At 35.5% G+C, this 541,343-nt stretch overlaps 12 protein-coding genes and 3 long non-coding RNA genes across 17 annotated transcripts; 9 read left to right on the forward strand and 6 right to left on the reverse strand.

The window, feature by feature from the left end:
• Window positions 1-3,730: 3,730 nt before the first annotated feature.
• LOC123668610 (1-phosphatidylinositol 4,5-bisphosphate phosphodiesterase gamma-1) lies at window positions 3,731-37,113 on the reverse strand. The gene is made up of 12 exons (XM_045602330.1): window positions 36,756-37,113; window positions 36,408-36,546; window positions 35,766-35,928; window positions 34,895-35,095; window positions 34,688-34,803; window positions 33,526-34,453; window positions 33,229-33,410; window positions 31,728-31,905; window positions 31,461-31,526; window positions 9,181-9,366; window positions 7,446-8,271; window positions 3,731-4,151 (listed from the first exon to the last, which is right to left on the reverse strand). Exons 1-12 carry the CDS (start codon window positions 37,111-37,113, stop codon window positions 3,898-3,900), a joined length of 3,597 nt encoding a protein of 1,198 aa, XP_045458286.1. The 3' UTR covers window positions 3,731-3,897.
• A 7,026-nt stretch (window positions 37,114-44,139) lies between these two features.
• Window positions 44,140-51,290, forward strand: LOC123668402. Of its 3 annotated transcripts, none has more exons than XM_045602133.1 (2): window positions 44,140-44,359; window positions 48,988-51,290. In XM_045602133.1, the coding sequence occupies exon 2, from the start codon at window positions 49,539-49,541 to the stop codon at window positions 50,829-50,831; it is 1,293 nt and encodes a 430-aa protein (XP_045458089.1). In that variant the 5' UTR covers window positions 44,140-44,359; window positions 48,988-49,538; the 3' UTR covers window positions 50,832-51,290. The 3 variants fall into 3 exon arrangements, with proteins under 3 accessions (XP_045458089.1, XP_045458090.1, XP_045458092.1); XM_045602134.1 differs by having other exon boundaries at window positions 44,140-44,233; XM_045602136.1 differs by lacking the exon at window positions 44,140-44,359 and adding an exon at window positions 45,317-45,345.
• A 4,244-nt stretch (window positions 51,291-55,534) lies between these two features.
• On the reverse strand, window positions 55,535-92,172 carry LOC123668926 (PAN2-PAN3 deadenylation complex subunit PAN3). The gene is made up of 16 exons (XM_045602616.1): window positions 91,794-92,172; window positions 91,612-91,709; window positions 91,460-91,546; window positions 87,654-87,773; window positions 83,744-83,843; window positions 82,888-82,980; window positions 78,982-79,068; window positions 78,004-78,252; window positions 75,584-75,738; window positions 65,438-65,559; window positions 64,240-64,342; window positions 62,456-62,592; window positions 61,951-62,029; window positions 57,721-57,836; window positions 56,769-56,931; window positions 55,535-55,648 (listed from the first exon to the last, which is right to left on the reverse strand). Exons 2-16 carry the CDS (start codon window positions 91,684-91,686, stop codon window positions 55,535-55,537), a joined length of 1,800 nt encoding a protein of 599 aa, XP_045458572.1. The 5' UTR covers window positions 91,687-91,709; window positions 91,794-92,172.
• Window positions 92,173-96,456: 4,284 nt separating this feature from the next.
• LOC123668701 (syntaxin-7) lies at window positions 96,457-111,955 on the forward strand. Its single transcript, XM_045602404.1, has 8 exons — window positions 96,457-96,702; window positions 96,824-96,933; window positions 97,222-97,291; window positions 97,753-97,903; window positions 99,857-99,950; window positions 110,586-110,704; window positions 111,128-111,283; window positions 111,638-111,955. Exons 2-8 carry the CDS (start codon window positions 96,831-96,833, stop codon window positions 111,722-111,724), a joined length of 780 nt encoding a protein of 259 aa, XP_045458360.1. The 5' UTR covers window positions 96,457-96,702; window positions 96,824-96,830; the 3' UTR covers window positions 111,725-111,955.
• LOC123668700 lies at window positions 107,045-107,881 on the forward strand. The gene has a single exon (XM_045602403.1). The coding sequence runs from the start codon at window positions 107,264-107,266 to the stop codon at window positions 107,801-107,803; it is 540 nt and encodes a 179-aa protein (XP_045458359.1). The 5' UTR covers window positions 107,045-107,263; the 3' UTR covers window positions 107,804-107,881.
• Window positions 111,956-120,881: 8,926 nt separating the features above from the next.
• On the reverse strand, window positions 120,882-299,622 carry LOC123668999 (protein NDRG3-like). The gene is made up of 8 exons (XM_045602677.1): window positions 299,271-299,622; window positions 255,245-255,438; window positions 194,601-194,718; window positions 132,879-133,020; window positions 128,439-128,585; window positions 127,061-127,306; window positions 125,536-125,620; window positions 120,882-121,012 (listed from the first exon to the last, which is right to left on the reverse strand). Exons 1-8 carry the CDS (start codon window positions 299,408-299,410, stop codon window positions 120,882-120,884), a joined length of 1,203 nt encoding a protein of 400 aa, XP_045458633.1. The 5' UTR covers window positions 299,411-299,622.
• Window positions 285,259-287,986, forward strand: LOC123669000. Its single transcript, XR_006745660.1, has 2 exons — window positions 285,259-285,384; window positions 287,615-287,986. It is a non-coding gene; the product is annotated as an uncharacterized LOC123669000 (long non-coding RNA).
• A 10,388-nt stretch (window positions 299,623-310,010) lies between the features above and the next one.
• LOC123668345 lies at window positions 310,011-310,465 on the forward strand. The gene is made up of 2 exons (XR_006745565.1): window positions 310,011-310,075; window positions 310,311-310,465. It is a non-coding gene; the product is annotated as an uncharacterized LOC123668345 (long non-coding RNA).
• A 44,543-nt stretch (window positions 310,466-355,008) lies between these two features.
• Window positions 355,009-407,790, forward strand: LOC123668574 (FK506-binding protein 2). The gene is made up of 4 exons (XM_045602306.1): window positions 355,009-355,260; window positions 399,820-399,908; window positions 405,981-406,168; window positions 406,617-407,790. Exons 1-4 carry the CDS (start codon window positions 355,073-355,075, stop codon window positions 406,797-406,799), a joined length of 648 nt encoding a protein of 215 aa, XP_045458262.1. The 5' UTR covers window positions 355,009-355,072; the 3' UTR covers window positions 406,800-407,790.
• Window positions 407,791-414,385: 6,595 nt separating this feature from the next.
• Window positions 414,386-416,001, forward strand: LOC123669060 (heparanase-like). Its single transcript, XM_045602722.1, has one exon. It carries the CDS (start codon window positions 414,386-414,388, stop codon window positions 415,928-415,930), a length of 1,545 nt encoding a protein of 514 aa, XP_045458678.1. The 3' UTR covers window positions 415,931-416,001.
• A 4,719-nt stretch (window positions 416,002-420,720) lies between these two features.
• Window positions 420,721-421,008, reverse strand: LOC123668592. The gene is made up of 2 exons (XR_006745596.1): window positions 420,943-421,008; window positions 420,721-420,871 (listed from the first exon to the last, which is right to left on the reverse strand). It is a non-coding gene; the product is annotated as an uncharacterized LOC123668592 (long non-coding RNA).
• A 1,933-nt stretch (window positions 421,009-422,941) lies between these two features.
• Window positions 422,942-433,468, forward strand: LOC123668660 (locomotion-related protein Hikaru genki). Its single transcript, XM_045602370.1, has 10 exons — window positions 422,942-423,273; window positions 423,853-423,944; window positions 425,346-425,448; window positions 426,083-426,171; window positions 427,946-428,105; window positions 428,991-429,161; window positions 430,116-430,247; window positions 430,724-430,867; window positions 431,251-431,460; window positions 433,044-433,468. The coding sequence occupies exons 1-10, from the start codon at window positions 423,198-423,200 to the stop codon at window positions 433,304-433,306; spliced, it is 1,440 nt and encodes a 479-aa protein (XP_045458326.1). The 5' UTR covers window positions 422,942-423,197; the 3' UTR covers window positions 433,307-433,468.
• A 3,740-nt stretch (window positions 433,469-437,208) lies between these two features.
• Window positions 437,209-455,048, forward strand: LOC123668927 (glycosyltransferase 25 family member). Its single transcript, XM_045602617.1, has 11 exons — window positions 437,209-437,247; window positions 437,361-437,654; window positions 443,848-444,079; window positions 444,499-444,614; window positions 445,589-445,821; window positions 447,281-447,608; window positions 449,819-449,893; window positions 450,460-450,517; window positions 452,903-453,024; window positions 453,739-453,936; window positions 454,827-455,048. The coding sequence occupies exons 2-11, from the start codon at window positions 437,458-437,460 to the stop codon at window positions 455,002-455,004; spliced, it is 1,737 nt and encodes a 578-aa protein (XP_045458573.1). The 5' UTR covers window positions 437,209-437,247; window positions 437,361-437,457; the 3' UTR covers window positions 455,005-455,048.
• A 3,806-nt stretch (window positions 455,049-458,854) lies between these two features.
• On the reverse strand, window positions 458,855-460,580 carry LOC123668648 (cytosol aminopeptidase-like). Its single transcript, XM_045602360.1, has one exon. The coding sequence runs from the start codon at window positions 460,569-460,571 to the stop codon at window positions 458,973-458,975; it is 1,599 nt and encodes a 532-aa protein (XP_045458316.1). The 5' UTR covers window positions 460,572-460,580; the 3' UTR covers window positions 458,855-458,972.
• Window positions 460,581-460,714: 134 nt separating this feature from the next.
• LOC123668647 (titin) lies at window positions 460,715-466,466 on the reverse strand. Its single transcript, XM_045602359.1, has 3 exons — window positions 466,385-466,466; window positions 464,378-465,820; window positions 460,715-462,458 (listed from the first exon to the last, which is right to left on the reverse strand). Exons 1-3 carry the CDS (start codon window positions 466,449-466,451, stop codon window positions 460,858-460,860), a joined length of 3,111 nt encoding a protein of 1,036 aa, XP_045458315.1. The 5' UTR covers window positions 466,452-466,466; the 3' UTR covers window positions 460,715-460,857.
• Between the last annotated feature and the right edge of the window lie 74,877 nt (window positions 466,467-541,343).

Consider the following 541,343-nt stretch of genomic DNA (forward strand, 5'->3'; position numbering starts at 1 on the left):
ATCCCGGTTTCAATCGAGTTTTTACATAACAAGGATAACTACCATATCACGCCAGCATTACCTTAGAGGAGTAAAAATTTAAAATATTATTTCATATACCACAACAGTTATATAATATATAGTAAATATATAAAAGTTTTATGTATATAGTAGTGAGTCCGACCGTACTTACAATACTACCACTAACCGTCGTAGCCTACCGTAATATTACCGCTACTATTTACCGCCAATCATATCGGCAATCATTCTTTCAAATTCCGTTTCTCAGTCAAGTTTCTAGTCGATTTTTTAATATATAATATATAAAAGTTTTCAAATAACTGCCTTTTTGATGTATATAATGAGTGTGTTTCATTACGCGACCACAATACAGCTGACACTGACACATTATCTACGTTAGTGGAACGGCAATTTCAGCGGTCGTGGTCGATGGCGTTGCGCGCCTTTAGTGAAACGCATCCAATGTAACAAGCTGCGTATATCTGTGTTACCCGCGTGATTTCAAATTCCGTAACAATATAGTGATTAAAAAAAATAACCTGTGTGTAATTCAGACCTTCAACTATCTACGTGACAATTTTCATAGCAATACATTTACAAGTTTTTTCTAGAAAAAGTAACAAACATCAATACGAATTTTCACGTTTTATTATATATATATATATATATATATATATATATATATATATATATATATATATATATATATATATATATAGTATAAGCTCTTTTGTGTTCAGTATAATCAATACCACACATACCATCGGTTTTAAGGTATACTGTTTAATTTTTTAAAATTGGTTAATCAAAAAGACGATTATTTTAAAAACTTTTAGATACAGGATATGAATATACATATAAATATATTTAAAAATTTTCTAACTACTCTCCAAATCCTATATGAAATGATTACAAATATATCTCATTTTTTTTAACGTATTTTTAGTCAAAAAGCAACCGATTACGCGATTAAAGTGTATAGTAAAAATCTCACTAATATTTTCCAATGTACATTGTATTGTATGAATCATATATCAAATGTCACATATGTATCATACAATCTTGATCCACAAAATGTAACTAATCGTACGAGTCTTCACTAATAGTTTCATGATTTTGTTTACTGTTTTAAACTTACACAATATATATATTTTCAAAAAGAAATATTTTTATACTTATATATAAATGAATATAGAAATAGTACCCTACAAATACAGTGTATGAAATCGAAATAAAGCATTCAGTCTGTTTTTATTCTATTAGATATAAACGAGAGTATAATTTTTATAAATTCGTATTTTTTTTTTATTTTTTTTAATGTAACTTCGAAATATTAAAGACGGTATGATCGTATAAAGTTCGAATTTTAATCTATAATATCTATCTATAATATATATAAACGCGAAAGGTCATTCATCACGAAATCTCCGAAACTATAACACCTACAAACTTGAAATTTGGCAGGTAGGCTCCTTATAAGACGTAGGCATCCGCTAAGAACGGATTTTACGAAACTCGACCCCTAAGGGGGTGAAATGGGAGTTGCAAGTTTGTATGAACGTCCTATGATTTTGAAGTAAGAGACTTGAAATTTAAAATGTATGCTCTATAGATGACTAGCAGTGCCCGCGGCTTCGCCCGCGTTTAAATCAGTGAGTCACAAAGTTTTCCCGGCAAACTTCCAGTGAAACTCTCATCAAAATCGGCTTAGCCGTTCAGTAGATTTTGAGGGAATCGATCACATACAATTTTGGGGACTTTGTTTTATAATACACTAACCTATTGCTCGCGACTACGTCCGCGTGGTTATGATGATATGCATTACTATTAAGATGTTTAACGCAATTTTTTTTTTATTTCAGTCACTTGAAATGCTGGATAAGCATTTCAAGTGACTTGAAATGCTTCAGTCACTTGAAATGCTTATCCACTAAGTAACTTTTTAAAAGGCACAATTTAGTATAATATAATAGTTATTTTTATAAAACCTCTCTATACACCACATTTTTGATTTTACTTTCAAGCTGCAGTATAAATAACCTATCAGGCGAACTTATAGCTGTTGTATATGTTTCATTAACTATCAACCCCAATTAAACCCCCTTAGCGGTGGAATATCGCAAAATCCGTCCTTAGTGGACGTCTCCTAACTATAATCTACCTCCCTGCCAAATTTCATCTTAGTCCATCTTGGATGGATGGACCATCCAGCGGTTTTTGAGTTCTCGTGATGTCAATCAGTGACCTTTCTCTTTTATATATATATAGATTACGATGTATTATTTGGACACTTCCTCGCCATCTATAGAGCATACATTTTAAATTTTAAGTCTCTTACCTTAATAACATATGACTTTCATATAAACTTCCAACCCCCGTTTTATCCCCTTATGGATCGAGTTTCGTAAAATCCGTTCTCAGCGGATGTTTACGCCCTATAAGGAACCTATCTGCAAAATTTCAAGTTTGTAGCTGTTATTCTTATAATCTTCTATTATATATATTGTTTTCAGAGATTTCGTGATGAGTGAGTCACCCTACCATACCCCATTTTAACCCCAAAAGGGAGTTGATTTCTAAAGATACATTATTTGAACACCTTCTCAACATTTATAGAGCATACATTTTAAATTTCAAGTCTCTTACTTCAAAAACATAGGACTTTCATACAAACTTCCAACCCCCGTTTTATCACCTTAGGGGTCGAGTTTCATAAAATTCGTTCTTAGCAAATGTATATGTCCTATAAGGAACCTACTTGCCAATTTTCAAATTTGTAGCTGATATAGTTTCGGAGATTTCGTGATGAGTAAGTCAACCTACCATCCCCCGTTTTAACCCCAAAAGGGAGTTGATTTCTAAAGATACATTATTTGAACACCTTCTCATCTTATATAGAGCTTACATTTGAAATTTCAAGTCTCTTACGTCAAAAACATGGGACTCTCATACAAACTTCCAACCCCCATTTTACCCCCTTAGGGGTTGAGTTTCGTAAAATCCGTTCTTAGCGGATGTCTACGTCCTATAAGGAGCCTACTTGCCAAATTTCAAGTTTGTAGGTGTTATAGTTTCGGAGATTTCGTGATCAGTGAGTCAATCTACCATCTCCCGTTTCAACCCCAAAAGGGAGGTTATTTTTAAAGATAAATTATTTGTACACCCGCCTGCCCAGCGTGGTGACTATGGGCAAAACACATGAGTTCACGTTATTTTTGACGTAAACTTGTGGAGGCCTATGTCCAGCAGTGGACTGTATAGGCTGTAATGATGATGATGATCTTCATAACCACGCGGATGTAGTTGCGGGCAACAGTTAGTGTATTATAAAACAAAGTCCCCAAAAGTGTATGTGATCGATTTCCTCAAAATCTACTGAACGGATTTTCATGCGGTTCAAGAGGAAGGTTTACGGAACGGCTAAGCCGATTATAATGAGAGTTTAACTGGAAGTGTGCCGGGAAAACTTTGTGACACACTGATTTCAACGCGGGCGAAGCCGCGGGCACAGCTAGTAAATAATAATACTATCACGAACCGAGAAGCTCGACGGTCGTTTCGTTGAACGATAACGTTGACATGACAAAGCACCTATCATTTTCCTTTCACAATCCAAATTAAATAGATAGATAAATTGATTATATATAATATATATATATATATATAGATAAATCTTATTTCGTTGATACTTTCCTTTGCAAGATATTTAACTACATTATATAGTCAATGAGATAACGTAGCTACATTCGTATATAGATTTCAATTAACATTTGATTACCTACTGTATTCTACACAAACATCGAGATAGATATAACATCGAGACATGTTAAAATTACGTGACATTTACCTACCATCGTTAGAGAGCTCGTGTTCGAGATTAGATCCAGACAGATGGTTTTACATTTGGCCGTTGTTAAAAGATACGTAAACTAGAAGCGATGACAATTCCAGTTCTTCGGAGTAGGCGTTTTCCAGGATGACGCTTCTATATCCGGTCCTGATGCCGTTCATAGGGAAAGTGGTTTGTCCCATGAAGTTGGGGTCGCCGAACATATCTTCATCCTGTACTGAGAACCTGATCATGGCCAGCTCCGGGTAGTACACGTTGAATTCGCACAATTCGTTCCATATCGGGTTAATTCCGTTGTCATCTGAAAATGTTCTTAGATTAGTGTACGGTGGGCGGGAAAAACGACACGGTGACATCGAGCGAGTGTAAGTTTACTTAGTGGTCACATTTTATATTTTTTATCTGTATTTTATGCCTTTAAGTAAATTTATGTAGATCGCTCAACTAGTATGAATATGCAAACATGCAAATACATCAACAAATACGAAAAATTAAAAAAAAAATTAGGCAAAACTGTCAACGGAATACTCTGTAATTCACTCAAATAATGCGATTATTAATATAGTTTTTTTTTTGTCAGATAAATTTCGAAACGACCTTTTTTGACAAATGTCAAAATGACGTCAAAATGATAATGTAAACTTACACTCTTACAGTTCTAACTCAACATATATATAAGAAGCTGAAACATAACGTCAAGGCTATTGGAAATTAAAACAAAATATTTTATTCCAAATTCGACTTTCACTGACCGTGTTTTTTTTGTGAATTTGGTATGAACCCACAACAAAAACATTCCAATAAGCCTACGAATAAAATAAGATTATTAAATTTACATTCACAACAAGACAAATTCAAAAAAAAAAAAAAGAGATTACAAAGCTTCTCAACCTATGTACTGATGAAATAAGGCGCTGCATATACCTACCTACGTGCTTAATAGTTTTGACTAATAACACCAAGCGATATGACGTTTTAAAATTGCAGAAACCAGCAACTTCAGTTGCTTGTACTGGCAAAAATAGTTGCCACGTATGCGCAGCGTCTTAATATGGGGCAAAAATATAATTTTGTATAGCCGGAGTACACGACATAAGTAAAACGCGTGTTAAATAGGTTTAAAAAGATTGTACTGTATTGTAATATTTTTACTGGTGCTATGGCGCTAAAGCTTGAAGCATAATTTGTGCAAATGTTACAACACAATATAATTATGTCGTGTAGGTCGACTACTTTGTTAAGAATATTAGTAAAAGCTATCATTTTAAGAATATTTTAAGAAGGTTAGTTGATCAAAAATTGACAAGAATTATAACTTTACAACAATTATCGATTTTAACCATGTCTTTTTGAAGTAAATAAGGTGCAAAATTTCAAAATTTAATTATGGTAAAAAATATTTAATATGAGCAATTTAAGTTTTTGTGATATATAATAACAGTACCATACAATACAATACTTCAAAAGTGATATGTACAATATTCAAGTTGATGTCTAGTTCTAGTTTTATCATTTTAATTGACCAAATAGTGGTTTGAAGGATTGTATTTAAATAGGTTGAGAAGTATAATCAAATTAAGTTATGAATCGAATCATTTCACTTTCAAGATCAACTATAAAAATATATTTAATATAATAATAATGTTTAAATATTTGATAAGAATCACCAGTTCAACTTCTCCTTTCTTAGAAATGAGTAACTTTTACAAAAAAAAAAAAGAATACAATGAAGAAATCTCTATTTTTCTTAAATAATTTGAAATTTCATACTTGCCAGTTAAAAATATGCAATCGATTGTTAAGTTATCGTTAATTCTTTGTTATATTTATTATAATTTGGTTCATCTTGAAAGTGAATATTTTATTTCGTTTATATTTAGAGATGTAATGGATTGTAATTTAATCTAAATTAATATCATAATCACAAATTACTTTATTCAATTAGGCTTCAAACGAAATAATTATATAAATCAGGCGTGAATCGAACCGACAAACAGCGGAGCAGAAATCAGGGCCACTACAAACTACGCCAGCGGGCTAATCGAAATATAATTTTCTATTTATTTTTTACTAATTAATTATAGTTAACAAGAGAAACTACCGACGACTCGGAACTTGAATTCTGCAGAGAAGAATCTGCCAGAAATTCCACAGTTAGTTTTTTAAAACAAAAACTGCATTTTATTACTTTAAGGATAAATCGCGAAATAATTTTGATTAAATTTAAATAAGTATTATAACATTTATTTTTTTTTTTTTTAGGACAACATACAAAACATACACTAATACAGATTTTTCAAAAATGTTTACAATAATGAGTGTTGTTTTATTTACAAGTTGCCACGGCGTGGTTAGTGATATCTGGTCACAAGTGCAATATACGTTTTGTAAGGCTGTTCGCAAATTATCAACTTTCTGATATTCCCTGACTTCCCTTATTATACTAACAAATCTCCGCAACAAGAGTTATTATTACTGAAAACGTATTGCCATTAAAAATAGTTGTTTTTGAATATTTTTTTTTTTTTACTTTACGTCAATCGAAATATTACAATTTTATTCCATATTTTTCAAAACTCACTGACATCCTGTCTGGTTCGCTTATTATACTAACAAATATCCGCAACAAGGGAACACGCAAAATCGAATGTGCAGCGTTTATTGAAATACATATTTTCACGTTACAATGAAGTTATCGAAAGATTATTCGAGATGCGTATTACTCGAAATCAGCCGAATAGTTTAATATTTAATTTAATATATCCGCCAACCCGCATCGGAGCAGCGTGGTGGATTAAGCAATGATCCTTATCCTTCTTGGGGAAAGATGCCTATGCCCAACAGTGGAGTATTAAAGGCTGAAGCGTAATATTCCCAAGCTAATGTAGGCCCACTTACTGAGAAGACTCGAACACATATATTCTATAAGTATATAAACGTTCGAGGATTGCCTAACCCGGATATCCGTTACATCTCTAAAAATTAAATTAAATTACATAATAATATTTAGCTTATCTTTCAGCAGATTCGGAAGCCATGTAAATTTCCGTGTGCAGCCAAAAGATACAAATAAAAATTAGTTACACGCAAAACATACAGGCGTCAATACGTCTGCTATATGTTTATACCACTTAGCTAATCTAGCTAGCCTAGCTAAGTGGTATAACTAAGAACGTATCATTTGCCAAGTAAGGTTCTATGAATCACAAGATGGCAATGCGCTGCCACTTTTAAAATTTAAGCTGTGCATAAATATTGTGTTATTAAGCGAAATTCAAAAAAAAAAAACTAAATATTTACAATGTTAGGAGTGTGTAATTTACTACTTTATGCGCAAAACTAGACTTAATAATTGGATATTAAGGAGAAAAAGCTGTTGCAAGGTGCTGGAGTGAATTTAACATGACTATTTAAAAATGACAATTAACCCAGTTTTATGACACCGTTTTAATCCATTATTGTAAAAATGTACAAGTTACTTTACGGGCACTACTCTTGGGCGTTTAAGTGTTTTCCTTTATCGATAGATGCGAAAGTTAGTTTAGGCAGAACAGAATTTGTGTGTGAGAGTGTTTTGGGTGACAAATATACTTACTGACAACCCTCGTCGACAGTTTGACCCCGCTGTCGATATTGGCGCCGATCACTTCTATTTCGACAAAGGGGCTCGCCGTTCCCCTACCGGACTTGGAGAGATGCCGCGCTCCGACAATCCGCAGCATCACTTTGACGGGGACCACCCTCTTAGCGATGCTCTCAAAGTCCTCGTTGGGATCGTAGCTCTCGTCGAACATAAAATCCGGCTTCAATATGTATCCACATCTCCCGTTACCGCGAAATCTCCCTAAATTGATCTGCATCGCCTTGTCTCCGGTCTGATAATTTAGAGCGACCATTTGCGAACCCACGTTCCAGAACTGTACGGGATTGTAATTGGACGAATCGATCCTCTGTCCTTTGGGGTATACTCGGCTAAGTTGGGTCTGGTGATATTTTATGAAAAATGCCGTGTCCTGCTGGCACATGAGGCGCTCGGCCTTGCTCTCGGGGAAGGACGACATTTCGTAAAAGACGAAGCCGTTCTTGAATTTTTCCATATTGAATGTGACAGAACGGCAGTAGATGATTAGATCGGACATTTCCTTCGCGATGCGCCACGTTCTTTCCATTTTTTTGTTTAATTGAGATCGGGCAGTCGCAATTTGGGCAGCCTCTTTAATCACCGACATCCACTCTAGGGCCATATCCCGCGTGGGGGCAGCCATGTCGAACGGGGCACACATAGCGGGACTCTGGATGCGAACGATCCAACGAGACGAACCACTTTCCTCCCCGACCACTAGTTCCACCACCGCGCCGAGGACGTCTACGACGCCCTTTTGTAAGGAACCGAGCGCCGCTGATTCGTTGTCGATACAGCCCTGACAGAAAAATTTGACATTAGTATCGCACCTACTCAAAAGCTGTACTAATTAATATGATAAAACTACATGTCTCACTCTAATATTAATCAATTTATTTTATTCATAGCTAACATAGGGCACAGAAATTACTATTTAACGACCAGGAGCAATGTATATATTTAAAAAATCAAACAATATCAATAGTAGTAGCTTGTTATTCACTCTTTGGTTTTGTATTTAGTATTATATATTCCTATTATAAGCTAAATAAAATAAATAAATAAATCTGAAAAATATTACTAATATAATTAACGGATTTGGACAGAATGATTTAACGATCAACGAATTCGTTTGTAAACAAAATAAAATAAATTAAAGTCAAATCAAATAAAGATATTTATCACCCCGAAGCAGTTGGGGCGCAACTTGGTCCACCAACTCGGCATTTTGGACAACTTTACACAACAGAGCGACGCTATCAAATGACGCGCTTACCGCCCTGCGTACTTCACGTCGAGTTACAGTGACATATAAAAAAAATATAAACGAAATCGATACTACGCCCTCCGGCGACATATTTATGGATGAACGACTTCTAGAAACAAGCTCTTCGTCGCTCTAAAGCCTTTCGCTTCCGATGATACGTGAGCGACAAATTTTGCTTACGTGGTTATTACATCACATAAGCTTAATTATGTAGCATTTTAGAAAAAATGCTTCCATATCTTTCGTCTTAAAGGGCTCCGTCTTGAATTTTTTTTTTTTGGCCCTTACGACATTATTTTTAATGCATGTGCATGTAATAGATAGCATTTTACAAGAATTCCTACAGAAACAGTTGGCTATTAGTTTGGTCACTCGATCAAGGGGATCGTATCAAACGAATTCGTCGAACTAAATCATTTCCAGAGCCGGTCAGATACTCACGTTATCCAGACTGGTCTCGATCTCCTGCACATAGTTTGCTGGGAACCAATGTCTGCGCTTGCCGCCGTAATCCCCACGCCACCAGCCATCGTCAGGCTTATCCACGTTAGTGATAATGGCATGCTTGCAAAACGAGAGCTCGTCATCCTGGCGAGCTCTGTAGTCATACAGAGCCTTCACTGTCACCTGATATACCAGAATCTTCTATTAGTATCGGATTTCATCAACAAATTCAAAATTTAGCTTAGCTAGCTATATTGACTAGAGGAAGACGCGAACGTATAATAAATGTGACAAAATATGGAAATGAAAAAACACTTCAAATTTAGAACTTTTGAATAGTGACAAACTAGCGACCCGCCCCGGCACCGCACGGCTGCAATGCTGATAGTAAATATAAAATATAAAATAAATATTTGCAATGTAAGCGCAAAACAATGTGCTTATTTACGGCATCACACTAGACACCTCTAAAACAATTAGTGTTCCTCTACTATAGTATGCATGTATTATAAGATATACATTCTATCTACTAAAGAAAACCGCATCGAAATCCGTTGCGTAGTTTTAAAGATCTAAACATACAGACAGCGGGAAGCGACTTTGTTTTATACTATGTAATGATAATAATCATTTTTGTTCATATATAAATTAAGATTATTATTAAATTTTTATGAGGGCTATCCAACTTAGAGGAATTTTGCGATTCGAACCAGTAATTCCTGAGATTAGCGCGTTTAAACAAACAAACCAACTTCTCAGGTTTATAATATTAGTATAGGTTAGTACATATTAAGAAATATCCATACATATATATATAATCACGCCTCTTTCCCGTAGGGGTAGGCAGACACCACTTCTTTCCAATTGCTACGATCCTTACATACTTCTTTCGCTTCGTCCACTTCCATTATTCCCTTCATACATGCTCTTCGGTTTAGGATACTCTTGACCTGGCCTTTTGTCAAGACGTCCCTTCTTTGGTCTCGGAACGTCCGCCTAGGTCTACCCCTTCCATTCACACTTGCCTTATACACTTTTTTCGTCAATCGTTCTTCACTCATTCTCTCGACATGAGCAAACCATCTGAGCATACCTTTCTCAATTTTTTTTTTTTTTTTTTTTTTTTTTTTTTTTTTTATTATTTTTATTTGGGAAACAAACAGTAAAATATAACACAAAGTAAAAAAAAACAGCAATAAGATAGTGCATATACCAGTTAAGTTTCCACTAACAACTAACACAGTAAGCAGAGCGCAAAAAAATTTATAATTAGAAATAAAATATCTAAAACAAGAAATAAAATACAAATACAAAATCAAAATTAAAATTAAAATCAAACTAAGATCAAATTATAATTTAAATAAAAATAAATTAAATTAGAATTAAAACACAAAATTGAGTAACTTAACAATTGAAAATGTTAATAAATAAAATGAAAATCAAAAAAATAATAAAAAGCAAATAAAACATAAAATAATTAAATTCATTGGTTCATTAATTGATTAATGTTACGTCTAAAACTTAATAACGAACATGAGAATATATCAACGTTATAAAATTTTCTATTATATATATTGCAGGAACGACGAATAAAATCATTTTGGGCATATTTAGTTCTAGTATTGGGCAAATAAAAAAGATCATTTTTACGTTTAAAAAATTTAGGGAGATTAAAGTTCAAACAACTTAGTAAATAAGGACTATCGATAACATTATTGACTAGTTTATACAGAAAGATTTGATCTTTCATTGTACGGCGAACTTCTAGTGAATTGAAACTAGGCAAGTCATGATAAGAGCGACAAAACCTATAATTCAAATGTTTAAGGAATTTAGCTTGTATTTTTTCAACGGACTCAACATATATCTTATATTGAGGGTTCCAGATAGTAGATCCAAATTCCAACAAAGAGCGCACCAGGCCATTGTAAAGAATAATAAGAGTATAGTAGTCTTTAAAATCCTTACCAACCCTCAGTATAAAGCCAAGCATCCGATAAGACTTAGCAACAATTTGATCTATATGGCTCCCAAATGTTAACTTATTATCCAAGTAAATACCCAGGTCTCTCACCCCCGCAACGCGGTCAATAATTTTGTCGTTTAGATGGTAGTTAAAAGAAATCGGCGTTTTTTTACGTGTAAATGAGATGACGCTGCATTTTTTAACATTTAGAGAAAGCTGATTATCCTCACAATACTTGCATAATTTATTTAAGTCTTCTTGTAATAGCAAACAATCTGGCAGCACAGATACCCTTCTAAAAACCTTCAAGTCATCTGCAAATAATAATATCGAAGAGTGCTCGAAAACTTTACAAATATCGTTTATAAAGATATTAAAGAGCAACGGACCAAGGTGAGAGCCCTGTGGTACACCAGAAGAAACAGGAGTAAAAGATGAACAAAAGCCTCTTATTGTCACTGCCTGACTTCTGTCCCGAAGATAAGACGAAAACCACCTAAGTAGGTCACCGTGTATACCAACTTGCTCCAGTTTATTTAAAAGTATGTTATGGGATATTTTATCGAAAGCCTTCGAGAAGTCGGTATACACGACGTCCACCTGGTCACCACCATCCATAGCTTTCAGTACACGATGAATCAGCTCACACACATTAGTTTCAACGGATCTTCTATCGACGAAACCATGTTGTTCATCAATCAGAATACCCCGTACAAATGGATAGATGTTATCGTAGATAATTTTTTCGAACATTTTAGCTATGGTACATAATTTAGATGTTTATTTATTTATTTATGTTTATTAGGAAGACATACAGTTTGATATACATTAAAAATAAAATTTAAGTGACATACATTTACCAGTTAAGTCTTCACATAATAATAGCACAAATAATAGCAATTAGTACATTAATAATAATAATAATAACCCCCCCAGGGGAATCACCTTGTCGTGGTGGGGGGGCTTACGGGAAGACCACCCCAATAGGGAGATACTATAGTCATAGCCACTTACACCTGAGGCATTTTTAGGTTCTTCCCAACTAAGGATTCCCAAACACCCCTTTTTTTCATGGAGAATAGTAATCGAATTTATAATTTACGGCCGCTGCCCGGGGGTCGCCGGGGCGCACCTGGAGCCGATGCTGGGTGCCACAGTATGCGAACCATCGGCGATGTGGAGTTGAACAGGCGGGCTCCTATCGACAAGAAGACTACAGCCGGACCTCGAGAGTTGATTAGGCGGACTCCCGATGTTGATGCTACAGCCGACTCTTCGGGCGATGAAACCAATTCTCTTTTTACATCTGTTCCTTCTACTTGCCCTTCTTATATGACAAGAAAATCATTGAACACCAACACTTCACTCGAAAGTGTTGTGCAAGATGTCAATATTGACACTGAGCTTGCACCCATTGAGAGTGCTCATAATCGGCGCAGGCGATGGACACGAGAAATGAATACGTTCATACTGCGTACTTATCTTCAATTAACTGAATTAAATTTAGACACAAGATCTTATCTTGAACCACTCCACTTAAAATTTACAGAAAAATTTCCAAACATGCAAGTTAGCCGACAAAGAATAGGAGATCAACGTAGAGCTATAGTCCGAAATAAACTGTTACCACAAAATATAATAGACCAGATATACGATGAAGTAAAAACAGAATTAACCCAAATGAATAACAGCATTTCGTCACATTACACCCAAAAACCAAAACATCATCATGCTCTAGAAGTTGAGTCAGTCAAGTCACAAACACATTGTTTACCCTCAGAAGTTCCTACAGTTAGTAACACTACACAACGCCGGATGAGATGGACCCGCGAACACAATGAAGCAATAATGCGATCATACTATAGAATAACATCCTTAGGCTTAAATAACAGTGCATATCGAAAACAACTGTACAATGATTTCATAAACCGATTCCCTTCATTAACATTCCTAAATGAGCAACGAGTAGCTGACCAGAGGAGAGCAATTGTAAATAATAAATATATCGATAGTAATAGATTAAGTCAGTTAAAGCTAGAAGTATCTAAAGAATTACAAGTAAATAGTAGAGAGATAAGCAACTGCATCGATGTCACAAATTCTGTATCCGATAACACGAACATTCAGTCTACAAATAACAGTAAAAACACTATACAACAACCTTCAGTTAATAATCAGTCATTAATTATGGATACCGTAAACGACCCAGGTGAACCACAAAGTGAAATAATTAATGGAAATAGGCATTTGGAAATTGACCAGATTTTTCAACAAACATTTGAATTTTACAAAAACACTGAACCAGAAAATAGAACTTACATACCCAAACAAAAACCATCCAAAAAATTTGCAAATATAGTCAACTACTTGAATGAAGTAACAATACCTGAGAATGTTAATGAAAATACAGACTTTTTAACACTACAAACTATAATATACTGTGCAGCTTTCACCGCTGCTAAAGCTAATGGGTCAAAAATAAATTTACAAATTCACACACAACATTCTAAAAATAAAACAGAACATAAACCGAATTGGCAGAAACGCTTAGAAAGAAAAGTTAAGGACTTACGAAGCAAAATAGGTAGATTAACAGAATTTAATAATGGCAATAGAAGTAGAAAGGTAATTAATCATGTAAATAAAATAATAGAACAATATAAAGTTCATACTATACACGAAGAACAAAATACAAAAGTTACACATACACTAGATACCCTAAAACAAAAACTAGCCGTCGTTGCAGGTAGACTACAAAGATACAAAGCATGTACTTTAAGAAAACAACAAAACATCCAATTCATTCAAAACGAGAAACAATTCTATCGAAAAATTACACAAACTACAACCAACACGCAGGATAACATATCAAATGAAATTACAACAAAAACACCTGATCCGGATTTAGTGAGACAATATTGGGCAAAGATGTGGGAAGATCCTGTTCAACACAATGATCAGGCTAACTGGATACAAACCGAAATATCAAACAACGACGAAACAATACGACCAATGACATTTGAACATATCCCCCTGCTAACATTTGAAAAAGTTCTACGAAATTTACATAACTGGAAGTCATCAGGATCAGATTATATCCATAGTTACTGGTACAAAAAACTCACAAATATCCATAAATATCTTTACCATCACTTAAATAACTTTATACAAAATCCAGAAATCATTCCATTGTACTTAACAGCAGGCATAACATTTATGATACCAAAAGACAAAAACGACCTCTATAACCCAGCCAAGTATAGACCTATCACATGCCTACAAACTTTGTACAAAATATTAACATCTTGCATATCCGAGTTAATATACGCGCATTCCGACTTAAACAATATTCTAACCGAACAACAAAAAGGTTGCCGAAAGTATAGCCAAGGGTGCAAAGAACAACTAATAATAGATTCCATAATCCTTAAAAAAGTCCAAAAAACCAAATCCGATTTATTCAGTATGTACATAGACTACAAAAAAGCTTTTGATTCAGTTCCTCACTCGTGGCTTATGAAAGTCTTAAAAATTTACAAAATACATCCAACTATAATTAATTTTTTAAAAATTACAATGTCAAACTGGACAACCGTACTCCAACTCACAACGCAAGCCACATCACTAGTAGAGACCAAAAAAATCAAAATACAACGAGGTATATTTCAAGGAGATGCTCTGAGTCCTTTGTGGTTTTGTCTTGCTCTTAACCCACTCTCTAATATACTAAACTCTACTTCATTAGGAATTTCCTTATCTGATCGGCAAACTGACAAACAGACGGACATAGACAGTGAAGATTACATTTTAAACCACCTCATGTATATGGACGATATTAAATTATACTCTAGTTCTGAAAATCAACTAATCGAAATAACTAAAATAACAGAACAGTTCACAAAAGACATAAAAATGGAATTTGGGATTGATAAATGTAGAATCAACTCAATTAAGGCAGGAAAAAATTATCAACATCAATATAAGCTAATAACAGGAGAAAAAATAGAACCATTAAATGAAGAAGACACCTACAAATATTTAGGATACGACCAATCTTTACAAATACATCACAAGGAAGCTAAGACTAGACTGACACAACAATTTCAACACAGACTAAACACAATACTAAAAACACAGCTATATTCACGTAATACTATAAAAGCAATCAATACCTTTGCAATACCTATACTTACATATTCTTTTGGTATTATAAAATGGACAAAATCGGAACTCAAGAGCCTACAACGAAAAATTAACACCACCATGACTAAATCCCACAAACACCACCCCAGATCATGCTTACAAAGACTAACACTACCCAGAAAAGAAGGAGGTAGAGGCCTCGTAGATATTTTAAATTTACACAATAAACAGATTTCTACTCTCAGAAAATACTTTTTTGCAAAAATAGAATATTCCAGACTTCATAAAATAATAACAGAAATGGATCAAGCATTTACGCCTCTTAACCTTAAAATTAGAAGTGCTCAGAAAAATGAAACACTAATTGACAACAGAACTAAAATCACAGAATGGGCCCAGAAATCTCTACACGGAAGACACCGCCAGGATCTATGCCTTTCAAACGTCGACAAAGAAGCGTCGAACGAGTGGCTTCATCGAGGTGCACTCTTCCCAGAGACTGAAGGATTCATGATAGCTATACAGGATCAGGTCATTGAAACAAAAAACTATAGAAAATATATAATTAAAAATTTAACCACCACTGATTCTTGTAGAAAATGTAACAGTAATCCAGAAACTATCCAACATATAACCGGCGCGTGCAAATCAATAGCCCAAACAGACTATAAACACAGACACGATCAAATAGCCAGTATCATACACCAAAAACTTGCTTATGAATGTAAATTAACAGACACATTATTACCATATTACAAATACACCCCAGAACCCGCGTTAGAAAACTCCACTACACGACTGTACTTTGACCGAGGCATCCTTACAGACCGCACAATCCATTTTAATAGACCCGATATAACACTAATTGACAAAATAAGCAAGACTGGTTTTCTTATTGACATAGCAGTACCTAACACACATAATTTACAATCAACAATAGCTGAAAAACTATCTAAATATACCGAATTAAAAAATGAAATAACCCGAATTTGGCATTTACAAAAAGTTACAATAGTCCCAATAGTACTTTCCACAACAGGAGTTATACCTACTCAACTACATACGTCTCTACAAACACTAAAATTACCAGCGAGCACTTACCAATTATTACAAAAAGCAGCAATTCTAAACACATGCAGATTGGTAAGAAAATTTCTCCAAAGTGAGCCCAACCCATCCGACTAAAGACTAACACTTATATAAACTGTCACACTAACGGTTATGAAATATAATGTATATAAATTTAATAACCCTTTATTTGCTAACCCGTTGATGTACATTTGGCCTAGGCCCGTGTCATCGACTACCCGGCTTAATGGTTACTAGCCGAGACTATACAACGTCATAATAATAATAATGATAATAACAATAATAATAAAGGCATACAAATTTCAACTCTACGGGTCCAAATTTAGATATATATTTTCGTATACAAAATTAAAATGCCAATAAAAAATGATTACAAAAAAAAAAATTACATCAAAAAAAAAGTAACAGAATTCTAACAATATCAGATATTAAGATTAAATTAAAATTAAAATATCATCGAGAAATGACATTCATCGTGATAGATTTAAATCTATTTAAATTAACATTAAACATGTCAATGTCACCAAACACATTGTCATGAGAGTTGCATGCACGATAAAGAAAAATATTCCGAGCATATTTCGTTCTAATTACAGGTACAAAAAATTGTAATTTTTTACGAGCTTGTAAACGAGGACATCTCAAACTAATATTACTCAAAAGATAAGGGGTATCAACATAACCGATGAGTATTTTATAAAGCAAATGCTCGTCCCTAACCATTCGACGGTCCTTTAAAGAGATCAGATTGGATGGCTTCGCGAACAGGTAGTTAGTTTTAAAACTAATATGTTTACTAAATTTCTTTTGAACATTCTCAATTCTATCAATGTATACATTGTATATTGGGTTCCACACAGTTGAAGCATATTCAAGAACTGAGCGAACGTAGGCATTGTACAAAGTAAAGAGTGTGGCACTGTTACGAAAATCTTTTCCAATCCTAAGAATAAACCCCAGCATTCGAAACGCCCTGCCAACAATGTAGTCAATATGACAGTTAAATAAAAGTTTACAGTCAAGGTACACTCCCAGGTCTCTCACCTCAGTAACCCTCTTGATTGTTTCATTGTTAAAACAGTAATTGTACTCCACTGTATTACGTTTACGCGAAAAAGTAATGACATTGCATTTTTCGATGTTCAAGATAAGACCATTGCATTGACAGTAATCAAATAAACGGTTCAAATCATTCGGCAACAATGCACTATCAGTAGGTGTATTAATTGGCTTAAAAATTTTCATGTCGTCAGCATATAATAATATTTCCGAGTTCTTAAATACCTTATTTATGTTATTTATGAAAAGATTAAAAAGTAAAGGGCCGAGATGAGAACCCTGAGGCACACCTGAGGTAACGGGTACAAAAGATGAGCAAAAGCCTTTAACTGTCACAGCCTGACTCCGCTCCCTAAGATACGAAATCATCCAACGTAGGAGATCGCCATGTATACCAACTTCTACAAGCCTACGAATTAATAAATAATGCAAAATTTTATCAAATGCTTTTGAGAAGTCGGTATACACGACGTCAACCTGACAACCACTATCCATATGAGACAATATTCGGTGTAAAAATTCATTCAAATTAGACTCTGTAGATTTTTTATTCATAAAACCGTGTTGCTGTTCAATAATTATAGGCCTTAAAATTGGAAAAATGCTGTCATATATAATTTTTTCAAACAATTTGGCGATAACACACAATTTAGAAATAGGTCTGTAATTCTGAATATTATGTTTATTACCAGACTTAAAAACGGGCACCACAAATGACTGTTTCCATAACAGCGGCATAATTCCGGTATTCAGGGACTTATCAAAAAGCAGAGATATTGGAAGCGCAAGACTGTCACTACACATTTTTAGAAAATATGGAGGTATAAGGTCAGGGCCACAACCCTTATTAACGTCAAGTTTCCTTAAATATCTTGATACAATCCCAGGCGATATATCGACAGTTCCAATTGAAACACTATTATGACAATTTTGAGACGTGTTAAAGTTATTTACATCGTAATCTGTGTTGGGCGTATTAGATCGAAAGACTGATTTAAAATAATTGTTGAAAAGAGAACTAATCTCCATACCATTTGACGCAGACAAATCATCCAAAAACATCGTGCCAGGCAATTCATTACAGCTTTTTTTAGACTTTACGAATGACCAAAAATGTTTACTGTGTCGTAATATTTTTTCTTCTGAGTTATTAATATAAGTATCATAGCAATATACTTGTGCCCTTTTTTGTCTATCCCTTAATAATCTGAAAGTATCATAATCACTAATCCTTCCGTAGATTTTCCACTTTCTGTGATATTTGAGTTTTTCCCTAACAATTTTAATTAAAGCGCTCGAATACCAACACGGATAATGTCTACTATCTGCCACGACCCTAACGGGAACCCATTCGGATATGATTTCATTAATGGTTTGATAAAAGACAGTAACAGACGTATCGATATCGAGGCCCGACAGTAACTCATACCAATTAATATTATCAATAATCCCGTTGACAATATTGTAATCAACGGCACGATATAGTCGCACAGTCCTTGATTTAGAAGAAAGGGTTTGTTGGTTAAAAGCATTGAGACATACCTCTATTGCCGGATGATGGCTATCCTCGGGGACAAGCGCACAAATCGATTTAGAAGTTACACAGTGGCAGCTACAAATAATTAAATCCAGATACCTATGATTTACATTTGGAATACAATTATATTGATTCAGACCTGTAAAACTTAGAAAATTAAATAATGCATAGACGAGATTGTTATCTAAATTAGAATTATCCAAACACATAACAGAGTCATTAGAATACCATTTAGCTACGGAAATGTTAAAATCACCCGCTATAAAATAATCTTCTTCGGGGCAGTTAATCACGTCATTTGAAATCATTTCGAAACACCCGCACAGTGCCTCAAAATGCAACTGACAATGAGGAAAATAACAAGTATAAATGTTTAAGAAATGCAATCTTCGTTCACGACTAAGTTTTATTTTTACTTTGATAACCTCAGCGACTGCACAAATAATAGGTATAGCTGTAACAGAATCTACAAAAAAGTCCCGCCTGACGGCTATTAAAACACCACCACCTAAAGTGTTTCCACGTACCTTATAATCCCTATCGCATCTGTAGACACAATATCGAGAGTCAAACAATTCCTCGTTAAAAATGCCGTCCAGTAGCCATGTTTCTGTCAGACATATAATCCCAAAATCTGTTTTAAGTAGGTTTCGAAAAAATAAATTGGTTTTAGAACGTAAGCCACGAACATTCTGATAATAAATAGAGATATTATCATCCATTTCCGTAGAAAATACATTCACAGTTCAGTAATACTAAAGTATAAAGACGATCCAAATGCAACTCAAGAAACACAACAGAAAAGTAAAAGCAATTAGCAAACACAAAACAATCACAAGTCAAGATGTCCTCGCTACCTACAATATTAGTTATATAATAGGGTGACAATTCAATAAGTAATAAATTTATTTTTACACAATGAATATATAAAAAATAAAAAAATAAAAAATAATAATGAAAGAATAAAAAATAACCAGAGTAAGGTATAACGACATTCACACAATTTTTTTCAAATCGCTGTTGCTTAATATATGCAATACTGGACTGGTATCTGTACGTCGAACCATAATAGTACAATTCTTTATCCAAACATAGGAAAATTTTTTCTCTTTGGCCAACTTTTTAGCTTCCTGCAGGAGAGCTTTGTTAGAACGTGTCAGGTGTTCTTTAAAGTACACATTAGAGCTATTACCAGCAAAACCGATATCACTACATTGGAGTTTTAGTCTTTTAGCTAACGCCAAGAAGTCATCCTTCTTCCAACGTGACAGGAACTTAATAACTATAGGTTTGATAAGCCGATTTTCGTTTTTACTATGAGCAACTCTGGTAACAAAATCAATATCTGTAGAAGGATTTAATTGATAACCAGTACGATCTGAGATTGTTTTTAAAATCTCCATTAGGTTTTCATTTTTCCTCTCAGGTATACCATAAACTTCAATATTTGATCTACGTGACCATTGCTCTCGGCTATTATTTTCAGTTTCCAAAGTATCAATTTTCTTCTTTAAAGTATTCAGTTCAATAGACAGTGAGGATAAGGACTTTAGTTCTTTTTCTAATCCAATGACTTTATTATTAATCTCATCATACTTCGAATTGATAAACGACACAGATTCCCTCAAACTTGTAATATCGTCCTTAATAGGTTGAAGAAGTGTTGACACCATATTGCTTATCGACGCTTCTAAATCTACTTTCCATTTTGCCATTTCACTGGCTATAAATTCCTTAATACCCTCAAATTGAGTGGATATATCAAAATCGCTCGTCACAATCTCAGGTGACCGATTCAACACAGTCGAACCCCCTCTTTTTGTGTTTATGTTCTCACTGGGAGATCTCGCGGAGGTTGAGCCACGTACTGGGGTATTATCTGAATTAAGGCGACGATCGCGAGCAGACACACATACAGGACATGCCCATTCCCTCATATACTCCGGTGACAATTGTTTGTTTCTATCAGAAGGAAATAAACATTTAATATGATATGTATCCTTACACTGATTACAATTGATACGACCAGTGGCGTCCCCTGCCGTTGACTGGCAACAAGCGTATTTCATTTTAAAAATTACAATAACTTCAAATAAACTTCAAATAAATCAAAGATTTAATTGAACATACAAAAATTGTCTCGGTGTTAGACTTGGATTGGAACTCAGGTTATATCGATTGAATAATTCTTTTATTCTGTCATACAAGCCGCTGCGCCAGCGTTGTATTGTTATCTGTGATATGTAGGTAGTTCGTTGCTTATCTTATTAATCCCACGATTTTTCAAAGCCCGACCGGTGCCATTCGCCCTTAAGGATAAGGTAGGCGCAGAGCTAGATAGGATGGTGCGCGTAGGTATATTGAAACCGGTTTCTTACTCCAAGTACGCGTCTCCGATAGTCGCAGTTTTGAAGAAAAACAATGGAGTGCGTATTTGTGGCGATTACTCAGTATCGATAAACAAGGACTTAAAAATTGATTCGTATCCGTTGCCTAAGATCAATGAACTGTACGCGTCATTGCATAACTGCCGGTATTTCAGTAAAATTGATCTCTCAAATTCATATAATCAATTTCTTTTGGATGACCAGTCCCAGGAGTATACGTGCATAAATACGCACAAAGGATTGTTTGTTTACACACGACTCGTATTCGGTTTGGCCAACGCGCCGGCTCTGTTCCAACGCGCCATGGTGCAGCTACTGCACGGCATTGAAGGCGTCCAATGTTTCCTTGATGACGTGTTGATAAGCGCCCCAACACGGGAAGCTCATTGGGAGCGCGTGGACGCAGTCATGAGCAGACTCAGCGACGCGGGACTCATGCTACAGCGCTCTAAGTGCTCGTTTTTCCAAGATAAAGTCGAGTACTTGGGGTACGTGATAGATCGCGACGGAGTTCATAAGTGTCCGGAAAAAGTCAAGGCAATCGTCGAGGCGAAAGTACCAGAAAATTCAAAACAGTTGAAATCTTTTCTGGGACTTGTAAACTTTTACCGAAGTTTTATACCGCAAGCGGCGACTATCTTGGAACCCTTGCACGGTCTGTTAAGGAAAGACGTACCTTGGAACTGGGCCGAGGAGCATCAAAAATCGTTTGATGCTGTCAAGAAGGAGTTGTCTTCGCGCCGCGTGTTGGCACATTGGGACCCTCAAAAGGAGCTGGTTCTGACAGTGGATGCTGGACCTGCCGGGCTGGGTGCTGTGCTAGCCATACGTTACCCGAACGGAGCCGAGCGTCCGCTTTGCTACGCTTCTCGAGCCCTCAGCAAGAGCGAACGCGCCTATAGCCAGATAATGAAGGAGGCCACGGCTATCGTTTATGGTATAAAAAAATATCATCAATACCTTTACGGCCGGGAACGTCCCTTCATACTGAGGACAGATCATAAGCCCCTGCTGTCGATATTCTCGCCAGACAAGGGCGTGCCTCAGATGACAGAGGCTAGACTACAGCGCTACGCATTGTTTTTAGGCGCTTACAACTATAAAATAGAATACGTTAGCAGCGAAAAGAATGTGGCGGACTACCTGAGCCGGCACCCGGTTGACGCGTCACCGCCGAAGGAGGAGGCCGACGCGGGCAGCTATGTGAACGCGCTAGCGGCGGCCGGCGCGCCGCTGCCCGCCTCGCTCGCCGAACTAAGGGCGGCACTGGCTAACGATAAACTTCTATCAGAGGTTAGCCGGTACGTGGCCAATGGATGGCCAAGGAAGGTACGGGATGATGAACTGCTACCGTACCATCGGTGTCGACACGAATTGCATGTCGATAATGGGAGCTTGTTAAGAGGGCACCGTATCGTAATACCTACCGTTTATAGACCCGCGGTGCTACAGGAGTTACACGCGGCTCACCTAGGTATTGTCAAAATGAAGTTGTTGGCAAGGGAGCGTTGTTGGTACCCGGGTATCGATCGCGATATTGAGAAGGTTGCGGCTGACTGTGACAGGTGTATTTCAATGCGAACGGCTCCGGCTAGGGCTAATATGGAGTCTTGGGAATGGCCCAGGTCGGTTTTTGAAAGAATACATTTGGATTTTCTTGGTCCTTTTCATGGGAAAATTTATATGGTTTTAATTGACGCGCATAGTAAGTGGTTAGAATGTGTCGAGATGCCATCATTAACTACGCAAATGTTGATAAACAAACTGCAAAAAATCTTCTCTCACTTCGGTTTGCCGAAGTCGATTGTGACAGATAATGCAAAAGCATTTGTTTCTACAGACTTTAGTACTTATTGCGTAAATTCAGGAATAACCCACATCTTGTCGCCCACTTACTCACCACAGAGTAATGGACTCGCCGAGAATGCCGTCAAGATTTGTAAACGTTTTATTACTAACGCCAGAAAAGATGGTCCGCTGAAGGACTTGAAGGAAAAATTAGATGAGTACCTGTTCCACTACCGCATCACGCCTCATTGTACTACCGGCGTGTCCCCTGCCACTCTTATGTTCGGTAGGAACATTCGTTGTAAATTAGATTTACTTAATGTGCCTGTGCAATCGCCTTCTGCTGACAAAAGACTGTTAGAGGTGCCAGACCGCGTCCGTTTGAACCAAGCTAGACAAAAAATTAATTTTGGTGGCAGAGACAGGACCTTTAAAGTAAACGATCAAGTTTGGGTCAAAGATTATAGGTCTAACCCCAAAAAGCCGACATGGATACTTGGAAAAGTAGATAGTCGCGTCGGTAAGGTTCTTTATGATGTAAGCGTGCTCGGGACCGACATTGTTTGGAGGCGTCACGTAAATCAGTTACTGAACGCTAACTCATACGATGGTCATAATGTTGAGCCAACGTGGACGTATGACGAGTCGCGATCGCAGCCCACGGCCGGTGCCAACGGTGGCGGCGGCGGCGGTGCGGACGCGTCCTCCCCGCGCCCGCGCTCGCGCCCTGCGGCACCGAACGCGCGCGCGGACGGCGCACTCCCTCAGCCCCGCCGCACGCCACCTTCAGCTGCGCGTAGCACGTCATCGTCGTCGGCCTTCCCGCACGATGTTGATGACGATGACACGTTTGAAACGCCTCCCAGCAATGGTGGTGCTAAGCCTGCGGCCCCTTCGCCGCTTGTAGAAAATGATGAAAAATCTCCGAAACGAACTCGGTCTGGACGCCCGGTTAATCCACCGAAAAGGTTGTTTTATTAAGACCTAGAGTAAAATATTATTTGTTTTAAGAGTAAAAATTTATTTCTTTTACATGTCATTGTTTCTTAGGATAGATTTTAGTACCACGTTATTGGAGTAGGTAAATTAAAGTCTAAGTACTTGTAAATTAGCCGTCTAGGCAACTTTACTGCTAACGACTAGGTTATTAAAATATGGTGGAGGGAAATAGATATAATAGATGAAATACTCAAGTAATTCAGTTACTTATTATAAATTTAGGAACGCTTATTTGAACTGTTTATTATTTTATATGCTTAAAATAGTAATTCAGTTACTTATTATAAATTTAGGAACGCTTATTTGAACTGTTTATTATTTTAGATGCTTAAAATAGTAATTCAGTTACTTATTATAAATTTTGGAACGCTTATTTACTTGTTGTAAGGGTGTTTCCCTGAATAACAATAATGTATTTACTATCTAAATAAGTAAATGTTCTCTTGTGTACTTTTTGAAATATGGTGGAGGAATGTGATATGTAGGTAGTTCGTTGCTTATTCATTTGTAAGTTTTTCCTACCGACAAAAGTCAGTTGTTAATAAATAACCAGCTGCGTAGCATTGTCGTTTTACTTATCCCGGTTATCCTTAAAATAGTTAAGGATATTACATTATCGATCAGCGAAAAACTTGTTCCTTATAATGTTCTATGTAATTGAAGTTTATAATTATGATTATGAAGGTATCACACAATATTCATCAAGAAATCAGCACATTAACGATGTAAAAACAATGTAAAACACCAACACCAAACGATGATTAAGCACTTAACTGGTGAAAGTACACACACTCAACTATGTAGATTCATAGATAAGTAAATTATTTCGACCTCGAAAAAACAAAGGGGTTGATAAAATGAAAATAAAGGTTAATAATTGAATTAGTAACAAAAACACTTCCGCTATCTTCCGTAGTTCTGACAAGACTGTGATATTAGATATCGGCCTATAGTTCTGAACGTTATGTTTATCGCCTGATTTGAATACTGGTACCACGAACGAGCGCTTCCAAGCAATAGGCACAGAGCCAGACTTTAATGACTTATTAAAAAGGAGAAAAATAGGGTAGGCTAATGAGTTATAACAATTCTTTAAAAATATAGGTGGTATATAATCGGGACCATATCCCTTATTGACATTCAGTGATTTCAAATAATTTTTAACAGTAGATACTGACAAATCTATATGACCGATATCCAAACCACCACAGCTATGAATTTGTTTCTTAAATGTTACATTTATGGATCCGTCGCTGTAAACTGATTTAAAATAGTCATTAAACAATGAACATACCTCCTCATCGTCACTAGCAGTTTTGTCTAACCAAAATAGACTGTCAGGAAGGCCAGAGGATGTTCTTTTACTCTTAACAAAAGACCAAAAGAGTTTACTGTTGTTGCGTATCCTGACCTCCGTCATATGAATATAATCATCATAGCACTGTACTTGTACTAATTTTTGTCGTTCTCGTAAAAGGACAAATGTGTGGTAATCAGATATCCTATTATAAATCTTCCATTTTTTATGGTATTTTAACTTTTCTGCTATAATTTTTTTTAAGGCTGGGGTATACCAAGACGGATAGTTTCCAACAGGCTTTACAATCTTAGTGGGAACCATATCAGAGATAATTGAATCCACGGTCTGATAGAAAACATCAACTGCCCGGGATATGTCATGATCATTAAGAATGTCATACCAATCAACACTTCCCAGAGCACCGTAAATATCAACATAGTTAGCTTGACGGAATAAACGTATTGAACGTGAGACTGTTTTACCTCGTTTTTGCGTAGGTATCGCTAACTTAACCTGCAAAGCTGGATGGTGCGCATCCTCGATCGTCAGGGGAACAATACATTTATCGACCGTACAGTCACAATTACCAATAACAAGATCTAGAACCCGACCATTTTTATTTGAAATTGAATTAAATTGTTTCAAATCATTAAATTGAAGAAAATTGTACAAGCAGTTTACCAAATCACTTCCAGAGCCATAATTACAAATTTTCATATGTCCATATTCTTCTGACCATGTCGCTTCAGAGATATTAAAATCACCCACCAACAAAAATATATCGTCAACCCGACAGAGACACTCCTGTGAAATGATTTCGTATAATTCACATTGGACTTCGTACTGAGACCTGCAATGTGGAAAATAACAACAAAATACATGTAGGAGTCTTAAAACGGGAGAAGAAGTAGTCCTTATTGAAACTTTTAAAACTTCAGCCGCCTTATTAGTTAACATAATTTGCGAGGAAGAATAAACAGAGAGGTTGGAGTTAACAGCAATTAAAACTCCTCCACCCATACTATCACCTCGCAAATCATAGCACCTGTCACTTCTGTATACGGTGTAACGGGAATCGAATATTTCAGTATCAAAAATACCCTTATGCAACCAGGTCTCAGTAAAACAAACTATATCATTATCCTGTTGCAACAAATTTCTAAACACGGCGTTCGTTTTAGTTCTAAGTCCGCGAACATTCTGGTAATATACATTGAGCGAATTAATCATGATGGAAAGCAACGATAACAATTACATAAAATATTCTCAGATTATCCTTAATAAGCCTGAAATACCAAAGTCTAACCATAACATAAAATTCACCGATACCTAATGAGCTAAAACTAGTAAAGATTATTATAATGTGCCCATTCATAATAACATAATTATTTAAAAAGTAAAAAATAGTCAATAATAAAACAATAAAAAATAATAAACATCGAACAATAATCAATACATTCAAAATTAATAAAATGAAATTTAAATTAGAAATAACAATCAAATTAATATGTAAAAAAACATTTAAAATCACAATTAAAACCATGTTCACAATAAAGACACAATTCAAAATCATTATATCAATTAAAATCAAATTCGTTATCAAAATAAAAATTAAAGTAAAAAACATAATCAAATGCAAAATATAATGCAAAATAAAACCCAAAATATGATAAAGATAAAAATCGCAATCACAATTAAAAACCAAAAGTAATATTAATTTTGTCACTACATCTTCTTTCAGACCACTACGTTTTCTTATCCTGTCACTCAGTTTAACTCCTATCATACTTCTTAACGCTCTCATCTCAACTGCATTTATTCTGCTTTCATGTTTCTTCTGCCATACCCAACATTCACTTCCGTACATGAGTGTCGGAACCAACCAACCCCCCCCCCATGCACAGCCAAACGAGCCTTGTCAGACACTTTCCGACTGCTCATAAAGGAGTGTAAAGCTTCATTCACCCTGTTTCCTGCATTCAATCTTCTTTTAATATCACTCATCTTATCTCATACTGTGATCTTATATCTTATGATATTCATATTCATAAGATATATAAAACATGTCCTTTATACTTTCGCGACGTAAATATTTATATAATATACTGACTGAGAATGGATGGACAGCATAAACTGGTATGATTCAGTGGGATCAATCGATTTAACTTCTTTTTTTTTATGATGTCATTAGTTCATCAGTCATCTGTTGTATATTAAAGTAGCTAAGAACGCACGCATATATACTTGACAATTACTATTACTATATAAATAAAATTCTTGTTCATTCATCATCGTTCACAATGTTAGTTACCATACTCATCCGAAACGGCTGGACCGATTTTCATTATGTGTGCATATCGGGTAGGTCTGAGAATCGGCCAACATTTATTTTTCATACTCCTAAGTTATAAGGGCAAGGGATTAAGAGGGTTAATAACATATATGGCAGAACAACGTTTGCGGGGTCAGCTAATATATATAAAAGCGACGAAACTCGACCTCTAAGGGGATGAAACGGGGGCTGGAAGTTTGTATGAAAGTCCTATGTTTTTAAAGTAAGAGACTTGAAATTTAAAATGTATGCTCTATAGATGATGAAAAGGTGTCCAAATAATGCATCCTAATCTATATTTATAAAAGAGAAAGATCACTGACTCACTCATCACGAGAACTCAAAAATTGCTGGATGGTCCATTCATCCAGGATGGACAAAGATGAAATTTGGCAGGGAGGTAGATTATAATTAGTAGACTGTTATAAATATTATTTGTACCCTTTTCCGCTCACCACGCATCCACTCGTACCTTTTCCGCTGACTCTGACATCCCTAGCTCACAACCGACAATCCCAGTCATCAGTCAATCAGTCTCGATCCAACACCCATTCCCGGCGGCTGTCTTAATCAATAATTCTACTTTTAATTTCTAAATCCTTTTTTTTTTAAACATAACTACGTCGAGGCTTGTAACAAGACGTCCGCTAAGAACGGATTTTGCGATATTCCACCGTTAAGAGGGTTTAATTGGGTTTGATAGTTTGTATGAAACATATACAGCAGGGTCGGTTTAAAGCAAAATAACCACGTTGCAACCCTATGTGTTCAAGAAATATTTATATTGATCACTTATAAGTAGTACGAAAAAATATATTTTTTACAATATCTAACCTTTACGTTACTAGAATACTTTTTATTTACCCCTGTCGTCACGGAGTCACGGAGGAGCGTGCGTTACGCTATTCCGTGGCATATAGTTACGTAGAACCATATTAAAACCTAAATTGCATGCAGTATATTTAAACATATTTACACTACAATACTATATTATTAATACATTATTTCATACCAAAATTCTGACGAATTCAACGAACCATTTTGTTAAACGCGACGCGCGCTTCACGCGCACGTAGTCGCGAGCAACAGTTAGTGTATTATAAAACAAAGTCCCCAAAAGTGTATGTGATCGATTCCCTCAAAATCTACGGAACGGATTTTCATGCGGTTTCATCAATGGAGAGAGGGCTTCAAGAGGAAGGCTTATGGAACGGCTAAGTCGATTATGATGAGAGTTTCACTGGAAGTTTGCCGGGAAAACTTTGTGTCACATTGATTTCAACGCGGGCGAAGCCGCGGGCATAGCTAGCATATATATATCTAGTAAGCTATCCTTTTTCATTACTGACATGATTCTACATTTTAAAAATCTAAAAAACGCCACTATCCGAATATTTCGGATACATCTTGTCGACTCGAAACCTTTCTTCAAATACGCTCTTTAATTCAAGGGGAAAGTTTACCATATCGACGGAATCAACAATAAATGTTTGACAGTTACGAAACCCGTCAACATTTTATATAGGAAAATTGTTATACTGTTATTTTATTTTTTCATCAATTTTCCAATGTTCTTAATACTTATCATCCTTATTCGGACTAAGAGAAATACAAAATCTAATATCATAAAAATTGTTCCAGCCGTTCTTGAGTTATAAATAGTGTAACCAATGCGACTTTGTTATATATTTATACATACATACATACATATAATCACGCCTCTTTCCCGTAGGGGTAGGCAGAGACCACTTCTTTCATTTATATTAGTAATATATATTTATTTAATTCACGTAGCATTCATCTGTCGATATGCTGGTTAATCATAAATTTTCAAATTCTCAAGTTTTGTCAAATAAATAAATACGTTGTAAATTTTATAACAATTTATGAGATAAAGTTTCTGGAACCCGCTGGAAATAACTCCCCCCCCCCGCCGTCCCGCGGCGCGTATTTTAAAGGAAATCAATACTTAGGTAACGTGGCAGGCTACAGGTACCGGTAACCAGGCTAAATTTATAAGTACAAAAGGTATAAAGAAAAATACGCGTATTTCTATTTTTACTAAGCATTTTGATAAATTTTGCTTTAACATGATTATGTAAGCGAATCTTACAGAGCCGTTAGCGTCCCACTGATGGGCGAACGTCTCCTTCATATAGAATGATTTTTAACCAACTTCAAAGAAAGAAGGAGGTTACTCAACTCGACCGTAATATATATATATATATATTATGTATGTTCGGGGATAACTCCGTCGTTCATGAATCGATTTTGATAATTCTTGTTTCGTTGGAAAGGAAATATCCCTAGTTTGGTAACATGATAAGGAAACCAGGATCTGATGATGGGATTCCAGAGAAATGGAGGGAAACTCTCGAAAAGCCGCATAGCTTTTTACTGGGTGTACCGATTTTGATAATTTTTAATTTAATCGAAAGCCGATGTTTATCATGTGGTCACATTTAAATTTCATCGAGATCTGATTACAACTTTTGGAGTAATCTTGATAATGCGTATTTACTCGATAATTTTTTTGTCTACCTACGTTGTATTACTTGTCGATATAATTGAAGACGGTTTTTCTTCGTTTGCCTGCAAACACAATTATACATAGCGTGTTGGCTGAGAAAATCCCTAACGTGAATAGAAATTGTTCATAGATTTTCGTTATACATACTATGACTACCACTAAAATTCATTTCAAAGCACAGCGGTGACACCGACAAGCCAAAAAACCACACCAGTTACAAATATTTGTAAATATAATATAGCCTAGAGCGGGGAACAAAACCGCGACGTTGTCAACGTATTAATTTGATAAATTCATTCACGTACGTTTCTTGAAAGGTGGGCGAAAGAAATTTAACATTGCAACCTAATACCAGTCAGTACAAGTCATTAACAAATTAGGTGAGAGTAGGGCACAGCAGGAATTTCCTGCTCAAAATATGGAGCAGCCCGACTGGGGTACTACCTCGACCTTACAGAAGACCACAGCTAAATAATACTGTTTTCAAGCAGTATTGTGTTCCTGTTGATGAGTAAGGTGACCAGAGCTCCTGGGGGGTGGGGGGGGATTGGGGATTAGGTCGGTAACGCGCTTTCGATGCTTCTGGTGTTGTAGGCGTCTATAAGCTACGGTAATGTTTTACCATCAGGTGAGCCGTACGCTTGTTTGCCGAACTAGTGATATAAAAAAAAAAAAAAAAAAGGTCTGTAAGTCCAAAACATCTTCTCCCATACATACTGTTTTCCTCAGAATATTTTACCTCATAACACAAACGAATAATTCTACTGCAGCCCGATTTTCAATCATTTCCTTTGAGGACTTATTTGGACGATCTATTTTAACTGAGGTAGGGCACAGCAGGAATTTCCTGCTCAAAATATGGAGCAGCCCGACTGGGGTAGTACCTCGACCTTACAGAAGACCACAGCTAAATAATACTGTTTTCAAGCAGTATTGTGTTCCTGTTGGTGAGTAAGGTGACCAGAGCTCCTGGAGGGATTGGGGATTGGCTCGGCAACGCGCTTGCGATGCTTCTGGTGTTGCAGGCGTCTATAAGCTACGGTAATCGCTTACCATCAGGTGAGCCGTACGCTTGTTTGCCGACCTAGTGACATAAAAAAAAAACAGTTTTAACAACTAATTCTAATTTTTGTATTAAAATATTTACCTTGGATGCAAAAGATGTGGGGTCCATGTAGCCGGGCGAGCCGTACACTGAACTATCATCCGGTTCCTATGGTTTACCAATTTTATTACCACAGATATACATATAATATTGAAAGATAAAGTTTTTCGAACAAGGTTCTCAAAATATATTTGAAAAATAACAATATAAGACTTTCGCTAAATAAAAGGAATTCGCTTCATAAAATAGTCATAATGCAATTTCAAATATGTCATAGCATGAAGGTAGCTCTCAGATACGCAATCTCACCATCATGATCCTCCTGATGATGTCATCGCTGATCGGATACCGGAGTTTCATTTTCTTGTATAAAGCATGTTTTTCATAGTAGGAGACCAGGTCGACCAGGCTCTCAAACTTGACAGTGCCGATTGTGTACAACCTGCCTTCCTGCTTGATGCGGCAGTGCTTTATCTCTTTCCCAGTCCTATTATAACAATCAAAATTAACTTTAATCAAATAGTAATATTATATAACATACAACAAACTCATTATACAAATTATAATTTTAATAATGATAATAAAAAATAAATATGATTTAGTTAAGAGTTAGTTTTTTGCAGATAATTTTTCATTAATGAAAGGAAAAAATATAAGAAAGATAGATACAATCAATATTTAGACAAAGTTTTAGAAGCAATGAAGTGGACAGTTATTATTTTTTCAAAAACTCTCTTGAAACAACATTTTTAGTTTTTCTTAAGGCTAATTTTACTTATAATGGTAAGTAGTAAAATCTTTCTACCATAATTACTTGATAACTTCAATAAAATCGGACTTTCATACAAACTACCATCCCCTGTTTTAACCCTCAAAAAGGGGTTGATTTCTACAGATACATTATTAGTACAACTCCATACCATCTATAGAGCATACATTTTAAATTTCAATTCTCTTACTTTAAAAAACATACGACTCATACTAACGTCCAACCCCCGTTTAGGGGTGGAATTTCGTCATATCCGTTCTTAGCGGATGTCTAAACCCTCATCATCATCATTGGCCTCGATCCGTCTGTTGCAGACGATTTAAACAGTGTCAGCATGAGTTAATCACACAGCTATTTTCATGACTGGCTCTCCGTGTTGTTTTCCACGAAGCTGAGCTGACGTGGGAGGAGTATCCTCTCCACAGACACTGTGTCGCCTAGGACACTCTTCAGGAAAACGTAGAGTTGCCTAAGCTCTACGCCACCCTCTCGACCTTACTGGCCAGGCCCACAGGAACGACGAGTCGATACGTGTGGAGCCAGTTCGGCTGCAAGTCTTTCGCATTTTAGAGCTATGCCACGAATGCTTGACAGAGACCCCATTCCGGGTTTCAAGTGAAGTTTCCCTTTTCCAGGACCCTGATGATTTTGAGCCAGGTTTATCCCTCGGTCGCCTTTTACGACCCCCACGGGAAGAAAGGGGGTCGTGCTATTCTACTCTGCCGGCAGCTCACGGCAAACATAAATATCATTATCTAAACCCTATAAGGTAACTAACTACCTGCCACATTTCAAGTTTGTAAGTGTTATAATTTCTGAGATTTCGTGATTAATCAGTGAGTGGTATTACACTTTTATATACATATATAAATAAAGAAATGTATTATGACAGGAATATAGATTTGAGGAGAAGAAAAAAAACTTATGTTTTAATATATAATTCTCAATATCTTTCAAACAAATTAACGACAACATTTTAAGACCTAATAGAAATACTTATAAAACTGTAGTATGTTACACAAAAGTAAAACAACCTCTAACCTGAACGTTATTGCGTACGAGCCCGGTTCTTTTTCGCTTGGGCGCACCAGAAACGCACCATCCGTGGAAGTCTTCCTTAGGAGCTCCTCAGCTTGAGAGCGGGAACAGTTCGGTTGCCACCACACCTTGCCCTCATGCTTGTTTGGTTGTGGCACTGGCTTCTTCAGTGTTATCAGAAATTCCTGCATATAACAGAGTTATTTTATATCTAAGTCACTTTAAGAGGCTAAATGAAAAAAAAAGAAAACCAAAATAAAAAATGGTTGACAGAAAAAAAAAAACCATGAACCTTCTAACCTGACTTCTCAATGGATGCTGACGGTAATGCGTAATGAGACTATACAAACTATCAAAGCAGACCGAGTCGATAAGGTAATACTTAGTGATGCCGCGGTCTTGCTTTAACTTTATCCGACAGTGATTAACCTTGTCTTGCCTCCAGAAGGAGAGGCAGTAGTCGCCCACGAAGGTGACACTCTCTCGTACGAGGAAGGTCCCATCGCCGAGATGAGCGTGGGCCCGTAGTAACTCCTCAGCCTCCTGTCGGTTCCCAGCCAGGCGACCATGAAACCAAGACTCCCCAAAGTGAAGTTCATCTTGCGGCACTTCACTCACGTTATCTACTTCCTCATTATCGCTTTCAGTATCCGCCGCTTGAGCGCTGTAATGTTCCGTGTAGTACAGCTTGTTGTCCAACAGAACAAAGGCGTGTGGATACCAATCCCTATCAACAGGGTCCTCTAGCAGTAGAATACCGTTTTTCGCACTGGTCCGAAGATCCAAGTCACGTCCCTCCTCTTGACGTACGGCAAACGAATTCTCCTCGGCACCCTCAGGAAGCTTTTTATGTTTTAGAATAATTTTTCTGCGCAATTCGTGAGGCGACGGTAGCGTCATTTCATTTTTTTGCATCGGCTGCACTATTAACATATCCCCGAAGACATCCTGAAAGGCAGTCGCCATGCGCCGCTGTTGTGGGAGTGAGCAATTGTCCTCTATTGACAGTATCAGAGGGTAGTCGGACGACACAAATGCGTGTTCCTTGATCGTCCGAAGGACGTCCATGAACTTTATTTTTGTTGTCAGTGTGTGACCATGGTAAATAAATGGCATTCCATCGGGGCCATCCCAGCAGTCCAATTCAATACAACGACAACCCTGACGAAGGCACCGAACATATGCTTCCAAGGACGACTCACTCGAGAACTGATCCCCAGTAAGATACCTAAAACAGAAGAAGATAATAACTAATACAGAAGATAATAAATTAATAATAAACATACACATGGTCGTCTGTTCCTATGGTAAGCAACTTAATGCTTGTATTATACATCAGAGCCGACTGTTAAAGCTATTTTTTTTAATATACATAGAAATTATACATATATATATCATTATGTTTTAATTTCAAAATTGTATGATCACACATCTCAGTGTATAAAAAAGCTTATGTACTTACGTGTTGTGGGAAGACGAAATCCAGTAATGAGATAGTGGTCTTGTCATATCCTGGGTCACGTGGTCATTTTTGCTGTCCCATATTGAGTTTTGTTTAGAAAATAACATTTCAATAAACTGAAAAAAGTATACAGATAAATAATATAAAAATTTATGAATCATAAGGGCATTCAGAAAAAAACAAACACTGCTGGAGATTGATCCTTACTTCATTTAGCCGGAAGTAGGGCTCTGAAACATCCCTCTGAGGATCTTGGAGAAAATCTCTGATAAATTGTGATGCTCGGGCTTCATCTTCCCCGAGCCTATCATTTTGCTCAAGTAGTAGAAACTTTTGAAAATCACGCAGAGACACAGAAGTACCATTAGGACAATACACACTGTATGCATCGAAGATCTCATGAACATTCTGTGGATACATCACGTTAAGTGTATTTTACTAACAAAAAAATAGAAGTAATAGCTTAGGAATAACCTTACTTTAGTCAAATATGGTTATTCCTAGGCTTTAGCCTGGAATTATAAATATTTCTTTGTCATATTACGCTTAGCCAGAATAAATATGGTAGTCAAAATAATTACTAGATTATTAAATAATATTTGCTGATATTCAAAATATTTGAATTGAATTAATTTTTATTTCATTTCGAAAATAATTTATTGATTTATACATTTAAAAGAAAATGGACTATGTTATTGTTGCATCCAAATAAAGTTGAAGCAAATACAGTGTAGAATAGTCGCTGTACAGCAAAACATAATACAAACAGTATGAAAAATCACACAGCATTAATAAGTATAACTTTATGTATGTATGTGTATGTTAAATGTTTATATTCATTTTTATAAATATGAATGATTGCAGACAGCAGTGTAAATGTTTTGTTGCCCGTTTCAGTGTAAAAACAAGCTAGCAACATTTATAATTCATAAGCTCAAATGTAAAATCTGGTGCATAATCAAGACCTCCATAAATCACAATGAAATAATTTCGCAACTGACAAACCTATATATAATATACATGTAAATATACATGTTACAAAAACATGCTTATATATATATATATATTTATAACTCACATTTTGGTCAAAGATCAGCTTGTGATAAAGTGTGGAGAAATCGTCAAAGCCGATCTCTCCCCTTCTATTGGTGTCCACTTCTTGGAAGAGATCTCTCAGCTTGCTTGTGGATATCTTGCAATTAATCTTAGGCAGGAAGCTCTTAACTTCCTTTAGTGTTATCCTGAACACAAGAGTTATTTTATGATTTACATAAAGCGCGGAAAGGCGCGTAGATGACTTCAAAGCTATCATGCGCAAGAGGTGCGTGTCATTACTTAAGCGTTTCCACGGCAGCCACAATAGTATTCTGAGACTAATTGTAGATAGATGGGAGAGTCCAATGCTGCGACATTGGGTAAAACTCCATGTGATTTGAAAAAAAAAAATGTATAAATATAAAAACTATTTTATATTTATTCTCTGTTATTGTACTAACACTAGGTTATAAGAAACATTGTTACTAACACTATATGGGCTAGTCCCGAAATAAATGTCATTATTATTATTATTATTATAAATATTTTCTTTATATACTGTACACTACCTTGGAAATTACAAATAAAAATTTATAACATTATACTTTCTTTCAAATGAGAGATTACATTAATATCTTAAAAAATCATCATAAAACTCTTAAGAGCATAAGGTAAAAGTACCAACTTTTCATTATTATTTCCGATGGCGTAAAACTCCTTTCGAAGCCATCTTTCGATCTGCAATGGATATGGAGCGTTCACGGCTTCCTCAATAAGAAACTTTAAGCCCTGTTTCCAAGCTTCACATTCCTTATCCGTTTGGGCTGTAATGTAAGCAGAGTTTAAATTTAAATGCTCCGGCCGTATTTACATCAATATGTAAGCAATATGACGGAACTATTGCCTTGACCATGCCAAATTTATAAGTGTTTCCACACCGAGACGCTATGAAAATTTTATGGGATTTAAAGCAGGATTTGTCACATAAAACTATTATTAACATAACAAGACCATGACTGATTGAACTGTTTACCTGCAAATGACGCCGACCGCAATTTGAACTCTGTTCCATAGAACACAACAAAACATTTTGAGCTCTCCAACCTCTTCGACTCTTCAGGCCACTTCTCGAAGTCCTTGGACGACTTACCGGCCCTCACTTCTTTAATATTTCGTATATCGATGGCACCTTCATACGCGTTCCGTTGTGGAGCGCCATGTCTGAACCACAGCACCTGGTGGGTTTCGCGACGCACCAATAGAGTGCGACGCTCAGGGCGCTTGCGAGGAAAAAATTTTTGTACAGAGGACCCTCTTTCAATGTACGAAATCAGTTGATCTGCCTCATGTATAAGTCTATCAGAACCCCCGCTAAAGCCGGCAGAATTCATAGCGCTTCCTTTAATTTAATAAGTCCGCGTCGAAAATACGAATAGTAGCTACTGACAAAGTTTCAGTGTCAGAGCAGTGCGAGTCCCCTCAGAGGAATGACCAAATTATATGTTCATATGAGTCTCGAGGTGTTTTGTTTGTTTGACATTTCGAAACCAAATGAGATAGGTACAATACGACCAGATATAACACTTCCAACAATCCGAGTCTTTAAAAATAAATCGATCTTTATCGAAATCACAAATGTTATTCACGGCATAATTTCACTGATTCAATGAAACTATTTAATCTTTACGCTGGTAACATCTCGAATTAAATCCAGTCCTTACGTCTTTGGAAGTAAAACTGTACTGCAGTAAGCGATCGACTGTCAGTGTTCCCAAACTGAACCGAGGCAGCCCGCAGGCGCATGCGCGCAGCTGTCGTACCAGCCTACCAGGGCCGTATTTATCGTATATGGCAAGTATGGATTAAAATTATAATGTATCCGTCAAGTTTTTCTTACGCCGCCCTACTTACATGAAATATTAAAAGTTTTATTTAGATAATTAATTTAAAGAGATGGAAATATCCATAACATATTTCGGGTGACATTTTTTTAGGTACGTTTATTGATTTTTATTGGTAAATAGTGTAATATGCCTACGTTGAACAATAAAAATAGCGTAAATTCAGCGTAAATTAGGACAGACAGATTGATCAATCCGCGTATGCGCGATGTACAAAGTACCCTAGTATCCACTAGGGTACTTTGTACATCGTACATAGGCATGAACAAAGGGCATGAAATTATCGTACATTTACGATAATTATTATACGGTACAGAAACGGTAAATTATCATAGATTTTTCTCGGGTGCTGCCATACTCAAAACCTATTGATCGTTCTTTCACACTCTTACTTTAACTTAAATTGTTTTGTTATAAAACGCACGATAAAAATTTATAAATATTTAATGTTTGATTTATTTTTATTTAAAGTTATTAGCAATATTGTAAATATTTTTTAGTTGTTATACTATGATAACGCTGCTATATATAATGTCGGTATAAGTTAATAAAAATATACTTAGCCATTGTAATAGATATGGTCAATAGCCTTAGCCAATTGCGGTAAACGAATGGACAAAATAAAAAATTAGATGGGCATTCGGCTTATCAGACATTCCATATTTTTTTAACTGACACTGATTCAGATGCTTCTTTCCTATATTCTGATACCGATTCCTTTTCTTTACTAACCGTTAAATTTCGAACATATTTTTTTATAATATAAATTTAAAAGTTCCTAACAAAATGATTTTTTTAGTCCAGGGAATTGGCATGAACAAATGCAAATTCTATAAGTAGGTAAGGTAATTCCAGCAGTAAATATTTTTTTTTTTATATACATAAGGTCGGCAAACAAGGGTACGTCTCACCTGATAGTAAGCGATTACAGAAGCTTAGAGACGTCTGCAACTAAGCGCGTTACTGACCTACCCCCAATTCCCCCCAGGAGGTCTGGTCACCTTACTCACCAACAGGAACACAACACTGTTTGAAAACAGTATTATTTAGCTGTGATCTTCTGTAAGGTCCAGGTACTACCCCAGTCGGGCTGCTCCATATTTTGAACAGGAAATTTCCTGCTGTAGCCTACCTCAGTTAAAAAGTTAAAAGGTTTGTTATGTAATTCAGAACTCTAATTATATTGTATAAAATATAGCGAACTAATTAATTGTGAATTACTGAAGAAACGGACCAATTATTACAGAACTAAAATTATTATGGAAATACAATTTATTGATGTCATAATTTAATTGCGAGAGTGTGAATCCGACATTTTGAAGTCTAGAATTTTCCAGTAAACGGAAATTGCAAGTCCTTGAATTGTGATTGGTGTATGACACGCATGCGTATTAAATGTAAAGGTGACAGGTTCAAGGACAACGGGCTGGATCCCTATAGGAAGATGATATACTGCAGTAAATAATTCTCTGAACCAGGTGTTTCGATCAATAAATGAATTGCACTACGCAGCATCCGCGACGCATCTGCGTAAATCTGAAATATATTTATATGAATATTTGTAATCAATAGCGGTCAGCGTAGGTGCCAAGGAGAGGGCACATACCCCATTGACAACAAGTCTGACAAAAAGGAATTTTGCACTTGACTCCGTTTTTTTTTTTACGTGATATTATATTGAAATCTTTTTTTAATTAAGATCGGATTCACCACTTGTGGATAAAGTTTATACAGCAAATAACTTGAGAATAGACTAACAGCATAGCGTAGAATGGACCATTACCCATTACCCTAGTATCCACTAGGGTACTTTGTACATCGTACATAGGCATGAACAAAGGGCATGAAATTATCGTACATTTACGATAATTATTATACGGTACAGAAACGGTAAATTATCATAGATTTTTCTCGGGTGCTGCCATACTCAAAACCTATTGATCGTTCTTTCACACTCTTACTTTAACTTAAATTGTTTTGTTATAAAACGCACGATAAAAATTTATAAATATTTAATGTTTGATTTATTTTTATTTAAAGTTATTAGCAATATTGTAAATATTTTTTAGTTGTTATACTATGATAACGCTGCTATATATAATGTCGGTATAAGTTAATAAAAATATACTTAGCCATTGTAATAGATATGGTCAATAGCCTTAGCCAATTGCGGTAAACGAATGGACAAAATAAAAAATTAGATGGGCATTCGGCTTATCAGACATTCCATATTTTTTTAACTGACACTGATTCAGATGCTTCTTTCCTATATTCTGATACCGATTCCTTTTCTTTACTAACCGTTAAATTTCGAACATATTTTTTTATAATATAAATTTAAAAGTTCCTAACAAAATGATTTTTTTAGTCCAGGGAATTGGCATGAACAAATGCAAATTCTATAAGTAGGTAAGGTAATTCCAGCAGTAAATATTTTTTTTTTTATATACATAAGGTCGGCAAACAAGGGTACGTCTCACCTGATAGTAAGCGATTACAGAAGCTTAGAGACGTCTGCAACTAAGCGCGTTACTGACCTACCCCCAATTCCCCCCAGGAGGTCTGGTCACCTTACTCACCAACAGGAACACAACACTGTTTGAAAACAGTATTATTTAGCTGTGATCTTCTGTAAGGTCCAGGTACTACCCCAGTCGGGCTGCTCCATATTTTGAACAGGAAATTTCCTGCTGTAGCCTACCTCAGTTAAAAAGTTAAAAGGTTTGTTATGTAATTCAGAACTCTAATTATATTGTATAAAATATAGCGAACTAATTAATTGTGAATTACTGAAGAAACGGACCAATTATTACAGAACTAAAATTATTATGGAAATACAATTTATTGATGTCATAATTTAATTGCGAGAGTGTGAATCCGACATTTTGAAGTCTAGAATTTTCCAGTAAACGGAAATTGCAAGTCCTTGAATTGTGATTGGTGTATGACACGCATGCGTATTAAATGTAAAGGTGACAGGTTCAAGGACAACGGGCTGGATCCCTATAGGAAGATGATATACTGCAGTAAATAATTCTCTGAACCAGGTGTTTCGATCAATAAATGAATTGCACTACGCAGCATCCGCGACGCATCTGCGTAAATCTGAAATATATTTATATGAATATTTGTAATCAATAGCGGTCAGCGTAGGTGCCAAGGAGAGGGCACATACCCCATTGACAACAAGTCTGACAAAAAGGAATTTTGCACTTGACTCCGTTTTTTTTTTTACGTGATATTATATTGAAATCTTTTTTTAATTAAGATCGGATTCACCACTTGTGGATAAAGTTTATACAGCAAATAACTTGAGAATAGACTAACAGCATAGCGTAGAATGGACCATTAGGACCTTTTGGTCCTTAATTAATAAATTATAACATTTAGATTCAAATTTCAAATAGAAATATCTCATAAATATAGTATGATTCGATGGAAAAAAAGAATTATATTATATATCAGAAACTGAATTCTTTAACACTTACAATAAGAAAAGAAATATATTAAAATATGTGTGTGCTACAATATATAAGTCAAAGTTGTTCTCAGTATTAAGTACAGGAATACAAATCAAAATATAAATAAACAACAATTATGCAGTATATGGGGTAGGGTAACAAAACATTTACGAGATGCAAGCATTATGTTTGTGCGCAAAATTCTTAAATAGCGCAGATTCTTAAATATTTCCAATTTTTACGCAAGCGAATTCGTGGGCAAAGTTATTTATTATTTATCATTTACTTTGAATAATCCTTGATACTTTTTTCGGCGTTCATACAATAAGATCGTATTTTTTTTTTCTGTGGAATAAATCATGTCATGAAAATAAATATTTTTAGGAGGTGGTCTTATTATAAAGGCTTTCTATAATAACTTAGTAACTTTTTCGTGTCTACGTAACTCTTGTTGGCAAGGCGACGAGACTCACGAAACCCACGCATATCTATCAAGGCGCCGTCAACGCCTACACGTGGCAAGGAAACTACGTCAAAAATAATTTTCATCTTCTTTTTTCATTTCCACAGGTTACGTGAACAAGTATTTTATGTTTTTCGACTCAATTATGTACATTAATATCGTACAGAATTTTCCAAAGCTCACCAATAAACATGTGTACCTAAACTGTGCCTAAATATTGTATTCCATTTTGTTGGTTTTACTCTACATACATAGCTGTGAGATCATGTAAAAATTTTATGCAGTATTCTATAAAGGCGATTTTAAATATCGGCTAACAACTTATGTAAGAGAATTTATTGAGATTGGATGGAAAAGAATCTAAGACAGAGATCTGATTAACACTGGACCGCCTAAGATATGGTTTAGACCCCTCCCTCCCCTTAGGTGAGATTTGCTTGGAACCCCCCCCCCCCTCCCTCTTCGTGAGATTGACACTGAATATAATAGAAATTGCTGGGAATTCACAGCAAAAACTAAATGTAAAATCATCAGTGTAATCATTTAATCATAGCCATGAGATTTATTTTAGCAGGGAAAAATTCTGAGCTCACGTAATTAATGGTTCTCCCCTAAGTAGATTTTTTTGTTGTTCGTTAATGGTATGTAAACCTTATGCTTTCATTTCATTTTAATATATTTATAACTTAAAAATTATATTTTTAATTAAAAATTAGCAGTGCATATAATACTTTTTTGTTATACATTGCAATTATAGGCTAACTCAACACATTAGAAAGAAGAGAAGGAAAAAAAACGCGTCTTAGATAGCAGAAAAAATAATTAAATAAAGTATTCTAATTGTCCATACATAAATAATATATATATATATATACAGAGTATAATTATATAAACAAAAAAATAAATAAAAAAAATACGGAAATAAAATAAAAATTTATTATAATACTAGCGGACCCGGCAGACGTTGTCCTGCCCGGAAAATAGCTATCAAATTTGATAGCTTACATACTGATAGCAGCGCCACCTAACAGGTCCAATAGAGATAAAAACTAACATATCTACCAAGTTAGACAAAATTACAGAAGCTTATAAAATTTGATAAAAATTGATTCAGTAGTTTCAGAGCTACATACAGATAGCAGCGCCACCTACCGAGTCCAATTGAGATAAAAACTGCCATATCAGATGCTTACAGTTGATAAAAATTGGTTCAGTAGTTTCGGAGTTACCTACTGATAGCAGCGCCATCTACCAGGTCCGATTGAGATAAAAAGTACCCTATCTCCTAAGTTGGATAAAATAATAGATGCGTATAAAACTTGATAAAAATTGGTTCACTAGTTTCGGAGTTACATACCAATAGCAGCGTCACCTATCGAGTCCAATTAAGATAAAAACTACTCTACCTCCCAAGTTGGACCAAACTACAAATGCTTAAAAAATTTGATAAAACTTGGTTCAGTAGTTTCGGAGTTACATACATTTAAAATTTTCATTGTTAACGCCCACCCCCGTAATCTTTATTAGGCACGAGTTATCCTAAAATCCGCTCATCGATCATTTCTACATCACATATAGAGGATTCGTACCAAATTTGAAGTCGATAGTTTTAAAACGGAAATTTTCCATTGTTAACGACCCCACAACAATATAATAGGTAATGTGAAATAGCTAGTTAATACCATTTTTACTGTATGTAAATTAAATTAAAATACGGTCTACGAATAAGATAAATTTAACCATTAATAACTTACGTAAAATGCGCCCTAATATATTATTTATTAAGAACTTTATTGAATACCAATAAAGTCAAATTGACTCTACATTTTAGTTAGAAAACGTTTGTATGGGTAAAAGAAAAGGGCTATTTTTAGTGTTTTTACGAAAATTATTTGAATTTTTCTTGCCGTAAAAACCATCCTAGGACTTCAACAAACATCTTAAAAAAAGAATTGGTAAAATCGGTCCAGGCGTTGTTGAGTTATACGCTTACGAACACAATTTACGATTCATTTTTCGCGACCTCGCGAATTTCGTATCACCTTATTTTTTTCTTGAATATAATAATTATATATCGTCGAAATAAAATATAGCATATCTTTCAACTTGAATAAACTGCACACGGTGTGCAAATTTGATTAAAATTGGTTAAGTAGTTTAGGAGTCTTTATTAGGAGGATTTATTTAAATAATCATATATTTTTTTGTACGTTGTAATATATTATCACTAAAAAATAAATACCCGCTTTTTTATACATATTATTACACGTTTTTGAAACCTAAGTCAAAGGAGCGGTTATCCCTTAATTTGTTTTAGAAAATTGACATTTGACAATACTTTTATTTACAAAACTTTCGTCTCTCGCGGAACAACAAAGATAAACGTTATTTGGGCTACTAGCTCAGAACAATCTATGTTATCTTAACATAGTTAACGGTTAATATAAGTAACGAAAAGTTATTTCCAGCTTCAAACTTTTTTTTCCAGTTTGCAAAATTATATTGAGATTATTATCTCAACCGCACTAATCAATCTCCTTCGTGTATTCTCAACTCTACCTGACATTGGCGGAATCAACCTTACTTATGAATGGTATGAAGGTGAACACTCAGGCTTCATGTTTTTAATACCTATTAATATTTATCCTACTCTGCAAAGCTACTCTATACTTCATGTCAACGAACTGTCTGTTTTGCTTTTGTGGTTGTGTACAAGTTTTTACGTAGCTATTTTTCTGTTTAATATATTATACCTGTCTGTTGTAAAACCTCTGTCCCATTGTGTTTGTTTTTGCTTTGTGATTGTTATTCAGTAAGTAGATTTGTGTAGTTTTTACTTGTCTTAAAATGGATAATGAACCGCCAGATCCTGGTGGAGGTTACCCGAGTACGGCAGTTTCAGTGCATTTGAATGTAGCTAACAGAAAAAGGCGGTCTGATTTGGATATTAATTCCTAGGCCATAAAATCGTCATCTTCCGCCCTTGAAACACCATCTAATCAATTGACTTACGTTCATCCGGACTATGATATATACTCGTTAAATGATGATGCTCCTTTTGCAATCGCAATCGCAAACAGGTCCATTCCTACGTCCAGTACAATTCGGCCATTTTCTTTATAAATAAAAATATCAGTAATGTTGTGGTAGATGGTATTAAAAGAGTTGGATGCAATCGTGTATCAATAGAATTTAAGACAGCTGAACACGCCAATGCTTCCTTCCTTCCTTAGACCACTCAGGACTACCTGCTGGCGGATATATAGTAGCAATACCAGTATTTAGCGTTTCCCGAATGGGAATTATTCGAGAAGTACCTGTAGAGTGGTCTATGGAAGGTTGGGGACTGGTTAATAATATTGAAGTCCCTAATGGTGTTGGGAAAGTTGTCCGGGCCTGGAGACTGAGCCAGAAATCATATAATGAAAATAATAATCCCATTTGGATTTCTACACAAATGGTAGTTTTAACTTTCTCAGGACAAAAAACTTCATCCACGTGTATTTTGTTATTTTACTTCTTTACCGGTTGAAACTTACATTTTGCCAACAATCCAATGCAATAATTGTTGTCGATTTGGTCATGTAAAGGCTCAATGTAGTTCAAAACCAAGGTGCTTCAAATGTTCAGAAATGCACGAGGGCGAAACATGCTCTGTCTAATACCTATTCTGTATATTTTGCTCTGGCGCTCATGCAGAAAATAATTCCTGTCCTGAACACTAGACAGAAAGCAATAAAATTAGTTGTGTCACAGAAAAGAATTTCATATCTTAAAGCCTCTGCTAGATTCCCACAGGTAGGTTGGATGTAGGTCATTTCCTCGCACAGCTAGGATTTCGCCTTTTATTTCTGCCCTTGTTAATACACAATATTCCCCTACTTTTACTTCATATAGAAGAACTACATTTACTCCACACCGTCCAGTCGCACCTGTTAGCCCAGGTTATGACAGACAAGCGCATAAAAATATAAAAATATAGTCCAACCACCCATTTTATCCCTACCTAATGGGTGTGCTTCCTACAAGAGAATATTTCCCCTAATGATAACTTTTTGGAACTATTAACTACTATGCTCATTAGTATGATTTCCCGGTTCAGTAACACCGGGCTAAAGAACAGTATTCGTAAAAACCTATCTCAACTGTCTTTATTATTGCAAAATGTCCCTGAATCTAATCCAGTGGAACTGTCGTAGCATAAGGAATAAAAAATATGATTTTACATATATTTAAAAAAATATATAATCCATTAATTATTGCCGTCTAGGAGACCTGGCTAAGGCCTGGTACTTCTTTTAAGCTACCCAACTACACGTGTCTCCGGGATGACAGAAGTGATGGAAAGGCTGGACCAGCCGTTTTAATCTCTAGAAAATGTACATACTCATTCATCCCTACATCTCATAGTGATAGTCTTAATGTTGTTGTTGTCCGTGTTTTAAATGTTTCATTTATATCTGTATATATTCCTGTCCCCTCATCATCTGTGTTGTCTGAATTTTCCTCCATTTTGTCCTCTTTAACCCCACCTATAGTTGTTTTAGGTGATTTTAATTGTCATCATATGTCATGGGGGTCATATTTCTGTGACAATCTCTCCCCGCTTTTACTAGACTTATTTGATGAATACAACCTCGTTGTTCTTAATGATTGCGCTCCAACATGCAGGGTTTCACCGATCCAGAATCCAAAGAGTGCTGTCAACCTTTCTTTAAGCTCCTGTAACATCTCAGCCCAATTTTCATGGTAGATTCTCTGGGCAGTGACCATTTTCCTATTCTAATTTAATTTAGTCACACTACTACTCCTTCTATGATTAATTATCTATCCAGAGAAACATTTAAATTGGCTAACGCACATTGGTCTTTGTATGCCAACACAACTGATCAACAAATCTGTCAAATTCCAGTCTCTGTTGTCAATGTTCACGTGCTTTACTCGTATTTTAAAAAAGTTTTGTTAAATAGTGCAAAAAATGGTTCCTAGTAAAAAAAGAGACATGATAGAATTTATTCTCCCCCATGGTGGAATTCCGAATGTCCAAATGCTTGTAAGCGGCGTAAAGGGGCTGAGCGCTTGTACTTGGTATCTATGAGCTTAGAAAATTACCTGAATTACAAACATATTGCAGCACAGGTAAAAAGGTTACTCACTCAAAAGAAAAAGAGTTCTTGACTTGTGTTTTGTGAAAGGTTGTCTCCTTCTTCTCATCCCTCATTAGTTTGGCGAAACATTAAAAAATTCCGTGGCTCTTTTTCTTCTAATGATAGCCCTATGATTAATGACATTTCACTTTGGTTAGATTCCTTCTCCCAGAAGTGTGCTCCCCCATCAGCTTCGTCTTTGGAGGAATATCGCGTTATTTAAGTTAGCCACGTACTCCCCTCAGTGAATTTGATCGTCCCTTTTCGCTGTAGGAGTTTCAATTGGTTTTAAATTCCTTAAAGGACTCTTTACCCGGTGTCAATGGTATTCCTTATTCCTTTCTGGTAATAAGTGGACTGGAAACACAGAGGACTTGTAAATTTTTTTTTAAATTCCATTTTTCAATTGGAAATTCCTGCAAGAGAATGGGGAACTCAAATCATTGTACCTGTCTTAGAGCCGGGAAAGCTTGGTAATGACCCCACTTCTTATCGCCCAATTGCTCTTACATCAACCCTGGCAAAAATTTAGAGCACCTCATTAAGAATAGGCTTGAGTGTATCGTAGAGAATATTGGCATTCTTTTCAAGACTTTAATTATCAAAATTCCACCCTCCCCTCTAGGAAAGTTTGGAAAAGTCTTCCCCAAGGTTCGGTACTTAGCCCTCTTTTATATAATATTTATACTAACTACCTTGACCTTTCAGTTACTTCTTTTTGCAATGTTTTGCAATATGCGGACGATGTGTTGCTCTATCGACTTAATTCTATTATTTAAACTAACTATTTATTATTTAAATGAATGGTTGGATAAACATGGTTTATCCATATCTACCGAAAAAAGTAGTGTGTTGGTGGTGTTCACTAGGAAAAGATCTATACCTAATGTAATAATAATTCCAGATAACTAAGTTTTCCCAGTTTGAGATAGTGTTAAATTTTTACCTTGACTCAAGAATGACTGGCTCTCAACATGTCAATCATGTTCTAAATAAGTCAGAAAAAAATGTCAATATTCTTTGCTCACTATCTGGAGTATGGTGAGGCTCCCATCCCTACACACAGAAGCTCCTTTATAATGCTCTTGTCTGCAGTCACTTTGACTATGGAGCTTTTCTACTTGAGCCCTGCAATAAAACCTGTTTAAAAATGTTAGATAAGGTACAATCTAAATCACTTTCATAATTATATATAAAATCTTCTCCTATCAATGCTATGAAGGTGGAATGTATCGATCCGCTCCTACATCTTAGACGTCAGTATCTTGCTGACAGGTTTATCTTCATTGCTCTCCAACACTCAATATCCACTTATTCATAAACTTAGTGTACTGTCCCAGCTTACTTCTTCCTCCAACTATCGGTGTCATAAAGATATCCCTTGTCTCCTTAAGAGCTACCTAAAGTTTACATCTCTTCCATGTCCAGTTGCCCAATTCAGACTTAACACTCTTTATGATACCTTGTTGGTGTGGCTGTCTGGATTCCTCGGTTTTTACAGGTGAAGATTTGGCTAATCCTCAAGCTCTTAGATTTGTTGAATCACACCGTCTTGACAAATACATTATTATTACGGACTCGAAGAGTGCTTTACAAGCAATTACATCTAATCAATTTTGAACAAAATCAAGGTTTCCGTTAATCCTGAAAATTAAATATATACTTTTTAATTTGAATAATAATACTATTCAAGTTGAGCTGACTTGGGTTCCTAGTCACTGTGGTATAGTTGGCAATGAAAATGTCGAACTTTATGCTAAGGAGGCAACTGGGTCCGGAGGGCTCAGTCAATTTAAGGCTTATTGTCAGGACGTCAGTTCTCTTGCAAAAATTCTTTTATCCTCAGCCTGAAATGAATTGTGGAAGCAGTCTAGTAGATCTACAAGAAGGCACTATGCTGATATTCAAAGGCAAATACCCACCAAAGCTTGTTTTTTTTTAAAGTATTACAAAATGGCCAAGTATGTATGTTCTACAATATGCCGACTTCTTCTTGGCCATTCTTGCAACCCTGTCTTTTTAGCTAAAATAAGAATCCCACACTGGAGACAGATCCCTTTGTGAATGCGGATTAGACGAAGGCTCACCTGAACACATTTTTTTTAGCTGCTCACTAAATGTATCCTCGTTATATAATTTTCTTCCACCTGTTATCCCACACACTACTGATTTTAAATCTGTGCTATCCTTTGTACATACACCATTTGTTTATACATTGTGTGAGTTTATTGTAGAAAATAACATGAGACGGTAGAGTAAATGTCCTACTAACCTTTGTTGTGTTTTGTTTTAGGTAGAGCAACAGTTCTTTTCAATATCGGTAAAAAAAACTTTTTATTGAACTGGTACTGCCACAAATCTTAATAAATAGCAAAGTCAGTCTTGTCAATGTCTTAACTGAACAACAGACACTCACCGAAAATTGAAGCATCTACTCTGATATTGACAATTCCGCAAGGGAGCTAGAGGAAGCCAAAGAATAAGAAGAAGAAGAAAAAAATTTTTTTTTTAATATATTATGGGCTTACTCTTGACCCCAGTCTAACTCTAGAACAGAGACGAAGATGGAGCGAGTTCGCCCAGAAGAAGCCGGTTCACTCGCGCTTTAATCATGTTCGAGTTGTAACTTGGAATTATCAAGTCAACCGTGCTACACTGGCATCGCTGAGTCATTAAACCAATCGATGTAGCTAATTGAAATTATATAAATAAGTGGCGTATAAGAAAGTATTTTTCGCTTTTGCTGTTTTGTTTTATATTTTTCAAGGAAATATTTAAGAAGGTCTATCGTTGATCTAAAAACATATGTTAATAAGGGCACTTCAAGGCTTGATAATTTAAAAAATGGATTACGAAAATGATTTAAACGAGATTGTGGCAATAACTTCAGATACCGAGGAACCTTCGCCTAATTCGGAGAAACCAATCATACAATTTTTCAAGAGATTAATAGAGAACAACAAAAAAGATGACATTGTTCTGACGGACGGTCAGATCATCGAAATACTCGACAAAGAATTCGACATCAGACTGTCAAAACTACATGAATTAGAGGGAATTATATATTTAGCTGTCGTGAAAAAATACCTCAAAGATTGGCCGCAATGGGATGAATTAGAGACAATCATCAGTAAAATAAATAAAAACAAGACGAAACATGACAAACAAGATGAAAGTGCAGATATAGAAAAAATGTTGGAATCTAAATATGTTAATTTAAAAAGTTTTTTGAAAAGTATGCTCGATAATGCGAAACATATGTCCAGATCTACCGTCCAGCCTTTTATAGACGGACAAATTGATGTTGCGAAGAGCAGTGATAAATCTACAAGAGGTAGTAATATCATGCTAGAGATACATGCATCTAGAAATCAGCTCAATCAGTTAGTCTTCCGACAACCTCATCCAAATTTAAATAATACAGTTTTCAACCCAAATTTTGAATTGCCGAAACAAATAAAACTATCAACGTTTTCTATAGAAGCAATTCTCAACTGGTGGGGAGTCAGTATCAACATAATGACCACGAAAAATATACATATCTACAAACGAGAAACCAAACACGAACTAAAACATGTCTTAGTCAACAAAAAGCTGAAAAAACATCGCAATTCTTTTCAACTATTAGATCAAGATATTAAAATATCTTCAATTTCATCCACACAAACAATTCAAATAAACGATCTCATTGACAGATTTGATGCAATTGAGCCCAGTACCAACAATTATGAAATATACAATTTTATAAAGAAAGATTTAACAACGCTACCATCTAATATACCGTCTAGAAAACAGTTAAAGCGCTACACAAATAAATATTCTTATGTGCGTTACTTGTACAAGGAAGTCGATACTGAGTTGCCAACTGACGTTAGCAATAAGTATGATCTACAGCTCGAGGAAACAGTATCACCGTGTTATCAGATATATCTTAGTCATATAAAAGACCCGAGCAAGTGTTTGTATGTCTGCTGTCTACCCTGTGAGATAAAATTTACAGGAGAAAATATATTTAGTGATTTAAAATCTCATTTTGATGCTGAACACATAAATGAACCAGATTGGACATGTACTAACTGTCATGGCGTTTTCCCGATGATGGAATTGGCTAAAAACTGGTGGTGTCACAGATGTTAATGTGCTGTAGAGATTTTAAAATCTTATATAACCTCCCCCTCTCTCTTGCCGTGGCTGTCGTAAGAGGCGGCTTAGGGATAACACAGTTACACTACCACCCTGGAACTTAAAAAGTCGACCGATAACATGATAACCACCCAACTGCTGCAAATCACCATATTCATTCAAGCTATTTTGATTAGGTATTGTATTTATAATTTAAAAACTTAGAAAACTTTTTTCGTAGTTTCTTTAATCTATCTTTTTATAAATTTTGTAAAACGCATTCCACACAACAAAACAGTATTGTAACTTACTTTTTACAAATGCGTTAAATATAGTAAATAAAGTGATTAATGACTGAATTCTTTAAATGTTTTGTGTTTATCTTGATAAACCAAATAGTTCATGTTCGAATCAACTATTATGCCTAAGTATTTTTTTAGTTTTGCCTTTTTTTAATATAATCATTTAAACTTACTTTACTCTATTTTATTTAACCCTGTTGAACCTGCTTATCTAAAGCAACGATTTAAATTTCTTAGTGATTCCCATGAACACAGTCTTTGTTCTGAGGATAGCTTACTTCTCGAAATTCCCCCTCACTCCTCTTCCTTTTATACTAAATCTTTCACTGTTCAAGCTTCTCGACTTTGGAATTCTTTACCCTTGAATATTGACGTGTACAATCGCTTTCTATTTTTAAAAAGGCTCTGAGGAAGCATTTCCTTGCTATTCAACGTGAATAAAATTATATATATATATGTATGTTTGTATGTATGTATGTGTGTTTGTATGTATGTATGTATGTTTGTATGTATGTATGTATGTTCTTATATGTATATGTGTTTAAGTAAATATATTCACACGTTTATGTCACAGTTTGTACAGCTACATGGACACAATACCATCTCCTCTGCTCCTAGGTTGCCTGGGACCGATCGCATTTCAGCGATAAGGCCGCTCTTGTTACTTTATGATACTTTGTTGAAATCGATCTGAGATGTATTATTTCTGTTTTGGTGTACAATAAAGTGTATTGTATTATATTATAATCAAAATTTACAGTTTTAATTATGAATGATGAATGAATCGAACCATCCATCATATGATTAACGAAAACATAGCTTTCATTTAATATTTTTATTTTTGTACAATGTGACAATTCTAACGGTCACCAACCCGCCTGCCTAGCATGGTGACTATGGGCCAAAACACATGAGAATGATGAATTGTTGCTTATTTTGGCGTGAACTTGTTGAGGCCTATGTCCAGCAGTGGACTGTGATAGGCCGAAATGATGATGATGAATGATGATATTCTAAATTATATTATTAATGAATGTTTAGTCATTTGTACAGCTTTTGACCGAAAAAACTTAATGGGCATCGTACCGTCTCTTAGGTAATGGCGTGACTTTGGGCTTTTTTTAGTTGGAAGGGCTCTGACTGTCTAAATACATGATATATGATATAGAGGTAGAATATAACAATATATTTATTTCATAGTTTCAACATTTATCTTCAATGTAGTTATCCAATCAATCATCGCAGGTACTGTATTTACGATAAATACAAATTAGAAGAACTCAATTATATTATTGCTACCTTAACTCGCTACCAACTACATATTATATTTATAGTTATTCAATACGTACATAACTATTTCATAATTTATATAAAATGATTATTAATAGCGTTGCGACAAAGCCAGCACTGTGGTCTCAAATCCGCCTGCCCAGCGTGGTGACTTTGGGCAACACACATGATTTCACGCCATTTTTGGTGTGAACTTGTGGAGGCCTACGTCCAGCAGTGGACTGCGATAGGCTGAAATGATGATGAATATGATTATTAGTTCACAGACTAGTGAATCCTGAAAGCTGATCCTGATTATACTTACAAATGCACTTTCACCTTTATAAAATTGGTGAACCGCAGCTGATTTGATATGACGCGTGTATTTACACGTATGTACGTACATATATGTGACGTTAATTGTTAAGGCAGATGAGCAAAATGGGTACTGAATAATTAATGAATTTCGTTAAGAATTTCTGTTTAATCTTGTGTAAAATCCCTTTGGATATCCTAATATCTCATATATAGTACCTATGGATAAATGCATACCAAATTCTCATAGATCTCCTAATAGCCTATTATAACTCAGTATGAGATTTTGTCCATTTTTTGTCAGTGAAGAAAAAGAAATCGTTCTTCGTTTTAAAATCTACGTTTCGAAAGTATAATTAATTTAGAATCATCTTTAGGACAACGTGCTTGAAAGTGTTAAGGAAAACATTTGTAAGAATAACACTTATTACGTTCGTTTTGTTTTCACTTTAGATATTTATTGTTTTAAGAGTATTGTAGCAATTCTTTCTACAAGTAAAATTATTACTTTATTGTATATAGCAGGTTTTAAATTTAATGAACTTATTAAGATACACTTAAATGCTTGATGCTTCTACATGGTTGTCGATTTACGAACGAATGCAATCTTAAAATGTTCCCCTATATATTATCTATATGTACCTACTATCAGTAACAATCGCTTTGAGGTGTACATGATAACAACCGGGACCGATGGCTTAACGTGCTCTCCGAGACACGGTGGGGAGACCCATAAGGACTAGACAAACACCCAGACCACGGCAAACATCTGTATGGCCAATACAAATGTTTGTCATGTGCGGGGATTGAACCCGCAACCAGGCGCAACAGCCACAAATCAGTGCTGTAAAAATGAAAATTATTTTATATTTATTTTACTATTTTAGAAAAGTATTCGCGAAAGGGGGGAAATATTTGATTCAAAATTGAAAAATTTATTTTGATTTAAAAAAAATTGTCGTAGAAACGAACTTATAGAATACATTTAATACCTACCTCTAGTGCGCCAACGGGCTAGTCTTACTTCAGTTTTACACACAACACACTTCAGTTTGACAGTAGTCAAAGTTTTACTTCAGTTGTTAGACCACACACCACACAAAGCACTCTCGATTTTTTTTATTGATTTAGTCTTGAAGGATAGCCATAACAGCTGATAAAAACAAGATTTTATAGAATCGTGAGAGTAAAGCAGGAGATAAAATTTTGTAAAAAAATTAGTTATTATAGTTTTAATCGGAACTAGATAATGCTGAATATTTTATTTTAATGAAACGGAGCCTACAAAGGAGGTACTATATTTGTATTCACTAAATGTAGGGTAAATACAAAACACAATGTTTTAAATTTTAATTCATTATTTATTTAATTAAAAAAAAATTTACAATAATTATAATAAAAAAAAAAAAACTTAAATTCCTTGAAGAACATCAGAGTGATCGTCTCTACTTAGATCGAAATTTGCAACATCGACATTGTTGTAACTGTATAACTACGTAACACATATGTTGAACCATCGAGACGTTTAATTAAAACGTTTACTTAGTTTTATAACAGTTTAAACATTTATTATTATTATTATTAAGCTGAACGTATACTCGGACGCAGTTCACACGAAATACTGCGCACGCGCAGATTGTGATTTCGAATTAAAGTAGCGTTGTTACGCTGTAAACCAGACTGGCATACGTTTAGCGTTAACATGTAGTAATCATAACACCAAATAACCTGAAAGTGACATTTAATTTGTTGACATCTCATTATCATGTTTATTCAACTAACATTTAAATTGTTTAGAGTCGATAGCCGACAGAGACAGTATCTTTAGACATTTAGACATTTTTACATCAAGATACCTTAAAATACATAATTCTGTTATACGTCTTTCACGGCAACAGAACAACAGGGCGCTCGTCTATATCAATACACGCGACTTCGTAAACATCAGGCTATAAAAGTACACGTAATGAACTCCGCCCTGTACGGAGCCCGTTTGTTAGTTTGGAATGTTTGTGGCATTTGTTCAGACGGCTACACGGACGTCAATATAACCGAACATTTAAAGCTTCGAAAGGGACAAAGTATAATATAATGTGTACATCGATAAATAACATACGATCCGACGTAAAGACGATTCCGTCGATAATTGCTAGCGGAGATCGCTTGTAAAAATGAGATCGCGTTACAACACAGTTTCATTTTTTTGTAAATATATATAAGTATACATATGAATATATTTCATAATAAAAACTACAATAGCAGCGTGAATCCAAAAGGGCTTGCCTCCTTGGTCTACACTTGACAGTTCATTTCAAAGGGTCCACACATCGAAACGTTCACTTCTCTCCTCCTACCCGCAACTCGAGACACTCTGACACACCGCGGAGGGTCGCGACACACAGACACCACTACAGACACTTAGACATCGATCGATTATACACTAGACATCAACTGGGAAAGGAATATTAGCTTGACAATATCAATAATGGTAATGGGCAACAAAAGGCTTCTAGCAGTTTCCAGTCGACCACTGTTGGATGGACGGACAATCTTGCTAAAGAAACTTCTGTTGACGTGCACGGCTTGGCCAGTCCCCCAGAAAGTGTAAGGGAAGGGAGAGTGGGGACGGTCGCGGCTTAGCCGGTTATCCGGGAGAGGCAGGGTAGAAAGGGGAGGGGGTGCCAGAAAGTGGGAAGAGTCGAGACTGCTTTACGAGATGTCGCTTCGGGTGAGGTCTTGATACATCGCTTAGGTCGAGTAGCAACTGCAAAGGCAGCAACACCGGACCGTATATGGAGCTGGGTAGAAGAGCGCTAGGGCGCCAGGGTTGCGCTAGGGCGCCGCTGCCGACTGCATGACTTCCTCGAAGGCCGTCTCCAGGCAGTGCTTAAGCTCCGAGTAGGAAACCACCAGCACGCTCTGCTCGTCGCGTGACATAAGCTCCACCTAAGAGAGAAATTGAACAAAATTAAATTTAGCACGCAAAATTCCAATCTTCAACTGAGGTAGGGCACAGCAGGAATTTCCAGCTCAAAATATGGAGCAGCCCGACTGGGGTACTACCTCGACCTTACAGAAGATCACAGCTGAATAATACTGCTTTCAAGCAGTATTGTGTTCCTGTTGGTGAGTAAGGTGACCAGAGCTCCTGGGGGGGATTGGGGATTGGGTCGGCAACGCGCTTGCGATGCTTCTGGTGTCGCAGGCGTCTATAAGCTACGGTAATCGCTTACCATCAGGTGAGCCGTACGCTTGTTTGCCGACCTAGTGACATAAAAAAAAATCTGTATGTGTTTTTTTTACGTGTGTGTGTCAAGAGTGATACGATACGTCGTGAACAATCATAAATGAAGGAGTGTATTATTTCAAATCATTTGCATCGAACTTATCATCAATTAATAGTCACAACAGCTTTTTTTAAAACATGGACCTATGCAAGTATAATTACAATAGACACAAGACAACAATAGCAAATCCCACGCAACGTATAAGCGGTATCGTGACAATTTGATTGCGTTTACGTTAAAGATAAATCATCGCATCGTTAGTATTTGCGTCGATTGCTTAATTTTTACTATTTGTTCATTTTATAATTGAATATAGATGTGCCCCGCGTTTTCAACCAGGTTAATTTAAGAAAAAAGAGATACTAAATGTATTCTTTAGCCTTCCCCAATTAATGGGCTATCTAGCACTGAAAGAATTTTTCAAATCGGACCAGTAGTTCCTGAGACTAGCGCATTCAAACAAACTATTCAGCTTTATAAGTACGAGTAGATGATACACTGAAACTTAAAAACAATTCATATAAAGTTGGAGGACTCGCTTAACATTTTTTTGACTTGGGAGTAAGCTGGTGAATGCGTGACGAGAGCGTTACGAAAAGTGTGATCGGGCGAGAGGAACGGAAGTTGAGAAGGAGGTATATTAGTGAAGATAGAAAGAAAGTGTTACGTTTCGTACACTTTTGCAATTTTATATCTAGCGTTAGTAAATAACAACATGGTACAGAATGGGGGTATAGTGTGGTAGTATGGTGTGGTAGTATGGTGTGAGTATGGGATACCTTGGCGAGTGAACCACCATCGAGACTGTTGAGGGCGCTTGCGAGGTGCGCTTGGTCCAGCCACGGCCTCCCGTCCGCAGTCACCGAGTGGAACAAATAGTCCCTGAAGAGTTTCAACATATATCGATCGCCAGTCTCCGACCAGCTCGCATCCATGTTCAACCTGTTCACAATGACATATATCTATTTATTGAAGTAAAACTTCTTTACAGACGCTTGGCTAGGGGAGTAAGCTGGTGAAGGCGTGACGAGAGCGTTACGAAAAGTGTGATCGGGCGAGGCGAACAAAAGTAGAAAGATATATATATATAAGTTAGTGAAGATAAAAAAAGAGTTCTAATTCGCATATTAACTGTGGGGGAAAGAGAGAAGTGCGAGCAGACATTTTCTTTCTCTTTCACTTATACATATACACATACATATAGATGGAACTAAAGAAGTTTTACTTTAGTCGTGTGGTCTAAGGCACACTCGAGTTTTTTTTTTTGTATCTTTTAACGGTGTACAATAAAGAAGTAATTATGTACGATTTTATTTTTGTGTTACCCACAGATTAGCGGTCAATTTTTGATATGATATTCAAAAATGTTTAGAATTCCTAATGTGTGGGTAACACAAAAATAAAATCGTACATATTAAAAATAGCATGGTGTCGTCTCCTGTCAAAGATTTTCATTGTAATATGAAACTTTGAATAGTTACGGGTCTCTGTAAAGAGCTCACTATAGACGGCGCCACGGTTCGCTTAAACCGAAAATAAAAATCATCATATCAAGAATTTCGCTCCGGCGGGTACATCGTTCCATAGCTTAATTGGCTAGAGCGCCGATACGGTCAGTCGGAGACGCGGGTTCGATCCCCGCTGGAGCGGTCAATTTCTGATATGATATTCAAAAAAATGAACATATTATTATTATTATTATTATTTATGTAATTTAACATCAATACTCACTCGGGTCGCTCGTTGACCACGCCCATCTTGATAAGGATGCGCAAAAGTCGACCGTTGTCTATTTCGCGAGCCAATTGTTCCTCGAATGCGTCTGCGCGACGCTCTAGCGCCTCCACCTTGATCATTAACACTCGTTAATCACACCGAACCCACCGGCTGCGGGCCACAGACAAAGCTACAACCGTAGGCCACAGGTACTCGGTACACTCGGTCACGACACTAGCGGAATATTATACGACAGGGGAATCTTGGTGAACGTAGCCATGAAGATCCCATCAATGTGCATGCGTAACCCATCCCATCTTAACCAATGTGATATTAATGTCTTAAAATATTCAAATCACCATTATTTATATATGTATATATACACATTTCATCAATCAGCTTTTACCTTAGTTTAAAGATATTTATTTAAAAGATATTATTTTAAAGTATTTAGATTAATAATTTTACATGGTTCGAACGGCATGGGTTGTGGCTCCGTTACCTTAGTTATTACATGTATGGAAGTGTATGTATGACGGTAAAATGGGTCAATATTGAAAATATATCCGTGCTTCGATTAAAGTATGGAAAACGATTGGATGAACTTTAAAATGGAAATAATGTATTTCTTGAGTGATAGATATTAAAGACAGACATGAGTAATAGACATTAAAGAGAATGATTTGTAATGGGCTTAAAATAAAACTTTTTTTTACAACACCAAACGAATAAATTTCAAAGGTACTTTTCTCAATCGAAGCTCACAGTGTTGAACAGAACTAACAAACACATATTTGATTGTGATCACCAAAAACGCTCCATATTACGCAGTTCACTAAAAAATATTCCAGAAATATTTTCTTTCCTTTTTACATCATCCTCGGATAATACTTAGATTAAATGACTGATTGTCTTGAAGTGGTCATTTTGACATTGCTTTGTAAATTATCGAAGACAAAAACTAGATTTAGCGAGGATTTGTAAGTGGAAAGGTTTTGAAGTGGGATACACATAATTGTATCCATTTCGACACGGTAAATAATCGCTAAATTTGAAGGAGGCCTTAAAATGGCGATTCTTTGATTTTTTTCAACGAATTTTTTCCATCGGCCCAAGCAGTTAACGTAAAAATCTACAAAGCTATTCCTTATTGATAATTGTCGCGTAGTTTTTCGGGTTAAGAAATTAATAAAATATTTGGTATAAATAAAGAATTAATAGCCGACCCCGCGAACGTTGTTTTGCCATATATGTTATTAAGCCTCTTAAGACCTCCCCCCCTATAGCTTAGGGCTATAAAAATATATATGTTGTCCGATCCTCAAACCTACCCGATATGCACACAAAATTTCATAAAAATCGATCCAGCCGTTTCGGAGAAGTACTGTGACTAACATTGTGACACGAAAATTTTATATATAAGATTAGAGATTCATCCCAGTCCTAATTTAGGCCTAATCGCCATCATTTGCTCACCCTACGACATGTCCCAATCTCGACTTGGCATAGCCAATCCAAATTATTCGGTTTTCATTGAAAATTTGCTAGGATGGGGAAAGTTTCGACGACATAAAAGCAAGCGTGGGGATAAGAGGAGGATTCATCACGATCATGCCAGCAGTGCGGAAATATACTTATTTCGTTCCGTAAAAAAATCACTCCTGAAACTTTTTTGAACGAACTGCGTCCTAATGACAAGTATATCTCGCGAGGAAAACATCAATACACGTAGGTACATTTAATCTTTATCAGCGTAGCCAGGATACTGTACAGAGGTATGATATAGACAAACACGGTCCATAACATTTTAGTCATTGATTCCAAATTTTCCTGCACACATTTTGAGACATTTAGAAGATTACATACTACTCAAAAAATTTGGGCGTCATTTATTCCATAGATCGGGTTTGAGGAATTACAAAAGACATGCACTGGATCATCCTGTACGGACTTATTTAAGATTTGAGTAGTATATACTCGTAGTTAATATTTCAGTATTCAATGCTGATTTTCACTTATTCTAAGTGTTACCCGGCTACGCCAATGTGTAGTGTGTTACCTGATGATGTTTCCTCGGCGAAGGATGGAGATCACGTAAAGCAGCGGTTCGACAATTTATTTTATTTATTATATGACTAATTCCAATAAGCAGAAGGTAGGGGTGAGGAGTAATCGAGATCGTTGTGTATGGCCTAATCGTTTAATTTTACCATCGAAAAAAAGAGTCATCAATGTAATGTCAAAATTCATAAAAAGCTCTTTTATTCTGAAACAAATAAAAGTTTTTTTCGTAATTTTTCGAAGTGAAACTTCTTTAGTAAACGAAAATTCGTCAAGACAAAGAAACAAACACAGAAATGTATAGGAGAGAACGAGATAGAATACATTACGAAGTTTCACTTCTTCCGTGTGTGAATTGCGCACACACATACACACTCACACACACACACTTTTTTAATTTAAAATATATATCTATCATATAAAAATAATATCTATTTTAAATATCGATATTTTCGTTTTAAGCACGTCGTAATCGTTTTTGTCAAAGAAATTTCAGACTATATTTTTATTATAATATTTAAACCTGATATTACACAAGAATACGAAAAGATTAATAAAGTATTATGCAAAAAATTCTATCTTAAACTATTATATACAAGGGTTGTTGACATCGTTTATGACTCAAAATTTAATAAGCTTAAAAACTGCTTTACAAGTGTCAGCAAGCAAATAAGTGTCATCCCTACTTGCAGATCATGTGTACATATGTGTAAAGTCTTAAAACTGGAATTCCCAAATATATTTGATTTTTCAGGGAACGACGTAAATGAAAAACCGTCAAGTTTAAACCGATTAGTATTTTTTGTCAAAGAAAAACTATAAAGATATAATTTTTCAAGCAATTTAAGTTATAGGGAGTCAGAGGCGGGCAGCTCAGGCCCATAATTGTTTGCTCGCAAACAAAAAAAAAACGACTTCAATTACATCTTAAAATGATACAATGTAGGTAGACGAAAAAATAGTCAAGTAAATACGCGTTATCAAAGATTACTATCTAAAAGTAGTTATCGGACCTCGATCAAATTTAAGTATCATCGGATTAAAACAAGAATCATCAAAATCGCACCAGTCAAAAGTTCTGAGGTAACATTGAGGCGAATTGAGAACCTCCTCATTTTTTGGGAGTCAGCGGTTAGTTTTTTAGGCGAGCGGTTAAAAATAATTTGGGAATCCCAGTTTCATAGTATGTACAAGTTGTGCAAAATATAATGAACAGTATAAATTTTCTTATCACCCCCGATATATGGCAATTTTATGTTTTATACATGTCTGCGGGCTTGTCGACAGGGGCGATATATGCGCAGAGGTATTGTTTTTAACAATGGGCGACATAAATTTTAACAAAAAATCTCCTGATTATAGATAAATTAAAATATATTTGGTTGCAAAGTATAGTTGTAGTCTGTAATTGAAAAATTGGGCATGTTTCACATTTGAACGATAATATTACAGTGGTAGGTGTACTACTAAGGTAGCTTCGGCCTGTAATATCCCACTGCTGGGCATAGGCCTCTTTCCCATGTAGGAGAAGGATCAGCACTTTATCCACCACGCTGCTCCAATGCGGGACGGTGGATTACTAAGGTAACATTTTGAGCAATTATGTTTAGAATTATTTGAAAATATAGACATCTTCTTGTACTCTGTGGCTACGGCACTAAAGAATATAGCCACCCCCTCTCTTCCCGTGGGTGTCGTAGAGGCGATTAAGGGATAACACAGTTCCGCTACCACCTTGGAACTCAAAAAGCCGACCGATGGCGGGAGAACCATCCAACTGCTGGCTTTGAAACACACAGGCCGAAGACGGGCAGCAGCGTCTTCGGTGCGACAAAGCCAGCCCTGCGGTCACCAACCCGCCTGCCCAGCGTAGTGACTATGGGCAAAACACAGGAGTTCACGTTTTTTTTTGGCGTAAACTTGTGGAGGCTTATGTCCAGCCGTGGGCTGTATAGGCTGTAATGATGATTGACATCTTCTTAGTTAAATATATAAGAAAACGCATAAAAAACCCTCCCATCGAATACTACCATAATAATCCATCAAAATGAGTCAGTCAAGGCAACCAACTCTCATTTACTTTCACATAACTCACCCATTATCTCTACAACACCTCTGATGATAGATGTGATGATGAATGGGCGGGGGTGTGTGAAGTGGCATCACCCTTATATTTACGCCTACCTGGGTGTAGAACCTGGCCCCGATCATGGGCATCAAGTCGGTGACGGAGCGACGAGTCGATGATGATGAGAGCAGATATCTGTTTTATTGATTTTAATCGATTTTTATTGATTTTACTAATTGTCATATGAAACATGTACAACACGATACACGAAATGTGTATTATTTAGTGGATTTATGTTAAATTTAATAACACTATGTGACTGCCTGTATCCTGTAACTACAGTAACTGACAATTCTTTCATCACAAAAACTGTAATTTAACCGGATCAGGAATTTTTTTCTACTTTATTAACTGTATAAACTTCTCTAAAATTTCTTTTACATACCGAAACTTAAAAACACTAAACAAATGAAAAAAATAATTAAGATCTGGTCGCACTGTTTATATATATTTTTCATTATGGCAACCCTATAAAAAAAAAGAAAAAAAAAAACTGTATTAATTTTGATGAGTCTGTGGTATTCTCCTAGAGGTCCATGAGTAATGTATGTAGATAGTTACAGTATCAGGTTCTTGAGATCGGCGGAGTAGGAGCGCGAGACGAGGTCCATGCAGGCGGTCAGGTTGTCGCAGTGTACGGTGCGACAGGCAAGAGCCAGGGCCAGGCGACCGAGGGCAGTTAGGTCTTCTTGTTGGGCCTACACAGATATACATATATTTTTTTGTAGATATACATACACACACCTCGACTAAGTTTTTTTTAAACATTTTTAAATATCATAGCAAAAATTGACCGCTCCAGCGGGATTCGAACCCGCGTCTCCGACTGACCGTGTCGGCGCTCTAGCCAATTAAGCTATGGAACGATGTACCCGCTAGAGCGAAATTTTTGATATGATGATTTTTATTTTCGGTTTAAGCGAACCGTGGCGCCGTCTATAGTGAGTTCTTTACAGAGACCCGTAACTATTCAAAGTTTCATATTACAATGAAAATCTTTGACAGGAGACGACACCATGCTATTTTTAATAATTATAATATTAAATAAATCAGTCAATTTTTGATATGATATTTAAAAATGTTTAGAATTCCTAACACAGAAATAAAATCGTACATATTAAGTTTTTTTTTTTTTTTTTTTTAATTTAAGTGATATATCCACAGGCTTATTATGCCCGTGCTTTTGTTATTCCATTTTTTTTTTTTTGTTTAATCATGCATCGGTACTTCACCGCAACTTTAGAATCCTAGAAGCCTTAATAACTAGTCTTAAAATTTCTAAAAGTCGACGCCAGTCCACTGAGCAAGACTATCCTACATATTGCTTCTTTACATTTTTATATAGCAATTTACTACCTTGTACAATTACTACCTTGACTATGTTTTGAGTCATTTGATAGGTGATTGGCCATAAAATACGTTCGCAAATATGATTCTCTTCCTTAATTTTAACTATTGGTCCTAATATTTGTATACGCGTGTATAAACTTGTATAGCACAGTCAGTTACAAGAATATTTTAAATATAACTCGCATTTGTGTATATAAGAGTGAAAGGTGGCTCGATCACTGACTATTAACGAACTGTGTGCAGTCGAAATTTTGTAAGGAGACCCGAACCTAGATGTGTAAACAATTAAAAATGGTCAGTTTCAAATATATATGTAAGCTTTGTGTTAACGTTGACACAGACATTGACATTTGAGTATGTACCTATCAGTTAAGCTACAAGAGGGAGCCACCAGTGGGAAGAATGTAAAAGCGTGTTTTTTTCTTTTGTCCAAATCGAATAGTTACAATTGATTAGATTATAAATGTTTTCTTTACAAATGTTTTCTTACAAATTTAGTTGTTTGTGAATTTGCTTATAATAACAATAGTAAAGCATGAACATCTAATTGTCGATTCTTTGTTTTAGGTTAGTACCTACCTGATTATTTTTTGATTGTGATAATTGTTATGTAAAACCTATCTGTTTTTAATAAATAAATCTTTGTTTTAGATGAATCAAAATTGTATTATGCTTTAACAAGAATATAACTCATTGGTCTTATATATATAATTATAATATTTAGGTTTAGAAGTGAAAATAAAGATCCTGTTGTGTTCTGTTTGAAATATTGAAGCAAATTAAAGCATGTATTTTTCATTGAACTAAAAACCGTTTCACACGTTTTTTTTTAATCTTTTAACAAGCGCAAACCCTTATAGAGACTCTACCAGTTACCCACGGATGTCACTGTAGATCACAGTGGTACAAGAAATAAAAAAAGTCCAAATAATCCAAGGGGTGCCGAGTTTTCGCAGTATACAGGTAGTTGAATATTATAACCAGTTGAACAGTACCTGAGCCACGTCGACGTTGTTTGCGTGGACCGCATCCGCTATACCGCACCAGGCGATACGTATGCGACACCCGTTCATCACCACCTTCGTGGGATCCAGGCTCCTGCTCGGAGAACGTACCATTTACCGATTATTATTTGATACATCGTGGTATCAAAGCAAAAATCGTGACCAAATTAAAGTTTATTTGACTAAGTTGGTAACAGAAGTAATTTTAGTATAAATAATGCGTGAAGTGCTGCTAAGTATACTTGGGTGTTCTCGTCTCACAATACTTTCGCTGGACAAAAATTGATTCAGCAATCCTAACGCCTGTGTAAACGCCATAAATAATTTAGAGCTATATCTTATTTATAATTGTAATATACAACTTACATATTTGGTTTTTGAGTCAGTAATAAGTACACGTTGTCATCGAAAATTGATGTGTAACATAGATATTTTTCCAGACACCAAATTTAATTTTATATATTGATTTTTTTTAATGAAATCTATACACATTTGTAGTGTATAGTATGAAACTTTGTAGATATTCCGAATATGGCGTTTGCTACTATTACAAATGTAGATAAACTAAACAGGGTATATGAAATCAAACATACATTAATTGAGTTTATTTGTTTTTTTTTTTTTTTCTTCTAATATCTCCAAGGAGGTTTCCAAAATTTCTACCCAAACGTGTAGGTACCTTTCTGATATACGCTCTTTTTCTTAAATTCTACTGCACAGAAGTTTCGTCCTTGCCGAATTTTCTCATCTATTTCTCCAGGGCCATATCAGCTCAGTGGATACGACTTCGGTTGTGACAACGTACCTTGATGATACGTCCGTTTTCTTAAATATTACTGCACATGGGCGTACCCACGGTGGGGCAAATGCCCAGTCCACTCGAAGCTAACAATTGATATTATACAATTTAATAAGTAAACTTTAGGTGGATTTTGCCAAAATCACCGTAAGCTATTATCGAAGTAGTGGAAATAGTGAAAATAAATGAAACGCTGCAGTAAATAACAAAAAATATATAATTTTATTAATTTTCTACTAATCGAGTTTTACATTTTTGCCCCACCTTTACAAACTTATGAGAACGCCTATGCATTAACTGCAGATGAATTTTCATGGTTGCTGAATTTTTGGTCTATTAGTCCATCGTCATATCAGCTCAGTGGATAAATCTTCAATTGTGATAACGTACCTGCAAGCTAGGCCAGTAGCATGTATGGCTCGGAGACCTGCTGTTAGCTGTACTAGTATACTCCACAGCACTGCCTCGGGTAGTAAGGCTCCGCACGCTACCGCTCGCAGCATAGCGTTTTTCTGCGAATCGGACCGGAGCGGTTGATGTTTGGCGATATTTTGTTTAAAATACGAAATAGCTTGATTCGAATAGGCGTCAAGAAGCATCATCGAAACGTCAATTTTCAAATTAAAATTATCGTTAAAAGTGTAACTACCATCGATAAGAATTCTAATAAACCTGGACAGACGCCAACTGAGACTAATAACTGCGGCACTGACTGGACACGGTCCGTATAACAAACACCTATTTAATATGGGCATTACCGACAGTCCCTGTGCAGAGCTTGCATGGGAACAGAAGAAACGGCTACGCATGTACTTCTCTACTGTCCAGGTGTAGCGGCTTACCGGGCACAACATCTTGGCACCCTGAAGACACTTCCGGAGATTTTCAAGAAGCCGAAAAGACGTCTAAAGTTTCTGGAGGAGCTTGGGTGGCAAGAGTGAATCGGATCACTCCCACACACGCAAAATAGGCGCAAAGTCGTCGAGTTGCGGAAACCAGCCCGTGTTAACCATACCATACCATACCGACTACCATCGATTCGGTAAGTGGATTCTGCAGAAGAATCGGCAAGAAACTGCGCAGTTATACTTTAAATAAACGTCGTTTTGATAAGAAGTTCGCGGTAAACACCTTCTAGGTAACGCGGTCTTACTGTCAAAAGCGCGTATCATAACAACGTTTGTTAATTAATAATGCCAGACCGGATGAACGGGACTGGATGAAAATTTGGCTTTTTATGCTATGCTACACCGTTGTCAATCAATAAAATGTTCGGAAAAGAGTTCAACTGCACGGCAAAGGTGGACTCATTTAAATTATAACTATTTCATGGATAATATAAAAAGTATGTGGTGTTATGGGGCACCAGGTAGGAACGAAGTTCCTTCGGATAGTATGGAAGCAACACAATTAAATAAAAAATGTTGAATTTTATATATATTTTCTAGTTCTTGTTTTTTTTTTTTTAATTTTGTTGATTGGTTTTTAATTAAGTACATAAAAGTATTTAGGAAATTTAGTATTTTAGAAAATAACAAATACCGAAAAATAAAATAAATCAAACAAATAGAAATAATAATAATAATTAAAATAAAAAACGTATGACTTTATTTATTTTTGTCGACAGTATAAAATTACATAAATAATCAAAAAAAAAGTTTACTAGTAATATTTTAGTTTTACAAACGTCATGTTATACAGTCGTGTGACTGATATTACGTCACTTGCGTTATATATTTTTCTTACGGTTTTAGTATCACATTTTTTTCAGTTCGCTCGCCCAGCCAAATATCAAGCCTGCCGTAAGGAACTTCGTTCCAAAAAAATATATTTTGCAGGATAACATTAAAATTTTCTTTTTACATTCTTTATATTTTCAGACAAATTTCATCAGTTCCAATATACTATTTCTAATAAAAAATATATCTCAAACTGTACTTTTTTTTTGTAAGTTCCACATCCAATTCCCGCGTAATATTTCTGATCATACGGTCGTTACGTTCAATCATCTTCTATTAACATTATTGAACTAGTGTTATATACACACACAAGTGACTGTCAATTTAGAAATATCATTTGAATAACATTCGCTTCAGAATTAAGCATTGTATGAAATTCTTGTGATTAAATTAATTTAATCTCTACTTAAATTTTTAATTTTGTTTCGTACAACTCTGCGTTAGAGTCTGTGACTTAAAAACCAAAATGGCAGTTATTAAAATGCACTCAAGCAAGAAAATGCTAAGAAAATAAAAAAATAAAAAGTAGTTACAGTCATCAAAATATAAGAGGCCCGTTTGGATATTTGACAAATACCCTAGAACGTAACTAGGTACGAAACTGTAAGATACAATAAAAGAATTATTAATAGCATAAAGGGTTTTTAAAACATACTTACGTTTTTCGGCGCGTTATATAATATGATAGAATACATTGGGAGTATTCTTTTCGCGCTTAATTTACAGTAGCGTGCAATTTCTAACTATTACGAAACGTATCAAAAACATTTACGTTCTAAGTCCTTTTTTTTAAACACTAGTGCTGTAACTAATTAATTAATGAATTTCACCAGCTTCATTCAACTTTAATCTGATCATAACTAAAAAAAAAAAGAATTATTAAGCGCTCAAAGTAGTAAATAAAATTTTGATTTGGATAATAAACCGCGATAAAAACGACAAAAAAAAATGTTTCATTATAAAAATTTGTGTTAACAATACAAAATAATATAATAATATAAAATAAAGACAAATTGACATTTTGTACCATTGTATTATTTCAAATTATCAAAATTTTAATCAAAAATCTTTACATTCCTCTTCCTCTCGGGTCGCGAAAGCGTTAAGACGTCTGCTGCGTATTGATTAAGTTTAATTTTATATTTTTAATTTATTTAAAATTATATTTTATAAATGAATTTTATATTATTGAAATTCGCTGAGTACCAGGCGCACATAACTCGCGAGTGGTCGATAAGTGTTGAGACGAGACAGAAAAGTAGCGAAGCAGTGAGTCAGCGAGTCAGTCAGAGACAGCAAAAATTATAAGCTACGACTTTGCACGTGTAACTGCTGCCCGAGTAAGTAAGAGACAACATTAGCGCACTAACAACGGTTCGTAATCTTCGCTGCGCATACGTCACTGTCGCTTAACCTACGTATTATACTTCGTCGCTTGCCGTAATTCATGAGCGATAGCGGATACGATACTGATGTAAGGTGCTGGTCCAAGTGAATACATTTTTTCCCCTGATACTTTTATAATTACATACATCTGAAATTAAAGCAAAACACAACTTTTGCCTTCATAAATTGCCATGGACAAGGATGCTGATATGTCTGTTTGTGATAATTTAAGTGACGAATCGAGAGGCGATTTAACCCCACCAAACTACATAACGGCGCGCAGCAGAAATGTCACAGCAGCAGATTTAAACAAATTTAAAGAAGAAATTAAAGAAATGATCCACAATTTGCTTTTGGCTCAGAAGACAGAGTTGAACAATATTCGTCCAACTTTACAGGAGATAAGGCAAACAAATTCAAATATTGAAAGTTCTATTGCATTACTATCTGCACAAAATGCTGAGCTGACAAAGAAAATAACTTCACTTGAAAACAAAATAAAGGAAGATAAAGAATATATAACAATATTGGAGGACAAACTGGAAAACATGCAGATTGGTTGGCGGAAAACAAACTTTGAAATAAAAAACGTGCCTAAGAAACACGATGAAACAAAAGAAGACCTGGTTGAAATGACCTTATGCTTGTCATCTAATGTTGGTGGAAACCTAAACAGAGGTGACATTAAAGACATATACAGAGTTCGTGGTAAGAAAGATACCCAGAATTCAACAATCATCGTGGAAACGTCATCAACAATCTTAAAAAATGACATGTTGAAACTGTGCAAAAATTTTAATGTTAAATCAAAGGCTAAATTGTCTGCTAAGCACCTGGGTTTCCGAAATTCAGAAGATACGCCCGTTTTTGTCACCGAACAATTAACTGCCCGAGGATCTCGTTTATATTTTTTAGCCAGAGATCTGGCGAAGTCAGGTCAGTTCAAATTCTGCTGGACATCCTACGGTAAAGTTTATATAAGAAAAACTGAGACCTCACCAATTATTCAAATTAAGTCGGAGGCTCAGGTGCACCAGCTTATGTGTAGGAATTGACTAGGCCCAAGAATTTATCTGCTTTTTGAAATCAATAGTTTTAGAATATGGCAAGACAATCTCTCAGCTGCTATATTTAAGTTACTCATCCTTATCTTTATTTTTGTAAATTCATACATTGATATACCTCATATTATTATGACGATCATACATACAAACACACTTATACATTCACATACAATAAAAATACACACACTTTCATTCATAAAATCACACATACGTAAAAACTCATACAGTGCGGTAAACTGTAGAAATTGGTCTCTTCAATCTTCTCTTCTAAACTTATTGCTACACAGCCAGTACTTTGATACCTATACATAATGGCTGACAATATTCAGAAATTGAGTGCAATTGATGACATGAAATTTGCTGACTCTGTGCGCTGCAATATTGGAGACATAGCCCATAAATTTGAGATTACAGATAATGGCTTGGTGATTATTACTCAAAATATTCGTAGTGTTTATTGTAACTTAGACGACTTTCTGGTAACTATATCCCAACTACCATTTGAGCCAGACATAATAATTTTGACCGAGTGTTGGCTATGTAGCCATAAACCTACACCAAATATAGAAAATTACTCTTATTACGCTTCATCTCGGGGTGCAAATAGGAGCGATGGTGTCATAACATATTTCAAGAAAACTATAAATGCTGATTTGAAAGAGATTTATCTCCGGGATGCTTCATGTGTGCAAATACATATAAAAAACATTATTTTGTTAGCAATATATCGTTCACCTTCTGTAACGAACGTCGATCCTTTTTTGGAATCTCTAAACCAGCATTTGCAGTTGTTGGAGAAGAATAGAAACATTGTTTTAGTGGGCGACATAAACATAAATACCATAGCTAGCGAAACAGAACAGAGTGGTGAGCATCGCAATAGGTTAAGTTACCTAGAAATGTTAGGCACACATGGTATTATGATGGGTCATAACCTTCCGACTAGAGGAAACAATTCGCTCGATCACGTCATGTTAAAAATAGATAGGAAATATATATCTGCACAGGTGGTAGTTTTGAATACCACAGTGACTGATCACGACATGGTTCTGCTACATCTTGCAAATTTGGCTGTTAAAATAAACAATATAAAAACGAAAACAGTAATTGACTACAAAGGTGCACTACTCAACTTAAAAAATAGAAATTTGTTTGATTTATTAATTCTAACTAACCCGGAAGATATAACGAATAGTCTTATCCAGAATATAGCAGATTCTTTAAAAGAAAACACTCGTAAGATAACAATTACTAAGAGTAAATTAATCCTTAAACCTTGGATAACACAGGGGATGTTAAGATGCATCAGACACAGGGATAAATTATGGCACAGACTTCGTTCAAACCCTAACAACGAGATTCTTAGGATCTCCTACCGAAGATATCGTAATTTCTGCAACAATATTGTAAAAAATTCAAAAAGGAAGTATGACAGAAAATTGCTTCAGGATTCATCTGGTGATCCCAGGGCCCTTTGGAGTAATATTGCGACTATTACCCATCAAAAAAGGAAAATAAATGATAGTTCAAAACTCCTACAGATAAAACATTCCCCAAAGGATTCGGTTGATACTGTCAATAAATTTTTTACCAATATAGGAAAAAGTCTCGCTGAAAAAATAGAACAAGCAAATACGAATCACCAATCTGAATTAGTAACGAATCTGTCTTCCTTTGTTTTTCTTGATACCGATTCAAAAGAAGTATACACTGTCATCTCCAAGTTAAAAACCACTAGTGCCCCTGGATGTGACAATATCCCGACCAGTTTCCTTAAGCTTGCAGGACTTGAAGTGGCTCCTATCATTTCTCACTTAGTAAATCTTTGTTTTGCTAATGGCGTGTTTCCTACTCTGTTAAAGGAGTCAATTATCACTCCTATATACAAAGATGGAGCTACTGACGACGTTAGTAACTATAGACCGATCTCCGTCTTGCCCTCCATATCAAAAGTAGTAGAAAAACTAATAAACTCAAGGCTAAAAAAATATCTGTATAAATTTAATTTATTATCAGCATCACAATTTGGATTTAGAACGGGTAGATCGACTGTGGATGCTGTTGAGGCCTTGACTTCTGTTGTTATTGATCACCTTGATACCAAGGGTAGGTGTCTGACGGTTTTTTTGGATTTAAAGAAAGCGTTTGATACAGTTTCTTTTCCCATACTCTTACAAAAACTTGAAAAGATTGGTATTAGAGGTGCTGCTTGGAATCTGTTTGAAGATTACCTAAATAATAGAACTCAGCGAGTAAAAATAGATGGTATCATAAGCGAAAAAACCTACACTTCTTATGGTGTACCACAGGGAAGTGTTCTGGGTCCAACACTGTTCCTCATTTATATTAATGACCTTTGCAATCTGAACTTGGAGAATACTAGGATCTTTTCTTATGCAGACGATACAGCACTGGTTTTCACCGGGGAGTCATGGGATAAGGTTAAGGCTGTGGCTGAAAATGGCTTAGGGTTGGTCGCAGATTGGCTCAGATGTAATTTGCTAACCTTGAATACCTCCAAAACTAATTACATGTGCCTTACAGTAACTAACAGAACCCAACCGGATTGCAATTTCGATCTCAAAATACACAAAAACCATCATCCTGAAAATACTTTGTGCACTTGCCCCTCAATCAAAAGAGTGTTTGTTACTAAATACCTGGGTATTATGGTCGATCATAGATTGTCCTGGCTACCACATGTAGAATTAGTGTCTGGTAGACTTAGAAAGCTTATGTGGATTTTTAAAACTCTCAGGCATGTGGCTTGCCAAAGGCTGTTGAAACAGATCTACTACGCCTTAGCACAGACAGTCATTACATATTGTATTACAGTATGGGGTGCTGCCTCGAAAACTCATTTAATTGTGTTGGAGAGAGCACAGCGAGCACTTTTGAAGGTTATTTATTTTAAAAAACGCCAATATTCGACCACTAGCCTTTACACAACATCGGAGGTATTATCAGTCAGAAAACTTTACATTCAGCATACAGTTTTAAGGAAGCATACCTCCTCAAATTACAATATAGTAAATTTTAAGAAGAGAAGAAAGGATAATGTTTTTGCCACTAAACGTACTCACTCACAATTCGCTCAGTGTCAGTTCGGATATATGTCATCGTTTTTATATAATACTATCAATAAATTCCTAAATATCCATCCGTTGACACTTCGTAAATGTAGAAATAAGTTATCGAGTTGGCTTAAAACCTTAGATTACGACCAGACAGAAAATCTTCTGAATAAAATAAAATCAGGCTGAACCATGTACCATCCAACAGCTGGCTTTGAAATACACAGGCCGAAGACGGGCAGCAGCGTCTTCGGTGCGACAAAGCCAGTACTGCAGTCACCAACCCGCCTGCCCAGCGTGGTGACTATGGGCAAAACACATGAGTTCACGTTATTTTTGGCGTAAACTTGTGGAGGCCTATGTCCAGCAGTGGACTGTAAAGGCTGTAATGATGATGATGTAATGATGAACCATGTACACGCACACGCATACGTTCAAATACGCACATACACACACGCACATACAAGCGCGCACGCACGCGCACACGCACACAAACACCCATACACAAACACACGCACACGCACACACACGCGTACACACACACACATGTATATTTATGTATGAATATTTAACTACTTCTTTATTTCTTTATTGTATATATATGTATTGTATGAATTAGCGCTAAGTACTGTTTTTCCTTGTATTTAGTTTATAATGGAAGAGCGACTCCATCTGGCTCAGGTGCTTTCTGCGCCTAATTGAGGGAGTCAATCACAATGTGTAAAATAACTCGATGGTACTGAAATAAATATTTTTTTTCATTTTCATTTTTTTCATTTTTTTCACATTACATAGTCAAATCGATCGAATACTCATACAAACTTGAATCGATTTATCGTGAGTATCGAATACCGAGTCGTATGGTCACTTCGCTATTTATGTCCCGATGACATATGTTAAAACGGGCCTATTATTTGACGACTATAATCACAGAAAAGTAATTTGGCGTAGATTGAAGAACAATTATTTACACACGAAGCTACTCTTGTCTGAAGGGCTTCAAGCTGGTCAATTTGAACGTGACGAACTAATTGATCAATATTTAATTGTCAGAGCTAAGTGAGGAATAAGAAATCAGTCCTCTCTCACTGTCTATTCACAACAGAATAAAGATTTTTACTACAATAATTGTGTTTGCTCGCAAACGAAAAAAAAAGCCGACTTCCATTACATCGACAAGTAATACAACGTCGGTAGACAAAAAAATAGTCAAGTAAATACGCGTTATCAAAGATGATTGAAAAAATATTAATCAAATCTCGATCAAATTTAAATAGGCCTACAGCGCCAGCTTTCGATTACATCAAGAATCATCAAAATCGGTATACTAAGTAAAAAGGTTACGAGGTTAATAAAGATAACTCAAATAATTGTGTTTGCTCGCAAACGAAAAAAAAACCGACTTCAATTACATCGACGAGTAATACAACGTAGATCGACGAAAAAATACTCAAGTAACTACGCGTTATCAGAGATTACTCAAAAAGTAGTCATCAGATCTAGATAAAATTTATATGTGACCACATGATAAATATCAGCTTTTGATTAAATTAAAAATTATCAAAATCGGTACACCCAGTAAAAAGATATTGCGGATTTTCGAGAGTTTCCCTCGATTTCTCTGGGATCCCATCATCAGATCCTAGTTTCGTTATCATGGTACTAAACTAGGGATATCCCCTTTCCAACAAAAAAAGAATTATCAAAATCGGTACATCCAGTAGAAAGCTATGCGGTATAATACAACGTAGGTCGACGAAAAAAGCGTCAAGTAAAAACGTATTATTAGATATAACTCGAAAAGTAGTTGTTAGATCTCAAATAAATTTAAATGGGACCAATTGGCACACACTACTTTTCGATTAAAAAAAAAATTGTCGAAATCGGTCCACACAGTCAAAAGTTCTGATGTAACATACATAAAAAAAAATACACTCGAATTGAGAACCTCCTCCTTTTTTGGAAGTCGGTTAAAAAGAAGGTCGCTACAGACAAACCATGACCCCCCGGGAGTGTCACGGACGTTCATCACGCAAGCGTTGCACGTAGGGAGTTAAACGATTGCATTGTTACGAGACTTACGAAATGCAGTTGAATTAATTATCTGATACGAATCATGTGACTCGGTTGTGACGACGGTGAAATCTTTAGCAGCAACAATCTGATAGATAGTTCAATAGCTAAAGATTACAGAAATACTGTTGCACCGCCAATCTCTCACATATACGATTGTGTTTGCTAGCAAACGAAAAAAAAAAAACCGACTTCAATTACATCCACATGTATTACAATGTAGGTAGACGAAAAAATAGTCAAGTAAATACCGCATTAATTAGATATAATTCGTAAAGTATTAGTCAGATCTAAATTAGATTTAAATGGGACCACATGAAACGCACCATTTTTCGATTTAAAAAAAAATCATCGAAACCGGTCCACGCAGTCAAAAGTTGGCTGGAGGCAACATATACGTAAAAAAAAAAAAAACGAATTGAGAACTTCCTCCTTCTTTGGAAGTCGGTTAAAAAGAATTGTAACTGGCCGATGTCTATGTGTGAACAATTAGCTTAGTTCTCGCGGGAGTATATAAATTTGGATGCTTTTTTTCCGTTAAAATATAGCCTATGTTATTCAGTGTTGATAAATACGGGCTATATTCCGCAACTCGACGTCTTAATGCGCCTATTTTGGCGTGATTGGCTGTGGACACTATTCGTGCCAGCCTAGCTCCTTGAGGAAGCCTAGCAGACCCTTCCCACTGCCATGTTACTCAGTGATAACGTACCAATATCTTGGTAAAGATTTTTTTTTTTAATCTCTCTGATCGCTTATTTGTTTCATCATACAGGCAGATAACACAATGTACAATTTTACAACTTTTTCGTAAGTAAAAATTAATATTACAATCAATTTTCATTATACATTGCAATTATTACTTATTATATATATATATATATATATATATATATATATATATATATATATATATATATATATATATATATATATATATATATATATATATATATATATATATATATAATAAGTAATAATATATATATATAGTAGTATATATATATATATTACTTATATTTTAGTAGACACTTAGAAAAACCAAGAATAAATAAAAAAATGTTATCTCCCTATTATATGTACCAACATAAGATTAGCAAGGCTATGTACAATTTAGTATTTAGAACATTAGTAGTATTAACTAAAATACCAGTAAATTGGGTTCATTCTAAGGTCAAATATTACTATTGATATACTGACCTGGTGAGTATATGGTCTGGGCGCATCGGGGTCTGAGGAGAAGGGGTCGTGGAAGGCCCCATTGGCATCATTACCCCCTCCGGGAGCCCCACCCGACAGGTATCGACTCATCAGCGTCATACACGAATAATGGTAGTCGTATACGAGCACCAGAGCTATAATAGAAATCTTGTATTAGAATAAATAATCTATACATATAATAAAATGGTAGGAATGTCAAAACTACATTGAATATTTTTTTTTAAAGAATACTTGAGGTGTGATCTACAATTGATACCGAAGCCAAAAATATGGTTTTTAGAATTTTTGTCTGTTTGTCTGTATGTATGTATGTCCGGGATAAACTCAAAAAGTACTGCATGGATTTAATTCAAATTTAGCACGAATATTATTAAGAAGTCGAGTCAACATATAGGCTACATATTATCACGCTATCACCTACGAGGAGCGAGCAGTGAACCTTTATTTCTTCAACGCATTCTGTAACAACGTGTAATCTAACGACGCATATTTGAATGTTGTTATAATGTTAATAACCATGCTATAAGCTAGCTTCACACTATAAATAAAGACATTCTGTAGTATATTTAGTATCAGCATTGCACCCGTGCGAAGCCGGGGCGGGTCGCTAGTAATAATAATAAATAAATAAATCTTAATATATATAAATTACGCGTTACGTTGTTTGTCCGCGATGGACTCCTAAACTACTTAACAGAATTTTATCAAATTTTGCACACCGTGTGCAGTTTGATCCAACTTGAAAGATAGGCTATATTTATTTGACTAGCCCGTTGATACAGTTTGTAGTGGCCCTGATTTCTGCTCCGCGGCTTGTGGGTTCGATTCCCGCTTGAATCTGGGTGTAATATTTGTATTTATATATGTATTATTTTCACGTATATTTATGAAAAAAAAAATATGTAGCTTTATCAGCCAGCTGTTACCTATATCACAAGCATTACGTTGCTTATCTTAAGAACAGACGACTATGTGTGAGTATTATAAGATATTTATTTATTTTGATTTATTTAAATATAATATTTAAGAAAAGAAAAAAAGAAGGCGGTACAAAGTTCGCTAGGTCGGCTAGTATCTTATAACATACACACACGGTCGTCTATTCTGTCTGTCTGTCAAATAATAATCGCGACACTAATGTTTATCTCTTGTTTATCGCATGCGATTTTTAAAATTAATTAAATGTATATAAACAAAATCACACTCGTTTTGATGAAAAAAAAGAAATCTTAATAATTTCTTCGAAGTTTTCATTGAATGAAAAATGATCGTAAATATATATATTTTTTTTTTATTATTCAAAATCTATACAGAGTAGTGAAAGCGTGGTAAGAGATGAAAATGTAGGTTTTACTAAAAATTTTCAGTAAAAGACCCTATTTGTATGGTAGATGTATATAGTAGTATATAGTATAGTATAGTATGTGAGGGTTGCCAACTTAATTAATCAGAAAAAAATTATATTTAAAATAAAAAAGAATCGTGTGGTTTTATGAAACCGTGATGCAAGTGAAAACTAACATCTACTTTAAGGATACACAGATTAAAATACACAAATATCGCGGAACACTTGCGACATCCGATAGATGAACGAAAAAGTTTTGGGTGTTAGAAGAAAAGTTTCACTTTAAAACGAGGATAAAGGAAGAATTATATGATTTTAAATTTAATATGAACGGAACTATTTGTATTTTATTGTAACACAATAAAAAGTTTTGCTAGGCATATGTACGTAAGCAAGTATTATTCGCTACAAATTTGATTACGTTATGTCTACAGGGCAGAGTTGTAGTGGTTAGTGTGTATGCTAATGTTTTTTTTTTTTTAATTATGTGATATATCCACTGTCTTATTATGCCCGTGTCTTTGTTATTCCATATATTATTATTATTTTTTAACATGCATCGGTACTTCACCGTATGCTAATGTTTGTAACTTTTTATGTATGTATGTGTGTGTGTGTCTGCGTGCTGTCATGCTTAGATAAAAGGCAGTAATCTCCATTTAATTATTTTGTAAAATTTTGTCGCAATTACGTTTCTTTTATGATTGGAATTGTGAAATATATATGTATTTTTTTTTTATATCACTAGGTCGGCAAACAAGCGTACGGCTCACCGGATGGTAAGCGATTACCGTAGCTTATAGACGCCTGCAACACCAGAAGCATCGCAAGCGCGTTGTTAACCCAATCCCCAACCCCCCCAGGAGCTTTGGTCACCTTACTCACCAACAGGAACACAACACTGCTTGAAAGCAGTATTATTTAGCTGTGATCTTCTGTCCCAGTCGGGCTGCTCCATATTTTGAGCAGGATATTCCTGCTTCAGTTAAAATATTTACCCGTAGGAAATGACTCAATACTATTTAACAGTCGGGGCCACACAGGCCACACTCACAGTGGTCGCCGAACTCCTTGGCGAGGAAGGCGCGGTGCAGGCGCACGACGTTCGGGTGGTCGACGGCGCGCCAGAGCTCGAGGCGCGCGTGCACGTGCGCGTGCGCGGGCGCGTGCGCGTGCAGGCGGCGCAGCGCGACCAGCTCGCCGCTCGGCCGGTGCGTGGCGCGGTACGAGGACGCCGGGCCGTGCGGCGCCAGCGGCTCCAGCGGCGTCAGCTCCGCGTACGTCTCCACCGACTCCGGGAGGTCTGCGCACACATACACGCGGCATGGGACGCGGAAGGACTCGATTAACTTCGTCGCCGCATTTGTAGATGCGGCGTATAAAAATTTCTCGAAAGCCTTCGACAGGGTAATCCACAAACTGCGAGTGGTTAAAACTCTCAATTTTTAACTAAGGAGGGCGTAGTTTGTCTTGAATATCTTCATATTTAACTAACAAACACTTATTTATACCTAATTACCAAAGGTCATAATTCCCTGTTTTATTGTGTCTGGTGTTCCGCAAGGATCCATTTTAGAACCATTTCAATATAATATCTTCGTTAATGACATTACCAATTGCATAAATAATAAATGATAAATGTTTAATCTATACGAACGACTTAAAACTTGCTAAAGAAATCACAATAAGCATGACGATTTTAAAAAAAAGATATGAATAGCTTTCGAATGGTGTAAATTAAATAAAATGAAGCCTAACCCTACCAAATGTTTATCTAATACATTCACAAATAAACGACTTTTTTTTTGAAGAAAATCATATTATTGATACACATTTGCGGTTAAGTATGATGATGCTAAGTTACATTATAACATACACATTGACAAAATATACAAGTAACCACACAAGATGTTGTTTTTTTTTTTTAGAAATGCTAACGAATGCGTGACCACTATAAACGCGCCTACCCAATAAACTATATTCGTCAATCTAAGTACATTTGGCGAAAAACTTTTTCATCGACAAAACTCACGTAGATCCGGTTGCAGGAACACATCCTCGTTACGCTGGTATATCTCAGAACGGATAGTCTCTGGCGTGTAGAACGTAGCGGCCAGACCTAAGACATGGACAAATTTTTTCATTATTTCTATGAAAAAAATATATGAAAATACACAGCAACATTTACATTAGCAGCATTTTATCACTAGTTAAAGATCAGCATTAAATATAAAAAGGCGTAAGTGTAAGCGACACGCGACTAGAGTACACCTTAAGAACGATTGCCATTTTTAAAAATATTTTTATCCATCCCTTTCTCGCAAAATCGTCACTACGTAACGGTACGTAAGGATCAGCATAACTGCTCCACATAATCTCACTCCGAATATTATTGAAGTATAACTTCGTTACGCATGTTTGACTTGGGGAGTGAGTTGGTGAACGCGTGACGTGAGTTACAAAAAGTGTGATCGGGCGAGGCGAACGGAAGATTCGGATATTAGTTTGGTGGAGCTAAAGAGGTTTTACTTCAATCGTGTGGTCTAAAGCACATTCATTTTTTTTTCATATCACAGTTCCATAAGGAGTATATACCCAAAAAAAGTTTAATACTTATTTGCAAAGCTCTTTCACAATGATACAAAGATAAATATTTATTTAATCGTCACAGAGAGAATTACGCAAATGATTAATTCACAGAAGTTTGTAACATAAACAAATTCTTTGTGACGTTCCAAAGACACAGTAAATATGTACCACGAATATATTTGTGGCTTAAGCCAATATTTGTTGTCGTGGACGGGGATCGAACCCGCAAGCGATAGAGAAATTAAAAAATTATCCTCCTAACGCCCGAAAACCTAAACAAAATCCTTGGACGAGATAATGGTTGATGCCCAGCGTTTAGTTCGCTTTTATAAGCTAGACGCCCAAGGGATTTTTTAAAACCTTCATTTTCAATAGCCTTTAGACTACACAATTTTAGTTGGTATGACTGATATTTGATTCGGAACGTTTCCGGAAGTGTCTGTATTGTCTATGGACAATCAGTGGTGCTAACAGAATTTCATTTTATCAGTCATTTTCGACGGATCAGGAAGAAAGACAGAGGGACGTCGCAGGCATGGTAAATAAATTCGAGTTTTACTTTGCTATCTTTGCTTTACTGATTATTATTTTTTATTGAATCTGATGCTGATAAACTATATTTTCGTTTGGTATGAATATTTTAAGCCAAACTTAAAAACTTTTTTTTACTTAAAGTCTCAAATTCAGAAGACTTTTAGAAGGTATGAGGGTTTCAAAATAATCCTGGATTTTAAAAGACTTACGGGTTCCTACATTTGCTTTGATTTTAAAACGCTTGTGGGTCTTTGTGCTTATCTTGTTAGTGTCATAATTATTAATTCAATTTCCTTTTCTTTTTTCGATGATATTATTTTCCTAGTTTTCGTAAACGTGGTTGTCTCTAATCCAACGTAAGATTGTAGTATTTACATGTTTTATTATAATTTTTATTCACAGTAAACACCCTTAGAGATGAAGAAATCGCATCATTCTAAAATATTCAGATTGCGAACTCGACACCTTTTGGGATGTCACGGACAGTGATTTTATTTTAGAACAAGAAAATAACACCAATAATTCATCTTCATCAGAATAATTTTCTGACCGCGAATCAGACCAATCAGTGACTATAACAAGAGGCCGTGTTTGAGAAACAAGAGCACGTGCACCACGATTTTCTCGTGGAGCACGTTCGAATCAAAATGGTGAATCCCACGAAGCTGAGCGTGATGAAGAAGAATGGGAAGAAAACAACAGTCTTCGAAACACCCAATATTGTGCTAACTCAGCCTTCATACTTGCCAATCGACCTTTAGTCTATTGACTATTTTATTTTATACATTGATGACGCTGTCATTGCGAATATAGTCGAAAAATCTAATTGGAGCCACTTTTCCCGTTACACAAAAGGGTTAATGGTTTTTTTTTTATATACAATATTAATATTTTAGTCACCTTAAACGTAATAATATTATTGAGAAACAACAATCAAGTCATTACTTTAATTTAATTAAAGTAATGACTTGATTGTTGTTCTCTCTCATTTTGAAATAAATGGCAGGTTGATTAATGATAATTTAATAAAAAATGTAGGGGAGGATTTTAAAAGGCTTACGGGCTTCTATCACTATAACAGCAAATTGGTCACTTCTCTAAAAACAATTGGAAATATTTTAATAATAGCATTGTTAATTCAAGTTTTAATTACTTTCATATTCTAGGTTAACTATCTAGCTTTCCATTAAATAGCATAGAATGCCAATTTTTTCTTGAAAATTAGACTAATATCTTAATAGTACAGATGACGGCCGGATTTGAAAAAAAGGTTACGATGAAAAAAAATTCAAAACATTTTTTATTTTATACTGCTATATTTTTTCATCATGTTTTTGTAAAAATCGACCGTTCTGCAATAGATACAATCAAATTTCTTTGAAATTGAAAAAAAAAATCAACTGGTTTTCACTAGTGACTGCGACCCAGATGCCTTTTAAAGGGTTGTTTATTTTCGGCTTTCTGTCTAGCTAAAAACCATATTTACACATGCTTGATCTACCCAAACAAAATCCCACGTTTGTATGATCAGTTTTAAGTACATTTTCGAATGTCGATATCTCTGGGCGTCTACCATGCGAACCTTTTAAAAGGACTTTGGGTGTCTAGCACTACTTGGGCAAAAAAAAGCTGGGCGTTAGGAGGTTATTCTAAATCTTATGGACCGTGGTAAAATATCTAGTCTGCCTTTTGCCAAAAAAATATAGAATAACGTTCGCATATTTTAATACAAATAAAATAAAAAATGACAAAGTAAAAATTTCAAAAAACTTAAATATGAATTCGCAAAGCAACTGAATATCGAGTTTTCACGCACGCACGCACACATACACACGCACTCATGCACACGCACACATACACACGTACACATACACACGCACGCGCATGAGCACGCGCACACACACACCTTGTACTTTTTTTCATTAGCAATTAATTGCCAAAGATATATACATGAGTGATTTCAATTGATAATAATAATCATCCTTAGAGAAACTGATTTTAAAACGGGAATCGAACCCGGAATTGTCATCAAAGTGCTCTGCTTATTCTCTGCTACAGTAGCCACTAGGCTCATAATGTTCCTCGAAAAACAGATTGTATGCCGTAAAAATAATATTTGAAAACAGACTGTTTAAACAAACACTTCTGTTATACTTCAGTACAGACTTCGCAAAGGTTTAATTCAGTTACTACTTAAGATGTGAATTCGCAAGAGATGAAAAGTTGCAACGCTACGCATATTTACAAACACAAATGACATTTTTTTAATTATATTTATGCGTAAAGTTATACAGATATAGTTCGCCAGCATTGACACTTGGTCATAACATGATGTTATTTAGTCATAGCCTATGTCTTTTCTCTACAACGTAACTATAAAACAATGCAAGAATTACCAACATCGGTTCAGCAATTGCAGTTTGTAAAATCTTCGCTTTTCACATGTCAGTATTATGTAATTTCTTTATAAACATAAAAAAGTAAATAAACGGTCTTCGTTTAATAATTATGTGTTTAATATTACCATGTTATATAACTAAGAAGGTTCAATTTAAAGTGAAAAATACAATCATTAATTCATTAAGAATGGTTTAACAAAATTTCGCAAAGCGGCTAAAGTTTCAAAAAAATTGCAAAACAAATTTGTAAGTTTTCACCTTTTAATCATCATACATACTAAACTACAATTTATTGTAAATTATTATAATTAATAACGCCCCATTCGCTTGAATATGTATTATGTTAAAAATTGATTAAGTTAGACGACCCAAACATTTGACGTCGTAGGCTAGTTATTTATATCGCAAGGTCGTACCTGGCTTGTTCTGGGGCATCGGGATGTGGGCAGGCACGCCTGCGTACATCTGCGACGCGTAGGCCGATGAGACGCCGAGGCAGGCTTCCGGGACTAAGGACAAAGGGGCAAAAGGTCAATATTGATTCCTCGATGTTTCGTAGACACGCTGGGAAAGTAGCGGGAAGAAATGTAGCGGGAGGAAATGTAGCGGGAAGAAATGTAGCGGGAGGAAATGTAGCGGGGGTAAATCAGGTGGTAGGGCAAGGGCCGAGACTAAGGTCAAAAGTTCATGATCGACTTATCAATGTCACAATATCGCGCCGAGGAGCGGAGGGATTGAAGTGGGGGGGTTAAAGAGAGATAAATAGATAGGAACAGAGAGACGACGTCATGTTGTCGCGCCGAGAAGGAAAGTGGGGGGGGGAGACACGTTGTAGGAGAGAAATAGGTATCAATGCGAAATATTAAATAGCTTAACAGTTATTATTTAAGACATTTTAAAGAACAACTTAGGATTTTAATAAGCTTATGGTATTTTCAATAGTATAATAAAATCATGGTATTTTGGCGCCTATTATTAGCGATATGCCGTTTAATTATAGACGTCCATAAATGTGTTGTAACAATTTAGATAGTTATTTTTTTAAAATAATGTTTTCATATAATTGTTTTTTATATAAGCAAATAACTTTAAAAGGATGAAAGACATACTTAAGCATACTATGATAACGTTAAGTAGTGTTGTTTTCCTGCGGCGAGTAAATAAGCTGTTCTAGCACCAGTTCTGTCACCCATGGGCTACGGTGACCTCTTACAATCAGATGCATCGCTGGCTTGCAACCCTAATCGTATACAAAACATATATAATTCTCACCCATAGATGTGGAAGCGTTGAGTCCAGACGAGCTCAGGCCGGACGCGTTCAGACTGTCCGAGTTAGTGGAGTAGAAGTACGTGGTGCCTCCCACGTTCTCCTACGAGAGAAAAATAATTGATTAGGTAGAATTCTGGAAATGCATTTGCCGTAATATATAGCCGTTTGTTTAAATCTTGATTTTTGCTTTTGAAAGCCAATTTATTAAGACCTAAGCTATAAGAGATTACTACAGAAGATACGATCTCTTAATCATAAAAATTAGGAATATCTCACAAGATATCAAATCTGTCAAATCATTTTTTTTCTTTGAGAGAAATTGAGACGGAGATATAAGTTAGTGAAGATAGAAAGAGAGAGAGTTACGTTTTGTAAGTTTTCCTTCAGTCGTGTCGTCTAAGGCACAACTGGTTTGTTTTTTTTTTTTTTTTAATAAACCAATGTTCGAAACAAAAATTTATTTACGAAAACAGTCTTACTACGACTTTAGTTACATTTTAGTAGCTAGAAAGTGACCGTTAATCAAAATTATGGTCCAAGTTTATATACTCAAGTTTTTAACCGACTTAGAAAAAAAGGAGGAGGTTACTTAATTCGACCGTGTATATATATATATATACTAGCTGTGCCCGCGGCTTCGCCCGCGTTGAAATCAGTGTGTGCAAACTTCCAGTGAAACTCTCATTAAAATCGGCTTAGCCGTTCCGTAAACCTTCCTCTTAAACTGCATGAAAATCCGTTCAGTAGATTTTGAGGAAATCGATCGTATACACTTTTGGGTACTTTGTTTTATAATACACTAACTGTTGCCCGCGACTACATCCGCGTTGTTATACAGATATGCATTACTATTAAGACGTTTAACGCATTTTTTTTTATTTCAGTCACTTGAAATGCTTATCACACTGAGTAACTTTTTAAAAGGCACAATTTAGTATAATTTAATACTTGTTTTTATAAAACCTCTCTATACACCACATTTTTAGTTTTATTTTCAGGCTGCAGTATAAATAACCTATCGACGAACTTATAACTGCTGTATATGTTTCATACAAACTATCAACCCCAATTAAACCCCCTTAGCGGTGGAATATCGCAAAATCTCTCTACTCTACTACTGTTATCTACTAACTATAATAATCTACCTCCCTGCCAAATTTCATCTTTATCCATCCTAGATGGATGGACCCTCCAGCTGTTTTTGGATTTTCGTGATGAGTGAGCCAGTGACCTTTCTCTTTTATATACATATATAGATTACGATACATTATTTGGACTCCTTTTCACCATCTATAGAGCATACATTTTAAATTTCGTCTCTTACTTTAAACACATAGGCCTTTCATACAAACTTCCAACCCCCGTTTTACCCCCTTAGGGTTCGAGTTTCGTAAAATCCGTTCTTAGTGGATGTCTACGACCTATAAGGAGCCTACCTACGAAATGACAAAGGAGATGGCGACTTTTGGGCCAAAATGTAATGAGTAGAGATAGTGATTAAAAAATTGGTCATATTTTTTTATTTTAAAATATAAAATATCAGCTCAATTCTGAATCTAGAAGCGGAGAAAATTGAGAAAGATAGTTTTCATCAAATTATTTGAGTATCGATTCAACTATAATCGATTACAGAATTCAAAAAGAAAATGTTTGCACTAGTTAATTAACTCAAGATATTTAGATGCACAATTAAAGCTGTAAACAATAAAGTGCATTTAAATAAAGTTACATTAATACCGACAATATCAATTAATATCTGATAAACCAAAATGATTATCGATTTTATATCGATTTAAAATAAATCATATTTTTAATGACAGCTTTGACAGCTGACTAGCAATAATACTGTGTCCGTCACTCGTTTCGTGTTTACTGTTTTCCGATGCATTCTGAGTCCATTCCTGATATTTATTTATGATTTCAAGTGTATATCAACATTTGTAGTGAGTTTTCAAACAGTTTTCACTAAATATAACAAACATTAATGCTACAAGAACTTAGTGATCGGGTTTTTTTATAGACATTGTAACATAACCTCACTTTTACAAAGTCTAATAACTCCACTTTCAGATAGCCAAAATATAGATAATCTTCAGCGAGGGAGCAATAAGCCTAAATGCATTAATTGTTACCATTTTCATGTCATTACATTTTGGCCCAAGAATGTATGGAATCGTATCATTCTCCTTTGTAGCTCTTATAGTTTCGGAGATATCGTGATGAGTGAGTCAACCTACCATCCCCCGTTTTAACCCCAAAAGGGAGTTAATTTCTAAAGATACATTATTTGAACGCCTCCTCACCATCTATAGAGCATACATTTTAAATTTCAAGTCTCTTACTTCAAAAACATAGGACTTTCGTACAAACTTCCAACCCCCGTTTTACCCCCTTAGGGGTCGAGTTTCGTAAAATCCGTTCTTAGCGGATGTCTACGACCTATAAGGAGCCTACCTGCCAAATGACAAATTTGTAGCTCTTATACTTTCGGAGATATCGTGATGAGTGAGTCAATCTACCATCCCCCGTTTCAACCCCAAAAGGGAGGTGATTTCTAAAGATACATTATTTGAACGCCTCCTCACCATCTATTGAGCATACATTTTAAATTTCAAGTCTCTTACTTCAAAAACATAGGACTTTCGTACAAACTTCCAACCCCCGTTTTACCCCCTTAGGGGTCGAGTTTCGTAAAATCCGTTCTTAGCGGATGTCTACGACCTATAAGGAGCCTACCTGCCAAATGACAAATTTGTAGCTCTTATACTTTCGGAGATATCGTGATGAGTGAGTCAATCTACCATCCCCCGTTTCAACCCCAAAAGGGAGGTGATTTCTAAAGATACATTATTTGAACGCCTCCTCACCATCTATTGAGCATACATTTTTAATTTCAAGTCTCTTACTTCAAAAACATAGAACTATCGTACAAACTTCCAACCCCCGTTTTACCCCCTTAGGGGTCGAGTTTCGTATAATCCGTTCTTAGCGGATGCCTAAGTTTTATAAGGAGCCTACCTGCCAAATTTCAAGTTTGTAGGTCTTATAGTTTCGGAGATTTCGTGATGAGTGACCTTTCGCTTTTATATATGTATAGATAGATAGATAGATAGATAGATAGATAGATATATATATATATATTATGTATGTTCGATTTTGATATTTTTTTTTTTTTGTTGGAAAGGAGATAACCCTAGTTTGGTATAAGGATGCCAGGATCTGATGATGGGATCCCAGAAAAATCGAGGGAAACTCTCGAAAATCCGCATAACTTTTTACTGGATGTACCGATTTTAATGATTTTTAATTTAATCGAAAGCCGATATTTATCATGTGGCCACATTTAAATTTCATCGAGATCTGATTACAACTTTTGGAGTAATCTTTGATAATGCGTATTTACTTGATAATTTTTTCATCTACCTACGGTGTATTTACTTGTCGATATAATTGAAGTCGGTTTTTCTTCGTTTTTCAGATTTCCATTACTATATCATAATATTGATAAGTGTGTGTCTGTCTCTGTATGTTTGTTAAAATCTCATCATTACAGCCTATACAGTCCACTGCTGGACATAGGCCTCCACAAGTTTACGCCAAAATTAACGTGAACTCATGTGTTTTGCCCATAGTCACCACGCTGGGCAGGCGGGTTGGTGACCGCAGTACTGGCTTTGTCGCACCGAAGACGCTGCTGCCCGTCTTCGGCCTGTGTATTTCAAAGCCAGCAGTTGGATGGTTATCCCGCCACCGGTCGGCTTTTTAAGTTCCAAGGTGGTAGTGAAACTGTGATATCCCTTAGTCGCCTCTTACGACACCCACGGGAAGAGAGGGGGTGGCTAAATTCTTTAGTACCGTAGCCACACAGTACACACACAGTACAGTGTTAAAATCTGTGTGTTAAAATTACCTGATGAACTTGAGTATTGACAGGCTGCAGGGTCATCGTCGGCGGTGAGCTCTGTGGCGATTCGGGCAAGATGGAGGCGGGGCTGTAGTAATTGATGGGCACGAACTCGCCAATCAGAACCTGATTATGTTCGAAAATACCGATTAACACTAAAATATTATAATCCTTATGGGCTATTATTATGTATTATTATGGGCTAGTATTATTATGTTGACTTTAGCTGAGATGATGATTCATCAATGTATTTTTATTTACACAACAATTTTTGTTACAATGAAAAAAAATTAATACTAAAAACGATAGCGTAATGTTTTCTCATCCAGAGGACAATAACGGAAGTGCGTTTTTTATTTTTTACATACGTAAAAAGCTGCATACTTTCAAAAACATACAGACATTCCGTAAATAAAGTAATGCTAAAACTCAATCGAATTATAGCTCATGCTCTGTCAATAATCCGCTATATCACTTATATATGTATACAAGATATATTATTCAATTCGGCTCACTCGTTTAGTAGTTTAGAATAATTTATAGGCATAAGATCATAATTATACACATAAGATGTAAAAATTTAACTCATAACGTTGATATCGGCACACATTTGGAGCCCATTAACTCTCATAAACTAAAAAATTCGAATGGCGAATGATAATATCAACACATATGCAGTTTAGGACTGGCGTCGTACCCTTTTTAAGCTTGCCCTTGAAAAGGTAACGTTCAAAACGTGACAATAGGATGAGCCTAAAAGGATCAAGAGATGTCATTTTGTTGACATGTACTCAAACAAAAATCTTATAGTTTCTGAACGTAACCGAATTTTTAAAATTGTAGTACATAAATAAAAAAATGAAAAAAAAATAAACTAACTACACAGACAACAGTAAGTCGACAGTGTACCTGCAATATCGTAATCAACTGTCAAAGTAGTTTCGACTTTTTTTATCGTAGTTTCCCGTTTTGATTTTACCAATAGAAATTTAGACCGATTAGCGGATTAATTTTATGGAAATTGTCCTTCGTAACTAAATACCAGAACTAATGTAATTTATGATTTGAAGGGTAACGTTATTGGTACCCTTTTTTGAATATATATGACAATTTAATTCAATTGTAATATTTTTACTATCAATCAACACGAGACAAGTAATACACTTTAGTATAAATAATTAATTTCAATAATTCAACGAAAATAATTTTAAAAAATTTAGCTAAGTCCCAAGTCGAAAAGAATGTAATATTTTTTAAAGTTTCTCATATACCTTAAAAGTTAACGAAATCACCAATAATCTTATGTATTCGGAATGTAAAAGTTAATATAACTATTTGAAACTAATTAACGACTATGGAAATCGTATTTGTTTCAATTGCGACGCGCTTCCCGGCCGGGCTCACGGTCGAGCCGTAACGCTCGAGATAAAATCGATAGGACGTGTCTAAATATAGATATACGCATTGCAGGTACGCATCGTATTCCTGTACCTGCGGGGGTTGCAGGGGTTGCAGAGGTTGCAGAGGTTGCAAGGGTTGCAGAGTTTGCAAGGGTTGCAGAGGTTGCATGGGGTGCGTGAGGATCGCCTGCCGCGTCCCGGGACAGACAACATTACAGTCCGTGCCGATATAAACAATATTGCTATAATATTATTAATTTTACAGTAAATTTAGTTCATATCCAGCAAATGTCCTTTACCTGCCACATATTTAGTCTTTCAAACAATTATCAATCAGTGGATATCATATTAAAAAAGAAATTACACGTAATACTTATAAGCGTTATAATATTTTCAAATAATTAACAATTCTGATACGTTACTTTCGTATTTTAAATAGTTATAGACAAGTAGTCTGCAAAGGTAGTGTGAGATTTTTATTTTCATTTTGTCTAATATTACTTTATACTATATGATAAGTGAATTACCTGAGGATGCGGTATATGGGCTAACATCGGCTGGCGATGCAGAAAAAAAAGAGAAATAGTAAATTAACACTATTATACATGTGTAACGGGTGTTGTAGTTAAAAATATTTTTTGTCAATTAATTTTATGGTGATCATGAACCTAATACTTTATGAAACCGAGTACTTAGCACATTGACAATATTTTAGTGTAATATTTTCTAGTTCGTTGGGCTCTGTTTAACCAGCTGTGGATAACACTATTTGACGCACGACAATATAAATACACATTGATAGTGGGAGGTGGAATAGGCCAGTAGGATTTGCTTCTCGTCAACAAATAAATTGCAACTTTATGATTAATATATGCAAATAGAAATTTCTCATAAATATAGTAGAATTTGATGGTAAAAAAGACTTTAGAATCAAAAAATTGCTTCTGTTGGATACTGTCATCTGTCTAATACCACACTTTACCCACACCTGGAGAAAGAGGCCCTGATAGCAATTAATTTTTTTAAGTGTAAAATAAAATAAAATTTAAATACATTATAAATATTTACCTGTGGGGGAGGTGGGTGTGTGATGATCGTCTGAGGAGAAATTAATTCAATTAATATTTTACTCTCAGACAGATGGTAGCATAATTTATTTTACTTTATTACTCTACTCCAGAACTTAGCATGAAATTTTTGAAATTAGGGACTTTAATAGGCCTACGATTTGAATAACAACTACTGAATAATTATCATTTAAAGTTCTTTACTACTTTTTTCTAATAAAGAAGATCCGAGAGATATCTCTAACTTCTGAACTATGATGAATGAATGAAATTTTTGAATGAAATGTTTCTATGAAATTTTTCTGTGTGTGTGTGTGTGTGTGTTTTTATTTATATCTTTGTTTAAAGTACAGGAATGTATAAACGATGGACTTCTTTCAAAGGAAAATGTTTTTACTTCAACTTTTCTGTTATATTTACATGGGATTTGTTCATAACATTAGTCTAAATGATGACTTACAATTTTCTTTCAATTGTTGCTGTCTCAATTTATTTAGTCATATTGGTTCAAATTATCTGTTATTAGGTATCGGTTTCATCAATTTTTACTATGCTTTAACTAAACTATCAATCATTTGGCAAACTGAATATTTTATAAGGATCCTGGCACACTATTTGTGTTGTAACAGAAACCATTGAATGGGATGTCTATTTTTTTACTATGGTTTAACTATAAAGATCGCTTTAGCATTTAATATCCCACTGCTGCACATAGGCCTCTTTCCCTGTGAAGTAGGATCATAGCTTAATTCACCATGCTGCTCCAATGCGGGTTGAAGGATATATTCCCTATGACTAATGATCGCTAAACAACCGGGACCGACGGCTGAACATGCTCTCCGAGGCACCGTAGAAAGACTCACAATGATTAACAACCAGACCAGAAATAAATGTTTGTTTAAATACAAATATCCAGGGATCGAAACTGTGATCATCGCTGTTTAGGCATCTCTGACAAGGCACAAGCACCCTACACCAGTGCGGTCGTCTGCTACTATACAGATAATGACCCAAAATAATAAGCAATTCCATACTCTAATATACGAATATAATTTATGAGACAAGTGAAAACTTTTCCCGAATTCCATCCTATTCCCGATTCCCATCCTGTCGTTTTTGCGAGGGAGCAGTTTATTTATTTTTTCATAGCAATAATTGACGCTTAAATAGAAGTTATGTTAAAAGTATGTGAAAGTTTTGATAGATAAGTTTACGCACTTACGCATACGCTGCAAATTAATTATTTAATTGTTAAATAAATAATAATTATAATAATTAAATTATAAGGACAAAATATTTTCAAAATTTCGTACCAATAACTATACAACTAGTCATATCCACTTACTTTTTTGGGAGCAGTCGGTGATGACTCTATGCTTAATTTGCCCATGGCCTGGCTCAGCGAGCGAGTCGGCGTTGATGCGGAACGGTTCTGAAAAATTACATCTTTTACTACAGGAACCTCTTTTAAAGAGAAGTCTCCGGAAATACACTCACCATATAAGTGGCCAGTTTCGACTCCTGGGGCAGCCCAGTCGGGGGCGAGTATTGCAAGAAAATTGACGGGTCCATTTTGAACGACACCGAGCGGCCAGCTGATGCGAGATAACAGAAACGAATAAATTATACCATGACGGTCACCCACAACGGTATCGACAAAGAGGCTGACTTGTTCTTACCTTAAAGACACCGTTTAGTTTCTCATCTTCCTTAAACACATATCGTGATTCGTTGCAATAACACCACTGCGCACTGCGTCACACTCGTTCATTTTGGTAATTTTAATTACGATTATTCACTGGACAAAAATTAGGCCTTCAATAAATAAACAGTTTTACGGTGCACTATGTTCATTTTACCCCATAGGTAAATATTTTAAAGTTCGTTCATTACACTGTCTAAGCACAAATACTAGCGTTTCCCAGGACCACTGAAATCTACCTGAATTTTAGACCTGAAACAGCCACGAAGTACAAGGCAAATAGAATACGAGGTCTGGATAAAACTGTATACGTGTTTGTGTAAAAATATACCTATATAATCGCACAGCTATATACCATAGACAAATATTACGATGCCAAATTACGAAAACTATTACACAATATTGAATCTTTTATGTCAGGGGTACATTTGAATTTATCGATATTTTTGGTATCCTGTAGTAAATTAAGTTCTTTAATATTTTAAAAGCAATAATAACGTAATTAAATATAAACATATTACGTTTGAAAATTTATTTCGATTTTTCAACAACGTATTTTGTAAAAGAAGTCTCATTTTAAGTTGCAATTTCGTAATGTCCTTAACATGACCGATCAATACTTTGTAGCTTGCGCAGTTTTTTTAATTATTTTGGTGCGTCATTGTCTTATAATAATGATTATTTTAAAGGTATACTTAATTTTATACCTGTTATACTTAAAACCAAACTAATAAATTTTATAACATTTATTTATTATATTTATCATAGAAAGTAAACATAAGTCCAAACACCCCTAAAGTCAGTTTAATTGATGTATACACATACACACACGGTGTGAATGCGCGTGTGTATATGCGTGCGTGTGTGTGTGTGTGTGTGTGTGTGTGTGTGTGTGTGTGTGTGTGCGCGATTGTGCGGGTGTGTATGTGTGCGTATGCGTTTGTGTATGTGTGTGTGTGTGTGTGTGTGTGTGTGTGTGTGTGTGTGTGTGTGTGTGTTTGTGTGCGTGTGTGTGCGTGAGTGTGTTGCGTGCGTGTGCGCGCGCGTGTGTATGTTTGTTCGTGTGTGTGTAAACTTTTTGTTATGGTAAAAAAAGTAAAGATAGCTTAAAGATTTCCTTTTGTTAATTGGAATTTGTCAGTCAGTTCAGGTTATTGCAATCCACTGCTGGACATAGACCTCCCCAAGTCGCGCCAGATATCGCGGCTTTCGCAATCCTCATCCATCCTTTACCAGCAATCTTACGTAGATTGTCGGTACGGGCCGGAGGATGTCCCACACTGCGTTTGCCAAGAGGCGGTCTCCACTCCAGGACCCACCTGCTCCAACTGCCATCGGTCCTGCGACACAGATGACCAGCCCACTGCCACTTCAACTTGCTGATTCTGTGGGCTATGTCAGTTACTTTCGTTCTTTTGCGGATAGTCTCATTTCTAATCCCTATCTTTGAGAGAAACCCCATGCATAGCTCGTTCCATTGCACGTTGAGCGACTTTAAGCTTGTGGACCAGTACCTTTGTCACTATCCACGTCTTGGCTCCGTATGTTGACACGGGCAGGACGCACTGCTCGAAGACTTTTGTCTTCAAGCATTGCGCAATCTTTGAAGTGAAAACTCGACGAAGCCTGCCAAATGCCGCCAGCCCAACCGAATTCTCCTATCGGCCTCCTCCTCGAAGTTGTTGCGGCCTAATTGGATAGTATGGCCTTGGTAAATAGAATCCTGAACAACTTCGAGAAGGGTACCATCTACCGATACCGGTCTCGGTATGACTTGGTTGTTAAACATAGGTAACTTTCGTTTTGTCCAAGTTTATAAATAGACCGATACGTTGGGAGGACTCGCTTAGGCCGGCCAGCATTTGGTCTAACTCATTCAACGTCTCCTCAAAGATGACGATATCATCGGCGAAACGAAAATGAGAGATGTATTCGCCGGTGACGAATTGGAATTTGTATTGCATTAATAATTATTATATTCATTATATAAAACAAAACTTCGCACGTTTTCTAGCATACCAATTTTCAGGGCTGTCCACGATCTGGTTATGAGTGAAGACTTTCTTATCTTCACGGTAGGAGTTTCCCAGAGTTTAAAACCTATATGCCTAACGATTTCCTACCATATCCCTAGATAATTTTAACCAATATTTTCTGTATTCCCTTTACCAGAACCAATCTAGTAAAATTTTCCCCGTTAAACAGATGTATATGAAATTCCCATATAATGATGACATCGATATCTTTATCGACTCCGAACGAATTTTCAGATGAAAATGTAATGCGCTTCTTGTTTTGCCCTGCTCCATTAATGATTAATGTTCAAGGTTCTAAATATTGTTTTATTGTATTTTTTTTTTTCTTTTTTATAAAAGTTAATGTATTCTTTTAGCGTTTTAACTTTTATCTTTAATTTATGCTCAAAAGTTTTACTTATGTTCTTTAATTTTATTTGAAACTAGCTGCCTGGACAGACTTCGCTCTGTCAACAGTTAATTGTAAAAATTGAATAAATGAATGAATTTAGAATTAATGGCTTTCACTAGTGCCGAATAGCACACATGATTTCGCCAATGTCACGTAAGATGGAGAAGACACGACGGAGATTGGTCGGTGAATTAGAGGTAAAAACCTCAGTAGAATTTTGAAGACTGCCAAAATAGTATGTAGTATATATCAAACTGGGCTGTGTGGCTATGGCACCAAAGAATATAGCCACCCCCCTCTTTTCCCGTGGGTGTCGTAAGAGGCGACTAAGGGATAAAAAGGTTCCACTACCACCTTGGAACTTAAGAAGCCGACCGATGGCGGGATAACCATCTAACCGCTGGCTTTGAAACACGCAGGCCGAAGACGGGCAGCAGCGTCTTAGGTGCAACAAAGCCAGCCCTGCGGTTACCAAACCGCCTGCCCAACGTGGTGACTATGGGCAACACACATGAGTTCACGCATTTTGGGCACGAACTTGTGGAGGCCTATGTCCAGCAGTGGACTGCAATAGGCTGGAATGATATATCAAACTATGAACCTAAAACAACACAAGCATTAAATATACTATATACATAAACAAGAATATTGTTAATAAAGTAAAAATGTTTGTCCAATTGGCGAAATGATGTGTGTCAAACTGACACGACTAAAAGGCATTAAGCAAAGAACTAACCAAATTTGTCCACGCAATTTTTGTTTGTTACTTTGTTTTTTTTTTTTTTTTTTTTGTTTTTGTATTAAAACCTTCCCTGGGCCTTAAGGAACATACAAAAAATAAATTAGCCAAATTGGTCGAGCCATTCTCGAGTTATGTGCTTAGCAACATTCATTTTTATTTATAAGATAGACAGATTTTGTATACACCTCTAAAAGCGATGTGTCATCCGTAATTTTATATTTACTCTTCTAAAAAATGCATATCTACTGATTTTGTCGATATTTTATCTTTTTATAAATAAATAAATTGTTTTAATGTTCACAAAAAGAATGAATGAATCACCAAGTACCACAATGGGTGCGTTCCACTAAGCGACCGCAACGACCGCAATATACATTTTATCCAGTGGTCATCACGAGCGATCGCTCGACGTCATAGATGACGTCACTGTTCGCAACCACATTGCGCACACTTTGCCTATAAAAAAGTCAGAGTCAGAGTTAGCTTTCATCAACAAGTGGCGGGAATTTCAAAAAACAACTGTCAATGTCAACTTGTGAATGTGATGTTATCTCTTATTTGATTTGGCAAAAATGCAACGACAAATTTCCTGGAAATCCATGTTAAATTAAGTTTTACTCAATCCATGCGAAATATTTACCCAAAACCCCAAAAGCTGCATGTTTTCTATATACCGCAATATTGCGGGAACACAGTTGATATCTGACAGCGCTCAAATATACGTTCCCCTTATAAAATTCACCTACAAGGCCCGCGGCATTTTTTACGTTATAGGAACGGCAATTTTAGCGGTCTTGGTCACTGGCCTCAAGTGGAACGTGCCCAACGTGAACGTGTGGTACTAGTGATGTACGAATATTTGCACATTCGAATTCGCGAATATTCATGATTATTCAATATTATAATTTGCAAACGCATCCGAGTGAAAGTATGAGTGATGCCTTTTTAATGCCTCGGATGCCTTTATAATTTGCAAACGCATCCGTGTGAAAGTATGAGTAATGCCTTTTACAATGAGCGATTAATATGCCTCAGGTGATAGTAGAGGACAGATTACAATTTATATTTGAAATCGAGACCTTTTTGGAGCAGGCCTCCGAATGAACCACACGTAATTCCGTCCAATTTCATCATCATACAAAACGTCGTAGACACCATTTCTGCGTTTATCCTTAACGAGGCCTTTTGTATTGTAGCGCCGAATTTTAAGAATGTTTTATTGAACATTAATAAAAGTATTGGGATCCTTATGGTAGATAATGAATGAAGTACAATTCTGTAATCACTTCAAACTTGATCTATTCAAAATTTTATACTTTTTAAGCAGACTTTATTTGAAAAGTCAACATTCAAATTATCATTCGCGTATGTTGTGGACAATTATTCGCATTGTGATAAATCTAACATTCGTTACATCACTAGTAGGTACCTATATTAACGTTGAGTTTTACTTCTGTAGTTCTGTGATTCTGTCAGTAGCAGTTGTCAATGTCACACGTATCGCATATTGTTTGTTGGAAATTTAGAAATCACTGCCTCCCGTTACGTGTTATATATTTAAATTTTATTTTTTTGACAAAACCATTGACTCTGTGATTAAAGTATTATAAAAGTGTTTATCTGCTTATATTAAATGTCACTGTGATAAGCCAGCTTTTGTCACGGTAAACAGCGAACGTCAGAAAGTGATCATATCGAGTCATTAATTAGATTAAAGGTATGTAGCGAATCTGTAGCGTAGAAAAAACTATTTAGGGACATGGAATAACACTCATTGTTTCATACTATATGTATGTATTAAACATAAGTTTCTTATTTCGTGTTTAATATTTTGCTAGAATCAAAATGGAAACTTCGTACCAGGGAAGTGTATCGCTTGAAGATAATGATAATTTTCAGCGGCTTTCTCAAACAATAGCGAACAACATAAAGAAAATATCGCAAAATGGTGAGTATTTTATTTATTTAATTTAGTAAATAAAATTTTATACCTATTTCAATGAACACTAAATGTAACATGATTAATTAGTAATGATGAAATTATGGTGCTATTAGATAATTATTAAACACAGTAAAGTTTCCTTCTTAATGTCATTGTAAGCTTACAATAATGTTGTCTCGTCTTGAAAATAATAATGTTTGTAACTAAAATGTTTATCACCATTTACTTTGAGCTTATTATGTGTCTCTTGATTAGAAAAGACTTATTTAAAATACCAATATTGCTTTTGTACAGTCTCGTCAATGTCCAAGATGGTCAACCAATTGCACACTCCTCAAGACTCGCAGGAGCTCAGGAATCAGTTGTAAGTAATAAAATTGCTTGCTTTTAAATAATTCGCATTAGTATTAAACTATTGTATAAAATTTTATTGATTATATTTACAATAGCATATGCAACACATGAAATTATTCCTTCAATAATATTTTTGCAAAAGTATTGTTGTACAAGTATTAATTTTTATTTAAATACAATGATAGGCTTGGGTTTGACTACTATTTTACCTAATGATGTGAAAATGCGGTCAAAGATGGCACGCTTACCTAGAAGTAATGTGTTCACTTGGACTTAAAGATCCCCAGGTTATAGTTTTCCGGAAACACATTAACAAATATGTTAAAAAGATACAATAATTTAATATTATTCTTATTATTCTAAATGCATAAATAAGCAATGAAAGTCATAGTAACCTACAAATATTTACTCAGAGCACATAATATTCAAAAGTAATTAACAATATAAATAATGAATAATGTTTCTCTTCAGGAAACAAATACAGAACTACACTCAGAAGCTTGCCAAGGACACCTCCTCGATGATCATGGAGCTTATGAAGCAGAAGACTGACATACCAGCCCATGCTCTCACTCGGGACCGACTCAGCGATGAGTACATGGCTACTCTGAACGCGTTCCAGGTAATTAATTGATTTAGCTTGTAACATCCCGCGGCTGGGTAAATGCCTTTTTCTCCGTATAAGAAAAGGATGGAGATCAATCCACAATGCTTCATACACATGGATTAGTGAATAATTTTCCTACCACTAGTTCCAATTGCTGTAAGGTGTCAGGGCATGTCTATGATAACAACCGGGATCACAGTAGGGAGTACACGCTATATAATATAAATTATTCTACACCAGAATATAATATAATCCAGTTTTGTACAATTGTAATACAAATGAATAGTTATTATTTAAACACAACTTATATTGCATAAATTTTAGACATTTTTATCTACAATTCAGTGATTTAATATTATTACATATTAATAATTAAATTTTTTTTTTTTTAAATAATACACGAGCATCTAATCATTAAAATGTATATTTTAATATCGTTATCAAATGTATATTTTGTACATGCAATGATTTTCCTTTTCACATTAGCGTGGAAACTGATTATATCAAAACTGTTAATCGATCATAACTAATTATATTTAATCAGTTAACACTATTATTTAAAATTCAATATTTGTAAATATATACATAACTCTTTATATACAACCTTAAATTAAATTATTACTAATATATACATATTATTTATTCTACAATACTTATTATTTAATATTTGCTTGTAGCTTGATGCAAAGCAATCTGACAATTTCAATATGTATAATTATATATATACCCCAAGCCGCGTCTGAGCAGTGTGGTATATTAAGCTCCAATCCAAATAAAGAGGCCTATGCCCAGCAGTGGGAAGTTACATTCTGATAGTACATAAATGACAAATACTTTCTTAATATAAAAATCTATGTAAATTATCAATTAAGTTTAGCATAATTTTGGTCGGTGGACTCACGTCTGCATTAGGGATACTAAGATAGAATAATTAGTTCTCTTAATGTAAGCGGCAGTAGTGTACCAAGTAAACGATCACTAACGAAACTAAAAATCGGAATAACAAAAGCACCGGCACTATAAGCCTGTGGACATAACTTTATATAAAAAAATATATATATATATATATAAATCTGCCTTATTGATAAATATTTTGTGTAAAATAAACAATATATGTATGTTATATCTCTTGTTACATTTCACATTACATACACAATGTCTGATAAGAAGAAAACACATCAGATGTCTGTCTACATATAAAATGTTTATATTAAATAATGCAAATTATCGTAAGAGTCAGTTTTTATTATTAAAAAGCTATTTACTTATTAGATTTATGTGATAAATGTTATGTTTATTTGCTACAGTTTGGATTCAAGATTAGAAAAATTGAGTATTTAATAATTATTTATCAATAACGAAAAATGAGTTTAATATTTGCCATAAACTACTGTTAAGGACTAGCGGGTTTGTAAATTGTATATCCAAGGCGATTATCACAATGTGTCTGTATTATTGACCAGCGTAACGTTGTTAACAACTCGAATAATAATGCATGCTTAAAATGATTATCTACCCTTTTTATACTATATGACCGATGTGTCATATCAGAGTTTATAATATTAAAGAAATGTAATTATAAATAAGAATATTAAATATTGATTTAAGAAATTATTAAATGTATGTAAGCTATATCATAACAATTAATATGAACTACGTCAAAACCGTTGGGAGACTATTGAATACTTTGAGAACGTGACTTACAGAATACTGTCACAGAACATATAAAACAGACGGTAAAAATTAATTAATGATAACTATATAATTAAAAATGAATGTTGCTAAGCGCATAACTCGAGTATGGCTCGACCAATTCGTGTGATTTGTATGTTCCTTAAATCCCGTGGAAGGTTTTAACTCAAAAAAAAAAAAAATATTAAAAAGTTATTTGAAATGAATAGTTTTTCACAGAACGAAGCTTGTCCGGGCATGTATCAAACAGTAAATATGTTACAATTAATATTTCAGACCACTCAACGTGCCGCCGCTCGGAAGACGAAAGAAGATGTACGGAAAGTCAAGGCCCAGAACATCAACATCGGCGACCCCTTCGCCCTTGGCGGTCAGTAGTCACTACCATCAACTCAATACCATATTGTCATTGTCATTGTCTCATTATCATTCCTTCTGTTTAGGCTTTCATTCATGAGAAGATTTATTATTACATATATTTTAAGTTAAAGTTTTATTGTATAAAGTTGCAACACAGTAAATTAGTTTTTTACAACTGGTATCACCGTTCCTGCCCAGGCGTCACTTTACTTGCAAGAGAGAATCGAAGCCATCAAAATGGAGTCGAATAATCTAGCATTCATTTAACAAATTATTCATATTCATTATTCATGTAAGCGCAAACAAATTTTTGGCGACCGTGTTGATTACGAATCTGCAAGATGAACGATTAGAAAATTAAAATCAACAAAAATCACCTATGAAATTTTACATCGCAATAATCATAATCAAGATTCAAAATTCAAGATATACTTTAACTACTAATTAGAACCAAAGGCCTGATCCTGAGACAGCAGTCAATTCATTCATTGGTCATTCGTTAGTTAAGTGGGCTCCGATTTATGGGGTGAAATGGGGGTGGGGGGGTAAAGGGAGGTGGGGAGGGTGGGTTTTTTAGCCCCCCGTAGTGTGCATTTCACGTAAACCCCGTGGTTTCGAAGATTTCGTGTTTGAAGTTTTGGGGTTAACTTTACGTGATTCAGAGATATTACAATACCTTAGAGCTCCGTGTCTGACTCCACCTTAACTCCGGTGCAGCGGGAAGTGCACTCATATGCTCCATTCACCAACTTTCACACTTTATTTTCGAACAAATTTACGTAAAAACGATCTCGATTGCAAGATCAACAAACGATACGAACTGACGCTTAACGACTGACAAATCGACACTTTTAAACAAAATAACGCGTCAGACATAATATTCTAATAAAATTAGTAACATTGCGTGCTAGAATATAGGTTTAGAAATTCGAAAAATACCCAAAACCGAATCGGAGCACCCCACTGTCCACGTGGTCTTGGTCTGTCCTACCCCTAGAGTGTTTTTTTTGTGCCGCGGAGGCGCGGAGGGAGGGCAGCCCTCGCCCGCCGTGCGAAAGCGCGCGAACGAATGCGTAGAGGAGCGGCTGAGGCTGGTCGCCGAAGGCGACCAGCCTCCGCTGCGGAACGGAGCATGAGTGAGCGTGCTTTCGCACGCAAGGGCGGAAGGGCTGCACTTCCCGCAGCGCCGGAGCCAAGCGTTCCTCTAACTTTCGAAATTCTTCTTCTAACCTCAAAACTTTAACCATGGATATCTCCATAACCATGGGGTTCTGAGGTGTGACAGTGGTACCAAGGGTAGCGCCCCCCCCCCTTCCCTTCACGGTCCCGAAATTCGGTTTTTCCTAATCTAAAGCTTTGTGTTTTAAAGGAAATGCTAAGTGACGCCTTATTTTGGTCAACGGTGTCTATTTGTTAGTCGTTAAACGTCAGTTCGTATCGTTTGTTGATCTTGCAATCGAGATCGTTTTTACGTAAATTTGTTCGAAAATAAAGTGTGAAAGTTGGTGAACAGAGCATATGAGTGCACTTCCCGCAGCACCGGAGTTAAGGTGGAGTCAGACGCGGAGCTCTAAGGTATTGTAATATCTCTGAATCACGTAAAGTTAACCTCAAAACTTCAAACACGATATCTTCGAAACCACGGGGTTTACGCGAAAAGCACACTACGAGGGGGGTAAAAAACCCACCCTCCCCCCTCCCTTCACCCCCTCTTCCCCCAGGACCCCATAAATTGGAGCCCACTTAACTAAAGATTTACCCATTCATTTAATTAGAAGAGCAATCATACTTGAAAATATGATCGGAAGGGGCGGCTACGGCGTGAGCTTAGCTTGGTGCGCAGAACCCATCGTGGACCACGCAGCTTACTAAGATAAGTGCCCTAAATCCCTAAAATCCTTTTTTCTATCCATTACATCATCCTATAACCAATTCCAGCTTCACTTGTGCAAATTAAATACAAAAATTGCAAGTATTAACATGTACGAAACACGTGTTTTATCTACCTACATCCATTTTGTTAAAAGTTATATTGCGTACTAATTTCATTAAACAGTTATGAATCAACATTTTTAGACGTAAAATATTTAATTATTTAATAAAGCCATAGTAAAACTAACAAAGAATTATTCAATAAAGTAAATTTAATCTTTAAGTTGCAGTAAAAAGTTACTTATTATAACAATAGATGAACAGTATTGTATTTTTGTTATTTTTATATACGAGTTATACGAATTAATGTAAAATTATAATACGAATTAACGTAATAGTGTTGACGGGAAATCATATTAATTTAATCGCCGAATACTTCAGGATTTTCGAATGCTGCGCGTACGCTTGACGCTGGCCGATCGGTGCAGCTAGTGGATCAGCTGAGCGGTAACCAGTGCTTGCTGCGAACATTTTTTTTTTGTTTACGAGCGGAGTCCTGAGCATCGTCGAATTGAGGAGCGTGAGACATTATTATTATTTTTTAACTACCTACTTAATTTACTTTCGATTTGCCTATTCACTTCTTTGCATTTAGATATATTCTTTTTTTTTATAATCACTTTACTTTATTTGAATTAAGTATTTGTATTAATTTTGTAATAGTCACAAGTTTAAATAACCACAATGACCGAAGCTAGTAGTGTCTCAACGGTTAATGCAAAGGAGTTGAAGGATCTATGCGTAAGACGTAGTTCTGTAAAAGGCCGTATTACTAAATTTAAAACTTATTTGAATTCTATTTCCTCGATTAGTTTGACGTCGCTTCAGATAGGCGAATTACAATTAAAGGTAGATAAAATTAAAAAACTGTCAGATGATTTTGATATGCTACAATCACGAATAGAAGTACTTAATTTTGAAAATATGACCAGTGAGCTTATCGAGCGTGATAATATTGAACAGGATTTTTGTATTACTATTGCAACGGGGTTACAAATAATTCAGAATAATCAGAAAGACACAAGTAACACTAGCTCGCCGCGCGAAGATCAAACTATTCTTGAACATTCTTGTTGTAATCATGATCGTCGCGAGGTCAACTTTACGCTTCCACAAATTCAGATTTCCAAATTTGATGGGTCTTATTTCAGATGGTTAGATTTTCGGGATTCATTTTTATCACTAGTACATAACAATAATCGACTTCAGGCAATTCATAAATTTCATTATTTGGTATCATATTTGGAGGGGGATGCTGCACGTATAGTTTCTAATATTGAAATATCCGAGGCAAATTATAACGATGCTTGGCTTTTGCTTTGTGAACGTTATGATAACAAAAAACAACTTATAACTCATCACCTCAGTGCTCTTTTTAACATAAATACAGTGGCTCGTGAATCAGAAAGATCACTTAGATTTTTGGTAGATCATGTAACAAAAAACCTTCGTGCTTTAGCTACTTTAGGCGAACCTACTGACAAGTGGGACACACTCATTATTCATATGGTATCATCAAAATTAGACAATGTTACTATGGTTAAGTGGCAGGAATATCGTAATACATTGGATGATGTACCCACACTTAAACAATTTCATAAATTCTTATCCGATCGTTCAGATGTTCTCGAAAGTTTAAATCGAAATAAACCAGATAAAATATTGTCTCAGTCACGACCTGCAATTCCATTGATTCGTAAAAATAATTTTGGTGAACGACAATTGAAATCTTTTGCAGCCACAAGTCAAATAAATTATCGCTGTGTTCTATGCAAAGGAGATCACCGAATATATAATTGTCCTATATTTTTAAGCAAAAATGTTGAAGAACGCAAAATTGAAGTTTCTAAGTTAAACTTGTGTCCTAATTGCTTAAGATTTGGGCATTCAATTCGTGAATGCCACTTAGGACCTTGCCGTGAGTGTAATAAGAGACACAATACTCTTTTGCACATCACCAAAAACAAAACTAGTTCTAAAATTCCTACAGTAGAAAACGATACTAATCTCAGTAATAATCATTCATTAGCAAATTTTTCTAAACAAAACTTTAATCAAATCATATTGTCTACAGCATTAATCAATGTAACAAATCCTAATACAAATCAAAGCAAAACAGTCCGCGCACTGCTGGACTGCGGCAGCCAATCTTCATTTATTACTCAATCTCTTAAACAATCATTGTCGCTAAATTCAAATCCAATCCATACAATCAACGTTATAGGCATAGGAAACAATTCTTGTGATAAAGTCACAGAGTCATGCAATTTGAAATTCAATTCATTAGTTAACAAAGATTTTAGTATTTCACTTTCATGTTTAGTACTAAAGAATCTTTCAGGAGAAATCCCTATTCAATCCATCAATATTCAGCAATTCAAATTACCAAAAAACATTCAGTTAGCAGACCCGACCTTTGATCAACCCGCACCAGTAGAAATCATTATTGGTGCCGATGTATTTTGGGACATCTTAGGCTCTGAGCAGAGATCTCTGGGCCCTAATAATCCTAAACTAAGAAGTTCCAAGCTAGGGTGGCTGATCGGAGGCCCTATCTCTACCTCTACTAATAATATTCATAAAAGCAATTATAATCAGTGTCTGTCTAACCTATCTTACTTCAACAAAATTGATTCACAATTATCTAAATTTTGGGAATTAGAATCAGTTCCCCAAGATCCAATATTATCTGATGCAGATAAAGAATGCGAAAACCATTTTATTCGTCATACATACCGTCTCCCCACGGGTAGATTCTGTGTTAGGCTCCCATTAGCTAATACACCCGATGTGTTGGGCGATTCTTATACACTAGCGAAAAGGCGCTTCCTTAATTTAGAAAAGCGATTAAATAAGAAACCAGAAATGAAATCACAATATAGCAATTTTATTAATGAATATGCACAGTTAGGCCATCTGGAAAAAATATCAACTTCAAATCTAGGTACATCATATTTTTTATGCCATCATGCTGTATTTAAAGCTAACAGTGAATCAACAAAATTACGAGTAGTTTTTGATGGGTCGGCACGCACTTCCTCAGGTCTATCTGTAAATGACATACAGTTAAAGGGCCCAAATATTCAAGACTCTCTTTTTTCCATTTTGATAAGAGCCCGACAGTATAAATATCTCTTGACAGGGGACATAGAAAAAATGTACCGCCAGATTCTCCTTCATGAAGAGGATCGTAATCTGCAGCTCATACTGTGGAGAGAAGATGAGTCAAAACCTTTAGAAACGTATCGATTAAATACTGTCACTTACGGGTTTAAAAGTGCCAGCTATTTGAGTACTCGGTGCCTTTGGCAACTAGGGGAGGAATGCGATGACGATCTCATAAAAACAATTATTCAACACGACTTTTACGTTGATGACCTAATAACTGGTGCAGATGAAGAAGACACACTTCTCTATATACAGAAGTTCGTAGTTGAAGCACTTAGGAGGGGATGTTTTAATTTAAGAAAATATAGATCAAATTCAAAGGCAATTTATCAGTCTGATGTAGTCGATTCAAAGGATAATTTAAGCATTAGTAATTCATTAAATACGTTAGGGTTAGGTTGGAATTCCAACACAGATAATTTGCATGTTTCTATACAGATACCTTCAAGTAATGTGTTAACCAAAAGATTCATATTATCTTCATCATTTAAAATTTTTGATCCTCTTGGGTTATTGAGTCCATGCATAATCAAACCTAAATTATTATTACAACTTTTATGGACTGAAAAACTAACTTGGGATGAACCAGTCTCTGATCATATTAATTTCGAATGGAAAAAATTTGCTGATAATTTGCATTGCTTAAAATCATTAGACATACCTAGACGCACACTTTGTGATTCACCATCATCCATTGAACTGCATTCTTTCAGCGATGCATCTCAGTCTGCATATGGGGCGTGCCTATATATGCGATCCCTTGACTCTCTAGGTAATGTTACCGTTTCTTTGTTATGTGGAAAGTCCAAAGTGGCGCCAATAAAACCAATGACCATACCACGGCTTGAGTTGTGCGCCGCTTTATTGTCTGCAAGACTGGTAAAAACAACTATTGATTCTTTAAGATGCCAAAATGTACGTCTTATTCATTGGTGTGACTCTAGTGTTGTCCTTGGGTGGCTCCGAGCCAACTTCAGTAATTTAAAAACTTTCGTAGCCAACCGAATTGTTGAAATTTGCGAGTTAACAGATGCTGATTCTTGGCGTTATGTGCCATCCTCTGAGAACCCTGCTGATCTTATATCAAGAGGAGTACAACCCAACGAAATTGTTAATATGTCATTGTGGTGGTCAGGGCCTTCATTTCTTTTAAAACCAGAGTGTGAATGGCCACAATTAATTAAAAATTCAGATTCTACTTTACCGGAAATAAAATCACATACAGCTACAATAAATTCAATGAATTCTGTCATAAATATAGAAAATTACTCTAAGCTTAATAAATTAAAACGCATAGTTGCATATGTAAAGCGATTTCTTTATAACATAAAAAATCCTAAAAATAAAATAGTCAGTAAACTTACAATTGAAGAATTGAATGATTCATTTTATTATTTATGTATAACAGCTCAAAAACAGTTATTTCCACAAGAATATGATTCGTTAACTAAAAACAAATTTATAAATTCTAAGTCAACCATTTTATCTTTGTCTCCATTTATTGATGCAAACGGTTTAATTAGAGTCGGTGGTCGTATAGATGCTTCTAATTTAAGCTATGATAGAAAGCACCCAATACTTTTACATGCCTCTCATCATCTTACCAAGCTCATTTTTGAAGATTGTCATTTACGAAATTTACACGCAGGCCCACAATTACTGCTCGCTTCTGTACGGGATCAGATATGGCCTATCAATGGTCGACGCTTAGCTAGAAGCACAGTTCAAAAGTGCATCACATGCAGACGGCTGCGAGGTAAAACTCTAAGTCCATTCATGGGAACTTTGCCATCACAACGTGTTACAGTCGATTTTCCGTTTCGTACTGTAGGCATCGACTTCGCGGGTCCATTCATGATACTAAATAGACGGGGTCGCGGAGCTCGGCTTGTAAAATGTTATTTGTGTCTATTCATTTGCCTTCGCTACAAATGCATACATTTGGAAGCCGTCAGCGATTTAACCAAAGACGCATTCATAATGACTTTACGCCGTTTTATTGCTAGGCGTGGTAAGCCGCTGGAAATATTTTGTGACAATGGTCGCAATTTTGTAGGAGCAGCTAAAGAAATTGCTATTTTTTTAAAATCCTATTCTGATTCAGTGTTAGATTTTGCGATTGGAGAGGAAATAAAATTCAAATTCTCACCATCTTATGCTCCTCATTTCGGCGGTGTCTGGGAGGCCGGCGTAAAATCGGCTAAATACCATGTTAAACGTGTTATGGGTAACACCCACTTAACTTTCGAAGAGATAAGCACACTATTTGCACAAGTGGAAGGTATCCTTAACAGTCGCCCGTTGTGTCCTTTATCCTCTAGTCCTAACGATTTTCTTCCCCTCTCTCCAGGGCACTTTCTTATTGGACGACCAATCACTGCATTACCTGCACCTGAGCTAGTGGAACAGAAGACGACCGCACTCCAACGATATGCTCGTCTTGAACAAATAAGGCAACATTTCTGGCAGCGCTGGCACAAAGAATACATCTCGGAACTGCAACAACGTTCCAAGTGGCGAACAAAGTATGGACCAGTTTTGAAGATTGGAGATTTGGTCCTACTTCAAGAGGAAAACTTGCCTCCCTTATGCTGGCGTCTTGGACGAGTTGCTCGTCTCTACCATGGACCTGATGGTGTGGCACGAGTGGCTGATGTTAACACAACCAGGGGCTGCCTTAGAAGACCCCTCACCCGCATCTGCCCACTTTTGGACGACGAATCTGTTGAAAGGAAATCTTTCAACGCGGGGGAGGATGTTTAGGCTTTCATTCATGAGAAGATTTATTATTACATATATTTTAAGTTAAAGTTTTATTGTATAAAGTTGCAACACAGTAAATTAGTTTTTTACAACTGGTATCACCGTTCCTGCCCAGGCGTCACTTTACTTGCAAGAGAGAATCGAAGCCATCAAAATGGAGTCGAATAATCTAGCATTCATTTAACAAATTATTCATATTCATTATTCATGTAAGCGCAAACACCTTCACTACCCCATCATTACATGAGTACAAACAAATAATCATCGAATCATTTCCTTAGAATTTTATCTCTCGTTTGAATTTGATTTTGTGTATAAAAAACAAGTAAATCTATAATATACGCCAATAGTCATCTATTCCTAAGGAAAGCAACTTAATGCTTGTGTTACACAACGAACAGAATGATTGCCAGATCTTGCTTATCATGTATTCATAAGAACAGTTACAACATCTTATAGGCATCTTCTAAAACGAAAAGAAAAAAAAATATTAATACGATTACAAATCGAAGCCGCGACCATCGTTCGTAATGGAACTTAGTTACCTGTACACCAGGGCACTCAATAATAGTCATTCACTCAATAATAGCCATTCACCCAATAATAGTCATTCACTCAATAATAGTCATTTTCTCATTATTGTCCTTTATTCGTAGCCAATAACTTGTCAAGGATCATTGGTCTTTGTATCATAGTGGTGATTTCTCTCAAATGAAAAAACCGACTTCAATTACATCGACAAGTACAACAACGTAGGTAGTATTAGGATAAATCAAAATTTTTGTCGGATCTCAATCAAATTTAAACCACCCAATTCCACCATTGACGAGCATTAGCTTTCAGCATTTTTTGAATAATCTTCGATAACGCGTATTTACTTGATTTTTTTTTTTTCGTGTACGTACGTTGTACTGCTTATCGAAAAAAGTCGGTTTTATTTTCGTTTGCGAACAAACAATTGATCGAAATCGATTCAAAATAGGTAATTCGCTATTATAGCAATGTACTAGAATCTACTTTTATGTCTTAAAACTAAAACGATCGTGCCTAAAATATTTGGCAATAAGATTTTATAAGTTATTAAACTATGCACAATATCTCGTAAATTGAGTTCGTCGGTGGGTTTTCAGTGAACGCTTATCGATCGGTAAAACAACGCGAGCCTTATCGACTTTGAAGATAATGTACGATATTTTCATGTATTTTCATTTATTTAAAAATACAAATTTGATCAGCCTTACATATGGAGTTATAATAGCTGGTCAGAGCAATCGAGGTGCTCCAGATTTTGAGCTGGATATTTCCAGCTGTGCGCTATGAATAAACATCTTGATTTGTAGATCACATAACGTAAAAAAAAATTGTACAAAAAATTCTAATTATTGTTTTTTACGCCTTTAAATATTTGAAACTATAATAATTACAGTATGCTACAGCCTGTAATACCCCACTACTGGGCATAGGCCTCTTTCTCCATGTACGAGTAGGATCAGAGCTTAATCCACCACGCTGCTCTAATGCGGATTGGTGGATATATTCCCTACTATGAGTAACGATCGCTATCAGGTGTACATGATAACAACCGGGACCGACGGCTTAACGTGCTCTCCGAGGCACGGTGGGGAGCCCCACAAGGACTGCACAAACACCCAGACCACGGCAAACACCTGTATGGCCAGTACAAATGTTTGCCATGTGCGGGGATCGAACTCGCGACCGCCAGAGCAACAGATACAATCCATGGTTGTAACAGTTGCGCCAACGCGGCGTTATTAATTTACGGAACTAAGGACTGAAGACTATCCTACATCGCGTTATCAAAGTTATCAGAGCGAACTCGACAACAACCGTCGGGGCGTTAGCCTGCCAGACACAACACCCATCTGGTCAGAGGATCTTCCCTTTTCGTTGGGTGATGAGGACCTTTACGCCGATGTCATCGCACCCTCAAATACCTTATAAATTGGTATTATAAAATCAAAATAATCATACACACAGCGTTATTTATATAACGTATAATACGATTAGCAATTAATTTTATTTTGAAATTGATTTAAAATTTAAATTGAAAACAAAATTTTCCTTATCAACATTAACAACGCACGTCTGTTAACACTTAACGTGATATCTGCACCTTACTTACTGTTCATTATTATTTAATCGATCAGAAATTTTGAGATTGTTCTCATAGATATATTTTAGTAATAAATTAATTTAATTAATTATTAAATAATAACATATTTTGTATTAAACATTATACATATTTACAATTCACTACTTAAGAACTAAATATTTACTATTTTATTATCTTTATTATTTTTAGCAATTCGTTGATAATATATATATTAACAATTATGTATAAAACCTGTTACAAAATCTATACAAATAAGAAGCAAGACACATAAAAAGCAAGATGCAGCATGTTTCGGAAAATGTTTTAGTATATGATATGTTGGTGAATAGTTATCGCGTGAAAAAATATTGACGGACAGATGTCGCTAGTGATTACATATAAGGAGATATCTATATAATTAATGTCTGCGCATAAGTTCCGAACGACTGCATCAAATTAAATAATATTTTTTTGTTCCTCCGTCCGCGTAATTTTCGTAAAAAGGGATAGAAAGTTTTTGTTTCACGTGCAGAAGATTACAGAAACTTCTATTCTATTAATACATCTAATATAAGTCTTGTGCTACTTTCATTTTGAAGAGGTCCTTGGAGACTAATTAGTACCTTGTATATTCTTGTCATCTCCTGATTGTTATATTAAATCAAATAGGTGGCAGTAGAGATAGCGTGGAGATGGAGAGCAGTCGCAAGCAAGAGCAGATGTCGGCGCAGTCGGAGAGGGAGTTACAGGAGCTGGAGGAGAGGGAGAGGGACATCCGACAGCTGGAGGTAAGGCTCACTACACTTGAAATACTTTCCAGGTCCAGCCATATGTAATTGGCAACCTAACTAACCTAACCTAACTCATGTGTATAGATTTTTAGATCTTGACATCAGATTTCATCCTACTTGGGATTGATGGTTATGTAGTAAAAATCCGGGTGAACTACTATAGTTAGTCCAACAGCAGCCTGTCTTAAAGCTTGCCAGTCGAGCCAGTAACTGAAATACGTGAATTGGTGTAATGTACAGCACGGGGTTTACCCTCGTTTGAGATGAAATAGTTACTATTTCATTTGGATGTTGTGGTTCACGATGCAATTTAAAGTCTAAGAGGAATGAGATCACTGGACAAATTCAATCTTCAACAAAAATCGACATTTTCCACGATACTAGTAACGTTTTGGTGATGTGTCGCGTCTGTTTGTGCAGAATGACATATTGGACGTGAACCAGATCTTCAAGGACTTGGGTACGATGATCCACGAGCAGGGCGCTGTGGTCGAGTCCATCGAGGCCAATGTGGAGGTCGCCGCTCATGATGTGGAGGCGGCAACGCATGAACTCTCACACGCTGCTATTTATAAGGTAGTCAGCCACTAGCTCTTAGCCTTTAGTCTCTAACCACTTTTCCCTAGCCACTAGTCTCTAGCCGTTTGTCCCTAGCCACTAGCCACTAGCTGTTGGCCACCAGCTCTTCTAATGGTGCCATCAACGTACTGTTTGAGTTGAAACAAACCTTTAGAAAACAATTATGGTTAATCATTAAGGTAATTTTTATTTATATTTTCCACTGACTCAAGGAATTTCTTAAGTTCAACACGGCCTCTTAAAAAAAAATTCAGTGTTTTTACGTCGTTTCAACATTTACGACTTTACCTTTTTTAATATAAATAAATTAATGTTTTAAAAATATTCATATATTTACTATAAATATTTCAGAACAAGCTGAGGAAGAAGAAAGTGTACCTGGCGCTGATCCTCATCGTCATCATTTGCATAATTCTTATTCTAATCTTTAATCACTGAAAGCATGTAGGCTTCGGGAGTTACTGCTCTACATAAATTATGTAAGCTGTATGACACACATGCCTCCCTTACTACTATTTAGTTTTTGCGCCTCACATGTATATATACACAATATAATTACCAAAACATTTTTTTTGTATTACTATGTTTAACCATTAAAAAAAATCACATCATTTGTTTACTTTTGATTTTGTGCATAATTACAATAGAATTAACACAACAAGTATTCTTACGTTTCATGTAACTGTAGGCATGTGTCCCCGAAGCCACCCGAGCGACAGCAATAAACGCTGAGTGTCTTACTATTGTAAATATTTTTATATATTTCATATATTATTCATATATAACTATTATATACTTTACTTGATGTATATGTACACGTCTCGCCTTCACTCTTCGGTTCGGTCTAATCGTTTGACTGACACGCTAGACAAAGTGTGTAATGCGTTAAACTATGTATTTAATGATGCACGTTAGTACTTAATACTGCTTAGAAATAAACTTGAAGTTTTTTAAATGTTTTTTTGTAAACCCATTGTTCTTATATTCTTAAATAGAAAGTCTCGTTCAACTTTTTATCTAGTTGTATCAGTCAAACAGCAGGCTTACATTTAAGGTCAGTGTTCTGAGGGTTCCCGTGGCGAGTATAATTATTTGTAACAAAAAATATAAGAACTATTTTAATTATTGTGTCATTAAATTGTATTACTTTAGAAATTGTTAAGATTGTGTCTTTTATGCGTAAATTCTATATTTCGTTTAATAAGATGTCAGAAAGAAATGCATTTGCGATTTGGCGCTGCGTTAGATGTTAACTATGCTATACACATATAAAATAAAGATAAATTAAATAATCTATTTGATAAATTGAAGTATTAAAATTAATCTAATATATAAAATTCTCGTGTCGCGGTGTTTGTAGTTAAACTCCTCTGAAACGGCTTGACCGATTCTCATGAAATTTTTTGTGCATATCGGGTAGGTCTGAGAATCGAACAACATCTATTTATCATACCCCTAAATTATAAGGGGGAGTGGGGGGATTAAGGTGCTTGGGTCAGCTAGTTAATTTATAATATTAAAATGTTTCACGGTTTTTCATATACAACGAGGGCAAACTTTCAAAACATATGTCAGTCATATATAATTCAATGAGGCCTTCGAAGAAATTATTAAGATTTTTTTTTCCGCGAAGCGAGTGTGAATTTTGTTTATATACATTTAATTAGTTTTAAGCATTGCGCATTGATAAATACTAGCGATAAGTTTGTCAAGTGGGAGCGGTGAAGCAAGCGAAGTGTCATGATTATTATTAATTTTATTTATTTATAAATTACACCTACGTGGTTCTACTCCCTTGTAACTGTAGCGGTGATATTTTAAAAGTTTTTATTTCAAAATTCAAATTGTATCGAATATTGGAATCAGTTTAACTCCATTGAAATTTATTCTATTATACTTCATTTGGACGGTTTACAGATTATAATTTCTGCATCTAGTACAGAATAGTAAAATGAAAAAAGTATAATATAATTTGATTTCCTTGAATATGATTGAAAATTAAAATGTAGGTAAACGTGAAAAATGGGATGTCCAATTTGAAAACGAACTGTTGAACTGTTGAACAGTATTCGAATAGCACTTCGTGCTGTTCGTTGCAATCGTCGGTCAATTAGCGTTATCCACAACCGCTGAAATAGGCCCTTATTATAGACACAAATGAAGCAGAGTATTATTTAAATGAAATTAGTGGTACCGACGCGACGAGCGGTCACATACAAACTTTTGAAATTAAAAATATTCCTGTTCAAAATAAATTTGTTCACGAGTTCGCGATGTCATTAGTACTGATTTTATTAAAGTTCATCTTATATTCATAATTTTAAAATGCGTCGCACAGTACTGCTATAGTTTACACAATACGATTCCTTATATAAATACAAATCGCGCCGGGTCCGTCCATCTGTCATCCGTCTGCAACTTATCTATTCGTATTTCAAAACGTAAAATATTTTTATTAATTTAAAATATTTAAACAAAATGAAATCAAATAATAAATATTTTTACCGGAACGGTTATTTTCTTAACATTTTCGATTAAAAAATTTAAACACGTTTTAAAAAATACATTCGAATTTAGAACATCCGTTTTTTAAAATCGGTTTAAATAAATTTTTATTTAAGCCGATTTGCATTCAAATTAGTTTAATACTTTTAAATCTATATACAACCTTTTTTATATGTTGAAACCGCGAAAGAAACGCTGCTTTAAAATTTAATAAAAAAAAAAATGTTCTATAAAAGAATATTTTAGATCGCGTAACAGGTATGTCGTATAAATACGAGTATTTACTGTATTTTTCATCGACTTCCAAAAAAGGAAGTCCCTTTTAAACATTATGAGATCTAACAAGTATTGAATTATCGCTAATAATACTTATTTACTTGAATATTTTTTCGACTACTTACGTTGTGTCACTTGTAGATTTTGTTAAAGTAGAAGTTACGAGTTTTGGTTATTTCTATTCATGCCACACAGCTTGCTTTCCCGCTCTTCTTCGGTCACGCAATATATTTGATATCCATATATAAAATATATTTTATACCAATGTATTGTCATAAACACGGCAGAGCAACAATTTTGTCAAATCTTTTGGTTCAACAGTGGCAAAAATATTGTAAGGGCCCGTTTTACTAGGTGTGGATAACGCTATTTGACGGATGACAGTATCCGACAGTTGAAAGTTTTCGATTCATAATTCGGTCTTACCATCGAATTCTACTTTATTTATGAGATATTTCTATTCGAATGTTTTAATGTTAAAGTTGCAGTTTATTGATTGAGAAACAGGTTCTATGTCCTCCTGTTCTACCTGCTGCTGTCAAAGTCTATTTGTCTCGTCATCTGTCAGATAGCGTTATCCACAACTGGCGACACCGGCCCTTACAATATTATTGCTATTGAAAAAACCTTAAAAAAATAACAGTGCTGCCAACAAATAATTACATGTTAAAATACCCATTTGGGTGAGTTCTTGGCAAAAAGTATCTTAAATCAAACGTAATAATTCCGGATAAGATTTAAGGTCAAATGATTTTTTTATCAAATAACATTTTTGAACGATATTTTTAAATTACAAATAAGGTAAAGTTTCTCCATTACTTCAATCTCTGGATTCTTCTTGCCGCCTTTGGCATGTCTTAAACGACTGACAGACGTGTTTATATATCTTGAAATTTTAAAACCGTTTCAAACTAGTTACTCTTCTATCTTGACGTTTTGTTAACCTCTATCTCCACGTTACAATTTTCATTAAAAAAGTGTGTGCAATTCACACATGACAGAAGACAAACTTTTGAAAAGTAGCCTACGACAGATTTTTTTTCACCGAGTTTATATAATACGGTGCAATGTATTATATCTCGTTCTCTCCTGTACATTTATGTGTTTGTTCGCTCTTCGATTCTAAGGAAGTTGCACTTCAAGAGCATGTAACATAGTCTCCTTTAATCCACTCTTATTCGCTAGACTGTTTAAACTCGCTCGGTCATTGTTTTAATTATTTTTGTTTGATCGCTTTGTTACAAGATTAGTACGCACTCGGGCGGTTCCCACAGCCTTGAATCCTATTGTCAGCCTTACAAACTAGGCATGTATGTTAGCCTTAGTTGATAAATGTCTGTTTCGTCGGTATCTGATAAAATTATTTCACACATAACAATATCTAGCAGATACAAGTTAATGATAAATACCATCAATATCTATTCGCCAATTCTGTATGAGAAGTTATAGTTTACCAGTAGAGGTCACTGTACACCCTGATAACAGTTATCAGTATCTCAAGTGCAAGATAAAATGTATCAGGAACTCATGAAGTAGATTCTACGTAGTTTAGTAGTATTGTATTTGTCACGTAGTGTAAGTTTAGGCTCTAGACCGTGATAAGTTATCTCGCGGTTAACTCGTGACGTGATTCTTGCTTGAATACTATAGAAATTGTCTATTGGCTACTATCCGGTTGAAAACTAGTGTTTGTGATTTATGTCAAGGTTCATGTTGCTTGAAATTAAAAGCTTCTTCGTAAAAATTATGTCTCACTTGTATGATATATATTTTGGACACTTTGTTTACTGTACTGCACCAATGTGCCCAATGTTGGGACTATCGAGTTAAATAGTTGGGCGTGACTGTCATCTCCTGTTAAAACTCAGTCAACAATACGTTTCCTGGTGCTAAGTTATTACGCAATAATTTCATTCAACCGTTCTTGAGATCATTTAATTTGTTCATTAGATATTTGTGCTTTGCCTTCAAACTCCTCTTTATACAGAATGTTCGACTCCTAACTGCGTTCTTTTAAATGAGGGGGGGGGGGTTGTCTGTGGATGTTATAGATCAGGTTTCGCGTAAAAAAACTTCTGTCCTTTTTAAATGTTACTCTGCCTTAATATACGCGCTAATTTCACATCGCACTTCTGCATAACCGTCCATTACTATTTTTCTTAGCTCTAAAAATGTCGATAAAGCGAAATATTAATACTAACTGCCGTTTACAACTAAAGAACTGCACGTGGAAACGAATTCATTGTCTTGTAGAATGTTTTTTATTGTTAATTGTAGCCGTGCTAAAATTTAAAAATGGACTAGGAATTTCTTTTAGGTGGTACAAAACCTATAACACCCATAGAAGCTCCTATTTGAAATAACGCAGAGGAGTCAAACAACCTGTATATTAGATATTTCCATTCTCAACGTGTAAAACAAAGATTTTTGTTTATTAGTGGCGATGAATCAAGAAGGCCCTCCTCCTAATCATATTGGCCACAGCATCTGTTGCAGATGATTGTTGCAGCGCTAGTGTGTTGGTAGGATCCCACATCGTCGTTGATGGCTATAGAGCCCTATTGCGGCCCGGCATTTGTTGCCACATCGATTGCACTCAAATCGCGAATTCGTTGGAGGAGGAGATGAGGCATAGCGCAGCTTTTTCTGCTTGATATTCTCGGGCCAGTCTTCGTCGTGCTTGCTTAGTCTACAAGTAACACGTACACGAACTTCGTCAGCGACTAGTGGACATTGATGGCCCTGGCATAAAATTAATTTCACTAAATATATATATTTTTATATTCCATGTACACGTTGTGATTGCTTGGTCTGTTACGTCAGCATAGAATTAGGAACTGTAATTTTTTTGTCGCCTGAGTAGTGTAGTGCGCCACAATTTTGTGAAACCTTTAGATCTGTAAATTTAAAACGTACTATATGTCATTTATATTCTTGTAGTCGCCTACTGTATGTGAAAATAATCATATATTAGGCTATTTTACAACGTAGTATAACCTTGACACACGATATATACGAATTATATTCAACAACTGTGTGTTAATTATAATATAATTAATGTGTTAATATTAATATAAATATTGATTCATGGTTATATTATTATAAAAATGTAAATGTTATTGATTATTGTAATTCTTATTGATTATTTAGTAAGAGCATTGTATTTGTATTGTGCATGTGTTCTGTTTGACCGCTTAACTTATTTCAAAGGTTCTATTGAATACAAGAAAACCTCTAAAACGAAAACAAATATAGTAGATCTACCTAGTTGAATAATTCATCACATCGCTTCGGAAACAAAACATTCCATTGATTGATAATTACTAAAATGAATTCAACGAGATATAATAATATGTATGTGTTATCCTGAACGTTGCGTTGGTGTCATAAAGTAAACGCCTCCTATATAAACATGAACGGAATGTACCCTGAAGTGAAATGTAACATAAAACTTCATGTAATAACATATATATTTACACATAATTATAAATTAAACCACATTTATTCCTAACACTATATTCGTGTACAGAAAAGAAAAGCCATCATATAAAATGACTAGACGTTTTCGGTAATAAAGCATCTGACACATTAGTAAAACTAACTAATATTACTATAAACTAACTGATTCTGCTCGAAATCTGGAGCAGCCCGACTGGGGAATTATCTCGACCTTACAGAAGATCACAGATAAATGATGCTGCTTTAAAATAACATTGTTTAGCTGTGATTTGAGTAAGGTGACCAGAGCTCCTGAAGGGGTTTTGGGTAGGGTTGGCAATTCGTTACCATGCTTCTGGTGTTGACGTCTATAAGCTACGGTAATCGCTTACCATAAAAAAAAAAGTAGTGTATGTAGTTTGATTTAAGGCCTCTCTCTTATATATATAATTGTATACATAAATATATTTTTATCGATATTCATTGTCTATATGTCACTGCTTCAGTCAGTGCGACGTAGTTTAAAATAAAAATCGTAGTCAATGTGATTATCGTAATATTATAGTTAGCTTAAGTGTAGTAATAATCTCACGGATGTAATCATGTATATACATGCACTTCGTTTTGATAATGTTAACGGAATTTCATTCCATATGTTTTGATAGATAGTGTCATTATTATTGGGCTCTTTGCAGACGTGGTTCCTGTGATATTTATTTAATTGTACACGAAAGCGAAAAAACTGCAATTCACACGCGGCATAAGTTAAACTTACTTTTCAAAGTAGCCTAAGAGATTTGTTTTACCGAGAATAGATAATATTGAGTAATGTATTCTATCTCATTCTCTCCTGTACATTTATGTGTTTGTGTTATCGTGACGCATTTTCGTTTCATCGACTTCAAAATCACAACGATTCTAAGATAGCATAGTAGTGTTCCATAATGTGAAAGAGGCGGCCTTAACGCCAAAAAGAAATGTCTTCCAGGCTTCCTTAGAACGTGGAAAATGGTCTAGTGTCGGTATACGTTAGACTTGGAATGTTTCTAAAACGTAAAATGTCACAAGTGCGATCAATACTAATTGTGTAGAATATTCTTGCAATAGTTTACTTATTTTGAACAACGGTTTTTACCGCAGTTAAAACGCAACGCTTGCAGACATTTGCCCTTCATAAATATTTTGTGAATCTATACTAAAATCCAAATGGATTATGAATGTAATCAGCGTTAAGGATGGTCAACTGATCCCTTCCCACAACATATAATATTACATATATTAATTAATAGAAACAGCTCGGTAAAGCGAGAGGTTTACTTAGTAATAACTATTTAGAAACAAATAAAAAGTAGATATATTTTCTCTGAGATTACTTTTATAAGGAAATGTAATATCACAGGAATCGAATCAGCAAATCCATTTGTCATATATTTAGAAATTAATGTAAATGCAATGTGCTAAGTGACTTCGTGCTATATTTAGCGAGATGAATACTGGTGTTGACTATTGTAACAAAAATCTTGGCAATGTAGTGAGAACCGATACATAGCAATAATGTACTTCAGTGAGACCTCACACGTCGACACGTACGCGCACCTTCGACGAATTGATATTATGTGTAAATGTATTTATAAAATATTTTGTATGTTAGGCTTAAATAAGATTTATAAATATATCCGTCGATCACAGCATCATATCGGTCTTTTATTTCGTTTTGTAGCGACATCTATCTCGCGACATACAAACTAAAGAAAGCTGATGTACCCTACATACTGTAATTGTTGCAGAGGATTTTGAGCGATTCCTGCTTGCTTTACAGATCTAATAACGATGAATTGTTTCCTTTCTCCGTATAGGACTCGTGGCGAGTAGTTTTCTTATGACTAGTAGCGATTGCAATCAGTTCTATGATTACAACTGGGACCAATATCTTTACGTGCTTTCTGTGGCACAGTGGAGTGTCTCACAAGGAGATACAACTAGAAAGTGTTACTAGAAACATATATTTGCACAAATTTAGATATTTACTTTTAATTCCCGATTGGAGTAGTACCTCGACCTTACAGAAGATCACAGCTAAATAATACTGTTTTCAAGCAGTGTTGTGTTCCTGTTGGCGAGTAAGGTGACCAGAACTCACAAAAATAAAGAAAATTTTCTTTCCGATTCTACTACGAGAGTATCGAGTGGTGGTTGTAAATAAAACTCCAATAATTATAAATCACATTTTATTATATTCATAGTAAAGTCACACAAAGTTAACAAAATAATAACAAAACAATATAGGAAATTTGAGATTCTAAAAATCAATTTATAAGTCAGCATTCGATTAACTGTACTTCTACGAAGCTTAAAGAGTGCCGGAAGAGTCGTCGCGGCGCGGTCGCGCGACTTTCGCCCGTCCAGCGATCAGTTGCAAGCGCGTCGCGCAAGTCTTCGGACGTTACACTACTCTGACTAGCTACGGAATAGCCGCGGGATAGCTGCGGGATAGCTACGGGATAGCTACGAGAGAAACCATCGAGACCTGCCAACTACGAGGTGCTCCCACTAACTATAGGCCGCTTCGTTGCTTCGAGTGCTCGAAGTGCGCGTTTCTTAAACGCTCAACTAAATCACACGATTGTATACCGATCGAACGAACCAATGGAATACATTACAAAAACGATCTCGTCCCGAGACACCGACGTATCCGAAAAACTAAATGATTAGAAAATATTCCGAATAATCGTTCCTCAAAAAAATTTTTCTTGGTCTTGCATAGCACCGACGTCTCGACCTGCCGGCCTGGCCGTCCCAGCCCGGCTCCTACTCGAACACTCGACGTTAAGATAAGATATCGTATATATTAAAGTGGATCTAGTAAAATTGTCTTCGTATTAATCATAGTGATATATCCATACCAGAACGGTGCGTCGGCCGTGCCGTCCTCGTCCCAATCAGTCGCTCTTGACCCTGCTCACCTTACCTAACCTGACTCGACCCCGGCACGCGCCGAGAACAGAACTCTGATACTCCGCTATGCAGAGTTCCGCTCGACTCGATCGAACTAAACTAAAATAAATAATTAAAGCTACGCGTAACATTACTCGCGCCGCAAGACTACGTCCTGACGGTACTGATATAAACTTAACCTTAAAGTATAAATCGTTCAAAAAATTATTAATTGACAGAAATCAGATATGATTGTTGAGATTGTTATAATCGAAAACTAAACGAAAGGTCACAAGTAACTGAAGTGCGAAACCTCGACGAATGACGAAGTGACATCGGAGAGCGCGCGCGAGCCGCGTGGGGGGGGGGGGGTGCGGACGTGGAGGGTGCTGGGGATAGTGGGTGAGGGTGGGGGGGGGATGGGATGGTGGTGATGGGGTGTTTAGCAGACGACGGCCTCGGAGATGGGGTTCTCGGTGATGCGGATGACGGGCGAGTGTCGGCAAGCGCGACGTCGGCCCGCGTCCGACAGCCGTCGGAACGCGACGATCTTCGTCGGCGACAGTGGCGCCACTGAGACACACGACACCATATCAATATATTTGTAGTTATTACATACCTCTTAGATTATAAATAAAGTTAAAATATAGTCGATACTTAAATTAATATTCAAAATAGAAAGTATATTTACTAACATTTATGATTAGTTTTTAATATGTAAGGTAATTCAGCTTACGATACACTGGCTTACAGCTTTCTAATTATCTTTCATCTTTAAAATTCATTTGAACGTCGTTTCAGGAAGAGTATAAACATTTCTAAAATAGTATATACATAGACAATTGTATTATTCATTAAATATTTTTATTGCTTTGAAAAAAAATATATATACAGCAAAATAAGATGTTTATGACTGCCTTCAATTGTTACTTTTTTTTTTGGATTATGTAAGACATATTAAAAAAATATTTCAATATGTACGATTTTATTTTTGTGTTACCCACACATTAGGAATTCTAAATATTTTGGATTATCATATCAAAAATTGACCGCTCCAGCCGTGTTCGAACCCGCGTCTCCGACTGACCGTGTCGGCGCTCTAGCCAATTAAGCTATGGAACGATGTACCCGCTAGAGCGAAATTTTTGATATGATGATTTTTATATTCGATTTAAGCGAACCGTGGCTAAATTATGAAATAAAGTTAAATTGAAGTAATAGTGACTAGACTTGGTTATCAAATATCAGAGGTCACAAGAGGGGCGACAAAAATTTATAATCGCCTAATGGCGGCAAATTAGTAAATCCACTGATTATATACCATTAGTCTTTTATATATATACAACTTGGTCAGACTTATATAAAACACCAAAAAAAATTTTTTTAATTTTTTTTTTATAAAATAAAAGCCACGATGTTTGTTCTTCCATTTCTACGACGTTACACATTGCGCGACATATATTGCATGAGCGACGATTTATAGCACTAGCTAAAATGTAAGCATTGCTTTTTATCGACGAATTTACTGAAATAATATAAATAATTTGATTTAATTCGAAACATACCGACCAGCCCTTTGAAAACGTACAAACGTTGTTGAAAATTTCGTCTGAATAATAATAAACAATACCAAAGGGGGGGGGGGGGGGCGGGGAAGGGGGGCAAGAAACAAAAAATAAAAAATAAATAAAAAACATAAGACTTACTTCGTCTACAAGGATTCAACAAAATACCGGCTACTGAGCGGTTGCGACAGAGGCGATCGAGGCGGGTCTACTCGGGATCGAGGCAAGTTTGTGCAGTGCCAACACGGCTACGAGGAACAAAGAGAACGTCAAACAAGCGCGTGAGCCAATTCGGAGTGACCCAGTGGTGACTCGGGAGTGACTCGACGATGAACCGAGAGTGACTTGACGGTGTACCGCGAGTGACTCAACGTTGAAATCGGAGTGACTCGACGGTTAACCGAAAGTGACTCGCCGGCGTATCGAGAGTGACTCGACGATGAACCGAGAGTGACCGTTACTCAGTGCACGTTCAAGAGCGACACATTCACATTTTTGTATATTATTAAAAATTAAAAATAAATGTAGATTCCTCTGTAACATACACTAAATAAGCAGTCATTACAGTAAGCCTTGGATCAACAGCAAATTATACAAAAAAATATGAGAACTGTTGTGAACACATAGAGGCGATGTTACACCTTTAGACATCATTCACACACAGTGCACACAGCTCGCCACCGGGTCACCAAAGCGGTATAAGATAATTAAGCGTGTTTAAAATATAACATTTAAATTGAACACGTGGTCCCTACATGCCGTTTTATTAATAATTGAAGTAATCGTTTTGTCTCTTTCTATTTTAATATTATAAATAGAGACAAACGTATGTAAAGACATTTTAGTTAATCACGTTAGACGGATAGTGCGTGTATTTGCAATGGTAGCATAATTATATATCCACATATAATAAAACCATATTTAATATCCTTTTTTTTATAAATAAAACTCTTACACTAAACGCCCCCCCCTCTCCCCCTAGATTCATTCCTGTGTCGGGGGTCCGGAAACACACACAATACACAAACATAACGCCCAGACCACGGCAAACATCTGTATCGCCAATACAAATGTTTGCCACCTGCGGGGCTCGAACCGCTGTGAGCGTTGCGCGTTGTCAACCACTTTACCATATAAGCTCGCTTATAAAAGTAAATTTAAAACTACGAGGAATTACAATCTATTGGTTTTTGAAGTTACACTTCTTTTGGCGTGTTAGGGAAATGTGATAAGACATAAGAGTAAATTTAACGACATGCGCGATCCCCTTCACAAAAACCGACACCCTGAAGTTAGCTAGTCAACGAAGAAGAAGTTAGCGAAGTGAAGTTAGCTAGCCAATGGAGTATAACTTCTTACGTGCGTACACAAGTCCACACACACTTTTTTATGTACACAAAAAGCACCTACTACATAATATAATAAAATTTTATTTATATTATAATTTTTAATTTTAATTTATTTATTAATAAAACGGCAAGACACGTAATATAAGAGCGGTTGGAATTGAGAAATAAATAATTAAACAATGTATTATAATAAGATAAAAAAAATATTTATTTCAGACATTAAAATCATTAATATTAGTCAAATACATTATTTAACTCAGGACCAGTTTCATCAGTTGCTGATAAAGACAGCTTTCAGATACTTATCTGATATATCAAACGGTATCTGACAGATAAGCGTCTGATGTGTTTGTTTGGTTTCACTAAACTTCACCTTTATATCAGGTATTTCATTCGTAACCTTCAAAACCAAACATTGTACTTTAATAAGTAAAGTAAAACAGTGTTCAGAGGCCTGTTTTACCTGTTACTGATAGTCTCTGTTAACCTATTAGTAAAAAATAAATTTTATCAGCGACCTATAAAATTTGGCCTCAAAAATTGATGAAACACACTAACATAAAACCATAACATAAAAAAAAAATTAAAAGATAATTTCAAACATCGACAATATACATTAATATAAATTAGTAAAAATTCAATTATTAAAAAATTAAATACCAGTAACCAATTCAACTATACTATTCAAGATGAAATTCAATCGTCTGTTCTAGCGAACTTTTTTAAACATTTTAAATTAACAATTGATAATTAATAAACGATCTTTTTCCTTTAATTTTTAAATGAAGTAAATGCAGGTCGTAACTACAATGTCAGGCGAGGTCATAGCCTCACTATACGTGAAGATTTGTTATACAATTTATGTGCACAGAGGAAAGTGGGACACGTGGCACAATCAATATTATACTAGTACGGTGATTAGTATTCAAATAAAGAGTTTTATTTGAAATTTAATTACAATCGATTAACGCAGTAGGCTGGTCCTAAGCTCCAGATACATAACAAAGTACGGTTACAATAGGGAAGGACTCGGCTGTGTTCAAGAAACTTGCCCTTAAAAACTATATAACGTTATTTAATTTAACTTAATATTAGAATTATGCATAAAACAAGCCCGCGAAGATTAGAGCATGCTTTGTGACGTCATACAACATGAAAAATTAATTATGGCTGCTTGTGATAGATTTTAGTTAATCTTTCTTGGAGTTTACTTTTGGGGAGTGAAGTCAAGTGAAACAGTAAATATGAGAGTGTTCTCTTGAGAGAAAGAGATAAATATATTTGAAGCAAAACTTCTTTACGCACGTTTGACTTGGGGAGTAAGCTGGTGAATGCGAGACGAGAGCGTTGCGAAAGATGTCATCGGGCAAGATGAACGGAAGTTCAGAGGGAGGTGTAAGTTAGACGGAGCTAAAGAAATTTTACTTCAGTCGTGTAGTCAAAAATACAGCCGTTTTTCTTTAATACATCCCGATAATCGTTTTTTAAGGAGTACGTTTCAAACTTATTTTTCTATTTTGATAATATTTCAAATAAAACTATTTTATTTAAATACTGGACAAGTTACAGTCGTCAGTCTACGTGAAATAACATATATAAGCACACAGGGTCGCTAGTACGTACCATTTCAAGGGCCGCTAACTCAAGGCAAATCCAGGCTCAAACATAACGGTGGGAAAGAAAGAAGCCATTCAGACAGATTGCTTAGTAAACACAAATGCGTTGCACAGCTGACTTTTTAATTATTTTGGGTTATAAGCGATATCGCGTGCAATGTTGCGTGCGTGTTTGTTTTACTGTAGTAAATATTTTATTACTGGTCATTTGTCAAGCTGCTAATTCTTCTGAAAAATTTTATACAAATTTTACTTACAAGTTAAACGTTAATAAATAATTGTTAATCTAGAAAAATATAACAATAGTGTAAAATTATAAATACAAAATATTTTACAAGTAAAAGAAACATTTCGCAAGCAAAGTGTTTCTGACTGAGAAACTATTAAACACAAAAGAAAAAAACATATTTTTTCGTTATTATTTTCATTCGTAATATTAAAGCTGGTAACACCGTGGCACAGAGTATGCGACGTGTGGAAGCTTTTGGGGTAGTTACAGAGTATGTAATGATTTTCGTAGTCGGCGGTTGTATGGATAGTGCGCTGTGTAGCCTGTCCTCACTTACCGTAGCCCTCGCCCTGCAGGAACAAACGGAAAGCCTCAGAGATCTTGGCCGGTTGCTCCTCCAGCACCATGGCGCAGTCCGAGATCTGAAGATGTTTAAATATCATTCTTATGAAAAAAGTTAACATTTACAAATTGATTGATGATTTTCAATATCCAGCTTATAGGAAGAGAGTAATGTGTTTGATGTATACATGTGACTACATACATAGGGACAGAAAAAAATTAATAATTTTATTAAATATATGTGCTCGATCTATGCAATCAGTTTCCATTTTTAAAACAAATTATTTACGGTGCTGGTATGGGATGCGACCTGTTCAGACACGTTGGCCCCTTCCCATCTACATGGAACCAACAACAGAGCTGGTGCGGCTTGTGAAGCGGCTGAAAAAGCTAAAGCATGCAAATTCAGGGGTCTAGGCTCCGAATATGATTTTGTCCCATTCGGTATCGAAGCCCTTGGTCCATTAGTATTCTTCATTTTTATAATTGTTTTATTTTCTTTTTTATGTATCTAAGTCGGCAAACGTACGGCTCACGTACGGCTCATCTGATGGTAAGTGATAACCATAGCTTATAGATGTCTGCAACACCAGAAGCATCGCAAGTGCGTAGCCGACCCCATCCCCAGTTCCCCCCCAGGAGCTCTGGTCACCTTACTCACCAACAGGAACACAACACTGCGTGAAAACAGTGTTATTCAGCTGTGATCTTCTGTAAGGTCGAGGTACTACCCCAGTCGTGCTGCTCCATGTTTTGAGCAGAAAATTTCCTGCTGTGCCCTACCTCAGGTAAATCTCTGCGAAGCTAGAACAACTTCTTGTATTTTCGTAGCATTTTACTTCTAATTGTTTGAGACTACATCACTATATCGGAGCTGTATTTGCTTCTCAGATCAAAGCTCAAGTCGACGTTCAGTTTAAAATCATAACATTATAAACTATAGTCTATAAGCGGCAGAAATGTCACAGTTGCGAGCGAGTTTAAGGATGTTTTGAACTAATTCGTTCCACCGAGTTCAGTTGCTGTGGCGCTTTGTTTTAATTAGTGCCGCGAGATTCGGTTCTGTAAACGATTTCAGGCAAAGTTTCGAAATTTTATTCGTTTGTTGCATCGAGTTGGCGTGGAATTCGTTCCGTGTTATATATTGTTTGAAATTTGTTGCAGTTTCGAGTTAATTGCCTGTTTTACACGAGTCCTATCTTTGTGACGAAATATTCAATGTGCAGTTTTGACTTTCCTACCATTTTATAGTAACGCTTACAATTTGCAAATTTTACTCGTGTTTGATGCGACTGTTGGAAACACTTGAATGATGTTTGTCGTGTATGGTATGTATGGTGTTGTGTGTTGTGTCACGTGTCATGTGTCTTGTATTACGGCTAACGTGCCGCACCCGTGCGGTGTATATTTTTAACCGACTTGCAAAAATGGAGGACGTTCTCAATCCACTGTATTACTTGTCAATGTAATTGAAGTCGATTTTTGATGTAGCACGTGTTTCGTGTCGCGTGTCGTCTCACCTTCATCCAGGTGGAGTTGGCGGGGTACAGGCGCGCGTTGAAGGCGACGGTCTGGTCGACGTGCGGCGACAGCGCGGCGGTGAGGTTGAGCACGGGCGCTCGTATGGAGGCGGCGTCGCGCGCGATGCCGAGGTCGGCGCGGCGCGCGTAGCTGTCCACCAGCAGCGCGAGGTTGCCGGCGTTCACGTGCCGGCGGAAGTAGGCGCGGTACAGCTGCGCCAGGTCCGGGTTGCGCTCCTCCGGGCACTGTGGACAGGCGCGCCGTGGAGTCTAAAGGGGAGCGGTATCCGTTTTTTGTTTCTCACGTACGGCTCACCTGATGGTAAGTGATAACCGTAGCTTATAGACGCCTGCAACACCAGAAGCATCGCAAGCGCGTTGCCGACCCAATCCCCAATCCCCCAGGAGCTCTGGTCACCTTAATCACCAACAGGAACACAATACTACTTGAAAACAGTATTATTATATGGTATCCGAACGATACTCTAACTCGTACGCCGCGCTAGACCAGAGTGGTCTGAATACCAAATTGAATATAAACGCCTCTCACTCAACAGCGCCTTTGAATTGACTGCTGTATCGGGGGCCCGGAAACACATATTATACAAGGGTGAACACCCAGACGTCGGTGAAAATCTGTTTGGTCATTACAAATGTACGTCATGTGTATCAACCCGCAACATAACCGCTGCGCTAACGTTTCGTCTTGCTTTAATATTTCGTTTGTGGCTAAGGCTAATATAAAAAAAAAAAAATTGTGGTAAGACGGTACAGTACTTTTGAAAAATACTTAAAAAAGGAAGAAAGAAAAAAGAACCGTTAGATCACTCTGGTCTCACATCGCACACATATGTCTTATAAGTGTTACATTCGCCAAAACAGAAACAATTTATTATCCGTAGTTGTTAAATAACGAGGCACGCAAGTACTGAGATAAGAATGTAGGCTGGGGGAGTAACTCGCAAAAGCTTCGCATAGCGCGGATGTTTGTGAACTATATGACATGACATTCAAATGACGCGTTTAGCGCGCAGGCAGGCAGGCAGCGTGCCTCGTACGCTGAGAGGTAAAATTCGCATATTGCAACGTAATATTCAAGTTATGCAAGCGACTGAAATTTCCGAACAAATATCCCGTGCACCGACTTTATCGGCATTTTAAGCTTTAACGTGCAAAATATCCATAGTAAATGAGCTCCACACAGACGAAGCTTTGTTTCTCATTTTACAGTTAAATTCTGTTTACATATAAGTCAAGCAAAATCAATTCGAAAATCGTAGGTTAAAAATATTCATTGACATATTTCAGCAAACATTTCGCATAGCAAACGCCAGCCTATAGTGATGGTGTGGTAGTGTGGTGGTGTGATGGTACTGACCCTGCCGAAGTGGTACCACATGAGGTAGTCGACGACGGCGGGTGTCATCCCGCGGGATCGGAGCGCTCGAGAATTCATCTTGTGCGAGGCCCACTCGATCCAACCTGCCTGCGTCGACGAGCAGTTGATCAGCGCCAGGGCATCCACCTGGAACGTTTTAAACTCAACGCGTGATATGTGAACCGGTAACGAATAAGTTTAAGATGATTAATTAAGATGTTTGCCTCCCTTTTTAGAAAAACCTCACAATTACTCCACATAAATAATTATATATCACTTTAAAGATAATTGCACGCTCTACCGGCGACAGCAACTAAATATTTGTTATTGCTTTTGTTTTTATAAATTAATTATTAAAATTATACATATCACGGCTTTAGTTTTGAAACATCGTCAACATGATTGACGGTCGGTTAACAAACGGCCATACCACGATTAATATCTATGTGGCTAATACAAATGTCTGTCGTGAGCGGAGTAGAACCCCACAACACCAGCACAACAGTCAGTGATGTGACCACCGCGCGCGCCAACGCGTCGTCCAACGTCTATTAGAAGTGGTGTACAGTTGAAAATGTCTCGCTTCTTACAAAATGTTCCCTATAGTACGTAAGGTAGCCAGATCATGGGCAGGATCATGGCTCGAGTCTTCAAAGCGCTTGCAATGCTCCTGGTACTCCATACGCTACTGTATCCGCTTGCCATAAGTCGGAAAATTCACTTGTATACCTTTGTAGTGTAAAAATAAACGTGAACAGATTACAAGAGTAATCAGTGCTAGGAAATTTAAAATTAGTTCAATTTCAATCTTAAGAAGTCTGCCTTTTTCGAGAGCAATTCTTAAGCTTGTATGTTCACTAAGCCTTATTATTTAAGCTCCATAAATGTGTATATTTATATATTATATAATCTGTACATTTCCAAAAAAAAAAAAATCCTGCTACCTAAAAACAATTTTCTTATAGTAACAAGCAATAATAAATAATAAAAAGTCGAACCGCTATGTATTCCAGAGCATTCAGACCGTAAATAAAATATATGTAAGTACAAAAAATTAATCCCATAAGCCATGGCGATTAAACTCGTTCCATAAGATAAATAGTCAGGACTCTGGATTCATGAAGAGCTTGCAAACAATTAGAGAGAATTAATTCACAAACACGATCCCATCTGGATTTTTATTTTGAGATTCGAATCAATTTGTAAATTATTAAAAAAAAAATATAAAGAAAATGAATGATTTACATATCGACATACCGATATCTACACGTATATGTTATATTTGACAGGGACTAAACCAAATCCAAATCGAGAATAAAAGTACCCACGCCAAGATACGCAAGAACAAAAAAAAAAAAAAACAATTAAAAATATAGTTTTGATTTCAGCATCTATTGGAGAGTTGTAAAAATAGATAAAAAAAATGTCATCAATATAGCGAACTGTACCTGTTCTATTACCAGTACGTATAGATTACACCATAAGAGTTGAAGAGTTTACTATTTAAATTCTGTTTGTTTTTTTTTTTATATAATACTAGGTCCGCAAACAAGCGTACCAGTCGATGGCAAGCGATAACCGTATCTTATTGACGTCAACACCAGAAGCATCGCAAGCGCGTTGCCTACCCTACTCCCAATTCCCCTTAGGAGCTCTGGCCACCTTACTGACCAACAGGAACGCAACACTGCTTGAAAACAGCCTTATGAAACTGCGATCTTCTCTGAGTTCGAGGTACTTTCTCAGTCGGGCTGCTTCATATTTTGAGCAGGGAACTTCCTGCTGTGCCTATGTGCTGTGCTGTGTGTGTGTGTGTGTGTTTATAAGTTCCTTTTTGCTTTGCTTCCAAGTGGATTCTAAATCGTAGCCTACAGTCTCTATCGGGGGTATCTACGACTTAATGATGGAATACTCAACAATGACGAGAGTTACGTTGTATAATTGTATTGTTGTTCTAAGTATTGTTACATTATAAGTATATGTATGTGTTAGTACATGTAAATATACCGGTAATAAATCATAGTGTTGGTAAACTATTTATAATGTACTTTTTTAAAAGCAATGTTTTAACTATTCTAGAATGTGTAATTTGCTTAGTCATCAACGATTCTTTTCGTTACATAACAGAAAACGTGTGTTTAAAGTTGTCACGAATGAACACAAAATGTGTTTAATTTTTTAATGCTTTTACAATATTTCACGAGCAGTTAAAAATTTAATAAAACAATGACGTACAAATAATTTACGACTTTTATCGTACAAAAATATCCATATTCCAATATTGAAATCCCGATAAACACTCGTGTAACAAAAAAGCAACGATAGTCCATATTTTAGCACAAATAGTAGAACAAGTCCATTCTTTCGAGTACGTAACCAACTTTTGTTTACCCAGTTACTCGCTAGATGGCGCTAAGTGTTCAAATACGGCGTTGCAGCTATCCGCCGTGATTCCCGGAGCGGTAAGTTTTGAAGATACGATAGTTTTGTACTTTAACTACTATATAAGTTGGGTTACAGATTGTAATAATAATGTGGACGCGATTAAAGGTACATGAAAATCAAATGTATCCCATATCCTAGACTGACTACGAGCGAAGTTGCGTATTGTAACAGTTGCCAATGCTTTATGTCACTGTGTACGTATCCGTCATTCGAAATAGCTTTAGAGAGTCAATATGTACAGTGATTTAAAAGAATAAAACATTATCTTGTTAAACCTTATGAATTAACTTGCAGATTTTTTTTTACTGTCGAGAACTTTATTAACTAAATTTTTTTCAAAAAAATAATAACAGTAACAGTATTTTTTTTATTTCGATATCTCAAAGGCATTCTGCTAGTGTGTCAAATAGTCTACATAAATTTGCAGAAAGGCTTACCCTCGTCGGCCAGCGTAAGCGATCATTTTATTCAGGTCATTACTTCGTAAGGTCCACCGACGGACTCTATTTCGTACACTATTAAACAAATTAATTTATAAATTGTTTTCCTAAAATCTAGTAGATGAAAGGATTTCTTTATAGGGTCGAGCTATTGAAGTGGTGTTGAAATGCGATAGCGTTACGTGTCGTTCCTCAGCGAGATTTTACGTTCGTAAGAGACAAATAGAATTGGTTTACACGAACCGTGTTTGCCACTTATCCATACTACTCAACGTCTAACTCTGGTGATGCGATAAAACACTCAAGCCTTTATTTGCCGTATTAAACGATTTCTTAGAAATATTGTTCTCTTTTAAGTATTTACCTGAAACCGTTAATTGTGAAACTATTCCGATTGTCAGCCCAATTTTTCCCTTATATTTGTGTGTAGAATATGTAAAAATACATACATACATACAACGAAAATATATTTTCAAAGATAAATCTTCAACACAAAAAATTTTAGACCCCAGACAATCCCAACTATAAATCGTTTAGCTACATACGAGAAATGTTCGTTTAGTAGTAAGGGACTATACTGACGGCTTTAGTATAAATTTACATACGTCCCTGTTTGTTCAGTGTCCCATGTCAATTCTTTTTTAAAAATAATTGTATTTATCCCACAAAAAAAAAATCAACGGTAATATGTATCGAAAAACAATTCACATTATCAGATATAACATTAAAACTAATCACCAGAAGAATTTAAATGGGACTACATGACACGCACAAACTTCAGGACTTAAAAGAATTATCAAAATAAGTACACCCAGAAAAAAGTTATGAGGTAACACATACTAATTGCAGCCGTGTACTTGATTTGTTTTGCGTGGTGTGCAGATCTATCTCATCACATCATCATCATCATCACAGCAGCCTTTCGCAGTCCACTACTGGACATAGGCCTCCACAAGTTCATGTCAAAAATGGCGTGAACTCATGTGACTACTGGACATAGGCATCCACAAGTTCATGCCAAAAATGGCGTGAACTCATGTGTTTTGCCCATAGTCACCACGCTGGGCAGGCGGGTTGGTGACCGCAGGGCTGGCTTCGTCGCACCGAAGACGCTGCTGCCCGTCTTCGGCCTGTGTATTTCAAGGCCAGCAGTTGGATGGATATCCCGCTATTGGTCGGCTTTTTAAGTTCCAAGGTAGTAGTGGAACTGTGTTATCCTTTAGTCGCCTCTTGTGACACCCACGGGAAGAGAGGGTGTGGCTATATTCTTTGATGCCGTAACCACACAGCAGATCTATCTATCCAACTATAATATCGATGGGTTTAAGTGGATCGCATCCTTGGATTCTTTAGTTTATTTATTATTTCAGTTTACAGTGCTATTTGTTAATTTAACCTATATAATTAAACCTAGTATTGGTAATACTACATTACATATAGCTACAAGATATACAATTTGTAAAGCTGTTGGTTTTCTGAAAAAAAAAAAAAAATAATAATTTAGCAACTCCTTATTTTTTCTAATGAGTTAAAAAGAAAAAACATGTCCACGTACTTTCTCAGGGTTGGTGAGTGCGAATCTCGCTAGTATGTTGGCTCCCACGCCAACGCCGAAGCCGATGAAGCTCTTGATACCAAAGTGGACCATCACGTAGTTGATTTGATTCGACAAATCCTCCATGGTTGGGTAAACGTAGCTGTAACAAATTTTTTAATTAATATAATATAGAACTGATGACCTGAAGAAGAAGGCGGAAAGCCGCTGGGTTCAAATAGCGCAGGACCGGAAGGAGTAGTGAACATTAGGGGAGTCATATGTCCAGATGTGGACTTTTAAAAGTTGATGGATGGATGGATGAAAAAAAATTAATAAAATCTTTTAACATACATAGCGTCGTTTGTTCCTAGGGAAACGCTGATAGGATAAGTTTAAAAACTGCGTTACAGATAGAAATATAATAGCTGACTGATATATCATCATCATTACAGCCTATACAGTCCACTGCTGGACATAGGCCTCCGCAAGTTTACGCCAAAAATAACGTGAACTCATGTGTTTTGCCCATAGTCACCACGCTGGGCAGGCGGGTTGGTGACCGCAGTACTGGCTTTGTCGCACCGAAGACGCTGCTGCCCGTCTTCGGCCTGTGTATTTCAAAGCCAGCAGTTGGATGGTTATCCCGCCATCGGTCGGCTTTTTAAGTTCCAAGGTGGTAGCGGAACCGTGTTATCCCTCAGTCGCCTCTTACGACACCCACGGGAAGACAGGGGGTGGCCATATTCTTTAGTTCCGTAGCCACACAGTACATACTTGTACTGATATATACTTGTAAATAAATAAATATACATACGCATTGTACATACTATATAAATACACCCACCATAGAGGAGAGAATGATACCAAAAATCGTGAATCAGACAACTGCAGCATACATTTATTATTTAACAACTATATTAAATTCTGCTAATGTATATTATTTATTTTATTATATGTTAAAATAGTTTAATACACAGCAAGGTTTGATTCGAATCAATCAGTTACATATCGTTCTGGTAAGTCTACTCAAAAACTAAAAGATGTAATATAGACATCATTACTCCCAGTGGTCCTCGCATGCAGCTCAATTTCACACGTCATATCAAACGTAACAATATCACGGCGTTTAACGGATCATTTGAGTTAAATTCAATCCGGCGATACAACGGTCTCGACTGTACGTAGCATTACAATGTAGACGCTGTAATGCCGTTCGGAGCTGGATACATTACGTAACACTGCGCCACCCGCCACCCTACATACACGCTGCTACTTGCCAAAACTATACCACTCTATGCCAAATTTATTTTCGTTTGTTGACTACTTCCATATTGACTGACTTCTCCGCAGATTCTCCAGTTTTAACCTACTTTCATTGATCGTGGCGATAGAAGAACAATGAAATCAAATTTTAATTGGCAAGTAATGTTATAAAATTCTCCTCGAATTCCATTATCGAGTTTAAGGCGCCTCGGAGTAAAGGCGTGGTATTTATTTTGTGAATTGATTTTCAAAGAAGCAGCGCACTGAAGAGATCTTAAGTTATAAAGTGGTGAAAGAGATACTTCTTTGAAGAGATTAGAGGCTTTAGCTGGAGATCGTTTCGAAATACTTGAAATGTGTAGGAGCAGAGTCTGTAAATAAGTTTTGATACATGGGGCATCTTTGATAGCGGCCGCCCCTGCAGATATGACATAACATGTGTAAGTGCGCAGACAGGTGAGGTCGCAAGCCGCGCCGCTCGCTATTGTGTCACCGGGACTTCATTCAAATTAGCGAGGAGAATAAAACAATTTTACGGTGAGCGATTCCTTCCAGCGCCGCGCAGTCTTGGCTAGCCGTCGTAAGTCAGTGGCCCTCGTGCCGTCCCGAAGCAGACTCTATCGAGCGGCGGTTACATAATACTGCGGTACCAAACATGGACCCACTTTCGCCCCTACTTCCCAATAACGTCATTCGTTTAGATTATTTTAAAGTAGTTTTGTTTTATACAAGGGAATTAACTGTCGTGATTAAGATGACAAAAATTCACGTTTAGGCATGAAAAATATATTTTAAGCCGCACAATTGTCATTGCGAGCACGATGACGTCTGTAGGAGAAATTCACTTATGCCATCGTGGGTACGTTTCTTTTATTTAAATGTCTTCTAGTCAGCGACGTAGCGATACAAATTATTGACAAGATACAAGAATAATATTTTCTCGTCATTTTCGTAAGAGCGAGTGCGGGCGGCAGATTTGAACGATAAAATAAATTTTACGAGAACTTCGTAGCCATTCCCGAGGGATGAATAGTCGAATGTAATCAGGGAGTGTTTTTAATTAATCTAAGAATTATAATTGCAGTCGGACGGTGTGCCGGCCCACAGTGACACACATTCAACGTGCGCCGCGGAAGACCGTCGGGCGCCAGGCGGTCGCGTCGATGGCCTATTACTGCAGTTTATTCACCTACCCTCTTCCATGAAAACAGTTTGTTATGACATTACGTTTTGATATCTTTCCTTTGTCATTTTATATCGATTTCATTGACGGGTTCGATGACGTTTCTATCGAGACAGATTTTATTTGAATTTATTACTCAGTATTTTATATTCTCGGTGAAAAAAGTCTCTCGTAGGCTACTTTTTTGAAGTTTCGTCGTTTGTATAATTAAATTTTTATATTTTATGTACCAAACACCTAGACTTCTAATACAATAGGTAAGAAGTTCTGCGAAAAAGTTTTGATACATATTTTTTTATAATAAAAAAGAAGAATATATATAGTCTTAGTCCTATTGCCGACGATTTAGACAGTGTCAGACAGACACTGTGTCGCCTAGGACACTCTTCAGGAAAACGCAGAGTTGCCTAAGCTCTGCGCCACCCTCTCGACCTCACTGGCTACGGGCCCACAGGAACGACGAGTCGATACGTGTGAATCTAGTTTGGTTGCAGGAGTCTTTCGCATTTTAAAGCTATGCCACGAATGCTTGACGGAGACCCCATTTCGGGTTTCAAATGAAGTTTTCCTTCTCCAGGACCCTGATGATTTTGAGCCAGGTTTATCCCTCGGTCGCCTTTTACGACCCCCACGGGAAAAGGGGGGTGGTGCTATTCTACTCAGCCACCACACGGCATACATTAAGTGTGTTATATATATACAGCTGATATATAAGCCGATTATATGTACTCGTATATATATAGTCGTCTTAGGCGTGCGGGTTGCGCGTCTCGTGGTATAATAAAATTGTGTCGAGGTAAGCCAAATGAAATGGGAATTCATATCTGTTTGTCGGTCTTTCACCCGCAACCGTCTCTACGTTACAGTCGTTACTGCTGTAGCTACGCGCCCGATTTAGATCTGAGCTTTCCTTGGAGTAATCTTTGTCAGATTTTATCTTGTGAATTTCGTATACATAGAAAGATGAGCCATTATTTTTCATATTTATGCTTTCATGTCGAAGTGTGTTATTAAGGTGCAAGGTAGCCCGAAAAAAGTTTTCAAGTCAATGTTTAAAATCGTTTAAATATTAAATAAACTTTTGAAACTCTTCGGTTAAAAGTTTTTGGTTAACCTTTAGATATTAACGTAAGAAGAAAAAGGCGGGGCATTAATAATTCTGCAAAGGAAACTAAAGTCGGCAAAGTTTAGACGTTCATAGCAACGACACAGGCGTCGGACACGTGGCCTTGCGGACAGTATTATATTAACTATTAAAGGAAAACAGTCCCAGAGTTATTAGTCATTGTTCTCTGAGGATGAACGAGTTGGTTAGATTGAACACTTGACCTCCGTTTGTTTCTCGTCGAGCACTCTGAATTGATATCAATTTTATTTACCTTGATGTACAACTTTGTTTTCAACCAACTTTCAATTGTTCGATCGAAATCTTAAATCTATTTATTAAAGTAGGCTTCAAAAGCAAGTTTCGAATCGATAGTTTTAAAATAGTAATTCTGTTCATTGTGAAACAACTGACACATTTTATAATCAATGAATATTTTACGGAAGTGTCGACGACGCGTTAACGCAACGGCCACAGCACTGGTTTGTAGCTGATGCGCTGACGGTTGCGGGTGCCATCCCCGCAAATGACAAACATTTGTATTAGCCATACAAATGTTTTCCGTGGTCTGGTTTTTTGTGTAGTCCTTGTGGATCTCCCCACCGTGCCTCGAGAGAGCATGTTAAGCCGGCGGTTCCGGTTGTTATGATGTATTCCCGATAGCGATCGTTACTCATAGTACGGAATATATCTTCCAACCCGCATTGAAGCAGCGTAGTGGGTTAAGCTCTGATCCTTCACCTACATGGGGAAACAGGCATATGCCCAGCAGTGGTTACAGGCCGCGCGTTTACGGAAGTGATTTAACCTGTAAAGTATTGTTAACACAACGGAGTGCTACGCAGAAGAGGAATATGGTAAATGTTGACAAAAATAGCAATTCGAGTATAAAAGGTTAATGTTATTTATCAACTGGCTGCACGACGAACTTCGTACCGACATATATTTTTTCGTAAATATATCGATTTCTTTTTTATATTGTGTTATATGAATCTTACCCTGACAATAACTGATGCAAAAGAAGGAATCATCCAATTTAATTGTTATGGCCGCTGTGCGCGTACATATATTTGGCGAATTCGTTTTTATAAATATAAAAAAGATTTGTTATCAGAATCGATAGCTGATAAATAGGTAAAGGAAAAATTAAGTACGATATGATTTGGCAGGTTAACAATAATGAGAAACTTAAACTAAATCTCCGAGCGGCATCTGTAAACGGAGGTCGTTAGAGAGCCTTGCGCCCGGACCGGGCTACGTAATGTGAATTCGTTTGTAGGTCGAATGGTTGAAAACTAATTGAGCATTTGATTAGTCTCGTGATCACATAGAAACACCAGCTGTATTTGGCATTTTTTGGCCTGAAAGTCCGAATCCATGCGAGTTTTGGAAGGAATCCTAGCGTAGTAGATATCGTAGAACTCGTTCTATTCTATATTTATAATCTTACAATTATTATTTTCTTTTTTAAATGATGTAACTCCAATTAATAATAATAATAATAATAATAATAATTTATTTATTCACTCCTTTTAACAAAACAATTTAAAGTACGTTAAGTATTCACATTTTAAACAGAAACATATACAAGTTAACGTTGGCAGCCGTAATAGTATAAATTGTGATACAGCTGCCTGCGTCTTCCACTGTGAGATATAAGACATAGCATACATTACGTACATAACAGGTGCAAATCTACTTGAGAAATATTATAAAAATAGTATTTAAACAATATTGTCTTTCTTTTTACTTAAATTAAAGTTACATTATCTGTAGTAACAAAGAATAACACCATCACATAACCGATTCTATTTCCCTATTTACTAGAAACTATCCATTAAAAGTCGTCCGTTGTAAGCACAAAACGGCGATGTATTTACTTACACTTCAATCTCAAATACCTCTCGAGCTCTTAATGAGAAAATTAAACCTCACCCGCACCGTTTCACCGTAGATTAACGGAAACACTTTAATTATTTCCATTCTATTATTCTTTACAAAGAACTGCTTTTGTGTTTTTATTCGTTTGATTTAAGATTTTTATGTTGCAGCGATTTTTGTCGTTAGGTGTTCTTGTTAATTTAGCAGTTTTCTAAGAACTAGCAGTCATTCGAGCCCGAGAGCTCGTGCTCTAAATATTTGTACGGCATGAAAATGTTTTAATAAGAATTTTTGCCAGCGCTTGCTGTTGAATCGGTATTTTCCGCTGCGGTTGCGAATGTACGGCCCTCGTTGACACCTCGCCGGGTTAAGTTAAGTTTTAATATTAAATAATCTAACATTTGTATTAATTAAACTTATAGCTATATTGAGTAGAGGGCACATTAAATTGCGTGTTCTATTTCATGTTCGTGCTGTCGGGTTTCCAAGTTATGAAAGTACTAATTTAGTTAAATATTAATTTTAACAAATCACAGTTAGAAAAGCTGTAAGTTTTAGAAGGATTTTTTAAGTAATTTCGTTCCTCTATCGCTCTACTGACAATTGCAGCTGCACCTTATTCTCATAGGAAAATATATAGAGGCACTACACGCAGAATCTCCTTTACTTTTGTTCTTTAGTACCACATGGCGGTACATGTTATTATAGCACAAAGCTTAAGTGTTACATTTAGAGAATTCGACAAAAGCTCGACGTAAAATTTACTGGAATATGACTATAAAGGGTGTTCATATACCCGAGAGCACAGAAGCAATGCTTTGATTACCGGCAAACACTGATATTGTCTGCAGCCAAAGATACAATACGAACAGACAAATTACACGTTTGTGGCTGTATGCGCAGCCGGACACCGCCTGCCTAATTGAAGCGAACGCGCCTTTGTGTAAATGAAAACCATCACATTTGGGTATATCAAATTTTTTTCATTTTTCGGTTCAAGGAATCATTTCTTTACTTTTTAGCTCCAAAATGGTTATTTCAAGAAATATTTGTGACTATGTATTAGAACTGTTGATAAGGATGTGTTCGATCTCCGTCTATGATAAATGTTTCTATGGCTGCATTAAACATTGTATGGTGGTATACAATGTTTAATGCAGTGACCGTTTGTGCTTATGCTATTGGTCGTTGGTTGTTCTGTACTTCTTCACAGGATTTCATCATAATATAGGGCCTTAGAGAGATGGGCTGAAATGAAACCGAGGTACGACACAGCAAGATATAATATATCTTGCTCAAAATCTGGAGCAGCCCAACTGGGGTAGTCCCTCGACTTAACAGAAGATCACACTACTCAATTCGACCGTATACATATATATGTGTGTATATATATATATATATATATATATATATATATATATATATATATATCAAAATCGATTCATAAACGACGAAGTTATCCCCGAACATATATAAAAATCCGTTTGAATTGAGTAACCTCCTACTTTTTTGAAGTCGGTTAAAAAAGTATGTCAAATAAGACTTTGCGAAGGACAGTAAAAAAGATTAAATGCCAACCCGCAGTGGAGCAGTGTGGTGGATTAAGCTCCAAACCTTCTCCGACAAAGAAAAAGAGACCTACGGCCAGCAGCGGGATGTTACAGGTTGATTCGTAAAGGAATACACCACAGTGAGAGAGAGAGATCGATGGTAGTCTATATTTGATTTTGATGACAAAAATTGATAACATACTAATTTTTTTTTGTAACGAATTATATAAAATTAAAAATAATAATAATTAAATTTGATTAATAATATCATTTCCTCTTCTATTACATAAAGAAAAAGGCCGATGCCCAGCGGTGGGATGTCACAGACCGAATACTTATTGTCGAATATATTATTTAATTTATTTTTTTCAAAAGTAATACTAATAATGATTACATCACTGCTGACTGTTACGAGCTTATATGACGTTGCTTTATAACACACAACCTTTTTCAATAAACAGAATATCTAAATCAAAAGGAATATAAGATAAGTCTTCCGAGTTCCGACGCGACAAACAAACACGAACAAATACTTCAGCTCCGTCTTGCAAGTAAGTGTAAATAATGTTACGCTCTGTTAAATTTGCGTGACAGTTTACTCTCTTTCATAAAGAAGATCACAACTAAATAACATTAGTCTCGACTTCTGGAGTACCGTTTCCATTGAGACCGGGCACAGAGGGATACAACCTGCTCAAAATCTGGAACAACCCATTTGGGGAAGTAACCAACATTACGGAAGATCGCTCTTAAATAATATGGTTTTCAAGTAGCGTTGTATTCCTGTAGTGAGTTGGCCGGAGCTCCTGGGGGATCAGGGGTAGGTTCGACGGTACTCTTCTAATGCTCATGGTGTTACAGGCGTCCATAGACATTACCCGTTTACCACAAGATGGGCTGTGCGTTTGTTTCGTATCTATAGTATAAAAATGGTGTTTTAGTACATGACTGTACTGGTTTTCTTGTGACATTTATGAAATAAGCTCACCCCGTGCAAAGATCTGTCTCATCTTTTATCGTTAGCAAGAAAAGAACCGGACAAGCAGTTTCCTTTTTGACTTTGACGAAATTAACTAAGTATAACTCATAAAATGTACGACAATCCGACGTACCGCGTGCCCTGAAAATATAAAATATTTTGCCGGAACACGGAAAAACTAGAATATATCAAAATATCTTTCTTTGCTTAAATAATATCAACATGATACTTTGTAAGCGGTAATAATTTAGCATTCCATAATCTTTCCTTAGTTAAATTATATTTGAAAGCAATTGTCAACGCAAATGATATTTTAGTGATGATGTTTAGTTAATTTTTTTTTAATACAACAAGATCGGCAAAAGCGATGGTAAGCGATTAACCGTAGCTTAGAGACATCGACAACACCAGGAGCATCACAAACGCGTTGCCTACCCTATCCCCTCCCCCAGGAGCTCTGGTCACCTTACTCGTCATAGGAATACAACACTGCTTGAAAGTAGTATTATTTAGCTGTGATCTTCTGTATGGCCGAGATAGTCCCAAGTCGGGCTACTCCAGATTTTGGATATTTCTCCTGTGGCCTACCTCAGTCAAACAACATACCATTTATAAGGTATATACAAAAAAAATTAATCAAATTAAATCAGTAGTTTATCCACATGATAGCCTTTTAACTTTGCGCTACAGTTTTACACTTACGAACGACTATCTCGTTATTTAAAACTGAAAACTTTCTATTACTTGAAATTAAAATCAGCTACGTTTCAAATGATTTTACTGTCCATATTTTCCGTGGCGCGCGCCTTATATAATTTATTGAGGAGTCCGCGACGTTTAATTAAAGCAATCAGAATCAATATTACGAAATGCAACTGTAATGGAACGACTGAAAGACGTATTATATGTGCGAGCGCTTCTAGCTCCTGTAGCGCCGGCTAAATTGGAAAAGTTTGACATCCGATGTTCTCAAACGTTTTCCTCGATCACCGCTCACAGCCGAGTGGTGCTAACTATGTAATTTCTAAGATGATTGTATGACAGCAGAATTATTTATCACAGAAATTCAATATAATCTCTTGGATGGGTACGAAAAAAAAAGGCGTTAAACACGAAAGCAAATGAAAAGATAAACCGTCTTGGGAAAACGTGACGATTCTTATCATTGCCTTTAATGAGAGAAAGGATATGGTCTGTGTCGTGCGGCAGCGCTGAAATATGCCGTCGTCTACTAATGTTACAAATACGGAAATTACTTTTTACGACAAGAGTTTTGAACCTTACTGTTTGGTACCTTGACTTTTTTATGTTTTGTTGGTTCGTAGATAATTTTGTGACATTCGTTAAGTGTGTATAATCCTATAACCAGAAATATTTTCCTTTCATTTCGTTTCATTATACGACAAATTATTCTCCGATGTCCAGTAATCTTTAATTGTTGATATCATCCATTCCCGATCCAGTGACAATGGGTTGTATCGATATTTAGATTATTTTGTTTTGCGCGTATCGAAAATTCGTTTAAGCGAACCTCGTAAATTGACAATCACCTCGTCGCCACGATAATTCATTACGTTTACATATATATTACGATACCTCGCGATTTTAATGTTTCATGAATACATAGATATAACAACTTGACATGTATTATTTAATATTAAACATTATTTTCTATTATAAGGTTCATCAATAAATTTCACATTTTATGAAGGCATAACAAAAATATATAACAATTTAACACGCAATAAATGAACAATCAATTACAAATGAACACAGCAAGCCTTAGAACATCGACGTAATTTCTGTTTATGTATAAACTTGGTTCATCAACAGTGGTTTATTTATTTTAATAAGTGCATTAAATATATCTTATTATGATCAAATTTCTAAATAAAATTGAACCAATCACAATGTCCACGTATCTAGGATTATTGAAATGGAAAACATACTTTCTTAGTATAAGCCTACAGAGTTGTTAACTGTTGATTTTTTTACTATGACTAGAGATGGGTCTTGAGTGGATATAATGAACCTTCCGTGTTACGTCCTCGACTTGTAAGTTACAGACGATTTAATAAAAACATAAAACTCGTTAACATTTTGTGAACAACACGAAATAATTGTGTTTGCTCGCAAACGAAAAAAAACCGACTTCAATTACATCGACGAGTAATACAACGTAGATCGACGAAAAAATACTCAAGTAACTGCGCGTTATGAAAGATTACTCAAAAAGTAGTTATCAGATCTCAATGAAATTTATATGTGACCACATGACAAACATCAGCTTTCGATTAAATTAAAAATTATTAAAATCGGTACACCCAGTAAAAAGTTATTGCGGATTTTCAAGAAGTTCCCTCGATTTCTCTGGGATCCCATTATTAAATTCTGGTTTCCTTATCATGCTACTAAACTATAGCTATATCTTCTTTCCAACAAAAAAAGAATTATCAAAATCGGTACATCCAGTAGAAAGTTATGCGGTATAATACAACGTAGGTCGACGAAAAAAGCGTCAAGTAAAAACGCATTATTAGATATAGCTCGAAAAGTAGTTGTTAGATCTCAAATAAATTTAAATGGGACCAATTGGCACACACCACCTTTCGATTAAAAGAAAATTTGTCGAAATCGCTCCATCCAGTCAAAAGTTCTGATGTAACATACATAAAAAAAAAAAAAAAAAATACAGTCGAATTGAGAACCTCCTCCTTTTTTGGAAGTCGGTTAAAAAGTAATATCAAGTTACTAACGGAAATAGTTTCAATGACTTGTTTCATCAAGTTTTCTATTCAAACATTTCAATATTATATTGAAGGCCCGTACATCCCAAACGCAAATAAACCTCGCTCCAACTACCAGGAAAGCAGAATGGGTGACTTGTGACGTCATATGATATACTTCAATCACTTTCAATCCTTATGAATGAGCCTTCGATCAGACCCGGGCAGTTCGTATCCACTGACCTCAATATGTCACTTCAAAATAATGTTTAATATACCAATTGTTACTTTATGATAAATTTTTAATTTTTCGAATAATGATCGATTCGAGCAGTAATTAATAGTGGCCAATATAAAATGTTTATAATATCGGGAAAATTACACGTGTATCAGAATTATTTAGCAGTGCTCATCTGCTAAGTCAAGGTACTTTCCCAGTCGGGCTGCTCCAGATTTTGAGCAGGATATTTCCTGCTGTCCCCTGCTGAATTAGATTAAACTTAGTTTTGAAAACAAACCGAACCCACGATACCGTGTATAACCCTACGACAATGAGTATTGGACAATTTCAGATCTTTATTAAGTATAAATAGGCAAACGTAACTTAATTAACATAAAAATGTCTGGACTGGGTGTTTGTGGGGTTGAATGGGACGTTGGGGGTGTAAACCCACGTGCCGTGTCCGCGGGTCATGAGTTAGCAAGAGTCGCATAGTGAAATACGTCGATGTATTGGGCAGCAGCCAACGCTATGACTCGTTTATCTATGAGCGAAATAAATCCGCGCCACTCGAAAACTCGATACATTTTAATTGCTAGTTGTTGCTAGTTGTATTGGTAATATTATCTTTATTTATACTTCTACATAGAAGATTATATAAGGATATTATATAAAGATATAAGGAGGAAAGATTTGCCTTTTCGTTTGTTTGTAAGGGGTAAATTCAAAACCTACTGCACCGATTCAGAATGATAAGTTATCACTGACTTACATAGGCTATATTTTAACTGCAGAAATCGGGGAAGTCAAAATAATGTAAACCAAGCCGTGGACGGAAAGCCAGTGTTAGCTTTTTGATTTTTGTAATAACTGATCCTGATAATGAGTTGCTGATTTAAATCAGATTATATAAAGTCCCGCTTCCTTCCTTGATTGGATTTTATCAAGAACAGTTCAACAGAGTCTTTACAAGGATTGTCGGAGATTCATTTGCTACTCACCTTGAATGTGAGAAGCTTGTAACACTTATTAATTTAGGAAATTTACTTTTTATATTAACATGCAATAATGTTAACATTGTATTAATTACAATATTCTTAAGGGTTACAAATCTATAACTCATCTATTATTCAGAGAATCCAAATTACGATATAATGGAAAAATGCTGTCAGAGTTCCAGACACCATTCAAAGCGGACATGACGTAACCTATAATTGCCTGTAAATAAAAATTGACCTTTAAGAAAATTTACGGATTGTAATCTTGTCATTAAACATATTAGTTTATTCTTGTTGTTATTGTAAAGACGACTAAATAAGTCGAAAGAAACTAGAATCAGTCGCGAGATATAATTTTTTTATGAAATAATATGCTTCTTCTTTAGAATACAATATACACTTAAAAAACAATAATTAATAGAACAATCTTTACATGAGGGTAATGCTAGAACTACTAATTAAAATAATTACTTTTGAATCGACGCCAAGCGACCAAATTAAAGTTTTATATCACGGCAGTCGGTTGCGTTACGATGGGTCCGTAGAAATTTATATTATTATTTTGTTAGTTAGATTGAGTTTTGGATTATCTTCACCGATATATTATATGAAACACAATATTATTATATGAAAAACATGTTTGGTAGTTTGAGGACACGTTGACGCAACGGTCATAGATGCGTTAGTGGTTTTGATTCCCGAACATGACAAACGTTTGTACTCGTATAGGTTAAAGCGATGTCTGTCGTCGTTTGGACGATTGTGTCTCATATTGCTAATATATAGTTAATAATAGCTAATACTATATATTAATTATGGCTATATATTAATTAACGATACGCTATATTCAAAATGCCTATTATTTTTTACGTTATAATATATTAGTGTAATATGATAACGACGCGTTATTATGCCCGCTGTTAAGCGTTACATATTATGAATAATTTAATACTAGCGGTCCTTTACTAAATTATACTTTTACAATTATACTAAAATACTATGACTACACTCATAAATGATTGTATGATTATTTATAAATGTTAGGATATTTTATCTGCTATCGAACACCTCTACCAATGTCCATCCCGTGCGGAAATCGAGCCCGAAAACCGTTGGTGTATTCGCCGACACGACACACCCACCGTGTGAGCGGTTGTTACCATAACCCAAATTGGGCTGTAACAGCCAAGGTCGCTTCTTACACAAATAAGAAGACGTAACGAATATATGTACAAATTTAAAGCTGCCCCTACATTGAAGCTTTCGGTGAGTTTTCATAATAGTTTGTTATTTGAAAATTTTGGACTACTAGTATTAAAATTAGTGTCAGTAAAAATCTTTACCGGTCCGGATTGTTTGATACAACATCATCTCAAATATAAGCGTTTCAGCAAAAATTATACTCACCAAAAAATAAATGTTATTATAAAAAGTAAATTTAATAATCATATGAAAATAACCGAGATCTGATTTAATTTTACGCACGACCTTCATTCAGACCCACTTGTTCTGTCCGTAAGAGCATCTCTATCAAATTTCATTATATGTTAATTAAATAAAATTAATTATACAGAGAAATATGATTTAAAAGCGTGGTTTAAAAGTACGAGTTGTCATCGCGACAGGATATTACGATTGATATGATATTTTACACTGTTATTGAATGAATTGATTTAAAAAGTGTAACTTTACCAGATTGTCGCTTTAATTTCTGGTTTTATTGTTTTTTTTTTTATATAATTAAGATAGATCCACGGGCTTTTTCACGGGCACGGCACGGGCCACGGTGCTGTGTGGCTACGGCACTAAAGAATTTAGCCACCCCCTCTCTTCCCGTGGGTGTCGTAAGAGGCGACTAAGGGATAACAAGGTTCCACAACCACCTTGGAACATAAGAAGCCGACCGATGGCGGGATAACCATCCAACTGCTGGCTTTGAAATACACAGGCCGAAGACGCGCAGCAGCGTCTTCAGTGCGACAAAGCCAGTACTGCGGTCACCAACCCGCCTGCCCAGCGTGGTGACTATGGGCAAAACACATGAGTTCACGTTATTTTTGGCGTAAACTTGTGGAGGCCTATGTCCAGCAGTGGACTATATAGGCTGTAATAATAAAAATAACGGGCTTTTTAAACCCATATCCGTTTTTATTTCTAAAACATGCTATTTTTTTATCAAGGTAGGCGTTATTCAACAACATCATTGTTTGAATTAGACTAACTTAATGAATGTGAGTCCACCGACCGGTTCTTATTCTAACGTATGCTGCAATTTTTTTTTTTTTTGTTTTGTAACTATTCTATTATTTATTCAAGATGTATAAATTTATCTATGTTTTTTTTTATTTATAATTTCTTTTTATTATTTTTTCTTTTTTTTAAATATTTTTTTAAAAGTTAGTTTTATATAATTATATCTTACTAGGCAGGCTAACTATTACAATAACATAAATATATGTACTAAATTTGTAAAAGAATATCTGCGCCCGGCGGAAAAAACGTATCACCTATCCAATATAATTATAATTTTTCAATTCGAACAAGTAGTTCCTGAAATTAAAGCGTTCAAACAAACAAACAAACTCTTCAGCTTTATAATATTAGCGTAGATATATTTTTTACGATTTTAACATATTTCGACATAGCTTGATTTGACTAGCATGATTTCTTGACGAGAAAGCCGTTAAAAAGTCGGACGTTAGCCGCAGTAAATAATCATTTTTATAAAGTAGTGATACCTACTTTACTTCGACTTGGCAAAAGGTTCACTTTATGAACACCTGTCTCGTTCTATCATATGGAAAACGACGCTCTCTCGCTCCGACTTTAGCTATTACAATTAAAAATATTCTGTGGTATCCTTTTGTTGTGTTGTCACTTAGCAACTGACACGTAAACATTTAAGCCATTGATTTATAACGCTTGCTTATTCGGATTTTGCGCGTTTTCAGGTCATGTCGAAACCGCACCACTTTATATAATCCTGAAAGTAAATGTGAACGTACCACCGGTGGGCAGACACGCTCATTTTCTCTTGACGATGAGGTTGAGCGCTGCGGACACCTTTGTTTAATTAGAATTGACAGAGATGAAGGTTTGAAATTATTTTTGCGATAAAATGCTGTACATTTTACGATTTGGGAACCACTTGTGGAGTGATAACACAATTAGAACATTAAATTAAGCTTAATTAAACCGCGACGAATGGTCTATATCCACTTTTTTATTACATCGTCATCATATTGTCATGTGTGTACGACTGTACGTCACAAAACTAATCCTAAGCGGCTTTGCTGATTTTGAAATCTTGAATGAATCTCTTGGTTCTCAAATGGCTTGAATTGCATACAATAGCCCGGTAAAGGGTTTCTAAGATTTTTACATCAAGAACAACGTCTGACACGATAATAGTATTAAAACACACGTCTCACCAACCGGCTTTAGACCGGAGACATCAGTTAGAAAAATAAAATTATGAACTCATATTTTGATCTGTGAAACCGGTGGACAACAGTCATTCAAACTGATAAGAAAGTGGTCGATAAGAAGGATCTCGAAATCGTTTAAAAGACCCAAACATGTCGTACACAAAAACCGTAATCTTAAACAATATAGCGTCCTTCCGTCACAATTCGGCGGAGACTTAGGGCGTAATGCCATTTTAATAGCTTATCAAGGGGTTTGCTCAAGGAATTTATTTATGCCTTGGTAAGCTTTCTTTGAGGTTTTAATCTGTTTCAAGTTAAGGAGCGGTTCGAGTGGGGATGGAAAGGATTAGTAACATGCAGCTAAAATTTGAATTTAACATTTAAACAGTCTGTGAATACACAGCTGTTTTGTGTCTGGTGAGTGTGCCACCATTAAAATAAAATTGTTTAAGTTTTTAGGACTGTATACATATGTAAATGTATTATTCAGTCCGTTTGGGAAAGTACCTCGATCTTTCAGAAGATCACAGCTAAATAACACTGCTTATAAGCTGAATTGTTCCTGTGGTGAGTAAGGTGACCAGAGCTCCTGGAGGGAGGGTGGAGATTGGGGGTAGGTCTGGAAACGCACTTGCGATGCTTCTGGTGTTGCAAGTGTCAATAGGCTTCGGTAATCGCTTACATAAAAATAATCATGTGAAATGTTCAATTATTTGCTGGCCTTGTTTTATAAAAAGTAAATAAATTTCCTGTCGTCGAGAACGTGTTAGATCATTGTTTGGGAACGTTTCGAATTGAAATTGATGTTGTACTTAGTGCTTCCACGCTATCTGGGAACCTTTCAGTAATGTGACTTGTGATGTACCTACATATATATATGTCTGGTTCGGGAATGATTTGCATTAACTCGTTTGCACGGCTTTCCAAAAACAATTTATGGGTTTTTTTATACATACAGCCAGGTTGGCGAACAAGCGTACGGCACACCTGATGGTAAGCTATTACCGTAGCTTGTACGCCAGACACCTGCAATACCAGAAGCATCGTATACGCGTTCCCGACTCTCCCCCCCCCCCCCCCAAACTCACCTTACTCACCACAGGAGCTCAACACTGCTTGAAAGTAGTATTATTTAGCTGTGATCGTCTGAGGTTAAGGTACTTCCCCAATCGGGCTGCTACAAATTTTAAGCAGAATATTTCCAGCTGTGCACCCTGTTAATTTGACCATTTTACATTTACTTAGACTATTCCATAGCTCTACGTTACGTGATTACCGTTAATTCAGTTAAGCAGTTTATACATTTCTACAGGAGAATTTGATATCCTTATCAATTGAATAAGCTGTTGAACGAAATTATCTCGTAACTGCTCTTAAATATAAAACGGATCATCAATAATGTACTCAGTAATAACGTGCTAATAAAACTCTCCGACACGAGCATCGGACGGCGAGCGCAGAAGTATGAACTTACGTAACTTAACGAGTAGATTATATAACTATTATGAAGCTGTCCCATCGCTAGAAGTTGGGACATTGGAACATTTGGTATTGAGAAGGATTTGAAATAGAACTTTGGGACATTTGGTATTGAAAAAGAAATAAAAATTAATATTCAATCACAAATTCTAAAAATTACGTTTCAGCATATTTATTTAAATCAATCGTGCTAATTACACTCAACAGTCACCGTGGGGTGAGAATCACATGTCAGTGTCGGGAACATACGACGAAAAAAACTGTCCAGAGTCATATAAACATTTTTATGATAAATTACGTCAACGAAGTGCGACATTGTGTGACAAGGGGCGGGAAGGGGGTCAAAAATGTTGTGTCGTCACATTTCAAAATATACTATATATAATTGTTAGTAATAAAATAATTTAAAAGGAGATAAAAATAATGTCGAAACTGATGTTTTAATTTAATAAATAATTATGAATATATGTAAAATAATTGCAAAATATGTGACGTCACACTAGCTCGGGAAGGGCAGGTCTCATAAATGTGAAGATCTGTGACAAGGACGGGAAGGAGTCCAAAAATCGAATACTAATAATAATAAATGCAATCACATTTATTTGAATTAGAACAATACATTTAAAAAAATAATATTAAAACAAATTAACAAAAAATGAAGTGAAAGAAAAAAAAAGCCTTGGTAAACAAATACGGTAATTGTATGATCTATACAAACATTTGCAATAGTAGGGATAGAACCGAATTATTACGTTAGTGACTAACTGCAATACTAATTTCTACTTTCATAGAACCCGTAGACAGTTCAGTTACAAAACTATCTAGCACCTGAACTGTTATCATTACTTAAATGATTTTTTGTGTATAGTTTAAAAATGATACGAGTATGTAGTGACTCCATACACAAAGAGTTCTTTTTCCTGATGTTCGTCATCCATACCCATCGCGATAAGAACGCATTAAAGCCTTATTTATTTATACAACTAGGGCGGCGAAATAGCATACGGCTACCTTGATGGTAAGAGATTACCGTAGCGTAAAAATGCCTGTAACACCAGGAACATCGCAAGCGCGTTACCATCTATACCTCCAATCATCAGCAGCTCTGGTCATCTTACTCTCCACAAGAACACACCACTGCTTGAAATTTCCTGCTGTACCCTATCTCAGTTTAGACTGTTGACAAGCTCCTCGTTCACCAAACTTGAACGATTTGACCGTAAATACATTTTTGCTTATCGTTGTTAATCCAAAGACATTTCGTGATATTACTTGCGGCATTCCTGTGGGAAATCTAGAGGCTTTCCAGATTAGATACAGAGTGTACAAAAATACGCTCGACATTAGAATCAAAAGATGAACAGAGTTAAGGAAAATTTTGGTCATTTCGCAGTAATAACGATTAATGGACGTTCGAAGTCCGGTGACAGCGATTACTCTCGGTACAGGTGACTTGAAGAGGGTGGTTTAGGCGGATATTGCAACGTTGTTTGTTTCGAAATGGAATATATTTCGAAGACAGAAGATATTGCTAGAATAGGAGTGGATTTCAGGTATTGTTCTTATATAAATAGGAAATTATTGATTAGTTAGGCCTAATAATTTTGTGATCTAATCTGAACAAAGAGTAGAAGTATCACAGTAGATAGAATATTTAAATCTACAATATACGGCCTGATTCAAATACGTTTTGGCGAATATTTATACATGCTACATTAGTCTTAAGTATTAATTTTGTTGGAAAAGAAAAAATATCACGAGGATACACATTTTGTAAGAAATGTTATTAATTATATTATATTTATATATACCCGTATCGAACTAACGTTATGGATTGCGCTCGAATCCTTCATTTAAAAAATGCCAAACTGTACAGTAGAATACAGATCTGATAAAGTATAAGATGCAAAGTGAATTTGAACGTCAACGTGGCTCAGACAAAGATCGTAGGCGTGAATTGAACTCAAGTCTGAGTCTCGGAGGCGGCCGCGATTAGGTAACAAGAGGATTGAAACGACACAGATTGGAACTTGACGAGACAAGTTAGATGTTAAAGGAAATACAAATAATATCTTATTAAACAAAATTATGTATATAAAAAAATACAAAGATGTACGAAAGAATAATCGTATTGAGGATAGGATTTCGCAGTAATATTTTAAATTCTTTTTATTTAGGAACAATGTTATAAAACTAATATTTATGGATTAAGATAACCACGCAAAAGGTGATTTAACAAATTGACCATTAGATATAAGCAACATACTCTCCGGTTTGTTATTGTTATAAATTGATGTAAATACGAAAATTGCCTTAGTAGACAGACATCGAGACTATTCTCGCTCTTATCGTGAAATAGTTGTTACATTCCCTGTACAAATTAAGACTTAAACAATGTCCAATTGGGTGTTACTTTGAATATTACTTGAAAAGTTTGACAAAAAGTAATAGTATAGTAATAATAGCCTATAGTATTCATTATTTTTCTAATGGATTATTTTATTATAACCACAATCTCGGCGACTATGTAGCAAGCAAACTTGTAAAATGATCAATTGCTTCTTAATAATTATCAAATGCTGTCAAGCTTCGTCATGTAGATGTTTCACATGACTTGGATTCAGTTCAACTAGATTTGTAGAGGGATTACAGTAGCTCATTACTAGATAGTGAACAGGTAGATTGATAACATTGTGAAGCTATACTCTATGCTTTTTCGCCTTTTAGGGTCATTGATAGCTTTTGAATGATTTAAATATTAGTATAAATTTTTTATTAACAACGCTCTAGCGTGGTGGTGCGTGTAGTCATCTAAAACACCGACGGTTTGCGGGTTCGATTCCCGCTCGGGATGGATATTTGTATTTGTACAAATATTTCTTTCTGTTTTATATGTATGTCCTTGTGGGTCTTCCCTATCGTGCCTCGGAGAGCACGTTAAGCCGTCGGTCTTGATTGTTATCATAAATATCTGATAGCGATCGTTACTCATAGTAGAGAACATATCCGCTAGCTCGCAGTGGAGCAACGTGGTGGGCTAAGCTCAAAGCCTTCGCCTATGTAATTATTATTGTTTGTCATAATAATCTTTATGTATACGTGCTTAAATTAATAGAACGAGTTTAACACCTATAATTAAGATAACGCTTAGCTTTTAAGTTATTTTGTTTATGATTATATCTGTCTATTTTCAGTGTCTATCTTGTTGGTATTAAATAAATAAATAAAATAAAATATGGTGAAAGAGGCTTATGCCAAGCAGTAGAATGTTACAGGCTGAATGCATACATTTTTTTTTCATTTCAAAATCTAGAACAAGGATTAGGTAATAATTTCGAAACAGTTACGCATGGACGAGACTAAATCCGTCGCAGAATCAATCGTGCAATCAAGTAGAATGTATTTCGGACTCCTGTTAACTACTCTGTTTCACTATCAGCATAATTCACTAGAATTATTATTTATGGTACCGGTAAAGCTTACGTCGAATGATAAGACAGTAAGGCGATTAGGGGCAGTCCGAGGCGATTATCTGAGAAGCGGTTGCAGCCGGCAGCATCGGTTCCGTTACAGCGAAACGGAACTTAAACGTTCGTTAATATTTTAAGCCGTGTTCTATAAATCTCTTTGAATCTGACACCGTATTAAAAGTGTTCAAAGTTTAGATTAATGGAAGCGAAATATAAGCAGAGACGCTTACAATTAATTATTAATTTCGTACTTAATACATACAGGTGTGAGTGTTTCACTCTTTCTTGGTAATTTTTTTTATACTGATTCCTGAGACATACTTTCAATCAAAACGTTTACAAGTTCATTTAATTGATTACTGATATTTGATAATTGATTACTATATTATATGAAAAACGCGACTTCGTCTGCGTTGTTCTCGTATATGTTTTACGTGCAGAGAAAACCCGAAAGAAAAAAAATGCATTAAATTTTAAATAAAAACACTTACGCCGAGTTGCACGAAACAAAATTAAAATTTAAGTAGAGATTAAACTACTTTAATCACAAGAATTTCATACAATTCTTGCGATTAAATTAGTTTAATCGCTACTTAAATTTTAATTTCTTTTCGTGCAACTCGGCGTTAGTGCTTATAAAACGTTATTAATAACGATTAACGCTTGCAAGTAACTTGCTCTTTTATATACAACCAGTGGCCGCCAGTGGTCGAAATTCGACCATAATTAATTTAAATTATAAGTTTGAAAATTATTAAGGCTCTGTTGTCAATATACTTCTATAATATTAAACAAAATAGTAGGTATATATGCGTGTGGGTGTGTCAAATACATGGTTGTGTGTAATATTTTTATGTATTGTTTTTATAATTGAGTACCTTGGGTGACTAAGCTTAGCTCGGCTCGGTTTAGTAAATGGTGTTTTTAGGAAATCATATTGAAATACGAATTACATATTGATAAAATATGAATAATATTTTTCGATTTTATTGACTTTAAATAAAAAATCATGAGTGCAATTAGAAAAAAAAAATCGATCTGGAAACATGGGGATTTGAACCGTGGTCTTCTCGCTCGATACCCACCGGCCAATTTCCCACCTGAGCTATTACAACTTTATTGACAGTTGCGAAATTTACCTTTTTACTTTTTACCAATTTCATACTCCTCCGTCATTGTCACGTCCGTTTGTTTCTCGTATTAATATATATAGATATATGGTTCAACTGTCTAAGAACATAACTTAAAAGATTTAATTGAAATCTCTGCCATCAGTGATGTGTATGTAAGGTGTCATTTATTTATATACATTCTTAGGGGTCAACCTTAAATTACGTCACATCTTAAGGGATAGGGGGTCCAAAATTTAGTGACACCACATATCCAAATAAACCCATATATCTGTTAGTTATTTTTTTTTTATGTCACTAGGTCGGCAAACAAGCGTACGGCTCACCTGATGGTAAGCGATTACCGTAGCTTATAGACACCTGCAACACCAGAAGCATCGCAAGCGCGTTACCGACCCAATCCCCAATCCCCCCAGGAATAAATGGAAATAAAAATAATATCAAAACTGCTGTTCTAAGTTAATAAAAAAGAATTTATAGGTAGGTGGGTCCTCATAAATATGAGCATCTCTGACAAGGACGGGGAGTGGTCCAGAAATCGTGAAATTCGTGTGACATAATTTATGGATAGCTCCGTCAGTGAAATTATGTTTGTTAGTTAGACCCCACAGACAACAACAATATTATCCAGAGCTTAGCATACAAACCAACACAATTAATGTAATATTGTTCCAGTTATGGAGCTCGTTACAAGGGGCCGAGACTGTTGACGGTCGTGTTAACTAAACAAGGCATCTATCTGAAATGCGCGGTGACACAATATGTGGGGCTGGGTGCCATCGAGAACGTTTTAATTCATACTAGCTTCGAGTTTGAGTTTTTTGGCCTATTTCACCAGATGTGGATAACGCTCTTTGACGCATGACGATATCTGACAGATAAAAGTTTTGAATGTATTATTCTTTTTCACTTTCACTTTTCAGTTTATTTATTGATGTGAAGTAGACCTAGAGATGTGAGAGAATGGCCTAATCTTCTCTGTTAAAGTCTAATCCTAAACCTACTGTTAAAGTCTAATCGTAACTTATTCGCAGAATAAACTGTATCCACAACTGATGAAACGGATCCTTACTCTTGTAACTCACGAACCTGAGTAAAAAGTAAAAAGATTAAGTAATCTATATGTAATTTAGGTCCACTCTGGATGCCCCGACAGACACATACATATTAGTAGCTTTTGCGTCAAGGAGTAACGAATGTTTATTCAAATCTTCGTCCATTTATTCACGTCAATACGTGATATTTATGTAATTGGTAGAATTATAACGGTAGTAGATATTTGTATATTGTTTGTAAACAGTTAATGCATTTGATTTATTCTTTTGGATCGAGAGACTCAGCCCAAGTGGTTATAGGTTCAGTTGGGGATGTCAATTAGTGCTGACGAATCTTAGTGCGATCTTATTTCACCCATTTCGTTTAATTAAATGTATGTGTTATAAATACTACTTCTTTTGAGTGTACAGTGAACGCAAAAAGTAAAATTATTAAACCAATTTGATCTACCATAAGCATAATACAATTATATATATATATATATATATATATATATATATATATATATATATATATATATAACAAACCACATTTAGAACAGCGTCGGTAAGTGCGGTAACCCTGCGGCAAAGATATAAGCAAGTAAGACTTCTAAGAAGTTGGACCACTGCGATACTTATTCTAGAACTTAATTGAAAGTACAATTGTTTGAATTCGTTTTGATTCAATCGCCTTAAGCCCTTTAGCCCTTGAGGTAAATGTATGACAAGTCAAGCAAAATTATTTAGCTGTTGATTATTTAAATATCGTAAGTGTGCCTGTTATAGTCGACTAAAGGAATTTTGCTACAAAACAAATAAATCATTAGAACAATAGCGATCTCAAAGAAATACTACGCCAACTTATTTATAGTTTTACGAATATATATTAATTAAATACTGGCTGCTAGATGTTCAGCCTTAGTAATAATAAATAATAATAAATATTTATTTTGTTTTCTCTCACACAAAATAGACACAAAATACAAATTTCAACAATAACGAAGCAAAATCTGTGTGAGAGACTGGCGACTGTACTAGGAGACCTGTATTACAGATTGCCAGTCCCTCCACATCCGGACCGAATGGAATTTAAATACATCAATTTGATTAATAAAATTATTAAATATTAAATATATATAGTGGTTACGGTCAGTTCTGAGAAACTGTGATATTTAGACATTTGAATTTGCTACGTGTCTACACTGTTCAGGTTTGTAGACAGAAATTTATGACGGTTTGGTGCAGTGGTCAGAGTGACAGACTAACCATTTTGATGTGGGCACACCAGGATATATTCTGCTCAAAATCTGGAGCAACCCGCCTGGGGAAGTACCTCGACCTTATAGGATAATATTATAGGGTATAATTGCAGTTAAAGAATACTGCTCACAAATAGAGTCGTGTTCCTGTGGTGAGTATGGTGGCCAAGCTACTGAGGAGAGTCAGTGGTATGGTCGGCAACGAGCTCGCGGTGGTTCTGGTGTTGCAGGCGTCATAGGCTACGGTAGCTGCTTACCATCCAAGTGGGTCGCACGATTGTTTGCAGACCTAGTCGTATAATAAAACTGTCAGCGGAGCTGGCGTGTGCCTTCCATGCCAGCTCACGATAAATGAACGTAGACGATAATGTTGTTTCGGTGTGAGCTAGATTGTGTTTGTGGCGTACTTCCGGACCTCCAGCACGTGGTGTTAAGCTACTGAGAGCCGTTGATTGTGAAACGTGTGTTTCCGTGTTAAATAACTTTACTTGAAGTTGAACTAATAAAGTTATAAGTATTGTATTTAGTTTTGTAAGATTCGTTATGAGATTTCTCATTTGAAGCTTCCATGCCTTGCGCAATTTTATAATAGAAATTTGTTAATATTAAATTAATATAAGACAAAAAACTAGAGCCATAGACGCTCTCAGCTATTCAAAAAAGCTTAAATGGCGATGGGCTGGACATGTTGCGAGACTTAGCGATAATCGCTGCACTAAAAAGACAACAACATGGGTAGGTCCACAAGGACAGAGAAAAAGAGGAAGACCATACGCACGCTGGGTAGATGACATCATAAAAGTAGCAGGTACTCAATGGTTGCGAACGGCAGAGAATAGAGAGTACTGGTCATCTCTGGAGGAGGCCTTTACCTTTCATTGAGAGGGTTCTTGCCAAGAAAATTACTATTATTTAAATGAAATACTATGATCTAATAAACTAAAACAATACATACTAATATTTTTATTCTAAATTTACTATTTATTTAACCATATCAATTTGTGTTTAGGTACTTAACGGATATTTTCTTATTTTTTATTGTTTACTTTTTTTTACTATTATTTTTTTTACTTTTTTTAAAAACGCTTTTTGTATTTGTGAATAATTTTGCATGCACATTGATATTAAGTCTGTAATATGAAAAAAGCAAGAAATAAAAGGCTTTTTTATTTTTATTTTTATTTATTTATTTAATAATTAAATTTAATAAAAACTTAAGAGAAAATACTAGAAATTAACGTTTTTAATTTGTAAATTTATCCAACAACACTATAACATAATCGTTACGTCAATACGAAGACCCTTCAAACAAAGTAAATCACCTCAAAAACTAACTACAATAACTCCACAGACACATATTTTAAAATAAATCCGACGTAACAGCCAGTTACTTACTAGCCGGAGGAAAACTTCAGCGCTCTGTTTACACGTTGTTTTAGTAAAACACATTTGTTTAATGAAAATAGACGAAACTCATGATAGATGTTAGTTTCGTTCGACTAATTAAATACAATATTTTAAAGCAATGAAAATATAAGAACATTTTGACTTTCGTGTTTGGTTTTACTTCGTAACAATGAAATTTCAGAAACCAATACCACAAATAACACAATAATCTTTTACTGTTTAAATGAAGTTTCTATTTTACTACTCTTCAGAGCAGGAGAACAACGGATAAATTAAAATTACAATATAATTTTATAAGTAAGACCAAGACTTTTAAACATAGTTAAAACTTATTTAACAACAGAATTTCTTCTAAATCAGTCGGGTCAGGTCAGCCCGTGAAAAGTTCTCAGCTTCCTGTTAAACTTAGAATTTTCTTGCGAGTTCTTTGTAGAATCAGTCTCGATTTTATTTTTTCAAAAGACCCTCGCCGATTCTCAGTGACATTTCAGTAAGTGTTAACACTTCTGTACACGCTCGGCTTCGCTCGGATAAAGCTTTAAGGTAAATATTTATCTACGTATTGAGTGCTGCGGACTCGAGTGCGATGAGACGGGTAAATATCAGGAATATTAAATATTTATACACTTACGAACGCTTACAGGATAAAATTCTAAGTAAAATACCCTTGAGTTGTGTGAAGAGGGTGGTACTTTAAATTTCTGCTGAGGCGACTATATATCGAGTTGAGTATTATAATATAAAATCAATTATATCATATATAATATATATAATACTTTTTATATCACATATAACTCGAATCGGAGATATGTTAAACTTATCTATTTTTACTAAATCAAGTTACTCACAAATAATTAAACCGAAGATACAATCCGATAAGTTTATTTAACAACTCAAACGTCACTCAAATCGATTTTTCGAGTCGAGAGTCACTCGATTTGAGTGCGACTCGTGTGAAAACTCAGTAACTTCAATAAGTAAAACGGACACAAGTCACATCAATCAAAATAATTATAAATGAACCCTTTTTCAAAAATAATTCGTGCGTGGCTAAAACTGGAGCATCGTATGAAAATTAACTAACATGTGTGACTAAATTGACTGGAGTCGCGATCCCGTCTCGTCACTCCTTTGTAGTGGCGATGTCACCATCGAGTGTCACTCGACGGTTCTTCACTTCAAGTGTTATCTTATTTATAACAGAGAGCTGGATTGCGATCGCTGAACATGACGTGAATGTTTAATGTAACTCATATCTGATGTTCTAATGTATCGAAGTGGCGTGTACGTCACATTGATTTTATTTACTACTACACAGACATATCCACTTTTATACTTTTAGTAACACGTGTCTCACCATAAATCATTTTCGAAGCCATCCTACATTTATATAACCATTTATATACTAATTAAAATTACAAAGTACATCAGGTGATCCGTACGCTTGTTTGCTGATGTAGTTGTGTAACAAAAAGTAAATAAAATTCGAGCTAGCAAGACATCTACTGAGTAATATCGTCCTGATGCACTGTCACGATATGCAAACAAATAGACATGCAAAACTGAAAAATTACACTATCAACTTATACCGACAATATTGATTATAGAGATCAAAAACCATTTTCTAACAAATCTATAAATCTGTGTGGGTGTCATCATGCTCAATTTGTAGGTTCAATCACGCTAATAGCACAAATTAACTGTCCTATTTCGTGAAACCAATTGCCTTAGATAGAATTTTAACTCACAGAAGTAACGAAAATCACGAATCAAATTCACGTGGAACGTTTCTTGAATTACACACAAATTGTTTGTTTCATTAAGATATTGTTACCGCTTCAAATTTAACATAATTTAACAAAGAGTCTTTGTCAAAACATATTTTTAACCTTAAAAAAGGAGTGGTCTAAATTCGACTGTTTTTATTTATAAACTGTGCCCGCGACTTCGTCCGCGTGAAATTTAACAAAAAAGTAATTGTTTAGTTCACAGAGTTATAAAATAAATAAATTTATTACATCAAAATAGCCAAAGTTACTCCTTATTACATCAGCTATCTGCCAGTGAAAGTCCCGTCAAAATTGGTCCACCGGTTTAAGATATTAGCCGGAACAGACAGACAAAAAATTTAAAAAATGTTATTTTGGTATATGTACCGTGTATACCGTGTATCCATATGCATTTAGTAAAAAGCGGTTATTTTAATATTACAAACAGACACTCCCATTTTATTTATTTGTATCGATATAGACTTATTTTTAACAGTGCGTTGAAAATTTTACATCTACCTACTTTGCATTACTTGTCGATGTAATTGAAGATGCGCGCAACAGTCACAGGACTGGTTTGTGGCTGTTGCGCTGGCGGTTGCGGGTTCGATCACCGCACATGACAAACGTTTGAATTGGCCATACAGATGTTTGCCGTGGTCTGGGTGTTTGTGCAGTCCTTGTGGGTCTCTCCGTCGTGCCTCGGAGAGCACGTTAAGCCGTTGGTCTCGGTTGTTATCATGTACACCTTAAGGCGATCGTTACTCATATCTCGTAGGGAATATCTCCGCCAACCCGCATTGGAGCAGCGTGGTGGATCAAGCTCTGATACTTCTCCTACGCGGGGCAAGAGGCTCATTCTCAGCAGTGGAATATTACAGACTGAAGTGTAATTGAAGTCGGTTTTTTTACGTTTGCGAGCAAACAATTATTATTTGAATTTTAGAGGATAATAGAAGAACTTCGGAATTCTGTTTGAATTAATAATAGCTTTATCAATAAAAGCCACGCCAATCAGCCGGAATGTACGCTGTGCGATAGTGTGCAAAAAATTAACCGGTATCAATGCGGTCCGACGCGATCCGGCACGATTGACTCAGATATATTAGTTAACTCCAAAAATTCATAACCAAATTTTATAGTTCAGGAATATGAGTTTTGTACTGCATAGCCAAAATAATGAATTTCCCGGGATGAAAGGTAGCCCAGGTCCGTTTCGAGCTCGTAAACTATGTGCATTTATGGCAAATTTCTTGGCGATCTGTCAAGCCATTGTACGTGGAACTAATAAACAAACAAACAGACGTTTACATTTCCTATATTTGTAAACATATATGTGAAGTTGGTAATAACTGTTTTTAGCGGAAAATTTTTGCTGTCATAAACAATGATGACGCAGTTAACCTTTTTTTTCTTTATATATTATATACCTTTATTTATATATTTTTGTGTTCCTATCCTTTGGTTTATTGTATTCTTTCATGTTTCTGTTTTTATATTATTATTTTCATTTTTACTACTTAATTTTTTTCCAATTTGTAAACTAAAACTACTATACTATTTAAAAATTATATTTGCGTTTTTGACGATTTTACTCAATCTTCTGTCTTACTAAGGCTATATTTTATATTGATCGACAGTGATATTGCTATGTAATCCTTCACAGATTCCTTGTCTACATTTGCTAAGACCGTATTATCCAATTGCGGTAAAACCCAAAGGAGAGTTATGTATTTTACAAACTAAGTGGAATCTCCGATATCAATAAGTTTATTTGGATTGTCTGTTAAGTATGAAAGGTTCGTGATTATAATGGCCTCTTTGGATCAGGTGATAGGTATGATGAAAAGGGCAGCTAATACGGCGTAGATAAAATTCTTGATCGAGATAGTTAAAGATTTCACAATTGAATAAACAAATTGTTGGCACAATTTTGTACAGTGAAAAAATGTATTTATGCCTTAATATTTATGGTACTCAAAAAAGATAGTTCTATATATATATTATATATATATGATACTTTTAGATAACATTTGTCTGTGTGTCAGTAATGTGCTAGCCGCCGTACGCGCGATAATAATGAAAAAATCATCTATTGTATATAAAAATATATAAAACTAGTCGACCTGGCGAACTTCGTATCACCTTAATTTTTTTTCTTGAATACAATAGTTATTACATCGAAAAAAATATAGTAAAAATATATATAAAAATATATATCTTTCAAGTTGGATAAAACTGCACACGGCGTTCAAATTTGATCAAATTCTGTTAAGTAGTTTAGGAGTCCAACGCGGACAAACAACGTGAGGCTTAATTTATATATATTAAGATTTAACAAATAAAAAAGAAATAACTGATAGATTCTAACAAAATGTTTGGATATAATTGGTAAAAAAAGAAAGTATCTCAGCATAATCTGACGTAAAGTCATGACTCCACGCAGAGCTATCACCTATACAAACGACTAGCACAATAAAAAAATTAACCATTTTATAAGAAGCCAATTTTATGTATATTTTTTTTTAATAAAATTTTAACACTGCAACAATAAAGATTCAAGTTGTAATCATAGACACAAGATAGGGATCGTTACTCATAGTGGGGAATATATCCCACAACTAGCAGTAGAGTAGCATGGAGGATTAAGCTCCAACCCTTCTTCTACATGGAGAATAAGATATTTGCCCAGCAGTGGGATGTTACACTTCGAATCGATCAATAAAGAATACGATAAAACTAAGAAGCTTTACTAAACAATATTTTTGTTTTATACGTTTGGTTACATTTGCTAGTATCTAATGCGGTCTCGCGGTACAGGGAAAGAGTTTTAGAAAAACAAAATACACGTCCCTTGTTATGTCATACTTAAAATATTAACCTACGACTTATCTTCTTAAGTTTAAACTTCGAAATACGTTGAGTGTGTTACGTGAACGTGAGTTTTGGCAAAAGGTTACAGAGATAATTCTCGTCTATTTAAATGTAAAATGAAACTGAGGTTGAGAACAGCACGAAATATTCTGCACAAAATCTGGAGCAGCACTACTGGGGAAGTCCCTCGACCATACAGAAGATCACGTCTAAATAATACTGCTTTCAAGCAGTGTTGTATTCCTGTGGCGAGTAAGATGACCCAAGCACTTGAGGGAATCGAGAGGAAAGTCGAGCGTGAACAGGTGAGCTGTATGCTTGTTCCCCGACTACTTTAAAAATATATCTTTAAATAAATATTTTACACTCAAAGTCAGACACCATGAAAAGTCTGTGTTGCGAGTTCCGGAATTGTACGCAATAAATAAACAACAAGAGCTCAGACACCATTAGTCAATAGTCAATCTCTCCTCAAATCAAAGATTGGTCAATCAGGATCAAACCTGATATTTAGTACAGTAGCCAGTACTGTAAACACTGCGATATATCGTATCACTTTGTTCAGAAATGCCAGCGCTCTGTCGATAATAATACAGTTAGTAAAGTAGAAAATATTACCACACCATTTATAATGTGATAAAAATTTTGAAATATCTGCAGCGCGGTGCAGATACTGCCAATCGTAACTATGATCATTAAAGACATATATTTACCTTATATGAATTTAATTTGCTTAAAATACAAGTACTGTATAGAATAAGTAATTCAAATAATTAATTTTCATACTTGATTGTTTTCATTAATTAATCCATCTGTTCCGTTTACCTGTTCGTGTCATGTTACCAATATTATCGTTTTTGATAGGTATTGTCTGTAAGTGATCACTGTTAGCGATAAGACCGCCTTGGCAACATTTTAACTTAGAATATTAATATTTTCCTTAATACAAATGTAAACGTGCAAAAGAATAACAAAATGTTAACACTCTGCTTCTTTGTTATAACAAACGTGTACATTTTATATATAGTCTTTCACTTCTAAAGATTTAAATTTATATTTTTTAATATCCGAAGGTGCTTCTGAAGTTTATATGAATAAAGTTGTTTTGATGTTGATAGTAATTCACAAGTAATTATGTTTTGAAATATTTAGTCAGCATAGATGTAGCTAGAAATTCTTGAAAGATTCCTCTCTACCCGGTCGCTTGGCTCCGGATACATGCATCATGTGAGATATTTCTGAGCGAGGCGCTGACACATAGTTAAGGACGGAGCGTCGCTCCTCTTCATCTATGCGGTAAACTTCAGGAAAATATTAAATAAACTTTACTTTATCATCGTCGATTTACCGAAAATCGACTTCAACCACATCGACAAGTAATACAACGTCCAGTAGACGAAAAAATATTTAAGTCAATACGCATTATTAGATATAACTTCAAAAGTACTACTTCGATCTCGATTAAATTTCATTGGGACCATATGATATGATTTATTTATTGATTAAAAAAAAGATTCATCGAAATCCGTCCTCCCAGTAACACCACACAAACAAAAAACATTCGAATTGATAACTCCTTTTTGAAAGTCGGTTGAAAGCAGATTCTTCGTACCAGGAGAATAGCAAACAAGCGCACGGTCTATTTTATGCTCTATATGTATGCTCTATGTAACCAGTTACTGTAGTCTAGACGCCTACTCCTTTCTCCACACAGCGACTACCTAGGAACTCTGGTACCTTACTCACCACAAGAACGCCACTGCTTTAAAGCACTTTTATCACGCTAGGATCTGTAAGGTTGAGATTCTTCTCCAGTCCCCATCCTTTTCTCTTGTTCAAGATAACAAGATATCTCCTGTTTTATCGTAGGTTTCATTTTGGCATTATATTTCATTCCCTCATTCTTCATTCTTAATGTTTTATTAAAAACATAAATAAAAAATCCCCCATTACAAGAAGCAACGATATCGAAATACGGTGTAATGTCCTCAGCACTTACAAAACCATAAATACCATAATAAGTGCTTCTCTTATCTACAGACATAATTTAGGAGGGCTTCGACATTGAACATTAAAATTGGATTTACTCAGAACTTCTGGGGCTAAAAACCAAAAAAAATCTGACACTATATTATCACCAGCTTTTACTGTGTTTAAGGTACAAGTAAGATCCGCCAGCCCGCATTGGAGCAGTGTGATGGATTAAGCTCTGATTCTTGTCCTATATGGGAAAAGAGGCCCGTGCCCAGCAGTGGGATATTACAGGCGGAAGCGTGAAGCATTAAGTACATAAATATAACAAAGAATCTAAAGAAATTCTTTTAAAAGCTTCACACTCAACTGCCAAATAAGGGACAGCGCAAATCTCAGATGTTTTTGGTCAGTGATAGTCAGAGAGTTATACTTGACAATAGTCTTGAGATCGTCGGAGCCTCGAATAGACACGTTTTAAGAGTAAAGCAAGTAAGTTAAGAAGGATATCTTAATTATCCCGGAGTAGCGGTGGCACGTGCCTTATAAAAAATCAATACTATGCTTACTCCCCGGTTCGCTCGCAAGGACATCGCCACGGAAAGCAAAATCGTGGACCTTTACTTAGTTAAAAACTTTTCGAATTTTTCCTAAAAAAATTCAAAACAATACTTGAAAGTTTGAACAAGTTTTTAAATGAAAAACAATATTGTTATGACGTTCATTTTTTTAAAGAAATATAATTTTTGTTTGAAACTGAATACAATTAACGAAATTACATTAACGCGATTTCACAGGAGAAGCAAAATAAGTTATAATTTATATTTTAAATAAATCATGTTTAATTTTTCGATCAATATTATAAAGCTCACACTCCCCCTACACAAATATACATATGTACTTGCACAGGCTGTTCAAATTTTAAATCTTTCAAAATGCCCTTTAAATATCACACACTAACTTTTAAAAACATTTTAATTACTTTTTACCTTAATATAGTTTTAAAATTGGAACTTCTTAAAAATTGTTGTGATTTGAAACTGCCGTGTGTGAACTACACACATACTTTTTCATTTCATAAAAATTAACTAATTATAGTTTTATATACGAAGAATTTACGTATGTCGGAATCAATTAATTTTTTTTTTAAATATAGAACCCCTGTTTAAAAAAAAACATTCAATAAGGTAACTTGTGCGCTAGTCATTAGATGTGCGTATTCAAACTCCTCAGCTTTACAATATTAGTATCGATAAGCCATGGTATGTATGTACTATATATTATATATGAACGTTACATAACCTCTCTGGAGGTTATGAAGCTCGGTCGAGTGCAAGTCTAGCGGCGCTCTCTGAAGTCGCTCGCAGACAAACAAACTACTTGAAGTAAGAAGACCTTTGAATGGGCTTTACTAACAACTGCTTCGTTTATCGCGTATAGTATCAGCTATGCATGTTTCCATGTATCTTCATATGGCCCTAAATGCTTCCATTTAAGCCAGTTTAAGCCCCCTGCTTCTCCCATCTTGTAGTTAATTTAAGTCGAAATGTTTTATACAACTAATGATTACCACTGTTCACACCTACATATACTTGTCACATTTTAAAATGTCCATGTAGTAAAAATATGTATAGCATTTTTACGAGCACTGCCAAAGGTACAGGCGTATATTAAAGGTCAATGGAATTTATAATTAAGCCCTTTAATGCATAAATTTTAGTGTTGCTTTTTTAATTTTTTGATTAGCCCGTTGGCGCAGTTTGTAGTGACCCTGCTTTCAGCTCCGAGGCTTGTAGGTTCGATTCCCACCCCGAGTCTGGGTGTACTATAAATATTTATTTATATATGTATTATCTATAAGTATGTTTATTGAAAAAAAAATGTAGCTATATACCAGTCGGCTGTTACCTACAACCGTGTGTGTATCGTGTAGGTATTTATTTATTAAAATGAATTCAGGCTAAAATTAAAATTAAAAAAATATATTACGATGCTAGCTGAATTTACATACGTTGTTCTATCTTGTGAAGTGTCAAACGCAACTAGCTGACCCCACAAACGTTGTTTTGTCTCATCCTCCTCATCCTTAATCCTCCCTTATAACTTAGGCGTATGAAAAACAGATGTTGGCCGATTTTCAGACTTACTCGATATTCACACAAAATGTCATAAAAATCGGTTCAGCCGTTTCGGCGGAATATTGTAACTAACATTGTGACGCGAGAATTTTATATATAAGATAGGAAAAATTAAATAAATGAAAACTTAAATGAATGTACACGGTACAAATACCAAAATTACAGTTTAAAAAATTTTTGTCTGTCTGTCTGTCTGTTTGTTCCGGCTAATCTCTGAAACGGCTGGATCGATTTTGACGGGACTTTTACTGAAAGATATTCGATGTAGTAAAGAGTAACTTAGGCTACTTTTATTTTAGATATTTATTTTATGTAAATCTATGAACTAAACAATAACTTTTTTGTTAAATTCCACGCGGATGAAGTCGCAGACACAGCTAGTATATATATATATACATATCTTTCTCGCAAGAGACGGGGATCGGTAAAACGTCACTGCTAATGGCAGGCCCTATTCTCGCTCAGCGTCACTGTGTATCCCCATATTGTTTCCATACCGCGTACCTTATCTCGTTTGTTAAGGAGTATTACTCTAAGAACCTACTGTCAACTTCCTACGTCTTACAAAAGATTCGAGCCCGTTAAAGTAAAATTGTGATTATTCAATATTCAGGCTGCCGCGGGTTTTATACGCGGGGCGAGACGTTTGTTCGGCGCAAACACTCCAACGGCACATTAACCTTTTAAATGTATTGCCATGGGGTTAAGGGCTTTCGCGCACGATATGGACTTCGTGGTACGTTACGTGACATAGGCTTTGGGTGGGTACTAGCTTAGTTTGATTTTTATTTTATTTTTTATACCGATTTAAGGAGGCTTTGACTTTTGTATTAATAATGATAAGCTGTTATATAAAAATATTAAATAATATTATACATAAATTTCATATACCTGCAATAAAATCTGGTTATCGTAATTCGACAAATATATCGACAAGACTCTCAATCGCTCTCGTTACGATTTCTAGGCACATAAGGTGTAATTTTTTTTAATGTAACTAGTACGGTCAACAATCGTACAGCTAACCTGATGGTAAGCGATTACCGTAGCTTATATCCCCAGTTCCCCAAGGAGCTCTGGTCACGAAACTCACCAACAGGAACAACACTGCGAGCTGTGTCTTACCTCAATTAAATTTGATAAAATGTTGAATTTTTCTTTCTGTTATACGAAATCTTAATTTTTAGGGTCATATTAATTTTTAACATTTCTCCATGGGGTCAGGCTATGTCGCGCGTCACATTTTTAATCTGTAAAAAATATTCGTCATAAACAAAGTTACGCTAGCTAAATATTTCTCTAGTACTAGCTGTACCGATGAGTATCAACGGCGTTATCTTTAGGAGGAAAGATAGACGTCCTTAGTAAATAGGCTATCCTAAACAAAAATTATTTTTTTCAATTCGAACCAGTAATTCATTTTTTTTTTTGGTATCGCAGGAGAACCCATTTACGGGTGATATCCAGGATGCCCGCGTAGGCATTCCTAGACCGTATGTCGGCTTCAACACTTGGGAGTGCAGTACCGACCAAAACCCCTGCGGGAGCCTTCAGCCGCTTTAATTGGATCCGGGTCTGCAGGCAACAGGATCCCTCCAGCGAAAACCAGTAATTCCTGAGATAAGTGCGTTTAACTAAACAAACAAACTTTTCGGGCTTAACATATTCAGTATAGATAAACGGTATGGTAGGTTAAGTGGGTTTGACATTAACCTTTCCCTACTTTCTTACGCCTAACAGTGAAATTCGTTCTAATTTAATATGATGTTAAAATTATTATGTACTCGTAAGTGACGAGATAAGGCTGTTGTCACCAGATGCGGGTAAAGTTTATCCCGCACATAAGTTACGAATAGACGTTAACAGCAGGAGGTGGAATGGGCAATTAGGACCTTTTTCTGTTCAATTGATAAACTAAAAAATCTAGCTTCGTAGTTGCGTATGGAAATTCAATGGAAGGATGTTATATTTCAACAACTTATTTCTGTCAGACACCGTCACCCGTCACACCCGCGTTATCCACAACCGGTAACACAGGCATTTAGTTTATTAACGTCCAGTTTGTTTTAGTTTTATTGGGTACTATTACTGCTGTGTGGTTACGGCAGTAAAGAACATAGCCTCCCCCTCTCCCCGTGGGTGTCGTAAGAGGCGACTAAGGGATAGCACAGTTCCTTTACCATCTTGGAACTTTAAAAGCCGACCGATGGCGGGCTTGCCATCCAACTGCTGGCTTTCAAATACACAGGCCGAAGACAGGCAGCAGCGTCTTCGGTGAACAAAAGCCAGCCCTGCCGTCACCAACCCGCCAACCCAGCGTGGTGACTAGGGGCAAAACACATGAGTTCGTGCCATTTTATGCGCGAACTTGGGGAAGCCTATGTCCAGCAGTAGACCCTGATAGGCTGAAGTGATGAGGTACTATTGACCTGCTTACCTTCGCACCTAAGTATATATTTCAGAAACAAATAGATTACACATTAAAACAAAATCAAAATAAGTTTATTCGATAGGCTTAAAAACACTTTCGAATCGTCATTGTACAAATCAAAAGTTTAAGTATTCTTAAAAGTGAAGAGCGCTGATTCGGAATGCAGATTCTGCAGAGACTAAGCTGCAAGAAACTCTGCAGAGACTCGTTAAAAAGAGATTATATATATATTATACATATATTAATACAAAAGGGTCGTCCTACATATTTCTATCACTGATAATATAATCCTGCACCAATAGTAATAATAAAATTTTTGGTAAGTCACAAAAAAAGAACCTCCTCTTATCCCCACCTAAAAATAATAAATTCATAATTGTAATTCAGTTAAGAAGTTGAGACGTCCAACTAATTCCTTCCTTATTTCCTTCCTTATTGATCGCAAGCCTTGTTTACTGATAAAATATTACCTCGGACTTAGTGTTGTTGGGGAAGTTTTTACAACAAGAATACACATTTTTGGGAATGTTATAAAGTCGCCACAGGTTCATAATTTTTCATTGTATAACAATTTATTTAATAAATACAAAAATGTATTTATTCAAGGCTACTAAATGGCATTAAAATTGTCATTTACAAAGTAAATATTAGAATTGAAGTCATTAATCGTAGTTAATGTAAAGATGGCATTAATTCAGAATTTAGATTCTGGTGAGGAGATTCGGGAGTCAGCTTAAAAAACTTACTGTCAACAAACTATTCATGCACTTACGAGTAAAATTCTGTCAAAATATTATTTCTTGTATGAAAACGAGAACCACTAAATCCACAGGTACGGTATATACGAGTGTTAAATTAATTTCTATTATATCTACTCTTCCTCATCCTTGCTTGATTGATGTTTTGTGCAAAGATATAACTGTTAGATCATTGTCTAAAAATAGCTTTTTTATCTCTCTCGATTAAATTTAATTAGGACCACATGACACGCATCAACCTTTCGATTAAAAAAGTTTTTTTTTTTAATATATAAATAGGTCGTCAGACGAGCGTACGGCTCACCTGATGGTAAGAGATTACCGTAGCTTATAGACACCTGCAACACCAGAAGCATCGCAAGCGTGTTGTCGATCCTATCCCCAAACCCCCCGAGGAGTCACCGAAATCAGAAAAAGTTCTGAGGTAACACACATAAATGACAGTCAACAATAAATATTATAGAAGGAATCATAGTCGTCAAATTAAGAAACACGAAAGATTAAGTAACTAAACAATTAGTTAGTGAAATATTCTTATATCACGTTACTAGGTAAACATGACATTCATCATCATCATTACAGCCTATACAGTCCACTGCTGGACATAGGCCTCCACAAGCTTACGCCAAAAATAGCGTGAACTTATGTATTTTGCCCATAGTCACCACGCTGGGCAGGCGGGTTTGTGACCGCAGGGCTGGCTTTGTCGCACCAAAGACGCTGCTGCCCGTCTTCGGCCTGTGTATTTCAAAGCCAGCAGTTGGATGGTTATCCCGCCATCGGTCGGCTTCTTAAGTTCCAAGATGGTTGTGGAACCTTGATATCCCTTAGTCGCCTCTTACGACACCCACGGGAAGAGAGAGGGTGGCTAAATTCTTTAGTGCCGTAGCCACACAGCACACACAGAACATGACATTAGATGTTCGAAATTGACTTAATTAAAAATATATTGATATTTTGGCGAAGAATGATAAACAAATACAGACCGATGTAAAGCGATATCCCTCCTATGGCGGGAGCCGGAAGTGTGCAACTATTAATAAAGCCGTCAACTAAGGGTCTGTATGAACTCTACAAAGATTTGTCATAATTGTCGATTGTGCAAGTCCATGTGTCCAGTTGCACATCCATGGGCAATATATATGTATAATAGACGATAGTACGATTTACTTCTGTGTTGGGGGCCCGGGAATACACGCAATAGACGAATAAAACATAAAAACACATCCAAACTACATATACAGATGATTACCATCACCGGGCACCGAACTCGGGAATCGATTTTTTTTGTTGCACGTTGTAATTCGTACAGTTCATTTTCACTCAGGTTTCATTTTCAGGTTCACACACTTCAGGTTACATTTTTTTTTCTACATTCAACGATTTTGCTTTTTAGGTAAAGTAGTTATTTCTTATAAATTAAAATATTGTGGCGTAACCACATATATAGACTTATTATAAGGAAATAATAATGAAACCTAATTTTCTTGTTTTTATTTTGTTTATAAAAATATATTTTGATAAATGTTAAGAATCGCGTCGGGGTCACAAATTTAGCGAATGAGCTATTTAACCGTTGAAGTAATGATAAGATATTTGCTATCTCCACCGACTCTTTATTAAAGAATAATAATAATAATATAAAAAACAATGTCGACAGAGCAAAATATACAAAATAATTCCAAAACAACGTGCACGTAGTAAAATATAAAATAGAATTAATAAATTGTAAAACATAAATTATAAAGAAGAATTCAAAATACAAATTCTTGACATCTATCAAAAAATAATTTAATAAACAAAATAAAAACTAGAAATGAGGTTTCATTATTATTTCCATATGATGTGTATACGCCACCATATTATACAATATTAACGTTTCTTTAAACAAAACAATCTTTAAATTTACGGATTATTATGTATTTTAATTGATTTTACTTAGATCCGTTACTAAAAAGCTAATGCTATCAAGAATTTTTCGCTAATAAGGAAAGTAGTCCCTTAACCCTCTTCGCTGCATCGCGATTGGTAAGAATATATATATTATATATATATTACTACATACTTATATAAATGCCTACATAGATATATGGTACTAATATTTTTATATCATTATAACTTCGCACTGTCGCTATTTATATTGAAACAATTTTAGATGTACATTATAATTAGATTCTATCTATGACATATAATTTATTTTATCGTATACTAGCGAGCCACCCCGGCTTCGCACGGTTGCAAAAACTATCAGTGTTCCTCTGCTATATTATGTATGTATTATACATATAAACCTTCCTCTGGAACCACTCTATTTACTAAAGAAAACCGCATCAAAAACCCGTGGCGTAGTTTTCAAGATCTAAGCATACAGACAGCGGGAAGCGACTTTGTTTTATACTATGTAATCTATACAAATAAATAAAATTGGAGTGTCTGTATATGGGGTGTATACACGATACATATAACAAAATAACATTTTTTGTAATTTTTATCTGTCTGTTTGTTCCGGCTAATCGGACTAAAACGGCTGGACCTGACTCTGGACTGATAGCTAATAAGTAGTGACGTAGGCTACTTTTATTTTCGTTTTTTTTTTTTTGTTTTGTAAATCTGCGAACTTAACAATAACTTTTTATGAAATTAGACGCGGACGCAGTCGCGGGCACAACTAGTGATACATATGCGCAGTGACCCGAGTTCGCCGCTATCACGAATGTCGATTGAAAAATAGAGAAATAGTTGAAAAAATTAAAATGTCGAAAACTATTTTTCTCTGCAAAATCTAGTATGTAAAAAGATGATTCGAAATGCTTTTGAGGCACATTTGAATAAAGCTGTTTTGATTTTGAAAGCTTATTAACTGGACCATTTTTCGTTTACCAACGCTGTAGTACACGTCGATGTAATTGAAGTCGGTTAGTAGTTGGTGTCGTATGCAACAGCTGATCAAAAACTAATACTGATATGACCAACGCATACAGGGAGATGTAATTAATATCCAGCAACTATCCTCTGGAAAAAAAAACTGCCAACTCTAAAATTATCGTGACGTAAAACATAAATTTGCTTACAAATTTTGCCTCATATAATAATGAGGGTTAAGTTGGGCGGAACAATCGCAAGACGGACGTTGGAAGCTTTAAGCTCTTGTCTACGTGTTTACATGTTTACGGAGCCGTAACGTACGTAGCGTGAGAGGAAACTAATTAGAATGCAAGATTACACTCAAAATGTGTAAATATTATTTGTTTCAGTTAAATCACATAAAAACTTTCTAAATTAAAATTGCCTTTTGAATTAAAATCAACAAAAACTTGAATCAAGTAGGCTTTAAGAGCACTTTATAACCGTCATTTTACAAATATATTATTATCATCATCATCCTTAGCATCATCATGACTTTTAAGTTCTAAGTTGGTAGTAGAATTGTGTTATCCCTTAGTCGCCTTTTACGACACCCACGGGAAGAGAGGGGATGGCTATATTCTTATATCCGTAACCACACAGCAACAAATATATTGGTCTCTGATAAATCAATTATGGTCCACGTACCACTAAGGCATCTTTACAATTTACCGATTACAGATTCTACTAAGAAGAATCGGCAAGAAAGTGCGCAGTCCTCTCTTACATAAACCGTCAATTATTCTAAGTCACGTCTCGTAGCAACAAAGCGCCAGTAAACGCGCACATCTTTATCTTTCAAGAAAGTCTAAATTAGTCGTAAGATCTATATATATATATATATATATATATATATATATATATATATATATATATATTCATCATATCAATATAAAAATCAGACATCGTTCTGTCAAAAGTTGATAGTATAATTGTGTTTAAAGGCAAACGAAGAAAAACCGACTTCAATTATATCGACAAGTAATACAACGTAGGTAGACGAAAAAATAGTCAAGTAAATACGCATTATCAAAGATTACTCCAAAAGTTGTTATCAGATCTCGATGAAATTTAAATATGACCACATGATAAACATCGACTTGCAATTAAATTAAAAATCATCAAAATCGGTACACCTAGTAAAAAGTTATGCGGATGTTCGAGAATTTCCCTCGATTTTTCTGGGATCCCATCAACAGATCCTGATTTCCTTATCATGGTACTAAACTAGGGATATCTCCTTTCCAACAAAAAAAAAAAAAAAAAGAATTATCAAAATCGGTTCATAAACGACGGAGTTATCCCCGAACATACATAAATATATATATACGGTCGAATTGAGTAAACACCTCCTTTTTTTGAAGTCGTTTAAAAATTTTTTTTTTTTAGTGTTAAAACCTTCCGTGTGCCTTAAGGAACGTACAATAAAATAAATTAGCCGAATTAGTCGAGCCATTCTCGAGTTATGCGCTTAGCAACATTCAGTTTTATTTATACAGACAGAAGATAAGATTACACTGTTAGGTATTGAATTTTAAAAACAAATTAAATTGTATTTATAAAGCGTCGAACGTTTGCCAAGTTTGAGAATTATGTAAATTTCAATTATTTCAATTTCATTTATTCTCGAGCTTTGAGCTGTTTTAAAATGAAGTGGAAACGTACCTACGGTATATTTAGGGTTAGCGCAATAGAAATCATTTCACCAGTAATTAATAATTTGATAGTAATTTTTATTTGACTACTGTTATAGCAACTTCGTCATAAAGAAGTTAATCGTGGTGAGGGCGTTTGTGCTTTTCTGTTGTGTGTTTGCGACATAGGATTTACATAATAACGGAGGTCGATGACAGTAAAGTTTTTTTTAACATTTAAGCGCAGCTTGAATGATTTACTGATAATTTGGAGAATTCTCTTAATAAGAGCTTAAGTTTTATTTTGATTAAGAAATAAGTCAGTTGACAATAAAAAATAAATTACCGAGATTGTGAAGTGTTGATTTTTAAGTTTGTAAGTTTATTTATTAAGTCTTTTTTTTTCTTTTTTTTTAATATTTGAAATAAATGTTGGTTATGTTAGATAAAGTTTTATAATAATATTTAAAAAAAAAAGAATATTGTGTAATACATGTTGACAAGCGTCAATTCCGCCGGTAAACTGTCACGCAGTTGGCGGGTTAAGAAATTGTAAAAGTGTTTGGTCCAAAAAAATAATTTATTTCTTTATTTTGTTTGACATCATTTATGACTCTGGCAGTTGAGAGGTGATCACAGATTCCTTTATATATAAAACACCAGAGTGCCGTCTCCTTGATTTAAGCGTTTACCGTAACTTATGAACGCCTGCAACAGCCTTACAAACGCGTCGAAAACTCATACACAAAGAGTTAATTAATTGGAATTATTACAATTATTAAACTATCGGTAACAATAAAAAGCTATATAGAAACAAACTACAAACTACCAAATGAAATAAAAATATGTGAAAACCTTTCTATATACAAAAGTAAATTAAAACAATATATACTTGAAATATAATGTATAAATAAACATAAAGATAACAAATAAACAAAAAAAAAAAATACAATCACACCAAAAAATTACTCATAAACTTGCACTTCATCTTCAACTACCTACAGTCAAACGAAAACACAAACTATACCATGTTCGCGTTAAGATTGATAATACTCGTAGTAAACAAATAAATAAACTTGATTCTTTATCGCTACCTTTCTTTTTTGAGTCATTACCTATTCAAACAAATACGGTCGAACTGTTTGTTACGTATTTAATAAAGTATCTATATGTACAATACTCATAAGTGAAACTGTAATGTTCTTGAGAAATAGAGTTCTTCAAGCCTAAGCTAGTTTGTTTGTTGCGGAAGAAATTGCGATTGGAAAGTTCCTTATTCAATTCAGAACCGAGTTTAAATTATTCTCGCTGAGTTCGATTGCCGTCTTTCAGTCTGCGTTGTCCGTTCATTGAGGTTATTTACATTTTTTTACACTATATTCAAAATGTATGTGTGATCTCAGTTTATGTACAATGTTGCGGTTGTCAGTGGCGAAGTCGGGGCGTGTAACTAGCATCGTATAGATTTGTAAACATTTGTTAATTTGTTTGTTGAACGCTCGAAAACCAAATTTAAAAATGCGAATAGATTGGTTTTTCGGTTGACGGCTCGCATTAATTTTTAGGGTATATATTGGAATTCGCCGTCACGGTTCGACACGCCGTAAGGATATAATATGTATTACTATGGCTGGTATAACGAAGAGCAGTAAAGGGTATAAACAATGTTCAAATTTCTCTCACCAACATCATCTACATTCGGAATCGGTTATAGCTACACAATAACAATAATTATTAAAATAATATTACACATATGTAACAAGCGTGTAGGGACATTCACCATAAAACTAGGGGCCTACTCACAGTTTTGTGGGTTCGATTCCCACTCGGAATGGATATTTATATTAAAAATATTCCCTTACGGTCCCAGTTGCTATCATAAAATAACATCGGTTAAGCTTATATAATTTTAAAATGATTTTGTTTCCGCGTGACCTCGGAACCGGCTTCGAGTTGAATTCTAAACAGTTCCTTTTATTCATCCCGACTCTATTGTTGCACTCACTTTGACAAAAAACAAGTTTGCAAAAGTATCTCTAAGTAGTTTATATAGTTTTCGATGTGGTTCTATTGCCGTGGGAATAATGGACTGAAAACAAAACGGTTAATGCAGCGGAAACGCTTTCAGTTAGTGAAACTATTTTATTTTTTACTGCATACCGTGATGAACATAAATAATTTTTAGAAATAAATAACTGAAATAATTTTTAGAAATAAATAAAAATCGAAATGTATGACAATATGTTCGTCCGCAGTCAATACGACGGAATATAACGGAACATTCCAGTAAGTCAACCAGGTTATTTATTATATGTGCCATTAAACATAAATCTCTGTTAGGGACGAAACTTTAAATTTCTATTATTTAAAGTTTACTTACGCCTTACAGTGAGTGCACTAGACAGAAACTGTTAAAGCACTGGCGTCAGTGGTACAACAAAGATATGTGATTTGGTATTTGAGTCAGTCAGGCGGCAGGTATTACAGCCACTTTCAGTTTTTGTATACAGACAAGTACGACAGATAGTAATATAATTAAAATAAATTAAAGCAGCTTATATAATTTGAAACAAAGATTCAGACATATCCAAAACTGATTTTCTCAACTGTTTCCTGTTTCTTTTTCTGTGTTCTTAACGACATGTTAATCAGTGCAAATGATAAAATAAAAATAACAAAAAATCTGTAATGAACGAAAATGATTTACATAAATTCAATTCAAAATTCAACAAGTAATGCGTCGCAATCGTTCTAATCACAAAACTTAATATTATAGAAAATTTTTTCATGTTTGGATTTACTTTTCCATTGATCTCTACAAACCTTTTTTTGGTTCCAGGTTTAATTCTTTAGACTAGTGGTCGTCCAGTGGTCGAAATTCGACCACAATCTATATAATAATCTAATCCCAATTTAACATCGGACTTTAACAATAAACAAAAGAGTATATATAAGTGTGTGTGTGTGTGTGTGTCAAATACATGGAAGTGTGTGTATGTTTTTTTAAATTATTTTTTATATTTTATGCATTATAAACAAATATATTAGCATTCTGCACTCCTTCTTTATATAAACTACAAGTGTCTGAAATTTCATACTCCTCCGTCCGTGCAATTTTTGTACAAAGGTGTACAAAGTTTTTGAATCACGTATTAATATATACATTACTTGCTTGTAATTACTTAAACAGCTTCAATTCTATTGATTCGGTCATAAAGATTCTTGCATCAAAAGCCTTTTATCGTTCATCAGTATACGATAGTCATAAATAGTGCAGTGAACATAAATACAGTACTTATTAATGCCTTTTAATAAAATTACTGTCGTTACGTACGTTACGTTTGTATTTATTTCATTTTCTTCAGTTTCTGTCGAACTACCGTCGCTAGTATATAAGGAGCGATCCAAAAATTAAGTGCAACGAATTTCACGATTTTCAGACCCCCCACCCCTCGTCCTTGTTAACAGATGCTCACATTTATTCCCTTTACTACATATCCCCCATACTACCAGAGGGGTGTAATTACATATTTTGCAATTTTTTCACCGATAAACGCTTATTTATTAAATTAGAAAACATCATTTTTGACATTATATTTATATCTATTTAACAATTAGATACATACATCATACTTTGAAATATGATGTCACAAAATTTTGGACTTCCCCCCGCCCCTTTAACTTGTGACGTAATTTATTGGTGGTCTCTAACCTAACATTTATTCTTATACGGAAGTGTAAGCCCCAGCCAGAGCACTCGTTACTCGTAGCAATAAGTTACAAAGTCATCGTTTTATAACAGCTGTGACTTGAAACTAGCTGTTGACCGTTCTTAGATACAATTATTTTCTGCTGGCTTAAAAAGCGATGGTAACCAGAACGTGTGTGTGTGTGTGTGTGTGTGTGTGTGTGTGTGTGTGTGTGTGTGTGTGTGTGTGTGTGTCACCGCCAGGCCACTTGAGTTTACTCCTAAAGAATTATTATCGTACGTTTAAAAATTTAAATTGTCTATTATATTGTAATTAATTAAAACAGTGAAATTTGTAAAATAAAAATGTAAATTGACTAAAAAGTTAAGCGCGTTGTAAAACACGAGGCTCAGCTTCACAAAGTGTCAGCATCAGTACTTCCGCATGGCTTTACTACCCATAATTATGTCTTTCGAATAACATGGCCTTTATATTAAACTCAAAGAATATGCACGACGCGCGATGACCAAAATAATATAAAAAACCTAAGTTGTTATTTTTATTTTAACACTAATTGTATCCCTTGGTTTGACACGCGTTAATTTGAAGGAAAAAAAATACCCTTCCTCGATAAATGGGCTATCGACCACAAAAAGAATTTTTCAATCAGAACCAGTAGTTCCTGAGTTTAGCGCGTTTAAACAAACAAACTTTCCAACTTTATAATCAGTACACATTATACAAATCATAGGAAACGAGGTCATCGATCTCGTGTACACGATCACAAATAGGTATTATAAAACAGAATTAACTGGAACGGAATCCGTCCACGGAACCGACCGCTGACATTCATATTTAAGCGACCTTAAACTATATTTTCTATTAGCATTTGGATGAGAAATATATATTTACGGAATAAATAAATAGAATCATATTGGACCGTTCATTGGTTTTTCAGCGGGTTTAACGCCAAAATAATCATGCTGTCTGTCGTGTCGAAAAATATTACCTAAGTTTACATCGACGAATCTAGGATAGTACACAAAAAAGATAACTCAAAAAATACTCATCGGATCTCAATCATTTTTCTTTAAATATCGTATAACATACACACACGGTCGTCTGTCCCTATGATAAGCAACTTAATGCTTGTGTTACAGGTAACATCCGACTGTTCTATTTTTTTTTTTAAATATACATATAATACAAATATAAATATATAAATACAAATATTACACCCAGACTCGGGCGGGAATCTAATCCACAACCCGCGGAACAGAAAGCACTACAAACTACGCCAACGGGCTAGTCTAATTTCATTTAAACTTATTTGATATCTGACGAGTAAACTAGTTGGAGACATCACTGATACAGCACATTAAATTCACTATTATTTCGCTCACCTACTTTGTATTACTTGTCGATTTAAACCGAAGTAGGTTTTTTACGTTTGCCAGCAAACACATTTATTTTATTTTTTCTTAAGCAATGCAATCCTACTTCCGTCGGAGGTCGTTCCAGCCTAGACACTGGTCGACTCCGGTCTGTGACAAGTTTAAATTGAATTGGACTACAGAGCGTGCAATAACGTGCCGTCGCAAATCCACAAACAGAACACTGTTGGACTGAATATGTACTAACTTAATCATATTATTGTTTAGGGCATAGGAGTGTCAGAGACATACATGTGCATGACGTTAGATCTATTTATTTAATAATGATTGCGGACAATACAAATATATATTTTACACAATTGTGCAATGAAACACTAAATGCGTTTTTCCACAGGACGATACTTCTTGAAAACAGTATTATTTAGCTGTGGTCTTCTGTAAGGTCGAGGTACTTCCCCAGTCGGGCTGCTCCCTGTCAATGTTGTATTTACCTTACAACACTTTGTAATCAAATGAGACTATCAACTGATTGTTATCAGGTGAGCTTACCTGACAAGTCTTTTTAACATCAACAGTATTAATTAGAGAATTAGTAATAATAATTTTACGAAAGATTGTTATAAATATGATTATATTTTTTGAGTCTAAATATGAAAGGCCACATTTTGAATTCGCTCGACTTTATTTAATTGTTCTTCCCTGAGATCAAGATCATCTTGGCAAACGCAGTGTGGGACGTCCTCCGGCCCGTTGGACCGACGATCTACGTAAGGTTGCCGATGTAGACTGGATGAGGGTTGCGGAAAACCGGGATGTCTGGCGCGAACTTGGGGAGGGCTATGTCCAGCAGTGGACTGCAATAGGCTGAAGTGAGTGAATGATTGGGTGAGAGATCAAGATAAAAGGTACCGGCATAGTCCAGAATAGGTAAAAGGATTGTCTGCTAACATAATCTTGGCGAGTATGGATACTAAGTTACGTAATAGGACTATTATAATTGCAAAAAGTATTCTATAACTCACTTCACTTATCTGTGAAAAATTTTCGCCAGTAAGAACGCCGAATCTTTTAACAGACTTACTACGAGTAAATGGAAGTACGAGTAAATGGAATTACATTATAGTGGTAATACAGTTATTAATAGTTATAGATCTAAATCTTTAAACGTCCAATTAAAGTATATTAATAATGAATGAGTTACTCAAAATAGTTATAAGAGCTGTTGTTGTTTATTTTATTTGGGGTGTCAGCTAATTTAGAGGGAGCATACATTTGGAGATCATTAGTATACAAGTGGTAGAGAAAAGAGATATGTCAAGTTTAAAGTATTAATATAAGCTGAATAAAGAAGAGGCAAAAGCATACCTCCTAGAGGTACACCGGCACTTACCGTGAACTCGTATACATTTGGTAAAATACAGTAAATCTATAAAATAAAAACGAGTTCCCGAAATGGAAACACGCATAAAATCCGAATGAAGGCACTAAATTAGATACGTCTTTGTATTCGTTATTGTTAAAAGGATTGTGTAAGAAAAAAGCTATATATTTACAAAAAAAAAAAAAAACGGTGTGCTTTAGACCACACGGCTGAAGTAAGACTTCTTTAGCAATAGGTCTGCAAATAGGCCTGCACTGTGTCTTAGATATACGAAACGTAACTGGCTATGAGAGAAAGAGAGAAAGATAATGTGTGCTAGCATCTCTCTTTCTTGTTCCGTTGGCCTCGCCCAATCACACTTCTCGTCACGCTCTCGTCCCGCATTCACCAGCTTAATCTCAAATTACTAAAGGTAAATTATTGGAATGATGTCTAATAAAGATTAGTTTATAACACTATGCGCATATATGTGACGCAGTGTTTAACGTCGTACGTAATTTTTGCTGTCATTTTGCGTGTTCACTCAATGCTGTAGGTTCCAAGTTGATTATGCTAAAGGCTGTTACCTATTTGGCACGCGTACATTATGCATACATTTCCTTGTCGATTAGACAGTGCTGTGTATAAAATTTGCTCATTAATATGGATCGGAAGTGATTTTAAAATGGCTATGATTTATCGATTATTCTTTTGAGCAATATCTTATAAGGTATCACTTCGTATACACGACAGATTTAAATGAAATAAAAATATACGATATTTTTTACAATTGAAACGCGATTTTAATACTAGAATACGATTTTATATGACTTTTTTGACGGGATCAGCACATTTAAAAGGATAAAACTTAAATAATGCAATCTGTTTGGGAAATCCTCTAATAGGGTAGCGATGCACCGCCGATCAGTTGACTGCGGTCGGTGGTTGAGAATCGCGTAATGGTCGACCTTCGGAATGCGGTATTGAGTCTAAAGTTATAATAGTTTGGTTTAGGATTCAACTAACTGTTTGGTTTGTTAATAGTTACTTTGAAAAGTCGTTGATGCAGAGGTTTTAATAACCGGCTTATGGACTAGGAGTTGCTAGTTTGACTCCCGTAAATTATAAGTAGTTGTATAAGCCATAATTATAAGTATGCCTTAGGCGTGGTTTGGGCGTTAATATTTGTATATTGTATGTTTCTACATCCCCGAAAAAGAATTCACATCTTACAAAGAGACGTTCGCTGTGATGTGTTGGTATTTATTACTAATGAAAAACGGCAAATGATTTCGTTATATAATAAACTTTTTACCAACCTGCAGGATGTTTGGGTAAGATTTAATATTCAAGTAACTGTGACAGAATGGAAATTTAATTTATTTCTAAATTATACATCTGTAACTTCCAATGTCCAATTATCAACGATTTACGTTTTTACTGCTGTTAAATTAATTAAGCCAATGATTAAGTAACGTTTTACGGCATTAATTCAGACACTTTAAATTCAGTTATGTACTCCGATCATATTTTCAAGTTTAAAAGCAACTCGAAGCTCATATCAGCGCTCTACTGCAGGTGTCGCGTCGCATCTCGTCGACATCAAAGTTTCGTCAACTTTATAATACGAAGCGAAGCAAACCGACGGACCGAGAGCGAGCTGAGAATATCATACACGGACTGCGAGTAATACGCATACTGAATGATATCAATAAGGTGTCGAGGAAAGTTCACGAAATGTTTGTCGAGGAACATCGTTACGTAACTGACGTCGCCGCCGGCTCGCTATTGGATACATTCAAATTTAACTTGCTACTGTTGTTTTTTTTAAATACTACTAGGGCCTTAGCAAACTAGCATACGGACCATCTGATGGTATGCGGTTACCGTAACTTATAGACGCTGGCGACACCAGAAGCGTCAAGTGCGTTGCCCGATCTACCCTCGACATTCCCCAGAAGCACTGGTCACCTTCCTCACCACAGGAATACAACATTACCTGATAGCAGTATTATTTGGCTATAACCTTCTGTAAGATCGAGGTACCTCCCCATTCAGGGTGTTACAAATCTTGAGTAGAATATTTCCTGCTAAGCTCTACCTCAAAACGTGATTCCTACTAGTTGATAACTAACTTGATGGCTAGTTATTTTTATTAAGAAAAAATGCAAAACGAACGCCAGTGAATTAGAGTTGCGTATGCATCAGCTAACAAAGGCAATGCGGCAGTTCTCGCTCGACGCCAGTTATCAGTCGCTAAATTGCCTTCCTCATCATTAGTAGACTAGCTATCGGGATGAATAATAGCTTGCACTCGCTCATTTCGCTCGTCATTGTTCGGACGATACGAACAGCTACACAATGCGCTAAACGGAGACGAGCGACGCGGATTTCCGACTTCATATCTAATTATTTTTTAAGGCGATTCTTTCATCTGTGAAACTTTTTATTTTAACTTTAAGTAATTGACCAATGTATAAATAACATTAATGTACGTTTGATATGAACGGAGACGATCCGTAGCCTGGAGACCATGACCAACATCTATATGGTCAATAGAAATGTTTGTAATAAATGGAGATTGAACCCGCGACTGTAAGCGCAACAAACAGTGCTGTGACCACTGTGTCAAGTAGCCAAATTACCTAGCTAATCGACAGGTAAATCGACGTCATAATATATGTTGTTTCGTTGTATTGTTTGTTGCTTGTATTTTATTGCATTGTTGTTTGTTGAAATGGAGAAAATGAAAGATGGAAGAGAATAAATTGCTGTATTACAAATTACATTATTATGCAAACACTTCGTACGACGAGAAGAAGTATGGGAAAGAGAGTTTTAAATGTCAAATCACTGTCTTATATAGCTAATGTTCTGTCACACCACTGATTGTCTATTGCACTCACAGTTTATAAACACTTCACACCGATGACCGATAAATTAAAGTGCGGACCACACGATGTGAATCAAGAGTTGCAACGCAAGATGTGAGACGTTCCTTAACATATGTTAATTTACCTGCCCCTAAAAAACCAAAGCTAGTTTAAAGTTATATTCTCTCTTATAATCACTCGTCGATAAAATATAATTAACGCCAGTTATCGGCAAGGCGATTCTACCGTGGCCGCTTTGATCCCCTTAGTAGCGGGTAAATGATTTAATTTCTCCTGTAAGTGATTGACTCAATATTCCGCATTAAAAGTTGAGCTCAGACAGATAATGTAATTTCCGCCGGCCCGGGGGATCCTGCCCCGCGGTTAAGCTGTATGCACTTTATATTTCGCTTTGTTTTATTTAACTATTCTGTGATCTATTTGTGTCATATAGCTAAAACTGCTAGCTAAAGTAAGAATATAGCTACCCCCACTCTTCCCGTGGGTGTCGTATGAGGCGACTAAGGGATAACACAGTTCCACTACCACCTTGGAACTTATAAAGCCGACCGGTGGCGGAATAACCATCTAACTGCTGGGTTTGAAATACACAGGCCGAAGACGGGCAGCAGCGTCTTCGGTGCGACAAAGCCAGCCCTGCAGTCACCAACCCGCCTGCCCAGCGTGGTGACTATGAGCAAAACACATGAGTTCAGGCCATATTTGGCGCGAACTTGTGAAGGCATAGGCCTAGTCCAGCAGTGGACTGTATTAGGCTAATGTGATGTGATAGCTAAAACAAAAGATTAGTTTGGATTAGCTGTAAGATTGTGCTGCAAAGGATTCTTAGGAAATTTCAAACTCCTAAATTGGCCAAATACGCATTATTAGACCTAAATAAAAATGCATTCGAATGGAGAACCTACATATTTTGAAAGTCGTTAAAAAAACTATATATTTCTTAAAACAGGAATTATATTTTACGTTTATATGACTAAAATTAAAAATATCTCAAACAATTACCACCCAACTATCCACTCTGAATCTAGTTCCTGTCCCATCATATACAGTTTACAAACTAGCGGTCAACTTGATCATCGACTGATTACATTGCTACTCAAACTCCACCGACTCCGGGCGCTCTCAGCAAAAAAGATAACACAAAATTTAACATAATAAACGAAAATTCAGTACAAGTTCCGAAGGTGATGAATCGACATCACGAGATATTCTCATAAATTTTTAAATTGTTTATTTTATAGCCGAATGTTTGAAGGTATTAAACTTCTAAGCTTGTTCTGAAAATCAAACAATATTTATTAATCGCTTCAAATTATTTATAGGTTTGTCAAAATCTCCTACTCGACATCTCAGTAAACTGTAGTCAATATCCTATCCTCGGTATCAGTTGCAGCTCCCCTGGGCACATCTGATCACTGTGTGGTAAAGTCAGTATCTAACTTTCACCCTCTACATACAGGTCCTACCGGAACCAGACGTGTGTGGCGATATAAGTCGGCAGATTGGGATGAGATGCGACACTTTTTTGCATCCTACCCTTGGCGGCGGACTTGCTTCTCTTCCAGTGATCCGTCGAGTTGCGAACAAGAAATATCGGAAGTGATACGTCAGGGGATGGAGTACTTCATTTCATTTGCTGATGTATCACTAGATGGCTAGATCCCTAGGTGGTATAATGCAGAATGTGCCGAAGCTGCAGCCCGTAAGGACTCAGCGTTTGCAGCGTGGGCTGAAGCCCGTACCCTTAAATCTCCGGACATAACTACGAGGAAGAGAGCGTTCAACTCGGCTGCCAAGTCCTACAAAAGGGTTCTTAAAAAAGCTCGTTTCAACCGTATTAAACGCATCGGAGCCCAACTAGCTTCCCATCCGCGCGGTAGTAGAGCATTTTGGTCACTCTCTAAGTCGGTTGAAATGAGCTTCTGCCGTCCCTCGCTGCCTCCTCTGCTTAAACCAGATGGATCGCTGGCCTTTACTGCGACAGACAAGGCTAACCTTTTAGCGAATCTGTTTGCAGAAAATTCGCTCCTTGATGCAGGTAGTGGCTCACCGCCCAGACATCCACCTTGCGACTCTGTTATGTCAGAACTACGCATTCGCCAAACTGAGGTTTTGAGAGTACTCCGTAACTTGGACGTGAATAAGGCTAGTGGTCCTGACGGGATACCAGCAAGAGTACTTAAACACTGTGCTCCTGAGTTGTCTCCTATTCTCACGCGCTTGTACCGCCTCTCTCTAAAATCCGCTCAAGTTCCTAAAGCATGGAAGATTGCCAACGTACAACCTGTACCTAAAAAAGGTAGTCGTGCCGACCCGGCTAACTATAGACCTATCGCGATCACCTCCATACTGTGTAAAAGTTTGGAGCGTATACTGAATGAAAAGCTCCTAGCATACCTTGAGTTGAATGACCTCCTGTCGGACCAGCAATACGGTTTCCGCCGTAACAGGTCCACGGGGGATCTTTTAGTGTACGCCTCGCACATCTGGGGCGAAGCCTTGGACAAGCACGGAGAAGCGCTAGCTGTCTCACTTGATGTATCGAAGGCATTTGACCGGGTCTGGCATGAGAGCCTATTGAGCAAGCTTTCAGCTTACGGAATACCCCCGGGCTTGTGTGACTGGATATCAGATTTCCTGAGTGGACGATCATTCCGGGTGGTCTTAGATGGCTCCTCGTCTGACTTGATGGCGGTTAATGCCGGTGTCCCTCAGGGATCAGTTCTCTCTGCAACCCTCTTCTTGATTCACATAAATGACCTCCTCAGGCCCGGTATCTTTGGATACGCGGATGACAGCACTGTTACGGAGAGATACGTGTCCGGTCCCCGAGCTGGTGGGGCTGAAACTCATGAGCATAGAGAGGCTCTGGTTGAACGCATGAATTTGGCTTTGAAAGAGGTATCCGATTGGGGTGACGCCAACCTAGTCAAATTTAATGCTTCCAAAACGCAAGCGTGTCTTTTCACCGCTAAACGGAGTCCATTCCCATTGGCTCCGACTTTCCGGGGTGTATCTGTACTGATCACCGATAGTATTGATCTTCTAGGCATAAATATTTCGTCTAATATGAACTTCGGACAATGCATAGAATCCAAGGCAAAAATTGCTGGTAAGAAACTTGGTATCCTCAATAAAGTCAGGCAGTACTTCACACCGGAACAGCTTCTTACTCTCTACAAAGCACAAGTTCGATCGTGTATGGAGTACTGCAGCCACTTATGGGATGGCTCTGCCAAGTACCAGCTCGCTGCTTTGGATTCTGTGGATCGACGCGCCAGAAGACTCATCGGTGACAAATCGCTGGTTCGCTCTAGACTTCAAAGTCTCGAGCATCGGCGCAAGGTTGCCTGTTTGTCGGTATTTTACAGGTTATATTTCGGAGAGTGTGCTCTAGAACTATACAATTTGGTTCCACCATCACCTTTCTACCACCGAACCGCAAGGCATCGCATGAATCTGCACCGCTATGTGGTTGAAATCCCACGATCTCGCACTAAACGATTTGCTTCCTCGTTCCTAATACGCACCGCAAAAATTTGGAATGCCCTTCCGGCTTCCGTTTTTCCAACGAACTATAACTTGGGTATCTTTAAATCAAGAGTGAATAGGCATCTTCTAGGCAAGCGCGCACCACCTTAGGCTGCATCTTCACTTGACTTCAGGTGAGATCGCAGTCAAGCGCTAGTCTATATATTTAAAAAAAAAAAAAAAAAAAAAAATATCCCTGTACATTTGACACATACATATAATTATCTAGCTGCACACAGTTTCACTCACGTGATTTCCGATCGCGTGAGGATATCGGGATAAAAGTAACCTATGTGTAATTCTAGATTTCTAGCTATCTACGTACAAAGTTTCATTAAAATCTGTCAAGATGTTTTTGCGTGAAAGAGTAACAAAAAAATACATATATATGTACATACACCTATTATCATAAAATTTCGCATTTATAATATTAGCGGGAAACAGGTTTTTTTTAAAGATTCACATTTTCGTCATAGCAAGGAACTAGTCGAGAATACATTAACACCAGACTGAAACTAATGAGCTAACTGTCAACATGCCACCATCTCTGTTACACAACGTGCATGCTCACAGGAGACAAGGGGCGAATCCAACAACAAGCAACTTTGCACGTCTTGGGGGAAAATGCGAAAGTGACAGAAAAAGTACTGTTTAAACAAAATGTTAGAAATAAGTTCCGCGGGTAAGAGACAAAAATACAACAGAGCACGGAAGAAGTTGAGTGTAGGCGAAGCACTGCAGGCGGGCTTAACTTCTGAAATTACGAGTTTCCTCAACCCGCCGAGACCGTCGACACTAATAATCAAACACTTGACATTGGTCCACTCGAGTATAACTTTTTACTAACACTCTTATAATATAATACAAAGCGTCAGCGGATAAAACTACTCGTGGGTTAATCCGTTTTATTCAGACTTGCATCCACATTCGCGTATTGTTTTTATTTTATAATGTTATCGTGGAGAGCATGTGGTTGGATAACACATACGTGCAATGGGCTTTATAATTTTTACTTCATTTTCATCAATTAGTAATTACTTGTATTATTTAATATACTAGTGTTAATGTTAATGTTATTTTGGTATATGTATCGTGTATACTCGTACATTCATATGCATTTAGTAAAAAGCGGTTATTTCAATACAAACAGACACTTCAAGTTTATTTATTTGTATGGATAAATAGTAGCGTACCCGGCAGATACCAATAAAACCTTCTTTGAAAATATTATTTAAAAAAAAATACATTCGATTTTCAAATAAATAAAAAATGCGTAAAATTCACGGGAACGTTTTCATCTCGAAGCTAATTTTCGAGAACAATATTCGATATAATATATTCGATGCGAACCAAATCCGCGCATGAGTGATCACATCGCATATTTTTGTCCTAGTTAACACAACGAACAAGTACAGCGGACTGTTTTAACCCAGTTCGGTAAGAAGTGGGTTAAATCATGAATAACTCTAACTATATCTCAAACTCTAACACAAATCAGATTGATCGATTGTTTATATTAACGTTTAGACCTCTATAACATACGTAAATTTACTAAAACAATAACAGTGTCGCCACTAAGGTATGCACACAGACATCAGAAGATTATTTCACATTTTTATGTTTATGAATAATATAGAGACGGCAGAGATGATTTAACGAACGTTATGCGTGTCATTTGACGAAAGAGATTGATTAATGCGGCCGTCTTCTTTAGAAGGTAACCGTAATAGTATAATAGTATTTTTTTACGATTACGATTCGGTATGTAGCATCCCACTGCTGGGAATGCTTCTTTGCCCATATAGGAGAAGGATCGGAGTTTCGTCTGCCAGACTGCTCCACTGCGGTTTAGCGGTTATATTCCCTACTATGTGTAACGATCGCTATAAGGTATTTGTAATAACAACCGAGACCAACAGCTTATTGTGCTCCCAACAACAGAACAGACAACCAGACCAGAAATAAATATTTGTATATCGAACCGAACCCGCGACCGCCGGTGTTTAGGTGACGCCGACACTGCATGCATGTACACCTGATAGCGATCGTTACTCATAGTATGGAATATATCCGCCAACCCGCATTGGAGCAGCGTGGTGGATTAAGCTCTGATCCTTCTCCTACATGGGGAAAGAGGCCTATGCCCATTAGTGGGATATTAAAGGCTGAAGCGACACTGCACACGCACCATTACACCAGGGCGATCGCGATTTAATTAAAAATAATTATAGCAAGTCTCTCTTTATCTACCAATGGGTCTTTTTTAATAAGTATTATAATAGAAAGGTAAGGTAATATAATAACCGGTAAGCGCTTGCTAGAGTGAATAACAATGAATAAAAAATATTATCAAATAAACTAGTTTTATACCTTCATATTTATAAATGCGAGCACGTGTATTGAATTTACACGTTTTATATACAAGTAATTTCGTGTTCGACAAAATGATCATCAAGATAAGCTGCAATTATTAAATACTGAGAGTCACGTGTGCTTGTTAATCCGTTGTGTAAAAACGTAGTTCGTTGAGTAATATTTTGTTTTATAATACATATATTAATTTCTATATTTATCGCATTAGTAGATAATATTAAATATTGAGTGTTGAAATTAAGACGCACCTTTATAAATATGTTATCAAGGCAATATAATTTCGGACCAACGACAAAGAAGTCAATCCTAGTGTGACGGTTGAGTGTTAAGCTTTTATATATTTGTATTCGTATGTCAAATAAAAAATAATTAACAACAGTTTATTTTTAAAATTTAATCGCTTTTAAGGAGTCTCGTCCAATTCGTCTCTTGTTCACTTATTTACGGCATATAAATGTAGACACTCACAAGAATTACATAAATATATCCATAGAAGTCAATCCTTGCAACGAGCAACGAGTTCTCGGCTTCGTCACTTATCCGAGCAATTAAAACTATGTCAGCGGTGGATGCGTCGTTAGGAGCCGTCTGCGAGAGGTTCATATTTTATTAAATTATATCCAACGCGGAGCGTTCCTAGTTCATTTTACTTAATAATCAAAACGTACAGTTTACCACAATACTCGTCATTAGATACAGAGTGTAGTAAAAGTTTTCCATTTACAATTTTGAGTTTCTTTAAAAGGAACGTGAAAAAAAGAATTCGAGAATTTGCTTCAAATTCGTTTACTGAATCATAACAGTGGATTCATATGAATACCTATCAATAACTATTAACGACCAGTTTAAATTCTTATTGTCTCTGAATTCTTCTTCTTCTTCAGGGTTAATGGCTTTTAGATAGAATTTTGAGGTAACCATACGAATTCTGTCAAAAATCTATTGCTGATTGGCAAAATCCGCGATAGACAGATTAAGGAAAATGACCGAATATTAAAAAATTATGTGGTATCATGGGACACCAGGTATGAACTAAGTTCCTTCGGATAGTATAGAAAGTTGTTTCTATATATTTTCTGGTTCTTGATTTTTTTTATTTTGTTGATTGGTTTTTAATTAAGTACATAAAAGTATTTAGGAAATTTAGTATTTTAGAAAATACCAAATACCGTAAAATAAAATAAATCAAACAAGATAATAATAATAATTCAAACTATTAAGTGAAATAAAAAAAACGCATGTCTTTATTATAAAAGTTTACTAGTAATATTTTAGTTTTACAAACGCCATATTATACAGTCGTGTGACTGATATTACGTCACTTCCGTTATATATTTTTCTTGCGGTTTTAGTATCACATTTTTTTTCAGTTCGGTCGCCCAGCCAAATGTCAAGCCTGCCGTAAGGAACTTCGTTCCAATAAAAATTTAAAAATTTCAAACGATGCCACAGACAACACACAAACAGACATTGGCTACAGACTTATTGCACCTCTCTTTTTGCATGAGGGGTTAAAATATCTTGGTAAGCTCCATCAATTACAGTCAGTGAGTCTTTATTCATTTCTACATGGTATTTAATTTCTGTCATATAATAAATCTGGTCGTCAAACTGTGAAGGAGTAATTTACCTTCCCCTGCAACCTTTATACCAACATGGCTTGAAGACCCCATCGAAAACTTTACGTCAATATGGAATATACTACAAGTCGACGGCCCTACATGCACACTTCAAAATCACTTGCACGACTACCCTCCGATTGATGTATTAAACAGTTTTATTACTAAGGGCCTGTTGTACCGGTGGTTGATATACTTTATCCCGCACGTAAGTTACTTAATAGCTTACAGATAAAAAAGGTCATTAGGGAATGTTCCACCTATATTAATATGATTATTAAAATAACTTTTATATTCACAAGCGCGAGTACAAATATCTCATAAATTAATTGGAATTTGAAGGTTAATAAGAAATAATATAAAATTTTAACTTTGATACCGTCATACGTCGAATAGCTTTAATTTTAATCGATGAAATGGGATATTTACCATGTTTGGCGTTAATCTTTCTGGGTAACCAATATTTTTTCTCACTTTTTTACAACTACCTTCATCGAGTAACTAAAAGGAACCCAAGCGGAAGTAACAAAGGATGTTGCTGATACAGTTTATCACGACGACAAGTTACTAGTAAACTTGTGAAAAAACACATCAGACGCATACAGGACGTTTGAAAATTAAAAAAAAAGAAAATAACATCACAAAATGGTGTCTGTTGGCTATTGTTATACGTTAGATAGTTTTGTCAGCGGCTGGTAAAACAAGGATTTACAGAATTCGAAAAAAAATAATTAAAACTTAAGTGAACGAGTATTAATTCGTACACCATTTCGCGATTGAAAGTACTTCGAGAAGCGTCGAGAGCTTTCGATCAAGGCTCGAAGAGTAGAAGAGATTCGAATAAGTAGTTTATTCGTGTTTCAGTACTGTCGCTGAAGCGTTATTAACTTATACTAACTGACTTACAAAAATGAGGAGGTTCTCAACTCGATTATAAATATATTTTTAAATGTATGTTACTTCAGAATGATGCGTAACTACTCGATAATTTTTTCGTCGACCTACGTTGTGTTATTTCGCATAACTTTTCACTGGATATAATGGTTTTTATGTTTGTTGTCTTGATCGAAAGCTGATGCTTGTTTTATAGTTTCAGTAAAATTTGATTGAGATTTTATTACTATATTTTGAGTAATCTTTGATAACGCTCGTTTACAAGACTATTTTTTCGTTTGCGAGCAAACGTAATTATTATTCATCCATTTTGACTAGTCATTTGACGAAGTTAGCAGTGAGTGTTTTCTGTTTCAGTGGGCTCGATACTCGCTATGAGTCTGGGTGTTATATACAAACACACAAACAAGGAATGCCTCCGACATTAAGAAATATTGAATGATGTTGAATGACAGACAAGTCCAATATGTGCATATTTGGTCTGTTACATTAACGTTTTAAGCTATTTACTTTAGTACATTTATCTACATTTAACGATAAGTAGTCACCAACATACCAAATATTAAAACCTTCTCCGAAACACGTCGCATCTTATGGTATAAGTACTATTCCGATCGGTTCAGTAGTTTTCCCAGTGTAACCGAACAAAAAAACCGGCTCTCAATTTATTATTATAGATTAAGTTTAATTGAAATCTTTTACACCAAATTACAAAGCAAGAATAAAATAACCTCGAATAGAATGTGAATTTATTTAAGTGAATGTGATCGTCGACTGAGCATTGTCTAGGAGATAAAAAGTCTCGCAGGCTCACGTGCAGCGGCGCTCGGCACTCCGAGAGGATTTGTTGCGGCTGTTCTTTTATGTCTGGCCGACGCTCTTTCTCTAGTACTATATGCATCGCAATTTTACAATCTCACTTATGTCAGGATAAATGAAATTCATTGAGAGTAAGAAAAATAACAAGCAACTTAGCTTCAATTTCTAACGATTGTCATCTACTATTTGTTATCATTATCATTTTATATATAATAAAACTAAGTTGATAAAATGTGCGTGCCGATAAAACTTAAAAAGGAATCCGGACACGATTAAGGGTCTTATATAGTGTGATAGCACTTTATCCCCCCTCGAACAAGAATGTTCCCGTTTTAACCTAAAGGGCGTGTTTTTAAAGATATAAGGGCTTTTCCAACCCTTCAACTTGGAAATTAAGCGTAGTGGCGAAATTTAAAATTCCAATTTCAATAAAGTCTTAAATTACATTTGTTACTATAATAAAGCTATCGAATTTTATGTATTTATACAGCAGCAGCTAACTTATATTTTGGAGTTAAAGCGACATAATTTTAGCCATTCAAATTAGTTCTGAAAACATTTTAAAATTTAAGTTTTTAAATTTCGCGCCTTTACTACTACATATGCTACAGCTGCAGAACCTATTGTTACGGCGGACGATAATGTCGGGAACATTCTAGAAGGTGTAAGAAAGAAAATATTCTAAAACTTTTTCGAATATCCTAGAGCCTAGCTCTCTGAATATATAGGAGCTCGGTGCCGCCGCTAGAGTTAGTTCGATTTGAACAGCGAAACGCGATTTCGAAACGAAAAGGAAAGAAGTTATTTAAAAAAAAATTGGGATTGGAAACTTTTGTTAAATACCCGTGCGGAGCCGGGCGGGAAGCTTGTTTAAAATAAAATTACATTGCTACACTGGTCCTATCAGTCACAGTGTGATGATTTATAGCATATAGATCTCAGGATATGTAAGAACTTTTAAGTTCGAAATCTATCAAACCAAACGAATTCCTCAGCGTTATAGTATATCTACGATAAAACTTACGTATGTCACAACCCTAAAGTTTAACCTTAAATTACATCGTCGACACAGGGACGAGGGCGTGGTGCACGTCGTGTCAACACGAGCGCCAATAACCGCAATTAGATAGCACAGCGCACGAGGACTGCATAACTTAATCAAAACAATGGTTCCTCAACTAATTCTATTACGGCCGTGTGGTAATATGCAAGGGATGCTCCGGACGGGAGATTTCCTCAATAAGATGAATTATAGCACCAGCTCGCAATACGTGATCGAAATACTCTTCGCCGCGGTCACGTGCACTGTGTTCCAGATAATCGCGTCACATTTGTTAGCATATTCCGAAACCGTTCCAGTTCTAGCTGCGAGGTGTTTCGGGTAATGTATTCCATTCGTTATCTGGCTATTTATCTTTTTGAAAAAGTAAATGAAAGCCGAGAATGTCTGATATAAAGCGGCTTGATTTCGCAGAGTCGTTTAATTATTAGGAATTTCGAGCGCTGTGGGCGCAATGTTTAACGAGTGCTGTGAGAAGTAACAACGGGGTGTAATATAATTGGATGTACTCACTCCTCAGGCAGGGTCGGCGCGCCCTCCTCCTGACCCGGGGCGTTCACGTGGTACACGCAGAAGTTCTCGAGGAGTGCGCGCATGTCCACGTAGTTGAAGAACGACTGGAAGCTCGTATCTGCCGACATGCAAACCATTCTCACACACGTTTTTCTCCTTAAAATTTATTAATCTCATACATATCATAGCTTTAATTACGAGTTCGCAGGGCGGGGTCAGTGTGTCAGCGGAGCGGTTCTCAAGTCGCGAGGCGAAAATTTCGCTTAGCAGTTAGCAGTATTCGTTAGGGTCGGTGCTTTAATAAAAAATGGCTTGTTAGGATACAATGGTGCTGGAGACACTCGACAATAAGCGCCGGGAGGTTTTTTTAATTGGATGATTTGTCTTTAATTTAATTTTCCTTTCATAAAAATAATTGGAAGGCGTAAAGTTTTCAATTCCGCTATATTAATGAGTTTAATTAAGTAATCTTATATTTCGGGCGGCGGCTCTGCGCGGGCGTACGGTGACAGCTGATATAATGAGATAGTACACAACGTTGGAACCGTTTACTCACATTATCTTTACGGTAGGTAAGCGCAGGCTTTACAAACAAATCACTTTCGAATTTCGACGGATTGTAATCCATAAATTACTGACGCAAGGTAAATCGATCCGAAGTCGTTCGATACTGGGCCGGTCTGAGTAGTGATAAAAGTATCTTTGAGAAAATATTACGCACTGATGTCACGAAAACGCGACATGGAAATGAAACGCTTTGGTTAGTGAATCAAAACTAATGGTTTAACTGTATGCGAACGAGTCGAGATTAAAATGAAAATATTGTACTTCAGTTGTTTTAAAATATTTATTAGATGACTACTTTTAAGATGAGTTACATCGAACTTAAAGTAACGGGAGCTCGTTTACATAATTTACAAATTGAACTGTAAAAAGTGGATCCGTAAAACAGACTATACAAGTTTTAAATTTTTTAAATAATTTTTGAGACATTAACAAAAATAAAATATGTTTAAGATTGGAGATAGTATTGTTTAACATACCCGTACCTATGTATGTAAGAACAAAAAACAAATCACTATATTAATGTAAAAATCAGGGGATAAATATTTTATTCATTTCTAGCGACCCACCCCGGCTTCGCACGGTTGCAAAAACTATCAGTGTCCCTCTACTATATCATGCATGTATTATACATAGAAACCTTCCTCTGGCATCACTTTAATTCCTAAAGAAAACCGCATCAAAATTCGTTGCGTAGTTTTAAAGATCTAAGCATACAGACAGCGGGAAGCGACTTTGTTTTATACTATGTAATGATACACAAATTGGAATCGATACAAGTAATCCCCAATCCGTCCAATGTTTTGCTGAAAAACAAAACCTAAGTGTTTAAGTCATTTGAATGCACTTATTCAACGAGCTTACAACACTACCGATAAATCGTACATGCATTATAAATGTTTATCTCTGCTTTTTCCGTTAAAACGCTGAACGCTAATAGCGATATACAAGTTACAAGTTACGTCACATGTGGACCACAACGTTATTAAGGTTGGGAAGGCACACGTGTCTATAAATAGTATTTTATTACAAGAGATATTCAAATATCTTGATTATAAATAATATATATTTCATTTCAAACATACTAAAATATATTTGATTTGGAAAGACTTTTAAAACACATAATATTCGTAAGTAAGCCATTGAAAACCGAATCGTAAGTCACAGATTTTGGTATACTAAAATTATCCTAAAAATTGTTAGGTACTTTATTTTCGTAAAGAGTAACTGCGGACTTTCTTTCCGATTTTTTAATCGACTTCAAAAAAAGAAGGAGGTTACTCAATTCGACCGTATATATTTTTTTTTTAATGTATGTTCGGAGATAACTTCTTCGTTCATGAACCGATTTTGATAATTCTTTTTTTGTTGGAAAGGAGATATCCATAGTTTGGTACCATGATAAGGAAACCAGGATCTAATGATGGGATCCCAGAGAAATCGAGGGAAACTTTCAAAAATCGTAAGGGTGACTAGTAAATTTAATCACGTTTTCATTAAGTACTATAAAGCACTACTATTTAATAAAGGTCTGGAGTCGATCTGATGATGGAGAAGAAAGATAGTCGAGGGAACTCTTTAACAATTTATAGCAATTACCAGCTGTTTGAACTTAATTCGTTTCTATTGATGATAACTTTGCATATGTATGAGTTATAAGTGCCATTTCAGTCTGATGATGGAGACGAAAGATAGTCGAGGGTACTCTTCAACGACTTATAGCAATTACCTGCTGTTTGAACTTAATTCGTTTCTATTGATGAGAACTTTGAACCTATATGAGTTACAAGTGCCATTACAGTCTGATGATGGAGACGAAAGATAGTCGAGGGAACTTTTCAACGATTTATAGCAATTACCTGCTGTGTGATCATCTGTGTCGCAGGATCAGGTTTGATGATGGAGCCCATAAGCACTCGAGGGAATTTTTCAACAATTTACAGCAGTTACCTTTTGCTGTTTGACGACCGCTTTGATATAATGGTGCATGTGCCGTGTCGGCGGCGCCTAAACACCGACGGTCGCGGGTTCTATTCCCGCTCGGAGTGGATATTTATGTTTATACAAATATTTATTTTCGGTCTAGTTGTTAATCCTTGTGGTTCTCCGGCTGTCAGTCCCGGTTGTTATTATGTACACTTCATAGCGAACTTTACTCATAGTATGTCGACGCGTTAGCGCAGCGGTCACAGCACCGGCTGTTACGCTGGCTTTAGCGGGTTCAATCTCCGCGCACGACAGACATTTGTATTGGCCATATAGATGTTTGTCATTGTCTGGGTGTTTGTGCTTATGTATTGTGTATGTTTCCGGACCCCCGACACAAGAGAAAAAGCATCCTTGTTAGGTCTACCCATCACTAAAAATTGTAAAATAAAATAATTTTTAACAAAAAAAAACCGACTTCAGACAGGAAACTAAAAAGTGAAAAATAAATTTACTTAGTACAAAGTAATTCGTATTTTGATTTAGTTAATCAGAAATGATTAAATAAATATTTTATAATTTTGAAGTTGGTGCCAAGTAAATACTACAACAACCTGGCTACAATAACAAATACAAACAACACACACACAACAAACAAGTACAAAAAATATTATTAGATATGTCAAAACAATAACAGAATAATAACAGTATTCAACCTAATAGTCAATGAAACAAATTATGAAAGAAAACTGAATACAACTTACGAGTAGACACTAGAGTAGTTATTGTTTTGCTTGGCACCGACTTCAAAATTATAAAATATTTATTTAATCATTTCTGATTAACTAAATCAAAATACGAATTACTTTGTACTAAGTAAATTTATTTTTCACTTTTTAGTTTCCTGTCTGAAGTCGGTTTTTTTTTTTGTTAAAAATTATTTTATTGTTTGTAGAATCGACATTCCGAATTGGCAGTAGATTCACTTTTAACCATTACAAAATTTTAATTTGTAAAATGACGATTACAAAGTGCTATTTAAGTTTAAATAAAGTTATTTTTTATTTTGATCACGGTAAATAATTCCGAATCTATACATATAAATAAAATTGGAGTGTCTGTTTGTTATATTAAAATAACCACTTTTTACTAAATGCATATGGATGTATACACGGCACCTATAACAAAATAACGTTTTTTTTTAATTTTTGTCTGTCTGTTTTTTCCAGCTAATCTCTGAAACGGCTGAACTGGCTTTTATGGAACTTTCACTGGCAGACAACTGATGTAATAAGGAGTAACTTAGACTCCTTATCTTTTAGATTTTTTTATTTTTATTTTATAGCTCCGCGAACTGAACGATAAATATTTTGTTAAATTCCACACGAAGTCGCGGGCACAGCTAGTACAAAATAAATTTGAAGCACGAACATTTACGTGAAAATGATAAAACAGTTAGTATAAGCTCGAAATTCGATTAATTAAATAGTCATTCAAAGTGCAACGAGTTAGCGCTGACTTCGTTCCAGACACCTCGGCCCTCTGAGATAATAAGGAAGCGACGGTCAAGCGTAGGTTGAGGCATGTATGGATCTTGTGCTTGTATCGTCTCACGAAAAACAACAGTTCACACCGTTGTCGTCCTTTCAAATGCATTTTTATGATTGAGTTGTATTTGAAGTTATAAAACAGTAAAAATATTTATTGAAATTAAAAATGTTACATTATATTGTGTTTCTGCTTCACACTAGGCAAGCTTGTCGATTTAGTTTTTGAAGATGATTAGAGTTTATAAATAAACATCTGAGGAGTGTAATGAATTTTAAAAAGCCGAATTTTTATTTGATTTACTTCGTACTCGTAGAGGTAAGAAGTCTTAAAAAATAGGCCAATTGTTATTTTTCAAAGTCCAGAGATATCAGTAAATTCAATTCTCAATAAAACTTGTACCAATAAAAATCATATTTTCTTAGTGTTATTTGGAATGGAGCAGACAGTAGAAAATTGTTCAATTTTATGCTCTTAAGTCAAAGCCCCTCAGATATATATTCTTTGTTCCTTGTATTCTTTCCGTATAAGACACTAATCGGATGTTATTTGGACTGAAGTGTCTAATCTAGAGAAATGTGGCTATGAGGACAAATTTGTCACATTTCTGTAACTTGATTTTGGTTGAAACTTGCGGTCGAAGTACGTTACGATTTTATTTGAGTACATGAAAAATCCCGACGCTACCAACCTTTATTCGGTACTTGAGATTATAGCGATTACGCTCACTTGGCCGCACAAGAACTTCCCATCGTATTTTCCACTGTTTGTACAGTAAAGGTGATTGTTATATGTATTTCTTAAAACTAGTAATCTTTGCCACAACGTTCTGGATCAAGTCGACTATATTCAATTAAAGCTTATTGCATTATTTTTGTATTTTTAGATTCTCGAAAGTTCTCATCGAGTTCGATAATTATTATAAGAAGGACGTCTATGAAATTCACAATTCAGAAAATATTGTGTTACTCAAAGCGAAAAGCTCAAGAACTCAAGACGAATCATCCATGCATATGAAAAATATTTTTACAAGACAGTTTTCGTGAAGAAAATACAGAGAAACAGCAAGAGTGAAACAACAACAACTGCACGGCACACCTGGTGAGCGATTACCGTAGCCTATAGACGCCTGCAACACCAGAAGCCTCGCAAGCACGTTGCTGATCGTCTACTACTAATATCCCAGGAGCATTAATTAATATGTTAAAATAAATAATCTCCAAAAATTTCATATAACAAAATAATCTACAGGATTGTCATAATCAGTAGAAAATGAACTGAATAAGGAAACTTAAATATTCGTAGTGCTAGAGTGCTTCCTAAGTAGGGGCTCCTAACGAACTGGAACCATTGCTGTCGTGATTAAGTAAAGGGAGCAACCTTCATTGATTACTTTTATATAATTTTGACGTACAAAACCTTTGAACTTAAGTTTCTCAAATTTTAATTTCTATACTTTACTATCCTACCTATGCACGGTAGTATACAATTAAAAATATATTATTAATAATTATAATAATATAAATATAATTAATAAAAATATAAATATATATATTTTTTTAAATAATATATAAAATTAACAAAAACGCGTGCAATCAATGAGCGCAATAAAACAATTTATTGTAAACAATTTATTGCATCACATTGTCATTTTTGTTTCATTTATAAAAAGCATTTCATATACAAATTCTTCGTAGCTAACTTTTAAAATTTCAACTCCTGTTCGAGCAGAACTCAATATGAAATATTTTTATGTCAAATTTACATTTTTTTTGCATTCTACTCTGAACTGGAAACAATGTGAAATTAATTCTAGTTTGCGAATTTCTCCTTTGATAAATACTTCGCTCAGGTAAAAATGTACATCTAGGTTATGCAGACGTTTTCTACATTTTTTCGTTTAATAAAAATACAAATTTAAAAAAAATCTTCGCTTACAAAGCGTACATACATATTTTTGTGAAAATTAAAAAAAAAAACATAATTTTCTTCTTACATCATTACAGCCTATACAGTCCACTGCTGGACATAGGCCTCCACATGTTCGCGCCAAAAATGCGTGAACTCATGTGCGTTGCCCATAGTCACCACGCTGGGCAGGCGGGTTGGTGACCGCTGGGCTGGCTTTGTCGCACCAAAGACGCTGCTGCCCATCTATGGCCTGTGTATTTCAAAGCCAGCAGTTGGATGGTTATCCCGCCACCGGTCGGCTTTTTAAGTTCCAAGGTGGTAGCGGAACCGCGTTATCCCTCAGTCGCCTCTTACGACGCACACGGGATGAGAGGGGGTGGCTATATTCTTTAGTACCGTAGCCACACAGTCTCTTACATGAACATAAGTAATCAAATCATCAAACCGCTGCCACGACCTCTCACACCTCAATTTAAGAACCACGAATCAAACCTATATTAATCAAATAACAATGATCTTCTATACTTGGCAATGCCATAGTTTTAAAACATTTGTCACTTTCTTATGGTTTTATTAATCTTGTTCCAGTTACAAGAACTGAGATACATAACTAGAAGTTATATCTGCAGCTATATATCAAACTATATAAAAAAAGTGATACAAGATCGTTTCCGGAGCTATTTGTTCGTCGTTTTAATGTCCCGCCGCTGTGACTGCGACATTCTAGATCCAGCGAAGACAAACATAATGATTAACTAACATCAAGTGTTCCGGTCTCGATGTAAAAAACGCGTAAATTCGTTCCGAGATCCTTTCATTCGCCTTCCAGAATCTCGAAGAACTTAATGAATGGTAGACCTCATTCGGAGCCGTTCTTGCGAGTGTCCTACGAAAGGCCTCTCTTCAATGTTTTTTAATAACGCCCATTGATTTCTTTTCGTTAAATAAACGTTTGGTGAAGACAGTGAATGTTTGAAGCTTTTTCTAATTGATTTAGAGCAATGAGCTCTAAAAAGTGATGGATAATGTAGCGATCTACGCACAGAAGGCATATTTGTACACGCATTAAGTAGTGCTGCTTCAGCCTGAAATATCCCACTACTTGGGCATAGGCCTTTTTCCTCATGTAGGAGAAGGATCAGAGCTTAATCCACCACGACGCTCCAACGCGGGTTGGCGGATATATTCCCTACTATGAATAACGATCGTTATGAGGTGTACATGAGCACGTAAATGGGTCGGTCTTTTTTTACCATAAATCTTTGATCGTGGTCGTTATTGTTCCTAGAATTTTTTTTCGCAAACCTACAATGAATGGTGAATTGAATTCGACCCTTCTCATATTTACGAGAGGAGACTTTGGCTGAGCACTTTGAAATTTAAAGTCTAATTCGGTCCAGAATTAAAAACGATTCAGCTTGTAACATCCCACTACTGGGCATAGGCCTCTTTCTCCATGTAGGAGAAGGATCAGAGCTTAACCCACCACACTGCGCCACTGCAGGTTAGCGAATATGTTCCTTATGATGAGTAACGATCAGACCACCACTTAACGTGCTCTCCCAGGCACGTTGCGGTGGGTTTGGGTTCATGAGGACATACATTAAAACCCAAAGAAATATTTGTACAAATAGAAATATCCGTCCCGAGCGCGAATCATACTTACTAACCGCCGGTAGTTAGGCGTTATTATTCAAAGATGAACTAAATCGTGTTTGACGGTCGAAACATAGGTCGTTAAGCAAATAAGTCTCATCATAATCAATTTAAACGTTCCTGATCACTCGGCTTGTTATAAATAAGATAAATAAGAGTTCAAATAATGTTCAAGCTGATATATGGACGTTCGTTCAAACGAAACGTTCAAGTTTAAATGCAGGATGAATAGTTTATTATATTTTAAATTTCATGTGACACAGATGTGTGTGCGATTCTTGCAGAATTTCGAATTAAATAATTGTTTGATTTTCTGCCGATAACACTGTCTTTAATTTTGAGACATTTAAAACACATAAAATATACCTTGACTGAAATGGCGTTACGAATGAATTTGAGTTACTAGTTTAAGCCATTATAACCTTAATTACGTAAGAAAATCAATGTTAAGTTCCTCTAATTTTGTTTGAAGCATTTTGACACATTTAAAAATAAGTGTGTCTGCGTCATAGTCATAATGTTCCATTGCAAGAAACAGTGGATATATGCTGTTATGTTTCTTTGTCAAGAGCGAGTATAGTCCCGATGAACTACAGTCCTACACATAAGGATTCATATTAATGGTAATAGTCTAAGATACGAATTTGACGTGATCTTCGCCCATCTGCTTAATAGATAAAAAATAAATAACTACTTCTATTGTATGTTAAAGATAAATCGCGAAAAAGTTGGCTGGACAATTCTCAGTCAGGCTATATTTTCTATATTCGGCAACCGTCATTCTATCCAGATTTTTAGTAGGCAATCAATCCTGAGAGGCAATCTTATGTCATCGTATTTGCAAGGATCTGTAGCGACATCTATCTCACGACATACGAAACTAGAGAAAAACTGACGTATCCTTCATCGCGCTATCAAAGTTATCAGAGTGATTGAGTATATATACAAAAAAAAACCGACAACAACCGTTGGGGGGCAGTAGACACAATAACTGTCTGGTTGGAGGATCCTCCCTTTGCAATAGCGGGCGAGGAACTTTACACCCTGTCTATCGCTCTCCAAACTGGACCCCGACGTGATTCTTCGCAGTCCCATCTGTATTTTAATTCACAACCTACACCATCGCACCCCCAAAGATCGTATTTGCGGACATTTTGATATAAGATTTATTTATTAAACATGTGCTTGAAAGTAACTAGAACAATATACGAGTATATTATATACCCGTTTATAGCCTCCACCCAGTAAGTTTCGCCAGAAAAATAACAAACAACCTAACGTTTGTATTTTCTACAGGCTTCATACTATCGGTAGGTATTAAAATTTATTATTGAAACTCGCCAGTGCATTTTTAAATATAAATAAATTTTTCCATTTTGAATTAAATATAGCCTGGTCAGGATTTTTTAGGTAACCCTTTCACGATTATTTTGCTACTATACTAACTCCATCTATTAAGCAAATGAGTCAAGTTCGTCTCAATGTAACGAGTTACAATCGAAATTTTTTCTTTTTCTATTTGAATTTTCGGTATTTCATTTTACTGTGTTATTACTATCGTGAAGTATCATCCAGAGAGGTTAAATTAATGGTGAAAAATATAATTTAATTTAAATTCTTGAACCTGAGAAGTGGGTAATCCATTAACAGTTCTTTACGTAATGACAAAGGTAATCTTTTAAGCGACAGCAATATATAATCATGTAAATGAATCAATATTAAAACGGAGCAAATCAACGACACCGCCGCTGCTCTCTACATTATTAAGGTGAGCAGAAGGCAGGCCGTGCTAGGTAACATTTTAAGGCCTGCGACGGTACTCGCTTGGATAATTAATGTACTTCATCTCTTTACACGGGAAGAATCTTAAGAAATTCTTTGACAAGCAAGCAGGAAGCAATGGAGGCCGGCGTTAGTGTATTACAAATTCATCCTCTAATAGAGATTAACTTCTATAATGGTCTTTGATAGTAAAACACTTGTACACACAATGTATTATACGAAATATTTATTTAATGTCTATTTTTATCTGTATTATTATTATAAGGCTAAAAACTTTGTCTGTTTGTGTAAACGCGCTATACTCAAGAAAAACTGGTTCGAATTGAAAAATTCTTTTTACGTGGGATAGCCTATATATATATATATATATATATATATATAACACAAAGTAGTTTATTAAATAAATAAATAAAATGCTTGGTAAAATTCGACAACGGCTAGAAAACTTGGCTATACTTTTTTATTTACTATTTACTATTCATCTATCAAAAAAAAAAAAAAAAATTAAGACTGTATACGGAAAAAAATGTGGATAAAATTTGTAAAAGTATAAAAATCGTTCCGATTGTTAAAAGCCATATGCGTTTGACTTTACGCAAGACAAAACGTTTGATCAGTCCACAGAACGTCAATCAGTACGCCCAACTTCTTCTGAATAAGCAAGTCGATTTTGCGCATCAGTGGGACGTCACGGGCTGAACTAATCAATCAAACAATCAATAGTAGGATGGCGACATATCGCTTATGACCTACTCCATAAATGATGTCCAGCTGTAGTGACCGACCCAATTTAAGACACGTTTACTTCCGCCACGCCTCCCGCCGGTCCCGTGAGACATTTTGTGCGTGCGTAACTCCTTATACGCTTTTGTGATTTTCGTTACAATTTCCGCTGGCAAAATATTGCCAATACAAGTCAAAGTTATCGTTATGAATAGTCATTGCGCTATACTCAAGAAAAGATAGTATGTATGATTTTGTTTTTTCTAAAATCGTTGTTTTATCTGTATATTTTACATATATTTACGCTTTAGCCTGTAATATCCCACTACTGGGCATAGGCCACTTTCCCCATATAGGAGAAGGATCAGAGCTTAATCCACCATGCTGCTCCACTGCGGGTTGGCGGATATATTAACTACTATGAATAACGATAGCTATCAGGTGTACATGATAACAACCGGGACCGACAGCTTAACGTGCTCTCCGAGGCACGGTGGGGAGATCCACATGGACTGCACTAACACCCAGACCACGGCAAACACTTGTATGGCCAATACAAATGTTTGTCATGCGCGGGGATCGAACCCGCAACCGCCAGCGTAACAGGTACAATCCATGGTTGTGACCGTTGCGCTAATGCGGCGTATTTTAAAAAATAAGTTGTAAGTAAAGCGATGTCTGAATTGTGAATAGGCAATTATATTACAAAACTGTATAAACTTATTGATTTTTACGTATGAAATTTGAACAAGTCTAATAAAAACACTTTATAACACATTCTAGTTAATACCATAAACAATGCAGAGAATAAAATTATTAAATTTTGATATAAATATATATAACTTTTGTGTTACGCTGATAAAAATTAAGTATGATAAAACAGAGATTTGATTAATTAATTTCGCAATATTACTAGTTCACATTGAACACGAAACGAAAATAGCATAACTTTCAGTTTTATACCATGATAAAAAGTATTAAAATAATTTACGACGAGTGTTATGCTTCAGACGAAACGATTGGTAAGAACCGACGATTATATTCGTTTTACAATCGGTTCCAGTTCATTTTTCTTTACTATACTAACGTCATATAACTTACTTTGATTTTCTTATAACTTTCTTTTATAAAAAAAAAATATTTATTTATATGTTTATAAGATAATCCAATCCAATATTTGTAATCTTCTATATACGTAAATCTATATACAAATTAATACGTGAAGCAAAACTTTGTACCCATTTTTACGAAAATTACGCGGGCAGAGGAGTGTGACATTTCACACACTTATAGTTTATATAGAGAAGGGGTCCTAGACAGAATGCTAATTATTTTAAAATTATGCATAAAAAATACATTAAATAAATTAAGAAAACATTACAGACATGTTCATGTATTTAACGCAAATGCGTATACCTATATACTATTTTGTTTATTTTTATTCATCATTACAGCCTTTACAGTCTACTAAAATAGCGTGAACTCATGTGTTTTGCCCATAGTCACCACGCTGGGCTGGCGGGTTGGTGACCGCAGGGCTGGCGTTGTCGCACCGAAGACGCTGCTGCCCGTCTTCGGCCTGTATATTTCAAAGTCAGCAGTTGGATGGTTATCCCGCCATCGGTCGGCTTTTCAAGTTCCAAGGTGGAAGCGGAACTGTGCTATCCCTTAGTCGCCTCTTACGACACCCACGGGAAGAGAGGGGGTGGCTATATTCTTTGGTACTGTAGCCACACAGTACGTACAGTTATTTTTATTATAGAAGTTATAATCTTTGACAACAGAACCTTAAATGACCAAACTTATAATTTAAACTAATTATGGTCGAATTCCGACCACTGGGCGGCCACTAGTTTTAAATAAAGCGTTAAAAACGATTGCTACACGTTTAGATGCACAAAATGGCCGCTTAGACAAAAATGTTTTAATTTTTTTTCCCATGATTTGGACGATGTTTTGGCGCCGCACATTCACAGCACTTGCTGTTGCACTGGCATTCGAGGAATCGATTCCACAAATACATCACGACAAATGTATGGCTATGCTGATGTTTTGGCCTGGGTATTTGTAAATTATGTGTGTTTCTAAATTCCAGACAAAGGAATTAATCCTACTGTTTTATATTCTCCAATCCTATATTTTCTATAATTCACCTTTCATATTCGAAACAGTTTAAAAACAATTTTTACTAAGCTAGCTATAAAGTACTAACTTTTTTTTCATCGGATTAAAGAATATTCGAGTAATCTGCTTCCGTGAGATTCTGTCATCGAAGAGCCAACTGCGATCGGCTTCCTATAATCTTCTGAAAGTTACGGCTTTATGTTAGCTTTAAATACTTTCAAGCTATGAGAACCTGTGGTTCCATTAAATAGGATTGCCAGTTCGGATTTTGAACGAGGCTGCTGTACGATTATTCCTCTCGTATGGATTTTCACGTGACTCTTGTCACCGTACATCATCATCACATATCAATCATCAAATAAATATTCATCTTAACTAGTTGTGCCTGCGACTTCGTCCGCGTAGCATTTAAAAACAGTAGTTCAGTTCGCAGAGTTATAAAATAAATAAATTTCTAAAATAGAAGTAGCTATCTGCCAGTGAAAGTCCCGTCTACATCGGCCCAGCCGTTTCAGAGATTTGACTGAAATTATTCTTATATATCATTTCACAGTATAAAACAAAGTCGCTACCCGCTGTCTGTTTGCTTAGATTTTTAAAACTACGCAACGGATTTTGATGCGGTTTTCTTTAGTAAATACAGCGATACCAGAGGAAGGTTTATAAGTATAATACGTGCATAATATAGTAGAGGAACACTGATATTTTTAGAGGTTTCTAATGTGATGACGTAAGTAAACAAATTGTTTTGAGCTTACATTGATTTTTTTTATTTTACATTAAAATATTTAGTATCAGCACTGCACCGCTGGAAGCCGGGGCAAATCGGTAGTTGTATATAAAGAGGCTCATGTCACAAAATCGGAGTGATGTAAAATATATAATAACAAAGATCAACAAATATTTTTTCCAAATTAAAAATTTTTTTGGATTCGTCTGCTGAAATATACAAAATAGATAATTTATTTTTTTAATTCATTGGTAAACGTTCACATTGTAGTCAATAAAGTAGGATATCAAGCATCGCGCTATGACTTACATAAGCTTGATCTTTTATTTAAAATGGAGGGAAGGGAGGTGTTTCCGAGCTGACAGAGTCGCGACTGTGTTGCCTACCAATGTCAATGCTTATATAATTTCTCTGCATCAGATTGTTAAACCGTACTACCTGTTTTGTATCATAGATCTTATGTATGTAAAGGGGTCTCGCCAAAATGTGCCCAAATCGCCGAATTGTATGACTTCTAAACGACTGCGCTAAAAGCGCTAATATTATCCAACTTCTTTATATTCATTATAATCAGTGACAAGGTTGCATAAAAAAATGATTTAGTCACAAGAAAATGAGTGTGCTTTAGAGCATACGACTGAAGTAAAACTTCTGTACAATAGGCCTGCACTGTCTTAGATATACGTAACTGGCTATGAGAGAAAGAGAGAAAGAAAATGTGTGCTCCACAGAACGGGGTAATAGAGAGATCTATTGCTCCGTTCGTCTTGCCCGATCACACTTTTCTTACCGCTCTCGTCACGCATTCACCAGCTAAACATCAAGTCAGGCGTACGTAAAGAAGTGTTACTTCAAGAATATTGGGGAAAGATGGCGGTGCACCGAGTGTATAACACGAAAACTCTAAACTACTTAGTTTACTTTCTACTTTTCCTAACTACAATAGTATACAATTCTTACATACATAACCATAACCATACTTGGGAAGGCCTATGTCCAGCAGTGGACTGCAATAGGCTGAACATACATAACCTACGTTATTACAACTATACGATTTATACCTTCACATATCGAACCCCACTATTGCGTATATCCGACTGCTCAGTTAGGTATGTTTTTCTCGAAAGTTCCACAACAAATTGCACAGAGCGGTCAGTGTTAACGACATCTTAAATTGACAAATTGAGTCGCAACGAGACCGACAACAGAATGTTTATGCTACATACGATGTACGCCAGTATATTTCCTTAAACGTTGTATTAATTACTTATTATAATAGTGTAGTATAATAGCTTTACCCCGCGGATTCACACGCATTATTTTGACGGGAAAAATAGCCTGTATCGGTAAATATACTATGCAGTACACAATATAATTAAAAATAGTCAGTCCACAATATTTATGCCAACCCATTTTTTATATGTTATCTAATATTCTAAATTTATTATAAAGTATGTTTCGTTCTGTTTCGTTGTATTGCTTTGTTGCTTGTATTTATTGCATTGTTGTTTGTTGAAATGGAGAAAATGAAAGATGTGAGAGAATAGATTACTGTATTACAAAGATTACATTGTTTAGCAAACACTTCTTACGACGAGAAGAAATATGGGAAAGAGGGTTTTAAATGTCAAATCACTGTCTTATATTCCTAACGTTCTGTCACATCACTGATTGTCTATTGCACTCACAGTTTATAAACACTTCACACCGATGACCGATAAATTAAAGTGCGGACCACACGATGTGAACCAAGAGTTGCAACGCAAGATGTGAGACGTTCCTTAACATACTCCCCCCGTTGAAGAATCAATATTCTTCAACTTTGTGTCTTGATCGTTGAGTAAGGGGGGATGGCGAACCAGAGGGCGGCGATAACAGCCTGTAGTGGGCCGAACGCGAGAGCTCCCGTCTGGCCCCGGATATAGTCTGGCTACTGGCATCCAGTACACCAATATAAAGGCGGCAGTGAGTCTTCGCTGAGGAGCACCAAGTCTCCAACCTTAAGCTTAGTCTTGTCTTCATTTTGTTGTATGATTTGCTTGAGACGTGCGTAGCGTTTTAATTGTGGTTCCCTTTCATTCTCCAAGGCGCGAGCCGGCAGCTCATTTAGTAGTCTTCTGATTAAGAAGTGCCCTGGGGAAAGGAAAAGGGAATCGTCAAGGGAACATGGATAATGGGCGCAAGGGACGACTATTCAAAATAGCCTCCACTCGTGCAAACAAAGTTAAAATTGCTTTAAAAGTTAAAATTTCTTCAAAGTTAAATGAAAATTCCCATGACTCGTTTGATATTATATATATGTTTGTTTGTGTGATGTATTGTTGATATGATGTTTTACCGGTCACACCGGCCTCCCATATGTCGCCGAAGTGAGGAGCGTAAAACAGAATGAATTTAAATTTTGATGCTTTGCTGAGCTGTAAATTCAGTTAACGCGATGTTTTGTATATCGGTGAATTTACTGAGCTCTCTTGCCGCTCCTACAAAATTGCGTTTGCTATTGGAATAGATGTCCGCTGGCCTACCGCGGCGCGAAACAATATATGCAAAAATCATGATGAAGGCATCTTTAGATAGGTCATCTACATAAAAATCCTTTTGTATAATAATTTTGATAAAACTATCGTCGCATTCATCTCCTATCTGCCCTAAACATAGCGTACTTAAATAGCTGGCACTTGCAGTACAGCAAGTGACAGTATTTAGTGGCATTGCTTTGATTGGTAGGGACTCATCTTCTCTCCATAAATCAACCGTAACTAACTGGAATTAAAATGGAGAAAAGAGAATCCTGAATGTTGTGTTGTACAACCATTAGCAAACCATTGATTGAAAAACCAGAAGAAGAGAAAGCGGAACTATCAAATATGACTCTAAGCTTAGTAGATTAGTTGGATGTTTTAGAGACAGCATGATGACAACAATAAGAAGGATCTGGTAAAGTAACTGTAGATTCCGACAGATGGCCTAAACTTTGATATTCTCTCATGAAATGTGTGTATTGAGATTTTAATGAAATATATTTTTTGAAACGTTTTTCTAAATTGAATAATCGCCTTTTTGCTAAGTTATATGTTTCACCTAGACAATCAGGTGAATTGCGTAATGGAAGTCTGACACTAGACCTGCCAGAAGGAAGCCGTGAAGTGTGAGACCGAAAATGGTTCTCACAGGCTAATTCCTTTTCGCTTAGAATAGTTTTGTTGTGAAGCTTTTCTAGCTTCCAAAATTTTGTTAATAAATTGGTAATTTTGTTTTTCTTTGGGAGGTTATCATTGATAACTGAATGATTGCAAATTACTTGTTTAGCTTGATATGAAATAGGACCACCAATCAACCAACCGAAACTGGAATATTGTAATGTAGGCTTGTTTGCACCTAAAGAAATACGTTCATTCTTTAAGAGTTGCCAGAAAAGATCGGCTCCTATTAGTATATCAATAGGAGCTGGCTGATTGAAATCGGGGTCAGCTAAATGCAAGTGCGATGGTATGTTCAATTGTTGTATATTTATAGGTGCCTTAGGCAGACTCCCAATCAGCCTATCAAGCACAAGACAATTTAATTTAGTCTTATAGTTATTGTAAATGGATTTTAATTGGATCACACAGCTTTCTTTTGTTTGTTTATCTGAGTGACCAATGCCAATAACATTTGTAGAAATTGGATTTGAATGAATTGCAAGTTTCTGTTGAAGAGATTTTGTAATGAAAGATGATTGACTGCCTGAATCCAACAAGGCCCGTACCTTAAGAGGCTCTTTAGTAATTGGATTCATAATGTATACTTGGGCAGTAGTCAATAAAACTTTATTTGAATTTTTGTTTGAAAAATTTGCTATAGTTTCAGAGACCTCACTAGAGGCACTGTTGACCTTTGGCTTGTCAACTGGATGTAATAAAGTATTATGTTGTTTCTTGCATATTTTGCATGGCCCTAATCGACATTCGACTAAAGAGTGACCCTGCCTTAAACAATTAATACATAATTTGTACTTGGAAATATCGTTTAATTTATCCTCTCTGGATTTGGATATGAATATTTGGCAATCATAAATCCTATGATTTTGATTGCAGACAATACACCTAGACAAAGTGCTATTGTCGTTTTGATTTGTAGCAATAAATGAATTTGAAAGTGGTCGATCACGCTTGATATGATGATTGTGATGATTAAAATGATTATGATGATTATTGTAATTGACAGGCCTTGAATGTTGCATTTTACTATTGTTATTTGTTGAAATGTTATTATGGAAACTAGAACCTTGATCATTCTTATTGTGACGCGTACATTCAAGAACATAAGCCCTATCAATCAAAAATTTATTGAATTCAGTTAAACTTGGAATTTCACCTAAACTATTGCGTTGCTCTTCCCATTTAACAAGTGTTTGCGTATCGAGTTTAGATGAAACCAAATGTATAATTAACGTGTCCCAGTGATCAGTAGGTTGACCTAGGTTAGCTAAAGCACGTAAATTTTTTGAAACATGATCGACTAAAGAGCGTAATGAAGTGTCCGATTCGCGGTTTATTTTTTCAATATTGAATAATGATTTGATGTGATAATTTACAAGTAATCTTTTGTTATTGTAACGTTCATAAAGTAACTGATAAGCGCTATTATAGTTGGCTGCGGAAACCTCAATGTTTGAAATTACTCGAGCTGCATCGCCTTCCAAATAAGAAATTAAATAATGAAATTTTTGAATCAATGAAATGCGACCATTGTTGTGAACTAAATTATTGAAAGTATCTCGAAATTCTAACCAACGGAAGAACGAACCATCAAACTTTGCAATTTGTATTTGCGGCAAGGTTATACAATTTTCATTATTATGATCGCGACCACATTGAGCATCTTGGAATAAGGACTCACGGCGTCTCTTATCCTGTTCTAAATTCTTTAATTCATTTTGTTCTTCAATGATATTTTTTGCCATCGCGGTACATAATATGAAATCTTGCTCAATGCGTTCACGCTCATCGAGCTCTTCGTCTAAATTGTCAGCATTTATCAGTTCAATTTGAGTTTGCAGCTCATCATATTTAGTGGACAGATTCTCAAAGCGACTGAGCCTCAGTGAAAGCTCAGCGACTTCGATACCCGTCAGTTGAGATTGCCTTGTAATCTTGTCTAAATAGTTTTTGAATTTAGTAATTTGTCCTTTTATAGAACTGCGCTTTACAATTAAAACCTTTATCCCGGATTCTTTGTTCATAGTTGATACTGAAGGTTCGGACATTGTGAAAAATATAGATAGAAAATATTTTTTGTAATTATTGAAAATAGAAAACTGTATGAACTAGAATAATACTAAAATTATTTGTATATGAATATGAATAATACTAAAGTTATTTGAATATGAACTGGATTAATACTAAAGTTATTTGAATTTGAATATGAATATGAACTAGAATAATATAAACTACTATTGAATTTAAGTTAATTAATTACAAGACACCTCAAAAAGAAAGAAAATAAAATGAAATGATGCAAATGTCTTAGCTGAAGCTCCTCAATCGACGACACATAGAAGACCGGCGCGGAGCGGCAAGACAAGGTGGCAGAAGCCCCAACCACGTTGGTGCGCTTCACGTACCGCAACGCTGAAATAGTCGGCCGAATCGTCTAAGCATCGCACAATAAATAGGATTGAGGCTCAATATTGCCTTTAGAATTGAATTAATTTTGAAATGAATTGAATTAATTTTTGAAATGAGTTGAATTATGTTGTTAAGTTAATGTTGTATCAAGTAAGGGAATTTAGAAAAAGTTAAATGTAATTAAATTGAATTAAGTATTGAATAAACATTTGTATTATCGTAGTTGTATAAAAAATTTGATGCTGTTGACTCGAAATCTAATATAATAAAATATTAAGTTTAATTTGTATTAAGTAATGGAATTTAGAAAAGTTAAGTGTAATTAAATTGAATGAAGTATTGAATAAACATTTGTAATAATGTATGGAAAACATTTGTATTAGGTGTGACACACCTTGAAGTAAAGAAATAAAAATCTGAAGCGGTTAAACTAGTAATATAAAACATTAAATTAAATTAAAAGTAAATTTGGAATAAAAAGTAATATGCAAGTAAATTATGAACTACTGTTATAAAATATTAAATTTAATGTCTTAATGAAAGAAATTTGGAATAAGAAGTTATTGTGAAATATTAATTTTAATGTATTGATGAAAGAAATTTAGAGGTTAAGTTGAAAAACATTATTGTAAATTTGTATTAAATGAAGAAATTCGAACAAGAAAATTGAATATAAGAACACATGTTTGTTTAATGTAGTACGGCAATTAAGAAATTAAACCAAAAATCATTGTAAATTTGCAATAGCAGAATGCTAATTTTGAAATATAAATGTAAATAGGAAAAAAGGAAATATAAATTTAAGAGATTAGGATGGATTAGGATTTAGGATTGGTAATCATGATTATTAAAAATAGGATTGATTAGGATTGGGAATCATGGGTTTGGATGAATATAGGGCACTTATCTTATCATGCTGCGAGGTGCATCACTGCTCGGCAGAAGACGTCGGCCATGTGTTCCTTGGATCTTGTTTTGAAGTCTTTTGTTCGGGCGCCAAATGTTTCGTTGTATTGCTTTGTTGCTTGTATTTATTGCATTGTTGTTTGTTGAAATGGAGAAAATGAAAGATGTGAGAGAATAGATTACTGTATTACAAAGATTACATTGTTTAGCAAACACTTCTTACGACGAGAAGAAATATGGGAAAGAGGGTTTTAAATGTCAAATCACTGTCTTATATTCCTAACGTTCTGTCACATCACTGATTGTCTATTGCACTCACAGTTTATAAACACTTCACACCGATGACCGATAAATTAAAGTGCGGACCACACGATGTGAACCAAGAGTTGCAACGCAAGATGTGAGACGTTCCTTAACACGTTCTATAATCAGCTCGGTGAGGATCGACTTAGGTTGGAATCTTAGACCAACGATGATTAATTTAAGGTTCGGTCCGTAATGTTGTATTGTAGCTTTGACAGCTTTAATTACTATAATATCTGTAACCAGTTTGTTTCATCAAACCATTTTTTTTAATTTCCATTCCAAAAACCGCTATTACAATTTTGTAACCTTTGTTACAATGTTTTTTTTATGTCGCTAAGCCGGCAAACAAGAGTACGGTTCACCTGATGGTAAGCGATTACCGTAGCTTATAGACGTCTGCAACACCAGAAGCATCGCAAGCGCGTTGCCGACCCAATCCCCAATCCCCCTAGGAGCTCTGGTCACCTTACTCACCAACAGGAACACAATACTGCTTGAAAACAGTATTATTTTGCTGTGATCTTCTGTAAGGTCGAGGTACTACCCCAGTCGGGCTGCTCTATATTTTGAGCAGGAAATTCCTGCTGTGCCCTACCTCAGTTAGATGTTGTGTTGTTATAAAATAAAAAAAAAATCGAAACACATTAAAATAAATTTTACAATTCCAATTTGAAATGTACAAAATCGTGCTACTCTTAAATTTTACAATTATTTCATACCTACCATTTCACTTCTAACCTACCACATGTTTTACTACTTTTACTGCACATTGCCAAGACACTTAACCATCACATAGATAATTTCATTATAATCACGACTCGCCATTTTCCTCCAATCGAGCGACGTTTAATAGTTCTATCATTAGAATACTCCAAAATCAATATTCCTCATCAAATATTTGCAGACAGCTGCAGTTAATTGAAATGACATGCCCGCTACGACTGTGGTCGCACAGGAGCGTCGAGTGCCAGTAATTGTTATGCAAGTACCCTCAATTACCATCGCTTGCAATCTCTCTTTAAAAATTGCTGTATAATAAAAACATATTAAAAAATACCAATTTACTTCAACTAGTAAAAAAATAATTCAAAAGATGGACACATTAATAAGAACTATAAAACTTTTCGTCCGAGCACCAGCTTTCGATAATAGAACATGAAGATATTAAACATAAAAAATAAAGTCCAAATGAGAACCTTCTACTTTTCTTAAGGTCGGTTAACAAAGATGTGCTCTGACCTTGACTTCTTTGTTTTATATAATGCAAGTATTTACTTACGTTTAATTAAGTTAATTAAGTACATTTCTTATGGTAATAGCCGACAGTTTAGCGAGCGGGATACCTGATGAGAGCTAATCATTGCCGCCCATGACCGTTTACACCGTTGCAAACGCGAGTTTTATTTTACTTCATGAAAGATACAAATAAAAAGAGTTTATTAGCTTTAAGAAATGGGAGATGTAAAGGTATTGGGGTGTAGTAGGTCTGACCTTTTTCCTATCCCAATAACCGTATCAAGTATTACTATGGAAATCACGTCACGCCAATTCCTTATGTGAGTTAGTATGAATCTATTCAAAAAACCATCATTTTTTTAATACAAAAAGGGCAGAAGACAAGCAAACTCAAATCACGGTAAGCTGTTACCATCGAGTGCAACGTGTGCTCGTTTTCTGACCGTTTCGTATTAAAAGAAACCATGTTAGGCTTTATTGTTACTTTAAATAACACTCGCGTATAAAAAGTTAAAGCACGCCGTTGTGTTGAACTGAAGTCTATTTAGCAGTCAAAAGACTGCTCGTGGCCGTTTGGAGCGCAGGCTTTGGATCATGTAATATTGTTATTGGTTAGTGATACATTACTTGAAACACTTTATTAAATGACTTAAAAAAATTGGTTGTCTGTAAAGTTGGTTTACGGACGATAGTTAAACGTGACATCTCCTCGGACGCTAGGCCAATCGAGTGGAAGAGAGATAGATGCGGCGCAAGCGTACAATGAGCGTAACGGGACAACGAGTCATCCTTTTTCGTGCACGAAGCCGGCGTTCATCGATTTATTAGACGTTGTCACGTCAAAAAAGGATGAAGATTTAAAATCGACTTTATTTTCATATATGTGTTACCTCACAATTGTTTACTGGGTGTACCGATTTCAGTGATTCTCTTTTAATCGACAGCTGATTGTGGTGTGGTTCTGTCTTATAATTTGATCGAGATCAAACGAGTCCATTTCGAGTTCTCTATAACAATGGGTATAACTTGTCCTTTTTTTTATATATGTATGTGTATGAAATCCGTTTTCTTTTTTTCGTTTGCGAGCAAATACAATAATTAGCGGTCTTTTGTCTTGGATGGCCGCAGAATTTTTTTCTCCCCCAAGTTTATATAAAACAGAGTAGTGCTAAAAAAATGTTAATATAAACAGGGGCGGGAGTGTCAGGATAACGTACATTATTCGAAAAGAATTCGTCGGAATACAAAATAACAAGCGGCTGTACGTAAAACACGAACATATTAGATCTCTAAGATGTAGTTTCCGAGATCAGATGAGAATTTTCGAGTGGAATATTCCATCGCCGGTGATCGGTGCAGCTTAAGGTTTTTTTTAAACAAATAAAGGAGGCAGTGGATGAGCACGGCCGGCGTCTGAACGTTACAAAAGTGTGACAAAAGGCGTGGAGAGTTACGTAACGTACGAAAATAAAACTTGGATGGAAATGTCGATTTTTGACATTCATAGTTGACTTTCCCGTCTTGTATAATATGTCACTTTCGTGTGCATTTAAATTTAAACATATATTGTACAAAATGTAGAATAAACAAACAGGGTTCGATATATAAATAATTTTAAATGTTTTTAATGGTTGAAATTCTCATAGGAAGAAATTGACAGGACCATTACTGAGATAATAGTAGTTAGTATCGCGTATAGTACATACTCTCTATTGCACTAACTAATCTTACAGGCATATGTAGGAATTTTGCAAGGGCGAACTTATCTCTAAAAGATATCTCTACCAGTTTTTTTTTGGATAAAACGTATAAATACCTACATAATAAAATAACACATAAATTATAAATACATTTCATACATCTCTAGTGACACCTCACACCAACGCAGTTTTTCTTGAAACTAAATATCTTCTAACATTCGCACACGTTCGTCTGTTCGTTCGTGTGTTAACGTATGCAAATTAATACTTATGTTATAGGTAACAGCACACTGATGTAGCTTATTTTTTTTTTTATACATGGAAATAATACATATATAAATACAAATATTACACCCAGACTTAAGCGGGATTCAAACCCACAATCCGCGGAGCAGAAAGCTGGGCCACTACAAACAAGTACAACAAGCTAGCCACATGTCTTTTATACTTTTAACTAAATTTAGGCGGACACGAAACACTAGCGGTCGCCCAATGGTCGAAATTCGACCATAATTAATTTAAATTATAAGTTTGAACATTATTGAGGTTTTAGAGTCAAAGACTATAACTTCTATATTATTAAACAAAAGATGCGTGTCAAATACATGATAATGCTTGTATTGTTTTCTTTTATTGATTTAATGTATTTTTTACGAATTTAAAATGAAAATAAAAAATATTCATACTCCTCCGTCCGCGCAATCTTCATGAATAGGGGTACAAAGTTTTTGCTTCACGTATTATTATATATATTCAAGTTACAAGGTTCATTGACGAGAGTACTAATTTTTGGTCTGTCTAAATTATGTTACCGTTAAATAAAATGGAATGACCCGTGGTCACTTGTATTCATTTGAGGAAACAACGAACTAAAACTTTACATAGCTTTATTCGGTAAAGTGACTATCCAACACGAAAACAAATTCTCAATTCGAATTTAAACAAACAAACAAACAAACTATTCAGCTTTATAATATTAGTTGTAAGCAGTTGTCGGTAAAACATCGTGGTATACGAAACTAATTTTACACTCACAAATATCATAATTATATATAAATGCGCTAAGGTTAAAATATGTGGGACAGTAGCCCACCAGACACAACACCCATCTGGACGAGAAATTCAACACCCCGACGTGATTCTTCACACCCCCAAACTTGTGACCCCGAGCATGAACTGTGCAGTCCTTGTGGGTCTCCCCACCGTGCCTCGGAGAGCACGTTAAGCCGTCGGTCCCGGTCGTTATCATGTACACCTGATAGCGATCGTTACTCATAGTAGGGAATATATCCGCCAACCCGCATTGAAGCAGCGTGGTGGATTAAGCTCTGATCCTTCTCCTACATGGGGAAAGAGGCCTATGCCCAGTAGTGGGATATTACAGGCTGAAGCGCAAGGTTAAAATATTTGCCTACCTTTTTAGAATAAGCCTCGCAATTGCTCAACATAAATTATATATCATTTTATAGATAATTGCTTGCGCTACCGGCAATCACAACAAAAAAATTCATTATTGCTTTGTTTTTGTAAATTAATTAATGATTATATATGACGGCCTTAATTTTGAAACAACGTCAACGTGATTGATGGTTAGTAAATTTTTTACTTATTTAGTGCGAATTATTCGCACGGGTATTGCTAGTTATTTTTTAATTATGCGAGTATAGACTTTCATTGTCATCGCTAAGTACTTGTGACGTTTTTCATACATAAAGCAGTAATTATTTAATGAAACGCGGGTATGACCGAACGTATTAGAAAGTGATAGCATACTTCAGCGGAAACGGTATAAATATTTTATCAAAGTTTTTATAATTGAATCGACGACATACTTTTATCGTGATATCAAGTTTATATTAAAAAATTGTCGAGAAAAATGTAGCTGAAATTCGTTTCAGTAACACCTGAATATCAAGAATACCAACGAAAGATATTTTCATAAATTTTATATTGAAATAGTAAAGTTAAGCGCTATGCCGGAAGTGACGTTAAGTCAGATATTGGCGGTCGGTTGCAATGCGATCGCAACAGCGATAATCATTGTTGTTTTATCGCTGGCAGCCCGTTTCAAAGCAAGCGTGAACTGCACGGCGTGTCCTGCATCAACTGAATGAATAAGCTGGGATGTGGTGACCGACCTACGTCCAATTAATACACGTACTGAGAATGTTTATTACCTACGATACATGCTAAGCGAGTCGAATGATTTAAATGTATAACTTTTAATCTTTCTAAACATTCAAGCAAGTTATTGGCATTCTATTGCAAAATCGCAACGAAAATTACAATAAAGAATAATATGTAATATATTGTCTCACAAAAAACAGCTGAGATTTAAAGGCGGACCCTTCAGATACAGACCTTAAGCACCATGATAATACAAGGTAACAATTGTAATAGTAATAGATGTAAGAATATTAACACTTCCATGCCTATACTTGTAGCATTAATCCCAGACATAGCATAATCACCAGATCACTACTTCAATTGCATAAAATAAAAAACAAAAGCTACAGAACGGCATCTGTGCAGAACTACAGACAATGTTAAAATCGAAAGGGTTAATTAAGCGCTCACGGCGCTTTACTTGTGAACAGTCCTCAGAGCACAGCGAAGACAATGAATTGAAAAAATTCTAAGCGACTTAGCAAGCAGCCGATATTGACGATATTGCAAGCGAGCACTCATTACCTTACAAATTAAATACAAATATTTATATTAATCTCTCGTTCGCCGCGTCCTTTGATACTTAATATTTGAAGTTGACGTGTTCTTAAACACTCATCTCCGTTTTAGTCTTTGACGTTCTGCCTTTAATGTTTCCATATTTTATTTTAAACTACTCAGCGAGAAAACTCTCAATGGGGATTTATAAAGAGGGCACTTGAAGAGATTGTAATACCGCTACTAGCTTTACACATAAAATAGGATCTATATAATACAGCGAGTTTTTTTGTTTACCTAGACTCGTTTCTAGATCTAGCGCTAGTCTGCTCTTTGAGATCAAAGGCTCCTTTACGTTACGTTAAGTCGTCCATAAGTAAATGTTTAAATTATCTTTAAAATTGTACAATTATGAAAGAGGTCGTAACTCGTACGGCCAGCACAGCACATCTATCTTTATAAATACATAACTTTATACATTTCAAGAATTAAATAAATAATTATACGCTACTTTAGCTTACCTACTTGTGTGTAGGTAGTGTATTAGAAAAACCCCGAGTAGAAATTTTTTCGTGTTCCTTAGCAGGACCGGACCGGGCATGCTCGATCTGGGCCTGATCAGGATGAGATGAGATTTCCTGATCGGGTCCAGATCAATCATCTGCGGTACATACCTTGCCTGGTCCGGGTCGAGTATGCAAGGTCCGGTACTTTTAAAAAAACACGAATGTATATTCTTGAAAAAATTGTTTAATAAAAAAAAGTGAATTGATATTATACATATGTTACTTAACATAACTATTATTATATTTATTTCCGTTTATTTTTTCACATCTTACATTTCGAAATTATTGCTTTAATAAATACACGAATATAATCGTCAGTCTAGTATAATCGAGACTAACCAATAAATTCTTCGACACTTTTTAACCGACTTCAATATATATATATATATAAGGCAGTTATTCTTTAGCGACAGTGTTTCTAGACTTAAAAACAATAATAAACAAGAAACTCGCAAACAAACCGCGGTGATTGAAAAATTATTGTTAAATATTTTCTTACGAAATTACAATTTCATACCTTTCCATCCCTCAAGCAGGAAACATATTATGGAAGTAAAGAGAGGCACATAAAGCTGTAGTCATAAATACGATAATGTTGTTCAGTGATACAAAAATCCATTATCTAAGATTTTTGTTGTAATATAATTTAGACATATTTACTTAAGCATACTTAATATATAAAGAATAGAATGTGCAAGAAAGAATCATAAATTAGATACAAAAATAGTTTAGTAATTATAAAGCTGAAGAGTTTGTTTTGTTTAAACACGCTAATTTCAGACACTGCTGGTTCAAACTGAAAAATTATTTTTGTATTGAATAGCCCATTTACCGAGAAAGGCTGTAGGCTTTATAACATCACGCTACAACAAACAGGAGCTCAGCATTTATAAGAAATGTTGCGAAATCGGATTTTTTTTTTTTTTCGTTGCGTACGTACGTTGCATAAGAATTTGTTTATTATGGAGTACACATTAAATTCCAATGATAATCCAATCTGGGCGTGGTTTTGCTCAATAAAAATGCTCTAGAACAAGGAAATCTTTTAAACTCGAACAAATATGTTCCGATATCAACATTTTCGAACAAATAAACAAATTCTTATGCTAAAACGGCACGGCTCTGACATTTATAGAATTACTTACACGACATAGAAAAGTTTAGGGTTGGCACATTATCATAGTTTTTCGCTGTTTCGCTAGTGGTCATATATTCGATTTCAGCTTAAGACAAATGTATATAAGATCATATAAAGGTTCATCGTAGTCCGAACGTGTTTGATTTGATTTTTCAGATCGACATTAGTATTTAATCTTTCGAGTTGGAGCCTCCTGACTACGTTGGCATTTTGGCACTGCAGTTTACTCTCCTTTGTAGAAGACCCAGAGGCGAGCCCCAGGCGACATGGAGAGGTTTAGTGTCAAAGACACACGTAAGTGCTAAGTAACTGATGAGGATGTCCAGGATAGTGCGCGGTGGAGAAGAAAAATAAGGAAACCTGACTCCATAATGACGTGGGATGAATAACTTGGAAATGAGAGGGAGAGCCTTACAGTTGAAATCTTATTTGTTGTATACAGTTTATATTGCATCCTGAGTTAGCTTTCATATGTAAATAAATAAATAAATAAGGCTACATACTCAACGACACCAAATAAGACGTACTCCTGTGTCTAGAGTCCGAAAACACATATAATAAACTAGCTGACCCGGCGAACTTCGTATCGCCTAACACAAACTTTATCGTATGGTATTAAAGTTCAAATTGACTTTTAAGTATTATCACAAATCTTTTGTATGGGAGTATAGAAAAGTGTTGTTTTTAGACTTTTTCAGGAAATTTAAATTTTTTTTTCTTTTATAATTTTTCTCTCCGTAAGAACCATCCTCGTACTTCAAGGAATATTTTAAAAAAAGAATTAGCGAAATCGGTCCAACCGTTCTCGTGTTTTGCGCTTAGCAACACATTCAGCGACTCATTTTTATATTATAGACAAGTACAGACGACCAGACCACGGCAAATATCTGTTTGGCCTATACAGATGTGCGGATCGAATCCGTAACCACAGGCGCAACAGCCATAAACCAGAATTATAGTTCAATATTACATCTTGAGTTTGTTTTCATGTGTGGTGTACATTGAAAAAATATATGTAAATTGAAAAAACGCAGTTTACACTACGTCGGCTTCCTATACGAATAAATATGTTAGCTACGTCGAGTCAATAACGAATCAACAAGTGTACGATCAAAAGGCGTCAACGGCGAAGCTCGCTGTTACGATAAATTATCGCACGATGTGATGTAATTTAAGCGTCACAAAGACACCGGCGCAGTTCGTCGCGGAATCGAGTTAGCCCGGGGAAAAGATTGCTTCCCTTACTGAAATAAACATATTTCCACCCCCGCCCCTTGCTCTTTAATTATAAGCCTGGTTTACTGGTTGCGGTTAACGTTATTTGACAGACAACATTTAAAATTGACGATATATTATCATTTTCACCATCGAATTCCACTATATTAATGGCAAGATGTGGTTTATTAATTGAGGCGAAACGGGTCCTAATGGCCTCTTCTACGTATGTTTAAGTCTATCCGTGACTTATACGCAGGATAAACTCTATCTACAACTGGTGAAAGCGGCCCTAAACGACATTGTAGTTCGTCGTTGAGTTAATTTATATTGTCAGGAATTTGATTTTGGATGATTCTTCGATTACAATTGAATTTAAAATGAAACTGTCACGCGTTTTTGTGGGTTTATTTAATTCATCATTATCATCAACATCATCATTACAGCCTATACAGTCCACTGCTGGACATAGGCCTCCACAAGTTTACGCCAAAAATAACGTGAACTCATGTGTTTTGCCCATAGTCACCACTCTGGGCAGGCGGGTTGGTGACCGCAGTACTGGCTTTGTCGCACCGAAGACGCTGCTGCCCGTCTTCGGCCTGTGTATTTCAAAGCCAGCAGTCGGATGGTTATCCCGCCACCGGTCGGCTTTTTAAGTTCCAAGGTGGTAGCGGAACTGTGTTATCCCTTAGTCGCCTCTTACGACACCCACTGGAAGAGAGGGGGTGGCTATATTCTTTAGTACCGTAGCCACACAGTACAGTGGGTTTATTTAATTAAGTTATTAAAGTGCCTCAATTCTACTCTCTTACTTAACTTATTAGACAATTGAGTCGTCTATTGTATGGTAAATTGAGGAAGGAGGATGTAATAAAATCAGATACTTTTGTTTGCAATATAGTCGTATAGGTAAACATAAAACGAGTGACGTCAACGGCAGAGCCTAAAACCCTCTAAGTCAATTCACCATACTGATGCATGGTGAATGATGTAGGCTCTACAATAATCTGAAGAATTTTCGAAACGAGGATAACTTTATTCTATATCGTTTACGTTGATAATGATTAGAAATCAAACTGTAAATTTTACGCACATAGTGTAAAAACAATAAGTAGATATAAATACTCAGTTCAGAAATAAATACACGATTCAGACATGGGAGTAGAAAACGAAACCGCGACCGAAAACAGTAACAGATCTTCGTCACCACTACACCGGTATATCCATTGTCACAGGTATCAAAATATTAAAAAAAATAAATCTGAACAGAATATAATTCTCTAGAAGGTGTGTTTCTTAAATATCAGCAACGATGAAGACTCAAAAACATCCTCGTCTAGTAAAAGACGCATCGATGGCTAGTCAAAGGATTTCCACCATGAACGGTTCGGAATATGTTCGGACATTTCAACGGAATGACCATCATATCGGAAAAACATTCAAAGCTTTTCCATGTTCCGATGAATACGATGCACATAACTCGATCGCTCTAAACTATTTTTCTAAAAAGTTATGAAATACTTTAAGATCCTTACATAATCCGATACGATACCGATTTAGACATTCCTACGGTCGAGTTCTCGAGAAAATTAAATTTTAAAGAGCTCTCGAATGTGTGTTTATCACATGTTTTAGCATTATTGACTCCAAATATCCTGAATAAAGATGGAGTCGATATAAACTATACTAAAAATAACATTATTTTTATAAACCTAAGCGTAGCGTAAGCGTAAAAAAAGCGATTAGTTTTAGAAAGATGCTGTGAGTTATCAGAAACGGGATCAGTATGGTTGGCGTTCTATGGAAAAGGTATGTTCAGCAAAGAAAGACAAGCTGAATCGAAACGTAGTCATAAAGCTACTATGTTACGACATGACTATAAAAAGCTGTATAACAACACATTCTAAGGGCTTGTTCTACCTGTTATGGATAGAGATTATTCTGCAAATATGTTACGAGTAGGGAATAGGCTTTTAGAACCAGTTTCTCTTAAATTAATAAAATACAACCTAGATTCACATTTGCGAATAGAAATATCTCATACAGTGGAATTTCATCGTAAAAAAGAAAAATTAGTTGTTTGTAAAGTCGATTTACGGACGATAGTACGTGATGACGTCTTGCCGAAATAAGTCAAGAACACCACCAGATCAAACAGTTAAAATCATTAGATAGTATAAAACAAAGTCGCTTCCCGCTGTCAGTATGCTTAGATCTTTAAAACTAGACAGCGGATTTTGATGCGGTTTTCTTTAGTAAATAGTGATTCTAGAGGAAGATTTATATGTATAAAACATGCATAATATAGTAACCGTGCGAAACCTGGGCGGGTAGCTAGTATTTAATAAAACGTATAGAAATTTCAAATATACGAACATCTCTCGTTTACAAAGACGACAGACACTAAATCATTTCTTCAAGTTCTTCTCTCATCAGAGAGAGCTACAATATTTAAATAATTATGTGGTGTCATGGGACACCAGGCAGGAACGAAGTTCCTTCGGATAGAAGCAACACAATTTGAAAAAAAAATGTAGAATTTTATATATATTTTCTAGTTCTTGATTTTTTTTTTTTATATAAAAGTATTTAGGAAATTTAGTATTTTAGAAAATAACAAATACCATAAAATAAAATAAATTAAAAAAAATAATAATAATAATTCAAACTATTAAGTGAAATAAAAAAACATAGGTATGTCTTTATTTATTTTTGTCGACAGTATAAAATTACATAAATAATTCAAAAAAAAAAGTTTACTATATTTTAGTATTACAAACGTCATATTATACAGTCGTGTGGCTGATATTACGTCACTTCCATTATATATTTTTCTTACGGTTTTAGTATCACATTTTTTTCAGTTTGGTCGCCCAGCCAAATGTCAAGCCTGCTGTAAGGAACTTCGTTCCAACAATCCCCGATCGTGATTTTTGTGTCAACATTTGCATGATTCATATTTGTCGTGACCTGGACGTATGTTTGTGATGCGAATATTTCCAGGAACCCGATACAAGACTCATCCTACTGGGGTTCGATGAACTCATCGATTACGATTACGATTCAGCTTGCAACATCCCACTGCTGAGCATAGGTATCTTTCTGCGTGTAGAAGGATTGGCTATATCCACCACGTTACTCAACTACGGGTTGGCGGATATGTTCTCTACTATGAGTACCGGTTACCATCAAGTATTCATTATAGCAACCGGTACCGACGTCTTCACATGCTTTTCGAGATACGGTGGGGAGACCCACATATATTAAAAATGGAAGGAAATATTTGTATAAATACAAATATCCATCCCGAGTGGGAATCGAAGCCGCAAATCGTCGGTGAGACGACTACTCCCACCATTAGCGGTTGTTAGTAAAGTTGAGTAAAACAAATATTTAATATTGTTAAATTGCCTTTCCAACGAGTTTAAATATAATTAATATCCGTTGGAGTGGAGACCGCGTCTTGGCAAACGCAGTGTGGAACGTCCTCCGGCCCGTTGGACCGACGATCTACGTAAGATTGCTGGTGTAGGCTGGATGAGAATTGCGGAAAACCGGGATGTCTGCCGCGAACTTGGGGAAGCTTATGTCTAGCAGTGGACTGCAAATAGGCTGAGCTGACTGACTGACTGACTGAGTGACTGACTGAGTACAGTAATATTATATATACTTCGAGACTTTCATGAAACAAAGATCAAAATCGAAAAATTTCTTAATTGAAGTAGTCTTTAAAAGAACTTTTTTCTTTCGTTATTTTTATCATTACAATTTTTAATCTTTACAAAATGAATTACTTCTAACGTTACGCTACCGCCGATTTCAAATACAGATTCTGCAGAGACGAATCGTTCAGAAACTCCGCAGTTACTCAAAAGAAACAATAAAGAAACAATCAATTTTTACCACTTTGCCTTGTGTCGTAAAATAATGTCAATAGAGCGCTAATGAACCCGCATATCTTTTATTGCATTTATTCTATAATCAATCAATCTTTACCTACTCGTATTTATTAGCAAAATTATAAATCAAACATGTCGTACGGCCACTTGACCTGGTTCGGTGGCGAAGTATAATTTCAAGTTGTGAAGGTATAATTTATTGAGAGGGGGGTAAGCGGGTGAATGCGTGACGAGAGCGTTACGAAAAGTGTGGTCGAGCGAGCCGAACGGAAGTTGAGAGGGAGATATGAGTTAGTGAAGATAGAGAGAGAGTTACGTTTCGTAAGTTTTATTTCAGTCGTGTGCTCTAAGGCACACTCGTTTTTTTTTTGTCACAATCAGCAGCATATAGACTGTGTTTTATTTTGTTGATTGAAAGCGCAATTTAATTTTATACATTGCATTGCTGTTTGATGACACTTCGTACGTTGTTTTAATATACCTTCAGATAGATATCGTTGGATTATCTATAACTAGCGACCCGCCCCAGCACCGCACGGGTGCAATGCAGATACTAAATATAAAATATAAAATAAATATTTGCAATGTAAGCGCAAAACAATGTTTATTTACGTCATCACATCGACACCTCTAAAACAATTAGTGTTTAATAGTTTTAAAGATCTAAGCATACAGACAACGGGACTCAACTTAGTGCTTTATAATTAGAATATTATTTACATTTAACAAAAAGCGTTTTGCTAGCATTTTTTACCGACGTTGATATCAGAAATCAAGAAAATAAGTTTCTTACGAAGTATTTTTTGTTCCATTCCTCTTTTTCGTCTTTCTTTTATTTACCCTAATCCTGTATTGATCGGATAGATTACACACTTACTGAATCAGCAACTTAATGTCATACACGTGGGCAAAATATCTTCTACAAATGAGATAACAGTTGGAGCTTATGACGTCACGCCGATCATCTGGATTACCAGATAATCTATATATTATACTATGTGGTGCATTCGTTCGTTTCGAGCGGGTATCGAACCCGTATTGGTAATTGACACACCACTAAACAAGGACGGTCATATGAAATACGCTGTACGTACTTATTTGCTATCGCTAACTATTTTCCTTCTCCTACACGGAGAAAGAGGCTTATGCCCAACAGTGGGATATTACAGCCTGTAGCATGAAGCGCAAGTATTTATTATTATAGGTTTTCATACAATACCTATATAATAAACTGGTATGTTTAATTAAACATATGCAAGCGCGCGTCAAATACCCTCGTCCTCTTCAGCCGCGTTCACATAATTACAATATTTTCAATGCATATAAATCTGCACTAGTACAACATAGTTGATGAGTTTACGATTTATTTTCAAGTTTTAATGAAGGCATTTACATTTGTAGTTTCGTTAGAAGTTGTCAGTTTGTTGAAACACGTTTGAAACCATTTACATTAAATAACGTTAAAATACTATTAAGCGAGCAATTCTTGTATACAAGATAAGGTATACAAGAATTGCATCTGAATCGGAAATGGCTCCAACGATTTTCATGAAATTTAGTATGCAGGGAATTTCGGGGGAGATAAATAAATCTAGCTAGGATTCATTTTTAGAAAATGTCGTTTTATCCCAGTTTTTAGACAATGAAAAAATATCGTTAGAATACGAAGGTAAATTTCGTAAATGTCAGTAAGGTAATAGTAATAGCTCAGGTGGGAAATCGGCCGGTCGCGATCGATCGAAAAGACCATTGTTCAAATCCTCGATCGATTACTATTTTTTCTTTTTTTTTCTCATTGCACTCGTTATTTTGTAATTAGTATGTAAAATCGAAAAAAAATATTTATATTTTATCATTATTATTTTTTAATGATTTTTTATATATTTATATTTTTTATCATTGTCGGTAAAAAATATTACTCACATTTTATAAATATGTAATTCGTATTTAAATATGATTTCCAAAAAATAACACGATTTACTAAAAATACCGAGCTAAGCTCGGTCACCCAGGTACTAACGTTGAAATAAAGGCTGAGGAAAACGGCACCGCAACGTGAATCCGTACCATTAAATAGGTATCGATACTAAGCCGCAAGAGTAACGCGAACCGAGTGCATCTGCATGAAGTACCGGAGTTCTGACGTTTTACAATAATCTCGCGATCGCAGTGCAATATGATTAGTATTTACTGTCAATTTTTTTATTAAATAGGAGATGATATACATATATGAATAGGTCGAGTATTTCTAAACTTTAAATTTTATCATATCATAACCACCTTTACATAAACTATTGTAAACATAACACATATATATTTCGATATCAAAGCGATCTTTCTCTTCGATATCATTTAGAAAAGCCACTATAATATTACGCACAAACAAATAAAATAAATCATAAAGTACAATGCTCGTCCGGTCAGTTCTCGGCTAAACGAAATCCTTTAACGTTCGCGCAGAGCTTGTAATTACTCACAGTCGCTTTGTGTTTACATAAAATACTAGTAGATAAATACATTTACAAGAGACGGGGTACTGCGGACACTTAGGTAGCAGTTCCAATGACGCGAAGCTAGGTGGAGTGGAGAGGAGCGGACCGTATGCTTGAATTTTTTTTGTCTTAGCCTATAGACGCCTGTAATACCAGAAGCAGAGCAAGCGCGATCCTTAACCAAATCCCCCAGGACCCCTGGCCATCTCATTCACCACGGGAATATAACACTGCTTAAAAGCAGTAATGTTTAGCTGTGACTTTCTAAAAGGTCGAGGTACTTTCCCAGTCGGGCTGCGCTAGATTTTGAGCAGGATATTTACAGCTATCCACAGCTTTTAGAAAGAAATTGTTTACTAATCAGCAATGGAGTAGCAAGACGGATTAAGTTAAAATTCTTTTCGTACTAGAAACAAAAAAAACTATCTGTACAGCATAGATTACTGACAGTTTTAGTACATTACAATGACACACTACAATCTCCTTAGTTTATCCATAACGTCAAATTAATTTAAAGAGAAACCAATTTGATACATTTTTATCAGATATCTAGCAGTTACACTTTTCGACGAAGAAAGTTATAGGGTCATTGCGCCTGTTCGCGTCCACCGCCCAATTCGCGTCCATTTTACGGATCTCACTTTGAAAAGTCTCGAAATTAAGTATACTAAGACACCAATAAGTCGAAAAATAATTACCGGCTAATACCTCAATGTATAAGAGGCACGTACGCATAGACAAAAGTTCCGTGCGTCCAAGCAATCCTGGGTAAAAAAAATAGTTAGTGAGGGCTGTTCAACAAGAGAGCGCGAAGGCACGGAATAATGAGAAGAAAATAGTGGGCAGTGGTTCGTTTGAAGGTGAGTCTTTTATTGTTTTATGTTTATTTTGAATACATAGCTGTTTCTAGGCGTTGGTTATGATAAAAGGAATTATAATAATTATGAATTTGCTTATTTTTTTTTATACTTAATAGTTAAAATAAGGTGGACGCGAACTGCTACACCGAATTTATAAAACTTCCACTTTGCGTCCGCAATGGACGCAAACTATACCTAAAGGGATTAATAAGAAAACTAAATCGCGTCCATTTTTTAAATTAATTCTATAAGTTTAATACATAAAAGTAAAAGTTTAATACCTATTCTACTTTGAATGAAATAAGTAATTTCTTTCTTATTTTTTTCTGTTTAAGATGAGTTCTTTGCAGATAAGAAAGAAGAAGGAAAAAAGAACATACACAAAGGAAGATTTAAGGGAAGATTTGCATGACATCCAAGAGAAGAAGAAATCGGTAAGACAAGCACCTATGCAAAAAATATGCTATTACGATATTGGATAAAATCAGTGGGGGCAGACCAAGAGGGTACAAAACTTATCTACACAAATAAATAAAATTGGAGTGTCTGTTTGTAATATTAAAGTAACACCTTTTTACTAAATGTATATTGATTTATACACGGTACATATACCAAAATAAGCAATCTCTTTACTGTATGATGCCCTAATAAGAAGTCAGCTTGAGTATAATGCGGTAGTATGGTCTACACATGAAGTCAAATACAGTCTCATACTGGAACGTGTTAAAAATAAATTCACCAGGTTTCTTTACCATAGGCTTTATGGCGTGTATCCCTTGTATCCCATGATGTATCCAACATTGTTTGTATTGGGCATGGTTGGATACAACAAGTTGGAGACTAGGAGAGAGCTGGCTCTGGCAACTTATATTTTAAAATTATTTCGCGTTATTGTCAATAATCCAGGGGTACTGCAGTGGATAGGTTTGAGCGTACTCCATAGGTATCATCTACAACGAAGACAGCGACCGAGCTTATTTGCAGTACCCCACGGCAGAACCGAGCTAGTGCGCAACGGCCCCCTTGCTCGTTCCGTCAGAACGCTAAACTTGGTGGCTGACACACTAGACCTTTTTTCTTATTCGTGGAGTGAATTCGCAAAAGTTACTTTGTATATAATATGTTATGAGAAATGAATTTAATATTTTTATATTTATTATTGTTTTGTTTTTAGTATTATGTTCAAGTCAGCCAATTCTTTTTTAATTATAGTTTAACATTTTTTTCCTTTCGCTTTTTGTCTCCTTTACTATGTCTAATGAATTGGGTTATGCCTGTAATATTAGATGTAAGAAAATAAAATAAATAAATAAATAAAAACATTTTTTAGAATTTTTGTCTGTCTGTCTGTCTGTTTGCTCCGGCTACTACTATTACTGAAACGACTGGACTGATTTTGACGTTACCATCTATTTATTTTATTTTAGAAATTTATTTATTTTGTAATTCTACGAACAGAACAATTTTTTTTATTATAATTATAATTACACGCGAATGAAGTCGCGAGCACAGCTAGTATCAAATAAAACCAAGTAACGAAGAAGAAAACAGCGGTATTATTAATATTTAATGCGAATGGAGATATGTGTGCACCTCGTATTTTGTTTCCATAATTATTATTAATCAAGGCTGATCTTTGTGGTGCTGTGTGCTTACGGCATCAAAGAATATAAACACCCCCTCTCTTCCCGTGGGTGTCGTAAGAGGCGACTAAGTTCCTGTACTACCTCGGAACTTAAAAAGCCGACCGATGGCGGGATATCCATCCAACTGCTGGCTTTGAAATACACAGGACGAAGACGGGCAGCAGCGTCTTCGGTACGACAATGCCAGGCTTGCGGTCACCAACCCGTCTGCCCAGCGTAGTGACTATGGGCAAAACACAGGAGTGAACTTGTCGAGGCCTATGTCCAGTAGTCGACTGCGAAAGGCTGCTGTGATTGTAATTACAGGCTGATCTTTAGCTTGCTTACATTTCTTTAAAATTCACAGAACAGATAATTGTTGAATTTTAAAAGTGGAATTACTATTTACTGACTACATAGGTACCTAATTTGTTTTTTAATTTTAAGTTCTATCAATGTTTAGAAGAGTAAATAGGTGTATTATTTTCTTTATAGTGATTTATTAATGTTAATATGTTGATTTTTAAATAACAATAATTCTTCAATAAATAAATTATTAAAATCCAATGTCTCTTTACATTATTATAAAAATATCACCTCTTTATTCCTTTTCTAAGCTGGTGGACGCGAAGTGGTCCAGCGGGTGGACGCAAATTGGATTTTATGGACGCAAACTGGGTAAATCGCCTAATTTTGACGTTTGTATTTAAATAAAATAATAACAAGATGTTTCGAACAAAACTGAAAATTAATCTTTAAATAGACTATATAATGAACACAGTAAATAAATTTTTCATAGAAATTAGTGCGGGAACATTTTTATTTTCTTCTTCAAACTTGCCAACTACACTAAGTGGACGCGAACAGGCGCAATGACCCTACTACGAGTACAAAATATATACTTGTTATGAAATAAGCAGTCACATTACGTTAACGAAGCACACGGCACACGTCGATGTATCAAAGTTCAATCTTTTCATACCTATAGGTATACTTAGGTAATTATAAGTGAAAATTGCGGATCAAATATCATCCGTTAGATCTCGACACAAAGGAGACGAGTCGATTATTATTAATGAATTGAATATTGCGATCGATAAAGAGACGATTCCTAACAAAATGGTTCTATTTTGAATTAGGTCGTTCGACAGTAATAAGCCCTTCGTTAGTGAAAGATTTTCGTAATGTATTCAAATTACACCAAGACGGTTTGTTGGAAATCAATTCAAAGGAAAAAGGCGGCTTGGGTTGTGTTACGCCCCAGACGACTCGTGACCTAACACGTGTTCAATCGATGTATGTACATGTAATTTTTGCGAGTAACCTTTGAAGAAATAAATAACTCATAGCGGACATAAGTGTGTCTGTGTGTGCGTGCGGGCCTGTGTGCGTGTGTGTCGAATATTATGATTTTATTTCGATACATCATATCATGTATATATATTAATACGCTAAGATTTAAGATGTTTGCCTACCTTTTTAGAAAAATCCTTACAATTATTCCACATAAATTATATGTCATTTTATAGATAATTTCTTGCTCTGTGGGCGACAGCAACAAAAAATCTGTTATGACTCGTTTTTTGCAAATTAATTAATTATAAAAATGATATATGTAGATATACATTGTGACACAACGTCAACGTGATTGACGGTGGGTAAATGTTTTGTTCAATTTCAAATCAACTCACGTATAAATACTTTTTTGTTATTAATTATTATACTTAATTAGTGTGAATTATTCGCACGGGTATAGCGATTTTTTTTTTCGTTGAGAAATCGATCCGTGCATGAAATCTAATACAATACTGTCTCGAGTGATTTTTATTCAATCTTCTACAGTACAGTACAGTACAGTACCATCGTTTGTTTTTACGTAGGCATATCATTTTATCATAGGTGTTAATTTTCTGCGATGTGAGCAATTTTTATATTTATGCAGGCATTGATTTGAATCTAAAGCAATTAAAATGGAAGGCATTGTAATGTTTAAAAGTCAATAAATAATATTTAAAAAAAAATGTAACCAAAACTAATCTATCCAAATAAATAAAATTGGAGTGTCTGTAATATTAAAATTACCACTTTTTACTAAATGCATGGATGTATACACGGTACATATACGAATATAACATTTTTTTTTTATAATTTTTGTTTGTCTGTCCGTCTGTTTGTTCCGGTTAATCGAACCGATTTTGACAGGACTTTCGCTGGCAGATAGCTGATGTAGCACGGAGTAACTTAGTCTATTTTTATTTTATAAATTTATTTATTTTATTACACGGCGAACTGAACAATAACTTTGTTAAATTCCACGCGAACGGAGTCGCGGGAACAGCTAGTTTACAATAAGTCTTTTATATGACACTTTTGTTTTTTTATTTTTTATTTTTATCTTTTCATTACACCGAAAAAAAAAAATTAAGAACACAATGCCATTCATGCAAAAACATTACGAATACCGCGTTCCCTGCATCGAAATATGGATTCTAGTGAAATCCAAAAGAGCTCATTGCTCACTTGACGATCTGTATATATTATGAGTACATGTTTCTATTTACCGTCTCCATACTATCGAGTCCATACACACATTTATGGTCTTATTTTGAAGCCGACCACTTTAATTTACTTTAATCATGTTAATGTTTCTTTTTTATTGGATGAAATTTACTATCTGTGTTATAACAATGAACCTAAAACTAAAAACCTTAATTATATACATATAATATAATAATTAAAAAATATTATTAAAAGAAAAAAAAAATTCCAAATTTTGTATTTATAATGTGTTGTCATCTTTGTATACAGACTAGTATTATTTATGTTTTCGCTATCTGAACGCAAAGTCTGATTATGTAACAATAAACTAATTTTTGGGGAAGACACTGTGGCCTGTAACACAGCTTTTTTAAGCTAGCACGGGTCGCAGGGCTTCTTGATAATGTAAACTACATAATTTGAGCAAAATAAAAACTATTTATTTATTTATTTATTATTAAAAGGAGTCCCTTTAGGCAAGGTTCCGAAGATACTGGCAGCGTTCCTCCTTTGAATAGCTAGACTAATTCTTTGTCCGAAGTAGCTGCCAGCTCTTCGGTCTCCTGTGACGTCGAATAACCTTTTTGCTATTTCCTTAAAAAGTCTTACAGCGCTAAGACCCCACGGACCAAGGGTATCGACATCGAATTTGACAAAATCATATTCGGAGCCTAGATCCCTGTATTTGTATGCTTTAGTTTTTTTAACCGACTTCCAAAAAAGGAGGAGGTTCTCAATTCGACTGTATTTTTTTTTTTTTTATGTATGTTACATCAGAACTTTTGACCGGGTGGACCGATTTCGACAAATTATGTTTTAATCGAAAGGTGGTGTGTGCCAATTGGTCCCATTTAAATTTATTTGAGATCTAACAACTACTTTTCGAGTTATATCTAATAATGCGTTTTTACTTGACGCTTTTTTCGTCGACCTACGTTGTATTATATCGCATAACTTTCTACTAGATGTACCGATTTTGATAATTCTTTTTTTGATGAAAAGAGGATATCCCTAGTTTGGTACCGTGATAAGGAAACCAGGATCTGATGATGGGATCCCAGAGATATCGAGGGAAACTCTCGAAAATCCGCAATAACTTTTTACTGGGTATACCGATTTTGATAATTTTTAATTTAATCGAAAGTTGATGTTTATCATGTGGTCACATATAAATTTTATCGAGATCTGATAACTACTTTTTGAGTAATCTTTGATAACGCGTAGTTGCTTGACTATTTTTTCGTCGTTCTACGTTGTATTACTCGTCGATGTAATTGAAGTCGGTTTTTTTTTCGTTTGCGAGCAAACACAATTATCAGTCGCTTCACAAGCCGCACCAGCTCTGTTGTTGGTTTCGTGTAGATTTGTTTCTTTTTTATGTGATCTACTATCAATATAATCAAAATGTGTTAATAAAGGTTTTGTGTTACATTGTATACACCTTATTATTCCTTATGATTTTTTTTTATCATTTTAGAATTTTAATCATAGATTTTCGTTTAGATATAGGGCAATAATTTAAGTATATTAAACTTGGCGGCTGTACCCTCCCACATATTATGTTGTTTGGAAACCAATTACAACACACTTTTACCCTTTCCGATATTTTAATATTTAAACATAATACTTTATACTGTTTAAATTATATAAAAATAACGCTTTTATAAAATAAACGAGCATAGAATTAATATTAATTTTTTATCGTAATACGTAACTATTTTTATTTTTCAAAATATGACCGATCTACACCTTTCCTAGCTTTTAGGCAAATTTGATTAATTCATTAATATTAATTAAATTGATAAGCGTTAGAGAGCGTTACATTCACGACACAGTTATAACACTGCATAGACACTGCTATAAGTAACTATTGCTATCAGATGTATGTGATAACCACCGGAACTGCTTACTGTGCTCTCCGAGGTACGGCGCAGATACTGCGAAAGTTAACCCTGAATATCCTTCTATCCTGTCCTGAAACTGTCATATTTTATTAACCTTCCTATACCCACGCGTTGGCCGGTCAGACCCACGACGTTATATACTTTGTTAAATAATGTACTGTATAGATAATATCATTGGTCTGACAGAGACTGTATGTTGCCGTGGTCTGGGTGTTTGTGCAGTTCTTATGGGTCTCCCCTCCGTGCCTCGGAGAGCACGTTAAGCTGTCGGTACCGGTTGTTATCATATACACCTGATAACGATCGTTACTCATAGTAGGGAATACATCCGCCAACCCGCATTAGAGCAGCGTGGTGGATAAAGCTCTGATCTTTCTCCTATCAGTGGGGCCTATGCCCAGCAGTGAGACATTACAGGCTGAAGGACCCGAATTTGTTCCGAAAGAAACAGATTTCTCCCCGATATATGCGGCATAAATTTGAACCTACAACCTTGTGCTATTGATACCTTTTGGTCTTGTGTATTAACGAGTGATGTGACATATTTTACTGACTTCATTACACAGACTTATATATCTATAAAGCCTTATCTACAGTAAGAAGTGTTAAGGAAGTTGTAAAAAATATAGAAAACTCAATAATATACAGTTGTATAAACACACATTAAATTAACATATACTTGAAATAAAAGTCCATAAAAAGGCAATTATAATTTAAATAATTCGCAAGTACATTTTAAATGTTAAAAATCGTGACGAGAGTACATTTATTGTTTCGAGCCGACGCACGACTCGCAGTCAACACGGGACATAAATAATTTGGAGAACTTGTCAGTCAAGAGTACTTGTAAATAAGCTTAGACATTAGACTCGACGCGTGTCACAAAAAGTTTTATTTTTGTAGAAGGTGTACTGATGTATAATAAATCACCTGCATTATAAAAGAATACGAAAGTGTACTAATTATGAAAATGAATCTCAAAAATCATATTTTACATGCTACGTCATACAATTGTAATACTTAGCAAACTGCATCGTAGAAAAATTGTTCCAGTAATTAGTAACATATATTATGTATCTTATTTTAAGCAAATTTGTATTGTTCTTATGAGAAATGAACCTCTATAAACTGACCAACCATTAAGTTGCTTACTATAGGAACAGACGAATGTGTGTTTATATGATATTTATTTATAAATTTATAGTTATCTAGACATGGATGGTCTATTTTCGTGGTTAACAACTATACGAGTCAAGAAAAAAAAGGTGACGTGTAGATATTTATAAGATTTTTTATTTCTGTTGTCTAACTACACATTTTCATACAAATCTATGTATGGTATTGATATTATGATAATAAAGACAAACTTTTTTTTATTTAGACTTATTAAACGTTTACAACGAAAAAACAAAACTTTATGAAAACGTAATACCACTGAGTGCAACATTTTTGAGCAGGACATTTCCTGCTGGGCTTCCCCAGCTCATTATTACTTATTTTAATGGTCTCAAAGTTTTTTTCTATTATAGGTTATTAAATTTAACTGAGTTGTGTGTAAGTCTGTTGGAAATCACTTAGCAAACATGAAATCATGAAGTATAATTTTCTGCACAGTATTCCATGTAGATATTTACTTACAAAAGTTTTCTTTGAGATAAAGTATGGCGTTGTATTTGTATTCATCGCTCGTAACACCCTCGAGCGGCCTCGTACAGATATTCGCCTAGGTATGTACGAGTACGTATAGTTATTTAAAATAGATAGTGGGATAGATAAAAAGGGTTTATACCGGCCTGAGACTCATAACTAGGGTTGGCTACTTGTAATTATTTTGAGAACAGAAATTTTAATAGCTTAAGCTTTTCGAAGTTATGGCGATATTTTAATACGAAACCGGGAAAGTAAGTAGGTATGATGGTTAATGATCAGCTGTCGATGTCGATAGTACTACGTCAAAGTGCCTTCAGACCTATGTCACTTTATTAAAATCAATAACTCTATAAATAATATAACAGGTAATATTCGAACTTAATCCTATAGCTGCTGGTAGATATGTTAGCCCTAGTTATGGTTACCAGTTGGTCTTGGACTTATATGCAGGCTAGCACACTTCTCCTCTTCACTTCAGCCTATCGTAGTTCACTGTTGGACTTAAACCTCCCCAAGTTCGCGTCAAACATCCCGGTTTTCCGCAATCCTCATCCAGCAGTCCAGCGGGCGAAAGGCTTTCCACACTGCGTTTGACAACACGCGGTCTGCACTCAAAGACACTCTAACGGCCATTGGTCCTGAGATACTGGCAATCATCCCACTGCCACTTCAACTTGCTAATTCTGTGACCATCCAAATACTAAATTTCTCTTTAGAATTAATCTCTTGCTAAGTTTTGAAGGAAGGTGGAAAGCAAACTTATGTATTTAGAAATAACTTCCAGAACAGGTCTACACCTGCAGAGGAGCAGTGTGGCGGATTCAGCTAAATTTCTCAAAAGTATCATCATTGGCCTTAGTCCGCTTGTTACAGATGATTTACAAAAGTGTCCTCTCCACAAACAGAGACTCTCGCCTAGGACACTCTTCAGGAACACGCAGAGTTGCCTAAGCTCTGCGCCACCCTCTCGACCTCACTGGCTAGGCCCACAAGAACTACAAATCGATACGTGTGGAGCCAGTTCGGCTGCCAGGAGTCTTTCGCATTTTATTGCTATGCCACGAATGCCTGACGGAGACCCCACTCCGGGTTTCAAATGAAGTTTTCCTTCTCCAGGACTCAGATGATTTTGAGCCGGGTTTATTCCTCGATCGCCTTTTACAACCCCCACGGGAAGATAAGTTAAGCACGGGAAGAAGTATAAGTTTTCAATAATTGGTGAAACATTTACAGACTCTAACATTCACATACACAAGTTAGTATGTACCTACCTACCTAGAATCGATGTACATTTCATTGAAGCAATTCAAACACTTAAGTTATCAAAAATATATAATATCATTCTTACTAAATCGATGCTATCGCCGCTTTCAATTTTAATCTTTAAAGAGATCACCGCTATCACCTTTCTACCACCGAACCGCAAGGCATCGCATGAATCTACATCGCTACATGGTTGAAATCCCACGATCTCGCACTAAGCGTTTTGTTTCCTCGTTCCTAATACACACCGCAAAAATATGGAACGCCCTTCCGGCTTCCGTTTTTCCAACGAACTATAACTTGGGTATCTTTAAATCAAGAGTGAATAGGCATCTTCTAGGCAAGCGCGCAACACCTTAGGATGCATCTTCACTTATCATCAGGTGAGATCGCAATCAAGCGCTAGTCTATACATTAAAAAAAAAGAGATGCCGATAAGAATCTAACGGAACTATTTCTATTTTTAGAAAACAAAATGTAAATAAAACTTATTTCATTATAATGTACTAAAGGAAGTCCACGCGTTTCTATTATTTATATAACTTAACAACAATTTGTAAATTTTTCATTAAGTTTTACAAAGAGTTGGTAATAGGAATCCGAAGTAAGATAAAATTTGAGCATAATTCGGTTTAACTGGATGATCAAAAATCATCTGCGCACAAACATCTGCTTTATGAAGTAGATAATAGACAAATACTTCGGCTAGCGAGCAGTAGGTACAAATAACTAAACCAAATGTACGAAATGTGTAATGGTGTGTTTAGGCACGGGTTGGAACGTTTTAATGAAGAGACCTAACGTGCTATCCAATTTGCTGGTCAGTAAACATCATACACTAACATCACCAATTTACTTAATTTTAGAAATGTTTATTTACTTTATGTTTCATTACTTTTATACTTATCACAATCGTTGAGTATAGATCAAAATTTAAAGCGTAAAACGAAATACCTTACGTATCTACTTTTATTCAACTACCGAGCAAAACGCAATTTTTTAAACACATCTTGTGGAACTATGGACACATATTTTTGCACATTGAAACAAATTAATGACCAAATTCTTCCATTTTACGACATCCTTACCTTTTTATATCCTACTCCATTAAAGAGCTATTAATTAGTGTAACATTGGATTTGAAGGATCTTCTAAGTCTAAATATACAGTTTCTACCATACATATAGCTTATATTGCAGCTGTCTCAGTTCAATTCTGAGCTGGTAGCGACCCTACTTAGTAGTCGCTAGTTACGTAACACGGGCGCCGGTTGATATCACGTGATCGCACACCGGCCCCGCTCGGGAGGTACGTACTATCATTTTCTAATTCGCTCTTGTTATACCTATTATTGCATTCAGTTATACACGAAGGACAAAAGGATGGAATTGGTGATTATTTTGTCTTTCATTGTCGAAAATATTTCTGATCTTTGGATATTGTATTTTGATAGACGCCATCGGATTACTGAGACTTAATCGAAGGCGACTTGACGTGAAATAAAAATTATTGATTTGAAAAAATCAACGTAAGAGTCATTCATAAAGTATTCAACATAATGTTATTATAAGTACCAGATCCTGAATCTTTTCCTACGAAATGTTGCTGTCTGTTCATATTGATTCAAGTGCGATCTGTGATTGTAATTACCATTGAGGCTCGACTGAGAATAACAAAATACCCTAGCTTAATTAAAATTTACGCCGAAAAGTCCAAAACGTATTTCCAAGTAATTAAAATAAATGCAGTTCTACAAAATTACATTAAACTCATCATAATTAACTTTTTACCAAGATATTACGACCAATAAACAGAACATCAATTGAAACGGGTAACCAAATTCCACCTATCATGCGTCACCTCGGTTAGTGCACTTTAGCAATATTAGGCCCATTAATCGATTTAGGTTGGTAATTATTAATTATAGCGGGATAAAGCGTCACGTGCAATCCACGCGAACATGTACTGAAAACGGATCATACTTTAAATTAAAACGAACCAGAAATATAAGATAATTTATTGGCAAAATGGTTCAACCATTTAGAGATAACAGAATTACCGCAAGTTTCTTAAATTAGGCCGGAACATATCGGCATCAAATCTTTTAAAGCTAGGAGGCGAATGATAGTGAACAGTTATAATTCACGTCAACCGAAACATAGTTTGTTCTTTAATTAAAACTTGCTAAGCGAGAGATTATCAATCTTTGAATAGTTTTACTAACTACTGGCTGAAGTAAGTTAGGGATTTAACGTGAAAGAGTTAGCAAAGTATTATCCAGTGGTTATCCATACTAATGGAAACAAAAGTTTTTCAGGACTAGCTAAGTTAAAATTAAATTTTGTAATACATCTGTTAGGTCAGCGATAGCAACACGTACAAAAAGGGATGATTAATTACATTTAGCTATGTTAACTAGCTTAATGTTAGTAGCTTTCAGAGTAACGCAAAAACATAAATTGGAATGTTGAAAATGAAAACATTGATCCACCCAGCGCATAGTCTAAGAAGAACATTTTCCACAAATTTGTAACATCATTAAACACAAAATACAATATGGCCTCAATTATTTGTCTAAAGCGACATCTCAACTCGTAATCGTCTCCACCGAAGTTACTCTAAGCTCCAATCAGTCATCCTGATACAAAACAGCTCAAGTAGCAAAAGAGCATTTGCGAAATTTTTCTTTTTAAACAAGAATACTCCATTATTTATCCACGATTCTATTGTAGCGGATATCATCTAATATTTGTATAAACACATTACTTAAATTTAAACATATATAAGAATAGTTACATAAATATAGCTAAAGTCCAACACTTCGCAGTATTTCTTATAGCAATATGGCTGAATCAATTGATCAAAATATTAACAATAGGCGCGACATTTTATATTTAAGACGTCTAAAGTTGTCTTATGTTGAGTTGAAGATAAAATGACACCTATTCTATGCATCGACCTGACATCGCTCTGGTGTATTGATAGATATTTGTATTTGAACAAATATTTCTTTACGGTCTGGTTGTCTTTCCATGTGGGTCTCTCCACCGTGCCTTGGAGATCACGTTAAGTAATCAGCCCCGGTTTTTATCATAGACACCTAATAGCGTTCGTTACTTATACTAGGGAATATCCGCCAACCTGCAGTGGAGCAGAGTAGTGGATTAAGATCCAATTTTTCTCCTACACGAAGAAAGAGGCATATGCAGCAGTGGGATGTTATAGGCTGAATCGTAATCGTAGGCATCTAGTTAAACAATATCATAGGTCATGAAGACAATATTGGTAATTGGTAACTAATATTCATTGTTCCACTGTAAATAGCTTTGTACATGTTTCTAAATGTAAATTCTAAAAATATGTAATTTTTATATAATATTCTCTTTGGTGATGTATTTACTTATTTTCCCCGACGTTCCTAGAAACAAAGTCGGTGGCTTGAGTAACTTGACTTTTGAGTTCAGAAAATATTGTATTTAACAAACTTCTCCTTTGTTAACATTCGATGAGCACCGTGTAGTTAAAGATTATAATTTTACGAGAAACAATAGTGTCCGTTCAGGGTTACAATATAATAACACAAGTTCTAAAGGGTCAATTAAATATCACCGAATTTAAATCTAAAACATATTTATTTAAGTACGCCGCTAAAGTACTTTCGATCGTCAATCAGCAAAATTTTTTGGAATTCAGAAGAATCAGTAATTAACTCAACAGCTTTGCTTTTTTATATAAAAATGTCATAGTAAGGTAAATTTATTATATATTCAATCAAATATCCAGTATGAAAGACGCATGTGTCTTGGACCACTTTAGTTAAAATTGAAGATATAGATATCGTCTACAAAGCCTCTTTACAGCCGAGAGCTATAAAGATGTTTTGTGCAAGGTAAATAAGCATAGGTAATTCCTGGCTCCAGACGGCCTTTGTCGGACGGTGACAGGCGATATTCCGAAGCAATGGCGCGTCCGATGCGGGTCGAATGTCGTGATACGTTTCCTAGCGACCACAGCTCCTTTGAGACGATAATGTCGGCTTTGTGGTATGAAGTACGGGCATTCGATACCTTTATGTATTTAATAAGTGAAAACCTTTCATGTGATGTTTTATATTGTGTTTTCCCCTTTTCAAAGAACACGTATCATGTCTCGGACGGCACCGTGAATCTGTTTGTTCGTTATTTGTCAGACATCTATTTCCATTAATTTTTATACCTAAAATTTATTTAACACTAAAATATCAATGTTAATTTCGGCTAGCTTTGTATCGACAAAGCAGGATTCTACTCGACACTTTCGAAATTACATTTCAAACTTGAATGTGCTTTCTTACCAATTTCTGTTTAAATACCACCTGAACATTTGCAATGCAATGTTCCTTTCATTATCAGGTTGTCTGGAAGAGATTGCTTTTTAGCAATGAGATCGCGAGGATGTAATGATGTTAAATATATATGTGTATATATGTTATGGTAGCTAAGAAATTTATAATAACCAAATCGAAACATAAGCACACACAAATACTGCTACTTTAAAAAATTACACTTATAGAAGCTTACCATTTACAAGATAAACAACGCTCAATAAATGTTAAAGACGATGGAAATAGTTTAGTATCAATTTATACAATTTTCATATTAGATACCAACTAGAATAATTGACAAGATATTAGATAAAGTTAGATAAAATTCTAAAAGCAATATTGATATTATTTCACAGTCTGTAATTGTTGAAAAGACTTTGAATAAACGCCTGCGTATCTGTATTGATGCAGATTTCGAACGCATATCCGGTGGACTAAAAATCTACCATAATGGGCTTAACCTAGATGACGGTACAAATAAAAATATTGACAAGCAAACACGGTCAGCTCGAATGACTGTCAGCACAAAACGGAAACAGGATTTTGTTATTTAAATTGAAACTATCAATCAACTTTTGGATTAATAACGAATTGGAAGCCTCCACCACCGGCACCGCCGATTTTGCCAAAATATTGTTCATATTTTTTCGTTTAGTTGCCATACGAAAGAAAGTATTTACTTATTCAAGATGTATTATTGAATTGGTCTAGAACTAACAAATTATTTATTAAAGAATTCACGTACCTATCTATAACTACACGGTTATAAGCCATTATCATATCTACTTCTGACAGGCCTCGACAGTCTACAGCGAAGTGAATTACCAGTTATTGACAGGTAATAACGCCGGTAGATAATTGAATCCACGCCGACCAATGATCTGTTTTCTATATTTTAATTGGTAAGTTATTTTCTTTCCTATATCTAAAGGAGATTCGTCAAAAAAGACAATTAGGATGGATGGTAACTTACATATACAACGCTTATTTTAATTTTCTGGTTAGTATCACGTGTGTCTGATTATCATCATTAGAGCCTTTACAGTCCACTACTGGACATAGGCCTCCACAAGTTTACGCCAAAAATAGCGTGAACTCATGTGTTTTGCCCATAGTCACCACGCTGGGCAGGCGGGTTGGTCACCGCAGGGCTGGCTTTGTCGCACCGAAGACGCTGCTGCCCGTCTTCGGCCTGTATATTTCAAAGCCAGCAGTTGGATGGCTATCCCGCCATCGGTCGGCTTTACAAGTTCCAAGGTGGTAGCGGAACTATGTTATCCCTTAGTCGCCTCTTACGACACCCACGGGAAGAGAGGGGGTGGCTATATTCCTTAGTACCGTAGCCACACAGTACAGTACCGTAGCCACACATTCTGATTCTAGTATTACTTTAATATTTTATTATACTTACGATGCAAATGGATTACTGTCGATAGGCTGATGTACAAGGTTTTGCTTCAAACTTATCTATTCTAAATGTCCCTAAAAGGACATTAAATGTCTTCAACCAAGTTATTAACACAACAAATAATTCAAGATAATATTTTGGAAAATACCAAAAATTTTAAGTACTATTATTTGAAATGACAAAATTTATTAAATTTATGACTTTTAAATATGTGTAAAGTTATAACAACTGCTCATTCCCCTCTAAAATTAAAATGAAACACATAAGTAAATAAAGGTAGAACGTCATGTGTGCGAATGATGTAAGGAATATGTGCCCAATGTTCAGAATTTACCGTCGGGATAAAAGGTAATAAACTACGTGATTCGAGCACTGGCCGAAAGTATAGCTCGGTACGTTTTAGACAGGAACCAATTATGAACTGTAGATACTTGGTAGCTTATGTGCTTTCCAGATTAGGTTAGCCTTACTAGAAGAATTAAAAAGCCTGACATTTAAAGAACTAAGGAAGCCATTCTGATCATCGGCTCGGATGATTGCCTGAACAACATTTCTAGTTTTATCTTTTCAACGAAATTTCAATCCAAATCAAATCCCTTTTATAGTAATTATTGCACGTTTCTCTTAACATCTTAATAATTAGACAGACGGTTGGGTCTACAACACTATATGTACTATGAGTATAGTTAGTGCGAGAATAGTTCAAATAGTTAATTCTGCAAGTTAAAGAATTTTCTCCGCTGTACTGTGATCACGCACAGCGCAGTTTTGTGACACGTAACACGGCGGGAAGAAGAGTTTGAAGTTTGAAGCAGAGCGCTTATTACGTGCGTCTAGACTACCAAAGAGGTTTTGTCCTTTCCTTAGAATTCGTACCAATCAATGTTCTCAATCAAAGATATTCTTCGAATTTGTAATCAAAGGGAACCGATCAGTTGTCTGATTGTTGACATAATTCATTGATAAATAATCGCTGTTTTTATACAAAAGGTTCAATTAAGATCATAGACCACTGCCCGCCAAATGGCGGCTAAGCTGTGGCTAATTGACATTGACTAACGATCGTTCGACTATTGGCCGTTTGGCTGCGGTCTAGTGTCTTGAGCTTTAGTGTACATGTAAACTTCCATTCAATCAAATTACAAGAACTAATTCTCTAGACGGCAATCTGGTTTTAGTGTGTATTTAAGCGATCAAAAGAACATTCTGATATAGAATTTTATAAATAAAAATTTAATTTAAGCATATAGTTAAAGAACCGCTCTGGTGTAGTGATGCATGTAGTCGCCTAAAAGAGCGGTGGTTTGCGAATTCGATTCCCGCTCGGGATATTTGTATTTGTACAAATATTTCTTTCCAGTTTGGATGTTTGTTTTTTGGTCTCCCTACCATGCCTCGGAGAACATGTTAATATGTCGCTGCCGGTTGTTGTCAAATACACTACGCCAACCCGCGATGGAGTAGCGAGGTAAATCAAGATCTAATCCTTTTCCTATATGAAGAAAGGGACCTATGTCTAGCAGTTAAGGCTGAATACCATAGCGATACCAATTATATTTGATACTATTTGAGTTAGTCTATTTTTATTAAATCAGTCAGTTAGGTGTTACAGGCTGAATTCTGTGTTATCGTGGATAGTATAATTATTTAGAATGCTAAAAATTTTCTAACTTTCAAAGTTAATTTAAAATGACAGTTAGTTTCGAAAACACTTGAACGTATCTTGTCATTGGTAACGTAACTTTTAACTCGAGATATAAGTGTTAAAACGGCAAATTAAGACAACGAGGGATTTTGAGAGCATTTAACGAAAAATCTTTGCCTTTTAGTTTTACCTTGCCTTGTCTTGACAACGCAAGTTATCGTTCACGTCAATGGCGTTTTAGTTACTAAACGCACAAATATATGAAACAATTACATTGATGAAATATACGTTGAGCAAAAACTTTGTATCCCTTTTTACGAAAATTGCGCGGACGGAGTAGGAGCGCTGAATGCAATTTTTTTAATTATGCATAAAAATAATTTAAATCAATAAAAAAAACATTACACACTACCACGTATTTGACAACCACACGCTTAAAATCGCGTAAATATCAGCACTAAAATATTTTTCTCACACGCTGGACTTAATTGGCGCGATGATTATCGCGTCCCTACACAGTTGAAACAGAGGCTTTATGTATTAACTTTTTGGTACACTCGTAGCTTTATTTTTGTGCTCTAATGTCAAAATGTTTGTATTTCGTAACGGACTTGAAAGGTGCTGACGCTACGCAGAATAACTTACGCTGCTACGCTAGGTTTAATAAGAGTAAACTGTTTTATTAGTGCGAACATGCAAAAATACCGAGATTTTGTCTTGTAATTACATAAATATACTTGCAGATCTAGAGGCTTTTATATACTTGAAAAATTTTGACCGGATCCGGTCGGATTGAAAACGAGACCAGATTGCAATCCCTAGGTTTATCGTAAAATGAAGCTACTTTGCTCAACCATAAATAATTATGCCACTATTTTGTGAAAAATATTGAGCAAAGTCGGGTCTACTTCACCGTACACTTGTATAACACTATAAAGTTAGTAAAAGTAGTTAAGTATAAGCACCATAGTAGTCGTCGATTTAGGTCGCAATAATGTACGCGCAACTGGTTTTTGTAAATTAAATATTCTAAATAGTATTAACACATTCACATATCATCATCATCATCATCATTTCAGCCTAACACAGTCCGCTGCTGGACATAGGCCTTCACAAGTTCACGCCAAAAATTGCGTGACCTCATTTTTAAGAAATGGAAAAAAAATTGAAAATCTGCATTCACATATATAATTATTATCTAAATGATTAAAATTAGAATTTAATTTCGAGTTATTTGTAACGATAAATTGGAATTGAGGCAATATGATAGTATTGTAAATAGGAAACAGCTAACCGTCAATACTTTTATTTGGTGGTGATGAGCCGGATTCAATTTCAACCAATTATTTATTTAATTTGAAAATTAATTATTGCAATTATTGATGAGTTCAAATGGAAACTGTTGAGGTATAATACCGCCGGCCCAGGCAGACTTGCGGTTACATTAAATTATCGTAAAGTTATTTTGAACCGACCAAGAAAAAGTAGGAGATTATCATTTCAATTGGATTTTTTTATCAATTCGAAAAAGTTTTTTATTGAAAAGCTGGTCATGTCTGATACGTGTCGCCCATCCGAATTTGAGTGAAATCTGACGAGTAGATTATGGGTTATCCCTAGCAATATGTATAATACTATACTATATAAAAAGTCAGTTTTTTTTGTTTGACATCAAACAATTTTATTATGTTAGGTAGATGTAGAATAGACTAAATCGTAGTACCCAGAACAAAATACTAGACAATGCTCTTTGAAGTGCAATTATATGACAAAGGTAATGACTCTGAAATTATAGATAATGGGACGTGTGGTCCGATGGAGCAATAGTACCTTCTGCACTTTATATTTTATTCATTTGAAAGACGGGCAAGTGACTTTTTAAAAACAGTGGACGATCAACTAAATTGCGACATACATTTTATTGTATTTTTACAGCTGTGTGATTACGGCAATAAAGAATATAGCCACCCCCTCTCTTCCCATGGGTGTGGTAGGAGGCGACTAAGGGATAACACACTTCCACTACTATCTTGGAACTTAAAAAGTCGACCGATGGCTGGATAACTATCCAACTGCTGGCTTTTAAATACACAGGCCGAACATGGGCAGCAGCGCCTTCGGTACGACAAAGCCAGCTCTGCGATCACCAACCCGTCTGCCCAGCGTGGTGAATATGGGCAAAACACATGAGTTCACGCCGTTTTTGGCATGAACTTGGGGAGGCCTATGTCCAGCAGACGACTGAGGCTGAAGTGATGATGCCCAGCAGTGGAATGTTACAGACTGATTCTTAAGTAAAGAAGGCGATGAAATTTTTTTTTAAGAAAAATTATAATAGGTACAATTATGTGCATGCAAACAACTGTCTATTCAAGCCGCATTAGATCCAATCCGGGACATTAGGCATAGACTTAAGAATTCTAAAAGACATTTTATAATGAAGGCACAATTTATTAATCTTCATTCGCAAGCAATTGATGCTTGCAAACGTTACGATCAATGTATTTCATAGAATCTAGGACACTCAAGAGTTTAGAGACAATTAGAGAAAGTGTAATTTTGTAACTTCTCCTCCACGAATCAATGAAAGGTTAACAGGATTTACATTTATTAGATATTATTTTCTCCCTGCTTTAAGTTAATCATTGTCTTTTGACAATAATCAAATTGTTTATCATTTGCAAACTGAAGTAGGGCACAGAAGGAAATGTCCTGTTCAAAAACTAGGGAAGTACCTCGACCTCACAGAAGATCACAGCTAAATAATACTGCTTTCAAGAAGTTTTGTGTTCCTATTGGTGAGTAAGGTGACCAGAGCTCCTGGGGAGAATTGGGGATAGGGTCGGCAACGCGCTTGCGATTCTGCTGGTGTTGCAGAAATCTATAAGCTACGGTAATTGCTTACCATTAGGCGAGCCGTACGCTTGTTTAGCTAGTTGTATAAAATAAAATAAAAAATTGTAAGAAGTACTGCGTACTTCTTTAAATGAGAAATTCATCATAAAATATTCATTCTTTAGTTGTATTATATATTGCAAATAAAAACCACAATTTATTTCCTTAACGTTTTTCTGAACGCTGACACTATTATAGGAATCTTAATGATAGTTGCAATGGTTTAAGTTCATACTACTCTTCAATGAAATCTTCTTATTCAGACATGCAGTTGTTCTCTTGGGAGAAAGGTTGAAAGTCTAAATGTATAATCGCGAACAAAATCACGTATAGAGCTTGTGTAGTTTACGACGTGCATTGTCGGTCTTTGTTGAAGTACTTACACGTACGTACATACGTATGTACTCTTACGAGTATTGCATTTAAACGAAAGTGATTTTCTTTTGTACGTTAAACCCTAGCGTCCACTTGGATGGTTTCCATTAGACCTTGGGCAAAATCGAAAGAGGCTTGATTTCGAACTAAACGTACCAAAACTTAAATTATAAAACTAAAATTATTCAATAGACCTGATTGCGACATTCTCAGAATCCTTAAAGAATCTTAAGACAAATAATATTTTGCAGTAATCATCTTGTTTGTTAGCAAATTAACGTCCATTCAATATTGTTTACGATTTATTTAGATCGGTATAACATAACATAACAATACACTTTATTGTACACCAAAACAGAAATAATACATAATATGGACTTAAACAGAGTATCATCAGGCACAAAGGGCGGCCTTATCGCTAAAAAGCGATCTCTTCCAGGCAACCTAGGGGCAGAGGAGATGGTATTGTGTCAGTGTAGGTGTACAAATTGAGACATAAACGTTTGAATATATTTACTTATTTACATACATACATACATAAACATATACATAAATACATACATACATACGTACATACATACATACATACATACATACACATATACATATATATATACATAAATACAAATATACTCGTATTATAAAAATTGAGTCGGAGTTCGAGGCGTCATTAGTACGCTATATCAAGCTGAGAGTAACGTAACGTCTCGTCGCTACTGTTAAGTAACATTAATTCTGCTAAATCGCTGTTTTGACTTTAAATTAGCCTCGATTCTGATTATGTTTTTAACATATGTATCTGTAAAACTATGCAGTATATCTCAATTGCTTTTTTAGGTTAAAGTTTTTTTGGCGCGTTAGAGGAAAATGATAAGAGTAAATTTTTACGATGCGCGCACATACCGTCACAAAAAAACGACACCCTGATGTTAGCGTGTCAACAAAGAAGAAGCTAGCAATGTGAAGTTAGCTAGCCAATGAAGTATAACTTCTTACGTGCGTACATAAACACACACACTTATATATATTTTAATGAGCAAGCAATTCAGAAATGTACCAAATGTCATCCTATCTAGTCTCATCGTCTATGTTAGGTACATAGACTAGTTGACTCCGTAAACATGTTTGGCATATATGTTATAAGCCCCTTTTAATCCCCCCCCCCCTCCCTACCTACTCGATATGGATACAAAATTTCATAAAAATCGGTCCAGCCGTTTCAGAGGAGTATTTTAACTAACATTGTGACACGAGAATTTTATATAAAAGAGATATAACATGACAATAAAAAAAAGCTTTTTATATTTTTATATTGTATCGGCATGGGTAATTGTCGAACGCAGTAACAATCGCAGCTATTAGTTTGTCTATTACTAACAGAGTTGTATGACAATTTGTAACAGCAATTATGTGTTGCAAAAATAATGCTACTGCTATTTTAGCGACTGTTATTTTTGCGTGCAGTTACCAATTTTCGATAGCATTGATTGGATAACTCACTATATTATCAAATTAAACTTCTATCCGACAAAAAAGCAAAAACGGTGTTCGTGGATATGGCTTCAAATAGTGCCAAAAGAGCACAGATAATGTCGCCAATGTCACGCAGAATGGAGATATACAAAATTCACATACCGTAGTAACAATGTCAAGCTTGATAACAAAAAGAGATTGAAGTTCGGTCAGTGTTATATCAACATCCTATTTTCAGCGATGGGTAGCGACGGTGACAATTTTCTTTTTAGTGGTAATATCAATCACATTGTAAACATTTGTATTGGCCATGTAGATATTTGCTGTGATCTGAGCGTTTATTTCTCTCTGCGACTGTTGTATTTTAATAACTGAGGTAGAGCACAGCAGAAAATTTCCTGCTCAAAATATGGAGCAGCCTGACTGGGGAAGTACCTCGACCTTACAGAAGATCACAGCTAGTAGTTGTGTTTCTATTGGTAAGGTGCACGGCGCTCCTGGAGGGGGGGGGGGATTGCGGTTGGGTTCGGCAACGCATTTACGATGCTTCTGGTATTGCAGACGTCTATAAATCTACGGCTTAATTGTCGACCTAGTTATGCAAAAAAAAAAAATTTTTATAAATATACATATAAATAAGACATATATAAATGTATAAATACAAATATTACGTCTAGACTCAGGTTGAGATCGAACCCGCAACCCGCGAACTAGAAAGCGGGGCCACTACAAACTGCGACGACGGGTCAGTCAAAGTGTGACCCCCGACACAAAGGTAAATCCTAGTAGGGGCCGTTGAGTTAACTATTTTTATATTTTGGAGGCGTTTATTTATTATATAATGTGCTTAGTACTGATGCTGTTGATTTGACAAAACATAGTGTATAATAACTAGATTTTGACATACATTCTAAAAGTAATACAGTATCGCTCAAATTCCAGAATCATAAAATCGCTGCTCTGAATCTATTAGTATATAAAAAGACGAACTGTACGAATTATTAGTATCTTGTGATATATTAGATCAAAGTAAAATTTGTCGAGATTATTGTGATTTTTTTTTTAATTTAAAAAAAGTACAGCTTCCTTCCAAAGGTCAACGAGCCTCGCGTCAATCTAGTATTCCACTATATCCGTGCCGCAAGCGTTTGACCGACTTTGCCCTCTTGAGTCGTATTGCGTAATAGCACGTTCCATATTTTCTTCTTAATGCCTTGCCACTTAAAGACCAGCTTATAGGCAGGTAACACGCTTGAACACCACCGCATCTCTCGTGGAATGTTAGGTACTTCCATGAATAATTACTATATTAAAGTATGTAACGTTTTTATACTTTAATTGCACTATTTTTGACTTCCCTTAAACTTATCATCATAATGTAAAATAAGCGGGGCTGTTTACGTGAACGGATCACGCGGTCGTATTGTAACGTTTAGTTTGCGTGTAACGTAATCTCGACTGTAATTAAATGTCACAATAATTTATAGGGGAGTTTAAATAAATTTGTGAATGGAAATTAATAGTTGTCACTTTACATTTACTGAATTTTGTACCGTAATAAAAATACGAAAGTATGCGTGTAAGCGGATCATAGTTGGAAAATCCCTGCCAGATAATGTATCCAATAAATCTAGAGAAAGATTAGTGCGAGATAAAGTGACTTTGTTTTCACTAACTCGTGCCTACTTCTAGACCGTTTTAGAACGGGATCGCCTTAAGTTGTTTCGGCATAGTTTGCGAAGTCTGCCCTTTGGTTACTTCGCACTAATTACTGTTGAATATGTAGGCACTAGAGATATTCAGATCCGATTACATAGACCATAACAAAAACGGTACAATATACTGTACCGCAATAAATCCTTATACATAGCTTTAGCACTAGCAGAATTGCGTCTATACGTTATTTATTTATTTAAAAATGGTTGCTAGCCGAGCATCAAATAAAAATAATCTAATAACATACGTACATATGTTTCATGAGTCCTAACGGCTTTAGCTATAAGCAAAGCTTCATGTATAGGCAAATAAACAAAAAAAACTTAATAAATTTAAATCGGCAAAAACAAAAATGACAATTCAAATAACTGAGGGTAAATTAAAATAACTTAAAGATCATTAAAAAGGTTTAAAAAAATCGAATCGAAAAATTGGGACATGTAGGAAAAATTTAGATAATTTTAGAACACAAACAGTTTTCGAAACATTACCGCTATAGATTACTAAAATCCTAAACAATGGGTGTTAATGTTGTATACAATTTGTAAGTAATAGCCAATAGTCAAGGATAATTCGATACGCTGAAAATAGTAGTATTAAACGTGAAAGTCACGTGTTCTAACTAACCAGTACGCGGACGACATGTTAATCAATAGTGTACATAATATACAACCTTGAACATAAAAAGCTTATTAACTTGGGAATCGACGATATTTTACCGTAATCAAATCGATTTCGGCCACGAATAAGTCTGCACTACGTCGGGCCACGCGATAATCTATTAATCGACGTACAGACTAAACGTAATTGGTCTCCAATTCACTTAAATATTAATTACTGGATGGAGTCCAATGAATTGATAACGACGGACACATTGTCGGCACGAGTCGATAGTACTTCCAGCCTTTCATATTTTTAAGAGCGCGTTTTGTTTAGACGTTTATATTATTGTGTTCATTTCGCCGATAGAAATGATAGAGCTTAATGGTAATTACTTCAGACTGAACGCCGTCAAGTATATTTTTTTGAGTTTAGGGCCTCTTCCACCACTTACTGATAAAGCATATCTAGCACATAAGTTGCTGATAGGTATTATCAATAGGACATTCAAGGAAATAGTAAACTACAACATTTGGATTCGAACATCTGACAAAGTGGAGCTGATGGTAAGAAGGAAAAATGTGTCAGAAACTTATGACCATTAGATAGTCTTATACGTCAGATACATTTATCAGAAACCGGCGAGACAGGACACGTGAGCATCTTTAATTTTATAGTGTTTCATTTTTATTTAGGACTTGAAATAATATTTACGTCTTCCAAAAGCCAACTAATTGAAAGCACATGTTTAATATAAATTCAGTACATTATTGTCGAGGAATTTGATGAAAGATACACTCCAATAGATTCATTCTCAATGTAAAGATAACGTGAGTAGCGTTTACTTGAATAACACAGAAAAATGAACCACGCGGACGAAATATCAAATACGAGGGTGAATCGAAAAGTTCGCGGCCGGACAAAAGGCCAAACAATAAACTTATCATACCACGCGCCGCACCCTATTGCGTATCTTGTGTGAAAAAATAAAGATTCTCGTTTTGTCCAGGATTACTAAGAAAGAAAGTGTTGTTTCACCAGGATAACGCACGCGTTCACACGTCTGTCGAAAGTATGGCTCAAATTCGTTATTGTGATTTAAAACTGCTGCAACGCCCAGCTTATTCGCTCGGTTTTGCATTTACGACTTTCACCTGTTTCGTCATTTAAAAGAACACCTTAGTGGCCACAAAGTTTCGAAATCAAGGGATTGAAGCCGCAGTGAACCAGTATTTATCAGAGCTTGAAAATTAATTTTTTAAAACCTATTTAGATACTTTGCAAAACAGATAGAAGAAATGCACTCAGTTAGGTGGAGATTATGTTGAGAAATAAAAATATTTCTGCATGTATTTTATTTTGGTTTCTTGTTGAGGCCGCGAACTTTCAATATGACTGTCGTTTTCAAAAACAAAATTGTTCCTTTTATTTGCAACTGTATCATTTACGCATATACTGATTTCACAAATACAAATCTGATATAATCCGCTTATGAAACAAACTTAAAGCTTAAATTTAGTTCCAATTGAAGCGAAATCACGTTCATAGTTTTATCAAAGTGAATATACACGAAATATACATGAAACAATTGAGGTGCAAAACGTTCGCAAATGCAATTAGAGCGTACTCACAGTTCAAGCCGATATCATGGTAGGTGAGGATGGCTGGTTTGGCGCGGTCTCCCTGCACCGCCACCATGATGTCACCGCGGTCAGTGTGGACACGGAGCTCCTGGCAGGAGTTCTCGCTGAAGCGGTGAGCACTTGGGAACTGGAGTTGGACGTCTTTCATTTCGATGTCGTCCATGCTGTCGAGGGGCAGAAGGCTGGTGGAAGAACAGAAAACACTATATTCGAGTATAAATTACATTTCTTCACTTAAACGTTTTACAAAAGTGCCAAAGTAGCAGGTATTTCGAAAACTTCGCGTAGTATGGAGAACATACTTATAAATCGACGGGTGCAAAGTAAAAAAAAATTACTACAATTTTGAGGTGTTTTTTTTTATTGCAGTAACTAACTAAAAACTTTATATTTTACAACATGGCAAAATAAAAAATACAAATATCGCCTCATTTCTTGTACTTTTGTCAAGTAAAAGAAGATAACTACTGCTGTTTTGTAAAATTACACGACGTACATGCGTTCAACTACCGCCGCTTTTACGCAGTCCGCGCGGGGGGGGGGGTTCATTCCTATTGTGTCATCAGTCAGATGGCGTGTGCTTCGCCGGCCGGCAACAATGTTTGTTTGTTTGGCTTTTTAGATGGCTGTTATCATAATAATAAACCATTTGAATACATCATAATAGACATGGAAAGACGTTTTTGGAAATTTTGAAATTGGAAAAGTCATACTTTTTACACTTACTAAATACATGAAACATCTTTATTAAATCCAGATTTATTAATTCCTATGTAGAAACGACCAAGTGGTAGTTAATTCAGTTGTCATATTTTTAAGCACAATGTCGAGGCAAACAACTGTAATATCTCGTAAATTAAACACAATTACAAGAAATGAAATATACAATTGTTTGTCTTTCTAAAAAATATAGCAGTGATGAAAATTTCAACAAATTTGGTTTGAAATTGACAAAATGAGAGCACTTTTTCCTATTTTGCGCTCTCCTGAAAAGTTGCTGTTTTGTATATAACTCTTTTTACTTTGCACCCGTCGAAATGAGATTAATTGGTGGGTATGAGTCTAAAAACAGACTTTTGCAGATCGTAGAAATAGTAGGTATGTATTTTATAGTTAGTCCGTAATCTAGAATATGGATAATGAGTTTAACTTGCGTAGACCATGAGTATCCAAATTGATGATCAATAAATTATCACATGATTTGGTTCATATCTACCATTAGATTCAAGAAAAAATATTAGGTCTGCTCAACTTATGTTCAGTTAAAAAAATCTGTGAAAGGGTTAAGACAATATGTCTGATATGGTGAGGTTTAGAAAAGAAAAACTTTAATGTTCCTTCGGTTCGTTGCTTGATCGTGTTATTGGCAGCAAACGAGGACTGAACATAGAGCGACAACGGTTAAAGAACTTTTTTATTTAAGCCTAATTCATATCTTTGTGTACAACACATGTACATTTTTATAACAGCCTATCAGTGTGTTTTTCTTTTTTTTTTTGGTAGTTTCATGAGTCTCAAAATTCTTTACAAAAATTTAATCCACTGCGTTACTCCACTATAGTTTGGCGAGAAGGGCATGCATCATGGCAGGCATGACATCAAGTATCAAGCATATATACGGTTCACACTCAACAGCACTAAGTAGGATTTTCTCCTGTATCCGGGGTCCGGAAACAAAAGCATTAACGCCTAGATCACGATAAACATCTGTACGGTCGATACAAAGTTTGCCGTGAGCGGGGATCAAGCCCGCGACGGCCAATGCAACAGCCAAAAGCCTGTGCTTAACCTCGACGCCAACGCCTCGTATTTTATTGTTTTTTGGTTATTATGTTACGAATAAATGAAACTCCTGTACGTTTTCCAAATTCTGCGTGGTTAAGTCAAAACGTTTAAAAGCGGTGGCGAATGGACTTATATTATTACGAGACAAGTACGTGGAGCTGTTACTATTCAGTCAAAGTTAATTCCTCGGAGAATATTGCTTAGTCGCTGTCCTGAGGCGTTATCGCCAAATTCCAGACGGGATCAAATGTTAACATAAAGGACTCTGTTTAGCTTTGAATGTCTACCACTGATTTGTTACAAAATTAACCGTAATTATAAGTAAATTAAATGTTTTAACGTATACAGTAACAGTCATTTTTCACAATCTACACTAATAAATGGAAAGCCGGTTTTTTTCTTCGGTTACACTGCGAAAACTACTAAGCCGATCGGAATAATACTCATAGCATAAGATGCGGCGTGTTTCAGAGAAGGTTTTAGTATAATATATGTTAGTGACTACTTATCGTGTAAAAAATATTGACGGACAGAGGTCGCTAGTATAACGTAAATCATACACTCAATATTTTCAACTTCCAATTTCGTGACACATACACATTTTTACTATCTCATTGTTCATTCGGGTGCAGTGCGAGCAACCGAACAGTGCAGGGGACACTGTTTTTATCGAAGCCTTTGGTTTCGTATAAAACAATTTATTGAAAATTTTAGAGGTAATTTCTAACACCACAATGGAATAAATAAATTATGAAGCGAATGATGTTAGTGATATCAACTATTATTTAAAAAAAATATATGTACATAACTACGTACGTATACATAATTACATAATGTATTAAATACAGAAAGAGATGGTATTAGTTCTAATATATTCGTTAACATGTCGAGGTAGTCTCAAAATATCTTAATATAAAACTATCTCACAATTGTTAAAATGAGTGATGGTATCGAAAACAATAATTCTTAAAAAACTTGGTACTGGTAATATTTTTTCCTATTATCTGGGTGTTTTATCAACGAGCTGTGCTAGGCTCAGGACTAATATTTTTTTAAAGTAAGGCTTTTTTATAAGATCGTAGCGAACATTTTGTCGTGACTTATATAAATTTATAATGCAAGATTTGTAGGTGTGACAGTTTGGAAATAATGGCGTCTTAAACACAAGTGTGTGTGTGTGTGTGTGTGTGTGTGTGTGTGTGTGTGTGTGTGTGTGTGTGTCTGCTTATGTACGCAGGTAAGAAGTTATACTTCATTGGCTAGCTCACTCCACGTTGCTAATTTCTTCTTCGTTGACTAGCTTCACAGAGTTAGTTTCAGGGTGTCGGTTTTTTATGACTGTGTTTTCATATACACCTGATAGTGATCGTTACTCATTGTTCGGAATATATCTACCTAGCCAAACCGCATTGGAGCAGCGTGGTAGATTAAGCTCTGATCCTTCTCCTACGTGGCAAAAGAAGCCTGCAGTGGGATATTACAGGCTAAAGAATAGCGCCCGCGCATTGTAAAAAAAATTCTCGTCATTTTTCCCTAACGCGCTAAAAAAGTATAACTTTAAAAATAAATTTAAATAGACACTTATACTTTGTCATGTCGTTTACAAATCCGTAAATCTATCGAATAAAAAGAATAAATAAAAAAAACTAATTTTTGAGTTGAGATGATTAAAATTTTAAATTACAACTTTTCATTCAGTCCACATTAATCTTTTAGATTTTGAATGAATTGAAATAAAAAATATAGCTCTAAGGTATTTGGAGACACATCGCCCAAAATAATGAAGATTCCCGTGTTAAGTAAATGAATGGTGATAAATTAAATGATATCAATGCTATAATGAATCTTACGACGCGACGTAATAAAATAGAGATCATTATTGAAGAAGAAACGCACATCCCGTGTAGCTACGCCGTAGCTTTTAACTTGATTAAAAGAAAGGAAGCAGATAGACATTCAACGTGTTACGTTCGTTGAAGAATAACTCGGCCGAGGTCGCCGGTACGCTGAACACTGCGTCTCAATGAAATGCAAAATTTACGTCTGTTTATAAGAATAACTCGACTAAGGTATGAAACTGCTACTGTGTACTAGCGTTAACGTTATGAACATTTTCAAATGTAGTTTCACAGCGTTATTTTTACTTATTATTAGACTAGCGACCCGCCCCGGCTTCGCACGGGTGCCATGCTGATACTAAATATACTGCAGAATGTCTTTATTTATAGTATGAAGCTAGCTTATAGCATGGTTATTAACATTATAACAAAATTTAAATATGAGTCGTTAGTTTACACGTTGTTACAGAATGCGTTGAAGCAATAAAGGTTCACTGCTTGTTCCCCGTAGGTGATAGCGTGATAATTTGTAGCCTATATGTTGACCCGACTTCTTAATAATATTCGTGCCAAATTTGAAGTAAATCCATGCAGTACTTTTTGAGTTTATCCCGGACATACATACAGACAAACAGATAAAAATTCTAAAAACTATATTTTTGACTTCAGTATCGATTGTAGATCACACCCCAAGTATTCTTTAAAAAAATATTCAATGTACAGTTTTGACTTTCCTACCATTTTATTATACGTATAGATTACCATTATAACTTATATTCTATTCTTCGTTTGATTTATATTAATGTAATTCACTTTATACACACGTTATCATGTTAACCGCTTAAAATTAGGGCTAAAATTGCTTATCCTACATTAATATATACTAGAGGTCGCCCGGTGGTCTAAATTCGACTACAATTAATTTAAATTATTAGTTTGAACATTATTAAGGTTCTGTTGTCAAAGACTATACTAATGTCTTGTCAAACGCAAACGCAGTGTGGGACGTCCTCCGGCTCGTTGGACCGATGATCTACGTAAGATTGCCGGAGGATGGAGGTGATTGAGCCAATCCCATAAGCTGTATCACGTTGTTGAGTTTTAACGTTTCTTGAAATATTGATTGCCATATGTTCATGTATCACGCAAACCGACGAGAGTTGACAATTGGCAGCTGTTGTTCTAGCGGGTGGCCAGATAGATATGTCGCCGTCTTAACGTCTGTGTTTATAATGTTTGTGATTTCAAACTCCCGGCATGGAAGTCTCATTCACAAATGTGTGAATCGATCGAATAAAACAACCACTGACAGAAGTTCAGTGTGACGCATTTATAACTATTATTACTGCAATAATTATATCAAATAAAACTAATACATTTCATCTAGCAATTGATACAACTCTCAACAACTGAACACGGTAGCTTATTTTTTTTATTTTTTTATTTTTGAAGTAATTAAACTATGCGTAGTCAAAAGTATTCACGCGACTTTACTACACATCACCTACCCACATTATATTATTATTCTTATTCAAATTTTAAATAATGCTGCATTACGCCAGAAATTATTAAAAGCAAATATATACTCGTAGTAAGATTACTTTATTTTTTCATATTTCAATAAAAATTCAGCAACAGCTAATTTGGCTTGATGCCGCCTTAATAAGGTCTAAAGAATTTTTGTTTTATATTAGTTCTGCAAGGTATTACATAACACAATGACGTAACGATTTCGTCGTCCGTAGAACTCTGTGATACCCTGGAGACATTGAAGTTAAACCCAACCTTCTAACAAACGGGAAACTCAATTTCTACTCTGCGATTTAAAATCATCAAATAGTATATTTCAACATTATGGACGAAATTCTCATAGACCTCACAGCCTCTCATTCTCATCTCGGTATAAGAATTTGGTCTGCATTTGTTCATGTTTTTATGAGGCTTAAGAGTTTCTTTTCCACGGGGTAGCCTAGTTGTATCAAATGGAATAAATAAATTTTTATATAATGATAGGTACGTGTTGCAGTAGTGCACTCAGCGGCGCGGCTAATCAACATTCGTATCAAAGGCCACGGTAATACCGCTCGGTAAGTGTGCGGTACAAACACGGTACGAACAAATGAACCGCAGCCGCCAGCCGCCTCACCACGGTTGCGCAACAGATCCCATCGTGCCAATTAACTCGCTATCAGACATTTTATCAAATCCAAACCAAAATAGCGTTTTATTGCTAGTTTGTCTTTTTCAGAATAGCATAATCTGAGACAACTCGTTGTCAGTATATGTTGCTTAATTTGGTTTAATTATTATTACTTTTATATAATTATTTATTTTACAAATTAATTGAACAAGCTTGTATTTCACTTGATATATCTTTTTGAATAATCTGGAGACTAAATATTCTCAAGCCGTTTTGAGTTGTTTTATGTGACACATAAATATAATGAAAAAATATATCTTTTCCACATTGTATTGTCATTCAATAATAGTTCGTTATTATTTATGAGCAATGTAACGTGTTTCATCACGAGCAGCTTACACGAGCTCTATTAGACCACTCAAAACAACAATGTAAAACCTTGTCATTCGGCGTTGTTGATGCTTATTTAGATTATCAAAGATCTATTTTTCTTTCAACATTATCAATTCTTTCAAGTTTCATCAAAACGAGGCAGGAGATAATAATGCCTAAGTATTAATTGATGTTAATTGCCTTGCATTTTTGTAAGTTATTTAATATTTTTTAAAATTGTGAACTAATTTCAATTATTCTTTTCTTAGATGTGTCTCAGGGATGTTTTCACGTGTGTTACATAAAAAAATCACATAACTAAGTTTGAAAAGAGGATATAAAAACAATCTACCTTTAACATTATTAAAGTAAAACTTCCTTAGAATTGTTAATTTGAAACTCGATGAAACGGAAATGCATCACGATAAAGAAAGAAACATAAATGTATAGGAGAGAATGAGATAGAATACGCTTGACGCTTCAGCCACCATATTCCACTACGGGGCATAGGTCTCTTTCCCCATGTAGGAGAACGGATCAGCGCTTAATCCACCATGCTGCTCCAATCCAATGCGGGTTGGCGGATATATACTATGAGCAACGATCGCTATCAGGTGTACATGATAACAACCGGGACCGACGGCTCAACGTGCTCTCCGAGGCACGGTGGGGAGACCCACAAGGACTGCACGAAACACCCAGACAGAATACATTACTGCTCAAAACGCGTAAGCGACGCGTTTTCGTGGCGTTACAACCATTTCGCGAGACCTTGATCATCCTCGATATAACAAATCACAACGGCCTACATTCCTACGACTTTTCAGAAGTTACACTTCTGCCGTGTGTGAATTGCACACACACGCTTTTTTTCGTGGTGTAAATAATACGCTGAAAATATTTAACCGATTATTAACGTCTGTACGTATGCTTAGCATTACTAACAATAATAATTAGCACTTGTAGGAGTGAATAGAAATAAGAAGCATGAGTAAAAACGGACACATTTTTCGATATTGTATTTTATTAGTTTATGGGAATCACGTTTTCATCCGACTTTGATGAAAAATTATTACAGATGCCAATATTGCATTTAGATGTTGTCACAGATCAAATCGATAAAAGTCTCGTCCATTGTACAATGATACAAAGTACAGCGAAACAGAAGACCGTTTGAAACTGATTTGTTTCAAGGGCGACAACTGGTTGAAACTTAATATTACTCGACGCTGTGATGAAAATAATTTATAAATGTATTCTTATGTAGATGATAACGTATAACGTTATGTAGGTTCTCTTTGTTACGACCAGACACAACGGGGAATGACACCTTATATTTAATGGAAAACTAGGTACATAGCGCCAATTGTAACGAGAAGTCATCAAAGTTTTTTTTATGTCCGTTATTACTTTCAGTCTTAGAAACATTAAATTTTATCTCGAAATAAGTATTTTTTTTATTTTATTCATTAGCATATATTTTTACACGCTTTTTATTATTCTTCACCTGTATGTTTGTATATTTGTAACCGACTCATTTTGACCCACTTCAAACGTTCAGATTTCATTTAAACTTATTAGACTTATCGAGGACCGGTGACATTACACTAATTTGAAAAGATTATTCCTTTTTAGTTTGGTTTATTTATAAAGCGTGTTCTTTTCGTTTTTTTAACTGTTAATTATTATTAATTAGAAAGCCTCATAACACAATCGTAAAGAAATATAACAGTACGCGCATTAACGATCATTCAACCCGTGACTGCACTCTGAAATCTGAATCGTTTAACCCCTAATAGGCTTAAACTACTAACCGAGCAAAAAGACGATGCTCTGTTAATTACTAAGTAGATTGTGTTCGCTTCGGTCACAAAGGGGAAAGCGCCGATAGGTATCAATATTACGATAAATCCTGTGGAAAAATTTTCGAGCCACTTGATGCTTTTTGTCGCTGTATCTGATGGCGACTGAGCCTTCACCGCCAGTTCAGTTCGCAAGCCGTGGCCCGCTTTTACGGAGCGGAATCGACCGAGCGCCCTGGCACTCCGCCAGGACGAGGCCGGGGACAACAGCACTTTCAATTTATGAACAGTACCTAGCACGGGCCGCGCCGCTCGATTTTAAACCTTTTCTACTAATTGTTAGCTTTCTGTCGAACCGCCAGAATGCAGGGATACGACCTTTCGAAAGGTCACGGCTCGCTCGCACTTCGCCATCATTTTATTAATCTAATCACAAATCAAATTTAATCAGGCGGAATGACTTCAGTTCGTTCGGTGACTTCATATTTCCCGATCCTGGTAATATTGCTAACTGTTTATTATTTCATTATTAAAATATGATTACAAAAAATTTGTTTAGTTATGTTGAATTCTAATTATTGTATTTTAATCAGGAAAAACAGATAATTAAATTTTTCTATATGGTAAAGTAAAAAAATTATATAGTGCAAAAAGTGACGGGTGTTTGAAAGAAATTTATTTGTTTCGCAATGACCTCATTTCATATGGATCACGTTTTAACGTGGCCTACATCTAACGTTAAATATATTAAGTTTTATCTTCAAACTAAAATCATTTTTCCATTTTCGAACGTTTTAAGACTTCTGGATGACATTTGCTTATTTCCCTCATTTCCGAATTCCAACAATTGGTGATCACAGAAGTTTACATAACATCGGCGTGTACACCGACGTGGCGAATATGAGAAGCAAATTTACCTAAAATTCATGTTGTATGTTGAAAAATATAATATACGGATATATTTCGAAATCAGCGTTAAAAGGCTGTGACTAAAAATAAGTCAATCGAATAATGATTACCAATCCTCTACTTAAAAAATGTTTTTTCGATTATTTTCTATGGTTTCTCAGTACTTTCTTTCAAAACATTTCTTAATATTCGATTCGGTAAAATGAACAAAAGAAATCCTTCGGCACTTTATCACGTTGCAAGATTGTACTTTTCCATATAAAATAGCCTAAATGGTAAAATCTTATAGTCCTTTCTACTGGCGGAAGATTGTGTCTTATTGTTAATCAAATTGAGACTGACGATCGTCAAAAAGTTGAAACACTACATTTAATTAAAAAGCAATGAAATCGTTTGATATACTCGTACGAATGTCAGTATATTCAGAATTTAATAGTGTTTCCCTGTTCTAATGCATTGTGTCTAAGTAAGCTGCTCGTTAGACAGTCATTACGGATTTCTTGGACCTGGTACTCAAGAACAAGCAACAAGTACAGATCAAAGAGTTCTTCTTTTAATCCACCGATAAACCTTACAGCGACGACTGTCTTTGAAAAGGGAAATAGCTAGTTGAACGTCATAAGCTGAAGCAATTAAGCTCGCTTATAGAGGCATTTCCTGCAAACCATTCTTAGCTTTCCGCCTCTCAGCCTTCAGCGGTTCCGCACAATTTAATTTAGTGCTCCAAGTGGATATACACGTACTTACAGCAAGTATCGTGACGAATCGACAGCCAAACGGGGGAATTTTGATTGAATTGTTAAAACTTTGAACTGTTAAGACGGAGCTGAAACTATAAAAGGCGACTTCGAAGAAGTTTTGGTAATGGGAATGTCGCAAGGCATAATATCTTTCGTTGTGAATTTTTATAATGTATTCACGAGCCGTGACGTCTGCGGTGGATGCATGGATGCATTCCTACAGATAGCATGTTTACAGCACGAGCACTCCACCTCGAAAGTGGGTTTAATCTTTCATTAAAAAGGTGAATCCAGGGCTTTAAAATATAATGAGGTTCTACTTGAGCATAAGTTTGTTTGTATAAGAGACTTCAATGAAATTACAATATTTCAACACTATATTCCACGATACGTTTCTAATATGTTGGGCTAAGTGTTTGAAGGTTTTATATATATTTTGTAATTAGAACACACTCCTATGACATATATTTGACTCTGTGATAACCAATTCACATCCATATACATTTAGTAAAAGGCGGTTATTTTAATATTATATAGATGTTTTAAGCTTAACCTGATAAGTAACTTATTATTTCGTAGTATTAATCGTAATATTATTATAGATTTTGTGTTCGTCGGCTGTCATCGTACAGGTAACGAACTCGAAATTTAAATTGTATCTATGTCATTGTAATTTCTTTCCTTGATCTTTTCATAGATTGTTGAGTATAATACATTGTCCACACAACCTGTACATACGTTAGAGATTGTTACATTTATCTAAATTCTTAAACATAAAAAATAAAAATGATGACTCGTGGATCCAAGGCGCGCCAGGCGGAGGAACAACTCCGGCTGGCGCTCCAGGAGCTAAAGACATACAGGGTACAGTGTGAGCAATTACTAAGGGAGAGAGACGAAAATGAGAAGGAGTTAGAGAAGATTTTCAAAAAAAATACAGAATTAAAAAATCAAATGTCACAAATGTATACTGAATATACTAATGTAAAAAATGAAAATGAAAATCTTCTCAAAATAGTCAATGGGTTTGACCAGTGCAGAGATGAGTATGAGGAAACCCTCAAATTCAACAGTGAATTGAAACATCAACTGCATGAGGCAAATAAACAAGTTATTCAGCTTAAAAATATAAACCATAGTCTAACAGCCTCTCAAACCCAGTGTCTATACAATGAATTGGTTGAAAACGCACCAAACTTAGTGTCTTCTGTCTCAAACTTGAAAAATAATATTAGTGTAATAGATTTGACCAGTGATGACTCGAACACTACCATCCCTATGCCAAGTAAAAATAAATTAAAAAAATATATCAAAATTAATAAACTCATCAAAAAATGTCACAAATTCTTAAAAACAAAAAATATTTATAAAAAGTATAATAATATTTGTAAAGAGAAAATAGAAATTAAAACAAAAATGATATCATACTGTCAAGAAATTAATATATTAAAAAAAGACTATGAGGCGGATGTTAGCTCACTGCGGTCTGAGATTGGAAATTTAAAGCATAGTTTAGAAATATTAACATCTAAATACAGTACTGCTCAGAAAGAAATTGCTGAACACATATCTGCCATGGATGACCTGGTGAAACTTGGCAACAATAACCTCGAGCGTTTTGACTCTTTTATTAATTATCATAATTGCGAATGCCACCTTTCAGCCTCCGGTCCAACAGGGCAGATAGATACTAGCTTAACTAGTGAATCCCTTACTCGGCCTGCGGGGACTCACACCGACCCCAAATATTATAATGTACAACTACCTGTACATTCCATATCTATTCCTGAGGAAAAAAATAAAATAAAAATTTACAGTGATGAGTTAGGAAAAGGTATGGGAGTATTGTTGAGTGATTTTTGTGTGGGCCAGCGAGTAATCAATCATTGCATGCCCGGAGCCACTTATAATCAAATAGTAAATAGCATTTTGAGTGAGGCTCACTGTCCCAACACAACTATTATTTTATTAATTGGGAGAAGGGGTAATGTAAACAAACACCTAATGGAAAACATTTTAAATAGATTGAATCAGTTAAATATAAATAAAATTTTATTGTTTACACTACCTTATTTAGCTAAATTGCCACAGGAAAATAGGTTAAGATATGACATTAATAATCTAATGCACACAATAACTACTTGTAAGTATTTAAATGTAAATATTAAAAAAAGTAACAAAATTGATGTTATTGACATAAATAATTTATGGAACAATAATAATTATATGTTGACATATAGTAGGCTGAGCCTACCATTTTTCTTTAAACGACAGATAACATCTGTGCTATCATATTATATACAAACTGACATAGCCAATAATCTGGTTACTTTGATATCTGCTCATATTGAGCAAAACTGTAATATGACATTTTCTGACGTGGAATCCGTTCCAAATAATAATTTAAATTAATTATTAAGACAACAGAGGAAACCTCTAGCATATTAATAATCCATGACATTAAATCAGATAAATGTCATAATAATTTGGTAAGGAAAGCCCACAGTTGTAAAAATTTATATACTGTAAACCTGGTGCACCAAAATATACAGGGCATGCTAGGTAAAGATCTTGAACTGGAGTTATTTATGAATGGTGAAAATATCAATATTTTATGTTTAACAGAACACTGGCTCTCTATTTCCCAGTCCATATTTAACTTCAGCGGTCACCAGGTAGCTAGTATGTTCAACAGAGAAAAAGCTATACGCGGTGGCTCTTTAATAATTGTAAGTAAACTTTTTAAATATAAAGAACGTAAAGACATTGTGAGCCTCTCTGTTGAGCAAACTATTGAATTAGCCTGCGTAGAGCTTGAGCACTTCATTGTTGTATGCGTATACAGACCTCCTAGTGGGTTATATGAGTACTTTGAGAAAGTATTGGAAGAAGTTTTGTTAAAATCAAATAATTCTAATAAGGCTATTGTTGTATGTGGGGATTTTAATATTGATTTATTAGATAATTCTAATATAAGTCTGAGATTTAAGTCTATGCTTCTATCATATAACCTACATAACTTATTTACTGAACCCACTAGAATCACTGCTACTAGTGCTACATGTATTGACAACATATTTACAAACTGTAAACCTTATTCTAAAGCTATTATTAATAAGTTAAGCTCAGACCATTGTGGCCAGTTAGCTTCCTTTTCTTATTCTTTAAATGTCAACAAAAATATTTTAAAAAAGACCTTTGTACCTATAAGTGCTACACGTATGGAGAAGTTTAGAGGTAGTATTGTGGCAAAACTTCCTTATTTATCATACATTAATGACCCTAACTACTTATATAACTCTTTATTTAAATTAGTAAAAACTGAATTTTCTACAATATTTACTTCAAAAACAGTCAATTCAGGGGGTCTCTTGACATTTGGTGAATGGGCAACTACTGGCATATATAAGAGCAGGCAAAGGCTTTATGAATTGTACAGTGAAAAAGCCTATAATCATAGTGTATCGTTTGCTTCTTTTATAAGTGCCTACTCAAAAATGTTTAGAAGAGTATGTTCCATGGCAAAATCCTTGTATATTAAAGACAAAATAAGAAATGCGCATAATAAAATTAAAATGACATGGAACATAATTGCTTGTGAAAGTGGAAGAGTCACAGATCGCAGCTTCGATTTTAAGTTAAATGTCAATGATAAGTTTGTTACCTCAGACCGAGAAGTTGCATCTGAGTTTGAAAAATTTTTCACTGACATTCCGCTTTCAACAACGCAATCACTTAATTCGTCTCCAGGCATTGCCGAATTTTTGCTAAAGAAAAACGTTAAAGAATGTAATGTAATATTTACATTTAAACCTGTAAACCCCAAAGATATAATAATAGCCTTCAGAAGCCTGGACGTCAAGAAAACAGCTGATCTATGGGGTTTATCTGTAAAAGTCGTTAGTTCGATAATTGATGTTGTCGCACCTCATCTAGCTACTATATTTAATGGCTGTATAGAACATGGTGTGTTTCCTGATCTAATGAAACACAGTAAAGTAATTCCTATTTTTAAATCAGGCAGTACCCTAGATCCTAATAATTTCAGACCAATTTCAGTACTCCCAACATTTAGTAAAATTTTTGAAAAAATCATCCTCGGGCAAATGTTATCGCATTTTAATGCACACAATCTACTACATAAGAAACAGTTTGGTTTTACAAAAGGTCGCTCCACAACAGATGCTAGTGTTGAGCTAATTAGAAATATTTTTGAGGCATGGGAGAGGTCGCAGGATGCTCTTGGGATATTCTGTGACTTATCCAAGGCCTTTGATTGTGTGCACCATGAGACGTTGATCAGGAAACTGCATCATTATGGGATTAGAGATAGGGCACTCAGCCTCCTGAATTCCTATTTGAATAATAGAATACAGAGGGTTGATGTAAGTGGTAAGAGATCTCCTGGGGCTCCTCTGGATATGGGGGTTCCACAGGGCTCTATCCTTGGCCCATTTCTCTTCCTTATTTACATAAATGATTTGCCATTTTTTGTACAGGACAAGCATGAGATAGTATTGTTCGCTGATGACACTTCACTTATTTTTAAGGTGAAACGTAATTTACTTATGTACGACGATGTAAACGATGCTCTCTCAAAGGTTGTCTACTGGTTTGATTCAAATAATTTATTATTAAATAACAAAAAAACAAAATTAATAAAATTCACGACACCTAATGTTAAACTTGTTGATAATGGTGTAGAATTGGGAGGAGAGATGTTAAAACCGGTGGAGTCCACTAAATTCCTAGGCATCACTATAGATTCGAAATTGCGGTGGGATCTTCATGTTGAGGGGATAGCGAATAGGCTCAGCTCTGCAGCGTTCGCGGTTAAAAAAATTAGACTTATTACTGACGTAGATACAGCTCGCGTAGTATATTTTAGTTATTTCCATAGCATTATGTCATATGGAATCTTATTATGGGGAAATGCAGCTACTGTCAATACTATTTTTGTCCTGCAGAAAAGAGCTATTCGTGCAATTTATAGTTTAGGCCCTAGAGTATCATTAAGAGATAAGTTTAAAGAAATAAAAATATTGACTGTTGCTTCTCAATATGTGTACGAAAATGTTATGTATGTTCATAAAAATATACACGAATTTCCCAGGAATTGCGACATGCATAGCATTAATACTAGGAACAAACATAAACTTGTAGTGCCTGTAACTCGCTTACGCCGAGTCAGTAATTCCTTTTATGGACAATGTATACGCTTATACAACAGGCTCCCAGAAAACGTTCAAAAAGCTTCTATTGCTAAATTTAAAAAAATTGTGAAAAAACGATTGTGTAGTAAAGGATATTATTCGATTAATGATTTTCTAGAAGACAGTACGCCTTGGGAATGATGTGATCGCTTCCAGGCTATTTCAACTTATAAAATTATTGTTCAATTCGATTTGCTTTGGGAAAAAAAACATTACTGTAAAAAAAAATGATATTAGTCCCGCTGAGTTTCTTCCGCCAGTTCTTCTCAGGTCAGAGGCTTCTTCTTTCCGAACTGGTAGTAGACTCATGACGTTCAGTAAGAAATTGTAATAATTTTATGCTGAATAAAATATTTTGAATTTTTTTTTTTGAATTTTTTTGTGATTTTTCTAAATTGACTTATGTATGTTGGATAATTGTGTTGTGTTATAAATAGTTTTATTTAATATATATTCCAATAGTGTTTTAAAAGCATTTCTATTCAATGTTAAATTGATAAATTCCCTCAGTCTTCAGAATGTTCTATTTCGTAACCGCTAAATTCTGTTTAAATACGTCTGTAGCACAATAGTGACATACTCGACGTCAACTTCAGTTACTACAAATTAAAAACGGAAGCTACAGGCTAGTCTCAGATCTAGACTAAGTTTTTGCAAGTTACCTACGAAAATTTTAATCTTTGTTTTTAAATAAGTTGTAATATGGTTTCAGTAACATCATTACTTTTCTCTATTTCAAAAGTTTTCGAAAGTTATATTTTTTCGTCGTTAGAAACATCACGTATACTTTTCATCTTATTTTATTTATCTATCATCTTACTTTATTGAAAACGATATAATTATGTTAACACAAATCATTCAAAAAGATTATAATACTGTATGATCGAAATATTTACAAGTTTAACATTCGAGCCACGTATTTATCTTATTATAATTGTGTTTGCTCGCAAACGAAAAAAAAAACCGACTTCAATTACGTCGACAAGTAATACAACGTAGGTAGACGAAAAAATAATCAAGTAAATACGCGTTATCAAAGATTACTCATAAAGTTGTTATTAGATCTCGATGAAATTTAAATTTGACCACACGATAAACATCAGCTTTTGATTGAATTAAAAATCATCAAAATCGGTCCACCCAGTAAAACATAGTCATGTAAGAAAGCATAATTAGATATCCCGAAAAGTAGTTGTTAGATCTCAAATAAATTCAATTGGAAATAAATGACACGCACCACCTTTCGATTAAATTTTTTTTTGTCAAAATCGGTCCACCTTGTCAAAAATTCTGCAGTAACATACATAAAAAAACAATCTAATTGAGAACCTCCTCCTTTTTTGGAAATCGGTTAATAAATTCAACAAGAATCTCGTTAGGACTTGCAGTCATGTAATATTTTTGTATTAATTTTATAAAAGGACACTAAAACTTTAATTCATCGTATTAATGAAGTAAATTGAGTAGATAGTAGAGAAATTCGACTGCATAAATATATACAAGAAAAGAAATATTTAACTTGACAAGAATATAGAAAAATCTTATAATAATATAATTGTGTTTGTTTTAAAACGAAAAAAATAATTGTGTTTGCTCGCAAACGAAAAAAAAACCGACTTCAATTACATCGAAGAGTAATACAACGTAGATCGACGAAAAAATAGTAATACTTTGTTCGTATTCCATATAACGCGACATTATAAAATTGTAGAATTATATAATGTTAAATAAGTTAGTTAATGATTGTGGGCAGAAATTTCATAAAAGGCCCGTCGTCGATTCGCGCGAAGCGCTGACATCGCTTATTACGGCGGGTTTTTTAGTTGAAGCGGATTTATATTGAATTACGGTTTATGTCTTTTTTATTAAAAATATGTACTGTTCATGTTTTCACACAGCTCCGATGCACGACTGGAGTTTACCCCTTCAGATCAACTGTCTAAATAGGCACAAAAAGGCTTACTAGTCTGAGAAATATATTATTACTATATCAAATTGTAAATAAATGAATGCAATAACGCCATCTATCGGAACCTAATTGCGTTATTAGAAAACGTCTGAACGCCATCTCTAACAAGGTCATTCGTTCAGTAGATTTTACTGTTCAATTTTTTCATTCCGGGGCCTTAAATGAAAATCGATTCTTAAGGAGAAAACTCCAAAAACAGTCAAGTAAATACGCCATATCAGATATAGCTCAAAAAGTTCGAGTCAAATCTCAATTATATTTAAATGGGACCACATGACAAGCACCACCTATCGATTAAAAAAAGAATCATCGATATCGGTCCACCCAGTAAAATAGTAATGAGGTTAATATAACGTTGGTCGACGTAAAATAGCCAAGTACCCAGCCAAATACCCAGTATTAGCGATAACTCAAAAATTAAAAGTTCAAATATATTTATAACGAATAAACTGCTACTCTCTACTCTAGTGGAATATTGTAATTTGATCGATAGTGAACGAAGTAATTTCATTAAATTTTCATAGATGGCGTTGTGGCAAAGTATTGAACATGACCACAGTCGTCTTAACATCGTCATGTAAATACGTGTCATCAAAGATTACTCAAAATTGCTCATTATATCTCAATCATATTTAAAACGGACGACATGACAAGTATTAGCTTTTGATTTATACAAAAAAGATCAAAATCAGTGCACCCAGTAAAAAGATATAACGTATAATACAACGTAGGGTGACGAAAAAACCGTCAAGTAAATACGCAATATTAGATATAACTCACAAATTACTAATCAAATCTCAATTAAATTTGAATGGGACCACGTGACGAATAGTAGCTTTTAATTTATATAAGAAACGTCAAAATCGGTGCACCCAGTAAAAAGTTATGAGGTATAATACAACGTAGGGTGACGAAAATAATGTCAAGTAAATACGCGTTATCAAAGATTAATCAAAAAGTAGTTATCAGATCTCGATAAAATTTATATGTGACCACATGATAAACATCAGCTTTCGATTAAAGTAAAAATTATCAAAATCGATACACCCAGTAAAAAGTTATTGCGGATTTTCAAGGGTTTCCCTCGATTTCTCTGGGATCCCATCATCAGATCCTGGTTTCCTTATCATGGTACCAAACTAGGGATATCCCCTTTCTAACAAAAAAAGAATTATCAAAATCGGTACACCCAGTAGAAAGTTATGTGGTATAATACAACGTAGGTCGACGAAAAAAGCGTCAAGTAAAAACGCATTATTAGATATAATTCGAAAAGTAGTTGTTAGATCTCAAATAAATTTAAATGGGACCAATCGGCACACACCACCTTTCGATTAAAACAAAATTTGTCGAAATCGGTCTACCTGGTCAAAAGTTCTGATGTAACATACATAAAAAAAAAAAAAAAAAAAAAAAAAAAAATACAGTCGAATTGAGAACCTCCTCCTTTTTTGGAAGTCGGTTAAAAACCGATTTGAACTACATCGAGAAGTAATACAACGTAAGTAGATCAAAAAGTAATCTAGTATAAACATACGTCATCAAAGGTTACTGAAAAAGCTGTCATCAGATCTCAATCAAATTTAAATGTTGTATACAAGGCAAGCATTTATTTATTTATTTACCCTTTATTGTACACCAAACAAAAAATAAAATAAACAAGCAACATTAACAATAATTAGTAGAAAATGTACAAGGCAAACATCAGCTTTCGAATGAAACTAGAATCATCAAAATCGGTATACCCAGTGCAAAGTTATGCGGTACAATACAACGTAAGTCAACGAAAAAATAGTCGAGTAAATACGCATTATTAGCTATAGCTCGAAAAGTACTTGTTAAATTTCAATTAAATTTAAATGAAAAAACATGACACGTACCAATCTACGTAATATCATGTTCCATTTAAATTAAATTTAAATGAAAAAACATGACATGTACCAATCCACGTAATATCATGTTCCGAATCGGTGGTAGCTTTACTTTTATTATACAAAAATAATAATTTGTTTTTAAAGTTTAAATTTGTAAAATGACGATTCGACAGTGCTATTTGAATAAAGCTGTTTTTGATTTTGACGACCTTACGATTACAAAAAATAAAAAAACAAAATCGGTCCGCCCAATCAAAAGTTCAGAGGTAACATAGATTAAAAAAATACGATCGAATTAAGAACCTCCTCCTTTTGGAAGTCGGTTAAAAAATAATTGTAATTGCTCGCAAACGAAAAAAAAACCGACTTTGTTTACATCGACAAGTAATATAACGTAGGTATATAGTAGATAAATAAGTAGTCAAGTAAAGACGCGTTATCAAAGATTACTCAAAAAGTTGTTATCAGATCTCGATGAAATTTAAAATTGACCAAATGATAAACATCAGCTTTCGATTAAATTAAAAATCATCGAAATCGTTACACCCAGTAAAAATTTTGGTGGTATAATACAACGTAGGTCGACAAAAAAATTGTCAAGCAAAAACGCATTATTAGATATAACTCAAAAAGTAGTTGTTAGATCTCAAACAAAAAATAAATTTAAAAAAAAACACAAAATAAAAAATACAATAGAATCGAGAACCTCCTCCTTTTCGGAAGTCGGTTAATAACTAAATCGGTAGACAAACGAAGATCTTCAATATCTCAATAGCTATTTATTTAAGGAATATGACGTTTAATAACCTACTGTAGGGGGGTAAGTGACCAAATCGCGAGACGGGAGGCGACTCCAGCCTGCCACGAGTGTGGGGCGCCAGAGGATACGGCGCTCCACACGCGGGAGGTGTTCGCGCGTGGGACTCGCAGCGGCGCGCGCTTTCGGCGGTCCTCGGACGGGATCTCTCACTGCCGAGCGTCTCAAAAGCCGTGCTCGACAGTGAGAGATCGTGGCAGGCGGCGGTCTCCTTCTGCGAAGAAGTGATGACGCAGAAGGAGGCCGCGGAGCGGGCCAGGGAGAATGACGTCTCCGCTGACCCATTCTGGCGCAGACGTACGGGGGCAAGGAGACGGTTTGCCCACCTCCTCCCCCCTCGTAATAGTGGGGTCGTCGGCCGATAGTCGGGGGACTTCGGCCGGCCGGACGACACGACTTCATGTCTGAGGTGGCCTTATTGTGAGCCCGGAGGTTTCGTCCGGCCTAACGCCGGGGCGAGGTGGCAAAACGCTAGTGCGACCCCATTTCGCCCCACCCAGGCGGACGATTGCTCAGACGTGGTAGTTTTTTAATCAGAAGGAGTCTGACATAACCCTCTGAGGAGGGTATCCATGATGGATTTTCCCCACGTAAAAAAAAGAGGGTGCTGTGTGGCTACGGCACTAAAGAATTTAGCCACCCCCTCTCTTCCCGTGGGTGTCGTAAGAGGCTACTAAGGGATAACAAGGTTCCACAACCACCTTGGAACTTAAGAAGCCGACCGATGGCGGGATAACCATCCAACTGCTGGCTTTGAAATACACAGGCCGAAGACGGGCAGCAGCGTCTTCGGTGCGACAAAGCCAGTACTGCGGTCACCAACCCGCCTGCTTAGCGTGGTGACTATGGGCAAAACACATGAGTTCACGTTATTTTTGGCGTAAACTTGTGGAGGCCTATGTCCAGCAGTGGACTGTATAGGCTGTAATGATTGATTGATGATTGAAAAAAAAGAGGGGGTAAGTGATTTTAAGCACCCAAGCAAAAAGAGTGTGTTATTAATCTCACACTCACACACATTATTGAGATTTTTTACATAGGGCTGTACTTAGTATATATATGGTGAGTTTTTTTGAGGGAAGACCCGGCGAACTTCGTACCGGCCTATTGTAATTATCACTAAAAAGTATAAACATTATATCACTACATAGTATAAAACAAAGTCGCTTTCTCTGTCCCTGCACATGTATGTACGCTTAAATCTTTAAAACTACCCAACGGATTTTGATGCGGTTCTTTTTAATAGATAGATTGATTCAAGAGGAAGGTTTATATGTATAATAACATCCATTAAATAGTGGAGAAATACTGTTATTTTTGAGTTTTCTAATGTTATGTCGTAAATAATTATTATTTTTTTCGCTTAAATTGCAAACGCAGGCTGAACCCTACGAGATTTATCAAAATAATGTACTAAGTATTGTACACATTGAAAAGGTCTACAGAAAACTCCGCGATGGTATATACCTATCTCTTATGGATATCCCACAATAACATTTTTTTGTCATTTATTTTTTACGACAAATAATGGCTAATTTTCGAAGCGATTTTAACCAATACAGCATTAATCTTTATCCAATTAAACACCTTAAATATATTTTTTATTTAATATAGATCTATATGGCCCTTTACAGCAAATGATTTAAATGAATATTTTCGAAGATATTACAGATTTAAAAATCGCGGTACGTAGCGTTTGCGGCGGTTCCGGCCGGCTTTTACTCTAAGTTAACGCGTGCGGGTCACGGGCAGTAATGAATAAATCAAAACTACTGGATCGATTTTAATCATTTTTTCAGTGAATGACATAGGCTATAATTATATTTTATACCCGTGCGAAGCCGGAGCGGGTCGCTAGTGTACCTATAATCCATGCATAATATAAAAAAGAAACACTAATAATATCAAAGGCTTACGATGTGATGTCATAAATAAACACATTTTTTGCCTTTACATTGCAAACGCTGGCTGAACGCTACGAGATATGATCGAAACAATGTACGTCTGTAATGTACGTGTATGTAAAGTCCGCGATGAATATGATAAGAGATATAATGGCTTATTTACAAATTTAAAATGCAGGACATAACGGTTGCGGCGGTAGCGGCCGAGGAGCCGGCGCAACAATTTTTCAAAATTTTATTTTCGTACTTTTAGTCGGTATTGCTAATTTTGAAACCGCATTTATAGTAAGTACATTAGGGTGGATAGGATTAGACTAAAACCATAATTTATCAATTCAAGAGTAACCTCTAAAGAAAACATGTTTGTATTGTCTAATGACAAAAAAGCTGTGAACGTGATATATAGATATTCTGTTGTATAATTAGTATCACCGTTACGAAGCCGGGGCGGGTCACTAGTTTTTAATAAATTGTTTTTTTTTTTTGTATAATTTTCTTTTCTACAAACGTGGTTCTGACCGTCAACAAAAAAAAAATCTCATTTTGCGTATATTATTATAGAGTAGAATATAAGTTTAAATATAACGTTTTAAAAGAAAACTTTTTTAATACGGACATATAGCACAAAATTCACCATAAAATTAATACACGATTACAAAACAAAAACTTATAACAACTACTGCAACAAATGACGTATATCGGTATTACGGAACATTTGACTTCTCGCTTGTTGAATGGATTAGATGTGGCATTTAAGAAAAGAAGAACCATAATAATTGTGTTTGCTCGCAAACGAAAAAAAACCGACTTCAATTACATCGACGAGGAATACAACGTAGATCGACGAAAAAATGGTCAAGTATCAAGCGTTATCAAAGATTACTCAAAAAGTAATTATCAGATCTCGATAAAATTTATATGTTTTATCAGCTTTCGATTAAATTAAAAATTATCAAAATCGGTATACCCAGTAAAAAGTTATTGCGGATTTACGAGAGTTTCCCTCGATTTCTCTGGGATCCCATGGTACTAAACTAGGAATATCCCCTTTCCAACAAAAAAAGAATTATCAAAATTGGTACATCCAGTAAAAAGTATAAGTAAAAGTAAAAGTATACTACAACGTAGGTCGACGAAAAAAGCGTGAAGTAAAAACGCATTATTAGAAGACTCGAAAAGTAGTTGTTAGATCTCAAATAAATTTAAATGGGACCAACCCGACTAGAAAAACGGTCAGGCTCAACCAGATCATGTATCTGGACCGGATCAGGATAGAATGAGGCATGCCAGATCCGGCAAGCTCTATCAGGACCAGGTCTGGTCCAGATTAGGGTAGCTTGATGTAAAATATAATCAAGTATGGTAAGGTATACTGGATCAGGACCCGGTCCGGTCCAGATCAGGGTAACCTGATGTAAAATATAATCAAGTATGGTAAGGCATACTGGATCAGGACCTGGTCCGGTTTAGATCAGGATAGCCTGATGTAAAATATAATCAAGTATAGTAAGGCATACTGGATCAGGACCTGGTCCGGTTTAGATCAGGATAGCCTGATGTAAAATATAATCAAGTATGGTAAGACATACTGGATCAGGACCCGGTCCGGTCCAGATCAGGATAGACTGAAAAAAAAATACGCGAACTGAGCCTGAATCGCGCTATTAATGTTTTTAAGCGCACTTAGTATATATACAGTTATCAGGACAGTCTAGCCTAGTCTAGGGACCATTTCTACACAGTGGAGCAGTCGTAAGTAATAGGAAATAGTTAATTAGAAGTTAATTATTAGAAGTTAATAAATAAAATTTAATTAATAATAATTATTATAAAATATATAAAATTATATGATAATAATTTCATAAAAATAAATAAAAATAATTAGTATATTTAAAGTAAAAACATAAATAAATAATACAGTGGAAAAAATAAACGGAAATAAATATCATAATATAATTATGTTAAGTAACATTTATAATATCAATTCGCTTTTTTTTGTTATTAAATTTTTTCAAGAATATACATTCGTGTTTTTTAAAAGGACCGGATCGAACCGGCTGATCAGGATGAGATGAGATTTCCTGATCTGGACCTGATCAGGAAACCTCTTCTCATCCTGATCAGGTCCAGACCAATCATCTGCGTTACATACCTTATCTAGTCCTGATCAGGCATGCCTGGTCCGGTCCTTCTAAGGAAGACGAAAAAATTTCTACTCGGGAATTGACACACACCACCTTTAAAAAAAAATTGTCGAAATCGGTCCATACGATCAAAAGTACTGATGTAAAATACATTAAAAAAAAATACAGTCGAATTGAGAACCTCCTCCTTTTTTGGAAGTCGGTTAAAAAATATAAGAAATGAATCGAAGTCGTATTATCTGAACAACCTGTAACTGCTTGTAGAAAACCGATTTTGCGTCTCGATCGCCTTCCCTGCGTACGCATTTACACCGAATTAAAAGATTTTATACTTACTTTAGTTTGTAGAACTACCCCCCTTATTGTTAATTGCCTAAATAGAACTGTATTCAAACTACTTCAACACTCCGGACAATGCGATTTTTGGAGTGTATTAGTGTAATTTTTTATGTAAAATGAGTAAATTATATATATATATATATATATATATATATATATATATATATATATAAATTAGCGATTCAATTTTATATACATATCTATGAACATGATGAAAATAAAGAAGTATCTTGTCTCACACCCACTGGCTAACACAATTAGCAGTGGTGTGTATTGTTTAAGGCTTACTCACCTAGATTACCTTGCTTTTTTTATCTCGTGTTTTAATAAAAACTATAATCAACCTTAGAGATGGCCAAGCTCTTTTAATTTTTGAAAAAAAAAAATATTGTCTCTTAAAATAGTTTTAAATATGTAATAGTTAAAACTTTTCCATTTTAGATTTCTGAATATTTAGTTCTTTTTTATAAAATAATAGATTTATAAAGTATAATTTTTAGAATTTACCAAAACAATAATGTTTAGCATAGTTAATATTTAATCGTATTCAAAAGATTTTTAGGTAAATAAAATATTAATGAATTAGTTTTTTTTTTCTCTAAAAAGGTTTTTTTTAATTGTTACAATGCAATTAATTAACAAGTTACCTTTGAGAAATTAACAAAAATATTATATAACTAGCTGTGACGGTGACTTCGTCCGTGTGGAATTGAACAGAAAAGTTATTGTTCATTTTGCAAAGTTATAAAATAAATAAAGTTCTAAAATAAAAGTAGCATAAATTACTCCTTATTACATGAGCTATCTGCCAGTGAAAGTCCCGTCAAAATCGGTCCAGTTTCAGAGATTAGCCAGAACAAACAGTCAGACAAAAATTGTAAAAAAATGTTATTTTATATTGTATGTACCGTGTATATCCATACACATTTAGTAAAAAGCGGTTATTTTAATATTACAAACAGACAGTCCAATTTTATTTATTTGTAAAGATTGTGATGATGATAAATCCTATATTGTCAATAATGATTTTGTATTTTAAATTTAATTAATATTTTTTAAAATGCATAATGAATAATTTATGTCATTAAATTCATATGATCATTTCAAATAAAGAATACATAAAATAACAATACAATAAACATATTTCTACACACAATGTACATTCTATTTTGCAAATAATAAAGAAAATTAATAATATTATTAAACAAAAAATATTAAAAATTAAAAACATAAAGTAATTAATGTTCACTATATGACAACTAGGAAAGCTTCTTACCTCAAGAGAGCAGTTTCCTCAGAGTTGGGGGCAGGCATTTTTGTGAGAAATGTCTTACACGCTTCTTGAAGAGTCCTCTCTCTGAAATAGTGCAGTGTACGATATACAAAATGCACGTTGAGATGCCAAAAAAGTTTCAAACTTGTTGCAATTTATTCAACATTTACTATCTAGTGAGTGTTTTTTAATTATTTTACAGTTGATAAGTTACGCAGCCAGTCTGAGATGGTTTAAGAGTTGTTAGTTGTCACGTGCTTAAATGTGCAATTAGATGTAAGTATGAAACTTTTATTAGTGCAATGTTTTACTCACTCGATGAAAGCATCACGTGCGTTCTTTAGGTACTGAATGAGCAACGGTTCTAAGCGCCGCTTGGCTTTCCCCCTGAACCTAATTATGTGTTTTGCTTTCCTTTTACTTATCGACAAACTTTTGAATCCTCGTACCACGGATATATAAGAAGCATCTTCAAGCCAATTTCGTTCCATGCCACTTAACATGCCATAACAAATAAAAATAAATTATACAAAACGAAAATTAAGCATACTATTATTGTTTTAAAATAAAAAAAAATTGAAGCGTGAAGAGTAAAGGAAAGTTTGAATTATATTTCCACAACTACCCACAACTAACAAGTTACGTGAAGTCGTGGCTTGCAAAGCGGATTTAAAAACAGCCCAATATACAAAAACTTTTTAGCATTGTTTCAAACAACTTACCGTAACTTTTAAGCAGTTTTAAGTAATTTCTGGACTTAATACGACGTCCGGTGTCTGCACACGATCGTATAAAGTGCACTATTTAACTAAACACTGTTCACTAGTACGTGCCGATGGCAAGTGCCGAAGAAACACCTTCCACAGACCTGCAATAGTCGTAGCTCACTTCTCGTCGCAACGGAGACGCATGCGCGTACGAACACGTCAATTATTTAATCTAAGCCCGGGAGATACAACTGATCAACAAATACACGACCGGAAAAAACAAACTTAAACAGGAAGTGACAAATATAAAAATATATAAGATTACGATAACTTTGATATATAATCGTTATAATTAAAAATTTAGATAATAATAATACAATATAATAAATATATATAATAATAATAGAATATAATAAATATATATAATAATATAAAAATGTATATTATTTTATTCTATCATTAAATGCAATAGATGTAAAACTTTAAACAAAAGTATTTACAGAAAAGATTCAATAAGTGTATAATCTATAATTAACACTGCGTAAAGTTTATATTATATATAATATTATTATAAGTTACTCTTTGGTTTATATGATGTTCCTTATTTAAAAGTTTCATAAACAAATGCAACATTTTATTTTTTTTTTAATTTATTGAGAGCTGGATTCGAGTTTTTCGCTCTAAACTGTACACATTTTTACATATTAACAATAAGACAATAATATTATATAATTATAAACAAAATCTTCTACACCTCATATTTTTTCTTTGTTATATCTTCTCTATTAACGAACATATAAAATTTAATGATGGTTTAAAAAATCTTGGATTGGCTAATATTTCTTTTGGGCGATGGGGAGTATTTATTTAATTTTCTGAGCAAATGTTATTTATATCCGTAACCAGGATTAATCTGTAACTTCAATGACTCTCATTTAAAAATAATGTGGTTTATGTTACAGCATATGACTCACTGCATTTAGTACACTTAGGCTCTTGAATAATTTTTAATTTGAAAAGTTGAGAGGGAATGAGACAATGTCTAAATCTCATTCTATTAATTATGGAAATAAATTTTCTTGATTCACAGCTGATGACGTTATATCAGGGCTTAGTATTGATGTCTTTTTGAATTTTAGCGTACCATTATCCTTTATTCTGCATTGTTATAGTCCCATAATCTCTTCAAAATCTATTAATCCCGTCTTTGATGATTGGAAAGTAATCGGAGAAAGGTGTTTTAACAACATCTTTGTGGTCCTCATCATATCCACTTTTTGTAGCTTGATCAGCTATTTCATTACCTGATATGCCTCTGTGGGAGGGTACTCAGGCTAGCTCAACGTAAACATTTCTCGCATTTAAATTTTACAGTAAATTTCTAATCTTAAATACTACATAATTTGTTTTAACGGTTAATTTACAACTGTAAATTTTTTTCCAAATACTTTCAAATTTATATCCATAAATAGGCCATAGAGAGCTAGAATAGACAGACTTTGAGATATTTATCGTTAAATGTAAAATAACTGACATTTGGGAAAGCATTACAGATTACAGATTTCATTGATTGTGCGATAATATTAGAAGACACTATAGAACTCGATAATTCTCTACTATCGTTAACTTCCTAACAGGTAAAGAAGAGTTTATTGCCAACATTTTTAGAAAAAAAACTTTTGGGCTAAAATTAATACCTGTTTCATTTTCCATTGAGTTAATTGGTGTAGATTTCATAGCTCCAGTAATTATTCTTAATATTATATTTTGAATAATATTTAGTTTCTATAGCAGAGATGGTCTAGCATTTATATATGCCTATATATGCCTATATACACAATGTACATTCTATTTTGCAAATAATAAAGAAAATTAATAATATTATTAAACAAAAAATATTAAAAATTAAAAACATAAAGTAATTAATGTTCACTATATGACAACTAGGAAAGCTTCTTACCTCAAGAGAGCAGTTTCCTCAGAGTTGGGGGCAGGCATTTTTGTGAGAAATGTCTTACACGCTTCTTGAAGAGTCCTCTCTCTGAAATAGTGCAGTGTACGATATACAAAATGCACGTTGAGATGCCAAAAAAGTTTCAAACTTGTTGCAATTTATTCAACATTTACTATCTAGTGAGTGTTTTTTAATTATTTTACAGTTGATAAGTTACGCAGCCAGTCTGAGATGGTTTAAGAGTTGTTAGTTGTCACGTGCTTAAATGTGCAATTAGATGTAAGTATGAAACTTTTATTAGTGCAATGTTTTACTCACTCGATGAAAGCATCACGTGCGTTCTTTAGGTACTGAATGAGCAACGGTTCTAAGCGCCGCTTGGCTTTCCCCCTGAACCTAATTATGTGTTTTGCTTTCCTTTTACTTATCGACAAACTTTTGAATCCTCGTACCACGGATATATAAGAAGCATCTTCAAGCCAATTTCGTTCCATGCCACTTAACATGCCATAACAAATAAAAATAAATTATACAAAACGAAAATTAAGCATACTATTATTGTTTTAAAATAAAAAAAAATTGAAGCGTGAAGAGTGAAAGTAAAGTTTGAATTATATTTCCACAACTACCCACAACTAACAAGTTACGTGAAGTCGTGGCTTGCAAAGCGGATTTAAAAACAGCCCAATATACAAAAACTTTTTAGCATTGTTTCAAACAACTTACCGTAACTTTTAAGCAGTTTTAAGTAATTTCTGGACTTAATACGACGTCCGGTGTCTGCACACGATCGTATAAAGTGCACTATTTAACTAAACACTGTTCACTAGTACGTGCCGATGGCAAGTGCCGAAGAAACACCTTCCACAGACCTGCAATAGTCGTAGCTCACTTCTCGTCGCAACGGAGACGCATGCGCGTACGAACACGTCAATTATTTAATCTAAGCCCGGGAGATACAACTGATCAACAAATACACGACCGGAAAAAACAAACTTAAACAGGAAGTGACAAATATAAAAATATATAAGATTACGATAACTTTGATATATAATCGTTATAATTAAAAATTTAGATAATAATAATACAATATAATAAATATATATAATAATAATAGAATATAATAAATATATATAATAATATAAAAATGTATATTATTTTATTCTATCATTAAATGCAATAGATGTAAAACTTTAAACAAAAGTATTTACAGAAAAGATTCAATAAGTGTATAATCTATAATTAACACTGCGTAAAGTTTATATTATATATAATATTATTATAAGTTACTCTTTGGTTTATATGATGTTCCTTATTTAAAAGTTTCATAAACAAATGCAACATTTTATTTTTTTTTTAATTTATTGAGAGCTGGATTCGAGTTTTTCGCTCTAAACTGTACACATTTTTACATATTAACAATAAGACAATAATATTATATAATTATAAACAAAATCTTCTACACCTCATATTTTTTCTTTGTTATATCTTCTCTATTAACGAACATATAAAATTTAATGATGGTTTAAAAAATCTTGGATTGGCTAATATTTCTTTTGGGCGATGGGGAGTATTTATTTAATTTTCTGAGCAAATGTTATTTATATCCGTAACCAGGATTAATCTGTAACTTCAATGACTCTCATTTAAAAATAATGTGGTTTATGTTACAGCATATGACTCACTGCATTTAGTACACTTAGGCTCTTGAATAATTTTTAATTTGAAAAGTTGAGAGGGAATGAGACAATGTCTAAATCTCATTCTATTAATTATGGAAATAAATTTTCTTGATTCACAGCTGATGACGTTATATCAGGGCTTAGTATTGATGTCTTTTTGAATTTTAGCGTACCATTATCCTTTATTCTGCATTGTTATAGTCCCATAATCTCTTCAAAATCTATTAATCCCGTCTTTGATGATTGGAAAGTAATCGGAGAAAGGTGTTTTAACAACATCTTTGTGGTCCTCATCATATCCACTTTTTGTAGCTTGATCAGCTATTTCATTACCTGATATGCCTCTGTGGGAGGGTACTCAGGCTAGCTCAACGTAAACATTTCTCGCATTTAAATTTTACAGTAAATTTCTAATCTTAAATACTACATAATTTGTTTTAACGGTTAATTTACAACTGTAAATTTTTTTCCAAATACTTTCAAATTTATATCCATAAATAGGCCATAGAGAGCTAGAATAGACAGACTTTGAGATATTTATCGTTAAATGTAAAATAACTGACATTTGGGAAAGCATTACAGATTACAGATTTCATTGATTGTGCGATAATATTAGAAGACACTATAGAACTCGATAATTCTCTACTATCGTTAACTTCCTAACAGGTAAAGAAGAGTTTATTGCCAACATTTTTAGAAAAAAAACTTTTGGGCTAAAATTAATACCTGTTTCATTTTCCATTGAGTTAATTGGTGTAGATTTCATAGCTCCAGTAATTATTCTTAATATTATATTTTGAATAATATTTAGTTTCTATAGCAGAGATGGTCTAGCATTTATATAGGCAATACAACTATAGTACTATGATTTTATATAAAATACTTAGAATCTTAACATAAACACCCCAAAATACTCCTGCTAAATATCATTATATATTGATTATTTTATAGGCTCTTTTACATATACAATCAATATGGCTATTAAACTTAAGTTTATTATCTATAATTACACCAAGGAATTTTTGTTCCTTTACAATAGGGATAGTTTCATTGTTATATGTAACTTGAACATTAAAATTTGATTTTCCGAATAAATCAATAAAAAATAAAAATAAAAATAAATAAATAAATAAATAAATAAATAAACATAACAGAACTTTTGGAAGAATTCATATTTAATTTAAGTTTATTATGGTAAAAAGTTTGCAATTGACTGAGACTATACTATTATACATTTAGCTATATTTATATTTTGATTAATATAATATAATCATATTGCATATTGTATGATATTTACACTATTTTCTTTTACATTATTTTGGATCTGAGAGGTGTATAGATTGTATAAAATTGGTGATAAGATAGCACCTTGCATTAATGCTTTATGTGCATACTTAAGGCCCATGTATAATATTATTAAATTTAACATATACTGTATGGTTATAAAAAAAAGTTCAATATCCATTTTAATAACTTTCCAGTTATTTTTAATTCACTCAAGTCTTATCAAGTGAAACAGGTTCACATTATTATATGCACCCTCAACATCCAGAAATACACAGATTGCATTAGAGTGAGCAAAGATAGAATTTTTAATCTCAGCAATGAATGAAACAAAGCTTTCAACTGCACTTTTGCCTTTTCTGAAACCTAGTTGATAATCAGGTAATAAAGAATTTGTTACTACAACATAATCCAACCTTACTTTAATCATGTGTTCAAATATTTTCCCTACGCAAGAAGTGAGAGAGATAGGTCGATAAGAGTTATGATATTGAATTGGTTTTTTAGTTCGAAAAATACATTATGTTTTCCACAATTCAGAAACAATTTGAAAAGACCATAAAATATTGTACATATATATTTTTCTTTAACTTTTTAATAATTAAATATGGAAAGTCATCCAAACCAGGTTTTGAATCTTTCCTTGACAGTAAAGCACTTAAATTCATCCCAACTAAATTAGTTTAGAAGAAATTCATTATTTTTATCTTCTTTGTTTTATCAAATAAATTATCTAAACAAGTATTATTTTAAACTTTAGTCTTTGTATATTTATCAAAAAAGTCTGATATAAAACTATCATGTCTACTGTTAGCACCTATTTTAAATCTTTTTATAAAGTTCCATATATTGCTAATGGGAGTGTATCTATTATATGAAGTGCATAAATTTTTCCAACTTTTCTTTTTTTCGTCTAATAATCCTCTTTTTCTTAGCTTCCATTTTCTTTATAGTTAAGATAATTTTTCATATTCAAATTCTGGCGGTAAATACACAAAGCTAATTTACAATCCTTTACAGCCTTTGCACAAATTTCATTCCACCAAGGAGAAGGTGCTTTATTATCTCTCTTTTTTGTGCCATATTTCAGTTTGGGAATACTCCTCTTTAAAATTATTTAGGATATTACAAAATTTGTTGTAAGATCCTACAGGATCTTCATTGGTTATCTTAAAATTATTGAAATGACTTTCTGAGAGAAAATAGTATTTTTCCCAGTTAGCTTTATTATACATATATTTATTTACATTATTATTAGTCACATAAGTATTTGGAGATGCAATTATATTAGTAAATATTGGGGAATGATAAATTATGGATCCTCACCAACATACCAGTCGCATATGGGTGCTAACTCTGGACTAACTAAAGTAACATCAATGGCAGATATTTTGTCATTTGGCCTATGGCCTACGTACGGTAGTGGCATTACCAGTATTAAGAATACACAAATTTATCTCATCTATCAAATCGTATAGATTTTTACCCCTTGTTTTAGTTAAAGTGCATCCAAATGCTACATGATGCGCATTGAAATCACCTGATATTATATATGGTTTAGGGAGACTGGTTATAATATTTTTTAATTTAGAAATATTAATTTTATTTTTAGGTGGACAATATACACATAGAATAGTTAGAGGGCCGACTTTTGTATCAACATAAATGGCAATTGTTTGAAGATCTTGGAAATTTGAAGTTGAAAGTTGGACATATTTCATAGAACTTTTAATTAAAAAGACTACACCACCATGTTCATTTTCAGCATTTTTAAAAATAAAATCATACCCAGGCATGTAAGTGTGACTGGGAACTTTTTAACCATGTTTCATTTAATAAACATATATCTATTTCATTATCAAATAAAAGTGTTTGTAACAAAGGTTTTTTAGTATTAATACTTAATACTTTGTCTATTATGTTGTACTAGTTTTAAACTATCCATTATTCAGATAAGTTTTTAATAAAAATTTCCTTAATATGAGATGTGGTCTTAATTGATTCAGAATTTCCTAATGCTACTAATGTTTTTATTATCGAATTCATGACTTTTGTATTATTTAAAATATCTGAGATATTAAAGTTATCTGTTTTTGGTGGTACGAGCTAATTCTTTATTTTTATTACTGTCAACTTACACGTTACAACTTAGTGGACACGGTCAGGCACAACATCTTGGAGACACTTCCGGAGATCTTAAAAAGCCAAAAAGATTTCCGAATTTCTGGAGGAGCTTGGGTGGCAGGAGTGAAAAAGATATTCCCACACACGCAAAATAGACGGAATGTTGTTGAGTTGCAGAAACCAGCCCATCTTACCATACCATACCATATTGTCAACTTTTCCTGTCTATTTCTGTATGCTATTCTTGGGAAGAGCTAGAAAATTAACAATATTTATAGTAGCCATTACATAAGATTTCCTATTTTTTAATATTCTAGCTGCTTTTGTTGGACAAACTTTTGAAATAGCTAGATGATTTCCAGAGCAATTAGTACACTTTAACGTTTCAGAAATACAATCTTTATATGAATGATTTTAGAGCATTTAGAACAAAGCTGTTCACCACGACATATTTTAGCTGAGTGATTGAATTTTAAGCGTTTAAAACATTGTAATACCGGAGGGATATAAGTATGTACTTTATATCTCCATCCGTCTAATAAATTATTTTTAGTGCAATAAAGTACATAAATAAATAAATAAAATATATTCAGGTAGAGAAGTACCTGAAAATGTTATTGTTATGGTTGACAATGGGATTAAATTTTCTTTTTCGCGCTTCACAAATCTGTGTTTTCCAACAATGTCTCTATCACAGCAAATTTTTTCAAACAATTCTTTGTTTCCTATTTCTTTAGGAATATACCTAATAACGCCTACCCTTTCCACAGAGGATGCAGGTATATATGCTCTTAAATTATGTTCTAAAAAAAAAACCGACTTCAATTACATCGACGAGTAATACAACGTAGATCGACGAAAAAATAGTCAAGTAACTACGCGTTATCAAAGATTACTCAAAAAGAAGTTATCAGATCTCAATAAAATTTATATGTGACCACATGATAAACATCAGCTTTCGATTAAATTAAAAATTATCAAAATCGGTACACCCAGTAAAAAGTTATTGCGGATTTTCGAGAGTTTCCCTCGATTTATTTGGAATCCCATCATCAGATCCTGGTTTCCTTATCATGGTACTAAACTAGGGATATCTCCTTTCCAACAAAAAAAGAATTATCAAAATCGGTACATCCAGTAGAAAGTTATGCGGTATAATACAACGTAGGTCGACGAAAAAAGCGTCAAGTAAAAACGCATTATTAGATATAACTCGAAAAGTAGTTGTTAGATCTCAAATAAATTTAAATGGGACCAATTGGCACACACCACCTTTCGATTAAAACAAAATTTGTCGAAATCGGTCTACGCGGTCAAAAGTTCTGATGTAACATACATAAAAAAAAAAAAAAAAAAAAAAAAAAATACAGTCGAATTGAGAACCTCCTCCTTTTTTGGAAGTCGGTTAATAACCATAGGGATTTCAGGAAATTGTTGGCCAAAGTTGCCTGTTTAAAAGATATTTTAATTTTATTTGCATTAATTCGTGCTCGCTCATGAACCCCCTTGATATTTCTGAAATATTTGGAGAGGTTCAAAGGATTCATGTTACCAAGTTTTATTTCCTTATCTATATGTTCTACATAAACTACAAACTCCCCATTAGAGCTTTTATCGGGATATTGTCTTATGTATCCGTTTTTAATGTATGGTGTTACAATGGCTTATAGTTATCGATAGTTTGAGTCATAATGCTTTTTTTTTACTGGATATGGACTTCGCTGATCTCTCCTCCTCATCTCCATCGCTTTCTCCTTGCACTTTTATTATTTAACTATTAAATTTACTAAAAAATACTATTAAAATAAATTTTATTTATATGACAATTTTAAAAAAGGCGCGTTACGGCTGTATTTTTTAAATGCAACATAAAAGGAAAAGTGTTGCTAGAATGTACGACACACGTCAAGACAACATCTTGCCATTATTTATTCTTTTCTTTATTATTAGTGGGTAATTAGGCTATTGTGTACAATACAGTTAGATTTTTTATCGGAGGTTAAACTTTTGTTATTTCTGACTCTACCTTAATTCCAGTGCTGCGGTAAGTGTACTCATGCTCCGTACTGCGACTATCACGCGTTATTTTCGATCAAACTTACGTAAAAACGATCTTTACTGCAAGATCAAAATACGATACGAACTGACCTTTAACGACTGACAAATAGACACTTATAAACAAAATAACGCGTCAGACATAATATTTTAATAAAATTAGTAACATTGCGTGCTAGAATATAGGTATAGAAATTCGAAAAATACCCAAAACCGAATCGGAGCACCCCACTGTTTACGTGGTTTTGGTCTGCCCTACCCCTAGAGTGTTTTTTTAAGCCGGAGGCGCGGAGGGATGCAGCCCTCGCCCACCGTGCGAAAGCGCGCGAACGAATGCGGAACGGAGCATGAGTGAGCGTGCTTTCGCACGCAAGGCGGAAGGGCTGCACTTAACGCAGCGCCGGAGCCAAGCGTTACTCTAACCTTAAAGGAGGTAAGTTAATTTTTTCCTATTTAAAAATTGAACCTCAAAACTTCAACCACGATATCTATGTAACAACGGGATTTACATGAAAATAGTTGCCCGGGGGGGAAAAAAACCCACACTCCGTCCCACCCCCACCCCCAACCCCATAAATTTCTCGCCGGGATTGTACGTGATTACCAGGAATTAAATTAAAGTTATTTTATTGTACGTATTGAATGATAAAAATTTACTTCATGAGAATGTATTAGTTGAGAGTGACGAACAATTCAGAAATATTAGAGCGCGAGTTTATTACTAGTACTGCCACCTGTTGTGGAGTACTTTCTTTATTTCTCACGTCACATTTATGTAATAGTTATACATTGCTAGTACTGGTCTCAAAGTTACTGTATAAAAATATAGGTGGCGCATAGAGCTAAAACTGCCATGTTATATTAATTCAAAAGTCCCATTTTTATTATATTTAACGTTATTCAAGACAGTGCGTAACTATTTACTGGTGTACTTATAAATAAATAAAAAAGATTTAATTAAAATAAAAGATAAATTTTATATTTAACATTTTTTAAATTGTATCGACTTCAATGTATATAGTTGTGTTTGCTGGCAAACGAAAAAAAAACGACTTCAATTATATCGACAAGTAATAAAACGTAGATAGACGAAAAATTAGTCAAGTAAATACGCATTATCAAAGATCCATACTCCAAAAGTTGAAATGAGATCTCGATGAAATTTAAATGTGACCACATGATAAATCAGCTTTGGATTAAATTAAAAAATTATCACAATCGGTACACCCAGTAAAAATGTATGCGGATTTTCGAGTTTCCCTCGATTTCCCTGGGATTCCATCATCAGATCCTAGTTTCCTTATCATGGTACCACACCAGGGATATCTCCTTTCCAAGAAAAAAGGAATTATCAAAATCGGTTCATAAACGACGAAGTTATCCCCGAACATACATTAAATATATAATATATACGGTCGAATTGAGTAACCTCCTCCTTTCTTGAAGTCGGTTAAAATTATTGAACCCAACTTTGTAACAATAATTGCAACAAATATTTAATATACAAAATAATGTTATTGCTTGATTAAGGCAAAGCATAATTATGTTTAAACCAACTTTCAAAAAAGGAGGGCGTTCTTAAGTAATTCGATTTTTTTTCATGTATGCTAGCTACCTCAGAACTTTTGACTGGGTGGACTAAATCGATGATTTTTGTTTTAATCGAAAGGTGGTGCGTATCATTTAAATTTAATTGCAGTAATTGTAATAAGTACTTTTCGAGTTACATCTAAATTGATTTGATTCCCGCTCGGGATGGATGTTTGTATTTGTCCAAATATTTCTTTCCGGTTTGGATGTCTGTCGTTGTGGGTCTCACCACCGTGCCTCGCAGAGCACGTTAAGCCGTCGGTCCCTGTTGTTATCATGTACACCTGATAGCGATCGTTACTCATAGTAGGGAATATATCCGCCAACCCGCATTGGAGCAGCGTGGTGGATTAAGCTCTGATCATTCTCCTACATGGGAAAAGAGGCCCAGTAGTGGGATATTACAGGCTGAAGCGAATGTATATTCCGCACAGATGTATCTGAACACAGTTATTCTTTAAAAAAACTATTTTTATCTGGGGATCAATCCGCGCACATAAAAAAGTCCATACAGATATTTCTCGTAACCTGGGCGTTTGTGTTTGTGTTTCTGGATCCCCGACACAGGTCTTACAATTTCCTAATGGCCAGTGAAGGAGCCTTGAGTTTCATTATTTAGGTATTTGTATATAGATTGTTAGATAACAATAAGAATTTATACTTAGGTTTAAAGAATATTTATTTTCTCATTGAAAACACACAGTCACTTACATGAGAAACTATCAACATATTATGTGGGTAAAAATACAAAAATTGTCCAGCAGTTCACAGATACATTACGATTTGTTTTACACTTTAACTACAACGAATTTCTATCACCAAAACATTTTACATACCAAAATTAGACCATTCCTCAACTTATATGCATTATTATCTATCCATTACCTATTACCTATCTTGCATTCAAAATAAGTAGTGCAGAGGCGCGCGCGCGGAGCGCGCGGCCGGCAAAGTACTCGTACTAAGACGGTACTGTCATAGTCGTATAGTACTTATTTATTTAGTTCAAACGACCATTTGTATTAAAATGATAATAATTGAATGGTAATTTATACTCATAGTAAAAGCCGTCCGAGTGATAGTCGGAACTGCAAACAGACAATTGCACGCTATTAGTTTTAATACAATATTAAGATAGACTGGCAGTTAAAGCTGGGATAACGATATCAAGCAGAAGAAGAAGTACTTAGGTACCAGTTGTCTAATACTGAACACAAAACATTCATACATATTTACAATTTTTTATTTATTTTTTATCTGCATATCGGTCAGTGACGTAGCGAGGTTAACCCGAGCCCGGGGCACAATAACTTTTTAGCCCCCCACTCCCATCCGAAAAACCATATTTGTCCAGCAATTTTTTGTTTGGCGCCCCTTTGTGAGTATCGCCCGGGCATGATCCCCCCCCCCCCCCCCCGCACCTGTTACGCGACTGATATCAGTTATAGTTACACTGCATATCATACACTGCAAAAAAGTTAAAACGCACCCTAACTGTTGCAAAAACGTGCAATACTAGGTCTCTGTTTAGTTAAGGCTAAAGCCATCAGACGAATAACGGTATCCAACAAACGAAAGCTTATGAACTATTTTTCTTTTTGTTTATCAAACTCAACTACATTATACCTAAAAATGGCAAAAGCATCATTCACAATGTATGACCATATTAACAATTCCGCTGGATCAGACAACGGCTCAGTTAACACAGATAAATATGCACCCACGTCGTATTTAATTATGTCAAACTGTTTCATTTATAATAATAATAATAATAATAATAAATAAATTTATTTGTGAAAACACACTTTTTTTTTTTTTTTTTTACGTGGGGAAAATCCATCATGGATACCCTCCAGCACGGGGGCGCCAGAGGGTTATGTCAGACTCCTACTGACTAAAAACCACCACGTGTGAGCAGTCGTCCGCCTGGGTGGGGCGAGATGGGGTCGCGTTAGCATTCGCCATCTCACCCCGGCGGTAGGCCCGGATAAAGCCTCCGGGCCCCGGCACAATGGTTGGGTGGCCTCGCTCACAACAAGGCCACCCCTTAGAAGTGTGGGGCCGTGTCGCCCGGCCGGCCGAAGTCCCCCGACTATCGGCCGGCGACCCCACTATTACGAGGGGGGGAGGAGATGGGCAAACCGTCTCCTCCTTGCCCCCGTACGTCTGCGCCGGAGTGGGTCAGCGGAGACGTCATTCTCCCTGGCCCGCTCCGCGGTCTCCTTCTGCGTCATTACCTCTTCGCAGAAGGAGACCGCCGCCTGCCACGATCTCTCACTGTCGAGCATGGCTTTTACGACGCTCGGCAGTGAGAGATCCCGTCCGAGGACCGCCGAAAGCGCGCGCCGCTGTGACTCCCACGCGGCGCACACCTCCAGCGTGTGGAGCGCCGTATCCTCTGGTGCCCCACACTCGTGGCAGGCTGGAGTCGCCTCCCGTCTCGCGATTTGGTGCAGGTACTTGCCGAAGCACCCGTGTCCGGAAAATACCTGCACCAAACGGAAGGTCAGCGGCCCGAACCGCCGCCTCACCCACTTTTGAAGAACCGGCCTGATCGCGTCCACCGTCCACTGCCCGGGGACCGGTGGGGCCAGGTCCTCCGTCCACCGTCGCAACAGGGTGTCCTGCGCCTGCCTCCGCATGCGTGCGACCTCCTCCAACGTTGGGGGCTCCCCCCGGGATCTCCTCGCCGCCACGAAGTGGTAAATTTCGGCGAGGATCTCCGCCTGTAATTCCCAGGGGGGATCGCCAGCCAGCACGCACGCCGCCGTCCAGGACACCGTCCGGTAACTGCGTATCGCCCTCGTCGCGATGACCCGCTGCGGACGTCGCAGCAGGGTCTTGTTGCTGCGACCGAGGGCGTCCGCCCAGACAGGTGCCCCGTACATGGCCATACTCCGGATGACTCCGGAGTACAGCCGACGGCAATGGGCACTCGGACCACCCACGTTCGGCAGCAGCCTCCCCAGTGAAGCGGCGGCTCTCACGACTCTCGGGGCTAGCTGGTTAAAATGAGCCCCGAAAGCCCACCTCCCGTCCAGGGTGAGACCCAGGTACCTCATCTGGGCCCCAACCCGGACCTGGACCCCATCCAGAGTAACCTGTGTACCTGGACGGGGTCCCCCTCGAGGCCCGTGGAACAGCAGAGCTTCGGACTTACTCAGGGCGACTTCAAGCCCCAGGGCTCGTATACGGCCGACCACAAGTGTTGTGCCGGCCGTGGCCGACCGTATCACCTCCGCGAGGTCCCTTCCTTTGGCCACGACTAGGGTGTCATCGGCGTAGCACGACACCCGCACGCTTGCAGGCAGCGTGCCCCGAAGCACCCAGTCGTAGCTGACGTTCCACAGGAGTGGTCCCAGCACTGACCCCTGTGGAACTCCGCATGAGACGTGACGTCGAATAAGGCCGTCACGCCCCGGCACCAGGACCTCGCGACCCTGGAGGTAGTCACCCAACAGCCTCCGCAGATACAGGGGCACCCGGTGGTGGCGGAGTGCCTCCTGTATTGTCGCGTGCGGGAGGCTGTTAAAGGCGTTGGCAATGTCGAGCGAGACAGCCAACGCCTTCTCCCCCTCGCGGACGGCCGCCTGCGTCCATCCTTTGAGCCAGAGCAGGGCGTCTACTGTGGACCGTCCCGCTCTGAACCCGTATTGGGCCTCGAATAACCCGGGCCCAGTTTCTTCCAGGTGCCGGACGACACGGGAAGCCACGACTCTCTCCAGGAGTTTGCCCGTGTCATCCAGTAGGACGATGGGCCTGTATGCGGAGGGCGAGTCGACGGGTCGCCCCTCCTTCCGCAACAGGCACAGCCGTCCCTCCTTCCACGGCTTCGGGAATCGTCCAGACGCGAGGCAAGCGCTGAACAACTCCCGAAGCCGACCACCCATCTCCTGGAGGGCAATTCCCAGCACCCGGCCCGGGATACCATCCGGACCAGGTGCCGTCCTTTTTCCGCGCAGTCGGCGGACCGCGACCTCCATTTCCGCCTCCGACACAGGCGGGATGGAAGCCTCATCTGTCTCCTCGATAAGTGGGGAGTCAACCATCAGCGGAGGGGTGTGATTGGGGTCTCTTGCGGGGAAAAGCCCATCCAACACCCTGTCCAGGACCACGGGGTCCAACGACTCGGCGACTGGGGGCGCCTGGTGCCGGAAGTTTTTCCGTGCAGCCTTGTACGGACGCCCCCACGGATCCCTGTCGAGGCTCGCCAGGGCTTCGCCGAAGGCCTGCGACTTGGCCCTGACGATGGCCAGCTGTAATTCACGCTTGGAAGCGCGGTACACCTCGTACAGCTGGCGCTCGACCTCCAACTCCACGGCCGGCATTTGCTCGTCTGTCCGGCCGTGGCGTCGCCTCCTACAGCGTCCGTATGGTCGCCGTGTTGTGAAAACACACTGCATCAGGTTAAAATTATATAAAAAGAAAACACATAGTACATAATTTACAACAAGGACTAAATACAAAGAGGATGCAAACGTAAAACAAAACAAAAAAGAGATACAACATAAACTTATCGATTAAAAGTATATAACTAATACTTCATTTATATAAGTTCGCAGCATGCCTCACAAAAAGGTGTGACCTCAGTTTAAGTTAGGACTGTTAGTCCTAACACTGGTTTTCAGGACCACCCTATGTTTTGTAATTAATTTTCATTTTGGCGGCATTCTGACAGAAATACACATACACATGGATCCATTCAAAAACATAGAAATCTATGGATTATATAAAATATTGCAAAACAATACATACTAATAAAGGAAAAAAGTGCGATATGAACAACACAAAAAAGTATACTGCATAATAAGTACGTTTATTTGATCTATTACATAATTATATTGAATAAATTGAAATATAAATATATACTCATAAACATACTTGCTTATTATATAAACACATAATAAATGGATACATATAGGATTTATGTCTCTCTCCCTTCGTCTCGTATTTAACACGTCCACATAACGTGTTACATCGTCTTGCAAGCTGTATAATACAAGTTACAGTTCGGAGATCCAGTTTTTTCTTTCATTGAAAAAGCAAACTTTTTGGATCAAAAATGTCGGATACCTGTGAACGCAATTATTTACGGTAAAATATGACCTAAGTATAAATTTTACATCCTGCTGGTAAATCTGTAACTTATGCGTAAGTCAAACTTCTCTTTTCTTCTATCTTTTGAAAGAATAAAAAAAAAACGAGTGTGCTTTAGACCATACGACTGAAGTAAAACTTGTTTAGCAATAGGCCTGCACAATAGGTCTGCTCTGTGTCTTAGATACACGAAACGCTATGAGAGAAAGAGAGAATGTGTGCTCGCACCTCTCTCACTTGCTCCGTTCGCCTCGCCCGATAACGTATTCGTAACGCTCACGTCACGCATTCACCAGCTTACATGCTAAGTCAAGCGTGCGTAAAAAAGTTTTACTTCATTATAGTGGAGTCTCAACAGATAGAAGAAAAGTTAGTTAATAACCTTTAAATATAAGAAATAACACTTTGTTACAGAAAACGTAGTAGGGAATATATCCGCCAACCCGCATTGGAGCAGAGTGGTGGATTAAGCTCTGAACCTTCTCCTACATGGGGAAAGAGGCCTATGCCCAACAGTGGGATATTACAGGCTGAAGCGACAGAAACGTATATTTAGTAACTTTACGTTATTATAATGACTATAAAAAAGAATACAATGTAAATTATAAATTCATCTATAAATCGATTGTCTCCGCTTCGGTTGACGCAAATCAGATATACGAAGTTTAGAATAATTATTTTTAATTGCCATATAAATAGGTATTTATTGTATGATAAAAGATAAAATAACACTAATTTATTCAAAGATCTCGTTAAATAGTTTTATTTTGGTGAATACATCGTTTTTTTTTTCAAATAAAAAAAAATGAATTATATTATTTGACGCAGTCGTTAGTAGTTATGCGCGCACATGTCGGCGATTTTATATATACACATATACATTAATAACAATGTTTTTTATTCGTTTGTTAACATTTGCGTTAACCTTAAGAGTTACTTTTAATAAGCCATATTTTACATGAAAAGGCTAATTATTAACAAAGTCATTTCATATGCTATATTGTATCGCGTCTTGCACGAGTAGGCTTTCGACCGTGTTCTTCTATTAATTTTAACATAGATAAACTATACTTATATATAACCACATAAGATACAGTATCTATTCTTAGGGCCTATTTTACTGCTTGCCGTTAACGCTCTTGATTAACCGATCGAGGTTTCCAAATGTTTTTGGATCGAAGCTCCTTACGGCAGGCTTGACATTTGGCTGGGCGACCGAATTGAAAAAAATGTGATACTAAAACCGTAAGAAAAATATATAACGGAAGTGACGTAATATCAGTCACACGACTGTATAATATGACGTTTGTAAAACTAAAATATTACTAGTAAACTTTTTTAAATTATTTATGTAATTTTATACTGTCGACAAAAATAAATAAATACATGTTTTTTTATTTTACTTAATAGTTTGAATTATTATTATTATTATTTTCTTTGATTTATTTTATTTTACGGTATTTGTTATTATCTAAAATACTAAATTTCCTAAATACTTTTATGTACTTAATTAAAAACCAATCAACAAAATAAATAAAAATATTCAGAACTAGAAAATATATATAAAATTCTACATTTTTTTTTCAAATTGTGTTGCTTCTATACTATCCGAAGGAACTTCGTTCCTACCTGGTGTCCCATGACACCACATAATTTTTTTTTTTCATTTTTATCTTTTACAATTTTAGCAATTATGAATCTACAAGTTCTATTTTATTAATTATAGGATAAATAAGTCCTAATGGCCTGTTCTACCGTCTGCTCCTGTGTGGCTACGGTAGTAAAGAATTATAGCTAGCCCCTCTCTTCCCGTGAGTGTCGTAAGAGGCGACTAAGGGATAACACAGTTTCACTACCACCTTGGAACTTATAAAGCCAACCGATGGCGGGATAACCATCTAACTGCTGGCTTTGAAATACACAGGCCGAAGATGGGGATCAGCGTCTTCGGTGTGACAAAGCCAGCCCTGCGGTCACCAATCCGCCTGCCCAGCGTGGTGACTATGGGCAACACACATGATTTCGCACTATTTTTGGCGCGAACTTGTGGAGGCCTATGTCCAGCAGTGGACTGTGATAGGCTGAAATGATGATGACCGCCTACTGTTTAAGACCATTCAAAGATTATCTGCAGGACAAACACTATTCAACACTTCTAAAACATGCCCTTAATCACGTAAGTCTTATTGTTCATCTCAAAATATCACTTCTGTCTACAATCATTAAGCAACAGAGACATTCAAAAAGCCGTAATGTTTCCGAAACAGATAAACCCACAGACACAAAATGAATGTGAGTACAAAGTACGTTTAACCCGTAAAAACATTTGAAAAAAACCCACACAGTAAATGAAACACAACGAAGCATTGAAACAATCTAACAAAAAAAAAAAAAAAACTCACGTGTCTAAATAGGTCAGCGAACTGGTCGCGTGCGCAGGGAAAGTTGAAAAATTCGCTAATGTAGTTGTATACACAGCTACGTTCCCGACATCCATCGTCTCCGTCTTCACCTCATCATTAACGAAACCATAGTTATCCATTCTATATATTATATATTCTACGATGCAATCACAGGTTTCCGATGACAAGTGTTTAGCACAAAGCACTCGGGTCGACTGATGGCTATTGATGAACGCTCGATGATCGCCAATTCAGTGTTTGCACTCGACTGGAAAAAGCTACCGAATAATGGTATTAACTAACTCAATGATTATACAGTCAATAAGTTAACGCAGCCAATTATGATACAGCTTACAAATATTGTTCTGATGACGCAGCTAGCTAAGAACGCAGTGAGTTTTCGGCTGCCTTTCCACCTGAGTACGTTGCTAAGCTTTATGTGTCAAACTTACACTTTATCACTTCAACCTATCGCAGTTGGCTACTGGATATAGGCCTTCTAAGATCGGGCCAAACATTCCGGGTTGTTTCCCGCAATTCTCATTCAACAGTCTTACGTCAATCGTCGGTCCAGCGGGCTGGAGGATGTCCTAAACACGAGGTCTCTAATTCAGGACACGTCTGCTCCAGCGGCTATCGGTCCTGCGACGCAGGTTCAACTTGCTAATTTTGTGGACTATGTCGGTTTCATTTTCTCGCGGATCATTCTAATCTAATGAGATTTTATTTACTATATGAGAGAGACTCCAAGCATAGTCCATTCCATTTCACGGTAAACGACTTTAAACTCATGGGTCGACGTCTCAGTATCGAATGTTAAAACAGGTAGGACGCATTGCTTGAAGACTTTTACATTGAATCTTCGAAGTGAAGACTCGACGAAATTGTTTCGTTAAATGATATGTCCTAGGTAGACTAAGCAACTTCGAGAAGGGTAATATCGACTGATAGCGATCTCGGTATGACTTTGTTGATAAAAAACTTTCGTTTCGGCTTAGCTCATCCAACGTCTCCGCAAAGATGACCATAGCGTCGGCACAACGAAAGTAAGAGATTCAGCTCACCATTTCATTCGGATCAGCGGTAAACGGTTTGGGTGATATTATAAGGACCCGATCTCCTTAGGTGTGTTCTCCCTGATCTTGGATAGTGATGGTCATCGTTGCTGCGTCGTACATACATCTCAGCACCATATATCGCCAGTCGATATGACATCTCTTCAGAGAATCTAGGACTGACCGGATCACTTCAGTCACACACCTTAAGGCAATGTCATATTTTTTTGTTCATAACTTTGTTTAGATTTTCTTGCCACTTTAAGGATAATTTAGTTTTTTTATTTATTAGTATGGATGTCCAATTATGCTGTGTGGTTACGGCAGTAAAGAATATAGCTGCTCTCTTCCCGTGGGTGTCATAAGAGGCGACTAGAGAATAATACCACCTTGAAACTTAAAAGTGTGGTGACTATGGGCAAAACACATGAGTTCACGCCATTTTTGGCGCAAACTTGTGGAGGCTTATGTCCAGCTGTGGACTGCGATAGGCTGAAATAATGATGACGATGATAGAAGCCAAATAATGTTGTGTAAACTGTAAAATAGTTAAGGAAAGTACGGACTGCAAAAAAATAGGAGATGTGCTACTACTAACTATAGTTAATAGCAATCATATTTGCAAAATAAAAGCTATTAGCATATGTCAAATAACTAGTTTTAACGCACGTTTCTAGTGGAACGTCAGCCTAACTATAATTTTAATGTAACAGCATCTTGCACAGTCGTCAATTGCGATTAATCACAATATTATTTTATTTATTCTGACTAGGTGTGCCCGCGACTTCGTCTGCGTGAAATTCAACAAAAAAGTTATTGTTTAGTTCGCAGAGCTATAAAAAAATAGATTCTAAAACAAAAGTAGCCTATGTTACTCTTTACTACATCAGGTATCTGCCAGTGAAAGTCCTGTCAAAATCGGTCTAGTCGTTTCAGAGATTAGCCGGAACAAATAGACAGACAGACAGACAAAAATTGTAAAAAATGCTATTTTGGTATATGTACCGTGTATACATCCATATACATTTAGTAAAAAGTGGTTATTTTAATATTACAAATAGACAATTCAATTTTATTTATTTGTTTAGATAAAAAGTCTGTCTATTTACAAAAATATATACATTTAAAAATAAATTGTTTTAAAATATATTTCAGAATGGAGAAGATAATAAACATTACTCGAGAATTTTTATCTCAATTATGGAGATTTCACTGTTTTTTTTTCTGAATACGTCACAATATTTAGTACCGATAAATGTACAGTGTAATACTAATTAAAGCCTGATTGATACTTTTAACTTTAATGAATACGACATTGCGTGTTGTTACATGTTATTACAAGGAGACTTCGATGCGATTGTAGTACAACCATTTATTAAATAATTAGGTGTGCCACGCGGTCCTCCGATCCCATGGGAATGTCGGGATAAAAATCCTATGTGCTATTTTATATCCCCAGCTATCTACGTACCAAGTTTCAATAAAATTGGTTCAGTAGTTTTTGCGTGGATCAGTAACATACATACATACATACATACATACATGCGTCCATCCTCAAAAATTTTCCTATTAATAATACTAGTAGGATAACTGTACTTCTAGGCAGTACAATAAAAAACTTTGTCGGACTACTTGTACATCAAACTTTATGTTGGCCCGTCAGGAACCCAACGGTCAACATCATATTCAATTTTGTGCTGGAGATTGTTGACGATTAGTTTCTTGATATAATGCTCACTTCAGCCTGTAACATCCCACTGCTGGGCATAGGCCTCATTATTCATGTAACAGAAAGATCGGAGCTGCTGCCACTATGCTGCTCCACTGCGGATTGGCGGATATATTCCCTACTATGAGTAACGACTGCTATCAGGTGTACATGATAACAACCGGGACTGACGGCTTAACGTGCTCTCCGAGGCAGGGTGGGGAGATCCACAAGGACTGCACAAATACCCAGACCACGGCAAACACCTGTATGGCCAATACAAATGTTTGTCATGTTCGGGGATCGAACCCGCAACCGCCAGCGTAACAGATACTATCCATGGCTGTAATCGTTGCGCCAACGCGGCGTCAAAGAAATACATATAAAGAATATATTACACCCAGACTCAGGGTGGGAATCGAACCCACAAACCCCGGAGCAGAAAGCAGGGTCACTAGAAACTGTGCCAACGGGCTAGTCAGAATCTCCATTCCGAATAAATCGTAGCTTAACTTAAAACGATAAATAAAATTTTGATTTATGTGAGAAGACGATTTGAAGGTGCTTTTCAAGCCTATTTGAATAAAGCTGTTTTTAATTTTGATTTTATAAATCTTGAAAACGGTAAAGAATTATTTATAGATATAACACATAAATGTCACATGTTATTAGTGCGCCAAATTAATAATCATCATACGGGCAGTAGAGACAGATTTCAATGCTGGCAAAATTGTTTTTTTTTAATATTACAATGTTTGTATAAACTTGGGTAGGTTGACGGTGTCCTCAATGTCACTCATAGTTGTAGTCTATTGTATGCCTCTTATTTGTTCAAATACGTAACAAATACTATTGTTGGATCATTTCTTTAGACCTGCTCTATTTGCGACGCAGTATTAAAAAGTATAACAACCGCTCTGGGTAGTGATGCGTGTAGGCGCCTAAAACACCAACATTGAAAATTGTTTTCTTCTTTGCCTGGCTCATTGCCATTTCCTTTGAGGTCGGCCCCCCGTATCATGTGGCTCCAAGCAACTCGTTCCTGGTAGTCTCTGGGTGTTCGGGGTCTTCCTCGTCCTCGCGGTTTAGTTACCTTAGTACCAATATTTATAATTATGTTTATACAAATATTTCTTTCCGGTTTGAATGTCTATCCTCGTGGGACTCCCCGCCGTACCTCGGAAAGCACGTAGGGCAACTACAAACTGCGCCGACGGGCTAGTCAAAATTCATTTACATACAAGAAGAAAGGCCTATGCCCAGCAGCGGGATGTTACAGGCTAAATCATGATCGCGAACGTTAAGAAGTATAAGTACGGGAGATTAGATTGTATGCTCAGTTATATAGTCGTCAATTTTGACAACTACCTATTTAAAGTTTATAAGACAAAACTCCGTCAATTTGTAGTGGGATGGATCGACGGGTACATTTAGGTATCCTCTGAACCAAGGTTACTTCATTATTTAATCACAAAATAAACATCAATGATTGTAAGCCCGTTGTAACATCAATGATTCCAGTAACCGACACTTAGTTATCTATTTGTAACAAAAACTTTTTTAGTAAGTGGTAAATTTGTTCACGATAATTAATATATGGCAAGATCATATTTTATTCCATGTTATTTTCGGCGAGCTTGTTTTTTATGAGCTTTAAATTTGTAATTATTAAATAAAAAATAGACATTGCTATTTACAAAACCTATATTTTATCATCGTTCGTGTTGTCGTGTAACGAAAAATTATTAAAAGAGCGGGTTCTCTTTCAAAATGACGGGTTAACTATAGAGGCCTTTATAAATTCACAAAGTCTAATTATCACAATTCCCTGAGAAGTGATACCTATCACTCTCTTAGAGCAGAGACGTTTGTCCTTTACCTTGACAAGGATTATTATTCTTCACCAAAAATCGTCAGAAAAGTTTCTCCGTTTAAACTAACAAGAGGACAGACCAACAGACAAACAAACATTATTTGTTTTAATATGCGCCTAGTTAACTTAAAGTAACACACGGCGCGGGAACTAATATGTAAGCTCAATATTATATTACGATATAGCAGTCCTATTTGCAATAATTAGTTCTAACAGTAACGCCCTGCATAGACTATCAATAAAATAAGCTTAAAGCCATTATTACCGGAACAAAGCCATTCGAATACTGAATTAAAAGTGCCGTATGATGTAGCTTTAATGACACTCTGGGTTCACTGAGGAAATATCCTGCTCAAAATCTGGAGAACTTAGAAAATACCTCGAACTTAAAGAAGATCACAGCTAAATAATACAGATTTCAAAAAGTGTTGTGTCCTATGTTGTATAAGGTGACCAGAGCTGAAGGGATTAGAGGTAGGGTCGGCAACGTACTTGCGATGCTTTTGATGTTGCAGGCGTCTATAAGCTACGGTAATCGCTTAACATCAGGTGAGGAATACGCTTTTTCGAATATAAATGCAAATGTATGATACTCTTTGTAACTCTTCAACTACTGAATCATTCGTAACAAAATTGCTAATGTAGACAGCTCGAGTATAGTCTGAATTTGATACCGATATTTTCACATTATCAGAAGCTTATCTTTATCATGATTTAATAATGGGAAGATTTGACTTATTCTACGTAGCACTTTAATTATTGCGTTTGTTTTGAAACAAAAAAAAAAACATCTTTAATTTACATCGACAAGTAACAAAATGAAAACACTGGCAACGCAGTTGAAGTCGATTAAATAAGCATTATTAATAGCATATATATTTATCCGTCAACCCGCCGTGGAGCCGCGTGATCAATTGAGCTCCAATCCTCATTCTACATGGAGAAAGGCGTATATCCAGCAGTGGAAAGATAAATGTATGAAGTAACACACAATAAAATACACTCGTGTGAGAACCTCCTTCTACAAATCTGTTAAAACAATAAACAGGAGCTAGTGTGGTCCTAGCATCAGATACAGTAATAATAGAGTCACTTGTAGACGCAGTTGTTTCAATGAATATTAATAACGCATGAACAAACAGAACCATAGCTCACACACGTGTCCGTTTGTGTCGCGCGAACTTTGAATATATACTAATAAAACTAAGATTAGAACGTTTGCTTGTTGAATTTATACTCGACCTTTTACTAAGAAATAAAGGCTATGAACGATATTATGTAGTTATACGCTAAACTAAACATCTATAAAAATAAATAAAATTGGAGTGTCTGTTTGTAATATTAAAATAACCGCTTTTTACTAAATGCATTCATAAAAATGTTATTTTGGTATATGTACCGTGTATTGTCTGTCTGTCTGTCTGTTTATTTCGGCTAATATCTTAAACGGCTGGACCCATTGTGACGGGACTTTCACTGGCAGATAACTGATGTAATAAGAAGTAACTTAGGCTACTTTAATTTAAGAAATTTATTTATATATAACTCTGCGTACTGAACAATAACTTTTTTGTTAAATTCAAGGCGAACGAAGTCGCGGTCACAGCAAGAATAAAATATAACTAATAAATAATAAAACAGAAATTATAACGAAGAATAATAATTGAAAATACAAAAACTTGACATCTATTAAAAATATTTTTATAAACAAAATAAAATCAAGAAATCAGGTTTTATTATTATTTCCATATCAAAAGTCTATATATGTGGATACGCCAAAACATAAACAAACGCAGAGCAAATTCTCAAAGACCTCTTAGTCTTCAGTCAACAGAGTATTTGACTGAGTGTCACAATAACTACAACAAGTGGTTATTACACCATCGGTCTGGAATGGACATCGCTAGGAAAAGGAAACGTCGCTGTCGTAAGCATTCTTGGAGTCGTTCATTGGCAGCATAACTGAAGGCTGTCGTGATAGGGCTGGCGTTATCTGACGCAAACCGAATTGCCGAGAACAGAGTGCCTAGTGCGAGTTTTGTTTAATCCGTCCAACTGAGATAAAAACTACCCTATCTCCTAAGTTGGACCAAAATACAGATGCTTACAAAGTTTAATAAAAAATTGGTTCAGTAGTTTCGAAGCTACATACCGATAGCAGCGCCACCTACCAGGTTGAACCGGTTAACGCCCTCGCAACCCCCTCTTGTGGGTGGTATTTCTTTAAATCCGTTCTTAGCTGACCTCTACTCGACTACTATTTTCTTCTATTTTTTATTGTAACAAATATAATTTTTTCGGTAAATTACACAAATGGGCAATTTTTTTGTTTCATTGTCAGTATGATTTTTATGCATGTCCTACCCAGTTCATAGGGTATTTCTTAAACATTTAATGTGTTTAGTTTAAACGTTTGATTTTGTCTTTGTAGTAGACTTTATTGGCTTTCGGAATTTATACAAATTATTAGTGTCACTCTATTTTTTTAATAAAATTACTTTATTTATGATTACTAATACAAGCACGAATCTCTAAATTAATTACGAAAACGTACGTATCTAGTTTTTTCATAAATATCTATAGAAAGTTATTGTTTAATATTTCTTTTTTGTCTCTTTAGTATAATTCATTAATGTGCCTTAGCTTGACTCTTTGTAATTAATTAATTTAATTCTTTTATTTTCATTTAATTACCCTCTTTTTTGTAGTCTGAGTTATTTAAATTATTTCTTCAAATTACCCCGTAACAGCCGTGCTCAATGGGTTTTTTATCTTTCCGGTAATTAGTTGTCTAACTAAAGAAAGATCGATACAATATATTGTATCAAAGAACTAGTTAATATAGTACAATAGTATTACGAGTAAAATTGTTGTTTATATTATATGGATTATCAACTATAGTATATAATATAGAATATAAATTATTATTATAATTTTAATTATTAATGTTTTATTGTTTAGGATTGGAATAGTGTGGGTTCATAAAACGAAACCACTTACAAAAATTGAACTCAAAATTGACGAGAAAAAAGACATTTAAAATTATATTCACTAATGAAGGTAGCAGCGTGTCTCACAAAAAGATCCTCGGCTTCAGTCAGGAATAAACCCTAACACCGATTTTCAGGACCACCTATTGATTTTAGCCAGTGAATAAATGTTAAACTATTGTAGGGGTTCTATCCCTAACTATTTTAAATGAAGACTTCTTCTTTTTATAGTTGGAGAGAAATAACACTTTTGCTGTTCAGATCGGAATATCTTTATTATAAAAACTTACGACTATGTATACAAAATTTAAATGACAATATATTAATTTTAATACAATGTTTAAAATTTGGTTGTCAAAAGAGGTTGCTTACTTTTCCACACGTAACGAGATCGTATGTAATCATATACATATATAATGTAGGTAAACCCTACACTATAAAATATACTTACGCATGTATTAATACGAATAATAATCATGCTTTTTGAAGCTTAATGAATGAACCCAATATAAATCATAATATACACATATACACACGTACTACACACCGAACATACGTTTTCTTTTTTGTTATGAGACAAAATTTCATCTTTCTTAAGAGACATCAACAATCCATCCGCTTGATGTCAATGTAGGAAATTAAATCGCGCTATAAGAATTTCTATGTCCAATATATAGTCGTGAATAATTTCAGAGCGTCACCCATCATTGCCTGATGCCTGATTGCCTGATATAAATGTTAGTGTTTAGGTTAACGTTTTGATAGGCCCTAGGGGTTTATAAATATTAAACGAGTATTATTATTGTTCTAGTTCAGATATAATTCCCTAGATGTCGCTGTACAACTCAAGCTATTTTCTAAATCGCACTGGCCAGATTCTCTCGCATTTAATGACCTTCCTCGGTCGCGTCGATACTACGGGCAGTCAAGTGTCAAGTCTCCGTGGTATTCACTAGATGTAATCAATGCAAACTGTGGGCAAGAGACAACGATATACGCTAGACAGAGAAATGGCTATCGGTATTAATTAAAAATCAAACAAGAAAACACTAAACAAATAATGGTGGGGTAATCGGACGCGATCGATATACATTGTATTTAATGTTTTTCTTTGGTTTTCTTAATATATTAAATATTGTGCCTGAAGATTTTTACGAGATAGAAACTCATTTTTTTCTTTTTGTGCTACGGTGTTTTTGTTGTGTGCCTGATGTGTGCCTGCTGGACACTTACGAGATACAGACTCATTTTCTAGTATTATTTTTGTGCCTGGGCAATTCCACGAGAATAAGACTCATCTTCTGTATTTTGTGTACGTACTACGTGTGTCTGTGCATTATTTGTTAAAATGTCACGCCGTACGCGGTATGAACTTAGAAGAAAATGTGTTAAGTGTAATACCACTGCAGCAGAAGATAGAAATTTGAGTTTCCACAGAATTCCTCTACCTGGTAGATATACGATGCTAAAGTAAATAATTAAACTAATCTCAATTTTCCCGGACCATCAATGTTTTTTTAAGTTAAATACATTCTACATTTCTCAAACAGTTACAAAGTGCTCAGTGAAATAAAGTAGTTACAAGTTAAACTGTAATCAGTAGTATAAGATGTGATAAAACCTTTTTTTTTTTAATAATTTCAGGGCACGTGAATGAGCTGAATACTGTTATCCTACTGGAGAGTGGTCAACTGGGTAATCACTAAGTGACTTGCACTCACGAGTCACGACACAAGATTCTATGCAGTAAACATTTTGATGACTCCTCATTTACTAGCAGTGTTAGGATAAGATTAAACAATTATGCCATCCCAATTGGAACACAGGACTTGTGGTAAAGTTTCGCCAGGAACAATGTTCAACTACAAGTGGAAGTGAACAAGATACAAACATCTCAGTTGAAAGACCTCAAGTAAGTCAACATTTATGACAATATTTCTCTAAACGCTATCAATCTAAAAGCTTCAAAATATGTGATTGGAATTTCTAAGCTAATTTCATCATAGACCTCATCAATTCCCATCGGGCATGAGTAATCAAGAGTGAACTTATATCAGCCATAATAAAAGCATCTAACTCTACCACTCTACGTCAACCATATTATTGTTAAAATGCTTAATAAATACACACCTCTCAATATCATTAAATGGTTTTCATAAAAGTAACTTAGTACTATTTTCTATTAGAAATTCAAAGGATGAAGGAGGCTTTTTTTATGTCAACATGTTGAACACAAAAAATGAGAATACAATACAATACAAATATACTTTATTGTACAACCAAAAACAATACAAATAACATAAAAGAAAAAGAAACAAGCGAGAAATAATAATAATAATAATAATAATAATAACAAAAAAGGAATGTACAAAAGGCGGTCTTATCGCCGAATCGTCGAATCGTCCAATATGACATTTGAAACATCCTGATAATTTAAATGTAGAAACTGATCGACCTTTGCTCATAAAAATCTTATTGTAATTTCCAGGTGCTAGTAACAATGGAAACTTCATTACCTGTTCTGGAGCCAACCATATGTAAACCAACTATGGTTAGCCTGAAGGTTTGTTACCAATTTTCACTTACATCAAAGAATAAATAAACAATAAAACAGAATATTTTACTTATTTATATATTTTATATTTCCAGATGCCAAAGACTAAAGGGATTTTGAGGGAGCTGAATTTATGCAAGTCAGTAGAGTTGACCCCTAAAAAACTCAAACTTTACAAAAAATGTAGGAGAAATTTAAGCGAAATTATGAGACTAAGAAAAAAAATAAAGAAACAACCACATGCCCGCCCTGTTCAAACAATTAACTACAGATAAAAAATATAAAAAGTCTCATAGATAAAAATATATCACAGCCATTTGCATTATTGTTGCAAACTCAACTCCAAAATACTCCATAAACATCCAAGCATTAAACTCTCTTGGTTACTCATCCATATTTGGACTTTAAGGGTCATGAAATTGTAACAATTATAGATCCACCTCACCTAATCAAATGCTTCAGGAATCATTTTCTGAAGTACGACATCAAATCAAGCATTGCAAATTGATGAAAAGTCTATGTCAGTTAATTTAAATGTTGTAAATAGCCTACCTTGCCAAGTATTCAGCCAATCAGTCGCTGCAGGAATACTTGCGAAGATTGCAAACAGTAAATTGCCATAATGGTAAACATTTAATATTAAGATAACTTTTATTAGTTGGGATGTTTTCTGGAATTATAAATCAACTATTTTAAGTTTATTCAAATAATCATTTTGATTTAAGACAGCAATGTTTAAAGTTAACAGCTTTCTTTTATGATTGAATATTGTTTATAGAGATTAAATTAGGTGTAATTGAGACGATTTAATTTTCCCTAACCTTTCACAATGAAATAAAAAATAAGTGTTTTCTTTCCAGACGAGCTTCAACAAGAAGCAACAACGACAGCCATGCTGATAGAAAAAAAATATACCAGCTGTTCAACACCTTAAATGGCGATACGCCTGATCGGAAAAGAGGACAAAAATTCCTTACAAATTTTACCCCAAGAAGCCCACATTTAAATTATTTTATTAAAATGAAAACCATGTTCCAGAAATTAGCTAGTACATTCTTGATCCGTACAGCCAAAGAATGGAACTCTACCAGCGTCTGTGTTTCCAGAAAATTATAACCTGGGGATCTTTAAGTCGCGAGTGAATAGGTTACTTCTAGGTAAGCGTGCTCCATCCTAGACCGCATTTTCACTTATCATCAGGTGAAATAGTGGTCAAACGCAAGCCTATCATTGTATAAAAAAAAAAAAAAAAAAAAATTAGAATTTATTGGGGGGTTATTTTAGATGCAAGCCGTCTTCACAGGAAGGTTTTAAATGAACTTTGAATGCAGTAGAGTGTCTATTCTTAAATTTAGAAAGGCAATATAATATAGAAAGTTTATCAACATGCAGACTTAATCAAGACCCATTAGAAAACTATTTTGCTTGCATTCGCAGCAACTGTGGAAGCAACATAAACCCAAACACCTTACAATTTGTTGCAGCTCTCAAAACCTCAATGATAAACAATTTATTGCATAGCAGTAAAAATAATAACTGCAAAGATTACAATAATGTCGTATTAAATGATTTAAAATGTTTTTTTAACACAAGATAACCCCAATAAAGAAACATATCTAGCTGTTGAAACATTTGATATAACAGAAAGTGTAGAAGCATCTAATACTGTAATACCTCAGTGTTTTGGTGAACTGCAAGCTTGCGCATATGTGTGTGGTTTTATGATAAAAAAATAAGGACCAATTTGTCATCAGTGCAAAATTACATTGCTTGCAGACCAGAACACTGGGGTAAGTCATTTATTCACAAGTTTTAAAGAATACAATTGTATGCACAACATTCTACATTATGTTAATAATTCTTTTACTGAGACAGTGGAGATTGCTGCGACAATTGTTAATAAATTTTTAGATGACAATAGCTGTGAAATGAAAATAATAAGTGAATTAATAGATATTTTAAAAAGAAAATTAAATTTCGAATGGTTGCTTTGTTGTTCTGATCATTATGATGAAAATAAAATGCATATAATCATTTCAACTATATGTACTCGTATTTGCCTAAAACGACACTGTATTTTAAAGAATAGACAGTTTATTGACGAAGCTTCGAAAAAAGCCATGAGGCGAAAAACAAAAATTTTAAAGAAATGCTTACAACTTTGTTTTATTTAAAATATATTTCCTTATACATATTTAAATATATATATAAATCATGAAAACAAACCGAAATTCAGGTCATTTTATTTAAAGTACCGGACATTCGCTTTGTCTTCATGATACATTACTTCATGATACATACTTTGTCTACATGATACAGACTAAGATTAAAAATAATTGTCACGTTTAAAATCAAAAATTTAAAAGTAATTTCACGGATCAAAAACAGGTGCGCTAGTGTCGTAAACTGTTGGCTTTTTTGTATGGAGTCTTCTTTTTTTTTAAATCAGATTTAAGGGCTTTATCGCAAGAGCAATTATGTCGCCCTGGTTAGGAGACGTAAAGTAATTATTATATATTCCCAACTTAAGTTCTCCTATCCACAAACTTATATAACATTCGGGCCAAGTCTGAGAGTGGGTCGGCCAGGATGTCCCAGATCTGTCAACAACATTACAGACGGAGCAATTCGAAGATGTATTTTTGAAGAATTTTTGTAGAATTTATTGCATGGAATGTGTCCGGAACGACGCCTCAGTGCTGTCACAGCTTCTGTTCTACTCATACATTATTTTGCAATCCATGGGGGTCGTGCAGGATGTGGTTGGATCGTGCGATACCATATACCTTTCTCCTTAGATCTTTGGTTAAAATATTCTTTAAATAGGTCATGACATCGAATTCTAAGCGTATATGGGTGGTAAAAGAAGGTAAAAGGTTAATGGGGATACCCTCAGTGGAAGCTTCTTTCGCTAAAGTATCGACTAACTCGTTGCCCACTAGACCAATGTGAGATGGGATCCACTGTAAAATAACAGTTTTCCCACTCTCTTTGATTTGTGTAATGGTATCTAGAATGGAGTAGGCTATCGTTGTACCTCGAAATCTTCGAAAAAGTCTTCGTTCTTCCCGTTAGGGTATATGTGTTCTGTGATATTAAAGGAATAATTTTTGAAGACGGTACGCTGAGTGTAACGTGCCGACGCATAAACATCATCTCGTCAGCACTTTGCTTATTTGCTGTTCCTTTATTGAAACAATAAAGTAAGAAATTTTAAGGTCTGTCTAGTAGTGTAAAATCTTTAGCATATATAAATATATATATGAATTACTGTTTTCCTCTGTCACAACATCACACGTGAACGGCTGGAGCGATTTCGCTAATTCTTTTTTTGTTGTGTTTATTATTGTCAGAAGGTTCTTATGTACGAAAAAAATAAGATAAATGCGCGGAAAATTAGAATATTCAAGAACACTTCCACCATATCAAATTATTTCTGATCTAAGCTTCGCGCTTTGGACGGTACAAATTTTATAAATATTATGGCGTTTGACATAGAATCGACAGATTAGTTACAACACTTTTTTAAATTATATTTTTTTTTTATTAATTGATTGCTTGATTGATTGTTTTAATGGCTGTATGGAATGTCCTTTGCCTTTCCCTATATATATAAATGAATGTTTGTCTGTATATCCTTTATAGAATCGTAAACTATGCATTTGATCATGTCATTATCTTCAGCAAAGTGTGCATGTGCCTACAAGGTTTTTAAGTTGGTACAACCAAAAAAAAGCGTAACAACACGCTCAGGGTTCAGCTAGTTATACCATAAATTAAATCGTTAAAGTCAAGAAGATTGAAATATGACACATACGCAGGTAAAACAGTGCGTACATATTAATAATGTTGTATTCGAATTCACGAAAATATAGATATTGCAGGTATAACAGAAACTAACTCAAATAAAGAACTAACTTTTACGACAATAGTTTGTGAGGTTAGGATCTGTCTTCTACGTTCAGAGCCTGTTTCAAGCTTTATCGAGAGGTAAAACCGGCTCTTTAGAACTAAATACCTAACTGATGTACAACGACTGTTGTTATAAAAGTTGCGAACAAAAATGATAATAAAAATGCAACAATATGTATATCTATAATCTTATAAGTATACTAGCTGACTCGGCAAACGTTGTATTACCGCTAAACGCTATTTAATAATAGGGGTTGGTGGTAGAAGGGTAAAAATTGAGGGTTGTATGTATTTTTCAACGCCAAATTATAATAAAATAAAAAATAACTAATTTATCTAAAAATTAAAAAAAAAATTGGTGTGGACTATCCTTAACACTTAGGGGGTGAAAAATAGATGTTGTTCGATTCTCAGACCTACCCAATATGCACACAAAATTTCATGAGAATCGGTCAAGCCGTATCGGAGGAGTTTAACTACAAACACTGCGACACGAGAGTTTTATATATTAGATAAAATTGTGTCGCAATGTTAGTTACTACTAGTTAGTTACATTCTCCTCCGAAACGGCTGGACCGATTTTTATAAAATTTTGCATGCAAATCGGTTTGAGAATCGGCCAACATCTATATTTCACACTCCTAAACTATATATAATGTTTGCGGGGTCAACTAGTGATATAATAATTATTTATGTCATAAAGTTTTTGTCTTTCCTCTGGTTAGCCTTTAGTAACTTGTCGTCCTCAGTGGCGATGTTGGCAGCTTTTCGAATAACTTTATTATCATACAGTATGTTATATTATTATTTTAGTATTGAATTTAATTTAGACGTAATAAACTAAAATTTAAATAAATTTAAAATCAGTTAAATATACTTAGCATGGCTAAAAAAAGTGTGTTTTAGACCACACGGCTGAAGTAATTCGACCTTACAGAATATCACAGCGAACCAGTACTGCTTTCATGCAGTGTTCCTGTGGTGAGTAAGGTGACCAGTATGATACGATTCCAATTATTTCAGATTCTAGTGAATAAAATAAACGGCAAGATACACTCAAGTAAAAATTTAGATAAAATTTATAAAGGGCTTACGCGGGCAAAAAATTGGTCCACCTAGTGTGTGTAACACTTCAGGGCAAATTCGTCTATTTCTACGCAAAAAGACTTGCCGGGTAATTGGTTCAAGCTAAATTAAAACTATTTCCAACTAGCTTTTCGCATTCGTGCGTAGGTATGTACATTTTTCCAGAGTGACAAATTGCCCTTGTGCTACTCCAGACTTTAACCAATCTCTACCAAACTTCCAGATCCATTCAGTCATCGTCTCGTAACTGAATTTGTAGCAACTACCCATTCAAACTTTGCTATTGACGTTGGGAGATTATTGCTTAAGTAACGTGTGGCTACCGGATAGCACTGACGCGTAAATAGGTTTGCGCAGAGTTAAGTATCTTTCCAGAACTAACCCAGCAGTTGCAATGCCATAACTTGCGTTTGCAGCGATTGAAACACTTCATCATATTTGAATGCTACATTAGCTTCATGCGCTGTAGTGATTTGTGTGACGCAATACAGTAAAACAAATAGGTTGCTATTAAAATAATAAATAATTTTTAGCTGACAGCTAGAAACTAGATAATACAATAAGCACCTGCTGGGTTGTGAAGGTTATTCTACCTATAGCTGTCATAAAAATGTAGTTCTGTATTATTGTAATTTAATTAAAAAAGTATTTTATGATTTCAGATACAATTGATAAAAGGTTAATTTAAAGAGAAGCCTTTATGAATAAGGAAACAAAAGGATTCTCATTTGGTTGAACAAATGTCAGTTAGTAAAACTTTGGCCTCCCGCGTTTCCTTCCCGCTATCTTTCCTTTCCACTTTTCTTAATCAACTGCACATAGACCGACGACATACGTTTTTAAGCAAACAATTAAATTTAAAACAAAGTGGTTGAAATAAGTTATAAAGGAATACGACGAATATTATATTATTTTTGTTCGTTTGTTCGACTTACATTTTAACAATTCTATTTTTATTGCAACAACTTATCATTTACGAGTATAAGATTTCGTGTTGAGATTATTAGCGCCTGCTTCATAAATTGTGCATAACGGTATTTGACGAATGACGGTTTTTGATAAGTAAAGAATTTTGTTCTTTTTACCATAGAATTCCATTATCTATTTGAGATAGTTTACCTTGTAATTGAAAATATAAAGTTGTTGTTTATTAATCGAGGAAAAATATGTCCTTAATGGCCTGTTCTATCTCCCGCTGTTAACGTCTCTTTTTATCTTATGTACGGGATAAACTTTATCCAGCATTGAAGACATTTTGCTTGTATCAATTTACATACATTTGTCCATCAGTCGTGACCTGCAACGAAATCTCTAAACTGTAAATAAAAATAGCATATACGAGAATCTTCGCCTATTTTCAGTAATCGATTATCTAATATATAAAATTCTCGTGTCGCGGTGTTTGTAGTTACACTCCTCCGAAACGGCTTGACCGATTCTCATGAAATTTTGTGTGCATCAATATGCACAGGTAGTAGGTCTGAGAATCGAACAACATCTATTTTTCATCCCCCTAAATGTTAAGGGTAGTCCACCGCTATTTTTTTTAATTTTTAGATAAATTATTTAATCTTTATTTTATTATGATTTGGCGTTGAAAAATACATACAACCCTTAATTTTCACCCTTCTACCAGCAACCCCTATTTTTAAATAGCGTTTAGCGGCAAGACAACGTTTGCAGAGTCAGCTAGTTATTTATTATAAATATGATTCTTAATAAACACCTCCCACTCAACAGATCCCAGTAGGATTTAACCTTTTTTTATTCAGACATATATTTTTATATTTTATTTTAAGGCTTTGCTACTCGAGCGAAAAATGATTGTAAAAGATGAACTTTAGTGATATTTAGCGCTTGCCTCGTAATGGTATTAGAACGTAAAATTATTTTTGCAGATTTAATCTCTGGATCATTTGGAATGTACTAATGATCCTAATTTATTGATTTCGCATGCGACTGCACTATCAGTAAAGCATTTGAAATTATATGTCGGTCTCTAGCGGACCCGCTTTGATAACAAGCTTCAGCGTTTTATTATTCAGTACCATATACCAGTATGTATAACTCGGATCGCCGCTATCTCTCCCGAGCCCGACATGATAGATTATTATTGTAATGGAAATATTTTTTTTATAAAAACTAAAGCGTAATAAGTAGCCATGTTTGATATATTTTATTCGTCTATCTAATATCTATATTCTTTAGACGAAAGTACTCACTGTTTTGCGTATCGAAACTTAAGCGTAGGTTGTCTACAACAATAGATTAAAAATATATTTTATATTGTCTTCTAACAGACCGACAGCCCAGACCTGCCATACCTGGTAACCATGAGTTAAATTTCATATTTGGCCATTACTCCTGTGTTGGGAGCATCCGCTGAGAAACTTTCAGCTTTTATAAAACGACGAAGGTTGAATATTAACAGAAACATGGATAAGAAACGAATCAGATGCCAAATCTTTTAGCTTACCTAATTATAAACATATTTACAATTATCGCTTGGACAAGAGAGGTGGAGGTGTTTCTATTTTTATCCATAACAGCCTACAATATGACATCCTGGAAGATATTTGCGACGACGACGTACATTATCTATGGATTTACCTGAGAAAATATTCTATTAATATTGGTGCTATTTACAATCCAGGAAGAAAACATTTGTATACTTTCCTTGATAAATATACCATGCAATTGGAAAATAAGAAACGAAGTATCGTCTTTGGAGATTTTAATATTGATTTATTAAGCGAAACCAGCGAAACTTTATACTACAAAGAGATGTTACAAACAACTGGCTATGACATACTGAATAAAATAGACATCAAATATTGTACTCGAGAGACAACAACAACCAAAACTATATTAGATCATATTTGCTCAAATATCCATAATGAGAAATTTCATCTATCAATTATTGACTCGCCGCTATCTGATCACAAACAAATATATGTGGAACTACTTAAGCATGGACACAATCCCTTACAACGGACATCATATGAAGCAATAAACTACATATCATTATATGAAAGTATGAAGAAAAATATACTAAATAATGAAGAGCACAACTACACTACTTTAGAATCTTATATATTGGAAAAAATAAAAACAAATAAAATAAAAAAAGTAAAAATATTAAATTTACCCCAGAAGGATTGGATTAACAGAAATATTACTAATGGAATATACAGAAGAAATCATCTATGGAAGAAACTTAAAGGCAATCCTACAAACGAAACATTAAAACGTCAATTTTTAACCGAAAGAAATAACTTACACAAATTAATTAGAAACACAAAACAAGAATTTTATTATAATTCCTTTAAAAATTGTAATAATGACTCAAAAAAGCTTTGGAGTTTAATTAATACGTTAGCTAACAATAAAATTAAAAATTACTCATATCTTCCTACCTTAATTGTATCAGGTAAAACAATTAACAATGGCAATGATATATGCGAAAAATTTAATATATTTTTTTCATCAATTGGCTCTGAACTGGCTCAAAAAATACCAAAATATCATCCAAATGAATTTATTAACACTATGACTTACCTAAATGAAGAACCCGAACATATAATAACACATTTTGAACCTTGCACCATTAAAGAAGTAAAAAATATCATTAAAAGTTTAGACAAATCGTGTAGTACAGGTATCGACGGCATCAGCACAAAATCACTTATCTGCATATGTGACCTTATAGTAAAAAATTTAACAGATTGTATAAATAAATGTTTGGCTACAGGAACTTTTCCTAATAGTTTGAAAATAGCAAAAATAACTCCGATATACAAATCCGGACCAAAAACTGATCCGGGTAACTATCGTCCGATTTCTGTGCTGCCTGTGATTTCAAAAGTTTTTGAAAGTGTCGTATATAGGCGCCTGATGGCACACTTGGAGAGTTTAAGTTTCCTTTCTACGCAACAATACGGTTTCCGTCAAAAATCCGGAACGGTATCAGCAGTAATTGATTTAATAACGAAAATAAATACAGAGATTGATAAAAAAAACTTTTGTCTGGGTATCTTCATCGACCTTCAGAAAGCTTTCGATACCGTTAGTCATTCCTTACTGTTAGCTAAGTTAAAAAATTTAGGGTTATCCGGACCTGCTTACGACATATTTCAATCATACTTAGAAACTCGAACACAAGTTGTTAAAATCGGTACACCAGGCTACACAAGCAATCCCCAACGTTTAACCTGCGGTATTCCCCAGGGATCCGTAATAGGACCATTATTATTTCTAATTTACGTCAATAATGTAACTAATATCAATCTAACTGGACATATTACACTATATGCTGACGATACATGTCTTTTTTACTTCGGAAAGAACCTAACAGAATTGGTCAAACAAGCACAGCAAGATCTACGCCAATACAGCATTTGGTGTCAATGTAATCTACTAACAGTTAACGAAAAGAAAAGTTCTTACATGATTTTCAGTGCAAAAAATAAAAAAATACCGGACGATATATCATTACGTATTAACGACGAAATTCTTCGTAGATCACACCAAGAAAAGTACCTTGGCTTAATTTTGGACGATAAATTGACATGGCGACCCCACATAGAACACCTGAAAAGTAAACTTACACAATTCATTGGCGCGCTACGGAGGATGTCTTCTTGTATACCACCTAAAATACGATATATGCTGTACAATGCGCTTATAAAATCTAAACTTACATATTTAATAGAGGTCTGGGGCAGCGCCGCTAAAACGAATATCATGCCATTACAACGTGCACAAAATAAAGCTATTAAAGTGTTATTCCAATATCCCAAGCTAACACCTACTTCTATGCTATACAAAACCACTAAAATACTTAACCTTGAGCAAATTTACACTGTAAACATATGCATGTTAATAAAAAAAATTTTATCTGGACACATCCGCATGCAGACAGCTTTTATCAAACGCGAGTATACACACAACTTAAGAAATACACACAAACTGAAACTCATTACACCAAGAACAGGCTACGGTAAAAGAAACATTTTATATGATGGTGTCATGAGGTACAATAAACTACCAAATGAAATAAAAATATGTGAAAACCTTTCTACATACAAAAGTAAATTAAAAAAATATATACTTGAAACATAATGTGTATAAATAAACATAAAGCATAAATGAATAAATATAAAAAATAAAAAAAAAATTAATAAAAAAAATTAAAAAAAAATTATACTTAAAATGTAATGGATAAATAAACATAAAACACAAATGAATAAATATAACAAATAAACAAAAATATATATATACATATACAATCACAACAAAAAAATCACTCATACACATTCACATTAATTTATCAACTACCTTCAATCAAACAAAAAGACAAACTAAACCGTGTTCACAATATGATTCATAATACTCGTAGTAAACAAATAAATAAACATGATTCTTTATTGCTACCTTTCCCTTTTTTGAGTCATTACCTATTTAAACAAATACGGTCGAACTGTTTGTTACATATTTAATAAAGTATCTATATGTACAATACTCATAAGTGAACTGTAATGTTCTTGAGAAAATAAAGTTCTTTAAACCTAACCTAGGTTTGGCCCTCACTGGCTCTTGGGTTATAATGTTTACTTAACGCGAATTTCACTCATTATAATGTAAGGCCTCCCGTCACCGTGGTTGCTGTAAAGTATCCGAAACGCCGGGCATCTAAAAAACTCAATAAACCGCGATAAAATTCGAAAAAATTGTTTCATTATAATATATTTTATAGTCAATAACAAATAACGAAATTATTTAGAATTATATAACTACCAAAAGTATTTGTTTTTCGAGTACAATAATGAATGAGACCATGGTTTGTATGACACCATCCTAATTGCTACTGTTAGCTTCATTTAAGCTATAATTAATTGTTTAAAATCAATCAGTACAGTTTGCATTTGTAAAATGACGATCGAAAAGTGTGGTTTACTTAATCTAAAAAAAAAAAAACAACTTAAAGCAATGAGTGCTATAAAAATATACGCATACTTAGGTCGAATATTCCACATCTTTTTCCGCTATTTCCTCGTTATAGGTATTTATATCATGTGAACCGCATCGGATCGCGAGTGCCAGTTGTAAACTTCAAGTAATATAATAGCTCGTGTGAGCCGTGGATTGCGCGCCGAATCCGTGATCAGAGGGCGAGCTGTTCGCCTGCCGGAGAGGACAGAGCCCGTCCCGCAACATGTCGGCTGGCAGCTGGCGCAAGGCAGAGGCGGGAGACTTACCTTAACAATTTTATTCAATCAAAGACCGAAAGATCGATTAATATATATTGATGTGTAATGTCATTTTATTTTTAACCGACATTTTTAAATAAAAACTGGTTCCAATTTTTTTTTGCAATTTTGTTTTATTTTTCTTTAACTACAGACGCAAATATGTGACAATGCAATTATGGATATTTATTTTTTATTAATTAGAATTATAATTCGTATTACTATAATCTTATACTATTAAACGAGCAATTCTTGTATATAATATATATATAGAATCTGGATCTCGGAAACGGCTCCAACGATTTTTTTAAAATTTAGTATATAGGAGGTTTCGGGGGAGATAAATCTATCTAGCTAGGATTCATTTTAAGAAAATGTCGTTTTATCCCTGTTTTTAGGGAGTGAAAAAAATATCGTTAGAATGCGAAGGTAAATTTCGCATTTGTTAATTTAGTTGCAATAGCTCGGTGGGAAATCGGTCGGTCGGGATCAACCGAGAAGATCATGGTTCAAATCCCCATGTCCCTGATCAATTATTTTTTCTTTTTCTTTTTCTAATTGCACTCTCATCTTTTTCATTTTTTATTTAAATAGGCTGTTCTTATTTTTTATTATTATGTCGGTAAAATCGAAAAATATTATTCATATTTTATCATTATTATTTTTTAATTATTTTTTTATTTTTGATTTTTTATTTTTATTTATATTTTTTATTATTGTCGCTAAAAAAATATTATTCATATTTATAAATATGTAATTCGTATTTAAATATGATTTTCAAAAAAAACACGATTTGTTGGAGCGCCTATCAGTTTTGAGAAGCAATTACTCTCAATCTTGTAATTGTGTATTTTATATCAATTTTTTATTTATCGTTATTTTTTATTTTTATTTTGTGTTAATTCATTATTAGTAATTATGTTTGCAGGCAAACGAAAATAAATCGACTTCAATTACATCGACAAGTAATACAATGAAAAAATACTCAAGAAATACGCATTATCAAAGATTACCCCAAAAGTTATAATCAGATCTCGATGAAATATGACCACATGATAAATATCGGCTTTCGATTAAGTTAAAAATCATCAAAATCGGTACACCTAGCAAAAAGTTATGCGGATTTTCGAGAGTTTCCCTCGATTTCTCTGGTATCCCATCATCAGATCTCGGTTTCCTTATCATGGTACCACACCAGGGATATCTCCTTTCCAACAAAAAAAAAAATTATCAAAATCTTTTCATAAACGACGAAGTTATCCCCGAACATACATTTAAAAATATATATACATATATGTATATACTAGCTGTGCCCGCGGCTTCGCCCGCGTTGAAACCAGTTTGTCACAAAGTTGTCCCGGCAAACTTCCAGTGAAACTCTCATCAAAATCGGCTAAGCCGTTCCGTAAACCTTCCTCTTGAAGCTCTCCATTACTCCCTCCATTGGCGAAACCGCATGAAAATCCGTTCAGTAGATAGTAGTTATATAATTATGTAACTACCTAAAGGATGACATAGACATATGACAATGATCTGGTAGTGATTGTACGAAATTCCGTGATTATTAGTAAATTTAATGTACTATAGGATGTTGGTTTTAGTGGTTATTACTTTGCAAGAATGTTTACTCTTAAAATTATTTTTTTAACTAACTTCAACCAAAAAAAAACACAAATATTTTTTACTGTAACAACTTTAATAAGAAGGATTTCCTAATATATTTTTTTAATATTATTCATTACCTGAGGCGAGCTGCTTCATTATATATTTATATACAACTAGCTGTGCCCGCGGCTTCGCCCGCGTTTAAATCAGTGAGTCACAAAGTTTTCCTGGCAAATTTCCAGTGAAACTCAAAATCTCATCAAAATCGGCTTAGTCGTTCCGTAAACCTTCCTCTTGAAGCCCTCTCTCCATTGGTAAAACCGCATGAAAAGCCGTTCAATAAATTTTGAGGGAATCGATCACAAACACTTTTGGGGGACTTTGTTTTATAATACACTAACTGTCGCCCGTGACTACGTCCGCGTGGTTATGAAGATATGCATTACTATTAGGATACTTAACGCAAATTATTTTTTTATTTCAGTCACTTGAAATGTTTATCACATTGAGTAACTTTTTTAAAGGCACAATTTTGTAACTATCTAATAGTTATTTTTATAAAACCTCTCTATACACCACATTTTTAGTTTTATTTTCAGGCTGGAGTATAAATAATCTATCAGGCGAACTTATAGCTGCTGTATATGTTTCATACAAACTATCAACCCCAATTAAACCCTCTTAACGGTGAAATATTGCAAAATCCGTTCTTAGCGGACATTTTCTAACTATAATCTACCTCCCTGCCAAATTTCATCTTTGTCCATCCTGGATGGATGGACCGACCAGCGGTTTTTGAGATCTCATGATGAGTCAAATCAAATCAAATCAAAAACAGATTTATTCAAATAGGCTCCAAGAGCACTCTCGAATCGTCATTTCATTAATTTTTGAGTTCTCGTGATGAGTGAGTTAGTGACCTTTCCCTTTTATATTTCGAGATTCGATGCATTATTTGGGCACCTTCGCACCATCTATAGATCATACGTTTTAAATTTCAAGTCTCTTACTTCAAAAACATAAGACTTTCATACAAATTTCCATCCCCCGTTTTTTCCCCTTAGAGATCAATTTTCGTAAAATCAGATCTTAGCTGATATCTACGCCCCATAAGGAACCTACTTGCCAAATTGCAAGTTTGTGGGTGTTATAGTTTCGGAGATTTTGTGATGAGTGATTCAACCTACCCTCCCCCGTTTTAACCCGAAAAGGGAGTTGATTTCTAAAGACATATTATTTGAAGATTTCGTGATGAGTGACCTTTCGCTTTTATATATGTATAGATGTATATATATATACTATGAAGAAAGAGCAATCAAGAAGAGCAATATATATATATTGAGTTTCCTCCGGCCGGATTGAGTAACCTCCTCCTTTTTTGAAGTCGGTTAAAAAAGACTTCATCCAAACCGGCAGCGAATCATTTTAACTCTCTCTTCTACTACTAATCCTTCATGATTTACTAAAAATACCGAGCGGAGCTCGGTCACCCAGGTACTATCTATTATATATCGTGTATCCTGGGCCGTTCTTCTTGTTCTTAAATTTGTTTGTACCTAAACAACTACGACATCGCACTGGTGTAGTGGTGAATGCACCGATGACGGGCTCAATTCAACATTGGGATGGATATTTTATATTTGATACTTGTATTTGTATAAATTTTTCTGTTCGGTCTGGTACAGACAGACGTCCTTGTGGGTCTCCCCCATTTGTGTGTGCCCAGAGTCACCGACACGCCCTAAGACGGCACTGCTTTAACTTAAATGTCAAGCTTAACAAGCACTCGTGCTTGTATGGTCTGTGTCATAAATTAGACTTCTTTTCTTCAATCAAAAATATTGCTTTACTGTTTAGGATGCTTAGAATAGCTTTAGATAGCTTAGAATTTTTGCCATTAGTATGAATGTACCTACGTTATATATTTGTCTTGATTGACTTTTTTAAATGGTTATTGCTATTTTATATATCAACTAACACCCCATCCGGCCTCGCACGGGTATTTAACAAAAATTTCAAAATTTATTTATTTTCTTTGAAGTGAAAGAATATTTCAAATCGGTTCAGTAGTTTTGGAGCCTGTTCAATGCAAACAAGCAATCAAATCTTTCCTTTTTTTAATATCAGTATAGATATCATGGTCATATACTTAAGGGTTTTTATACACATACTACAATTATGTATATTATGTAAAAACACGCCAATTGTTACTGTCGTTGTAACAAAAGCTATATCAAGAATCGTTTTATGTGTAAGTAGAGAAAAAGACAGAGAAAGTTAATTTAAATTTTGCTTAGGAGCAACTTAGAAAATATCGTTGATACACAGTAACTCACTGAGATTATAGAGTTACAAAGTACGCAGGCGCACTCAACTTTGTTGCTAAGTCATGCAAAGAGCCTGCAAGAAACCTCTGGGGATTTTAAATTTTATACAAGAGCGGTACCATAAAGTATATTGCGCGAGAACTATGTACTCCTATATCAATGTCATCAGCAACGATTACTCTGGAAAATTTTGCTTAAAAACAATCAGTCTATACGTTAAGACGTAAATAAATGATTCGTTTTAGTCCTTTTCTCGTGCCCTGGACCGCGCCTCCAATGGTTCTTCATTCGGGCCTCCGAGCCATTTGATCCATTTCATAAATTTGTTTCATAAACTTTCCTCTTTGCCCTCTATTTGCTGAATATGTTTCGGTAAAAAATGTTAGACTGCTTGTTCAGGCACCAGCCATCGCTACAATGCTTTAAAGGAATATAAATTTCTGAGTACGTAGAAAAATTATTATTTTATTTTATTTAGACTCAAGTATTATAAGCCCTGTCGCATATTACCTTGTTTTCCATTTTAGGTTTTTTTTTAAGACTCCTGATATTTTAATCTCGTAAAGTTATTCCAAATCCTTTTAAAACTTTTGTATTAGCTATACAGATGTTTGCCGTGGTCTGGGCGTTTGTGCATATGTATTGTATGTGTTTCCGGACCCTCAACACAGGATATAATCCTACTGGGGGCCGTTGAGTGTGAAACGTTTATTTATCATTTATTTATTAAAAACGAAAAAGTGAAAAAATATGAGTCCATAATGAGCTTCAGAACTGCAGAAGGCTGCACGAACTTGTATTACGGACTACTAGAAAAATTGCCATGAACGTGTCATTACTCATTTTCATGAAAGCTCAAAAGCTAAAATTTGAAATTACAAGTCATTTCACAAATATTTTAAAAATAGACAGAGATTGTTAAAGAATTCAATAAACCGTCGATGGGAAATAGCTTCGGGCAACGAACGGGCAATGACTTGCCTCGTACGTACACCCAACAGTTTAAAAAAAGAATCTTCGCTCAAAGGTGAAACTTAACGTGTTTACAAAAACTTAAAAATAATCTGATTTTTTTCCATATATTTTTGTTTATCTTTCTGGTATATTTGTCATTGATGTCGCGTCAGTCACACGACGAATTTGCGGCGTTCCTCTGACATCAGACGTCACGGAATAAGTCGCGCTCTAACAGAATTATGAATATTATAAAAGAATAAAATCTCGAATTGAAGATATTTCTAAACAGGATATATTCACTCTTAAAAACAATCTTGTCAAAACAAACAATAACAACAACAAATAATTGATAATATTTTTTACGTCTATATTTACTGACTCGGCAAACGTTGTCTTGTTGCTAAACGCTATTTAAAAATAGGGGTTGGTGCTAGAAGGGTGTAAATTTAGGGTTGTATGTATTTTTCAACGCCAAATCATAATAAAATAAAAAATAAATAATTTATCTAAAATTAAAAAAATATATTCTTGGGGGTGGACTAAACATTTGGGGGATGAAAAATAGATGTTGTTCGATTCTCAGACCTACCCAATATGCACACAAAATTTTATGAGAATCGGTCAAGCCGTTTCGGAGGAGTTTAACTACAAACACTGCGACACGAGAATTTTTATTAAGTAAAATTTAGATTAAGTACTAAAAACGTTACGATTCTAAATAGATATATATGAAGTAAAACTTCTTTATGCGCGCTTGACTTGGGGAGTAAGCTGGTGAATGCGTGACGAGAGCGTTACGAAAAGTGTAATCGGGCGAGACGAACGGAAGTTGAGAGGGAGATATAAGTTATTGAAGATAGAAAGAGAGAGAGTTACGTTTCGTAGTTTTCCTTTAGCCGTTTGGTCTAAAGCACACCCGTTCTTTTACACTTACACTTTCAGTCCATATATATTGTTTAATATTTATGTGATACTAGCGACCCGCTCCGGCTTCGCACGGGTATAAAATATAATTATAGCCTATGTCATTCACTGAAAAAATGATTAAAATCGATCCAGTAGTTTTGATTTATTCATTACTGCCCGTGACCCGCACGCGTTAACTTAGAGTAAAAGCTGGCCGGAACCACCGCAAACGCTACGTACCGCGATTTTTAAATCTGTAATATCTTCGAAAATATTCATTTAAATCATTTGCTGTAAAGGGCCATATAGATCTATATTAAATAAAAAATATATTTAAGGTATTTAATTGGATAAAGATTAATGCTGTATTGGTTAAAATCGCTTCGAAAATTAGGCATTATTTGTCGTAAAAAGTAAATGACAAAAAAATGTTATTGTGGGATATCCATAAGAGATAGGTATATACCATCGCGAAGTTTTCTGTAGACCTTTTCAATGTGTACAATACTTAGTACATTATTTTGATAAATCTCGTAGGGATCAGCCTGCGTTTGCAATTTAAGCGAAAAAACAATAATTATTTACGACATAACATTAGAAAACTCAAAAATAACAGTATTTCTCCACTATTTAATGGATGTTATTATACATATAAACCTTCCTCTTGAATCTATCTATCTATTAAAAAGAACCGCATCAAAATCCGTTGCGTATTTTTAAAGATTTAAGCGTACATACATGTGCAGGGACAGAGAAAGCGACTTTGTTTTATACTATGTAGTGATACCATTGCTATATATACATTCAATACATATATAATATAAGTTAAACTTGGCAATGCTTCGCTATAGGCATCATCATCATCATCATCATCATCATCATCATCATCATTGGCCTTAGTCCGTCTATTGCAGACGATTTAGACAGTGTCAGACAGACACTGTCGCCTAGGACACTCTTCAGGAAAACGCAGAGTTGCCTAAGCTCTGCACCACCTTCTCGACCTCACTGGCTAGGCCCACAGGAACGACGATTCGATACATATGGTGCCAGTTCGGCTGCAGGAGTCTTTTGCATATTAAATGCTTGACGGAGACGTCGTTCCGGGTTTCAAATGAAGTTTTCCTTCTCCACGACCCTGATGATTTTGATCCAGGTTTATTCCTCGGTCGCCTTTTACGACCCCCACGGGAAGAAAGGGGGTGGTGCTATTCTACTCGTCCGATACCACACGGCAATATAGGCAGGCATAGCTGGATATAAACTAACATGCCTACATTAAAGTTCCAATAGCAGGAAAAGTTATATACGTACTACATATTGATCTGAAAGATGATTACTGAGGTACTCAGAACTTCATTAAGAGATATTTTTCCACGAAAACTTCTCCTTTTTTTTTGTTTTATTAAACAGTTTTTATTTTTATTTATTTTAAGTTCAAATATTTGTCTTATGATTTTTATGGTTTTAATCATGGTATTCCAAAGTGTTACGTACACAGTTGTAAGTGACATGCTCAAAGATACTTTATCATAATATATTTTTTAATTTTAATTTTATTTATATGTAAGTTGTAAGTGTGCTTTTGAAATAAATAAATAATAACCTTATTTCCATAAAAATATTTACACTCATTGAATAGTAGAAATATAAAAATTGACACTACGGATAATACAGATCTCGTCTTATTTGTTTTGTTTTTCCTTTTCTTATTTTCACGTTGTTTAATTTAATTTTAAACGAATGAATGGTCGTAATTGACCTTTATGATTATATTTCATTTTAGATTCTTTTATAAATTTTTCTGTGCTGTGCACCATCCCTAATAAATAAAAACATGAATAAATAATAAAGATATCAATAAGATACGAGATGACTCCATATGTGATGTGTTTGTTCTCAAACAAACTAAAACTGACTTCAATTTGACCAGCCCGTTAGCACAGTTTGTAGTACTCTGTCTTTCATAATCTTAATCCATACTCAAATGCGCTCATACTCTAAACCTAGATCATTTCTCAAGCCATTTTTATTAACGCCGTGTAGCTCTATAGATCTGTGCAGGCGTCCCAAGACTATTAACTCTATCTTCACGTGTATTTACAGTAGAGTAAATTACATATACGCTTAAGTACATAATTATTATTTTTATTTTATTTTTTATGTCACTAGGTCGGCAAACAAGCGTACGGCTCACCTGATGGTAAGCGATTACCGTAGCTTATAGACGCCTGCAACACCAGAAGCATCGCAAGCGCGTTGCCGACCTAATCCCCAATCCCCCCAGGAGCTCTGGTCACCTTACACACCACAGGAACACAATACTGCTTGAAAACAGTATTATTTAGCTGTGATCTTCTGTAAGGTCGAGGTACTACCCCAATCGGGCTGCTCCATATTTTGAGCAGGAAATTCCATTGTTATATGTAATGTAATGTAGTGGTTTTGTAAGTTGGAAACAACCGCTCTGGTGAGTGGTGTGAGTAGTCACCTAATCCACCGACGATTTGCTGGTTCGATTCCCGCTCGGGATGGATATTTGTATTCGTACTAATATTTCTTTCCGGTTTGGATGTCTGTCCTTGTGGGTCTGTCCACCGTGCCTCGGGGAGCACGTTAAGCCGTCGGTCCCGTTTATTATCATTAATACCTTATAGCGATTGTTACTCGTAGTAGAGAACACATCTGCCAACCCGCAGTGGAGCAGCGTGGTCGATTAAGCTCCAATTCTTCTCCTACATGGAGAAAGAGGCGTTTGCCCAGCGGTGGGATGTTACTAGCTGAATGCTAAGTTAGTAAAATTTAAAGTTTTACGTCCGTACATGTATGATGGACTTATATGTGGATGAAAAGCAGAATCTTAGGAATAGGTATCATATAAAGATGCCCTTTGCGTACAGAACCATAAAAATTTGTACTAAAAGATCGTAAGTGTGAAATTTTTTGTAGACATGGAGAAAGGATAAGGACCCAAGTGCAGGCCTTGTAGGACACCAAATGAAACTGATACTTGGATCGAATTTAGAACTTATATTTAACTCGAAACGACTTCAAAAAGGAGGAGGTTACTCAATTCAACCGTGTATTTATATATTATGTATATTCGGGGATAACTTCGTCATTTATGAACCGATATGGTAATTCTTTTTTTGTTGATAAGGAGATATCCCAGGTGTTGTACCATGATAAGGAAACCAGGATCTGATGATGGAATCCCGGAGATATCGAGGGAAACCCTCGAAAATCGTAGTGACGACTAGTGCGTTTATTAATTTTTTTCGTGTACTTACGTTGTATTACTTGTCGATGTAATTGAAGTCGGTTTTTTTCGTTTGCGAGCAAACACAATTATTGTGATACAATGTAATGTTTCATCATCATCACAGCCTACACAGTCCACTGCTGGACATAGGCCTTCACATATTTACGCCAAAAATAGCGTAAACTTGTGTGTTTTGTCCATAGTCACCACGCTGGGCAGGCGGGTTGGTGACCGCAGGGCTGGCTTTGTCGCACCGAAGACGCTGCTGCCCGTCATCGGCCTGTGTATTTCAAAGCCAGCAGTTGGAAGGTCATCCCGCCACCGGTCAGCTTTTTAAGTTCCAAGGTGGTAGCGGAACTGTGTTATCCCTTAGTCGCCTCTTACGACACCCACGGGAAGAGAGGGGTCCGCTATATTCTTTAGTACCGTAGCCACACAGTACACATTAATGTAATGTTTAATACTGGTGAAAGCCTTTGACAAATCTGTATACATACCACCTAATTAATTGGAGGCCTCAGCGGTTGTTACCTTATAAGCTAATCACACTAATATTAACTAATATACGTACATGTCACGTATAAAACACCTTTCCTTTGATTCCTCGTTGAACTCAATCTATACTCTAACAAATAAATAAAATTGGTGTCTGTTTGTAATATTAAAATATCCGTTTTTTACAAATGAATGTATACACGGTACATATACCAAAATATATTTTTTTACAATTTTTGTCGGTCTGTTTATTCCGGCTAATCTCTGAAACAGCTGGATCGATTTTGACGGGACTTTCACTGGCAGATAGGACTATAAGGAGTAATTTGGCTACTTTTATTTTTTATTTATTTTATAACTGTGAACTGAAGAATAACTTTTGTGTAAAATTCCACGCGGACGAAGTCGCGGGCACAGCTAGTGACAAAATAAATATTGATTTTGTCACAATGTGAATCGAAATTACAAATTTTTATATTTAAAATATGTTTCGCTGTGTTGTCAAATGTTTGCGGGGCCCGTACCTTGAAGGTCAAGCTGATTGTTCCGTTATCATTCGATTTGGTGACGAAACGAAATTTTATAATCGAATTTAAACAATACACGCCAATACATGTGATCAAAAACGTTAACGTAAAACAAAACTTGAAAACTGTTTTAGAATTAATTTAGAATATACTTTTGAGATTGCAGGAAAGAGCGCTTCAGCAAGTTACGCGTAATTTATACGAGTATTTTTATAGCGCTTCAATCTATAAATGTTGAAATTAATATACTCGTAACGCTACGTATTCAACACCTCAAATGCATTTTGATATTACACTGGAGCATATATGTGCATAATGTGCTTACAAGTGGCGAGATAAGAACTAACAGAGACATCAGCTCGCATCTGACTTCTATAACTAGAATACATACTCAGCAACTTGACTGCGTTCGATACGATCGACACTTCGATCGAAACAAGGCAATTTCCTGCCACTATAACATTTGACACCCCAATAAAAGTTTATAAGCCAGCTACTGATAAATAATTGATAGTTTTACTACTCAAGACAAGCAAAAGGTCATAAAAACGCACGTAAAGTTTAATTTTATACATTAGTATACCTGGACAGTAGGTATGTTATACCAGGGCAGCAACGGTTAATATCATTGATACGAAAAATATTTACCTTGAGTTACTATCATGATCTGAAGCACACTACCCTTAAAAATACACCCAGCAACTCATGAATAACGTTATACGTCAAGAATTTTGTTTTTGATTAGAATACGACATAACGGTAAAACGAATATATCTTAAATTTCTTTATTCAATGTTTTTTTTTTTTGGCAAAAAGGTTTCCAAGTAACAAGTCTATTGGAAATGCCTTTTGCCCTTTAGAAAGGCGACCGTTTTGAAAATGGTATCAATGCTTTACATCATCCGACTGTATGGGTACGAGCACCCTTCCACTTTACAAAATACATACGCAAATGTCCGTCCATTTGTCATATGAAAATCTAATGAGCTTAGTTAAATCTAGTAGATTTTAAATACTTTTTAAAGCTTATTACGATGTATGATCGGGAGTCAATACAAATAGTCAACAATAGTAAATTCTCGTTTTGTATGAGACGTCAAATGACACTTACTAATAACTAATAAATTAGTAACTGCAGATTAACAAGTACTCATTCAATGAAATTTTACGAAACATGATTTTAAAAAGTTTAGAACTGACTAATTGTAAACTTGGTTTAACTGAGATAGGGCACAGCAGGAATTTCCTGCTCAAAATATGGAGCAACCCGACTGGGGCAGTACCTCGACCTTACAGAAGATCACAGCAAAATAATACTGTTTTCAAGCAGTGTGTTCCTGTTGGTGAGTAAGGTGACCAGAGCTCCTGGGGGCGTTGGGGATTGGGTTGGCAACGCGCTTGCGATGCTTCTGGTGTTGCAGGCGTCTACAAGCTACGGTTATCGCTTACCATCAGGTGAGCCGTACGCTTGTTTGCCGACCTAGTGACATTAAAAAAAAAACTAGCTGTGCCCAGCGGTTCCATCCGCGTCAATTTGAGAAAAAGGTTCAACACAAAAATAACTTTTCAATTCGAACCGACAGTTTCTGAGATTAGCGCGTTTAAATAAACAAACTTTTCAGCTTTATAGTATCATTATATTTAACTAGACCGTTGGCGTATTTCGTAGTAGTACCGTTTTCTGAACTGCGGGTTGTGGGTTCGACTCCCACCTGAGTCTGGGTGTAATATTTGTGTTTACATAGGTATATATGTATGTATTCCGTCTAAAAAAGTATTTTGGTCGCAAAATTTTTTGTATATAAGTAACAGAATACTTTTGGCTATTTTGTATCTATTTGGGCGGTAGTACACGTGCGTAAATCCAGATTTCGCTGGAATTCCGGTATAAAGAGTAGCCTTTATGTCTTCCAGTGAAAGCCTCGTGAAAGTCGGTTTAGCCCGGATAAACAGGAATACAGAGAGACAGACAGACGAGATTTTTGAAATCGTTTATTTGTGATTTAATATAAAGTAAATAACTAAATGTACTTGACAAAACACAGGTACCTTGATATTCAATTACGTGTCAACATGAGTAAAATTCGTGTGCTGTCAAAGCTCATAACGTTTGAATTACAATGTAAAAACGACTTTAGACCACACGACTGAAGTAAAACTTACGAAACTTAACTCTCTCTTTCTATCATTCACAAACATATATCTCCATTTCAACTCACGCGTTCACCAGCTCACACCAAGTGTAGCGTGTGTAAAGAATTTTTACTTCAGTAATCAAAGAACGTCATTTTTACGTTTAAAGTAAACGAGAAAAACACTGAGCTCGTTATCAAAAACCCGACGTTTGCTTTACCACGCAACAAACGAAGCAGGCGGCGCGCAGGGATCAGCGAAAAACGAAGATTCCACAGTCAGAGATGAGCACACAGTTTGAAACGTATTATCATCGCTCAAGAATATCATTCATAAAAATTGACCTCGAATTTCCACGTTTTTCGAAGCAGGGCAGAAACTTAAAAATTCTAGTGGCGCTCTAGAGTATATGACGAGTTGGTAAAAATAGTCACAAATATACACAGGGGTAGGTGTAGGGGTGTCATTTTAAGACTTTTTTTAGGAAGACACAGTTTTGATATGCATTGAAAATAAATTAAGTAACATTACAAGCTAAACCCTCACATAATAATGGCACAAATAGTCGTAAAAAAACCGGCCAAGTGCGAGTCGGACTCGCGCACGGAGGGTTCCGTACCATTGACTAGGTAGACAACAGTAGTACACTTTCATACTGTAACTAGCCTCGTGACGTTATCGCTACCCGAGCGATCGTTGCCTAGCAACTGCCGTGCGCCGCCTGCGCTCCACCGCAGCGCTCCCACAGCAGTTTATAAACTAAATATAAGTCAAATTTCTGTAACTTATTTAACTGTTAAACAAAACTAAATATTTTGCGAATATTTCAAGCGTTTACCTGATACTGACTGTAATTTCGGGCAAAAAGCGGCGAAAAAATCACGTTTGTTGTATGAGAGCCCCCCTAAAAGTTTATTTAAAGTAAAAATACAATGTGTGAAGTGCTTTATGAATATTTCAAGCACCTACCTGTTGCCATTATTGATATCAAGCTAAAAAGGGCACAAAAATAGCGTTTATTGTATGGGAGCACTCCTTAAACACTTAATTTATTTGGTTTTTAGTATTTTTAGTTATAGCAGTAACAGAAATACATAATTTGTGAAAATTTCAATTATCTAGCTATCGCGGTTCTTGAGATACAGCCTGGTGACAGACAGACGGATGAACGGTCGGACCGACGGACAGACAGCAAAGTTTTAGTAATACTGTCCTGTTTTTACCCTTTGGGTACGGAACCCTGAAAATAATAACTTATTCGTTTAAAATATCTAAAAAATTTAGATTTCGGTGACCCTGAGAACTGCCAAACAGGTGGGTGTTTCAGTTTGCCCTAAATCCGGGGCTGATACAACTTCAACGAGACGTCAATTATTATAACGTAATGAAAGGCAAAACGAGAGCCTTCAAATATAAACGGCGATTGATTCCTCCGTCAGCACAGATGGATTATCTCATTGCGGTAACTAGGCATATCTCATGGTATAATGAATGAAAAATGACACGAAAGAGCCACAATACCATTCAAAAAGGCTCTAACGCATTTGTGAATAAATTGCAATTTCATTATGATTTTGAATTTTGTTTACGGAATCCACTTGAATAATTATATCTTACAAAAATTTCGTGCATTCAGCCAGTAAAATCTCACTGTTGGATGTAGGCGTCTTTCTCTATGTAGGAAAAGGATTGGAAACCATGTACTGGCAGAGAATACAAAAGCAACAAATACATTCAAAAACACTTAAAATGTATTCCATGTTAACCATTAATTTGAAAAGTCATATTTGACAGCGAAGTAATAAAGACGGTAGAAATGAAAACTTCATTTGCAATCGGAATCAAGCAATAATGCAATCAGTCCCGAGTTCACCCGATCGAGCCTTTCACCGTTCAGCAGCGAAGAGCAGCTGTCTGTATTTTTCTCGGGTAAACTCGACGGTTCCGAGTTCACCCGATCGAGCCTTTCACCTAAGAGCGTGACGGATCAACCTAACTTACTACCTACGAAAAAATGTGTGTGCGGTGATCTAAACGAAATTTTCACTTAAAAAGAAATTTAGTGAATTTAATCCAATGATTTCTTTCTCAAGTACACTCGACAACGATTCAGAGAGCTAAGAAAATTGTCTGTTATGACTTTTTGACAAGAAAATAAATACAAGGTGATTCGAAGAGGAGTAAGCTGCCTCGCGTCTTACCTTATATTCTCGGAGCTCGAGACAGTTCAATTTAGAAAAAGTCCGGAACAAGACCGTGAAACCTTAATGTTGCCATCCGCCTGTATGTGTCAAGTTCTAGGATGTGTGAGGCAATTGAGGAAATACAATTATTTCATATTATGTTAATTTCTACATTAAATTATTTTTATCGGTATATATTAAGCCGTGAGAAATTACTCGCAAAACCATTGGACTGTTGTATAGACAATCATTCGAGCGGCGTTACGGATTCGATCTTTGATGACTTTTTCTTAATCAGATATTTATAATTATATGACTAGCCCGTTGGCGCAGTTTGTAGTGACCCTGCTCCGGGTTGTGGGTTCGATTCCCACCCCGAGTCTGGGTGCAATATATATATTTATTTATATATTAAAATATATATTATTTATTATGTTTAACGAAAAAAAAAATAGCTATACCAGTCGGCTGTTGTTGTATAACACAAGCGTTAAAAGCATTTACGAACTGATGACCATGTGTGTATTGTGTAGGTATTTATTTATTTACTAGCTGTGCGCACGACTTCGTCCGCGTGGGATTTAACATAAAAAACAGTTATAAATTAAATAAATTTGTAAAATAAAACTAGCCAAAGTTACTCCTTACTACATCAGCTATCTGCCAGTAAAAGTACCGTCAAAATCGGTCCAGTCGTTTCAGAGATTAGAAGTCGCGGGCACAGCTAGTTTATTTATAAAGTGCTTGTGTTGCATAGGCTACGGTAATCCCTCACCATTACTTGGACCATACACATGTATGCAATTCTACTGGTATTAAAAAATCTGGCCAAGTGCGAGCCTGACTCGCGCACCAATGGTTCCGTATATTTTTTTTAATATTATTATTATTATTATATGATGTAGCTAAAAGTTTATATTTATTATCTTATTTTTCTTTTATCTGTGCTGTAAGACGTTGCTTCGTACCTGTAGATTTCGATTTTCTTGCGAGTGTCGAAAATTTGCAGCATAAAACGGCTGTATCTTTTGGTTCCGTTGGTTTAGAATTTCACTTTTTTCACAGCTCTAAGAGACAGTAGACCTGAGTAATTTCAACTTTGTATGAATTTCAACTTGATACCTCCAGTTCGTGCGTTCCTGAGAAAAAGGATCTTGACAGACGACGGGCAACAAAGTGATCCTATAAGGGTTCCGTTTTTTTTCCTTATGAGGTACGGAACCCTAAAAACCAATACTTAGTACTTTGACTTGAGTATACGTTAATATTAGCTCCAATATATATCTTATACCTATATACCTCTTACTCTGTATTAGAATTTTTTAAAGCTGAGCTGTTTTTGGAAAGAGATAGTCCCAACATCTATCGCCGAGTTCTATTTGATTTTGATTAATATTTTTCAACGAATATTGTTTACTATATATATACATCTAGGTCGGTAAACAAGCGCACCACTCGCCTGATGGTAAGCGATTACCGTAGCTTATAGACGCCTGCAACACCTGAAGCATAGTAAGTGCGTTGCTGACCCTACCCCCAATCCTGCTTGAAAGCAGTATTATTTAGCTGTGATCTTCTATAAGGTCGAGGTACGTCCCCAGTCGGGCTGCTCCATATTCTGAGCAGGATATTTCCTGCTGTTCTCTACCTCCATTATAAAGTTGCATACAGACCTATCAAATGAATAAAGTTATTGCTTATCACATTTCAACCCGAACTCTAAATTTTACGGTAAACAACATAAACCGACAATCCACACAAACAAAAGAGCCATCATACAGTTTAACAAACTTTAGGAACATTGTGAGGTCACAGCGACTCTACCCTCTAAGAAATTTATTCGTGTCTTTAATTTTACGCGCCTTTTTTATACTTATAACGAAACCCGCAGAGGATTGCAACTTGTATAGTGAAAGGTACTGCTCGGCCGCGTTAAACATAAACTTTAGATGCTCCGCTACGCCCCTTGCTCCCCACGCCCCGAGCACGGGCATGTCGTCCAGCGCGCTTGTTTTTTAATTTTATTTAAATCATTTAATAGCTATAATATACTTAATAATAATAATATTGACTTATTAAGATTAAATAATCTCGTGTTCACAGTGTTACCGTGTATACAATTTGTATGTGGTTTATTTTTTATGGAAATTAATATTATTATACGCCCTTTTTGCATTGATCTATTAAGATGGCGCTCATTAGCTATATAATACCGTAGTAAACTTTAGTAAAATTATGTCTTATTTGTTATACCATAATTGTGTTTGCAGGCAAACGAAAAAAAACCGACTTCAATTACATCGACAAGTAATACAACGTAGATCAACGAAAAAATAGTCAAGTAACTACGCGTTATCAAAGATTACTCGAAAAGTAATAATCAGATCTCGATAAAATTTAAACGTGACTACATGACAAATATCAGCTTTCTATTAAATTAAAAGTTATCAAAATCGGTACACCCAGTAAAAAGTTATGCGGATTTTCGAGAGTTTCCCTCGATTTCTCTGGGATCCCATCATCAGATCCTGGTTTTCTTATCATGGTACCAAATAAGAGATATCTGCTTTTCAACAAAAAATTATTATCAAAATCGATACATCCAGTAAAAAGTTATGCGGTATAATACAACGTAGGTCGACGAAAAAAGCGTCAAGTAAAAACGCATTATTAGATATAACTCGAAAAGCAATTGTTAGATCTCAAATATATTTAAATGGGACCAAATAACACACACCACCTTTCGATTAAAATTTTTTTTGTCAAAATCGGTCCACCCATTCAAAAGTTTTGAAGTAACACATACATTAGGAGTACAAAAGACTTCCATTCCATCAATGTGTTGCGGCTGATATTCAATGCACTCGTGCGATCCAAACTGGAAACAAGTGCCTGTGTATGGAATCCCTACCATAGCACCTACAATCTTCTACTGGAAAAGGTACAAAAGACCTTCCTGCGATATCTTTATAAGCGAGTTAATGGATACTATCCCTACTTGTATCCAACAAACTTTCTATTGGGTTGCCTAAATTATAATTCGTTGGAGGTCCGACGGGTGCACCGTCAGTTGGTCACAGCGTGCAAGATATTCCGCGGTATGATTGACGCCCCTGACCTGTGTGACTGGCTGTGTCGATTTGCTGTCCCATATAAGTACATTCAGTTCCGCAAACATAAACTGTTTGCCGTACCTCCAACGCGTACTGTCGCCAGAGCGAAATCGCCCATTCCCCGCATTCTCACCACGCTCAACGCTCTTCTAGATGCATACCCTGAGTGTGATCTGTTTGCGGATGAATGGTCGATAATACTATCTGTATGCATGAAGTTTTGTGAGCAAGATGTATAATTGTTTTATTGACTGTTGTATTTTTCTTTTTCAATTTTGTTTTTTTTTTTCTTTTTTCTTTTAGTTCTATTTGTTGTATAATTATCTGATTGCTGTTTTTATGTTTATGTTTTATGTTTCTCTTAGTAATTAATGTAACTGGTGTAAACCGTTTTAATTATTATAATAAATAAATAAATAAATAAATAAATTAAAAAAATACAGTCGAATTAAGAACCTCCTCCTTTTTTGGAAGTCGCTTAAAAAGAATAAGGAATTATTGATCATGGAAATGTTCCTTTAGTCAATGGTTGACTTAAATTCTCTGGCTATGATTTCAAAATGTCATTTACGTCTTTTTTACATTGGATGTATGTTGGAATTTTAATTCAAAAGTAAGTATAATAATGACAAAAGTCAAGGCACTAGAATATATAGCATAGAGAATCTATGTATATTATAGTATTTATGTAGATATAGAGGTTAATTCTTTTTACGCGATGGAAGTTAGGCGACCGAGAACGGTGATCTATTATTCACGTATTCGTGGGCCGCAGTTTGTCCTGCATGAGACCGGCAACTGGGAACCGGCAACTGGCAACCGGCAACCGTTAACCGGCAACCAGCGAGAAACAATGATACACCGTACATAAGTGTCGAGTTTGAGTTCGTTGACGCTGACCTATGACTACGATCGCTCTTTACTTTCGAATCGTAATTTGTCTAAAACAGGATTTGTGTTCGCGTAACGTTCTTTTAAAAAATAACTTTCACTAGGAAACCCGTTTGTAAACTGTTTAGTTATTATTATTTCAATTTGAACATATTGTAATGAATGGTATGAGAGTGGTCTCGAACGCTCTAACGCTGCGGTTTGAGTCAGATCGGGCGGTTTCAGCGTTGTTGTCATACATTCAAATTTTTATTTTATTTGTTTCAACCTGTAATATCCCACTGCTGAAGACGTCAGGTAAATATAACAACAATCGGAACCGACAGCTTAACGTGCTCTCCGAGGCACGGTGGGGACCAAAAGAAACATATCCAAAGGACACATTTCTAAATACAAATATCCACCGTCGTGGTATATGCATCGACAAGGCACCGCTACACCAGAACGACCCAAGGGTGGAGGATCGTTTGATAAATATATTGAATTCAAACGTATCGTTCAGACTACACTGACAGCAGATCTGTAAAACTTCAAAAAGCTTGTGGAGTCAATAAATAAACTGACGTTCTAAAATAAGGCAAAACTTGGAACGGACAAAGTAACTTTCTTTAGTGGCCTCTAAGCGATACTTCTTTACGCACGCTTGACTTGAGGAGTAAGGTGAATGTATAACGAGAGCGTTACGAAAAATGTGATCGGGTGAGGCGAACGGTAGTTGAGAGAGATATAAGTCAGCTAAAGAAGTTTTACTTAAGTCGTGTAATAATAATAAATTCTTTAGTTGACCAAATAATGTACGATTTCGTGGTGTAAAGCACACTCATTTACTAATGAATTTGGTGCTAATAAGGGTTGGGTGGTCGATTCCGGGACGTGGTAGTCTCTTGGTAACTTATTTGCAGGATGACATGACGTGAAACGGGCCCTAACAAGTAAATAATAATAGATCCATAGCAAAGCAACCAATCGGGTCTTGTCTAAATAGTAGATTAATGATTTTCGCCTTATCTCTTATATAAGTGTTGGTACTTACGTCGATTTTCGCCGTTTTAAAATTTTTTGCGTGTCAAGTATTTTTATTCGCGTTGACTTTAATAGTTATTGCCTTACGGTACATATGTCATAACATGACATTTTAGCCTCTGAGGCGATCCGTTTGTTTCATAATTCAAGGTGTTCTGTTGCAGTTCCTAACGTTCTGGTCGTCAAGTTTTTGGTCTATTCAAGCGAATCTGCCCATGTTCTTGAATTAGGAAGTTTCCAATCTACTTGTCTGATTGTTTATGTGTGTGAATGCATGTGTGTGTGTGTGTGTGTGTAAAAATAATTCTAATGTTCAATATTATTTTTAAATAAAGTAGTTGCCGTAACAGACATTTTAGGTAGAACAATACAAATCCAATTAGCAACGGCACAATACAACAGCACTGGCTGCGATGCTAAAATTTATGTATGCATTTATCTGTTATCACGAGCTCGGCCTGGAATTGATTTTGTGTTAAATTTCATAATTTCAATGCTATGAATAATCAATATAATCAGGAACCCGAACAAACAATAATGGCCAGCGTGGACGAAATTTAGATGCACGTACCCAAATTATTAGTAATCGTTAATCGAATTAAAATAACATTCTATTTCTATGACACCATTATTAAGGGTAATTATTAAAAAAACTGACTTTTTTAACTAAGGTACAGGGCACAGCAGGAAATATCCTGCTCAAACTCTGGAGCAGCTCGACTGGTGAAGTACCTCGACCTTATAGAAGGTCACCTTGCCGACTTTATGCCCGACCTTCGCCAAGTGTTCTGGCTACTTTAAATACACATCATATTTAGTTATGATATTCTTTAAGAGTGATGTACTGTAATACCCCGACTAACGCTACCTCGACTTACGCGAATTCGGAGTTACGCGATTTAATTTTCTCGTCTATTCGTTTTTTGTTTGACTCCCCCCCACCCGCATTATTATTCGTTCAGTTTACAACAGGCACAGACGTGTAGTGCGGAATCGGCGCGTAGGTACATAAGTTACGATTTTGTGTTTTTTGGGAATCGACAGTCAGATCAATTACGAAAAATACCCCGCAAAACTGTACCCCGACTTACGTGAATTCGACTTACGCGGATAGCGCTCAGTCCCACCTATCGCGTAAGTCCGGGGTATTACTGTACTTTTCCAGTTGGGCTGCACCGAATTTTGAGCAAGTAAAAATACGAATAGTTAAAAATAAGTGCTTTGTACATAAGGGTCTCGAAGATGCCTGTATCGACCTGCCTGTATCAGATCCATGGGTGTACCCACAGCGGGGCAAGATGAGATATTTGCCCCACCCTGACTCGAAACTAATAACAGAATTTTAGATACATATAATTTAAATTTTAGATTAGACAAAACGTCAATAAGATATTATTGAAATAGTTTAGACAGTGAAGGTATTTTTTTTTTAATTTTCTATATTATAATTATTGGCTTTTGCCCCACACTTATCTTAAGATACACTTACACATGGTGCTATATCTGTGTTATATTGACTAGCCCCTTTGCGCAGTTTGTAGTTGAGCTTTCTGCTCCGAGTATTGTGGGTTCGATTCACACCCCGAGTCTGGGTGTAATAATATATATTTATTCATATAATTATATATGTATTATTTATAAGTATGTTTATTGAAAAAAAAAAAATGTAATTGCTTACTTTAGGAACAGACGACCGTGTGTATTGTATAGATATTTATTTATTTATTAATTGAAATAAAACTTCTTTACGTGCGCTTGACTTGGGGAGTAAGCTGGTGAATGCGTGACGAGAGCGTTACAAAAAGTGTGATCGGGTGAAGCAAACGGATCAAAGGTGAGAGAGAGCGCTCATTTTCTTTCTCTATTTCTCTAATAGTATTACGTTTCGTATATCTTAAACACAGTCCCTTCCTATTGCTAAAAAAGTTTTACTGCAGTCGTGTGGTCTAAAGCACACTCGTTTTTTTAGTTTTTTATTATCTTTTTTTTTATTTAGATACTTATTTATTCTACTTCGTACACCAAAATACACATATTGGTAAAATATTTGTGTACCCTTGCAAACGAAAACTTAACAGACTTTATTTACGTCAACCAGTAATACAAAAAGACAAATATATAGTCAAATATTCTAAAAGTACGCATAAAATTTGATCAAATGCAAATGGGATCACGTAACAAGCGCCAGTATTCGATTAAAAATAGAATTGTAAACCGGTCCACCCTGTAAAAGGTTATGAAGTAACACAAACCTCCTCCTTTTTTTAAGTCGGTTAAAAATCACACAAAGATGTTTAAAAGGAATTTTATCGCTAAAACATTGATTGCTTCCATATAGGTTTGGGCATAGGACACGCATACAGCGGCGGTGGATGTATTACTGGCAACAAATGCTGGAAAACTGAATGCAAATGTGTTCTTAAAATATTGCTTCATACAGGTAGCGTGAACAGTAAGCGTGTGGTGTCAACAATACATTATCTACATCGTACCACTTATGTTATAAAAGCTGAAGTTTGTTATGGTTACATAAATAAATAAAAATCAATAACATTCACACACGGTCGTCTGTTCTCCTAAGGTTGACTGTTATAGCTACATTTTTTTTTTTCAATAAATATACATAGAAATTATACAAATCTATATATTAATACGTGAAGCAAAAACTTTGTACCCCTTTTTTACGAAACTGGCGCGGATGGAGGAATATGAAATTTCGCACACTTAAGTATATCTGAGAAGGATTGCGGATTGCTAATATTTTTTTTTATTATGCATAAAAATACATTAAATGAATAAAAAACCTTACGCACAGTACCATGTAATTGATACACAGACACGCATACATACTCCTTTGTTCATTATTAAAGTCTGATGTCAAATTAAGAATAGATTAAAGATTACTAGAAATACCCGTCCGGATAATTTGCACTAAATAAGTAAAAAATTTACTAACCGTCAATCATGTTGACGTTGTTTCAAAATTAAAGCCGTCATATATGTTATTTTAATAATAAATGAATTATTAAAAACGATGCCATAAAAAGAGCTCTTGTCACCATCGACGTTCCTGCTCTTATCGAGCCTACTGGAAATAGTCGCAATGATGGCACGAGACCTGATGGATTGACGTTGGTCCCCTGGGAAAGGGGACGGGCGCTTTTGTGGGACGCAACCTGCGTTGACACACTTGCTCCGTCTCATGTCAGGGAAACAGCCTTAAAAGCGGGAGCCGCAACGGAAAAAGCTGAAACGACTAAACGGCACAAATATTCGTCACTAATTCCAAATTACATCTTTGTGCCGTTTGCAGTCGCCACTTCCAACACTTGGACCTTGGAGTAGCAGTGCTAAAAAAATTTTAAATGAGATAACTCCTCGCCTTATTGCCTCCACTGGTGACAAGAGGGCTGGTGCATTTTTTGCCCAGAGAATCGGCATAGCGATTCAACGGGGAAATGCTGCCAGCATTCTTGGCAGAATTCCACGCGGACATGATTTACACCAAAACTATCTGTTAATATTTAGTTCTTAAGTTGTGAATTGTAAATATGTATAATGTTTAATAAATTATTGTTATTTCATTAATTTATAAAAGCAATAATAATTGTCATTGTTGTTGATGCGTAGAGCGGTAGAGCAAGCAATTATCTATAAAATGATGTAAAATTTATGTGGAGTAATTGTGAGGTTTTCTAAAAAGCGAGGCAAACAACACCTTAGCGTATTAATATATATGACCATAGATTAATATTGATTATCTTTACTAAATGTCAAACATAACCATAATAAATTCATTTATTACAATATACTAGCGACCCGCCGCGGCTTCGTACGGGTGCAATGCTGATACTAAATATACTACAGAATGTCTTTATTTATAGTGTGAAGCTAGCTTATAGCATGGTTATTAACTTAATAACAACTTTCAAATATGCGTCGTTAGATTACACGTTGTTACAGAATGCGTTGAAGAAATAAAGGTTCACTGCTCGTTCCCCGTAGGTGATAGATTGATAATTTGTAGCCTACATGTTGACCCGACTTCTTAATAATATTCGTGCCAAATTCGAAGTAAATCCATGCAGTAATTTTTGAGTTTACCCCGGACATACATACAGACAAACAGACGAAAATTCTAAAAACTATATTTTTGGCTTCGGTATCGATTGTAGATCACACCCCAAGTATTCTTTTAAAAAAATATTCAATGTACAGTTTTGACTTTACTACCATTTTATTATATGTATAGATTATATGTATAGATAATATATGGTCGAATTTCGACCACTGGGCGACCACTAGTTGAAATATGTTTATTACACAGAGACTCGAAGCGTAAAGCAGGGTATCACATAGGCTACATTTTTACAATCACATTCTCACAGAATCGAAAATTACACCCTAAAACAGAGTCGTAGCTATTATTAGACATATGTTAGGAATGTAAACTAAATGCTATCAAAACGACCATCATAATGCTTGATAAACAATAGCTATTATAATGCTTGAAGTGAGAACAAAGAGGATTGAATTTATTATGTTAGAGATAGTAGAAATGTTTTAGTCGAAGCTAATGCATTACAGACACCCGAAACCGTCGCTCACTTGCGACTGACAGGGCGCTAGCGTTCTGTACACTACAGCAGACTAGACACGCGAATTTTTTAGTATTTGTTATATTGTTTAACTTTTTCCTAAACATATAATAAAAGAATATTCACAAGCTGTGTCGTAGTCAGTCATCCCGCAGTTGAGCAGCGTGGCGGATTAAGCTTCGATCCATCTCCTACATGGAGAAATGCCTCTGCCCAGGAGTGAGATGTTACAGACTGAATCGTAAGCTTTGTCGTAGTGGTCAGAACAGATGGCTATTGCGCTGGTCGTCGGTGTCGATCGTCTAATTTTTGTAAATAAATACTTAGTTGAAAACTTAGCGTTAACTGACAAAAATGTCTTTACATAGACAAAGTTTTCCCTAAAAATTCTTAAAAAAATTGAGTTTTTGAAAAAGCATGACCTGTTTTTAGTTTTAGTTTAGAATTTTAGGTACAATTCATACTTCTGTAATCTTTATTAAAACGAAATTTAACTTAAGTCATACGTTTGTTTATCAGTACGTAGAGATTTGACAAGCTAGATGAACTTTTTTGACAGCTGCCTTGACATTGACAGTTACATTGACTTTGACAATTATCTTGACAGTGACACTGACATTGATTAAAGAATTAGTATTATTATTTTGACTGGTTAAGACCAAATATAACACTTCGCCTTATGGTAAGCAGACTTATTTTTTGTAATCTTATTATTAGAGTGCAATTTTTACATATATATTATTTTGTTGTTCAGAACGATATTAGCCATTGATTTTCATATCTAATAAATCGAAAGATTACACTATTTATTATTTAAATGTACGCTCAATGTGATGATGCGCTATTTAATGAGCCATTACTGATCGTAACACTACTTACTAAAGTATTGTAGGAAATATCCTGCGCAAAATCTGAAGCAGCCTGACTGAAGAAATACCTCGACCTTACAGATGATCGCAGCTGAATAATATTACTATCAAGAAGTATTGTGTGGTATGAGTAAGGCCAGAGCAGAGCTCCTGGAGTGAATTGGGGGTAACCGACCTTAGTCAGCAACGCGCTTGCGATGCTTTTGGTGTGCAGGCGTCTATAAGCTACGGTAATCGCATACTATCAGGTGAGCTGTACGCTTGTTTGCCGACCTAGTTGTAAATATTTTTTTTTTGTTTCGGTAAACAACATACAATAGATACTAAAAAAGTAATCATACAAAACTTGCCAAAATCTTTTTAAAAACAAATCGATTATTTTATCTTATAAACTCTAGTATCTGTCGGCGACGTCTGCAGGTAATATTTCAAGGACTCTAAATGTCAAAAGTATTAAATTTAAAACAAACTGACAATAATCTATAGCAATATTATAAAGCTAAAAATTTTGTTTATTTGTTTAAACGCTTTAATCTCGTTTGTTCGAATCGAACATTTATTTTGTGTTGGTCAGCACAGCTAGTCAATAACATGCAAGTGGAGTAGTTACACTTGTTTGACTTTTTGCAATCATTAAAAAAATCTGTTATTGGCTAGAGACATAAAAATATGCATAAAAACTTAAAAGGCTTGCTAAAGGCTTTAAAAAGCATTATTTTTAATAAAATGTCAGATATCAATGCACATTCCATATTACATTATTTATATATTAAGATTTAAAAGTCAAACTTGAACAACCTACGCAGCATCTCTGAGGTACACTTTCCAAAAACCATATCGTCATTGAGCTGATGTCACCCCGATAGTCTGTTTTTACACGCTTTTTATTAGCTTCACCTGTATGTTTATATTTTTATAACCGACTTCTTTACTTTGACCACTTTTTTTTTACTAATTATTATTTATTGGTGTCTCATTTGGACAAAGAAATTAATAATGTCACAAGTTTGTCTTCCAAGCGAAAATCGAACCTGATTTATTTTCGAAGCGATCTTATTTACTAAGAAATTTAACAATCATAACAAAATTTTATGCATCTGTTCAAAAATAATCTAAAATAACAGATTCAGAATGTAATCTACATTCTGAATCCCCAGAGAAAAATCGCCGAGAAACTCCGTGGTTACTCTATAAAAAACTTTATTTTTGTTAAAGTGTAGCTCTGGTAATGGAGCTATAACTCTTGGTCTTTCCTCTTCAACAGATACAGTTTAGTAATAATTTTCTTTTTTTAGGATTAGGACCAAAAGAGTGGAATCACGTCGGAAGGTAGAAAAAAGGACTTGACGATATTTCACCTAAATACGATTAGGATTCAGTCTGCAACGTCTCACAGCTGGGCGCAAGTCTCTTTCTTCATTAGGGATCCATCCATCTAAATGTCGATAGTTAAAGCATGCTTTTTTAATGCGCACGGCCAAGGAGTGGAATTCCCTGCCGGCGTCTGTATTTCCGAGTTCATACAACCGGAACATGTTTAAAGCGCGAGTGAACAGGCTTCAGGGCGAGCTCCATTTCCGACCTCGTCTCTGCTCTAGAGCTAGACTGGGGGGGTCAAGAGTAAGCCGATTATATAATTAAATAATTGTGTTTGCTCGCAAACGAAAAAAAAACCGACTTCAATTACATCGACAAGTAATACAACGTAGATCGACGAAAAAATAGTCAAGCAACTACGCGTTATCAAAGATTACTCAAAAAGTAGTTATTAGATCTCGATAAAATTTATATGTAACCACATGATAAACATCAGCTTTCGATTAAATTAAAAATTATCAAAATCGGTACACCCAGTAAAAAGTTATTGCAGATTTTCGAGAATTTCCCTCGATTTCTCTAGGATCCCATCATCAGATCCTGGTTTCCTTATCACGGTACCAAACTAGGGATATCCCCTTGCCAACAAAAAAAGAATTATCAAAATCAGTACATCTAGTAGAAAGTTATGCGGTATAATACAACGTAGGTCGACGCAAAAAGCGTCAAGTAAAAACGCATTATTAGATATAACTCGAAAAGTAGTTGTTAGATCTCAAATAAATTTAAATGGGACCAATTGGCACACACCACCTTTCGATTAAAACAAAATTTGTCGAAATCGGTCTACCCGATCAAAAGTTCTGATGTAACATACATAAAAAAAAAAAAAAAAAAAAAAAAAAAAAAAAATACAGTCGAATTGAGAACCTCCTCCTTTTTTGGAAGTCGGTTAAAAAAAATGTTTCATCACATACAGTTACCAGATTCCGGTTTCTACTGTTTCTTTTCGTTTGTCTTTTGTTCTAAACACGTCGTTTATTTTTGTCAACTTTTAAGCATTTCTGAAGACACATGACGTATTTTTTGCGTTTCTTTAATAAATCTTTAAATTGTCACTTGTTACTTGAAACAATGTGACCTCCATTATGATTTCCGTATATTTTGATTCAAGTTGCTTATTATATATTTTGGGCCTATTGTTCTATCATAAGTGGAATACCATCTTGAGAAATATTGATAACCTTGAAATTAATTAGCAGCTAATATAAACAAATAATCAAATGTAATTTATTAATGTTTTTCATTCAATTACGTTTGATACGTACACACGGTAGCTTTCATACGACGTAAAATAATCACGTTATAGTAAAAACCTCAAAATCATCAGATTGCTGTGATTTTCGAGATAAACCACAGATGCTGCGAGCGTAACATTGATTTTATTAATAATTTCACGTCATGTGAAACTAAATGTGTTACGTGCTCGTGTGAAAATACGTTTTACAAAAATTCGTTTATATTTTAAATAATATATAGAATAAATAATATAAGAGGTCTGATATTCAGTAGAAACGAGTTACGTTGTCTTTACGACAGCATTAGAAGGCGAAAATGAATATTTTTTGCATTTTTGTTTTCGATGCATGAACTTTTAAGCTTTTCATAGATATAGTAAAAATAGTTTATCTATCAGCTATAATAGGGTGCTATGAGATTGTTATTGGCTTTGATTTCAGTCAGTCAGTCAGTTCATTCTATTGCAGTCCACTGCTGAACATATAAATGTTTTTACATGAATGGTATTGTGTTCTGTATTTATCTATATTTTTTGGCGCGATGAGGCATAATATGCCTCTCCAAGTTCGCGCCAAAAAATATTTACGAATACCGTTGCCTGCATCGAAATATGAATTCTAGTGAAATCCAAAAGAGCTCATTGCATCAAAACTTGACGAGCTGTATATATTATGAGTACATGTTTATATTTACCGTCTCCATACTATAGAGTTCATACACACATTTATGGTCTCGATTTTGATGCCGACCAGTGTAATCTATAGAAATATTTATAATAATATCATACATAATCTTTACATTAGCTCTTTTTTTAAGAATAGGTATTGTCCAATTACATAATTACATAGGTTTTTGAGGACGTATGATATATGCGTCAATCAGCATCGTGTGCTGCAACCTTTTCTGCTATATTAATGTAGTTGTATGCAGCAGCAAAGGCTGTTTGCACTAAAACTAGCACAAGATTAATACGCAAATCACGAGAACATAAGTCCGAGGTATGTAATATCTCTAATACGCTGACTTATAGACACGAGGCAATAAAATAAATACAGGTCCTACAACGTCCCTTAGAACTCGACACGCCTCATTCGCTTTAGTGTAAACCTTTTCACTATACAAGAAGTACAAGAAGCAGCCACTACAACTCGCGCGCTGGATGCAAACAAGCGAATAGAAAGTTTGTTTATTATTCTAGTCGCTCGCTCGAATGTTTATCGACCTATAGATATAATTTGGCACCACGAAGCCTCTTACAAGCGACGTGAGTCGTAACTACGCGGTCATTGACTATAAACGTTTAATTGTTACGTTTTAATCAACGACAACCTCAAGCGGTACTTTCTCGCTACGAATACTTTCCAATCCAAACTTTTTAATGTCTACACGACCATTCTGGTGTAGTGCGAAAGTCCAATAAGATTTGGTAGCGGGTTCGCTCCACGTTCTGAACAAACGTTCTTATATTTGATTTGGTGATTTCCGTGTGGTAAATTGTATCTTTTTTTTTTAATATATAGACTAGCGCTTGACTGCGATCTCACCTGATGGCAAGCAATCTTAGTAAGTTGTCACCGGATATTGATCACTGCTTCTTATATACTCATATTCCGTATCGAGGTGGTACTGTTGCCACACTATGGCTAAACTAACACTAAGTTTAACTTAAGTTAAATAGCTGTAATACAATTAGTAAGTAGTTTGTTTTACGATACAGAAGCGACACACTCAAGATAATACTGATACCAGTTGAATACCATGTTTGACTATATACATATTTAAGTATTTATTATTTATGTAAGTACACTAAGAGAGCTTCTTATTTCGCCACACCAGTAAACGTACCAGTAATGTTAAAAACCTTCCTAGACTGACAAAACATCTTGTTAATTAACTCAATCCCATAGAAGCTACGTGGTTGGCTTTAATAGTCGCTCCAGTTAGAATTTATGCAGATTGCACGTGTTAGATAATAATTAATTTATATAAAGAAAATATTTATATTTTATTATAATATATTTTGAGGGGAAATAGATACTGTTGAATTACATAATTTAATAAAAATCTATTTTCGAGACGACGAAGAAGAAATTCAGTCGGTCCAATTTGTCTCCAGATGTCGTTAGAGATGTTAAAATGTTGTTGTTGCTGTTAAATCAGGTACGGTTATCAGAGTTGAGTGTGGTCAGGTCTTTAGTAGTAATATCCTTACTAATATTGTAAATACGAAAGTAGCTCTGTCTGTTTGTCACACTTTCACGCCAAAACTTCTGAACCGATTTAAATGAAATTTGGTACACAGATAGTCTAGAGCCTGAGAAAGGACATAGGCTACTTTATAATGAGAAAAAAGAAATGTAAAGGCAGTAAGGAAGTATTGTCATTTTTAGAGATAGAATCTTGAAGCTTATTTTTTGGGCTGCTGATTCGATATAAATAATTATGACATTCAAGCTTTCTAAAAATGTTACCATCAAGGTTGTAAAATAATAAGGAATAGAAGATGAAAGATTGTGTGGCAATATGTAAGATTTATCTGAATGTTATCTTTATAAAATATTCCATCTTTATAAACATAAATATAGAAATCCGCTGGTGACGAACTTAGGTGTGCAAGTGACGTGTCACGTGTCAGCGTCATGTCAGACTCGACGGTCTGAGGAAGACGTTACTTGTTTGTTTATTAGTTGAATAGTTTCTGAGGACAATAGTATTTGTTTTTTTTTTTTACTTTTCTTTTGTTAATTAAGCTATTACTTTTAGTTAATGTCTGCTCTTTAGATGTATAATCAGTAGTTATAATATATATATATATATATATGTATATAATATACACATAATTTATTTATTTATCTAACAAACAATAATGTACTTATTTATTATAAATAGCATTAAAAAACCACGCAGGTTTATGACAATACTATTCAGTAAAAACCAATGACACAAAAAATAAAAAATAATCATATATTTACCTACCCTCATATTAGAAGCAAGTTGGGACTGAAAATTCAAATAAAAAGATGCACATAAAAAAAATTGCGCGTTGTGTCGTGGGGGCTGCCGCGGTTAAGCCGATGGTCGCTTTATAGCAGATGAAGCATCTAGCAGACTCAGAGTTGAAAGACTTCTCCGTCATCCCCCATCTTATAACTTCCACACTGGTGACAGATCTGGTGCATTTTCTTATCCGAAGAATCAAACTTGCGACTCACCAGGGAAATTCTACCAGTATCCTTGGCACCATTCCAAGAAGACGTGATTTATACTAAAATTATCTGTAAATAATTAGTTTTTATATTTTGCATTGAATAAAAAATGCACGCCATTGTTAAATTTCGATATAAATTTTCATAGATAGAAAAGAAAAAGATGTTCCTTGGTATTTATAAAAAGGGTCTAAACTTCGTAATCCGAAGACCGTTATCTCTGCCTCAGAACAGTCAACAGGTATGTTACAGGTCTCCGCCCGCTTATATTTAACTTTAAAAAAATTACATTAAATTTCTCTTCGTAAATGCTCAATCATTTGACCTTGTAATACGTTCCACGTTATATAATAAACAAAATAACTTTAAGTAGGTATGTAGATGTGTACGTATCGCGTTCAATTACGTGTCCCAAAGAACAGCTGATAAGGCAATTAATTATAAACAGTGTCGCTCGCTGTACTAAGTTGCAATCATATTAAAAAGTAGGTTAAAACAAATATTAATAAAAATTGAGATATAGAATTTTTTCAATAAGAAAGTTTGGATGGAGTTTCTCATGCATTGTTTCAACAAATCGCAATGACACCCATTACGTAGATAGCTGTAAATTCAAAATAGCATAGGGAATAGTTTTAGGATAAATATTTAACAAAGGGCATCTTAATTGTTGCGAAATAAAGCAACAGTTCCAAAAAAAAATTCTTAGTCATCAAATAAAATACAAAAATCACTCGAGACGTGTGTAATTTTGATATAACGAGCGCCAGCCTTTCCTTATTTCATAAAAACCAATCAAACATTTAGATTGGCCGTGGGTTCGAGTGCTAAACAATTTTGTACGCCTTTGCTACCTGGTACTCCCAAAGCCACTGTGAGTTTATCTTCATATACCACTCGTGTTGGGAGCATGCGCTGAGAAACTTTCAGCTTCTGTAAAATGAAGAAAGTCTGGCAGTCGCGGGCTCTTGGGCTATAATGACAATAAGGATAATTTTACAAAACTTATGAAGTGCTTAGGTTAGAGATGCTGATATAGATAAGCTATAAGTTTATAAGCTGCACTCCCAAATATTGCCAGTCGACGAGAGCGTCAATTCCACGACAAATAGGTAAATGATATCGTTAAGTCTACTTAAATACCCAATTACAAAATTAATTATTGTTTATTTTTAGTTTCCTTTGAAACTAAAAGAAAGTTCACTTAACAAATACGAAGTTACTTAACTGTTCTTAGATGTGATTCAATAAACAAGATATTTTATACTTACAAGTTTGTTTCGTAATTAAATCGGAATGATGTTCTTGTATATTTTTATTAAATCAAAAATTAATTGTTTGACATATACCTATAACGATTATAATTATTAGGTAGCTGACTTGAACTTCGGGCCGCCGTGTTATCTACTGTTGTAAATATTTATTCTCTTTGGTTAACCGAATTCCAAATAAGAAGGATTTTTTTGATGTTTTCTGTTTAAATAGAAAGATGGTGCGTGTCATTTGGTCTAATTTTAATTTAATTGAGATCCAACAAGTACTATTCGAGTTATATTTAATAATTCATCTTTACTTGACTATTTTTTCGTCTTCTTACGTTGTATTACTTGTCGATGTAATTGAATTCGGTTTTTTTTTTTCGTTTGCGAGCAAACACAATTATTTATACATTTCTTGTACTGGCAAAAACTATAGAAAAAAATCTTTTTTTTAGGTTCGGCAGAATACTAAAAATCCTGCACACATTTTGAAGGAAGCCGACTCGGGAAGTCAATTCAACTTTACAGAAGAACAGATCTAAATAATACTGCTCTGCACCAGTGTCGCGTTCCTGTGACAAGGTAGACAAAGCTCCTGGGAAGGGTAAACGGTTAGAGTCGACGTAGAGGCTCGGGACAGGTATTGAGTATTCGACCCTGGAGCTAAAAACAGTGTTACTGCCTAACGTACCAACGGGTCAGTAACTTTGTATAGTAAATACTGTGTTTAATATAGGTATGTGTAAATCTATTTACATAGAAACGATTTTAAAAGAATTATTATTGATTTTCCGAATGGATTCTTATCAGGAGAAATATTTTGTCGAACTTGTCGTAAGAATATAGAAAAATATATAGAAAGAAAAAAAATGTTGTTAATTGGCCATTCACATAAACAGTTTATAATTTATAAAAAAGAAGTAATAAAATATAATAATAACATTAAACAATGCGATAAAAAGTCCCTGTTAACGCACAGACAGCAAAAGAAAAGAAAAAACCAAACAGGATTCTGCCTCTGCATTGTTTTGATAGCAAAAATTTGCTGCCAAAAACGCTGTTTTTTTGGCAGAAATATTTGATTTAAATGAAAGGTAACTTAAGAAGAGAATAGAAGGTACTCCCATTCTTTAAAAGTTTAATAAAAGTTTCCCCTGTATAAAAGTTTCTGAAACAGTTAGCTTATTGCCACCATTAAAACACCCAATGTCCTAATAACCATAATATCATAGGATGATATAATGTTGTATTGAATTTCATAATAACACTCCATTGTTTTTTTTTATCCCTTCTCGCAAAGGGTTTACTCAACAAACAGCCACATACAGACGCATCGAGCAGTAAGAATGATATTAGCTAACTTTTTCAGAATCTTATAGAGAATGGGTATAGAATTGTAGTCTTGTATGTAACTTTGTTAATTAGGTATTAAAACACTTATGTGATACTATTATCACATAAACCCACATTCATGTTTTAATACCCCTTATTATACAAAAGTTACATAAATAACAAAAAGACCAGAATATAGATAAGGCAGAGATATGTGAAGTAAAATTAACTATATTTTGGTTTAAAATTTGACCCATCGGAAGGTTGACGTTTCCGCCACGTGTAGGTACTCCTCGAATACATCTCGAAGAAAATCATCGTATTTTTTTTGTACGATCAAACTTATAAATATATACTTTATTTTGTTATTTGTCAATGTTATTTTATGTAAACTTCGACTACTTAATTTTAGCTCGATTTACCATTTTGTTTCAGAAATTTTTAATTATTTTTATTATTTTTATATACTTTTTATAAAAATGGAATGTAAATTGCTAACACGTGCTATTATTTTTTTAAGATAAAATAATACTAATACAGAAAGAATATCGACATTCAAATGAAATGTGTTATCAAAAATAAAAATATTGAGAGTTTCATTGCGAAAATCCAGTAAAGTTCGAAAAATTGTCACGTATTTTACTTAATTCAAATTCCAATTCCTTTTATTATATTTATAGATTTTACGGTAACATTTTAATATAAATTTTATCCATAGAATAATGAATATAATTGACTGTGAAATGTTTAAATTGAAGCAAGTTTTGGATAAAAGTGGCACACGTCGCGTTTGCCGCGAATGAGGAGATCACGTCATCGGTCGCGTGCGTGGCGGGCGCGAAAAGGTGCCGCGTCACCTGCAGCTTGACTAATTGACAGAAATATATCTATCTCGCTCTGATGTATGTAATCAGTTATGGTGGGAGCGACGCGGTGGCGCGGCCAGTACAACAGCGAGCCAGTAAACTTTATACAAATTCCAAGTTAGCGGAACGCACTCAGCTCAGTTGTTTCCCAGCGGTCGTGTATAGCGTACGTTTTTCCGTTCATCCCATAACTTTTCGTAACTTCGCCATGACATTACGCTGTGTACTCGTGGTGCTGGCGCTGGCTGGAGCCACGTTCGCAGGCCCCGAGGTCACCGAACTTAAGGTCGACGTGGTCAGCGTGCCCGAGGGTTGCTCCGTCAAGTCCAAGCACGGGGACATGCTCACGATGCACTACACCGGCACTCTCGACGACGGTCACAAGTTCGACTCGAGGTTAGTAACTTTTTCATTTAATACTTAGTCCATGTCGAGAATTTCGCAAGCGATGCCCACTGTTATCTCCTAGCGGGGTTCAATTCCGGCGGGGACAAGATAGGTTGCGAGCGATAACACTATATGATTAGTCGATGTTTAAAAATTTATTAGTCATTATTGTTGTAAACGTCAATGTTTCGGAGCAGTTAACCTACATCGTCGAACCGTTCCGACAAACAAGTTTTACTGCCCGGCTTCGTTCATTTTTTAGAAGCGTGATTATAATATAATTACACTTTTATGCCGGCCTATGCGTTTGCCACCTACATCCGGGAATTGTTTCTGCTAATTCAATTTCGGATGCATTTGTAGTTGTTCATCGATTCTTGCAGTAATTTAACGTTTATAGAATGGCAAATGAGATGAACTTAATTGCTGGCGGTCTGTACGGATGTTTAATAAATAATGAACGCAGATTTAGCAGGAAATAAGAACATTATTTAACTTAATGACGAATAAGGAGATTCGATGAATGTAGACGGAAGCGTATTATTTGACAACTACCGATAGTACATTTAAATACTAGACAAGTAATTTGTCGATGTTTTGACAAAGATCATGCACATTTGATCTATTCCTTCAAATATTATTTCAATTACTTACATCACTGACATACATAACTGACTAAAGCTATGTAGCTTTAGTTAGTTATTTTAATTTTTGTATTGAGTAGTAACAAAATGTAGACTTCATCTACCATCTAACTTTACTTTGTTTTGTACATTAGTAAGACTTATCAAGTAATGTAACGTGAAGAATCTATACAAGCAATTGAATTAGCAATTTATAATCTACAAGAAATTCCGAACACTGACAAAGATGCGGATATCATACGGAGAACAAGTTACCATAAATATTTTAACTTTATAATTAGACGAACGTACAGACAGCCATTATCACTATTGTTATGATACCTTCCCATCGCACAAATTGTTTTATATGATTAAAACTGTATTGTCTGTTGCGAGTAGAAACTGTTGTCTGCGCTTTCATTTAAATATGCTTTTGATTAATGAAATGATGCATCTTTCGATATGTCTGTTTTTCTAAATAAAAGATATGGTATATGGACACCGTAGTTGAAGTAAAAAAGCGATGAAAAAATTATTATTAGCAGACCAAAGATGTATCTGTAGCTTAGAACACGGACGGAGGGAAAAAGAAGGACGGTACAAATATTTAATTACAAAATATTTCTATTCCTCCGAGGTAAAAAAGGATTCGATATTAATTAAACGATAACAACGCTTAGATCGCCAGAACTGTTCAAAAATTTTTGTCGACGATCTGCATGTATAAAAAAAAAGAATAGCCGAATGTACGCATAACGCCGAACGAAGGCACATATTGTTTTTTTTTTTCGAATTCGTTATTGTCAGGAAAAGTTTTAAATAAAATAAAAGACAATGAAAAAAAATTGATACATTGATGAAAAATAAAATGCAATGGTACGAAGCGAGGTCTGCTAGTTTTGTAATAACGTTTCAATATTTTGAAATACTTATAATAAAAAAACGATAGGCGTCAAAGAACGTTTAACTGAGGTAGGTAGGGCACAGCAAGAAATAGCCTGCAATATCTGGAACACCCCGACTGAGGAAGTACCTCGACCTTACAGAAGATAATACACGGTTAAATAATACTGCTATCAAGCAGTGTTCTGTTCATGTAGTAATCATGTAGTATAAATCGCTTACCACCAGTTGCGCTTTGAGGTTGTAGGAACTACCTAGTTGTGTAAAAAAAAAATAATTTGTCACCTGGCTCGGTTCTGTTCACGCAACTAAAGTCATTAGCGCCAGCGATCAATTCCATCTCAAGCTGTCATTCTTAATTTCAAACCCTCGGGACCTTCGCTAAGCTCTCCTTAAATTATTTACATAATCCTCCAATCGACGTGTCATTTTGAAAGTGCGAAAATAAGTATTGCGTCAAATGTAAGGACAAAATCCTGTAAACTTCTGAGAATGTGTAAATTATTCACAGACACTTTTCCTTAAAGGAGATCGTATTTTTCGACCTGTATCAAATGAATCATATTATTGTCGCGGGGTACGCTAATTAATTTATTAGGATTATCGGAATTTTGATAATTTGTTTGAAAGTAACAATTTGATTTCTTTCTTGTCTGTGTATACGTGTACATAATTATGTAATAACTTGTACGACTTAAATCACTCGTAAAAGAAAGTTTTGTACTGTTGTTGCTTCAATAAAATACATTTACTTATATATATGTGAGAGTATATTTATATACATTATACATTATTTATGCTATATATTTTTCAACCGTAACAATAACGTTATATTTTTATTGTAATTTCTAGAAATGATCGTACCTAAACAAGTCGGAACATGTCGAAACGTGTAGGTCGGTGAGTTCGGTATTCTGAATTCTTCCGTTGTGTCGTTTGTCCCTCGATTGACGTTTCTGAAACTTGTTGTTTTTTGTGATTAGCTTTGTGTTTTTTTTTTCTCGTAAATTATAAAATTATAACTGTTGATGAGTTAGGGCACAGTAGGGAATGTCCTGCCTAAAATCGGGGGCAGTCCGACAGGGGAAGTACTTCGACCTTCGTCGACCCGGAGCTCTGGTCACCTTACACACCACAGGAACTCAACACTGCTTGAAAGCAGTATTATTTAGCTGTGATCTTCTGTAAGGTCGAGGTACTTCCCGAGTCGAGCTGCTTCAGATTTCGAACAGAACACATTCTGCTGTGCGGTTGTGCCTAACCTCAGTTATTTCTAACGAAGTTGTTGTTTAAATTTGAAAATTAATTCAAATGATAATATACCAATTGCAATACCCTTTTACGCTTTGTGTTTAAATTGTTATAGATTAATTGAAAAAATCATTATAGGTAGACAATTGAGCAATAAATATTTAGCATTTATGAACGAAACGAAGTTTATCGCTAATTCCTAAGATACAAAATAAAGATACAAAAAATCAACCGAAATTCACCTCAATCAGCAATACGCATAAATATTAACTAGTTTGATGATTTATTTCATGACATGTTGCCCAAAATGTGACGGGAATGTCCGCATTGAAGGCAAACAGTTAACTAATCAACTCGATGTAGTACGGGAGTAATGAATTAGTGTGTAATAAGCGGTTTAAGACGTCTGACTCGCTAACTATGTATCTATATTTTGCATGATATATAATAGAAAGCTCCGATACAGTCGTATAAAAACAGCAACTAATTTTTACTAAAGAATTATTTGCAAATGGGAATTCAAAAGTTGTAGTTTATTGACTGTTGTGAAACAGGTCCTAATGGAATGTTCTACCTCCTGCTTTTAAAGTCTATTCGTAACTTATTTGCAGGATAAACTTTACCACAGGCGGTGAAACAGAGCCTGATTGTATTGTTAGTTGGATGCGTAGTGCTGGCTTTGGTGCAGGACCTGGAACTGAATTTATAATTCTTAACTAATGTGCTGACGGTTTTAAGGAGTAACTGTTGAGGTGGTTTCCGATTCTTCTGAACAGAATCTTAACTTTGAATCGGCGATAGCTTCACATTAATTAAAGAATGTGTGCGTACTTTGTGAAATACGATTCAACAGTGTCAGTTGTATTTTATGTTAGATTACGCAGTGTCGGTCACTACGTCTATTCGACTTGTTTACCTTCAATTTGCTATATTACTAGTGATAATTGATCCAATCTATACATCGGTCCCGGTTGTTATCATGTACCCTGATATCGATTGTTACATAGTTGGGAATATATCCGCCAAACCGCATTGGAGCAGCGTGAAGGATTAAGCTCTGATCCTTCTCCTACATGCTGAGGCGTATACATACATACACACACATATATAAATATAAAATTGAAGTTTTTGTGATTTCCAAATAACTGTTTCATCAAGTGCATATATATATATATATATATATATATATATATATATATATATATATATATATATATATATATATATGTGTGTGTAGTTATTTACACGATACTCAAACACGAACGAACGATTTTAAAATTTTTATCTGCCTTTCTGTTCATCTGAACTAATCTCCAAAAAAAGCTAACCGATTTTAATAGAACTTATTTATGTTATTAATAATAAGTAAATATTAAAATCTTTTTTCTTAAAAAGGGTAAAATTGACGAAGGGTAAAATTGAAGTTGACGCTTTTTACGGAAAGTACATCATTTATGTAGTGAGAAAAAATATATATACGATTTATTTTTGGTCTGCTGATTAAATACGTGTTACTTGCGTTTGTGGAAATTCTACCCTTACAGGGGTGAATAGGAAATGAAAATTTATAAATAAATTCGTCACTGTTGGTTTTCGTGTTTTCGTTTTTTGTTGTTTTGATTGCTTAAAAATTACTCTTAATAAATATAAGTAGTCTAAATAAATATAATCAATTATTACGCCAGCGAAGCCGCGGGCAACAGCTAGTAAGTTATAAACTTTTAATTTTTCAAACATCGAAATCAAATACGAAAGATTTATTATCATTTAAAAGGTCTACTAATTCGTAGAAAATGTTTTACAATAATGTACATCATTACAGCCTATACAGTCCACTGCTCGACATAGGCCTCCACAAGTTTACGTCAAAAATAACGTGAACTCATGTGTTTTGCCCATAGTCACCACGCTGGGCAGGCGGGTTGATGACCGCAGTACTGGCTTTGTCGCACCAAAGACGCTGCTGCCCGTCTTCGGCCTGTGTATTCCAAAGCCAGCAGTTGGATGGCTATTCCGCCATCGGTCGGCTTCTTAAGTTCCAAGATGGTTGTGGAACCTTGTTATCCCTTAGTCGCCTCTTACGACACCCACGGGAAGAGAGGGGGTGGCTAAATTCTTTAGTGCCGTAGCCACACAGCACATAATGTACAATTATTATCTATTAACATACAAAGTAAGAGTATTAGTTGTTAGAGAGTTGAGTATTATTGGGCATGATATCCAGTAGACTGGATTGCATATACATGAATCATTGCTGTGCCGTTGCAAATGGAACGGTGCAGCGGTGATTCGTGTGTTCTGTAACATTTATTTATTTAAAAAAAAAATTGTAATAACTAAACTAACATAGTATGTAAGAAATATTGTTTACTAACCAAAATGAGTCACTGGTCACTTTAATAAAGAATATTATTATTATTAACAACATCCTAGTTTCACGTAAGAATTAACTTAATAACGCCAAAGTAAACAGGTTCGGTTGTACTTCTATAGCGCCATGTGTCTTCGTTATCAGCCGCTTTATAGCTGGATACAAATCATTATTATACTCTCCTCGTGGAGACTTATTTCATTCATAGCAATACTTAATGCTAATATGGGGGCCATTTTTGTCGTTTTTGCTTAATAACCATTATCCGATTCGACCGTAATTAACACGGTTATTTACGGCCTTATATATTTTCAATGCTTTCGACGTGTCTCTCCTTTTATAATTTATGTGATTCCGCGTTCCTCAGTCCATTTTCGCAAAACTAAAAAGGACACGGTGAAAATTCGTTTTTAAAAATAAACGTCTGCAGCGTCTCCAGCAGTAAAAGACGTAGCACGTTGCAGCGGAGCCGCCCGTCTTGTCTGTTATTTTATTTAACGGTAATTCCATCAAACGTCGCCGCGGAAGTGACGTACCCCCTTTAGCCTCTTACTCGCCATTAGCTCTGCCTCGACACCTTGGCAACTCGCTCGCAACTACTTACCTACATCAAAATTTCAAATGAAGATTAAAATAATTTGCCGACATTAGACGCCTGTACGCCGGTCGCCTGCGTGTACGAGCCGGGGAAATGTTCCTCGGCAATTTAAGTTACGCGCAGTCAACTAGCTCGACAAAAATGAGCATCGCGCCTGGCTAAGGTTATCAACGTCGTGTCAATTTGAATTCTGTCTTCATTTGCTTTCGCTTTACACATACAAGGCGATAGACACGTCAACCAAACTTTAATCAGATAACCAATTACGTCGTTTATAATTCCACTACATTAATTACTAGTATTGTTTCCTTATCAGATTTTCATGACTACCAGTGTGATAAATTCGTAATATTATATTCGAATACCGATTTCGTTACGCAAAACGTTTAGTTTCAAAGTTTAGCATTTGTTCCTTACTAAATGTTTGTCGGGCTTCGTCGAGAGTTCCTGAAACACATGAAGTCTTACAGAGACTTAAACAAAAATTGCTTTTTTATCTTGCCGCTGTATTTTTCTGTGAATATTTGTTTCTGAGAACGAATAAATATTGTCTTCATTTTATCAGAAAACAAAATAAAATTCTAGATGCCAGCTGCACGGTCTCCTGGTCTCCGTGTTTACATTAGATCCAACTTTTAATGAAATTGTCTGTGTATTTCCACGTCAATGCATACGTAAAGTTTGAGAAATAGTATTCGATTTTGAGTCACCTCGCTTTGATTAAACTGATGCCCTAAATATAGTTGTATGTTGTTGTAATATAGGACAATAACACCCACATTACACCAGAAAACTATCAGTAGTTCATTTATTGATAGTTCATTGGTGTAACGTGGGCGTACCCAAATAAAATCGATGGAAACGGCATATATCAGAATGAAAATAATTTCATTTGTATCAAAGGAACAAAAGCCTAGCTTTGTACTGACACGTCTGTCGGTGGACAGACATATGACTCGGTATCACTCGGCGTGCTCAAACGAGCTCGAACAGGCCCCGAAGAACGATGGGCCATAAATACGGCCTGAGCCCGCAGACACCGCGATCAGACCACGAGAGGCAATCAATTCGTCCGTAGTTTCATTGTACAATTTTGATTACTTTGTATTTGTGTTGTCCGGCTGTCGCCTTCGCCGGTTGATAGAAAATTAATGAGAAACTTCACGATCGCGCTGAAGAAAATTAAGTTTCGAATGTGGAGGGATTTAGGGAGCGGGCCAGATAATTAAATGAGTCAATACGAGCGCCGGCGACGCTGCCGGCGGACGTCGCAGACCGCATACTCGTTGATACTCTCATCTGCCACATTGCATGCCGGTGGCCCGCAAATAAATATTGTCATCAAAAGGCCATAATAAGAAGACACTCAATTTTGAATGAATTGATATTTGACTTTCGATATTTGAGTCCTTAGATTTTAGATCAGATTCAGAGACCTATACTATGTGGTCTATACTATGTCTTTACATAAGTTTGTGTATGATACTCCTGTATCAGCTTTTTATGTACTGGAGATGCTGACTATAAAGCTAATAAAACTATAATGTCTCATGTCTGCGTCGTTTGCAATATATCAGAGCGACGTGTATTAAATTAAAAGACAATCATACAGTAATTTATAGGTTCAATTATGATTTCCGATCAGATACGATATGTGGTCGAACTACGGACCTAACGTTGTTTCGACTCTTAGTCTTTGATTATAAATTAACGATGAATGTTTAATTACATTAATGATATAAAGAATAAACAAATGTGTGTCATTTAATGCATAATAATCAGAGTGAAGCCGGTCGATATAGCTATATTTTTATTAAATAAAATGAATATTTAAGCGTATACCTGTTACTACTAGACTTGGAACGGAAATAGTCAAAAAGTCAGTTTATATGTGTGTTACGAAAATCTGTGTCAAAAATTGTTTAATTATTTTTTTTAAATGTACATGAAAGCTTTTAACCGATTTCCGAAAAAGGAGTAGGTTCTCAATTCAATTATATTTTTATGTATGTTACCTCGGAACTTTTTATTGTATCGATTTCGATTATTTTTCTATGTTGACTATACTTTTTCGTCGACCTGCATTATATTATACTTCATAGTTTTGTTCTGCATTTACCGATTTTAATGATTTTCGTTTTAATCAAAAGCTAATTCTTATCTTGTGGACCCATTTAAATTTTATCGAGATCTGATTGCTACTTTTTGAGTAATCTTTGATAACGCTTATTTTTTGAATAGTTTTTCGTCCACCTACGTTGTATTACTTGTCGATGGAATCGAAGTCGGTTTTTTTTTTTCGTTTGCGAGCAAACGATTATTTTGTTAACGTATTTCACAGCGCATTCGATTGTGCTCCGCTGCATTGTTGGCGTTGCCGGCGTCACACGGCGCGTTCCCTCAAGATGGCAGATAGCGATAATTGCGCAACTGTTGCTACCACCATTGTCTAGCAAGCGATACTACTTGCCTTAATTAACTCGAGACGTTAAATAGTTAAATTTTAAATTATCTTGTTTAGCTTCAAGACAAATTGTGAGACGATGTTGTAAAATTCTTACAACAACTTTTTTTTTATTTTGTGTAGTTTTTCCGTTGGACTACTCGTACTTATAGTTTACCCAATAATATTACATCTCTCATGTTCGGTAAGTAGGTTCTTATTACCTCCAAATGGGGCTTGTAGACTAATTAGCGCTCTAGGGTAATAATGTAGCTAGAAAAGCCCTAGGGCGGTAAGTAATTAAAAAAAACACTTCTTTCTTTCAAAAAGTTCTCGTACATCTAACCATCATACTGGCAATAGACATCATGCATTCAGCCCAATGAAATTTCAACAAATAAAATGTTTTATTCTTGGATAGCCGGTTTTTTTCTTACCTCACACTCGAGATGCAAAGCGGAATAGTTAGCTCGGGTGTAAGCATCGATTGCACCCTCGAACTATAGGCGCACGAGCGCAGCAATTGATGCCTTACAGCCCTTGGCTGCTAATCTACTATTACTACCAATATTAGTATTATGATACACTACCAATATTATTATTATTTACTACCACCGAACACTACGTGAGCCTGTGAAAAAATACGCCAAATTTTTTTTACGATATCAATGTTTTTAAATTGTTTTATATAAAATAAACCTTGCCCCGAAAACAACGAACGCAAACAAAGAATTATCAATTTCAGTACAATCGTTCGGAATTAATGCGTACATACATCTTACTATACGTGTATTTGCAAGTAGATGAAAGGCTGTGACGAATGCAACGTCCACGTAGCCTTTACAAGCGTGTCTAATCAATTAGTGTAGCGCGACTCTGTCCGCAGTTGACGGTACGACTGCGTGCTCGATACGGATCTACTTGTATTAATCAATCATGAAATGGAAAATAAATTTTCAAATCTATTATGTAATCTCAATATTATTCTTTTAATTCATGTAATTAGAGCGAAAGTAACCGACATAGCCCACAGAATTAGCAAGTTCAAGTGGCAGTGGGCTGGTCATCTGTGTCGCAGGACCGATGGCCGTTGGACCAGGCCTGGAGTGGAGACCGCGTCTTGGTAAACGCAGTGTGGGACGTCCTCCGGCCCGTTGGCCGACGATCTACGTAAGATTGCCGGTGTAGGCTGGATGAGGATTGCGGAAAGCCGGGATGTCTGGCGCGAACTTGGGAGGCCTATGTCCAGCAGTGGACTGCAATAGGCTGAGCTGATGATGATGATGTTATTAGAATATAAATTTAGAGACGCATGACACTGAGCAACAAAAATAATGTGGTTTTTCTCTCTTTTCTGTGGACTTTTTTATATAACTTGGTCGGCAAACAAGCGTACGCCTCACCTGATCGTAAGCGGTTACCGCAGCATATAGTCGCCTGAAACAGCAGAAACATCGCAAGTGTCTTGCCGACCTTACCCACGATGTCCCCCCAGAGCTTACTCACCACAGAAATTAGAATGATCTAAGTGTATGGTAAGAGAGTGATTTCGAGTGCTGTAACACTTGTTACAAGGGAGGGATCAGCGTTTTTTGTCATGAAATTGTACAATTATTTTTTAATACGATTCAGTCTGTAACATCCCACTGCTGGACATAAGCTTCTTTCTTCGTGTTTCTACACGAAGGATCGGAGCTTAATCCACCACACCACCAGATGTATTTATTCCCCACTTTGAGTGACGATCGCTATTAGATGTATACGATAACGACAACATATCTACAGCTTAACGTGCTATCCGAGGCATGTTAGGAGAGGCACAAGGGCAGACATCGCAACGTAGAGAAATATTTATATAAATACAAATATCTATCCCGAGCAGGAATCGAATCCGCTAAGTCGGTTGTAAGGCGCGTATATAGCACACACAACTACCCCAGTGGTTGTTACAACGTAGAAGTTCAATTATTTATCCAATAAGGCCAATAATCGGAGCAAACTCGATATTTTGTCCGTGGACCGCGACGTTAACACCAGAAGTGGTCTTCTCGACTTATTTACTAACCATATTATTACTACGACCGTCTTGAAAATAAAGATAAAGCTTATATCGCTTAACTAGCTGTGCCCTGCGGTTGCACTCACATTAATTTGAGGAAAAATAGCCTACTGCCTGTTTCGGTGGGCTATCCAACTTTAAAAAGCCCTATCTACACTAATATCATAAAGTTGAAAAGTTAAAGAATAAAAAAATATCAATAATTTACTGAAAACAAAAATACCTTGACCATTCTAGAAACATATCACCAAATGTCGCGACCCGCATGTCCTTACAAGAGAGAAGTGTGGACATTTCTCGATATATATTTAACTGCAAAATAATCACTCAACATTCGTGTGAGTTTCGAGTGTCGCTAAACGCGTGCCGCTGATTGGGACACCGTTGTTACTCAACAATTAGTGTCGCATTTCTCTCATCAAACTGCAAATAGTGCAGAATTGATTTCTGATATTTGTTGTGAAAAATCATTCGCATTCTATTTAAAGTATTACGACATAATAAAGCTAACAGTCTATAAACGTCCCAGTGCTGGGCAAAGAAGTCAATATAGAAAGTTAGGAGCCTAATCCACTGCGGCTGGCGTAATTTTCCTACCATAAGTAGCAATCGCTAAAAGGTGTCTATGATAACATAGTATGGGCGTATAAGTGCAAAAAGGCCATGCCTCAGAGCGGCATTCTGCGAGGGGCGATGCAAGCTGAGCGTACGCACTAGATGTTAAAAGTGTGACAAATTAATGGATAATTAAAAAAAATAGTACACACGTTCCTAATATATCGCTGATTTTAACGTTTTTTCTATTGGACGGCAAATGAAAATGGCCTGGGGCGTTGAATCCTAAAATTCTCCACTGTAACTGAGGACTGACTCTACGACACCTACGATTACATCTAAACCGTAAACTAAAAAATATAATTTTTAATAATACAAACAATTGCCCCAAGTAGGAATCAAATCTGCAATCTTAACACTGAGGCGTTTTTTCGTATAACAGAACGTCGTTTATGAGTACGATGACAAATTGACACCGATGCATTAGTAATATTCTCAAATGCATTACTGCTTGATATACATTTTTTTTAATTATTATTATTGTTTTTATGTTGGTATTTACTATTATTATTATATATTTTTTTTGTAAAATTATTGTTTTATTTTAGTTGCGTAGTATGTACATTGTTTCCAAATTAATTAATTGTAACAATTACACGGTTATAGTTCAATGGGGCAGTTATCTTGTTATTTCGATTTTTTTGTCTAGTCTTTAAGTTGTCTGTGTATCGATGTGTTTATGTGAGTGTGAATAAACGATTATTATTATTATTATTAAATGGAAACTAAAAACTGGCGTTAACAGCACTCAATATCAAAATCATTTTAATATTTTTATTTTCGTTAAAGTAAACAAAAACCGAAGCCTGTTCGGTTGAAACGAATCTCTATTATAAATGTGTTTTTCGTTTCACACGTGAAATCTTTTTCACGTTAAAATCTTTCATCGAACTAATCCGTAGGTAAGCCTCTTTTGTTTAAAAAAACGAAATAAAATAAATGTTAATAAAATTCTATTTTTAAATCTGCATATTCTGTATAATATAATAAAGAAACTTTATTACACTTGCTATGTTATTTTTCAAAATTAATATATTATAATATTAAAATGCAGCAACTTTTTGGATTTTATCGCGGTTACTTCACAGCAACCATGTGACCATGGAGGACTGATATAATATAATGTTACCATTTTAATGGTTTTATTCGTAATGCATACATAACATAATGTAGCGATATAAAACACCAGCTTAAGATAGTAGCTATCGCTGCTACTACTTATTTAAATATTATATTTGTATTATTATTATTTTTATAAGATACAAATTATTTAAAAAAAAAACGACTGCCCTCGCTAACTAAACGTAGTTTACGATTAATTGTTATAAAAAAATAATAAATGTGTAAAATATTTAAAAACATTAAATTAATAAAAGAAAATAATATATTTAATCTCAAGCGAGTGTAATGGCGGTCTTATCATTGGGAGCGAGTTCTTACATTAATTTTTTTATGCTATAGCAACTATGTGGTATCAAAGTAGAGATTAATGTCGAAAATTAATTAAAAGATATGTTTCGTGTGACTAAAAACGATTAATCTACTTGGCTGTTGGTTGATTCAGCCTGTAACAATACACTGCGAAGATGGGTTCTTTGTCTGTATAGGGGATATGGTCAGCAACGCGCTTGTGATGTTTCTGGTGTTGCAGGCTTCTATAAGCTATATAGTCGCTTACCATGCTTACCATCAGGTGAGCCGTACGCTTGTTTGCAGACCTCGTTATTAAAATAAAATTGAGAAGGGGTCCGATAAGATTTATATTTTATGAAATACTTTGTATCACTAATAATATCAGTGTAGAAATAATTTCAATGAAAATTAAAAAAAAATTACCTAATTACTTTTTTATGTTTTTAAATATTTTTGTTGTATTTTTATAAATATATTTAAAATGATATAACAGGAAAATATTAGTAAAAGGAATAATTCATTGATAAGTAATAAAATATGCGTATGTGTAAGTTGTGCGTGTATGTAGCATAGGCCATGTAGAAATAACCTGGTACATAGTAGTAGTAAGTAGCATTGTAACCTACCGTGCTCCTCATTGCTTGTCACCATAGCAACGATAACAAAATTACGTGCTTATCGTTACCTTCTCGATTGTCGACAAGATGTCAAAAGGTCGATATTGATAAAATTTTATTTTCGTATGTCATTGAAGTTTCCTTCAATTATTAAAAATAAAATATTGTAGTCATATATACATTGTTGTGTGTTTTTATCATTACTGAACATTTAGGTAAAAATAGAGTTCGTAAAATCGATTAAATTCGGTTCAGAATATGTATAATTATTAAAATATCGCCGCATAGTTTTCATCCGTATTATATTTTGATAAGCTCGCCCTCTGCTCCCGGTGTTATTGTGTAATCGGCCTTATCAGCGGATAGCCCGTCAAAAAACACCGCAACACTCCAACCCCGGCTGGCTCGGCGAATGCATTTGATTCAATTAATTTAGCTCGTGATCTAATACTTGAGATTGAAAGCCTCTAGCAAAAAGCATACGGCTCTGCGAAGACTGCGCTGCGAACTGAATGGCTTTGCGATTTGTTCTGAAAGATTATATACAGTATGCTTTTTGTTAGAGGGCGAGCTCTGCGCTGAGAGCTGGGCGTCCGCGGGCCGCGGGTTCAGGTTCGTATACGCCATACTTCACACACCTAAAAAACATTCTTTCAAGGGAATCTATCTTTATTTTATTCAACACATTTTATTTATGCCTCATTGCATGTAAAGTAAAATGTTACGTTGAAAGTTAAATCAGTTATAGGATTTATATATTTTTTTTCCTACAAATAGCTAGCGGAAAAATGTTCGTAGTATTTTTATTTTTTTAATCAATTATAACTTCACCTTTGAAGTTTTAAATCCACGTACTAATTTTAAACGATTCATTCAATGTTTTAAAAACCAATTTCGTGTCGAAGTTTCTTTTTTCATTTTACCATTTTAAATTCGCTTTGTCAAATTTCAAGTTTAACTTCAGTTTAGGTCGGGACTTCTTCCACACATTTTTTTTTTTCGAAATACACGTAGCGTCCCATTGATCGTCGAAATGAAGCGAACAGCAAACCAGACATTACCCTCGATTTCACTCGCTCAAACTATCCAGGCTTATAAAACTAAATGAGACACGAAATGCTTAGGTCCTATTACATTTGCTTTTTATAAATGCGTCGTTCTCAAACTTTCAATACTGCCTACATACATACATACACATAATCACGCCTCTTTCCCGTAGGGGTAGGCAGAGACCACTTCTTTCCACTTGCTACAATCCTTACATACTTCTTTCGCTTCGTCCACTTTCATTATTCCTTTCATACATGCTCTTCGGTTTAAGGTACTCTTGACCTGGCCTTTTTTCAAGGCGTCCCTTATTTGGTCTAGGAACGTCCGCCTAGGTCTACCCCTTCAACCCTTCCATTCACACTCGCCTTATACACTTTTTTCGTCAATCGTTCTTCACTCATTCTCTCGACATGACTGCCTACAATTTTACAATAATTCGACAAATAGTTTTCATCAAATCAACAATGGTAATATTTACGGTATAAAAATAATAATAAATTAAAGTCTGCATATAAAGTTATGTACAAATTATACTCTGTGTCTGGAGTTTTAATAGAAACTTCAATACTTTCTCTATTGACAGACTTTGTAAGAGATCGCTATCGGTAATAGGACCGCCTGTGCACTATTTAAAGTTTAAATGTATATCTTTAATGTAATTCCAAGCAATAAAGTATTGAATAAATAAACGATTTGTTCGTACGTACAATGCATAGCGGTGAAGTAATCGCAGCGTACCTTGACTGGTGGTACATCCATCCACTCGCTTAGCCTCCGGGCGAGGTAATTTAAAGACAATGCCTATTTCCTTTGCATTAACCAATGAAACAATTCGCGTAATGAAAACGACGTTCACTAGAATGGAATAGAAATAAAAAAAATATAATTCACATACCTTGACGAAGTTTGAAATTAAATAACAATAATTTATATCTGTATACGAAATGTTTTATTATATATTTGTTAAATGGATAACATAAATAATTGTAATTATATAAAAACTTAAAATTTAAAATATTTTACGAATACTAATATTCGTTCCTAGCGAGAATCGAACCCACAAACCGTCGGTATTTTAGGCGCCTACATGCCACTAAAACACCAGTAAACCAGAGAGACTTGTCACCATTTATTAAAAAAAATGTATAAATTAGTTTTCGACCGCCGTCTTTAGGGTCTGTGGATAAGCGAAAAGTTGCTAAAACAGCACCTTCTATCTCGCTTTCAATCCTGATTGTTCGACTCTTCAGTATATCAATTACCTACCTTCAATTAATCATAACTATGTCTCTAATATAGGCCAATAAAACTAACAAAAAATATAAATTAAAACTTAAAATATGTAGAATCTTTATCAGATTATAACATAGCAATTAATTGTGAAACGTGAAATCATATAACATAACCTAGTCATTACAGTAGACGCGCAGACACAGATGAGACGAGTCTTATTAGTCAATTGACGCTCTGTCTACGATGTCGGTTAAACTATGATTGCTCAATTTAAATTCATTATAATAATCTCTGTTCATCGCTTTGTACAATAGGTCAGTGTGTACTGAACGAGATTCATCGCGCGGACTCGCCCGTTGAATTTTGAATGAAATGAAATGTTAATTTTTGTTTTGTCATAAAGTATACACACTTGAGGAAGGTAAAAAAAACGCTGCAAGCGTCTATAGACGCTTGCAGCTTATAAGCTACGGTAATAATAATTGCTTACCACCAGGAGAGTGGTATAAAAAAAAATAATGGGTTTTTATGTAATATCTGTCTCATTGTTCTTCCCGTAAGACTTCTTCACGAAAATACAGTTTTCATGTTTGATTAATTTTAACATAACATAACATAACAATACACTTTATTGTACACCAAAACAGAAATAATACATATTATGAACTTAAACAGAGTATCATCAGGCACAAAGGGCGGCCTTATCGCTAAAAAGCGATCTCTTCCAGGCAACCTAAAGGGGGGCAGAGGAGATGGTATTGTGTCAGTGTAGGTGTACAAATTGAGACATAAACGTTTGAATATATTTACTTATTTACATACATACATACATAAACATATACATACATACATACATATATATATATATATATATATATATATATATATATATATATATATATATATATGTATATATAATTTTAATTGATAGTGATTATTTTATTCTTGGTCACCAACCCGTCTGCCCAGCGTGGTGACTATGGGCAAAACACAGGAATTCACGCCATATTTGGCGCTAACTTGTGGAGGCCTATGTCCAGCAGTGGAATGTATTGGGAAGTGATGATGATGAGTGATTTCATTCTAATTTAAACTCTAAGCTCAGATTTGATCTCGATCGATCCATCTAGGAATGGAGTTAACTCTATCGAGTTGTAGTGAACTCTTGACAAAGTAGCTTTGTACACATAACATAGTCATGAATACATACTCATATAAATAATTATGTAACCGTTTTTCTTAGCAAATTGTTGCCGTTTGAAGTTATTGGTCGTTTTATATTAAACTAGCTGATTCCGCAAACGTTGTTTTGCCATATATGTTATCGACCAAGTTCGATCATGCATGGAGTACTGCTCTAATCTTTGGGTTGGCTCAGCCAAGTACCGGCTGGAGCTTCTTGAATCAATTGAGAGACGAGCCAGGAGGCTCATCGGGTATGATGCATTGGTCGCCACAAACCTGCAAAGCTGCACCATCGGGGTAGGGTGGCCGGTCTGTCGGTTTTTTATCGGATGCGTCAGTGTTTCCCGAAAGTTATGACCTGGGGACCTTTAAGTCGCGAGTGAATAGGATACTTCTAGTTAAGCGTGCCCCATCTTTGACCGCATTTTCTCTTATCATTAGGTGAAATAGCAGTCAAACGCCAGCCTATATATGTATAAAAAAAGCCCTTAATCCCCCTCCCTCTTATAACTTAGGGGTATGAAAAATAGATCTTGGTTGATTCTCAAACCTACCCGATATGCACACAAAATTTCATAAAAATCGCTCCATCCGTTTCGGAGGAGAAAAAAAAAACTCCTAACGAACATTGTGACACAAGAATTTTATATGTAAGACTATCAGGGACAAAGATAGGGTCATGTCGAGGGGACATAAAAAAAAAAGGTTTTTCACGAATATCCAAGCGTTAGATTAATTTATAGACGGTTGTTCTCATTGTTGCAATTAAAAAGAATTCTCAATAACGTCTTAGCTGAATTATCGTGATAAGTTTTATGAAAAAGTTACGTATTGTTTAATCTAGATTTTCTCATAGAGTTTTGAAACGTGGTCGATGTTATCAGTTCTCAGTCACCTGGTGATTTCGTGTCGCCAGTGTTCGAGAATACAACTAAACTAGCTGTGCCTGCGCTGTGCTTTCGTTTGAAGAAAAAAAATATAGCCTATACTGGCCTATAGCGTTCCTCGGTAAATAGGCTATCCGATACAAATTTTTTTTCCTTAAATTAACGCGTGTGAAACCGCAGTACACATCTAGTTTCTATATAAAAAATATATGAATAATTACGTAACTAGTTGAATCAAACTTTTCAAGTTTCATACAAGTCCTACCCGAAAGTAGTTCCGTCGTGATTTGCAGCCACGATAAAAATATGTAAACAGACAACAAAGAAAAATAAAGCTTAACTCAGTTCCTGTAAGTTGTAGATATAGAGAACTGTTTAATTATTTTTTTATCGAATTCAAGATCTGTTACAGCATAGATAACAAAAGAATAACAAGCGAGTTGTTTTGAAATATATTTTAAGACGTATCGGTAATAAAGAACCGTATCGCAACATAAATATCGTTTAAATCCAAGTGTAGCCGATAAAACACGCACGGGGAGAGCAGGTGATACACCGAGTCAGAGCTTTACGGTCGGGGCGAGGTTTGCCACTCTTTAATATTTAATACAGAAAAAATACAACCGACAAGCGATCCATCGCGGCCTGCGAGCGATATCATTCTCTGACTCGATCGACTCCGGTGAGAAACTGGCTTGCCAGACACATATGTGTTAGATGCTTCGAGAATTGTAATCGATCTACGTTTCTGTGCTTATTATTAATCATATTTTATATATCTATATGTGAGTACATATGTATTATATATTATATTTTGATTAAAACTTATCAAATTTAATTATGTTCAATGTGACCATCAGTGTTGAGTTTGCAATAACTTAAATTGTAATACTTACGTTTAATGTAAAATTAATGTCTATTGTAAACTTGTCTGTGGTTTCAATAATTAAAAAAAAAACAATTCGTGTTTAACACTCGACTTTTTATTTTGTGTCTGAGAGTCAAAACAAGTGTCGTCTATAATTTTTAAATGGGCCCTGGAGGTCTTAAGTTTATATATTATACCTTAGGTAGCAGCCCTGCATTTATAAATCAACCGTATCAAAACACGTCGCAGGCGGAACCGCGAAACATTGATCGATTTTATTTACTTATTTGAAATTACAAAATTATTTTTCTTTCGATGTTTCTATATTTAAAAAAAATCGTTGTTTTACCTTTACAAATTAAAACTATTACTTTTATTTAATTAATAATTCATTAAAGTTTACGTTCAGTAATTAAATGTAAACTCTGTGGAGGGAAATCGGCAAGAAACTACGCAGTTACTTCAAAAAAAAAAAAAAAAAAAAAAAACGAAACAGTCACGATAAAAATGAAAACTTCATTGGCAATCGCAATCAAGCAATAACGCAATAAGTCCCGAGTTCAGCAGCGAAGAGACTGTATATTTCTCGCTACAAAATTTAGAAAAATACATACACTATTCAATAATGTAATGGAATCATTCATCCGGCATGAACTTAGCGATGAATAATTTAAAACACTGAAAGACGAGTTCTAAGTAATTACCTTAATATAATAAAATATTTTGAGACGAGGAGTTACAGTCAAGTTAGGTAATTACTGTCAGCGATGACTTACCTAACGAACGACTGTGATCCGCGGCAGTGCGCCGCAAATGTTGATTCACCCGTAATTGTGGCGTCGCCATACAAACATTCTTACGTCGGCAACTATCAGCCACCAGTCACCAGCTACCACGCTTGTTTTGACAATTAGGTGAGCTCTCGACTACGTTGATCTTGTCTTTCTATATGTACCTGTATACTTAAACATATATTAAACTAGTTGGTGCCCGCGACTTCGTCTGCGCAGTATTAGTAAGTACTTCGAGTAGCTTATTATTATCTTCTCAATATCTTTATACCGAAATTCATCAGAAATTGGTTCTGCGATATAAAAATCAATTTGTTACTACCAAATGTGCATTAGAAATATATTATCAATTTTTATTGTATTTATGGTTCACTGTTTTGGTCATAATGGCTTAGGTACTCATGAAAGATAGATATATGACTTTTTTGTAGGACTAATTAAGATAAACGTTTCTTTTGTACCTACATATGCGAAAACTCCACAAATCTTGCAGTGTACGCCAGAATAGCTCACAGATGGCAGTTTTTTTTTCCGACTCACTTCACAATTATTGTTATATTTTAGACAACTAACACACTATCTTTCAAAATTGTAGCCTATGTGTAATTCTAATGTATAAGCTATATTATTGTAAGATTTCAATAAAATCCATTCAATTGTTTTTGCATGAAAGAGGCGCAAACACACGCGTTTATAATATTAGTAGGATTATAATTTTATTAGTTATAAATTCTTTCACTTAATATTATTTGCGTTCTAATTTCGTTTGCACGCAAACGAGGAAAAAAAACGTCTTCAGTCGTCTTAAGTCGTCTTAGATCGACAAGTTTTACAATGTTGATAGAAAAAAAAATAGTCTATTAAATACGCGTTATGAGATATATCTAAAATAGTAATCGTCGCATCTCGATTAAATTTAAATGGGACACCACATGACAAGCACCACCATTCGATAAAGAAAAGAATAATCGAAATTGGTTCAATCAATAAAAGATGCTTAGCACATCAGACAAATTGAAAACCAGCTCCTTTTGCTTGCAGTCGTTTAAAAATAATTTAAGCAAATAAAGGCTTTACAAAAAGGAGGTTTATAGAAAAGTATATCAAAATACAGACTAAAAACTACACATTTTAAATTTCGTATAGCTTATCTGTGCCTTTTCTGTATTATTCATAGATTGACTGAAATCGTATAAAAGGCGTTCGTTAATCCTTTCAATTTATATTTATCTGAGACGTTAAAGGTGGATCTACATAAAAACAAAGTACACGGCGAGGCTCGGTTAAAGTGTATTTACTAATAACGCCGGTGATTGAAGCTTCACGATCTTCGGCGCGCTTCAGAACTGCGTGAAACACTCGTAAAACGACTCGCACTGAAACTCCACGATACACAGACGCTGGATACGGTTTGCGACGACAAATATTGTTATTATTATTTAAAATTAAGAAGTCAAAATCAAAAATTCTTGATTCAAGTAAGCTTCTAGAGTCATTTAAGTAGTAATTTTACGAAGCATACACTTTTTTTTAATTTTCTATTTAATGGGATTTTAATCATGTGTGATTGTTCTCAGTCCACTGCATATCCTAACTTCTTTACACTCCCTTGACTTGGGAAATAAGCTGTCGAATGCGTGACGAGAGCGATACGAAAAGTGTGATCGGGCGAGGCGATCGGAGAAAGATAGAGGGGTGCGAGCGCACATTTTCTTACTCTCTGTCTCATAGTCAGTTACGTTTCGTGTGTCTAAGACACAGTGCAGGCCTATTGTTAAAGAAGTTTGACTTCAGTCATGTGGTCTAAAGCGTACTCGTTATTTTATTTAATTAATAACATAGATATAGTTTTTGTGAAAGTACCGCCGATTCGATATATAGAAATATAGACTATAACTATTCCATGACGTAGGTAGTCCAGGCTGAAATGAAAGACGTTCTCGTCTTTGAACCAACTCAAACGAGTCACCTACCATTACGTTATTAATATTAACCTGACGCCCATGTGATCATACTTTTGTACAAAAGAATCTCTTATTAGAATATATAAAAGTAATGCGACGTTGAATATTGAAATTTAGATAAATAAAATTATGGAAGGCGTCGCTTCTAGCGCGCTAGCGCGGCGGGCGGTGGCAGGCTGTACGGTAACGATGCGGTCTGCCCCTCCCCTCTGAATTATTAACACGTGCCATCCAAGAAGTTGAATCGACAGAATTAAAACTTACCGAGCTCTTTCATATTTCACCTACTTACGTTGTTTTCCCGCCTTTCGAGCCATTTAGGAGCCATCCAATTAATGTGGGCCCCGAAAGCCTCCCGCGCCAAGGCGTTCGAGGAAATTTATAACGTGTACATAAATATTTTATTAAAGCTTTAGCGATGGACGCAGGAAACGCATCGATTCCGAATGCAATCGTGAATCGCATTAAAAAAATTCATCCCAGCGGGGTTGTGTGCGGTAAATTGGCCATCGGCGAGCGTGTGCCTGCCGTGTACTGGACGTTTCGATATTAAACGCGAGGAGGTGGCGTGCCGCGCATCACTCAACGCGCTCGCCGTAAATCTGCGAAACGATTCGGCCATCGAACGTTTCAAGGATCGCAACGGTTCCGACTCCTCCGTTCCAATTAACTTTATATTTGTTTCGGAGGTCCGCTCGTCTCGTGCGGCGTCACGCTGGACCGTGAATTGTCAGCGGACACATGTGCTCGACTCTACCCTCCTGAATAATACACGAACCCTGTACCGGCTTGAAATATTCGCACGTTTTATTGCGGACGATTGGCTCAGACATTTCGTTCGGTACGTCGGTCTTTTTAAAAATATATTAAGCAAGCGTACGCGTGTAGCTTCCGAGAGTCAAGAAAAAGTTATTTTTTTTTTAATTGTAGAGAGATGTTTTTTAAATATCTTTCGTTTAGGCTATCCACGTCTAGCGGCTCGGCTGCGTTAATAATTAAGAGCACTTTTGCGCGTGGCGGGGTTTGCATCTACCATAATGCCTTTCCCAGCTCCGAGACGTCACACACTTAACCCTTGATATACACGACACTCTTGTCATACTATCGTTTCACACGTTTCCTATTACAAATCAGTGACGCCGAATACCTATTTAAAAGAATAATGCTCGACAAACTTGTAGTTCACTACTGCGAGTTTCACAGTCGTATAATACAATATTGCATTCACTTGTACGCGTAAGATGTAGCCCCTGAGCTCGCAACTTTCGCTAGGAAAAGTTATTCGTTTTTTTTATACCACCATATAATAATAAAGTAAAACAAAATAAAAAATAAATAAATAAAAAAATAATATCGAACATATTAGTTTCACGTCTTTCATTTTATAGATATTTCTCAATGACTCGATTTCTTAACCAATATATATATATATATATATATATATATATATATATATATATAATAGTAAGACGGTAGGAAACGGCTGGTACGAAGAGGGTTCCGTGTCTTAGCTGAACATTCATATTTTTAACGACTAAACGTCTCAGAGATGTGAGGGCGTGTATTTTTTCAGGGCATACGTTTTCCTACGAAGTTAACATAAGCCGCACTTGACAAATGCGACGAGGTACGGTTATTTTGTATACTGCGTGTGTTTTTTATTTACACAAAAAAAAAATATGTCTTCGCATACGATATACTGAGACATATTGTTATGGCTTAAGCCCGCGGAACGATTATTTACATTTTTAGGTCTCACTGACTACTGAGGTGTTCTTTCGTTGTAATCGAGAGTGTGTCCGTAATCACTTTTGGTAAAGTTATAGTCTTCGACAGATTGAGATTTAAAAAAAAACCTTCACACCAAACTGATGCCTCTTTAACTTCCTTCGTCCCGTGGTTTGACTGCTGCCTGTTTTATGTAAAAATACAGAAGAAAAAAATGCATCTTCCTGTTATCGAAATATAAATCTAAACTCAATAATTTCATCACATTTGACGTAAAAGACAAAATCAAATCAAAAATAACTCAATTCAAATGGACTTCAAAAGCATCTTCGAATAGTCGGTTAAAAGTGAACCTACCGCTAATTCTGAATGTAGATTCTGCAGCGAAGTAACGGTAAGGAAATCAACAGTTGCTCTTTTAAAAAAGTGATCAATTCACCCATACTCAAAAACTTTCACATACAAACAATACAACAATCATTCATTCAAGTTACCCAACATCTCTGAAGCAAAACGATAAAGCCTCTTTCTAATTACAAAACTCGTACACCGTTATCGTATCATCGATATCGATTACCGTTCCAATTAATCGCTCAACACTAATAGAGCAATACACTTTTACATTAGTGTCACGGCCTTCGCAGTGAGTGTGACATTTGACAGCTCGCCTGTAAATGGCTCTCAGCAAATAGATTGCTCTGATTAAACAGTCTGAATAGAGCTACGTGGAGAGGTAGACGCTCTCAGTGCAATATTTGCTCAACATTCCCGAATACTACTCACTTTAAAATTGATACAGATTTATTAAACTAATGCTAGAAACAATTTTACCAGCGCTGTTTTGGTACTCTCACATATTGATGTTTGTGTCATGATATATTACAGCCTATAGCAACATCGTTAATATACAAGTGAGAGCAAGAGCTTCTCAACTTATATTGTTATCTCTCTCAGTATAAAACTACAGATAGTTACAGATGGCTTGCTCTATACAAAAGTACATTTCAAACATTTTTTGAGGGTCTACTTCATTATTTTATTGTCATACTAATAGAAAAACGAAGGACAGCTTGGATTTTATTAATTTTTGACAACAACAGTTTGACCACCTTTAAAGGAAGGTAAGAATTCTTCCCTTTGTCCTGTAATTATTTTAATAATTGTAATTGCTCGCAAACTTAAAAACGACTTCAATTACACCGACAAGTAATACAATGTAGGGTCACGAAAAAATAGTCAAGTAAATACGCGTTATTAGATATAACTCGAAACATACTTGTTACCTCTCGATTAAATTTAAATTGGACCACACGAAAAGCAACACCTTTCAATAAAATAAAATAAAATCATCGAAATCGGCCCATCCGGGCTAAAGTTCTGAGGTAACATACATAAAAAAAATATAATCGACTTGAGAACCTCCTCATTTTTTGGAAGTCGGTTAATAATTCTACCTTAAAATATACAAAGTTTCCTTCGTACATAAGCTTAAAGTGTACCCAAGTTGTTAGTCGACTACAAAGCGTCTTAAAACCGTATTTTATAGAAAATTATGTAAGCTCTGAAACATTTTTGTTTCAAAATAATCGAGATCGACCAAATACCGGTTTTCGTTTTCTCCTTCGTTACAATAACTTATGTCTTCAGAATTTTAGTTTATTACTTTAAAGACGTTGAAGATATAAAAGTACGGTAAACCTTAAGAATGCTTAAAACATAACCCCTTTTCCGTTGGAGTGATCAGTTAAAAAATAGCATGAGCCTCATTCGCAAGCCGGCTGATTGATCGCTCACCCTTCTGTCCAATAAATATTAAATTTGTTCAGGCAATTTGTCCATATCACTTAGTTGATAGCAAATGATGTATTAAAACAGAAGATGCATCGTTTTCAAGACGTTGACGATTGCTGCCAGAGGACTGCGGTCGCGAACGGAAGATACGGTCCAGATAGAAGCCTCGGGATAATGGAATATTCCATGAGACTTGGCTGAGCGCGCCGCGGTAATGGACTTGCCAACCGAAAGGGGTTATTATTTTCGATTCGGTTTTTCCGACTTTCATACTTTAAGAGCTTAAACTTTAAACTTTATTACTTATTTGTTATAGTTTCACTCAAGCTAAAGGATAAGAAATTTTGTATAAAATATATTTAATAAGCAAAGACATGTGTACCCGAAAGATCAAGTGAAATCACATTGTATGCAAGTGTAATTACAGCTCAGGAATCCTGGACATGTATATCACCCAACAAAGTCTGAAATTACGAAACAGATAAATCTGATAATAGATTTCATTTTCATGGACCTTACTTCATCTGACCCCCCTTCGGAGGATACGTTACGTGAACTATTCCGCTACAAAGAATTTATAATGATATATTTCCAAAGACAAATTTTAAAAATTCTCGTCTTTAAAATAGTGGAAGTTATTTTCCGTCGGTCGGGCGATGCGTGCGGCGCGTGTGAGCGAGCTCCAGAACGTCCACAAAGCTTATTGGGGATCTTTGAAAGTCTTTTGTGAGTCCCTCTCGTAATCCTGTTAGTGACGGAAAGCGGTTAGCAAACGACGAAATAACATTTTTCCTCGAGGGTTCAAACTTAAATTGACAGTTATGTCTGACAAACAAAAAAAAAATATAACAGACATTAGGTACAAAAACGAAAAAATACAGTTCGATTTTTAAATTTTAACTTTTTTATAAAAAACTTTGAAGACTAGTACGTTCGAGTTTAGAGTCTCGCGTCCGTATTGAGGGACTCGAGTACAATATTTTTAATCCAGTCGAAAAGTGCACACCGTCGATACCGTCCGATAGCTAAGCTACTTATTTATGGATGCCCGTATAATTAACTAAGGCTTCAATTGAACGTACACACAGAGAATACAAGCGAAAGCTCGTGCGCGGAACTGAAACAATTCTTCCTATACAAGTGAGCTAAAATGGTCGACGGTGATTATTTATGGACGGCTGGAAATTAGATGACCGCTGGTGACTAATTAAATCACAATGCACGGAATTTACTTTACTTCTCTAGGAATATTTTCTAACAACTAGCTGTGCCCTGCGCTTTCATACACTTTAATTTGAGGAAAAAAGCCTTCCTCAGTAAATCAGCTATCAACAACCAAAAAAAAGAAAACAGTTCGAACCAGTAGTTCCTGAGATAAGCGCGTTTAAACAAACAAACTTTTCAGTTTCATAAGTTTAATATCGATTACTTGACTACATAAGACCTTTAATTTGACACCATACATATATACATACATATAATCACGCCTCTTTCCCGCAGGGGTAGGCAGAGACCACTTCTTTCCACTTGCTACGATCCTTACATACTTCTTTCGCTTCGTCCACTTTCATCATTCCCTTCATACATGCTCTTCGGTATAGGGTACTCTTGACCTGGCCTTTTTTCAAGACGTCCCTTATTTGATCTCGGATCGTCCGCCTAGGTCTACCCCTTCCAACCCTTCCATTCACACTCGCCTTATACACTTTTTTCGTCAATCGTTCTTCACTCATTCTCTCGACATGGCCAAACCATCTGAGCATACCTTTCTCAATTTAATGATTAATTTTTTAGCGATTCTTAGAAGGGTAACTTATAGGTTTTTTTCTCAGGTGAATCTACCTACCTACGTGTTTTATGCCCATGATAAATGGCGTTTCAGAGGTGCTTTTGAGAATTTCTTGAATACGTAAATTTTTGATTTTGGTCCCAACAGATGTATAAATACTAAATAATTAAATTTTTTGGTCACCTCTGGTCACCTTACTCACTACAGAAAATTTAAAACAGTATCAGATTATGAAAGTACCAGTAATTTTTTAATTACCTACATTACATTGCCACCATCGTTCATTCCACAATACGAGGTAGCCGTCGACGCTGCAACACCGACCGACAGCTCGGTTAGTTCTCTACCAACTATTTATTTACTGAACTCCGAGGAACTCTTTTAATCGATCACTCTCTATTTACTTGACGCAAAGTGTAGCGAAGATTACTCGTTGTATACGAAATTAAAACACTTTAATCGAACATTTACCCGTTGTTCTTTAGATTTATATTTTTATAAATATTTGAAAAGTAAGAAAAAAACTCAATTATTTTCGGGTCTATTCAACTTAAATTGGTTAACTGTTGGTTATTGTCTGTACAATTCGTAGTATAAAGTAAAGTAATTGATCTATATGTCAGACAAAACCTCAATCATATTGACACAATTTTTTTTAAATACAATTTGAAAAAGATTTTCATCCAAGGAGGTTACATTTACTTTCGAGTTCGGCGGCATGTCGCGACGTAATATAGCGAGCCTGACTCTGGCTGCTTCTGCATGATCGAGCTCCGTGGCCACACAAGTAGAGAGCCATAGCACAGACATAGTCCGCCTTCGCTGTTCTTCCAAATTTAACAGTTTATAAGCTGAAACAACATCACCTCACAACAAAGTGTATTTACTCGGTTCTTTTGTTACGTTAGACAAACGTAATATTTGTAAATTCGTAATCACAGCACGCTCGCTCGAGCCCTTATCTCGTATGAAACATCTTTTATGAGTATTTTAATAATATCTTAATAGCAATCGGCATAGTTTGGCTTTGTCTTGATACAAAGAACTACCGCGCTGTGTGCATTCGCTCGCTTAATCGTGACCAGTTCATTTAAGGATGAATTTGAATAAATTAAAATAACTGGGTGTAATCTTACTTTTTTTTTATGAACGCTGACTGAAAGAATCCTTAAAGAAGTTTCTACGTTCTGGAAATGAATTGCGTTATTTCAAGATCTCGTCTCGGAACTGCGGAGATGAAATTGTTAAGATCGTACACAATACAAAAACTAGGTTTTGACTGTAGTTGAATATTTTTAAATTGGTTAAGAAGCTACGAAATGTATGAACAAGTCACAGTCATAACATACCTCTGTATTTCTCATTATACGAAAAAAGTATTTTTCGCGTTACTGCCTACACATATAATATTTTCATCGGATTAATATTGGTGCATTTATAGTGAAATCTCCTTTCAGCCTATTTATAAACATAAAAGGAAACATGAACCCACAACATCAAAATTCAATAAGCCCGTAACAAGTCATGTCTTAACAATGGAAAAATTGTTACCCGATGTCTCATAACGTCACAAAAAGGAGTGTCGGAGGTTATAAATATTAAATTTGGCGTAGTCTCAGTTCGAAGCATCTGGTTCCAACACTAACTGCAGCGTTAAAAATTCAACGCAGTGTTATCGCGTTGGCTATTGTGGTTCCATACATGTTCTCCGGCTAAAGTTCGCCCTCTACAAGACTACACGATGCGAGATAACCGAACGACGGTAATAGCTTTTACATTGTTATACTCACTTGATCTATAACTGAGGAGTCGTTCGTGAAGTTTCAGTTCGACATCACTAATGCAAGAGTCAAATTTCTTTCTTTTTTTATACAACTTGGTCGACAAACAAGCGGATGGCTCCCTTGATGGCAAGCAATTACCGTAGCTTATAGATGCCTGCAACGCCACCACAATCGCAAGCGCGTTGCCGACCCTCCCCCCTCGTATCTCTGGTCACCTCATTCACCGCAAGAACACAATACTGCTTAAACACAGTATTATTTAGCTGTCATCTTCTATAAGGTCGAGGTACTTCCCCAGTCGGGCTGCTCCATATTTTAAGCAAGATATTTCCTGCTGTCCCCTACAGTTCAATCGTACTGTCTATAAAATCGGTGCATAAAAGTTATAATATTATTGTGGAACGAACAATGTGCTTCGAAACCGCAGTTCTAATATCTAATAATGGATTTTCATTTAGCAATTAGGCGAGAGCAGTGCCATTTATATCAATAATAATTACTTAAAGCTGCAGTTGTATTGCCGAGCTGATAATAATAACACCTCTGCAGCAATTATAATGTTTCTTTATCATTGCATTAAATAATCTTAGAACAACCGGAATATTTTAAAAAGTTTATACCGCGGAGCCTTTTATTTAAGTTTATATTGAAAAGTTATATTGGACAATGTATTACTGTTAGCTTACGAAGATCGCACAACTGGGCATAGACTTCAAGTCATCTTTATTCGCAGAAAGGAACAGTCTGTCTTTACACTCTGTTTTACAATCTCTTCTCAAACAAGTTACACGGCACGTCACTTCAGCCTATCGCAGTCCACTGTTGGACATAGGCCACAAGATCGCGCCAAAAAATGGCGTGAATTCATGTGTGTTGCCCATAGTCACCACGCTGGGCAGGCGGGTTGGTGACCGCAGGGCTGGCTTTGTCGCACCGAAGACGCTGCTGCCCGTCTTCGGTCTGTGTATTTCAAAGCCAGCAGTTGGATGGTTATCCCGCCATCGGTCGGCTTTATAGGTTCCATGGTGGTAGTGGCGCTGTGTTATCCCTTATTGCCGTAACCACACAGCTTACTGACAAGAAAGCAAGTTTACTGACGCTGATTTCTTCTAATGGAGCATGACAACTTCAATAACTTATTTAGTACACGAATAACTTCAGTATAATTATCTATACAAATAAATAAAATTGGAGTGCCTGTTTGTAATATTAAAATAACCGCATTTTACTAAATGCAGATGTATATACGGTACATATGCCAAAAAACCTTTTTTACAATTTTTGTCTGTATGTCTGTCTGCTTGTTCCAATCTCTGAAACGGCTCGACCGATTTTGACGGGACTTTCACTGGCAGATAGCTGATGTAATAAGGCGTAACTTAGGCTATTTTTATTTTAGAAATTGATTTATTTTGTAACCCTGCGAACTGGACAATTTTTTTTTAATTCCACGCGGACGAGGTCGTGGGCTCAGCTAGTATAATATATAACGCATTACACTTAACGGCTCCCAGTAGGATTTTCTCTTGATTCGGGGTCCGGAAACACACAAAACACAAGTACAAACTCCCAGACCACGATAAACATCTATATAGCCAATACAAATGTCTGTCGTGAGCGGGGATCGAACCCGAAACTTCAATGAATGAATCGTAGAAGTCAATCAGGACTGTTTGATTCAAGTGTATCCAATGTTTCATATCGGCTTTTAATCGTCCCTGTCACACGTAATCACACATCTAGATATCAAGTAAACATTTAGTAATAATTATTTTAATATAACAATCGCTGATCTGTATATCGCGAAACCCGCGAGGCCGCGGCATTGTCTATTCCGTCCGTAAGCACTGCATATGTAATTCATACATCTCTGAAATGATATAGTGCTCGTTCTGAGTTGTCCCAGTTCCGACTAAATATTACAAAACTCGCGCCGGAACCTTCGAGAGTTTTCGTGTTATTTCTTAGAAGACTTCGTTTTAAAACTTTTACACGTATGCGTTGTATTTGGCGGCTCGTTCATCTGAATAGAAGTTGAAATTACTTAAGTTTATTGCAAAGACTCTAATTAGATGGGGCTTTATTTCACACAGCGTCTCGGTTTTAAATGTTTTAGAAAAACGGTCTTATACACAGATCTATTTACGTCTTACTAATGTTTACGTACAAAATAAGTCAAGAAATAACATTGTGTAATTAATGTCTACGATTATGTTCTCGTTAAAAGAGAAATAAAACAACAATTATCCAATTTAATTCCGTTAAATAAATAACTTTCATATTGATTGAATGTCTTTTATGTATTATAGAACTGCTAGCTGACCCCGCAAACGTTGTTTTGCCGTATATTTTATTAACCTTCTTAATCCCCCCCCCCCCCAAACTTAGGGGAATGAAAAAAACTTGTTCGATTCTCAGACCTACCCGATATGCACAAAAAAATTCATGAGAGTCGGTCAAGCCGTTTCGGAGGAGTTTAACTACAAACGCCGCGACACGAGATTTTTATATATTAGGTAATAATGATAAAAAAACCCAGTGATGACTTAAAATACTATTCGAGTACCACTACAAAGAGAATAGGGTACATTCGCACAGTCAGTGGGTACATTATGAATTCATTAAGAACAAACTGCCTTACGTAGAAAAATGTTTACACACATTTATCGATAACGACTTCGCCAACGATAAACCAACACTTAAATGCATAGAATTCAAACTACGAGAGAACTAATGGCCCCATTTACTAAATTGCAATGTTTTCACAACTATTAACTAGACGTACTTTCATAACGTAAAACTGAAACGTTGATGTCTGTACTTTACAAATATTTATATTAAAAGGTAATTATAAAACTCTTTAAATATGGAGCAGAACTGAGGTAGGGCACAGCAGGAATTCCCTGCTGAAAATATGGAGCAGCCCGACTGGGGAAGTACCTCGACCTTACAGAAAGATCACAGCTAAATAATACTGTTTTCAAACAGTATTGGGTTGCTGTTGGTGAGTAAGGTGACCAGAGCTCCTGGGGGGGATTGGGGATTGGGTCGGCAACGCGCTTGCGATGCTTCTAGTGTTGCAGGCGTCTATAAGCTACGGTAATCGCTTACCATCAGGTGAGCCGTACGCTTGTTTGCCGACCTAGTGATAAAAGAAAACTTTCGAATGTCCTTATTGGGTCCCCCCACCACGCCTTGCAGAGTACGTTAATCAATCTGTCCTTGTTGTTATTATATAGATATAGTAATGTGGCGTACCCACCATACTATGTAAACTATGGTTTTCTAATGTTTACGCGAATTTCGCTCAGTATAATGAAACAACTTTTTCGGATTTTATCGCGAAGTATACGAAACGTCGGGCATCCAAAAACCTTAATAAAACGCGATAAAGTCCGAATAATTCGTTTCATCATAAAACTTTAAGTTGAAAATAATATCTGTAATATTAATTTCCTCCCAGTACTAATCATCTACAACTTATATATTCGCTTCATTTTGACACAGTGAGGTCGTTACGGAAAATTATAGATATTCCCTGAACATCATCCTAGAACCAATACAGTAAGAGCGAACTAATAAGGAGATCGCCGATGAGAGTATGATGCTTAGAATTTTATTTTTCGAGATGTGTCGATGTCTGTCTTATTTATTATTAAGCAGTGGGGGTGTGAAAAATTCAACGGGTACCGCCGCCGCACGTGATGCAACTCGCTACGAAATAAATACTATTATTTATTTTAGCTTTTCATTTCCTAGCTCGAGCATATACGGAGTTTTTAACTTTGTTCCCGACGAATTAAAAGATGGAACAGTTTCTATTGAGTTTCGTCGTATAATTGTAATATTGTTTTAATCTTTCGTGATAGTAGTACTGACTCGTTTTGATAATATTTCATTCTTATTGATTTTACTTGTGTTAGATGTATAGCTATCCACATAAGTTGCAGGTTCATTAGTACGATAAAAATTATTTATTTCACCATCATATCGTAATTATCAAGATATTTAATATTATAACAAGGGATATACAATATAGAGGTAACAAGGTTCCACAACTACCTTGGAACTTAAGATGCCGACCGATGGCGGGATAACCATCCAACTGCTAGCTTTGAAATACACAGGCCGAAGACGGGCAGCAGCGTCTTTGGTGCGACAAAGCTAGTACTACGGTCACCAACCCGCCTGCCCAGCGTGGTGACTATGGGCAAAACACATGAGTTCGCGTTATTTTTGGCGTAAACTTGTGGAGGCCTATGTCCAGCAGTGGAGTGTATAGGCTGTAATGATGATGATGATGATGATTTAATATTGATTCAAAGTGTCAAATCATTGTTATTAATTAAATCTTATTCATTAACTTCTAATAATTAACTATTTCCTATTACAACTGCTCCACTGTGTAGCAATGGACTCCCTGCTAGACTGTCCTGATAACTGTATATATACTAAGTGCGCTTAAAAACATTAATAGCGCGATTCAGGCTCAGTTCGCGTAATTTCTTTCAGGCTATCCTGATCTGGACCGGACCGGGTCCTGATCCAGTATGCCTTACCATACTTGATTATATTTTACATCAGGCTACCCTTGTCTGGACCAGACCTGGTCCTGATAGAGCTTGCCGGATCTGGCATGCCTCATTCTATCCCGATCCGATCCAGATACATGATCTGGTTGAGCCTGACCTTTTTTCTAGTCGGGATGTTTGTACACTTCCCTACCGCTTCTCTTTTTTACGCTATGTCCTATGCCGACAGGTTGTCTGGAAGAAATCGCTCATAGCGATAAGATCGCCTTTATACATCTTTCTTTTCACGTATCACTTTTTTTGTAATGTTTCTTTGTGGTGTACAATAAAGAGTATATTATTATTATTACCACCGGAGTTTAGCGCTCTTAAACAAAAAATACCTTTCAGATTTCTAAAATTAGTAATAATTGTTGTTACATAAGTACACAGTTTTCTTTTAATAGTTATTTACCGTAAGCGTCTTGAATGTCCATGAGAGTGCGTCAGCACGCACCGACCCTGCCACTTTCACAACGCGCCGTTCGAAGAAACTTAATCTTTCATTAAACTTGTTCTACGCGAGCTGTATAGTACGTGCTTCCGGACGTTTATGCAAGAGCACGAATAATTTGTGGATCCCATTCGAGATGCACATGCACATATAGGTAAACGCATTAAGATCGAATGTTCCCTTAATGTAATTAAATTCACTCCTCGGTATCCGAGCGCCTGCGAGCACGCGCCCGCCACCGACGCTATTGTTTCCAACGAGCTAAACGAAAATTTTAGAACGCGATAGTTGAATATTATTCGATTTATTTTATTTATAAAGCTTTTTTGTGGTTTTATAAAGCGTCCAAATTATAATTTCGCGTTTCCAAATAAAAGTGACGTATCGCTTTATGAGTGAAAATAAAATAGTATTTCATTCGTTTCGATTTGTATTCATGTTGTCCGTATTAATATTTTATCAAGTGTGATGAAATTTTATAAGCTATATATGATTAATTGCAATTTGCTGACATCGCGGACTGTTGTAGTATATCATTAATAGACAGTTGCCTGATTAGAATGGTGGATGGTATCTACAGAGAAACTTCATAATAGGCATTAGTTATTCCTTTACAGCGGCAATGGTTTCCTACGTGGCGTCTCCGTCTAGGTCCCGTGCTGTAATTACTTCATCCCGGCGATAGACCGGCTAAGCGATATACCTGAACTGCACTTAGCCCTACCGCAGGTGATGATAATCTTATCTAGAATTTAAGACTGAAACCACTCACTATTAAATAACATATAAAAAAATCTTATCTTTTCATAAGTATTTTTCGCTTCGGCCTATCGCAGTTTTTATATTGAAATTTTAGCTGTTTAACTATGGAAAGAATCTCATAAACCAACATAATAACATGAACAAATGCATACCAAATTCTCATAGCCTCTGTAACTCGGTATGAGGTTTTAGAGGTTTCTTTCACAGACAGTCTTGGTCCGTAAATACCTGTCTGTGGACATTTAAGATTTTTTTCAGTATCAACACTACAGCTTTTTTTTATTGAGAAATGTGAAAAGGGGGAATTAAAACTATTATAGCCTTATCTAATAACCGCTCTGGTGTAGTCATGCGTGTGCCGTGTAGGCGCCTAAATACCGCCGGTTTGCGGGCCGATTCATACTTGGAAAGCGCCAACCAATATATGGTATTTGTAAAAATATTTGTTTCCGGTTTGGACGTCTGTCCTTGTGGGTCTCCCCACCGTGCCTCGGAGAGCACGTTAAGCTGTCGGTCCCGGTTGTTGTCATAGAATCCAGATAGCGGTAATCACTCATGGTAGGGATATATTTGCCAACCCGCAGTGGAGCAACATCTTCTACTTTTTTTTACTAACGATTCAGGCACGAAAATAAGCTATCTTTGAAGTAAAACTTCGTTACGCACGCTTGACTTGGCGAGTAAGCTGATGAATGCGTGACGAGGGCGTTACGGAAAAGGTGATCGGGTGAGGCGAACGGAAGTTCAGAGGGTTAAGTTAGTGAAGATAGAAAGAAAGTTAGTTACGTTTCGTATATTACTGTATGCGCTATAGAAGTCTTACTTCAGTCGTGGTCTAATCACTCGTTTTTTTCTTTCGACACAACAAATAAACTAAACATTTGACTATTTCATTGCACAAGAGCTGTGCCCCGGCTTCGTTTGCGTGGACTTAAGTAATGGAGTTACAGTTCGAGTCCCGAGAGGACACTTTTATCTTTCGGAATAAAGGAGTACCCGCAAGACCCGTGATAAAGCTTGCTCAAGTTTTACCCCATTCTACCTTGCAACGTTCGTTTCGTGAGACATGTTTACGAAAAATACTAACCATGATGATTTTAATAAATCAAAATATAATTTATTCTACTTAAATAATAGGTTATAATGGCACTTTTTAATCTTCAGTTTACTTAATTAAAATTATATTAGTTTTCAATTATTAATAACATTTATAAATGAAGCTACCACAGATACGGAATGTAGAAAAGAAACTCCGCGGTTAACCTTTAAACAATGTGTTTTTTTTTTTATAAATTAGTAAAATCTTGCATGAAATACAACGTCATGAACGTGACATGAACGTGACGTGAAGGTGACATGATCACAGTTTTAATACGTATTTATTAATTTAATATATTTACGTAGTAAAAAAATTCTACAAATCAGATGATTGAATCTAAGATTATTAATACTAATACTAGCTGACCCCGCAAAAGTTGTTTTGCCACATATGTCATTAACCCCCCCTTATAACTTAGGGGTATGAAAAATAGATCATGGCTGATTCTCAGGCCTACCCGATATGCACACAATATTTCATAAAAATCGGTCCAGCCGTTTCGGAGGAGTAACTAACATTGTGATACGAGAATTTTATATATAAGATTATGACTGAAAAGTTTCTTTGTTTCTTAAACGCGCTAATCTCAGGAACTACTTGGTCCGAACTGTAAAATTCTTTTTATTTTGGACAGCTCATATACCGGAAGGCTATCCGCTAGTTTTTTCCTTAAATTAAAGCGTATGAAACCGCGGAACACAGATACTAGTGATATTATAATGATGTGTATAGTGAAGTAAGCAACAAGTTCAAGCAGTACAGTCTGGTACAAGGGGGAGGGTGAAACGTGTAGTACAGTTTCACGGAGAGAGTTCAAACAATGGCGGCGACTCTCTCTCGTGACGTCACACTTTCAATTCGCGAACTTTCTTGACCTCGCTCTCACGGCGTCCTGTACACGCGTCAATTAAACACAGATATTGTGATTTCACTAACAATGTCATAATTGATGCTTTGTTGAGGCTTTATTATATACTAGCTGTGCACGCAACTTCGTCTGCGTGGAATTTAATAAAAAGAATATATTTTACTCATGAAAATGTGTACTCGCACCTGTCTGGCTCCGTTTGCCTCGCCCAATCACAATTTTCGTAACGCGCTCGTCACGCATTCACCAGCTTACTCCCCAAGTCAAGCGTCCCTAAAGAAGTTTTACTTCAAAAGCATTTACCTATTTCCGACTTCAGCTGAAATCATTTCCTTAACTATTAAACCAATCTGTGCTTACCGCGGTACACTTAAGTAGAAACCTTCATAGTATAGTATCGAATAGACCTCCCGCCCTGTAATATCATATCCCAGACAAATGATAAAGATTAGAAAAATTGCTAAATGAATGACAATGGAATAGGATTAAGCATCCTCTCTCCGTGCTCCGTGGTCAATAACTCTGCGGCCGTCTACGGTTCAATTAAACTCGCAGAAATAACTCTCAAATCCGCTGGTCACTGATTACCCGCGAAGGCTCGCTGGTTTCCGACGAGGATGTACGTTTCGCTACCGGTTGCGGTAACAACGGTAATTTCGATCGCTTCAACTTGAATAACTACGTGCTGTTGTTGAAGGTATATATTAATTAATACTAGCCATACCCGTGCGAAGAATTCACAATAAATAAGTATAATAATTAATAAAAAAAGTATTTATACGTGAGTTGATTTGAAATTAAACAAACATTTATCGACCGTGAATCATGTTGACGTTGTGTCTCAATGTATATTTACATATGTAATTTTAATAATTAATTATTTACAAAAAAAATTGTGTTTGCTGGCAAATGAAAAAAAAAAAACGACTTCAATTACATCGACAAGTAATATAAGATTACTCAAAACTTTGTTATCAGATCTCGATGAAATTAAATGTGACCACATGATAAACATCGGCTTTCGATTAAATTAAAGATCATCAAAATCGGTACACACTGTAAAAAATTATGCGGATTTTCGAGGGTTTCAACCAAAAAAAGAATTATCAAAATCGGCTCATAAACGACGAAGTTATCTCCGAACATACATTAATATATGTATACGGTCGAATTGAGTAACCTCCTCCTTTTTTGAAGTCGGTTAAAAATAAAAAAAATTTAGCCGCCGGTAGCCGCCGCTGTTATTATAAATAATTAACAGGTAAAATAAGTGTGAATCGTATGCTGAGTCAATAGAGATTAATTATTTATAATGTGCGGGGACCGAACCCACGACCGCTAACCATAACCATACATAACCAGTCGCTGTGTCTAACCCAACCATTGCCGCATAAAAACATATATGGATGTTAATCGCTTTAAAATATTGTATCGGATTATAATTTCTTTAATTAACATTTCAACGTATGCATAATTACTTAAAATGTTAAAACACATAACTCATTAATTAGCGTGAAACATTACGTAACACGATATGTACAATTATAATACACGATGCAAGAAATTATAACATATACGTATTAAATCAAACATTTTATTCAAATTAAATTATGAAAATAATTTAACATTAATAAATAGCTTTTTATAAATAATACATAATAATAATCTTCGTCATCTTCGACGATTGTTGACTAGACCGTTGGCGCAGTTTGTAGTAGCTCTGCTTTCTGTTCCGCGGTGTTCGAAAATACGTATATGACGTAATTTGTCTGTGCTTAAAGTGGTAATAATATATTGTTTTTCGAAGAAATCCCCCGCAGTGTCACTATCAATATAGGTGTTAAAATGTGAAAGCGCGACATCACCAAATAGCATAACTAAACTTTCACATAGTGTCATACAAGGATGCCTCGCAGGCAGTTTGTTTAATACACAAGTATTCTTGACTCTCAAAGCGAACTATAGCTATACAATAAACACAGCTATCAACAATATACGAGTATCACAAATGACCCGTCGGTATAGGTAACTTTAATTGCATCGAAATAACCGTTACACAGAACTTGTTTCAACTTACATTTTCATACAAGTCCGATGCCGCTAAAATTTTTTAATTAAAAATACAAAATGTTTTAATCAAGTTTAAGCATTCATTCATTATTAGAACAACTTACAAATCATACGTTTATATGGATTTTACGAAAATATTTACAGTTATTCGCTGAGTATTGTTTTAAAATAATTAGACTAACAATTAGATTTCTTAAACTATTATATATAAAAAAATATATATATCATAATAAAAAATATTAACATTATAAGTTTGATTGTTTACTTAGTTTTGTTGAATTAATTATATTTTGTAAAATTAAGTATACTACACATCAATGTGTTGATTCCCAGCAACTTTAACATTTGTACGACAAAACATGCTTATATCGCTTCAGCCTATAATATCCCACTGCTGGGCATAGGCCTCTTTCCCCATGTAGGAGAAGGATCAGAGCTTAGTCCACCACGCTGCTCCAAAGTAGGATAATAATAAAGTAGGTAGCGGATATATTCCATACTATGAGTAACGATCGCTATCAGGTGTACATGGTAACATTCGGGACCGACGGCTTAACGTGCTCTCCGAGGCACGGTGGAGAACCCACAAGGACTGCATCAACACCCAGACTATGGTAAACATCTGTATGGTCAATATAAATTTTATGTCATGTGCGGGGATCGAACCGAATCGAATTTATTCCACAACTCTTGCGGAATCAGCCCTATTGAGTATCTTGTCAGCTTAGCTATATGATGAAGTTGCGTTTAATTGAATAGGGATGACTAACAAAATAAGCATAGGTACCTATATTCACTTGAAATCACAGTAAAAAATTAGCTTACTAGCTGCGCCATGCGGTTTCATACGCGTAATTTCCGATCCCGTGGGAATGTCAGGATAAAAAGTAGCCTACGTGCGTATTTACGTACCAAGTTTCATTAAAATTGGTCAATTAGTTTTTGCATGAAAAACATATTTCCATCCTCAGAAATTATCGTATAAATTTCTCATTCAGCTCAATATAAAAGGTTATTCGATAAATAAAGATGATGCAACAAAAGTTGAAGTCACTTGTCGAAACGTTGCAGAAGTCATTAGGAATCTGCGTGTGTTCGGCGCACGTAACATCCTAGTTACGACCGAGAGAAAGCCGGGTCACTAATTCTATAAACACGATTTACATGGAGCCGCGTCGACGCGCCGCAAACGATTCAAATTATTTTATTGAAACTTAGAAATACATCCGCGTTCGTTTCTCTTGAAATATCGAACACAGTAAAAATATTTAAACGTGTTTTTTTTCATACAACTAGGTGAGCAAATAAGTGTACGGCTCACGTAATGGCAAGCGATTACCGTAACTTACAGACGCCTGCAAAACCAGAAAAACGCAAGCGCGTTACCGAACCTATTCCCAATTACCCCCACGAGCTCTGGTCACCTTACTCATCAAAGGTACGCAAAACTGCTTGAAAGCAGAATTATTTAGCTGTGATATTCTGTCAGGTCGATGTACTACGAGGTGATCCATCAGTGAACCGTATGCTTGTTTGTCGACCTGAAAAATAAACTGAGTGACTTTTGAGTATCTAATACTCATATCATATATTATAACCTTTAAGTAATCTTAGAATTATAAATCTTAGTAAAATTACGAATCATTGATATGTAATGACTTTGCTTTTCTTCCTTGTCACTGAAATAATTTTATATACGGCAAATTTCCACCCGGCTGCTTCTGACTATTTTCGCTGTCAACCTTCAGAATAATATTTTTTTTTATCCGTCTGTTTCGTCAAAAGGCAATATGTTGTAAAGGAAATGAAAGCTTTTTTTTATCTGCTGTAATGTTCTTGAACTTTGTCGAAGGGTTATTATAAAAAGTCGCAAACGAATAGCTGAAATGTCATTTCCGTGTGTATCTCGCACGCTTCCGGGAAAGGATTGTTTTTGCAATTATAACTTCGATATTGATCTGTCATTCTGTTATTGATATAATTTGACTAGCCCGTTGGCGCTGTTTGTAATGGTCCGTCTCATCCGCTAGATTCCCGCCTCAGTCTGGGTGTAATATTTGTTTTTATATATGTATAATATAACCAAAAATTGCTGTAACAGTCGGCTGTTACCTACAACACAAGCATAAAATTGGTCACTGTAGGAACAAAAGACCGTGTGTATGTTACAAGATATTTATTTATATAATTCTATAACTATTTCTATAACTACCAATTTACTATTTTCCTATCCACGGCTTCGCCCGGGTGTTCTAAACTATCAGACTGTTCCGTTTTTCTCCCGTTAAATTAAAAGCCATGTCACATAAAATGAAAATCTGTTATAGCGTTTTTGAGTTTGTAAATAACGGGAACAAACGGAAATTAAACCTTGCTTGACTCTACACACTTTTTACTTGATAATATGAAATAAACCCGAATCACAATTAATTAAATAAATTAATTTATTGATCCTTGATGATGATCAAATGACCCGGTGTGCGAGCACGCGCGATCGCCTTGATGGATCGAAAACGTACTGAATAATTATTATATTGACAACCAATTTATTTAATAAAATCGCTGATTCGCAAATGTACGACTTGGTTCGTACACGTCTTTATAATAGATATGAGTCCTAGCAGAGATTCGTTTGAAATAGAGATTAAAAATTCGTTTGAAACAAAGATTAAAAGTTACGTTATCACATATACAGTGATCAGAGTAACCGAAGTTTGAAGTTACCAGTAGTAATAGGTAAGGATGACAGTAAACTACGCGAAATGTAACTTAGGCTTGTAGTTAACTTTTTTACTTTTAATGTGGCAAGCAAGCACAAGTTCCGCATCATGGTAAGCGGATACCGTTAACCAATGTTTCCCAAAGTGGGCGATAACCCCCCTCCCCCTCCTTGTGGGCGCTGCTGACCGAGTGTATATAGTTGTACAATAATTCAACCACGGAAGGTTTAATTTAGTCAACAATACCTAAACGTCCTTTAGACGCTTAAACAATAAACAATTACTATCTGGTAGCCTCTGAATGCTCCCTTGTCAGAGTGATTGCTTTTAACTATTAGCATTGTTAGACATGGCAACAACACGGCCTGCCACATACAATATTCTTATTATTTATGTAGGTACTAATTATAACAATGCGTAGACGTCTCAGGGCTCTTTTGTGTATATTTGTATTGAAATATTATCTAAATATTCGCGAGGATTGATTGATTGAAATACATATTGTTTGTGAATTATGGGCTTCATAATTAATAACTCGCCTTTAATACTAAAATATTGTAAAAATAAATTAATTAAGTTATTTCGTGTTGATGTCCTGTGCTCTCGAAGACTAAGCGCTATTATCAGATCATTATTTGAAGCACATATCTACAGCACATAGCATTTAGAGAAATTATATACATGCGTTTATGACTAAAGTAGGGGCGGGACTATAGGGCAAACCAGAAAGTATCCTGCTCAAAATCTGGAGCAGTCCGACTGAGGACGTACCCTCGACCTTACAGAAGATCACAGCTAAATAATACTGCTTTCAAGCATTGTTGTGTTCCTGTGGTTAGTAACTATCAGGCCGTACGTTTCTTTGCCGATCAAATTGTACTTAAAAAAATATACAAGTATCAAATATAGGCGAAGCCTCTGAAACGATAAATAATGTAATAAATATATAGTTGTGATTATTTTAATATTTGAAATGTTGGTGATGATTTGAAATAGAATGTTTTAAAATGCGAACGCTACGAGTACACTGATTAAGCTTATTACGCTTGCATGTATAATTAGTTTCATTGGTTATCTAATATACTTAATTCGACATAAGTGCTGTGGCGGATGTCGTTAAACCTTATGCATATTAATTTGTCTTAATTTTGTATGAAAACCGTACTAAACTAGACGTCAAACAATGACGTTGGATAACGTTTTTCGATACTGCGACTGATGAGTCGAATCCAAACGTAAATAGTCGAGCTAATATAACAATCTCAATAACGGTATGAACTATTATATTCTACGAATCATTAACAAATTAACACTCGTGGATTCAAGATGGCGGAAATATTAGTTAAAAAAAGGAACATTCGCCACAGTTACCCAAGAATGCCACAGAACATATTTTTAGCACGTTAGCAAATCAGTTATGAACGCGATAAGCTGTAATGGCCGTTGCTAACTACTTGCAAACAAAAGCCTATGTAATAGCGTTATTCCGACCCGATTTATCTGATACCACGACCGAAATATATGGACAATATACGCTAAAATTATATAAATACTGATTCCAGTAACTAGCTTCCTACATTATTACATTCGTGCAGGCGAATTTTTTTTTTATTTTTTTTCATAAACTGCTAGAAGGTTATATGTGTAGGTTATAGTTAAGATTTATAATCTTGAGACTTGGTGGATAATCATCGACATTTATAATGCAACAAAATTTGAAAATAAATTATATTTTTCACTCAACAACACTTTAGCGTTTAATTATTCAAAAAAAAACATACGAAATTATTTTAAAGCTTTCGCACCTGTCATTTTTTTTATTTTTTTATTTAATAGGTTGGTAGTCAAAGTCCATGGTATAATAACGTTCCAATGTTTCGTGAATGTCACTTTTTTATATAAATCCTAATTGTAATCTATAATAACCATCCAGTTCTCTGTAAGGTTTTAATTACTGGTACTGCTATAAATTATCGCATTAAGGAATTCACTTCCTATCCTTTGTTATTTTTATTACTGTAAAAAATATATTATGACAAATGTGTTAGTTTTCAATAAATATTTTTCACAAGGAAATTTCTTGAATACAATTAACGAGGAACAATTTCAACGGCCGTACTTCCATCCTTGTAAATAAAGGAAATACTCATTTTAATAACAAAATATTATTTTTAAATATTCTTTTTTAAATTGCCGTGAACTAAATTTTTATTATCACAGATTATTAATACTTTTGTAGTTAAAAAGAAACAAACAAAAAACTACATTATTATTTACTGTTAAGGAACTACAATAATATAACTATTATAAACTATTATTAAATAACGTTTGCAAATAATTATTATTTTGATACTTTTAATATTACTTGACATTAATGCGATTGCTATTATTGCTGACCTTCCGCAACAAAGGATCATTAAAAAAAGTATTATTTAAAAGTATTATCTCTCGTAACTTAACAGTAACACAAAATTATCGTCAGCTTTCCTCAACCTCCATTATAATATTTTGGATACAGTCATACAGACGTGTTCTGGGCATTTGTGTTTGGGTCGTGTGTGTGCCTGAATACCCGATACGGGGTCCACATTCTACTGGGGGTCGATGAAGCGTTAATTTGCTTATTAATTTATTAACAGCTCTGCTGTATTACTAGGGATAACACATTACGGTAAAAAAAGTCTTAATTGAACAAAAATAATGTACATACATTCAGAGTTCCACATAAAATTACACATTCGTACTTATTCTATGCGTACAAGCATCTGAACTAGGCCCGACCTGTAGACAGACGCTAGTCTCTGTCGATTATGTTGTGTATACTTACGTTCGCAAGTAAGGAGTTATACTTCATTGGCTAGCTAACTTCACGTTACTATCTTATTCTTCGTTAACTTAGCTAACTTCAGGATGTCGGTTTTTTTCGTGACTATGTGCGCGCGCATCGAAAAAACTTACATATCTTTTCCCTAACGCGCCAAAAGAAATATAACTTCAAAAATTTAAATATTTTTAAATAACAACTGTTAGGTACATAAGCGACACAATAATATTTTGAATGATAAATTCATATAATTAAATTTAACTGCGCTTCATGAACAACAGAAAGAAGTCTAAAATAACTTTAATTAGAACCGCATCCGAACTTTAGTCAAAGTTAAAACTTGACGGACCGTTGAAGCCTTTCAACTGACCATTTACCGTCTGTCCGACCATTGCTTTTATTAAAATAACGTATTTATTAATAACTAGCTATGCCCGCGACTTCGTATAAAATAAATATTCTAAAATAAAAGTAGTCAAGTTAGTATTTATTACGTCAGCTATCTGCCAGTGAACATCCTGTCAAATCGTTCCAGCCGTTTCAGATATTAGCCGGAACAAATGGATAGACAGACAAAAATTGTAAAAAAACGTTATATTGGTATAATTATGTACCGCATGCTTAGTAAAAAGCTTTTTTTTAATATTACAATACAAACAGACACTCCAATTTTATTTATTTGTACCTATAGATAACGATTTAAAATTAGATGAAACATACATTAGGTGGAGTTTCGTATTTTAATTTGGTTTACTTTTGTACTTGTACTTCCTTCGGCCTTCCGGTTATTTTAAGTTTTAATCAAATAAATAATGTGTGGATGCAATTCACACACGGCCGAAGTGAAACTTCTGAAAAGTCGGTTGCGGTTTGTTCTATCGACGATTATCACGCTCTCGTGAAAAAGGTCGTAAACGTCATGCAAAACGCGTCTCTTACGTTTTTTCAGCATAAATGTATTATATCCCATTCTCTCCTATACATTTAAATTCCTTTCTTAAATCACAACCATCCTAAGGAAATTTTAAGTCAATAAAAAAAAAAAAAATTGTTTTTACAAAGGTTTTACTAATGACACCAGACAGTAATTGCAATGATGAAATTATTAATACAAAATCAAAAATCGAGGTATAATGTATATTGCTAAATGTGTCGAGTTTTTTTTAAGACTTCCGCGCTCTCAACATTGAGTTCTTTTGTCGATATAATAAAATTAATCTTTGTTTTTTTGTTCCAGCTACGACCGCGACCAGCCGTTTACTTTCCAAATCGGAGTGGGCCAAGTGATCAAGGGCTGGGACCAAGGACTTCTGGACATGTGCGTCGGTAAGTATCGCTACTGCTACGTATTACACTAAATATTTTATTAAACGTCAATAATAATCCGTTTGCGTTGTAATAGTTGAAAATAGAACGCGTCAAGTACTAAAGTTAATATTTCTATATACAACGACGTAAATGTTGGGTAGTTGAAAACAAAACGAATGTTCAAATTTGTTCATTTTGCATTATTTTTTCACTTTGTAAAATATAAGTGTCTCCGCGGACGCTGAGAAGGACTAAATTGGCTTTCAGATAAACGAATACACTAAAAAATTGATACGTAAGTATTTCGTATTATTGTATTGAAAAATTGTAATTGTTAATGAATGTGAAGTTAATAAAGCATCCGCTGATGGCTGCCGCGAGGGTCATTTGCGTAATATGGTATGCTTTGGCGCGTCATTTCGCGTAACAACGGTAATGAGATAGCCTTTCATCTCTGCAACGCCTCTCCATTCGTAGTTCGAATACAATATACTGTTCACGTGAAGGAGCCACACGTGGCATACAACGTCAGCTAATTGACGAGGTCACAAACATAATAAAGAGACGCTGGAACCGCTTTCCCGTCGAAGTTCGTATCACGAAGCTAGACAGAAGTTGTTGTTGAAAACCTACAACGATTAGCTAACATAAAATTACTTTTTCATTCGACGTTATTACAAGTCTCACGTGCACTAAGAAGTTCTTCGTGCATGTGGAATTTAACTAGCTCGCTGCTGCACTAAAGCTCATTGTGCGAAGTTTTGTAAGCAACGTTTGGTTCAGAAGTGAGAGCGAATTCGAAAACGGTGAAACTAAACTTGTTGATCCCGGATTCCGTCACGTTAACTAGACGACGAACTATAACTTATAATGACTGGATATCGTCGAGTATTGTTACAAATCATTGATTCAATAACGAAATAAACCCAATTTTGTCAAAAAGTCAACAAAACTTTGATAAAAGAATCGATATCTGTAGACTGTAACCATGGCAGTTGTGAACATTTATCAAATATAATTCATTCATAATTGCCAATGTTTACTTTAATGAATACAATAAAAATTTATTCATTTTTATCTAAATTTATTGTTTTATTTTGACTTGTAAAACAGTTCTTTTTGAAAAACCCTAAATCAAAAAGTCATAATTTTTAATTTCAAAAATTGCAAAAGTGTAAATGATATGTATATTGATATATAAAGCCTATTTATAATAATAATAATAATAATAATAATTTAATTCAGACACATACATATTTTTGTTACATTTTGTTCCTAAACTATGTTAGTTTTAACAATTGTGACAAAACAAATTATACCAAATCAAAATCCAATCAAACAACACTAAAATCAAAACCAATATACTTAAATTCAATCAAACCCAAAATTAAAATTATCGCCAAATTCAGTACAGTTACAATAATTAAAATTTAAAATTAAAATAAATACTAAAATTCAAAATTACAATAGTTAAAATTAATAACAAAATCAATACTAAAATTCAATCTAAACTGGAACTAAAATCAATAAAGAAACTAAAATCAATATTAAAATTAAAACTAAAATCAAAATTCAATCAATTAAAAGGTTAAAAAAAATGACATATCTAATATATAAAATTCTCGTGTCGCGGTGTTTGTAGTTAAACTCCTCCGAAACGGCTTGACCGATTCTCATGAAATTTTGTATGCATATTGGATATGTCTAAGAATCGAACATCTATTTTTCATCCCCCTAAATGTTAAGGGTAATCCACCCCAAATTTTTTTTAATAAATTATTTATTTTATTATGATTTGGCGTTAAAAAATACATACAACCCTAAATTTTCACCCTTCTACCACCAACCCCTATTTTTAAATAGCGTTATATATATTTGTCTACATACTCTGAATCTATGTGTGCTCTGAAATTCATCGCGAAAGAAGCCGCACAACGCTTGCTCCAAGTCCTATACGAGTAACTTCCACTAAGTTTCCACTTCTCAAATGTTTTGGTGTGTACGGCGCTATGTGCGGTTCTTTTTACAATCAATGAAATTCATTAACAAACATCTCGCGCCAATTCGACGTAATACATTAAATCTGCCTTTATTTACCTAATATTTTAAACAATTAAGATCACAGCTTAATAACTCTACCCTCAATTAGCATTGTGTTCGTGTCGTGGTGGGCAGAGCTGAAAAGGGCCAGACAGAGGGTCGGCAACGCACATGCGATGCTTCGGGTGTTGCAGGCGTTTATAGGCTACTATGGGTACTTACCATCAGGCGGGCCGAACGCTTGTTAGCCACCGTCTATTTAAAAAAAAAACTGAAATATGTAGCTCTAAATACCAATTCCCTACTGTTCTTCATTGTTAAATTATTTACTATTGTGTTCTTACAATTGTTCGCAACGAATGAAACGGATTTATGAGAGGTCATTTAACGACTGCGGAAGTAGCCCCTCATATTTACGATCTCTGGGAGTAGGCCCGCTATTGGGGTATTCTGTGACCTATCAAAAACGTTTGATTGTGACGTACGTGAGACGTTTGAGGCACATCAAATTCGAACTAATTGAACTTATAATACTGTAAGCTGTTTTATGGTATACCAAGAAAAAAAATTAAATAATATGAAACATGTTTCTGTAGAGCGATAAGATAGTTTTGATCATGTCTGAATGTTACTTATCGCTTACTACTTAACGTTTATTATTGTCAATGAACATCAGTGAATTTAATATATAAATATAAACTTTTTATTTATTCAAGTGATTCGATTTCACCTCATTTCGTTCGTTAATAAAGTTACAATAATAGACACACAAAATAAAATAACCGCGTCATAGTATTAGTCTACTACAAGTATCTATACATATAATAAAATGCTAGGAAAGTCAAAACTGTACATTGAATATTTTTTTTAAAAGAATACTTGGGGTGTGATCTACAATCGATACCGAAGCCAAAAATATAGTTTTTAGAATCTTTGTCTGTTTGTCTGTATGTGATGTCCGGGATAAACTCAAAAAGTAGTGCATGGATTTACATCAAATTTGGCACGAATATTATTAAGAAGTCGGATCAACATATAGGCTACATATTATCACGCTATCACCTACGAAGAATGAGCAGTGAACCTTTATTTCTTCAACGCATTCTGTAACATCGTGTAATCTAACGACGCATATTTGAATGTTGTTATTATGTTAATAACCATGCTATAAGCTAGCTTCATACTATAAATAAAGACATTCTGTAGTATATTTAGTATCAGCATTGCACCCGTGCGAAGCCGGGGCGGGTCGCTAGTTTTGTATAATAGAGGAGCATTTAATACTAACAGCCTGGAAATATGAATAGAGTCGGTAAACAAGCAACGGTGAACAAGTAAAAGTCAAACAAATCTGATTTCTTTTAATTGCTACAACATTCCCAATATAGTCGTCATATCGCCCATTACGTCAGAGGCAAGTTTAGACTTGGACTGACCGAGTTTATTTTTCTTTTATCTGTAGTATGTTAGTTTGAGATAAATTAATTATTTAGTATTGGAACGAAGTTCCTTACGGCAGGCTTGACATTTGGCTGGGCGACCGAACTGAAAAAATATGGTACTAAAACCGTAAGAAAAATATATAACGGAAGTGACGTAATATCAGTCACACGACTGTGTAATATGACGTTTTTTAAAACTAAAATATTATTATTATTATTTTGTTTGATTTATTTTAATTTACGGTAGGTATTTGTTATTTTCAAAAATACTAAATTTCCTAAATACTTTTATGTACTTAATTACGAGTAAAACCCCATCAACAAAATTAAAAAAATCATGAACTAGAAAATATATATAAAATTAAACATTTTTTTTTTCAAATTGTGTTACTTCTATACTATCCGAAGGAACTTCGTTCCTACCTGGTGTCCCATGACACCACCAAATTATTGGCATTATTGTTATCAACAGTTTAATGACACGATATACAAAATCATTATATCCAAGTGTAGTTCGACATTTTTACTAACATCTCTTATAGGCCATGGATCGTTTATAACTTTTCTCACCTACAGCTATTTCTTTTGACATATTGATAAAAATTAATAACTAAATTTATACAAATTTATCTATCTAGTGTGGCCATATACTTAAGTTTAATACAAATACACGACGAAAACGTAATCATAATAGATACCGGAGTTTCATTTTTGCTGTTTCATTGAATGTTATCGGGTCAGTAAGAGTTTATTCCGAATTTTTTAAATTTCAGAAGTGAATGTTTAAAAACCTTCAGCCTGTAATATCCCACAGCTGGGCATAGGCCTCTTTCCCCATGTAGGAGAAGGATCTGAGCTTAATCCACCACACTGCTCCAATACGTGTTGGCGGATATATTCCCCACTATGAGTAACGATCGCTATCAGGTGTGCATGATAACAACCGGGACCGATGGCTTAACGTGCTCTCTGGGGCACGGTGGGGAGACCCACAAGGACTACAAAAACACCAAGACCACGGCAAACATCTGTATGGCCAATACACATGTTTGTCATGTGCGGGGATCGAACCCGCAACCTCCAGCGCAACAGCCACAAACCAGTACTGTGACCGTTGTACTAACGCGTGTATAATGAGTTTAAAAACTAAGAATCAATTGTAAGTAGTGAGCTATCACCGCTTCACTAGGTGACCAGACCTCTTGGGGGATTGGGGTAGGGTACACTTCCGGTGTTTCAGGTGTCTATAAGCTACGGTAATCAGTTACCGTCACGTGAGCCGTACGCTTGTTTGCTGACAGCTGTGAAAAAAAAAACCTTATAATAAAAATATATATTACACAAAATGATAATTTAATTTTTGCGCTGACAATGAGTAATTTTGTATAGCTAGAATAAGTTGATGTTGCCGGATTTTATTATTATGTTGATATCGGCGAGCTATACCAACTGGCACCAGTAACTTGACACGTGTTAGTTCACCTCCGCTATTGTTACTGTATGTCATATAAAATGGTTTTAAATTGTCGATGAATCGCAACTGCCATTTTTGAAGATAACATGCCATTATCGAACCTTGAATAAATTAACCTGTTGTGCAATGTGCATAAAACATAAATAATTACATATTCAAATTAATGTTTTGGAAACTTATTTGTAAGTTTCCGTAAAATGATCCGTTACTTAACTGTTTAGTTTGCATTATGTGGTCTCATTACTAATCATTGTATTTTATTGTAAATTGAATAAATATTCTGAATAATTTAACTATTATTTAAACTTATCAATTTTATCAAAGTACTCGTAGATGTACGTTTTATTTACTTGTAACGATATCACGAGAAGTACTTTTGTCTCATTACTAGCTGTGACCGCGGCCTTGTCCGCGTGGAATATATTTAGAAAAAAATATTTTTCAGTTTGCAGAGTTACAAAAAATATCTTTTCAAATAAAAGTAGCCCAAGTTACTCTTTATTACATCGGCTATCTGCCACTGAAAGTTCCGTCAAAATCGGTCCAGCCGTTTCAGAGATTAGCCGGAACTAACAGACAAAACTTGCAATAAAACAGACACTCCAATTTTATTTATTTGTATAGATAATGGTAAAAATCTCTTAAAATTCAAATGAAGTTAAAATTCAGAGAATATCGACAATCAACAACTGTATCTAACGTCTATAACGTGCATTTGTTGTTTCAATACGAGTTTTTCGATCATCATGTAACATCGATGTTCGATCATGATTCACAACCTGTAACATCGATGTTCGATCACCATTCACAGCCTGTAAATTCCCACTGCTGGGCACAGGCCTCATGCTAGGGTCGTAACTTAATCCAGTTACTCACACCGACTGTAAATTCGAAATAAATGTATTTACTTAACGATACAAGTACAGCATAATTTTTAATCGTTTTGGCGCACATTTGATCTGTGCTCTGACGAAACGCTAAGTTAAAAATTTCAAAAATTCAGTCCTATAAATAAACAATAATACCACAATTCAAGTATATATACTTATATGTTTCTCTGTCTCTTATATGTAACATATATGTTTCTCTATCAAACGACAAAAAAGTAATCTGAGCAATGAATATATATTCCAGGTGAAAAACGTAAGCTTACGATCCCATCCTCCCTCGGCTACGGCGAGCGCGGGGCCGGTAACGTGATCCCACCCCACGCGACCCTCCACTTCGACGTGGAGCTCATCAACATCGGCGACTCGCCCCCGACCACCAACGTCTTCAAAGAAATCGACGCCGACAAGGACAACATGCTGTCCAGAGAGGAAGTGAGTATTGACTTAGCCTTCCGCGCGATGGATTCCGACAACGATAACGAGCTCTCGCGAGAGGAGGTCAGTCCCTGATGGTTTTATGGTGAATGGTTACCCCTCGAAACCTTCGATTCTTTTCTAGAAATAACGTAGTTCTAGAAGCTTCCTATATATGAGGAACATTAGTCCGACTTCGAACTTCGCAACTAACTTTATTACTACTTCCTATTCTAATAACAACTTCTGTCTTTACTCACATTTCTCCTCTTTTTAGTATTGCATGAGATGCTCAAACCTTAAAGAGTATCTACAAACAGCAACGATCTCTGTACCTCTCGTTTAGATTAGACTTGGGTAATCAGGCTGGTAACAAGCAACCTAAAACGCCTACTAACTAATCTCTAATAAGTTGATGTGAACATTTTCTTACATTCTTTGATATTTATGTCGTTTCTTTTCACAGGTGAGTGATTACCTAAAGAAGCAGATGGTGCCCGCCGACGGCGCCGAGATGAGCGAAGACGTCAAACAAATGCTAGAAAGTCACGACAAACTCGTCGAGGAGATCTTCCAACATGAGGACAAGGACAAGAACGGCTTCATCAGTCACGAAGAGTTCTCCGGTCCTAAGCACGACGAACTTTAAATTTATTGTAGTTAATAAAAACTGCTCCTAAGCACAACAAATTTAATATATGATTATATTATTATTAAGAGACGTACCCAGCAACTATTCGGGGGAATTCAATTAAATATTAATTACATAATAATAGGATTGAATTAAAGATTTACATCAATATCCATTTTAACAACGAGTGTAAAGTATTTAACAAAAGTTTTTAAAGTAAGTATCGGGCCATCGAGGCCAGCTTCAGACCTGCACAGCCTGGGTACGTTCGTGTACTCCCTAACTCATTGCAAAACATCAGATAAGACTTGAGAGTGTGATCCTAGTGTTCTCGTACTCATTCTGTAATAGTTCTGTATTACTTACATTGACCACTTCTTTTTATCTTGGTGCGCAAGGGTTAGTTTTCTGTTGAGTTTTATGTACTTAGTCTATTTAAGTTGTTGGCGAGTCGAGGAGTTTGTTGTAGCGTTAAGAAATTTGCAACAATATTGTAATAATTTTTTTATATAAATATAAATATTTGGGCGAATGTATATTTTATGTATAAACTTTATTTGGATAAAATATTAATATATTTTGTATTCGTTATTTTTAATGTCCTATTTTTATTGCTGGTTTATTTAAAAAAAAATGTGGGTAGTTTGATATTTTCCTTTTGTACAAGCATCGCACGTCACACCCATGTTCTCGAATTTTTATAGAGACTGTCGCTGTGAATCAGGAATAAAGACGATGGATAGCATTTTAATTTATAAAATTAAATGTCACAAAAATATTATTATTATGTAAAACGATAAAAATTGTAATAAACAGACCATTCTTAATTAAAAATAAGTCAGTTCTTTTATTTCGTGTTGTATAAGTTTTAAGAGTTTTTGTTGTGCGTTTACGAAACGTTATACTAAGAGGTTGCTAGAAGACGCAGAATCAAAGCGTGATAATTTAATGAAAGGGAAATCAAGGTTGTTTCTAAAATGTTTAAATAAAATATACTTACTAGGTCTAATTATTTTTTTATTACTAGATCCCAAGATTCTTTATTAAATTAATATTACATGGAATATACGTTTTAAAAGTTGGCAACTAACTTTAATGAATATAATTATTCGTTATTAGATGCTCAATGGAGAAGGAAAACCTACGTTAAGATAAATTTCGCCCTACCTACAAAATATCGGACGAAGTAACGTTCGTATTTTTTTCCATTATAAATAAAAAGACCAGCTCTAGGTAATTTATAGGTATTGACTTTATTACAATATTCTCGACTGTATATTATATAATTATATATTACTATTTATTATATTAGAATATTTAATTAATATAAAAGTAATAAAATTAAATAAATTAAATATTCTCTGTATAATCTATATTAATATTATAAAACTGAAATCTTGTTTGTTTAAACGCACTAATCTCACAACTAGTGGTTCGAATTGAAAAATTATTATTGTATTGGATACTTGGATAGCCTATCTACCTAGCTTTTGAAACTGCGGGTTTTTGTCTCAATTGGACCCGATAGGTGGCGCTGCTATCTGTATGTAGCTCCGAAACTACTGAATCAATTTTTATCAATTATTGTAAGCATCTGTAATTTGGTCTAACTTGAAAGATATGATAGTTTTTATCTCAATTGGACCCGGTAGGTGGCGCTGCTATCGGTATGTAAGCTATCAAATTTGGTAGCTGTTTTCTGGGCAGGACAACGTCAGCCGGTTCCGCTAGTATATATATACAATCAGCTTTGATGGAACAATAGTAAGATGAGCAGAGACTAGGACGTTGCTTTTAATTATCTACAGGCGGACGTAGCGAGCTTATTCATACAACACACAAAAAATTGTGTTTGCTCGCAAATTAAAAAAAAACGGTAAAGGTAGACGAAAAAATTGGTTGTCTGTAAAGTTGGTTTACGGACGAAAGTTTAACGTGACAACGTCATAACAAAACATCTCCTCGGACGTATAGGCCAGTCGAGTGGAATGTAGATAGATGCGGCACAACATACACTATCTATCACAGAGCGTAACGGGACAATGAGAGTAACACTACAATGAGTCGTCCTTTTTCGTGCTTGCCGCTGGTGTTCATCGATTTCTTAGACGTTGTCACGTCAAAAAATATCAAGTAAATACGTATTATTAGATATAGCTCAAAAAGTTCCCACCATATCTCAATTAAATTTAAGTGAGACTACAAAATAAACATCAGCTTTGAATTAAAATAAGGATCATCAAAATCGGTCTACTTAGTGAAAACTGAAAAGTCGTGCTGTACAACGTAGGTCTACGAAAAATACCAATAAAGTAAATTTATTCATTATGGTACATCCATGAACTAGCTTAGAATGGGGCGGGAGGAGTCCAATGAAATCTCACCAAATCTCATTTAAAGCGAGGGATAATCGAAAATCTCACGTCAACTTCAAAAAACAAAATATTACAGATATAAAAAAAAATTAAGTGTTCATTTTGCCCGCTGAAATAAATCTCATGGCTATTAAAATTATTTAGGTTTTGCTGTGAATTTAATTTAAGTAAATTTACTATACCTAGTATATTAAACAGTTTATTGTTTACCGTCAATCTCTATTAGGTATATTCAGCGTCAATCTCACGTCCCCTTACGTGGGGGGGTAGAGGGGGGTCCAACCAAATCTCACCTAAGGGGTGAGACGTCTAAACTGATCGAAAAATAGCTCATGTAATTAATGAATGCCCTCTTATTATATTAAATTAAAAAGTACAAAATATCGAAATCAGACCACCCAGTTAAAAAATCAGAGGTAACATACATAAAAAAATACAATCAAATTGAAAACCTCCTCCTTTTTTTGGAAACTCGGTTGAAAAGCTGAAATTCAGAATATTGATAAAATATATGTATCAGTTCTAATTTCCTCGCCTCGTCTGAGGAAGTATCTTAACCCTACAGAAGAAATAACACTGCTCCTAAGTAGTGTTCTGTACCTGTCATGAGTAAGGGAACCTGGAGGGGGAGGATCCTCGTCTGCGATGCTCCTCCTCCTGGTGTTGCAGGCATCTACAGACTGCGGTAACCGCTTACCACCACGTAGACCGGACGCTTGTTTGCGGAACTAGTTGTGTAAAATAATCCTTACTTATTAAAAATTTTGTTTGGTGTCAAGTTTGTCGGAATTTATCCTGATGATTTATTCAGCATTAACATAAAGATTTTGTTGAAATCAAATATTTATTTTAGACAAACAACTATTAGGATTTTAAATAACTAAGCGCCTGGGTTTCTACGATTTTCTTTAAATAGATATTCATACATATAAGGTAGTTAGGTACGAATGTAAAACACACCCAGACTCGGGGGATCGAACCCACGAACTCCGTAGCACAGCAAATGGAAACTGTGAAACGTTGTTAAATGTGAATGACTTTATAGTGCTAATAATTTGAAGGCATTATTCAAGCGTCAAGTATACATCTTTTTCCTAAGCATTGATAGAGTAAATCATGCAAGAATGATCGATATACTATGTGGCGCAACCCGCTTCCGCCGCCCGCTACGAAAGTGGAGTTTAGACCACGCATCACCAAACTGGTGACCCCGACGTGACTACAATCGATCGATCGACAAAACTACAATCGATCGGACTCGACTCTAAAGACGTAAGGTTTATTAAACACCTAAATTGGAACCAAACAGCGAATGTACGTATCGACGGAAGACTGACGGATGAATCGAAAATCTTGCGAGAAGTACGGCAGGGATGCATTCTCTTCCAATCTGTTTCAACATATACTCGGAGATGATTTTTAGAGAAGCATTGGATCAAGTGGATGTAGGTATCACGGTGAATGGTCAGATTATTAACAATATCCGTTATGCCGATGACATCGTATTACTTGCATCTACAACGGAAGAACTTCAGGCCCTCGTAGATAGTGTTGAATCAGTCAATTCAGCTTACGGCCTCAGTATCAACGTGAAGAAGACCAAGTATATGACAGTCTGTAAAATACCACCTGCTAACCCCACTCTATTTTGTAATAGAAAGCCACTAGAATAAGTTAGCAAATACAAATATTTAGGATGCTGGGACGACGATACGGGGGGCCACAGTCTGGAAATAAGGTGCCGCATAGAACAAGCCCGTAATGCTTTCTTTTAGCTTAAACCACTTCTATGCAATAAGAAGCTGAATATCGAACTACGAGAACGATTAGCACGCTGTTACGTTTTCTCCATTCTCTTGTATGGTGTTGAACCATGGACCCTCACCGAATCGACTTGTAAGAAGGTTGAAGCTTTTGAAATGTGGGGTGAATGTTAAGGATATCTTGGAGAGATAAAGTAAAGAACGTAATTGTGCTAAGTCGTGTGAAGAAGAAAGCGGAAGTTGTGTACGCGGTTAAGAAAAGAAAGCTTGAATACTTCGGCCACATCATGAGAAGCTCTTAATACCAGCTGCTTCGACTTATTATCCAGGGCAAGATCCAAGGCAAGCGCAGTGTGGGTCGTAGAAGAACATCTTGGCTAAAAAATCTACGCCAATGGTTTGGGAAAAGCACCCGTTCGTTATTCAGGGCTGCGTTATCAAGGGTAAAAGTTGCCAAAATTATCTTGACCGAAACGACCGAACTTCGTGAGAAGATTTGTTACCTGGAGCTATAATTTTAAAATTTTTATTTTCATTCTCTTCTCTTTTCTGATAACCTGCGTACTCTTTGCCTGCGTAAGACGTCAATCAAGATATACGATACGAACAATAATATAAATGTAACTGAATTATTGGTGAATAAGGGATTGTTTTATTTTTATTGTAGAACTTCTAAGCTTTTATAACAATTTGTTTCGTTCATGATATTTATATCATCTATCAAATAGTCAAGTGTCATTCTTTTTTCATTGGTCGTGATTGAAGTTGTAAAAATGTTATCAATTTTTGTGTTATCAATCTTACATATTTACTAGTTGACCCCGCAAACGTTGTTTTGCCATATATGTTATTAAGCTCCTTAACCCCCCCCCCCCCCATTACTCGGGGGATGAAAAATAGATGTTGTTCAATTTTCATTCCTACCCGATATGCACACAAAATTTCATGAGAATCGGTCAAGCCGTTTCGGAGGAGCTTAACTACAAACACCACGACACGAGAATTTTATATATTAGATTATTAATATCATCTATAGTTATTAATCTCTTGGCTAATGAGCTACGTTCCACTCAACCTCCGCAACATCATCGCACTCGACCACTAAAATTGCCGTTCAACAAACGTAAAAACGCCGCGGGCGTTATAGGCGAATTTTATAGGTGTAACGCATATTTGAGCGCTGTGTGCTCTCAATACGATGGCATGATAAAAACATGCAGCTGTGGGTGTTTTAAGTAAATATTTCGCATGGATTGGAGAAAAATTGAATTCAACATGGATTCCCGTGAATTTATCGTTGCATCTTTAACGAAACGAATGAGTGAAAATGACTCGGAACGTCCATCAAGTTTTGATGACATTCGGGGTACCGGTCAAAGCGCTGTGTGGCTGTTGCGCTGGCGGTTGCGGGTTCGATTCCCGCACATGGCAAACGTTTGTATTTGCCATACAGATGTTTGCTGTGATCTATATATATATATATATATATATATATATATATATATATATATATTCTTTATTGCACTAAGTAAATTTTACAATAGTCATAATAATAAAGGAAGTTGGCAAGGGCGAACTTATCTCTAAAAGAGATCTCTTCCAGTCAACCCATGGCAGTGAGTTATAATGTGAAACGCGGGGCAAAGTAGTGCAGGAATAGAGTAATAATAATAATAATAATAATAAAACATATAAAATGCATACACCACACATACATAAACATATATAAACATACACAGATACATCTAAATTCATACATACATACATACATATATACATACATACATCTACATACATATATACATAAAACATAAATATAATACATATATACATCTCATACATCTGTAGTGATTTTGGAAAGCAGATAGTTCTTAAGATTGTTTTTAAAAGTGGACAGCGATGAGCTTTCTTGGATGAATTTTGGGAGATTATTCCAAATATGTACGATTTTATTTTTATGTTACCCACACATTATGGATTCTAAACATTTTGAATATCATATCAAATTTTTCAATGTCAATTTTTGATATGATATTCAAAATGTTTAGAATCCATAATGTGTGGGTAACATAAAAATAAAATCGTACATATTAAGAATAGCATGGTGTCGTCTCCTGTCAAAGATTTTCATTGTAATATGAAACTTTGAATAGTTACGGGTCTCTGTAAAGAACTCACTATAGACGGCGCCACGGTTCGCTTAAACCGAAAATAAAAATCATCATATCAAGAATTTCGCTCTGGCGGGTACATCGTTCCATAGCTTAATTGGCTAGAGCGCCGACACGGTCAGTCGGAGACGCGGGTTCGAATCCCGCTGGAGCGGTCAATTTTTGATATGATATTCAAAATGTTTAGAATCCATAATGTGTGGGTAACCTAAAAATAAAATCGTACATATTAAGAATAGCATGGTGTCGTCTCCTGTCAAAGATTTTCATTGTAATATGAAACTGAATAGTTACGGGTCTCTGTAAAGAACTCACTATAGACGGCGCCACGGTTCGCTTAAACCGAAAATAAAAATCATCATATCAAGAATTTCGCTCTGGCGGGTACATCGTTCCATAGCTTAATTGGCTAGAGCGCCGACACGGTCAGTCGGAGACGCGGGTTCGAATCCCGCTGGAGCGGTCAATTTTTGATATGATATTCAAAATGTTTAGATTATTCCAAAGTTTAGCGGCGTATACGGAAAATGAATTTAATCGGAAGTTGGTGTTATGCCTAGGAACTTCAAGCATTGTTGTTATGCAAGAACGTCTAGAGCGGGTGGGGGTAGGAAGCAATTTGAAACGGGATCGAAGGTAAGGAGGAGATTTTTGATCATGGAGTATGTTATAAAGGAAAGAAAGGATGTGCATATCACGGCGATCTATATGTATGTGTGTGTGTTTTCGGATTTCCGACACAGCAGAAAAACCTAGTTTCGGCCGTTGAGTGTGAGGCGTTTATCTATAATTTAATATCGACAGTTGGTTTTTAGAATTCCCGCCACGTTTTGGTGAAAGCCTACTTAGACCCACTAATATTTTTTAGGTGATGTGGTTGCGATGTGTTCGCAAAAGTGATGTCTTCTATGACGTCGAGCGATCGCTCGCGACGACCACGGGCCTTAGGTGAAACGTTACAGAGTGTAGTGGAACGCACCCATTAATGTCAGACTTATGTTTGACAGAGTATACACATACATGCAAGTTACATTTTTGTTAGTCTCAGTTAGTCTGTCAATCAGCCGGTGTACGGAACTACGTACATACATATTCTTTAGTTGGGTCTTAGGAGATGGAGGAACTGATATTGTTCGGCTAAAAGCTGCACTTTCTCTATCAATAAACTCTTTAAGTTGCAAGTAACTATATAATACGACAGTAGGTTACTCTTTCTAGGAATTTTAGTAAAGTGATAATATAGAGTTTACGCTACGAGTGCCTCAGGAACAACATAAGCTTATGTCTATTATAAAATGTTGTCGAACAAGCGGTTAGTTTTCACATGTGCCCTAATTTTTAGCAGTAATATGGCCCTACTAGGGTTGTTCGTAAAATATAATATCGGGGAAAAGTGTTACATTACAGTCGACGAGCACCAAGACTTTCATCCTGTTATACCTGATGATTTTTTAAGTATTGGCATCGATACATCCGAAGTACAGAACTATGATTCTATTGATTTTACTAAGACGCGGTTCAGAGAGCTAGCCGCAGCTCTGTCTCCAGCGAGACTGCGCCTCGGCGGCACAATGTCCGATCGGTTGATTTTCAGTGTTGAAGACATCCCTTCGGCGTCGTGTGATCACTGTCCATCGGCACCTGGCGCAGAATCAACTTGTACTGCAATTCAAACATTTTGTAAGCATAAATTTCTTCCATTTTTCATTTTGAGCGGCAAGAAGTGGACAGAAATAAATGAATTTTGTTTAGCCACTAACATTAAGTTACTTTTTTCTCTCAACGTATTAATCCGCGACGATCACGAATGGAAGCCTCAAAACGCTATAGAAATTTTAGAATATTCAAAGCAGAAGAATTTTGATGTGGACTGGCAACTTGGTAATGAACCTAACTCATTCCGTCACGTTTTTAATGTAACTATTAGCCCTCAGACTCTGGCTCATGATTTCAAAAAGCTTAGAAAGCTTCTAAACCATCATGGATACAAAAAATCTTTGTTAGTGGGTCCGGATACCACTAGACCACAAGAACACCAACCAAATTGTCTTCAGTACATGATAGAATTCCTAGGTAACGGCTCTCACTTTATAAACGCTAGAGCCTGGCATCAGTATTATTTAAACAGCCGAACTGCAACGTTGGAAGACTTTTGGAATCCAGATACATTTGACTTACTGAAGAAACAAATTGAAACAATGCAAAATCACACCAAGAAATACCATAACATCCCCATGTGGCTGAGTGAGACGAGCAGTTCTTACGGGGGTGGAGCACCTGGACTTTCAAATTCGTACGCTGGTACTCCACTCTGGCTAGACAAATTGGGTTTGTCTGCTAAATATAATATAACTACTGTCATAAGACAAAGTTTCTTCGGAGGGAATTACAGTCTTATCGACGAGAAGCTTGAACCGTTACCGGACTGGTGGGTGAGCGTTCTGTACAAGAGGCTTGTTGGTAATAAAGTCCTACGCGTGAACTGTAAGTGCTCCCGCTTTCAAAGGATATATGCTCACTGCACTAATAGAAAGTATACAAACGACACAACAGCCATAACAGTTTACGCCATCAACTTACAAATGGATAAAGCGAGGTTCCTTCTAAATGGTACAGCTTTACACGGTGCCAATTTGAATATAGACGAGTATATTATAAATGCTCCATCTAACAACAGAAGAACTAAGACAGTACTCTTGAATGGATGGCCCCTTTATTACGAGACATCATTTCCTGATATGCAGCCAAACCACATTAAATATGGTAATCATATATCCATGCCTCCGTATTCCATTGGTTTTTGGGTAATTAAAAATACCTCTATACAAAATTGTAAGTAAATTAAAAAAAGGCTATAAAAATATTTTCAACAATTTAAAATGTCAGATCAGATTAATAGCTACAGGAGACTAGCCTATTGGTGCAGTTTGTAGTTACCCTGCTTGCTGTTCTGCAGGTTGCGGGTTCGATTCCCACCTGAGTCTGGGTGTAATATTTCTATTAATTCTATGTATGTTTATAAAAAAAATAGTTATAACAGATGACCGACGATAATAACATTTTATAAAATATAACATTCCAGTGACATTTGGATGTTTTTGATATATTTTTTTTAATGCATATAATTTAAATTTTTGACAAATAATAATGTAATCAACAGACTATGACATACTTCATGCTGTGTTTGAGCATAGTTGTATAGTCTTCTTGCTAGACTATGTAACATCTATATCTGCTTTCTTGCAGGATTTATCATCTTTGATCTCATGTTTACATAATAGCATATAAGTAATGCAACTTTTTTTTAATTACAACATATATTTTATATTGTCTTACTAGCCAAAATACTCATAGCTTGCAACACAAGCACTAAAAAAAACACGATATATTGAGAAATAATTATCAATAATCATAATCTACTTTATATGCCACAATAATAATTCAATCATTATTTCGAATTGTTGGTGTATGGTTGGAAATAGTAAAAAAATAATAATAATATAAGTGTATATATAACTTAAATCTCATAAAATATTTCACAAGAATGATCTGATTGCATAATATATCCTGACGTCATCCCTGGACACAAACATCTGCTGACATTAAAATTTATCGTATCTCGTAATAAAACAACAATTGCCAGCCTTGTCCATTATTCAAGGAAAGTTCTCCGAATGACATTGAACGGCATCAGTGCTTGGTCTGGCATATATTTGTTTATTTAATATTCTCTGTATCAGCTTGTTGCCCATTTAAAACTAAATTTATGAATGCAGTTTAAAGTGAAACCTTGTTTGTGTGAGCATATTTCATGGAAAATTCAAATTTATTAAATTGTTAAAGTCTGTGACAGATAAATGTGATCATATTGTAAACAATAATTATCCTTAAAGACAGCATTGTATTAAAGTATAAGAAGCTCTTAACTCTTATTGGTCACATTTACTATTTTTGTACTGGATCTTTTGCATCAATTTCAAGGTTCTTTTAAAAGTTTATTGAATCTTAAGTATTTTCAAAAGGAACAATATTTATACTCGAATATATTATGTTTAATAAATGTTGTTTAATCGATTTAATAACATGAATATTTCATTAGAATATTGTGTTCAGACGCAGGATGCACTTCTCTGTTATTTTATGTATGTTAACTGTAAATGTAGGATTAATTACTCCAAAATAAGCCTTTTTACAAATGTATGCACATTACATCGTTCAATATGAAATAATACTTTTATGCGCTATAACTGTTGTGATTCGAGGGTGCCTAAATGTAAGACTGATTAGATATACAATATTATTTATTATTATTTCCGTAATGTGCCTAAACTAAACTACAAGTGCTAAATAACTTAGCTTTCCTTCAATTGAATTATATACAGGAATAACAAGTTAATTATTTATTATTAATAATGTTATAAACAAAGGCACTTATATTGTTAGATTTACTTTTAAAGTTTTTCTTTTTAAGTTTTATACTGTAAACAAAACTTGAATAAGCATTTAATTAAGATTCTTATAAATATATTTACTATATAGTTATACTAAGTGCTTGTGTACACATGCTTTGCCTACGTAATTTTTTTTTCTTAGTTATAAGTATAATATTCGTATTCTAGTGTATTGTGTCTATATATCGTGTGTGTAAACAAAGTCATAAAAAAAAAAAAAACACGAAATACAACCAGTTCTAGCGAGCAATTCTAAATATTTCATGATAATAGTTATCGCAAAAGTTAACTGTCAGATTTGAATTGCGTCCAAAAATTGTAATAAATATTCTAAAAATTATAATTATTAAGTCTTAGCAGTGGCGGATTTTTTTGGAAATTCAGCGCCCGGGCCTATTTTAATTTGCCGCCCTATATTATTGGGGTGTGTCGGCTGTGTAGTTATGGCAATGAAGAATATAGCCACACCCTCTCTACCCGTGGGTGTCGTAAGAGGCGACTAAGGGATAACACAATTCCATTACCACCTTGGAACTTAAAAAGCCGACCGATGGCGGGATAACCATCCAACTGCTGGCTTAGAAATACACAGGCCGAAGACGGGCAGCAGTGTCTTCGGTGCGACAAAGCCAGCCCTACGGTCACCAACCCGCCTGCCCAGCGTGGTGACTATGGGCAACACACATGGGTTCACACCTCTTTGGGTGCGAACTTGTGGAGGCCTATGTCCAACAGTGGACTGCGATAGGCTGAAATGTTGATGATGATGATGAAATTAAGGGAAAAACGGCAAACAGCGTATGTATGTATTAGGGATGTGATAAAAGATCAATAAAATTATCGATTTTTTTTTCTTTTATAATAGAGTATGTCCAGAGCGTATTTCGGCTGATCTTTTATTCACATTCGTTTTATACGTATGTTCGGGAAATGGCACTTTTGGCCCTAGGACAAATACGACCATATGAGTCTTAGTTTCAGAAGAATTAAATCAATGCTTTGACACAAATTTACAATGTTACTCAAAATAGATCGATCACTTTTCGACAGAATTTTCTTATGTTATAAAAAATCTGTAGGTATACTGTTGTATAATTTTTAGATGAAACGTGCGTAGACTGATTTTGTAATGTTTCTTATGACAAAGATATATTTATACGAACGTAATGTTCTGTAACAAATTTCGGATATGAAATCGATACAGGAAAAAGCAAGTTCTGCAGAAATAAAAGATAAGATAAATTACATTAAATTTTAAACTTTCTTAAAGCCATTCTCGAGTATAATTATTATTACTAGATTAAGAGTAGAACGTAGAACAATTATTAATTTTATCATAAATTTCGTAACGAATGTTCACTAATCTAAGAAAGTGGTAATCACAGATGATCCCACCGACAGCTTAAGGCCAATTTCGAGCTAAACCAAGGTGACTTGGTGTCGTAGTAACAAGAAAACATTTTATCAGTCAATGTCGCCAGCGATAACCTCTTTCGACAATCTTCACTCGTGTCATCTTAATTGTTATCAGTAAATAAATAAGTAATTAGCTTAGCAATAGTGTACTAGTGCCTTTTTGTGACTTCGCGTGTATTTACGAGTTTATGTTTTGTAGGAATGTGTCTATAAATTATTAATGCATTTTACTAGATGTTAAAATAAGTTGCGGTTCAAACAAGTTTCCTATTCATTGTAATCTCGTATTACTTATGCTTATTTTAGTGCCATGCTGACATTTGTTACAAAATAGAGATTTTACAACTGCTACTAGTTATATTTTTATATCCTACATCATGAGACTGATGGTTTATCAGTTTAATGAAAATATATTGTGTTACTGCCACCATCTTATGATTATTTCTTTATACCTACCTATTATGTAGATGATAGTTATAGTTACTTTAAAATTCACATGAATTACTGGTTTTTTTTTTCTTTAATGTTAAAGAGGGTTTGTTCAAGTGAATTACTGGAATTGTATGTGGTGTAACTAATGAGGGTCATCTACCTTCAAGTCCCCTTATTTATATATATATATTATTGCCAAAATGTTTCATCGGACGTTGCATAGTAACTTACATAGTGGCTTACATAGTATTCATAATTAAGACTCGTTACCCAGTGACGCTACTTCGTACCCAATTCTGTTTTTTAAATATTTCCGATGGTATTTCTACTTGTACGAACATCATTATTACGAGATTGAATTTTTAGTATAAAACATTCAACTAAACCATACATTATCAATATATTAGACAACCATAGGATTGTCATTGCAAAACGATTATTTACAAAACTGCACCCCTAACTATAATCTTATAGCTAAAATAACTTCCTGTAAATTTTTCTAATTCTATACAAAATGATGAACAAGAGAATCGAGTGGAAAAAAAATCATCGAGTATTTATTAGTTTGTTATTTAACTTAATGTAAAAATTTTAGCAACCTTTACTTCCGATTAATATTATTGTATCAATTTTTTAAATAAAAACTGTCACAAATGGAGCTGTTGCGGTGTCAAAAATAAAAATCCTCGTGCCCAACGCCTTGATATGTAAAGTCAATGCACCGCTCTCCAATCAAAAGTTCTTATTTATTAATTGTAGATTATTTTTAGCTTAGCTTTTATACATTACTCTTATGACTTTCAATTACTAATAAAATTGTTGATTGAAATACGATACTTCATTACCTATATACGATACTTCATTATATAAATAATGATTATATAAATTGTCAATTGATGTATGTACAGTATGTATACAAGTTTAATATACCTTTAATATACTTGTATGTAATGTATTTGTATTTGCTTGCTACTTTGAAAGTGAAGTATTTTTAAAAATTGGAATGTCAAATGTCGCCCGAGGCTTATTATAATTGTATTACAATAATATTCTGTAACGCAATAATGCTTGGCATATGTTCAAAAGTCCTAAATAAAAGCATTTTTTCTTGTAATGAATGTTTTTATTCTACAAATAGTACCTACGCTAGATCGACGCCCTACACAGGAGTCGACAGTCTAGATGTGAAATGGGGCTCGTCAGCGTCACCGATCACTTCTCGAGTAAATTGAATGCGTATATGAATGCTTTCGTGTTGTGTAATGTTTCAAAAACGGTTTAATTTGTGGTTTTGTTTAAACAAAAATATTGTTTAAGATCAAAATACGACAGGTTGGATATTATCTAATAAGGAAAGTAATTTCTTCATAACAGCCTACATCCAAGAGAAAATATGATTTATTGAGAAATGGCGCAGCAGGATTTGTACTGCTTAAGCAGCTGGAGCAGGGATTTGGAGTCTGAGTCTATTTCCGCCATCCTCTGAATAAGATATTCCCTGCTATTATTACAAATATAATTTTGAAAGCATCTTTAAGAGGGGAAAAATATACTTTTGCTCAGTGCTGGCGTTAGGGTAGGGCGAGTGGAGCGACCGCTCAGGGCGCTGGATATAAAAGGGCGCTAAATCTGATTTTTTGAATCAATCAATTTTTTTTTATAAAAGTGCAACTTATAAGTAGAACTATATGCAAATGTATGAATTGAGTTGTGAATATTATTATCTATATCTAACGATGCCAATGGGGTGAAGAGTTCTGAGTTCTTCTAAATTTAATCTTTTGAAAAAATCTTTATGCAATCGACAATATCTCAATCTAGATTGACAAATTTTAACAGCATTAGCAGCATCCATACCGGACCACCTCCTTTCTCGTACGTTTACTGCGTAAACACTGGTCACCACTACCATTGTCACTTTCACCCCTACCATTGTCCGTTACTTTACGTACAGTCGACACTCGATCCCGTCTTCTACAGACGCAACTCACCGTATTGTTTCGCGAATTTTTTATATCATTTTTCAAGGGTTTGCATGATATGAACTACGTAAATTATTGTATTCAGCATAATACGAGATAGTAGGTAGTCCGGTATGAACACTGCTAATGGCGTCAAGATCTATACCCGCCAACTTCAGTTTCGTAAACAAGTCATTCGTAGCTGATGTCGAAATATCGAGCACCGCAAAATGAAAATAAAAAACATGGTAAATATCCCATTTTTGAAGAATTTTAGACATGATTTGTTTGTGTGGATCATGTATGATTATGTTCTTATGTTATTATATGTTGACAAGCGTTAATTCCGCCGATAAACTGTCACGTAGTTTGGTGGGTTAAAAAATTGTAAAGGAAATAATAAGTAAAAGTATTTGAAGAGCTAGAAGTATTGCAAGTGTGTTGCCGACTCTACCCACATTGTCGTCAGTTAGGTATTGCGTATCCGCAGAAGCTCTTGCTACCTTAATTGTTAAAGAAACAATACGACTCAAGCAGTGGCGTAGTGAGGGGGGGGGGGGGGGGCATTATGCCCTGCGCGCTACTCATAAAGTGGCGTCAAATGGTCCCTAAAACAAAAAAATTGCTGAACATATTATAGGGTTTTCGAATGGGGAGGGGGGCGCTAAAAAGGTATTGTGCCCGGACGCGAGTTAAGCTCGCTACGTCACTGTACTCAAGAGCAGCATTATTTGTTTTGTGTGAAATTGACGTACTTTCTAGTCGGGCCTCATGTTATGAATATAATAATCCCTATGGAAAAAAATGACATAAACCCCATAAAATTAATTTTCATTCAAATGAATTCGGTCCGCATTTTTATGAGGTTTATGATATTTTTTTCTATAGGGATGTTGTAAACTTGAAAGAAAACGCATAAACTTCAACAGATACCTTATTAATGATGTAGTAGGGCTGTAAAACTATAAAAATTATGGTTTATATAATTAAAAACTTATGAGGAAAAAAAAAATAATATAAATTGCTGTATGCCTACGGCATTCTAGAATTTAGCCATGGCCTCTCTTCCCGTGGATGTCGTAAGAGGCGACTAAGGGATAACAAAGTTCCACTACTACTGTAGAACTACAGCTGGCTTTTTAAATAAACAGACCGAAGACCTGCAGCAGCGTCTTTGGTGCGACAAAGCCAGCCCTGTGGTCACCAAACCGCCTGTCCAACGTGATGACTATAGGCAAAACCGTTATGAGTTCGTGGCAGAAGTTTCGGCCCTCAGTTCCCGGCAGCCCCACTATTCCCAGCTACGTAAGTTTGCCGGTGTAGGTTGGATGAAGATTGCGGAAAACCGGGTTGTATGGCGCGAACTTGATGGTGGCAAGCGTACCTACTCTACCTAGAGCTTACTTTTCTTTTTCATCAGAATATTACCCATACAACAGTATCGTTTATGATTTTCGTCAAATAAGGTAGTAGCTATGCAGTTGTCTATTTAAAAATAAAATGTACAATATGATTTTAAATATTTTTAGAAGTTTTTTAGTCAATATGGTAACATTATGACTAAATTTTCTTGTTAGTAACACCAACATTCTAAATATAAACATTGCAATCGCTGCATTGTCAATCAAAATTCAATTTCAAACAGTTTTACACATTCAAACCGCTTATAGTATTACTTTTTCTTAGAATATTGTATTTAATATTTCGTTCTTTATGTAATATTATAATTTATATTATAAGAAAAAATCGTTTAAGTGTTCAAGAAACGTTATGATTTTTTTTAAACAATTTTAACAATTTTGATTCATATTTTATTATATGTGCTGTTATAAGATAAAACTAAAAAAATGAGGGGATATTTGCTATTTCTTTTTCTAGTCACGGACGTCTTCTGTTACAAAAAGAACCACACCTTTTTCGGAGGTAAGATTAAATGTATATAACTAAACCGAACAAAAGTTAAATTATGATTAACGCGTTGCGATTTGTGTATGCAAATAATTTCGTAAAAAAATAGAATGAGTTGGTATTATAATAGTGTGAACAGTGTGACACTGCATGTAAAATAACTAGCTTTATATGTTGAATTGTTAACTCCATTCTACCTGCGACCGATTGTCGGGTCGGCACTTGATTGCAGGATATTCTGAATTGATATAGTTATTCTGTGCGACACTACGCTATTCTTGAGCTTGAACCGTGATTCCATAGAATCATGTGCCCTTTGCTAGCTGTATATAAAAATGAACGTTCCGTCTCATTTTTGTCCTTAAAATAATTGCTTAATATGATATGCTATTAAAAATATTCATTACACAGACACTTATTACTTACCTTTCATCTTTCAAAATTATTTTCTTCCCAATGTATAATATAAATTAAGAAGTAAATCCTCTTACTCAAGAAATTCCGTAGTATATTTTATTGTTAGATTGTAGTAAATAGTTTTTATTGCTCAACTATTTTTCTAGACACTTAATTATTTTATTTTTATATTTCCAGATGATTTCAAGTGCTCCCTGCCAGACGTAACAACCGTTGATGATAATCTCGATATCGGTAGATTTCGTTCAGACTTTGCTAAAATATCTGAGGTAACTTACAAAATATGGAGATGAACATATTCTTTACAAAGAAATATGTTTTTTTCTTGGAATATACTCATAAGCTTTTAAACTTTCACATTTACTATGAATGCATAATTCTAAGGGCCTTCCTGAAATGAATGAAACATTCAATATTTCGGTGAAGTCAACCGCAACCATATAGCCTGCAACAAGTGGCTTGTTTTAAGTTTCAGAGCCCCGGGCTACTAAATTTTTCCATTCCCCTAAATTTTTTGGGTAACCTTTTTTGTAGGCCACCCATTCCATAACTTCATCATTTATTTTCTACATTATTTATATCCCTAGTATGGATGGCTCCAAAATGGGGTCTGGTACCAGTGCCTGAGTGTACTCACAAGACTTTAATATCAATTTATCACTAACGCTGGGCCAACACAGCTCCATCTTCCAATGTGAGTGTGTTGCGATAACCCATGCAGCCACCGCCGTCCTGACAAAAGGCATTACAACATCCTTATCCTGTCAGACAGCATGGCTGTACTCAAAGCACTAGGGAGCAATTCGACCAACTGTAGTCTTATATACGAATGTCACCAAACCCTGGAAGTATTGGCCTCACATAATGAGGTAATCCTCCAGTGGATAAAAGGACATAGTGGATCGCACGAAAACGATGCTGCCGACGAGCTTGCAAGACAGGGGTCCAATACAAAGGTTGCCGGCCCAACCATCCTACTGTTGCTACCATTTGGCCAACTGCGCTCGTGGGTAAGGCAACGTACACGTGCAAATCACAATGCCCTTTGGGCAAAACAAACCGGCTGTAGCCAGTCCAAATTGATACTCACGGAAGTATCACCGCACCTAGCGTGCCGACTGCTCAGTCTTAACCGTCTGGACATCAGAATAGTTGTTGGCACGATTACCGGCCACATGGCACTTAATCACCACCTATTCATCATGGATGCAACAGACAGCCCTCTTTGCAGGGGCTGTCTGGCTGCTGAAGAAACAGCCACCCACGTAATCCTGGAATGCGAGGGAGTGGCCGCACACCGGGCTACCATCCTTAAGGAAATAAGGACGCTCCGAGAAGCCTGTGAACGCCCCAGGAGGCTTCTGAGCTTCTGGAAGGAGCTCTTTTCACGCATAACGGACCACCTTTGTGTCTAAATGCGGAAAACCGAGCCCACAACAATACAATACAATATATCCCTAGTATGTATGCTCTGCTTGTGGTGTTTGTAGCTGGATGCAGCCACGGCTCATGGCCCTTTTAGTTCCAGAATCCCTTGACAACATCACCGAGATATTGGGGGCTTCATAATAAAGTTTACAGTTAGTCCCTAGTAAGAAAATGGATTATAATTGTTGTCTTACATCTGCATTTATTTTAATCATACATTATAAAATTTGTGTTTGGCGTAGGTGAAGTTCCCTGGCATCATTGGACCGACCAATGAACACCTTATTTGCAAAATTAAGTGTATCGATGGAAATTGGGTGGGACCTCTGTGTTCACAAACACCGAGTAAGTATAATGTATATCATTTTTAATTTTCTATTTTTATTTAATACTAGCTTCGCCGGAAAATTTTAAATTCGTCGTTTTTAGTGTTTTTTTTTCCTGCTTTATTTATTTATTTTTGAACAACTACATCAGCAAACACGTGTACTGCTCACCTGATATCAAGCGATTACCGTAGCTTATATACGCCTGTAACACCAGAAGCATCGCAAGTGTGTTGCCGACTCTACCCCCAATTTCCCTAGGAGATATGGTCACCTTACTCCCCACAGGAACACAAATCTGCTTTAAAGCAGTATGAATAAAAATGAAACTGTCCAATTTGGTGCAGGTTGAAAGTTTCAGCAGAAAATTGTTGATCAAAATCTGGAGCAGCCCGACTGGGGTTAATACCTCGACCTCGACCAGAAGATCACAGCTAAATAATACTGTTATCAAGCAGTGTTCTTGTTGGTGAGTAAAGGGACCAGAGCTCCTTGGGAGACTTGAGGTCGGTCTTATTTGCCGACGTAGTTATATTATAAAAAAATTCACATACATGTCGACGAATAATTCGTATACATATAATAAAATATATAGGTTAGTAACAGGAGAGGCAAGGAACTAATTATTTCAGTAATAGGTGAATAAATTCCAGATGGCAGATTCCAACCGGTGTTCAGAGAGTGCCTGTACCGCAATCAGAATCCCCTACTAGCTGTGTCATTTAAAAACGACTCCATACTTGTAAGTTGATGTTTTAAATTGAAAACTACTTAACAAATGTATAAAAAGCTAAAATGAACTGGTCTATCATTTCGAACATTATTTGTTATAGAATTCTAAATGATATATATTTTAAAATTTCAGAAGGAAAGCGTCCGGTGACAAATTGAATGGTTGGTCATTTTTATCACTTCGCTAATTATTAAAATCGACTAACTAATGGTGATTTTAATCATGATATAAATATAAGCGTCAGTTTCGGCAGTTGTGGATGACGCTATTTGACGGATGACGATATAAATAAACTTTGACAGCGGGAAATAGAAAAGGCCAGTAATAAACTGCAATTTAAGATTAATATATGCGAATAAAAATATCTCATAAATATAGTAGAATTCGATGGTAAAAAATAAACTTTCAACTCTCGGATACCGTCATCCGTCAAATAGCGTTATTCACAACTGATGTAACAGGCCCTATACTAACACAGCAGCAGCTTAGCTATGGTTTGGTTCTGGGAGGCTTTTAAATTGGGTCCATTCTATAAAAATTGCTTTAGGATCGTCCATTAATCACGTGAGGCTCCGAAAGTGGGGGGGGGCTTCATAAAAATTCATCGAATCTCACAAAGAGAGGAGTTTTATAGTGAGATATCAAGTGTGTTTATTTTTTAATAAAGTAGAAAAGAACAAAGATTATTGCAAAAATAAATATCTGTCTAGAATCTAAGACTCTAGATAATATTCTTCACTTCACTTCACTTTAATATATTTTGCACAATAATTGTGTTTGCTCGCAAACGAAAAAGAAACCGACTTCAATTACATCGACAAATAATACAACGTAGATCGACGAAAAAATAGTCAACCAACTACGCGTTATCCAAGATTACTCAAAAAGTAGTTATCAGATCTCGATAAAATTTACATGTGACCACATGATAAACACCAGCTTTCGATTATACACCCAGTAAAAAGTTATTACGGATTTTCGAGAGTTTCCCTCGATTTCTCTAGGATCCCATCATCAGATCCTGGTTTCCTTATCACGGTACCAAACTAGGGATATCCCCTTTCCAACAAAAAAAGAATTATCGAAATCGGTACATCCAGTAGAAAGTTATGCGGTATAATACAACGTAGGTCGACGAAAAAAGCGTCAAGTAAAAACGCATTATTAGATATAACTCGAAAAGTAGTTGTTAGATCGCAAATAAATTTAAATGGGACCAATTGGCACACACCACCTTTCGATTAAAACAAAATTTGTCGAAATCGGACCACACGGTCGAAAGTTCTGATGTAACATACATAAAAAAAAAAAAAAAAAAATACAGTCGAATTGAGAACCTCCTCCTTTTTTGGAAGTCGGTTAAAAAGAGGACGCAATTGTATTATTGTAACAGTTTTCAATCTATAAAAGTTTTGTATCCGAATGACAAAGACATGTAAGAAAATATATTTATACTAGCTGACCCCGCAAACGTTGTTGTGCCATATATTTAATAACCTTCTCAATCGCCCCCCCCCCCCCCTATAACTTAGGGGAATGAAAAATAGATGTTGGCCGATTCTCAGACCTACCCGATACGCACACAAAATTTCATTATATTTTATTAACCCTCTTAACATTCCCCTCCCTCCTTATAACTTAGGGGTATGAAAAATAGATGTTGTTCAATTCTCAGACCTACTCAATATGCACACGAAATTTCATGAGAATCGGTCAAGCCGTTTCGGAGGGGTTTAACTACAAACACCGCGACACGAGAATTTTATATATTTGATGATTTCAGATAGACACATACTTCCCACATGGGTCGGTGATAGTAGCGAGATGCAAACACTTTGGCCTGTACAAACTCACCGGTGACAACGTGCTGAGGTGTGAGAATGGGGACTGGTCTTCTAAATTGCCACAGTGCGTCCCAACGTCTGTTATCACTAACTACACAGGTAGGTACTGAAGTCACTTGACAAAAAAAAAAATTAATTACCTACATTAACAAAATTAAGTTCCAATGATTGTTCCAATGATGCGTTAATATATTAATTTTGTCTTCAAAACCGATTTTCATTAAATTTTTTAACCGACTTCCAAAAAAGGAAGAGGTTCTCAATTCGACTGTATTTTTTTTATGTATGTTACATCAGAAATTTTGACCGTGTGGACCGATTTCGACAATTTTTTTTTAATGGAAAGGGGGTGTGTGTCAATTGGTCCCATTTAAATTTATTTGAGATCTAACAACTACTTTTCGAGTTATATCTAATAATGCGTTTTTACTTGTCGCTTTTTTCGTCGACCTACGTTGTATTATACCGCATAACTTCTACTGGATGTACCGATTTTGATAATTCTTTTTTTGTTGGAAAGGAGATATCCCAAGTTTAGTACCATGATAAGGAAACCAGGATCTGATGATGGGATCCCAGAGAAATCGAGGGAAACTCTTGAAAATCCGCAATAACTTTTTACTGGGTGTACCGATCTTAATAATTTTTAATTTGATCGATAGCTGATGTTTGTCATGTGGTCACATATAAATTTTATTGAGATCTGATTACTACTTTTTGAGTAATCTTTGATAACGCGTAGTTACTTGACTATTTTTTCGTTGATCCACATTGTATTATTCGTCGATGTAATTGAAGTCGGTTTTTTTTTTGTTTGCGAGCAAACACAATTATTAGTTAGTTACTGCAATAAAACAAATCTCAAAATTGTAGTTAACTTTTTTACTTTGCACCCGTCGAAATAGTAAACCTTAATCTTCCTTGTAAATCATTGACATTTCTTTAAAACATTCCAAAATAACCCTATCATTAAATGTTCCCCAGGTGGTGCGCCTCCAACGATCCAGTACATTGCGGTGACCGGATCAGCCATAGTGGAACAGAATGGGGAGTTATACGTGTACCCTGGTAGCACGGTGTGGCTGGACTGTCTCTGGCCCCAGTCCCTGGGCAAACCTGATTGGAGCTGGACACAGATGCACAGTCACCACGCTGGTGAATATATTTAAACAAATAGTACTCATCTAGTAGCATTGCAAGTCGAGGGCCATGTTTAGTAAGCCGTTATACTATTTAAACTACACGTGTTAGGGGACTTTATAGAAGTCAAATGTATGAAATATAAAGCATGGTTGCCTAAATGACGCATTATTGAATTTTTCATTATATTTTCTTTCTACATCAATAAGGCTGATTGATGGTTAAATAAAAAAAAATATATGTATAAAGTAAAAAAAGATGTATGTATGTACAATTCACTCGCGACAGAAGTGAAACTTCTAAAAGGTTCACATTCTATTATATCTCATTTCTCTCCTATACATTTATGTATTTCTTGCTTTATCATGACACACAATCGTTTCATCGAGTTTCAAATCACAACCAACCCTTAAGTCAGTTGTAACAGACTAATAATAACTAGATAATAGAATAATAACTAGATCTATACAGAACTTCTCATAATGCATATACTCTCAATGTATGTATTTATGTATGTATGTATGTACATGTTCATGTAAGTGTGTATGTAGTCAAGTATACATGTATTTTATATTATTAATTCTGAATAAGTTTATAGATTTTATAATCATTATTATTAATCACTCTTGCACTTCTGTGCCTCGCGATAACAGCCATTCTCACCACAATGGGTAGACTGGTAGAGATCTCTTCTAGAGATGAGTTTGCCCTTGCCAACTTTCTTTGTAAATATAAGTTTTGTAGTTAAACTCCTCCGAAACGGCTTGACCGATTCTCATGAAATTTTGTGTGCATATTGAGTAGGTCTGAGAATCGAACAACATCTATTTTACATACCTCGAAGTTATGGGGGGGGGGGGGGTTAAGGGGGCTAATAACATATTTAGCAAAACAACGTTTGTGGGGTCAGCTAGCATATATATAATTATATAATACGGTACCCAAATGACCAGTCAAGTTGACCTGCAGCGTGGGCGAGCCACACGGGCGACGCGGACCACTACCGGCTGGTCCTGAGCCGCGTTTCTGCGCGTCACAGCGACAGCTACACGTGCGCGTCGCCCGCGGGCCACACTAACACCGTCGCCGTTAGAGTTGTTAGTGAGTCCTACTAACTGTCGTAATAATATATTCATTTACGGAAAAAAAGTACTGTAAATATATGTATGTCTCAATGTATATATATATATATATGTATGTATGTGTCTATATGTGTATTATATGTTATATACTAAAATATTTACTTATTTATATGTTTTTTTTTTCTTTTTTAATTATTATGTAAGTCTATCATATCGTAGTTTTTGTCTATTTATAATTGATTTTTCCTCCTTAATTTGTGCACACTTTTAACCGCTGCTACTGTATCGTGTCCAGTACCCAAAGGTTAACTGGAAAAAATCGCTATTTAGCGATAAGATCGCCTTTGTACATCTTGTATTGTATCTTTTTTATATCTGTCTGTATTTCGGTGTACATTAAGAATAAATAAAATAAATAAATAAAAATACAATTTATGTGATATAAAAATATCTCCACCCAGTCGAATTGGTCGTGTACAGAACGTCCTCTTCCAGACATAGTGTGCCCCCCCATCAACGTGACGTCACCACATGTGCACCAGTACGCGCAAGGCACGCGGCTAGGGAACGCGGTGCACTTCAGCTGCCAGCCCGGCTATCACCTCAACGGATCAGCTGTTGTAACTTGTATGGGGGACGGTGAGATGGATGGTTTTGATAGTTGACTCTTAGAGTATATTGTGCTGAACTTCTACTTGATTGACACTATGTTATCGTTTAATAAATGGTGAGCTATTTTTTAATTTTTATTTTTTTTTATTTTTATTTATTTATTTATTTATTTATTTATTTTTTTATTTTTTTTACACAATACACACACGGTCATCTATTCCTAAAGTAAGCAACTTAATGCTTGTGTTATAGGTAACAGCCGACTGGTATATAGCTACATTTTTTTTTTTTCGATAAACATACTGTCTTATAAATAATACATATATAAATATATAAATATAAATCGAAAATATTTTGAGCGGGAAATTGATGCTGTGCCCTACCTCAGTTGAAACCTACCTCGTGCGCAGGCCGCTGGTCGTCCGGGCCGCCGACGTGCGCGGAGACGCTGTGCCCGGTGCTGCGGGCGGGCGGCGCGCACCTGAGCGTGCAGGAGTACAGCGCGGCGCTGGGCGGGCGCGCCGTGTTCGCGTGCGCCTGGGGCTACCGGCTCGTGGGCGCGCCCGGGCTCGAGTGCGAGCGCGGCGGCCGCTGGTCCGGCGACGTGCCGCACTGCACGCGTCAGTACACGCGCTCACACACACATACACACACACATACACACACACACACACATACACACACACACACACACACACACACACGCACACGCAAAACTGAGTAAGCTGACTATGAAAAAATTGTCCGGCGACTGCACGCGTCAGTACACACGCTCACACTCACACACACACACATACACACACACGCACACGCAAAACTGAGTAAGCTGACTATGAAAAAATTGTCCGGCGACTGCACGCGTCAGTACACACGCTCACACACACATACACACATACCCGTACACACACGCACACACAAAATTGAGTAAGCTGACTATGAAAAAATTATTAAAAACGGAATTACTTACCGAGTTAGTCAAAAAGTATTGATTTTTAAATTTGTAAGTTTATACATGAAGTTCTCCTTTAAAAAATTGTTTAATTATTTTAAATAAATGATAGTTATGTAAGATAACATACACACATACACGTACACACACTCGCACACGCACACGCAAAACTGAGTAAGCTGACTATAAAAAAATAATTGAAAGCGGAATTACTTACCGAGTGTTCTATGGTTTAAGGTTCAATTTCGTATAGCAGAACGGTTTGTATATATTGACGAATAAAACACGTGTTCACTCCTTAATAATTTATTCGAGACTGACTTTAAACATTTATTTTCAAAAAGTATTGATTTTTAAATTTGTTAGTTTATACATGAAGTTCTCTTTTAAAAAATTGTTTAATTACTTTAAATAAATAATAGTTATGTAAGATAAAATTTTATAATATATTAGCGGGCCCGGCAGACGTTGTCCAGCCTGGAAAACAGCTACCAAATTCGATTGCTTACGTACCGATAGCAGCGCCACCTACCGGGTCCAATTTAGATAAAAACTACCCTATCCCCCAAGTTGGACTAAATTACAGATGCTTACAAAATTTGATAAAAATTGGTTCAGTAGTTTCGGAGTTTATCTGAAACATACATTGTGACACGAATTTTTTATATATATATAGATGTATAGTAAAGAAAAACAAATATGCTTACAGAGATACGCACACCCATACACAGAAATATGGTACGCATACGCAAGCTAAGACGGACACAAATATATGTAGCGTTATTTTGTCGTCCCTACTTCCCTGCGAATATTATAAATATGAATGTAAGTTTGTTTATTACGCTTTCACGCGAAAACCACTCAACCGATCATCATGAAACTTTGTACACATATTCTTGGAGGTACTAGAAGTAACATAGGATACTTTTTATTTTAAAAAATTCAATGCGAGCGCCGCGAGCCGCGAGTAAAAGCTAGTAGTAAATAAGATAATACTCAAATTGTAATAGAAGGCTCGGGCCTCGTAACACAGCGTACAGCGTGAACAATTGTTGATACAACCCTAAATGGCACACTTATTTGTTATTTATTATCTGCCTGCTATTGATAATTTCCTTAGTCTCGTTCAAATTTAAATTCTCTTTTCTTCATTCTGTATTCTCTCTCTCTATTTTTAATTATACATTCCACACATTCACGTAAAACAAAAACATAAAAATGAAATAACGTGACATCTACTACATTTCCTTACAGCTATCTACTGCCCCGACCCGCTGATACCAGAAAAAGGCCGTTTGCTAACCTCGGCGTCTTCAAGAGACGGCAAGTACCCAGTCGGAGACCTCATCATATACTCCTGTGAGCACGGCTACGATATAGTCGGTGAATCGTCTATAGTTTGCACGGAAAACGGCTTCTGGTCACACCCCCCACCCTTCTGCTTACCCCCGTCGGAAATAAAAAAAACTGATACCATTTATGTCGATAACACGACGCTTGTTAATTTTGAAGAGTGACAGCCTTCGTTTTTTATAAATTGCTACAATAAAAAAAGTGTATGTGCGTGTGTGCAATTCACACACGTCAGAAGTGAAACTTCTGTTAAGTTGCCTACGAGACTACTAGACTATTAGCCTACGATGCCATTTCTTTTCCCGAGAATATAAAATACTGTGTAATGTACTGTTTCATTCTCTCCTGAGTGAGTGCCTAGTGCGAGTTTTATTCACAGAAACATGAGAGAAACGTGTTTATACGTGAAGATTATTTTGCACGGGAATTTACACACTGCAGCCTAAGCGATAAAGAATAGTATACGATACAATCGATACAGAGTCATCTAGCGGCAAACGCGAGAACTAGGTTGAAATGCCGAATTTTCCATACAAAATGAAGTTAAAATTTACGCACGTTATTGCGAGACAGAATAAACAAAACTCGCACTAGGCACTCTGTTCATTTATGTGTTTGTTTCTTTATTGGTTCATCGAGTATCAAATAACAACGATTCTAAGAAAATTTAATGCAAATTAACATTTAGGTTCATTTGAGTCTACTGAACATTTTTACTTCAAATATTTCTTTGTGTCACCGTTATATTTGAACATTGTTAACTTACAAATCCAGTATATCAGCAAAAGTTATTGCCAGCCTTAATAATTATCCCTAAATGGGGGACAAAAAAAAATGTGTATTATATGATAATTAAAGACTTCAAATAAAAGAAAAGTTTTATGCCGGTTCACAATAAGACGGCTTACAATGAATTTAAAATCAAAATAAAATCAAAAATAAGTGTAATCAAGTATGCTGTAATGTGATTCCACTAATCCATAATAAAATAAAAAATATTGTAATGTCTTATGCAATTTATAATCGTAGGAAGGTAGGTAGTTGCGATTTGTTCCATCAACGATGATCACGGTTTCGTGAATAAGGTCTTAAGCGCCATGCAAAAAACTAATACTGTGACGCATATACATACTGTACGGCCAGTATTATCCCATTGATTTATTGTGCTGATTGAAGCTTTAGATCTTATATTATTATATTTAACTAGCTGTACACTGCACGCGTTGCTGCGCTTTATATTTTTTTGTCGTACCAACTCAGAAACGTTTGTGGGTTCATGAACAACACTTTGCTGAAGATCGTGACATGATCAAATGCATAGTTTACGATTCTATAAAGGACATACAAACAAATATTCATTTATATATATAGATTATGTTATAGAGAATGATTCTTCTCTTATTGAAAGAGTAGCTTGTAAGCCTTTTTAGATCTCTTTAAAAATATATAATTTTTAATTATATATTCTATCGAAATAAAATATTTAGTCTTTACCTATTTTTAATTGGAAAAAGTTGCATATCTGTGCAATATGTCACGAAAGTCGGTCCAGTAGTTTCGGTGATTAGCCTAGAAAAACTTGTTTCCATATTTATTCTAATAATAATGTTACAGTAACATGTTTTTGTAGATTGATACCATTATTTAATATGTTAGTCCTTAAGCATATGTTTAGTGTTTTTATTAATTTTAAGTGTTATATAAATTTATAAATTGTATTTTACTTATCAAGGTTATAGCGAAAAAAGAATTTTATACAAGTACAATTGAAACACGTTACAAAATGTTATGTTAATGATATTTAATTGTATGAACGAACAGTAAAAGATATTTTTCAAAAGTACTTAGTTTTTAATTTTCTTCCCGCCAGGAAAATTGACAAACAGACAGTTCCTTTTTTATTACTATTTGCTTCTAAAGCCTAACATCATAATTCCTAATCATATGTACATGATTATTTAGATTCTTACCAGACAAATAGATAAGATAGAGATGATAACATTTTTAAAATCCTTTGACAGATAACAGTTTTAATTTGACGCTTCAGCCTGTGATATCCCACAGTTGGGCATAGGACTCTTTCCCCCTGTGCCTCGGAGATCATGTAAAGCCCGGTCTCGACTGTTATCATAAATAACTGTTGTTATCATAAATAGCGATCGTTACTCATAGAATATATCCGCATTGAAGAAGCGTGGTGGATTAACTCCAATCCAAGCCCAGCTGTGGGATGTTACAGGCTGAATCGTGATCTTGCGTGCTTCGTGTCATCGTCTAACACAGCTTTCCAGATATTTATCATGAAATACAGTTATTTATATATTTAATTAGGAAATTTTATTTTTATATACTGGATTGCTTTACTTATGTCTTTAATTGGAACGAAGTTCCTTACGGCAGGCTTGACATTTGGCTGGACGACCGAACTGAAAAAAATGTGATACTAAAACCGTAAGAAAAATATATAACGGAAGTGACGTAATATCAGTCACACGACTGTATAATATGTCGTTTGTAAAACTAAAATATTACTAAAACTTTTTTTTAAAATGATTTATGTAATTTTATATTATCGACAAAAATAAATAAAGACACATGTTTTTTATTTCACTTAATAGTTTGAATTATTATTATTAATATTACTATTATTTTGTTTGATTTATTTTATTTTACGGTATTTGCTATTTTCTAAAATACTAAATTTCCTTAATACTTTTATGTACTTAATTAAAAACCAATTAACAAAATAAAAAAAAAATCAAGAACTAGAAAATATATATGAAAATCAACATTTTTTTCTAATTGTGTTGCTTCTATACTATCCGAAGGAACTTCGTTTTATTACTTATTTATAAGAAAAACTGCAAAATGTTCTTGGTATTTTGTGTTTTGTTATTGATTTGTTTGGTGTCGCATGGATTGAAATAAAACTGAATTCAACATTCCGGGGAATTTATCGTAGCGTTTTTGCAGAATCGAATAAGATATAACATTCTTAACCCGAAAAAGAAGAAGATTTAAACATTCACAATATGACATTAAAACTTTTTTTTTAATAAAAGTCAACTCTGACCCACCTAATTTTATGGGTGAAGTGGGTACGATGTGTTCGCGAACAGTGATGTCATCTATGACGTCAATCGATAGCTCTTGATCATGGGCCTTAGGTGGGGCGATAGAATAGGTGTTATGGGCATTGCGGTCGCTCAGTGGAACGCAGCCTTAAGCTTCGTTCAGTGCTGTCATAAAAAAAATACTTCACAACCTCTGTAATATTCCTTGCTTCACAAGTTCACACACTTCAGCCTATAGTGCCCATATCACCATGCTGGGCAGGCGGGTTGGTGACCGCAGGGCTGGCTTTGTCGCACCAAAGACGCTGCTGCCCGTCTTCGGCCTGTGTATTTTAAAGCTAGCAATTGGATGAGTGTCGCAGCCACACATATAAAAAGGAAAAAAAACCCTAATAATGAATTTAAAAAATAGTTATGAATTTTTTTCAGTTCAATTCAGCTCAGCTTATTGCAGTCCACTGCTAGACATAGGCCTCCCCAAGTTCGCGCCAGACATCCCGGTTTTCCGCAATCCTCATCCAGCCTACACCGGCAATATTACGTAGTTCGTCGGTCCAACGGGCCGGAGGACGTCCCACACTGCGTTTTCCAAGACACGGTGGTCGGTGTGGGAATTGAATTATATTAATTGTGAATTCTTTTATATAATTGTTATACTTTACAAATATAAAATAAGGAATTTATTTTTCATGGCATTCTAATTTTTCTTTTAATTTAATTAAAAATAAAGGATATGCAGCACGCCACAAAGCACAAACACCAAGCTATGTAAGCGACATCTAGTAGAGATTAGGACTATAGTTGAGTTCAGTTTTGAGACCTAGTCGCTAGGTTACGCTACTTTCCATACATTTGTTTTTACTTTGAAGCTTTATATATAGCCTATATAGGTACTCTTTGTCTAAAGCTCTTTGCTCTGTGCAGCCGTGACAGCACCCTGGCAACATCAGAGCAATCCGTCCCGGCCCCGTTTAGGGTATATATGTTCTGTGGTCCCGGCTTGGTCCCGGCCGGCTCCAGGCGTTCTATTGGTCTTTAGCTTTATCGATTTAAGTTTTTTAATTGTGATTGAGCCCCGGGTTCAGGGATGCTGCGCACTATGTAACCGGGTTATTAGTTATTACTCAATCAATGTTCATTTCAGAATAGGACGTGATAAAGTATAGTCGTTGTCCGCTCCATGTGAAACTAGCGAAATAAATAGTTTATTTTCTGCTGTGTTAATTAAAACAAATTTAAAAATGAAAAACTCGTCTTATAGTAGCCAGGTATTTCTTTTAATTGTAGTTTTCGGGAACTTGTTTTGTTACGATCATCAAGGAGCGACAATGCCGCGAGTCTTAATATCCGTTTTATCTGAAAGCAAGGGGCATACATTGCCGTATTTTTTAAGTTGCCTCGAGAACTTGGAATACCCCAAAGAGTGCATCGATGTTTGGTAAGTATAGTAATATTAATTTCAATAATGAAACCGTCGCCCGGGCGATCAATACCCAATGAAGGCCATTAATTTTTGTTGTAATCAATAATTATTGCGTGTGCCTAGAAAGATTGTTAACAAAACACAAATGGGGATGGTATGCGATGCACCATGGTAAAAAAAAAAAAAAAACGGTGTCGGGTGAAATTATATTTCTCTAAATAATATTAATCTCAGAACTAATGAAGTAATGATATTTATGAGTTTTAATACCATTTACTTTCTTCTAAATGGACTGGTTGCTGATTGAAGATAAACTATTGGAAATTTTAACATATATCTTGATACATGGAATATATGAAATAACTAGCTGAGCCCATAACTTTGTCTGCGTGGAATTTAACAAAAAAGTTATTGTTCAGTTCACAGAGTTATAAAACAAGTAAATTTCTAAAATAAAAGTAGCCTAAGTTACTCCTTATTACAATAGCTATCTGCCAGTGAAAATCCCGTCAAAAACGTTTAAGCGGAAACAAAAAGACAGACAGACAGACAAAAATTATTTTATTTTATAGAAATTTTATTTTGGTATATGTACCGTGTATACATTCATATGTATTTAGTGAAAAGCAGTTATTTTAATATTACAAACAGACACTCCAATTTTTTTGTTTGTATAGATATAAAGACAATGAAAACAAGCAAAAATTAGTCTTCATTTATGCAATGAACAAGAATGAATATACTACATAATAAGGAAAGATTGATAATTTGTATTTGTACAAATATTTCTTTCCGTTTTGATGTCTGTCCTTGTCGGTCTGCCCACCATGCCTCGGTGACCATGCTAAGCTGTCCCAAAGCTGTCTAAGTAAGTCCCAGTTGTCACAAATATTATTAGATAGATAGGGATTATTACTCATAGTAACGAGTATATCCGCTTTGACACTATTGAAAGCCATTAACCAAGACGAAGAAGAAGGTTATATCCGCCAATCTGCTGTGGAGCAGCGTGGTCGATAAAGCTCCGATCCTTCTCCTACATGGTGAAAGATCTATGAAAGGCTTGTGGGACGTAGAGGCTGAATGGACCATATTTATTCATGTTACACTATTGTGTGTAAACTGTAACCAATAACAAATATAGATTAGGGAAACAAATTCTGAATTTCATTTTAAATTGAATTTCAATTAATAATGTTTGTGGGGTGGCAATCAAAATGGCCGACTTTTACATACTGAAAATTTTTGTAAGGCGTGGCATAACCCACTTAGAATCAATATAGTTTATTAGGTTTTTCTAATATTTTATTAATATGTAAGACAAGAAGGCACATAATTTTACCAGTGTCACGTAGAATGGAGAAGATACAATGGAGATTAGTCGGTAAATGAGTTGTCAGCAAACAAGCATACGGGTCACCTGATGGTAAGTGATTATGGTCGCTTATAGACACCTGCAACAGCAGCGGAATTATCACAAGCGTGTTGATGACCCTACCCCCAATCCCCCCTAGGAACTTTGGTCACATTATTCATCACAGGAACACAAAACTGCTTGAAAACAGTACTTATATTAGTGTAGGGCAATTGAGGAATAGCTTGTAAACATGGTGCTATTTGATATTCCGAGGACTTTCCAACGTTTAGATGAAGGATTGGAGCCTTATCCACTCCTTTGTTCTGCAGTGTTAGTTGGGTAATTTCCCTGTCATGAATAATGATCGTTATCACCTATCTATTAAGAAAATGTACCGACAAAATTTGCCTTCTGAGGTACAAGGGGGTGACCTACATGAAACATGCAATTGTCAATATTAGGGCAGTTAAAATATAACATTAAAATAATTATCAATCTGAGCCCCGAGTAAAAGGAAAAATAGTGGCAATGAGAAAAGAATACGGAGGTTGAATATCGTTGATTGGTTGACTTTTATTTGGCCATCATTGGCTTGCTGCCATTTGAAATTTGAACTTATAGTTTTTAAAAGAGCAAAAAATCGAAATGTTATTAAAAAACTAAAAAAAGATTTTTGAGAAAATATATAGTGTTAAGTTCTTTGTTTTGCATTAATATGCAATAAATTTCCAATATGCAACATGAGACATTGACATACTGTAATGAAAAAATTTATTTTCCCATAAGGTGACGATAATACACAATTAACGAACGTCAAAAAAGATCGACATTATTAAATAAAAAAAGAAAAACGAAAAAAATTAAGGTAGCAAAAGTATCAATCAATTAAAAAAATTCTACCTCCCGTCCTAGTCGCCCGGGCGGGCGATCAATACGAAATATAGGTCATACATATTGCGCGCGCCTAGACCGGTTGTGGTCAGACACTAATGGTGTGGGTGGTGTGGTTGGGTTAAAATTGATTTGGGTAACATCAGTAGAATGGACCATATTGATTCATGTCATAGACTCACAGTACAGTATTTAGACTGTAACAAAAAGAAATTTAAATGAGCTATGTTATGTATTATGAGAAGGATAAAGCCGCTAACAGTACAAGGAATTAAAGATAAATAATACGTCGACGAGGATGTTTGGATGAGGACTGCAGAAAACCGTCTGGCGCGAACTTGGGGAAGCCCATGTCCAGCAGTGGACTGCGATAGGCTGAACTGAATACGTTTCCTATAATTATGAATATGCAAATATGTCAAATTCTTTAGTATATATTTTTTTAATTATAAACTGAACGAGTTCAACATAGTGAAGTTCAGATAAGATAAAAGGTCATTTACAGTATAACACTTCGTAAAAAAAATTGTGGATTATATTATTGTTTTCAAACGACTTCCAAAAAAGGAGGAAGTTCTCAATTCGACTGTATTTTTTATTTTTTTACTACCTGACCTGGCGAACTTCGTTCCGCCTTATATTATTTTTGTGAATATAATAGTTATAAATATATCGAAATAAAATATAATCTTTCAACTTGGTACAAACTGCACACTTTGTGCAACTTTGATTAAAATCGGTTAAGTAGTTTAGAAGCGCATCGCGGACAACGTGACGCGTAATCTATACAAATAAATAAAATTGGAGTGTCTGTTTGTAATAATAAAATAACCGCTTTTTACTAAATGCGTATACACGGTACATATACCAAAATAACATTTTTTACAATTTTTGTCTGTCTGTTTGTTCCGGCTAATCTCTAAAACGGCTGGACCGATTTTGACGGGACTTTCAGTGGCAGATAGCTGATTTAAGTAAGGAGTAACTTAGGCTACTTTTATTTTAAAAATTTATTTATTTTACAACTCCGTGAACTGAACAGTATTTTTTTTTTGTTAAATTCCACGCGAACGACGGCGGGAGCACAGCTAGTTTAAGATTTTTATGTATGTTATCTCAAAAATTTTTAATGGGTTGACCGATTTAGATGTTTTTTTTTAATCAAAAGGCGGTGCGTGTCATGTGATCCCATTTAAATTTAATTGAGATTTAACAAGAACTTTTTAAGTTACATCTAATAATGCGTATTCGCTTGACTATTTTTTCGTCAATCGATGTTGTATTTTACCGCACAAGTTTTCACTGGGTGTACCGATTTTTATGATTCTTGTTTTAATCAAAAGCTGGTGCTTGTTTTGTAGTAATATGTAATTTTGATGTACCATTTTATTTAAGTTGATTGTACTCTTTGATTAATCTTCGATGACGTGTATTTTTGTGACGGCGCGTACGCGTCGTTGTCGTGACGCCATCTATCGGAACCCAATAAAACTACTTCGGTTGCAACTATCGGTCAAATGATGTTACACGGCCAGATCTACTATAACGTAGGGAACTATATTATCCACTAGAGGGCAGAGTAGCATATTATTCTTTATAAATAATTTAGATGATTTTTGTTTTGAATCGAAAGCTGATGCTTGTCTTGTGGTCCCATTTAAATTTGGTCGAGATCTGCTCCAGATTATGAGCAAAATATTTCCTTTTGTGCCCTACCTCAACACGAACCTCAACTTGTTGCAATAGCTTCGTCAGTCAGTGCAGCCTATCGCAGTCCACTGCTGGACATAGGCCTCCCCGAGCTCGCGCCGGACATCCCTGTTATCCGACATATAACTCAACGCGCCCTGACAAAAATTAAATCTTATACTATTAAACGAGCAATTCTTGTATATATATATATATATATATATAATCTGAATCTCGGAAACGGCTCCAACGATTTTCGTGAAATTTAGTATGCAGAGAATTTCGGGGGAGATAAATAAATCTAGCTAGGATTCATTTTTAGAAAATGTCGTTTTATCCCTGTTTTTAGGCAATGAAAAAATGGCTACAATATCGTTCGAATACGAAAATAAATTTCGCACTTTTCAATAAAGTTGTAATAGCTTAGGGGAAATCGACCGGTCGCGATCGACCGAAAAGATCGTGGTTCAAATCCTCTTGTTTCAAAGATCGATTATTATTTTTTCTTTTTTTTTTTCTAATTGCATACGTTATTTTTTATTTAAATAGCCAGTTCGTATTTTTTATTATTATATCGGTAAAATTGAAAAATATTATTCCTATTTTATAATTATTATTTTTTAATTATTTTCATATTTTTGACTATTTATATTTTTTATTATTGTCGGTAAAAAGAAATATTATTCATATTTTATAAATATGTAGTCTTTCGACTGAATTGGAAGCTCCTTTTCTATATTTGCAGGGCGCGGGCGTAGGTTATACTCGCACTCTTTACAATACTATGTAGGTAGTACTTAAAATGATTATAACAAAATTGTAATGCGATCCGATCCAATCTATCGTATGGCATAGGGGGTAACTCAGAGCAGTGCCTAGGACTTGCGACCCAGGTGTAGGTTTAAGGAGATCTCCCTTGAGATGCGCATCGACGCTCACCTTCACTGCTCGAGTTATCCGCCATAATATGTAACAATTAATTCGTATGCACAAATTAATTATCGAATGAGTCTAGGTTAAGCTACTAGCAGGATACAACAAATGTATCGTGCCAAGCCAGAGCCAAGACTGCCTTAGCCGAGGTGACATCGTTCGTTTTATACATGTCCGAACAATTCGAGTAATATAATAAATGAGGGTAGGTGACTATCGAACGATGTGCTAGATGGCGCGATCGTTGCATCTATTGTTTATAAATTCCTTTCTAATTGCGTACGACAGTGCTATTGCTGACAAATATGTAATTCGTATCTATATATGATTTTTAAAAAACACGATTTACTAAAAATATACTTATTATTATATTATACTATACCGAGCTAAGCTCGGTCACCCAGGTACTTGTAGTAAATCAGGAACTGTCTGAATGGCTTTCTTTAACTGAGTGTCGTAATAAACATGATCGTGTAGCATATGTGGATACAGTTAAGAGGCTTAGAGAGGTTGGAGATTTACACTGCGATGTTATGAATGAGTTTCTTATTAAACGTCTCAGTTGATAACGTTCCTCTTGTTATTTTAGATTTTTGAAATAAAAACTTCTTTACACTTGGGGAAGTAAGCTGGTTAATGTGTTTCGAGACCGTTACGAAAAGTGTGATCGGGCGAGGCGAACGGAAGTTGAGAGGGAGATATAAGTTAGACGGATCTAAAGAAGTTTTGATTCAGTCGTGGGGTCTAAAGCACACTCGTTTTTTTTTTTCAATTACCGGAATATAAACCTTTATTATTTATTAAATTGGTATATTTAGCTAGTCACGTTTTGGGTACATATTTTAATAAATAGGAATAAGCTTAAGTTTGTGTTAGGTGCAACAAAGCCAGCCCTGCGGTCACCAACCCGCCTGCCCAGCGTGGCGACTATGGGCTAAACACATTAGTTCACGCCATTTTTGGCGCGAACTTGTAGAAGCCTATGTCCAGCAGTGGACTGCGATAGACTGAAATGATGATGATGATGATGATGATGATGATGATGATGAAGTTTAAGTTTAGATTTTTATTTTATTTTGTAAATGTCGGCTAAAGTCGCATAACGTCACCTGTCCTTGGATATTTGAAGTCGAAGGTCGCAACATTTTTTTTTGAAATATGCTTTTCGCTTAAATATCTAATGACGATATTACTTCACGTTAAGAGGCGAGTATATATTTAGAGTATCCAAGGCATTTGCAAACTTTCAGTTTAGCTTTTCTTCGTGAGGTCGATCTTATTCTTCAGATAAAATGACGAGACAAATTCTTATAACTGAAGTGTGATTTTTTATCATAGGATTAAAGCTGAGGACACTCACGAGGAAAGTCTGCAGATTATACAGGATTGGGCCGAGAGGAACGAGCCCCTTTACAACGACATCCAAATACATTTCAATATAACAGCTCCCCCCGAAATACACGAACCCTACGACGAGCCCAACTCGGCTACTAGGAAGGACCGACATCTTATCGACGTACGAGAGGAGGCCTTGACCTACGCCAGAACTACGGATAATGACTATGTCTTCGTAAGTTTCTTATCGACTACCTTTTACCCCTTGATATTGATTTAGATCGTAATGTCGTAGATAACCATGACAAACGAGTTTTCATTTGAGGTTAGATAAGTAATAAGTCTTTCTAATTGATTCATCAATTCACTCTCTGTGACGTAGCGAGCTTAACTCGCGCCCGGGGCACAATATCTTGTAACCGCCCCTCGCCCCATTCGAAAACCATATAATATGTCCAGTAATTATTTGTTTTGCGGACCATTTGGCGTTCCTTTGTGAGTAGCGTCCGGGCATGATGACCCCCTTGCCTCCCTCCTTGCTGCGCCTCTGTTCAGTCTGTAACGTATAATATGATTGAGTCCGCGAAATCGCTACCAAATGTTTATGATAGCAACTGAGTAGCGAAACTAGTTCATTAGCGATCTATTTCGCAGATGTTGGACGCCGACGTGTTCTTAACGGAAGCGGATACGCTGATGCTTCTTGTAATGCGGAGATACGCCGCAGTCGCGCCTATGCTCGTCTCAGACGAAGCGTATTCCAATTTCTGGTAAGTTTTAATTACTTTAAATAAGTTGTTACCGGGGTTTATTTATGTATGAGTTTTGTGTGGCGTTTGGTTGATTAAATATCATTATTAAGAAATTTTAGTTGATATTGATCGAACACATGAGTTCACGTTATTTTTGGCGTAAACTTGTGGAGGCCTATGTCCAGCAGTGGACTGCATAGGCTGTAATGATGATGATGATGAAATGATTGATCGATTATACTTTATTTGAATATTTAGATTTTATTTGAACTTGACGTTTCAAAATTTATTCATACAAAACTAGCGACACGCCCCGGCTTCGCACGGGTGCAATGCTGCTACTAAATATAAAATATAAAGCAAAAAATGTGTTTATTTCCGACATCACATTAAAAACCTCTAAAATTATCAGTGTTTCTCTATTATTTTATATTACGAGTATATTTATTTGCATAGATGCTATTTTGTTCTATAAATCGTCATATAATTTAAACACTAAACAGAAAAGGTCCGAATTAAAAACAAAACTAAGTTAAATGTTAAAGGCTCTGAACAAATTAAAAAAAAAAAAAAAAAAAAAAAACGACAAACTGTTCAAACGTTTTTAATCTTTCGTTTGGTTTCCGTGGCCGTAAATATAAAGTTAAACCTGAACTGATGCTCCTGAAACAGATTATTATTAAAATTATTGTGAAACTTCTGTTTATTAATATATGTATATAAATACTAGCTGACCCCGCAAACGTTTCTTTGCCATATATGTTATTAACCCGCTTAATCCCCCACCCCTTATAACTTAGGGGTATGAAAAATAGATGTTGGCCGATTCTCAGACCTACCCGACATGCCCACAAAATTTTATTAAAATCGGTCGAGCCGTTTCGGAGGAGTTCAATGTTTAGCACCATGACACGAGAATTTTATATATTAGATTTCATAATTTTTTTTTGTTTTGTTTTGTACGATACTTTTTAACGGTAACTTGTCCTTAGGTTGAGCTGGTCAAAAGATTTAAACGAAGAGGACACAAAGACATACATGCACCTAGTTAAAAGGGAACGCAGGTTTCTCGGCTGCTGTCAACCACCGTTGGTTTTCTCCGCTGTCCTTATATCATTGAAACACCACTTGACCAAGTACATCACCTACGACCCGAAGAATATCAGCCATTATGAAGGACCGGAAAATCACGTGGCCGCATTCGCCGAGTCCGCTAAACGAGCAGGTACGTACTAACCCCTTAGGATATTTCGCAGGTGTTCCCTGTTACAGGTGTTTAATTTCCATCTCAATTATGGATGTTATATATATATATATATATATATATATATATGTATTATTTAATTTATACGATTTTTTTTTGTGTTACCCATTAGGGAAATATATATATATATATATATATATATATATATATATATATATATATATATATATATATATATATATATATGTATTATTTAATTTGTACGATTTTTTTTTGTGTTACCCACACATTAGGGAATTCTAAAAATTTTTTAATATATCAAAAATCGACCGCTCCAGCGGGGATCGAACCCGCGTCTCCGACTGACCGTGTCGGCGCTCTAGCCAATTAAGCTATGGAACGATGTACCCGCTAGATCGAAATTTTTGATATGATGATTTTATATTCGGTCTAAGCGACCGTGGCGCCGTCTACAGTGAGATCTTTACAGAAACCCGTAACTATTCAGTCGGTCGATTTTTGATATGATATTAAAAAACGACGTTCCTGTATGTTATATGTATTCATTTATCGTCATGGCGACTGGCTTTTGCGATAGCGACTGCGGGGCGATAGCGATTGTATATTGTCTATATTTATGAACCCTTTGCTGAGTGTGACGCATTTGGTGTTAATTTAATTTGATGGCGCTGCTGGATTGTATTACTTCTTTGTTTGCGCTGCGTGTGCCAGTTTCAATATTCTATCTACTTCTAATTACTAGAGATATAATTTTGACGTAACGCTTCTGCCTGTAATATCCCACTGCTGGGCATAGGCCTCTTTCCCCATGTAGGAGAAGGATCAGAGCTTAATCCACCACGCTGCTCCAAAGCGGGTTGGCGGATATATTCCCCACTATGAGTAACGATCGTTATCAGGTGTACATGATAACAACCGGGACCGACGGCTTAACGTGCTCTCCGAGGCACGGTGGGGAGACCCACAAGGACTGCACAAACACCCAGACCACGGCAAACACCTGTATGGCCAATAAAAATGAACCCGCAACCGCCAGCGCAACAGGCACAATCCATGGCTGTAACCGTTTCGCCAACGCGGCGTCACGGTTTGACGTGAGCTCCATACGCAATATGTCAAAAACCTATCGATAGTGAGCAAAACCATCCGTGATGTCACTTGCGAAAGCATTTACCAAATAACAAGAAATGTGATAAATATTCTTTTCCACGTCTGAATTAATACGAAATTGACGAACATAAATGACATTACAATTTAAACGTGTTAGAAGTATTAAAATTTCGAAGCGACACTGAGTTCAAGATAATATTTTTATGATGTGCTTGCAATAAAATATTCTGAATTACTTACTTGTTTTGCTTTTATATATATATTGACCGGCAGCTCACATGCACAATGAAAATGAAACTGCATTCAAATCTTTTTTTGCTATGTACAAGTGAAATATTATTTTCCTAAGCTTACTACATCAATATATGTCTCACAGGCATCAAGGCCCGGCTCTGCAACGACATTTTCTTCGGCTATATCTTAGCTCCCGCTGACACTTTAGCCGAGAGTCAACAGAAACTAGTCGATCTGAAGTTAGATGCCATACGCCGTGAGAAGCCCATACCCTTGCACCCTACACTGGAGGGCTTTGTTTCATATCCCAAAAGGTCAAAACTATTTTGCGACAACATCTACATGATAAACTTGAATCGACGCCCAGAGAGAAAGAATATGATGTTGTTAAATTTTAAAGAACTAGGAATGGAGGTTATGAGGGTACCCGCTGTGGACGGGACGTAAGTGTACACTACCTAATTCTCCTAATTCTATCCCTACCCTGCTATTTACTACTATATCTATCCTATTACTTGTACTATTATCTATATACAACCACACATCCCTATCCTGCTGCTTCTTTACTTCTCCTATTACTATTTCCACTCTGTATATGTTGTAATATCTCTTTTTTTATATAAACCACACGGAAAATTACTTTGTATAGTTTTTTTTTTATGTCACTAGGTCGACAAACAAGCGTACGGCTCACCTGATGGTAAGAGATTACCGTAGGTTATAGACACCTGCAACACCAGAAGCATCGCAAGCGCGTTGCCGACCCAGTCCCTAATCCCCCAGGAGCTCTGGTCACCTTACTCACCAACAGGAACACAATACTGCTTGAAAACAGTATTATTTAGCTGTGATCTCCTGTAAGGTCGAGGTACTACCCCAGTCGGGCTGCTCCATATTTTGAGCAGGAAATTCCTGCTGTGCCCTACCTCAGTTAAAAAAAAGTAAAGAAGAAATAGTAAAGAAGGCTTCTTAAGAAAGAACTTTGGAAGTGTCGTTTAGCAAAATTACAAGTTATATTCCTTTGTTATAAATTAAGCTATACTAATACTAGCTGACCCCGCAAACGTTGTTTTGCCATAACACAAAATTTCAAATATTTTTCTCAATTTGATCGCAGCACCAACTGTCGGGACAAACTGAAATTAAAGTAAAATAATATTTAATATTTGTTGCTGCGATGGTAGCGCAGTCTACCGGATCCAATGTAAAACATTCTAAAATTAACAACTACTTATAAATGAAAAATTAGTTAAATAAACATTTTCCAGTGGATCAAATTGTGAATCTAAACCATCCTCGAATCCCCTTGAACTCACACAAAAAATTTCATCTAAATCCGTCTAGCCGTCTAGGAGGAGTTCAGTGACATACACACGCACATAAGAAATATATATATATATATAAAGATTATAAAGTTTGTAACTTTGTTTGTATGTAGGGGGTAATCTTCGCAAATACTGATCCGATCATGAAAATTCTTTCACTAACAGAAAGCTGCACTATTCAGGAGTGACATAGGCTATATTTTATTGTAATTGAATAAAAAAGTCAGTGAAAAATCTTATACATATATAAAATACTCGTGTCACAATGTTAGTTACAATACTTCTCCGAAACGGCTGGACCGATTTTTATGAAATTTTGTGTTGATGAAGTTATAAGGAGGGGGAGGAAGAATTAAGGGGGGTCAATAACATATATGGCAAAACAAAGTTTGCGGGGTCATCTAGTTATAGATAATGTGTTACCGCTGATTAGCAATGTAGACAAAGAACAATCGAGAAGTGTTCGTACTTTTTAACCGACTTCCAAAAAAGGAGGAGGTTCTCAATTCGACTGTATTTTTTTTTTTTTTTTTTTTTTTTTTTTTATGTATGTTACATCAGAACTTTTGACTGGGTGGACCGATTTCGACAAATTTTCTTTTAATCGAAAGGTGGTGTGTGCCAATTGGTCCCATTTAAATTTATTTGAGATCTAACAACTACTTTTCGAGCTATATCTAATAATGCGTTTTTACTTGACGCTTTTTTCGTCGACCTACGTTGTATTATACCGCATAACTTTCTACTGGATGTACCGATTTTGATAATTCTTTTTTTGTTGGAAAGGAGATATCCCAAGTTTAGTACCATGATAAGGAAACCAGGATCTGATGAAGGGATCCTAGAGAAATCGAGGGAAACTCTTGAAAATCCGCAATAACTTTGTACTAGGTGTACCGATTTTGATAATTCTTTTTTTGTTGGAAAGAAGATATCCCTAGTTTAGTACCATGATAAGAAAACCAGGATCTGATGATGGGATCCCAGAGAAATCGAGGGAACTTCTTGAAAATCCGCTATAACTTTTTATTAGGTGTACCGATTTTAATGATTTTTAATTTAATCGAAAGCCGATGATTATCATGTAGTTACATTTAAATTTCATCGAGATCTGATAACGACTTTTTGAGTAATCTTTGATAATGCGTTGTTACTTGACTATTTTTTCGTCGATCTGCGTTGTATTACTCGTCGATGTAATTGAAGTCGGTTTTTTTTTCGTTTGCGAGCAAACACAATTATTTTTTCAATGTTTTCTAAGTAAATAATTTCTATTATTTTTGATTTGGTACTGATAATTTTAAATGACCTTTTATTTTTTTCTCTAGTATGCTGAACCACAGAATTCTAAAGACCCTGAAAATTACTCTGATGAAAAACTACGAAGACCCCTACCATAAAAGGCAAGTGATATTATCCCTTAATGAAGGAAAAGTTTGCATCTTGTTTTAGGAGGGCGCACTTTGTACGTTAGGTAGATTAGGTCGTGGTAAGAAAAGGGGGACGACATTTAGCCATGAGAAAGAACAAGGTTAGGACTGGAGACAAAGGCTAAATCGATAAGAGATGGTCTGGAGTTAGGAAAGTAGTGAGACATCGGCAAAACGCACAGACCGACGGAAGAGGCTAGCGGATATAAAGTATATATTACATATGTGCTGTGTGGCTGCGACAGTAAGAATATAGCCAGCACCTCTCTTCCCGTGGGTGTCGTAAGAGGCGACTAAGGGATAACACAGTTCCACTACCACCTTGGAACTCAAAAAGCCGACCGATGGCGACTGCTGTCTGCCCAGCGTGGTGACTATGGGCAACACACATGATTTCGCACTATTTTTGGCGCGACCTTGTGGAGGCCTATGTCCAGCAGTGGACTGCGATAGGCTGAAGTGATGATGTACATATACGGTTTCTTTTATAATTTTAGTTTGTAATTATTTAGTTTTAATGTTTTGTTATTTTGTTACAGGCCGATGAAAGCCGGAGAAGTGGGTTGTTTTCTAAGCCACTATAATATCTGGAAGACGGTACTTATTGAAATTTGAACTACTGACATCCCTTAAAAATAATCCAAATTCACTTTATCGCAACTAGCTGTGGTCACGGTTTCGCCCGCGTTAAATTAAGGAAAAAAACTTAGTAAATGACTGTATAGCCTATACATAGCCTTCCTCGGAAAATGGACTATCCAACACAAATAATTTTTCAATTCGAACCACTAATTGCTATATTCCGCTTTTTTGGAAGAGTCCTGTTTAGTAAACAAACCCCTGTCAATCGTAATTCACGTTTTTTCCGCATTTATCACTCAATTTCACAACACATTGACATTAATGTTGATTTTATTTTGTATATTTATATTGAATTTAATTTCGAATATTTATTACTGTATACTGAATGGACAATTTTTTATTTGACTTGTTTCGATTTCGACGATATTCTTAGTAATTTAGGAACACCTGTAAAAAAGTAGGCAATTATCTAGATACCGATGTTAACTTTATTAATTTTGTATTTGTTGTTGTACTACTTGTTGGTGTTGACTTATGAATAAATAAATAAATAAATAAATAAAATAAATAAACACATTAGCTTACGGACACTTGTAAAACTCCATTTACTATTTATTTCTCTAAAAACAAACATCAATTTATCATTTTAAACACATAAAAACTACTAAAATACGAATTCTGAGAGTACAGATAACTAATATTTTTGAATATGACATTTCAATAATTTTTTTTAAAAGGCAAATAGAGATGTGATCATAATATTTTTAGAGGTGAATGAGTATAAGTGAATGAACGGCATAAGCGATAAAATAGGCCATATTCTTTACCTATATTTTAAATTTTCACGAATTATAATTTGTTAAATAATGTTACCATAAAGCGATTTGTTATTACTTTGTTTTTTTTTTATTAATTGTTTTTTTTTATGTTGAGCGCAAAAAAATGCTTACAAAATGTTGCAAATGTCAATCTTTTATGGTAAAGTGTTCATTGTAAAAGTTTTATATACTTTATTGCACTAAAAATAATGTACAGAAAAATTATACATAAAGTTGATGGCAAAGGTGGACTTATCTCTAGAAGAGATCTCTTCCAGTCAACCAATGGTCATGTGAGAGAGGGTCATATAGCGGGGAACACAGTGCAAGAATTAATAACGTAATAGCTAAAGAACTGTAATATATTACATACTTACAGGTATAAATACATACACTTACATAGATACATATAGATATCATACATATACATATACACATATATCATACATATACATATACACACACTACTTACATACATACATATATACACATACATTTTATTTTATATTATGAATATTTCTGAAAATTAATTTCACCCATGAACATTTTTAACGCTATCCCTTATAATATTTAAGTATACCACATAGCAATGGCATAAAAGTTTACTGTAGTTCACAGGAATTTTTTTTTAAGCCTTTAGGATGAGACTTAGGATTACCCGATGAGAGCCTCTTGGACAATGCACAACAACGTTATTAGTCCTTTTTTTAGATGTTAGAGAGTGTGCCGCCGGCGCAAGGTTTTTTATTCATAGTATTTACTATATATGCAAATAATGTGACAATAATATTAATAGGGGTCGACTTTTCTTTTTTCTAGACACAGGCCGCCCTATGTTGTTGTAAATATTATTTGTGACGTTTTTTCACCGACCATTTCACACAACGAAATATAAATTTGTTGTCTTTTATAGAGATGCTTGATTAATTTTTTTTTTTTTTTTTTTCGTAATTCAGTACCTCTACTAATTCTTAGCAAAAGTATTCAATATATTATTAGGTTTAGAAATAATTTTATCAATATGTTAGCGTTAAATATTTGAACATAAAATGAATTTTATATTCGTCTATGGCTTATTAATATTGTTCATTCATTTGCTCTTTGTGTAACTTTACTATACTAACAATATTACTCTATTGTCTGTGGTCGGAAGTACGCCATTATTGTTCACTATTTAAGACTATTCCAAAAAAAAAAATAGAATATAGACTAGCACGTTCAAACGAACATACGAACACTTCAGTTTCATAATATCAGATAATGGTGTTTGCTCGCATGTTATTACATGTATAACGTGGGTAGTAGACAAAATATTCAATGACATTACACATTATTTTATTAAGTATAAATCAAAAACTACTCGTTTGCTCCCGTTCAAGTTTTCTCTGAAATTATTTTAAAAAAGACTGCTTTAGACCACACGACTGAAGTAAAACTTTGTAACTTACGTTCGCCTCGCCCGAACGCACTTTTCGTAACGCTCTCGTCACACATTCGCCGGCTCACGCCCCAAGCCAAACGTCCGTAAAGAAGTTTTACTACAAAAAGAAGTAATAACAATATAATTTAACACGTCCAACAGATCGTCCAGAAACAGTACAAGCTGACGATGGTTCTAGAAGACGACGTACATTTCAAGCCCCGATTTAGGGAAAACTTCGCGCAGATACTGTCGGAGACCAGGGACGTGGATTATGACTTCATGTGAGTTTTTTTATGGTGTATTAAGTATCGGTATGGATATATACATATACACCATCACACTCGGTATGTTACAGAAGATCACTGCTAAATATTGCTGCTCCGAAGCAGTGTTGTGTTCCTATTATATTCCTGTTATATGGGGTTATCTATAAAATACTTTCGAAGATAGGGTAGGGATGGGGTATTTGCTTAGTGTGACGAAGAAAAGATTATTTTTTAATATCTTCATTAAAAAAAAATGTAACTAGGTCGGCAAACAAGCGTACGGCTCACCCGATGGTAAGCGATTACAATAGCTTATAGACACCGATAGCACCAAACGCATTGCAAGCGCGTTGCCAACCTTAACCCCAGTTTCCCCCAGGAGCTCTGGTCACCTTACTCAACTACAGGAACACAACACTGCTTGAAAACAGTATTATTTAACTGCGGTCTTCTGTAAGGTTGAGATGCTACCACAGTCGGGCTGCTCTATATTTTGATCAGGAACTTTTCTTCTGTGCCCTACCTAAGTTAAATAAAATAAATTTATAAAATTTTATTCTTCGTATGCTTACAAATATTAATTTATTAAATAGAACCATCTACAATTTTTCTGTTCTGAGAGACCAGCTTTGGTATAAATAACAACCTGTGAGAATGATGATATTAAATTTAATAGCTAATGATAATTGCAGTTTAAAACTAACTAAATTCTATCACTTCCACCCTCAGATACCTGGGCCGGAAGATCCTGATGGAGGCAGAGGAGGAGATAGTCACCCCCCACACGACTAAGCCACTATACTCGTACTGGACTGTTGGCTATATAATAACCTACCGCGGAGCTAAAAAATTACTGGACGCCAAACCCCTGCAAAAAATGTTGCCTGTAGATGAATATATACCAATTATGTTTGATTCTCACCCCAAGTTAGTATTGTTTTAATGATTCACACGTCGTCTCACATTCACTGCATCAACATTTATAATTGACGCTGAAGATTGCGGCAAAGTGTTATTTAGCCTTGCTTTGTCCCGCGCTTTGCGTTTTCATTAAATTTAATAATAAATAAATGTGTGTCAGCTCCGACGCACGACTGGAAGTTACTGCTTCAGATCGACTGTCTAAATAGGTACAAAAAGACACCAGTCTAAGAAAAAGATAAAAGAATAATCAAATAACGCCATCTATCGGAAACCAATAGAGTTCCGATAGATGGCGTTAACAAAAACGTAACGAGGTAATTCGTTCCGTAAATTTTTATCCTCGTATTTTTTTCATACCGGGAGAGGCCTTATATGTAAATCGATTCTTAAAGAGCAAACTCAAAATATTATATAGTCTGTAGCTTTTCTTGGTGGTGGTGGTGCGACAAAGCCAGCCTTGCGGTCACCAACCCGCCTGCCCAGCGTGGTGACTATGGGCAAAACACATGAGTTCACGTTATTTTTGGCGTAAACTTGTGGAGGCCTATGTCCAGCAGTGGACTGTATAGGCTGTAATGATAATGATGAGCCTTTCTTGGTAAATGGACTGTTAAAAAAAACCAGATTCAGTTCAAACCAATTCTTCCTGCATCTTCTGATCTTGGTATTATTACACTAAACGAGTCTAATTTACCCCTAAACATTTGTTATCTTTCTTTATTTGATAGATTAAAATCGTCAGACCAAAACCAATCCCGCCCTAAAGGGTATCTAACTCGCGACCACCGGCGTTTTAGGTCACTACACTTACCACTACACCTGAACGCGTCACCCTTTCTTACTATTAAGCAATCAAATATATTTCTGGCCACTAATCATATTTATATTTTCAGTTCGACCTGGAAGTCCTACTTCCCAAACCGTAACCTGATAGCTCTGTCAGCGAACCCGCTACTGATCTACCCCACTCACTACGTCGGCATGCCGGGCTACATCAGCGACACTGAAGTGTCCTACATCCTTGATCTAAAGAACATGAGATCCAACCCCGATGTAGCTAAAAAACCATAAGAACCAGCATGAGGCATAACTCGGCAAACCAGAACGGACCCCCATCTTCAATAGTTCTTGCATATCTTTAAAACATCTCTAGAAGTAGTAACATTATTATAGTCAATGAATCTCTATTTCTGTGCCCATATTACTCTGTGTATGGATAATTGTAGTTATTTAAGAAAATATTTAAAATATACATTAGTCGTATGACTTCTTGCATTATGAGTGTATTGGAGTCGAGAGTCAAACTCGACATAGATGTAATTACATAACACTTATTTGAATCATGATATCATGTAATTGTAATCGAAGTCTATTATCGGAATTGCATTAATAGGTAATGTAGTCTAGGAAAAATAAGATCATTCTTCTGGGGTTGAATCTACCCCCCGGTGGAATTTTACGTAATTTTTGATTATTTAATAAACGCCAAAGATGTATAATCTATTCCTATATTTAGTACTTTTATGCGATTTTAACCTGTAAAGGTAACCCCGAGGTTTTATAAGTGTTTTAAAAAAAAATCTAAACAGTCTGACTTTCGAAGCGATGCTGTCTTTTTTATGAATTTTTTTTACAAAATTCTCATATTTTTTATATTAATCTACTAAACTGACTGATAGATATATGTTTTAAACATGTGATGTTTGTGTTAACTATATTATACTATTTACCCTGTAACGTTGCATTTGTAGTTTTTAATATTAAGCTAAGATAATATATTACGTTATAATTTCAAATTTTATCTTCGAATTGTACTTATTCTACGTTTACTTCAAGCGATATTTCGATGGAGTTTTAATATACTATTGATATTTTTTTTAAATATATATTTTCAAAGCTGTGCCATTGCGTAGCGATAATACTGATTATTATTATTAAATTACGGTTGTGTAATATTGTAATTAAGAAATGCCGCGATCAACCGCACAAACGATCGTAGTCACCTGTATTGACACAACTAACGTAGCCACAGTTGTTGCCATATCTTTAATCTGTATTTCATGTCATATGATTCTTGGTGTCCAATAAAGGTAATCGAAAAGTGTGTTTTTTTTTAATTTAGTTTCGTAACGTATGCTTGCGTATTCATAAAGTTAATATATAATTTTTTTAACAAACGAGATGAACCAGCTACCCCTATATTTTTTTCTAGAATTTTTCAATTTCGGATTGGTAACATTATTATTTATTTATATTTTATTTTTAGCTTCACGTCTTCGCTCGCATTGATTTTTTTTTTTAATAAAAAGTATCCCATGATTCTTCCAATATCTCCAAGAATACGAGTATGTGTACAAATGATGAATGTTTCGTGATGATCCGTTAATTGTCGACTCTCTCCAATCCCACTCCAGAAGCTCTGGTCCCCTTACCGCAGGAACAACACTGCTTGAAAGCCATATTATGTAGCTGTGATCTTCTGTAAGGTCAAGGTGCTTCCCCAGTCGGGCTGCTCCAGATTTTGAGCAGGAAATTTCCTGGTGTGCCCCAGGTAAATGTTTTGTGTTTTGAAAACACTGAACACAACAAAAAAATATAGTTTGGTGCAGTTCATGGGCGTACCCACATTGGGGCAATGTGGGGCATTAGTATCCTGCTGGTTGAATCTTATAGAGACTGGATGGAAATTTTGGGCTAAACGAAGTAGTGGGGATAGTGAAGGTAAATTAAGGTAAATTCATTTCTACTACTTATCGACTTTACATATAGTTGTTTTGCCACGCCATACAATTTGGTAGCATCACCATTCTACCACCGAACCGCAAGGCATCGCTTGAGTCTGCACCACTACGTGGTTCAAATCCCACGATCTCGCACTAAGCGTTTAGCTTCCTCTTTTTTAATATGCACCGCAAATATTTGGAATGCCCTTGCGGCTTTCGTTTTTCCAAATAATTATAACTTGGGTATCTTCAAAACGAGTAATAGGCATCTTCTAGGCAAGCGCGCATTATCTTAGGCTGCATCTTCACTTACCATCAGGTGATATCGCAGTCAAGTGCTAGTCTATATTTAAAAAAAAAAGCCGGCCACGGCGCAGTCGTTCTTAAGATTCGTGTACATAACTAAATGTATACTATTTTACATGTTCTAACGAAATGTTAAGATCGATTAATCTTATTAAAGATAGCCCTTAAGAGTAACAATAAGGGACAAAATTTTATATGGAAGTCCTATATTAAAATGATAACTGAAAATGGTAGATTTAGTCTTTTCATCTATACAAATAAGTAAAATTGGAGTGTCTGTTTGTAATATTAAAATAACCGCTTTTTACTAAATGCATATGGATGTATACACGGTACATATACCAAAATAACATTTTTTACAATTTTTGTCTGCTGTCTGTCTGTTTGTTCCGGTTAATCCCTGAAACGGCTGGACCGATTTTGACGGGACTTTCACTGGCAGATAGCTGATTTAAGTAAGGAGTAACTTAGGTTACTTTTATTTTAGAAATTTATTTATTTTATAACGACGAACTGAACAATAACTTTTTTGTTAAATTCCATGCGGACGAAGTCGCGGGTACAGCTCGTTTGAAATAAATATACAGGTGTTTAAGGGTTTTATAAACTAACTCTGAAGGGGTTAAAATGGACTTTGGATGTTTATATAATGTAATTTTTTATAATTCTTTCATTATTTTGGCTTCAGCGTTGTGTTTTTTACATCTACCTGTGAGGGGATGAGGTACGTTAAAATTATTAATGTCGCGGGAATCAGTTAATATTTAGTTTAACTGAGTCAACAAGTTTTAACAATTTTGTAACAGGATTTCAAATACGTAATACGACTGTTTTATGCTGTAGAAAATAAGAATACTCAAAGTATCTAATTTTTAACTAATAAGCCTGATTTGTTCAAACAGCCAACTTGATTTCGAAGCTAACAATAAGCATGCTACAAATTTGACCGTAAAAATTACAGTAATTGTAAAAGTTGACAAAATTGTCTAGTAAACATGAAACAATCAAACGTCTAGGAGGTCGGTTGTCAAGAGAGTTTAGTAATTGAACTGAAAGAACACTACGATGTTGTGAGGAAGTGTCACCAGAGTCTAAATGAAATTATTCTAGCTATTGAGAAGTGTATTGGAGTCACGGAGAGCGTCTGCGGCGAGCAGCGTTCTGTTCTTGAAGAGTGTTATGAAATAAATAAATGTGAAACGCTTAAATGTTCAGAAGTCGTTCAAAATTTCATAAAATGTACAAGAAGTAGCAAGGACGATCGTCTTCGTGACACACGTTATATTTGTCCAGATTAAATGTATAAAAATATATTTTTATAAAAAAAAAAATTGAATTTTATTTCAATACAAATATTTTACAAAGAGATATTAAATATTCACGGCTTAAGCAAGCTTAAAAGGTTAAAGAAAGTATATAAAAATCATTTACCTAGGAATTGTGACTTATACGATAATATTACAGGATAATTTTGACGAAGACTTTGCTAAAATCTGGGATAATTTTGTACTAAACTGCTAAAAACACGCTAGGAAACTCAAGAAAACCCTTCCCTTCAAAAGCTTCGAGCATCGATGACACGGACAGACATTGACATAAAACTTATAACACCCCTCTGCGTGGTTGGTTAAAAACTAGCGTTGTTTATTAAAAAAGGCTTGCCAAAAATAGAGCATCGGGAATGTTATTTTGTTGTTACTATTTTAGATATTTTAGTTAAAATTTTTACTGCTATGAACTCAGCAGGCGTTAAAATTGTCAATGCGAACATTTACAATGTCAACAATAATTTCACATTGTATTGTATAAAACTTTAACATTTCGTTTTTACTCATAAAGTCAATGTCAATTAAATGCCATTTAAAAAATAAAAATAAATTAAATAAAACGACTCTATGTTAGCATTTTTATTATAATACGGCAAATACAATATATTCGTTTCGAAAATATGCTGTATAAAAAGATTAAACAATGTCACAGAACAATAAAAAGTTAGAAAATGAATACATATCACAATTTAGAATCTCCTAATAGTTGGAACATCATTTCTATGACTGTCCTCGTGGGTCTGCCGGTCATCCCTCTGTGAAGGTAGGGAAAGTCGTGACCCTTCGTGTAGGCAACATTGTACGTGTCGAAGTGTAACCACTTGCTGTCACAAACGAACTGTTTCAAGAAAGCAGCGCAGTTTGGCGAATCGCCGTATTCATCGTGAGATGCGTTAGCTACATCTGCAGTTTCGCAGTCTTTTATCCGTTCTTCGTAGTACTTCCACAAGGGCAGTCTCCAGATTCTATCTCCAGTTTGACTGCTGGCAGCTCTGACGTAACAGAACAACTCCTCCGAGTTTGTATAGCAACCGCAGGCCGCACCTCCCAGTGAGTATATTAGCTCTTTTGACATTGTTCCTATGTCAAGAATGGCCTTTGGCCAGTAATTCCTAGCATGCACTAAGCTATCTGCAATTAAGAGTCGTCCTTCTCTCGACGGCATCCTTATATGAATCGATTTTCCGTGAGCGCACGATACTATGTCTCCGAATTTAGGACTTCTTCCACTTGGCATTAGTTCGCATAGTGGTAGAATGCCTCGAATGTTTATTGGCAATTTAAGGATAGCTGCCGCTCGGGTTATTGCTACGACGCACGCGGCTCCCGCCATATCACCCTTCATATATCTTAATTCCTTCAAAGGCTTAAGGTCTAGACTGCCACTATCAAAAGTGACACCTTTCCCTATCATCACGATGGGTCTCGTGCGCTCGTCTGCACCGAAGTAACTTATTTCAACGTAAAGCGGTGGCTGAATTGAGGATTTACCGATTGTAACAAATCCACCCATTTCGTGACTGGCCGCCCATCCTTGCGTTTTAACTTCAACATTTATGTTCAATTCGCAAAGCAATTCGACAGCTATTTTAGCGAACGACGTCGGGTTTAGGTGGTTAGGGGGCATTTCTTGAAGAAACCTAGCTAAATTTTGAGATTGCGCCTTTAAGGTTCCAATTTTCCACCCATGAAAATCACAGTCGTCGTACAGTGCCATTTTAGCTGGATGAACAATTTCCTTACTGGTAGGATTTTTATATTCCTGAAATTTCCAAGTAGACAGTGTTGCGCCTTCTGCAGCAGCCTCAGCGTTTCCAAAGGATTCTACGTGAATCAGAGAGGGTTTAAACTTTTGAAGCGCCTGTGCTCCGATTCCCGCTGCTATGCGAATAGCTTCTTTGCTTTCGTCTAATTGTTCAAGGTTGTTAAATGTCAAGCATTCAGTTCCAAGGCCTGCGACTGCTACGAAACCGTAGGTGCTGTCTAAATCATAGAATATTCGGTACTCTCCGAGCCGTGGTATCGGAGTTAATTTTAATTGTTTCCAAAGTTTACCGCCACATTGTTCGTCATATTTTTGTGCACTTGCCGTTAATATTGCGCCTTCGTCTTTCACGTTCTCATTAAAATACACACCGAGAACCAGACCTTTGTCCTGAATCGCACAAACCTTTGGGTCGTAGACTCTTCTCGGAGGACCGTACGATAGACAATCCGATCTTGGTATTTTAAATTGCGACAAAAATCTGACCCATTTTAAACTGTGTCGATAATCAAACATTGTATGATAATATTCTTAAGTGTGAATTATTACAATTATAATTGTTCACGCTAAAATTTAATAAAATAAAAACAAATTTTCGAAAAGGACTGCCAGCAAACGTCTTATTTTATCGTTGCCCCATGGATTTTATGTAGAATCACTATTAATAATTTTTATAATGAATTCATAAAACATATAAAAACTTCATTACAAAAACAATATTTGGCAAAGTAATTCACAATAACTCACAAAACACATTATTCACATTACAATCAAATAATCGCACATTGTCTTTTGGGTATCGTCAAGATGTCTTCTTCTTTAGCCACTGAGGCGTGTAGCGGTTGATCCAGTCGGGAATATTTTGCATAATTGTCTCTTGAACTTGACGATAAATAATGAGTATTAAAAATGGAATTGCTAATCTTTCATCTTTAAAGAAATAAACCCAGAAGGCCAGTATCAACAAGCATACGTCTACAGTGTAATCTATCGCAGATCTAACGTTTACCTTAGCTCGCTCTTCTAGTTTTTTATAATCTATAGGTATAACGACGGTCGCTCGTTCGGTCGTTTTTAGTACGACACGGGTGTCATTAGCTTGCAGTTTCTCGGGTTTCTGCTGATGGTGCTGTTGTTGTGAACCAGAGGCTTTTAACTTTTCCTTGTTCTCATTTGCTACCTTTGATTTTTCCAAATTTACGGGTTTCTTTTGTCGTGTCTGTTGATTAGCAGAAGATACTTTATTTTTTGCTTTCACAGAATTACCTTTCATTTTTGACTTTTCAGATTTATTAACAAGCTTTTTTGGTTCAACTACTTCATTATCTTGTGCCTTAGTTTCTTCGCTCGATTGTTTTTCTGCTACCTGCTTAAGATCTTCTGTGTTAAGGTACAACGGTGTGCTTGTTTTTTTGTGACTGCCATACTCTTTGACAATATTCCCATAGTAATCAATAACAGTTCTTCCTTCGTCGCCGAAATTATCATCGATCGTTTCAACTTTTGTGGACTTTTCTTCTTTTGTTTCTAAATTATCTTGCGAAGTTTTGCCGTTTTGTTTTTTACTAAGCATTTTGGGAAAACTAAATGGTTTTTGCTTAGTTATTTTGCTAAATATGTTTGCTTTATCATCTTTTTTCTTTCTATTGTCGGTATTTTTCTCTTGTTTTGTAGTCTTTGGCTCTATTGTTTTGTTACTCACCAGGTTCAGGTCTCTTTTCTTTAGTATAGGTTTTGGAACAAAATTAGGGTCTGGCAAAGGTAAAGGTTTCAATGGTTCGTTTTCAGATTCCTCCTCTTCCTCTATGGTTTCGTTTACGGAAGAAGGTCGAGTTATTTTATCTCTCGGGTGGTATGTTTCTTCTTCTTCAATCAACTGACTTTCCCTTTGAATGTCTTCGGTAAGACTGTCTTCTTCCTCATCTGAATAGTCTCCATCTGTTGACACAGTACTCGCGGTATAGTCATCATCGAATGACATATGCTGCCATTTATCTGAGTTTACAGAATCCTGTCGCGTATCCGGGCTAAATTTGATTTCCTTGCTTTCCACTGATTCTGATTTGATTAGTATTTCTGGAGGTTTGAAATTGTTTTCATCTATTTCTTTGGTTTTCGGTTTTTCTTCTTCGAGTGTATCGTTTCGATTGCTGGCGTACGGAATGTGATTTTGTTCACGTGAGAGTGACTTATTATCTTTTTGTATGTTTTGACCTTCTTTTAACGCTACCGCTTTATAGAAGCGAGCCATGGCACGCTCGTGGAGCAGTTCCGTTGAGCTGACGGCGTTCCGAAGCGCTTTGAACGGCATCACGCAGCGCGAACTGAGCTCTGGAGCCGACAACGAGATCGGTGGAGGGGAAAGTGCGTCTTCTAAGTCTAATTGAAAAGACTTCCTCTTTTCTGAAAATGAAATTAAAAATATTGTAAGAGTGTATAATACACGGAGACTAAGGTAGCTACTAAATAAGCATTATTCATACATATTATTTGTATAAAAAGATTATTGGCGTAGCGATATGTCGATTTAATGAGCTAGCCAGCAAATTCCTCAGTAACGTCTATCAATCAATTTATAGGTACGTATTATATGTATAATACGTATAGATTGAATTGCGATCTGTAAATAAATATCGATTCATTCAAACTTGTATATAATACTACATGGATATGTGCCTTTCAGGTGTGGGTAAAAATTAAGTTTGCCAATATTTGAATAGCAATACGTCGAAAGCATAGGTATCACATCGCTCATTATAATTTGAATGTGTATAATTATAACTTCGCAGAAGCTAAACATGGAGCGCTTTATATATTGACGTGAGCTCAGTTAGCGTATGGGTTAGTGTGTTTTGTTCTGAGATATTTTAGACTGCGTGTAATAATAGCTCAAAGAACCGTTCAGCACAAACAAACTGGATCAAAATTATTCGATCGAAGTAATTATGTTATTGGTTAAACGGACTATCGGCTCGACTTATTTATTTACACATCTTGAACACTGATGCATTGCTATTTAAAAGTATGTCTTAGTGTGGTTTAGTGGTTTTATTCTTATTTATCGTATTTCTTAATTTTAATTGTCACTGTTGAAATTGTCTTTATTTTCATATTGTTTACCTCTATCATAAAATTTAACAGAAACATGTAATAGGTATTATATATAATGTCTTACCCAAATATGAGAGAATTCGAAACATTCTTAATATCATATTAAAAATCGAACCTGTATCTCCGACTCACCGTGTCTTCGCTCTAGCCAATTAAGCCATGGATGTAAAAATACACGTAATAAATAGGTATATATGGTAGGGCACAGCAGGAATTTCCTGCTCAAAATATGGAGCAGCCCGACTGGGGTACTACCTCGACCTTACAGAAGATCACAGCTAAATAATACTGTTTTCAAGCAGTATTGTGTTCCTGTTGGTGAGTAAGGTGACCAGAGCTCCTGGGGGGATTGGGGATTGGGTCGGCAACGCGCTTGCGATGCCTCTGGTGTTGCTGGCGTCTATAAGCTACGGTAATCTCTTACCATCAGGTGAGCCGTACGCTTGTTTGCCGACCTAGTGATATAAAAAAAATTGTTTACCTCTATCATAAAATTTAACAGAAACATGTAATAGGTATTATATATTTTTATGTTACCCATATATGAGAGAATTCTAAACATTCTTAATATCATATTAAAAATCGAACCTGTATCTCCGACTCACCGTGTCTTCGCTATAGCCAATTAAGCTATGGATGTAAAAATGAAAAAAAAAATGTTCACACGTAATAAATAGGTACCTACATAATATACATTTGATGTCACTTAACACCAATAGGAATGGAATCATACATGTATCCTACTCCTATTTGACTTGGTTACAACACTATTTAAGAACGACTTAATGATTACTTTATCCATTTATGAGTATTTAGTCTTTATGATCCTTTGTAGAAATTTATTTTACGCAATAAAGAATCAAAATAATTGCGTATAAATTGTAAAGTTCAGAAAAGTTAACACAAGACGGGATAACGTCGCGTCGTTTGGTAATTACTACTTATTATATAAATATTATTATATAAATTGAATAAATGAATACATTCGCATATTTCAGACATACAACAAATCGCAGTCGCAAGAAATTAATAACCATTCAAATTGCGTTGCCATTGTATGATTTTTCTCATACTCCGTTTACCATTACAGTACATACTTTGTAGTAAAAATTGATGCCCTCTGATATGTTGACAGAGTTTTATTCGCAAGCAAATCCTAAATTGTACCTATTAAATTAAACCTAAAATATTTAAGAAGGGTTAACGCTTACCAGCTTTATCGTTAGCCTTGGCTGGATACAACACCAGCATGAATTCGTTGCTGGTGGCTTCGTTTGGCACCGAGACTCTCTTCTGTTTTCTGAGAGGCACGGGAGAGACGGAGGCCGCGGGGGCTTGCTGGGTGTTGGCTGCAGCGGAGGCACGTTTGCGTCTGGGCGCCGGAGACACAGGCACCTCCTCCCCTCCCTCTCGCGTCAGAGCTTCGGTAATAATCCTTGATTCCACAGCGAGGAACTCCATATCCACAGACCGACCGGGAATCTTCACCGGCGCTGACTCCTTACTCGGTGCGCTCATTCCGTACGGACTTTCGGCCTTCACGCGAAACCGATATTCGCTGCCTTCGATCAGATCGAATAGAGTGACGTTGGTTTTGCGGCTCGTAGTCGCCTTCAGCCAGACATTCCAGCCGCTGCGGTAGTACTCGACCACGTAGTTGCCGATGCGACAGCCGCCGTCGTCTTCGGGCGGTTCCCAGTCCAATGTCACGGACTTGTCGACTTGCCGCGCTACCGAGACATTCACGGGCGGGTCAGGGGGTGCCGTCACGGTCACGAGGAATGCGGCAGTGTCTTCACCGATGTTATTCTTTGCGTGGATCTGGTACTCGCCGCGATCACTTCGCTGAGCCGAAGTAATCTTTAACACTGAAAATTTTGGTGTGTTTGTAATTTGCACTCGATCGTCGACGCTTATCGGTTGTCCGTCATGACGCCATTCCACGACGGGGGTGGGTTTGCCCACGACCGTTGTTTTTAGGAAAATTGTTTCATTAATTTCGTATAACAAACCGTCCTCGTACTGCCGTGGGTAGCGCAGTTTCGGAGCGGCTTCGAGGGACAGCCTCGCCCTGCTCACAGCGTGTCCGGCGCGGTTCGTGGCCGTGCATTTTATCTCTCCTTCGTCGCTCGGTAGAGTCTGATAAAAAACGAGAACGCTCGACGACTCGTTCGTCGAAATGGCCGTTCGTCTGCTGCTGAATATTTCGTAGTCGTCCTTAAACCACGCTATCGTCGGGTGAGGCATGCCCGAGAAAGTTACGCGGAATTCCGTCTTATCGTTTTCTAGCGCGGTCACATCCTCCAGGTGCTGGTCAAACACTGGGGGATACTGGATGGGGCTGTCGGAGTTGACGGTGAGAACGTCGGAAAGTTCGCTGTACTCGGAACGGCCGACGGCGTTGATAGCCGCCACGCGGAACTGATAGCGATGCGGGGGTTCAAGGCCGGTGAGCAGCAGCTCAGGGCGCAGTACAATGGGTGGCGCCGTGCGAACCCACTCCACCGAGCCGAGCCGGTTGCACTCCACCTGGTAACCACGCAGTGGCGCACCGCCGTCTTGCGCGGGAGCTGGCCATTTCAATGTGATGGCGTTCGGCTCCTCGTCGGAAAGAAGCGGAATTATATCCGGCTTGCCAGGCGCCGCCGGTCGCCCTGGAAGCAGGAAACGTACTAATGGATATACGGTTGCTTTAAATATTAGGTATATAAAACGTATTTGAGACACAAAATTGTTCGATATGTTCATGTTTTTAAAATTAATGGGAATGCTTAAGACTTACTTTGCCCCACATTAGTGTTATACAACAAAAATCGACGACGACTCTTGCGAAAGATGTTATGACATAGATTTAATGGAACGTAAAAGATAAAATGTTAAATAACTCGTATTAATTCATACCCTTATCTAAGCTAATGTGGAGTATTTAATCGTTAGAAATATGAGTCACCGGTTTAAAGAACTTACTTCACGTTCAACCTGTATATTGAAAAAACATCCTGACATTACGTTATTTACAAAACGAGGCGTTCGACTGTCGACGTTGGGGGCCAGGTCTTACGATTTGTTTTGGCGTGTCGAACAGAAGCGCAGCGAGCGGTCTTTTTAAAAATAGACGTATAGGCTGGGTCTTGGGCCAACGTGGCGTGCGGGTGCGCGGGTTCGTCTGGGGGCAGGCTGAGTGTCCACTAGATATGTCGGAGCATTGTGATAGTCACCTGCTGACTTCCAGTGGACGTTCTTCCGTGTCTTGTGCGCGGCGTGGGAGGATGAATGGTTGCCCATGTCGGCGGCGCGCGCCGACACACTGAGCCAGCGCCGCGCAGTGCCCCCGCCTTCCCGCCGACGCGCTGGGAATAACTCACGGCGCCCGAGCGCGATCACCACTCTACCACACCATTACCTACACCATTACATTTCGACATGACACGTTTCAAAGCCTACATACTATGTACTTAAATAATCCACACACGCTTTACTAAAAACACTTAAAACATATTGAAATAAACTATTAGCGAATACTATTTGGTAACATTTACTTTTGGACGCACTGAAATTTGTATAAGCGCCATCTATCGTATGTTATGAAATTCAGGAAGTTCCGTTGAAAGAGTTCGTGCGAATGTAGTAGAAAATTGTTTTACAGGTGGAAAAGTTTTCTAAAAAAACATATAGATGGCGCTAAAAGACATTTCTGAAAAATATTATCATCGTCCTATTGATATCCAAACTTTCATAATTTCTAGAATATTTTATTTCTTATAAGTATTTATTTAATATTACATATGAAACGATGTTCAACTCTTGATTATGTAAAACTAAAATGTTGATTGCCAACCGAAGCGGTTTTCTTAAATAGAGTGATACCAGAGGAAGGTTTATCTAATCTAATACTATTAAACGAGCAATTCTTGTATATATATGTGTATATATATATTTCGCAACTGTCAATAAAGTTCTAATAGCTCAGGTGGGAAATCGGCCGGTTGGAATTGGCTGAGAAGACCACGTTTCAAATCCCAGTATCTCCAGTTCGATTATTTTTTTCTTTTCTTTTTTCTAATTGCACTCATGATTTTTTATTTATATAACCACTTCATATTTTTTATTATTATGTCGGTGAAATCGGAAAATATTGTTGATTTTTTTTCAATATCAAATTCGTATTTAAATATGATTTCCAGAAATATTCTTAGCTCGCTAAACTCGATCACCCAGGTGACCACCCCACTATGTATATATAATACGTGCATAATGCAGTAGAGGAATGCCGATAGTTTTAGAAGTTTCTAATGTGATGTAGTAAATAATCACATTGTTTTGCTCGATCGATTGTTCGATTCGTTTCGATTCGATTGTTTTTTTTTTTTTTGGTTTGTTAGCTCAGAACTTTTGTCTGGGTGGACCGACTTCGATAATTTTTTTAAATCGAAAGATTGTGCGTGTCATGTGGTCCAATTTAAATTTAATTAGGATCTGGGAAGTACTTGTTTTACTACTCATAGTAATGAATATATCCGCCAACATATCTTCTATAATATAAAAATGAGTCGCTGAATGTGTTGCTAAGCGCAAAACTCGAGAACGGTTGGACCGATTTCGCTAATTCTTTTTTTAAAATATTCCTTGAAGTACGAGGATGGTTCTTACGGAGAGAAAAATTCTAAAAAAAAAATTTAAATTTCCTGAAAAAGTCTAAAAACAACACTTTTCTATACTCCCATACAAAAGATTTGTGATAATACTTAAAAGTCAATTTGAACTTTAATACCATACGATAAAGTTTGTGTTAGGCGATACGAAGTTCGCCGGGTCAGCTAGTATACATTATATATACATTTTTGACGATCCGGCACATCACTAGTCCATACTTAAGCGTAAGTTGATGTTACCATCTAAAATATAGCGTTCTATAAAAATATTTGCGTTAATGTAACTCTAAAAGGAAGTTCACATGTTAACACTAAGTTAGTTATATGTATAATTCAGTATTATTATTTTCTTTCCTTTTTGCTTTACTATTAAGATAATTGGTCAAAAAGTCACCTTCGTTACCTGTAACGGTACGACATTTTTTTATGTTAATTGTCTTTATCGACAACAAGCTGACCCGACAGATCTTGTCCTGTCTTAACTATGAATATTGAGTTCGAATTAGTATAATTAATTTTGTTATAAAATTTATCCCCAACTAGCTGTACCCTGCGCGCGTTGCTACGCTTTACATTTTTTGTCGTACCAACTCAGAAACCTCTGTGGGTTCATGCACAACACTTTGCTGAAGATCATGACATGATCAAATGCATAGTTTACGATTCTATAAAGGAAACACAAACAAAAATTCATGTATAATATATATTTTTTTTAAATTTCTTACTTTATTGTTTCAATAAAGGAACAGCGCCAACTAAGCTACGTGCTGACGAGATGATGTTTATGCGTCGGTACGTTACACACAACGTACCGTCTTCAAAAATTACTCCTTTAGAATTAACAAACGAAGACCTATCAAAAATGCTAACTTAAAGTCTAACATCAATATCAAGGCACTAGGCAGTGATGGTTGTGACGGCCCGATATTATTGACGACTATATATATTGAAGCAAAGAAATTTTTATAGCGGGATTTAATTTCCTACAGTGACATCTAGCGGATGGATTGTTGATAACTCATAAGAAAGATGAAATTTTGTCTCACAACACATTAAGAATCAGACTAGATAAACATATATTTATGTTTTAATACAAACATTACTCGTAACCGGGCAGTGAAAATGATATCGCTGTGTGTCTTGACTTCATGTCCTGTGCCTCCCTAGGTGGAGCAGAGGGCCTCCACAATGCCACGTTCTCGACACCAAAATTTATACAACGCCAACTCGAATTTTAGATTTACAATAAATAAATTATATATTAGATATACCAAATCTCAAATAAGTTTCTTAATTAAATAATATAAAAATTATCACGTTTTTAACCGACTTCCAAAAAAGGAGGAGGATTTCAATTCGATTGTATTTTTTTTAAGTTTGTTACTTCAGAAATTTTGACTGGGTGGACCGATTTTGACAAAAAAAAATTTAACGAAAGGTGGTGCGTGTCATTTGGTCCCATTTAAATTTAATTGAGATCTAACAACTACTTTTTGAGTTATTAGATATAACTACTAAGGTTTTTTTAGTAGACTATATTTTTGTCGGCCTAAGTTGATTTTTAATTTAAGCGAAAGCTGATGTTTACCATGTGGTCACATTTAAATTTCGTCGAGATCTGTACAACTTTATGAGTAATCTTTGATAACGCGTATTTACTTGACTATTTTTTCGTCCACCCACGTTGTATTACTTATCGATGTAATTGAAGTCGGTTTTTTTTTCGTTTGCGAGCAAATACAATTATTCGCTTTTATAAACCATTATTGTAAAGTTCACTTATATGAGTTAGCTTCGTATAAATTACTGGCGTCGTTCTGTTCTCGGCAATTCGCTTCGCGTCGGATCACGTCAGCTCCATCACGACAGCCTTCAGTTCTGCTGCCAATGGAGGTCTCCAAGAATGCTTACGACAGCGACGTTTCCTTTTCCCTAGCGATGTCCATTCCAGACCGATGGTGTAATAACCACTTGTTGTAGTTATTGTGACACTCAGTCAAATAGTTGACTGAAGACGAAGAGGTCTATGAGAATTTGGTCTGCGTTTGGTTATGTTTTGGCGTATTCACATATACGGACTTTTTATATGGAAATAATAATGAAACCTCATTTCTTGTTTTTATTTTGTTTATAAAAATATTTTTAATAGATGTATGTATGTTTGTATTTGGAATTATTATTCTTCTTTATAATTTATGTTTTACAATTTATTAATTCTATTTTATATTTTACTACGAGCACGTTGTTTTTATTTTGTATATTGTGTTATGTAAACATTGTTTTTTTATATTATTATTATTATTCTTTAATAAAGAGTCGGTGGCGATAGCGACGATCTTATCGTTCCTTCAACACTTAAATAGCTCATTCGCTAAAATGTTTTTGAGGTTTGTGAGATTCTTTCCATAGGGAACAATTGATGGCCTAGACAATAAGAGGAAATTCCATGCAGCCAATTGAAAGTGACTTTAGTTGAACTTGTTGGAAGTTTGTGCAACATGTATATTGAAAACAACTGATGATCAAGTAACTTGGATTACATCTGAACACCCTATTGCTGGGTTCGATTCCATCGTTATAATACTTAATCGGTAATTCTTTTTGTTCGATTCAGTTTTATTAAATAGTGGCTGTGAAAAAAATTGCTTATAGCCTTCCTCCAAACCAGTAACCGACGATTAACACGTTTAAACAAACAAACAAACAAACGTTTCAGCTTTATACTATCTATTAGTTTAGATATTTACTAACTTTAATTTTTATGTAACGGAGTAATAATTATGATCTGAGACCTAGAAGTGGGCGCTTGGAGCTTTCGTTAGACCTTAGACTAGGCTAAGCTGAAACGCCTGAAAGGGCGCATTATTTACGCCTTCAGAAACTTCGATTAGGCTTATCTTACGTACATTTGCAATGTGAAATTCCTCTATGTATTCCTATAAATACATTTTAAAATTGTACTTACGAAATAAAATCACTACTGGGTCTATTCTTAGTTGTTAATATATAATAAATGGTTTTACTCTTGATGATCGTTGTAAAAGCAAAAAAGCATTGCGTAGAAATGAAGAATAATGCCTTTGAGAAGGCGTCTCATAGCAACCAATATAGTAGTTGTCAATTGTTTTGTTTGTCTTAATATTTGTGTGCAGGGTTAGTAGGTTTATGAAACTCTCCGACGTACACGTTGGACGTACGTTGGGAAGACCTGCAAGAACAACGAGGTTAAAAAGAATAAAATTATGTGGTGTCATGGGACACCAGGCAGGAACGAAGTTCCTTCGGATAGTATAGAAGTAACACAATATGAAAAAAAAAAAATGTTGAATTTTTCATATATTTTCTAGTTCTTGATTTTTTTTTTATTGGTTTATATTAAGTACGTAGAAGTATTTAGGAAATTTAGTATTTTAGAAAATAAAAAATACCGTAAAATAAAATAAATCAAACAAAATAATAATTCAAACTATTAAGTGAAATAAAAAAACATGTCTTTATTTATTTTTGTCGACAGTATAAAATTACATAAATAATTTTAAAAAAAGTTTACTAGTAATATTTTAGTTTTACAAACGTCATATTATATAGTGACTGATATTACGTCACTTCCGTTATATATTTTTCTTACGGTTTTAGTCTCATATTTTTCTCAGTTCGGTCGCCTAGCCAAATGTCAAGCATGCCGTAAGGAACTTTGTTCCAAAAATTAAATTTTTGTTAGTAATGTTATATTTTTTACTATGTGACTGTGTTTAACTATACCGTATATCTGTGCAGTGAAGTGATAAATACATGTAAAATTACAAACATTTTAACTGAGGCAGATCACAGTTATTTGATAAAGATGTGTGGACTTAGTGACGCTGTATTTCACGCAACATGTTTCTAATTTTGTACTAAAACACAGTTTATATATTATTTTTCAAAATAGTAACTGCGGAGTTTCTTGCCGATTCTTCTCAACTTAAAACTTACGTGACTTTCAACAATTTGTTACAATAGTAATGTATATTTTTTACACCATCAGATACGTGAAGGCACGAACAAAAGAAAACCGACTTTTTTAAAAAAGCTGATATTTTGACGTTAGCATTTTCGATTAAAAATGAGGGGTTATTTTAAATTTAAAAAAATCCGTTGCGTTTAGAACATAAAAAAGTAAGGTTTCACCAAATTTTGTAAAAAAGAATTTTGTAAAGATTAAAATATAAACCCAAAAACTTGGTTTTTTCGAGATAAGCCGTTTTTTACCCTTTCCCCTCTCTACCACCTCCCGACTTCAGACGGTCCGTAATTTATTTTTCCGTTCATTTTCGTTGTATTCTCTTTCTTTTACAATGGGTATCATCATACTATAATTTTTTTTTTGGTTTCAAAAGCTATCTGCACTGGTCAATTACTACCGCCGCGGCGTCGGAGCCGGAGGGTGATGCGTGGAATTACTGAAACAAGTGCACTCAAATTGCACCATTGAAAATTGGAATCGATTCCACAATTTAATTTTTAATTAATGTTAACTTAACGTTTTACTGTTTCTGTTAGCTTTTGAAATTAATAAAATTGCCAATTAAATGATAATATAAGATAATGTTTTATTATTGTTTATTATGGTAAGAATCGCAGGTATTTCATTTTAATTATAACATACGCAGACGGTCGTCTGTTCCTACTGTAAGCAAGTTAATGCATGTGTAATATAGAAGCACAGCTAAATAATACTGCTTTGAAGCAGTGTTGAGTACTCGTGGTGAGTAAAGTGACTAGAGCCCCTGGGGGATTGGGAATAGAGTCGGTAACGCGCTTGCGGTACTTCTGGTATTGCAGGTGTCTAAGCTAAGGTAATCGCTTACCATCGGGCGAGTCATACGCTTGTTTACCGCGATGCTCGGCGACGATGAGTCCTGGAAGGCGATGGTCTCCTTCTCCGAGGCAGTAACGTCCCAGAAGGAGAATGACGAGCGGATGAGAGAGGAGGCCGCCGACGAGGCCTCCGTCCGCAGGCGATGAATGGAGGTGCGTAGGAGGCCGGAGGGCTGGGATGGGAACCCGGTCCTCTAGACATGGCGTCGTCGGGATAATTCAGAGGTGAGCCGGACAGTCCCCATGGAGGAGAAGTCTGGCCTTTTCGCCGAGGCCAGCTTTTCTCTGGAGAGATCCTGTTGCCTGCAGATCCGGGACCCTTCAATTAAAGCGGCTGAAAGCTCCCGCGGGGGTTTTGGTCGGTATTGCACCCCCAAGTGCTGAAGCCAATATACGGTCTAGGACTGCCTACCCGGACATCCTGGATATCATATATAAATGGGTTCCCCTGCGATACCAAAAAAATTACGCTTGTTTGCCGACAAAAAGATAACAGAAATTTGAGTTAGGTATTGAGGGGTAGGTAGGTCAATATACATAATATTTTTATTATTATATATATACTCGTATATCTATTATATATATTTTTCACTTTAAAATGTATATACGTAGTTAAGATCGTATAATCAAGAATTGTAAAAAAGGGAAATTAATACAAACGAGTTAAACATCACATGGTTTTATTTTATATTTTAAAATTTAAATCATACATTAAACACACGCGAGACGCAGGATCGACGATCGCTCGAGTATCAAGACTAATTTGAACAGCCTCATCAATTTCCTATTCAATTACACAATGATTTGACGGTAATCGACCAATTTACCGCGCCTTCTATGAAAGAGTCAATTTTCTCTGTAATAACGAAAACATATCGATCTTAGGACTTTCTACTCTACGTCATGTAGATGACATGTGCCGGCGTGTGTTATCATACGAGTAATTTAAAAATACAATTAAGCTAAACGTTAATCAAAATAAATTTTAGTCACGTAGGCTTTATTGAGCGTTTCGTTTCAACGAAATAACTATAATTGGTAATTCTAATGCTAATGATTTATTTAAGCAGGCTTTACGAAGTCACTTGCCGTGTGGCCGAGTAGAAAAGCACCACCCCCTTTCTTCCCGTGGGGGTCGTAAAAGGCGACTGAGGGATCAACCTGGCTCAAAATCATCAGGGTCCTGAAGAAGGAAAACTTCATTTGAAACCCGGATTGGGGTCTCCGTCAAGCATTCGTGGCATAGCTGTAAAATGTAAAAGACCCCTGCAGCTGAACTGGCTCCACACGTATCGACTCGTTGTTCCTGTGAGCCTAGCCAGTGAGGTCGAGAGGGTGGCGCAGAGCTTAGGCAACTCTGCGTTTTCCTGAAGAGTGTCCTAGGCGACACAGTGTCTGTCTGACACTGTCTAAATCGTCTGCAATAGACGGACTAAGGCCAATGATGATGATGACGAAGTCACAGTGAGTCCACATACAACAATTAGGTATGACTTATTTTTTTTTTTTTCAATTGTGATTGTTGAACCGTTTCGGTCGTAACGAAGGACCCGCTGAAAAAAAAGTGTGGAAAATTCACACACGGCAGAAGTGAACTTCTGCAAAGCTGTAGGAGGGTAGGTCGTTGCGATTCGTTCTATCGACGGTATCACGGTCTCGTCAAAAAGGTCGTAAGCGCCATGCAAAACGCGTCGCTTACGCGTTTCGAGCAGTAACGTATTGTTCTCTCCTATACATTTATGTCTATCTTTAACGTGACGCACTTTCGTTTCATCGAGTTTCAAACGATAACGATTCTAAAGAAATTTTACTTCGAAAATTACTGAAAATTATCAGTAGTTATATTGTTACTAGCGGACCCCGCAAACGTCATTTTGCTATGTATGTTATTAACCCCCCTTATTCCCCCCCCCATAACTTAGAGGTATGAAAAATAGATGTTGTTCGATTCTCAGACCTACCCGATATGCACAGAAAATTTCATGAGAATCAGTCAAGCCGTTTCGGAAGAGTTTAACTACAAACACAAGAATTTTATATATTAGATTTTTTATTGATAAATTTTCAAAATGTAAATTTGATGACGTACATAAAATTTAGGTTTCTTACTATAAAATATTAAAATACGCCTTACGATCTATATTTAAAACGACTAATATTGAAGTAGGGATACAAACTGATCCAAATTCCATTAAAGTAATCCCGTGCGAATATTCTTAGTTAAATATACTAAGTACCTATATTTTAAAATGTTATGGAGTACTAGACGCCCCGTTCGGTTCTACTTACACTTAAAAACAATATAATTATACTGTAGTTAATTAAGAAATAGTGAGATAAGGAAACGTGGTGGTCTGAAAGAAGATGTAGTGACAAAAATTGAGAAAGGTATGCTCAGATGGTTTGGTCATGTCGAGAGAATGAGTGAAGAACGATTGACGAAAAAAGTGTATAAGGCGAGTGTGGATGGAAGGGTTGGAAGGGGTAGACCTAGGCGGGCGTTCTGAGACCAAATAAGGGACGTCTTGAAAAGACATAAGAAAGCAGCCGAAGAGCATGTAGGAAGGGAATGATGAAAGTGGACGAAGCGAAAGAAGTATGTAAGGATTGTAGCAAGTGGAAAGAAGTGGTCTCTGCCTACCCCTACGGGAAAGAGGCGTGATTGTATGTATTTATGTAGTTAATTAACTTAATAAAATTAATAAATATCACAATCGATTTTGTTATTATTTTATCCTTCGTTTTTTTTTTTTTTTTTTTTTTGCTATGCTATTTAGTAACCAACGAGACAATAAATATAAAATAATCACACATCTACCCACGACCCACCCTCCTATTAAAAGCAAGCTCTAAAAACTCAAACAAAAAGATGCACAAGCAAAGATGATAGTATCAAGAAAGGGACTTTTAAGTGTACTATTTAAACTACTGAGTACAATTAAAGTTAATTTTAGTGAATAATAAGTGTAATAGTCGCCAAATGATACATGGCAAGGAAGTGATAAAAATAATAAGTTACGCTACGCAAACTGTCTAACTAAAGCTTTATAACATAATTTTTTTTCTTGAAGAGTAGCGAAGTTTCTGCTTGATTTAATATATAATTTTAATTAGTAAAATTATTATTAAAAGTGCTGTTGAAGTTTTTTGGAACAAAATAAATATTGATTTTCTATTATCGCAAAAATAAAAATTCACAGAGTCGATATTTTGATAATAACGTCAATTTCCGAACGCTACGTGAACGAACCAATTACCTCGCATTATCATTTTTAATGTAACGCAAAATGGGACCGCGTAACGAGCACCAGGTTTTGGAATAAAAAACGAATCATGAATATCTTTTTTTTTTTTTCTTTGAAGTTTAATACTATCGGAAAAAATGAATTCACGTACATTTTATACTAGCGACAGTATCGAGGATCGCTTCCTGTCAGGCGATCAATAAACATATTGTTAGATTAATTAATGTCGCCGAATAGCTGTCATGTAACAGCAGGATTAACCGCTTTTGTAGCCGCGCTAATTGACAATTGAAAACATCATTAATTAATTTATTAATTATATTTTAAGCTGACTAATAATACATTCAATCATAATAATTTAGTTCAATTTAAATGTAAAATTTGTAACAAAAACGAATCCAATTGACTATTTTTTCGTCTACTTACGTTTACTACGTACGTTTTATACGCGTTATCGAAGATTACTCAAAAAGTAGTATAGCGTATAAAGCAGTATTCGATTAAATTTAAATTGGGACAACAACACAAGTATCAACTTTCGATTAAAACAAGAATTATCAGAATCAGTATATCCAGCACAAAGTTATTATAATACAACGTAGGTTGACAAAAAATAGTCAAATAAATTCGCATTATTAGATATAACTCGAAAAACTTGTTAGATCTCAATTCAATTTAAATGAAACCAAATGATACGCACCACCATATGATTAAAAAAAAAAACATCGAAATTGGTCCACCCAGTCAAAAGTTCTGAGGTAACATACATACAAACATATAAAAAAACACTCGAAATGCGAAACTCCTCCTTTTTGGAAGTTGATTAAAAAGGACGAGCATCTTTCGAGCAATATAGTCATTAGAGGCACAATATAATGCGATTATACAATTCACAAAAATACTTGTTGGTTTTTGTGTTTGTTGAGAATCGTGTAGGCTTTATTATATTACGTAACGGCTCGTAGGCGTAGCCTTAACAACCATCTGACAAGTGTTAAAAATTTGTAATTATTAATTAATGTTTTCACGTTTATAACTCGTGTAGTGTTTGCTGGTTTTTGCCATGTTTTTTTTAACTGCAATGAAATACGATCATTAAATGAGTTCCCGCGGAATTCTTCTAAGAAGAAATAATATTGCGAAACGCTGGTAGATACTTTTGTAACTAAAATAATTCTTTAATGAGGATACACAAGAGTACCTAAATAGTTTTACTTGAATCAAGTTTGAAGCGGTCAAACTCGCGAAATAAGCGTTCTCTAATTCCAATCCTATATATAATTCATCGTTTCTTTAGAGTTCTCGATACAAACGTACGTGTTGCAACCGCGGCGCATTCCTAATAATAGTTCGCTTCGAAATTTCTCTACATCGAGCAATTTTAAAAGTATTGAGTTTCAGTTTCTCGTTACAGAATTACATAACATAGGTAGGAGAAAATGACTTCATAGATCACTTGTATTTACAAATATCGCAGGTTCAAATCTGAGATGGCACTTCAGTGAGGGGTGTGTCTGTGGTGTGTATATATATAGCCAGAAGTGACAACATTTTCAGGAAACCTCCAAGTATCTTGAGTAAATAGAGATACCCACACAACAGTGGCGTAGCGAGCTTGACTCGCGCCCGAGGCACAATATCTTTTAGCGTCCCCCGCATTCGAAAGCCATATAATATTATTTGCAAATCAATAAATAAATAAAGTAAAATAAAATCCTCTCCCTGATTTGTTGCGTCAGCCCTGTCCCTAGAAAAGACGTGCCCTTTCTACCTGTATTTATTATGTTAGCGTTTTCCTTTTTATTAACGAATTAACATTTACTATATAACACTGGCACGAAATTTTAAATAATTTTCCAGAAATCAAATATAATAAAAATAAAAATTTCCCAGCAATTTTTTTTTGTTTTGTGGCCCAATTGGCGCCCCTTTGTTAGTAGCGTCGACGTAAATTAACAGCAAATATTAATTAATATACTGTGTGGCTACGGTACTAAAGAATATAGCCACCCTCTCTCTTCCCGTGGGTGTCGTAAGAGGCGACTAAGGGATAACATAGTTCCGCTACCACCTTGGAACTTCAAAAGCCGACCGATGACGGGATAATCATCCAACTGCTGGCTTTGAAATATACAGGCCGAAGACGGGCAGCAGCGTCTTCGGTGCGACAAAGCCAGCCCTGCGGTCACCAACCCGCCTGCCCAGCGTGGTGACTATGGGCAAAACACATGAGTTCACTTTATTTTTGGCGTAAACTTGTGGAGGCCTATGTCCAGTAGTGGACTGTATAGGCTGTAATGATGATTAATGAATATAAAATTGTTATTTTATCAATAAATTACTTCTCTTTGACGTGCTTCATTTTATAATTTTTACACAATTTTCGAAGAACTACCGCGAACAATGTCGCCTTTCATCTTTTGTGCAATTGTAAAACAACAATAATTGTTTGCGCTCCAGTCGACTGTAAGCACTTTACTTTTAATCATAATCAAAGGAAGTTTTCGCTTAAAATACATTTGTTTTAAACTTAAACCGACATTCGATATAATTGTACCGAGGCTTTTATTATTTCATCAATTTTAATTCCGTTCTTTAATTAATTTTACTGTTGTGTGATTTTAATTATTAACGAAACCTGTTTTCAAATGTAAAACAATAATAAGTCATTAATTATTAAATTACAAATTACAAAACAAATTATGCAATAATTACATTTCATGTAGGATATGCCTTATATTATTTTAAAAACTTATAAACCGCAATAAATAAAAAATAAAAATATTAAATAATAAGCAGTTAATAAGATTCCTGTTTGGATTCCAGAAAAACAAACGCACAAGTCAAACATATATAAACCAGACCGCAGCAAATATGTACGAGTATATGAACATTTCAAATGAATGAAGATTGACCCCCCGAGAGGCTAGCGTTACAGAAAAAGAATAAGGATAGACATGATTTTGAGTAGAGGATTGGGAGGGATTTAAGAAATATAAATAGAACTTTAAAAAATCTTGAGACAGATTGAAAATTTATTTATTATCTGTGAGCTCGTGACGTCCCATCCCAAACGCGCTCAGCGGCAGAAGTCAGGCACTTTAAGTTAGCCGCTGTCGTTCGCTGCCAAACACGACATGTATTCATCCATACATATTGTTGTTATTTTGTTTGTCGTTAAATGTAAAAAAAAAACAAATCAAAATGCTTGGGTGTTGCAATAACTTAACTTAATTACTAATTCTATTAAGAAATATAACTATTCGAAAAGTTTGAACGTAAGCCAGGACGTAAATGTCCAACTGCAGGAGAAAAGCCAACCTGATTGATGATTCAGCCCGAACATCCCACTGCGGGGCATAGGCCTCTTTCTCCATGTAGGAGAAGGATCAGCAGACCAGAGATCAGAATACCCAGAGAGGTCGCACATCGCAAAATGAATTCTATTTGACAACCATTTTGCTGCAAGACTACTTTTTCTTACGTAAACATTACGAGGTTAATGCCCGGAACTGTCTAAGTCTGCTGATGTAGGTAACATTTTGTAAGGTTCCAAGGCATGTTTTAACGGTTCGAAATGCTAGTTTTAAATCATGAAACATTTTTAAAAATGTACTTTGTCTAAAGTTCATTTTGAAAACTACTATTTAAATGAAAAATATTCTCTATCCTTCTCGTATATCTGTTTAATCTATACATATAATAAAATGCTAGGAAAGTCAAAACTGTACATTGAATATTTTTTTAAAAGAATACTTGGGGTGTGATCAACAATCGATACCGAAGCCAAAAATATAGTTTTTAGAATTTTAAAAAAATAAACTCAAAAAGTGCCGCATGGATTTACTTCAAATTTGGCACGAATATTATTAAGAAGTCGGGTCAACATATAGGCTACAAATTATCACGCTATCACCTACGGGGAACGAGCAGTGAACCTTTATTTCTTCAACGCATTCTGTAACAACGTGTAATCTAACGACGCATATTTTAATGTTGTTGTTATTATGTTAATAACCATGCTATAAGCTAGCTTCATACTATAAATAAAGACATATTGTAGTATATTTAGTATCAGGATTGCACCCGTGCGAAGCCGGGGCTGGTCGCTAGTGAAGTTTTCACCGGCTAATAAGCTTTATTCTATACCTGCCCTTGCAACGCCTTGCAACAGTTCGTGATTCAAATCAAATCAAAATTAAAATTCATATTCACTTCATTACACAGATACACAAGATGTTACAGAATATGTTAAACAAGCCACCAAAGAAACAATAAATACGCCATGTGCGTCTCTTTTCAGATTTAGTCAGTTACAAAAACAACAATTTTTTCCACATCTACTTCTTACTTTAATACTAATATTTAAAAATATAAATAAAATGACATTATAAAAATGATAAAATTATTTTCGTCAAAATAAATTAAATTAAGATATACATATACGTAGTCAATTGCTCAAATATCAATCTGCTATACAAACAAAAATCCGTTGAGAACCTTAAATCCTCCTTTAAATAAAATATTAAAAAAAAAGGAATCATAAATAACATTTACGCGCTTCAGCCTGTAATATCCCACTACTGGGCATAGGCCTCTGTCCCCATGTAGGAGAAGGATCAGAGCTTAATCCACCACGCTGCTCCAATGCGGGTTGGCGGATATATTCCCTACTATGAGTAACGATCGCTATCAGGTGTACATGATAACAACCGGGATCGACGGCTTAACGTGCTCTCCGAGGCACGGCGGGGAAACCCACAAGGACTGCACAAACACCCAGACCACGGCAAACACCTGTATGGCCAATATAAATGTTTGTCATGTGCGGGGATCGAAACCGCAACCGCCAGCGCAACGGGTACAATCCATGGCTGTAACCGTTGCGCCAACGCGGCGTCATAAATAAGATTATTTTGATATGTTAACGTACATTATGAATGCCTTTCTTGCTTCATTAAATTAATATTCAAACCTGAGTAACGACATACAAACAAAATATCGTTTATTAATAATAATAATTACAATATTAGAAGTGGTAATGATGTAACTACACGCGGGATCTTATTGTGGTTGGAAATAGCTCGCCCTGAAACCCATCCATTAACTGAATGGAAACGAAAATAGTTCACACACAGTACAAAATTAAGTTTTATTCTATTTTTCTTTAGACATGTCAATGTTTTATCAAACGGTGGTATTTTTGCCGATGTACATTTTGAAAATTGTTACAAAGTGATTTAGTAGATGACTATTTGCGTTACTTGAATAAATATATTGTGTGGTAAATTTGTACGTAAGAAAATATTACCTATATGACGAAGTAATAAAAATAGTATTAGCGTAATGAAGATCTTTACAACATATAATAATGTATCATTATTATGTATACACATATTGATATAAATCCTTAATATTAAAAAATAAAATTGTTATTGTTTTTATATTTAATGAACAAATTTCTTTTTAATTATTATTTAAAATCGATTCAATTATCCAGTGATTTTTTAAATGTTATTATTATTATCAAAAAGGAAATCAGTTGTATTTGAAAAATCTAATAAATAATAATTTTAATAAAAAAATATGATAGATTTTCCTAGATTTAGAGATTAAACAAATTAATATAAAAATAAATATAAAATAGCTTTTATTTCGTGCATCACAGTAGAGATTTACAATTTGAAACGGTGTGCATGCAAAATTAATTTTAGACAATATTATAAAATATATTTTAAGTGTTTCAATATATTATGTGGATATTATAAAAAATTGTATTTTTGGGTGTAAATGTACAATTTGCAAGAACTCTCAACAGAGGATGAAGGCCTCTTCCAGATATGACAACAGAAGAGACATATTAGTTTAAATATTAGTATACCTAAGTATTTTATTATTATTAAGTATTTTATATTAGTATATATATTAGTATACCTAAGTATTAATTCTACAGACAGTATTGTTTTAAATTTATAACTGTTTAATTTTAATATTTGAACGAATAATTCCTATAACTTGTGCAGGATGAACAAGCGTCAGACGAATAAACTCAGCAAAATGACTTCGACTCGTTATCCTTACAAATCTGAATACACGGTCGCTCTTACTGTACTCGTATTTCGATTAGACTCAATAAAACTGCGTATATCAGACAAATAAAGAAATGTTAATTTCGCTTGACTTACATGGGGAAAGAGGCCCAACAGTGGGATATTACAGGCTGAAGCGAATTACGCTTAAACAACTCTGAGGTACAATTAACCGTTCACTCAATTGAAATGTGATAGTATTTCTTTACGTGGGTGTACCTTCAATAAACAAAACAATCACACGCGCTTTTTTACTTTTACGAATTGCCCATTCTCACCATAATGGTTTGGCACGTTCTTTAAGGATAACTCAAAAATAAGTTTTAAAATGTTATGATTACTATTTGTTAGGTTAAAATCAAGGTGTTGTATTGCCGATACTTCATTGACACAATAAAAAATGTTACTGGATGCAGCTGGATCAACCAGGGCTGTGGCACTTGCGGACGCTGGGCTTAGCTTTAGCCAGTGTCGCATCGAATGAAAGGCAGTTTCTCTAAAAAATCAAGAATTACTTTGCTAGGTCCTAATGGACGTCATCGTGTGTATAGGTGCCATTTTGAAAGTTTTGCTGAATGTTTTGTGGTTGAAACAGATCGTATTCCGATTGTGCCATTTATCGACGATAATTTTTTATTTTGAAAGTTGTAACTGGTTATTTTTATGAAGTCAATATTCAGCTGTTACCATGTCCATCTTGGAATTCTGTCCTGAAACTGATCGAACAAGTATAGGACGACCTCAACAGACGGGTTCGGAGTCTTACGACAGCTCCTACAACGAGCAGAGAGCTAAAACCTGCTGCTGTTGAGAGTTGGCAGCACATTCTATAAAGAGACACCCAATACATATAATAAACCGACTTAGAAATCGGTTGCGGGGTTTCATTAAAGACAGATAAAAAATACACATTATTAAATAAATAATTTATTGATTTAAAAATAGTTATGTATGAAACTGTACATTCTCTTTTTTTATTTCTTTTTCTATATTTAATCGTTTAAAAACAAAATATTTCATTTGCATTCGTAAATGTTGACACAATGTTACATTATAATAAAATAAATTAAATTTGCATAGAATTTTGAAGAAACTAAAAAAAGGTAGGTGGCCGGCTAATTGTGTCGCGAGTGTACGAGTATAATAATGAAACAGATTCCGAATGAGACAAGTAACGAATTTAGCGTACAGTCAGAGAACGAAAATAGGCGAAATGTGACTAATGAGACAATTACACGAAATCACTGTTAAAAATTCCTTACGGCTTTAGTTCGGTGTTTCGGCGACCCACATACTACGCACCGCGCTGGAGGCGCGCCAGGAGCGCTGCAAGGTGACCTTGCGCGCAGGGATCGCTTGCAACGTTCCTGAAACTTTACGATTACTATTGAAATCCGAGTTATTTAGTTAACACGTAAATAAACAGCTTTGACGATATTTATTATCTTGGTATTTTTGACTATGACGGGAGTAAATTTTGAAGATACGCGCGCACATCGTCACAAAAAACCGACACAATGACTTTAGCGTGTCAACGAAGAAGAAGTTAGCAACGTGAAGTTAGCTAGCCAATGAAGTACATATAACTTCTTCCGTGCGTACATAAGTAAAACATACTTTTTTTCATTCGTGAGCATTACTGAGTTTTAGTTGAAAAAATAACTAAGTATTATATATCATTGACATCTATTTTGATGTGAATCTTGAAGTCCTTCGTTTAGGAGACCTTTTGTTATCTCCTTCTATATATTTATACGTAAAGCAAAAACTATGTAACCCCCTTGAGTGTGAAAGTTTTAGTCTCACATTTTTTCAGTTCGCTCGCCCAGCCAAATGTCAAGCCTGCCGTAAAGAACTTCGTTCCAAAAAAACATTTCACAGACTTCCATGTATTTCACAGACACAAGCATATTATAATATACTCTTGTTTATTATTACAGAAGTGTAGTCTTAGACAACAGAACCGTAATATTGTTCAAACTTATCATTTAAATTAATTATGGTCGAATTTCGACCACTGGCCGACCACTTGTAGTGGTAACAGACTGAACGGTAGCTCAGTGCTCCATCGATAACTTCATTATGTCTACTGTTGGCTATTCATTCAATAACATTTTACTAGCAAATACCCGTGCGAATAATTCGCACTAAATATGTAAAAAAATTACCGACCGTCAATGATGTTGACGTTGGTTCAAAATTAAAGCCGTGATATGTATAATTTTAATAATTAATTAATTTACAAAAACAAAAGCAATAATAAACATTTATATGTTGATGCCGGTAGAGCAAGCAACTATCTATAAAATTATATATTAGTTATGTGGAATAATTGTGAGATTTTTTTCTAAAAAGGAGACAAACATCTCAACCTTAGCCTATATAATATATATGTATGATAAATTACGTTGTCATCATGTTTGTCTGAATACAGAACGCATAATTATGTGTAGTCAAGTACGATCCCTAACAAGTCACTTACCGATAATTGGAAAACCATTGTTGTCAGTTGTAGCGCCTCTTGAACGAGGGTAGTAATATTTTGATTTAATCTTGTGATGTATTGAGATGATAGAATATGTCAGTCTATAACACCCCATTGTTGGATACAGATCTCTTTCGACCGTAATAGAAGGATCGGAGGCTTAGAGCTTAACCCGCTCCGTTGCTCCACTCCGTACTGTGGAGGTATACTCGTATTTATTCGGAAGACCCAAATAAGAGTTGATGATGAAAGTTTTCTGACTAATTGCTATCATTGATTTAAAAAGTGTCAGAAAGACACTGTGTTGCCTAGGACACTCTTCAGGAAAACGCAGAGTTGCCTAAGCCCTGCGCCACCCTCTCGACCTTACTGGCTAGGCCCATAGGAACGACAAGTCGATACGTGTGGAGCCAGTTCGGCTGCAGGAGTCTTTCGCATTTTAGAGGTATGCCACGAATGCTTGACGGAGACCCCATTCCGGGTTTCAAATGAAGTTTTTCTTCTCCAGGACCCTGATAATTTTGAACCAGGTTTATCCCTCGGTCGCCTTTTACGACCCCCACGGGAAGAGAGTCGGTGGTGCTATTCAATTCGGCCGACACCAAACGGCAATACTAATCGCTAACTAATTGCTAACGTGGGTAATATTTTTATAAGTTTTTCAATTATTTTCTTCTGGCCTGGTTTAACCTTCCAAACGAGAAGGCCTTTGCTCAGCAATGGGATATTTACAGTATATTTAATTACTTGAATCCCACTGCTGGGCATACGCCTGATTCTCCATGAAAGAGAAGAGTCGGAGCTTAAGCCACCATGCTGCTTCACTGCGGGTTCGCGGATAAGTATATTTCCTACTATGAGTAACGATAGGTAGCAGATGTCTATGATAACAACCGGGATTGGCTAACAACTAGGCCGGAAAGAAATATTTGTACAAATACAAATTTCCAACCCGAGCGTGAATAGAACCCGCATCACCGATGTGTGAGATCCCACATGGTGCCCGTACCGCTACGACTACACCAGAGCGATACATACAGATACAAAAATTATCGTTAACGCATTTTAGTTCCAATGATAAGTTGTATAAAACGCCTGTTACCGGTTGAAGAGTGCAGCGCGGTGATAGCGGTTTCGTTAACACATTAAAATTTAATAGTTATATTATAAATGTGATGCTATTAAACCGCGAGAGAAACGTACAGAAACAAAATGAATTCGGAGAAAGGTTACTCTGAGATTTATGAAGCGTGGTAACGACCGTAGCCGTACACGCTTTGACTCACATAATTTAATTATATGAGTTACTACTACATACTAGGCGTCTGTGTGGGTCTCCTCGCCATGTTCGAGGACACACGCTTGTCTTATAAATGTTTTGTTAGCTGAAGATTTTAATACAAGGCTGATCTAGCCTCTTCATCTGTTTATTTGAGAATCCGCGAAGTGTATGTGTGTCATAACTTCCGAATAACTCCACCTAATTGCGTCATTCTCTTTTTGTGTTCCTTATAATCATGACAAGGTTTACACATAACAAAAAAAGTCAAAATCGATATGCTCTTGAATCTATATAATATGATGCTAATCGTATGAACTTGGAGTAAAGGTAAGTGGTATTTAGTGGCGCTGGCTTACACAACGTTTAATAAAAATAAAAAATTTAATTATAAAAATTAAATCAAAATTTGACAAAATTAGTAAAAATCAAGAAATTTAGAGAGTTTTCTTGGAAAAATGTCGAAGCCTGGATGAGGATTGCGGAAAATGGGGATGTTTGGCGTGAACGCGGGGAGCCTTATGTCTAGCAGTGGACTGCAATGTGCTGAACTGATTTTTATTATATATTATTTTTTATTATATATTATATTTTTATTTTATTTTTAATAATTTTTTTTAAATAGAACTTTGAAAGTTTATTTATGTATATGTAGCAGCATGAACCACTTGTAGACCCTTAGAAATCACTATATTTTTTTTATGTAATCCTGCACCGAACAATCAGTGCCGGATAACATTAATGCATATAGCTTATAATCTTTAGCTATGAATATCTTTTTAATACAATTTTTTTATAATGTATTGGTATTAAAACGTAGGAAAAATGAATTGTAATTGAACTCATAACCGCTGCCAGTGAAAGTGGCAAGTATACTAAGACTAAGGCGTAGAGCGCATAGCGGAGAAAAAACATGCGATTTTGTAACGTAAAAATGTGTGTTTTGTTAAGTAAACGGACACGTAGTTTACGGAAAATCTTCAGAGAAACATGTCTTCAATGTTAGCAATTTTTAAAATGTATCTATGACTAGCTGTGCCCGCGACTTCGTTCGCGTGGAATTTAATAAAAATATTGTTCACTTCGCAGAGTTATAAAATTAATAAATTTCTATAATAAACGTAGCCTAAGTTACTCCTTACTACCTCAGCTATTTGCCGGTGAAAGTCCTGTCAAAATCGGTCCAGCCGTTTCAAAGATTAGCCGGAACAAACAGGCAGACAGACAAAAATTGTAAAAAATGTTAATATATGTACCGAGTATACATCCCTATGCATTTAGTAATAAGCGGTTATTTTAATATTACAAACGGATACTCCAATTTTATTTATTTGTATAGATGAAATAAATTTTATTTGATCGTCACAAATCTATCAGAAATACGATGATAGTCGCTTCAGCCTGTAATATCCCACTACTGGGCATAGGCCTCTTTCCCCGTGTAGGAGAAGGATCAGAGCTTAATCCACCACGCCGCTCCAATGCGGGTTGGCGGATATATTCCCTACAACGAATAACGATCGCTATCGGGTGTACATGATAACAACCGGGACCGACGGCTTAACGTGCTCTCCGAGGCACGGTGGGGAGATAGACATTCCAACCGGAAAGACATATTTGTACAAGATAATTGCTTGCTCTACCGGCATCTACAACTAAAAAATTCAAACTATTTAAAAAGGAAGGTTAGTTGTATTTTAAGAAGAAGGGAGGCTATTTTTTCGACAAATCAACGTGGTTGAAACCACGCCCAGCTATTAAGTTTATATAAGCCATGTATTGACTTTGTCTTTTATTTATAGGTTTTTTAACAAGAATCTCAAAATTCGTGAAGTGATTTACGAAAGAGACCTACCATTTTGTCAAAAAGCGATAAAAATCCTGACTAATGGAGCGACATCTGTAACCACGACGGTGAACTTTACCAAATATCATTTATCATTTGTAATTCCCAAACCTTGCTTTTTAATACAATAAAAATTGGAATCATTATCAACTATCATTACAGCCTATACAGTCCACTGCTGGACATAGGCCTCCACAAGTTTACGCCAAAAATAACGTGAACTCATGTGTTTTGTCCATAGTCACCACTTATTTTTTTATTATCAACTAATTTATTGTTTATTTTGATTTTTAAAACAAAGTTTTTGAAAACCCCTTTATTACAAATATTGTAGGTGTGCATGGGTGCGTATTATATGTATAAGTATAGCGTTTCAATGTGCGCGTAGTTGTCAGTGTGTACCGACCCTATTTGCTTTGTAAGTGAGAGTGATAATAGGTACTTGTCCGTATGGTAATGACATGGTGGACGGACGCACACGGGCGCAGATACATCAATTTATTTCCATTATTAATTACTTTTTTCAAATGTTTGTAATTTTAAATTCGTACTTTAAATATTCTATGGTTGAAAATAACTTGTTTTCTTTTATAAAAATCATTGCAAAGTAGAGTTCGGATCATAATTGCAATTTAACGGATAGACACTGCTTCTTAATGTCGGTATCATCGTTCTTATGACTAAATTGTGTACAGTCTACCAGATAATCGATTACCGTAACTTATAGACGCCAGTAACACCAGAAGCATTCACGTTAAAGACCTCTTGAACCTCGCCAGGAGCTCTGGCTACTTCATTAACCATAGGAACTGCATACTACAGAACAGTATTCGTCTGTGATACTCTTAAAGTATTATACGTACTCTGTATTAAGTCACCAGCCAACCTATTTTTATTTCACAATCGTAAAAAAATATATGTCAGAGTTCTTACAAACTCCTTGACGTTTATTATTTAGGAGGCTGATAGCATTTCGTCTATATTTAACGTATTGAAAAGCTAAGTCGGTTCTATATATATATCCTATTTACCTGTTTTCACCTTTTTTTCAAACATGTCGATTTTCAAGTTAATTAGTAATGAGCTCTCATTTCAAAATATTTCATTGTTTCCACTTATACTTTCAGCTATTGTGTGCCTACATGTATCGCTGTAGAAATAAAATAAAAACTATCTGTAATTTTGTAATTATTACGTGACTATCACAGTTGTCTGATCCTTTACCGCAGTAGGCATTTGACCTCGTTCTCTGTTCTAGGGTGTTGTGTTCAATGCCCTCTTGGAGTCTGGTATTTTATTTAGTAATTGTACATTATAACATAATTATTAATAAACGTGTTTGCGTGCAAGCGAAAAAAAACGATTCAATTATATCGACACGTAATACAACGAAGGTAGTCGACAAAATAGTCAAGTAAATACGCTTTATTAGAGGTAAAAAAAAAGTAATCATGCGATCTCGATTAAATTTAAATGTGACCACATAACGAGCACCACTTTTCAATTAAAAAATAAATCAATATCGGTCCACCCAGTATAAAGAGGTTAGACATACAAAGAAAACTACTGACGACTTGAGAACCTCCTCAAAAAATCAAGTCGGTTGACTATTATTTATTTATTTTATTTTATACTTTATTGTACACCACAAATATATTACAAACAAAGCATAAAAATAGTTACAGACAGTTAAGTACAATGGGCGGACTTATGGCTAATTAGCCATTTCTTCCAGACAACCCATATATATTACCTACAACTCGCGAAATAAGTTAGGAACAGTCGACCGCGTGTGTACATTATATTTTATTTATTCAAATGTTATAAAACAATTATAGTCTCGAGCGCGTATCGCATTATCGCTAAACTTTCTCACTGAATTACCATTTTGTGTGTATTTAAATGAGTTAGCAGATCTCGAGTTCACCTGAGCGGTCGACCTGATTACAGCCACGTAACGACTGTATCTCGTTATGTATCATTTTAGACTCGCGTATAATTAGAACTCTGAGAGCGGGGAGATGTTATACTAACAACAAGCGGGTAACGCGGGATTAATATGAGTAATGTGGGTTAATAGGGTCTGTAGGTGTTGCCACTGCGATTTTAGTTTTTAATGTACTTTTGTATATTGGAAAAATGAATATATCCGTCAAAGAGAATTAATGTTGTAGAAATCGAAAAACATATGAGTTAAAGCACAGTATGTCTATTATTTTTGTTTCCTTTAAATTCCTGAATATTTACGTTGAAACACAATAAGATTTCGTTCGTTTCGTGGTAAAAGAACAAGCTACTTTGTTTGTTCCCTCGACTTACTTCTGTCATCAGAAATAACAATAAAACGAAAGTTGAAAACTAAATCCCGACTATAAAAAATGCTGACAGTAAATTTTTAATATCAATCTCTCAATTACGAATGACAGTAATCCAAAAATAATATACTAACAGTATTACAAAACTGAAGTTTACACCTTACTCACCACATGACCATAACGCTGAAAACATACAAAGAGGTATCTGTTCCGTGTGTCATCACAGTTGGTTAGTTAAAATCCCCATAATACAATGGTTATTTTAAAAATAAACAATAATGGAAAACCCCGCAGAGTAAATAAACACTTGAAACGTAACGCTATATTTGAACTTAAGTTATTGTTGAATTTTTCATTTATCTAAAAGCGATATTAAAAGATTGCAGCGTCGAGCTGGAATCATTCTCTTTAGAACAGGGCTGCTGTTTACTTAATTTAGACAAGTTTGACTGTTTTACATATTTTAAAGGAAGTCTTACGGGACTTTTTTTTATGTCTGGGCTATAACAGTAACAAAGCATTTGGACATTGTGTCGACCAGGGAAAATAAATTGATGTTTTTATATGTATTAGTTTTAATAAAACCTCAGAAGTGATATCATTTTGTTTAGTGTCGAATAAAATTTAAGAAGCTTTTGTGTCAATGCGGCAATATAGGCGATGCTACCCTATTCTTTTTTTTATGTCACTAGTTCGGCAAACAAGCGTACGGCTCACCTGATGGTAAGCGATTACCGTAACTTATAGACACCTGCAACACCAGAAGCATCGCAAGCGCGTTGCCGACCCAATCCCCAATCCCCCCAGGAGCTCTGGTCACCTTACTCACGAACAAGAACACAATACTGCTTGAAAACAGTATTATTTTGCTGTGATCTTCTGTAAGGTCGAGGTACTACCCCAGTCGGGCTGCTCCATATTTTGAGCAGGAAATTCCTGCTGTGCCCTACCTCAGTTAAAATTCTAAAGTCAAGGATATCATTATTGGATGGTAACTACCCACTAGTAGCGGAGCACCGCTCAGAGAGAATTTTTAAAATTGCTACGTTTACAGCGAAGATAAAACGATATAATTTTGCCCAAATTTTACCTAATATCAAAAGAAATAAACCGTTCTCAGACGAATATTTAGTAACTAAATGTTTATTTTAAGCTATCACTATCACGAAGATCTTCCAATCCATTCATGTTTTAATCACTAATATGAAATTTATTAGTGACATACAGACAGCAAGTAAGTAAATCAGACGTCAATAGAAAAGCTGATTTATGTGAAATCCGCCATCTTGCCGCTTAGCGAGATTAAAAACTATGTCTCGGCAATGTTTAATTTTGACGGCTATTTAATTACTTTACAATTTCTTAACGCTAAATAGGGTTTATAAGTGAGGTTTTTGCTAATCAGTTGTTAAGCAATTGATTAAATATAAAGAAAGGTTTATAAGTAATGGGGAATAGGTTACAATTTTCATATTTTTAATTGAATTTTAGCTTATTGTGCTCGTGATAAGGTTTAGGTTTCTGTGTTAGATATATTAAGGGGGAACTAGGTAGCGGGTGGGGGAAGAGGGTGAGCCTGTTCACCATCCTCTACCTCCCCGCCAATAGATGTCACTGTACGCTATTAGATCGCGCTAACGACTTGTTCACCTTCCGGTATATAGACTGAAAATTTTCATCCACGTTATCAGAAAATTAAATCCGATAACTGGATACAGTTGTAATTTTTGAAGATGGGTTTAATTTAAAAATCCATCCCATCCCCAGCGCTGGATAACGTATTAATTCATACTCAGTATATGCTTAAAAGATTTTTAATTTGTTAAGTATTGTGTATTTAATTTGTTATTAACTAGCTGGAGCGATATTTATTTAATCGATTTAATTAAAATAAATATTCGCTTACTGCGAAAAAAATAATTTTTTCTATTATTTAATAATCTACTTGATTTTGAAATTTCAATAATAAACCTTAGAGATTCATATTAACAAATTATCAGATTAAAAATCAAATAATAGGATATGAATAAAAAAAATAAGCAATTAAAAATCAAAGCAAATGTCCCTTTTAATCTTTCAAGGTAAATAATAAGGAAACCAAATATTAAATAATATATTGCTACAAATTTTCAGCTGATCTGTTTTAATGCTAGAAATTGTCAGAATTTATTTTCTTACTAGCTATGATACCCGACTTCGCTCGGGAGTTGATATGAGATTACGTGGTAGTTGAAATAAAAAAATAAACTATGACGAAAAAAGTAAAAAAAAAATATTGAAAACATTTTCTTATTATTTACACTACATACTTGTCATGTCATTTATATATATATATAAATTTTCGAATTTCCTACTCTTGAACAAGCTAACGCATAGCTGACCGTGAGAGAAGCAAGATTCTTTCAGGTTGATGCCACAATATTTTAAAGTTTGCTCTTGCGCTTTGTTTATTGTAAAACTAAAGGCTAATTTAATTGGAAACTGCAATCTTTTAAATTGAAATGACAATTCAGAACAGATCAGTGGTATTCTAGGTATAAATACTGTGTACTTATAATTAATTTCTAAAGTTTTAATTTTTAAAATGACGATTCGAAAGTGCTCTTGGAGCCTATTTGAATAAAGCTATTTTTGATTTTAATTTTGGTTTTGATTTTGTGTCCCTTGTTCTTTCCAGAAAAAAGTTCAGCTTCAATGATATTATTCGATAGCTGTTTTACAATCCCGTTGTTCAGCTATATTCAACGGTAGTTGTAAGGCAGAATGGGCAGTTCGTCCTCCGTCCGATGCTGCAATGCCGGATGATGCTAGTGCCAGTACGATGTGTTTTTTAGCACGTATTTCCGCCAGTATTAGATTTATTAGTTTTTCCGGTGCCTCCTGGAGCGTCCAAGTAAATAATTCCACCAGTGTTGTTATTTATCCGGTTCATTATAACGCTGTAAACTTTTTTTTTTTGATTGTCATTGAAGAGAGGTTTGTTGTGAGCAATGTATTCAAGTAGTTCATTGACGTTGTAGCTTTTTTCTTTTGTAATTTCGATTTTTTGTGGTGCTGGCATTCCAAGTCCTACTAAGGCCTGAATCGCGCTATTAATGTTTTTAAGCGCACTTGTTGTAAATAAAAAAACCGAGTTAAATTAACAACGACATGCAAACGAACCATAATAATAATAAGATTTATTTATTTTCTCACCACAATATTGCTAATAGGACATTAGATAGGTACATAATAACATGAGCACTAATATTGTGGGAGACTGGTGCCTAAGCTAGGCTCGAGGCCTGTGTGTCGGGACACCAGGTCTCCACCCCTTAATAAAGTAGGTACATTTCAATTATCATCATACGGGCATTAACAATTTTGTTGTAAACAATATTATATGAGATAGTAACTTTATATATCTAAGGTTAGTATGAGATATAGAAACGCATTATTAGCTATAACTCACAACCCGAGTAGAACTTTTTTCGTCTTCCTTATAAGGACCGGACCAGGCATGCCTGATAACACGAATGTATATTCTTGAAAAAATTGTTTAACAAAAAAAGCGAATTGATATCATAAATATGTTACATAACATAATTATTATGATATTTATTTCCGTTTATTTTTTCCAATGTATTATTTATTCATGTTTTTACTTTAAATATTAATTATTTTTATGTATTTTTATGTCATTAATTTATTATTATTATTAATTAAATTTTATTTATTAACTTCTAATAATTAACTACTAGTTAACTATTTCCTATTACTTACGACTGCTCCACTGTGTAGAAATGGTCTCCCCGCTAGACTATCCTGATAACTGCATATATACTAAGTGCGCTTAAAACATTAATAGCGCGATTCAGGCTCAGTTCGTGTAATTTCTTTCAGGCTATCCTGATCTGGACCAGACCGGGTTCTGATCCAGTATGCCTTACCATACTTGATAATATTTTACATCAGGCTATCTTTGTCTCAACCAGACCTGGTCCTGATAGAGCTTGCCGGATGTGGCATGCCTCATCCTGATCCGGTCCAGATACATGATCTGGTTAAGCCTGACCTTTTTTCTAGTCAGGTCCTTTCCAACAAAAAAAGAATTATCCAACTCGGTTCATAAACGACGAAGTTGTCCCCGGACATACATAAAAAATATATTAATACTAGCTGTGCCCGCGGCTTCGCCCGCGTTGAAATCAGTTTGTCACAAAGTTTTCCTGGTAAAGTTTCAGTGAAAATCTCATCAAAATCAGCTTAGCCGTTCCATAAACCTTCCTCTTGAAGCCCTCTCTCCATTGGTGAAACTGCATGAAAATGCGTTTAGGTTTTGAGGGAATCGATCACATACGCTTTTGGGGACTTAGTTTTATAATACACTAACTGTTGCCCGAGACTACGTTCGCATGGTTATAAAGATATGCATTTCTATTAAGATGTTTAACGCAAATTATTTTTTTTATTTCAGTCACTTGAAAAGCTTATCACTCTGAGTAACTTTTTAAAAGGCACAATTTAGTATAATTTAATAGTTATTTTTATAAAACCTCTCTATACACCACATTTTTAGTTTTATTTTCAGGCTACAGTATAAATAGCCTATCAGGCGATCTTATAGCTGCTGTATATGTTTCATACAAACTATCAACCCCAATTAAACCCCCTTACCGGTGGAATATCCCAAAATCCGTTCGTAGCGGACGTCTACTAACTATAATCTACCTCCCTGCCAAATTTCAGCTTTGTCTATCTTGGATGGATGAACCATCCAGCGGTTTTTGAGTTCTCGTGATGAGTGAATCAGTGACCTTTCTCTTTTATATATATATATAGATTACGATGTATTATTTGGACACTTCCTCACCATCTATAGAGCATACATTTTACATTTCAAGTCTCTTACCTTAATAACATTGGACTTTCATACAAACTTCAAACCCCCGTTTTATTTATTTTTTAAGGGTTCGTTAAATCCGTTCTCGGCGGATGTTTACGCCCTATAAGGAACCTATCTGCAAAATTTCAAGTTTGTAGCTGTTATAGTTTCGGAGATTTCGTGATGAGTGAGTCAACCTACCATATCCCGTTTTAACCCCAAAAGGGAGTTGATTTCTAAAGATACATTATTTGAATACCTTCTTACCATCTATAGAGCATACATTTTAAATTTCAAGTCTCTTACTTCAAAAACATAGGACTTTCATACAAACTTCCAACCCCCGTTTTATCCCCTTAGGGGTCGAGTTTCGTAAAATCAGTTCTTAACGGATGTCTACGCTCTATAAGAAATCTACCTGCTAAATTTCAAGTTTGTAGGTGTTATAGTTCCGGAGATTTCGTGATGAGTGAGTGACCTCTTGCTTTTATATATATTATAGATATATGTATAATATACGGTCGAATTGAGTAACCTCCTCCTTTTTTGAAGTCGGTTAAAAATATTGAAATTGATTAATTATTATTTTCGTTTCAATAAACTTTAAAAAGAATTTTATCAATAAATGATGGATAATTGTTATTTAGAGTCGTAATATGTCTGAATAAGTTTTATATTTGCTTATACAGTGTTTTTCTGGGGTGAAGGGAATTGGGGATGAGAAAGTAGAATGGGTATGTTACGATTAACATCAACAATCCATCCGCTAGATGTCACTGTAGGAAATTAAATCGCGCTATAGAAATTTCTTATGTGCAATATATATAGTCGTAAATAATATCGGGCCGTCACAAACCATCACTGCCTGATGCCTTGATATTGATGTTAGACTCTAAGTTAGCATTTTTGATAGGTCTTCGTTTGTTAATTCTAAAGGAGTAATTTTTGAAGACGGTACGTTGTGTGTAACGTACCGACGCATAAACATCTTCTCGTCAGCACGTAGCTTAGTTGGCGCTGTTCCTTTATTGAAACAATATAGTAAGAAATTTTAAGACCTGTCTAGTGTTGTATTTAGTATATATATATATTAGTATTTTCCTCGGTCACGGCTGGACCGATTTCGCTAGTTCCTTTTCTTGTTGTGCTTGTTATGGTCAGGAGAAGGTTTTTATCTAAGAAAAAAATAAGATAAATGCGTGGAAAATTAGAAAATTAAAGAACACAACCACCATATCAAATTGTTTGTAATCTAACCTGAGCTCATTGGACGATATAAACTTTTTTTAATGTATTAACTTTGTGGTGACGTTTGACATAGAATCGACAGAAGATTGGATATAAAACCTTTTTTTAAATATTTTTTAAATTAATTATACCAATTCGAATTCAATATTCATAGCTAAGATAGGACAACGTCTTTCGGGTCAGCTAGTTCAGATATAAATACAATTTCCTTTGAAAAAATATTTATTTCCATTAATTAAATTTTAATATTATAATCATATATAAATCAAAATATCAATATTAAATGTACATTTTGCTAATGTTATGAGAACGTGTGATAGCAAGTCTATCAGACTATATATATTATATATAACTGATATATAACTGAGGTAGGGCACAGCAGGAATTTCGTGCTCAAAATATGGAGCAGCCCGACTGGGGTAGTACCTCGACCTTACAGAAGATCACAGCAAAATAATACTGTTTTCAACCTGTATTGTGTTCCTGTTGGTGAGTAAGGTGACCAGAGCTCCTGGGGGGGGGGGATGCTTCTGGAGGTGCAGGCGTCTACAAGCTACGGTAATCTCTTACTATCAGGTGAGCCGTAAGCTTGTTTGTCGACCTATTGATAAAAAAACTTGTTTTTTGTTTTTTAACATCTTTATGTAGTCACGTGACATAGATATTTATAACTTCGTTCTCTTGTTGTGTTCCCTCTACTGGTTTCAAGTACGTCTGTTTCGCTGGTTCTCTGAAATATTTACGTTATTTTGAGTTTTGACGTATGAGATTTCACATCCTTCGTCAAAAAAATATTAACTAGCTCACTGAACGAGAATAGTTTAAATCAAGTCGCAGTGACCATATCAAAGATTTTATAAAATTAATTGTTATGTATTATTATTATTATTAATTGTATTTTATTAAAGCTTATCATTATTATTAATAATTGTCCCTCATAGGTCATATGTATTGTACAACATACATAGATACACAAGGATACACAGCAGAGCAAAAATTTGGTTATATTATTTTCATTGAACCAAACCATAGCGTGATTTAAAGTACATTTAACGCCATCTATCATAGACATTTTGAACATCTATACCGTAATAGTACAAGGACATTCTCGACAGATTTAAGTGAGATATAAAATGGGTTTCCTTGTTAATAAAATAAAAACACCTCGCATGAACTCGCGACTAACTACGAGTCGAATTGTTAAAGAAACTGTTGTAACGCGAAACTTTCAAAAGTTTGATAGTCCTTTCCAAAATCGTCAAAATAATCTTAATTTTTTCTGAAATTTTCTCATTTTTAGGCATTTTGTTAGCTTTTCATATATTACAATACTCTACAAAATATTTTATAAAATTGTACAGTGTAAAAAATTAAATTAATTTGTGTCATTAGCAAAAGATGAGATTTTTCATTGTTAAGGAGCGTGTACTTGTTGACCTATCCTTCAATATCTGGTCTCCGACTGCACATTATGTACGACGTAGCATAAAATTATGAACAACTACCGTATTGATATTATTACGTGTACAGTCACAGTACATAACGTTATATATTTATTTCGCTGGCTTTGTGTAATTACTGAATTTTTATCTTGTTCCAAGCTTTTCAGTGATTTTCTATCAGTTGTTCTTCACGCAGGCGGGATTTTTTTCTCTTAATTATTTTTTTTTATTTCGTTTTGGTTTACTATAATCTTCGTGAGACCCTTATTTTTAACGGATTTTCAATACTTTGATACTATATATCTAATCTCTCTATATGTAAAAATCAATTGCTGTTAGTCTCGCTCAAACTCGAAAACGGCTGAACGGATTTATCTTATCTTGGTCTTGAAATGTTCGTGGAGGTCTAGGGAAAGTTTAAAAGGTGAGAAAAATTCAAATAATTTTCGGGAAAACCCTAAAAACAGCCCTTTCTTTTTCCCATACTAACGTTTTCTAACTAAAATGTAGAGTCAATTTGAACTTTATTGCTATTCAATAAAATTCATGTTAAATAATATATTAGTTTTTTAGTTTGTTAAATAATATATCATTTTTTTAACTTACCGTTTGGCATTCGTTTTGAAGTGTTTGCAGTGAAGTGTTCTAAAATTGTTCGTCCTAAAGTATTTAAAAGTGAATATAGTGATATTGAGTTGGTTATTATCGATTCATCTAGAAGGTGTTCAGAAAAATTTCTTTTGAACTCAACCTGCATTAATAAAATTTATTAGATTCGATATTCTAGTGATAGATAATTTTGATGTCGCTTTGATATATCGCTTTGGCCCATTACTTACTACGCCTGCCTAGAGATATAAACTTCTCTGGGATCAAACCCCACGTTCGAATAGTTTTATTTTTTTCTTCTTTTTCTCGTCTTTTTATTATTTTTATTTTTTTAATTTTAAATTTCCTTTTTGTTAGTTATATATAGGATTTTTTTTTTAAATTTAATATACGTAAAATTTAAAATTTTATTATACATATAATTTTGTTGTTTTTTTTTTTTTCTTTAATTTTCTTACACTATCATTATAAATATATAAAGTATGAATAAATTCGGTTGTTGCACATCATCTGAAGCTGATCGTGTAGGCACTTTAGCTTGTAACCTTTGCCGAGTCTCATTTCACTACAAATGTATTTTTCCACATAAGGAAAACAAAAAGCTATCTTCGGATCTGGTGTCGAATTGGATTTGCCCCGATTGCTTACAAAAAAGTTGTGCTCGAAACAATCGCAATAAAGATAATACACCTGTCCGCTCAAATCATCGTGACCCAAAGGGAGTTGTAACCGAAGATATGTTAACCTTGCACCCCAATTCAAATCAGGATGTGGTCGATCAATCTCTGCCTGTAAATTTCCAGGATTTCATAAAATCTGAGTTCCATGATATGAAACAGGATCTCACCAGTATCTCGAAAGATATCACATCATTAAGGCAAGAACTACAGGACATAAGAATTGCTATGGGTTTTATTAACGATGAACACAATAAGATTAATGAAAAAATTGCGAAAATGGAATCAAAGTTTAAAGCTTTTGATGCCTTGGTGACAACTGTGGAGCACTTGAGGACGGTTAATGAGAAACTGGAAGCAGACTGTAACGCTAAAGACCAATGGGCAAGGCGGTCCAACATCGAAATCTGCGGAATTCCTGAAAAGAAAGGCGAGAACCTTCTCCGCATTACTGAGGAAATTGCAAAAAAAGCTGGATTTGATCTGAAAATGACAGAAATTGATTTTGTTACGCGAGTTTCCTCCACTAATAAAGTCAATAAACCTAAGCCTATAGTTGTCCGTTTGCAGTCTCGCTATAGAAAAGATGACTTTTTAGCCTGTCTGAGAAAATTAAAAGTTATTTGCCAGGACCTCGGCTTTGCTAAAAATGAGTCTCGGATTTATTTTAATGATCATTTGACAAAATTTAATAAAATGCTTTTACAACGTGCTAAAGTTTTGGCTAAGGAGCGCACTTATAAATATGTTTGGGTTAGAAACTGTACAATTATGGTCAGACAGAACGACACCAGTCCTGTTATTTACATTGCGAATGTTGATGATTTAAAAAAGATCAAATAGGCATCATTTACTCTCTATTTATAATTTTGTATTGTATGATTTATGTAAATTGTTGTATCTCATTTATGTATTTAATATGCTGTTATGTGTTTAGGGTTCGGCTATTTTTTCGGAGTGCTCATGTATTCAGGCTCTATTTGACATTCATAATTAGGATTTTATCTTTTACCGGGTTTGGGTGTGATAACGCTTCGGTTCTGGATGTAACAATTATAAAAAAAAATGTATATTTAATTTTTATATTGTATGCAATTGCTATGTTTGATCACAATAGTTTAAATATTTACTACCAGAATGTTCGTGGTTTACGTACCAAAACTAACTTATTTTACAACAGTCTACTTCTCAATGACTTTGATATAATCTGTTTAAGCGAGACATGGTTGTTGGACTCCGTTTCTAGCTCTGAACTTTTTGATTATCGTTATACTGTATATAGGTGTGATCGTAGTTATGAGTCTCGTGGTGATAAGCTTGGTGGTGGTGTACTTATTGCTTTGCGTCGCGAGTTTCAGGTTGTTTCTTCGGAGAATATTACCTTCCATAAATTTTCAGCTGAAACTGTCACTGTTACTATTCACCTTAAACACTCTCGCCTTTTGAAGATTTACTGTTGCTATTTCCCACATTGCCCAGAACAAGAAGAATCTGAGGCTTATTTTTTTGACACAGTTTCTAATATGATTGTCGATAGACCTAATGATGTTTATTTGATTGTGGGTGATTTTAACATAAGTAATGGAATTTGGCTTCAAGTGCATAATTATTCAGAACTATGTGACTCTTTTCGGGGTTCTCTGGTGGGCACCCTGCACCACTTTCTTTGTTTTTCTGATTTGAAGCAGTATAATACTATAAAAAACTGTAATGAGCGTTTATTAGACCTGGTTCTATGTAGTACTGATTGTGTCGTTTCTAGGAGCTCTTATCCTTTACTCGATGAAGACAAGTATCATCCTGCTTTAGAAATTAGCCCACTACTGGTTAGACCTAATATTTTGCATTTACCTTCCCGTATTATTCGCCTTTATCACAGGGCTGACTCTAGGGCAATAATTAAGTCTCTTGGTGAAATCGATTGGATTAATCGCTTCCTTAACCTCGATATTGAAGCCGCCACTACTTCTTTTTATGATACTATCTTTAATATTATTGATAAACACATACCATCAAAGGTTGTGCATCAGTCACGTAAGTATCCTGTTTGGTATAATGGGCCTTTGATAAAGATAATTAAGGAAAAATTAAAATTTCACAGGAAATGGAAGACATATTGTAGGATTTCAGACTATGATACATTTGTGCTTTTACGGGAAAGGCAGAGAAAGGTTGAGGTCGACTGTTATAATGCTTACATTGATAATGCTGAGAGAGAAATTAATCGAAATAGTAAATATTTTTGGTCATTTATAAAATCTAAGAGGGAGGGGTCTAATGATCTACCTAATCGTATGTTTTTTGGTGAGACTTCATCATCTGATGGCGAAGAGATTTGTGGCTTGTTTAATTCGTACTTTCAGTCTGCTTTTGAACCGGAGATGCGTGTGAATGGAGTCTTACCCGACAGTCAACCCTGTGTGGACTTATGTAAAATCGAACTCACTACTTCTATAATTGAGAAATATCTTAAAAATCTTAATGTTGACAAGGGAGTTGGACCGGATGCTTTACCCCCCCGTTTTCTTAAGCAATTTTGTGATGTGCTGGCATTACCTATATTTTTGTTGTTTCGCTTATCTCTGAACACCGGATGCTTACCAACTTTATGGAAAAAATCCTTTATAGCCCCTATATTGAAATCCGGTAATAAACATGATATACAGAATTATAGGCCTATTTCAAAACTTTGTTCCATTGCAAAGTTGTTTGAGAAAATCATTTACGATACTATGTTTCCAACTATACGTTCTTATCTGCTAAATCAACAGCATGGATTCATCAATAAACGTTCAACGGAAACCAATCTTTGTGAATTTATACATCGGGTTTCTAGTTCTATGGATCAGGGACATCAGGTTGACGTCGTATACACGGATTACTCTAAAGCCTTCGATAAGGTCTCACACAGTCTTCTTCTCCTTAAGCTAAAGCGTTTTGGAATACACGGTGATCTTCTTCGTTGGTTGGATTCATATCTTCGCAACCGAAGTCAGGCTGTATCTATTAAGGGTTACTTATCATCGTTTATACCTATTACATCAGGTGTGCCCCAGGGCTCTCACCTCGGTCCTCTACTTTTTAATATATTTATAAATGATATAAGCAATGTGTTTGTGTCCTCTGAATTCCTTTTGTACGCTGATGACACTAAAATATTTAAAACTATCAAATCATTAGCTGATTGTTATGATCTTCAAACCGATTTAAATAGTCTCAAAATATATTGTAATTCTAATTTGCTTCATCTGAATATTATGAAATATAGTATAGTTTCTTTTTCACGTAAACTCAAACCTTTAATTTATAAATATACTCTTAACAATACTTTATTAACCCGGAAATCTGAGGTGAGAGACTTGGGCGTTACACTAGACTGTAAACTTACTTTTGGGAGCCATGTTAACAACATTTCAACAAAGGCCTATAGTTTGCTTGGATTCATTATGAGGGTTGGATCTGAGTTTAGGAGACCTTCCACGCTTATTCTTCTTTACAACTCCTACGTTCGCTCTGTACTTGAGTATGCCTCTACGGTCTGGAATCCACAGTATGACGTTTATAGGAATCGGATTGAGAATATTCAGAATAAGTTTCTGAAGTATTTGTCGTATAAATTTACTGACTTACCAAACAAGCCACTGAGTCTGTCTAGTCGCCGTTCTGTTCGAGACCAAATATTTTTATTTAAAATTGTTAATAGTCACATAGACTCTTCATTTTTACTCAGCAATCTACTTCTGAACTATCCACGGTCTGGTTCACGTCATCCGAGGTGTTTTCATACTCCAACCTGTCGTACATCCTATAACGCTAATTCTTTTTTGATCAGAGCTTGTCGTGAATACAATGAGCATTTTGAGAATTTTGATTTATTTCATTTATCTTTGCCTGAATATAGAAAGCAGTTGTCGAATTTCATTGGAACAATTTAATGTAGAATGAATTTTATATCGTTCATTTGAGCTTTTTTTTTTTGAGTTTTTGATGTTGATTAATTTATTAAAGCTTATCATTACTTTGGAGTGCTATTATGAAATAATAATTGGTGGAAACTTTGCTGGATTTTGTAAAATTAATTTGTGTTAATATTTTTTTATTATGTAATCTGTTTGTTTCCCAAATATTAAATAAATAAATAAATAAATAAATAAATTAGGGCGCATTTTACGTAAGTTACTAATGATTAAATTGAACTTAATCGTAGACCGCATTTTAATTTAATTATTGAACTTACAAATTTACTGTATATTACTGTCATATTTATAAAATATATATTTACCTATATCAGTCGGGTGTTATCGTGTGTTAACAGACGACCGTGTGTGAATGTTATAAGATATTTAAGTATAAAAAAAATGGTAAACAGCAAAAAATTAATCAGACGAGATTCCTTTCCGCTAAAAATACTCCACGTAATCGTTCAGTCAACAACAAAAAAGAAAAAAATAAAACTTAAGAAAAACATCAAGGAGCGCCCGCTGCTGGAAGTTTTTTCTTCTAAGATTACAATCCCACCAATTGGAATACTGCCCCTTCGACTTGGCACGCGTTCAAGCAGTTTTGCGTTGTTCTACGGTGGTCTCTAAAGTAAATTTATTGTGCCATCTATTCACGTACAATTTGGTCGTTATTAATTTCTAGATTATTTTGAACCGTTTCTTTGACACACGATAATCCCACCTTCCTATTTCCGTTCATAGTCTATTGTTTACTGTGTGGTATTTCATAATATTGTGTAGCAGTGAATTTGAAAATCTGCTGCAAATTTGCTTATGGTATAGGAATTCATATTTTATTTAAATCTAATATAGAGGGATTTTAAAATCTTTCAGAAACTTTAATTGCACTCACTACTGACAGAAGAGCTAGTTTATATTCGGTCCGGAAATCCTGAATTGCCAATTAGTACAGAATTTGCGTTTGCGATTTCATTTTAAATATATTTAACATATAAAAAAATATTAATACACAAATAAATATTATAATTTTTTATTGTTTTCAGGTGACATACATTACAACTTTAATTCGAATAAAAAATTTCTCGACCTAGTTATTAATCAGAACACTAAAGTTCTCAGTCGAGACTCACATCATCAAAGTTTAGACATCGTTAATACTTTATAACGACGTCTCTATTTGTCGGGCTTCTGTTAACTTCATAACCTTCGTACTTCTCACAGCGTGCCCTTGAACCTTCAATAACAGTACTAACACGTGTTTCATTTGTCACGCGTCACTTAACAAAATATACACGACACAGACATACAATATATATAATTGACTCGTATTAGCGTCTCGCAATATGAAGTCAATATTACGATGGCTTATTAAATATCAAGTAAATTGCTGAATCGAGTTAGAACCAACGGACCAAAATGTTTATTTACTCTCGACATTACAGATACATTTTGTTGTTTGTTGTTGTGTCACGATTGCCATCATCTTTAATTTGCTGCGATCATTTAAGACTGGACATTGGACTCCTGCCATGAATGGGAAAACTGGTGACCTTGCGGCGCCAGAAACCATCAACTTTATCAAAGATGATATTTCTTTATTTTGTACTGTGTGGCTACGGTACTAAAGAATATAGCAAACCCCTTTCTTTCCGTGGGTGTCATAAAAGGCGACTAAAGGATAACATAGTTCCGCTACCACCTTGAAACTTAAAAAGCCGACCGGTGGCGAGATAACCATCCAACTGCTGGCTTTGAAATACACAGGCCGAAGACGGGCAGCGGCGTCTTCGGTGCGACAAAGCCAGCCCTGCGGTCACCAACCCGCCTGCCCAGCGTGGTGACTATGGGCAACACACATGAGTTCACGTTATATTTAGCGTAAACTTGTGGAGGCCCATGTCCAGCAGTGGACTCTATAGGCTGTAATGATGAATATTTATTTACAGGACCAGCTGCAGTACCACAGAGCTCGGAAATGTACCGAGACGGCGAGAAAATGCGTAAATTTTTAATGAATTAGCAGAGTTAAACCGTCACGTTTTCGTTGAATAAATATTTTTTCTTTTAATAGCCTGGTGACAGTGGCGTAGAGGAGGGGGGAACCATGCCCCGGGCGCTACTCATAAAGGGGCGCCAAATGGATCGTCTGTCGGATTGCTCCATATTTTGAGCAGAAAATTTCATGGCCTACATCAGTTAAAAAAATATTCTTAAAAGTTTGAGTTTACTATATATATTCTTTTTGTAGCCTATCTCCTGGGCAAATTCAAGAGATATAAAGCATGTGTCTAATTTTTTTTTCAATATCTAACGATAGACCTTATATCTTTACCTGAATTATATTAAGTAATTATTGGAACGAAGTTCCTTACGGCAGGCTTGACATTTGGCTGGGCGACCGAATTGAAAAAAGTGTGATACTAAAACCGTAAGAAAAATATATAACGGAAATGAGATAATATCAGTCACACGACTGTATAATATGACGTTTGCAAAACTAAAATATTACTAGTAAACTTTTTTTAAAATTATTTATGTAATTTTATACTGTCGACAAAAATAAATAAAGACATATGTTTAATTATTTCACTTAATAGTTTGAATTATTATTATTATTATTTTGTTTGATTTATTTTATTTTACGGTATTTGTTATTTTCTAAAACACTGAATTTCCTAAATACTTTTATGTACTTAATTAAAAACCAATCAACAAAATTTAAAAAAAAAAATCAAGAACTAGAAAATATATATAAAATTCAACATCTTTTTTAAATTGTGTTGCTGCTATGCTATCCGAAACTTCGAACTTCGTTCCTACCTGGTGTGCCATGACACCACATAATTTTTGATATCTATTGGTCATTGTTTGTGGTTCACGACTAAGATATTTAATAAAAAAATATTTTTTTTCTAAAATAGACGGACTAATACTTATTAAAAAAAAACTTTCTGGGATTAGCAATTAAAAAATGACATCCATTTTTTTTTCAATATAACTTCAATGTACAGAATCGCATCTGTTTTATTATAATTATATAAGTATAGATGTACTCATATACGAGTATATCCTTTAATAAATTAATATAAATTAAAATTATTGCGGTACGGGTTAAAATTAGATCGAATAAAAACTTTAAATATATTTTTAATAGCTCAGAGAAATTCTATTTTTAATGTAAAACTTATTAAACCAAGTTGAAAAGCATCCAACAAAGGAATAAATGACGTTATTATGAAATAGAATAACATTCTTTGAAAACTCTGCACTTTATGAAAGGAATTGTACCACAGCAATTTAAATAGGGTCTAAAAAATGTTTTGTTTTTTTTTTAAATCCATATAACATACACACGCGGTCGTCTGTTCTTATGGTAAGCAACCTAATGCTTGTGTTACAGGTAACAGAATATACATAGAAATAATACATATATAAATATACTACCTGACTCAGCAAACGTTATCCTGCCGCTAAACGATATTTAAAAATAGGGGTTGGTGATAGAAGGTGAAAATTTAGGGTTGTATGTATTTTTCAACGCCAAATCACAATTAAAAAAATTATCTATTAATTAAAAAAATTTTTAGGGGTGGACTACCCTTAACATGTAGGGGGATGAAAAATAGATGTTGTTTGAGTCTCAGACCAACCCAATATGCACACAAAATTTCATGAGAATCGGTCAAGCCGTTTTGGAGGAGTTTAACTACAAACACCGCGATACAAGAATTTTATATATTAGATAAATAAAAATATTACACACAGAGTAAGGCGGGAATCGAACCCGAAACCAGCGGAACAGAAAGTACTCAAGTATTATAAAATTCCTTTACATTTATCAGTATAGTACCTTTGGTGGTCGATCTTTTGCTCCGGCAGTACAACGAACTATCGGCAGTAAACTTTTGACAAGAGCGTCGTATTTATTGCCGCAGTAAACGGTTGAAAGTTTACCATGAGCGCATGATGCAAGATTACCGCCATAACACGAACTTGCCAACGAAACGATGTAACTGAAAAATTGTACGTACAAGAAGTGTCGATACAAAAATCATGAAAAAATAACATTAAAAAAATCGACCTCAATTTACTTAGACAACCAATAAAATGAGGATATCATGATCGAAGGCAGTTAGAAAAAATAGTAAATCTATACAAATAAATAAAATTGGAGTGTCTGTTTGTAATATTAGAATAACCGCAGTTCACTAAATGCATAATGCATATACCAAAATAACATTTTTTATATTTTTTTTTGTCTGTCAGTCTGTCTGTTTGTTCAGGTTAATCTCTGAAACAAATGGAACAACAAATTTTGACGGGACTTTCATTGGCAGATAGCTGATGTAATAAGGAGTAACTTAGACTACTTTTATTTTAGAAATTGATTTATTTTGTAACTCTGCGAACTTATTATATATATATTTTTTAAATATCTATATTAATATTATAAAGCTGAAGTGTTTGTTTGTTTGTTAGTTTGAACGCGCTAATCTCAGGAAGTACTGGTCCGATTTGAAAAATTATGCCAGTGTTAGATAGCCCATTTACCGAGGAGGACTATAGGCTATATATCATCACGCTAAGACCAATAGTAGCGGAGTCCAAGTGGACGAAGTCGCGGGCAGCAGCTATTTTTTTTATGTCACTAGGTCGGCAAACAAGCGTACGACTCACCTGATGGTAAGCGATTACCGTAGCTTATAGACACCTGCAACACCAGAAGCATCGCAAGCGCGTTGCCGATCCAATCCCCAATCCCCCCAGGAGCTCTGGTCACATTACTCACCAACAGGAACACAATACTTGCTTGAAAACAGTATTATTTTGCTGTGATCTTCTGTAAGGTCGAGGTACTACCCCAGTCGGGCTGCTCCATATTTTGAGCAGGAAATTCCTGCTGTGCTAGTATATAATATCACCTCAGTGAGCTAGTATATAATATTAGGGATAGCTCCTCAAATGTACCCGTAAGATCTTGCTCAAATTTAAATGGAACCACACAACAAACACCAGCTTTCACTAAAAAAATAATTGTCAAAGATTCAAAACCCCAGACATCAGTTTTCCCGAGTTACGGCAGTTGAGTGTGAAGCGTTGATTTAAAAAAAAAAAGTTTATTTTTATTTAAAAAAAATGTATTTTCATTTGAATAAAACGATTAATATTCTCGTTGACGTATACTCACCAATATCAAGGAACATACACGCTGGTTTATGTCACCGTGACAACAAACAGTTGACCCGAAACGTCCCGTCCTCGAGTTGATTTCGGGATGAAATTGGATTGTATTTGTAGCGTGGTTATTCAACTATATATGTGACTATCTTCACTGTAAATGGTGTAATTTTAGTGTGATACGAAACAAAATGAAGTCAAAATTATTGTTATCTATACTAATACTATAAAGAGGTAAAGTTTTTAACTTTGTTTGTATGTAGCGGGTAATCTTCGCAAATACTGATCCGATCATGAAAAATTCTTTCACTAACAGAAAGCTACACTATTCAGGAGTGACATGAGCTATATTTTATTGTGATTGAACAAAAATTTAGTGAAAAATCTTATATATAATATTCTCGTATCACAATGTTAGTTATAATACTCCTCCGATACGGCTGGACTGATTTTTATGAAATTTTGTGTTCAAATCGGGTAGGTCTGAGAATTGGCCAACATCTATTTTTCATACAGCTAAGTTATAAGGGTGGTGGGAGGATTAAGGGGGGTTAATAACATATATGGCAAAACGTCGTTTGCGGGGTAAGCTAATTTAAAATAAAACTTAGTTCTGACACATTACGGTTGTGTAAAATATGTTATTTCAAAAGATTCTAGATGATTATATTAAAAAAATTTGATATTAATTAAGTATTCATAAAATATATTATATATATTTTCTTTTAACACTTATTCACAATAATAATGCTTAGTCGAAATAACATTTTGAATAACATCTACATTTATATTAATTACACGAGCGAAAGCATCAAGAAACTCGTTGAACTCAATGGATTCAATTCGAATCTATAGATTGAACGTTAATGATGCTAAGGTGCCGGGCGGGGGGCGCAGGGCGGGCGGACGACGGAGGGCGGGCGGACGACGGCGGGCGGACGTTAACTCGCAACGTACTTCCGATGCCACTATCTCGATATTTATTTTTTTATAAATGGGGAAATGTTTACGCACTAGCTCCGCGACTCGAGGGCGACTGGAGGGTGAAGTTCTCAGCCTAATACCAGACTATCCACCACAACAACCATCTTTTTTCCTCCGGCACCTTAGTGGGGACGCCATGGGGTCGCTTTCGCACATTACCACGAGGCCCCCGGTAATGGTCTTTCGGCTCCGTCGGAAGGGACGCTCGACCTTTCGAGTCGATCCCTCCGTCGTCTGCAGGAGGGAGACGAGGTCCAGGAGCGCCCCACCGTCTTAGTTCAGGCGACCGGAGCGAACACGTCGAGCGAGCCTACCCCATCCTCCGCGTGGGGGAAGGAAAACCCGAACCCCACGCAGCGCCACACCGACCTCCGCAGCTCCATGCCAACACACCTGCGCTCACAAGTCGAATGAGAACCGGAGCAGTACCCGGAGTGCAACCTCACTAGCTGGTTTTGGTCCGCGGTGATCCGAAGACTCTTACCACTCGCAAGCGGGTTGTCTTCCCCTATCCGCTACCTGGGGACGCGCCCAGTAGGAGATCCAGCAACACCCTTGGGACTATCTCGATACATATTTACTTTACGTAACTTGTGTTATATTTTATATTTAGACTAACTGTTCCCCGCGATTTTAGACGTGTTGATTAGAGGAAAAAAATAGCCAATAGCCTCAGTAAATGGGCTATACAAACAGAGATAATTTTTCCAGTCATTAGCGCGTTTAAACAAACAAACAAAGTTTTCGGCTTTATAATGTTGGTATAAATACAGAAGTTAATTTGTAACAAATTACTGAATCCTTACTGAGAGTAATACAACTCAACGATCTGCAATTAAGGCTTAACATCGCACTAAAGGATTACTAATGGCCCCTGTAAAGTATTTGGGAGCGAAACATGAATCTTGAACACACGAATAAAATAAATGTCTCATGAAAATATCGAAATGTTTTAGCAACCGGGATAACGTTTAATGAACCAAGCGATTTGTAGACGGTCGAGCGACAGTCGTGCGACAGCTGATCGACGTAAAATCGGGCGATAGTCAGTGTTCGATATAGGAACGACACTAATAAAAAAGACATCGAATCTGATTATATGCGGTTAAATATTATAACAATATAAAACAATAATATAAAAAAAAACAGCCTGACTAGCCCGTTGGCGCAGTTTGTAGTGAGCCTGCTTTCTGCTCCGGGGTCGTGGGTTCGATTCCCACCTCGAGTCTGTGTGTAATATACATATTTATTTATTTATGTTATATTTATGAGCATATTTGTCTGTACCAGTCGTCTGTTACCTATAACACAAGCATTAATTTGCTTACTTTACGAACAGACGACTGTGTGTGTATTGTGTAGATATTTATTTATTTATTATTTATAAAACAAATTAAAAAAATTATAATAACATCAACCATAATTGATTTAAGTAACGTGTAACGTATACATTTAAAATGAGTATTTCGACTTCCTATGACGTGTCTCAGGCGAGCGGCCAACTAAAGCACTGTCATTTTTCGTTTCTCGTTCGTCGCCATCTTACAGCCGCCCTTATTTACTTGTGACGCACAAGTTTTATAATCTAATTTCTCAATCGGAAATGACACGCTCGTAAGCATCATAACCCACATAGTTTACAGCAAGTGTCGCGACACACATTCTTCATAATTACAAGAAAAAATGTTTGTTCACTATATTTGATTGGCGACCTGCTTGTGTATGTAGTAAATTAATAAATGATCTTTAACTTTCACACAAGGTCGTCTGTTCCTAACCTAAGCAACGTAAGGGGACATTCATTAATTAAGTGAACTATTTTTCAATCAGTTTATACCCCTGCCCCCACCTTTAGGTGAGATTTAGTGAGATTTTCCTGGACCCACCCTCTTACGTGAGATTGACGCTGAATATACCTAGTAAAGATTGACGGTAAACAATAAACTGTTTAAGATACTAGGTGTAGTAAATATACCTTAATTAACTTAAATACACAGCAAAACCTAAATAATTTTAATAGCCATGAGATTTATTTCAGCGGGCAAAATGAACACTTAAAATATTTTGTTTTATATCTGTAATATTTTGTTTTTTTAAGTTGACGTGATGAGATTTGGTGAGATTTCATTGGACTCTTCCCGCCCCATTCTAAGCTAGTTCATGGATGTCCCATAATGAGTAAAATTACTTTACTGCTTTTTTTCGTAGACGTACGTTGGACAATACCGCATAACTTTTCACTGGGTATACCGATTTTGATGATTCTTGTTTTATTCGAAAGCTGATACTTGTATTCCAATTTTAATGTAATCGAGATCTAATCATTACTTTTTGAGTAACATTTGATGACCCGTATTACTTGACTATTTTTTCGTTGAATTAATTGTCGATATAATTGAAGTCGGTTATTTTCGTTTGCGAGCAAACACTATTAAAAATCTATTCAAACATTCGTTAACGACAGGAGTGAATTCTGAATCGTTGCGCTTTCAAACCGACTCGTGAAAAGGTATTGCTCGATGACGTGTGACTACAGCTTCGAAAACAATATTTATATAATTTTATTTTCGATACACACAATGTTGAATGGTTTTTTATATTTTTAACCGACTTCAAAAAAGAAGGAGGTTCTTATTTCGACTAAGTATTTTTTTTTTTTTTTTTACCTCAGATCTAAGATCTGTGTGATTTCGATAATTCTTTTTAAAATAGAAAGGGCTGCTTGTCATGTGGACTCATTTAAATTTAATCGAGATCTAACTGGTACTTCTTGAGCTATCGTTCATTTCTTGTCTGTGTAATTGAAGTCCATTTTTAAACGCGCAAAAATAATTATATTAGTTGGCGTAAATATTTTGTTATGAAATAATTAGCAAAAATAGGTCTTCACGCTATTCTTGAACTTCATATTGTCCAAGTCATAACTTTAAGAGTTAATAACTACTTAACGTAATAAAAACAGCTCATTTGTCAAAGGCCTTCTTTTCAAAAGATACCGTTTCTTTTACGTCCTCCGGCCCGTTGGACCGACGATCTACGTAAGATTGCCGGTGTAAGATGGATGAGGGTTGCGGAAAACCGGAATGTCTGGCGCGAACTTGGGTAGGCCCATGTCCAGCAGTGGACTGCAATAGGCTGAACTGAATGATTGACGGTTCTTTCATAATTAACCTCCCAAACTTTTGTAAAAGAAAGCAAAACTTCAGATTGATTCTGAACTTTTATTGAAACATATTAATCTGCCACTGCTTTAATATTTTATCATTTAACTTCAGCGTATCGCAGTCCACTGCTGGACATAGGCCTCCACAAGTTCACGCTAAAAATGGCGTGTTATTATAACTTTCCAATTAAGAGTAACGATCGATAATATGGTCACCTGTGCAGCAGGACCGATGGGCTCTGGCGCAGACGTGTCCTGGAGTGTAGCGTGTTAGCAAACGCAGTGTGGGACGTCCTCGGCCCGGTAGACCAATAATCTACGTAAGATGCCGTAAGACGTATGGTGGCTGGATGAGGCTTGCGGAAAACCATGATGTTTGTCGCGAACTTGGGGAGACCAATGTCCAGGAGTGGACTGCGGTAGGCTGAAGTGATCGATATTGTTTTTTTTTTAATTAAACCTAGACCAGTGACTTAGCATGCCCTTTTCTTTTAGAGTACCAGTAACTAGAAAGATATACAAACACGAATATATACTTTGAACAAGAATCAATAATCGTAGGCGTTAATAATACTTCGGCGACCTTAGGTGACCCTTCAGTAATTAGGCAAACGTAACATGAGCTCCTAGTTAGCCACTGGATCGCCAATGGAGCCTCTTTTTTCCAGTTCAAAGTAAATAACATCCACGTGCTTGTCATTAAGTCCGCTCTTTAAGATGACACTTATATTTAAGATTAGCCTTGAGAGTTTTATTTATAAGTCCTGTAAAAAAAAAATCTTCCTAGCCGTGTGCCGAGTCGTTCGCCTTAATGGGATGAGAACGTACCATAATATTATATAGCCTACAGCCTACCTTGGTGATAAGACACAAAAATAACCTCCCAATTCGAAAAGTAATTTCGCGTTCAAAGTAACGAACAAACGAGCAGTGTTGCCAACTTTATTTTTACCAACCCACCAAATGAAGCCGTGAAAACCACCAGAAACCATTAAAACTTATTGGTCTCTCAAACCACCATAATTCCACTAAAAAAATCAAAGACAACGGCTACCTACCTAAATATAATTTGAAAATACAACAACAACAACGTAATTATTATCATGAAATAAAATAATAATTATTTGAGTTACAGGAAACAATAATTAATGTAACTACAGAAAAAAAGGAAACAATTAGGTAAGTACATAACTACTAAAGGAGATCGTCTTCTGATGAATCAGCTTCATCTGCAATTTGTAATGGAATTACTGGTCATTCGATAGTTAAGTGGCCTCCAATTTATGGGGTGAAATGGGGGTGGGGGGGGTAAAGAGTGGTGGGGAGGGTGGGTTTTTTAGCCCCCCGTATTGTGCGTTTCGCGTAAACCCCGTGGTTTCGAAGATATCGTGTTTGAAGTTTTGGGGTTAACTTTACGTGATTCAGAGATATTACAATACCTTAGAGCTCCGCGTCTGACTCCACCTTAACTCTGGTGCTGCGGGAAGTGCACTCATATGCTCTGTTCACCAACTTTCACACTTTATTTTCGAACAAATTTACGTAAAAACGATCTCGATTGCAAGATCAACAAACGATACGAACTGACGCTTAACGACTGACAAATCGACACTTTTAAACAAAATAACGCGTCAGACATAATATTCTAATAAAATTAGTAACATTGCGTGCTAGAATATAGGTTTAGAAATTCGAAAAATACCCAAAACCGAATCGGAGCACCCCACTGTCCACGTGGTCTTGGTCTGTCCTACCCCTAGAGTGTTTTTTTTGTGCCGCGGAGGCGCGGAGGGAGGGCAGCCCTCGGAAGAGCTGCACTTCCCGCAGCACCGGAGCCAAGCGTTATTCTAACCTCAAAGGTGGTAGGTTAATTTTTTCCGATTTAAAAATCGAACCTCAAAACTTCAACCACGATATCTCTGTAACAACGTCACGTAACCAACAATCTCGAAACTTTTGGGTGTACTGTGGCTTGAGCATTATCAAATACTATTTAAAACTATTTCAAAAATAATTTTACAGCGCTAAACAGTTTAAAAACAAATTAAAGCAAGATTGAGAAGTAAGTATCATTTACAGATTAGAGAACGATAGCGAACCAATAGAGAACTGTACTGTTCACTGAACTGACTGACGACTGAGTAAATAAATAACAACTTGGTCTTTCGAATCAAATCAAACTTAACCAATAGTTGAATCAACTTGAACATAATTATAAAGTTTATGTTCATTCAAGAAATTCATAAACAATTTTTGGGGAATTCCCAACAGCCGACAGGCTTGAATTCGTTCGGTGTTGCTTACACAACAAAATATACCATTTTTGCCTGTTGTGTGTGCCTGTAAAAAAATCTTAGAAAAATACTAGATCATTCTTTAGTGGTAAGCTATGAAGCTTACCACTAACTGGAACAAACCTAAACCACTAAAAAATCCACTAGCCACTAAAACCAATTTTTTCCCGCCAAAAGGGATGTCTAAACCACCAGATCTAGTGGAAAATCCACTAAGTTGGCAACACTGCAAACGAGCTCTTCAGCTCTATAATTCTAGTATAAATTTACATAAATATATACACAAAATATACAGATCATATTTATAACTCGCATCGAGGAACAGGATAGTGTTTTGTTCATGACTTTCGGAAATGAGTTCTGACGTCAAAATAATTGCGTAACTACATATCCATAGCGTGAACTCGTGTGTTGCCCATAGTCACCACGCTGGGCAGGCGGGTCGGTGACCGCAGGGCTGGCTTTGTCGCACCAAAGACACACATGAGTTCGCGCATTTTTGGCGCGAACTTGTGGAGGCCTATGTCCAGCAGTGGACTACAATAGGCTGGAATGATGATGATGATGATGATATCTGTTCCTGAGGTAAACAACTTAGTGCTTGTGTATTGGGTAACAGCCGACCGACATGCCTAAATATTTTTTGGATAAACTTACTTATAAAGAATACATATCTATACATTAATACGTGAAGCAAAAACTTTGTACCCCTTTTAACGAAAATTACGCAGACAGAGGAGTATGAAATTTCGTACACTTATAGTTTATATAGAGAAGGAGTGCAGAATGCTAATATTTTTTTAAAATTATGCATAAAAAGTACATTAAATCAATAAAAAAAAAAAAACATTACACACACTACCATGTATTTGACACACACGCATATTATACTATTTTGTTGATCGTCAAAGTCTGTACTCGAACTGAAAATTTTTAAAAAAGGTTCTTTATTTTAACTATTTTTTTGTTTTCTTTAATTTCAATTTTTTATTACAGTCGAATTTCGATCTCTGGGCGGCTAGTAGTACATATAAATACATATATTATATACATACTCGCAAACACGGGGCGGAATTCGAACCTACAACCCTTGGAGCTAAGGTCTTTGCCATCGGGCTAGTCAAAGCATCATTTGCTAGTTTATCATCATGGCGGTGTTCCGGCCTCGGTTTACCTGAAGTCTTCCTCACTGCGGAGCACTTGGCATGTAGCTTTATAGTATAGTAAGCTCTAGGTAGTCAATTAGAACAAAAAGTTTTATTATTGTTGCGAATCAAAATGTCACTTAAGATTTTTATGCTTTAACGATATAAGAGAAGTCGCAAGAAAATACAATATAATAGGTTTGTAATGAATATCCGTAAAAACTTTCTAAATTAAATGTTATGATATGAAATATAATTTCAAAAGCGATATTAAAACATTTTTCTCAGTCATAAACTTTTCCCCATAAACTCATATAGCACTCAAAGAAATTATGACAAATTATTTTATACACGGCTAGCTGTGGCCCGCGACTTCACTCGCGTTAATTGAGGAAACAACGAACTAAAATTGTATGTAACCTTGTACGGATTACCGCACAATCACCGATGTAGGTAATTGTCTTTGTATTTGTAATTTAATAACCTTCTTTTATCTAGGTAAGTTCTTGTGAAGATTTCCGTACTGCACACATGACGTCTGCAGCTCTGTATATATCTTCTTTCAATTGTCTCAATAAACTGACAGACCAAAAAAGCGATGGATGGATTGTGTGAGTGAGGACGTGCGAAAGAAAGCAGTAAGCGCTGAAGTGATGAATAGTAGAGAGGAATGGAAGAGGAAAACATGTTGTGCCGACTCTAATAAGTTGGATAAGGGCAGAGAGATGATGATAATTGTCTCAATAAACTTAGTGCTAGATCGACTTTCAATGTATTTGGTTTACCTCATCCTTCCCTCACATGTCATCTCTCACTCACGTATAGTCTGCATACATTACACAGCTTCTTTAGATCTGGTAACTCTTAAATAACCTTCGAGAAACAGACTAAACTAAATAAACCAAACCCACGCATCTCTAACTAAAAATTCAACAGAATAATACTACGGTAATAATTTTTTAAATATATCTTTTGAATTTGTGTAACGGACACTGTATACAAGTGGCGGTAGTTTCGTTAGTACAACGTTCCTGGATGTCGTTTGTGGAGTCCAAAACTGTGACAGAGGTGTTTGTATGGACACGTATGATTAGGTAAGAAGCAATTCTTATTTTTCTCATCTATACAAATAAATTAAATTGGAGTATCTGTTTGTAATATTAAAACAACCGCTTTTCACTAAATGCATATGGGTGTATACACGGTAGATGTACCAAAATAAGATTAATTACAATTTTTGTCTGTCTGTCTATTTGTCTGTTTGTTCCGGCCAATTTCTGAAACGTCTGGACAGATTTTGACAGGACTCACTGGCAGATAGCTAATGTGATAAGAAGTAGCTTAAGCTATTTTTAACCGACTTCAAAAAAAGGAGGAGGTTACTCAATTCGACCGCATATATTTTTTTATGCATGTTCGGGGATAACTCCTTCGTTTATGAACCGATTTTGATGATTCTTTTTTTGTTGGAAAGGAGATATCCCTAGTTTGGTACCGTGATAAGAAAAGCAGGATCTGATGATGAAATCCCAGAGAAATCGAGGAAAACTCTCGAAAATCCACATAACTTTTTACTGGTTGTACCGATTTTGATGATTTTTAATTTAATCGAAAGCTGATGTTTGTCATGTGTCACATTTAAACTTCATCGAGATCTGATTACAAGTTTTTGAGTAATCTTTGATAATGCGTATTTACTTGATTATTTTTTCGTCAACTTACGTTGTATTACTTGTTGATATAATTAAAGTCGGTTTTTCTTCGTTTGCCAGCAAACACAATTATTATTTTAGAAATTTATTTAGTTTATAACTCTGCGAACTGAACGATGACTTTTTTGTTAAATTCCACGCGGACGAAGTCGCGGGCACAGCTAGTAAGTAATAAACACTACACACTCAACGACTCGCAGTCGGAATGTTCCCTGTTGTGCTTGTATATTGTTACCATGACAACATGTTCGGCTTGTGCCATCCCACAGCTGGACAAAGGCCTCTTTCTTCCTGTCGGAGGACTGTTCCACTGCGGGGTTGCGGATATATTCCCTACTGTGAGTAATGATTCGGTGTATATGATAACAACCGGGCCTGACTGCGGCATGCATTTTAATCGACTTTAAAAAAAAAACAGGTTTTAAATTTGATTGTTTCTATATTTGTTGCCTTACCTCATAACTTTTTGTTGGATGTACCGATTTTGATATATATTTTTTAAATAGTAGTTTTTGAGCTATCACTAACAATTCGTATTTAAAGTCGGTTTCTTTTTAAATAAACACAATTATGATAAATAGCGGAGTGAAAATAGAAGAACGAGCGATTGTATGAATTTTATGTTGCAAAAATAAATATATCCTCGGATTATCAGATTTATCCGTTAATATTACAAATGCTCAAGTTTGTAAGAATATATGTATATACATACGTATGTATGTTACTCTTTGACGTAAAAACTACTTAATGGATTTAACGAAACTCGATAGGTAAATAGCTGGAGATCTAAAATAACGCATAGGTTAATTTTCATCCCGACGATCCCACGGGATCGCTAATGACGCGGGTGGAACCGTGAGATGAAGTTGAAATATGTATTTCGACGTGACCGTTGATCATGTTTAAATACAATTTATAAATGCAAGGGATCAACCGTTATAAATTGTTTGTATGAGGATTCAAGAAAGCTTGCACTTTAGAGTCAATGTTCGTTATTAATTCGACTTCGTATGGGAGTGTTGTGTGTTCAAAATAATTATGTATAAGTTTTGTTATGTATAATTATACATAATTAAGCCCAATAAATATGTTTTAATATTTATATTTGCTCGTCAACGAAAAATAGCTGACTTCAACTGCATTGTCAGTAATAATACGTAAATAAACCCATCTCGCTCGACGGTCAGCACCACGATTAAATCCTGTTTCTGAGGTCCGGAAACACATACAATACATAAGGACAAATGCCCAAACCACGGCAAACATCTGCATGGCCAAAACACATGATTGTCAACGACGTGACCGTAACAAAAGTCGTCAAAATTAAGAATTAAGTCCAAATTCGCTCAGCCTCTAACATCCCACTACTGGGCATAGGCTTCTGTATCCATCATCCCCAGTCGGGCTGCTCCAGATTTTTAGCAGGATATTTCATGCTGTGCCCTACTTCAGTTAAAAAAAGGTTTAATGAAGGGCTCAGTAATCGAATAAAATTGCGGGAATAACTTTTTCTATAATACAAAGATTTTCACGAGATGTTCTAATTATCTGATGCCAAACGACATCTCGTTGAAGGCGTGGAGCACGCGATAATCTTAATAAGTCTGTTGCTTTGCCAAATCTGAGAGCGAATACGTTGGCACTAAACGATTTGGTCTCATCGCCGCGAAATCCTGTCATTATCTTTAAATAATTTACATAATTCCTATGAAAAATGAAGCTATTAAAAAAGCTAGCAAACATATTTGGGAACTGATCGATAAGTTTTTAGAAAAAAAAATCCAAATTGTTTGTCAATTCATTCCAGATTTGTTACTTGATATTGGCGCAACTTCAGGCATAGTAATACATCATACTATATTTATAAGTCACAAGGTTTTTTAGAACCATTAGTTTCCTGTAAGACTTTAAATATCTAAAATATTATGTGCTGTGTGTACGTGGTACACTTTAAGATACCTTCTACAGGGCAAGGGTTCTTCCATTCAGAAGAAGGATTTAAGCTAATTTAACTAAAAACATTTTATAGCTGTCGTTGCCTTTTTGAACCTTTAAAAAAGGAGGAGGTTACTCAATTCGACCGATATTCGATATTATGTATATATATTCTTATGTATGTTCTTCTGTTGTTATGGGGATAACTTCGTTGTTTATGAACCGATTTTGATAATTCTTTTTTTGGAATGTCCAAGAAGAAAGGAGATAGATATCCCAAGAGTTTTACCATACATGATAAGGAAACCAGGATCTGACGATGAAATCTCAGAGAAATCGAGGACAACCCTCGAAAATCGTAGTGACGTTTTTCGTCTACTTATGTAGTATTACTTGTCGATGAAATTGAAGTCGGTTTTTTTTTCGTCTGCTAGCAAACAATATTATTTGTTATCGACATCTCTCATAACGGCGCGTTGCGGTCGCTGTGCCAATTGTTACACTAGCAGTCACGGGTTTAATTTCCACTCATGACAATTTCTGTTCGCTATACAGGGGATTACCGTTGGCTGGGCGGCTGTACCAGCATTGTCTGGGTTACAGACACAAGGTACAGCAGTGAGTCCTATTGACATTGAGGACAGTGGATTGTGAGTTTCTTATTTATTTATCAGTCTGGATTCGCGCTTGTAACGAGGTGAATAGTCGATCAATGTTGTCAAATCGTTTTGATAGTTGGAAGAATTCGGCAGTTGAGCCAGTTCTTAGCACCTTATTGTTTGTGTCAAGAATCATTGGAAGTGTAATCGAGAAACGAAAATTACGGACAGACATACGAGCATCGACTGTTTATGTAGTTCCGCTCTCTGATAGACGGGAGGTGGTTCTGACTGACTGAGTCGATGTCGCCAAAGATCTTCCCCGATGTGATATGATTTATTTAGTGTAATATATATGAGAGCCAAATTATTATCACTATAATCCCAGTCGATGCCAACGCTGTCTCGTGTAATTATGACACCATGTTTAATTGAGTTTTTTTTAAAATAACACAGATAGCACATGGTGTACCCACGTGTTTTCCGATTACTGTTTTTTAATATATATATATATATATATATATATATATATATATATATATATATATAAAGTTATGTCCACAGGCTTAAAGTGCCCATGCTTGTGTTATTCCGATTTTTAGTTTTATTACTGATCGTTTACTTGTTACACTACTGCAGCTTACATTTCCGATTAGTGTTGACGAAAGTACGTGATATACCCACGTATTTTTTAACCACTTCAAAAAAGGAGGAGATTACTCAATTAGACTGTATATATATATATATATATATATATATATATATATATATATATATATATTATGTATTTTCGGGGTACTTCATCGTTTATGAACCGATTTTGATAATTCTTTTTTTATTGGAAACGAGATATCCCAAGAGTACCATGATAATGAAACCAGGATCTGACGATGGAGTCCCAGAGAAATCGAGGGAAACCTTCGAAAATCGTAGTTCGTCTACTTACGTTGTATTATACTTGTCGAGGTAATTGAAGTCGGTTTTTTTCGTTTGCTAGCAAACACAATTATATCCAGTATTGACGACTGTGAGATAATAGCTATACTATGTGAATGCTAGCACACTTGACTATTGTTTAATATTTATACAGGAGAAGTAATCAGATGTTAATTTCCGCGAGGAAAGCGCGTGTCGGTACAAAGTATGATGCGTTTCCAGGCGCTATAGTACATCAATAGCAAATTACTGTGGGATAGGTTTCAACTAGTGTCTCAAGGTTACGGTGGAAATTTCTAGATATAAAACTCGGTGAAAAATAATAAAATTCCTGAATCATAGCCTACTGGTGTAAGCAAATCGAACTGCGAACAGATGGGAAATATAAACCGTGAAATAATGTAACAAATATAAAACGATCACTTTCGACGATCGAATGCTCGCGCGCGACGATACATGCTCCGAAATACAAACGGCCTCTCGCTGTAAATCCGAAGAATTACGTAAGAAGCTGTAAAACAAACATATATTGCATGATGTAAATTGCACATAACAAAAACGCGCCCGATATAAAATGCAGTTTCGCAGATGTAAGCTAGCTGCCGGTTCGAACGTAGGTGGTCGATATTTTGGGCGAAAAACAGAAAAACAACCATCGCCCACGAGCCCGCGCCGCGATCCGCGTGCCGCGTAGCTGACTCTAACCCCGTGGTATTCGTGAGTAACGGCTTTGCGCAATACAGGTGATTTATTTTAGGAATTACAGCGGATTATCGACACTACACCTGTCGACTTTAAGGCGCTTTTAACCTTTACGGCGTCCGCGCGAAACAGAAAAATCTGGCAGCTTGGCTACATTGATTCAACGTTCTTTATATTATTTGAGTCGTTTTTGTCAACGCGGTGTTGTTCGGTCACGGCGCGCAGACGAAGTGGGTCGCCGATTGCACAACATATTTGCTAGTCATATTTCGACGTAAACATAATAATAATATAACAATAATAAACGCTTCACACACAATACACAAGCACAAACGCCCAGACCACGAAAAACTATATGGTCAATACAAATGTCTGTCGTGAGCAGGGATCGAACCCGCGACCGAACGCTGCGCCAACGCGTCTTCGAAAATTAAAAATCAACTATCTCACTCATGGATATGGAAATAATACACGAAAAATTTGTTTATTAATAATGGTTCTAGGAATGTGTGCCCAAGAATAGTTCGATATCTAGATGATGCTGTATTTCTAGGTCGATATGAATGTATGTTAGTGACGCTGTCATCGCTGTAACGCGATGCGGAGTTGCGAATTCGCAGCGGTTAATATAGTCGCGTTTTTATTAATATCTCACCTCGCGACTTTCCTCGGGTGGCCGCGCTCACCTGCGCGCCCACTCCAATTAGGCCTGGAGCAAAAATAAACATCTCCAGTTTCATTACAATTTTATCATTTTCAATACACGTTAGAGCGGCCTTTTTTCAAGTAAGCCATGTCGGACAGAACCATGACAGAAGGAGCTTTGGAAAATTTAGTGAACAAATGAATTTACTTGTTTTCGTTTTCATATTTTTGGCGAAAAGTGATGAAGTTTCTCTAAAGCTAAAAGCACGCATAACATATGCAGACTCCTAGGGATGTTTTCACGGCTACAATCATCATCATCATCATCATTTGAGCCTATCACAGTCCACTGCTGAATATAGGCCTCCACAAGTTCACACCAATAGCGCGAACTCATGTGTGTTGGCCATAGTCTCCACGCTGGGCAGGCGGGTTGGTGACTTTGTCGCACCGAAGTCGCTGCTGCTCGTCTTCGGCCTGTGTCTTTCGGTCGGCTTTATAGGGTCGAAAGTGGTAGTGGAACTGTGTTATCCCTTAGTCGCGTCTTACGACACCCACGAGAAGAAAGGGGGTAGCTATATTCCTTACTACCGTAGCCACACACGGCTACAAAGCACGACGCTAATTGAAAACACAAAACCTTTATTAAAATTAAAAGGGCAAACATGAATTAATTATGCACTTACAGTGAGAATGAACTCTCACAGACGTTTCTCGTTCCCTACTTTCTAATAAAAAACATCTTTTAAGTGCTTTTTTATTTAAATTAGAATTCTTTCAAAGGGTTTATTAAACATTTACTTACGTAATAATTAATGTTTAGTAAGAAATTATAACTTTTGAATGTTATTTATGAAGAACACCGAAGTTAAACACCGTGAACAAAGCACACACTTCAGTTACATCTAAACCGTATTCAGTTTCACGCACTTTAAACCCTTCTTAAATTAAAAGCGACCTACATACCGTGGCGTGTTTACAAGCACTTTCCTACTCAATAGCAGCAAATTTAATACCATGCTTGTCAAACATGAAATATGAGAGTACCTTGAAGTACCAACAACGATCCCATCTCTTATATATTACAGTTTAGAATAAAGAGCGTATCTGTAATCCACACACGACATAAGTGCAACTTCTGAAAAGTCGTCGGAAGATAAGCCGTTGTTATTTTTCCTATAGACGATTATCACACTCGTGACAAAGGTCGTAAACGTCACGCAAAACACGTCGATTACGCGTTTGAGCAGTAATTATTCTCTTACGTACATTAATATAAATTATAGTTAAAAGTATGCTATTTCATTATCTCCTGCACATTTATAAATATAAATAAATAAAAATATGTGGTGTCATGGGACACCAGGTAGGTACGAAGTTCCTTCGGATAGTATAGCAGCAACAGAATTTGAAAAAAAAGTTGATATTTTTCTATTTATTTTTTTTAGTTTTTTTTTTTTTTTTATTTTGCTGATTGGTGTTTAATTAAGTACATGAAAGTGTTTAGGAAATTTAGTATTTTAGAAAATAATAATAATAATTCAAACTATTAAGTGAAATAAAAAAACACATGTCTATTTATTTTTGTCGACAGTATAAAATTACATAAATAATTTAAAAAAAGTTTACTAGTAATATTTTAGTTTTACAAACGTCATATTATACAGTCGTGTGACTGATATTACATCATTTCCGTTTTATATTTTTCTTACGGTTTTAGTATCACATTTTTTTCAGTTCGCTCGCCCAGCCAAATGTCAAGCCTGCCGTAAGGAACTTCGTTCCAATAAATATCTACACAATACACACACGGTCGTCTGTTCGTAAAGTAAGCAACTTAATGCTTGTGTTACAGGTAACAGCCGACTGGTAGCTACATATATATTTTTCGATAAACATACTTATAAATAATACAATATTTATTACTGTTTTAGCACGGGTTTTAATTGTTGTAATTTTTTTTAATAGTTTGTTTTATACTTTTATTGATGAGTTAATTTTTCATAAGATAGATATTTATTGTTAGTATAAGTTTCGAAACAACTGTGTAAAGTGTATTGCATGCTGAGGTAGCCTATAAGTGTGGTGTATAGTGTAAGATATTCTGTTTAACTATATAATTATGATAGAAACCACTGTATACTATATAAATTGGCTTCCTATATAAATAAATATAAAAAATACATATATAAATAAATCAGACCCACAACCCTCAGAGCAGAAAGCAGGGCTACCACAAACTGCGCCAACGGGCTAGTCATTTATGTGTCTGTTTAGAAGTTTGACTTCAAAATACACGGTAATACAGGAGACTCGTTCTCTGCACTTCCTCGCCAGTCGCTTCCGTCGCGAGAAACTTTTCACAACTTGTATTATGCAGGAGTTAAAGTTAGAGCGACGGAAACAACAAAACTTATACGAGCAGATCCTTGTTCTCATATTAGTGTATTGTATTTTACTACACTAGCATCTCACCCCGGCTTCGCACGGGTATATAATAATATTTAAAAAAAATCATTAATTTTTTCGAAGATATAATATAGCATATGTCACCCGCGGACAATGTAGCTTTTCAATAGTGAAAGAATTTACAAATCGGTTCAGTAGTTTCGGAGCCTGTTCAATTCAAACAGACAATCAAATCTGTCCTCTTTATAATATTAGTACATATGAGCTACGCGGTACACACTGACTTCAGAACTGAAACTTGTCAAGAAGTAATATCTACTTAATAATGGGAACGGAACAACCACTCTGGTTTAGTGGTGCGTGTAGGCGCCTAATACACTGACGGTTTGCGGGTTCAATTTACTCCCGGAACGGATATTTGTATGTACAAATATTTCTTTCCGGTTTAGGTGTCTGTCCTTGTGAGACTCCCCGTCGTGTCTCGGAGAGCACGTTAAGCAGTTGGTCCTATTTGTTATCATAAGTACGTGATAGCGATCGTTAATCTTAGTAGGGGATATATCTGCCAACCCACAGCTCCAGTCCTTCTCCTACATGGAGAAAAAGGCCTATTTCCAGCTGTGGGATGCTACATGATGAATCATTAATGGGAACGGCTTTTATATGTCATTAGCTGTTACTTGTGACTTCGGTCGCACGTAACCATTCCACTTAAATAGCTAACCTTAATAATTAAATTGTATTTATAGTGTATTTATACACTTCCTATTGCAAAATGCTATAAAATTGACATTGAATATTCCTACATACGTTATACTATTTTATGTTAGATATTCTCCCTTGATTCAATCCAAAGGAATGATTTTGGATGAAAAATTCTCTCTAGAAAGACACTTATAAAATAAAATCAAAATCGTTTGCGTATTTCTATCTTTGGCTTCGTCGAGTCTTTATGTCGCAGATTCCGCAACGTCTGAAAACAAAAGTTGTCGAGAAATGCATCCTGCCTGTTGCCCTGACGTGGACACTGACGAAGGGTCCACAAGTTTCAAGTCAAAGACGAAAGTAACCGAAATAATCTGTAGAATAAGAAAGTTGATGTGGTAGTGGGCTGGTCATCTCTGTCGCAGGACCGATGGCCGCTAAAGCAGACGTGTCCTGGATTGAAAACCGCGTGTTGACAAACGGAGTGTAAGACGTTTTCGGGCCCGCTGGACCGACGTTTTACGTAAGATTGCCTGTGGAGACTGGATGAGGATGTGGAAAACCGGGATGTCTGTCGCGAACTTGGGGTGGCCTATGTCCAGCAGTAGTGGACTGCGATAGATTGATGTGTGTGAAGATCATTAGCTATGTATAATTACTGTTGATGAGTCTAGACTGGCAATGTCTTAATTGACTATTTATATAAACTATTGGTCGCCCACTGGTCGACCATAATTAAAAATTTTAATTAAAAGCAACCAAAACATTATGAAAATATAGAACCTTTTTTTAAATTAACTTTATTTTTATTTTTAATTTGACTGCAGTCTTTGACAATCAACAAAAGAGTATAATATGCGTGTGTGTGTCAAACATATTAGTGCGTGTATTTTTTTTTATTGATTATATATATTTTTATAAACAATTAAAAAAAATAACATTCTGCACTCCCTACCTATATAAACTATAAGTGTGCGAAATTTCATACTCCTCCGACCGCGTAATTTTCGTAAAAAGGGGTACAAAGTTTTTGCTTCACGTATTAATATTTAAATTGTCCATTCATATAGAACACTATAAATTGTCACGTTTGAAATATTCCTTTGATAAAATATCTGTATTAAAAAATATACTCCCATTAATATCAATCAATTAACGTATTTTATTTAATCCTACAGAATTTTTAATTTGACTGATTTAAAATTCCTTTTATCGCAGTCCAAACACGGAAAATGAATTGCTTTCAATAAAGCATATTAATATTTTATAGATATGCGAGAATTAATCAAACAGACCATTTTACTGGCAGTCTCTGAGCCGCTTAGGACCGCGTGATCGCTCATTTCAATAACTCGATAATATTAAAAACATTTTAATTATTATATAATTTATATCATTTTTGTTCCGCAATAAAAAATATTTTTCATTACTTTAAAATTTTAAATGATTTTGCAGGATTTTCTAGAAGTAATAGATCGCGTTCCGCATAAGAAAAAACTTCTAATTCATTCATAAATTTGACTTTAAATAGATGAGCTATTTTGATAAACTCGTTTCGCGTGATACCTTTCGTGAGCGCGTAATCACGGCTATAATTTACAATAAAAAACATTCTACGAGAAATAGAATTCGTTTGCACATGCAGTTCTATAGTTGTGTGCGGCAGTACTATTAATATTTCACTTTATCAAGGTTTTGTAGGGCTAAATAAAACAGTAATGGGGGTTATGGAGAAGTACGTGACCAAAGGAGGTCGTATAGTCAAAGTAGAATAAAAAAAATCTATGTCTTTTTGCATGTAAGATATCAATTAAGTTTGGCATAATTTTGGTCGGTGGACTCACGTCTGCATTAGGGATACTAAGATAGAATAATTAGTTCTCTTAATGTAAGCGGCAGTAGTGTACCAAGTAAACGATACTAACGAAACTAAAAATCGGAATAACAAAAGCACGGGCACTATAAGCCTGTGGGCATAACTTTATATTTAAAAAGTAGAATTTAAAAAGTGGCGGATTTTTTTTTCATGTGGATCGTGATCTACGACACCCACAGACCCCAGCCCTTTGTAGGAACAAGTTAGGAGTCGAACAACCTGTCTATCACTTGTATTGCTTGTAGCCTTATTTTGTTTTTTACAACTGTATTTAAGTGTATACTATTTTGTGCTATGTAAGATTTAAGCTTTGTCCACCACATTGATTTTCTTTGGGTTGGCGTATACAAATGTTAATGTTATTTTAGTGACAATCGTGAGATGATATTTTTAATTTAAAATCATTATAAACACAGTGGCGTCACCACACCAATATGGCCTTCACTATAATTTTTATGTGAAGGTTTTGCGACATATAATGATGAATAGAATTAGTTTATGATTAAGCTATGCTACCATTAGACATACATTTCGAGTAAATTTATATTTGTATGTACATTGTTAACATAGTAATTGAGGGTAGAGCACGAAATACCTTGTTCGATATGTTGAATTGACACGAACGGGGAAGTACCTCATACTTACAGAAGATCGCACAAGCTTATGATGGTTCTGACTGAGGTAGCCAAGGCTTCTGGGAAGGGTAGGATCAGCAACGCGCGATATTTGTGTTGTTGCAGACCGCTTGCCATTTATTCATGCGTCGTAGAAATGTGATAACCCAATATGCAGTTCAAACAAGCACAGTCGACTAGGCCACGACTAATATCTGTATGACGTATACAAACTAAAAATTAAATTAAATTGAACCAGCGAGGGCTCTCACATCAGCCGTGCTGCAGCCACGCGAGAACAATATAGCCAACATTAAGGTTTTTACTACCATAAAGTTTTACGATCACAAACAATGCTCGTAAAACACTTACAAGTAAACAACATGATTATAATTCTGTTTACTGGCCATTATTCTAGAAATTGTACCAAGTTTATAATCGGACAGAAATAAAAATTCGACTCTTTACGTGGACTGCACGAAAACAGAAGTACTGTAGTAGCTATATCGTCAATTTTTCGATTTGGCAGCGTCTGTCGGTCATTGTGTGACTTTATGGCGGTATAAAACTATACATAGCGCATTGGCGAGTGGCACTCGCACTGGGCGTCCGCCAAGTGTCTCCGAGCAAATTGTTGCGACCTAACCGACAAATTGCATGATTCGTACTGGCATGCCAGGTATGATAATGACTTCTGGCCATTTTTGATGAACCTTTTAATCGATAGATTAATCTTTTAGAAGTAAATGAAGACAACTTGGTAACTGAGGTAGGGCACAGCAGGACAAATCCTGCTCAAAATCTGGAGCAGCCTGACTGGGGACGTACTTATACAGCTAAATAATACTGATTTCAAAGAGTGTTGTGTTCCTGTGGTAAGAAAGGCGACCAGAGCTCTTGAAGGGATTGGGGGTAGGGTCGGCAACGCGCTTGCGATGCCTCGGGTGTTGCAGGCGTCTTTAGGCTACGGTAACCGCTTGCCATCAGGTGAGCTTCAGGTCTAGTGCGACTGCCGTGTGCATCAAACTAACAAAGTTGTTATAATAATTTCTCGTCTACTGGTCGTAACATATCGTTGACTACAAGTCTAACATGATTTTATTTCGGTTATATTGAAGTACCCCATAACAACCGCTATTTTGTAGTGGTACGTGTGACATTACACAACTTTCACGAATGTTACAGAAATCGTAAAATGAATATCTGTAACTCCGCTTTGAAAATTAATTACAAGAGCCTATTGTTACAAAGGACCAATATATTCTCAGACCTACCCGATATGCACACAAAATTTCATAAAAATCGGTCCAGGAGTTTCTGAGGAGTATTGTAACTAATATAGTGTCACGAGCATTTAATTTAAAAATAATGTACCATATTCCAAATATGTAGATTATTCTGACTGCCGATAAGTTACTTTTGTACTAAATACAACTGGACACTCCACATGTTACACGCTGAATCGTGATACACTCTTGAGGTTTTTGATAGAATATGAGAATCTAGAAATGTATAAAAAGAGAAAGAAAGAAAGAAAAAAACGTTTATTTGATCACAAACCAGAGACAAGAACAATAGTTTAAAATGACTATACAAAGCAACATACACATACTACTATTACACACTATCGCGTTCCTCAGGAATGCGCCAAATTGGTTCGGTTCGGCATTAGTCAGATTGCCATAGTAAAAATGGTACCTGACACCGGTTTTCAACCAAACCATAGGTCGAGTACGTCACTGACGTCAGTTGCCTACCAATAAAATCTATTAAATCTAAATAAAAAAATGAATAAATAATAAAAAAAAAAACAAACGTTACGTAACAAATCAGAAATTATACAACCACCACCATAAATATATACACAGCTATACCACCACCACACACATAAAAACGTACCTACTATATTTATATAGAGGTACAATGTAATAAACATAGTTATTTTTTTTAAGTCTAACTGCCGAGTTTCATGCCAGTTCTATTCTGCAGTATTTATATTCCGAGTGCTGATAAAATCACTATAAACGAAAATTAAAATTTTAATTAATAATGTGACGGTTCTTTTTTACACACGGGACAAGCTATTTTAAACCGACTTCCAAAAAAAGAGGAGGTTCTCAATTCGACTGTATTTTTTTGTGTATGTTACTTCAGAACTTTTAAGTTGGTAGACCGATTTCGACAAAAATTTTTTTAACTGAAAGGTGGTGTGTGTCATTTGGTCCTATTTAAATTTATTTGTGAACCAACAACTACTTTTCGAGTTATATCTAATAATGCGTTTTTACTTGACAATTTTTTCGTCGATCTAAGCTGTATTATCCGCATAACTTTTTACTGTGTGTGCTAATTTCGATGATTTTTAATATAATCGAAAGCTGATGTTTATCATATGGTCACATTTAAATTTCATCGAGATATGAAAACGACTTTTTGAATAATCTTTGATAACGCGTATTTACTTAAATATTTTTTCGTCTACCTACGTTCTATTACCTGTCGATGTAGTTGAAGTCGGTTTTTTTTGTATGCGAGCAAATACAATTATGTATATCTGATTTCGATTAAATCACTGAATTGCATAAGAAACAAAGTGCTATCGATAATAATATTTTATTAATCTAGATCTTAGATCGGTACACGCCACGACCTTCTGAAGCAGCCAGAAGTCATAAACATCGAAAACATAGCTGAGGAACATTGAAAACAGAGCTAAACAAAAACGAGAATAAAAGCATTTTGAAACAACAACTGCTAACTACTAAAATAACTAAAATTTAAAGTTTGTGGAAATACGCGAACGTTATAATGTTATACTGAGCAGCTATGCACAAATATTATATTTCTGCTTTAAAATTACCTTCTAAATTAAATTCTGTTTTAAAACTGAAGTAGCCGTTAGCCATCACTATGATGAAAGCAGATCGATAAATAAATTATAGACGTCTGTAACACAAAAAACATCGCTGAACCCCCCCCCCCCCCCCCCAGGAACTTTACCTTACTCACCACAGGAACACAATACTGCTTGAAAGCAGTGTTATTTAGCTTCCATCTTCCGTAAGTTCGAGGTACTTCCCCAGTCGGGCTGCTCCAGATTTTGAGCAGTATATTTCCTGCTTTGCCACGCCCCAGTTACTATAAGTACAATAATAACTTAAGTCGGATACTTACTACTAAAAATAACCTCTATCTCATCTTAATCACGTTTCCTGGTCTGCCCTCGAACCGTCAAGAACCTAGTCCTCTAAATATTCACTACGACTATAAACTTAGATATAGTTTAACTTTCATCTCCTCCTCTGAAGGAAATTTTCAGGAAAAAAGTTATCAAAAGTCCCAGATCGTAGACTTGTTGTAGGAACTCAAATCGTACCATTTCTCGTCGTGATACAAGCTGACAGAAAAACATACTAATAAAAGTAATGTTAAATTATCACCATATTGAAAATAAGAAAGGAAAAAACACGTAAGTCGCTTCACCAGCGTCCACCCCCTCGCCCGTGCGGTGCATCCCCCACGCGCTGCACTGGAAATAGCCGCTAATAATGCGTCACGTACTGAGATCACAATTACTTAGGAACATAACACAAACAATTTCTGGCGACGTTGTGAATCAACGATTATATTTTTAAGACTTCGCCGATCATCCGCAGCTGCTCGTTCAGCTGGATTACTTTGTGTGTGATGCGATATCCTGCCAGATTTATGAAAATTTAATTAATATGATTATTTAAGATCCAAATGTAATGTGCCAGATTTATGAGTTCGAAGCGGTAAATTAAAGATATTTTGTTTATTAACCGATTTCAAGAGTAGGTTTCTCAATTTGACCGTATAAATATATTTTTTTAATATGAGTGTTGATTATTTTTTGTTGAAAAGGAGATATCCCAAGGATGGTACCATGATAAGGAAACCAGGATCTGATGATGACATCCCAGAGAAATCGAGGGGAAGCTTCGAAAATCATAGTGACGACTAGTGCGTTTATTACTTGTTGATGTAATTGAAGTCGGTTTTTTTTTGCGTTTGCTAGCAAACACAATCGTTTTATTATCAAGAACCGAAAGAGATATTTGTGTTTGTACAAATTTATGTTTCTGACCTCGGTAGTAGTTCGTAGTAGTGGTAGTAGATATTCTGATAGTCTTGACGCTTGTTCTTGTTGGTCCTATTGTTACTGATGCGTCGCAGACCTCACGGATACCGGTTGCCATCTTGATCACATTCTAATGACCGTCACTCCTGGAAAGTAATTATACGCAGTAAGAGAACACTACAGCCGAAAGATGGGTCACATTCAAATGCGCCATTAGGCACGTTCTCAATTGAACTAATACCTATAAAGTACCTTCTATGAAAAGTTACTGTCTGCAGAGGATGAGGTCTTCACCTAAAAGTAGCCCTTGTACAAAGAAATGTGTATACGACTAAGGCGTTTCTTTCCGACTCGTTTCTGCAGAAACTATATTCCGAATCGGTGGTAGCTTTACTTCTACAAATATAATAATTCATTTTTAAAGTTTTAATTTGTAAAATGATGATTCGGAAGTGCTCTTGGGGCCTATTTGAATAAAGCAGTTTTTGATTTTGATTTTGGTGACAGAAGTAGCCTGTCTGTAAGTGTACTGTGTGGCTACGGTACTAAAGAATATAGCCACCCGCTCTCTTCCCGTGGATGTCGTAAGTTTCGACTAAGGGATAACACAGTTCCGCTACCACCTTGGAACTTAAAAAGCCGACCGGTGGCGGGATAACCATCCAACTGCTGGCTTTAAAATACATAGGCTGAAGACGGGCAGCAGCGTCTTCGGTGCGACAAAGCCAGCCCTGCGGCCACCAACCCGCCTGCCTAGCATGGTGACTATGGGCAAAACACATGAGTTCACGTTATTTTTGGCGTAAACTTGTGAGGCATATGTCCAGCAGTGGACTGTATAGGCTGTAATGATGATGATGATGATGACAAAAGTAAACAGTTACCGTAGCTCATAGACACCTGCAACACCAGACGCATCGCAAGCGCGTTGCCTACCTACCCCAAGAGCGAGCCACCTTACTCACCTTAAGTTCAATTCAGTACTCAATTGAAGGAACAAATACATGACAATAGATCATAATTAATACATATAAAAAACAGTAAAACAGACGAAGCCTCTCTACCATGTACTTGTTAGCTCAATTATGGTAATATTTCGTTTTGTTCCGTTTTTCTCGGCCTTCGATTACACCTCGCTTACACGATATCGACAATTCTCGTATAATTTAACGATAAATTGATTTTTATGTGTAAAACAAACGAACATCATTATGTCTGTATGTACTTCTAAGAAAACTACAATTGACGCAATTTTTCGATTCTAAACATAGATAATTACTATACACTAAAGGTCGCTTAGTGTTCGAAATTCGGCCATAATTAATTTAAATTATAAGTTTGAATATTATTGAGGTTTTAATGAATTTACTATGGTTATGTTTGACATTCAGTATTGACGAACAATATTTATCTATAATCTGTTCTCAATTTAACCACAGACTTTAACAATAAACAAAAGGGTATAATTATATGCGTGTGTGTGTCAAATACATGGTAGTGTGCGTAATGTTTTTTAAATTAATTTAATGTATAGTTTTTTTTTTATTATGTTATGGGCTTACTCTTGACCTCAGTCTAGCTCTAGAGCACAGACGAGGTCGAAGATGGAGTGAGTTCGCCCAGAAGAAGCCTGTTCACTCGCGCTTTAAACATGTTCGGGTTATATGAACTCGGAAATACAGACACCGGCAGGGAATTCCATTCAATTCAATTCCAATATTATATGTATAATTAAAAACAATATTAGCATTTTGCTCTATTTCTCTATATAAACTACTAGCTGACCCCGCAAACGTTGTTTTGCCATATATGTCATTAAACGCCCTTAATCCCCTCCCCCCTTATAACTTAGCTGTATGAAAAATAGATGTTAGCTAATTTTCAGACCTTTTTTTTACCCAGATAAAATCCCTAACGGATGCCTACAACCGGGGGGAGCTGAAGGGTATGTCCGAGTCGCACGGACTAAAACCTCTGGGGTGTTCCTTTGACACACCTGGGCGGGATCACGGGGACACAGTTGCATTCACTGGCGATTTCCAGACCTACCCGATATGCACACAAGTTTTCATATAAATCAGTCCAGCCGTTTGATGGAGTATTGTAATTAACATTGTGACACGAGAATTTTATATATAAGATTTCTCACTGAATTTTTTGTTCAATCACATAAAATATAGCCCGTGGCACTCCTGAATAGTGCAGCTTTCTGTTAGTGAAAGAATTTTTATGATCGGATCAGTATTTGCGAAGATTACTCGCTACATACAAACAAAGTTAGAAACTTTACATCTTTATCTTAGATAAGCGTGCGAAATTTCAAACTCCTCCGTCCACGCGATTTTCGTAAAAAGGGGTACAAAGGTTTTACTTTACGTATTAATACAAAGATATATAAGTACATTATGTTTGCTAGCTGACGAAAAAAACCGACTTCAATTACATCGACCAGTAAATACAATGTAGGTAGACGAAAAAATAGTCAAGTAAATGCGCATTATTTGAGATAGCTCAAAAATTACTCATCAGATTACAATCAAATTTAAATAGGACCACATGACACACACCATCTTTCGATTAAAAAAAGAATCATCGAAATAGGTCCTCTTTGTCAAAAGTTCTGAGGTTCATATTATATTTAAAAAAAATACGGTTTAACAACGTATAAACTATAAGTATATATTATGTATCTGTATATGTATGATGTGTAGCTCTCTTTATGCCTCTTTTACTATGTTATTTATATATGTGTATTGTTAAGTGTTAGTTAACTGCATCTCAAAGTCAAAATTCTCTTATAAGCATTTTTTGTGTATCAGAATGTACTGATTGCGACAGTTATTTTCTTTTTTGTCAACGATATCTCCGTAATACCAATTTGTTAACTTTAGGGAAACCTGTTATTGGCTATATTATTTGTTATATGCTTTATGATAAGAATAGTATATAAGAAGCTGTTGGTTTTCTGAATAAATAAATAAATAAATTGAGAACCTGCCGAAGGTGTAGAGTGCCCGCTATTTCATCCGCGTGGAAAAGTATTTGTTATTTCGCAAAGTTATAAAACTTAATAAATGTCTAAAATAAATTAGCCTAAGTTACTCCTTAGTACATCAACTACCTGCCAGTGAAAGTCCCTTCAAAATCAGTCCAGACGTTTCAGAGATTAGCCGGAACAAACAGACAGACAGATAGACAGACAGACATATAAAATTTGTAAAAAGTATTATTTTGTATATGTACCGTGGGGCTTATTTTAATATTACAAATAGACACTCCGATTTCGTATATTGTATAGATGTAAAGATTATCGTCAGAATGCTCTTAGCTAATACAAATAATTGTCCACATGTTCATTTAATAGCACAACATAATATATGGTAATCAGAACATCGAGTGCAGAGCGCCCGCAGGGTCTCCTCTAATCGCATCAAAGCGAGTTTACATTAGCAAATGAACGAACATTTACAAACGAAGCCGCTGAACACACGCAATGATATTATATTAATTAATATTAAAAGCGCTGAAAGCGCTCCGTGTGCTTCATGTTGAACAACCGCAGAAACCGACCGCGCTCATTTGTGCTTATGTAAATATGTATATATATATATATATATATATATCACGGACAGCAAAAAATACTCATTTGACTTTGTACGATTGATGTGGTTCCATCATTTCGTGGTTAAAGTATTGAATTAAATGATGATACAAATTGTTGGCAAGCTTATTTAGTGACATGTTTTGGTTAGTTACAGTTTTATGCAAAAAAGCAGTACACGGAATTATTAACAGCGCCACTCGGTTCTATCCTCAAGTTATTTGATTTTATCTAAAACAATCTTGTACTTTATTGCAAAAATCAAAACCAGTCCTCTTGCCATCACTAGGCCATGAGTCATGCAGTATGTTATAAAGCTATTCACTAAATATGAAAAAATGTCTCAGGTATGATAATATTAATATTACATTTATAAATCCTATGCCGACCGTAAAAAAGCTACGCAACAACGCCTTTCGGAGTAGCGAGCGAATTTCGTATACAGAGGAATGTTTACAAGGGTTGGGGATATGAGAAGAATAACTTTGATTTTACTGAAATTTATTCAATAAAAAATTCCTGAAAATAGTATTTCGTATTGAAATTTTACTCGTGTTATAAGCTGTGACTTATAACATAATTATGATGACACGTTGGCGCAACGGTCATAACACTGGTTTGTGGCTGTTGGTTGCGGGCTCGATCCCCGCACATGACATATGTATTGGCCATACAGATTCTTGCCGTGGTCTGGGTGTTTGTGCAGTCCTTATTGGTCTCCCCGCCGTGCCTCGGAGAGCATGTTAGCCGTCGGTCCCGGTTGTTATCATGTACACCTGATAGTGATCGTTACTTCATGGTATGGAATATATCCGCCAACCCGCATTGGAGCAGCGTGGTGGATTAAGCTGTGATCCTCTTCCTACATGAGAAAGAGGGCCATGCCCAGCAGTGGATTACCTCACAATATGACCCTTGGAATTTAAACAAATACATAATAAATAGATAGAAACCATAAATATTAGTTATACCTATAATATATTATTAACATTAGTTTCAATGACAGCAAAATAGTGAGGTGAAGTAAATCAAGGAAAATGGGTAAGGAGAGGAAAAGTCAGGAGTCTTAATGAGTGTCCTCTAAGCAAAATTCTTATCGGGTCTAAAGATGATACTCCCCGAAAAGTCTTCTTTAAAAATAAAAGATAGATAAAGCACATAAATCAGGTTAATGTTGTATTAAAGATAAGCGAAGGGATCTTATAATTTTTTCGAGCGGTCTAAATTTTTTTGGTAAAATTATTTTAAAAGTTATCGAGACCTCGTGGATAAAATTGTTTTAGTCTGAAGAGCAATCAACTCAATCCAATGGTATCTGAGATTAAATTATATTCAAATTGGCTTCTTGTTAAAATCCGGGTTAAATAACCGGCTTGATAATTTCTTGATAATAAGTACTATAAAAACTTAGGAAGATTATGAAAATTTAATCGAATACCGGATATTTAGAATTGACTGTCATCTTTAGGTAAATTTAATGTTTAGTTTTAATATCAGTTTTAAATAATAAAGATTTTGACAAGGTTCAATCAGATAAGTCTACAGAGTTAACGAATCTTTGAACTACCCTTTGCATGGAACGTCTTTTCACCTATAAAGGGTACACTCTAGTGTAATACGTAACGCTTCTCAAACTCTCGACTACAGGTCGACGGACACTACTCTTTCTTTACCGACTGGGGAAGTACCTCGACCTTACAGAATATCACAGCCGAATAATATTGCTTCCAAGTAGTGTTGTGCTCCAAGTACTGTGTGGCTACGGTACTAAAGAATATAGCCACCCCCTCTCTTCCCGTGGGTGTCGTAAGAGGCGACTAAGGGATAACACAGTTCCGCTACCACCTTGGAACTTAAAAAGCCGACCGGTGGCGGGATAACCATCCAACTGCTGGCTTTGAAATACACAGGCCGAAAACGGGCAGCAGCGTCTTCGGTGCGACAAAGCCAGTACTGCGGTCGGCGGTGCGGGGGCGGGTTGGTGATCGAAAAATCACGACCTCGGACGAGACTTCATATTTATTTTCTTCTTATCTTCATATCTTGTGTTTCACCAATCGATTTTGGCACATTTCTAAGTTCAATAATGATTGCTTGAGAATTTCGTTCCGATAAATCGACTTGTTCCTCCAACCATTGTATGTGCTTTTTACCTTATGTTCAGATTCGAGATTAGATTAGTAGATTATTTAGATTAGATAGAGTTTCTACACTTTTCTTAAGTTCTATGTTTTGTTCTACAATATCATTCATTCCGAAACAAGTTGTCGAAACGGTTCTCTTGCTGTTTTGAGATATCCGAGAATACCCTCAAAGTAATTGTATCGACCTTAAAATCATCTCCGCTGAACTTCCTTTTTTACATTCGGTAATATTTGGTTGAACTATCGAGATTTCAGACGCGGACGCACATCGGTGAAGGCGGCGCGGCGGGCCGATCGCAGTGGATCGCATATTGCTATCCACACCGACAGACAAGGATGTCGATGGCGCAAGCGTCGATTGTGCGGGGAAGATAGGTTTGATTGGCATCGTTAACTTTCGTCGTTCAATTTCGTTTAGCAGGATAGCTAAAATATTACTCACTGTGTCGCTTTGTATGTGCGCATCGGTTGACACTAATATAACGCAAGGCACCTCTGCACTCTACAGAGGTCCGGGGGAGAAATTATTGATGCATTGTAAATTCCGAAGCGCGGAGGAAACAACAACAAGGACAAACTCCCAGACCAACAACAAATATTTGCACAGATATATAAATATCCGCTCCGGTCGAACTCGAGCCCGTCATCGTTAATGGTACTTTCGTCACCACTGCACCAGAACGATCGGTGATTCACGAGCGCTCGTAAAGCTTGTAACACTGAGATTACTTCAATAGAGTTTCCTCTCGACCTTCAGCTGACCGACGGTATGTCGAACAGCGAAACAGTAAGATAAACCAATGACATAAATAATTTGAAGCTGTAAAATTATACATACATATACTATATGTATATGTGTACAAAATAATCGATATATTAATACGTGAATCAAAAACTTTGTATCACTTTTTACGAAAATTACTCGAACGGAGGCGTATGAAATTTCGCACACTTATTTAATAGAGAAGGAATGCGGAATAATAATATTTTATTTAAATCATGCATAAAAAAATATATTCAATCAATAAAAAGAAAAACATCACACACACTACCATGTATTTGACACACTCACGCATAATAGGTATACTCTTTTGTTTATTATTATAGAAGTTATAGTCTTTGAAAATAAAACCTCAATAATATTCAAACTTATAATTTAATTAATTATGGTCGAATTTCGAACACGGGGTGACCGCTAGTGTTTCGTACCATAGTAATGATATTTTTAGCCGATTTCTTAGACTTTCAATTCGACTGTATTTTTAACGTGTCTTACCTCATAATTTTTAACTGGGTGCATCGATTTTTATAACTTTTTTTTATTTAAATTTTGTTCCTTTGAGCGAAATTTAACGATAATTTTTTGATTTATCGCCAATAATGCGTATTTAATTGACTTTTCAACCAACTATCTATGTTGATGATATTTTGTAACTTGTCGATGTAACTGGAGTCCGGTTCTTTGTTAATTCTTATCTCTTTGTAAATCTGTTAATCTTTACATCGTATAAAACAAAGTCGCTTCCCTCTGTCTGTATGCTTAGATCTTTGAAACTACGCGACGGATTTTGATGCGGTTTTCTTTGGTAAATAGAGTGATTCCAGAGGAAGGTTATTATGTTTAATATATGCATAATATAGAAGAGGGACACTGGTAGTTTTGGAGGTTTATGTAATGTCGTAAATACACACATGTTTTGCGCTTACATTGCAAATATTTATTTTATATTTAGTATCAGCATTTCACCTGTGTGAAGCCGGGCGGGTCGCTAGTAAGAAATAAAATAAAAAAAATTATTTAGAAAAACGAATACATATTATAAAACCGTTGTTGGGATATCCTTTTATGTAAGTGTTTACCCGTTTCAGGATGTTCCGCTCTTCTATATTAATACTAATAAAATTATGAGTATGAACAATTCAATCACAAGAGAAAACCATAACAGAAAAAGAGTTTATTCATGTCATCATTTCAATTAACAATGTTAATTAAATTGTCAAGAGACTTAACTGTTTACAAGTTAGTCATTCTACAGTCAATTGACATTTAGATCAACTCGCTGCCTTGTTGCGTTGTATTTCTTTTGTACAGACGAAATGGAAATTTATTTAAGTAAAGTTGTCAATCCACAGTTTGCGTACACAAACGAACATCAGTAAATGCTTTTTGATTCAGTGTACGCGTTAGGAGCTCAAAGCTCTGAAAGTGCATAGCCGTCAATCGCCGGCCCGCATGCGGAACATTCTGTTTGCTCTCACGCGCCGACAGTCAAAGCCTGCACTTTGAGCCCTCGTAATGGAACTTAAAGGGCTGTTCCGAACACAGGCAAGCCGTGGCACGAGACCGAGCTTTCTGTTGACGTATCGCTGTACAGCGATTTAATCACATGTAATCGTGGCAGATTATTGTGCGCTGCTTGAAGGATTGCGCTTTGAAATGTTGGATCGCTTTTACTTCTGTAAATATACGAGTATGTATATGTAACCCTTTGGTAAAGCCGCACTTAGACTATTTGATAGAGAACTAATCTTACACTGTTCAAGTCCCTCAAAACAACGCTTCAGCCTGTAATATCCCACTGCTGGGCATAGGCCCCATGTAGGCGAAGGATCAGAACTTAATCCACAACGCAGCTCCAATGGGTAGTAACGATTACTATTAGGTGGACATAATAACAACCGGGACCGATGGCTTAACGTGCTCTCCGAGACACGGTGGGGAGACCGACAAGGACTGCACAAACACCCAGACCACGGCACACAATAAAAACTAACTGATTAAATTATTATTTTATAACGATTTCCTAACACCTTCAACTAAAATATATAAAGACTAGCTGAAACGGCAATCGTTGTCTTGCCGCTAAACGCTATTAAAAATAGGGGTTGATGGTAGAGGGTTGAAAATTTAGGGTTGTATGTATTTTTTAATGTTGTATCATAAAAAAATAGAAATTAAAAATTTTGTCTAAAAAATAAAAAAATAAAAATTTTGGGGTGGACTACCCCTAACATTTATGGCGATGAAAAATAGATGTTGGCCGATTCTCATAGATACCGGATAAGCACAAAAAATTTCATCAAAATCAGTCAAGCCGTTTCGGAGGAGTATGGCAACGAAAACTGTGACACGAGAATTTTATATATTAGATACAATGATACTATACATAAAACAATCATACAAATACTATTCTTGCATACTTATAAGAAAAAATATAAATAAAGACGTAGCAATTTAACTTTTTAAAAATTTATTAAATTTTTTATATATTATACACTAAAATATTTACTTATTTATATGTTTTTTTTTCTTTAATATTTATGTAAGATCGTAGTTTATAATTGATTTTTCCTCCTTAATTTGTGCACACTTCTAACCGCTGCTACTGTATTGTGTCCAGTACCCAAAGGTTATCTGGAAGAAATCGCTATTTAGGGATAAGATCGCCTTTGTACATCTTGTATTGTATCTTTCTTAATATATGTCTGTATTTTGGTGTACATTAAGAATAAATAAATAAATAAAAAAAAAATATCCAAACAAAAATGTTAAGAAGTTCTAATGACCTAGTTCTACGCCCACCAAGGACAAGTTACGGGAAAAGGAACATTACATATGAAAGTGTACAAATATATAATAAAATGCCCACGGTTACTAAAGAAGCTAAAAGAATCCTGAAGTTTTCAAAAATTACTAAAAATTATTTACAAAATCTCAAAATATAAAAAAATATCTACGACTTATAAAATGCTTACCCTGCAAAAAAAAAGATAAAAATTTAACGTTAAAATAACTAGGAAATAGGTAACAAAGTCTCAATAAAAAATCTTGATTATATAAATTTAATAATTAAATAAAT

This window comes from Melitaea cinxia, chromosome Z (assembly GCF_905220565.1).
Source record: "Melitaea cinxia chromosome Z, ilMelCinx1.1, whole genome shotgun sequence".
Classification (NCBI taxonomy): domain Eukaryota; kingdom Metazoa; phylum Arthropoda; class Insecta; order Lepidoptera; family Nymphalidae; genus Melitaea; species Melitaea cinxia.

Excerpts from the sequence above, each read along its gene's own strand:
- LOC123668610 (XM_045602330.1), bottom strand. The coding sequence starts at position 37,113 with ATGAATTCTGCCGGCTTTAGCGGGGGTTCTGATAGACTTATACATGAG. Across the intron at positions 35,096-35,765 it reads AGCTGATCTTTGACCAAAAT|AATGTTCATGAGATCTTCGA; the intron begins GTGAGTTATAAA and ends ATGTATCCACAG. Across the intron at positions 8,272-9,180 it reads TCGAGACCAGTCTGGATAAC|GGCTGTATCGACAACGAATC; the intron begins GTGAGTATCTGA and ends TTTTTCTGTCAG.
- LOC123668402 (XM_045602133.1), top strand. The coding sequence starts at position 49,539 with ATGGATTACGAAAATGATTTAAACGAGATTGTGGCAATAACTTCAGAT.
- LOC123668926 (XM_045602616.1), bottom strand. The coding sequence starts at position 91,686 with ATGGACCCGTCAATTTTCTTGCAATACTCGCCCCCGACTGGGCTGCCC. Across the intron at positions 62,593-64,239 it reads ACAACGTCGACGTGGCTCAG|GCCCAACAAGAAGACCTAAC; the intron begins GTACTGTTCAAC and ends ATATCTGTGTAG. Across the intron at positions 55,649-56,768 it reads ATGGTGGTTCACTCGCCAAG|GTGGAGCTTATGTCACGCGA; the intron begins GTATCCCATACT and ends TTTCTCTCTTAG.
- LOC123668701 (XM_045602404.1), top strand. The coding sequence starts at position 96,831 with ATGGAAACTTCGTACCAGGGAAGTGTATCGCTTGAAGATAATGATAAT. Across the intron at positions 97,292-97,752 it reads CAGGAGCTCAGGAATCAGTT|GAAACAAATACAGAACTACA; the intron begins GTAAGTAATAAA and ends GTTTCTCTTCAG. Across the intron at positions 110,705-111,127 it reads GGGACATCCGACAGCTGGAG|AATGACATATTGGACGTGAA; the intron begins GTAAGGCTCACT and ends CTGTTTGTGCAG.
- LOC123668700 (XM_045602403.1), top strand. The coding sequence starts at position 107,264 with ATGGGTAACACCCACTTAACTTTCGAAGAGATAAGCACACTATTTGCA.
- LOC123668999 (XM_045602677.1), bottom strand. The coding sequence starts at position 299,410 with ATGGATAACTATGGTTTCGTTAATGATGAGGTGAAGACGGAGACGATG. Across the intron at positions 255,439-299,270 it reads TCGCTGACCTATTTAGACAC|CCTTCTGCCCCTCGACAGCA; the intron begins GTGAGTTTTTTT and ends TTCTTCCACCAG. Across the intron at positions 133,021-194,600 it reads GCGCCGACCCTGCCTGAGGA|CTACGTTTACCCAACCATGG; the intron begins GTGAGTACATCC and ends AATTTGTTACAG.
- LOC123668574 (XM_045602306.1), top strand. The coding sequence starts at position 355,073 with ATGACATTACGCTGTGTACTCGTGGTGCTGGCGCTGGCTGGAGCCACG. Across the intron at positions 355,261-399,819 it reads GGTCACAAGTTCGACTCGAG|CTACGACCGCGACCAGCCGT; the intron begins GTTAGTAACTTT and ends TTTTTGTTCCAG. Across the intron at positions 406,169-406,616 it reads ACATGCTGTCCAGAGAGGAA|GTGAGTGATTACCTAAAGAA; the intron begins GTGAGTATTGAC and ends TTCTTTTCACAG.
- LOC123669060 (XM_045602722.1), top strand. The coding sequence starts at position 414,386 with ATGTTGTCGAACAAGCGGTTAGTTTTCACATGTGCCCTAATTTTTAGC.
- LOC123668660 (XM_045602370.1), top strand. The coding sequence starts at position 423,198 with ATGAGGGGATATTTGCTATTTCTTTTTCTAGTCACGGACGTCTTCTGT. Across the intron at positions 423,274-423,852 it reads GAACCACACCTTTTTCGGAG|ATGATTTCAAGTGCTCCCTG; the intron begins GTAAGATTAAAT and ends TTATATTTCCAG. Across the intron at positions 426,172-427,945 it reads TTAAAAACGACTCCATACTT|ATAGACACATACTTCCCACA; the intron begins GTAAGTTGATGT and ends TGATGATTTCAG.
- LOC123668927 (XM_045602617.1), top strand. The coding sequence starts at position 437,458 with ATGAAAAACTCGTCTTATAGTAGCCAGGTATTTCTTTTAATTGTAGTT. Across the intron at positions 449,894-450,459 it reads GAAGACCCCTACCATAAAAG|GCCGATGAAAGCCGGAGAAG; the intron begins GCAAGTGATATT and ends ATTTTGTTACAG. Across the intron at positions 453,937-454,826 it reads ATGTTTGATTCTCACCCCAA|TTCGACCTGGAAGTCCTACT; the intron begins GTTAGTATTGTT and ends TTATATTTTCAG.
- LOC123668648 (XM_045602360.1), bottom strand. The coding sequence starts at position 460,571 with ATGTTTGATTATCGACACAGTTTAAAATGGGTCAGATTTTTGTCGCAA.
- LOC123668647 (XM_045602359.1), bottom strand. The coding sequence starts at position 466,451 with ATGGGCAACCATTCATCCTCCCACGCCGCGCACAAGACACGGAAGAAC. Across the intron at positions 465,821-466,384 it reads CGTCCACTGGAAGTCAGCAG|GGCGACCGGCGGCGCCTGGC; the intron begins GTGACTATCACA and ends TCCTGCTTCCAG. Across the intron at positions 462,459-464,377 it reads CAAGGCTAACGATAAAGCTG|AAAAGAGGAAGTCTTTTCAA; the intron begins GTAAGCGTTAAC and ends TTTCATTTTCAG.